The sequence below is a fragment of the Anomaloglossus baeobatrachus genome, chromosome 1 (genome assembly GCF_048569485.1).
Source record: "Anomaloglossus baeobatrachus isolate aAnoBae1 chromosome 1, aAnoBae1.hap1, whole genome shotgun sequence".
Taxonomy (NCBI): Eukaryota; Metazoa; Chordata; class Amphibia; order Anura; family Aromobatidae; genus Anomaloglossus; species Anomaloglossus baeobatrachus.
In genome coordinates, this window is record NC_134353.1 from 12,090,432 (window position 1) to 12,595,027 (window position 504,596).

Below are 504,596 nucleotides of genomic sequence, written 5' to 3' on the forward strand. Positions count from 1 at the left end.
ATATGACATAAATACAAAGATGATAAAATGAAGGTGTATTTATTCAACGCATTTCGAAGTGTCTCCCTTGTAACACCCCGGGGTCGAGGGGTTTTCATCTGACACGTCGCCGGGCCGCGGGGTGCAGATCCTCTGCGTCGTCACGGGCTGGCCTTGCCCGGTTTCATGACCCCGAGACGTACAGGAGGGGAAGGATGGCGGTGGACGGGGTGGTAGGATGGAGTGAGAGGGCAGTGGAGATGGTTAGGAAAGTCTTTTTAGATCCTGATGCCACTTCTGTTTCCTGGCCAGGGATGGGCTGCCGCTGCGGGTGCTGCTCTCCAGGGCTGATGGTGAATGTCACAGCCGGGATGGTGTCGCTTCCCACAGGCGGAGCGGGGTTTTCCAGGGGGGGATGATTGAGAATGGACGGGGATAGTGGAAATCCCTGATGGTGCCACAGTGCTGGGTGATGGCGATGGTAAAGGAGAGGCAGAGACAGGGGCTACGGTTCCAGGTCTTTACTAACAAGTAGTTCAGGCGCTGCCCCAAAGTACCCTTCTCTGCCACAATGGGCTCCAACCGATCCCGGATAGTCATCGGTCACCACCCCCAGTGGTTGTCCTAGCGACTGCTGAAGTCCCATGATTTGTGATGGCTAACTCCCCTGTCTGCCCTAGTCCACTCCCCTGTGGAAAGCCGCTTTACTGTATTGTTGTGTGTGTGTGTGGTTTTGTGAAGGCACCAGCAGTTAACCCCCTCCTGACCTGGAATAGATGTTACCCTCAAAAGAAAGTATAATACCCTGTGGCCTCAGGGGTGCCACACCCCACTTTTTCATCAGGAAATCCACCAATATAGCACAGTGTTTTATTGGTGGATTCCTGATCAAGAAGTGGGGAGACACTTCGAAACACATTGAATTAAACCACCTTCATTTGATCATCTTTGAATTTATATCATATCTTCGGCAGCGCAGTATTAACTCCACATCTCATTTGTTCCAAATATAACCCTATGACAGCGGGCGCGCTGCTGGGGCCTAATGGTAGACCCACACACAGAAATGGTAATATTCGATTGGGGAAGGTTGGAGGAGGGAGGAAACATGAGGCGTTCAGTTTTTGACAGGTTCAGTTTTAGATAGAGGGAGGACATGATGTTGGAGACAGCGGACAGACAATCACTAGTATTTTGTAATAATGCAGGTGTAATGTCAGGAGATGATGTATTCAGTTGGGTGTCATCAGCATAGAGATGGTACTGGAAGCCATATCTGCTGATGGTTTGTCCAATGGTGCAGTGTATAGAGAGAAAAGAAGGAGGCCTAGAACTGAACCCAGAGAAACCCTGACCGTAAGGAGAAGAAGAGAGGAAGAGGAGCCGGTAAAAGATACAGCGAAAGAGTGGTCAGAGAGATAGGAGGAGAACCAAGAGAGAACGGTGTCCTTGAGCCTGATAGAGCGGAACTTAGTGAGGAGGAGCCGGTGATCCACAGTATCGAATGCAGCAGAGAGATGCAGGAAGATCAGCAGGGAGCAGTGACCATTAGATTTAGCTGTTAGTAGATCATTAGAGACTTTAATAAGAGCAGTTTCAGTTGAGTTCAAGGAGCGGAAACCGGATTGTGCAGAGACGAAGTGAGTTATATGACAGATAGCGGATTAGATGGGAGTGGACCAAGCGTTCCAGGAGTTTGGAAATGAATTGGAGATTAGAGACTAGTCTGTAGCTAGCAGCACAATTTTGGTCCAGGGATGTTTTTTTAAGTAATGGGTGTATGCTGGCATGTTTGAAGGAGAAGGGAAAGACACCAGAGGAGATAGAGAGTGAATATTGTAATTAGGTGAGTGGTGACAGCCGGGGTGACAGATTTAAGGAGATGTGAGGGAATAGCGTCACTGGTGCAGGTAGTAGGGCGAGAAGATGCGAGGAGCCTAGTAACTTCTTATGTGACCGGATGAAAGAGTGAAAGTGAGCTCGATGAAGTGTAGGAGGGCAGACAATGTGCGGTGTTATGAGGCTGTAAAGAAATGTACTTGTTTATATGGTCAATTTTTCTTTAAAATAATTGACCAAATCGGCTATGCTGAGGTTGGTGGTTGGGGCCAGAACTCTTGGTCCGAGGAGGGAATGATAAGTATCAAAGAGTCATTTAGGATTGTTGGCTAGGGAGGTGATGAGGGTGTTGAAGTACGCTTGATTGGAGAGGTGGAGAGCAACATTGTAAGTTTTGAACATAAACCTATAATGGATGAAATCTTTGGCTATAATGGATTTTCTCCAAAGACGTTCAGTGAACCTGGAGCAGCGCTGGAGAAAATGCGTTTGCAAAGTGTGCTGCCATCTGTAGAGTTACTCTGCGTGTAGCAGGTGCAGCTTCATCCAGTGCTGCTGCCATCTGTAGAGTTACTCTGCGTGTAGCAGGTGCAGCTTCATCCAGTGCTGCTGCCATCTGTAGAGTTGCTCTGTGTGTAGCAGGTGCAGCTTCATCCAGTGCTGCTGCCATCTGTAGAGTTACTCTGCATGTAGCAGGTGCAGCTTCATCCAGGGCTGCTGCTATCTGTAGAGTTACTCTGCGTGTAGCAGGTGCAGCTTCATCAGTGCTACTGCCATCTGTGCCGAGTTGCTCTGTGTATAGCAGGTGCAGCTTCATCCGGGGCTGCTGCCGTCTGTAGAGTTACTCTGCGTGTAGCAGGTGCAGCTTCATCCAGTGCTGCTGCCGTCTGTAGAGTTACTCTGCGTGTAGCAGGTGCAGCTTCATCCAGTGCTGCTGCCATCTGTGCCAAGTTGCTCTGTGTGTAGCAGGTGCAGCTTCATCCAGTGCTGCTGCCATCTGTGCCAAGTTGCTCTGTGTGTAAAAGGTGCAGCTTCATCCAGTGCTGCTGCCATCTGTGCCGAGTTGCTCTGTGTATAGCAGGTGCAGCTTCATCCAGGGCTGCTGCCATCTGTAGAGTTACCCTGCGTGTATCAGGTGCAGCTTGATCCAGTGCTGCTGCCATCTGTGCCAAGTTGCTCTGTGTGTAGCAGGTGCAGCTTCATCCAGTGCTGCTGCCATCTGTAGAGTTACTCTGTGTGCAGCAGGTGCAGCTTCATGCAGTGCTGCTGCCATCTGTGCCGAGTTGCTCTGTGTGTAGCAGGTGCAGCTTCATCCAGTGCTGCTGCCATCTGTGCCGAGTTGCTCTGTGTATAGCAGGTGCAGCTTCATCCAGTGCTGCTATAATCTGTAGAGTTACTCTGTGTGCAGCAGGTGCAGCTTCATGCAGTGCTGCTGCCATCTGTGCCGAGTTGCTCTGTGTGTAGCAGGTGCAGCTTCATCCAGTGCTGCTGCCATCTGTGCCGAGTTGCTCTGTGTGTAGCAGGTGCAGCTTCATCTAGTGCTGCTGCCATCTGTGCCGAGTTGCTCTGTGTGTAGCAGGTGTAGCTTCATCCAGTGCTGCTGCCGTCTGTAGAGTTACTCTGCGTGTAGCAGGTGCAGCTTCATCCAGTGCTGCTGCCATCTGTGCCGAGTTACTCTGTGTGTAGCAGGTGCAGCTTCATCCAGTGCTGCTGCCATCTGTAGAGTTACTCTGCATGTAGCAGGTGCAGCTTCATCCAGTGCTGATGCCGTCTGTGCCGAGTTGCTCTGCGTGTAGCAGGTGCAACTTCATCCATTGCTGCTGCCATCTGTGCAGAGTTACTCTGTGTGTAGCAGGTGCAGCTTCATCCAGTGCTGCTGCCATCTGTGCCGAGTTGCTCTGCGTGTAGCAGGTGCAGCTTCATCCAGTGCTGCTGCCATCTGTAGAGTTACTCTGTGTGTAGCAGGTGAAGCTTCATCCAGTGCTGCTGCCATCTGCAAAGTTACTCTGTGTGTAGAAGGTGCAACTTCATCCATTGCTGCTGCCATCTGTGCAAAGTTACTCTGTGTGCAGCAGGTGCAGCTTCATGCAGTGCTGCTGCCATCTGTGCCGAGTTGCTCTGTGTGTAGCAGGTGCAGCTTCATCCAGTGCTGCTGCCATCTGTGCCGAGTTGCTCTGTGTGTAGCAGGTGCAGCTTCATCTAGTGCTGCTGCCATCTGTGCCGAGTTGCTCTGTGTATAGCAGGTGTAGCTTCATCCAGTGCTGCTGCCGTCTGTAGAGTTACTCTGTGTGTAGCAGGTGAAGCTTCATCCAGTGCTGCTGCCATCTGCAAAGTTACTCTGTGTGTAGAAGGTGCAACTTCATCCATTGCTGCTGCCATCTGTGCAAAGTTACTCTGTGTGCAGCAGGTGCAGCTTCATGCAGTGCTGCTGCCATCTGTGCCGAGTTGCTCTGTGTGTAGCAGGTGCAGCTTCATCCAGTGCTGCTGCATCTGTGCCGAGTTGCTCTGTGTATAGCAGGTGCAGCTTCATCCAGTGCTGCTACAATCTGTAGAGTTACTCTGTGTGCAGCAGGTGCAGCTTCATGCAGTGCTGCTGCCATCTGTGCCGAGTTGCTCTGTGTGTAGCAGGTGCAGCTTCATCCAGTGCTGCTGCCATCTGTGCCGAGTTGCTCTGTGTGTAGCAGGTGCAGCTTCATCTAGTGCTGCTGCCATCTGTGCCGAGTTGCTCTGTGTATAGCAGGTGTAGCTTCATCCAGTGCTGCTGCCGTCTGTAGAGTTACTCTGCGTGTAGCAGGTGCAGCTTCATCCAGTGCTGCTGCCATCTGTGCCGAGTTACTCTGTGTGTAGCAGGTGCAGCTTCATCCAGTGCTGCTGCCATCTGTAGAGTTACTCTGCGTGTAGCAGGTGCAGCTTCATCCAGTGCTGATGCCGTCTGTGCCGAGTTGCTCTGCGTGTAGCAGGTGCAACTTCATCCATTGCTGCTGCCATCTGTGCAGAGTTACTCTGTGTGTAGCAGGTGCAGCTTCATCCAGTGCTGCTGCCATCTGTGCCGAGTTGCTCTGCGTGTAGCAGGTGCAGCTTCATCCAGTGCTGCTGCCATCTGTAGAGTTACTCTGTGTGTAGCAGGTGAAGCTTCATCCAGTGCTGCTGCCATCTGCAAAGTTACTCTGTGTGTAGAAGGTGCAGATTCATCCAGTGCTGCTGCCATCTGTGCCAAGTTGCTCTGTGTGTAGAAGGTGCTGCTTCATCCAGTGCTGCTGCCATCTGTCCCGAGTTGCTCTGTGTATAGCAGGTGTAGCTTCATTCAGGGCTTCTGCGTCTGTAGAGTTACTCTGCGTGGTAGCAGGGTGCAGCTTCATCCAGTGCTGCTGCCATCTGTGCCAAGTTGCTCTGTGTGCAGCAGGTGCAGCTTCATCCAGTGCTGCTGCCATCTGTGCCGAGTTGCTCTTTGTATAGCAGGTGCAGCTTCATCCAGTGCTGCTGCCATCTGTGCCGAGTTGCTCTGTGTATAGCAGGTGCAGCTTCATCCAGGGCTGCTGCCATCTGTAGAGTTACTCTGTGTGTAGCAGGTGCAGCTTCATGCAGTGCTGATGCCGTCTGTAGAGATACTCTGCGTGTAGCAGGTGCAGCTTCATCCAGTGCAGATGCCGTCTGAAGAGTTACTCTGTGTGTAGCAGGTGCAGCTTCATCCAGTGCTGCTGCCATCTGTACCAAGTTGCTCTGTGTGCAGCAGGTGCAGCTTCATCCAGTGCTGCTGCCATCTGTGCCGAGTTGCTCTGTGTATAGCAGGTGCAGCTTCATCCATGGCTGCTACCATCTGTAGAGTTACTCTGCGTGTAGCAGGTGCAGCTTCATCCAGTGCTGCTGTCATCTGTGCCAAGTTGCTCTGTGTGTAGCAGGTGCAGCTTCATCCAGTGCTGCTGCCATCTGTAGAGTTACTCTGTGTGCAGCAGGTGCAGCTTCATGCAGTGCTGCTGCCATCTGTGCCGAGTTGCTCTGTGTGTAGCAGGTGCAGCTTCATGCAGTGCTGCTGCCATCTGTGCAGAGTTGCTCTGTGTGTAGCAGGTGCAGCTTCATCCAGTGCTGCTGCCATCTGTAGAGTTACTCTGTGTGCAGCAGGTGCAGCTTCATGCAGTGCTGCTGCCATCTGTGCCGAGTTGCTCTGTGTGTAGCAGGTGCAGCTTCATGCAGTGCTGCTGCCATCTGTGCTGAGTTGCTCTGTGTGTTGCAGGTGCAGCTTCATCCAGTGCTGCTGCCATGTGTGCCGAATTGCTCTGTGTATAGCAGGTGCAGCTTCATCCAGGGCTTCTGCCGTCTGCAGAGTTGCTCTGCGTGTAGCAGGTGCAGCTTCATCCAGTGCTGCTGCCATCTGTGCCAAGTTGCTCTGTGTGTAGCAGGTGCAGCTTCATCCAGTGCTGCTGCCATCTGTGCCAAGTTGCTCTGTGTGTAGCAGGTGCAGCTTCATCCAGGGCTGCTGCCGTCTGTAGAGTTACTCTGCATGTAGCAGGTGAAGGTTCATCCAGGGCTGCTGCCGTCTGTAGAGTTACTCTGCGTGTAGCAGGTGCAGCTTCATGCAGTGCTGCTGCCATCTGTGCCGAGTTGCTCTGTGTGTAGCAGGTGCAGCTTCATCCAGTGCTGCTGCCATCTGTAGAGTTACTCTGCGTGTAGCAGGTGCAGCTTCATCCAGTGCTGCTGCCATCTGTAGAGTTACTCTGCGTGTAGCAGGTGCAGCTTCATCCAGTGCTGCTGCCATCTGTAAAGTTACTCTGTGTGTAGAAGGTGCAGCTTCATCCAGTGCTGCTGCCATCTGTAGAGTTACTCTGCGTGTAACAGGTGCAGCTTCATCCAGTGCTGCTGCCATCTGTGCCAAGTTGCTCTGTGTGTAGAAGGTGCTGCTTCATCCAGTGCTGCTGCCATCTGTGCCGAGTTGCTCTGTGTATAGCAGGTGCAGCTTCATCCAAGGCTGCTGCCATCTGTAGAGTTACTCTGCGTGTAGCAGGTGCAGCTTCATCCAGTGCTGCTGCCATCTGTGCCAAGTTGCTCTGTGTGTAGCAGGTGCAGCTTCATCCAGTGCTGCTGCCATCTGTAGAGTTACTCTGTGTGCAGCAGGTGCAGCTTTATGCAGTGCTGCTGCCATCTTTGCCGAATTGCTCTGTGTGTAGCAGGTGCAGCTTCATGCAGTGCTGCTGCCATCTGTGCCGAGTTGCTCTGTGTATAGCAGGTGCAGCTTCATCCAGGGCTGCTGCCATCTGTAGAGTTACTCTGCGTGTAGCAGGTGCAGCTTCATCCAGTGCTGCTGCCATCTGTGCCGAGTTGCTCTGCGTGTAGCAGGTGCAGCTTCATGCAGTGCTGCTGCCATCTGTGCCGAGTTGCTCTGTGTGTAGCAGGTGCAGCTTCATCCAGTGCTGCTGCCATCTGTGCCGAGTTGCTCTGCGTGTAGCAGGTGCAGCTTCATCCAGTGCTGATGCCGTCTGTGCCGAGTTGCTCTGCGTGTAGCAGGTGCAACTTCCTCCAGTGCTGCTGCCATCTGTGCCGAGTTGCTCTGTGTGTAGCAGGTGCAGCTTTATCCAGGGCTGCTGCCGTCTGTAGAGTTACTCTGCGTGTAGCAGGTGCAGCTTCATCCAGTGCTGATGCCGTCTGTAGATTTACTTTGTGTGTAGCAGGTGCAGCTTCATCCAGTGCTGCTGCCATCTGTGCAGAGTTGCTCTGCGTGTAGCAGGTGCAGCTTCACCCAGTGCTGCTGCCATCTGTAGAGTTACTCTATGTGTAGCAGGTGCAGCTTCTTCCAGTGCTGCTGCCATCTGTAAAGTTACTCTGTGTGTAGAAGGTGCAGCTTCATCCAGTGCTGCTGCCGTCTGTAGAGTTACTCTGCGTGTAACAGGTGCAGCTTCATCCAGTGCTGCTGCCATCTGTGCCAAGTTGCTCTGTGTGTAGCAGGTGCAGCTTCATCCAGGGCTGCTGCCGTCTGTAGAGTTACTCTGCATGTAGCAGGTGAAGGTTCATCCAGGACTGCTGCCGTCTGTAGAGTTACTCTGCGTGTAGCAGGTGCAGCTTCATGCAGTGCTGCTGCCATCTGTGCCGAGTTGCTCTGTGTGTAGCAGGTGCAGCTTCATCCAGTGCTGCTGCTATCTGTAGAGTTACTCTGCGTGTAGCAGGTGCAGCTTCATCCAGTGCTGCTGCCATCTGTAGAGTTACTCTGCGTGTAGCAGGTGCAGCTTCATCCAGTGCTGCTGCCATCTGTAAAGTTACTCTGTGTGTAGAAGGTGCAGCTTCATCCAGTGCTGCTGCCATCTGTAGAGTTACTCTGCGTGTAACAGGTGCAGCTTCATCCAGTGCTGCTGCCATCTGTGCCAAGTTGCTCTGTGTGTAGAAGGTGCTGCTTCATCCAGTGCTGCTGCCATCTGTGCCGAGTTGCTCTGTGTATAGCAGGTGCAGCTTCATCCAAGGCTGCTGCCATCTGTAGAGTTACTCTGCGTGTAGCAGGTGCAGCTTCATCCAGTGCTGCTGCCATCTGTGCCAAGTTGCTCTGTGTGTAGCAGGTGCAGCTTCATCCAGTGCTGCTGCCATCTGTAGAGTTACTCTGTGTGCAGCAGGTGCAGCTTTATGCAGTGCTGCTGCCATCTTTGCCGAATTGCTCTGTGTGTAGCAGGTGCAGCTTCATGCAGTGCTGCTGCCATCTGTGCCGAGTTGCTCTGTGTATAGCAGGTGCAGCTTCATCCAGGGCTGCTGCCGTCTGTAGAGTTACTCTGCGTGTAGCAGGTGCAGCTTCATCCAGTGCTGCTGCCATCTGTGCCGAGTTGCTCTGCGTGTAGCAGGTGCAGCTTCATGCAGTGCTGCTGCCATCTGTGCCGAGTTGCTCTGTGTGTAGCAGGTGCAGCTTCATCCAGTGCTGCTGCCATCTGTGCCGAGTTGCTCTGCGTGTAGCAGGTGCAGCTTCATCCAGTGCTGATGCCGTCTGTGCCGAGTTGCTCTGCGTGTAGCAGGTGCAACTTCCTCCAGTGCTGCTGCCATCTGTGCCGAGTTGCTCTGTGTGTAGCAGGTGCAGCTTCATCCAGGGCTGCTGCCGTCTGTAGAGTTACTCTGCGTGTAGCAGGTGCAGCTTCATGCAGTGCTGATGCCGTCTGTAGAGATACTCTGCATGTGGCAGGTGCAGCTTCATCCAGTGCTGATGCCGTCTGTAGATTTACTTTGTGTGTAGCAGGTGCAGCTTCATCCAGTGCTGCTGCCATCTGTGCAGAGTTGCTCTGCGTGTAGCAGGTGCAGCTTCACCCAGTGCTGCTGCCATCTGTAGAGTTACTCTATGTGTAGCAGGTGCAGCTTCTTCCAGTGCTGCTGCCATCTGTAAAGTTACTCTGTGTGTAGAAGGTGCAGCTTCATTCAGTGCTGCTGCCGTCTGTAGAGTTACTCTGCGTGTAACAGGTGCAGCTTCATCCAGTGCTGCTGCCATCTGTGCCGAGTTGCTCTGTGTGTAGCAGGTGCAGCTTCATCCAGGGCTTCTGCCATCTGTAGAGTTACTCTGCGTGTAGCAGGTGCAGCTTTATCCAGTGCTGCTGCCATCTGTGCCGAGTTGCTCTGTGTGTAGCAGGTGCAGCTTCATTTAGTGCTGCTGCTATCTGTAGAGTTACTCTGTGTGTAGCAGGTGCAGCTTCATCCAGTGCTGCTGCCATCTGTGCCAAGTTGCTCTGTGTGCAGCAGGTGCAGCTTCATCCAGTGCTGCTGCCATCTGTGCCGAGTTGCTCTGTGTATAGCAGGTGAAGCTTCATCCACTGCTGCTGCCGTCTGTAGAGTTACTCTGTGTGTAGCAGGTGCAGCTTCATCCAGTGCTGCTGCCATCTGTACAGTTACTCTGCGTGTAGCAGGTGAGCTTCATCCAGGGCTACTGCCGTCTGTAGAGTTGCTCTGCGTGTAGCAGGTGCAGCTTCATCCATTGCTGCTGCCCGCCTGTAGAGTTACTCTGCGTGTAGCAGGTGAGCTTCATCCAGGGCTGCTGCCATCTGTAGAGTTACTCTGCATGTAGCAGGTGAGCTTCATCCAGGGCTGCTGCCATCTGTAGAGTTACTCTGCGTGTAGCAGGTGTGAATGCTCCTTTGTCTTTCCCATGTTGACCAAGTATGAGTGCTGTTCACAAATTTGGGGAGGGTCTTAATTAGTCAGAAAAGGCTGGAAAAAGAGATAATTATTCCAAACATGTGAAGCTCATTGTTCTTTGTGCCTGAAATACTTCTTAATACTTTAGTGGAACCAAACAGAATTCTGGTGGTTTGAGGGGTTGAATAATAAATGACCCTCTGAATAAACATTTCACAATTTTAAAAAAAAAAAAAAAAAAAGAAATAACATTCTTTTTTGCTGCATTTCACACTTCCAGCTGATCTACAGTCCAAATGTCACAATGCCAAGTTAATTCCGAATGTGTAAACCTGCTAAATCTGCAGGGGGTTGAATACTACTTGTAGGCACTGTATATTCCTATACGGGTGGTAAGTGAGAGTGTCCTGGGAAGTTAACAGCTGTTGACAAACAATGAAAGAAGGTTGTGGTCAGAGAGCGGGGATAATGGGGGCATAATTTAGGGTGACGCAATCCAAGTTATGCATTCACGTCTTAAATCCATCTGCATTCCAAATCAAGGGTCATTTGTCAGGCATGCATGGACCTGTAGAAGCACTTGTCAGTGCAAAATGGCCATCGTCCTGGGGAGCCTGCACACATTTTTTCATAAATAAAGCTGAAGTTTTTTATGCACACTGAAGTGGAGCCGCTCATTTTTCTTTTCCACAAATGTGAATTTTCATTGGAAAGGAAAGAGTCATGGATGAAAGAGAGTTTGTTCCATGCTGATCGTGGGTTCCAAAGGGCACAGTTAAAGGAGGAGGAAAAGAATTTCTTCAGCTCACCTGCTACCCGGGCTGCTGATCCTTGCGGGTGCCTGGAATCCACCGGTAAGTCCCAACCGGTCAGGAACAGTAGAAAAGGAAAGGAAAGGATCCGGCACAACCTCTTCTTAGAATAAAATCATCATAATTTTTATTTGAAAGTATTAAAAACAAAAACAACAAAACTCAACAAAAAAGAGTCCTTAATCACTTATGATTAAGGACTCTTTTTTGTTTTCATGCTGAAGTCCGAAACACGTTAAGCTCCCATGGATTAACATCTCTTTCGGTTTTCACGGATGGTATTTTTAATACTGCAAGGAATAATGAGATTTTTGGGTTTTCTGAATGTACCAGGGAAAGAACTGAACTTACTATTATAAGAAGGTCTTATATTAGGTGCAATATCTCCTGCTAAAAGGAGAAGGAGAATAGAGGACTGATATGGATGGAGAATGTGAGCTGTACATAGGAGAGGGGAGGAGACAGGGACTGATATGGATGGAGAATGTGATCTGTACATAAAAGAGAGGAGAGAGGGATTGATATGGATGGAGAATGTGAGCTGTACATAAAAGAGAGGAGGAGAGAGGGACTGATATGGATGGAGAATGTGATCTGTACATAAAAGGGAGGAGGAGAGAGGGACTGATATGGATGGAGAATGTGAGCTGTACATAGGAGAGGGGAAGAGAGAGGGACTGATATGGATGGAGAATGTGATCTGTACATAGGAGAGGGGAGGAGAGAGGGACTGATATGGATGGAGAATGTGAGGTGAACATAGGAGAGGGGAAGAGAGAGGGACTGATATGGATGGAGAATGTGAGCTGTTCATGGGAGAGGGGAGGAGAGAGGGACTGATATGGATGGAGAATTTGAGGTGTACATAGGAGAGGGGAGGAGAGAGGGACTGATAGATGGAGAATGTGAGCTGTACATAGGAGAGGAGAGAGGGACTGATATGGATGGAGAATGTGAGCTGTACATAGGAGAGGGGAAGAGAGAGGGACTGATATGGATGGAGCATGTGAGCTGTACATGGGAGAGGGGAGGAGAGAGGGACTGATATGGATGGAGAATGTGAGCTGTACATGGAGGAGGGGAAGAGAGAGGGACTGATATGGATGGAGAATGTGAGCTGTACATGGGAGAGGGGAGGAGAGAGGGACTGATATGGACGGAGAATGTGAGCTGTACATGGAGGAGGGGAAGAGAGAGGGACTGATATGGATGGAGAATATGAGCTGTACATGGGAGAGGGGAGAAGATAGGGACTGATATAGATGGAGAATGTGAGCTGTACATAGGAGAGGGGAGGAGAGAGGGACTGCTATGGATGGAGAATGGGAGCTGTACATGGGAGAGGGGAGGAGAGAGGGACTGATATAGATGGAGAATGTGAGCTGTACATAGGAGAGGGGAGGAGAGAGGGACTGATATGGATGGAGAATATGAGCTGTACATGGGAGAGGGGAGAAGAGAGGGACTGATATAGATGGAGAATGTGAGCTGTACATAGGAGAGGGGAGGAGAGAGGGACTGATATGGATGGAGAATGGGAGCTGTACATGGAGGAGGGGAAGAGAGAGGGACTGATATGGATGGAGAATGTGAGCTGTAAATGGGGGAGGGGAGGAGAGAGGGACTGATATGGATGGAGAATGTGAGCTGTACATAGAAGAGGCGAGGAGAGAGGGACTGATATGGATGGAGAATGTGATCTGTACATAGGAGAGGGGAGGAGAGGGACTGATATGGATGGAGAATATGAGTTGTTTATAGGAGAAAGGAGGACAGAGGGACTGATATGGATGGAGAATGTGATCTGTACGTAGGAGAGGGGAGAAGAGAGGGACTGATATGGATGGAGAATGTGAGCTGTACATGGGAGAGAGGGACTGATATGGATGGAGAATATGAGCTGTACATGGGAGAGGCGAGGAGAGAGGGACTGATATGGATGGAGAATATGAGCTGTACATGGGAGAGGGGAGAAGAGAGGGACTGATATGGATGGAGAATGTGAGCTGTACATGGGAGAGGGGAGGAGAGAGGGACTGATATGGATGGAGAATATGAGCTGTACATGGGAGAGGGGAGAAGAGAGGGACTGATATGGATGGAGAATATGAGCTTTACATGGGAGAGGGGAGGAGAGAGGGACTGATATTGATGGAGTGCACTGAGTGTGGGAAAGAGCGGTAGAAATTAGGGATTGAAGCAAATAACATATATATGATACCAATGTAGTGGGTGGGCCTACCCCTACCAGTACCAGCATAGTTAACCCGGAATTTGTAATAATAAAAATGCTGATTTTTATGATGTTATGTTGTGTTAGGGCACCCCCTAGTGGCCGGGTGGGACGGCTGTCGCCACCGGGGAGGATGAGCCGGCTGTAGCATGGGGGGGAGTGTGTGGAAGTGTGTAGTTAGTTGGATCCAGGACAGAAGGCTGAGAAGACCAAGGGGGCAGAGTGTGTGAGCGGGACCATCAAGGGGCGCCGGAGAACCAGGAGGGGAACGAAACCTCGGTCTGAAACCACCGGTGTGGGTCCGGTGTGCAGGAAACCAAAGTGTGGGAGCCCGGCGAAGTGGAGTACCCCGGGTACATTCCCACCAGAGGGTGCGTTAGGGCAGGCTGCCCCCAGCTCCATTGAAGTGCCTGATGCTACTGCCGGATTTTGTTGTTTATTAAAAGATGTCGTTTTTAACCAGCACCCTTTGTCTGAAGATCGTTTGTACGACATCCGGCGAATGCACTGTCACACTCTGCCCCACCAAGTCAGTCCCCGACCTTGAAGAAGTGGTGAAGTCAGGGATCAGCCTCAAAACCACTGCCACGACTACAAGGCCGGAGGCGACCCTGGCTCATCACTTCATGTGGCGTAGTCGGCAGGATGAGATTCCCCTGCCAGGAACCCAAGAAGCTGGAGATCAAGTAGTGCCTGGGGCACAGGACCCCGACTGCGAGAGAAGATTTCCAGTCCCCTGGTGGGAAGAAAACACGGTGCCCGCAGCGTTGGACCGGGCACAAGATGGCGACAAGATGGCCGCCATCTGTGAAACTGAGGAAGAAAGGGCGCGAAAAATTGGCGCCAAAAGAAGAGCCTGGGGCTGGCCGGTGCCGCAGAAGAAGCACAGAGTACTCCGCCCAAAGAGGGGAGGCGTCAGCCCCAGGGCACGAAGAAGGAAACATGAAGTGGGCGATATATTGAAGGAAAAAAAGAACCGCCGCGGAGGAGTCAAGATGATGTGTGAGGCTGGGTGTGGAGCCTGTTTAAGAGCGGGAAACCTAGGCCCGCCTTCACTCCCTCCAGTCTCAGCATTGACGCCGCCGCCATTGCCAGTGACACAGTACGAGAAAATAATGGAGACTTCCGGTCAACCAGAGGATCTCGCCACCGTGATGGCCCTGACCAGCCTGGGCCGGGGGCGTCCTAAACCCGCTGCCGCAGCCGGAACATTTTTGCCAGAGATTCCGACCGTGCCCGGAGAGTCAACACGCCCGGAGAAGGTGACTTGGATGACCACCTGGGACTCGATAACCGGGGGCACGACCACCGAGGTGCGAGCCACGTATGCCACCCAGCTACCGGTAGGAAACCGCCCCCTGGAGATTACCTATGCCCCTGTGGGAACACCCACAGCCACCGCATCATCTAGCCCCGTGCGGGAGTCGGCGGAGGAATTGGCTGAGCGGCTGGAGCAGGATCATCTGGGCTTCTTTTGGGACCCTGTGACCCCGTCTTCCACCTCACACCCCAGGTTCCCGTCTCCGGTACCAGATCCCGTCCGTGAGCGGCTGCTTGCAGAGACCGTCGTCCGGGAAATGATGTCCGGTCCCGGCGCTGAGGAGCTGGCCCTGCAATTCACCACTGGGATAGTGGTGAAATTCAACCAGCAGGAGGGCTACGGATTTATCCGTGAAGCCCACACCGGAGACGATTACTTTTACAATCGGGTCCACTTGGACGTAGAGGGACTGCCAAAACGGCTCCACACTCTGTACCCGGGAGAGAAGGTGCAATTCTTACCCGAGGCGGGAAGTCGCGGCCTGTTCGCGGTGGGAGTGAACCGGATGCCGACCGCCCGGGAAGCGGCTCAGTGGCAGCAGGAGCTGGAATGGGAGGAGCACCAGGAACGGCGCCGGGGCCAGCCAAAACCCTTGCCGACCGAGGCCTCTCATTCCAGGCGCACCGTGGCGGTTACACCGGAGGTGCAGTCGGGCCCGACCGTTGATCCGGAAAAGGGTACCCCGGTGGTGGCGGTCAATCAAAGTGTGACCAATCGTCCCGTGATCGTCTTGGACGTACTGCAACCCGCGCCTCAGCCACCCAGGGTAGCGACGCCATCACCCCCGCCGGGGACTGAAGAAGCCGCGCCAGCGGAGCCACCTTTTGCTCCTGTATCATTCCGGCGGATACGCCGCCAACCTGGACAGTCCCTGGGTGCCTACATCCAGGCACAGGCAGAAGAGTGGAAGCGGTCCTGGCCTCCGGAATAGATTCCTGCAGGTATCTTGTTTGAAGACCGGTATCGTTCATAGACCGGCAGAAGTTGATGTTTCCAAATGGTTAAAAGTTTTAATTGTCGGCTGCTCGTCATCTAAGACCGGGAGCGCTGTTGAGCCTCCGGGCGCCATCTAAGACCGGGAGCGCTGTTGAGCCTCCGGGTGCCATTTAAGACCGGGAGCGCTGTTGAGCCTCCGGGCGCCATTTAAGACCGGGAGCGCTGTTGAGCCTCCGGGCGCCATCTAAGACCGGGAGCGCTGTTTAGCCTCCGGGCGCCACCTAGAGATCGGGAGCGCTGCTAAGCTGCCGAGCGCTGGACTGGCGCCTCTTTTGCGGACGGGCCGCCTGTGATGGACTGGAGGTTACCACCATGATGTTTATGTTTTACAGTGTAAATGGTGTTAGATAGAGCCTTGCCGGGAGGCTCGGATTTTAAGAGGGGAGGCATGTAGTGGGTGGGCCTACCCCTACCAGTACCAGCATAGTTAACCCGGAATTTGTAATAATAAAAATGCTGATTTTTATGATGTTATGTTGTGTTAGGGCACCCCCTAGTGGCCGGGTGGGACGGCTGTCGCCACCGGGGAGGAGGAGCCGGCTGTAGCATGGGGGGGAGTGTGTGGAAGTGTGTAGTTAGTTGGATCCGGGACAGAAGGCTGAGAAGACCAAGGGGGCAGAGTGTGTGAGCGGGACCATCAGGGGGCGCCGGAGAACCAGGAGGGGAACGAAACCTCGGTCTGAAACCACCGGTGTGGGTCCGGTGTGCAGGAAACCAAAGTGTGGGAGCCCGGCGAAGTGGAGTACCCCGGGCACATTCCCACCAGAGGGTGCGTTAGGGCAGGCTGCCCCCAGCTCCATTGAAGTGCCTGATGCTACTGCCGGATTTTGTTGTTTATTAAAAGATGTCGTTTTTAACCAGCACCCTTTGTCTGAAGATCGTTTGTACGACATCCGGCGAATGCACTGTCACACTCTGCCCCACTAAGTCAGTCCCCGACCTTGAAGAAGTGGTGAAGTCAGGGATCAGCCTCAAAACCACTGCCACGACTACAAGGCCGGAGGCGACCCTGGCTCATCACTTCACCAATACATAGAGTGAAAACATTATGAAGCACACCTGAACTTAAAGCAAGTTTGTTTGTTTGTCTGTCTTTATGATGACACTCAACAGCCAACCATCCATAGATTCTGTCATTGCTTGATCTGTTTACGATCAACATTGCGTGCAGCAGCCACCACAGCCTCCAGACACTGCTCCCAGAGGTGCACTGTTTTCCCTCCCTGTAGATATTACATTTTATATGGGACCACACGTTCTCTATGGGGTTCAGATCAGGTGAACAAAGGGGCCATGTCATTATTTGTTTATCTTTTAGACCTTTACTGGTCAGCCACACTGCAGAGTAGTTGGATGCATGTGATGGAGCATTGTCCTGCATGAAAATCATGTTTTTCTTGAAAGATACCGACTTCTTCCTGTACCACTGCTTGAAGAAGTTGTCTTCCAGAAACTGGCAGTGGGTCTGGGAGTTGAGGTTCACTCCATCCTCAACCTGAAAAGGTCCCACAAGTTGATCTTTGATGATCCCAGCCCATACCAGTGCCCACCTCCACCTTGCTGGCGTCTGAGTCGGAGTGGAGCTCTCTGCCCTTTACTGATCCGGCCTCTGGCCCATCCATTTGCCCATCAAGTGTCACTCTCATTTCATCAGTCCAGAAAACCTTTGAAAAATCAGTCTTAAGATATTTCTTGGCCCAGTCTTGATGTTTTATCTTATGTTTCTTGTTCAGAGGTGGTGGTTTTTCAGCCTTCCTTACCTTGGCCATGTCCTGAGTATGGCACACCTTGTGCTTTTTGATACTCCAGTAATGTTGCAGCTCTAAAATATGGCCAAACTGGTGGCAAGTGGCCTCTTGGCCGCTTCACGCTTGGTTTTCCTCGATTCATGGGCAGTAATTTTGCGCCTTTTTTTGCCCAGCACGCTTCTTGCGACCCTGTTGGCTATTTGCCATGAAACGCTTGATTGTTTGGTGATCACGTTTCAAAAGTTTGGCAATTTCAAGACTGCTGCATCCCTCTGCAGGACATCGCACAATATGGACTTTTCAGAGCCCGTCAAATCTCTTCTGACCCATTTTCCCAAAGGAAAGGAAGTTGCCTAATAGTTAAGCACCCCTTATATAGGGTGTTGATGTCATTACACCGCACCCCTCCTCATTTCAGAGATGCACATCACCGGATTTACTTCATTGGTAGTTGGCTCTCAGCCTATACAGCTTGGAGTAGGACGACATGTATAACAAGTGTCATGTGCTCAAAATACTCATTTGCCTAATAATTCTGCACACAGTACATGTGTATAGATACACACACTGGCTCTGCCTCCCTCATGCTGCTCAGTCACACACACATTATATATACATAGTACACGGTATATAGTATATACACACACTGGCTCTGCTACCCTCATGCTGCTCGGTCACACACACAGTATATACACACAGTACACATTGTATATAGTATATACACACACTGGCTCCACCTCCCTCATGCTGCTCACAGAGTATATATAAACACTGTACACATGGTATATAGTATATACCCACACTGGCTCCGCTGCCCTCATGCTGCTCGGTCACACACATAGTATACACACACAGTACATATAGTATATAGAATATACACACACTGGCTCTGCCGTCCTCATGGTTCTTGGTCACACAGTATATACACACAGTACACAATATATAGTATATACACACACTGGCTCTGCCACCCTCAGGCTGGGTGCTCAGTCACACACACAGTAGACTCACACTGTACACACACACTGTGTGTGTGCATGTGGCAGAGCATTGTGCATGGGCGTGCGTGTGGCACAGCATTGTATGCATGCGTGAGGCAGAGCATTGACTGCATGCATGTGGCAGAACATTGCAGGTGGGCGTGCATGCGGCAGAGCATTGCTGGCCCGGGGCATGCAGAGCGCTATGTGGGGAGCACTATGCAGCTGTCCTTGGTGACACTTTAGACATTTGTGGTCACCAACAAAATGGCTCTGCACTGTGATTGTTACGGGGGGCTGTCTGATAATAAAACCTAAAGGAATATCAGACAGTCAGGGTCCACCGTGCAAAGACTCTGCTGCAGACTATGGCAGAGTGCAATACCTCTGTTAAACTCACAGAGGAATATAATTAATAAATAAGGCAATTCCTCCCTTACTTGGAGGGTGTGTGGAATGATCTCTGTTAATGATCACAGAGACAAAAGCAGTGAGTGTGAAATGGCACCTACCTAGCTCCGTTCCTCTAGTGGTGCCAGGAGACGGACAGCAGCGTAAGCCGCACAAAGCTCCTACCTGCATTCGCTCCACTAGTGTGCGAGGACACGAACCACTAGATATGGCACCTGCCTAGGTCCGCTCTTCTAGTGGTGCAAAAGAGACGGACAGCAGCATAAGCCGCACAAAGCTCTACCTCTGTTCGCTACCCTAGTGTGCGAGGATACGAACAACTGCCAGACGCAGTATAAGGAACGTTACCCCAGCGGCAACGTCCACCTACGAGTAGAATCACAAGGCCCAGCCGGACCATGTGCTTCAGGCACCTGCCTATGTCCGCTCCACGAAGATGTAAGGATACGGACAGCAGCCGAAGCTGTAAGGTATAAGAACGCTACCCTGCCGGTAGCGCTCACCTAACATAGACAGAGAGATGCCTGGAGGGACGTGCACAGAGCGTCTACTCTTATGCATGAACCAAGAGGACTGAACACCAGGCGGCGTGCGTCAGGGTCTTATATAGACTATGTGCCTCATCCAAGATGGAGGACACCAGAGCCAATCCGCTGCCAGAACGACAGGAATGACGTCACGCTGGCCTATCACCGAGCAAAGCGTCACAAGCACATGACCAGTGACCAATCGGCATACAAGGTGTCAGAGACATGTGACCACGTGTCACAAGCACATGACCAGCGGCCAATCAGCTTAGAAGGTGTCAGAGACATGTGACCTCGTGTCAGCGATGATGTCACCCGCACATGTGCAATGGCTCCAAGATAGGACTTAGTCTCCAGTGCTTGCACATGTGCAGTAGCAAGAAATCCGAAGATAGTCTCCAGAGCCACAGCAATCGTAACAGTACCTCCCCCTCAAGGGCCCCCCTCCCGGTGAAGCAGGTAATCGGCAACTAAGTCGGGAGCATGGACAGCCTCCTCAGGCTCCCAAGAGCGATGTTCCGGGCCGTAGCCCTCCCAATCTATCAAAAAGAACCTGCGCCCTCTAACCATCTTAGAACCAACTATGGCTCGTACGTCATAGCTAGAGCGAGAGGAATCAGAGGCAGGAGAGTGCACTTCACGAGCGTGAGGTAAAATAGCCGGCTTTAGCAGTGAAACATGGAATTTGTCATGGATCCTAAGATGGACGGGTAACTTCAATTGGTAGACTACAGGATTTATCTGTCGAAGAACCTCATAAGGACCCAAGAAGCGAGGAGCAAATTTGACAGAGCTCACTCTAAGTTTCACGTGTTTTGCAGAGAGCCACACAAAGTCCCCTGGAGAAAAGACAGGAGCCGGGCGACGAAACCGATCGGACACCGTCTTCATACGGTCCTTAGCTGCTTGGATCGACTCTTGAGTCCGATCCCAAACCTCTCTGGCATTAGTTGCCCATTCAGCCACAAGAGGAGGAGGTGCAGCAGCGGGAAACGGTACCCTAGGGTGTTGCACATTATTGAGTACGAATGGTGTCTGCCCAGTGGCCTCAGCCAGCGAATTGTTAAGGGCAAATTCTGCCCAGGGTAGGAGGGAGGACCAGTTATCGTGGTTCTCAGCAACAAAGTGTCGAAGGTATATAATCATGGATTGATTGGTACGCTCAACCAAACCATTGGTCTCCAGATGGTATGCCGAAGAGACATTCAACTCAATTTGCAGAAGGCTACAAAGATCTCGCCAGAAACGAGAAGCAAATTGCGGGCCTCTATCAGAAATGATACGATCTGGCATCCCGTGAAGAATAAAGACATGCTTGAGGAATAGTTTGGCTAGTACCCTGGAAGATGGGATTCTCGATAACGGTACGAGATGAACCATCCGGGAGAAATGGTCCGTAATGACCCACACAAATCTATGTCCCTGTGAACACGGAAGATCACCCACAAAGTCCATGCCTACCACCTCCCATGGTCTATCTGGCACTGGTAAAGGATGCAAGAGCCCAGCCGGTCTCTGCCGTAACGGGCGGTTTGCGAGCACACGAGTAGCAGGAACCGAAATATCTCTTGACGTGGCTGGCTAAGTGTGGCCACCAATACCACCTCTCGAGTAACTCTCGTGTCCGTCTAATACCAAAATGCCCACCCACCTTTGAGGTGTGGGCCCACGACAGTATATCATTCTGTCGATCCGGCTGAACAAAGCTCTTGCCCGGTGGGATTTGGTCTAACGTCACAGGGGAGAGCGTATGAAAAACCCTGGAGGGAAGAATAAGACGAGGTTCGTCAATCTCTTCCTGGGTAGAAACCATATAGCGAGACAGGGCGTCTGCCTTATTATTCTTACTCCCAGACAGATAGTCGATGGAGAAGTGAAAGCGGGAGAAAAACAAGGACCAGCGGGCTTGGTGAGGATTCAGACGCTGAGCGGTTTGTAAGTACGTCAGATTCTTATGGTCTGTATAGACCTGGAAAGGATGTTTCGCTCCTTCCAGCAAGTGACGCCACTCCTCCAAGGCTAGTCTCAGAGCGAGCAGTTCCCTATCCCCAATCGTATAGTTTCTCTCTGCCGGTGAAAAGGTTTTAGCAAAGAAGAAACGCGGCCTTTTTCTACCTGCACCGTTCTTTTGATACAAGACCGCACCAGCACCCACTGAAGAGGCATCAACCTCCAAGAGGAAGGGCTTATTCTTATCGGGTCTATGAAGAACGGGAGCAGTTGAAAAGTGTCTTTTTACTGCCTCAAAAGCCTGGGATGTTTCAGTAGACCAGACTTTTGGATTGGCACCTTTCTTAGTCAAGGCCACCAAAGGGGCCACCAAAGTAGAGAAATGGGGTATGAACTGCCTGTAATAATTTATGAATCCTAAGAAGTGTTGCACCGCCTTCAAGGAATGAGGTTCGGACCATTCCAGGACAGCAGAGAGCTTCGCAGGATCCATAGCCAGACCCTCTTGTGAGATAATGTAGCCCAAAAAAGGCAAGGATGACTGCTCGTGTACACATTTTTCGAGTTTAGCAAACAATGAGTGCTCCCTTAAACGGGAAAGGACACGAACGACATCCTGACGATGAGTCTCTAGATCAGGAGAAAAAATCAGGATGTCGTCCAGATACACCACAATGGAGGATAACAGTAAATCCCTGAACACATCGTTTACGAAGTCCTGAAATACTGCGGGTGCATTACATAACCCAAAAGGCATGACGAGGTATTCATAGTGACCGTCTCGGGTGTTAAAAGCGGTCTTCCATTCGTCACCCTCTCGAATTCATACCAAGTTATACGCACCCCGCAGATCCAACTTCGTAAAAACTTGAGCTCCCCTCAGTCTGTCAAAGAGCTCCGAAATTAAAGGTAGCGGGTATTTCTTCTTTATTGTGATTGCGTTGAGACCCCTGTAATCTATGCAGGGACGCAAATCACCCTCTTTCTTCTGAACAAAGAAAAACCCAGCTCCCGCGGGAGAGACAGACTTACGAATGAACCCCTTCTCTAAACTCTCTCTTATATAGGTCGACATGGCCTCCGACTCAGGTATCGACAGGGGGTAAACCCTGCCCTTAGGTGGAACCGAACCTGGGATAAGGTCTATGGCGCAGTCATACGGCCTATGAGGTGGAAGAACCTCAGCACCCTGTTTGGAGAACACGTCAGCGAAATCCAAATAGGGTGTAGGTATGGGAGAGAGATCAGTTGATGCAACCGCAACGACCTTAGGTGGTAAGGGAAGACATCGGGACTGACATTTCGAACCCCAACTAACAATGCTGTCGGACTCCCAGTCAATTAGAGTAGCATGAGTCCGAAGCCATGGGAGACCCAGAAGAACGTCGTCTATACCCTCAGGCAAAACAAGAAAAGAAATCTCCTCTATGTGACCCTGAGGCAGGGAAAGGCGCAAGGGAACTGTCCTCAATGTAATGGAGTCAGACAACATAGTCCCATTAACAACACGGACAGGAATAGGCGCCTCTAACATGATAGAGGGAATATTGTGTCTCTTTACAAATCCTGAGGACACAAAAGTCCCGTCAGCTCCGGAATCCACAAAAGCCATAATAGGCCATGTATTCTCAGAGAATGAGAACTGACCTGGGATACTACACTTAGAGGGTGCAGAAGACGTCTCTGGTAACCCCCCTCTAATGGTTACTAGGCCTGGGAGTTTCCCTGACGGCTAGGACACTTGTTGGCATAGTGCCCAGCCTGACGACATACGTAACATATAGGAGGACCCGACTTGCGTAGTCTGGAGGACGTATGACCTAACTCCATAGGAGTGGGAGATGTTTCAGATACTGAGGAAGATGGTAGTGGAGCCTCAACAACTGGAATAGCCCGATGCTAGGGCGTGAGGAAGAGACCTCGAGTCTACGTTCCCTATGGCGTACGTCGATCCTCGTTGCTACTGTGATCAAGTCCTCCAGAGAAGCAGGGACCTCACGAGTAGCAAAAGCATCCTTGACATAGCCTGCCAACCTTCTCCAGAAGATAGGAATCAACACCTTCTCTGGCCAATCTAGTTCTGCCACCAGAGTTCTAAAAGCAATGGCATAAGAACTAGTGGATAACGAACCCTGAGATAGATCTAACAGTCTCAGGGCCGCATCATGGGTAACCTGCGGACCCATGAATACCGCCTTAAGAGCATCAAGAAAGTCTTGATGTCTCAGAGTAACCACATCAGAGTGCTCCCATAGGGGAGTCGCCTATTCTAAGGCTTTGTCCTGAATTAAGGAGATGATAAAGCCTACTCTGGACCTCTCCGTAGAGAAGCGAGAAGAGTTGACCTCTAGGTGTATCTGACACTGACTAATGAAACCAGGACATGATCTGGCATCGCCAGAATATCTGTTTGGCAGAGCAAGTCGAGGATCATGTGCAGATGTCACCAAGGTCTGAGGTTTATCCTCTATACTCTTGAGCCGCGACTCAAGTACTTGTATGTAACTGTGTAACTGCTGATATTCTGCCATAACTGCCAGACCCTTGGCTCAGTCCTAATGTTACAGGGGGGCTGTCTGATAATAAAACCTAAAGGAATATCAGACAGTCAGGGTCCACCGTGCAAAGACTCTGCTGCAGACTATGGCAGAGTGCAATACCTCTGTTAAACTCACAGAGGAATATAATTAGTAAATAAGGCAATTCCTCCCTTACTTGGAGGGTGTGTGGAATGATCTCTGTTAATGAGCACAGAGACAAAAGCAGTGAGTGTGAAATGGCACCTACCTAGCTCCGTTCCTCTAGTGGTGCCAGGAGACGGACAGCAGCGTAAGCCGCACAAAGCTCCTACCTGCGTACGCTCCACTAGTGTGCGAGGACACGAACCACTAGATATGGCACCTGCCTAGGTCTGCTCTTCTAGTGGTGCTAAAGAGACGGACAGCAGCGTAAGCCGCACAAAGCTCCTACCTGCGTTCGCTCCACTAGTGTGCGAGGACACGAACCACTAGATATGGCACCTGCCTAGGTCCGCTCTTCTAGTGGTGCAAAAGAGACGGACAGCAGCATAAGCCGCACAAAGCTCCTACGTCTGTTCGCTCCCCTAGTGTGCGAGGATACGAACAACTGCCAGACACAGTATAAATAACGTCCACCTACGAGTAGAATCACAAGGCCCAGCCGGACCATGTGCCTCAGGCACCTGCCTATGTCCGCTCCACTAAGAGGTAAGGATACGGACTCCAGCTGAAGCTGTAAGGTATAAGAACGCTACCCTGCCGGTAGCGCTCACCTAACATAGACAGAGAGATGCCTAGAGGGACGTGCACAGGGCGTCTACCCTCATGCATGAACCAAGAGGACTGAGTGCCGGGCGGTGTGCGTCAGGGTCTTATATAGACTTTGTGCCTCATCCAAGATGGAGGACACCAGAGCCAATCCACTGCCAGAACGACAGGAATGACGTCACGCTGGCCTATCACCGAGCAATGCGTCACAAGCACATGACCAGCGACCAATCGGCATAGAAGGTGTCAGAGACATGTGACCACGTGTCACAAGCACATGACCAGCGGCCAATCAGCTTAGAAGGTGTCAGAGACATGTGACCTCGTGTCAGCGATGATGTTACCCGCATATGTGCAATGGCTCCAAGATAGGACTTAGTCTCCAGCGCTTGCACATGTGCAGTAGCAAGAAATCCGAAGATAGTCTCCAGAGCCACAGCAACCGTAACAGTGATCCTAAACTTCATCTTCCCTTATCCTTTTGGAAACACCCAGATTGGGAGGGGGAGCTGTGACATCACACACAGGAGAGAAGACTTTACCCACTTTACTGCAGCTGTAATGTGAGCTAATTCTACAGTAGGATTTCAGCAGCTGCTCCCCCTGGTGTTTAAGAGTGGGAAAATATCAAACTTTTTATTTTTCTTTTATATTTTGCTCAATTAAAAACAAATAATATTTAAGCAAAGCATTAAAACTTTATTAGTTTACAGTTTTTCAGTTGTTGCTGTTTTTTCTTGGACAACACCTTCCCTTTAGGAGAATATCTCAAAAACCATTGTGCAATCACACTTTTTTTTGCAATTTTTCTGAATTTGGAATTTTTTTGCCATTTTCCAGTACAATAAATGGTAAAACTCATGATTTCATTTAAATGTACAACTTGTTCCACAAAAAACAAGCCCTCACATCGCTATATTGATGGAAAAATAAAAACGTTACGCCTCTCGGAAGAAGGGTGACGAGAAAAAAACAACGGAAAGCGCAAAATCTCCCAGTCGTGAAGGGGTTAATGCACAACTCTGCCAACAGTCGGATATGTCCCTTCTTCAGAAATGTAGTCTTTCATGGCTTGTCTCTTTGGACAAAAGAAAGATTATACAGTCAGGAAGCAATCCAGGAAACAGATTAATGAGACAGATGTATATATGTGGTGCCCCTGAACCCTTCAGGGCACTGCTAGGTACTGCATCCTGTCATAGATGCAGGGCCTACCCCCAGGGACCTGGAAGCTCAGTGCCAGTGCCAATCAAAACACCACATAACATCCCCAGCTCCCCAGTTGGTTTATATGAGTTTTGTGCGTGTTGTGTGAGTTTCTTTTCAGGTCTGCTCTGAAACATATCCAGTATGGAAAACGTTACTGCTGAAAAACTCATGATGCTGGTGGTATGTAAAAATGGAGTTCCAAAGAAGTGGTAAAAGTACATGCTCTATACAGAGGTAATTATTAGAGATGAACGAACCGGTCGTGGTTCGGCTCGAGTTCGGTTCGCCAAACGGAGGTCCCGTTCGAGTTCGGTTCGACGAACCGAACTCGAACTGCATAGGAAACAATGGCAGGCATTCACAAACACATAAAAACACCTAGAAAACACCCTCAAAGGTGTCCAAAAGGTGAAAAACAACTCACAACACAAACACAAACACATGGGAAAGTGACAAGGACATATACTCATGCAAAAACAAAGAGCTGGACAAGGAAAAAGAGGAGACACAGATATATGTGTATATGCAAGGCAACATCGATGCCATTACTGTGCAACTTGAGCCCTGCTCATTTTAGGCTTCCAATCTGGAAAAATTGCCTGAGCTTGCCACGTACGCCTTGGGGATCTTGTCATGTCCTGCAGCCAGCGTTCTCTCGGAACCTGTCTTCAGTGCTGCTGGGGGTCTGCTGGCAGATAAGCACACGTGTCTGTCCACTGACAATGTGGACATGGCTCTCAGAGGACTTTTCTTCCCCTGGGTCAGCCAGGGGAGGCGAAAGGCACGCGTATTTTTGAGAGTGCTTCATGCAAAGCATCTTTTTCTTTTTCAAAAGGGGGGTCAACTGATGCCAGTCAAGTGGGGTGTGTGTGGCCCAATTAGTGGAAACGAGGGAGACTGTGGTTGGAGTCCCCTCGCTGTGTTTCTAAAAGAAACAAGATGAACAAGTCATGGCTCTCAGAGGACTTTTCTTCCCCTGGGTCATCCAGGGGACGCGAAAGGCACACGTATTTTTGAGAGTGCTTCATGCAAAGCATCTTTTTCATTTTGAAAAGGGGGATCAACTGATGCCAGTCAAGTGGGGTGTGTGTGGCCCAATTAGTGGAAACGAGGGAGACTGTGGTTGGAGTCCCCTCGCTGTGTTTCTAAAAGAAACAAGATGAACAAGTCATGGCTCTCAGAGGACTTTTCTTCCCCTGGGTCATGCAGGGGACGCGAAAGGCACACGTATTTTTGAGCGTGCTTCATGCAAAGCATCTTTTTCATTTTGAAAAGGGGGATCAACTGATGCCAGTCAAGTGGGGTGTGTGTGGCCCAATTAGTGGAAACGAGGGAGACTGTGGTTGGAGTCCCCTCGCTGTGTTTTACATGATTTTCGAAGGGCATGACATGCCTAAGAGGTTGAGTTTCATCATCTGCAACTTGTTGGCAACAGAAAGGCTGCCTTTACACCCTTTTGAGACCGAGGATTTTCAAGACCTTATGCCCATTGCAGTGCCCCAAGAGCCGAAGGCCAGTCGTCACTCCTTCTCCAAGAAAGGCATGCCCGCGCTACCACAGCAGGTCGCACACAACCTCACCGATTCCTTGAGAAACTCTGTGTGTGACAGGGTGCATTTCACCACAGATACTTGGACCAGTAAGCATGGACAGGGGAGTTACATGTTGCTGACTGGGCACTGGGTAACTATGGTGAGAGATGGAGAAGGGTTTGCTGTACAAGTCTTGCCGTCCCCACGACTTGTGTGTCAATCCTTCCTCTGTATGTACAAGTTCCTCCACTGCTTCTGCCTCCTCAACCTCGTGTGGGTCCTCCACCTCGGCCCAAACCCTGTGTGGTCAGGCCACCCTTCCTTGTAACTGCGCCCAAGGAAGCCCACACACCTCCTTACTATGCTGGCAGCACAGCTCAACAGCATGATGCGGTCGACTCTTTACTTAGAAATGTCTGGGAAATGTGAGTCACACCGCTGAGGAGTTGTGGACGGTAAGCTCTGGAGAGTGAGACCGAGTTTCATCAATGGTTGTCTCCACTCAACCAGCAGCCAGGGAAGGTCGGGTGCGACAATGATGCAAACCAGTCTGCGACCCTTCTTCAGGGCAATATGACACACGTGCCTTGTATGGCTCACGTGTTGAACCTGGTTGTCCAGCAATTTTTAAAACACTATCCCGGCCTACATGGCCTTCTGCAGAGGGCACGGTGTAACGCCTGCCTTGATCGACACACTCAGATGGGCTGTAAAGGATAGGCTAGAGGCTAGCCACTCATCAAGCTGGACACCCAGAACCCTGAAACCCTTTAACCCCTATACAGTGATTTGGAATTACACAGGGCCCAAGTTGATCAATACCTGTGGAAGGCTGCAGTTCCAGAGAATAGTAGTCATTGTCATGATGTATGTAGTTTTCTCCATCCCATATTTTTGTATAAGATGCCATGTGATGTATTTTACCTTCTCTCTGTATTTGCTGTAGTACTATGTCTTGTGATGTAAGTGACCATACCTTCCCCCAGCCTGTATCATATTGCAATCAGGCTTCAGCAGTAGCTATTGTCATTGATTTGGTGGGGGTTGCATATATATATTGTTCTTCTCAGCATGGGACTTCTCCAATCTACAACTTGGTAAACAGAACAGAGCCAGCAGTCTAAAGTCCATTCATGCATCAAATGGCCAGGGGGAGGTGTGCCCACCTAAGGGGCTGATCCCAGGAGAGAAGAACATGTTAGTTCAGTTAGTTGGGAGCTGAGTTTTGAAGAGGAAGGGAGCGAGATCTGATTCTGCGGACAGATCTCGCTGTCCAGTGGATTGTGTGGGATTTCTGGGACTCTGAAGAGGACTATTTCGTCGTGATCTGGCACTTTGGATTATCGGGAGGTGCCCCCGAATCTGTCTTATTTGGACTTGTCGTGTGCTGTTCCTGTATTCCTGTTAGTAAACCTGTTGGATCATCCTCGGCCTGTTGTCTCTCTTTGCTCTGATGTACACCCCGTCACAGTCATGCAGGGTCAAAAACATTAATTGAGGAAGAGGAACAGAATGGGATGGCCAGGACTTAATCAGAAAACAAGCAGAGGTGAAATGCGGATCGGCCAACGAGGTACATAAACAGCAAGCAGGAAAAGTAGTCAGGTAACAAGCACACAAACTCATAAAACTGAACTGGGGGTAACAGTAACAAGAGGTTCATAGCTTTGTCTGGCAGTGGTCTGCAGACAGGAGGGGCCTAAAAAAGGGTGTGGTGTCTTCCCATTGGTTGTAGCTGAATGCTGGTAATTCATCTGTGAGATACCCACCAGCTACATTCAGCGTGTGGTTCTGTATCTGTCAAGGTAATGCAGCCCAGTGGGTGACCATAACCTGCGTCCACCTGCGCCGCAGGCATCGACTCCTTTCCCATCATCAGCACTATACACGAAAGGAACACGTTGTCACCTGGCGACCGCAGTACAAATTGATTGAGTGGACTACGTTGGTGACTTAACAGCCGTGTGCGGCAATGATGCAAACCTGTCTGCGGCCCTTCGTCAGGGCAATGTGACACACGTGCCTTGTATGGCTCACGTGTTGAATCTGATTCTCCAGCAATTTTTAAAATACCATCCCGGCCTACATGGCCTTGTGCAGCGGGCACGCTGCTATGTGCTCACTTTCATCCTTCGCACCCAGCAGCTCAACAACTTTCATCACTCCTGAAGTCTTATGGTCTGGCGGTTAAACACCTGAAATGCGATGTTCCGACACGCAGGAATTGGAATCTGCACATGTTGCAGCGTGTGTGGCAGCACCGCAGAGCCCTGCTGAAATACGGTCTGACGTATACCCTGGGCTAACTTGATCCAGAGGTGGTGCAGATCACGCTGCTGGAGTGGTGTCAGATCAAGGACCTATGCACCCTTCTACACAGTTTACAAATGTCGACGAAGATGTTTAGCACTGGCGATGCCATTCTTAGCGTGACAATTCTGGTCATCTACAAGATGGAGCACACTGTAAGCATTATTCGGAGTCAGGTGTTGGTCCAAGAGGAAGGGGAGGAAGCACAGGAGGAGTCATATGCAGAAGGGATTATAAGATCTACAAGGTCCATACGGTGAGCGGCACCTAGGCGGAAGTCAAGGGACGGTGGGGGAGAGGGATTAACAAGGGCGCATAGTATCAGCAAAACTGTTATGGAAGGTGCAGGAGCCCATGAAGAAATGGAGGACGAACTGTCGATGGGCATGGAAGACTCAGCAGATGAGTGAGAGCTTGCTCACATTTCGGTTGTGCGAGGTTGGGGGGAGAGGGCAGAGGAAGGAGGCACGATTCTCACCTCTCTGCCACCAACAAACCAAGGACTTGGTCCTCCTGGATGCACAAGACACATGAGCGCCTTCTTGCTGCACTACCTACAACATGACCCTCGGATTGTACGAATTCCAAGTCATGCTAACTACTGGGTTGCCACACTGTTAGATCCCTGGTACAAGACAAAATTTGGCGAAATAATTCCTGCCATAGAAATGGACGCACGTATACAGGAGTATCTGCAGAAGGTCGTACGGATTCTTAGATCTGCTTTTCCACTAAACACCAGTGCTGCACAGAGTGAATCTCAACGCTTTGTCATGGATAGGAGAAAATGGTCTTTTACTTGTCCATATCTGAGGGACAGAAGACTGGCTGCTGTGCTGAGATGGCATTGAGTACGGTGTCCCTGCAGAGTTGCACTTTTGGTCATATACAAAATGAGTTGAAAAAGGACAGATGCTGGTGGAAAGGGGAACAGGTGTGTTGGAAAGGGTAAAAAAATTTTTGTCCGTGGGTTTGGTGGTTAAGCAAAAGTAACATTTGATGAAGAAACACCATCTGTTACGGTGGTGTGACGCCCTGGGCAAGCCAGGGGTCACGGGTCATGACACCACCACACCCTACACCCCGGATAGGTACACCGAAGCTACCCAAAAATCCTTGTTGCCTTCCTCCAGGGGCTGATGTTCACACCAGGGGGTGGGCCAGGCGGTTGGCTCCGCCCACCGAGGAGTTCACAGTCCTGGAGGCGGGAAAACCAGGCAGTTCAGTTTAGAGTTCAGTGAGAGTGGTAGAGGAGCAAGTGAGAGGAGTAAAAGTGGAAGAGAAAGTGACAGTTGAGGAAGCCTGAAGTTGGTCCGGGTGTGTGCCCCGGACTGAGACAGCAAGGTCAGCAGACGGCGGTGACCATCTGCAGGAGAGGCTGATCGGAGGTTGCCGAAAGGACCGTGGATGGGTGGTGGCCCGGCGGTACCGGAACGGTATACGAAGAGAAGCCAGCACCATTGGCAGGGGCCTTTCAGATCCCGGCAAGGCTAGGAGGCGCCGTGAATTTGCCAAATCCGTCAGTGAAGGGGACCTCCTGGGTCTCCAAACAGCTAAGTCCCGATTGAAGGCAACAGTCCAACCGTAGGAGAGAGACACCGCCACCGCAAAGGCACCAGTTTCTCAGGGCCAGCGCCTGCGGGCAAAGAGGGCTCCTCCGGCCCATATCCATGCCGGGGAGCGGGTTACCGGTGGGAACCCATCGCTACAAACATTTCACTAGGTGCAGGGACAGAGACCGTCACCGTCAACTACTGGGGAAAAGCAACAGCAGCCGTCCGTGGGAACCGTCTTTCCAGCCGTGTGTTTTACCGAGAACTGTGTCCCCGTCTCAGGCTGAGTGAGTACCACAGTGCCGTGAGCGCTGTCCCCACAACCCTGCACCCCACCAAGCCCTGCACCGGCCCCGCCATCCCTCATCCCCCACCTCATCACTGGGCCCCGGGACAACCACCCCCTACCCACGGAGGGGAGAACCAACAACTTTGCTGCTCCCTGTCACCGCTCCCGGGATCCCCATACAGAGCAGCGGTGGTGTCCACACAATCACCACAACTGTGGGTGGCGTCACGGACAATAAACAATCCCAAAAACCAACCCTCTTTCACTCACGGGCGAGGAGCCCCGCTCGAGTCCCCGGGATCCGGCCCATCGCTCGAGCCACCGAGCAGCAGCAGGCCGCAGCAGCAGTGGCAGCCGGACCCGAGCAGTGGGAGAGCGTAGCGTCCCCTCCTCCGCCCGCGACAGTGGGACTGGCAGATTTGGATAAGGTGGTATTGTGGCGCCCTAGGACCTGGTCGCCACAGCAGCATTGCCCTCCCAAAGGGTTAATGCTGAGCCTGGAGGTAATTGGGAGATCCATTGGCCAGCAGGTTTAACACCCAACACAGTTCTCCCTCCGGCCAGCAGGGGGAGCTCTGAACCTGGAATTCCAGGGAGCCTTCCTCTACCTGACCAGAGGGGGGAAGTGCAGCCAGTCTGTAGGGAGTAGTGGAAGTGAACAGACGCAGAGTGAGCTGTCCTGTGAATCTGGGGCCTAGAGCTGGAGCAGCTTGGCCCAGAGAAGCAGGAATAGCTGAGAGGCAGCAGAGAGACTCAGACATCGGAGTCTGTGGTTGCCAGGGTATAAAATCCGCCCCTGGTAGCCGAGTCCGAAGGGCAGGAGAGCTGCAAGCCCCTGGCCCAGAAACATCCAAGGTACAGCTGCAGCATCAGGGCCCGGTGTGGACTCCAGCGGAGAAGCACCAGAGAGAGGGTCTGCGCAGCCACCTACAGAAAGAAGGGACGTGCCATCGGTCCCAGCAGCAAAGAGGGCCATTGCTGGATTCAGAGAAGCAGGGTCCTATCATCACAAAGCAAAGTACAGGAGTAGGCCTCATACTCAGCTGGCCAGAAAGATCATCCCAAGTACTTCCAGGCCGACCGGATCCCCATCACCACCTGTAACGGTCTCCCAGGACTGGACTGTTCCCAGAGTAAAAGAGGAGAAGGTAAAGAGACTGTTGTTTGTGCCTGGTTCTTTCCTCGCCTGTCGGCCCTGCACCGTGTTAGCCACACAACACCATAGACTTTCACGGGCACCAACTGTATCCCGGGGCATCGCTCCACCTGTGGGGAGCAGTAACATCATAGCTGCCATAACATCACCCCGGAGTTCTCCCATAGCAGCGGCGGCTTAATAGCCGCATACCACAGGTGGCGTCACGAACATTAACTTCAACTCATCAGCCACATATTCAACTGACACCCACCAGGGCCACGGAGCCGGGCCCAGCCACCACTGACTACCACCGGACTAGTCCGGCCCGGCACCGGGTGTCCCATAGCCCTGGGGTGGGCGAGTCAACTTTTGGCGTCACGAACAGGATTTCGTGCCCGGTTCCACCGGGTACTGTGCGCCTGAATAATTGCGCTTTAAAGACTGTATTACTGCGTGTTTCACTGTTTGAAAACTGCCGCCGCCATTATCCTCACTGAGCGCAGGAAGAAGGGGGGCGTGCCTGACAAAGAGCGCGAAGGGAGCGCGCCATCAGAGCAGAGCGCTGTTAACCCCGCGCGACCCGGAAGGAAATTTGAAAAGTGAACGGAGCCTGGTAAGGTTCACTAAGGGGGAGGAAGATGTCCGACGCAGAGGGAGGGCAGGTGGCTGCCATAGCCCGAGACGCCGCAGCGCCCGCCGAAGCGATCCCTGTCGCCGTCGCCCCATCCCCCGCTGTAGCGCCGGTAATGCCGATCACCATGCCGTACATACCGGGCGCAGAATGGCTGCCGCAGTATTCCGGGGAGTCCCATACCTTGAGCGACTTCAGAGAAAGCCTGCACAGCTTATTCCGGGTGTATCCGCTGACTGAGAGCCAGAAGGTGGGCATAGTAATGGGACAGCTAGCCGGCGCAGCCCAGCGTGAAGTGAAGTCCTGGCCTGATACAGATAAAGGGACAGTAACCCAGATACTGGCCAAGCTAAAGAGTACTTTTGACACCCGCACCGCAGCAGAGATAAAGATGAGATTCTTTGGGTGCAAGCAGCGGGCCACAGACAGCATAAGGGACTATGCCTTAAACTTGCAGGAGGCCCTGAAAGCAGTTAAACAGGTGGACCCAGAGAGTGTACGTGAAGAAGACAAACTCCTAACTGAGCAGTTCATAGAGGGGCTCCTGTCAGATGCCCACAGGACCCAGCTGCGTATCATGGTCCTGCAGAACCCTGCTCTGGACTTTGCAAAGTTTAAGGATCAGGCCATCCGGGTACTGAGAGAATCTACACCGAATGACCCAGTGCCCCTCCGGCCTCTTGCTATCACGTACCCCGGGGTGGTGCCTGCAACACGAGCCACTGCAGGGGCTGAGGCGCAGTCCCTGGATAAGGATCCCACTGCAGAGCTCAGACAGCAGTTCCAGGAGCTGACCAAGACTGTAGCTGCCCTTGCCAAGATCGTGCAGTCCCTACAAGTGACCCCATCGCCTGCAAAAATCGAGTTGGCCTCCAGCCCAGATGACGTCCCATGGATGCGACAGAGGAGGGTTCCGCCGACCCGAGGCAGAGACACAGACCGGTATGATTCAACGGGACAACCGATCTGCCGCCGCTGCAGCCAGGCGGGCCACATTGCACGATACTGTCCTTTAAATGGGCCGAGCCTGGGGCCAGGAGCCGACCCCCAGGTGTAAGGAAGCCCGGCTCAACCCCCAGCCGCAGCAAGTATGTGGGAGGACGACCGGTCCTTCCTATTGTGCTGGATGGGATCCCTTTGAATGCCCTCCTGGATACTGGGTCCCAGGTAACGACCATCCCCTATAAACTGTACAAAAGATATTGGGCTGATTCAGACATTGACCATGGCCCAGATGATGATTTAACAATTGTGGCCAGTAATGGTCAGCCCTTACCTCAAATTGGGTATAAAGAAGTAACCATTAAAGTGGGGCGGGTGGAATTGCCATGTCAGGGGATGATAATTGTAGATATTGATCGCAAAGAATCTGACCCGCTGGTAACCATTGGTACAAATGTGATAGAAAATTGTATTGCCGAAGTGATAATTTTGTTGCAGCAGGCGTCTGAAACTGCCAGCTCCGGGCAGCAGCGTGCCCTACAGAGGGAGATCAGAGCCCTGATGAGGAGGCAGCAGGTGGAGCTGGCCGGAGGAGAAATTGGCAGTGTGAGGGTAAGTGACCCCCTACCCATTGCAATACCCCCAAGAAGTGAAATGTTGATATGGTGTCGGGCAGCAATAGGCCTCAAGGGTCAGGATTACCATGCCTTGGTAGAACCGGTGTATTCAGACAGTAGGCCTGGAGTCCTGATAGCCAGAGGGGTAGCAGACGTCCGCAAGGGGAGAGTGCCCATCCGTGTCCTGAATTGTGGGGAGGAGGAAGCCAAATTGCCCCGGTACGCCACTGTAGCAAAACTGTACACTGTCAGCAACAACACCATCAAAGCAGTGGAACCCTTGATCCCGTCCGACCAGGCGGAAGACAAGGGCTCCAAGGGGCAGCTGGAAGACTGGTGCCAAAACTTACATGTGGGCACCGACTCCACCCCCTCACACCAAAAGAATGGGGTTTACCGGGTGGTACAGGAGTACGAGCGGGTCTTCAGCAAACACCCCCTAGATTTTGGGCAGGTGAAAGGGGTTAAACATCAAATCCCCACGGGTGATCATCCTCCCGTTAAAGAGAGATACCGCCCTGTACCCCCCGCACAGTATCAGCGTGCCAAAGAAATGTTACGGGAAATGAAGGAGGCTGGGGTTATCAGAGATAGTTGTAGCCCCTGGGCAGCTCCACTAGTGCTCGTAAAGAAAAAGGATGGTACAATGAGAATGTGTGTAGATTACAGGCAAATTAACCGCATTACACATAAAGATGCTTATCCCCTACCCAGAATAGAGGAGTCACTAACAGCCTTAAAGTCAGCTAACTATTTCTCCACCTTGGATCTCACCAGTGGGTATTGGCAGGTTCCCGTGGCAGAGGCGGACAAGGAGAAGACTGCATTCACGACGCCAATGGGCCTCTGCGAGTTCAACTGTATGCCATTCGGGCTCTGCAACGCCCCAGGGACATTCCAACGGTTGATGGAGTGCTGCTTGGGCCACCACAACTTCGAAACCGTGCTGTTGTACCTGGATGACGTCATAGTCTACTCCAAGACTTATGAAGACCACCTGAAGCACTTAGCAGAAGTGTTTGAGTCTTTGTCAAAATATGGCCTGAAGATCAAGCCGTCCAAATGTCACCTCTTGAAGCCAAAGGTACAGTACCTGGGTCATGTGGTCAGCGCAGAAGGTGTGGCACCTGATCCGGAGAAAGTCACCGTAATCAAGGACTGGCCAAGACCCACCACGGTAAAGGAGGTGCGGCAGTTCCTTGGGCTGGTGGGCTACTACCGAAGGTTCATTGATGGTTTCACCAAGATAGCAGCGCCCCTTCAAGATCTCCTGGTGGGCCAGCCAAAGCAGGCTAAGAAGCAGAGCCCTCCCTTTGAATGGAGCAGCCAACTAGAAACATCCTTTGTCCAGCTGAAAGGGGCTCTCACGGGAGAAGAAATTCTGGCCTACCCTGACTACAGCCAGCCGTTTGTACTGTATACAGACGCCAGCAACGTGGGCCTGGGAGCCGTGTTGTCCCAGGTGCAGGGAGGCAGAGAGAAGGTGATCGCGTACGCCAGTAGGAAGCTTCGGCCCACAGAAAGGAATCCAGAAAACTACAGTTCCTTCAAGCTGGAGTTCCTCGCTATTGTTTGGGCAGTGACTGAACGCTTCAAGCACTATCTGGCGTCGGCCAAGTTCACCATCTTCACGGACAACAATCCGTTGACACACCTGGCAACAGCCAAGTTAGGTGCGTTGGAACAGCGGTGGATGGCCCGGCTGTCTAACTTTGACTTTACCATCAAGTATCGGGCTGGCAAGAAGAATAACAATGCTGATGCGCTGTCCAGAATGCCTCACTTACCCGAATCTGGAGAAGACCTGGATGAACTCGAAGAGATAGAGTTACCGGCTTTCCATCATCAGGGTGTTTCCCAGTGTGAGCATGCTGTGGGAGTGAAGCGCTCGAGCCAACACGAGGTCTCGGTTAACCCATTACTCCACCATAATTGGGAAGAAACACAGAATGGTGACCCGGCCGTGCGATTGGTCAAAGAGAAGCTAGCGCAAGCTGAGACCCATCTTGGCCCAGACGCTCCAGAGGAAGCCCAGCAGCTGTGGAAGGAGAGGGGACGACTGTTCACCTACCAAGGCAAGCTCTGCAAGAGATATGTCAACTATCGAACAAATGAACTTGTCTGGCAGATAGTGGTTCCGCAGAGGGATGCTCCAATGGTCCTAGCCGCGTATCATGATAACGCAGGACACTTCGGGTGGAAGAAGTTGGAGGCCTTACTCCGTGATCGGTTCTACTGGGTGCACATGAGAAAGATGATCGAGAAATGGTGCCGAGACTGTGGCCCGTGTAACTTGAGGCGGAAAGATGATGCCAGCCAAAGGTCTCCCCTACAGCCAATTGTCACGAAGCAGCCCCTGGAGTTGGTGGCCCTGGACCACGTGAAGTTGACACCAAGTCGGTCAGGCTATGTGTACGCCCTCACCATTGTGGACCATTACTCTCGTTTCCTGGTAGTAGTGCCTGTGAAGGACCAGACAGCCAGGACGGCAGCTAGAGCGTTCCAGGCATCCTTTTGTCGACCGCACGGCTATCCGGAAAGGGTACTGACGGATCAGGGTCCTGCATTCGAGGCTGAAGTGTTCCAAGAGTTCTGTAACATGTACGGTTGTAAGAAAATTCGAACCACACCGTACCACCCCCAAACCAATGGACTGTGCGAGAAAATGAACCATGTGGTTATTGATATGCTGAAGACTCTACCTCTGGAAGAAAGGAACCAATGGCCAGAGAAGCTGCCAGATCTGGTCGACCTGTACAACCATATCCCAGTAAATTCGACCAACTGCAGCCCCGCTTACCTGATGCGAGCCAGACCTGGCAGGTTGCCTGTAGACTTTGAGATGGGGACTGTGTCGCCTGAGGCGGTTCAAGAAATAGAGGATTGGGATACAGAACGGCAGCAGCAGTACCGTAAGGTCCAGGAATGCGTAGAGAGGAGCCTGTCTCAAGCCAGAACAAGACAAGAGCAGCAGTACAATCAAACGGCCCCAGCAACTCCCTTAGCACCTGGAGAACAAGTCCTCAAGAAGAAGCGGAGGACGCATAAATTGGATGATCAGTGGGAGAACGAGCCCTACACCATTATCCCCTCCAACTTTGACAACAGTAAGGTGTGCCTCATAAGCAAGGACGAAGGCAAGACTTGTCAAGCAATATCCAGAGACCGCCTGAAGACGTGCCCTGAGCGGTGCAAAGTTCAAAGGGAAGTGGAGGAAGTTCGAGAAGAAGGGGAAGAGATGATACAAACGATCCTCGGCAAATTCCCCAAGACTTGGACCCGCATAAATGGTGCCGTAGTGGTACCGGTCCTGACGTTCCCACAGTTGGTCGAGCCAGAAACAGAACAGGTTCCGGATCCACCCAAAGAACCGTCCGCCCCGACACACGGTGACACGCCAGCAGTGGAACAGGAGGATCAACCCCCTGTCAGTGGTGAACCTGTCATACCCTTGGCGACTCCTAGACCACATAGGCAATCATCATGCATACCTATTGGGGTTAGGCCTACCGGTAGTGCTGAGATAGGAGACACACTAAGTAGTCAGGGACAAACACCAGAGCTACGCAGGTCTCAACGCAGCACTCGGGGACAACCCCCTCTAAGGTATAGGGAATCAACTATATAAAGAAAGAGTATTTATTAGAATGTAAATAGTTATGTGAAAAGTCTGTAATGTCGTGTACAAAATGTTTTTTGTTTGTGATTGCGAAAATGGACAATTGGGCCACTGGACTATGGGTGGCCAACACCTAAATTGTTTATAGTTAGCACCAGTGTGCTCAACACCCCTGAAGAAAAACCCGTCCGGCGTGCATAGAGTGGGGTCATCAATGCTCTGACGCACGCCCAGAGCCTACGTTGGGGGTTTGATCGCGGCGGGTCCCCCATGGAGCGGTGTAATGGACACCCGGCAGGGAGCCACACTGGACTCTTATAGTACTGTCTGAAGTTGTAACGTTAAAAATAATGTGCCTCCCATATTGGGATGAAATGTATGACATGTTATGTTTTGTTTCCACAGTCCGGGAGTACTGAATTTAACTAAGGGGGAGTGTGGCGCCCTAGGACCTGGTCGCCACAGCAGCATTGCCCTCCCAAAGGGTTAATGCTGAGCCTGGAGGTAATTGGGAGATCCATTGGCCAGCAGGTTTAACACCCAACACAGTTCTCCCTCCGGCCAGCAGGGGGAGCTCTGAACCTGGAATTCCAGGGAGCCTTCCTCTACCTGACCAGAGGGGGGAAGTGCAGCCAGTCTGTAGGGAGTAGTGGAAGTGAACAGACGCAGAGTGAGCTGTCCTGTGAATCTGGGGCCTAGAGCTGGAGCAGCTTGGCCCAGAGAAGCAGGAATAGCTGAGAGGCAGCAGAGAGACTCAGACATCGGAGTCTGTGGTTGCCAGGGTATAAAATCCGCCCCTGGTAGCCGAGTCCGAAGGGCAGGAGAGCTGCAAGCCCCTGGCCCAGAAACATCCAAGGTACAGCTGCAGCATCAGGGCCCGGTGTGGACTCCAGCGGAGAAGCACCAGAGAGAGGGTCTGCGCAGCCACCTACAGAAAGAAGGGACGTGCCATCGGTCCCAGCAGCAAAGAGGGCCATTGCTGGATTCAGAGAAGCAGGGTCCTATCATCACAAAGCAAAGTACAGGAGTAGGCCTCATACTCAGCTGGCCAGAAAGATCATCCCAAGTACTTCCAGGCCGACCGGATCCCCATCACCACCTGTAACGGTCTCCCAGGACTGGACTGTTCCCAGAGTAAAAGAGGAGAAGGTAAAGAGACTGTTGTTTGTGCCTGGTTCTTTCCTCGCCTGTCGGCCCTGCACCGTGTTAGCCACACAACACCATAGACTTTCACGGGCACCAACTGTATCCCGGGGCATCGCTCCACCTGTGGGGAGCAGTAACATCATAGCTGCCATAACATCACCCCGGAGTTCTCCCATAGCAGCGGCGGCTTAATAGCCGCATACCACAGGTGGCGTCACGAACATTAACTTCAACTCATCAGCCACATATTCAACTGACACCCACCAGGGCCACGGAGCCGGGCCCAGCCACCACTGACTACCACCGGACTAGTCCGGCCCGGCACCGGGTGTCCCATAGCCCTGGGGTGGGCGAGTCAGTATATACTATGTTACCGCTATATAACGAAAATTAATAAGAAAAGAAAGAGAAAGGTATCCCCCCCATCAGCAGTCAGTGTCCACCATGCTCCCAGATGGAAAAGGAGAGGTTGGCAACTGGAAGGTTAGGTGGAGGATACAGAGCTGTGTGGCTATGAAACTAATAGTAGCCTGAACCGAGTTAGACGCCACTCGGATCTGGAGACTGGGAGCCCTGTTAGCGTCACAGGGTCCACACGCCCACCCAGCCCAGGAACTCCCTGTTAACATCACAGGGGCCATTCAGTATGCTGACCGTGGGCATTGGGGCCACACCTGTGGACAGCAGGCGCATCAGCAGCAGCAGGCCTGTTAATGCCACTGGGCTACACAAGCAGGACTTGTAGGACAGGAGCTGGTCTTAACCGTTCGGCGATACCAACTGTGGTGGCGGCCTGCATCGATGCCCTATCCCTGCCTACCTCTGGCCTAAAGCCGCAATGGGTTCAACACATGGAGGTGTGCTCTTTCGGAGCATAATAGAAGACTGCACACCTCCTTGTTGGCTCCAGCCCGTTTTATAACCTGGGTCCGCCCCAAACCAGGGTGGACCACAATGCACCTCCTGGAGACAAAAGCAGAGTGACACGTCATGAGTGGCATAACTAGCATCCTATTTGGAACCGCAACTTTAATAATGACCTCATGGCTGCCACGACACAAACACCTCACCAGTCATCGTCTGACCATCAATAATGAGGTGACAAGTCATAGGGGCGGGCCTCTGCAAGCCATTTAGGAGTGGCCTGGCCACATCGTCAGGACACCTGATGCCCTGTGGTCTATATGGGCCCCCCCACATCAGGGGCAGGGCCAAAGAGTTCATTACCGGACCTAGTCTCTGATGCAGTAAGTGCCTGAGCATGCTCAGTTGCATGAAATACATTCTCTGAAAAAAGACTATCAGCTTTAGCATGGTGTCTAGGCACAAAACAGGACTTAGACCCGGCACGGAGTGCAAGTACCTGTGCAAAGAGGCTTTTCACACTAAGTGTGGGAGCATGCGCTGTATCCCGAAATGAAGACTTAGCCTCAGGAATGGCACAGTCAGGCTGAGCATACTCACTAGGCGAAACACTGTAGTTAGGCTGCGGCTGGGGTAAATCGGCACACGCATGCGCACTAGCCGCCTCTCCACACTTACACGTGGAGGAGAAATTGCTCTTCGGGTGTGGACTTGGAGATGCTGTCTATGAACAGAAGGAAAAGCTAAAGGAAGCCTCACTTTCTATCCCTCCGAATGATCAAATGCAGCAATGAATTCCCTGAGTTTGCTATAAAATTAGCGTAGCAAAATGTGCATGAGGGTGTCCTGCAGAGGTGCTGCACATAGATTTGCACCAGTGGGACACTAATGGAAGTCCAACAACCACTTGTATGCCGCTAAATGGCAGCATTTTTTGCTATCATTATAGCTTATTAAAAACAGAGCAGGAGGGTGTCATGCAGAGGTGCTAGAAATAGCTTTGCACTAGTGGGACAATACAGAGGTCCAACAGCCACGTTTTGGATACCACTAAGTTCACTCAGTGATTGCCAGTATAATGGCTTAGTAACAATGAGTTTGAGTGTGCAAAGGGCAGGAGGGTACAGTGGCAGTGGTCGTGGGTCTGGGTACAGGAAAGGAAGCCTGCCTTTCTATCCCTCCTAATGGGGAAATGCAGCGAGGAAATCCCTGACCTTAGCTACACAGACGCTGTCATCTTGTGTAGCTGTTAAACTCTGTTTTCAGGACCTGTCACCTATGGCTCTGACCCTGCCGGTATTAGCCCTTAAAAGGACTGATAGAAACTTCTATCCCTATGCTGTACAGCGCTGTGTATGGAAAGTACACAGCAGTATCGGAGACAGGAGCTGCGCCAGTGATGTCTGACACCAAGGACGCAGAAGGCAGATAATGGCGTGCTGGAGGAAAATGTTCGGTTTTATAATGCAGGGACATGTGACATGGACATCCTATCACACATGACGTTGCTTCTCTGGCTAAAAGTCCACTTAGCTGTGTGTGTCTGGGATTGGCTGACATGCTGGCCCGCCCCACTACACGCGCGCGCTTAGGGAAGGATGACAAGGAAAAAAAAAAAAATGGCGATCGCCATTATCACAGCAGCAGTGATCTGAATGCGCTGTTCCCGCACACTATACACTGAAATTTCATAATAGTGTCACAGAGTGACTTACACTATTACAGCGGAAAGCCAGTTAGTAATTAGCTTGTCTTTTTGCTGCTAGAACCGTTCTCAAATGTATCTAGAACTATCGAGGTTTAGCAAAAAGCTCGAGTTCTAGTTCGATTTAGAACAGCCCCCAAAATAACTCGAGCCGCGAACTGGAGAACCACGAACCGCGAACCGCGCTCAACTCTAGTAATTATAGAGATCTTACAGTATCTGGGGATTAGCAGCTATTTTGGACAGGTAGGAAACTGGCCACTAGAATTGAGCGATGTTCGAGGTTCGAGGTTCGCCAATTTCATGTTCGAGTGATTTTGGGGGTGCTCGAGATCGAACTCAAATGCAAGCTTTATGCTAAAAGCTTGATAGCTCGAGTTACGTTCGAGAACGGTTCGATCAGCAAAAAGCCTCGCTATTTACTAGCTGGCTTTTCACTGTAATAGTGTGAGTCACTCTGTGATTCACACTATTATCTAATTTCAGCGTATAGTGTGTGGTGGGCGGCACGTTTAGATCAGTGCTGCTGGGATAATGGCGATCGCCATTTTTTTTTTTTTCCTAAGCGCGCATGCAGTGGGGCGGGCCAGCATGTCAGCCAATCCCAGACACACACACAGCTAAGTGGTCTTTTTGCCAGACAAGCAAGGGCATGTGTGATAGGATGTCCATGTCACATGTCCTTGCATTATAAATACGGGCATTTTCCCTCACGGCGCCATTATCTGCTTTCTGCGTGTAGGTGACAGTCAGGTCCGTGGAAACCCTGTATACAGCTTCAAATAACAGCGTCTGTGTACCTAAGCTCAAGGAATTCCTTGCTGCATTTCACCATTAGGAGGGATAGAAAGTGAGGCTTCTTTTCATGTCCCCTGACCTAGAGAACCCGGGGACTCTACCCACTTGCCCACTTTTGCCACGCTATTTTTATAGCAAACAGTGCTGAAACTTAGTGGCATCCAAAAAGTGGCTGCTGTACGCCATTGTTGTCCCACTGGTGCCAAGCAATTTCCAGCAACTCTGCATTCAACCCTCATGCACATTTTGCTACGCTATTTTTATAGCAAACAGTGCTGCCAGTTTAGGGCCATAGTTGCATTGTCAGGGATAGTTAGTGTTTGTTCTTTAGCTGTCAATAAAGCTAGACCACCGCTGCAATCTACACCACCTCTCAATTTTTGCTACCACATTTTAAGTGGCTAATCTTGTCGCAAACAAAATGAGTGGCAAAATGACAGATGCTGGTGGAAAGGGGAAGAGGCGTGTTGGAAAAGGAAAAAAAGTTTTTGTCCGTGGGGAAGGTAGCAAAGCTACATTAACATCTGCTGAAGATAAGCCATCTTCCAGCAAAAGTAAGATGTCTACTACTTTCCGTGGGTCAATCCGATGTGCTCCCTTTTTTACGGACCCAAACAACTGTAAGAAAGGTAGATGATGCACAAAAAAAGAACATGCTTGAATGGATCTCAAGTGATCCAACAAGTGCCCTCTCCTCCACCTCAACTACCACATAAAAAAAACAGTCCTCTGAGTTGTCATCCCAATCAAACTTGCTTTCTCCCAGTTATCAAGTCTCCACCAGTCCTGCACAGTTTGGTGTACCAGAGATGGCTGAGTCTGCAGAGCTGTTCAGTCACACTATAGCCTGTGAATCAGAGGTCTGCTCCCAAGCTACAGTGAGTATAGACCAGGAAATGGTCTGCAGTGATGCCCAGAAGCTTTGTGACTCAGATTCAGGCCCTGATGACCAAGTTTATGAGCATAATGTAGAACCTCATTCACAAACTGTAACACCTGTTGGTGTAGACAATGAGGAACATACTGATGACGATGAGATGCAGATACCAGATTGGGATGACAACTTAAATATTCGGTCAGGGCAGGAAGAGGCTAGGTCTGAGGGTGAGGGGAGTGCAAACACAATGCTTGATGATAAAGTTCTAGATCCCACTTACTGTCAACCCACAGTCAGGCACTTGAGGAGGTCAACAGAGGCGGTGGAGGAGGATGCAACTGACGACGAAGTTACCTTGCGCCTTCCTGGACAGAGTCAGAGTACTGGTAGCACGTCTGCAACTGCATCCTCAGCCACCACTCTGCCTCTGAGTACTAGTCGGGGGGGCTCAGCAGGTCGCATGCCCTCTAAGCCTTGCCTAGCCTGGTCCTTTTTTGACCTTGCTAAGGATCTCCCAAATCATGTGATCTGTAAAATTTGTCGTGAATCTATAAGTAGAGGCAAAAAGATCACCAGTTAGACAACTTCTTCCATGAATCGTCACATGAATACAAAGCATAATTCCCAGTGGGAAGCTCACTGAGCTGCAATGCGGCCTAGCGTAGCGGGCCAACCACCGCCTGCCCCTTCCAGTGCATCCGCGCGCTCTTCATCTTCTATGACTGTGGGGACAGCTGTCACACCTGGTTTTCCATGCACACCTTCCACCACTGTAACCGCAACAGGCAGTTTGCTTGGTAGGTCGTCAGCTGGTTTGGAAGGGGAAACAAGTGCGGGTGTACAGCTCTCTCAGACATCGATAGCACCAATGTTGGATGAAGGCAACATTATGTCTACGCCTGCACTTTCCTCACAAACCTGCATTTTTCCAAGGACATTCTAATCACCACCGTCTACACACAGCAGCCAGATCTCTGTCCCTCAAATGTGGACAAATTAAAGGCCATTTCCTGCGACCCATGACAAAGCTAAGAGGTTGACTTTACCCTCTGTAAGCTCTTAACTGCCGAAATGCTGCTTTTCCGCCTGATGGACACACAGGATTTTCGAGACCTTATGTCCGTCGCTGTGCCCCAGTACCCGATGCCCAGTCGCCACTACTTCTCTAAGAAAGGTGTGCCTGCGCTACTCCAGCATGTCGCACACAACATCACCGCTTCCTTGAGAAACTCTGTGTGTGAACGGGTGCATTTCACCACCGATACTTGCATCAGTAAGCATGGACAAGGGCGTTACATGTCGCTGACTGGGCACTGGGTAACTATGGTGATAGATGGAGAAGGGTCTGCTGAACAAGTCTTGCCGTCCCCACGACTTGTGCGTCAATCCTCTGTATGTATAAGTTCCTCCAACGCTTCTGCCTCCTCAACCTCGTCTGGGTCCTCCACCTCCACCCCAAGCCTGCCTGGTCAGGCCACCAGCGTTGTAACTGCGCACAAGGATATCACGCACACCTCCTTACTATGCTGGCAGCAGAGCGCAACGGCATCAGGCGGTCTTTATCTTGAAATGTCTTGGAAATAAGAGTCACACAGCGGCTGAGTTGTGGTCTGCTCTGTGGTCCGAGTTTCATAAATGGTTGTCTCCACTCAACCTGCAGACAGGTAAGGCCGTGTGCGACAATGCTGCAAACCTGGGTGCGGCCCTTCACCTGGGCAAGGTGACACACGTGCCTTGTATGACTCACGTGTTGAACCTTTTTGTCCAGCAATTTTTAACACACTATCCCGGCCTAGATGGCCTTCTGCACAGGGCACGAAGACTGTCTGCTCACTTCTGCCGTTCAACCGCCGCGGCTGAGCGACTTGCATTGCTCCAGAAGTCTTTTGGCCTGCCGGTTCATCGCCTGAAATGAGATGTGCCAACACGCTGGAATTCGACTCTCCACATGTTACAGCGACTGTGGCAGCACCGCCGAGCACTGGTGCAATACATCATGACGTATAGCCTGGGCCACCGAGATGCAGAGGAGGGGCAGATCACCCTGATGGAGTGGTCTCAGATCAAGGACCTATGCACCCTTCTGCACAGTTTCGACATGGTGACGAATATGTTTAGCACTGACAATGCCATTATCAGCATGACAATTCCAGTCATTTTCATGCTGGAGCACACGCTAAACACTAATCGGAGTCAGGGGGTGGTTCAACCGGAAGGGGAAGAAGTACATGAGGATTCATATGCGCAAGGGATAACAACATCACCAAGGTCCAGACGTTCATCATCACCAAGGCGGCAGGCATGGGACGATGGGGGAGAGGGATTAACAAGGGCACATGGTAGCAGGCAAAATGTTGAGGAATGTGCAGGAGAACATGAAGAAATGGAGGACGAACTGTCCATAGACATGGAAGACTCAGCAGATGAGGGAGACCTTGGTCACATTTTAGTTAAAAGAAGTTGGGGGGAGATGTCAGAGGAAGAAAGAATGGTTAGCACCTCTATGCCACAAACACAGAAAGGACTTGGTCCGCATGGATGCGCAAGACACATGAGTGCCTTCTTGCTGCACAACCTACAACATGACCTCGGATTGTCAAAATTAGAAGTGATGATGACTACTGGCTTGCCACACTATTAGATTCCCGGTACAAGTCCAAATTTTGGGAAATAATTCCAGCCATAGAAAGAGATGCACTAATGCAGGAGTATCAGCAGAAGCTGTTACTCGATCTTAGCTCAGCTTTTCTGTCACGGGCAGAGGGGTTGGGAACGCCGCTCGCCTGGAAATCGCTGATGCTCGGGTCCGGTGCTTCTGCTCCTCGGTGGCTCGAGCACGGGGCCGGACCCGGGGGCTCGAGCAGCGCCTCCTCGCCCACAAGTGAAAAGGGGAGGTTTGTGGTGGGATGTCGGTCGTGACGCCACCCACGGGGTTGTGGTGATGGTGGGCACCACCTTTGCTGGTGATGGGGGTTCCCGGGAGCGATGGCGGAGAGCAGCTGAGGTGTTGGCCCCTCCTTGGGTAGGGGCTGTTGGTCCCGGTGCCCCGGTTGGGGAGGGAAGATATAGGTGCAGGTGCAGGGGCCGGATGCGGGGAGGCAGCGTGGGCGCGGGTGCAAGGTTGCGATGCAGCACGGTGCCGGATGGCACTGTTGTACTCACTCAGACACAGAAGGACAGAGTATCTGGTAAACCAAACGGCTAGATGGACGGGGCCCACAGTCAGATGCGGTGTTTTCACTCTCCCCGGATGGGTTGATGGTGGCTGTCATTTCCCTGCACCTGTGTGTATGTGTTTGACTCCTATGGCTTCCCACGGGTAGTCCGCTCCCGGGCTTGTACGTGTCGGGAAAGCCCGGTTGCCCGCAGGCGCTGGCCTTGATCCCTGGCCCTTGGCAGTGGCTCCTATCTGGACGGGTTGGGCTGTTGCCTTCTAACGGGACTTGGTTGGGAATGAACCCCTGAGGTCCAGACCGCAATCAGAGAATTTGACCTTTACGGCGGCTCCTAGCCTAGTCGGGGTCTGAGTACCCTGCCTTGGTGCTTGGCTTCAATCTGCTCCCCGGTTCGATACCGGCGGGCCACTGCCTGACCCCGGTCCTACGGTTCCGCTGACCTCCACCAACTCCTGCAGACGGCCACCACCGTCTGCCAACCTTGCTGATTGTGCCTGGGCTCCAACCCAGACACACAGTCTTTGCTCCTCTCACTTCCACCTCTCAACTTCAACTCCAACTTCAACTAACTGACTTTTTCCCGCCTCCAGGCCTGTGAACTCCTTGGTGGGTGGGGCCAACCGCCTGGCTCCGCCCCACCTGGTGGGGACATCAGACCCTGGAGGGAGGCAACAAGGATTTTGTTTGACTGATGTACCTAACCAGGGGAGGGGGTGTGTGTATGTGGTGTTATTCTCTGACCCGTGGGGGTCCAGGGCGTCACATTTCCACCAAACCCCAGTGGTGCACGGAGTGAATCTCCCAGTTGTAACTTGACAAACATGGGACGGTCTCGTCATCAACAGTCTCCCCGTACCAGCAGCACCGTATCTAGTGCTGGTAACAGCAATTTTATTGAATCGTTTTATAATTTTTGTAGACCATCCTTTGCAAGGCCACCAGAGACAACAAGTCTGACACATAGTCAACGGCTGGAGAGGATGATACAGGAGTATCTCCAAATGAACATCGATGCCATGAATTTGCAACTGGAGCCTTGCTTATTTTGGGCTTCAAATCTTGAAAAATGGCCTGAGCTTGCCACTTACGCCCTGGAGATATTGTCGTGTCTAGCTGCCAGCGTTGTCTCAGAACGTGTCTTCAGTGCTGCTGGGTGTGTGCTGACAGATAAGCGCACGCGTCTGTCCAGTGACAATGTGGACAGACTAACATTCATCAAAATAAACAAGTCATGGATCCGCAAGGACTTTACTACCCCTGTGTCATCCTGGGGAGAGTAAATGCTTGTGGATTTGGAATGTGCTTGATGAAAATGTACCTGTCAAGTTTGCAACTGGGGCACAAGTGCTGCCACTGAAGTGGTGTCTGTGGGGCCCAATTTTTTGAAAAAAGGGAGACTCCACTTGGAGTAACCCTTGCTGTGTTTTTAACCCCTTCACGACCATGGACGGATATATCCGTCATGGAGCGTGTCCCGTTAAGCCCCGCCCCCTGCCGCGGGCAGGCGGCGGCGGTCGGCACACATATCAGCTGTTTTCAACAGCTGACATGTGTGCCTGCTAGCCGCGGGTGGAATCGCTTCCACCCGCGGCCTTTAACCCCTTAAATCTTGCTGCCAAAGTCTGGCAGCAAGATCTAAATGTGCGCGGCCATGTTTTTTACTTACCGCCACCCCCACCGGAAGTCACGTGCGTGATCACGTGACTATCGGTGGTTGCCATCGTAGGACAGGGTCATGTGATGACGACTGCAGCTACGAAGTTTCACTTTTGTTTTCCCTCGGTCGAGAGCAGAGGGAAAAAGAAAGTGACTGTATCAGCTGTTTACAGCTGTATAGCTGTGATCAGCAGATAGATAATAGCGATCGGATTGCTGATCGCTATAGCCCCCTAGGGGGACTAGTAAAATAAAAAAAAAGTACAAAAAAAAGTTTTAAAAAATAAAAAAAAAAACCCTAAATGTTCAAATCACCCCTTTTCCCCCCCGTTGAAAATTAAAGGGTTAAAAAATAAATAAATATACACATATTTGGTATCGCCACGTTCAGAAATGCCCAATCTAATAAAATCTAAAATCAATTAATCTGATTGGTAAACGGCGTAGTGGCAAAAAAAATTCCAAACGCCAAAATTACGTTTTTTGGTCGCCGCAAGTTTTACGCAAAATGCAATAACAGCCGATCAAAACGTAGCATCTGCGCAAAAATGCTACCATTAGAAACGTCAGCTCGAGACGCAACAAATAAGCCATCACTGAGCCATAGATCCCAAAAAATAAAAATGCTACGTGTTTCAGAAAATGGCGCAAAACGTGCGCCACTTTTATTGGACAAACTTGTGAATTTTTTTAACCCCTTAGATACAAGTAAACCTATACATTTTTGGTGTCTACAAACTCACACCGACCTCAGGCATCATACCCACACATCAGTTTTACCATATAGTGAACACCGTGAATAAAACATCCCAAAAACTATTGTACCAACGAAACACTTTTTTTGCATTTGGAATTTTTTTGATGTTTTCCAGTACACCATATGGTAAAATTTATGGTTTAATTTAAAAGTACAACTTGTCCTGCAAAAAACAAGCCCTCATATGGCAAGATTGACGGAAAAATAAAAAAGTTACGGCTCTCGGAAGAAGGGGCGCAAAAAACAAAAACGCAAAAACGTAAAGTGCCCCGGGGCTGAAAGGGTTAAAAATGAGCCAAGATGAACAAGTCATGGTTCAGCAAAGACTTTGCTACCTACCCCGGTGTCATTCTGGGGACAGTTAAGGATGGCGTATTTTGGAATGTGCTTGATGCAAATCTACCTGTGAAGTGTACAACTGGAGCACAAGTGCTGCCACTGAAGGGGTGTCTGTGGGGCCCAATTTTTGAAAAAAAGGGAGAGTCCGCTTGGAGTCCCCTTGCTGTGTTTTTGTCATGATTCGCCTCCCTATCCACATGGCTAGGGGGCGGAGCCTTCTCTCGAACCTCACTTCCGGCCCCTGGATGCCTTAAAAGCTGACACTTCCAGTGAACCAGTGCCGGCTATAAGCTTAGCTCTGCTTTGCCTGTGATTGCTGGTCCTGTGAGTGATATCCTGATCTGTCTGTTCCTGTGCCCCCGTGCCCTTGTCTGTGTTCTGTCCCCTGGTCGTCCCTCCTGTCCTCTGTCCCCTCTCCTATTTCTCCACTCGGTTGCTTCCTCCGGTACTGACCTTTGCCTGACTTTGACTCCGCTTTTGCTCGTTCCTTCGGTCCTGCTTCTGCCCGTACGGTGTTTGACCCAGCCTGTGTGACTATTCCTTGCATGCTCTGCAGCTCTGCTTCTCAGCTGTGCTTTGAGGTAGTGTATGAGAACGCTGTGAATTCACTTCCTGGTTCTCATTGCTCTGTGTAGTGTATTATGCTACAGAGCTCTGGCTCCCCCTGGTGGCAGAATTACAGTATAGCCAGCCTCTATAGGCTTTATCTCCCATAGGGGGAAAAAAAAATACATTTATTTCTTGGTAGTGGGATCCAACTTTACAGCATAAAAAACTGTAATGGATCCACTCAGTACCTTGTGCGAGCAAGTAGCCAACCTTACGCAGCTGGTGCAGGATTTGGCTGCAGAGCATCGCACCCTGGTAGCTTCACACAATATGCTGCAGAGTGAGATCTCTGCTTACAAATCGTAGGACAGCATAGTCCTACGGATGTCCAACTGACCTCCCCCGAACCCACGGTGATGCTCCCCGATAAATTCTCGGGGGAGAAAAACCTATTTCGGACATTTAGGGAGAGTTGCAGGCTTCTTTTCACTCTCCGGCCTTGGTTCTCGGGGAATGAGACCCGGCGGGTGGGGATCATCATGTCGTTACTTAGAGGGGGGGTCCCCAGACTTGGGCGTTTTCCCTACCCCCTTCGGCCCCGGAACGGCATTCGGTTGATCTCTTCTTTGACTCCCTCGGGGTGATATATGACGAACCAGACCGTGTATGGGTGGCTGAGGACAGGATCATGTGTCTCACTCAGGAAAACCACACTGCTAAGCTATATTGTTCTGAGTTTCGGCAGTGATCCACTGAGGTACGGTGGAATGATTCTGCACTCAGGTGCCAATTCCGGAGAGGTCTTTCGGACTCCCTGAAAGACGCTTTGGCTCTGCACCCTTCTCCCAGCACCTTGGATGATGCGATGACGGAGGCAGTTCGTATGGACCGCAGATTACGGGAAAGAAGGGGAACCATGCATGAGATTCCGCCCCCTCAACCTAGGGCACCTTCTTTGCCGCCTATGGAACAGATGGAAGTTGGAGCCATCAGTCCGGATGAGAAGGAGAGGAGAAGACGCCGGGATCTCAAGCTGTGCTTCTATTGTGGACACCATGGACACTGGAGAAAAGACTGCCCGGCTTGTCCCTCCGCTAAACAGTCGTCGGGAAACTTCTAAGTCTGGGTAATGGTCGAGGAGGTTGCCCAGACTATCAGGTACCTTTCCTATCCTCCAATAAGATACTTCTGAATGTCGACCTCCGGGTCAAGGAGTCGGTCTGGTCTGCTACTGCCTTTGTTGACTGTGGGTCCGCTATGAACTTCATTGACTCTGAGTTGGTCCAAAGATTAGAGTTAGGGACAGTGAGGTTAGAAGGACCCATTCAACTCCTGGCAATTGATAAAACACCGCTGCCTCAAAACCTCATTCGGTTTGCTACAGAAAAATTTACTCTGGTGATCGGGTCTCTGCATTCTGAAACGATTTCTTGTTTTGTAATGGCCAATCTCCCTGCTGGATTAGTGTTGGGGTATCCATGGTTAAGGTTACATAATCCTGTTATTGATTGGGAGTGTCGTACCATAGTCAAATGGAGTCCTGCTTGTCATAAAAGGTGTTTACAATCTGTACCTGTGTTCTCCGTAAGTCCTGAGGGTCTTCCGGAATACCTGAGGGACTACGGAGACGTATTCTCGGAAACAGAGGCCGAGGTTTTGCCGCCTCATCGCCCATATGACTGTGCCATCGATTTTACTTCCCAATACCAAATTGCCCAAGGCCCGTTTATATCACTTCTCGGGTCCAGAAAGGGCTGCTATGAAATCATACATATCTGATAGTATACGTAAAGGGCATATCTGTCCTTCTTCTTCCCCTGTGGCTGCTGGGTTCTTTTTTGTAAAGAAGAAGGACGGAGGATTAAGGCCATGTCTCGATTTCCGAGAATTAAACAAAATTACTGTGAAAAACACGTATCCGCTTCCACTCATCCCTGATCTCTACAACCAACTCTCTGAAGCCCGGTGGTTTACCAAACTAGATCTCAGGAGGGCCTATAATCTTATCCGTATTAGAGAAGGGGATGAGTGGAAAACGGCCTTTCTGACGTCAGAGGGGTTATTCGAGAATTTGGTGATGCCTTTTGGTCTAACAAATGCCCCTGCGGTGTTTCAAAATTTCATCAACGATATCTTCTCTGATTTTCTTGGTCGTTTTGTGGTCATCTATCTTGATGACATTTTGATTTATTCTGCCGATAGAGATACGCATATTATGCATGTCCGCTCAGTATTACAGAGATTCCGTGATAACCATCTGTTTGCCAAGCTTGAAAAATGTGTTTTCTCTGTTCAGGAAATAGCCTTTCTTGGGTTACTCCTTTCTCGTGATGGGTTTAAAATGGACCCAGGAAAGGTGCAGGCTATCGTGGATTGGGTGCAACCCAGGGATATCAAGGCGCTACAATGCTTTTTGGGTTTCGCAAATTATTATCGAAGGTTCATTAAGGGGTTCTCTCAAATTGCCAAGCCATTGACTGACCTTACACGGAAAGGGGCGGATCTGCAGAACTGGTCGCAAACGGCTGTCCAGGCCTTTCTTGAGTTAAAGGACCGGTTCATGTCCGCCCCAGTCCTGGTACAGCCTGACCTCGAGGCGCCGTTTGTTGTGGAGGTGGACACCTCAGAGGTGGGGGTGAGAGCTGTTCTCTCTCAGGGCCCTGCTACTTTGACTAATCTGCGACCATGTGCGTTCTTCTCCAAGAAATTCACTCCGGCTGAGAGGAACTATGATGTGGGTAACCGTGAATTATTGGCGGTAAAGTTGGCATTCGAAGAATGGAGGCATTTTTTGGAGGGTGCTGTTCACCGTATTATTGTAATCACTGATCATAAAAACCTCGCGTATATCGAGTCCGCCAAGAGACTGACGCCTCGACAAGCGAGGTGCGCTCTTTTCTTTTCTAGATTTCATTTTTGTATTACTTTTCAGCCGGGGTCTAAAAACGTGAGGGCAGATTCACTGTCTCGTAGTTTGGACCCGGTGTCACCTCCAGAGCCTCCTTCCTCCATTCTTCCGTAAGGGGTGGTGGTCGCTGCCTTGTCATCCGAGTTAGAAGCTGAGGTCAGGGAGGCCCAGTCCTCAGCGCCATCTTCCGCTCCAGACACTAAACTGTTTGTCCCTTTGCACCTCCGGTTACGGGTACTTCAAGAGTTCCATGAGTCCGTACTTAGTGGCCATCCTGGAGTTACAGCCACTCGCAGGGCTGTTGCTCGACTGTTTTGGTGGCCGTCTCTTCACTCAGATGTTGCTCGGTTTGTGTCTGACTGTGCTACATGTGCCCGTGCTAAGGTATGTCGTAACCGGCCGGCCGGGGAACTGGTTCCATTACCTGTTCCTGAAAGACCATGGACCCACTTGTCCATGGATTTCATTACGGACCTCCCTGTCTCAAATGGTATGACTGTGATCTGAGTGGTGGTGGATCGTTTTAGTAAACAGGCACATTTTGTTCCCCTCTCCGGTCTACCTTCTGCTGCGGCCCTTGCCAACCACTTTATTGACCAGGTGGTTCGGTTACATGGGTTGCCCCTGAATATTGTGTCTGACAGGGGGGTACAATTCATTTCTCGGTTTTGGAGGGCCTTGTGCAGGCGGTTGGGAATTGAGTTGTCCTTCTCGTCCGCCTATCATCCCAAGTCCAATGGGCAGATGGAAAGGACGAATCAGACCCTTGAGCAAATCCTGCGGTGCTTGTTTTCTGCTCAGCAGGAGGATTGGTGTACGTTTTTGCCCCTTGCGGAGTTTGCATTCAATAGCAGAGTCCATCAGTCTACGGGAACTTCTCCCTTCTTCTGTAATTACGGGTTTCACCCTCACTTCGGGACCTTCTCTAGAGTGGATTCGGGGTGTCCAGGGGCCGACTCCATCGTTCAGCATCTGGGGGAGGTGTAGAAGGAGGTACGGCGGTGCATCGTGACGGCTCAACAGTCCCAGAAACGCCAAGCGGACAAACACCGTTCTCTGGGACCCCCCTTTCAGGTGGGGGACAAAGTGTGGTTGTCCACTCGGAATATTAGGCTTAGGGTTCTGACTGCTAAGTTGGGTCCTATGTTTATAGGGCCCTATGAGATCATCGAAGTGATCAACCCGGTGGCCTTTCGGTTGCAACTGCCACAGACCTTGCGTATTCCCAATGTATTTCATACCTCCTTGCTTAAGCCATTTGTTCCTTCGGTGGTGGATTCTCAGACCCCTCCGGCTCCGATACTGGTGGACGGTGAGGAGGAGTACGAAATTCAGCGTATTATCGACTCTCATTGGGTTCATAGTTCCCTCCAGTATCTGATTCATTGGAAGGGTTACGGTCCGGAGGACCGGTCCTGGGTGCCGGCTCGATCCGTGCGGGCCGATCGGTTAATAGCGGCTTTCCACCGAAAGTATCCTGGGAAGCATGGGGGTCCAGTGGCCCCCCCTTGAGGAGGGGGTACTGTCATGATTCGCGTCCCTATCCACATGGCTAGGGGGCGGAGCCTTCTCTCGGGCCTCACTTCCGGCCCCTGGATGCCTTAAAAGCTGACACTTCCAGTGAACGAGCGCCGGCTATAAGCTTAGCTCTGCTTTGCCTGTGATTGCTGGTCCTGTGAGTGATATCCTGATCTGTCTGTTCCTGTGCCCTTGTCTGTGTTCTGTCCCCTGGTCGTCCCTCCTGTCCTCTGTCCCCTCTCCTATTTCCGTACTCGGTTGCTTCCTCCGGTACTGACCTTGGCCTGACTTTGACTCCGCTTTTGCTCGTTCCTTCGGTCCTGCTTCTGCCCGTACGGTGTTTGACCCAGCCTGTGTGACTATTCCTTGCATGCTCTGCAGATCTGCTTCTCAGCTGTGCTTTGAGGTAGTGTATGAGAAAGCTGTGAATTCACTTCCTGGTTCTCATTGCTCTGTGTAGTGTTGTCTGCTGCAGAGCTCTGGCTCCCCCTGGTGGCAGCATTACAGTTTTACATTTACATTGCCATGCCTATATCTGTGTCTCCTACTCTTTTTCCTCGTCCAGCTGTTTAGTTTTCGCATGAGTATTTGTCCTTGTCACTTTTCCATGTGTTTGTGTTGTCTTGGGAGTTGTTTGGCACCTTTTGGACAACTTTGAGGGTGTTTTTAGGTGTTTGTGATTGCCTCCCATTATTTTCAATGGAGTTCGAGATGTTCGTCGAACGGCTCGTCGAACGGGGCACCGTTTGACGAACCGAACCAAACTCGAACTCTAGGGGGGTGGCTCATCTCTACTGGCTACACTAATGGTCCTCACCTGGGGGTGCCCCTGATGAACCCCTGTCTGACATTGTGAAGAAAGGAGAAATGCGTTGCGCTTCTTTCATGCTAAGTGTCTGACAAATATGCGTTTATTTTATTAGCCTGCCAATTGGACAGTGGGTCTGTGATTGGACAAGATCTCCTCATGACTCTACCTGGCCTTATTATTATTATATTTATACAGTGGGTACATGTTATACATGTGAAATATTCAATTTATTTTAGGATTTAGTCCTTGACTTTGCTGTATCATATTGACTTAAGCTACCAAACAGCTATGTAAAATACTGAGTTTGAATATTTAATCTTTGGGAATTAATTGTACATATATAATTGCATATTGACGCCTCTTTATCCCCGGTAGCTCATGGTTTCTATATTTCCTCACTGACATTAGCAGCACGTATTAGCATTAGCAGTGCAGGGATAGGGAGGGTGAGCCGTCGGTGAGCGGGGGCGCAAATTCGCCTTATAGGGTGCTGACCTCCGCTGCGAGGTAGGGAGAGTTTAGGGCTATTGCCCCAATTCCTGCCCCTCCTTTATTGGAATATCTAATTGTGTCTATAGTTACATGGGTGTATGTTGTTTGGAATTTTAATGATTATAATAACATAAAAAGTAATGATCCACAAGATAATGGTGGACACTGGTAAATCATGTAACAAATGTTCATTTTCCTTTTTCTTAATAATTAGATCTTTATATAAGATATTTTTGGTTTAGTACCTCCAATGTGATTATATTTCTCACAGATACTTCAGATACAGTGTGATATCCTGACCAGTGATGTACGAGCCGTATACAACTGCCTGTATAGTGTGTTAAACATGTGTATCCTCCAATTCCAGATCCTAAATCAATGTTAGGAGCACGTGGTCTCCAGCCAGGAGAATGGGTAATCCTAAAAAGACAAGTCAGAATGAGCCATGATTTCAAAAAAAGACCCGCACATCCTACAAGTGTGTATAGGTGCCAGCTGAAAAAACCTAGCAAATACAAAATGGATACAGCCGCACACTAAATGCCATCAATGTATAAGGGAACTCTGGTACTGCATTACTGCTAAATGAAAAAATGAGATTTTTAGTTTATGAATTGGCCAATGCATGTAAGCCCGGAAACAAGGTAAATTTCAATATTCCTGGTATAAGGATTATGAACACAGCCTGGTTTATAGGGCGGAGTATCTTTCTGACTGAGCACTCCGCCCTATAAACCAGGCTGTGTTCATAATCCTTATACCAGGAGTCCTAGCTGCCCAGACATGGAGGTTAGTGCAGATAGTGTCATTTCAAGTTAGATTTTTAGTCTAGCTGCCCATACATGGATGTTTTTAACCTAGATAGTGGCATTTTAGTTAGGTACCCGGAATATTGAGATTTACCTTGCCGTTGGTTTCCGGGCTTACATGCATTGGCCAATTCATAAACTAAAAATCTCATTTTTTCATATAGCAGTAATGCAGTACCAGAGTTCCCTTATACATTGATGGCATTTAGTGTGCGGCTGTATCCATTTTGTAGAATGAGCCATGAGTCAGAATCAGATAAACCGATCCAGCATTTCCCGACCACAGCAACTTCATGAAGCTTGAGGGGAAAACCCATCTGGTGACAACAACCGCTGTAAAGAGTCCATCGTACCAGCAGAATGAGGGTCACAACACACATAGTGCTGGATTATCTCACATAGAACCTTATGGAGAATCTCTAGATTGGAGATGATACATGGGAAATAACCATGATAAGGGAACAATGGGTACAGGAACATTACACAAATAAGGGCTCATGGTGGGAAAAACATTATCCGACCTGAACTAACCAACTATTTTAACAATAAAAGTCCCAGAGAGGGGTCATTTAACATTTCTACCTTTGGAACCCAGAGACGGGTCGAATGACCTGAAGGATTTTAGCTAACATCCTATAATCACCGTCTTTTGTTCTGTAATTAAGGCCATTACTGTCGCACCACAGGAGGTTGTTGTTTTCCATTGAGTTTCGACATTTAGTTTCTAGTTAGTTCTATTCAGTTTGGACTAAGAGTCATTTGACCCTCTTTCGGGACTTCAGGGGGGAGCTCGAAATTTCTGAGACTTCTAGTGTTAAGGGTTTAAGTGACTTTTTAGGATAACATACACTTGTAGGTAACTGGTATTGTCTTATTTGTTGGTATTTGAAGCCGTAAAAGTGCTACGACCCAAGGCAAGAACAGATCCATTAGAGTTGTGATACAATCAGGTGTATTTAGGTAGAAAAGTCTAAAAGACATAGACAGCTCTCAAATGTTGACTGAGAATCAGTCTTTCAGAAACAGTAATGCTAAAAGCTGCAGCATAACGGTAAGAAGCTTATTCTTACAATTGCCTTACTCTTGCTTATCGATTAATCTCAAAATCTGGGTGAGCTCTTCAACATTAAATAGTCTGTTCTAAGGACTGGGACATTACCTATGCCTCTGTGAACTGTGTGCATGGGATGTGATCAACTCTCTGATCAACAGTCTGTACCAGTGGGGGCAAAGGCTTAGCAATGCTTGTATAGCGGATAGCAAAACAAAAAAAGTTGCAGTTAAAGCATTAGTGCTGATCTGATGTGTTAGAGGACCACGGTAGGGTCAGAAGGTTAATAAAGTATTTAGGGGGGACTGTTGAGGAGAGCCATAAGATGAAATACTTATTTAACCTCTGGACATAGAGCACTGTGAGAAGTGTGTTCAATAAAATTAATTCTCTATACATAAGCCAGTCAGTCTTCAGAGGAACCCAAGATGGCCCTCGATAACATTACAGGCCCTACCATCAGCAAGGATCCACCAGATGACGTCCCTCCCATCACCATCACCATGCATTTATCCACTGAAGTCAGACCCGCCCATCAACAGCAACACAGATCTGTCCATTGGCTAGCCCATGAACTGTCCCACTAAATTGGCTTATCTGAACTTGTGTACGCCCGTATCCTATATCAAGAGGACGCATGCTCTGTACTCTCTCTGTTCAGTGCCATCTTTACTATAGTCAAGAAGAGATTTCACATCCGACTGTGTCTGGTGTGATTTCTTTACACATGCACTTGATCCACACCAATTAGGCCAGGCAGTAGGCAACTAGTGGTCTCTGATTAAGAGTTCAACCTAACACTGGCAAAGGGAGCAAAGGACAAGTAGGAAGCTTCTTCAGTGTCTTGTTATTGGAACACGAGAGACAGGCCGACACAAATTTCAAGACCTCTTGTAGCAGTTTAGGCCACCAATAGTACATCAGCTGCAAAAAGCTTCTTCTTTTTCAGCATGACCAGTCAACCAAGAGGAATGACCCCCATTTAATAACTCACTTCTTGTCTGCTTTGGAAACCAACGTCTTACCAAGAGGAACCTGGGACATGTCTATAGGAGCTATGGTCACCATCTTGGATGGCACAATCTGATGAGGCTCCTCCTCCTGATCAGTCAACAGAAATAACCGAGACAGCACAGCAGATTTGACGTTCTTTTCAGCAGGGTGGAAGTTCAGCTGGAAATTGACGTGAGCAAAGAATAGCGACCACCGGGTTTGGCATGGATTAAACCTCTGAGCTGACTCTAGGTAAGCCAAGTTCTATGGTTGGTGTAGATGAAGACAGGGTGCATCACTCTTTCCAGCAGATAATGCCACTCCTCCAGAGCCATCTTGAAGTCCAACAGCTCCCGATTGTCAATCGAGTAGTTGCGCTTGGCTGGAGAGAAAGTCCTGGAAAAGAAACCACAAGTTACAGTCTTACCCATAGCAGATTCCTGTGTGATTACTGCACCAGCACCAGAAGACAAAGCATCCACTTCGAGCGTAAACTGCTTATTAGAGTCAGGTCTATGTAGTGCCAGAGGTGAAGCGAAAAACTGAGAGACATAAAAGTGTCTTCAGCCTCACGAGTCCAAGCTTTTGGATTTGCCCTTTTATGGGTTGAGGCTCAGATGGTAAGAGCAAGGAACAAGAATCATGGGATAAACTGCCTGTAGTAAATAGCGAACCCGAGGAATCGCTGGATCACTTTCAGACTGTCAGGGCGTGGCCACTTCAGTACTGCTAATAGCTTGTCTGGATCCATCCTCAGGCCGGTATCTGTAATGATGTAGCCTAAGAAAGGCAGGGATGACTGCTTGAACATACACTTCTTGAATTTGGCATATAGATGGTTTTCCCTTAATCGCTGCAGTACCTGGTGGACATTTCTTGTGTGCGTAGGCAGGTCTGGTGAGAATACGAGAATATTGTCCATGAACTCCACAACACATGTTGACAGCAAATCTCAGAAAATATTGTTGACAAATTCCTGAAAGATCACCGGGGTATTGCTGAGTGAGAATGGCGTTACCCGATACTCGTAGTGACCATCGCGGGTGTTCAAGCCAGGCTTCCATTCGTCGCCCGATCATCTGTAACCAGATTGTATGTTCCATGGAAGTCCAACTTGGAGAAGATCCTGGACTCTCAAAGTCGGTCGAACAGTTCTGGTATGAGCAGCAAAGGGTATTAGTTTTTTACAGTGATTCGATTAAGCCCTCTGTAGTCAATAAACAACTGAAGAGACCCGTGCTTTTTCTTAACAAAGAAGAAACCGGCTTCAGCTGGAGAGGAAGACTTCTTAATTAAAACTCGCCAGAGTCTCTTTTATGTATTTGGACATAGCTTGGGTGTCAGCCTGCGTCAGGGGATGAATTCAACCTTGAGGAGGAGTAGACCCAGGGAGTAGGTCATTCGGACAGTTGTATTGTCTATGTGGCGGGAGATTCTCAGCCTCTTTCTTGTCAAAGATGTCCACATAGGCCCATCAGGCGGACGGCAGACCCAGTAGATTTAAGGGGCTCACTGGCAGTTGAGGAGACTGTACCGAGACAAAACAGCTTTTGTGGCAGGCATGGCTCCAACTGAGCCCGTCTCCAGATCTCCAGTCTAGAACTGACTCGTGCTTCCACAGCCATGGAAGGCTCAGCAACAGCGGGTGCGAAATTCCTGCTAAAACATGGAAGATGATTCTCTATGTGTAGCATTCCTACGCGTAGGAAAATTTCCTTGGTGACAAATTGGATGACCTTGGACAGAGGGTACTCGGTGCAACGGCTTACTTGATGGGGCTTCTCATGACCCCGTTCCTGAATGCGCAGGTCAATCTGAATGGCCAGGCTAATCAGGTCATCCAGAAAGGAGCGTAAAGCATGACCTGCTAACTCATCCTTGATTTTACCAGATAGACCTCGACAGAATGCTCTGACCAATGGCTCATTGGTCCAGTGTAGTTCAAAGAATAAGGTGCGGAACTTTATGGCATACTGACTAACAGTGAGATCCCCTTGTTGAAGGTCGAACAGCACTTCAGTCACAGATGTAATGCAACTGTGTTCATCAAAAAACCTCCCGAAAAGTCTCCAAGAAGAGAGGCTGGTTGGAGACTAGAGGATCCATTCTTAACAGAAACGGATTGATCCAGTCCACAGCTTCAGCATCTAGGTGAGGAGCAAGGAAGGCAACTTTGGCGGCATCTGTGGGGTTTTGCTGTGGCAGGAGATGAAAGTGTAGCTGGCACTGGTTGAGAAACCCCCGACAAAGCTTCAGATCCCCTCAGTACCATGCAGCATACTGCCGGCAGGGAGAGGAGCAGGACCTAAAGGTGCCAATACAGGGAGTCTAGCGGCTTGACTGGCAGCATTCTGCAGAGACGTCAATCATTCATCCACGGAGTGATACCACTAGAAAACTGAAGCGCTTTCTTACATATTATATTACACCCCCTTTTTTCTACAACAAATGACACTTTTCACACCAGATTATGTTTATTTTTATTATTTTTTTACTTAGGCACATGTTGCACTATATTCACTTGCACATATACAATGTTAGTGGTGGTGTCAATCATAGAAATGGTGTTGCATCTTGACACTTATATCAACTATTGGGGTTCTAGCCCGTTCAATAATATTTTTACACATGTTTCTTTATTGTATATTTTTTATTTTTTTCTTTATTTTAATTTTTCATGAGGTTTTTTTTAGATGGAATTATATATATATATAAACTTTATTGTGAACAATAGGCAATATATTGCTTTATTTTAATTTCTCCAAAAAATGCTTTGTTATGGAAGCAGATGTGTGTGCCCGCCGATTTTTTCCAACTGTCAGTGCACGGTCTTCTGTATGTACCACATGTATATAAGTATGTCATCCCTCTCTTTTTCATGTATTATTGATTTTTTTGGTCCTGAGGAAGAGGTTCTATACCTCGAAACGCATAGACCTATGGAATAAAAGAATTATTAGTTAATCAACAATTTTACATCTTTTCTGGCAAATGCACAGCGTTAACCCCTTCTCCTCTCATTCATCCATGGAGGCAAGATGCTCCAACACTCGACATTGCTTACTTTCCTGACAAGAGATCTTTTGTTGGAGGCTGGAAAGATGAGCGTTGATTGTTGCAGGATCTACCAGCTGCAGAGAGCTCAGTCGGGCATCCATTGCCTGTAGAATGGTCATGAGTTGACATTGCTCCTCCCGCACATGAGCAAGTTTTCACTGAGTTTAGAATACAAGAACAGTGGGGTTCATGGCCTGGGAAAACTGTTATGCTCGCCGGGGTGAGCCGAGATGTTAAAAAACCCACTGGGCTACAGTACACAAAGAGGGGCTTGACTATAAACCTGCACCTGGTCATCTACAGAGCACCTGATGGTAGAGGTCTTACATGGCAGGTGCGAGTCTGAGTGCTACCCGGGAAGACTGGTACTGTGACAATTGGCGCCAGGGGTATGGGAGCAACAGTATCTGATATAGATCACAGCAGCAGCAGAAGGCGATGATCCGTCCGGGAAGATGGGTGGATGGTTGGACTGAGGACACGGCAGCAGTAGCTGGTGAGGATACTTTATGGCAGCGGGTGTAGCGGATCCATCCAGTATGGATGGATGGATGGACATGGCAGCAGCAGCTTGTGAGGATACTTTGTGGCAGTCGGTATCATGGCTGACATGGCAGCTTGTAGCAGCAGCCGGATAGACAATACATCAACTGCATTCTGTAAAGCAGACAGGTATCAGAAAACAGAACTAGCACAATGTATATGAGGCATTAGCACATTGCTCAGGAACATGACTTCAGCAGAGTTGCCTTAAACAGCTGCAACCTCCCAGCTGACCTGGGAGGCATTTTTTGGTTAGGAGGATGCTGGCCCTTTAAGAAAAGGGGTGTGGCCTAAGGACAGAAGCCTGGAGCCTGTCAGGAGTACATACGCTCCTTGGGGCTGCAGCATGGGACAAAGACGTGTCAACCGCAGCAGTACACCTAGATAGGTGAGGGAACAATCGTCCTTGCTGGGGGAGGGGAGCAGGAAAGTGCGAGGATGTCGGCATGGTTGTTACAAGCACATAGGTAAGGCAAAGGATGTGCATCAAATTGCCTAGTACCAGACCGCCATCGCACACCACAAGGCCAGGTTTAAGGCTTACAGGTAACAGACACTCATCTGTCTGTTGTTTGATCCCCATCCACAGCTCTTGCACAATGTGGGATTTGTCCCTCAGAGAGATGAGTTTCAAAATAGCCTGCGGCAGTTTCCCCCTGGGTGTGCTGAAGATGGTAATCCAGGTCTTACTGGGCAGTGGGCAGTTAGGGAGATGTAACATTCCTGCCCATGCTTACTGGTCCATGTAGCCATGATTATGTGGACCTTTCACTGATGGCGCTGCACATTGTACAATGGATTTGGTTGGCAACTTGTGCACAAACCAGTAATGGAACACCTGGAAAAGTAGTGGTGGGTGGGAATAACGTACTGGGGACAGCCACCAACATCATTTTTTTAAAAAAAAACTGTCAGTCTCCACCAGCCTAAAGGCCAGCATTTCAAAGGCAGGCAATTATGAAATTCTGTCATTCAGGGCCAGGGCTCATGGCTGGGTAGGGAGGTACAGTATTTCCTCTTTCTATCAAGGGTTTGGGGATGGTGAGCTGCAGACTTCCATGGGCCGGTGTGGTGATGGTAGGTGATACTGGTGGTGCTGGGACATCATGTGTTTGCAGGAAGGCAGGTGGCCCTGGTGATCGTGAGCCGGAGGAAGAGGCCAACACCACAGCTGAAGAGGGAGCAGGAGGAGCCGGAGATCTTTCCTGATTTCTCAGGAAACTAATCCACTGCACCTCGTGCTTGGAAGTCAGATGACGCATCATGCTGGTGGTGCTCAGGATGAGAAGATTTCTCCATCGCTTCTGGCTTGTATGACGAGATTTCCCAGACAAATGCTCGGGTTCTTCATTGACTTGGATTAGATTCATTATTAATGACTAATACTGGAATACTGCTCAGTCCTCAGTAAGGAGAATCTGAACCCGAATATTTCACTATTCATCTCTAATAGAAATGTAAAATGAAACTCTTAGGAATTCGGAAGAGAACAATGACTTTTCTTATGTAACTTTTCTCACTTATGTTGATGAGAATGGAAACCAGAAGCCATCGCTCAGGTACTTATCTGTATAACATTTATCTTCTTATAGGAGACATATTCAAGGAGTAATATCTTATCTGATTTTTCTCTTCGCCATCGAAAACATCAACCAGAATCCTGACATTTTGCCCAATATTACACTGGGATATCACATGTATGACCCTTGCTTAAATGCACGACTAACGGTGAGACATGTTTTACATCATCTGTCCGGCCCGGATACAGTGATACCTAACTACTCCTGTAGGAGCCATGGCCAACTGGTGGGTGTCATTGGAGATCAGCACTCATCCACCACTATTCCAGCCGCACAAATCCTTGGACTATATGGATATCCTCAGGTATTAGATGCTCTAAGCTCGGACGTTTATTACTTAGTATAATGTAATATAATTTCAGTGTTACATCCTGGTGATGTGTGTAATATGAGTGATGAGTAATGTTGGTAAAACTCACACATCTACATGCATCTTCTAAGTGTTTACAGCATTGATTCTAGTGCAGGACTCTACTGTTAGAAAGCAGATAGTGACACATAGTATATAGAAGATGACAGTTTACCCAATCATAGTAGGTGATGTAGTCTCTGACAGCGACACTATCAGCTGTAACCTGCATTCTGCCGAGTCTACCTTCTCACTGCCATAAGACTTCATGTTGTACAGAGTGAAATTTCCAATCAGTGATACCTGTCTTTATTCTGCCCCTAACTCACAGCAATCTTGGGGATAATAAACGTCCTACTCTTCTTCCAGTTGATATTTAGGAACACATGAACATTCAGCCTTTTTTTCTTGGAAGGCATGGTGCCAAAGAGATGGACAACACTACACTAATGCCAATCTGTGTTTCAAGCTCTGTGAGCCGAGGTAGTAGGACATCTGTACTTGGCAGTGAAACTTAGTTCTGGCCTTTTCTTACAGAGACGTGCCTATTAGAGATGAGCGAACCTGTTCAATACAAGTTCGCCAATTTCAAATTCGGTACGAGCCTTTGCTTCTTTGTTTGGGCCTGGTAACCCCGAGCCCCCTCCCCAAAAGTTAGTAATGTTCATTTTTGTTCAAACACTGATCACGTTTTTAACAACATGTTATGCATTTGTATAGTATTGTGGTGCTGTATGATGAATGGGGGGATGGGTTTAATGAGTGGAAGGGTGGGGACTTGGGAGAAGCCAGACGCGTGTGGTGCCACTTTTTTTTTTTCCTAACTTTATTTGCGGATGTTGCTGCAGCCAATCACAGCGCAGCAAACATCCGTAAAGTTGACACACAGAGGTTTCTGTGATTGGCTGCCTAAGTTACATGTCCATCTGTGTATAAATTGAGAACATGTGGAATAAACGCCATTTTGTCAATGTGAAACGTTAGGGAATTGTTAATTATTGTTATGTATATATAATGCGGCCATATGTTGTGGACATACATAGATAATGCATTTATGTTCTGCGCAGGATCCTAGTTGTTACCAGCTTTGTGCGGAAACTACATATACCTGTGTGTGGTGTATATATATATATCATCAAACAAGCCTAAGGGTTATTCTAAATAGTCCACTGGATACATAGTCCTCATTAATATTGTAATAAATAAACAAAATTAAACAATCCATCCACAATATGAATGGAAATAATGATGAGATTTTGCAGTGTAAATGGAAACATTTGAGTGTTTAGCGGGATCTAAGCTACCTCCCAACAGACGACCGTTGCTCGAATGAAGGAAAACCATTGTACTATAGAAGACACACTTAGATGCAGGAAACGTGACCGACTTACTCACAGATCGTCCTGGAAGTTACTAAATAATGACACAAAGTAAAATAAAATGCAACACCCTGCAAAAAATAAAGTAAAAAAAAAAAATCTGCAAAGCAAATACCTAAAATTTGGTAGACATGTGGAAATGTTATGAGACAAGGAACAAATGTGTTTAAAATGTAACCACATGGATGTCTATTTTCCAACTCCAGGATCCATGATGCCTCCATCTTAAGTAAAAGGGGTTCTAGGTATCGTTATCTAGTAGCGCCTGCTGTAAATTTGCTAGTGAACTAGGTAAAAAGAAGAGATTAGTGAACCGGTTCTGAAAAGGTTCATCAAATTCACATCTGGTACGAGTTTTAGCATGTTCGGGCCCGGCTCGTTGACAGAAGCTTGTTCACTAACAGTTGGCGATCTTCTATTTTGTTTGTTTTTTTTGCCCCCAAACACTGTTTCCAAAAACTGCCTTAGTAATAGCATTTTCTGCTTTTGTAAAGAATTGTGGTGCTTCCTGATGTGGTATGTGTAAAATCAGTGGAAGGGGCGGGCACTCTGGACTCGGAGAACCTTTTTATTGTGCTGTGCCATTTTTTTTCTTAACATTATTTGTGGATGTTGCTGCAGCCAATCATGGTGCAGCAAACATAAACAAGGGTTCATGTGCTGCCCCAGGGCTATGGGGTACTCAGTCCTGGGCCGTATATGTATGGGGATGCTGTGTCACAGGTGTGCCGTGGCCGTTGCTAAGTTCCGTGACCCTAGGGAAAGCAATTTAAAGGGGGTATATTTACAGGGGAGATGAAAGAGTTTATATCGTGACGCCACTTGCGGCTTGCGGCTAAGTAGTGGGAGCCACCGCTGCACAGTCTATGGCCACTGGGGCTGGTGGTAATGGCAGCTGAGATGTTGGGCCCTCCACAAGTAGGGCTGAGGCCCAAGGTGTAGGTGATGGGGTGCGGCGTGGAAAGAACGGAGACCACATGATGGGGATGCAGTGCAACCTGGACTTTACTCACAGCAGAAAGTATCGCTGGACGGCTGGTTCACACCCCTGGTCCCTGTAGTCCCTGTGCCGGTGTGGTACCCCGATGGCTTCTTTCCCCTGCATCTCTCTGTCGTTTGTGGAACCCCATAACTTGGAGCATCTGGGGATCCCCTCCTGTTGATCGTCAGGCTCTGGTCCGTTTGGCGGGCAGTGTGAACCCTGTCAGCTCGGTGTTCTTTTCCGGTCCCTGGCTCAATCGTTTCTGCTGGTGCCCCTGGATTTTTGGGTCAGTGAGGACTGAGAAGGTCCCCTCACTGTGCAGATATTTGTCAGGCAGCGTGAAGTGTTCACCTAACCTAGGGCCCTGTGCCCCGTCGGCTTTTTGGTTCCAGGGGTACCTTGTCAAACCCTCCCTGACAACCCCTCTCCTGCACTTTTTCGCCTTGGGAGTCTCTGGTGGGCCAGGAGATGTGAAATCTCCTAATCTCCGGGTTTTACCGGTGGGCCGTTAGCACCTGACAGTCGAGAACCCCGGTGTCCTGATTCCTGCGCTTGTCCTGGAAAGCTTACATGACAGCTCTCTTACAGCAACCGTTCTCCTTTCTCGCCTCTCGTTCTGAGGGCCCTCTTCCTGTCTTTGTCAAACCCCTCCCCAGCCCAGAATCCACAGGGAAGCTTGTCCCAACCAGGACTTAAGCTCCCCCTTCTTGCCTGAGTTAGGAAGTGTTGTGTGTGATTGTACCTAATATGGAGATTTCCCATCTGCTTCCAGCATAGCATTGCCCCCTGGTGAGGAGAACAATGCCGCTGTGGGTCCCATGACCACTGGAGTGCCACATTCCCCCTTGGTTAAATTCAGTACTCCGGGACTGTGGAAACACGTTAAAGAGAAACGACTACAAAACATTACAAATAATAAAGTTTACATATACAAAATATTTTCATTTGTTAGTTTACATTCCTAACTGATTCTATACGTCCATCTCTCAATATCGAACCGTTTTTTGACCTATGTTGTTCCTCTGCGACCTATGCAGAATTGGCCGTAACCCCTTTTACTATTTGTTAATTCTCCTGAACCAACCCGGCTGCTTCTGGTTATACTGGAAGGAGGCCCTGACAGGACAGGTTGACTCCCACTACTCCCTAGACTCACCATGGGCACGACAGACTCACCGCAAGGAAGAGGCATGTTCCCCAGTTTCTCTGCTGCTGTGACTTCTGCTTCTCCAACTGGTAGGTCTTCGGGCTGTGCTGGTGTTACTGTTCCTGCAGCCGGCGGGTCTTTGGGTTGATCTGGAGTCACTACCACTTTAGGTGGGACAGCATGATGAAAGGTTAATACCAGTACTACGTCAGCTTGATTCCACTGTGTACAGGTTTTGGGACTTGCTCCAAGGACAGTTTGGATGGTCTCTTCTTCTTGTGCTTTAGGCTGGGAAGCTTCAGTGCCATTTTCGCCAATCTTCAGCTGGATGGCGCATATATTCAGATCATCCCTTGAAACCGCTGCTGACGTTCTTCCTCCATCCTTACTGATGAGGCACACCTTAGGATTGACAAAGTCCACAGATGGTATACGGCTCATCTTCCCACTGGTCATCCAATTTGTGCACCCTTCATTTCCTCTTTAAGACTTGATCTCAAGGTGCTAAGGGGGTAGCTGGGGCAAGTTGCTTTAGTGCTTTTCCTGTCTCAGCCTGGCCTGGGATAAACTTTCTTCCACACATGTTTGGACCTTGCGGTAGTGCTGCTGTCAAACAGTGTCTCAGTCAGTATCCGGTGGAGCTGCTTCAGGCACCAAGATGCCCATGTCAAGATCTATGGGTAGCTTGCTAGGTCTTGCCCGCATCAGATAAGTCAGGGTACAGTTGGTAGCCTTCACTGGGATGTGGTTGTACATGTCTACCAGGTCGGGCAGCTTTTCCAGCCACAGGTTTCTTTCTTCCAAGGGCAGGGTCTTCAGCAAATATAGCACCACCTGGTTCATCTTTTCACACAGCTCATTGACCTGATGATGGTACGGTGTGGTCCTTATCTTCTTACAACCGTACAGGTGACAAAATTCTTGGAACACTTCAGCTTCAAAGGCTGGGCCTTGGTCAGTGAGTACTTGCTCCGGGAGCTATAGGGCCAACAGAAGTATTCCTGGAATGCTTTGCTTGCGGTCTTGGACGTCTGGTCTTAGAATGGGACCACCACCAAGAAACGGGAGTAATGGTCCCCTATAGTGAGGAAGTAGACATAACCATATCGAATCGGAGCAAACTTTACATGATCCACGGCCACCAGGTCAAGTGGCTGCTTTGTGACAATGGGCTGCAGGGTAGCCCTTTGGCTTTCACAGTCCCTCTGTCTCAGGGTACATGGTCCACACTCTCGACACCATTTCGCAATTGCCAGTCTCATGCTGATCTAGTAGAAGCGGGTGCGCAGCAAGGCCTCCAGCTTCTTCCATCTGAAGTGTTCCAGTACCATTGGGGCATCCCTCCTCGGAACTATTATATGCCAGACCAGCTCATTGGTTCGGAGATCAAAGTGTTTTCTACACAGCTTTTTCTTGTAGATGAAGAGTCTGCCCTTTTCTTTCACAGCTGTCCTGCTTCCTAGGGAGCATCTGGGCCAGGATACGCGTTATCTTGGGTTAACAGTTCCTTGACCAAACGGACGGCCGGATCGCTGTCTTTTGTCTCCTCCCAGTTATGGTGGGGCAGCGGGTTAAGAGAAGCTACTTGTTCTGGCGCTTGTTTCTCCTTCACCTGGTGCGAGCATTGAGAGACACAGTGCCAGTAGAAGGCTGGCATCTCCACCTCCTCCAGCTCATCCAAGTCTTCTCCAGATTCTGGTAGACGAGGCATCCGGGACAGGGCATCTGTGTTTGTGTTCTTCCGCCCCGCCCAGTATTTGATTGTAAAATCGTAGTTGGACAGCCAGGTTATCCAGCTCTGTTCCAATGCTCCCAACTTTGCTATCTCCAGGTGGGTCAGCGGGATGTTATCTGTGTATATTGTGAATATTGCTTATGCCAGGTAGTGTTTAAAATGTTCAGTGACTGCCTAGACCACAGCAAGGAACTCTAGCTTGAAAGAACTGTAGTTTTCCAGGTTCCGTCTAGTAGGCCGAAGCTTCCTGCTGGCATAGGCTATCACCTTCTCCCTGTCCCTTTGTATCTGGGACAGAACAGCTCCCAGTCCCACATTGCTAGGGTCATGGTAGAGGATGAAGGGCTGGCCGTAGTCCGGGTAGGCCAGGATCTCTTCTCCAGTAACAGCCCCCCTCAGCTGGATAAAGGCCTCTTCCTGTTGATTGGTCCACTACAATGGGGGTTCCCGGTTCTTGGCTCGACACACCAGGAGGTCTTGGAGAGGTGACGCCATCTTGGAGAATCAGCTGATGAACCATCGGTTATAGCTTACCAGGCCGACGAACTGCCGCACTTCCATGATGGTGGTGGGTCTGGGCCAGTCCTTGATGACAGTGACCTTTTCCGGATCTGGGGCCACTCCGTCAGAGCTCACCATATGAGCTAGGTACTGTAGTTTTGGCTTCAGCAGGTGACACTTAGAAGGCTTCACCTTTAGGCCAAACCCCGACAGGGCCTCAAACACATCAGCCAGGTGCTGCAGATGATCCTTATAAGTCTTTAAGTAAACTATGACATCCTCCAGGTACAGCAGGACGGTTTCGAAGTTCCTATTCCCCAGGCAGCACTCCATTAACCACTGAAACGTCCCTGGTGCATTGCAGAGTCCGAATGGCATACAGTTGAACTCGCAGAGGCCCGTGGGCATAGTGAACGTGGTCTTTTCCTTATCTGCCTCTGCCACGGGAACCTGCCAGTACCCACTGGTGAGATCTAGGGTAGAGAAATAGTTAGCGGATTTCAAGGCTGCTAAAGACTCTTCTATTCTAAGCAATGGGTAATCATCTTTATGCATAATGCGGTTAATCTGTCTATAGTCCAAAAACATCCTCATCGAGCTATATTTCTTTTTTACCAAGACTAATGGAGCAGCCCAATAGCTACAGCTATCTCTGATCGCCCCAGCCTCCTTCATCTCCCGCAACATCTCTTTGGCCTGTTGATAATGAGCCGGGGGCACTGGGTGTTACCAATTCTTGATGGGAGGATGATTCCCGGTGGGGATTTAGTGTTGAACCCCCTTCACCTGCCCAAAGTCTAGAGGGTTTTTGCTGAATACCCACTTATATTCCTGGATCACTCGATGGATCCCTGCCGATGTGTAGCTGCTGGCACCACTCCGCCAATGGACCCCATCGCCGTCTCACTCCACCAGATCGGATGGGACAAAGGGCCCCATTGCTTCGATGGCACCATTGTTAATGGTAAACAGCTTAGCTACGGTGGCATACCAGGGCAATTTAACCTCCTCCTCCCCGCAATTTTAAATTTGGATGTTTACCTCCCCCTGTCCCCCTGGCGAATGCTGACTATCCCTCTGGCTGTCAGGACATTTGGCTTATCCTCTGAATACACAGGTTCTACGAGGGCTTGATAATCCTGACCCTGGAGGCCTATTGCCGCCCGACACCAGATCATCATCTCACTTCTTGGGGGAACAACAATGGGAAAGGAGTTGCTCACCCGAACATTACCAATTTCTCCCCCAGTTTGCTTGATCTGTTGCCTCTGCATCGGGGGACTGATCTCTTTCGGCAATGTTCGCTTTTTCCCGATGCTGGCCGTTTCGGCCACCTGCTGAAATAAAACTATTACCTCGGAAAAACAATTCTCCATTACATTAATGCCAATAGTCACCATTGGAGTCCGCGTCCAATGGTCAACGTCCACAATTATCATTCCCTGTGACTTCAGCTCTACCCGCTCCACCTTGATGGTCACCTCCTTGTAGCCCACCTGTGGCAAAAGCTGGCCATTACTGGCAATTATGTATAAGTCTGTATCTGGGCCAATGGGTCATGTCTGAATCGACCCAATACCATTTGTAAAGAACACATGGTATGGTTGTCACTTGAGACCCAGTGTCCAGAAGGGCGTTCATCGGATGCCATCTAGCACAATCAGTAGAACCGGTCGCCCTCCCACATATTTGTCCCGCCAGTCAGTTGGGCTGGTACTCCCCACACCAGAGGGTTGATCTTTAGCTCCGGTTACCTGTGGGCCCGGACGACAGTCCTGAACATAGTGTCCTGCCTTGTCACAATGGCGGCAAATCGGTCACCCGGCGGGGTCACAGCGATCACTGACCCACCCCCGGGCCAATGGGTTTCCCCTCTGCCGTCGTTTCGGGGCACCATCTGGTCCAGTGGCCATTTCGGTGTCCATGGGCTGTGGAGTTTTCTGCATTGTTTGAACAGCCTTTGCGAGAGTGGCTACGTTCTTTAACAGTTCTTGGACTTGAAGCCTCAGGTCTGCAGAGAAATCACCACCCAAGGTCTGGGCATCCACCTCCATGGTGGTATGGGTGGAGGGCACCACCTCTGGGTACATGATGGTGAGGATTCAGGTTGGTGGAGCGCCATCCGGGGTCAAGTCTCAAAGAGACCATGAACTTCACCGCCTATGTCGTCCCCTTACTGCCGGTGCCCCATGCCATCAGCGCCTGATAGAGTTCAATCACCATCATCCTCCCTGGGGCATAGCTCTGTGCATGGAGAGTTGTACCAACTGATCTGCGTAGTCATCTGCCCCAGAAGAGAGAAGCGACTCTGCAGCGGCAGCTAACCTTGGCCATACACCATTGGTGGCATCACGAACTACAACTACCCCATCATCCCCGTCCCCAACTAAGCCTTTTATTGACACCTGGGGTCACAGAACCGGCCGAGTCCACCACAGAGTCTCAGTAGCAGCAAGAAGCACCACGGCCAGGCGACGAGTAGCACCCGACTCCATGGGCGCGTCACATACGAGCTGCCTCTACCATCATGTTTGTTACCAAAACTGATAGATCTTATGATGAGCTCATTTGTTGACTCTATTTGACCTGAATGTCCACCTCTTGGCTTTTAAATGGATGAATGGACTTATTTTGTCTATAAAATGAAGCTCGTCTCACGCTCAAAGCTGTAGATGATGGTGAGACATGGAGCCAGAAAGTCAAAAGTTCAGAACATTGTTACCCTATTGCTCATCAGTGTACGTCTGGTTGAGAGGCCATTTTTTCTTCACATTAAACACCTGTACAGTACTCCTGTATTGTCTCACTAATTAAAGGGATAATTTTTGGACAACTATTGAATTTACTTTCTTATTCATTTAGATAAGTGTGAGCCTCTTTATACCTCCAAACGGGGTAATTATTACACCCAACTGTGTGAAAATGCCACGACGTCTTCCATTTTCACCACATGTCTGTAAACACCAGCAATTCATGCATTCTACACATATTTTCCAGGCAATCACTGTTTTTTTTTAGTCATGTGATTAATGTGAAATTATTCGCTGCAACATTATTATGGGGGAAATTCACCAACCCGGCAAAGTTAAGTTTCTAAAGATTTGCTCATCACTAGACGCTTCTTCTGTTTTTATTCAGTGATTCCCTGTGTGACAATGTGTTTTGTACCTAGAAAGTCCCTAGTGAATAATGGAGTAAATACAGTCTGTACAAAATGTCTTTTCTTCTGTGTTGACAGATCAGCTATGGAGCCACCGATCCCTCATTGTCAGATAGACGCCTCTATCCTCATGTCTTCCGAACTGTCCAGGATCACCGCGTCCATTATTTGGTCATCACCAGACTGTTGAAGCACTTTGGCTGGACCTGGGTTGGGATTTTAGTATCAGATGATGAAAATGGAGAGAAAGAACTGCAGATACTAAGAAAGTACATGAGAGAGGACGGGATCTGCGCCGCCTTCACCGTAATACTTTCACTTGATACACTTGATAATTATTTTCTTAATAAGGAGATTTTATTGATTTTTAAGGATCCACAAGTCAGAGTCATTATAATGTGCGGGACCTACAATAATAGATTTGACTTACGATATTTCTTTGAATCTGTATATTTGGAGAAAACTTTTATCTTTCCACCAACCTGGATCTATGTGTACGGCATTATGAAAGCAGATTATCCAGTATTGAATGGAAGTCTAGCGGTGGAACTTCTATCGGAACCGTTTCCAGGAGTGGAAGACATTGTACAAAACTACAGGAAATTTCCCATAGTGATCCAGGATAAGACAGCCTGGACAATGATAGATTCAATATCAGGAAATGGGAGTAAAGATTCCTTCATTTCTTTCAATTTAACATATGAAGAGGAAGAGTATAACGACACATATGAGATTACAATGCCAAGTATGAGGATGTCCCTCTCATCCGGGATTTCTCCAAGACTGTATTACGCAGTAGAAGTCCTGGGAAAAGCTCTACATGAAATGTTCTCATTTATAAAGGACAAATATGAGGAGAATTCAGTGACCGGGTTTGTACAATACACACGGAAGTTACAGCGCTACATACAAATGATGAAGAATTCTCCGGATCCAATGAAGCCTTCATATTACTTTAATGAAGAAGGAGAAGCCGTACACCCGTATAAGATAGTAAACTGGGTATTTATAGATGAGGCCACACGTAGTGACATACGAGTGGTTGAAGTAGGAAATTTCACCCCCGGGGCTGTGAGTGGTGAAGAGCTCCACATAAATCCCCAGTCTATAACATGGAAACACACAGGGAAGGTGAGGAGCGTTATTCTGCCACCGATGTATGTAGGTGAGATGTATCTGAGGGATGTGAGCGCGGATCTCTGTACCAGTGATGGTAGAAAGGTTACTCGCTGTCCTCTATCTCTGGCCTGACTAGACAAAGGTTAGCTAAGAGCGGTATTATTAGAAAATAAATAGAAGTTCTAAAAACAACAAGAAAGAGCGAGAGTATATTATACCTTAAAGAACAAGTTTTGTTTTCGGAATACAATATTAAAAAAAAAATCATAAACAAATATAGGTTTTCAACATTTGAATGGAGGACACACATCAAAATGATATACTTAGTGCTGTACCAAAAAATGGACAATGGCCCTTTAAGAAAGGTTACACAGTAAATTGTCCGTTATATCCATGGGAATAGAAAGGTAGAAATGGTGGATAAACACCAATAATATTAGTAAGCGACAACCCTGCAGATAGATAAACCAAACCCAATTAAACATGCACCGTAACATAGTAGCAACACCTCCATGTCTGTATATACAATGATGCCCCAGCAGCCTCAATGCAGGCCTCAAATGGATTGCTTTTTCAGGAGGCTCCCGATCACACCCCATGAAGAAATCCATTGGAAACTAACACTAAGTAAATCATTTTTGATGTGTGTCCTCCATTCAAATGTTGTCTATGACCTATATTTGTTTATGATATTTTTTTTTTAAATATTTAAATTACATTTTTATATTTTGATATAATAAAAGTTGTTCTTTAAGGCATAATATTTTCTTGCTGTTTCTTGTCTTTTTCAGAAAATCTATTCTATTCTATTCTCTAATAATTCCGCTCTAAGTTGCATTTACTGTAGGGCAAGCTGCTGGAGAAGGGATGGTGTATTAGAGACCTGTAGGCAGGGATTCTAGCCTTAAACACCTTGATGCTGCCACTTAAAAAATCTATTCTATTCTCTAATAATTCCGCTCTTAGCTGCAGTTACTGGGCAAGCTGCTGGAGAAGGGATGGTGTAATTGAGACTTGTAGGCAGGGATTCTAGCCTTAAACACCTTGATGCTGCTACTTAAAAAAAAAATCTATTCTATTCTGTAATAATACCGCTCTTAGCTGCAATTACTGTAGGGCAAGCTGCTGGAGAAGGGATGGTGTATTAGAGGCCTGTAAGCAGGGATTCCAACCTTCTAACCTTATGGACCGTGCTGCTGCTCCCTAAAATAATCTTTTCTATTTTTTAATAATGCTGCTCTTAGCTGCATTTAGTGAAAGACAGCTGATGGAGAAGGGATAGTGTATACATGCAGGGATTCTACACTTACAGACCTTTCTGCTGCAACCTAAAGCCAAAAGTCTTTCTCAGGTCCCCTTCACACGTCAGTAGTGATGAGCGCATGTATTATTCACTATTCACTATTTGCAGAATAGTACGGTATTCAGGCTACTCGTTGTATAATGGTGTATTCGCCCTGCTATATTCGGATGTCCCGCCCAGCCGTTTTCATGCTGATTTGCAGCCAATAAACATGTTGGGATTCTTAACCAATCTTACTAATGCCATGTTTGTTGTGGCATTACTGTGATTGGCCGGCAGCTCACCATCATAGGGTCTATAAAAGACCTTCTGCCGTCATTTTGTGCACATTGCATCTGAAGCCTGCTGTTACGGTTGCTGCGAGCACTGGAGACTATGTCCAGATTTCTTGCTACTGCACATGTGCGAGCGCTGGAGACTAAGTCCAGATTTCTTGCTACTGCACATGTGCGAGCGCTGGAGACTAAGTCCAGATTTCTTGCTACTGCACATGTGCGAGCGCTGGAGACTAAGTCCAGATTTCTTGCTACTGCACATGTGCGAGCGCTGGAGACTAAGTCCTATCTTGGAGCCATTGCACATGTGCGGGTGACATCATCGCTGACACGAGGTCACATGTCTCTGACACCTTCTATGCCGATTGGTCGCTGGTCATGTGCTTGTGACGCCTTGCTCGGTGATAGGCCAGCATGACGTCACTCTTGTCGTTCTGGCAGCCGATTGGCTCTGGTGTCCTCCATCTTGGATGAGGCACAGAGTCTATATAAGACCCTGACACATGCCGCATGGCGCTCAGTCCTCTTGGTTCATGCATGAGGGTAGACGCCCTGTGCACGTTCCTCTAGGCATTCCTCTGTCTATGCAAGGTGAGCGCTACCGGCAGGGTAGCGTTCTTATACCTTACAGCTTCGGCTGCTGTCCGTATCCTTACCTCTTAGGGGAGCGGACATAGGCAGGTGCCTGAGGCACATGGTCTGGCTGGGCCTTGTGATTCGACTCGTAGGTGGACGTTGCCGCTAGGGTAACGTTCCTTATACTGCGTCTGGCAGTTGTTCGTATCCTCGCACACTAGGGGAGCGAACAGAGGTAGGAGCTTTGTGCGGCTTACGCTGCTGTTCGTCTCTTTTGCACCACTAGAAGAGCGGACCTAGGCAGGTGCCATATCTAGTGGTTCGTGTCCTCGCACACTAGTGGAGCGAACGCAGGTAGGAGCTTTGTGCGGCTTACGCTGCTGTTCGTCTCTTTTGCACCACTAGAAGAGCGGACCTAGGTAGGTGCCATTTCGCACACATTGCCTTTGTCTCTGTGATTATTAACAGAGATCATTCCACACACCCTCCAAGTAAGGGAGGAATTGCTTTACTTACTTATTATATCCTTCTGTGAGTTAACAGAGGTATTGCACTCTGCCATAGTCTGCAGCAGAGTCTTTGCACGGTGGACCCTGACTGTCTGATACTCCTTTAAGTTATTATCAGACAGCCCCCCGTAACACCTGCATTCTATCAGTGTAGGGGTAGAGCGAGCAGCTGCTTGGGGGAGTGTAGGTCTATTAATAACTAGAGATGAGCGAACCGGTCGCGGTTCGGCTCGAGGTTGGTTCGCCGAACGGGGGTCCCGTTCGAGTTCGGTTCGTCGAACGTTCGACGAACCGAACTCGAACGTATAGGCTATAATGGGAGGCAATCACAAACACATAAAAATGCATTATAAATGTACACAAACAGTTAATAAACATTGCCATAACACTTACCGGTCCTCGCGATCCCTTCTGCACTCTGTCTCCTGCCGCTATTCCATCCGATGATCGCTGAATCCTCCCGGTGACCTGCACTGCCAGCAGAGAAGCAGGACCTATCGTGACGTCAAAATAGCCATGTGACCAGTCACGTGGCTATTATCTCATTGGCTACAGACTGGTCACATGACTATGACACGTCATGTAGGACCTGCGAGTGCATCTCTCCGGTACACGGTGCACATATGTGTATCGCCGTGTACCGGCGACATGCTCTAGCACACGGTCGACTCCCCGTTCCGTTAGGGACCGGCTGACACAGCCGGTCATTAACGGAGATCACCGTTGCCATAGCAACGCAGTTAGCGGTGACGTCACCGCTAACCGCGGCTCCGAGAGCACCGTTGCTATGGTAACGCGTCTGTCAGCGTTACCGCTAGCAGCCAGCACTGATCACTCACAGAGTGAAGGCTGCACGCTGCTTCCCGATTGTAGTGAGCATTGTAGTGAGGATGGAGGTTCCCCAGCCCCAAGTGATGCCCCTCACTACAATCGTCACTACTACTACACTAGAAAGAAAGCAGACAGAAGAGCAGGATCGTGGAGGGCTGACAGGGGTAATAAAGATGGAGTCTCTAATGTGTCTGTGTATTTATTTCTATTAAAGTATTTTTTCTCTGTGTGGTGTCTTTTTTTTAACCCTTTATTGGAGATTCTTAATGGCCGGGTCAAACGTGCCTGACATTAAGAATCTCTGGCTTAATACTGGCTGGTAAAACAAAGCCAGTATTAACTCATGATTACCCAACAAGCCACCCGGCTCCAGGGCTGTTGGAAGAGTTGGATACAGCGCCAGATGATGGCGCTTCTATGAGAGCGCCATTTTCTGGGACGGCTGCGGACTGAAATCTGCAGCAGAGGCGCCCACAAACCTCGGGCTAACCTGTGCTGCGGATTCCAATCCCCAGCTGCCTAGTTGTACCCGGCTGGACACAAAAATAGGGCGAAGCCCACGTCATTTGTTTTTTAATTATTTCATGAAATAAGTGAAATAATTAAAACAAACGGGCTTCCCTATATTTTTGGTTCCCAGCCGGGTACAAATAGGCAACTGGGGGTTGGAGGCAGCCCGTGGCTGCCTGCTGTACCTGGCTAGCATACAAAAATATGGCGAAGCCCACGTCATTTTTTTGGTGGGCAAAAAACTTCTGCATACAGTCCTGGATGGAGTATGCTGAGCCTTGTAGTTCTGCAGCTGCTGTCTGCTCTTCTCCATACAGACAGACAGCAGCTGCAGAACTACAAGGCTCAGCATACTCCATCCAGGACTGTATGCAGAAGTTTTTTGCCCCCTGAAAAAATTATGTGGGCTTCGCCATATTTTTGTATGCTAGCCAGGTACAGCAGGCAGGTACGGCTGCCCCCAACCCCCAGTTGCCTATTTGTACCCGGCTGGGAACCAAAAATAAAGGGAAGCCCTTTTTATATTATTTCATGAATTTCATGAAATAATTAGAAAACAAATGACGTAGGCTTTGCCCCATTTTTGTGTCCAGCCAGGTGCAACTAGGCAGCTGGGGATTGGAATCCGCACCACCGGTTGGCCTGAGCTTTCTGGGCCCCACTGCTGCGAATTGCAGTCTGCAGCCACCTCAGAAAATGGCATTTTCATAGAAGCGCCATCTTCTGGCCCTGTATCCAACTCTTCCAGCACCTGCCTGCTATACCTGGCTAGCATACAAAAATATGGCGAAGCTCACGTCCTTTTTTTGTAGTTTTTTGGCAAAAAAAATAAAAAATGCTTCCCTGGATATTCCATTGCCAGTGAAGGTAACACCAAGCAGTGGGGGTTAGCAGCCAGTAGCTGCTTGGATTACCCTTAGCTAGCAATACAAAAAATGCAGCGGGAGCCCATATATATTTTTTTTAATTATTTATTTAAATAACTAAAAATAAAATGGGCTTCCCTGTATTTTGATTGCTGGACATCACAGTGCTGTAAAAATAAATCTTTAAAAAAATGACGTAGCGCTCCGCGGTATTTTTGATTCTCAGCGCAGCTAAAGCAGACAGCTATGGGTTGCCACCCCCATCTGCCTGCCGTTACCTTGGTTGGCAATCAAAATACAGGGAAGCCCATTAATTTTTTCTATTTAAAAAATAGTTAAAAAAAAAAATTACGTTGGGTCCCCCCATTTTTGATAGCCAGCTAGGGTAAAGCAGACAGCTGTAGCCTGAAAACCACAGCTGGCAGCTTTACCGTGGTTGGGGATCCAATGTGGAGGTCCCCTCAGGCTCTTTTTTATAATTATTTTATAAATATTAATAATTACACAATAAAAGTAGGGTCCCCCCCAAATTGGATCACCAGCCAAGGTAAAGCGGACAGCTGTGGTCTGGTATTCTCAGGGTGGGAAGGTCCATAGTTATTGGGCCTTCACAGCCTAAAAATAGCAGGCCGAAGGCACCCCAGACGTGGCGCATCCACTAGATGCGCCAATCCTGGCGCTTCACCCCAGCTCATCCCGTGCCCTGGTGCAGTGGCAAACGGGGTAATAAATCGGGTTGATACTAGCTGTAAAGTCACCTGAGATCAAGCCCAGCAGTTTGTGATGTCATGGCGTCTATTAGATACCCAACATCATAAACTGTCAGTACTAACAAAAACAAAAAATCGACAAAAGAAATTTATTTGAAAAAACAGTCCCCAAAACATTTCCTCTTTCACCAATTTATTGTAAGAAAAAAAATAAAGGGGTCCCACGACGACTCTGGACCGTCTAGAATATGGGGGGGAGACACTCAGGGAACGTATCCCCCATTTTCTAGGAGTGCGGACCCTTCATGTGAGGAGTGTGGGTGCAATGAATCTGCACTCACTCTCCCCGGGTCCACAGCAGCAGAGTCCATGTCGTAATGGTTGCTACCAAAGCTGCAATGCCCTGCTCATGAGGTAAGGGCATGCCTAATCAGGAGAACTACTGTAGAGGAAGCTCTGCTCACTGGTATATAGGTGCTCAGAGGTAATAATAGATAAAATTAGTGAGTAACCTCGGCACTCTATATCTCCCAGACTAAGTCAGTAAGTCACAATGGATAGTAATGCAAAATCACTCTTTATTGGTCCGTATTAAGAAAATTTTTTTTTCATAAGCATATATGTTTTTGTCCAAAACAAGTTACAAATGACGTTTCGGCCTGAGCCTTCGTCAGATTGGACTTATCTGCATGTAATCATGAAAAATGACAATAATCAGTATCACATAAGAGTGAGAGAACAATAACATAAACTCGAACAATGTAGAGGTACAATTGGGATGCAGCAAAAAAATTGCAACACAGCAAGAAATGAAACACATGATACAAATGTCATAATACAGTACAAGGACAATATAGTAATGACAAATATGGGGTCAGAGTAGGCTTAGACAGCTCTGGTACGAAAGAGATGTCAATCATAAAGTAACATGTGCAGTAGGTGTAGAGCTACAGCATGCATGGCAGAGCTAATGGGTAGACTGACCATAGAAAAAGAACGGAGAAAAAGTGGAGAAAAAGTGGAGAAAAAGTGGAGCATAAGAGGAGAAAAAGTGGACAAAAAGTGGAGAAAAAAGTGGAGAAAAAAGTGGAGAAAAAGTGGAGAAAAAGTGGAGAAAAAGTGGAGCATAAGAGGAGAAAAAGTGGAGAAAAAGTGGAGAAAAAAGTGGAGAAAAAGTGGAGCATAAGAGGAGAAAAAGTGGAGAAAAAAGTGGAGAAAAAGTGGAGAAAAAAGTGGAGAAAAAGTGGAGAAAAAGTGGAGAAAAAGTGGAGAAAAAAGTGAGAAAAAGTGGAGAAAAAGTGGAGAAAAAGTGGAGCATAAGAGGAGAAAAAGTGGCGAAAAAAGTGGAGAAAAAGTGGAGAAAAAGTGGAGAAAAAGTGGAGCATAAGAGGAGAAAAAGTGGAGAAAAAGTGGAGAAAAAAGTGGAGAAAAAAGTGGAGAAAAAGTGGAGAAAAAGTGGAGAAAAAGTGGAGCATAAGAGGAGAAAAAGTGGAGGAAAAAGTGGAGAAAAAGTGGAGCATAAGAGGAGAAAAAGTGGAGAAAAAGTGGAGAAAAAAAGTGGAGAAAAAGTGGAGCATAAGAGGAGAAAAAGTGGAGAAAAAAGTGGAGAAAAAGTGGAGAAAAAGTGGAGAAAAAAGTGGAGAAAAAGTGGAGAAAAAGTGGAGCATAAGAGGAGAAAAAGTGGAGCATAAGAGGAGAAAAAGTGGAGAAAAAAGTGGAGAAAAAGTGGAGAAAAAGTGGAGAAAAAGTGGAGCATAAGAGGAGAAAAAGTGGAGATTAAGAGGAGAAAAAGTGGAGAAAAAGTGGAGCATAAGAGGAGAAAAAGTGGAGCATAAGAGGAGAAAAAGTGGAGAAAAAGTGGAGAAAAAAGTGGAGAAAAAGTGGAGCATAAGAGGAGAAAAAGTGGAGAAAAAGTGGAGAAAAAGTGGAGAAAAAGTGGAGAAAAAGTGGAGCATAAGAGGAGAAAAAGTGGAGATTAAGAGGAGAAAAAGTAGAGAAAAAGTGGAGCATAAGAGGAGAAAAAGTGGAGCATAAGAGGAGAAAAAGTGGAGAAAAAAGTGGAGAAAAAGTGGAGAAAAAGTGGAGAAAAAGTGGAGCATAAGAGGAGAAAAAGTGGAGATTAAGAGGAGAAAAAGTGGAGAAAAAGTGGAGCATAAGAGGAGAAAAAGTGGAGCATAAGAGGAGAAAAAGTGGAGAAAAAGTGGAGAAAAAAGTGGAGAAAAAGTGGAGCATAAGAGGAGAAAAAGTGGAGAAAAAGTGGAGAAAAAGTGGAGAAAAAGTGGAGAAAAAAGTGGAGAAAAAAGTGGAGAAAAAAGTGGAGAAAAAGTGGAGAAAAAGTGGAGCATAAGAGGAGAAAAAGTGGAGCTTAAGAGGAGAAAAAGTGGAGCATAAGAGGAGAAAAAGTGGAGCATAAGAGGAGAAAAAGTGGAGAAAAAGTGGAGAAAAAAGTGGAGAAAAAAGTGGAGAAAAAGTGGAGAAAAAGTGGAGAAAAAGTGGAGCATAAGAGGAGAAAAAGTGGAGATTAAGAGGAGAAAAAGTGGAGAAAAAGTGGAGCATAAGAGGAGAAAAAGTGGAGCATAAGAGGAGAAAAAGTGGAGAAAAAGTGGAGAAAAAAGTGGAGAAAAAGTGGAGCATAAGAGGAGAAAAAGTGGAGAAAAAGTGGAGAAAAAGTGGAGAAAAAGTGGAGAAAAAGTGGAGCATAAGAGGAGAAAAAGTGGAGATTAAGAGGAGAAAAAGTAGAGAAAAAGTGGAGCATAAGAGGAGAAAAAGTGGAGCATAAGAGGAGAAAAAGTGGAGAAAAAATTGGAGATTAAGAGGAGAAAAAGTAGAGAAAAAGTGGAGCATAAGAGGAGAAAAAGTGGAGCATAAGAGGAGAAAAAGTGGAGAAAAAAGTGGAGAAAAAGTGGAGAAAAAGTGGAGAAAAAGTGGAGCATAAGAGGAGAAAAAGTGGAGATTAAGAGGAGAAAAAGTGGAGAAAAAGTGGAGCATAAGAGGAGAAAAAGTGGAGCATAAGAGGAGAAAAAGTGGAGAAAAAGTGGAGAAAAAAGTGGAGAAAAAGTGGAGCATAAGAGGAGAAAAAGTGGAGAAAAAAGTGGAGAAAAAGTGGAGAAAAAGTGGAGAAAAAGTGGAGAAAAAGTGGAGCATAAGAGGAGAAAAAGTGGAGAAAAAGTGGAGAAAAAAGTGGAGAAAAAAGTGGAGAAAAAGTGGAGAAAAAGTGGAGCATAAGAGGAAAAAAAGTGGAGATTAAGAGGAGAAAAAGTGGAGCATAAGAGGAGAAAAAGTGGAGCATAAGAGGAGAAAAAGTGGAGAAAAAGTGGAGAAAAAGTGGAGAAAAAGTGGAGAAAAAGTGGAGAAAAAGTGGAGAAAAAAGTGGAGAAAAAGTGGAGAAAAAGTGGAGCATAAGAGGAGAAAAAGTGGAGAAAAAGTGGAGAAAAAAGTGGAGAAAAAGTGGAGCATAAGAGGAGAAAAAGTGGAGAAAAAGTGGAGAAAAAGTGGAGAAAAGTGGAGTATAAGAGGAGAAAAAGTGGAGATTAAGAGGAGAAAAAGTAGAGAAAAAGTGGAGCATAAGAGGAGAAAAAGTGGAGCATAAGAGGAGAAAAAGTGGAGAAAAAAGTGGAGAAAAAGTGGAGAAAAAGTGGAGGAAAAGTGGAGCATAAGAGGAGAAAAAGTGGAGATTAAGAGGAGAAAAAGTGGAGAAAAAGTGGAGCATAAGAGGAGAAAAAGTGGAGCATAAGAGGAGAAAAAGTGGAGAAAAAGTGGAGAAAAAAGTGGAGAAAAAGTGGAGCATAAGAGGAGAAAAAGTGGAGAAAAAAGTGGAGAAAAAGTGGAGAAAAAGTGGAGAAAAAGTGGAGAAAAAGTGGAGAAAAAAGTGGAGAAAAAAGTGGAGAAAAAAGTGGAGAAAAAGTGGAGCATAAGAGGAGAAAAAGTGGAGATTAAGAGGAGAAAAAGTGGAGCATAAGAGGAGAAAAAGTGGAGCATAAGAGGAGAAAAAGTGGAGAAAAAGTGGAGAAAAAAGTGGAGAAAAAGTGGAGAAAAAGTGGAGCATAAGAGGAGAAAAAGTGGAGAAAAAGTGGAGAAAAAAGTGGAGAAAAAGTGGAGCATAAGAGGAGAAAAAGTGGAGAAAAAGTGGAGAAAAAGTGGAGAAAAAGTGGAGCATAAGAGGAGAAAAACTGGAGATTAAGAGGAGAAAAAGTAGAGAAAAAGTGGAGCATAAGAGGAGAAAAAGTGGAGCATAAGAGGAGAAAAAGTGGAGAAAAAAGTGGAGAAAAAGTGGAGAAAAAGTGGAGAAAAAGTGGAGCATAAGAGGAGAAAAAGTGGAGATTAAGAGGAGAAAAAGTGGAGAAAAAGTGGAGCATAAGAGGAGAAAAAGTGGAGCATAAGAGGAGAAAAAGTGGAGAAAAAGTGGAGAAAAAAGTGGAGAAAAAGTGGAGCATAAGAGGAGAAAAAGTGGAGAAAAAAGTGAAGAAAAACTGGAGAAAAAGTGGAGAAAAAGTGGAGAAAAAGTGGAGCATAAGAGGAGAAAAAGTGGAGAAAAAGTGGAGAAAAAAGTGGAGAAAAAAGTGGAGAAAAAAGTGGAGAAAAAAGTAGAGAAAAAGTGGAGAAAAAGTGGAGCATAAGAGGAGAAAAAGTGGAGATTAAGAGGAGAAAAAGTGGAGCATAAGAGGAGAAAAAGTGGAGCATAAGAGGAGAAAAAGTGGAGAAAAAGTGGAGAAAAAGTGGAGAAAAAGTGGAGAAAAAAGTGGAGAAAAAGTGGAGCATAAGAGGAGAAAAAGTGGAGATTAAGAGGAGAAAAAGTGGAGAAAAAGTGGAGCATAAGAGGAGAAAAAGTGGAGCATAAGAGGAGAAAAAGTGGAGAAAAAGTGGAGAAAAAAGTGGAGAAAAAGTGGAGCATAAGAGGAGAAAAAGTGGAGAAAAAGTGGAGAAAAAGTGGAGAAAAAGTGGAGCATAAGAGGAGAAAAAGTGGAGATTAAGAGGAGAAAAAGTAGAGAAAAAGTGGAGCATAAGAGGAGAAAAAGTGGAGCATAAGAGGAGAAAAAGTGGAGAAAAAAGTGGAGAAAAAGTGGAGAAAAAGTGGAGAAAAAGTGGAGCATAAGAGGAGAAAAAGTGGAGATTAAGAGGAGAAAAAGTGGAGAAAAAGTGGAGCATAAGAGGAGAAAAAGTGGAGCATAAGAGGAGAAAAAGTGGAGAAAAAGTGGAGAAAAAAGTGGAGAAAAAGTGGAGCATAAGAGGAGAAAAAGTGGAGAAAAAAAGTGGAGAAAAACTGGAGAAAAAGTGGAGAAAAAGTGGAGAAAAAGTGGAGCATAAGAGGAGAAAAAGTGGAGAAAAAGTGGAGAAAAAAGTGGAGAAAAAAGTGGAGAAAAATTGGAGCATAAGAGGAGAAAAAGTGGAGATTAAGAGGAGAAAAAGTGGAGCATAAGAGGAGAAAAAGTGGAGCATAAGAGGAGAAAAAGTGGAGAAAAAGTGGAGAAAAAGTGGAGAAAAAGTGGAGAAAAAAGTGGAGAAAAAGTGGAGAAAAAGTGGAGCATAAGAGGAGAAAAAGTGGAGAAAAAGTGGAGAAAAAGTGGAGCATAAGAGGAGAAAAAGTGGAGAAAAAGTGGAGAAAAAGTGGAGAAAAAGTGGAGAAAAAGTGGAGCATAAGAGGAGAAAAAGTGGAGAAAAAAGTGGAGAAAAACTGGAGAAAAAGTGGAGAAAAAGTGGAGCATAAGAGGAGAAAAAGTGGAGAAAAAGTGGAGAAAAAAGTGGAGAAAAAAGTGGAGAAAAAGTGGAGAAAAAGTGGAGCATAAGAGGAAAAAAAGTGGAGATTAAGAGGAGAAAAAGTGGAGCATAAGAGGAGAAAAAGTGGAGCATAAGAGGAGAAAAAGTGGAGAAAAAGTGGAGAAAAAAGTGGAGAAAAAGTGGAGAAAAAGTGGAGAAAAATTGGAGCATAAGAGGAGAAAAAGTGGAGATTAAGAGGAGAAAAAGTGGAGAAAAAGTGGAGCATAAGAGGAGAAAAAGTGGAGCATAAGAGGAGAAAAAGTGGAGAAAAAGTGGAGAAAAAAGTGGAGAAAAAGTGGAGCATAAGAGGAGAAAAAGTGGAGAAAAAGTGGAGAAAAAGTGGAGAAAAAGTGGAGCATAAGAGGAGAAAAAGTGGAGAAAAAAGTGGAGAAAAACTGGAGAAAAAGTGGAGAAAAAGTGGAGAAAAAGTGGAGCATAAGAGGAGAAAAAGTGGAGAAAAAGTGGAGAAAAAAGTGGAGAAAAAAGTGGAGAAAAAGTGGAGAAAAAGTGGAGCATAAGAGGAAAAAAAGTGGAGATTAAGAGGAGAAAAAGTGGAGCATAAGAGGAGAAAAAGTGGAGCATAAGAGGAGAAAAAGTGGAGAAAAAGTGGAGAAAAAAGTGGAGAAAAAGTGGAGAAAAAGTGTAGCATAAGAGGAGAAAAAGTGGAGAAAAAGTGGAGAAAAAAGTGGAGAAAAAGTGGAGCATAAGAGGAGAAGAAGTGGAGAAAAAGTGGAGAAAAAGTGGAGAAAAAGTGGAGCATAAGAGGAGAAAAAGTGGAGATTAAGAGGAGAAAAAGTAGAGAAAAAGTGGAGCATAAGAGGAGAAAAAGTGGAGCATAAGAGGAGAAAAAGTGGAGAAAAAAGTGGAGAAAAAGTGGAGAAAAAGTGGAGAAAAAGTGGAGCATAAGAGGAGAAAAAGTGGAGATTAAGAGGAGAAAAAGTGGAGAAAAAGTGGAGCATAAGAGGAGAAAAAGTGGAGCATAAGAAGAGAAAAAGTGGAGAAAAAGTGGAGAAAAAAGTGGAGAAAAAGTGAAGCATAAGAGGAGAAAAAGTGGAGAAAAAACTGGAGAAAAACTGGAGAAAAAGTGGAGAAAAAGTGGAGAAAAAGTGGAGAAAAAAGTGGAGAAAAAAGTGGAGAAAAAGTGGAGAAAAAGTGGAGCATAAGAGGAGAAAAAGTGGAGCTTAAGAGGAGAAAAAGTGGAGCTTAAGAGGAGAAAAAGTGGAGCATAAGAGGAGAAAAAGTGGAGAAAAAGTGGAGAAAAAAGTGGAGAAAAAAGTGGAGAAAAAGTGGAGAAAAAGTGGAGAAAAAGTGGAGCATAAGAGGAGAAAAAGTGGAGATTAAGAGGAGAAAAAGTGGAGAAAAAGTGGAGCATAAGAGGAGAAAAAGTGGAGCATAAGAGGAGAAAAAGTGGAGAAAAAGTGGAGAAAAAAGTGGAGAAAAAGTGGAGCATAAGAGGAGAAAAAGTGGAGAAAAAGTGGAGAAAAAGTGGAGAAAAAGTGGAGAAAAAGTGGAGCATAAGAGGAGAAAAAGTGGAGATTAAGAGGAGAAAAAGTGGAGAAAAAGTGGAGCATAAGAGGAGAAAAAGTGGAGCATAAGAGGAGAAAAAGTGGAGAAAAAGTGGAGAAAAAAGTGGAGAAAAAGTGGAGCATAAGAGGAGAAAAAGTGGAGAAAAAGTGGAGAAAAAGTGGAGAAAAAGTGGAGAAAAAGTGGAGCATAAGAGGAGAAAAAGTGGAGATTAAGAGGAGAAAAAGTAGAGAAAAAGTGGAGCATAAGAGGAGAAAAAGTGGAGCATAAGAGGAGAAAAAGTGGAGAAAAAAGTGGAGAAAAAGTGGAGAAAAAGTGGAGAAAAAGTGGAGCATAAGAGGAGAAAAAGTGGAGATTAAGAGGAGAAAAAGTGGAGAAAAAGTGGAGCATAAGAGGAGAAAAAGTGGAGCATAAGAGGAGAAAAAGTGGAGAAAAAGTGGAGAAAAAAGTGGAGAAAAAGTGGAGCATAAGAGGAGAAAAAGTGGAGAAAAAGTGGAGAAAAAAGTGGAGAAAAAAGTGGAGAAAAAGTGGAGAAAAAGTGGAGCATAAGAGGAGAAAAAGTGGAGATTAAGAGGAGAAAAAGTGGAGCATAAGAGGAGAAAAAGTGGAGCATAAGAGGAGAAAAAGTGGAGAAAAAGTGGAGAAAAAAGTGGAGAAAAAGTGGAGAAAAAGTGGAGCATAAGAGGAGAAAAAGTGGAGAAAAAGTGGAGAAAAAAGTGGAGAAAAAGTGGAGCATAAGAGGAGAAAAAGTGGAGATTAAGAGGAGAAAAAGTAGAGAAAAAGTGGAGCATAAGAGGAGAAAAAGTGGAGAAAAAGTGGAGCATAAGAGGAGAAAAAGTGGAGATTAAGAGGAGAAAAAGTGGAGAAAAAGTGGAGCATAAGAGGAGAAAAAGTGGAGAAAAAGTGGAGAAAAAAGTGGAGAAAAAGTGGAGCATAAGAGGAGAAAAAGTGGAGATTAAGAGGAGAAAAAGTGAAGAAAAAAGTGGAGAAAAAGTGGAGAAAAAGTGGAGAAAAAGTGGAGCATAAGAGGAGAAAAAGTGGAGATTAAGAGGAGAAAAAGTGGAGAAAAAGTGGAGCATAAGAGGAGAAAAAGTGGAGCATAAGAGGAGAAAAAGTGGAGAAAAAGTGGAGCATAAGAGGAGAAAAAGTGGAGAAAAAAGTGGAGAAAAACTGGAGAAAAAGTGGAGAAAAAGTGGAGCATAAGAGGAGAAAAAGTGGAGAAAAAGTGGAGAAAAAAGTGGAGAAAAAGTGGAGAAAAAGTGGAGCATAAGAGGAGAAAAAGTGGAGAAAAAGTGGAGAAAAAAGTGGAGAAAAAAGTAGAGAAAAAGTGGAGAAAAAGTGGAGCATAAGAGGAGAAAAAGTGGAGATTAAGAGGAGAAAAAGTGGAGCATAAGAGGAGAAAAAGTGGAGCATAAGAGGAGAAAAAGTGGAGAAAAAGTGGAGAAAAAGTGGAGAAAAAGTGGAGCATAACAGAAGAAAAAGTGGAGATTAAGAGGAGAAAAAGTAGAGAAAAAGTGGAGCATAAGAGGAGAAAAAGTGGAGCATAAGAGGAGAAAAAGTGAAGAAAAAAGTGGAGAAAAAGTGGAGAAAAAGGGGAGAAAAAGTGGAGATTAAGAGGAGAAAAAGTGGAGAAAAAGTGGAGCATAAGAGGAGAAAAAGTGGAGCATAAGAGGAGAAAAAGTGGAGAAAAAGTGGAGAAAAAAGTGGAGAAAAAGTGGAGCATAAGAGGAGAAAAAGTGGAGAAGAAGTGGAGAAAAAGTGGAGAAAAAGTGGAGCATAAGAGGAGAAAAAGTGGAGATTAAGAGGAGAAAAAGTAGAGAAAAAGTGGAGCATAAGAGGAGAAAAAGTGGAGCATAAGAGGAGAAAAAGTGGAGAAAAAAGTGGAGAAAAAGTGGAGAAAAAGTGGAGCATAAGAGGAGAAAAAGTGGAGAAAAAGTGGAGAAAAAGTGGAGAAAAAAGTGGAGAAAAAGTGGAGAAAAAGTGGAGAAAAAAGTGGAGAAAAAGTGGAGAAAAAGTGGAGCATAAGAGGAGAAAAAGTGGAGAAAAAGTGGAGAAAAAAGTGGAGAAAAAGTGGAGCATAAGAGGAGAAAAAGTGGAGAAAAAGTGGAGAAAAAGTGGAGAAAAAGTGGAGCATAAGAGGAGAAAAAGTGGAGATTAAGAGGAGAAAAAGTAGAGAAAAAGTGGAGCATAAGAGGAGAAAAAGTGGAGCATAAGAGGAGAAAAAGTGGAGAAAAAGTGGAGAAAAAAGTGGAGAAAAAGTGGAGCATAAGAGGAGAAAAAGTGGAGAAAAACTGGAGAAAAAGTGGAGAAAAAGTGGAGAAAAAGTGGAGCATAAGAGGAGAAAAAGTGGAGAAAAAGTGGAGAAAAAAGTGGAGAAAAAAGTGGAGAAAAAGTGGAGAAAAAGTGGAGCATAAGAGGAGAAAAAGTGGAGATTAAGAGGAGAAAAAGTGGAGCATAAGAGGAGAAAAAGTGGAGCATAAGAGGAGAAAAAGTGGAGAAAAAGTGGAGAAAAAGTGGAGAAAAAGTGGAGGAAAAAGTGGAGAAAAAAGTGGAGAAAAAGTGGAGAAAAAGTGGAGCATAAGAGGAGAAAAAGTGGAGAAAAGGTGGAGCATAAGAGGAGAAAAAGTGGAGAAAAAGTGGAGAAAAAGTGGAGAAAAAGTGGAGAAAAAGTGGAGCATAAGAGGAGAAAAAGTGGAGAAAAAAGTGGAGAAAAAGTGGAGCATAAGAGGAGAAAAAGTGGAGAAAAAAGTGGAGAAAAAGTGGAGCATAAGAGGAGAAAAAGTGGAGAAAAAGTGGAGCATAAGAGGAGAAAAAGTGGAGAAAAAGTGGAGAAAAAGTAAAGAAAAAGTGGAGATTAAGAGGAGAAAAAGTGGAGAAAAAGTGGAGCATAAGAGGAGAAAAAGTGGAGAAAAAGTGGAGCATAAGAGGAGAAAAAGTGGAGAAAAAGTTGAGAAAAAGTGGAGCATAAGAGGAGAAAAAGTGGAGAAAAAGTTGAGAAAAAGTGGAGCATAAGAGGAGAAAAAGTGGAGAAAAAAGTGGAGAAAAAGTGGAGAAAAAGTGGAGAATAAGAGGAGAAAAAGTGGAGAAAAAGTGGAGAAGAAGTGGAGAAAAAGTGGAGAAAAAGTGGAGCATAAGAGGAGAAAAAGTGGAGATTAAGAGGAGAAAAAGTGGAGAAAAAGTGGAGCATAAGAGGAGAAAAAGTGGAGCATAAGAGGAGAAAAAGTGGAGAAAAAGTGGAGAAAAAAGTGGAGAAAAAGTGGAGCATAAGAGGAGAAAAAGTGGAGAAAAAAGTGGAGAAAAACTGGAGAAAAAGTGGAGAAAAAGTGGAGAAAAAGTAGAGCATAAGAGGAGAAAAAGTGGAGAAAAAGTGGAGAAAAAAGTGGAGAAAAAAGTGGAGAAAAAGTGGAGAAAAAGTGGAGCATAAGAGGAGAAAAAGTGGAGATTAAGAGGAGAAAAAGTGGAGCATAAGAGGAGAAAAAGTGGAGAAAAAGTGGAGAAAAAGTGGAGAAAAAGTGGAGAAAAAAAGTGGAGAAAAAGTGGAGAAAAAGTGGAGCATAAGAGGAGAAAAAGTGGAGAAAAAGTGGAGAAAAAAGTGGAGAAAAAGTGGAGCATAAGAGGAGAAAAAGTGGAGAAAAAGTGGAGAAAAAGTGGAGAAAAAGTGGAGCATAAGAGGAGAAAAAGTGGAGATTAAGAGGAGAAAAAGTGGAGCATAAGAGGAGAAAAAGTGGAGAAAAAGTGGAGAAAAAGTGGAGAAAAAGTGGAGCATAAGAGGAGAAAAAGTGGAGATTAAGAGGAGAAAAAGTAGAGAAAAAGTGGAGCATAAGAGGAGAAAAAGTGGAGCATAAGAGGAGAAAAAGTGGAGAAAAAGTGGAGAAAAAAGTGGAGAAAAAGTGGAGCATAAGAGGAGAAAAAGTGGAGAAAAACTGGAGAAAAAGTGGAGAAAAAGTGGAGAAAAAGTGGAGCATAAGAGGAGAAAAAGTGGAGAAAAAGTGGAGAAAAAAGTGGAGAAAAAAGTGGAGAAAAAGTGGAGCATAAGAGGAGAAAAAGTGGAGATTAAGAGGAGAAAAAGTGGAGCATAAGAGGAGAAAAAGTGGAGCATAAGAGGAGAAAAAGTGGAGAAAAAGTGGAGAAAAAGTGGAGAAAAAGTGGAGGAAAAAGTGGAGAAAAAAGTGGAGAAAAAGTGGAGAAAAAGTGGAGCATAAGAGGAGAAAAAGTGGAGAAAAGGTGGAGCATAAGAGGAGAAAAAGTGGAGAAAAAGTGGAGAAAAAGTGGAGAAAAAGTGGAGAAAAAGTGGAGCATAAGAGGAGAAAAAGTGGAGAAAAAAGTGGAGAAAAAGTGGAGCATAAGAGGAGAAAAAGTGGAGAAAAAAGTGGAGAAAAAGTGGAGCATAAGAGGAGAAAAAGTGGAGAAAAAGTGGAGCATAAGAGGAGAAAAAGTGGAGAAAAAGTGGAGAAAAAGTAAAGAAAAAGTGGAGATTAAGAGGAGAAAAAGTGGAGAAAAAGTGGAGCATAAGAGGAGAAAAAGTGGAGAAAAAGTGGAGCATAAGAGGAGAAAAAGTGGAGAAAAAGTTGAGAAAAAGTGGAGCATAAGAGGAGAAAAAGTGGAGAAAAAGTTGAGAAAAAGTGGAGCATAAGAGGAGAAAAAGTGGAGAAAAAAGTGGAGAAAAAGTGGAGAAAAAGTGGAGAATAAGAGGAGAAAAAGTGGAGAAAAAGTGGAGAAGAAGTGGAGAAAAAGTGGAGAAAAAGTGGAGCATAAGAGGAGAAAAAGTGGAGATTAAGAGGAGAAAAAGTGGAGAAAAAGTGGAGCAGAAGAGGAGAAAAAGTGGAGCATAAGAGGAGAAAAAGTGGAGAAAAAGTGGAGAAAAAAGTGGAGAAAAAGTGGAGCATAAGAGGAGAAAAAGTGGAGAAAAAAGTGGAGAAAAACTGGAGAAAAAGTGGAGAAAAAGTGGAGAAAAAGTAGAGCATAAGAGGAGAAAAAGTGGAGAAAAAGTGGAGAAAAAAGTGGAGAAAAAAGTGGAGAAAAAGTGGAGAAAAAGTGGAGCATAAGAGGAGAAAAAGTGGAGATTAAGAGGAGAAAAAGTGGAGCATAAGAGGAGAAAAAGTGGAGAAAAAGTGGAGAAAAAGTGGAGAAAAAGTGGAGAAAAAAAGTGGAGAAAAAGTGGAGAAAAAGTGGAGCATAAGAGGAGAAAAAGTGGAGAAAAAGTGGAGAAAAAAGTGGAGAAAAAGTGGAGCATAAGAGGAGAAAAAGTGGAGAAAAAGTGGAGAAAAAGTGGAGAAAAAGTGGAGCATAAGAGGAGAAAAAGTGGAGATTAAGAGGAGAAAAAGTAGAGAAAAAGTGGAGCATAAGAGGAGAAAAAGTGGAGCATAAGAGGAGAAAAAGTGGAGAAAAAAGTGGAGAAAAAGTGGAGAAAAAGTGGAGAAAAAGTGGAGCATAAGAGGAGAAAAAGTGGAGATTAAGAGGAGAAAAAGTGGAGAAAAAGTGGAGCATAAGAGGAGAAAAAGTGGAGATAAAGTGGAGAAAAAAGTGGAGAAAAAGTGGAGCATAAGAGGAGAAAAAGTGGAGAAAAAAGTGGAGAAAAACTGGAGAAAAAGTGGAGAAAAAGTGGAGAAAAAGTGGAGCATAAGAGGAGAAAAAGTGGAGAAAAAGTGGAGAAAAAAGTGGAGAAAAAAGTGGAGAAAAAGTGGAGAAAAAGTGGAGCATAAGAGGAGAAAAAGTGGAGATTAAGAGGAGAAAAAGTGGAGCATAAGAGGAGAAAAAGTGGAGCATAAGAGGAGAAAAAGTGGAGAAAAAGTGGAGAAAAAGTGGAGAAAAAAGTGGAGAAAAAAGTGGAGAAAAAGTGGAGAAAAAGTGGAGCATAAGAGGAGAAAAAGTGGAGAAAAGGTGGAGCATAAGAGGAGAAAAAGTGGAGAAAAAGTGGAGAAAAAGTGGAGAAAAAGTGGAGAAAAAGTGGAGAAAAAGTGGAGCATAAGAGGAGAAAAAGTGGAGAAAAAAGTGGAGAAAAAGTGGAGCATAAGAGGAGAAAAAGTGGAGAAAAAAGTGGAGAAAAAGTGTAGCATAAGAGGAGAAAAAGTGGAGAAAAAGTGGAGCATAAGAGGAGAAAAAGTGGAGAAAAAGTGGAGAAAAAGTGGAGAAAAAGTGGAGATTAAGAGGAGAAAAAGTGGAGAAAAAGTGGAGCATAAGAGGAGAAAAAGTGGAGAAAAAGTGGAGCATAAGAGGAGAAAAAGTGGAGAAAAAGTTGAGAAAAAGTGGAGCATAAGAGGAGAAAAAGTGGAGAAAAAGTTGAGAAAAAGTGGAGCATAAGAGGAGAAAAAGTGGAGAAAAAAGTGGAGAAAAAGTGGAGAAAAAGTGGAGAAAAAGTGGAGAATAAGAGGAGAAAAAGTGGAGAAAAAGTGGAGAAGAAGAGGAGAAAAAGTGGAGAATAAGTGGAGAAAAAAATGGAGAAAAAGTGGAGAAAAAGTGGAGAAAAAGTGGAACACCATTTGGTACCTTTCATGTGGCACTAAAGGGTGCTTAGCTTTGTATTTAGCAAAAAAAATGAAAAAAAAATGACGTAGGGTTCCCCCTAGTTTTGTAGCCAGCTAGGGTAAAGCAGACGGCTGCAGCCTGCAGACCACAGCTGGCAACCTCACCTTGGCTGGTAATCCAAAACTGAGGGCACCCCACGCTGTTATTTTAAATTAAATAAATAATTAAAAAAAAAAACACGTAGGGGTCCCCCAAAATTGGATCACCAGCCAAGGTAAAGCAGACAGCTGGGGCCTGATATTCTCAGACTAGGGAGGTCCATGGTTATTGGAATCTTCCCAGCCTAAAAATAGCAGGCCGCAGCCGCCCCAGAAGTGGCGCATCCATTAGATGCGCCAATCCTGGTGCTTCGCCCCAGCTCATCCCGCGCCCTGGTGCGGTGGCAAATGGAGTAATATATGGGGTTAATACCAGATGTGTAAGTCACCTGGCATCAAGCCCTGGGGTTGGTGAGGTCAGGCGTCTATCAGATACCCGACATCACCAACCCAGTCAGTAATAAAAAAAAATAGACGACAAACACATTTTTATTTGAAAAAACACTCCCCAAAACATTCCCTCTTTAACCAATTTATTAGAATGAAAAACAAATCCAGGTCTGGTGTAATCCAAGGGGTTGCCATGACGATCCACACTGTCCCAGTCAATGAAGAGCAGGATGTTCCCCATTGGCTGGGAGAGCAATGCAGTGACCTGAGCTAACATCAATGGGTCAGCCCAGGTCACTGCAGGGGGGTGACAAGTGCTGCTGTCAGCGAGGTACATTACCTGCGCTGATCTCCAGCACACTGACAGCCCCTGTCACTGAGGTCAATGACCGGCGCCTTCACAGCAAGTATCGCGAGAGGTCCGTGACGTCACCGCTAGTCAGTCTCGGGTCGGAAGCGAGAGGTGATGTGACAAGCGGCGGCCATGGAGGACAGTGACAGCGCTGAGGTCGGGATGGCGGGACTTCATCACCGCAGGTAAGCCGAGCGGGGGGGGGGGGATGTGTGTGTGTGTGTGTGTGTGTGTGTGTGTGTGTGTGTGTGTGTATGTATGTGTACATGCCGCAGGCAGGAGGGGGCGGAGTGAGCTTGAGCTGAGCGGGGAAGTGTGGGCTTCCTGCACGTAACTAAGATAAACATCGGGTTACTAACCAAAGCGCTTTGCTTGGATACCCGATGTTTATCTTGGTTACCAGCTTGTGGCAGGCTGCCAGCGATGGCTCCTGCACACTGTAGCTGTAAAAAGCCCTGCTTTTTGCTGCTAGAACCGTTCTCGAACATATCTAGAACTATCGAGCTTTTAGCAAAAAGCTCGAGTTCTAGTTCGATCTCGAACAGCCCAAAAATCACTCGAGCCTAGAACTGGAGAACCACGAACCGCGAACCGCGCTCAACTCTATTAATAACACAAAAGCCATTTTCAGAGCTGCCTGCAGCATATGTCAGTGTAGCGTATGGAGAAAAGTAAAAATTAGAAGCTTAAACTGAGGCGCTGCGGAGCAATACAAACAGGGCTTTTATTCTAAATTACTGTACATAAAAATATATGAAAAAGGATTAAAGGTACTCAACGCATTTCTGGGACTCACAATGCAAAGGTCTCCTTCCTCAGGTGTAAACACAGGGGGCTGGCACATATATATGTGTCACCCAGGGAATGGGGCACTCGGTCCCGGGCAGTGTATCACCAGGGAATGTCACTTTGGTGGCCGTTGCCCGGTCTCGTGCCCTGGGGGCTTTTTGAAAAGGGAATATTTACAGGGAGAATTGTAGTCATTGCTGTGACGCCACCTGTGGGCTGCGGTTAGGATGATGGAACCTCTTGGTTGGCTGTCCCTAGGACTAGTGGCAATGGCAGCTGTGGTGGTAGGCCCTCCACAGGTAGGGTTGAGCTCAGGGAGCTGTATGGTGGAAGCGCCGGAATAAGGGAGGCCACACCGGGGTTGTAATTAAAAGTCTCTACTCACTCTTGGACCCTAGGATGGCTGGTTCAGGTCCTTGTGTTTCCAGTGCCAGCTTGATGACTCGGTTGCTCTGTCCCCGGCACCCTCAGTGTGTTTTGGGTCCCCGTAGCTTGAAGCAGTTTGGGGGCCCGACTGTCCCTTATTGTGACAGTCTCCTCATCTGTATGGCAGGCAGTGTGGACCCTGTAGGGCTGGTCTGTGTCCCGAATCCTGATCCTTGCATTACTGCTGGTGCCCCCAGATCTGTGGATCAGTGCGGTCCGTGAAGGTCCCCTCACTGTGCAGGTATTTGGCAGGCCATCTGAAACTGTCGCCTGACCTAGGGCCCTGTGCCCCGTTGGTGCTCTAGTCCCAGCTGTACTCGGGTGTACCTGCTGCCCTGACGACCACTCTCCTGTGCCCCCAGGTCACCGTTACATGACCCAGCTCAAGGCATGTCTCTCTCCTTCACTGTCCACTACTGTTCTGTCTTGTCCATTCCTACCAAGCTGTCTAGTCCACTGCTCTGGCTCCGCCCTTTAGGTGGCCATCTCCCAGTGTCTGACTAGTCCATGCCCCCCGGTGTGTCATGGGAACTAGGATTTTAGTGTGTGTAGGTGTTACTGGCACTGGTGTTCCACATGTGGAATTAAATACTTAACAAAAATGTGTGCAACAACTGAAAATATGTCTTATATTCTGTGCAAAGCAGTAATCAAAGCAAAAGGTGGCTACTGTGAAGAACCTAGAATATAAAACATATTTTCAGTTTTTTCACCTTTTTTTTTTTTTAGTATTTCATTCCACATGTGTTAATTCATAGTTTTGATACCTTCAATGTGAATCTAAAATTTTCAGAGTCATGAAAATAAATAAAACTCTTTGAATGAGAAGGTGTGTCCAAACTTTTGGACTCTACTGTATATAATCAAATTTATTAAATCAATAAATTACAACCCATGAAAAAAGAATTAAAATAAAAAAATATAAAAAAAAAAAGTAAAATGTAAATAAACTGAATGAAGTGAGACAAATTAGCTAATATTTTCAACACATACATTAAGACCCTCAGGAATTAGGGTTCCTATCTTAAAAATACAAACATATTCCCTTCTGATAAGTCTACCATACCTGTCATTAGTATCATCAGAAATTTGTTCTATAATAATGAGTTTTAAATCATCTGTGTTCTTTTGGTGTTCCAAGGGAAAATGCTTTGACAGATTGTGGGTTAATATACCATGACGGATATTATCGCAATGTTTATTCATCCTACAATGCACTGGTTGTGTTGTGCGACCCACATACTTGAGTCCACATTTGCACTCCAGTAGGTAGATAACGTAGGATGACAGGCAATTTAATGACTTATGGATTTGAATACAGTGCCTGTAGTTTTTGAAGTGAAAGTGTCAGCACCATGTGTAATCAGCCCACAACACAAACACTTCCTATTACCACATCCAAGGGTACCCAGGGATTTAATATAGGTAGATGGACCCTCATTAGTTCAAGTATGACCAAGAAGGGTCTGTCTGGAGCTAGGAGCCACCAAACATTTAAGATTATGCTTTTTTCAAAAAATGATTAACGGATTATTGGACAAATTTGAACCAAGAACAGGATCATTTTTTAACAAAAAACAATATTTTTTAATAAGTTTTTTAACATTCAGATAGGAATTACTAAATGTGGTCACTAGACTACAATTAAATCGATAAATATTTGAAGAATTCACATTTTGATTAGCCCTGATTTTATCTAGACCATCTTGTTGGCTGAGAGATTTAGTTTTTATAAGGCATCTTTCTGGAGTTTGTTAGGATATCCTTTATTCAAAATCTCTTCTTCAAAATTTGATATTCTTGATAAAAATCCATATCATGCGTACAATTTTTACGGACCCTCCAGTATTGTCCGTAAGGTATGTTACGATTCCAAACAGGAAGATAGCTGCTCTGAAAATCAAAGAAACTATTAACGTCCACCTTCTTAAAAAAAGTGGAAGTAATAATCCCCCCTTACTATCCTTTGATATTAAGAGATCAATAAATTGGATACTGGTAGCCGAAATGATGGAAGTAAATTCGAGTCCCCAAGAGTTGTGATTGAGCTCATTGACAAAATCATCAGTTTTGATCTAGAGAACCACACCAAACAAAAATAAATCATCAATATATCTCCAATAAAATAAAATGCGCCCCATTGACAGAGAGGACTGGGCGATGAAGATGGACTCAAAACGTCCTATAAAAAGGTTGGCATAACTGGGTGTGAATCACATCCCCATCGCACAGCCCCTCAACTGTTGATGCGACGCACCCTGAAATGTAAAATAATTGTGATATAAAGTAAAAGAAATACTATCCAAAGTAAACAATTTCTGACCTTCTGGAAGACTGATGTCAGTTTAAAGGTAGTATTCTACTGCTTGAAGTCCTAACTGATGAGGTAAATTTGAGTATAATGAGTTAACATCAAGGGTAAAGCATATATAATCACCATCCAGGGGAGCCCTCTGTAAAGCATCTATCAGATGGGAGGAGTCTCTTAGATGGGAATTCAATTTGAATACATATTTCTGCAATAATAAATCCACATAATGTGATAGATTAGATATAATGGATTTGACACCGGCAATAATAGGGCGTCCAGGGGTGTGTGATACTCTAGTGGACCTTATGCAAAAGATAAAAATATGGCGTGAAAAATCTTTTCATATCTAGAAAACACTTTTCTTTTTTGTTAAGAAGGTGGTTATCTATAGCCGATCTGACAATTGTTTATATAGAAGAAAATATTATATGGAGGGATACTCCTTTTGGAGGCGATAATAATTGGTGTCTCTCAAAATCCTAGTTCCCTCCTGAATATACCACTCCTTATTGATAATGACCACCCCCCACCCTTCTCAGCACTTCTCAGAACGATATCAGAATTATTTCTTAACGACTCAATGGCAGATCTCTCCTTGAAAGTGAGATTATCTTGTTTAAAAGTGTGGAAATTCCCTTAATCCTTTTCATACTAATTGTTGGAATGTCTTGAGGTGGCCACCTTTTATGTAGTGTGGTATAAAATTGGGATTTATAATTGTTAGGTCCGGGTGGTGGAAACACTGGACCGTACACCGGATTTCCCTGGTGAGACAGCCAGGCAGGACACCCCGCCAGAGGGCCTTGATGCACGGCAGCCGAAGCACTCCTGGTAGCAGGACAGTCCGAATAGGAAGCTGGGAAGTAGATGTCCCTGGGAACACAGAGTTCTAGACGGTAGTCCGGGTGACGAGGCTCAGGGTCCGAGGCCGGGTTGTAAGGTCAGGCGGAATCCGGAACCAGCTGTGTGAGATGGCAGGTCACCAAACGGAGCCAGGGACTGGAGACTGACGTAACTGAAGAGGTGGTGGAACATCAGCCGACAGTCACCGACAGGGGTACTGGAGTAGACGTGGTCAGGACTGGCAGCCGTAGCAGGACAGGCTCTGCGAGATAGACAGGGGTTAATACTAGACAAAGCAATAGGGGGACCTGAACTCCTAGCTTACTAAACATGTAGAACAGGCCCCGCCCACCAGGAAGGAGAATTCTCTTATACCCTGTACCTGCCTATGCAATATCCTGTTACAGGATGCTGGCCCTTTAAAAGAGGGTCAATGACCACACGTGCGCCCTAATGCGCATGTGCGAGGCCCGTGTACCAGAAGCCAGAGCAGGAAGCGGTGCAGCAGAAGCAGGAGTGCCCGGCAGTGTGTCCTGCGTCGCAAAGGGGCGCCGGGAGCGGAGAGCATGACATATGGAGGGCTCAGGCGAGGGAGAAGAAGCAGGAACCGGAGCGGTGAGCAGGGGGCGCCGTTGGGGACCGGAGAGCGGGGCACGGGAACCGGGGAGCGGGCCATGAGGAGTGGAGAGCGTGACAGTACCCCCTCCCCCACACACCCCTCCCCCCAACCGGGACAGGAAGGCACGTATCAGAGGAGTGCCAACATTCTCCCGGGGCTCCCAGGACCTATCCTCGGGGCCATAACCCACCCAGTCCACCAGGAAGAATTGTCGACCTCGCACGGTCTTCATGGCCACGATATCCCTTACCGCATAGATGTCATCGTCAGCGATGGGAGGAGGAGCAGTACTGGCACCAGCGGAGAAGGGACCAAAGACAACCGGCTTGAGCAAGGAGACATGGAAGGAGTTGGGTATCCGCATCGTGGCCTGGAGCTGCAGCTTGTAGGAGACTTCATTGATCTTGCTGATAACTTTAAACGGCCCGATGTAACGAGGACCCCACTTGTATGATGGTAGCTTCAATCGGAAATATTTGGAGGCAAGCCAGACCAGATCACCTGGAGAGAAAACTGGAGGATCCAGGCGCCTCTTGTCCGCGTGTTTCTTCATCTGCAGGGAAGCGCGCTCAAGGGAAGTCTTGACAGAGTTCCATATAGCTGAGAAGTCCTGGACTAGACCATCAGCAGCAGGGACATCTGAAGCCAAGGATACTGGTAACGGAACGGAAGGCTGAAGTCCGTAAACGACATGGAAGGTAGAGCTGGAGGTGGACTCGCTGATGTGATGGTTATGGGAGAATTCAACCCAAGGAAGGAGCGTGGACCAATCGTCATGATGGATGTTGACGTAGTGGCGCAGGAAGGAGGTCAGGATCTGATTGACTCGTTCCACTTGACCATTCGACTGAGGGTGGTAGGCCGAATAAAAGTCCAGAGATACTCCCAGATGTTTGCAGAGGGCCCTCCAGAAGCGCGAGGTAAACTGAGTTCCTCTGTCGGACACAATGTGTGCGGGAAAGCCATGCAATCGGAATATGTGTTGTATGAAGGCGTCAGCGAGCTCCTGGGCAGAGGGCAGCCCGCCCATGGGAACGAAGTGAGCCATCTTTGAGAAATGGTCCACCACAACCCATATGACCGTGTGTCCGGAGGACAAGGGCAAGTCCGTAATAAAGTCCATTGCAATGTGTTGCCACGGAACGGAGGGAATTGGCAGAGGCAGAAGACGACCGTATGGCAGGTGCTTGGGCGTCTTGTTCCGGGCACAGGATGGGCAGGCTGAGATGAAGGATGCGACATCTTTGCGGAGGGACGGCCACCACTAGTGATGGACAATCGTACTCCATGTCTTCTTCTGACCAGCATGGCCGGCGATTTTTGAGGCATGACCCCAGTGTAAGACTCTTTGTTTGTCGGTATCCGAGACATAGGTCTTCCCAAAGGAATCTGAGCTAGAGTGACAGGAGCCACCGGAATAACTTTACTGGGACAGATGATGGGCTGGAACATCTCCTCCTCCTGCTCCACGGGCACAAAGGACCTGGACAAGGCATTTGCCCGCACGTTCTAATCTGCGGGCCGAAAATGGAGTTGGAAATCGAACCGGGCAAAAAACAAGGACCAGCGGGCTTGTCGCGGGTTCAGTCTTTGGGCTGACCATAGGTACTCGTGGTTCTTGTGGTCCGTGTAGCTGATCACGGGGTATACCGCTCCCTCCAGGAGGTAGCGCCATTCCTCCAAGGCCAGCTTGATAGCCAGTAGCTCTCGATCACCGATGGTGTAGTTGCGTTCGGGTGCCGAGAAGATCTTGGAGAAGAATCCGCAAGTGACCAACTTCCCGGTGGAGGATTTCTGCATTAGCACTGCCCCGGCCCCTGAGGAGGAGGCATCCACCTCCAAGGTTAACTGTCGGTTCAATTCAGTACGATGGAGAACCGGGGAAGAGGCAAACGCCCGTTTCAGAGAGCAGAACGCGGCGTTGGCCGCAGGTGGCCAGTACTTAGGGTTAGCCCCCTTCTTGGTCAAGGCAGAGAGGGGTGCAGTCAGGGCAGAGAAGTGCGGGATGAATTGACGGTAATAGTTAGCAAAGCCGAGGAAGCGTTGGATAGCCTTCAGTCCGGAAGGAGGGGGCCAGTTGAGGATGGAAGAGACTTTCTCTGGGTCCATCTGCAGGCCAGTGTCAGAGATTACATAACCCAGGAAGGGAAGAGACGACTGTTCAAACACGCACTTCTCGTACTTGGCGTACAGACAATTTTCTCTAAGCCTTTGTAGTACCAGCTGCACGTTCTCTCTGTGGGTCTGTAGGTCCGGAGAGAAGACAAGGATGTCGTCCAGATACACGACAACACAGACATAGAGGAGGTCTCTGAACACGTCGTTCACTAGTTCTTGGAAGACTGCCGGAGCATTACACAGACCAAAGGGCATTACACAATATTCGTAGTGCCCATCTTGAGTGTTGAATGTGGTCTTCCATTCGTCTCCATAGCGAATGCGAACCAGGTTATAGGCACCACGGAGATCCAACTTGGTGAATACACAAGCTCCTCGGAGCCGATCGAATAGTTTGGGGATGAGCGGCAGAGGGTATTTATTTTTCACGGTAATCTGGTTTAATCCCCAGTAGTGAATGCAGGGGCGCAGGTCACCTTCTTTCTTCTTGACGAAGAAGAAGCCTGCTCCGTCAGGGGACGATGATCTCCGAATGAACTCCTTTGCCAGGCTCTCGGTGATATAGGCAGACATGGCCCGTGTTTCAGCAGGGGACAAGGGGTATATCCTTCCTCTAGGAGGTGTAGTTCCCCGCAGTAGGTCGATGGCACAGTCGTAAGGACGATGAGGCGGCAGTACCTCTGACTCCTTTTTATCAAAAACGTCCACGAAGGACCAGTAGGCAGAAGGCAGTCCTGGTAGAGACTCTGGAACCGGAGGTCGTCGGATGGGCTGTATGGATTTCAGGCATCTCTCGTGACTAGAGTTGAGCGCGGTTCATGGTTCGTGGTTCTCCAGTTCGCGGTTCGAGTGATTTTGGGGGGCTCTTCTAGATCGAACTAGAACTCGAGCTTTTTGCTAAAGCTCGATAGTTCTAGTTAAGTTCGAGAACGGTTCTAGCGGCAAAAAGCCAAGCTAATTACTAGCTGGCTTTTCGCTGTAATACTGTAAGTTACTCTGTGACTCACACTATTATGAAATTTCAGCGTATATTCTGCGGGAACGGCGCGTTCAGATCACTGCTGCTGGGATAATGGTGATCGCCATTTTTTTTTTTTCCTTGTCTTCCTTCCCTAAGCGCGCACGTGTAGTGGGGCGGGCCAGCATGTCAGCCAATCCCAGACACACACACAGTTTAAGTGGCCTTTTAGCCAGAAAAGCAACGGCATGTGTGATAGGATGTCCATGTCACATGTCCCTGCATTATAAAAACGTGTATCTGCCCGTCAGGACACCATTATCTGCCTTCTGCGTCTGGGTGTCAGTCACCGCTGGCATAGCTCCTGTCTCCGATACTGCTGTGTAAGCTCTGCACACAACAGAATAGGTAAAGAAGTTTCTTTTAGCCCTACACTAATAACAGCAGGCTCAGAGCCATAGGTGACAGTCAGGTCCGTGGAAACAGATTTTAACAGCTACAGATAAGAGCGTCTGTGTAGCTAAGCTCAGGAACTTCCTCGCTGCATTTCCCCATTAGGAGGGATAGAAAGTGAGGCTTCCTTTCCTCTACACTGACCCACAACCCTGCCACTGTACCCTCCTGCCCTTTGCACACTCAAGCTCATTGTTACTAAGCCATTATACTAGCAAACACTGAGGAAACTTAGTGGCATCCTAAAAGTGGCTGTTGGACTTCATTATTGTCCCACTGGTGCAAAGATATTTGCAGCACCTCTGCATTGCACACTCAAACTCATTTTTACTAAGCTATTATACTAGCAAACACTGAGGAAACTTAGTTGCATCCTAAAAGTGGCTGTGGGCTTCATTATTGTCCCACTAGTGCAAATCTATTTGCAGCACCTCTGCATTGCACACGCCAGCTCATTGTTTGTAAGCCATTATACTAGCAAACACTGAGGAAACTTAGTGGCATACAAAAAGTGGCTGTTGGACTTCCATTAGTGTCCCACTGGTGCCAAGCTATTTCTAACACCTCTGCATGACACCCTCATGCACATTTTGCTACACTATTTTTATAGCAAACTCAGGGAATTCCTTGCTGCATTTCATCATTAGGAGGGATAGAAAGTGAGGCTTCCTTTACTGTCCTGGTACCCACAGAACACGGCCACTGTACCCACCTGCCCACTTTTGCCACGCTATTTAATTTGCCCAAAGAGCTGACACTTTCCCTGCTATCCTAAAAGTGTCTGGAATACTAAGTTAGTGTTCCTTTGCTGCCAAGCAAGGTACAACACATGTGCATTCTACACTCCTTTCCATTTGTGGAACGCAATAATTAACTGCAGGTAGTCCAGCCAATCTGTTACGAAGGTGCAGGCGTGGATATAATGTAGCCTGCATCCAATGTTGGTTCTCTCGATGTCTGACAGCTCAACAATACCATCTGTTTCCACTTCCAAAACAAGTGATGACCTGCCAATCACACTCCCTGTTGCGTGTAAAGGGGTGGAAGTTCAGTGTGAAAAACCAAGTGAGACTGCTGTCCCCACAGTCACAGAGGATGAAGAGCATGCAGATGCACATGATGGGGCAGGCGGTGCTTGCACAGGCATGCTAGGCCGCATTGTAGCACAGTAAAATTCCCTTTGCGACTTATGCTTCATTTTAAGTCTTGTATTTGGTGGGATCCACAGTATGCAGCAAAACCAGGCAACAGGAAAAGGACTCTAGGCAGTTGGGTTGATAAATGATTGTTTAACTTTCCCAAAACAAACAATAAGAACCATGCATTAAATTGAAATAATTTAACAATCTATTCAGTTGCCTACTAACTGCTAATCCCTCTGCGTAGCAGCAGTAATTGTGTGTGTGTGTGTGTGTGTGTGTGCGAAGACAACTTACTAGTGGCGCATCACAAGAGATTCCCAGTTATCTACCTAAACATAGACAAAACACATCACCCACCCTGAATACCCTTGTTAGCTGAAGCCTCACAGATAAGGCTGATGATAACAGTGTGAATGCAAACCACACAGCTCTGCAACACAGTCATGGAAATCTTGAAAAGCAACATTCAAAGCAAACATGTGTCGCTGTCCTGCTATGATTTAAAATGTACGTGACAATTTGACAGTGCAGAGGCAGCAAGTGTGATTGTCTATATAGTCGTACTACCCAGAACAGATATGTGTTTTCATAATAAAACAAAGTGTTGCGTGCACACATTACTGTCTGGGCACAGCCTACCGTACCCAGGTACTGTGATGTTCATTTGCCATAAATACAGACTTTACGCCCCTATCATGGTTAACAGTATAGACAGCACCGGAAGAATGTTGGTCTGTGGCACAGGATGCTGCTCACTGGCGTTACGGTACTCCTCACCAAACTCCAAAATGACTCCCCTCACAATTGAACGAAGTGTTTCCTCAGTTGCTCCTTCCTGTGTGCCGATTTACCCCAGCCGCAGCCTAACTCCAGTGTTTCGCCAACTGAGTATGCTCTGCCTGACTGTGTCATTCCTGAGGCAAAGTCTTAATTTTGGGCTACAGCGCATGCTCGTTTGGACTGTGCCTGTGTCATTCTGCGACCTGCGGCTCAACACACTTACACAGGGCCCTGGTGCTTGACTCACTCTCGGGAGGCCACTACAACTAACTGCACCCAACATCAGCCCCAGGTGTCCCCTTACACTGCTGTGGCGGTCCCCACTGACCACAATGCCGAGAGTGGCGTCACGAAAATACATATAAAGAAGCAACCTAAGTGTGACCAGACTCTTCCTCCACGTGGAGTCCCTGAAGGTAATGCCCCAACACAACACCTGTGGGGCTTCACACTGACTGAGAAAAGCCTCTTTGCACAGGTACTTGCACTCTGTGACTGGTCTAAGTCCTGTGTTGTGCCTAGACAGCATGCTGAAGCGGATAGTCTTTTTTTCAGAAACTGTATTTCATGCTACTGAGCATGCTTAGGCACTTACTGCATCAGAGACTAGGTCGGGTAATGAACTCTTTGGCCCTGTCCCTGATGTGGGGGGCAAATATAGACCACAGGGCATCAGGTGTCCTGACAATTTGGCCAGGCTACTCCCAACAGGCTTGCAGAGGGCCGCCCCTATGACTTGTCACCTCATTGTTGTTGGTCAGACGATGACTGTTGAGGTGTTTGGGTCATGGCAGCCATGAGGTCATCATTCAAGTGGCGGTTCAAAATAGGACGCTAGTTATGCCACTCATGACGTGTACCACTCTGCTTTTGTCTCCAGGAGGTGCATTGTGGTCCACCCTGGTTTGGGGCGGACCCAGGTTATAAAACGGGCTGGAGCCAACAAGGAGGTGCGCAGTCTTCTATTATGCTCTGAAAGAGCACACCTCCATGTGTTGAACCCATTGCGGCTTTAGGCCAGAGGTAGGCAGGGATAGGGCGTCGATGCAGGAAGCCACCACCACAGTTGGTAACGCCGAACGGTTGAGACCAGCTTCTGTCCTACAAGTCCTGCTTGTGCAGCCCAGTGGCATTAACAGGCCTGCTGCTGCTGATGCGCCTGCTGTCCACAGGCGTGGCCCCAATGCACACGGTCAGCGTACTGAATGGTCCCTGTGATGTTAACAGGGAGTTCCTGGGCTGGGTGGGCGTGTGGACCCTGTGACGCTAACAGGGCTCCCAGTCTCCAGATCCGAGTGGCGTCTAACTCGGTTCAGGCTAGTATTAGTTTCATAGCCACTCAGCTCTGTATCCTCCACCTAACCTTCCAGTTGCCAACCTCTCCTTTTCCATCTGGGAGCACGGTGGACACCGAATGGCGATTGGGATATCTACCTTTCTCTTTCTTTTCTTCTTAATATTTTTTATATAGTGGTAACATAGTATATACCACCTTATCTAAATCTGCCAGTCCCACCATAACAGATGTTGTTTCTTCAGCAAATGTTACTGTTGCTTAACCACCAAACCCACGGACAAAAACTTTTTTACCCTTTCCAACACACCTGTTCCCCTTTCCACCAGCATTTGTCCTTTTTCAACTCAGTTTGTATATGACCAAAAATGCAACTCTGCAGAGACACCGTACTCAACTCCGTCTCAGCACAGCAGCCAGCCCTCGGTCCCTCAGATATGGACAACTAAGACCATTTCCTCCTATCGATGAAAAAACGTTGAGATTCACTCTGTGCACCACTGGTGTTTAGTGGAAAAGCAGATGTGAGATTGCGTAACACCTTCTGCAGATACTCCTGCATACGTGCGTACCTTTCTATGGCAGGAGTTATTTCGCAAAATTTTGTGTTGTACCGGGGATCTAACAGTGTGGCAACCCAGTAGTCAGCATGACTTGGAATTCGTACAATCGGATGGTCATGTTGTAGGTAGTGCAGCAAGAAGGCGCTCATGTGTCTTGAGCATCCAGGAGGACCAAGTCCTTGGTGTGTTGATGGCGGAGAGGTGAGAATCATGCCTCCTTCCTCTGCCCTCTCCCCACAACCTCACACAACCGAAATGTGAGCAAGCTCTCACTAATCTGCTGAGTGTTCCATGCCCATCGCCAGTTCGTCCTCCATTTCTTCCTGGGCTCCTGCACCTTCCTCAACTGTTTTGCTGATACTTGATAATCCCTCTCCCCCACCGTACCATGACTGTCGCCAAGGTGCCGCTGACCGTCTGGACCTTGTAGATCTTGTTATCCCTTCCGCATATGACTCCTTCCAGTACTTCCTCCCTTCCTCTTGGACCAACACCTGACTCCGAATAATTCTTACAGTGTGCTCCATCATGTAGATGACCAAAATTGTCACGCTGAGAATGGCATCGCCAGTGCTAAACATCTTCGTCGACATTTGTAAACTGTGTAGAAGGGTGCAGAGGTCCTTGATCTGACATCACTCCAGCAGCATGATCTGCACCACCTCTGGATCAAGTTAGCCCAGGGTGTACATCATAACCTATTTCAGCAGGGCTCTGCGGTGCTGCCACAGACGCTGCCACATGTGCAGATTCAAATTCCTGCGTGTCGGAACATCGCACTTCAGGCGTTTAACCGCCAGACCTTAAGACTTCAGGAGCGATGAAAGTTGTTGAGCTGCTGGGTGCAAACGATGGAAGTGAGCACATAGCAGCGTGTCCGCTGCACAAGGCCATGTAGGCCGGGATGTTGTTTTAAAAATTGCTGGAGAATCAGATTCAACACGTGAGCCATACAAGGCACGTGTGTCACATGGGCCTGACGAAGGCACGCTGCCATGTTTGCATCATTGCCGCACACAGCTGTTAAGTCACCACCGTAGTCCGCTACCTCAATTTGTACTCCTGAAGCAAGGTGACAACGTGTTCCTTTCGTGCATAGTGCTGATGATGGGAGAGGAGTCTACGCCAGCGGCGCAGGTGGACGCAGGTTATGGTCACCCACTGGGCTGCGTTACCTTGACAGATGCAGAACCAATGGCTGAATGTAGGTGGTGGGTATCTCACAGATGAAGTACCATCATTCAGCTACAACCAATGGGAAGACACCACACCCTTTTTTAGGCCCCTCCTGTCTGCAGACCACTGCCAGACATAGCTATGGACCTCTGGTTACTGTTACCCCCAGTTCAGTTTTATGATTTTGTGTGCTTGTTACCTGACTACTTTTCCTGCTTGCTGTTTATGTACCTCGATGGCCGATTCGCATTTCACCTCTGCTTGTTTTCTGATTAAGTCCTGTTCCTCCCATTCTGTTCCTCTTCCTCAATTAATGTTTTGACCCTGCATGACTTCTATTCTCTGGAACTGCAGCCTTCCACAGGTATTGATCAACTTGGGCCCTGTGTCATTCAAAAGCTCTGTATAGGGGTTAAAGGGTTTCAGGGTTCTGGGGCTCCAGCTTGGTGAGTGGCTTCCCTCTAGCCTATCCTTTACAGCCCGTCTGAGTGTGTTGACCCAGGCAGGCATTACACCGTGCCCTCTGCAGAAGGCCATGTAGGCCGGGATAGTGTTTTAAAAATTGCTGGACAACCAGGTTCAACACGTGAGCCATACAAGGCACGTGTGTCATATTGCCCTGAAGAAGGGCCGCAGACTAGTTTGCATGATTGTCACACCCGGCATTCCCTGGCTGCTGTTTGAGTGGAGACAACCATTGATGAAACTCGGTCTCACTCTACAGAGCTAACCGTACACAACTACTCAGCGGTGTCTCACATTTCCCCTACATTTCAAAGTAAACATTTGACCGCCTGATGGCCTTGAGCTCTGCTGCCAGCATAGTAAGGAGGTGTGTGAGATTCCTTGGGCGCAGTTACAAGAAAGGGTGGCCTGACCACACAGGGTTTGGGCTGAGGTGCAGGACCAACACGAGGTTGATGAGGCAGAAGCAGTGGAGGAACTTGTACATACAGAGGAAGGATTGACACACAACTCGTGGGGACGGAAAGGCTTGTACAGCAGACCCTTCTCCACCTCTCACCATAGTGACCCAGTGCCCAGTCAGCAACATGTAACTCCCCTGTCCATGCTTACTGGTCCAAGTATCTGTGGTGAAATGCACCCTGTCACACACAGAGTTTCTCAAGGAATCGGTGAGGTTGTGTGCGACCTGCTGTGGTAGCGCGGGCACCCCTTTCTTGGAGAAGGAGTGGCGAATGGCCAACGGCTCTTGGGGCACTGCAATGGGCATAAGGTCTCGAAAATCCTCGGTGACAAAAGGGTGTAAAGGCAGCCTTTCTGTAGCCAACTAGTTTGAGATGCTGAAACTAAACCTCTTAGGCATGTCATGCACTTCGAAAATCATGTAAAAAACAGCGAGGGGACTCCAACCACAGTCTCCCTCGTTGCCACTAATTGGGCCACACACACCCCACTTGACTGGCATCAGTTGCCCCCCCTTTTCAAAATGAAAAGATGCTTTGCATGAAGCACTCTCAAAAATACGCCTGCCTTTTGCCTACCCTGGATGACCCAGGGGAAGAAAAGTCCTCTGAGAGGCATGACTTGTTCATCTTGGTGAACGTTAGTCTGTCCACATTGTCAGTGGACAGATGCGTGTGTTTATCTGCCAGCAGACCCCCAGCAGCACTGAGGACACGTTCCGAGAAAACGCTGGCTGCAGTATACAAAAAGATCCCCAAGACATACGTGGCGAGCTCAGGCAATTTATCCAGATTGGAAGCCTAAAATGAGCAAGGCTCAAGTTGCACAGTAATGGCATCGATGTTCCCTTGCATATACTCATATATCTGTGTCTCCTCCTCTTTTTCATCGTAACGCTGTTTTGTTTTCGCATGAGAATTTGTCCTTGTCACTTTCCAATGTGTTTGTGTTGTCTTGTGAGTTGTTTGTCACCTTTTGGACACCTTTGAGGGTGTTTTCTAGGTGTTTTTATGTGTTTGTGATTGCCTCCCATTGCTTCCTATGCGGTTCGAGCGGTTCGCCGAACCGGTTCACCGAACCGAACTCTAACGAGACCTCCGTTCAGTGAACCAAACTCGAGCCGAACCACGGCCAGTTCGCTCATCTCTACTCGTGACACGAGGGGCCCCATCGGGTAATTTCACCTGTACACCAGCTGACCGACGGTTCGTGTGTCCATAACCATGGCAGTCCCAGCAGGATCTGATGAGACATGCGCGGGAGGACGTAGAAGGTGATTTTCTCGGTGTGCAGGGCACCGATCCGTAATTCCACAGGCTTGGTGATCAACGAGACGGTGTCAGAGAGGGGTCTCCCATCTACAGAGGCAATCACCAGGGTTTTTTCTAGTGGGATAACAGGCATCTGGTACTTGTCCACCGTAGCCTGCTGGATGAAGTTTGCCTGCTGCTCCGGAATCGAGATACACCTCTGCCGTGAACCGGGTCTCTTCCGTAGTCACTTGAACAGTCCATGTAATGGAGTCTGAGAGAGTCCCAGTACCTAGGGTGGCCTCTCCTACCAAGCCTAGGCTTTGGAGTTTCCCGGCTTCTCGGGACAGGAGCGTAGCAGGTGTGTGCCATCTCTGCAGTAGAAGCAGAGACCCTTTGCTAGTCGTTCTGCTCGGCGTTGCTCGGACTGCCTCAGGCAGTCGATCTGCATGGGCTCGTGGGCAGAAACGCCAGATGACGCCGACTGGGGAACGGTGGACTTCAGCGGAGGGGAGGAGTGCCGTATCGGACGCCTCTCGCGGGACACCTCTTTGGATCGTTCCTGAAAACGAAGATCCACTCGGGTCGCTAGAGCGATCAGGGCATCCAGGGTGGAAGGAACGTCACGGCCAGCCAGCTCATCCTTAATACGACCCGAGAGTCTTTCCCAGTAGGCGGCGGTTAGGGCCTCATTGTTCCACCCTAATTCTGAGGCCAAGGTGCGGAAGCGGATGGCATACTGGCCCACCGTCAAAGTCCCCTGACGTAGCCTGAGGAGCGATGAGGCGGAGGCGCGTCCGGGTTCGTCAAAGGTAGTACGAAAAGCCTGCAGAAATTCCTGGATGTTGGTGGTTACCGGGTCCTCCTTCTCCCACAAGGGGTTCATCCAGGCCAGTGCCTCTCCCTCTACAGTCATAGCCAAAAGTTTTGGAAATGACACAAATATTAATTTTTACAAAGTCTACTTCTTCAGTTTTTCTAATGGCAATTTGCATATACTCCAGAATGTCATAAAGAGTGATCAGCTTAACAGCAATTACTTGCAAAGTCAATATTGGCTAAGAAAATGAACTTTAACCCCCAAAACACATTTCAACATCATTGCATTCCTGCCTTAAAAGGAGCAGCTAACATTGTTTTAGTGATTGTTCCATTAACACAGGTGTGGGTGTTGATGAGGACAGGGCTGGCGATCAATCAGTCATTATTAAGTAAGAATGACACCACTGGACACTTTAAAAGGAGGCTGGTGCTTGGTATCATTGTTTCTCTTCAGTTAACCATGGTTATCTCTAAAGAAACACGTGCAACCATCATTGCTCTGCACAAAAATGGCCTAACAGGGAAGAGTATTGCAGCTACAAAGATTGCACCTCAGTCAACAATCTATCGCATCATCAAGAACTTCAAGGAGAGAGCTTCCATTGTTGCTAAAAAGGCTCCAGGGCGCCCAAGAAGGACCAGCAAACGCCAGGACCGTATCTTAAAACTGTTTCAGCTGCGGGATGGGACTACCAGCAGTGGCGAGCTAGCTCAGCAATGGCAGCAGGCTGGTGTGAGTGCTTCTGCACGCACTGTGATGCGGAGACTCTTTGCGCAAGGCCTGGTTTCAAGGAGGGCAGCAAAGAAGCCACTTCTCTCCAGAAAAAACATCAGGGACCAACTGATATTCTGCAAAAGGTACAGGGAGTGGACTGCTGAGGACTGGGGTAAAGTCATTTTCTCAGATGAATCCCCTTTTTGATTGTTTGGGACATCTGGAAAACAGCTTATTAGGAGAAGAGGTGAGCGCTACCACAAGTCTTGTCTCATGCCAACTGTTAAGCATCCTGAAACGATTCATGTGTGGGGTTGCTTCTCAGCTAAGGGAATCGGCTCACTCACAGTCTTTCCTTAAAAAAACAGCCATGAATAAAGAATGGTACCAGAATGTCCTCCAAGAGCAACTTCTCCCATCTGTCCAAGAGCAGTTTGGCGCCCAACAATGCCTTTTCCAGCATGATGGAGCACCTTGCCATAAAGCAAAGGTGATCACTAAATGGCTCATGGAACAAAACATAGAGATTTTGGGTCCATGGCCTGGAAACTCCCCAGATCTTAATACCATTGAGAACGTGTGGGCAATCATCAAGAGACGGTTGGACAACCAAAAACCAACAAATTCTGGCAAAATGCAAGCATTGCTTATGCAAGAATGGACAGCTATCAGTCAGGATTTGGTCCAGAAGTTGATTGAGAGCATGCCAGGGAGAATTGCAGAGGTCCTGAAGAAGAAGGGTCAACACTGCAAATATTGACTTGCTGCATTAACTCATTCTAACTGTCAATATAACCTTTTGTTACTCATAATATGATTGCAATTATATTTCTGTATGTGATGTAAACATCAGACAAACACAATTAAAAACCAGAGTGCAACAGATCATGTGAAAAGAAAATTTTTGTGTCATTCCCAAAACTTTTGGCCATGACTGTAGATGGGACATCACAAACGCCACCTTGGCTTGGTCAAAAAAAGGTGCAAAAAGGTGCGGCAGCAGCTTGAAGTGGAGGAAGCACTGATTTAAGAATCCCCTGCAGGTCTTGGGATCTCTGGCGTATCAGGGTGGTGAGGCCAAACGGAGTTTGGAGGTATCCGAGGAAGCTGCCACAGGAGCTGCGGACGTGGACTGAGTCGCCAAAGACGTGGCAGTCGCTTGCAGCATATTCAGGCGGGTGTCCACAGAGGTCATGAAGGCCAGCATACGGGATTGGGTCTCACGTTGTCGTCCGAGTTCCTGCTGCAATCCAGCCACCTGGGATGCTAGTGCTTCGGCGGGAACCATGGCTTGTTCTAGCTGTTAGGTCCGGGTGGTGGAAACAGTGGACCGTACACCGGATTCCCCTGGTGAGGCAGCCAGGCAGGACACCCCGCCAGAGGGCCTTGATGCACGGCAGCCGAAGCACTCCTGGTAGCAGGACAGTCTGCATAGAGAGCTGGAAAGTAGATGTCCCTGGGAACACAGAGTTCTAGACGGTAGTCCGGGTGACGAGACTCAGGGTCCGAGGCCGGGTTGTAAGGTCAGGTGGAATCCGGAACCAGCTGAGCGAGATGGCAGGTCACCAAAAGGAGCCAGGGACTGGAGACTGACGGAACTGAAGAGGTGGTGGAACATCAGCCTACAGTCACCGACAGGAGTACTGGAGTAGACGTGGTCAGGACTGGCTGGCGTGGCAGGACAGGCTCTGCGAGACAGACAGGGGTTAATACTAGACAAAGCAATAGGGGGACCTGAACTCCTAGTTTACTAAACACGTAGAACAGGCCCCGCCTACCAGGAAGTAGAATCCTCTTATACCCTGTACCTGCCTATGCAATATCCTGTTACAGGACGCTGGCCCTTTAAGAGAGGGTCAATGACCATGCGTGCGCCCTAATGTGTATGCGCGAGGCCCGTGTGCCAGAAGCCAGAGCAGGAAGCGGTGCAGCAGAAGCAGGAGTGCCCAGCAGTGTGTCCTGCGTCGCAGAGGGGCGCCAGGAGCGGGGAGCAGGACACATGGAGGGCGCAGGCGAGGGAGAAGAAGCAGGAACCGGAGCGGTGAGCAGGGGGCGCCGTCGGGGACCGGAGAGCGGGGCACGGGAACCGGGGAGCAGGCCACGGGGACTGGAGAGCGTGACAATAATGGACAGGGACATGTAACGGTTCCCCCTTGGTCGGACCTGTAGATGAAATAGAGGTTTGAGGATCCATTCCATCAGGTCCCCCCTCCTCAGTAAGATTTATTTTAGTGCTTTATTTTCCATAATCAGGAAATGTCTGTGTACAGTTATTTTTTTAATGTATTCATTCAAATTCATAAAAAGACCAAATATGTCCGTACGGGTATTGGGGCAAAAGGAAAGACCCTTCTTAAGAAGGGAGATCTCATCCTTTGTTAGGTCATGACTGGATATATTGAAAATACCTATATCATGTTCTTTTTCTGAGTCCTGAAGGATAGGGAGCAGTTTTCTTGAGAGCTTGTTCCCCCTTCCTCTACCACTGATGGGGTTTCCTTTTCTTTTTCTCCGACTGCCCGACTGGACTGGGAAAAAATTGGTTATCTTGTAAGATGACAGAATTGTGGAGGATTGAGTCGGTGGATCGGGATTTGGGAGTGTACCCTTCCCTAAAAAGAAATCCTGATTGCTAGATAGACTAATAGCCAATGGAGGGTGAGAAACAATACTGCTGGTGGTGAATTGGGGAGGGGATGGATTACAACTGGAGGTTGGAATGGAAGAATCAACTCTCTGGGATGAATGGATGGTCAGCAAGGATAAGATTAGAGGGTCGATCAAAACGTTCTATTCCATTTTGAGATATAATACCTGACTCAGGACAGACTGGAGGGCCAATACAAGGATCACCCTTCTTGAATTCTGTTACGATTTCTACACCATGTTCCAAATTATTATGCAAATGATATTTTTCTCGGATTTTCCTAAATGGTCAGTGCAAATGACAGTGTAATAAAAGTCATCACACGTTAGAGTATACGTGGAATTTTATTGTAGAAACCTCCCAATGATAACAGTATAATCTTCCTGTTCCACATTATTAGGCACAGGAGAGTTTCTAAACATTTTACATGATTTAAAAAACTGAAAATGCTGATTTGTGGAATTTGCAGCATTAGGAGTAGTGATGAGCGAGCATGCTTGTAACTACTCGGTACTCGCACGAGTATCGCTGTACTCGGGCTGCTCGGCGGGGACCGAGTAATCTCGCGATACTCGTGCTGTACTCGTGGTCTTCATCCCTGCATGTTGGCGCTCTTTTGAGAGCCAGCCCTCATGCAGGGATTGGCTGGCAGACCACTGCAATGCCACAGCCCTGTTAGTTGTGGAATTGCAGTGATTGGCCGGCCTGCACAGCGTGACCGAGCCTTTATACCGGCCGGCGCGCTGTGCTCTGCTCACAGCTATCCAGACAGTCAGTGCAGGGAGAGTGTCGCTGCTTCAGGGAAAGCTTTGCGGCCCTTTATAGTTAGTTCCGGAGCAGGGCTGCAAACAGTGTGACCAGAAGTCCTTCTCAGGACTATTATAGTTGTATACAGGCAGGCAGGGTATAGCCAGGTCGGAGTACAGTAGCAGAGTCCTTCTCAGGACTATTGTTGCTATATACAGGCAGGGTATAGCCAGGTCGGAATACAGGCTAGTGACCAGAAGAGTCCTTGTCAGGACTATTGTAGCAGTATACAGGCAGGCAGGCAGGCAGGCAGGGTATATATAGCCATTCCTAGTGGTGACCGTATACCAGCCTTCATCATATCTGGGGCTGGTGTACACAGTCTAAAACAGTCCAGATAGTGTCAGACTTCTCAGTAATTGTCGCTCCTAAAAACCTGTTAGGTTCTTATTGCGTCCGTGCTTGCATTTAAAAACAGCACGTGTGTGTCTGTCGGTGGCAGCGTACAGGTGCACGTTTTGCACAAACTATTATATAACGCACAAGTCTAGTGTATAATACACGTCAGTCAGCAGTGGCTGATAGTGTCAGACTTCTCAGTAATTGTCGCTCCTAAAAACCTGTTAGGTTCTTATTGCGTCCGTGCTTGCATTTAAAAACAGCACGTGTGTGCCTGTCGGTGGCAGCGTACAGGTGCACGTTTTGCACAAACTATTATATAACGCACAAGTCTAGTGTATAATACACGTCAGTCAGCAGTGTCTGATAGTGTCAGACTTCTCAGTAATTGTCGCTCCTAAAAACCAGTTAGGTTCTTATTGCGTCCGTGCTTGCATTTAAAAACAGCACGTGTGTGTCTGTCGGTGGCAGCGTACAGGTGCACGTTTTGCACAAACTATTATATAACGCACAAGTCTAGTGTATAATACACGTCAGTCAGCAGTGGCTGATAGTGTCAGACTTCTCAGTAATTGTCGCTCCTAAAAACCTGTTAGGTTCTTATTGCGTCCGTGCTTGCATTTAAAAACCGCACGTGTGTGTTGCAGTCGGTGGCAGCGTCAGGCTCCACATTGTCCCTGGATAGAGATGTGCATAAGGGCCTCAAAACATTGTTCCCATTGCAAAGGAGCGGGTCTCCTGTCGTTGTAATGTCCATTCTGAAAGAATGGTCGAAAAAATTTACCACTGGGGGTATACCTGAAACAACGGCCTAACTATTGTAACGGTCATCATGATGGCGCATGAGGAGAAGGAGGAGCAGTCCAGCGATTAGCCAAAGTCCAGAAGTGTGTACCCATGGGTGAGTGTAGGTACATGGCAAACTTTAAATTCCGCTCTCATTTGCTGGTGGTGTGGTGAAGTCTGGCCCAATCCAACCCTTGTTCATCTTGATCAGAGTCAGCCTGTCAACATTTACAGTTGACAGGCAGGTGCGTTTATCTGTAATGATTCCACCTGCGGCACTAAAAACACGCTCTGACAAAACGCTAGCGGCAGGGCATGCCAGGACTTCGAAGGCGTAGAGAGCCAATTCATGCCACGTGTCCAGCTTGGATACCCATTAATTGTAAGGCACAGAGGAATGTCGGAGTACAGTTGTTTGATCTGCAAGGTACTCCTTGAGCATCTGGGCAAACTTAGGATTTTTTGTGGCACTACCCCGCACCTCAGGGGCTGTGGTATGTGAGGGCCTGAGAAAACTGTCCCACATCTTAAAGACTGTTCCCCTACCTCTGGCGTATTGGACTTGTGCCCCTCTCGGCTGTACGCCTTGGTTGTCCACTGATTCCTGACCTATGCCGCTAGCGTTTTGTGAGGGGAATGCTTTGCCTACTTCCGTGACTATGGCCTTCCGGAACTGCTGAATTTTGGCTGACCTCTCCGCCTCGGGAATAAGAGACATAAAGTTCTCCTTGTAGCGTGGGTGTAACAGTGTTACCAACCAGTAATGATTGTCGGCAAAGATGTTCTTAACGCGAGGGTCACGAGACAGGCAGCTTACCATAAAGTCAGCCATGTGTGCCAGACTCTTAACAGCCATCACTTCAGTATCCTGACCAACACGATGACTGAACATGCTGTCCTCCTCCTCCTCCTCCTCCTCCTCCTCCTCCTCATCTACCCTGTCCTCTGGCCAGCCACGCTGAACCGAGGATATGACTGCATGTCATATCCTCAATTTGGCCAGAGAGTTGCTCCATGTCTTCATCCTCCTCCTCGTCATAGTCCTCCACTGCACGTTGTGATGAGACGAGGCTGGGCTGTGTGTTATCACCCACACCCACTACTGTTTCTTGCTCAAACTCATCGCGCTCCGCCTGAAATGCATCATGGTTGTTTTTTGAGCAGAGACCATTTTAGAAGGCAGAGAAGCGGTATGTGACGCTAATAATGTCGTCATCGCCGCTCACCATCTTGGTGGAGTCCTCAAAGTTTTGGCGGATGGTACATAGGTCGGACATCCATCTCCACTCCTCAGGTGTTATGTGTGGAGTTTGACCCATTTCCCTACGGCTTAGGTGATGCAGGTACTCAACAACTGCCCTCTTCTGCTCACATATCCTGACCAACATGTGCAGAGTTGAATTCCAACGCGTGGGGACATCACACACCAGTCTGTGAGCCGGAAGATGCAAAAGGCGCTGAAAGCCGGCAAGGCCGGCTGAAGCAGTAGGTGACTTTCGAAAATGTACAGACAGGCGGCGAACTTTTACCAGCAGATCAGACAGCTCTGGGTATGACTTTAGAAACCGCTGAACCACGAGGTTGAGCACATGGGCCACGCATGGAACATGTGTCAGCTGGCCTCGCCTCAAAGCCGCCACCAGGTTCCGGCCATTGTCACACACAACCTTTCCTGGCTTTAGGTTCAGAGGTGTGAGCCAGTGATCTGCTTGCTGTTTCAGAGCTGTCCACACCTCTTCTGCATTGTGGGGTTTGTCACCTATGCAGATTAGCTTCAGCACAGCCTGTTGCCGCTTCGCCGAGGCAGTGCTGCAGTGCTTCTGTGTTGCCCTGGACAAGCCAGGGGCCACAGAGCACAACACTTACACACCCCACACTCCCTGCAGGCATATCATAGTCAAAACACAAAATCCTTGTTGCCTTCCCCAGGGGCTGTTGTCCACACCAGGGGGTGGAGCCAGGCGGTTGGTCTCCACTCACCAAGGAGGAGGGAAAACACAGGCAGTGAGAGTTAAGCTAAGGAAGTGGAAGGAGGAAAGTAGTAGAGAGGAGAAAAGTGACAGCAAAGAGCCTGAAGTTGGTCCGGGTGTGTGGCCCGGACAGGACAGCAAGGTTGGCAGGATGTGGTGACCGTCTGCAGTGGAGGCTGATTGGAGTCTGCCGTAAGGACCGTGGACGGGTGGTGACCCGGCCGTACCGGACCGGTATACAAAGAGAAGACAGCACCATTGGCAGGGGCCTTTCGGATCCCGGCAAGGCTTGGTGTCGCCGTGAATTTGCCAAATCCGTTAGTGAAGGGGACCTCAGGGTTTCCAAACAGCCAAGTCACGATAGAAGGCAACCGTCCAACCGTGAAGGGGAGACACCGCCACCGCCAAGGGCAACCGTCTCCCAGGGCCAGCGCCTGTGGGCAAAAGGGTCTCCTCCGGCCCATATCCAGGTCGGGGAGCGGGTTACCGGTGGGAAACCATCACTGTCAACACTGAACTTAGGTGCAGGGAGAGACAGTCATCACTAACCTGCAGGGAGGAACAACCGCAGCCGTCCGAGGGACCCGTCCATCCAGCCACTTGTTTTACCGTGAACTGTGTCATCATCATTGGGCTGAGTGAGTACCTCCGTGCCGTGCGGCACAGCGCTGCCCCTGCGACCCTGCACCTCATCAGGCCCCGCTACCCGCCTGTCATCCATCTCTACCCCATCACCGGGCCCCGGGACAACCAACCCCCCTACCCACGGAGGGGAGAAATAACAACAAAGCTGCTCCCTGTCACAGGCTCCCGGGATACCCGTCCAGAGCAGCGGTGGTGTCCACACAATCACCACAACCGTGGGTGGCGTCACGGACAATATCCCCAAAACCCAAACCACCCCTTTTCACTCACGGGCGAGGAGCGCCGCTCGAGCCTCCGGGATCCGGCCATCGCTCGAGCCACCGAGCAGCAGCAGCCGTAGAGCAGCGGCAGCCGGACCCGAGCAGTGAGAGAGCGCAGCGTCCCCTCCTCCGCCCGCGACAATTCCAGCTTGGGACTGGTGTGGAGGGTAAAGTGGATGAGGATGCGCAGGAGGAGGAGGAGGCTGAGGAGCATGACATTCCGGAGCTGTAGAGTGTGGGTGAAACATTGACTGAGGTAGGGCCTGCAAACCTTGGTGTGGGAAGGACGTGTTCCGTCCCTCGCTCAGACTGGGTCCCAGCTTCCACAATATTAACCCAGTGTGACGTCAACGAGATGTAGCGGCCTTGCCCACATGCACTTGTCCACGTGCCTGTGGTTAGGTGGACTTTGGGTGAAACAGCGTTGTTCAGGGCACGTGTGATGTTTTGTGACACGTGGTTATGCAATGCGGGGACGGCACACCGGGAGAAATAGTGGCGGCTGGGGACCGAGTAACGTGGGACAGCTGCCACCATCAGGTCGCGGAATGCTTCTGTCTCAACCAGCCTAAAAGGCAACATTTCCAGCGCAAGCAGTCGCGAAATGTTAGCATTTAGAAGTGTGGCATGTGGGGCGTTGTCAGTGTATTTGCGCCTGCGTTCAAAGGTTTGCTGAATGGATAACTGAACGCTGCGCTGGGACAAGGACGTGCTTGATGATGGTGTTATTTCTGCGTGGGCAACGCAGAGGTGCAGGGCCGGAGGAGGCTTGTTCGCGGGCAGCATGGACAGGGGATTGGCTCGCATGCACAACAAGCGAAGATGTAGCAGTGACATCAGCAAGCACTGCTCCTCGACTCTGTTGTACATCCCACAAAGTCGGGTGCTTGGCTGACATGTGCCTGATCATTCTGGTGGTGGTCAGGCTGCTAGTTTTGGTACCCCTGCTGATGCTGGCACGGCAGGTGTTGCAAATGGCCTTTTTAGAATCATCTGGAGCCAACTTAAAAAACTGCCAGACTCGGGAAGACCTAACATTTGTACAGGCACCTTGTGTCGTGTTGTTCCGGGGAACAGTTGCCTGACGTCTGCCTGGGGCCACCACCCTGCTTCTTACTGCCTGTTGGGATGCTACGCCTCCCTCCCCCTGTGCACTGCTGTCCTCGCTCTGCATATCCTCCTGCCAGGTTGGGTCAGTTACTGGATCAGCCACCACGTCGTCTTCGTCTTCCGCACCCTGCTCCTCCTGACTTCCTGACAATTGTGTCTCATCATCGTCCACCCCTTGTTGAGACACGTTGCCAACTTCGTGAGAAAATGGCTGCTGAAATATTTGGGCATCTGTACATACGATCTCCTCATGACCCACTTCAACAGGAGCTGGCGAGAGGCCAGAATGTGTGAATGGAAACGTGAACGAACAGCTCTTCCGAGAGTCCAAGTGTGGGATCAGTAATGTCCGTGGACGTGTACTCGGCCTGGTGGTAGGAAGGAGGATCAGGTTCCAAAATGTGCGGTGCAGTATCACGGCTACTGACACTTGACCGTGTGGAAGACAGAGTGTTTGTGGTGGTGCCAATCTGACTGGAAGCATTATCCGCTATCCAACTAACAACCTGTTGACACTGGTCTTGGTTCAAGAGCGGTGTACTGCTGCGGTCCCCAAGAATTTGGGACAGGACGTGCGAGCGAGTAGATGTGGCCCTTTGTTGTGGCGAAATTAGAGCTTGCACATGACCTCGGTCTCTGCCTGCACCACCATCACGTCCACTTGCTTGTTCGTTGACAACGCCCTTGCGCATTTTGCAATGCTGTGCTGATGTGTATTCACTAGACTTGTGCGTTATATCCAAGTTTTTGCAAAATGCACACAAGTGCAGCGGAAAGCTGCCACCAACAGGCACACACGTGCGGTTTTTAAATGCAAGCACGGAGGCACTAAGAACCTAACAGGTCTCTATCCAGGGACAACGTGGAGCCTCATTAAATACCAAAAAGGTCATGAAGTAGATATTTGTTGCAAACCTGAATGTCTTACTACTTTGATAAAAATATAATTTTATTAATTAAATAACAAACATACAAAAATACATTAAAAGAAATTATATAAGAAGGAAATAAGGAGGATGTCCCTTTCGTGTCTCCTTCCTAGCATACGGAGGTCGGCGTCCTAAGACGATGACGCCCCCGTTCCACGGCGACTAGATCCCTAAGTATCGCCCTCCCTGTAAGAGAGTAGTGCACCCCCTCTGATAGACAGAAACCCTAAGGATCTTTTTCACCACAGTGAACAAGTGCACAGTCAAGGGCGATTTATGTAGTTGTTAATATACAAATCCTATGGGGTGGGGCTTTAGGGGTCGTCGTCTGGTTGGTCAGATCTGTCAGTGTGCTCAGTAATAAGTAATAAAAAACAATTTAAAGTACTCGTGCTGTTCACAATTCGTATAGCACAATACTACTGCTCAATATGTTTTGAGACACCTTAGAAAATAATAAGGACTATTTAAATATAGCAAAGTTGCCCTCTTTTCCACATTGCCCAACGCGTTTCGCCCATTAACATCTTTGTGGTGTAGGGCTCATCAGGGGCTTGAAGACAGTTGCTTGGTAAGTTCCTTATTTTAGTATCGGAATATATGTAGTTCCATTGGTCACTGAGCTAATGCCAGAAGTATTTTGGTCCTAGAGTCCACAAGATTCATTATCCGGATAGGTCATCTTAGTGTACTTTGGTATATGATGACACTGTTGCCATTAGTCCTAGTCACCTTTTTGCAATGGGAACCCATACACAATTACGGTTTTCCAGAGATGACCTCTCAGAATTCTATACCGAACTCACTATTCACATGCGGTCATGGCCCTCAGTATATGGGCCCGACCTTGCATCCGTCCACCTAGGTGTAGATCCAATACTGTGCCGTAATTGTGTATGGGTTCCCATTGCAAAAAGGTGACTAGGACTGTGTTTCATAATCCCTATCTACATGCAGAGGGTTGTTCCGCTTCTGGGATGAGTTCAATCATATGAACGCACCCCCAAGATTGATTACTTTACTCACTGAGGGGGTCATATCATCAATTGTCCCTCTAATGGCAACAGTGTCATCATATACCAAAGTACACTAAGATGACCTATCCGGATAATGAATCTTGTGGACTCTAGGACCAAAATACTTCTGGCATTAGCTCAGTGACCAATGGAACTACATATATTCCGATACTAAAATAAGGAACTTACCAAGCAACTGTCTTCAAGCCCCTGATGAGCCCTACACCACAAAGATGTTAATGGGCGAAACGCGTTGGGCAATGTGGAAAAGAGGGCAACTTTGCTATATTTAAATAGTCCTTATTATTTTCTAAGGTGTCTCAAAACATATTGAGCAGTAGTATTGTGCTATACGAATTGTGAACAGCACGAGTACTTTAAATTGTTTTTTATTACTTATTACTGAGCACACTGACAGATCTGACCAACCAGACGACGACCCCTAAAGCCCCACCCCATAGGATTTGTATATTAACAACTACATAAATCGCCCTTGACTGTGCACTTGTTCACTGTGGTGAAAAAGATCCTTAGGGTTTCTGTCTATCAGAGGGGGTGCACTACTCTCTTACAGGGAGGGCGATACTTAGGGATCTAGTCGCCGTGGAACGGGGGCGTCATCGTCTTAGGACGCCGACCTCCGTATGCTAGGAAGGAGACACGAAAGGGACATCCTCCTTATTTCCTTCTTATATAATTTCTTTTAATGTATTTTTGTATGTTTGTTATTTAATTAATAAAATTATATTTTTATCAAAGTAGTAAGACATTCAGGTTTGCAACAACGTGGAGCCTCCCAATTTTTGGCTGCCCTGCCAAAGGGCTATACTACAATAGACCCACTTCCTTACAATGGGCACTTCAGGTTTCCAGGCCCTCATGCACGTCTCTATCCAGGGACAACGTGGAGCCTCCCAATTTTTGGCTGCCCTGCCAAAGGGCTATACTACAATAGACCCACTTCCTTACAATGGGCACTTCAGGTTTCCAGGCCCTCATGCACGTCTCTATCCAGGGACAACGTGGAGCCTCCCAATTTTTGGCTGCCCTGCCAAAGGGCTATACTACAATAGACCCACTTCCTTACAATGGGCACTTCAGGTTTCCAGGCCCTCATGCACGTCTCTATCCAGGGACAACGTGGAGCCTCCCAATTTTTGGCTGCCCTGCCAAAGGGCTATACTACAATAGACCCACTTCCTTACAATGGGCACTTCAGGTTTCCAGGCCCTCATGCACGTCTCTATCCAGGGACAACGTGGAGCCTCCCAATTTTTGGCTGCCCTGCCAAAGGGCTATACTACAATAGACCCACTTCCTTACAATGGGCACTTCAGGTTTCCAGGCCCTCATGCACGTCTCTATCCAGGGACAACGTGGAGCCTCCCAATTTTTGGCTGCCCTGCCAAAGGGCTATACTACAATAGACCCACTTCCTTACAATGGGCACTTCAGGTTTCCAGGCCCTCATGCACGTCTCTATCCAGGGACAACGTGGAGCCTCCCAATTTTTGGCTGCCCTGCCAAAGGGCTATACTACAATAGACCCACTTCCTTACAATGGGCACTTCAGGTTTCCAGGCCCTCATGCACGTCTCTATCCAGGGACAACGTGGAGCCTCCCCATTTTTGGCTGCCCTGCCAAAGGGCTATACTACAATAGACCCACTTCCTTACAATGGGCACTTCAGGTTTCCAGGCCCTCATGCACGTCTCTATCCAGGGACAACGTGGAGCCTCCCAATTTTTGGCTGCCCTGCCAAAGGGCTATACTACAATAGACCCACTTCCTTACAATGGGCACTTCAGGTTTCCAGGCCCTCATGCACGTCTCTATCCAGGGACAACGTGGAGCCTCCCAATTTTTGGCTGCCCTGCCAAAGGGCTATACTACAATAGACCCACTTCCTTACAATGGGCACTTCAGGTTTCCAGGCCCTCATGCACGTCTCTATCCAGGGACAACGTGGAGCCTCCCAATTTTTGGCTGCCCTGCCAAAGGGCTATACTACAATAGACCCACTTCCTTACAATGGGCACTTCAGGTTTACAGGCCCTCATGCACGTCTCTATCCAGGGACAACGTGGAGCCTCCCAATTTTTGGCTGCCCTGCCAAAGGGCTATACTACAATAGACCCACTTCCTTACAATGGGCACTTCAGGTTTACAGGCCCTCATGCACGTCTCTATGCAGGGGCATTGGTGAACCTCACAATTTTGGACTGCCCTGGCAAAGGAAAATACTACAAAGACTCACTTCCTCAAAATGGGCACATTAGACTCAAGAGGCCTTCATGTACGTCTCTTCTCAGGGACATCGGAGTGCCACACAATGTTTTCACGTAAAATCTTTCATGTATTAATCTCAAAAAGTAACATACACCAGCTCTATCTCACTATTGGGTATGTGCCCTTAACATTTCTGCCATGAAAAATCATTTTGGGGTCATTTTGGAAGGTTTTCTGGTGAGTCCGTAAAAATGGCGTAAAACGCGGACAAAATTGTTCACAGCTGTGACTTTTGAGTGATAAATGCTTCAAGGGGTCTTCCCCATGCTGTTGCCATGTCATTTGAGCACTCTTCTGAGACTTTTGTGACATTTTTAGGGTTTCTCCATGCTGCCGGGGGGTCATTTCACAAAAATACTCGGGTCTCCCATAGGATAACATTGGGCTCGTTGCTCGGCCCGAGTACACGAGTATCTTGGGATGCTCGGCCCGAGCTTCGAGCACCCGAGCTTTTTAGTACTCGCTCATCACTAATTAGGAGGTCACATTCACTGAAATAGAAAGCTACTCAAATCCAAAACATCCTAACAGGCTAAGTTACATGTAACATATGAACTCTTCTTTTATATCACCTTCACAATTCTTGCATCTATTGAACTTGTGAGTGTTTGGAGAGTTTCTGCTTGAATTCCTTTGCATGATGTCAGAATCGCCTCCCTGAGCTGCTGTTTTGATGTGAACTGCCTCCCAACCTCATAGAGCTTTTGCTTAATGATACTCCAAAGGTTCTCTATAGGGTTGAGGTCAGGGGAAGATGGTGACCACACCATGAGTTTATCTCCTTTTATGCCCATCGCAGCCAATGACACAGAGGTATTCTGCAGCATGAGTTGGTGCCTTGTCATGCATGAATATGATTTTGCTTCTGAAGGCTTGTTTCTGCTTTTTGTACTATGGAAGAAAGTTGTCAGTCTGAAACTTTATATATTATGCAGAGGTCACTTTCACACCTTCAGGAACCTGAAAGGGGCCTACCAGATGTCTCCCCATGATTCCGGCCCAAAACGTGACTCCTCCATCTCGTTGCTGACATCGCAGCCTTGTTGGGACATGGTGGCCATCCACCAACCAAGCCTGTTTGAAAATAAGCCTCCATGTATGGCTGGGCCCACTTAAACCGATTGTGATTGTTAGGGGTTGCCGAATAGTAGGTTTATGCACCACAGCAAGCCTTAGAAGGATCCTACACCTTGAGGTTCGAGGGACTCCAGAGACACCAGCAGCTTCAAATATCTGTTTGCTGGTTTGTAATTGCTTTTTAGCAGCTGATCTTTTAATCTGATGGACTTGCCTGGCAGAAACCTTCCTCATTCCATTACACCAATTTGCATAATAATTTGTAACATGGTGTAATGTGTTAACAGATTTATTTGCATCATTTGTAAAATTCTTGCCATTAATGTTACCCTTCATTACAAGCCTTTCTCTGGGTTAAAAACCTCCTGTGTATGGGCAAGTAGGAACCTGCTATATAGGATAATATTACCTGTGACGAATGGGGGAGGGGTGCACGGTCAAGGTTTGTGTCCCAGAGAGAGACTTCAGAATAGAGTAGGTACTCAGTTACGAGATATGCCATGAAGGGGCAACTGGGCAGATATACAAATGGCCATTTATATATGCTAAATATCTCATTTTTCTTAGATTTCCCTTAGCAGTAATGCAGGTCCATGTTTGCACATTCATGGTTTCCATACTTTAGCATTATCAGAGTGCAAACTGTCTTTTTTTTTATTCTATGTCATGTTCAATTATGCACTTGGTTTACATTTTAGTTTGGTGAGTGCCGTCAGTCTTTTTGTCTATATTAAGAGGGTCATACCGTCTGACCGTGCACCCCTCCCCCACTTGTCATAGGTAATCTTATCCTATATAGCAGGTTCCTACTTGCCCATACACAGGAGGTTTTTAACCCAGAGAGAGGCTTCAACATAGAGCAGGTACCAAGTTACGAGATATGCCATGAAGTGGCAACTGGGCAGATATATAAATGGCCATTTATATATGCTAAATATCTAATTTTTATTAGATTTACCTTAGCAGTAATGCAGGTCCATGTTCACACATTAATGATTTCCATACTTTAGCATTATCAGAGTACAAACTGTCTTTTTTTGTGTTTTATGTCATGTTCGGTTATGCACCTGTTCCCATTTCAGTTTGGTGAGTGCCATCAGTCTTTTTGTCTATGTCCAGCATGTATGGGCTGGAGAGGAGAGAAGGAGGGAGAAGAGAAGGAGACGAGTCAGCATGAGGAGAGGATGGGGATTGTTCCCCTTTTTGGGAACACAGAATCTTTGCAGCTTGGACCACATGGCACGGTTCATGTGTAATTGTCTGTGGCTGTTGGTATATGCAACAGATGAGGATTTTTTTTGTCTGTGTGAAGGAGGACTTTATGCTGATCTAACAGTAGATGGCGATGTTGTAAAGTTTTCTTACTGTATTGTAAAAAGTATTTTGTTCTTCCTGGTTTTGGTTTCCCTTCCTGATGCAGTGCTGTATGACTGTGCATATTTTTACCTCATGTTCTTAGAAGTAAAGAGCTTGTTAACCCATGTTATCTGCTCTGTGAACTTTCTTCTGCAACTGGGAAGCTAGAAGCTGTGCAACAAGTTATGGGCCCATGTACCCAAGATCCCAGGCACCCAGGTACCCAAGATCCCAGACACCCAAGATCCCAGGCACCGAAGATCCCAGACACACAGGACACCAAAAAGCTCAGCAAGACTCTGGTGAATGCAGAAAAATTCTTCAGAACAATTCTCTCCAAAGAAGTAAGAGAAGTTAAAGATAATGAGTAGCACAGAGCTAAAACTCACAGTAGCTAAGCTGAATAATGAGAACTATCAGTTATGGAAGTTCAAAGTGGAGATGGTATTGTCTAAAGATGATTTATGGAAAGTAATCACTACAGATAGACCCAATGATAATAATCAGACATGGGATAAGAAAAATAGACCAGCAAGAGCTACTATCATCCTATTAGTGGAAGATTCTCAATTAATTCACATAAGGAATGAGGATACAGCACAGGGAATGTGGGAAGCATTAAGAAAGCTACATGAAAGACCCAGCTTAAATCACAAGTTATTTCTGCTAAGAAAGCTTTACAGTGTGAGACTGAGTGCAAACAATGACATGCAGAAACGTATATTCTCTATGATGGAAGTGATATCACAGCTGAGATCAATTGGTGAAGTTATTAAAGATAGCAATGTAGCAGCAATATTATTGTGCAGCTTACCGGATTCATACACTGCTTTAATAAATGTACTAAAGACAAGACGTGAAACAGACATTACATTAGAGTTTGTGAAGACCAGACTCATAGATTAATATCAAAGAAAGAAAGAGTAAACAAATGATTCTACTGAAAAAGATGGTGGAAATGCTCTTAAAGCTACAGAATCAAAGAGACCCTATATTAAAGAGACAAGAGAATGTTTCAGATTTAAGAAAAGGGGACATTTAAAGAAAGACTGTGCTATATGGAAAGCAGAACAACAGAAATTTCTCCATAAAGAGAATACACAGAAGATGAAAAACACAATTTCTGATTCTTGCGTAAATAATTGGAATGGCACATTTAAAGTAACTGATAAGAAATCATCATCAGGTTGGTTTATTGACTCAGGAGCAACAAGTCATGTGACAAGTAATAAAAGTTTCTTTATTAAACTTGATTTAAATAAGAAGGAAGCCATTTATCTTGCAGATGGGAGCAAAATACAGTGCCTACAAGTAGTATTCAACCCCCTGCAGATTTAGCAGGTTTACACATTCGGAATTAACTTGGCATTGTGACATTTGGACTGTAGATCAGCCTGGAAGTGTGAAATGCACTGCAGCAAAAAAGAATGTTATTTCTTTTTTTATTTATTTTTTTTTTAAATTGTGAAAAATTTATTCAGAGGGTCATTTATTATTCAATCCCTCAAACCACAAGAATTCTGTTTGGTTCCCCTAAAATATTAAGAAGTATTTCAGGCACAAAGAACAATGAGCTTCACATGTTTGGATTAATTATCTCTTTTGCAGCCTTTTCTGACTAATTAAGACCCTCCCCAAACTTGTGAACAGCACTCATACGTGGTCAACATGGGAAAGACAAAGGAGCATTCCAAGGCCATCAGAGACAAGATCGTGGAGGGTCACAAGGCTGGTAAGGAGTACAAATCCCTTTCCAAGGAGTTGGGCCTACCTGTCTCCACTGTTGGGAGCATCATCCAGAAGTGGAAGGCTTATGGAACTACTGTTAGCCTTCCACGGCCTGGACAGCCTTTGAAAGTTTCCACTCGTGCCGAGGCCAGGCTTGTCCGAAGAGTCAAGGCTAACCAAGGACAACAAAGAAGGAGCTCTGGGAAGATCTCATGGCAGTGGGGACATTGGTTTCAGTCAATACCATAAGTAACGTACTCCACCGCAATGGTCTCCGTTCCAGATAAGCCCGTAAGGTACCTTTACTTTCAAAGTGTCATGTCAAGGCTCGTCTACAGTTTGCTCATGATCTGTTGGAGGACTCTGAGACAGACTGGTTCAAGGTTCTCTGGTCTGATGAGACCAAGATCGAGATCTTTGGTGCCAACCACACACGTGACGTTTGGAGACTGGATGGCACTGCATACGACCCCAAGAATACCATCCCTACAGTCAAGCATGGTGGTGGCAGCATCATGCTGTGGGGCTGTTTCTCAGCCAAGGGGCCTGGCCATCTGGTCCGCATCCATGGTAAGATGGATAGCACGGCCTACCTGGAGATTTTGGCCAAGAACCTCCGCTCCTCCATCAAGGATCTTAAGATGGGTCATCATTTCATCTTCCAACAAGACAACGACCCAAAGCACACAGCCAAGAAAACCAAGGCCTGGTTCAAGAGGGAAAAAATCAAGGTGTTGCAGTGGCCTAGTCAGTCTCCTGACCTTAACCCAATTGAAAACTTGTGGAAGGAGCTCAAGATTAAAGTCCACATGAGACACCCAAAGAACCTAGATAACTTGGAGAAGATCTGCATGGAGGAGTGGGCCAAGATAACTCCAGAGACCTGTGCCGGCCTGATCAGGTCTTATAAAAGACTATTATTAGCTGTAATTGCAAACAAGGGTTATTCCACAAATATTAAACCTAGGGGTTGAATAATAATTGACCCACACTTTTATGTTAAAAATTTATTGAAATTTAACTGAGCAATATAACTTGCTGGTTTGTAAGATTTATGCATCTGTTAATAAATCCTGCTCTTGTTTGAAGTTTGCAGGCTCTAACTTATTTGCATCTTATCAAACCTGCTAAATCTGCAGGGGGTTGAATACTACTTGTAGGCACTGTAACTGCGGAAGGTATTGGACAAGGAATGCTAAACCATTCTAATAAGTTTGGGAATGATTCAAAAATACTTCTACAGGATATGTTATATGTTCCAGGATTAGAAGGAGGATTTTTATCTGTAAAACGTCTAACAGCTAAAGGACTTACTGTAAAATTCAAAGATGATGAATGTATAATTCAAGCGGGAAATAAGATAATAACCAATGTCAAGGCAGATGAACAATTATATCATCTAGACACATTAAAGGAACAGTTGAAGTTGTGTACACATGATCACAAGAATTGTATTCACATGTGGCATAGACGTCTAGGACACAGACATCCTGAAAGTATAATTGAGCTACAAAAGAAAGAATTGACAAACGATTTATTGATATCTGATTGCTCAATTACCGTAAGATGTGAATGTTGTATAAAATATAAAGCTACAAGTATATCTAAACCTAAAGAAAGTGAGACAAAAAGCACAAGACTACTTGATTTGGTGCATTCTGATGTTGTAGACCCATGAAAGTGACTACATTAGGAGGCAATAGCTATATAGTAACTTTTATAGATAACTACTCAAGATACACAGTCACATACTTGATCGAGAACAAAAGTGAAGTTTTTAATAAATTTGTTGACTACGTGACAAAGTCGAATAACAAGTTTCAAAGGAAGCCAATTGTCATTAGAAGTGATAATGGAGGTGAATTCACAGGGCACGAAAACTACTTAAGACAAAATGGTATAGAGCATCAAAAGACTGTTCCATACACACCTGAAAAAAATGGGGTAGCAGAAAGGAAAAACAGAACTCTGACTGAAATGATAAGATGTGTTGTGAATGTCAGTTATGCTTTTGCTGCTGTGTAAGCTCCCTCTTGTGGCCAGAAATGGTTTGGACAGAGACCAGGTGTGTTGAGCAATGGGCGTTTCCATTGCTAACTCTCTGCCTATTTAAACCCTGGTCTGATAGCAGGCTATGCCGGATGTCAGTTGTTCTTTGTTCCCCAGCCTGCTTCATCCTGCTCCAGACCACATTTACCCCAGATAAGTGCTTGGCTCATTATTTGTTGTTTGGTTCTTTCTGCTCTTATTTGAGTTTGTCATTTACTGGGGTTGTTTTCAGTTTATTTGCATGCAGGGATCTTCCCTCTCAGTTGCTTAGCTGGGAAGATCCCTGCAGCTATGTTTGGAGTATTGCTCCTATTAGTCCATGTGTTTGTTGCTTCTTGAATTTGTAATGGTTCCTGCTTTCTGTTCATTGGTATGACAAGAGCGCCTGGTATAGGACGGAGTTCAGATCTAGTGATCTGAGGGCCTTTTGTACTATCAGGTTTTTGGATTTTTGCAGGGTTTTTCTGTGTCCACCATCAGTCCCTTTCCTATCCTGTCCTATTTAGTCAGTGGGGGCCTCACCTTTTACTAATCCTATCATCTATCTGTGTATTGTGTTTTCCTATATCACCGCAGTCTTTGAATGTGGGGGGCTTGCAATTCTTTATCTATTTTCTGAGGCAGAGAGTTATTCATCTTTCCTTCCTTTAGGATAGCTAGTTCTCCGGCTGGGTTCGCGGTGCACAGGATGTTAGTTCACCCCTCGGCTACTTCTAGTGTTGATGGTTAGCAAGGGGATGGCGGCCAGATTAGTTGCCAATGCTCTTGTCACCTTTTACCAATGATTTATGGTGGTCTTCCATGGTTCCGGATCATAACAAAGATGTATGCTAACAGATTCCAAACTATCAGAGAAATATTTGGGTGAAGCAGCAATGACAGCTACTTACCTACAAAACAACTTTTTTCTGGAAACCTGAAAAAAACCCATATGAACTGTGGCAGGGTAAGAAACCAAGTGTGAATAATTTAAGAGTTTTTGGATGTAAAGTTTTTGTATTTATTCAAACAGAAAAACGTTCCAAACTTCAAAATAGATCCATAGAAGGAATATTTTTTGGATATAGTGAAAATTGCAAAGGATATAAAATACTAAATCCCAAAACAGACAGTTACGGTGAGTAGCAGTGTGACATTCATTGAGGATCTAAATTAAGAGACTATGATTTCACTGGAAACAAACAATGAGAAAAACAGCAGTGATATAACTGAAAGAACATCTGATGAAAAAGGAGTTGAAATTGATGAAAAACAGAATACTGAAAGTGAAGAGATACAACTACAAACAGACGCAGAACCAAGACGTTCAATAAGAGAAAACAAAGGAAAAACCACCAATATGTCTTTCATACAAGGCAAGCACAAGCAAAAGTTATGAGCCTACCTCTTGGGAAGACATATCTCGACTTCCTGAAGAAGAAGGTAATAAATGGATAAAGGCAACAGAAACAGAAATAAAATCCATGCATGACTCAAACACATGGACACTGACAGAATTACCAGAAGGAAGAAAAGCTATAGGATGTACAGTAAATGGGTTTTTAAAGTAAAATACCAAACAGAAGGCACAGCTGAACGATACCGAGCAAAACTCAAAGCTAAAGTTTATTCTCAAAAATATGGAGAAGACTAAGATGAAACATTTGCTCCAGTTGTCAAACATACTACAATAAGAACTTTGTTTGCAGTTGCAGCAATGAAACAAATGGAGTTGAAGCATCTGGACGTAAAGACAGCATTTTTAAATGGAGATTTAACAGAAGATATTTACATGGAACAACCTTCAGGATTCAAAGATAAAGGTAACCCGAACATGGTTTGTAAACTACAGAAAAGTATATACGATTTAAAACAAGCTGCTAAAGCGTGGAATGAAAAAAATCACAGAAGTGCTCACAAATGAAAAATTTCAAAGAAGCAAAGCTGATCCTTGCCTATACACAAAAAGCCTGATGGACAGATGAATCTATGTACTCATATATGTTGATGATATTTTAGTTTGTTTTGAAAAAGAAAAGGATAATGTTACGGTTGCTGCGAGCACTGGAGACTATGTCCAGATTTCTTGCTACTGCACATGTGCGAGCGCTGGAGACTAAGTCCAGATTTCTTGCTACTGCACATGTGCGAGCGCTGGAGACTAAGTCCAGATTTCTTGCTACTGCACATGTGCGAGCGCTGGAGACTAAGTCCTATCTTGGAGCCATTGCACATGTGCGGGTGACATCATCGCTGACACGAGGTCACATGTCTCTGACACCTTCTATGCCGATTGGTCGCTGGTCATGTGCTTGTGACGCCTTGCTCGGTGATAGGCCAGCATGACGTCACTCTTGTCGTTCTGGCAGCCGATTGGCTCTGGTGTCCTCCATCTTGGATGAGGCACAGAGTCTATATAAGACCCTGACACACGCCGCATGGCGCTCAGTCCTCTTGGTTCATGCATGAGGGTAGACGCCCTGTGCACGTTCCTCTAGGCATTCCTCTGTCTATGCAAGGTGAGCGCTACCGGCAGGGTAGCGTTCTTATACCTTACAGCTTCGGCTGCTGTCCGTATCCTTACCTCTTAGGGGAGCGGACATAGGCAGGTGCCTGAGGCACATGGTCTGGCTGGGCCTTGTGATTCGACTCGTAGGTGGACGTTGCCGCTAGGGTAACGTTCCTTATACTGCGTCTGGCAGTTGTTCGTATCCTCGCACACTAGGGGAGCGAACAGAGGTAGGAGCTTTGTGCGGCTTACGCTGCTGTTCGTCTCTTTTGCACCACTAGAAGAGCGGACCTAGGCAGGTGCCATATCTAGTGGTTCGTGTCCTCGCACACTAGTGGAGCGAACGCAGGTAGGAGCTTTGTGCGGCTTACGCTGCTGTTCGTCTCTTTTGCACCACTAGAAGAGCGGACCTAGGTAGGTGCCATTTCGCACACATTGCCTTTGTCTCTGTGATTATTAACAGAGATCATTCCACACACCCTCCAAGTAAGGGAGGAATTGCTTTACTTACTTATTATATCCTTCTGTGAGTTAACAGAGGTATTGCACTCTGCCATAGTCTGCAGCAGAGTCTTTGCACGGTGGACCCTGACTGTCTGATACTCCTTTAAGTTATTATCAGACAGCCCCCCGTAACAGATAAAGAGGACATACTAAGAATTCTGAATCAATATTTCAAGAGCAAAGACTTGGGAAATGTGATGTATCATTTCTTGAGGGATCACCAGGAACAAGGAATCCTGAAATTAGAATATTGTCCAACTGAAGATATGACAGCAGATATTTTCACAAAGGCATTGAATGCCGAAAAACATCATAGACTAATGAAGAAATTAGGCTTAGCTGAATAAGTCCTTACTGTTGAGAAAGGGTGTTGGTATCTGCAACAGACAAGGACTTCTTTGTATATGTGAAGGAGGACTTTATGCTGATCTAACAGTAGATGGTGATGTTGTGTAAAGTTTCCTTACTCACTGTAATTGTAAAAAGTATTTTGTTTTCTTTCTGGTTTCACTTTCTGTTTATGATACAATGCTGTATGACTGTGGTTATCATTACCTCATGTTCTCTAAGAAGAGTTTGTTAGTATGTGAAACTTATAAGTAAAAGTTCAAGCTATTCTTTTTTGTCAAACTATGAAATTGTGCTTAAACTATGCACTTACCTGCAATCCCCGCACATCTCTGCAGAACCTCGCACGCTCAGCCAATTTCACCATTGAAAGAATTGGGAAAGTGTAAAAACGCTACGTGTGAAGAGCTGGAGGAGGAGGAGGAGGCATTTTTTCCCCTTTTTTTATTTGCCTTATACACAAATCACTATACAGGAGAGAATGTTTCCTAACATTATTTCTTGTAAAACCATTTTATTTTCAGATTTTTATGTTTTATTGTTGGTCAGTAAAAGTGACGCAATAATCTGACATTGCTCCAGGCAGTGACCTGGGAGTCAGAGATGTGTCCAGGTATCTTCCCTGGCTGTTTCCATCCATTTCACTGATTTCCAGGCTCCCCTGAGAACTCCTGGGGGTCTACCAGAAAAATGCTCAAGTTCCCCCATGACTTCCATTATACTTGTTACTCGAGTGGAGCCCATCCGAGCATCCAACCTGCTGGCTTCCAGTAATCTGCTCGCTCATCACTGGTTCTCATCTTTTCCTTCAGATCCCGGTGTCCCGCTGCTCAGATCCATGTTCACCTGGAAGCTGGAAAAAGGCAAGAAGGACAATTCATCCCTGCTGCTACGACTGCGTCCCGTGTTCAGAAGGAGAGATCTCTAATATGACCGGTAGGTACAGTAATAGGCTGCACATGGCACCGGACAGCGGCTCAGACCCGGCATCATTCACACACCATGGAGCCGGACGTCACTCAGGGGTTAGAGGGCGAGGTTACAGCACTTGTGCTGTGCAGAGACTGAACCCAGCGGCTGCAGGGAGGAAATAACTCCATAACATCCGGACAGACCGCCGCTTATGTCTGGAGCCGTATTTACCTGTAGATTAGTACTATGGATATAGAGAATCACCCGTATTCCTAATAACAAGATCCTATAAATCCAGCCCTATAATATTATCTGAGCAAAAGGATTATTTTAGGATGAAAAATGACAGCGTCTTATTGTGACTTTCTAGAAGATCTTTTCTACTTCACATCGTTTGTGGAATGGGAGTAAAATGATTTGTAGAGAAATGTTCTATAGATGATTCCATATTTCCATGGAGCGTTAATGGCTTTTATATTCTGGAGCCGTTTAGGACACGAGATGGTGATGATGTTTGGAATTGTAGTTGTTGCTATGGTGATAGGAATCTTATAAATGTAACCATTTTCAGGATTATTTCACAAGTTAAAATAAAATATGCAAATTGCCTCTTCAGAGAGGACGGCCCTGTAACAAGTCTTGCTGTATGACGTAGGATATAAGACAGAGCAGTTTCCTCATACCGGCATGTCAGTCTCCACAAGGAGGAAACTTACCCCGAGATTCAACATTAAAATGCCTGAAAATCTAGAAACTGCAATTATCAAAACACATTTTCCCCCTTTTCTCCTTCTCCATGTTGTCCCCCCTAATAACTCACCATTGTGGGCGGAGTCTAGGCAACATCACCTGACCACATTCTCTGATTTCATATTAGCAGAAATTAAAAATATATATCTGCTCAGTCACAGACTCGTTTCTACAAATGCATCTCAATAAATTAGAATATCATCAAACAGTTAATTTATTTCAGTAACTCTATACAAAAAGTGTTAATTTCTGTTAATGTTGATGATTATGGCTTACAGCTAGAGATGAGAGAGTAGCGGAATATTGGCAATCACTAGACTCGTAACAAATATGTGCCACCCCGTGCCAGGAGCCGAGCTACTCGGATCCGGATCTGTGGTGGCTCGAGGATCTCTGGACCCTGGGGTCGTGCGGTCACTCAAATGAAGGGGGGTATTTACAGGGGATGTAAGAATTCCAAAAAAGAAATGAGATCACGGCACTCACAGGGAAAATCCAAGCTGTTCTTTATTCAAACCATGAAGTGTAGTAAAACAGCGGTAAGAGAGCCGGGTGCCAGCTCGCTCAGGACGACGACCGTTTCGTATCTCCTAGTACTTCAATGGGTCCACTACAGCGGAAACCAACCCCTCCCCCTTATGTAGAGAGAATCTCCCGGTCACTATTACTGCTGATTAAAAACAAATAAAGTGCGCACAAAAAATATATACAAAATATACAAACATGCAAAAAACTGAGACAGAGTATCACGAATATAGGAACCATCTGCACATACATTTTTATGAAAAATCATACGCCTCTTCAAAAAACCTGTTGTTACTGAAACACAGAAAGGTCATTTCTGTCATTTATTCCAATATTATCTTATGCTCAATATTTTATAATTAATTTGGCCTCTACTTGCAATAATAATTTATGCAAATTTCCACCTTGCGGTGGGAGAGAGACCCTTTCCAAACCTGCAAAACTTAAAACATTTGGGTCACCATTATGGCTTTCTTGTACATGCCTCACTAAACGGGGAGAACCATGCCCAGATGAAATCGAGTTATGGTGCTCTTTGAATCGCACATACATTGGACGAATTGTCTTGCCTATGTAGAATCTCCCACATGTACATATGACTATATAAATCACAAATTTAGTTTTGCAGGAAATGAATTTCCTCACCTTGTGGGAAAAGGGGTCAAAATTGTCAGGATTAGAAACTATGCAGAAATGACAGAAGTGACAGTTCCCGCAACAGAAATTGCCCATAGGACATGATTTTTCCAACCACGTTGAAGGACACTTTAATCTATTTTTCACCAATAAATCTTTGAGGTTATTGCATCTCGGGTATGAAACTATAGGTTTAACATGTGCCACATCTACCAAATCTGGATCCCTTTCCAACTAATACCAATTCCTATGTATTGCGTGTCTTATTGCTTGGTCCATTAGACCATATTTGAAACTGAAGTAAAATCTATGGGACTTGTTTTCACTTTGTCTCTGTTTTTTCTGGGGGGCCCTACTAGGCTCACCAGAACTTGTTAGAACCTTTTTCAATGCGACATCAATAAATGACAAGGGATAGCCTCTTTCCTTCAAGCGTGATTTCATATCATTAGCCTGCTCCAAGAAGGTTTTATCATCGCTGTTAATTCTCCTCAACCTCAAAAATGGGCTAAAATGGAGGGCAAACCTTGTGTAGAGGGGATGTGCACTTTCAAAGTGTAGCAAAGAATTAGTTGCAGTGGTCTTTCTGAAAACCTTAGTGCGCAGAACACCCCCCATCAATCGTGACATTTACATCCAAAACATCTAGGGATGTACCCCCCAAAGACAGAAGTCAACGACCTATTCATCGCATTCTCTGAGCTGAGATGTTGTACAAACTCGGAGAATAGCTCGGCAGAGCCATCCCATATGATGAATATGTCGTCCACATACCTTGCATAGAATTTTATATATCTGACGAAAGGGTTCTGTGCAGAAAAAACATGGCGGCTCTCAAAAATACCCAAAAAAATGTTAGCTAATGCACATGCAACAGGGGTACTCATCGCGGTACCACCGCATTGCAGGTACCCCCTGTCCATGAAAATAAAAGCATTTTTTGAAAGAATGAAATTAAGTGCACCCCCCACAAAATCACAGAAATTTACAGGGGATGTATTAGAGTTCATGACGCCACCCATGGTATGTGGTAATTAGGAGTACCATCGCTGCAGTTGGGAGTACCTGGGAATGATGGAATAGTGCAGTCAGATGTTGTGACCCTCCACGGGTAGGAAGAAATACCCCGGGACTCGATGATGGTGAGGGGGAGTGCCGTTGGATGTAAAGATGTCACTTGCGTACTCACTCAGCCGATTAGCTGACACCGACAACTGGATAAACCAAAGTTCTGGATACTGCTGCCGCTGAAGGGAGCTAGTTCGGGTCCCGTCCCCAATGCTGCTGCTTGGTGATCCGTGACCTGCCTCCTGGCACTAAGTTTGCTTCTCTGTTGGTCCCGGTAGTATGAAACCTGCCGGGTCCCGCTCCGCACTGTGGCTAAGTGTGGGAGCTTGCTCTCAGGGTTCACGCTTGGGATTTTCTGGACTGTTTCAGGTGGAAAGTCCTATCCCCTTCATTGCGCTAGTACCCAGATTCTGGAGCGTGTGGGAATGGCTCTTGAAGACTCCGTTCTCCTCAGGTAAGTTATCGGGTTGCCTGAAGCTACTTCCCGACCTAGGGTCCATGTGTCACGGGCAGGGGGTGACTGACCACGTCAGGGAAGGCTACACAAGGCGCTCGGATCCAGAATCATGGCTGAGGCTCGAGTAGCAGCCGGATACAGGGTTCGTGCAGCGGCCCGTCGCCCACAACAATAAAAAGGGGGTATTTTCAGGGGAAGAGTTTGTCAGTGATGCCATCCATGGGTTGCGGTGATGGATGGTAACAATGCCGCTGCCTTGGTATGGGATGCCCGGGGCTGATGGAGTGAGGCAACAGGATGGTATCCCCTCCAGATGTTGGGTAGGTGTAGTCCCGGGGCCCGGGTGTGTGGGTAAGAATGCCGCAGACCGTATGCTGCAGGGCTGGACTGGGTGGTAATGGCGTACTCACAGGTCAGAGAAATTCACACAGAGTCCAATGGTAAACCAAATTGCCAGTGACCGGTGACCTCCGGCGTGTGTATTCAGGTCCCACACCCTGGTACAGCAAACAGGGGTCCCTTCCGCCTGCACTTAGTGTTTCTGTCTGCAGTTTGACTACTCCGCTTGAAACAGGGAAGTCCACTCCCAGTGATTCTATGTGTTGCAAGCTGTGGCCCGTGAGAACCGACCCGTGGGCTCTTAGCAGGCAATTGCGGAGCACCATTCCCCTCGTTGGGCGTCTGTCTTGCTCTCTGGGCTTGCTGGTGGGACAAGACGTGGAATCTTGTCCCCGGCTGGCTAATTGACAAGGGACTTGAAGCAGTCCTCGCCCTAGGGTCCATGCACCCCGACTGTGCACGGCCTCCGGACCGAATTTCCGCTGTCGGCACCAGCGGGCTACAACCCTTCCCTGGTCCACTTAAGGTCTACTGCGACCGGATCTCCATTGTCTGTGGCCCTGTCTGCCGACTGCCACCTAGTCAGCAGTCCGGTAGTCCAGGGGCTCTAACCCCTGACTACCCTGTCACTTTACACTCCTCTCACTTCCTCAATAGAAACACGACTGTCTTGTTCCCTCCCAGAACACCTCAGGAGCCCTAGGTGGGCGTCACCATCCACTTGGCCCCACCCACTGATGTGTCCCTATTGTCATGGGGGGGTGACTAGGATTTGCTGGCTGATGTTGTGTACCTGGGTGTGGATTTGTGTTGGTATGCCAAGGAGGATGGAGTCCTGCACCTGGAAAATTTGTGCAGTCTCTGTGACAACCTGGTTTTGCTAGGGCGTCCAACATGTACCCTGTTATGCCTTGGTCCCAGCCCGGTGATGGTGCAAGTCCACCGGCTGTCCACCTCGAGAGATCTGTGCCCCTTGCCGCATCCGTGCCCCTTGCCACGATCCCCTGCGACCGGGGGTCCAGCTCCTCTAGCCTTCCTCTTGTGTTAGCTTTCTGTTACTCTTTCTTATGTTAACGGGTCTGTTTTGACCCGTGTCTTAAATCACCCCTAGGATACCCTAAAAACAGTTATTTATGATCCAATTTGTTTCTTACCTCTTAGTTACCTTGTTAGGGTTTCTCATCCATGGAAGGATTGATTTTAAAAATTTTTTTGTTGTGGCCCCCTGGGCCTTTCATTTGAGAGCATACCCTTCATTTTCAATATAAAAATATTGTCAAATGAACCTCAAGAGAATAATATAAACTTAAAAAAGTTTGTTATATTATCTGACTATTACTGAAGGGTTTTGGAACACATTTCTTAAATATAAAAAAAATATACATATATATATTTTATATTATTAACTCTAGTAACATTTATGGTGTTACGAGTCAATTTTGACCCATATCTAACTACTTTAAGAAAAAGGCAAAAAAACAGATTTTTTTTTTTTTACAGAACTTTAATACAAATAAAAGATGAAAATTATATTAACATTAATAGCAATAATAATAAAAAGTAGCTTTTCTAGGTCAAACAAACAACAATCAATCAAGCAAATCAAATGAACAGAAATCAAGTACTAGTTTTTAGATGCATTAGTATTTAGATGCATGTGTGGCAAAAAGAAGTGACACTTTTTTTGTGTTCTTTCCAGAGGTATTTTTTGCAGGCGAAGCACGATGTGTTTGTCTTTCTGGCCTTAATTCTAGGGCAGACCTGACACCTCTTTCTTTTAGAATCAGGTGGTCTCACTGGGGTTGTGGCTGTTGTGGTTGATGTTGAGGCAGAGCTGGTTGAGGAGGATGCTGGTGATGATGCTCTTTGTGTTGCTGTGGGTGTGGGCGAAGCACTTGTTGAGCTCTGGACTAGAGTTGAGCGCGGTTCGTGGTTCGTGGTTCTCCAGTTCGCGGTTCGAGTGATTTTGGGGGCTGTTCTAAATTGAACTAGAACTCGAGCTTTTTGCTAAAGCTCGATAGTTCTAATTACGTTCGAGAACAGTTCTAGCAGCAAAAAGACAAGCCAATTACTAGCTGGCTTTCCGCTGTAATAGTGTAAGTCACTCTGTGACTCACACTATTATGAAATTTCAGCGTATAGTGTGAGGGCTGCGCATTCAGATCACTGCTGCTGGGATAATGGTGATCGCCATTTTTTTTTTTCCTTGTCTTCCTTTCCTAAGTGCGCACGTGTAGTGGGGCGGGCCAGCATGTCAGCCAATCCCAGACACACACACAGCTAAGTGGACTTTTAGCCAGAGAAGCAACGGCATGTGTGATAGGATGTCCATGTCACATGTCCCTGCATTATAAAAACGGGTATCTGCCCGTCCGGAAGCCATTATCTCTTCTGCGATGGGTGTCAGTCACCGCTGGCGCAGCTCCTGTCTCCGATACTGCTGTGTACGCTCTACACACAGCGCTATACAGAATAGGGATAGAAGTTTCTATTAGCTCTTGTAAAGGCTAATAACAGCAGGCTCAGAGCCATAGGTGACATTCAGGTCCGTGGAAACAGATTTTAACAGCTACAGAAGATAACAGCGTCTGTGTAGCTAAGCTCAGGGACTTCTTCGCTGCATTTCACCATTAGGAGGGATAGAAAGTGAGGCTTCCTTTCCTGTACACTGACCCACAACCCTGCCACTGTACCCTCCTGCCCTTTGCACACTCAAGCTCATTGTTACTAAGCCATTATACTTGCAAACACTGAGGAAACTTAGTGGCATCCTAAAAGTGGCTGTTGGACTTCCATTAGTGTCCCACTAGTGCAAATCTATTTGCAGCACCTCTGCATTGCACACTCAAGCTCATTGTTACGAAGCCATTATACTAGCAAACACTGAGTAAACTTAGTGGCATCCTAAAAGTGGCTGTTGGACGTCCATTAGTGTCCCACTAGTGCAAATCTATGTGCAGCACCTCTGCATTGCACACTCAAGCTCATTATTACTAAGCCATTATACTAGCAAACTATGCTGCCAGTTTAAGGGCCATAGTTGCATTGTCAGGGATAATTATTGTTGTTTATTCTGCTGTTAATAAAGCTAGATCACCACTGCAATCTACACCACCTCTCAATTTTTACTAATACATTTTAAGTGCACAATCTTGTCGCAATCAAAATGAGTGACAAAATGACAGATGCTGGTGGAAAGGGGAGGAGGCGTGTTGGAAAAGGAAAAAAAGGGTTTGTCCGTGGGGAAGGTGGCAAAGCTCCATTAACATCTGCTGAAGATAGACCATCTACCAGCAAAAGTAAGATGTCTACTACTTACCGTGGACGATCCGATGTGCTCCCTTTTTTACGGACACGAACAACTGGAACAAAGGTAGATGATGGCCAAAAAAAGAAAATGCTTGACTGGATCTCAAGTGGTCCAACAAGTGCCCTCTCCGCCACCTCAACTACCACATCCAAAAAACACCAGTCCTCTGAGTTGTCATCCCAATCACACTTGCTTTCTCCCAGCTCTGAGTCTCCATCCGCCCTGCACAGTATGGTGGAACTGAGATGGCTGAGTCTGCAGAGCTGTTCAGTCACACTATAGCCTGGGAATCAGAGGTCTGCTCCCAAGCTACAGTGAGTACAGACCAGGAAATGGTCTGCAGTGATGCCCAGAACCTTTGTGACTCTGATTCAGGCCGTGATGACCAAGTTTCTGAGCATAATGTTGACCCTTTTTCACAAACTGTAACACCTGTTGTTATAGACAATGAGGAACATACTGATGACGATGAGACGCAGAAACCAGATTGGGATGACAAATTAAATATTCGGTCAGGGCAAAAAGAGGCTCGGTCTGAGGGTGAGGGGAGTGCAAACACAACAATTGATGAGGAAGTTCTAGATCCCACCTACTGTCAACCCACAGTCAGGCACTCGAGAAGGTCAACAGAGGCGGTGGAGGAGGATGCTACTGATGACGAAGTTACCTTGCACCTTCCTGGACAGAGGAGTAGTACTGGTAGCACGTCTACAACTGCATCCTCAGCCACCACTCTGCCTCTGAGCACTAGTCGGGGGGGCTCAGCAGGTCGCATGCCCTCTAAGCCTTGCCTAGCCTGGACCTTTTTTGACATAGAAAAAGATCGCCCAAATCATGTGATATGTAAAATTTGTCGTGATTCTGTTAGTAGAGGGCAAAACCTCAGGAGTCTGACAACTTCTTCCATGAATCGTCACATGAATAAATATCATATGTCCCAGTGGGAAGCTCACCGTGCTGCAATGCGGTCTAGCGGAGCGAACCATCCACCGCCTGCCCCTTCAAGTGCATCCGCGCACTCTTCATCTTATAGGACTGTGGGGACAGCTGTCACACTTGGTTTTCCACGCACAACTTCCACCACTGTAACCGCAACAGACAGTTTGCTTGGTAGGTCGTCATTTGGTTTGGAAGAGGAAACAAGTGCGTGTGTACAGCTCTCTCAGACATCGATAGCACCAACATTGGATGAAGGCAACATCATGTCTACACCTGCACTTTCCTCACAAACCTGCATTTTTTCAGGGACACCCTACTTACCACCGTCTACACACAGCAGCCAGATCTCTGTCCCTCAGATGTGGACAAATGAAAGGCCATTTCCTGTGACCCATGACAAAGCTAAAAGGTTGACTTTATCCCTCTGTAAGCTCTTGGCTACGGAAATGCTGCCTTTCCGCCTGGTGGACACACAGGATTTTAGAGACCTTATGTCTGTCGCTGTGCCCCAGTACCAGATGCCTAGTCGCCACTACTTCTCTAAGAAAGGTGTGCCTGCGCTACACCAGCATGTCGCACACAACATCACTGTTTCCTTGAGAAACTCTGTGTGTGAACGGGTGCATTTCACCACCAATAATTGAACCAGTAAGCATGGACAGGGACGTTACATGTCGCTAACTGGGCACTGGGTAACTATGGTGATAGATGGTGAAGGGTCTGCTGCACAAGTCTTGGCGTCCCATGACTTGTGTGTCAATCCTCTGTCTATCCAAGTTCCGCCACTGCTTCTGCCTCCTCCACCTCGTCTGGGTCCTCCACCTCCGCCTCAAGCCTGCCTGGTCAGGCCACCAGCGTTGTAACTGCGCAGAAGGAATCACGCACCCCTCATTACTATGCTGGCAGCAAAGCGCAATGGCATCAGGCGGTCTTTAGCTTGAAATGTCTTGGAAATAAGAGTCACACAGCGGCTGAGTTGTGGGCAGCTCTGGAGACTGAGTTTAATAAATGATATAATTTCATGACAAATAGGACAACAACTTGGTGATAATAAGGGGGGGAAACAGGTAGTATAGCCGCACCAATAGAAAAAGGAATGACCCCCGTTCAATTGGCGACCAACTCTATATGTCATCTGTCATGACTCAGGTACTCAATTCCCAAAAGTAGTAACAAGGGAGTTGGCTTCAGATGATAGGCATTCATATGTTTATCTGTAACCATGGGTATAATGCATAATAAAATTCATATAACATCAAGGATAGTCAAAAGGTACTATAATAACCATAGGCCACAGACTCACAAATGAATGCCCTTAGCACAGTATGTCCAACACTGTGAAAAATTCCCAATCTCTCAATAGTCAAATAATTTCTATTTAGTATATACCTGAAGTCATGTTGTAAGTAGCAAAATAGGTCACCCAGTGGACGGGGGTCGCAACCATGAACCTCTACGCGCGTTTCACCGCTCTGGTTTCATCAGGAGGCATACATCTAGTGCAGACGCTGCACCTTTTAAAGGTTCCATGATCCCGCTCAGCTGTGCGCGCGCCGCCGGGCATTCAGGAAGCGCCCACCCCGTGATGCGCACTCCGTGAGTCCATCGCCTGTCGAGCGCATCATCTGTCACCTGACTGCACTAGTGCGGCCCGCGATCACATGACACGGGGTCGGCAGGGAGACCGGATGTGTCATCCGGTCACCATGCCAAACCTCTCAGTCGGCCACTTATCCACGGAGACGCGCAGCGCACGGGGCCAGCGCGTCCACCCGGCGGAGTGCGCGCACCGAGCCAGGACCCTGGAGATAATGTAAGTTACCTAACAAGGGGTGAGATTAATCCATAATCCAGCATTAGCAGCCCACATTGCATATATATAACAAAATACTTTACAAGTCCAGCCCCTAAGAGCCGACTGTTACAATTCAGAATCACTTATACTGTATATATCACATAAATAACAAGAGATTTAACCCTTTCTACAACATATAGGTATGATTCCTAATAACAAAAAATCACATTAGTCATGCATGAAGAGCATGTTCAAGATGTTTTTCTATTGGGTATGCGATGTGCTGGATTTCTTCAAAGATACATCTCCCAGGGAATCATTCCATATATTCCATCATTCCTTATGTGGTAATATCAGTGAGGCAATACTACTCATGGAAAACTAAAAAGGAAACAAATGTTTAAAATTAGAAAACATATAAGTGACGGAGTGCACTATAAAATTCGTGCTAACCTGATAAAAAGGACTTGAAACTTAAGGATTCGTTTTATCCTTTTGGTGTCAATGTTTCTAGGACTACTATGCATTTTGTTTCTCTCTTTAACAGTTCATTTTTGTAACTTATTGAACTTATTGAGTTTGTTATGGAGTTATTGGATTACATCCTGACCCATAACTACTTTTTATTCAAAGACCGCTATTACCTACAGCTCCAGGGAGTGGCAATGGGGGCGACTTGTGCGCCCTCATATGCCAACCTCTTCCTGGGGCTCTGGGAGCGGGAGGTTGTCCAATTTGTGGAGGGGTTCGATGCAGTGGTCTCATGGCATAGGTATATCGATGACATTCTGTTTATATGGCAGGGCCCTGAGGCATCCCTGGTGGATTTTCTGCAAAAATTAAATATAAATGAATTTAATATCCGATTAACATCCAAATATTACTATTGGAGAGTGGAGTTCTTTGACGTGTCAGTCATAAGGGGTGAGGGAGGTCATATTGTCACAGACGTATTTAGAAAGAAAACGGCGACCAACACACTTCTACACGCCTCTTCCTCACACCATCCCCAAACTATTAAAGCAGTGCCCACTGGGCAATTTTTGCGGATGCGAAGAATATGCTCCAGGGATAGAGATTTTGATCTTCAAGCCCAACAATTGAGAATCAACTTGGAAGAACGAGGGTATAAATCAAAAAATATCAGACAAAGTTTCATTAGGGCTGCCAAGAGTAAACGGGAGCAACTATTAGTAACACGGAAGAAAAGCCATGGACTTCAACCAGTAAGATTCATCACTAATTTCAGTGATAGGTGGAACGAGGTTAGAGGTATTTTTAAAAAATATTGGCAGATCCTCTTGGCGGATAAGGATCTAGCCAGATATCTAACAACATATCCAGCGATGACATGGCACAGGTCGAAAAATCTAAGGGATATAATCACGAGAAGCCATTATGTTCCACCACCACAACAAGGCATGCTTTGTCAGAGGGGACCCAGATGGGGGTGCTTTCAGTGCGGTAATTGCACCGCCTGCAGGTACATATAAAGGAGTATGACGTTTGAGAACAGTTCAGCCTCTAAAAACTACACCATCACTCACAATATTACATGCAGAACAGATATGGTCATATACTACGCATGGTGTCCATGCAATAAAATCTATATAGGCATGACCACGAGGCAGTTGAGAGTGAGAACCCTTGAACATGCTAGAGACATAGTCAATGCCAAAGGCTGCAAAGAGATAGCAGGCCTAAAACCAATTCCACGTAATTTCTTTCTTCATCATAACTGCAATCCAAGTGACTTTATGGTGAAAGGCATTGACCATGTAAGCTTGGGGTCTAGAGGTGGAGATTATAAAAATGAACTGTTAAAGAGAGAAACAAAATGGATAGTAGTCCTAGAAACATTGACACCAAAAGGATTAAACGAATCCTTAAGTTTCAAGTCCTTTTTATCAGGTTAGCGCGAATTTTATAGTGCACTCCGTCACTTATATGTTTTCTAATTTTAAACATTTGTTTCCTGTTTAGTTTTCCTTGAGTAGTATTGCCTCACTGATATTACCACATAAGGAATGATGGATTCCCTGGGAGATGTATCTTTGAAGAAATCCAGCACATCGCATACCCAATAGAAAAATATCTTGAACATGCTCTTCATGCATGACTAATGTGATTTTTTGTTATTAGGAATCATACCTATATGTTGTAGAAAGGGTTAAATCTCTTGTTATCTATGTGATATATACAGTATAAGTGATTCTGAATTGTAACAGTCGGCTCTTAGGGGCTGGACTTGTAAAGTATTTTGTTATATATATGCAATGTGGGCTGCCAATACTGGATCATGGATTAATCTCACCCCTTGTTAGGTAACTTACATTATCTACAGGGACCTGGCTCGGTGTGTGCGCGCCGCCGGGTGGACGTGCTGGACCCGTGCACTGCGCGTCTCCGTGGGTAAGTGGCCGACTGAGAGGGTTGGCATGGTGACCGGATGACACATCCGGTCTCCCTGCCGACTCCGTGTCATGTGATCGCGGGCCGCACTAGTGCGGTCAGGTGACAGGTGATGCGCTCGACAGGCAACGGACTAACGGAGTGCGCATCACGGGGTGGGCGCGTTTTGAATGCCCGGCGGTGCGCGCACAGCTGAGCGGGATCATGGAACCTTTAAAAGGTGCAGCGTCTGCACTAGATGTATGCCTCCTGATGAAACCAGAGCGGTGAAACACGCGTAGAGGTTCATGGTTGCGACCCCCATCCACTGGGTGACCTATTTTGCTACTTACAACATGACTTCAGGTATATACTAAATAAAAACTATTTGACTATTAAGAGATTGGGAATTTTTCACAGTGTTGGACATACTGTGCTAAGGGCATTCATTTGTGAGTCTGTGGCCTATGGATATTATAGTACCTTTTGACTATCCTTGATAATATATGAATTTTATTATGCATTATACCCATGGTTACAGATAAACATATGAATGCCTATCATCTGAAGCCAACTCCCTTGTTACTACTTTTGGGAATTGAGTACCTGAGTCATGACAGATGACATATAGAGTTGGTCGCCAATTGAATGGGGGTCGTTCCTTTTTCTATTGGTGCAGCTATACTACCTGTTTCCCCCCCCCCTTGTTATCACCAAGTTGTCCTATTTGTCATGAAATTATATGATACTGTTATGCACTAAGTCAAAAAAATAAAATATTTTTTCACTTTTGAAAATATTTGTTGGATTCCTGGATGTTTATTGTAGGTGATTTATGCTATACAGTAGGTGGGAATCAATGTTTTTATAATTAGGCTAATGATAGGTTGAGTTTATTGAATTTATATACTGCCCGTAGGCAATTGTCAGCGCTTAACCTAATAACCCTTATACTCTTGCAGCTAGGTTAAATGACAAAAAGGCCCCTTCAATTTGCCTGATAGCACAAATTCTATAAATGGGATTTTTTTGTATAAAAAAAAAAAAAAATCCTCAAAAACCAGCGCTAGAAAAGGGTTATAACAAAAAACCTTTTTATTGACAATTTGTTGCTATCCTTGTTCTAGATAAGATAAGAACAATAAATCACAGTACATAGAACCATAAGAAATATAAATAATAAATAAAAAATAAAAAATGAATGGAAGTGATTACAATATTAATATTAATATATCAAATTAACACAGCAGGTTTTCTCCGGTTAGTCTGTTATAATGCCCCGGCCGGTGGCAACAACCAACTATAATAATATGATAAAATGGTGATGTAGTGCAGATACCATATAACACCGGATCAGACTACCGCTGTAATCTGTAAAGGGTCCAGAATTATTTAATAGCAGTGTGCAGTATATATATAAAAAACTTGCAAAGTTCCAGGTGCCTCCAAATAAAATAGAAAGACTGCTCTCCGGACAGTCTAAGCCGGCAATGTAGTAGGGCACCGGTTCGTACAGTTATTTCAACAAGGCTTTTTACCTGCACTTTAATTTGGGTAGGAATCCCCGCAGATTTAGTTGCTGCACACACCTCCTTTGTTACTGGAGCCGTTTGAATGCAGGATTCCCCTGTCAGAGCTTCCAGGGCGAACAGTGCAGAGCCGATGATCCACAATATAGTGCTGGCTCTGCAGCTTGATTTGGGCAGAAAGGGGACATCTGTACCATCTGTACCCCCCCTAGAGCCAGCACTATATTGCGGTTCACCGGCTCTGCATTGCTCGCTCTGGAAGCTATAACAGGGGATCCTGCATATAACGGCTCCGGTTTCAAAGGAGGTGTGTGCAGCAACTAATCTGCGGGGGTTTTCTGCCCAAATCAAGCTGCAGAGCCAGCACTATATTGTGGATCATCGGCTCTGCACTGTTCGCCCTGGAAGCTCTGACAGGGGAATCCTGCATTCAAACGGCTCCAGTAACAAAGGAGGTGTGTGCAGCAACTAAATCTGCGGGGATTCCTACCCAAATTAAAGTGCAGGTAAAAAGCCTTGTTGAAAAAACTGTACGAACCGGTGCCCTACTACATTGCCGGCTTAGACTGTCCGGAGAGCAGTCTCTCTATTTTATTTGGAGGCACCTGGAACTTTGCAAGTTTTTTATATATATACTGCACACTGCTATTAAATAATTCTGGACCCTTTACAGATTACAGCGGTAGTCTGATCCGGTGTTATATGGTATCTGCAGTACATCACCATTATATCATATTATTATAGTTGGTTGTTGCCACCGGCCGGGGCATTATAACAGACTAACCGGAGAAAACCTGCTGTGTTAATTTGATATATTAATATTAATATTGTAATCACTTCCATTCATTTTTTATTTTTTTATTTATTATTTATATTTCTTATGGTTCTATGTACTGTGATTTATTGTTCTTATCTTATCTAGAACAAGGATAGCAACAAATTGTCAATAAAAAGGTTTTTTGTTATAACCCTTTTCTAGCGCTGGTTTTTGAGGATTTTTTTTTTTTTATATACAAAAAAATCCCATTTATAGAATTTGAGTTTAATAAATGGTTGTCTCCACTCAACCTGCAGCCTGGTAAGGCCGTGTGCGACAATGTTGCAAACCTGGGTGCGGCCCGTCGCCTGGGCAAGGTGACACACGTGCCTTGTATGGCTGATGTGTTGAACCTTGTTGTCCAGTAATTTTTAACACACTATCCCGGCCTAGATGGCCTTCTGACCAGGGCACGAAAACTGTCTGCTCACTTCCGCCGTTCAACCACCGCTGCTGAGCGACTTGCATCGCTCCAGAAGTCTTTCGGCCTGCCGGTTCATCGCCTGAAATGCGATGTGCCGACACGCTGGAATTCAACTCTCCACATGTTACAGCGACTGTGGCAGCACCGCAGAGCCCTGGTGCAATACGTCATGACGTGTAGCCTTGGCCAACGAGATGTAGAGGTGGGGCAGATCACCCTGATGGAGTGATCTCAGATCAAGGACCTATGCACCCTTCTGCACAGTTTTGAGATGACGATGAATATGTTTAGCGCTGACAATGCCATTATCAGCATGACAATTCCAGTCATTTACATGCTGGAGCACACGCTAAACACTATTCGGAGTCAGGGGGTTAGACAACAGGAAGGGGAGGAACTACAGGAGGATTCATATGCGCAAGACACAACAACATCACCAAGGACCAGACGTTCATTATCACCAATGCGGCAGGCATGGGACCATGGGGGACAGGGATCAACAAGGGTGCATAGTAGCAGGCGAAATGTTGAGGAAGGTGCAGGAGAACATGAAGAAATGGAGGACGAACTGTCCATGGACATGGAAGACTCAGCGGATGAGGGAGACCTTGGTCAAATTTCTGTTGAAAGAGGTTGGGGGGGAGATGTCAGAGGAAGAAAGAACGGTTAGCACCTCTATGCCACAAACACAGCGTGGACTTGGTCCGCATGGCTGCGCAAGACACATGAGCGCCTTCTTGCTGCACTACCTCCAACATGACCCTCATATTGTCAAAATTAGAAGTGATGATGAGTACTGGCTTGCCACACTATTAGATCCCCGGTACAAGTCCAAATTTTGTGACATAATTCCAGCCATAGAAAGGGACGCACGTATGCAGGAGTATCAGCAGAAGCTGTTACTCGATCTTAGCTCGGCTTTTCCTCCAAACAACCGTGCAGGTGCAGGGAGTGAATCTCCCAGTTGTAACTTGACAAACATGGGACGGTCTCGTCATCTTCAACAGTCTACCCGTACCAGTAGGACCGTATCTGGTGCTGGTAACAGCAATTTTATTGAATCTTTTCATAATTTTTTTACACCATCCTTTGCAAGGCCACCAGAGACAACAAGTCTGACACATAGTCAACGGCTGGAGAGGATGATACAGGAGTATCTCCAAATGAACATCAATGCCATGACTTTGCAAATGGAGCCTTGCTCATTTTTGGCTTCAAATCTTGAAAAATGGCCAGAGCTCTCCACTTACGCCTTGGAGATTTTGTCGTGTCCAGCTGCCAGCGTTGTCTCTGAACGTGTCTTCAGTGCTGCTGGGTGTGTGCTGACAGATAAGTGCACGCGTCTGTCCAGTGACAATGTGGACAGACTAACGTTCATCAAAATGAACAAGTCATGGATCCACAAGGAATTTACTACCCCTGTGTCATCCTGGGGAGAGTAAATGCTTGTGGATTTGGAATGTGCTTGATGCAAATCTACCTGTGAAGTGTACAACTGGGGCACAAGTGCTGCCACTGAATGGGTGGGTGTGTGTGTGGCCCAATTTTTGGAAAAAAGGGAGACTCCGCTTGGAGTAACCCTTGTTTGCTGTGTTTTTTAAAAGGAGCCAAGATGAACAAGTCATGGTTCAGCAAAGACTTTGCTACCTACCCCGGGGTCATCCTGGGGACGGATAAGAATAGCGTATTTTTGAATGTGCTTGATGAAAATCTACCTGTGAAGTGTACAACTGGGGCAAAAGTTCTGCCACTGAATGGGTGGGTGTGTGTGTGGCCCAATTTTTGGAAAAAAGGGAGACTCCGCTTGGAGTAACCCTTGCTTGCTGTGTTTTTTAAAAGGAGCCAAGATGAACAGAGCTGGGATCAGGAAAGACTTTGCTACCTACCCCGGTGTCATCCTGGGGATGGTTAAGGATGGCGTATTTTTGAATGTGCTTGATGCAAATCTACCTGTGAAGTGTACAACTGGGGCACAAGTGCTGCAACTGAAGGGGTGTGTGTGTGTGGCCCAATTTTTTTTAAAAAGGGAGACTCCGCTTGGAGTAACCTTGCGGTGTTTTACATGATTTTAGAAGGGCATGCCATGCCTATATCTGTGTCTCCTCCTCTTTTTCCTTGTTTTCTTTTGTTTTTGCATTAGTATATGTCCTTGTCACTTTCCCATGTGTTTGTGTTGTGTTGTGAGTTGTTTGTCACCTTTTGGACACCTTTGAGGGTGTTTTCTAGGTGTTTTTAGGTGTATGTGATTGCCTACCATTGTTTTTTATGTGGTTCGAGTGGTTCGAACTCGAACGAGACCTCCGTTCGGCGAACCGAACTCGAGCCGAACCACGACCGGTTCGCTCATCTCTATTGATTACCGTCTTCTTAATAAAATTATGATCAAATATCAGTACCCTTTGCCTCTGATGTCTGATCTTTTCTCTAGAGCGAAGAGTGCCAAATGGTTTACGAAACTGGATCTCAAGGGTGCGTATAATCTCATCCGTATTAAAGGAGGGTGATGAATGGAAGACGGCTTTTAATACTCCTGAGGGGCATTTTGAGTACCTAGTGATGCCTTTTGGGCTCACTAATGCCCCCTCCGTCTTCCAGGCCATCATGAATGATATTTTTCAGAACCTTATTGGTAAATTTTTGATTGTCTATTTGGATGACATCTTGATTTTTTCTGATGATTGGGACTCTCATGTTGGGCAAGTACGGGCTGTTTTTCAGATACTTAAGGATAATGCACTGTACGTTAAGGGGTCAAAGTGCCTCTTTGAGGTGCAAAGGATTTCCCTTTTGGGCTTTATCTTGTCTCCTTCCGCTATCGAAATGGACCCGGTTAAGGTTCAGGTTATTTACGACTGGGTGCAACCGACTTCTCTAAAATCCCTGCAGCAGTTTTTGGGGTTTGCTAATCTTTACCGTAAATTTATAGCTAATTTTCCTGCCATTGTCAAACGTCTGATAGATTTGACCAAGAAGGGAGCTGATGCTGAGCATTGGACCCCAGAGGCGATTGTGGCCTTCCAGGAGCTTAAAAGGCGATTCACTTCTGCCCCAGTCCTGCAGCAACCTGATGTGTCTCGCCCATTTCAGGTTGAGATCAATGCCTCAGAGACAGGAGCAGGAGGTGTTCTGTCTCAACGAGACGCTACTTCGGGTAAACTTAAGCCCTGTGCCTTTTTCTCTCGGAAGTTTGCTCCTTCTGAACGGAATTATGATGTGGGGAACCGGGAATTATTGGCTATGAAGTGGGCATTTGAAGAGTGGAGACATTGGTTGGAGGGGGCTAGACATCAAGTTGTGGTGCTTATGGACCACAAGAATCTTACCTATCTGGAATCTGCCAAGAGGTTGAATCCTCGGCAGGCCAGGTGGGCTTTGTTTTTTACTTGGTTTAATTTTGTGGTCTCTTTTTTGCCAGGCACCAAGAATGTTAAGGCCGATCCCCTTTCCAGGAGTTTCTGTGCTGACTCTTTGGAGGTTGTCGAACCGTCTACTATCCTGAACGATGGTGTAGTTCTCTCGGCCATTTCGCCTAATCTGCGGTTGGCACTGGTGGAATTTCAGGCGGATAAACCTGAGAAATGTCCTATGGGGAAACTGTTTGTCCTGGACCAATGAAGAGACCGAGTTGTCTCTGTGGTTCATTGCTCTGTTTTGGCGGGTCATCCTGGCATTTTTGGTACTCGGGATCTTGTGAGCCGCTTTTTTTGGTGGCCTTCCCTGTCCCGGGATGTTCGTAGTTTTCTGCAGTCATGTTGAGTTTGTTCTAGGTCCAGGCCCTGTTGTTCACATTCTAGGGCTATTATTACCTTTGCCGGTACCTAAGAGACCTTGGACGCACATCTCTATGGATTTTATTTCAGAGCTTCCCATCTCTCAGAAAATCACTGTGAATTGGGTGATTTGTGATAGATTCTCCAAGATGGTCCACTTGGTTCCCCTATCTAAGTTGCCGTCTTTATCAGAGTTGGTGCCTTTGTTTTTACAACATGTTGTTAGTTTGCATGGTATTCCCGAAAACATTGTTTCTGACAGAGGGGTGCAGTTTGTATCCAGATTTTGGAGGATTTTTTGTTCCAAATTGGGTGTTCAGCTGTCTTTCTCCTTGGCGTTTCATCCTCAGAACAACTGTCAGACTGAAAGCGCTACCCAGACCCTGGAGACCTATTTACGGTGTTTTATTTCTGCGGATCAGGATGACTGGGTTTCGTTTTTGCCTTTGGCTGAATTTGTCCTTAACAATAGAGCTAGCTCTACCACATTGGTGTCCCCATTTTTCTGCAATTTTGAGTATCACCCCAGGTTCCTCTCGGGGCAGCTTGAGGCGTCTGACTGTCCAGGGGTGGATTCGGTGGTAAACAGAATGCAGCAGATTTGGGGGCAGGTAGTGGATAAATTGTTTCAATCCCAAGAATCTGCCCAGAAATTTGCCAACCAGCGTCGCACTGTTAGTCCCCAGTTTAAAGTGGGGGACATGGTGTGGTTGTCCTCTAAAAATATTCCTATGAGAGTTCCATCTCCTAAATTTAAGCCCAGATTTATTGGACCTTATAAGATTTCGGAGATTATCAACCCTTTATCTTTTCATTTGACTCTGCCTGTGTCATTTAAGATTCACAATATCTTCCATAAGTCCTTGTTGAAGAGACATGTGGAGCCAACAGTTCCTACAGCAGCGCCTCCTGACCCTGTTTTGGTTCTCGCCTTCCATCATGCTCATCCTGTGCGCCCCGGTGGCGTTGGTGAGGGTTCAGTCATCCCTCCTCTAAGGGGGGTACTGTTGTGAATGTCAGTTATGCTTTTGCTGCTGTGAGGCTCCCTCCTGTGGCCATGAATAGTTTGGACAGAGACCAGGTGTGTTGAGCAATGGCCGTTTCCATTGCTAACTCTCTGCCTATTTAAACCCTGGTCTGCTAGCAGGCTATGCCGGATGTCAGTTGTTCTTTGTTCACCAGCCTGCTTCATCCTGCTCCAGACCACATCTATCCCAGATAAGTGCTTGGCTCTTTATTTGTTGTTTGTTTCTTTTTGCTCTTATCTGAGTTTGTAGCCTGCTTTACACGCTGCAATATATCTTACAATGTGTCGGCGGGGTCACGTCGTAAGTGACGCACATCCGGCATCGTAAGGTACATTGCAGTGTGTGACAGGTTTGTGCGATTGCGATTGAATGGTAAAACGTTCATTGCATACACATCGTACCTTTCTCTAGAATTGTACGTCAGATTGTTCATCTTACCTGGGGTAGCACAGATAACAGTGTGTGACACCCCGGGAACGATGAACAGATCTTACCTACGTCCTGCGGTTCCCGGCCCACAATGCGGAAGGAAGGAGGTGGGCGGGATGTTTACGTCCCGCTCAGCTCCACACCTCCGCTTCTATTGGCCGGCTGCCGCGTGACGTCGATGTGACGCCGAACGTCCCTCCCACTCCAGGAAGTGGACGTTCGCCGCCCACATCGAGGTCGTATGGATGGGTAAGTACGTGTGACGGGGGTTAATCGTTTGTGCGGCACGTTCAACAAATTGAACGTGCCGCATGTACGATGGGGGCATTGCAAATCGCATACGATATCGTATGCGAAATTGCAATGTGTAAAGCAGGCTTGTCATTTACTATGGTTGTTTTCAGTTTATTTGCATGCAGGGATCTTCCCTCTCAGTTGCTTAGCTGGGAACCTCCCTGCAGCTATGTTTGGAGTATTGCTCCTATTAGTCCATGTGTTTGTTGCTTCTTGAATTTGTAATGGTTCCTGCTTTCTGTTCATTGGTATGGCAGAGATCCTGGTATAGGATGGAGTTCAGATCTAGTGATCTGAGGGCTTTTTGTACTATCAGGTTTTTGGATTTTTGCACGGTTTTTCTCTGGCCACCATCAGTACCTTTCCTATCCTGTCCTATTTAGTCAGTAGGGCCTCACCTTTTGCTAATCCTATCATCTATCTGTGTATTGTGTTTTCCTATATCACCGCAGTCTTTGAATGTGGGGGGCTTGCTATTCTTTATCCTAAAGGAAGGAAAGATGAATAACTCTCTGCCTCAGAAAATAGATAGTTAGTTCTCCGGCTGGGTTCGCGGTGCACAGGATGATAGTTCACCCCTCGGCTACTTCTAGTATTGATTGTTAGTAAGGGGATGGCGGCCAGATTAGTTAGCAATGCTCTTGTCACCTTTTACCAATAATTGATGGTGGTCTTCCATGGTTCCGGATCATAACAGCTAGTACTCCGATTCTGGAGCGGGTGGGAACGGCTGTAGAAGACTCCGTTCTCCTCGGGTAAGTTATCGGGTTGTCTGAAGCTACTCCCCGACCTAAGGTCAATGTGTCGCGGAAAGGGGTGACTGACCATGTCAAGGAAGGCTAACCGAGGTGCTTGGACCTGGGATCGTGGCTGGGGCTCGAGTGGCAGCCGGATCCGGGGCTCGTGCAGCGGCCCTCGGCCACAAAAATAGAAAGGGGGTATTTACAGGGGAAGAATTTGTCAGTGACGCCACCCGTGGGTTGCGGTGATGGATGGTGACACCACCGCTGCCTTGGTATGGGATGCCCGGGGCTGATGGAGTGGGGCAGCAGGCTAGTATCCCCTCCACGGGTAGTGGAGGTGTAGTCCCAGGGTCCGGATATGCGCGTAAGAATGCTGCGGAGCGTGTTCTGCAGGGCTGGACCAGGTGGTAATGTTGTATTCACAGTTCCAGAGAAATTCACACAGAGTCCAATGGTAAACCAAATTGCCAGTGACAGGTGACCTCCGGCGGGTGGATTCGGGACCCACACCCTGGTACAGCAAACAGGGGTCCCTTCCTCCTGCACTTAGTGTTTCTGTCTTCAGTTTACTACTCCGCTTAAAATGGGGAAGTCCACTCCCGGTGATTCTGTGTGTTGGGAGCTATGGCCCGCGTAATCCGACCTGTGGGATCTTAGCAAGCAATTGCGGAGCCCTATCCCCCTCGTTGGGCTTCCGTCTCGCTCTCTGGGCTTGCTGGTGGGACAAGACGTCGAATCTTGTCCCAGGCTGGCGAATTGACAAGAGGCTTGAAGCAGTCCTTGCCCTAGGGTCCAGGCACCCCGATGTCAGTGTTCCGGGATTTCCAGTTTGCTTCTGAAGGATCTTGTCCCTTGTTAACATGGAGTTTTCTGTTCTGTTGCCCTACTTCCTGTTCATCTGTTTAAAAGTCCGCCCCTAAGCTTAGTCTAGTTGCTTGAGTATACTGCTTCCTCTGTACTCCTACTCCACTGCTCTCGCTTCCTGTTTGTTATTTTGGATCCTTGTGAATCACCTGACACCGACTGTGGACTCCACCTGGTCTCATCGAGCTGTGCCCTCGCTGGTCCCGGACTCCGTCTGCCGTCTCTTGTTGGCGCTTGTGCCCGGTCTCTTCTGGTACATATCCACCCTAGGACCCACGTTCCACATCCCATACGGACATTTTTGGACGATAACCTGTTGCCCTTTCGTGTCCCGGCTGCTGCACATTTAAGACTTTTGGGGTGATCGCCAGACAGCCCCTGTATAGGGGTTCACTCCTGGTGGCCTCCCTGGGGGAGTCCAGTGCGCGGTCCCGGGAATTCCCCTTTGCTCCGAACCTGGCAGGTATATACTGTGTATATGTTCTGTTCTGTGTACATATTGTTGGTTGCATATTATAAAACTTCTTTGCACCAAGAACCCATCTCTGGTTGTCATTGCCCTAACGTGATCGAAATCCTCAGTTGATACAATAGTATTACACCCGACTGTAAACGGCCTCCGGACCGGATTCCCGCTGTCAGCACCGGCGGGCTACAATCCTACCCCGGTCCACTTAAGGTCTCCCGCGACCGGATCTCCGTCACCTGTGGCCCTGCCTGCCGACTGCCACATAGTCAGTAGTCTGGTAGTCCAGGGGCTCCAACCCCTGACTACCCTGTCACTTCCCACTCCTCTCCCTTCCTCACTCCAAACTTGACTGTCTTGTTCACTCCCAGAACATCTCAGGACCCATTGGTGGGCGTCACCATCTGCTTGTCCCTGCCAACTGGTGTGTCCCTATTGTCATGGGGGGTGACTAGGCTTTGCTGGCTGATGTTGTTTACCTGGGTGTGGGTTTGTGTTGGTATGCCAAGGAGGATGGAGTACTGCACCTGGAAGATTTGTGCAGTCTCTGTGACAACCTGGTTTTGCCAGGGCATCACACTCCCCCTTGGTAGAATACAGCCTGTCCTTGGGCTGTCCTGCCACTGACATTTATTTTTAACTGCATCTGTAAAATGTAAAAAACGGTCTAAAAGCATAACATCATAAAACTTAAAACATTTCTTCCGTTATAGGGAGGCAAATTTCCTTAAACGTTGCAAACCTTTCCTTCTCCCTTCAACCCGCCACCCAAAACACCTGAACCCCCTGGTGCCACCGCTAGCTCTGGAGTCACAGCACCCCAAGTTCCTGTTGGTGTCCTTGGTGACCAGGCAGAAGTTACTCTCCCACCAGTCCACCCCAACGGGTCCCAAAGTTCCGGAACCCTCTGGCCTGGTGGTTAGCCACCGGTTTTGCTGGTGACTGGGCCTCGGACGACTCTATCTCAGGCCCTTCCTCCAATCAGTTCTCTCCAGCGGGTGTTGCAGTACTGGTAGTGGGGTAACAAGAAGGTAGATGGGGTATGTACAATGACCCAAGAGAGTTTTTGGGTGGCCTCTACCAGTCCAGAGGCTTTGGACCATCAAAACATAAACAGGGAAAAGCTAGGTTTAAACTGGGAAAGGGGGGTAGCCGGGATCCGCTACCTTTTACTCTTTCTCATGCAGGTGACGGTGGGAGGCGAGGCATGATTGTTCGTTAATAATGATCCACTTCTTTATACCGAGGGCAAACCACCCCAACTCTCCACAGTGCCTCGTGTAGCTGACCATGTCCCCGGGTTCCAGATTCCTATCTGGATGGCCGATTGGTAGGTGAGGGGCTACATCCCTCCGGGACACATAGATTTCTGCTTCCAGTCCCAGCTCATATATGAACCCCACCCCTTTTGGGGGTCAAAATGGCGGACTTTCCCTCAGTAGGTCAGGCCCCGGACCCGGAAGGTATCTTGCCGCAGGCAGTCTTTCTCTTTGTAAGTACAGGCAACCACATCAGCCTTGTGTTTCTCCCTAGCAGCTATTTCTCTGCGTAGCTGCCGCTGCTGCCGCTCCCAGTACGGGGCACAGGCTTCGTGCTCCTCCTCCTGCTCCGGAGACAAGCCCACTCGGATGCCCTCGGTGCGGGCTACAACCGGCCTCACATACTGCCATGGGCCCCACCGATTAGTGGCCTCCTCCACTTCCCTGCAGGTACACTCTAGCTGTTCCTCAGCTTGGACAGGATGCTTGGGAGTGGTTTGCACTGCAGCCGGGGTAAATTTAAAGTCGGGTGCCACCTCCGTTGTGGCCAGGCAGATAGCCAGAGCCAACGTCATCACCGGTGCGGCCTGGCTCGGGGCCGGACGGGATCTCGTCAGCGGTGCCGGGGCGATGGTGATGGTGTGACGCCCTGGACTAGTCAGGTAGTCACAGTTAGAGCCCCGCACAACACCTGTCCCTTAATAAGGTGTCATCAGCCAACCTATAAACCCTAGTCACCCCTATCAGAACTTGATGGGCACACCAGGGGGTGGAGCCAGGTGGTTGGCAACGCCCACCGAGGAGTTCTGAGAGCCTAAGGCGGGAAAAACAGTGAGTTGTCAAAGAGTTGAGTGGAGTGGAGTGGAGTTGAGTTAAGAGAGAGGAGTGGAGTGAAGCAGGCCTGTGTTGGCAGGCCTGAGACAGACTGACAGGTGTGAGGGTTGGAGCCCGAACACCTTTGGCTAGGAGGCAAGCGGTGGCCTCAGCCTTTAGGAGCCGGGAAAACGGCTCGGTGGAACCGTAGAGGACCGGGACAGGGTAGTGGCCCGCCAGTACCAACCCGGGGAACCGAATCAGAAACCGGAGCACAAAGGGGAGGAACTCACACCCTGAAACGAGGTCAAGAAACCACTGGACCGAGTTAATTAACTGATTGCGGTCTAGACTATAGGTCCTTTCCCACCCAAAGTCCTGACTGAAGACAACAACCCAACAAGGGGGATAGAAAGCCACCGCACAGGCAGAGAGATCCCACGGGCCAGCGTCTGCGGGCAAAGGGCTCTCCCGACATCCACAAAGCCGGGAAGCGGACTTCCGATGCTTAGGCGCAGGCAGTCTACACACACAACACAGTGCAGGAGAAAGGCAGAGACCACCAACCGGGTGGGAGACCAGATGCAGCCGGCTGCGGGCACCGACCACCATCAACTTGGCTTACCAGAGACTTAAGTGTGTTTCTACTCGTGAATACAACAGTTCCCTCCGGCCGCCCATCACCCTGCATCGCCCAGCTCTCCCCAACAGGTCCCGGGACCACCACCCCTACCCACGGAGGGGTTAACATCTTGCTGCGCAACCATCTCCCCCGGGTGTCCCACAACAGCAGCGGTGGTGTCCATCCTCACCACAACCCATGGGTGGCGTCACGAACTTAAACCGCGGCTTCGGCCGTACACCTACGTCCCCTCTAAAGCGCCAGCCCCCCTTTTCAGATCGAAGTGGATCACGGGGCCCCCTGGTCCGGAGACGTTCGAGCCACCCACCAGTGAGCCCGGATCCGAGCGGCTCGGCTGCTGCTGAGCACGGGGCGGTACACGTCGACTCTTCTGGCGTCACGAACAGGATACTTACCCATTCACTTACCTAGTGAAGTGCGCCTTGAAGTGAAGTCAGCGGTCATCCGTTGTAAAAAATTTGAAATCTGCCATCTTGCTGCTATCTTTTGGCACGAAGATTCCCGCCAGAGTCTTCTTCCCCGCAGAAAAGGCGCGAAAGCTGAAGCCCTGCCCCCTGGGAACACAGCCGCAAAGCAAGGCCACCAGTCAAAAAGCAAAACTTACCGGCTTGAAAAAGAGAGAGTGCCGTGAAAAGACCAAGGGGGAGAAGTGGATGGAGGATGTCGGCGTTCAGGGAGGCGAGCGGAGCGGTGCCAATCACCGGAGTGGCAGGACCCAGAAGCGGCAGAGGCAGAGTGGCTTTTGACGCGGAGGACTGCAACCTGCACAAGCTTCCCGCGGGAACCGCTGCCTGGTTGGAGCGGGAGCTAGGCCGATTCTGCATCCGGGTCAGGGCACAGACCCTGCAGCAGGTGCTTGACTGGAAGGCGGAGGTCCAGAGGATGGTTGCAGTGGTGTGGGCACGAGAACAGAGAGTCGCATCTGCCATGCAGCGCCACGACAAAGCCACACAGACCCCCATGTCGCCCCTCATCGGATGTGAGCTGGAACCCGCCAGCACCGCAACAAGCGAACCCACGGTAGCGCAGCTCATAGAAGAGGAGGTACCGTCCGCGCTGCCCCCGCCACCGTTCCCGCTGGAGGTCCATAGCCCAGGGACCTACTGCACCTGGAAGGGGAGCCCGATAACCCGTCCGAGGATGGCGCAGTACGGCCCCCTGAAGTTGTAATGGCACCCCAAAAGTTAACCCCCGAAGTTCAAAGTTAAATATTTTAAAGTTTTTAAAGGACCCGCTCCCGCAATAAGACTCCTGCCTTGGTTGAACGTCCCCAAGTTCCAGGGAGATGCCATCCAACACATGGGGTGGAAGGAGGAGGACTTAGCCCAACTTGTTAAACGCTGCTGCAGTCGGAGCCGCAGAGGGCGCCATCAGGGGTCGGAGCCCCTGGTGGAGGATGGCAAGGGGTTAATGGAGCGAGGACAGTTTCTGTACAGAGTCCGGTCTACCGTACCCGCACTGCAGGCAGTGGAAGACGGGGTCTTTTTGGACAGTGCCACTGTGAGTGAATGTGGCATTGGGGACCCATGCTGCCCTGTGGTGGACTGTGGGAAAGTTGCCGAGGAAGCTGCGTCGGCAGCAGAGTTAATGTTTTGTAAATAATCCCGGACAACCCTTTCGTGTCCCACAGTCTCCGGAGAGGCTGGTTGGAGGAAGGGCCTGCGGGATGTTGTAGGCCAAGGCCCCGTCACCTAGGAAACCGGTGACTATCCTCCGGGTCAGGGATCCCCTGGACGTGGGACCTCTGAGAGAGACTGCCGGGTAAGGAACTTATTACCCGGCCCGTATGGGCAATACCCAGAACCATTCCTGTTCCCTGGACTGGGGGAAAAGGGGTGCTGACCTGTTCTTAGAGGCAGCATCAAGGTTCAGGTTTGCTTGGGTGGGCAAATGGAAGGACCCGGTCCCGTCCCGTTCCTGGTTAATAAAATTGTTTGCAACGTTAAAGTAACATGCCTCCTGCAAGGGAAGAAAACCAAATATGCTTGAGTTGTATAAATGTTAGTATACCTGTAAATATGTTTTTATCTTTTGCAGTTCAGAAAAATAAACGGTGGTGGTCGGACAGCCCGCGGATGGTCTGTAGTTAACCAAGGGGAAGTGTGACGCCCTGGAGTAGCCAGGTAGTCACAGTAAGAGACCCGCACAACACCTGTCCCCTAATAAGGTGTCATCAGCCAACCTATAAACCCTAGTCACCCCTATCAGGACTTGATGGGCACACCAGGGGGTGGAGCCACGCGGTTGGCGACACCCACCGAGGAGATCTGAGAGCCTGAGGCGGGAAAAACACTGAGTTGTCAGAGAGTTGATTGGAGTGGAGTTGAGTTAAGAGAGAGGAGTGGAGTGAAGCAGGCCTGTGTTGGCAGGCCTGAGACAGACTGACAGGTGTGAGGGTTGGAGCCCGAACACCTTTGGTTAGGAGGCAAATGGTGGCCTCAGCCTTTAGGAGCCGGGAAGACGGCTCGGTGGAACCGTAGAGGACCGGGACAGGGTAGTGGCCCGCCAGTACCAACCCTGGGAACCGAATCGGAAACCGGAGCACAAAGGGGGTACTCAGACCCTGAAACAAGGTCCAGAAGCCACTTGACCGAGTTAATTAACTGATTGCGGTCTGGACTATAGGTACTTTCCCACCCAAAGTCCCGACTGAAGACAACAGCCCAACAAGGGGGATAGAAAGCCACCGCACAGGCAGAGAGATCCCACAGGCCAGCGTCTGCGGGCAAAGGGCTCTCCCGACATCCACAAAGCCGGGGAACAGACTTCCAATGCTTAGGCGCAGGCAGTCTACACACACAACACGGTGCAGGAGAAAGGCAGAGACCACCAACCGGGTGGGGGACCAGACGCAGCCGGCTGTGGGCACTGACCACCATCAACTTAGTTTACCAGAGACTTGAGTGTGTTTCTAATCGTGAGTACAATAGTGCCCTCCAACCGCCCATCACCTTGCATTGCCCAGCTCTCCCCAACGGGTCCCGGGGCCACCACCCCTACCCACGGAGGGGTTAACATCTTGCTGCGCAACCATCTCCCCCGGGTGTCCCACAACAGCAGCGGTGGTGTCCATCCTCACCACAACCCGTGGGTGGCGTCACGAACTTAAAACGCGGCTTCGGCCGTACACCTACGTCCCCTCTAAAGCGCCAGCCCCCCTTTTCAGATCGAAGTGGATCACGGGGCCCCCTGGTCTAGAGACGCTCGAGCCACCCACCAGCGAGCCCGGATCCAAGCGGCTCGGCTGCCGCCGAGCACGGGGCGGTACAACGGTAAGGCCTGAGGACCCAGCAGCCAGGTCTTCCCCCGCAGATGATATGGGCTCCGCTGCCACGGACTGAGGCAACGGGTCGGTCAGTGCATTGGCTGTGCACACGGGTGACGAGGGAGGCGGCGTGGCAGACGGGAGCGGACCGGACCCCTCAGCCGGGCAGGCTAGTTCCTGGGGAACATAGGGGCGTTGGTCACTGCTTACCCGCTCCTCCGAGGCCATCTCCACTTTGCGTGCCCAGACAGCTGCAGCCAGGTCTTCCATCTCCGACGTCCACTTCGCCAGCATGAAGTGGGCTTGGGCCTGGATCCTCTGGCACATTATCTCCGTCAGCTCCCCAATCCAATCAGCGGTTCCTGGGATGGGACTCTCCGGGCGCTGCTTGCCATGTTGCTGCGACATCTTGATACTGGTGTCCAGGAACAGGTTTCTGCAGAATCCTGGTGTCCCTGCACTTTCTCTTCTCTGGTCACATGCCGCTTTTCTTGCCATCCCCCTTGGTTTTCCAGCAGCAGTCTCTTTGCTCTGGGGATCACCGGGTTCCGCCTGTGTTCTTAGGGGGCGGGGCTTCAGACTCGCTCTCTTTTCGGGAAAGAAGATGGCAAGGTTGTCCTTGTTAGCACCAAAATGGCAGGCAAGATGGCGTTGGTCCGAAAATGTTAGCGTTTCACGGGTTAACAGTCGCACTTCAACAAGGTTAGTGGATGGGGTAAGTATCCTGTTTGTGACGCCAGAGGTTGTCGCGGGAAGGGGATGAATGACCACGTCAGGGTAGACTACCCGAGACGCTCGGGTCCGGGACCGTCGCTGGGGCTCGAGTGGCAGCCGGATCTGGGGCTCATGCAGCGGCCCGTCACCCACAACAATAAAAAAGGGGGTATTTACAGGGGAAAATTTTGTCAGTGACGCCACCCGTGGGTTGCGGTGATGGATGGTGAGACCGCCGCTGCCTTGGTATGGGACGCCTGGGGCTGATAAAGCGGGCCAGTAGGATGGTATCCCCTCCACGGGTAGTAGAGGTGTAGTCCCGGGGCCCAAGTGTGCGGGTAAGAATGCCACAGAACGTGTTCTGCAGGGCCGGACCGGGTGGTAATGGCATACTCACAGTTCCAGAGAAATTCACACAGAGTCCAATGGTAAACCAAATTGCCAGTGACCGGTGACCTCCGGCGGGTGTATTCGGGTCCCACACCCTGGTACAGCAAACAGGGGTCCCTTCCTCCTGCACTTAGTGTTTCTGTCTTCAGTTTGACTACTCCGTTTGAAACGGGAAAGTCCACTCCCAGGGATTCTATGTGTTGGGAGCTGTGGCCCATGAGAACCGACCCGTGGGATCTTAGCAGGCAATTGTGGAGCCCTATCCCCCTCGTTGGGCTTCTGTCTCACCCTCTGGGCTTGCTGGTGGGACAAGACGTGGAATCTTGTCACCGGCTGGCTAATTGACAAGGGGCTTGAAGCAGTCCTTGCCCTAGGGTCCAGGCACCCTGACTGTGCTCGGCCTCCGGACCGGATTCCCGTTGTCGGCACCGGCGGGCTACAATCCTGCCCCGGTCCACTTAAGGTCTCCCGTGACCGGATCTCCGTCACCTGTGGCTCTGTCTGCCAACTGCCACCTAGTCAGTAGTCCGGTAGTCCAGGGGCTCCAACCCCTGACTACCCTGTCACTTCACACTCCTCTCACTTCCTCACTCCAAACTCGACTGGCTTTTTCCCTCCCAGAACACCTCAGGACCCCTAGGTGGGCGTCACCATCTGCTTGGCCACACCCACTGGTGTGTCCCTATTATCATGGGGAGTGACTAAACTTTGCTGGCTGATGTTTTGTACCTGGGTGTTGGTTTGTGTTGGTATGCCAAGGAGGATGGAGTAATGCACCTGGAAGATTTGTGCAGTCTCTGTGACAACCTGGTTTTGCCAGGGCGTCACACATGTACCCCGTCGTGCCTTGGTCCCAGCCCAGTGATGGTGCAAGGCTGCCGGCTGTCCTCCTCGACAGATCTGTGCCCCTTGCCAAGATCCCCTGTGACCGGGGGTCCAGCTCCTCTAGGCCCAGACCACCATCGGCCACCTAGATTACTTCCCAGGAGCCCTGCTCCTGACCTCCTCTCTCTCTCACTTCCCAGACTAGACTCTCTACTTCTGACACTCCTGACCTCCCCTTTCTAACCCTCCCAGATGGGCGACTCTATTCCACTCAAGCCGTCCACTGGTATGTTTGGTGGTGTGGTGCAGAGTGTACCTAGGATTTGATTAGCTGATGTAGGCAGCACCATGTGGTTAGGGACCCAAAACCAAGTAGGTGGTGGATACTGCACGGGAGGGCAGATTGTGCAATACCCTTTGACGACCTGATAGTCCAGGGGCGTCACAAATACTTTGTAATACTTGTGTATTTGTTACAAATAGTGAGTACAACGCAAGTCAATGGGAAATGCAAGTAATTTTCTGCTGGAGCAAACAAAGAGGTCTGGGGTCCTGAGGAAAAGGCTAAAATGAATGGGAAAGTGATGAAACTGAATGGGGAGAGTCTGGAGAATATGCTGCATGCATTTCTGACTCACATATGGTTTCAAGGATTGAGAATGTCACAGTATTATGCCACTTATTCTCTCTCTCGCTGTCTTTCTCTCTCGAATTGCTTCATATTCACCAATCACTGATGCGGCTGTCACACTGCTGCCGCTGCCTCTAATTCTTCTTCCCTACCCGCTCATTAGGCTCATTACATATTCACTGCACCTGCTCATTAGGCTCATACATATTCTCTGCTTCTCCCGACCACCGGCGTCTCTGATTTGATGCAGTCAGACCCGCCTCCACTCTGAGTGACAGCTGTCTCACTGCAACCAATCACAGCCGCCGGTGGACGAGTCTATATCATCCAGTAAAATATGTAATTAAAAAAGAAAAAACAACGAGCGGTTCCCCCTAATTCTGATACCCATCCAAGATAAAGCCCCACATCTAGGGACTGGGATTGTCAGACTGGGGAGATCCATGTTATTGGGACCCCCCAGCCTAAAAATATTTTCCATCAGCCGCCCGGAATTGCCATATCCAATAGATGTGACAGTCCTGGCACTTTACTAGGCTCATCCTGATTGCCCTGATGCGGTGGCAATCAGGGAAATGAGGGGTTTAATAACAGCATACAGCTGTCAGCAAGCCCAGAATTAGTGATGGAAAGGGGTCTTTTATGAGACCCGCCATTACTAATCCTATAAGTAAAAAGAAATACACATACTGTACATCAAGAAAAATCATTTATTTGGCATAAAATACAAAAAACCCCTCTTTTACCACATTATTAACCCCAAAACACTCAGGTCCCATGTAATCCACACAAGCTCCCACGACAGTCCTAGCTCTGCTACATCCGAGTCTGGAGAGACTGAAAACATGTCCGATCTCTCCAGGCTCTGGGAAACACTGACAAGAAGGACCTGGCTGACACCATTCAGTTCATTGGAGATCATATCCGAGTTCCCACGGTATGACCTCTGGTGACCTGAAGCACTCTGGCCTAAAGTGCGGGGTCATGTCTCGCATCCCACTAGAACTTTAACAGAGGCAGTGCCGACATGTAGGTGCGAGCTGCACCACATGGCATTGCCACTGTTAAAGTACTGGCAGGGTGTGAAACACGACCCCACACTTTAACACTGACAATGCCGTCCAGGGAGTGCGGGGCAGCCTGCACCTGAATACCGGCACTGCCACTGTTAAAGTACTGGTGGGATGCGAGACATGACCCCACACTTCTTCAGGTCACCAGAGGTTTCCCAAAACCTGGAGAGATCGGACATGTTTTCGGTTTCTCCAGGCTCGAAAGTAGCAGAGCCAGGACCGTTGTGGAACTTCGTGTGGATTACTTTGGACCTGTGTGTTTTTGGGTTAATAAAGTGGTGAAAGAGGGTGGGTTTGTATTTTACTCCAAATTAAGGATTTTTCTCAATGTATATGTATTTCTTTTTACTTTTAGGATTATTGATGGGGGATCTCATAGAAGACCCCTTGCCGTCACTAATTCTGGGCTTGATGACAGCTGTGGGCTGCTATTAACCACTCATTACCCTGATTGCCACCACATCAGGGCAATCAGGATGAGCCGTGTAAAATGTCGGGACTGTCGCATCTTTTAGATGTGGCAATTCCAGGCAGCTGCTGGCTGATATTTTCAGGCTGAGGGGCTCCCAATAACGTGGGTCTCCCCAGCCTGAGAATACTAGCCACCAGCTGTGAGGCTTTATCTTGGCTGGTTATCAGAATTCGGAGGGACCAGACGTCGTTTTTTAATTATTTATTTATATTACTGTACAATATAGACCCGCCCACTGGCAGCTGTGATTGGTTGCAGTCAAAAAGCTATTACTCAGCATGGGGAAGTGTCTGACTGCAACCAATCACAGACGCCGGTGGTCAGGAGAAGCAGTGACAATGTATTAACCTAATGAGCGGGTGCAGTGAATATGTAATGAAGCTAATGAGCAGAAGGGAAGAATAAGAATAAGAGGCAGCAGGAGCCGCTCTATGAGCAGTGAAAAAAAACCCAAAAAACTGAGCTGTGACAAATGTTCAATAAACATGCAACATTACAAGCATGTGAATTGCAGCCTCAAGACTAGAAAAAAAACAAGGAGAAAATTGTAGAAAAAAAATACCCTGACTATAAATAAATAAATTGCAAGTGCTTAATAAACAGGGTACTTACTATATACATTTTTGCAAAAAGGTAAGAAGCTGTCTCACCTCGTCACGGTGTACCCATCTGAGACAGTCCCTAACCTACTAAAGTTAAAAACATATTCTGTACCTGACTAGTGTCATGTCAAAACTTCAATATGGATGGTAAAGTGGTTAGCTGGGTCCCAGATTAAATACACAGCAAAAAGTGAGAAGCAGGTAATTGTTCAGCCTCAGTATCAGGAGGGCTGCACCCCCAACTTGCATTAAAGCAAGATAACAGACAAAAAAAACAAAAAACTGAGCTGTGACAAATGTTCAATAAACATGCAACATTACAAGCATGTGAATTGCAGCCTCAAGACTAGAAAAAAACCAAGGAGAAAATTGTAGAAAAAAATACCCTGACTATAAATAAATAAATTGCAAGTGCTTAATAAACAGGGTACTTACTATATACATTTTTGCAAAAAGGTAAGAAGCTGTCTCACCTCGTCACGGTGTTCCCATCTGAGACAGTCCCTAACCTACGAAAGTTAAAAACATATTCTGTACCTGACTAGTGTCATGTCAAAACTTCAATATGGATGGTAAAGTGGTTAGCTGGGTCCCAGATTAAATACACAGCAAAAAGTGAGAAGCAGGTAATTGTTCAGCCTCAGTATCAGGAGGGCTGCACCCCCAACTTGCATTAAAGCAAGATAACAGACAAAAAAACCAAAAAACTGAGCTGTGACAAATGTTCAATAAACATTAGTGATGAGCGAGCATGCTTGTCACTACTCGGTACTCGCACGAGTATCACTGTACTCGGGCTGCTCGGCGGGGACCGAGTAATCTCGCGATACTCGTGCTTTACTCGTGGTCTTCATTTCTGCATGTTGGCGCTCTTTTGAGAGCCAGCCCTCATGCAGGGATTGGCTGGCAGACCACTGCAATGCCACAGCCCTGTTAGTTGTGGAATTGCAGTGATTGGCCGGCCTGCACAGCGTGACCGAGCCTTTATACCGGCCGGCGCGCTGTGCTCTGCTCACAGCTATTCTGACAGTGAGTGTAGGGAGAGTGTCGCTGATTCAGGGAAAGCTTTGCGGCCCTTTATAGTTAGTTCCGGAGCAGGGCTGCAAACAGTGTGACCAGAAGTCCTTCTCAGGACTATTCTAGTTGTATACAGGCAGGCAGGGTATAGCCAGGTCGGAGTACAGTAGCAGAGTCCTTCTCAGGACTATTGTTGCTATATACAGGCAGGGTATAGCCAGGTCGGAATACAGGCTAGTGACCAGAAGAGTCCTTGTCAGGACTATTGTAGCAGTATACAGGCAGGCAGGCAGGGTATATATAGCCATTCCTAGTGGTGACCGTATACCAGCCTTCATCATATCTGGGGCTGGTGTACACAGTGTAAAACAGTCCAGATAGTGTCAGACTTCTCAGTAATTGTCGCTCCTAAAAACCAGTTAGGTTCTTATTGCGTCCGTGCTTGCATTTAAAAACAGCACGTGTGTGGCAGTCGGTGGCAGGGTACAGGTGCGCGTTTTGCACAAACTATTATATAACGCACAAGTCTAGTGTATAATACACGTCAGTCAGCAGTGTCTGATAGTGTCAGACTTCTCAGTAATTGTCGCTCCTAAAAACCAGTTAGGTTCTTATTGCGTCCGTGCTTGCATTTAAAAACAGCACGTGTGTGGCAGTCGGTGGCAGGGTACAGGTGCGCGTTTTGCACAAACTATTATATAACGCACAAGTCTAGTGTATAATACACGTCAGTCAGCAGTGTCTGATAGTGTCAGACTTCTCAGTAATTGTCGCTCCTAAAAACCAGTTAGGTTCTTATTGCGTCCGTGCTTGCATTTAAAAACAGCACGTGTGTGGCAGTCGGTGGCAGCGTACAGGTGCGCGTTTTGCACAAACTATTATATAACGCACAAGTCTAGTGTATAATACACGTCAGTCAGCAGTGTCTGATAGTGTCAGACTTCTCAGTAATTGTCGCTCCTAAAAACCAGTTAGGTTCTTATTGCGTCCGTGCTTGCATTTAAAAACAGCACGTGTGTGGCAGTCGGTGGCAGGGTACAGGTGCGCGTTTTGCACAAACTATTATATAACGCACAAGTCTAGTGTATAATACACGTCAGTCAGCAGTGTCTGATAGTGTCAGACTTCTCAGTAATTGTCGCTCCTAAAAACCAGTTAGGTTCTTATTGCGTCCGTGCTTGCATTTAAAAACAGCACGTGTGTGGCAGTCGGTGGCAGCGTACAGGTGCGCGTTTTGCACAAACTATTATATAACGCACAAGTCTAGTGTATAATACACGTCAGTCAGCAGTGTCTGATAGTGTCAGACTTCTCAGTAATTGTCGCTCCTAAAAACCAGTTAGGTTCTTATTGCGTCCGTGCTTGCATTTAAAAACAGCACGTGTGTGGCAGTCGGTGGCAGCGTACAGGTGCGCGTTTTGCACAAACTATTATATAACGCACAAGTCTAGTGTATAATACACGTCAGTCAGCAGTGTCTGATAGTGTCAGACTTCTCAGTAATTGTCGCTCCTAAAAACCAGTTAGGTTCTTATTGCGTCCGTGCTTGCATTTAAAAACAGCACGTGTGTGGCAGTCGGTGGCAGCGTCAGGCTCCACGTTGTCCCTGGATAGAGACGTGCATGAGGGCCTCAAAACATTGTTCCCATTGCAAAGGAGTGGGTCTCCTGTCGTTGTAATGTCCATTCTGCAAAGAATGGGCGAAAAAATTTACCACTGGGGGTATACCTGAAACAAAGGCCTAAGTATTGCAATTTGTAACGGTCATCATCATGGTGGCGCATGAGGAGAAGGAGGAGCAGTCCAGCGATTAGCCAAACTCCAGAAGTGTGTACCCATGGGTGAGTGGAGGTACATGGCAAACTTTAAATTCCGCTCTCATTTGCTGGTGGTGTGGTGAAGTCTGGCCCAATCCAACCCTTGTTCATCTTGATCAGAGTCAGCTTGTCAGCATTTTCAGTTGACAGGCGGGTGCGTTTATCTGTAATGATTCCACCTGCGGCACTAAAAACACGCTCTGACAAAACGCTAGCAGCAGGGCAGGCCAGGCCTTCCAAGGCGTAGAGAGCCAATTCATGCCACGTGTCCAGCTTGGATACCCAATAATTGTAAGGCACAGAGGAATGTCGGAGTACAGTTGTTCGATCTGCAAGGTACTCCTTCAGCATCTGGGCAAACTTAGGATTTCTTGTGGCACTACCCCGCACCTCAGGGGCTGTGGTACGTGAGGGGCTGAGAAAACTGTCACACATCTTAAAGACTGTTCCCCTACCTCTGGCGGATTGGACTTGTGCCTCTCTCGGCTGTACGCCTCGGTTGTCCACTGATTCATGACCTATGCCGCTAGCGTTTTGTGAGGGGAATGCTTTGCCTACTTCCGTGACTATGGCCTTCTGGAACTGCTGCATTTTGCCTGACCTCTCCGCCTCGGGAATAAGAGACATAAAGTTCTCCTTTTAGCGTGGGTCTAACAGTGTTACCAACCAGTAATGATTGTCGGCCAAGATGTTCTTAACGCGAGGGTCACGAGACAGGCAGCTTACCATAAAGTCAGCCATGTGTGCCAGACTCTTAACAGCCATCACTTCAGTATCCTGACCGACACGATGACTGAACATGCTGTCCTCCTCCTCCTCATCATCTACCCTGTCCTCTGGCCAGCCACGCTGAACCGAGGATATGACTGCATGTCATATCCTCAATTTGGCCAGAGAGTTGCTCCATGTCTTCATCCTCCTCCTCGTCATAGTCCTCCACTGCACGTTGTGATGAGACGAGGCTGGGCTGTGTGTTATCATCACCCACACCCACTACTGTTTCTTGCTGAAACTCATCGCGCTCCGCCTGCAATGCATCATGTTTGTTTTCTGAGCAGAGACCATTTTAGAAGGCAGAGAAGCGGTATGGTGACGCTAATAATGTCGTCATCGCCGCTCACCATCTTGTTGTAGTCCTCAAAGTTTTGGCGGATGGTGCATAGGTCGGACATCCATCTCCACTCCTCAGGTGTTATGTGTGGAGTTTGACCCATTTCCCGACGGCTTAGGTGATGCAGGTACTCAACAACTGCCCTCTTCTGCTCACATATCCTGACCAACATGTGCAGAGTTGAATTCCAACGCGTGGGGACATCACACACCAGTCTGTGTGCCGGAAGATGCAAACGGCGTCTTAAGGCGGCAAGGCCGGCTGAAGCAGTAGGTGACTTTCGAAAATGTGCAGACAGGCGGCGAACTTTTACCAGCAGATCAGACAGCTCTGACTATGACTTTAGAAACCGCTGAACCTCGAGGTTGAGCACATGGGCCACGCATGGAACATGTGTCAGCTGGCCTCGCCTCAAAGCCGCCACCAGGTTCCGGCCATTGTCACACACCACCTTTCCTGGCTTTAGGTTCAGAGTTGTGAGCCAGTGATCTGCCTGCTGTTTCAGAGCTGTCCACACCTCTTCTGCATTGTGGGGTTTGTCACCTATGCAGATTAGCTTCAGCACTGCCTGTTGCCGCTTCGCCGAGGCAGTGCTGCAGTGCTTCTGTGTCGCCCTGGACAAGCCAGGGGCCACAGAGCACAACACTTAAACACCCCACACTCCCTGCAGGCATATCATAGTCAAAACACAAAATCCTTGTTGCCTTCCCCAGGGGCTGTTGTCCACACCAGGGTGTGGAGCCAGGCGGTTGGTCTCCACCCACCGAGGAGGAGGGAAAACACAGGCAGTGAGAGTTAAGCTAAGGAAGTGGAAGGAGGAAAGTAGTAGAGAGGAGAAAAGTGACAGCAAAGAGCCTGAAGTTGGTCCGGGTGTGTGGCCTGGACAGGACAGCAAGGTTGGCAGGATGTGGTGACCGTCTGCAGTGGAGGCCGATTGGAGTCTGCCGTAAGGACCGTGGACGGGTGGTGACCCGGCCGTACCGGACCGGTATACAAAGCGAAGCCAGCACCATTGGCAGAGGACTTTCGGATCCCGGCAAGGCTTGGTGTCGCCGTGAATTTGCCAAATCCGTTATTGAAGGGGACCTCAGGGTTTCCAAACAGCCAAGTCCAGATAGAAGGCAACCGTACAACCGTGAAGGGGAGACACAGCCACCGCCAAGGGCAACCGTCTCCCAGGGCCAGCGCCTGTGGGCAAAAGGGGCTCCTCCGGCCCATATCCAGGTCAGGGAGCGGGTTACCGTTGGGAAACCATCACTACCAACACTTAACTTCGGTGCAGGGAGAGACAGTCATCACTAACCTGCAGGGAGGAACAACCGCAGCCGTCCGAGTGACCCGTCCATCCAGCCACTTGTTTTACCCTGAACTGTGTCATCATCATTGGGCTGAGTGAGTACCTCCGTGCCGTGCGGCACAGCGCTGCCCCTGCGACCATGCACTTCATCAGGCCCCGCAACCCGCCTGTCATCCATCTCTACCCCATCACCAGGCCCCGGGACAACCAACCCCCCTACCCACGTAGGGGAGAAATAACAACAAAGCTGCTCCCTGTCACAGGCTCCCGGGATCCCCGTCCAGAGCAGCGGTGGTGTCCACACAATCACCACAACCGTGGGTGGCGTCACGGACAATATCCCCAAAACCCAAACCACCCCTTTTCACTCACGGGCGAGTAGCGCCGCTCGAGTCCCCGGGATCCGGCCATCGCTCGAGCCAACGAGCAGCAGCAGCCGTAGAGCTGCGTCAGCCGGACCCGAGCAGTGGGAGAGCGCACCGTCCCCTCCTCCGCCAGCGACACTTACAGCTTGGGACTGGTGTGGAGGGTAAAGTGGATCAGGATGCGCAGGAGGAGGAGGAGGCTGAGGAGCATGACATTCCGGAGCTGTAGAGTGTGTGTGAAACCCTGACTGAGGTAGGGCCTGCAAAACTTGGTGTGTGAAGGACGTATTCCGTCCCTCGCTCAGACTGGGTCCCAGCTTGCACAATATTAACCCAGTGTGACGTCAACGAGATGTAGCGGCCTTGCCCACATGCACTTGTCCACGTGTCTGTGGTTAGGTGGACTTTGGCTGAAACAGCGTTGTTCCGGGCACGTGTGATGTTTTGTGACACGTGGTTAGTTATGCAATGCGGGGACGGCACACAGGGAGAAATAGTGGCGGCTGTGGACCGAGTAACGTGGGACAGCTGCCACCATCAGTTCGCGGAATGCTTCTGTCTCAACCAGCCTAAAAGGCAACATTTCCAGCGCAAGCAGTCGCGAAATGTTAGCATTTAGAACTGTGGCATGTGGGGTGTTGGCAGTGTATTTGCGCCTGCGCTCAAAGGTTTGCTGAATGGATAACTGAACGTTGCGCTGGGACAAGGACGTGCTTGATGATGGTGTTCTTTCTGCGTAGGCAACTGCAGGTGCAGGAGTGGAGGAGGCTTGTTCGCAGGCAGCATGGACAGGGGATTGGCTCGCATGCACAACCAGCGAAGACGTAGCAGTGACATCAGCAAGCACTGCTCCTCGACTCTGTTGTACTTCCCACAAAGTCGGGTGCTTGGCTGACATGTGCCTGATCATGCTGGTGGTGGTCAGGCTGCTAGTTTTGGTACCCCTGCTGATGCTGGCATGGCAGGTGTTGCAAATGGCCTTTTTAGAATCATCTGGAGCCAACTTAAAAAACTGCCAGTGTCAGAGTTCCTGGTTTTCCAGTTTTCTTTTGAAAGAGCTTGCCCTTTGTTAACATGGAGTTTTCTGTTATGTTGCCCTACTTCCTGTCCATCTGTTTAAAAGCCGCCCCTAAAGCTTAGTCCAGTGCCTGAGTATACTGCTTCCTGTGTGCTCCTGCCCTGCTGCTTTTGGTTCCTGATTGTTATTCGGATCCTCTTGGAAAACAACCGACACCGACTCTGGACTTCATCTGGTATCATCTAGCTGTACCTGGACTCCGTTTGCCGTCTTTGGTCGGAACTTCTGCCCGGTTCCTTCCGTTTAATACCACTCTGGACTCACATCACGTACAGACATTTTTCGACTTACCTATTGCCCTTTTGTGTCCCGGCTGCTGCGCATTTAGGGCTTCTGGGGTGATTGCCAGACAGTCCCTGTATAGGGGTTTGCTGTTGGTGGTCTCCCTGGGGGAGTCCGGTGCGCGGTACCGGGAATTCCCTTTCGCTCAGTCCCTGGAAGGTATTTCCTGTATTTATGTTCTACTGTGTTTTTGTTCCGTTTATGTACATATTTGCTGGTTGCATATTATAAATGTCTTGCACCAAGAACTCGTCTCTGGTTGTCATTGCCCTAACGCAATCGAAATCCTCAATACATACAATAGTATTACAGCCAGACTCGGGAAGACCTAACATTTGTACAGGCACCTTGTGTCGTGTTGTTCCGGGGAACAGTTGACTGACGTCTGCCTGGGGCCACCACTCTGCTTCTTACTGCCTGTTGTGATGCTACGCCTCCCTCCCCCTGTGCACTGCTGTCCTCGCTCTGCATATCCTCCTGCCAGGTTGGGTCAGTTACTGGATCATCCACCACGTCGTCTTCCTCTTCCGCACCCTGCTCCTCCTCCTGACTTCCTGACAATTGTGTCTCATCATCGTCCACCCCTTGTTGAGACACGTTGCCAACTTCGTGAGAACGTGGCTGCTCAAATATTTGTGCATCTGTACATACAATCTCGTCATGGCCCACTTCAACAGGAGCTGGCGAGAGGCCAGAATTTGTGAATGGAAACGTGAACGAACAGCTATTCCGAGTGTCCAAGTGTGGGATCAGTAATGTCCGTGGACGTGTACTCGGCCTGGTGGTAGGAAGGAGGATCAGGTTCTGAAATGTGCGGTGCAGTATCACGGCTACTGACACTTGACCGTGTGGAAGACAGAGTGTTTGTGGTGGTGCCAATCTGACTGGAAGCATTATCCGCTATCCAACTAACAACCTGTTGACACTGGTCTTGGTTCAAGAGGGGTGTACTGCTGCGGTCCCCAAGAATTTGGGACAGGACGTGCGAGCGACTAGATGTGGCCCTTTGTTGTGGCGAAATTAGAGCTTGCACACAACCTCGGTGTCTGCCTGCACCACCATCACGTCCACTTCCTTGTTCGTTGACAACGCCCTTGCGCATTTTGCAATGCTGTGCTGATGTGTATTCACTAGACTTGTGTGTTATATCCAAGTTTGTGCAAAACTCACACAAATGCAGCGGAAAGCTGCCACCAACAGGCACACACGTGCGGTTTTTAAATGCAAGCACGGAGGCACTAAGAACCTAACAGGTCTCTATCCAGGGACAACGTAGAGCCTCCCAATGTTTGGCTTCCCTGCCTAAGGGCTATACTATAATACACCCACTTCCTTCCAATGGGCACTTCAGGTTTACAGGCCTTCATGCACGTCTCTATCCAGGGACAACGTGGAGCCTCCCAATGTTTGGCTTCCCTGCCTAAGGGCTATACTATAATACACCCACTTCCTTCCAATGGGCACTTCAGGTTTACAGGCCTTCATGCACGTCTCTATCCAGGGACAACGTGGAGCCTCCCAATGTTTGGCTTCCCTGCCTAAGGGCTATACTATAATACACCCACTTCCTTCCAATGGGCACTTCAGGTTTACAGGCCTTCATGCACGTCTCTATCCAGGGACAACGTGGAGCCTCCCAATGTTTGGCTTCCCTGCCTAAGGGCTATACTATAATACACCCACTTCCTTCCAATGGGCACTTCAGGTTTACAGGCCTTCATGCACGTCTCTATCCAGGGACAACGTGGAGCCTCCCAATGTTTGGCTTCCCTGCCTAAGGGCTATACTATAATACACCCACTTCCTTCCAATGGGCACTTCAGGTTTACAGGCCTTCATGCACGTCTCTATCCAGGGACAACGTGGAGCCTCCCAATGTTTGGCTTCCCTGCCTAAGGGCTATACTATAATACACCCACTTCCTTCCAATGGGCACTTCAGGTTTACAGGCCTTCATGCACGTCTCTATCCAGGGACAACGTGGAGCCTCCCAATGTTTGGCTTCCCTGCCTAAGGGCTATACTATAATACACCCACTTCCTTCCAATGGGCACTTCAGGTTTACAGGCCTTCATGCACGTCTCTATCCAGGGACAACGTGGAGCCTCCCAATGTTTGGCTTCCCTGCCTAAGGGCTATACTATAATACACCCACTTCCTTCCAATGGGCACTTCAGGTTTACAGGCCCTCATGCACGTCTGTATGCAGGGGCATTGGTGAACCTCACAATTTAGGACTGCCCTGGCTAAGGAAAATACTACAAAGACTCACATCCTCAAAATGGGCACATTAGACTCAAGAGGCCTTCATGTACGTCTCTTCTCAGGGACATCGGAGTGCCACACAATGTTTTCACGTAAAATCTTTCATGTATTGATCTCAAAAAGTAACATACACCAGCTCTATCTCACTATTGGGTATGTGCCCTTAACATTTCCGCCATGAAAAATCATTTTGGGGTCATTTTGGAAGGTTTTCTGGTGAGTCCGTAAAAATGGCGTAAAACGCGGACAAAATTGTTCACAGCTGTGACTTTTGAGTGATAAATGCTTCAAGGGGTCTTCCCCATGCTGTTGCCATGTCATTTGAGCACTCTTCTGAGACTTTTGTGACATTTTTAGGGTTTCTCCATGCTGCCGGGAGGTCATTTCACAAAAATACTCGGGTCTCCCATAGGATAACATTGGGCTCGTTGCTCGGGCCGAGTACACGAGTATCTTGGGAGGCTCGGCCCGAGCTTCGAGCACCCGAGCTTTTTAGTACTCGCTCATCACTAATAAACATGCAACATTACAAGCATGTGAATTGCAGCCTCAAAACTAGAAAAAAACCAAGGAGAAAATTGTAGAAAAAAATACCCTGACTATAAATAAATAAATTGCAAGTGCTTAATAAACAGGGTACTTACTATATACATTTTTGCAAAAAGGTAAGAAGCTGTCTCACCTCGTCACGGTGTACCCATCTGAGACAGTCCCTAACCTACTAAAGTTAAAAACATATTCTGTACCTGACTAGTGTCATGTCAAAACTTCAATATGGATGGTAAAGTGGTTAGCTGGATCCCAGATTAAATACACAGCAAAAAGTGAGAAGCAGGTAATTGTTCAGCCTCAGTATCAGGAGGGCTGCACCCCCAACTTGCATTAAAGCAAGATAACAGACAAAAAAAAAACAAAAAACTGAGCTGTGACAAATGTTCAATAAACATGCAACATTACAAGCATGTGAATTGCAGCCTCAAGACTAGAAAAAAACCAAGGAGAAAAATGTAGAAAAAAATACCCTGACTATAAATAAATAAATTGCAAGTGCTTAATAAACAGGGTACTTACTATATACATTTTTGCAAAAAGGTAAGAAGCTGTCTCACCTCGTCACGGTGTACCCATCTGAGACAGTCCCTAACCTACTAAAGTTAAAACATATTCTGTACCTGACTAGTGTCATGTCAAAACTTCAATATGGATGGTAAAGTGGTTAGCTGGGTCCCAGATTAAATACACAGCAAAAAGTGAGAAGCAGGTAATTGTTCAGCCTCAGTATCAGGAGGGCTGCACCCCCAACTTGCATTAAAGCAAGATAACAGACAAAAAAAACAAAAAACTGAGCTGTGACAAATGTTCAATAAACATGCAACATTACAAGCATGTGAATTGCAGCCTCAAGACTAGAAAAAAACCAAGGAGAAAATTGTAGAAAAAAATACCCTGACTATAAATAAATAAATTGCAAGTGCTTAATAAACAGGGTACTTACTATATACATTTTTGCAAAAAGGTAAGAAGCTGTCTCACCTCGTCACGGTGTACCCATCTGAGACAGTCCCTAACCTACTAAAGTTAAAAACATATTCTGTACCTGACTAGTGTCATGTCAAAACTTCAATATGGATGGTAAAGTGGTTAGCTGGGTCCCAGATTAAATACACAGCAAAAAGTGAGAAGCAGGTAATTGTTCAGCCTTAGTATCAGGAGGGCTGCACCCCCAACTTGCATTAAAGCAAGATAACAGACAAAAAAAACAAAAAACTGAGCTGTGACAAATGTTCAATAAACATGCAACATTACAAGCATGTGAATTGCAGCCTCAAGACTAGAAAAAAAACAAGGAGAAAATTGTAGAAAAAAATACCCTGACTATAAATAAATAAATTGCAAGTGCTTAATAAACAGGGTACTTACTATATACATTTTTGCAAAAAGGTAAGAAGCTGTCTCACCTCGTCACGGTGTACCCATCTGAGACAGTCCCTAACCTACTAAAGTTAAAAACATATTCTGTACCTGACTAGTGTCATGTCAAAACTTCAATATGGATGGTAAAGTGGTTAGCTGGGTCCCAGATTAAATACACAGCAAAAAGTTAGAAGCAGGTAATTGTTCAGCCTCAGTATCAGGAGGGCTGCACCCCCAACTTGCATTAAAGCAAGATAACAGACAAAAAAAACAAAAAACTGAGCTGTGACAAATGTTCAATAAACATGCAACATTACAAGCATGTGAATTGCAGCCTCAAGACTAGAAAAAAAACAAGGAGAAAATTGTAGAAAAAAATACCCTGACTATAAATAAATAAATTGCAAGTGCTTAATAAACAGGGTACTTACTATATACATTTTTGCAAAAAGGTAAGAAGCTGTCTCACCTCGTCACGGTGTACCCATCTGAGACAGTCCCTAACCTACTAAAGTTAAAAACATATTCTGTACCTGACTAGTGTCATGTCAAAACTTCAATATGGATGGTAAAGTGGTTAGCTGGATCCCAGATTAAATACACAGCAAAAAGTGAGAAGCAGGTAATTGTTCAGCCTCAGTATCAGGAGGGCTGCACCCCCAACTTGCATTAAAGCAAGATAACAGACAAAAAAAAACAAAAAACTGAGCTGTGACAAATGTTCAATAAACATGCAACATTACAAGCATGTGAATTGCAGCCTCAAGACTAGAAAAAAAACAAGGAGAAAAATGTAGAAAAAAATACCCTGACTATAAATAAATAAATTGCAAGTGCTTAATAAACAGGGTACTTACTATATACATTTTTGCAAAAAGGTAAGAAGCTGTCTCACCTCGTCACGGTGTACCCATCTGAGACAGTCCCTAACCTACTAAAGTTAAAACATATTCTGTACCTGACTAGTGTCATGTCAAAACTTCAATATGGATGGTAAAGTGGTTAGCTGGGTCCCAGATTAAATACACAGCAAAAAGTGAGAAGCAGGTAATTGTTCAGCCTCAGTATCAGGAGGGCTGCACCCCCAACTTGCATTAAAGCAAGATAACAGACAAAAAAAACAAAAAACTGAGCTGTGACAAATGTTCAATAAACATGCAACATTACAAGCATGTGAATTGCAGCCTCAAGACTAGAAAAAAACCAAGGAGAAAATTGTAGAAAAAAATACCCTGACTATAAATAAATAAATTGCAAGTGCTTAATAAACAGGGTACTTACTATATACATTTTTGCAAAAAGGTAAGAAGCTGTCTCACCTCGTCACGGTGTACCCATCTGAGACAGTCCCTAACCTACTAAAGTTAAAAACATATTCTGTACCTGACTAGTGTCATGTCAAAACTTCAATATGGATGGTAAAGTGGTTAGCTGGGTCCCAGATTAAATACACAGCAAAAAGTGAGAAGCAGGTAATTGTTCAGCCTTAGTATCAGGAGGGCTGCACCCCCAACTTGCATTAAAGCAAGATAACAGACAAAAAAAACAAAAAACTGAGCTGTGACAAATGTTCAATAAACATGCAACATTACAAGCATGTGAATTGCAGCCTCAAGACTAGAAAAAAACCAAGGAGAAAATTGTAGAAAAAAATACCCTGACTATAAATAAATAAATTGCAAGTGCTTAATAAACAGGGTACTTACTATATACATTTTTGCAAAAAGGTAAGAAGCTGTCTCACCTCGTCACGGTGTACCCATCTGAGACAGTCCCTAACCTACTAAAGTTAAAAACATATTCTGTACCTGACTAGTGTCATGTCAAAACTTCAATATGGATGGTAAAGTGGTTAGCTGGGTCCCAGATTAAATACACAGCAAAAAGTTAGAAGCAGGTAATTGTTCAGCCTCAGTATCAGGAGGGCTGCACCCCCAACTTGCATTAAAGCAAGATAACAGACAAAAAAAACAAAAAACTGAGCTGTGACAATTGTTCAATAAACATGCAACATTACAAGCATGTGAATTGCAGCCTCAAGACTAGAAAAAAAACAAGGAGAAAATTGTAGAAAAAAATACCCTGACTATAAATAAATAAATTGCAAGTGCTTAATAAACAGGGTACTTACTATATACATTTTTGCAAAAAGGTAAGAAGCTGTCTCACCTCGTCACGGTGTACCCATCTGAGACAGTCCCTAACCTACTAAAGTTAAAAACATATTCTGTACCTGACTAGTGTCATGTCAAAACTTCAATATGGATGGTAAAGTGGTTAGCTGGGTCCCAGATTAAATACACAGCAAAAAGTGAGAAGCAGGTAATTGTTCAGCCTCAGTATCAGGAGGGCTGCACCCCCAACTTGCATTAAAGCAAGATAACAGACAAAAAAACCAAAAAACTGAGCTGTGACAAATGTTCAATAAACATGCAACATTACAAGCATGTGAATTGCAGCCTCAAGACTAGAAAAAATACAAGGAGAAAATTGTAGAAAAAAATACCCTGACTATAAATAAATAAATTGCAAGTGCTTAATAAACAGGGTACTTACTATATACATTTTTGCAAAAAGGTAAGAAGCTGTCTCACCTCGTCACGGTGTACCCATCTGAGACAGTCCCTAACCTACTAAAGTTAAAAACATATTCTGTACCTGACTAGTGTCATGTCAAAACTTCAATATGGATGGTAAAGTGGTTAGCTGGGTCCCAGATTAAATACACAGCAAAAAGTGAGAAGCAGGTAATTGTTCAGCCTCAGTATCAGGAGGGCTGCACCCCCAACTTGCATTAAAGCAAGATAACAGACAAAAAAACCAAAAAACTGAGCTGTGACAAATGTTCAATAAACATGCAACATTACAAGCATGTGAATTGCAGCCTCAAGACTAGAAAAAAAACAAGGAGAAAATTGTAGAAAAAAATACCCTGACTATAAATAAATAAATTGCAAGTGCTTAATAAACAGGGTACTTACTATATACATTTTTGCAAAAAGGTAAGAAGCTGTCTCACCTCGTCACGGTGTACCCATCTGAGACAGTCCCTAACCTACTAAAGTTAAAAACATATTCTGTACCTGACTAGTGTCATGTCAAAACTTCAATATGGATGGTAAAGTGGTTAGCTGGGTCCCAGATTAAATACACAGCAAAAAGTGAGAAGCAGGTAATTGTTCAGCCTCAGTATCAGGAGGGCTGCACCCCCAACTTGCATTAAAGCAAGATAACAGACAAAAAAACCAAAAAACTGAGCTGTGACAAATGTTCAATAAACATGCAACATTACAAGCATGTGAATTGCAGCCTCAAGACTAGAAAAAAACCAAGGAGAAAATTGTAGAAAAAAATACCCTGACTATAAATAAATAAATTGCAAGTGCTTAATAAACAAGGTACTTACTATATACATTTTTGCAAAAAGGTAAGAAGCTGTCTCACCTCGTCACGGTGTACCCATCTGAGACAGTCCCTAACCTACTAAAGTTAAAAACATATTCTGTACCTGACTAGTGTCATGTCAAAACTTCAATATGGATGGTAAAGTGGTTAGCTGGGTCCCAGATTAAATACACAGCAAAAAGTGAGAAGCAGGTAATTGTTCAGCCTCAGTATCAGGAGGGCTGCACCCCCAACTTGCATTAAAGCAAGATAACAGACAAAAAAAACAAAAAACTGAGCTGTGACAAATGTTCAATAAACATGCAACATTACAAGCATGTGAATTGCAGCCTCAAGACTAGAAAAAAAACAAGGAGAAAATTGTAGAAAAAAATACCCTGACTATAAATAAATAAATTGCAAGTGCTTAATAAACAGGGTACTTACTATATACATTTTTGCAAAAAGGTAAGAAGCTGTCTCACCTCGTCACGGTGTACCCATCTGAGACAGTCCCTAACCTACTAAAGTTAAAAACATATTCTGTACCTGACTAGTGTCATGTCAAAACTTCAATATGGATGGTAAAGTGGTTAGCTGGGTCCCAGATTAAATACACAGCAAAAAGTGAGAAGCAGGTAATTGTTCAGCCTCAGTATCAGGAGGGCTGCACCCCCAACTTGCATTAAAGCAAGATAACAGACAAAAAAACCAAAAAACTGAGCTGTGACAAATGTTCAATAAACATGCAACATTACAAGCATGTGAATTGCAGCCTCAAGACTAGAAAAAAACCAAGGAGAAAATTGTAGAAAAAAATACCCTGACTATAAATAAATAAATTGCAAGTGCTTAATAAACAAGGTACTTACTATATACATTTTTGCAAAAAGGTAAGAAGCTGTCTCACCTCGTCACGGTGTACCCATCTGAGACAGTCCCTAACCTACTAAAGTTAAAAACATATTCTGTACCTGACTAGTGTCATGTCAAAACTTCAATATGGATGGTAAAGTGGTTAGCTGGGTCCCAGATTAAATACACAGCAAAAAGTGAGAAGCAGGTAATTGTTCAGCCTCAGTATCAGGAGGGCTGCACCCCCAACTTGCATTAAAGCAAGATAACAGACAAAAAAAACAAAAAACTGAGCTGTGACAAATGTTCAATAAACATGCAACATTACAAGCATGTGAATTGCAGCCTCAAGACTAGAAAAAAACCAAGGAGAAAATTGTAGAAAAAAATACCCTGACTATAAATAAATAAATTGCAAGTGCTTAATAAAAAGGGTACTTACTATATACATTTTTGCAAAAAGGTAAGAAGCTGTCTCACCTCGTCACGGTGTACCCATCTGAGACAGTCCCTAACCTACTAAAGTTAAAAACATATTCTGTACCTGACTAGTGTCATGTCAAAACTTCAATATGGATGGTAAAGTGGTTAGCTGGGTCCCAGATTAAATACACAGCAAAAAGTGAGAAGCAGGTAATTGTTCAGCCTCAGTATCAGGAGGGCTGCACCCCCAACTTGCATTAAAGCAAGATAACAGACAAAAAAACCAAAAAACTGAGCTGTGACAAATGTTCAATAAACATGCAACATTACAAGCATGTGAATTGCAGCCTCAAGACTAGAAAAAAACCAAGGAGAAAATTGTAGAAAAAAATACCCTGACTATAAATAAATAAATTGCAAGTGCTTAATAAACAGGGTACTTACTATATACATTTTTGCAAAAAGGTAAGAAGCTGTCTCACCTCGTCACGGTGTACCCATCTGAGACAGTCCCTAACCTACTAAAGTTAAAAACATATTCTGTACCTGACTAGTGTCATGTCAAAACTTCAATATGGATGGTAAAGTGGTTAGCTGGGTCCCAGATTAAATACACAGCAAAAAGTGAGAAGCAGGTAATTGTTCAGCCTCAGTATCAGGAGGGCTGCACCCCCAACTTGCATTAAAGCAAGATAACAGACAAAAAAAACAAAAAACTGAGCTGTGACAAATGTTCAATAAACATGCAACATTACAAGCATGTGAATTGCAGCCTCAAGACTAGAAAAAAACCAAGGAGAAAATTGTAGAAAAAAATACCCTGACTATAAATAAATAAATTGCAAGTGCTTAATAAAAAGGGTACTTACTATATACATTTTTGCAAAAAGGTAAGAAGCTGTCTCACCTCGTCACGGTGTACCCATCTGAGACAGTCCCTAACCTACTAAAGTTAAAAACATATTCTGTACCTGACTAGTGTCATGTCAAAACTTCAATATGGATGGTAAAGTGGTTAGCTGGGTCCCAGATTAAATACACAGCAAAAAGTGAGAAGCAGGTAATTGTTCAGCCTCAGTATCAGGAGGGCTGCACCCCCAACTTGCATTAAAGCAAGATAACAGACAAAAAAACCAAAAAACTGAGCTGTGACAAATGTTCAATAAACATGCAACATTACAAGCATGTGAATTGCAGCCTCAAGACTAGAAAAAAACCAAGGAGAAAATTGTAGAAAAAAATACCCTGACTATAAATAAATAAATTGCAAGTGCTTAATAAACAAGGTACTTACTATATACATTTTTGCAAAAAGGTAAGAAGCTGTCTCACCTCGTCACGGTGTACCCATCTGAGACAGTCCCTAACCTACTAAAGTTAAAAACATATTCTGTACCTGACTAGTGTCATGTCAAAACTTCAATATGGATGGTAAAGTGGTTAGCTGGGTCCCAGATTAAATCAACAGCAAAAAGTGAGAAGCAGGTAATTGTTCAGCCTCAGTATCAGGAGGGCTGCACCCCCAACTTGCATTAAAGCAAGATAACAGACAAAAAAACCAAAAAACTGAGCTGTGACAAATGTTCAATAAACATGCAACATTACAAGCATGTGAATTGCAGCCTCAAGACTAGAAAAAAACCAAGGAGAAAATTGTAGAAAAAAATACCCTGACTATAAATAAATAAATTGCAAGTGCTTAATAAACAGGGTACTTACTATATACATTTTTGCAAAAAGGTAAGAAGCTGTCTCACCTCGTCATGGTGTACCCATCTGAGACAGTCCCTAACCTACTAAAGTTAAAAACATATTCTGTACCTGACTAGTGTCATGTCAAAACTTCAATATGGATGGTAAAGTGGTTAGCTGGGTCCCAGATTAAATACACAGCAAAAAGTGAGAAGCAGGTAATTGTTCAGCCTCAGTATCAGGAGGGCTGCACCCCAACTTGCATTAAAGCAAGATAACAGACAAAAAAAACAAAAAACTGAGCTGTGACAAATGTTCAATAAACATGCAACATTACAAGCATGTGAATTGCAGCCTCAAGACTAGAAAAAAACCAAGGAGAAAATTGTAGAAAAAAATACCCTGACTATAAATAAATAAATTGCAAGTGCTTAATAAACAGGGTACTTACTATATACATTTTTGCAAAAAGGTAAGAAGCTGTCTCACCTCGTCACGGTGTACCCATCTGAGACAGTCCCTAACCTACTAAAGTTAAAAACATATTCTGTACCTGACTAGTGTCATGTCAAAACTTCAATATGGATGGTAAAGTGGTTAGCTGGGTCCCAGATTAAATACACAGCAAAAAGTGAGAAGCAGGTAATTGTTCAGCCTCAGTATCAGGAGGGCTGCACCCCCAACTTGCATTAAAGCAAGATAACAGACAAAAAAAACAAAAAACTGAGCTGTGACAAATGTTCAATAAACATGCAACATTACAAGCATGTGAATTGCAGCCTCAAGACTAGAAAAAAACCAAGGAGAAAATTGTAGAAAAAAATACCCTGACTATAAATAAATAAATTGCAAGTGCTTAATAAACAGGGTACTTACTATATACATTTTTGCAAAAAGGTAAGAAGCTGTCTCACCTCGTCACGGTGTACCCATCTGAGACAGTCCCTAACCTACTAAAGTTAAAAACATATTCTGTACCTGACTAGTGTCATGTCAAAACTTCAATATGGATGGTAAAGTGGTTAGCTGGGTCCCAGATTAAATACACAGCAAAAAGTGAGAAGCAGGTAATTGTTCAGCCTCAGTATCAGGAGGGCTGCACCCCCAACTTGCATTAAAGCAAGATAACAGACAAAAAAAACAAAAAACTGAGCTGTGACAAATGTTCAATAAACATGCAACATTACAAGCATGTGAATTGCAGCCTCAAGACTAGAAAAAAAACAAGGAGAAAATTGTAGAAAAAAATACCCTGACTATAAATAAATAAATTGCAAGTGCTTAATAAACAAGGTACTTACTATATACATTTTTGCAAAAAGGTAAGAAGCTGTCTCACCTCGTCACGGTGTACCCATCTGAGACAGTCCCTAACCTACTAAAGTTAAAAACATATTCTGTACCTGACTAGTGTCATGTCAAGAATTCAATATGGATGGTAAAGTGGTTAGCTGGGTCCCAGATTAAATACACAGCAAAAAGTGAGAAGCAGGTAATTGTTCAGCCTCAGTATCAGGAGGGCTGCACCCCCAACTTGCATTAAAGCAAGATAACAGACAAAAAAAACAAAAAACTGAGCTGTGACAAATGTTCAATAAACATGCAACATTACAAGCATGTGAATTGCAGCCTCAAGACTAGAAAAAAACCAAGGAGAAAATTGTAGAAAAAAATACCCTGACTATAAATAAATAAATTGCAAGTGCTTAATAAAAAGGGTACTTACTATATACATTTTTGCAAAAAGGTAAGAAGCTGTCTCACCTCGTCACGGTGTACCCATCTGAGACAGTCCCTAACCTACTAAAGTTAAAAACATATTCTGTACCTGACTAGTGTCATGTCAAAACTTCAATATGGATGGTAAAGTGGTTAGCTGGGTCCCAGATTAAATACACAGCAAAAAGTGAGAAGCAGGTAATTGTTCAGCCTCAGTATCAGGAGGGCTGCACCCCCAACTTGCATTAAAGCAAGATAACAGACAAAAAAACCAAAAAACTGAGCTGTGACAAATGTTCAATAAACATGCAACATTACAAGCATGTGAATTGCAGCCTCAAGACTAGAAAAAAACCAAGGAGAAAATTGTAGAAAAAAATACCCTGACTATAAATAAATAAATTGCAAGTGCTTAATAAACAGGGTACTTACTATATACATTTTTGCAAAAAGGTAAGAAGCTGTCTCACCTCGTCACGGTGTACCCATCTGAGACAGTCCCTAACCTACTAAAGTTAAAAACATATTCTGTACCTGACTAGTGTCATGTCAAAACTTCAATATGGATGGTAAAGTGGTTAGCTGGGTCCCAGATTAAATACACAGCAAAAAGTGAGAAGCAGGTAATTGTTCAGCCTCAGTATCAGGAGGGCTGCACCCCCAACTTGCATTAAAGCAAGATAACAGACAAAAAAAACAAAAAACTGAGCTGTGACAAATGTTCAATAAACATGCAACATTACAAGCATGTGAATTGCAGCCTCAAGACTAGAAAAAAACCAAGGAGAAAATTGTAGAAAAAAATACCCTGACTATAAATAAATAAATTGCAAGTGCTTAATAAAAAGGGTACTTACTATATACATTTTTGCAAAAAGGTAAGAAGCTGTCTCACCTCGTCACGGTGTACCCATCTGAGACAGTCCCTAACCTACTAAAGTTAAAAACATATTCTGTACCTGACTAGTGTCATGTCAAAACTTCAATATGGATGGTAAAGTGGTTAGCTGGGTCCCAGATTAAATACACAGCAAAAAGTGAGAAGCAGGTAATTGTTCAGCCTCAGTATCAGGAGGGCTGCACCCCCAACTTGCATTAAAGCAAGATAACAGACAAAAAAACCAAAAAACTGAGCTGTGACAAATGTTCAATAAACATGCAACATTACAAGCATGTGAATTGCAGCCTCAAGACTAGAAAAAAACCAAGGAGAAAATTGTAGAAAAAAATACCCTGACTATAAATAAATAAATTGCAAGTGCTTAATAAACAAGGTACTTACTATATACATTTTTGCAAAAAGGTAAGAAGCTGTCTCACCTCGTCACGGTGTACCCATCTGAGACAGTCCCTAACCTACTAAAGTTAAAAACATATTCTGTACCTGACTAGTGTCATGTCAAAACTTCAATATGGATGGTAAAGTGGTTAGCTGGGTCCCAGATTAAATCAACAGCAAAAAGTGAGAAGCAGGTAATTGTTCAGCCTCAGTATCAGGAGGGCTGCACCCCCAACTTGCATTAAAGCAAGATAACAGACAAAAAAACCAAAAAACTGAGCTGTGACAAATGTTCAATAAACATGCAACATTACAAGCATGTGAATTGCAGCCTCAAGACTAGAAAAAAACCAAGGAGAAAATTGTAGAAAAAAATACCCTGACTATAAATAAATAAATTGCAAGTGCTTAATAAACAGGGTACTTACTATATACATTTTTGCAAAAAGGTAAGAAGCTGTCTCACCTCGTCATGGTGTACCCATCTGAGACAGTCCCTAACCTACTAAAGTTAAAAACATATTCTGTACCTGACTAGTGTCATGTCAAAACTTCAATATGGATGGTAAAGTGGTTAGCTGGGTCCCAGATTAAATACACAGCAAAAAGTGAGAAGCAGGTAATTGTTCAGCCTCAGTATCAGGAGGGCTGCACCCCCAACTTGCATTAAAGCAAGATAACAGACAAAAAAACCAAAAAACTGAGCTGTGACAAATGTTCAATAAACATGCAACATTACAAGCATGTGAATTGCAGCCTCAAGACTAGAAAAAAAACAAGGAGAAAATTGTAGAAAAAAATACCCTGACTATAAATAAATAAATTGCAAGTGCTTAATAAACAGGGTACTTACTATATACATTTTTGCAAAAAGGTAAGAAGCTGTCTCACCTCGTCACGGTGTACCCATCTGAGACAGTCCCTAACCTACTAAAGTTAAAAACATATTCTGTACCTGACTAGTGTCATGTCAAAACTTCAATATGGATGGTAAAGTGGTTAGCTGGGTCCCAGATTAAATACACAGCAAAAAGTGAGAAGCAGGTAATTGTTCAGCCTCAGTATCAGGAGGGCTGCACCCCAACTTGCATTAAAGCAAGATAACAGACAAAAAAAACAAAAAACTGAGCTGTGACAAATGTTCAATAAACATGCAACATTACAAGCATGTGAATTGCAGCCTCAAGACTAGAAAAAAACCAAGGAGAAAATTGTAGAAAAAAATACCCTGACTATAAATAAATAAATTGCAAGTGCTTAATAAACAGGGTACTTACTATATACATTTTTGCAAAAAGGTAAGAAGCTGTCTCACCTCGTCACGGTGTACCCATCTGAGACAGTCCCTAACCTACTAAAGTTAAAAACATATTCTGTACCTGACTAGTGTCATGTCAAAACTTCAATATGGATGGTAAAGTGGTTAGCTGGGTCCCAGATTAAATACACAGCAAAAAGTGAGAAGCAGGTAATTGTTCAGCCTCAGTATCAGGAGGGCTGCACCCCCAACTTGCATTAAAGCAAGATAACAGACAAAAAAAACAAAAAACTGAGCTGTGACAAATGTTCAATAAACATGCAACATTACAAGCATGTGAATTGCAGCCTCAAGACTAGAAAAAAACCAAGGAGAAAATTGTAGAAAAAAATACCCTGACTATAAATAAATAAATTGCAAGTGCTTAATAAACAGGGTACTTACTATATACATTTTTGCAAAAAGGTAAGAAGCTGTCTCACCTCGTCACGGTGTACCCATCTGAGACAGTCCCTAACCTACTAAAGTTAAAAACATATTCTGTACCTGACTAGTGTCATGTCAAAACTTCAATATGGATGGTAAAGTGGTTAGCTGGGTCCCAGATTAAATACACAGCAAAAAGTGAGAAGCAGGTAATTGTTCAGCCTCAGTATCAGGAGGGCTGCACCCCCAACTTGCATTAAAGCAAGATAACAGACAAAAAAAACAAAAAACTGAGCTGTGACAAATGTTCAATAAACATGCAACATTACAAGCATGTGAATTGCAGCCTCAAGACTAGAAAAAAAACAAGGAGAAAATTGTAGAAAAAAATACCCTGACTATAAATAAATAAATTGCAAGTGCTTAATAAACAAGGTACTTACTATATACATTTTTGCAAAAAGGTAAGAAGCTGTCTCACCTCGTCACGGTGTACCCATCTGAGACAGTCCCTAACCTACTAAAGTTAAAAACATATTCTGTACCTGACTAGTGTCATGTCAAGAATTCAATATGGATGGTAAAGTGGTTAGCTGGGTCCCAGATTAAATACACAGCAAAAAGTGAGAAGCAGGTAATTGTTCAGCCTCAGTATCAGGAGGGCTGCACCCCCAACTTGCATTAAAGCAAGATAACAGACAAAAAAAACAAAAAACTGAGCTGTGACAAATGTTCAATAAACATGCAACATTACAAGCATGTGAATTGCAGCCTCAAGACTAGAAAAAAACCAAGGAGAAAATTGTAGAAAAAAATACCCTGACTATAAATAAATAAATTGCAAGTGCTTAATAAAAAGGGTACTTACTATATACATTTTTGCAAAAAGGTAAGAAGCTGTCTCACCTCGTCACGGTGTACCCATCTGAGACAGTCCCTAACCTACTAAAGTTAAAAACATATTCTGTACCTGACTAGTGTCATGTCAAAACTTCAATATGGATGGTAAAGTGGTTAGCTGGGTCCCAGATTAAATACACAGCAAAAAGTGAGAAGCAGGTAATTGTTCAGCCTCAGTATCAGGAGGGCTGCACCCCCAACTTGCATTAAAGCAAGATAACAGACAAAAAAACCAAAAAACTGAGCTGTGACAAATGTTCAATAAACATGCAACATTACAAGCATGTGAATTGCAGCCTCAAGACTAGAAAAAAACCAAGGAGAAAATTGTAGAAAAAAATACCCTGACTATAAATAAATAAATTGCAAGTGCTTAATAAACAGGGTACTTACTATATACATTTTTGCAAAAAGGTAAGAAGCTGTCTCACCTCGTCACGGTGTACCCATCTGAGACAGTCCCTAACCTACTAAAGTTAAAAACATATTCTGTACCTGACTAGTGTCATGTCAAAACTTCAATATGGATGGTAAAGTGGTTAGCTGGGTCCCAGATTAAATACACAGCAAAAAGTGAGAAGCAGGTAATTGTTCAGCCTCAGTATCAGGAGGGCTGCACCCCCAACTTGCATTAAAGCAAGATAACAGACAAAAAAAACAAAAAACTGAGCTGTGACAAATGTTCAATAAACATGCAACATTACAAGCATGTGAATTGCAGCCTCAAGACTAGAAAAAAACCAAGGAGAAAATTGTAGAAAAAAATACCCTGACTATAAATAAATAAATTGCAAGTGCTTAATAAAAAGGGTACTTACTATATACATTTTTGCAAAAAGGTAAGAAGCTGTCTCACCTCGTCACGGTGTACCCATCTGAGACAGTCCCTAACCTACTAAAGTTAAAAACATATTCTGTACCTGACTAGTGTCATGTCAAAACTTCAATATGGATGGTAAAGTGGTTAGCTGGGTCCCAGATTAAATACACAGCAAAAAGTGAGAAGCAGGTAATTGTTCAGCCTCAGTATCAGGAGGGCTGCACCCCCAACTTGCATTAAAGCAAGATAACAGACAAAAAAACCAAAAAACTGAGCTGTGACAAATGTTCAATAAACATGCAACATTACAAGCATGTGAATTGCAGCCTCAAGACTAGAAAAAAACCAAGGAGAAAATTGTAGAAAAAAATACCCTGACTATAAATAAATAAATTGCAAGTGCTTAATAAACAAGGTACTTACTATATACATTTTTGCAAAAAGGTAAGAAGCTGTCTCACCTCGTCACGGTGTACCCATCTGAGACAGTCCCTAACCTACTAAAGTTAAAAACATATTCTGTACCTGACTAGTGTCATGTCAAAACTTCAATATGGATGGTAAAGTGGTTAGCTGGGTCCCAGATTAAATCAACAGCAAAAAGTGAGAAGCAGGTAATTGTTCAGCCTCAGTATCAGGAGGGCTGCACCCCCAACTTGCATTAAAGCAAGATAACAGACAAAAAAACCAAAAAACTGAGCTGTGACAAATGTTCAATAAACATGCAACATTACAAGCATGTGAATTGCAGCCTCAAGACTAGAAAAAAACCAAGGAGAAAATTGTAGAAAAAAATACCCTGACAATAAATAAATAAATTGCAAGTGCTTAATAAACAGGGTACTTACTATATACATTTTTGCAAAAAGGTAAGAAGCTGTCTCACCTCGTCATGGTGTACCCATCTGAGACAGTCCCTAACCTACTAAAGTTAAAAACATATTCTGTACCTGACTAGTGTCATGTCAAAACTTCAATATGGATGGTAAAGTGGTTAGCTGGGTCCCAGATTAAATACACAGCAAAAAGTGAGAAGCAGGTAATTGTTCAGCCTCAGTATCAGGAGGGCTGCACCCCCAACTTGCATTAAAGCAAGATAACAGACAAAAAAACCAAAAAACTGAGCTGTGACAAATGTTCAATAAACATGCAACATTACAAGCATGTGAATTGCAGCCTCAAGACTAGAAAAAAAACAAGGAGAAAATTGTAGAAAAAAATACCCTGACTATAAATAAATAAATTGCAAGTGCTTAATAAACAGGGTACTTACTATATACATTTTTGCAAAAAGGTAAGAAGCTGTCTCACCTCGTCACGGTGTACCCATCTGAGACAGTCCCTAACCTACTAAAGTTAAAAACATATTCTGTACCTGACTAGTGTCATGTCAAAACTTCAATATGGATGGTAAAGTGGTTAGCTGGGTCCCAGATTAAATACACAGCAAAAAGTGAGAAGCAGGTAATTGTTCAGCCTCAGTATCAGGAGGGCTGCACCCCAACTTGCATTAAAGCAAGATAACAGACAAAAAAAACAAAAAACTGAGCTGTGACAAATGTTCAATAAACATGCAACATTACAAGCATGTGAATTGCAGCCTCAAGACTAGAAAAAAACCAAGGAGAAAATTGTAGAAAAAAATACCCTGACTATAAATAAATAAATTGCAAGTGCTTAATAAACAGGGTACTTACTATATACATTTTTGCAAAAAGGTAAGAAGCTGTCTCACCTCGTCACGGTGTACCCATCTGAGACAGTCCCTAACCTACTAAAGTTAAAAACATATTCTGTACCTGACTAGTGTCATGTCAAAACTTCAATATGGATGGTAAAGTGGTTAGCTGGGTCCCAGATTAAATACACAGCAAAAAGTGAGAAGCAGGTAATTGTTCAGCCTCAGTATCAGGAGGGCTGCACCCCCAACTTGCATTAAAGCAAGATAACAGACAAAAAAAACAAAAAACTGAGCTGTGACAAATGTTCAATAAACATGCAACATTACAAGCATGTGAATTGCAGCCTCAAGACTAGAAAAAAACCAAGGAGAAAATTGTAGAAAAAAATACCCTGACTATAAATAAATAAATTGCAAGTGCTTAATAAACAGGGTACTTACTATATACATTTTTGCAAAAAGGTAAGAAGCTGTCTCACCTCGTCACGGTGTACCCATCTGAGACAGTCCCTAACCTACTAAAGTTAAAAACATATTCTGTACCTGACTAGTGTCATGTCAAAACTTCAATATGGATGGTAAAGTGGTTAGCTGGGTCCCAGATTAAATACACAGCAAAAAGTGAGAAGCAGGTAATTGTTCAGCCTCAGTATCAGGAGGGCTGCACCCCCAACTTGCATTAAAGCAAGATAACAGACAAAAAAACCAAAAAACTGAGCTGTGACAAATGTTCAATAAACATGCAACATTACAAGCATGTGAATTGCAGCCTCAAGACTAGAAAAAAAACAAGGAGAAAATTGTAGAAAAAAATACCCTGACTATAAATAAATAAATTGCAAGTGCTTAATAAACAAGGTACTTACTATATACATTTTTGCAAAAAGGTAAGAAGCTGTCTCACCTCGTCACGGTGTACCCATCTGAGACAGTCCCTAACCTACTAAAGTTAAAAACATATTCTGTACCTGACTAGTGTCATGTCAAGAATTCAATATGGATGGTAAAGTGGTTAGCTGGGTCCCAGATTAAATACACAGCAAAAAGTGAGAAGCAGGTAATTGTTCAGCCTCAGTATCAGGAGGGCTGCACCCCCAACTTGCATTAAAGCAAGATAACAGACAAAAAAAACAAAAAACTGAGCTGTGACAAATGTTCAATAAACATGCAACATTACAAGCATGTGAATTGCAGCCTCAAGACTAGAAAAAAACCAAGGAGAAAATTGTAGAAAAAAATACCCTGACTATAAATAAATAAATTGCAAGTGCTTAATAAACAGGGTACTTACTATATACATTTTTGCAAAAAGGTAAGAAGCTGTCTCACCTCGTCACGGTGTACCCATCTGAGACAGTCCCTAACCTACTAAAGTTAAAAACATATTCTGTACCTGACTAGTGTCATGTCAAAACTTCAATATGGATGGTAAAGTGGTTAGCTGGGTCCCAGATTAAATACACAGCAAAAAGTGAGAAGCAGGTAATTGTTCAGCCTCAGTATCAGGAGGGCTGCACCCCCAACTTGCATTAAAGCAAGATAACAGACAAAAAAAACAAAAAACTGAGCTGTGACAAATGTTCAATAAACATGCAACATTACAAGCATGTGAATTGCAGCCTCAAGACTAGAAAAAAACCAAGGAGAAAATTGTAGAAAAAAATACCCTGACTATAAATAAATAAATTGCAAGTGCTTAATAAACAGGGTACTTACTATATACATTTTTGAAAAAAGGTAGGAAGCTGTCTCACCTCGTCACGGTGTACCCATTTGAGACAGTCCCTAACCTACTAAAGTTAAAAACATATTCTGTACCTGACTAGTGTCATGTCAAAACTTCAATATGGATGGTAAAGTGGTTAGCTGGGTCCCAGATTAAATACACAGCAAAAAGTGAGAAGCAGGTAATTGTTCAGCCTCAGTATCAGGAGGGCTGCACCCCCAACTTGCATTAAAGCAAGATAACAGACAAAAAAACCAAAAAACTGAGCTGTGACAAATGTTCAATAAACATGCAACATTACAAGCATGTGAATTGCAGCCTCAAGACTAGAAAAAAACCAAGGAGAAAATTGTAGAAAAAAATACCCTGACTATAAATAAATAAATTGCAAGTGCTTAATAAACAGGGTACTTACTATATACATTTTTGCAAAAAGGTAAGAAACTGTCTCACCTCGTCACGGTGTACCCATCTGAGATAGTCCCTAACCTACTAAAGTTAAAAACATATTCTGTACCTGACTAGTGTCATGTCAAAACTTCAATATGGATGGTAAAGTGGTTAGCTGGGTCCCAGATTAAATACACAGCAAAAAGTGAGAAGCAGGTAATTGTTCAGCCTCAGTATCAGGAGGGCTGCACCCCCAACTTGCATTAAAGCAAGATAACAGACAAAAAAAACCAAAAAACTGAGCTGTGACAAATGTTCAATAAACATGCAACATTACAAGCATGTGAATTGCAGCCTCAAGACTAGAAAAAAAACAAGGAGAAAATTGTAGAAAAAAATACCTTGACTATAAATAAATAAATTGCAAGTGCTTAATAAACAGGGTACTTACTATATACATTTTTGCAAAAAGGTAAGAAGCTGTCTCACCTCGTCACGGTGTACCCATCTGAGACAGTCCCTAACCTACTAAAGTTAAAAACATATTCTGTACCTGACTAGTGTCATGTCAAAACTTCAATATGGATGGTAAAGTGGTTAGCTGGGTCCCAGATTAAATACACAGCAAAAAGTGAGAAGCAGGTAATTGTTCAGCCTCAGTATCAGGAGGGCTGCACCCCCAACTTGCATTAAAGCAAGATAACAGACAAAAAAACCAAAAAACTGAGCTGTGACAAATGTTCAATAAACATGCAACATTACAAGCATGTGAATTGCAGCCTCAAGACTAGAAAAAAACCAAGGAGAAAATTGTAGAAAAAAATACCCTGACTATAAATAAATAAATTGCAAGTGCTTAATAAACAGGGTACTTACTATATACATTTTTGCACGGTGTATCCATCTGAGACAGTCCCTAACCTACTAAAGTTAAAAACATATTCTGTACCTGACTAGTGTCATGTCAAAACTTCAATATGGATGGTAAAGTGGTTAGCTGGGTCCCAGATTAAATACACAGCATTTTCTACAATTCTACACCGTGACGAGGTGAGACAGCTTCTTACCTTTTTGCAAAAATGTATATAGTAAGTACCCTGTTTATTAAGCACTTGCAATTTATTTATTTATAGTCAGGGTATTTTTTTCTACAATTTTCTCCTTGGTTTTTTTCTATGATCAGTGAGTATGAAATGCTTGGAGAGAGACGCTGGCATTGTAATGTGCGCAAAAAGGCTTTGGAAGGCTGTTATAGACCATATGACGCTGCGAGATCAGCCAATCACAGTATTGCAATAACTAAGATGGCTGCGTCATTCCTGTGATTGGTTAAGAAGCCGAACATGCAGTGGCGTAACTAGAGTTTGATGGGCCCCATTGCAAAGTTTGGACCTGGGCCCCCCTTCAACCGTACACCGACACTCTGGGTACAGGAAAATGACGCTGACACTCGGGTTACGGGATAGTGTGGCTGACGTTGCGCTCTTTCCCTCAGCATTCAGGTTTCCCATGATCTGAATTCCCTTTTTCTATCAGCACCCAGCTTTCCTATGTTCTGATATCTTATCCTCAGCACGCACCTTCCCCATGCTCTGCTATATATCTTTACTCAGCACCCAGCTTTCCCCTTGATATCAGAGCATGGGAAATGTGGGTTCTCAAGGAAACATGTATAGCAGAGCATGGAAAGCTGGGTGCTGAGGTGAAGAGCCTCAAAATTTTCCCTTCCCATACTTGTATCATTTTCCCCCCTCGTATATAGGTCTCCAAATACTACAATGACCCCCACATATCATTCCATATAGTATAATGGGTCCCACATAACCCTTCATATATTAGAATGCACCTCCATAGTCCTCCATATGTTATTCTGCACCCCATAGTCCTCCATATAGTGTAATGCAGCCCCCATAGTCCTGCATGTTTTATAACGCACCCCCATAGTACTCCATGTATTAAAATGCATCCCAAAATCCTCCATATATTATACTGCACCCATAGTTCTCCATGTATTATATTTCACCCCACTGTTCTCCATATATTATAATGCAGCCCCTATAGTCTTCCATATATTATGCCGCCCCCATAGTCCTACATATTTTCTAAAGCAGCCCATAGTCCTTCATATTATATTATGCAGCCCCCATAGTCCTCCGTATTTTATAAGGCAGCCAATAGGCCTTCATACTTTATTGTGCAGCCCCCATAGTCCTCCGTATTTTATAAGGCAGCCAATAGTTCTTCATATTTTATTGTGCAGCCCACATACAGTTTAATGCATGCCCAAAGTCCTCCATATATTATAATGCAGCTCCATAGTCCTGAATGTTTTATAATGCTCCCCATAATCCTTCATACTCTTAATGCACTCCATAGGCCTTCATAGATTATAATACACACCCTTAGGCCTCCATGCATTATAATGCAGCCCCGTTGACCTCCATGTTTTATAATGCAGCCCCATATTCGTTCATATTATATTATGCAGCCCCATACCATTTAATGCACCCCATATACCTCCATGTATTATAATGCATCCCCATAGTCCATGTATAAGTGTCTTTCATATTGTATTATGCAGCCCCCATACCATTTAATGCACCCCATATACTTCCATTTGTTATAATGCACCCCATATACCTCCATGTATTATAATGCATCTCCAAAGTATGTATAAGTGTCTTTCATATTGTATTATGCAGCCCTTATACCGTTTAATTCACCCCCATAGGCCTCTGGGGGTGCATTAAACTAATAACAAACAAATCCTCCAGGGGCGGAAGTAGACACTGAGAGCAAAGGGCCCAAGTGCAAGAATTGACCATGCCCCGCTACCGAGCCCCTCCCACACCTCCCCCTGCCTCTTGGGGTCTTCCATTTTAAGTTTTGTGCTCATCATCTTGCACTCGGAAAATATAATTTAATCAGAGTTCCTCCTTCTCACCTGGTCCAGTGGTGTCTCTGCTGCTCGTCTGTGTTTACAGGCTGCAGTAATAATGTCACACAGGACCACTTTAGCTAATCACAGGGCAACTGACGCCATCTTCCTTGGCGTGATGGTTGAGCTCAGTGATTGGCTCCAGCAGTCACATGTTTTAATCATGACATCACTGCTGCAAACATAGACCAGAGCAGCCGCAAAGAGGAATCACTGGTTCTGAGCAGAATACACAGACACACAAACAAGCACGCACACATATATATACACATACACATATGCACACACATACACATACACACACACAAGTTTAGAGCCCCACGGGGCAACCGCATTTAACCTACTCGTCACCGGGCCGTCGACTGTCACTGTCATGGGCGGCCTAGTTCAGCTCTGTTGTCCCGAGGCGTACAGAAAATGGCTGGGAGGGATGATGGGGTAGTGGTGTGGTGTTTGTCGTGACACCACCTGTGGTATGCGGTCAGGGAATGGGCTGCTGCTGCTGTCGCTGTCCTCCGGCGCAGATGGTGGTAACAGCTTTGGATGGTATCGCTCCGCATAGGTGGAGCGGGCCCAGGGGAGGATGATGAGGGGAGTAGTAATGGTGGCGCAGAGCGGCAATACCGGTAGTAAAGAGTCAGAGTCTACGGCTGCGGTTCCAGGTTGTTTACTCACTTTTAATGCTGTGCCGCTCACTCAGGTAATACCGGTGACTTGCTGTGATGGTCTCCACTGAACCCAAATCCCTTTAGAGATCAGTCCGATTTGGTGTTTGTTGGGTTCCCTCCTTGTAACGCCTCTCTGTGGATCCCTTGGCTTGAGGCTATGAGGGACAATGGGTTTCACGAGATGTACTCTTGTCCCTATATGCAGGTGCCGCGGTTCCGATGTGGGGTCCGGCTTGATGCAAGACCCCGGATCCTATATAGCACTGTGCTGTCAGGCGCTGTGTGGTCAGGGAAGTTTGAAACTTTCCCTGTCCAGGCAGATTCTGGAAAACCAGTGTAAATTATGATCTTTCCTAGGGTCTTGCCACCCTGCATGGCGTCAGTTCCTAGGGGAGCAGATTCACTCTCCCCACGGCAACCGTGTGAACTTTCTCCTCCTTCCCACCGGAGCACCTGTGAGGCCCATCTGCTGCCTTGCTCTCCTGCTTGAGAACTCCATAACTGTTGTGTTGGCTTCTGACTCTCCTTGCTGGCTGCACCTCCCCCCTTCCAGGTCCTAAGTGTAAGGGGTGCTTCACACACAGCGAGATCGCTGCTGAGATCGCTGCTGAGTCACGGTTTTTGTGACGCAGCAGTGACCTCATTAGCGAACTTGCTGTGTGTGACACTGAGCAGCGATCTGGACCCTACTGTGAGATTGCTGCTCGATACACACAGCCCTGGTTTGTTTTTTTATTGTTGCTCTCCCGTTGTGACGCACACATCGCTGTGTGTGACAGCGAGAGAGCGACGAAATGAAACAAGCAGAGAGCAGGAGCCGGCATCTGGCAGCTGCGGTAAGCTGTAACCAGGGTAAACATAGGGTAACCAAGGTGGTTACCCGATATTTACCTTCGTTACCAGCCTCCGCCGCTCTCACACTGCCAGTGCCGGCTCCCTGCTCTCTGCACATGTAGCTGGAGTACACATGGTGTTAATTAACCCGATGTGTACTGTAGCTAGGAGAGCAGGGAGCCGGCACTAAGCAGTGTGTGCGGCTCCCTGCTCTGTGCACATGTAGCTGCAGTACACATCGGGTAATTAACCCGATGTGTACTGCAGCAAGGAGAGCAGGGAGCCAGCGCTAAGCAGTGTGTGCGGCTCCCTGCTCTGTGCACATGTAGCTGCAGCACACATCGGGTAATTAACCCGATGTGTACTGCAGCAAGGAGAGCAGGGAGCCAGCGCTAAGCAGTGTGCGCGGCTCCCTGCTCTCTGCACATGTAGCGACGTTATGATCGCTGCTGCTGTGTTTGACAGCTAAGCAGCGATCATAACAGCGACTTACAAGGTCGCTCTTACGTCACAGAAAATGGTGACGTAACAGCGACGTCGTTGTCGCTGTCGCTATGTGTGAACCCAGCTTTATGTGGTGAAACCAGGACTGACCTCCTCAGGAACCGGGTTTAGCATTACACCCAAATTTGTCTGCAATACTCGCACGCACACATATATACACATATACATATATTAATATACACACACACATACACACAATGTATGCACAGACGTACATATATTGTATGCACATATACACACAAGCACATATACTATACATACAAACACACAGGTACATACACACATACTACTTATGTACAGAGATACATATACAGTATTGTATGCATACATGCACACATCATATATATACACACACACACAATTATGTACAGTAGAAACAGCATAGGTATGTATATAAAAGCAAACAGACAGATCCAATACGTATATACTTTCTTCATAAGTTGCTGATGACCCGTGGAGTTTTTCCTGCTCTCCCTCTCCTGCTGTAGATGTGGAGCTGTGCAGACTCCATCTTCCTGCTGCCCCTCAGCTCTGACCTCCTCTCCTGCTGTGGATGTGGAGCTGTGCAGCCTCCATCTTCCTGCTGCACCTCAGCTCTGTCCTCCTCTCCTGCTGTAGATGTGGAGCTGTGCAGACTCCATATTCCTGCTGCCCCTCAGCTCTGTCCTCCTCTCCTGCTGTGGATGTGGAGCTGTGCAGTCTCCATCTTCCTGCTGCCCTCAGCTCTGACCTCCTCTCCTGCTGTGGATGTGGAGCTGTGCAGTCTCCATCTTCCTGCTGCCCTCAGCTCTGACCTCCTCTCCTGCTGTGGATGTGGAGCTGTGCAGTCTCCACCTTCCTGCTGCCCCTCAGCTCTGACCTCCTCTCCTGCTGTGGATGTGGAACTGTGCAGCCTCCATCTTCCTGCTGCCCCTCAGCTCTGACCTCCTCTCCTGCTGTGGATGTGGAGCTGTGCAGCCTCCATCTTCCTGCTGCCCCTCAGCTCTGACCTCCTCTCCTGCTGTGGATGTGGAGCTGTGCAGCCTCCATCTTCCGTCTGCCCCTCAGTTCTGACCTCCTCTCCTGCTGTGGATGTGGAGCTGTGCAGCCTCCATCTTCCTGCTGCACCTCAGCTCTGACCTCCTCTCCTGCTGTGGATGTGGAGCTGTGCAGCCTCCATCTTCCTGCTGCCCCTCAGCTCTGACCTCCTCTCCTGATGTGGATGTGGAGCTGTGCAGCCTCCATCTTCCTGCTGCCCCTCAGCTCTGACCTCCTCTCCTGCTGTGGATGTGGAGCTGTGCAGTCTCCACCTTCCTGCTGCCCCTCAGCTCTGACCTCCTCTCCTGCTGTGGATGTGGAACTGTGCAGCCTCCATCTTCCTGCTGCCCCTCAGCTCTGACCTCCTCTCCTGCTGTGGATGTGGAGCTGTGCAGCCTCCATCTTCCTGCTGCCCCTCAGCTCTGACCTCCTCTCCTGCTGTGGATGTGGAGCTGTGCAGCCTCCATCTTCCTTCTGCCCCTCAGTTCTGACCTCCTCTCTTGCTGTGGATGTGGAGCTGTGCAGCCTCCATCTTCCTGCTGCACCTCAGCTCTGACCTCCTCTCCTGCTGTGGATGTGGAGCTGTGCAGCCTCCATCTTCCTGCTGCCCCTCAGCTCTGACCTCCTCTCCTGATGTGGATGTGGAGCTGTGCAGCCTCCATCTTCCTGCTGCCCCTCAGCTCTGACCTCCTCTCCTGCTGTGGATGTGGAGCTGTGCAGCCTCCATCTTCCTGCTGCTCCTCAGCTCTGACCTCCTCTCCTGCTGTGGATGTGGAGCTGTGCAGCCTCCATCTTCCTGCTGCTCCTCAGCTCTGACCTCCTCTCCTGCTGTGGATGTGGAGCTGTGCAGCCTCCATCTTCCTGCTGCCCCTCAGCTCTGCCCTCCTCTCCTGCTGTGGATGTGGAGCTGTGCAGCCTCCATCTTCCTGCTGCCCCTCAGCTCTGACCTCCTCTACTGCTGTGGATGTGGAGCTTTGCAGCCTCCATCTTCCTTCTGCCCCTCAGCTCTGACCTCCTCTCCTGCTGTGGATGTGGAGCTGTGCAGCCTCCATCTTCCTGCTGCCTTTCAGCTCTGACCTCCTCTCCTGCTGTGGATGTGGAGCTGTGCAGCCTCCATCTTCCTGCTGCCACTCAGCTCTGACCTCCTCTCCTGCTGTGGATGTGGAGCTGTGCAGCCTCCATCTTCCTGCTGCCCCTCAGCTCTGTCCTCCTCTCCTGCTGTAGATGTGGAGCTGTGCAGCCTCCATCTTCCTTCTGCCCCTCAGCTCTGTCCTCCTCTCCTGCTGTGGATGTGGAGCTGTGCAGCCTCCATCTTCCTGCTGCCCCTCAGCTCTGTCCTCCTCTCCTGCTGTGGATGTGGAGCTGTGCAGCCTCCATCTTCCTGCTGCCCCTCAGCTCTGTCCTCCTCTCCTGCTGTGGATGTGGAGCTGTGCAGCCTTCATCTTCCTGCTGCCACTCAGCTCTGACCTCCTCTCCTGCAGTGGATGTGGAGCTGTGCAGCCTCCATCTTCCTGCTGCCCCTCAGCTCGGTCCTCCTCTCCTGCTGTAGATGTGGAGCTGTGCAGCCTCCATCTTCCTGCTGCCCCTCAGCTCTGTCCTCCTCTCCTGCTGTGGATGTGGAGCTGTGCAGCCTCCATCTTCCTGCTGCCCCTCAGCTCTGTCCTCCTCTCCTGCTGTGGATGTGGAGCTGTGCAGCCTCCATCTTCCTGCTGCCCCTCAGCTCTGTCCTCCTCTCCTGCTGTGGATGTGGAGCTGTGCAGCCTCCACCTTCCTGCTGCCCCTCAGCTCTGACCTCCTCTCCTGCTGTGGATGTGGAACTGTGCAGCCTCCATCTTCCTGCTGCCCCTCAGCTCTGACCTCCTCTCCTGCTGTGGATGTGGAGCTGTGCAGCCTCCATCTTCCTGCTGCCCCTCAGCTCTGACCTCCTCTCCTGCTGTGGATGTGGAGCTGTGCAGCCTCCATCTTCCTTCTGCCCCTCAGTTCTGACCTCCTCTCTTGCTGTGGATGTGGAGCTGTGCAGCCTCCATCTTCCTGCTGCACCTCAGCTCTGACCTCCTCTCCTGCTGTGGATGTGGAGCTGTGCAGCCTCCATCTTCCTGCTGCCCCTCAGCTCTGACCTCCTCTCCTGATGTGGATGTGGAGCTGTGCAGCCTCCATCTTCCTGCTGCCCCTCAGCTCTGACCTCCTCTCCTGCTGTGGATGTGGAGCTGTGCAGCCTCCATCTTCCTGCTGCTCCTCAGCTCTGACCTCCTCTCCTGCTGTGGATGTGGAGCTGTGCAGCCTCCATCTTCCTGCTGCTCCTCAGCTCTGACCTCCTCTCCTGCTGTGGATGTGGAGCTGTGCAGCCTCCATCTTCCTGCTGCCCCTCAGCTCTGCCCTCCTCTCCTGCTGTGGATGTGGAGCTGTGCAGCCTCCATCTTCCTGCTGCCCCTCAGCTCTGACCTCCTCTACTGCTGTGGATGTGGAGCTTTGCAGCCTCCATCTTCCTTCTGCCCCTCAGCTCTGACCTCCTCTCCTGCTGTGGATGTGGAGCTGTGCAGCCTCCATCTTCCTGCTGCCTTTCAGCTCTGACCTCCTCTCCTGCTGTGGATGTGGAGCTGTGCAGCCTCCATCTTCCTGCTGCCACTCAGCTCTGACCTCCTCTCCTGCTGTGGATGTGGAGCTGTGCAGCCTCCATCTTCCTGCTGCCCCTCAGCTCTGTCCTCCTCTCCTGCTGTAGATGTGGAGCTGTGCAGCCTCCATCTTCCTTCTGCCCCTCAGCTCTGTCCTCCTCTCCTGCTGTGGATGTGGAGCTGTGCAGCCTCCATCTTCCTGCTGCCCCTCAGCTCTGTCCTCCTCTCCTGCTGTGGATGTGGAGCTGTGCAGCCTCCATCTTCCTGCTGCCCCTCAGCTTTGACCTTCTCTCCTGCTGTGGATGTGGAGCTGTGCAGCCTTCATCTTCCTGCTGCCACTCAGCTCTGACCTCCTCTCCTGCAGTGGATGTGGAGCTGTGCAGCCTCCATCTTCCTGCTGCCCCTCAGCTCGGTCCTCCTCTCCTGCTGTAGATGTGGAGCTGTGCAGCCTCCATCTTCCTGCTGCCCCTCAGCTCTGTCCTCCTCTCCTGCTGTGGATGTGGAGCTGTGCAGCCTCCATCTTCCTGCTGCCCCTCAGCTCTGTCCTCCTCTCCTGCTGTGGATGTGGAGCTGTGCAGCCTCCATCTTCCTGCTGCCCCTCAGCTCTGTCCTCCTCTCCTGCTGTGGATGTGGAGCTGTGCAGCCTCCATCTTCCTGCTGCCCCTCAGCTCTGACCTCCTCTCCTGCTGTGGATGTGGAGCTGTGAAGCCTCCATCTTCCTGCTGCCCCTCAGCTCTGACCTCTTCTCCTGCTGTAGATGTGGAGCTGTGCAGCTTCCATCTTCCTGCAGCCCCTCAGCTCTAACATCCTCTCCTGCTGTGGATGTGGAGCTGTGCAGCCTCCATCTTCCTGCTGCCCCTCAGTTCTGACCTACTCTCCTGCTGTGGATGTGGAGCTGTACAGCCTCCATTTTCCTGCTTCCCCTCAGCTCTAACCTCCTCTCTTACTGTGGATGTGGAGCTGTGCAGCCTCCATCTTCCTGCTGCCCCTCAGCTCTGTCCTCCTCTCCTGCTGTGGATGTGGAGCTGTGCAGCCTCCATCTTCCTGCTGCCCCTCAGCTCTGACCTCCTCTCCTGCTGTGGATGTGGAGCTGTGCAGCCTTCATCTTCCTGCTGCCCCTCAGCTCTGACCTCCTCTCCTGCTGTGGATGTGGAGCTGTGCAGCCTCCATCTTCCTTCTGCCCCTCAGCTCTGACCTCCTCTCCTGCTGTGGATGTGGAGCTGTGGAGCCTCCATCTTCCTGCTGCCTTTCAGCTCTGACCTCCTCTCCTGCTGTGGATGTAGAGCTGTGCAGCCTCCATCTTCCTGCTGCCCCTCAGCTCTGACCTCCTCTCCTGCTGTGGATGTGGAGCTGTGCAGCCTCCATCTTCCTGCTGCCCCTCAGCTCTGTCCTCCTCTCCTGCTGTGGATGTAGAGCTGTGCAGCCTCCATCTTCCTGCTGCCCCTCAGCTCTGTCCTCCTCTCCTGCTGTGGATGTGGAGCTGTGCAGCCTCCATCTTCCTGCTGCCCCTCAGCTCTGTCCTCCTCTCCTGCTGTGGATGTGGAGCTGTGCAGCCTCCATCTTCCTGCTGCCTCTCAGCTCTGACCTCCTCTCCTGCTGTGGATGTGGAGCTGTGCAGCCTCCATCTTCCTTCTGCCCCTCAGTTCTGACCTCCTCTCCTGCTGTGGATTTGGAGCTGTGCAGCCTCCATCTTCCTGCTGCCCCTCAGCTCTGACCTCCTCTCCTGCTGTGGATGTGGAGCTGTGCAGCCTCCATCTTCCTTCTGCCCCTCAGTTCTGACCTCCTCTCCTGCTGTGGATGTGGAGCTGTGCAGCCTCCATCTTCCTTCTGCCCCTTAGTTCTGACCTCCTCTCCTGCTGTGGATGTGGAGCTGTGCAGCCTCCATCTTCCTGCTGCCCCTCAGCTCTGACCTCTTCTCCTGCTGTGAATGTGGAGCTGTGCAGCTTCCATCTTTCTGCTGCCCCTCAGCTCTAACCTCCTCTCCTGCTATGGATGTGGAGCTGTGCAGCCTCCATCTTCCTGCTGCCCCTCAGTTCTGACCTCCTCTCCTGCTGTGGATGTGGAGCTGTACAGCCTCTATTTTCCTGCTTCCCCTCAGCTCTAACCTCCTCTCTTGCTGTGGATGTGGAGCTGTGCAGCCTCCATCTTCCTGCTTCCCCTCAGCTCTGTCCTCCTCTCCTGCTGTGGATGTAGAGCTGTGCAGCCTCCATCTTCCTGCTGCCCCTCAGCTCTGTCCTCCTCTTCTGCTGTGGATGTAGAGCTGTGCAGCCTCCATCTTCCTGCTGCACCTCAGCTCTGCCCTCCTCTCCTGCTGTGGATGTAGAGCTGTGCAGCCTCCATCTTCCTGCTGCCCCTCAGCTCTGTCCTCCTCTCCGGCTGTGGATGTGGAGCTGTGCAGCCTCCATCTTCCTGCTGCCCCTCAGCTCTGTCCTCCTCTCCTGCTGTGGATGTGGAGCTGTGCAGACTCCATCTTCCTGCTGCCCCTCAGCTCTGACCTCCTCTCCTGCTGTGGATGTGGAGCTGTGCAGCCTCCATCTTCCTGATGCCACTCAGCTCTGACCTCCTCTCCTGCTGTGGATGTGGAGCTGTGCAGCCTCCATCTTCCTGCTGCCCCTCAGCTCTGTCCTCCTCTCCTGCTGTAGATGTGGAGCTGTGCAGCCTCCATCTTCCTTCTGCCCCTCAGTTCTGACCTCCTCTCCTGCTGTGGATGTGGAGCTGGGCAGCCTCCATCTTCCTGCTGCCCCTCAGCTCTGACCTCCTCTCCTGCTGTGGATGTGGAGCTGTGAAGCCTCCATCTTCCTTCTGCCCCTCAATTCTGACCTCCTCTCCTGCTGTGGATGTGGAGCTGTGCAGCCTCCATCTTCCTGCTGCCCCTCAGCTCTGACCTCTTCTCCTGCTGTGGATGTGGAGCTGTGCAGCTTCCATCTTCCTGCTGCCCCTCAGCTCTAACCTCCTCTCCTGCTGTGGATGTGGAGCTGTGCAGCCTCCATCTTTCTGCTGCCCCTCAGCTCTGTCCTCCTCTCCTGCTGTGGATGTGGAGCTGTGCAGTCTCCATCTTCCTGCTGCCCTCAGCCCTGACCTCCTCTCCTGCTGTGGATGTGGAGCTGTGCAGCCACCATTTTCCTGCTGCCCTCAGCTCTGACCTCCTTTCCTGCTGTGGATGTGGAGCTGTGCAGTCTCCACCTTCCTGCTGCCCCTCAGCTCTGACCTCCTCTCCTGCTGTGGATGTGGAACTGTGCAGCCTCCATCTTCCTGCTGCCCCTCAGCTCTGACCTCCTCTCCTGCTGTGGATGTGGAGCTTTGCAGCCTCCATCTTCCTGCTGCCCCTCAGCTCTGACCTCCTCTCCTGCTGTGGATGTGGAGCTGTGCAGCCTCCATCTTCCTTCTGCCCCTCAGTTCTGACCTCCTCTCCTGCTGTGGATGTGGAGCTGTGCAGCCTCCATCTTCCTGCTGCACCTCAGCTCTGACCTCCTCTCCTGCTGTGGATGTGGAGCTGTGCAGCCTCCATCTTCCTGCTGCCCCTCAGCTCTGACCTCCTCTCCTGATGTGGATGTGGAGCTGTGCAGCCTCCATCTTCCTGCTGCCCCTCAGCTCTGACCTCCTCTCCTGCTGTGGATGTGGAGCTGTGCAGCCTCCATCTTCCTGCTGCTCCTCAGCTCTGACCTCCTCTCCTGCTGTGGATGTGGAGCTGTGCAGCCTCCATCTTCCTGCTGCCCCTCAGCTCTGACCTCCTCTCCTGCTGTGGATGTGGAGCTGTGCAGCCTCCATCTTCCTGCTGCCCCTCAGCTCTGACCTCCTCTCCTGCTGTGGATGTGGAGCTGTGCAGCCTCCATCTTCCTGCTACCTTTCAGCTCTGACCTCCTCTCCTGCTGTGGATGTGGAGCTGTGCAGCCTCCATCTTCCTGCTGCCCCTCAGCTCTGTCCTCCTCTCCTGCTGTAGATGTGGAGCTGTGCAGCCTCCATCTTCCTTCTGCCCCTCAGTTCTGACCTCCTCTCCTGCTGTGGATGTGGAGCTGTGCAGCCTCCATCTTCCTGCTGCCCCTCAGCTCTGTCCTCCTCTCCTGCTGTGGATGTGGAGCTGTGCAGCCTCCATCTTCCTGCTGCCCCTCAGCTCTGACCTCCTCTCCTGCTGTGGATGTGGAGCTGTGCAGCCTCCATCTTCCTGCTGCCACTCAGCTCTGACCTCCTCTCCTGCTGTGGATGTGGAGCTGTGCAGCCTCCATCTTCCTGCTGCCCCTCAGCTCTGTCCTCCTCTCCTGCTGTAGATGTGGAGCTGTGCAGCCTCCATCTTCCTTCTGCCCCTCAGCTCTGTCCTCCTCTCCTGCTGTGGATGTGGAGCTGCGCAGCCTCCATCTTCCTGCTGCCCCTCAGCTCTGTCCACCTCTCCTGCTGTGGATGTGGAGCTGTGCAGCCTCCATCTTCCTGCTGCCCCTCAGCTCTGACCTCCTCTCCTGCTGTGGATGTGGAGCTGTGCAGCCTCCATATTCCTGCTGCCCCTCAGCTCTGTCCTCCTCTCCTGCTGTAGATGTGGAGCTGTGCAGCCTCCATCTTCCTGCTGCCCCTCAGCTCTGACCTCCTCTCCTGCTGTGGATGTGGAGCTGTGCAGCCTCCATCTTCCTGCTGCCCCTCAGCTCTGACCTCCTCTCCTGCTGTGGATGTGGAGCTGTGCAGCCTCCATCTTCCTGCTGCCTTTCAGCTCTGACCTCCTCTCCTGCTGTGGATGTGGAGCTGTGCAGCCTCAATCTTCCTGCTGCCCCTCAGCTCTGTCCTCCTCTCCTGCTGTAGATGTGGAGCTGTGCAGCCTCCATCTTCCTTCTGCCCCTCAGTTCTGACCTCCTCTCCTGCTGTGGATGTGGAGCTGTGCAGCCTCCATCTTCCTGCTGCCCCTCAGCTCTGTCCTCCTCTCCTGCTGTGGATGTGGAGCTGTGCAGCCTCCATCTTCCTGCTGCCCCTCAGCTCTGACCTCCTCTCCTGCTGTGGATGTGGAGCTTTGCAGCCTCCATCTTCCTGCTGCCACTCAGCTCTGACCTCCTCTCCTGCTGTGGATGTGGAGCTGTGCAGCCTCCATCTTCCTGCTGCCCCTCAGCTCTGTCCTCCTCTCCTGCTGTGGATGTGGAGCTGTGCAGCCTCCATCTTCCTGCTGCCCCTCAGCTCTGACCTCCTCTCCTGCTGTGGATGTGGAGCTGTGCAGCCTCCATCTTCCTGCTGCCACTCAGCTCTGACCTCCTCTCCTGCTGTGGATGTGGAGCTGTGCAGCCTCCATCTTCCTGCTGCCCCTCAGCTCTGACCTCCTCTCCTGCTGTGGATGTGGAGCTGTGAAGCCTCCATCTTCCTTCTGCCCCTCAATTCTGACCTCCTCTCCTGCTGTGGATGTGGAGCTGTGCAGCCTCCATCTTCCTGATGCCCCTCAGCTCTGACCTCTTCTCCTGCTGTGGATGTGGAGCTGTGCAGCTTCCATCTTCCTGCTGCCCCTCAGCTCTAACCTCCTCTCCTGCTGTGGATGTAGAGCTGTGCAGCCTCCATCTTCCTGCTGCCCCTCAGCTCTGTCCTCCTCTCCTGCTGTGGATGTAGAGCTGTGCAGCCTCCATCTTCCTGCTGCCCCTCAGCTCTGTCCTCCTCTCCTGCTGTGGATGTGGAGCTGTGCAGCCTCCATCTTCCTTCTGCCCCTCAGCTCTGTCCTCCTCTCCTGCTGTGGATGTGGAGCTGTGCAGCCTCCATCTTCCTGCTGCCCCTCAGCTCTGTCCTCCTCTCCTGCTGTGGATGTGGAGCTGTGCAGCCTCCATCTTCCTGCTGCCTCTCAGCTCTGACCTCCTCTCCTGCTGTGGATGTGGAGCTGTGCAGCCTCCATCTTCCTTCTGCCCCTCAGTTCTGACCTCCTCTCCTGCTGTGGATGTGGAGCTGTGCAGCCTCCATCTTCCTGCTGCCCCTCAGCTCTGACCTCCTCTCCTGCTGTGGATGTGGAGCTGTGCAGCCTCCATCTTCCTTCTGCCCCTCAGTTCTGACCTCCTCTCCTGCTGTGGATGTGGAGCTGTGCAGCCTCCATCTTCCTTCTGCCCCTTAGTTCTGACCTCCTCTCCTGCTGTGGATGTGGAGCTGTGCAGCCTCCATCTTCCTGCTGCCCCTCAGCTCTGACCTCTTCTCCTGCTGTGGATGTGGAGCTGTGCAGCTTCCATCTTCCTGCTGCCCCTCAGCTCTAACCTCCTCTCCTGCTATGGATGTGGAGCTGTGCAGCCTCCATCTTCCTGCTGCCCCTCAGTTCTGACCTCCTCTCCTGCTGTGGATGTGGAGCTGTACAGCCTCCATTTTCCTGCTTCCCCTCAGCTCTAACCTCCTCTCTTGCTGTGGATGTGGAGCTGTGCAGCCTCCATCTTCCTGCTGCCCCTCAGCTCTGTCCTCCTCTCCTGCTGTGGATGTAGAGCTGTGCAGCCTCCATCTTCCTGCTGCCCCTCAGCTCTGTCCTCCTCTTCTGCTGTGGATGTAGAGCTGTGCAGCCTCCATCTTCCTGCTGCCCCTCAGCTCTGCCCTCCTCTCCTGCTGTGGATGTAGAGCTGTGCAGCCTCCATCTTCCTGCTGCCCCTCAGCTCTGTCCTCCTCTCCTGCTGTGGATGTGGAGCTGTGCAGCCTCCATCTTCCTGCTGCCCCTCAGCTCTGTCCTCCTCTCCTGCTGTGGATGTGGAGCTGTGCAGCCTCCATCTTCCTGCTGCCCCTCAGCTCTGACCTCCTCTCCTGCTGTGGATGTGGAGCTGTGCAGCCTCCATCTTCCTGATACCACTCAGCTCTGACCTCCTCTCCTGCTGTGGATGTGGAGCTGTGCAGCCTCCATCTTCCTGCTGCCCCTCAGCTCTGTCCTCCTCTCCTGCTGTGGATGTGGAGCTGTGCAGCCTCCATCTTCCTTCTGCCCCTCAGTTCTGACCTCCTCTCCTGCTGTGGATGTGAAGCTGGGCAGCCTCCATCTTCCTGCTGCCCCTCAGCTCTGACCTCCTCTCCTGCTGTGGATGTGGAGCTGTGAAGCCTCCATCTTCCTTCTGCCCCTCAATTCTGACCTTCTCTCCTGCTGTGGATGTGGAGCTGTGCAGCCTCCATCTTCCTGCTGCCCCTCAGCTCTGACCTCTTCTCCTGCTGTGGATGTGGAGCTGTGCAGCTTCCATCTTCCTGCTGCCCCTCAGCTCTAACCTCCTCTCCTGCTGTGGATGTGGAGCTGTGCAGCCTCCATCTTCCTGCTGCCCCTCAGCTCTGACCTCCTCTCCTGCTGTGGATGTGGAGCTGTGCAGCCTCCATCTTTCTGCTGCCCCTCAGCTCTGTCCTCCTCTCCTGCTGTGGATGTGGAGCTGTGCAGTCTCCATCTTCCTGCTGCCCTCAGCTCTGACCTCCTCTCCTGCTGTGGATGTGGAGCTGTGCAGCCACCATTTTCCTGCTGCCCTCAGCTCTGACCTCCTCTCCTGCTGTGGATGTGGAGCTGTGCAGTCTCCACCTTCCTGCTGCCCCTCAGCTCTGACCTCCTCTCCTGCTGTGGATGTGGAACTGTGCAGCCTCCATCTTCCTGCTGCCCCTCAGCTCTGACCTCCTCTCCTGCTGTGGATGTGGAGCTTTGCAGCCTCCATCTTCCTGCTGCCCCTCAGCTCTGACCTCCTCTCCTGCTGTGGATGTGGAGCTGTGCAGCCTCCATCTTCCTTCTGCCCCTCAGTTCTGACCTCCTCTCCTCCTGTGGATGTGGAGCTGTGCAGCCTCCATCTTCCTGCTGCACCTCAGCTCTGACCTCCTCTCCTGCTGTGGATGTGGAGCTGTGCAGCCTCCATCTTCCTGCTGCCCCTCAGCTCTGACCTCCTCTCCTGATGTGGATGTGGAGCTGTGCAGCCTCCAGCTTCCTGCTGCCCCTCAGCTCTGACCTCCTCTCCTGCTGTGGATGTGGAGCTGTGCAGCCTCCATCTTCCTGCTGCTCCTCAGCTCTGACCTCCTCTCCTGCTGTGGATGTGGAGCTGTGCAGCCTCCATCTTCCTGCTGCCCCTCAGCTCTGACCTCCTCTCCTGCTGTGGATGTGGAGCTGTGCAGCCTCCATCTTCCTGCTGCCCCTCAGCTCTGACCTCCTCTCCTGCTGTGGATGTGGAGCTGTGCAGCCTCCATCTTCCTGCTGCCTTTCAGCTCTGACCTCCTCTCCTGCTGTGGATGTGGAGCTGTGCAGCCTCCATCTTCCTGCTGCCCCTCAGCTTTGTCCTCCTCTCCTGCTGTAGATGTGGAGCTGTGCAGCCTCCATCTTCCTTCTGCCCCTCAGTTCTGACCTCCTCTCCTGCTGTGGATGTGGAGCTGTGCAGCCTCCATCTTCCTGCTGCCCCTCAGCTCTGTCCTCCTCTCCTGCTGTGGATGTGGAGCTGTGCAGCCTCCATCTTCCTGCTGCCCCTCAGCTCTGACCTCCTCTCCTGCTGTGGATGTGGAGCTGTGCAGCCTCCATCTTCCTGCTGCCACTCAGCTCTGACCTCCTCTCCTGCTGTGGATGTGGAGCTGTGCAGCCTCCATCTTCCTGCTGCCCCTCAGCTCTGTCCTCCTCTCCTGCTGTAGATGTGGAGCTGTGCAGCCTCCATCTTCCTTCTGCCCCTCAGCTCTGTCCTCCTCTCCTGCTGTGGATGTGGAGCTGCGCAGCCTCCATCTTCCTGCTGCCCCTCAGCTCTGTCCTCCTCTCCTGCTGTGGATGTGGAGCTGTGCAGCCTCCATCTTCCTGCTGCCCCTCAGCTCTGACCTCCTCTCCTGCTGTGGATGTGGAACTGTGCAGCCTCCATCTTCCTGCTGCCCCTCAGCTCTGTCCTCCTCTCCTGCTGTAGATGTGGAGCTGTGCAGCCTCCATCTTCCTGCTGCCCCTCAGCTTTGACCTCCTCTCCTGCTGTGGATGTGGAGCTGTGCAGCCTCCATCTTCCTGCTGCCCCTCAGCTCTGACCTCCTCTCCTGCTGTGGATGTGGAGCTGTGCAGCCTCCATCTTCCTGCTGCCCCTCAGCTCTGACTTCCTCTCCTGCTGTGGATGTGGAGCTGTGCAGACTCCATCTTCCTGCTGCTCCTCAGCTCTGACCTCCTCTCCTGCTGTGGATGTGGAGCTGTGCCGCCTCCATCTTCCTGCTGCCTTTCAGCTCTGACCTCCTCTCCTGCTGTGGATGTGGAGCTGTGCAGTCTCAATCTTCCTGCTGCCCCTCAGCTCTGTCCTCCTCTCCTGCTGTAGATGTGGAGCTGTGCAGCCTCCATCTTCCTGCTGCCCCTCAGTTCTGACCTCCTCTCCTGCTGTGGATGTGGAGCTGTGCAGCCTCCATCTTCCTGCTTCCCCTCAGCTCTGTCCTCCTCTCCTGCTGTGGATGTGGAGCTGTGCAGCCTCCATCTTCCTGCTGCCCCTCAGCTCTGACCTCCTCTCCTGCTGTGGATGTGGAGCTGTGCAGCCTCCATCTTCCTGCTGCCACTCAGCTCTGACCTCCTCTCCTGCTGTGGATGTGGAGCTGTGCAGCCTCCATCTTCCTGCTGCCCCTCAGCTCTGTCCTCCTCTCCTGCTGTGGATGTGGAGCTGTGCAGCCTCCATCTTCCTGCTGCCCCTCAGCTCTGACCTCCTCTCCTGCTGTGGATGTGGAGCTGTGCAGCCTCCATCTTCCTGCTGCCCCTCAGCTCTGACCTCTTCTCCTGCTGTGGATGTGGAGCTTTGCAGCTTCCATCTTCCTGCTGCCCCTCAGCTCTAACCTCCTCTCCTGCTGTGGATGTGGAGCTGTGCAGCCTCCATCTTCCTGCTGCCCCTCAGCTCTGACTTCCTCTCCTGCTGTGGATGTGGAGCTGTGCAGACTCCATCTTCCTGCTGCTCCTCAGCTCTGACCTCCTCTCCTGCTGTGGATGTGGAGCTGTGCAGCCTCCATCTTTCTGCTGCCCCTCAGCTCTGTCCTCCTCTCCTGCTGTGGATGTGGAGCTGTGCAGTCTCCATCTTCCTGCTGCCCTCAGCTCTGACCTCCTCTCCTGCTGTGGATGTGGAGCTGTGCAGCCTCCATTTTCCTGCTGCCCTCAGCTCTGACCTCCTCTCCTGCTGTGGATGTGGAGCTGTGCAGTCTCCACCTTCCTGCTGCCCCTCAGCTCTGACCTCCTCTCCTGCTGTGGATGTGGAACTGTGCAGCCTCCATCTTCCTTCTGCCCCTCAGCTCTGACCTCCTCTCCTGCTGTGGATGTGGAGCTTTGCAGCCTCCATCTACCTGCTACCCCTCAGCTCTGACCTCCTCTCCTGCTGTGGATGTGGAGCTGTGCAGCCTCCATCTTCCTTCTGCCCCTCAGTTCTGACCTCCTCTCCTGCTGTGGATGTGGAGCTGTGCAGCCTCCATCTTCCTGCTGCACCTCAGCTCTGACCTCCTCTCCTGCTGTGGATGTGGAGCTGTGCAGCCTCCATCTTCCTGCTGCCCCTCAGCTCTGACCTCCTCTCCTGATGTGGATGTGGAGCTGTGCAGCCTCCATCTTCCTGCTGCCCCTCAGCTCTGACCTCCTCTCCTGCTGTGGATGTGGAGCTGTGCAGCCTCCATCTTCCTGCTGCTCCTCAGCTCTGACCTCCTCTCCTGCTGTGGATGTGGAGCTGTGCAGCCTCCATCTTCCTGCTGCCCCTCAGCTCTGTCCTCCTCTCCTGCTGTGGATGTGGAGCTGTGCAGCCTCCATCTTCCTGCTGCCACTCAGCTCTGACCTCCTCTCCTGCTGTGGATGTGGAGCTGTGCAGCCTCCATCTTCCTGCTGCCCCTCAGCTCTGTCCTCCTCTCCTGCTGTAGATGTGGAGCTGTGCAGCCTCCATCTTCCTTCTGCCCCTCAGCTCTGTCCTCCTCTCCTGCTGTGGATGTGGAGCTGCGCAGCCTCCATCTTCCTGCTGCCCCTCAGCTCTGTCCTCCTCTCCTGCTGTGGATGTGGAGCTGTGCAGCCTCCATCTTCCTGCTGCCCCTCAGCTCTGACCTCCTCTCCTGCTGTGGATGTGGAACTGTGCAGCCTCCATCTTCCTGCTGCCCCTCAGCTCTGTCCTCCTCTCCTGCTGTAGATGTGGAGCTGTGCAGCCTCCATCTTCCTGCTGCCCCTCAGCTTTGACCTCCTCTCCTGCTGTGGATGTGGAGCTGTGCAGCCTCCATCTTCCTGCTGCCCCTCAGCTCTGACCTCCTCTCCTGCTGTGGATGTGGAGCTGTGCAGCCTCCATCTTCCTGCTGCCCCTCAGCTCTGACTTCCTCTCCTGCTGTGGATGTGGAGCTGTGCAGACTCCATCTTCCTGCTGCTCCTCAGCTCTGACCTCCTCTCCTGCTGTGGATGTGGAGCTGTGCCGCCTCCATCTTCCTGCTGCCTTTCAGCTCTGACCTCCTCTCCTGCTGTGGATGTGGAGCTGTGCAGTCTCCATCTTCCTGCTGCCCCTCAGCTCTGACCTCCTCTCCTGCTGTGGATGTGGAGCTGTGCAGCCTCCATCTTTCTGCTGCCCCTCAGCTCTGTCCTCCTCTCCTGCTGTGGATGTGGAGCTGTGCAGTCTCCATCTTCCTGCTGCCCTCAGCTCTGACCTCCTCTCCTGCTGTGGATGTGGAGCTGTGCAGCCACCATTTTCCTGCTGCCCTCAGCTCTGACCTCCTCTCCTGCTGTGGATGTGGAGCTGTGCAGTCTCCACCTTCCTGCTGCCCCTCAGCTCTGACCTCCTCTCCTGCTGTGGATGTGGAACTGTGCAGCCTCCATCTTCCTGCTGCCCCTCAGCTCTGACCTCCTCTCCTGCTGTGGATGTGGAGCTTTGCAGCCTCCATCTTCCTGCTGCCCCTCAGCTCTGACCTCCTCTCCTGCTGTGGATGTGGAGCTGTGCAGCCTCCATCTTCCTTCTGCCCCTCAGTTCTGACCTCCTCTCCTCCTGTGGATGTGGAGCTGTGCAGCCTCCATCTTCCTGCTGCACCTCAGCTCTGACCTCCTCTCCTGCTGTGGATGTGGAGCTGTGCAGCCTCCATCTTCCTGCTGCCCCTCAGCTCTGACCTCCTCTCCTGATGTGGATGTGGAGCTGTGCAGCCTCCAGCTTCCTGCTGCCCCTCAGCTCTGACCTCCTCTCCTGCTGTGGATGTGGAGCTGTGCAGCCTCCATCTTCCTGCTGCTCCTCAGCTCTGACCTCCTCTCCTGCTGTGGATGTGGAGCTGTGCAGCCTCCATCTTCCTGCTGCCCCTCAGCTCTGACCTCCTCTCCTGCTGTGGATGTGGAGCTGTGCAGCCTCCATCTTCCTGCTGCCCCTCAGCTCTGACCTCCTCTCCTGCTGTGGATGTGGAGCTGTGCAGCCTCCATCTTCCTGCTGCCTTTCAGCTCTGACCTCCTCTCCTGCTGTGGATGTGGAGCTGTGCAGCCTCCATCTTCCTGCTGCCCCTCAGCTTTGTCCTCCTCTCCTGCTGTAGATGTGGAGCTGTGCAGCCTCCATCTTCCTTCTGCCCCTCAGTTCTGACCTCCTCTCCTGCTGTGGATGTGGAGCTGTGCAGCCTCCATCTTCCTGCTGCCCCTCAGCTCTGTCCTCCTCTCCTGCTGTGGATGTGGAGCTGTGCAGCCTCCATCTTCCTGCTGCCCCTCAGCTCTGACCTCCTCTCCTGCTGTGGATGTGGAGCTGTGCAGCCTCCATCTTCCTGCTGCCACTCAGCTCTGACCTCCTCTCCTGCTGTGGATGTGGAGCTGTGCAGCCTCCATCTTCCTGCTGCCCCTCAGCTCTGTCCTCCTCTCCTGCTGTAGATGTGGAGCTGTGCAGCCTCCATCTTCCTTCTGCCCCTCAGCTCTGTCCTCCTCTCCTGCTGTGGATGTGGAGCTGCGCAGCCTCCATCTTCCTGCTGCCCCTCAGCTCTGTCCTCCTCTCCTGCTGTGGATGTGGAGCTGTGCAGCCTCCATCTTCCTGCTGCCCCTCAGCTCTGACCTCCTCTCCTGCTGTGGATGTGGAACTGTGCAGCCTCCATCTTCCTGCTGCCCCTCAGCTCTGTCCTCCTCTCCTGCTGTAGATGTGGAGCTGTGCAGCCTCCATCTTCCTGCTGCCCCTCAGCTTTGACCTCCTCTCCTGCTGTGGATGTGGAGCTGTGCAGCCTCCATCTTCCTGCTGCCCCTCAGCTCTGACCTCCTCTCCTGCTGTGGATGTGGAGCTGTGCAGCCTCCATCTTCCTGCTGCCCCTCAGCTCTGACTTCCTCTCCTGCTGTGGATGTGGAGCTGTGCAGACTCCATCTTCCTGCTGCTCCTCAGCTCTGACCTCCTCTCCTGCTGTGGATGTGGAGCTGTGCCGCCTCCATCTTCCTGCTGCCTTTCAGCTCTGACCTCCTCTCCTGCTGTGGATGTGGAGCTGTGCAGTCTCAATCTTCCTGCTGCCCCTCAGCTCTGTCCTCCTCTCCTGCTGTAGATGTGGAGCTGTGCAGCCTCCATCTTCCTGCTGCCCCTCAGTTCTGACCTCCTCTCCTGCTGTGGATGTGGAGCTGTGCAGCCTCCATCTTCCTGCTTCCCCTCAGCTCTGTCCTCCTCTCCTGCTGTGGATGTGGAGCTGTGCAGCCTCCATCTTCCTGCTGCCCCTCAGCTCTGACCTCCTCTCCTGCTGTGGATGTGGAGCTGTGCAGCCTCCATCTTCCTGCTGCCACTCAGCTCTGACCTCCTCTCCTGCTGTGGATGTGGAGCTGTGCAGCCTCCATCTTCCTGCTGCCCCTCAGCTCTGTCCTCCTCTCCTGCTGTGGATGTGGAGCTGTGCAGCCTCCATCTTCCTGCTGCCCCTCAGCTCTGACCTCCTCTCCTGCTGTGGATGTGGAGCTGTGCAGCCTCCATCTTCCTGCTGCCCCTCAGCTCTGACCTCTTCTCCTGCTGTGGATGTGGAGCTTTGCAGCTTCCATCTTCCTGCTGCCCCTCAGCTCTAACCTCCTCTCCTGCTGTGGATGTGGAGCTGTGCAGCCTCCATCTTCCTGCTGCCCCTCAGCTCTGACTTCCTCTCCTGCTGTGGATGTGGAGCTGTGCAGACTCCATCTTCCTGCTGCTCCTCAGCTCTGACCTCCTCTCCTGCTGTGGATGTGGAGCTGTGCAGCCTCCATCTTTCTGCTGCCCCTCAGCTCTGTCCTCCTCTCCTGCTGTGGATGTGGAGCTGTGCAGTCTCCATCTTCCTGCTGCCCTCAGCTCTGACCTCCTCTCCTGCTGTGGATGTGGAGCTGTGCAGCCTCCATTTTCCTGCTGCCCTCAGCTCTGACCTCCTCTCCTGCTGTGGATGTGGAGCTGTGCAGTCTCCACCTTCCTGCTGCCCCTCAGCTCTGACCTCCTCTCCTGCTGTGGATGTGGAACTGTGCAGCCTCCATCTTCCTTCTGCCCCTCAGCTCTGACCTCCTCTCCTGCTGTGGATGTGGAGCTTTGCAGCCTCCATCTACCTGCTACCCCTCAGCTCTGACCTCCTCTCCTGCTGTGGATGTGGAGCTGTGCAGCCTCCATCTTCCTTCTGCCCCTCAGTTCTGACCTCCTCTCCTGCTGTGGATGTGGAGCTGTGCAGCCTCCATCTTCCTGCTGCACCTCAGCTCTGACCTCCTCTCCTGCTGTGGATGTGGAGCTGTGCAGCCTCCATCTTCCTGCTGCCCCTCAGCTCTGACCTCCTCTCCTGATGTGGATGTGGAGCTGTGCAGCCTCCATCTTCCTGCTGCCCCTCAGCTCTGACCTCCTCTCCTGCTGTGGATGTGGAGCTGTGCAGCCTCCATCTTCCTGCTGCTCCTCAGCTCTGACCTCCTCTCCTGCTGTGGATGTGGAGCTGTGCAGCCTCCATCTTCCTGCTGCCCCTCAGCTCTGTCCTCCTCTCCTGCTGTGGATGTGGAGCTGTGCAGCCTCCATCTTCCTGCTGCCACTCAGCTCTGACCTCCTCTCCTGCTGTGGATGTGGAGCTGTGCAGCCTCCATCTTCCTGCTGCCCCTCAGCTCTGTCCTCCTCTCCTGCTGTAGATGTGGAGCTGTGCAGCCTCCATCTTCCTTCTGCCCCTCAGCTCTGTCCTCCTCTCCTGCTGTGGATGTGGAGCTGCGCAGCCTCCATCTTCCTGCTGCCCCTCAGCTCTGTCCTCCTCTCCTGCTGTGGATGTGGAGCTGTGCAGCCTCCATCTTCCTGCTGCCCCTCAGCTCTGACCTCCTCTCCTGCTGTGGATGTGGAACTGTGCAGCCTCCATCTTCCTGCTGCCCCTCAGCTCTGTCCTCCTCTCCTGCTGTAGATGTGGAGCTGTGCAGCCTCCATCTTCCTGCTGCCCCTCAGCTTTGACCTCCTCTCCTGCTGTGGATGTGGAGCTGTGCAGCCTCCATCTTCCTGCTGCCCCTCAGCTCTGACCTCCTCTCCTGCTGTGGATGTGGAGCTGTGCAGCCTCCATCTTCCTGCTGCCCCTCAGCTCTGACTTCCTCTCCTGCTGTGGATGTGGAGCTGTGCAGACTCCATCTTCCTGCTGCTCCTCAGCTCTGACCTCCTCTCCTGCTGTGGATGTGGAGCTGTGCCGCCTCCATCTTCCTGCTGCCTTTCAGCTCTGACCTCCTCTCCTGCTGTGGATGTGGAGCTGTGCAGTCTCAATCTTCCTGCTGCCCCTCAGCTCTGTCCTCCTCTCCTGCTGTAGATGTGGAGCTGTGCAGCCTCCATCTTCCTGCTGCCCCTCAGTTCTGACCTCCTCTCCTGCTGTGGATGTGGAGCTGTGCAGCCTCCATCTTCCTGCTTCCCCTCAGCTCTGTCCTCCTCTCCTGCTGTGGATGTGGAGCTGTGCAGCCTCCATCTTCCTGCTGCCCCTCAGCTCTGACCTCCTCTCCTGCTGTGGATGTGGAGCTGTGCAGCCTCCATCTTCCTGCTGCCACTCAGCTCTGACCTCCTCTCCTGCTGTGGATGTGGAGCTGTGCAGCCTCCATCTTCCTGCTGCCCCTCAGCTCTGTCCTCCTCTCCTGCTGTGGATGTGGAGCTGTGCAGCCTCCATCTTCCTGCTGCCCCTCAGCTCTGACCTCCTCTCCTGCTGTGGATGTGGAGCTGTGCAGCCTCCATCTTCCTGCTGCCCCTCAGCTCTGACCTCTTCTCCTGCTGTGGATGTGGAGCTTTGCAGCTTCCATCTTCCTGCTGCCCCTCAGCTCTAACCTCCTCTCCTGCTGTGGATGTGGAGCTGTGCAGCCTCCATCTTCCTGCTGCCCCTCAGCTCTGACTTCCTCTCCTGCTGTGGATGTGGAGCTGTGCAGACTCCATCTTCCTGCTGCTCCTCAGCTCTGACCTCCTCTCCTGCTGTGGATGTGGAGCTGTGCAGCCTCCATCTTTCTGCTGCCCCTCAGCTCTGTCCTCCTCTCCTGCTGTGGATGTGGAGCTGTGCAGTCTCCATCTTCCTGCTGCCCTCAGCTCTGACCTCCTCTCCTGCTGTGGATGTGGAGCTGTGCAGCCTCCATTTTCCTGCTGCCCTCAGCTCTGACCTCCTCTCCTGCTGTGGATGTGGAGCTGTGCAGTCTCCACCTTCCTGCTGCCCCTCAGCTCTGACCTCCTCTCCTGCTGTGGATGTGGAACTGTGCAGCCTCCATCTTCCTTCTGCCCCTCAGCTCTGACCTCCTCTCCTGCTGTGGATGTGGAGCTTTGCAGCCTCCATCTACCTGCTACCCCTCAGCTCTGACCTCCTCTCCTGCTGTGGATGTGGAGCTGTGCAGCCTCCATCTTCCTTCTGCCCCTCAGTTCTGACCTCCTCTCCTGCTGTGGATGTGGAGCTGTGCAGCCTCCATCTTCCTGCTGCACCTCAGCTCTGACCTCCTCTCCTGCTGTGGATGTGGAGCTGTGCAGCCTCCATCTTCCTGCTGCCCCTCAGCTCTGACCTCCTCTCCTGATGTGGATGTGGAGCTGTGCAGCCTCCATCTTCCTGCTGCCCCTCAGCTCTGACCTCCTCTCCTGCTGTGGATGTGGAGCTGTGCAGCCTCCATCTTCCTGCTGCTCCTCAGCTCTGACCTCCTCTCCTGCTGTGGATGTGGAGCTGTGCAGCCTCCATCTTCCTGCTGCCCCTCAGCTCTGTCCTCCTCTCCTGCTGTGGATGTGGAGCTGTGCAGCCTCCATCTTCCTGCTGCCCCTCAGCTCTGACCTCCTCTCCTGCTGTGGATGTGGAGCTGTGCAGCTTCCATCTTCCTGCTGCCCCTCAGCTCTAACCTCCTCTCCTGCTGTGGATGTAGAGCTGTGCAGCCTCCATCTTCCTGCTGCCCCTCAGCTCTGTCCTCCTCTCCTGCTGTGGATGTAGAGCTGTGCAGCCTCCATCTTCCTGCTGCCCCTCAGCTCTGTCCTCCTCTCCTGCTGTGGATGTGGAGCTGTGCAGCCTCCCATCTTCCTTCTGCCCCTCAGCTCTGTCCTCCTCTCCTGCTGTGGATGTGGAGCTGTGCAGCCTCCATCTTCCTGCTGCCCCTCAGCTCTGTCCTCCTCTCCTGCTGTGGATGTGGAGCTGTGCAGCCTCCATCTTCCTGCTGCCTCTCAGCTCTGACCTCCTCTCCTGCTGTGGATGTGGAGCTGTGCAGCCTCCATCTTCCTTCTGCCCCTCAGTTCTGACCTCCTCTCCTGCTGTGGATGTGGAGCTGTGCAGCCTCCATCTTCCTGCTGCCCCTCAGCTCTGACCTCCTCTCCTGCTGTGGATGTGGAGCTGTGCAGCCTCCATCTTCCTGCTGCCCCTCAGCTCTGACCTCCTCTCCTGCTGTGGATGTGGAGCTGTGCAGCCTCCATCTTCCTTCTGCCCCTCAGTTCTGACCTCCTCTCCTGCTGGGGATGTGGAGCTGTGCAGCCTCCATCTTCCTTCTGCCCCTTAGTTCTGACCTCCTCTCCTGCTGTGGATGTGGAGCTGTGCAGCCTCCATCTTCCTGCTGCCCCTCAGCTCTGACCTCTTCTCCTGCTGTGGATGTGGAGCTGTGCAGCTTCCATCTTCCTGCTGCCCCTCAGCTCTAACCTCCTCTGCTGCTATGGATGTGGAGCTGTACAGCCTCCATTTTCCTGCTTCCCCTCAGCTCTAACCTCCTCTCTTGCTGTGGATGTGGAGCTGTGCAGCCTCCATCTTCCTGCTGCCCCTCAGCTCTGTCCTCCTCTCCTGCTGTGGTTGTAGAGCTGTGCAGCCTCCATCTTCCTGCTGCCCCTCAGCTCTGTCCTCCTCTTCTGCTGTGGATGTAGAGCTGTGCAGCCTCCATCTTCCTGCTGCCCCTCAGCTCTGTCCTCCTCTCCTGCTGTGGATGTGGAGCTGTGCAGCCTCCATCTTCCTGCTGCCCCTCAGCTCTGACCTCCTCTCCTGCTGTGGATGTGGAGCTGTGCAGCCTCCATCTTCCTGATGCCACTCAGCTCTGACCTCCTCTCCTGCTGTGGATGTGGAGCTGTGCAGCCTCCATCTTCTTGCTGCCCCTCAGCTCTGTCCTCCTCTCCTGCTGTGGATGTGGAGCTGTGCAGCCTCCATCTTCCTTCTGCCCCTCAGTTCTGACCTCCTCTCCTGCTGTGGATGTGGAGCTGGGCAGCCTCCATCTTCCTGCTGCCCCTCAGCTCTGACCTCCTCTCCTGCTGTGGATGTGGAGCTGTGAAGCCTCCATCTTCCTTCTGCCCCTCAATTCTGACCTCCTCTCCTGCTGTGGATGTGGAGCTGTGCAGCCTCCATCTTCCTGCTGCCCCTCAGCTCTGACCTCTTCTCCTGCTGTGGATGTGGAGCTGTGCAGCTTCCATCTTCCTGCTGCCCCTCAGCTCTAACCTCCTCTCCTGCTGTGGATGTGGAGCTGTGCAGCCTCCATCTTCCTGCTGCCCCTCAGCTCTGACCTCCTCTCCTGCTGTGGATGTGGAGCTGTGCAGCCTCCATCTTTCTGCTGCCCCTCAGCTCTGTCCTTCTCTCCTGCTGTGGATGTGGAGCTGTGCAGTCTCCATCTTCCTGCTGCCCTCAGCTCTGACCTCCTCTCCTGCTGTGGATGTGGAGCTGTGCAGCCACCATTTTCCTGCTGCCCTCAGCTCTGACCTCCTCTCCTGCTGTGGATGTGGAGCTGTGCAGTCTCCACCTTCCTGCTGCCCCTCAGCTCTGACCTCCTTTCCTGCTGTGGATGTGGAACTGTGCAGCCTCCATCTTCCTGCTGCCCCTCAGCTCTGACCTCCTCTCCTGCTGTGGATGTGGAGCTTTGCAGCCTCCATCTTCCTGCTGCCCCTCAGCTCTGACCTCCTCTCCTGCTGTGGATGTGGAGCTGTGCAGCCTCCATCTTCCTTCTGCCCCTCAGTTCTGACCTCCAGTCCTGATGTGGATGTGGAGCTGTGCAGCCTCCAGCTTCCTGCTGCCCCTCAGCTCTGACCTCCTCTCCTGCTGTGGATGTGGAGCTGTGCAGCCTCCATCTTCCTGCTGCTCCTCAGCTCTGACCTCCTCTCCTGCTGTGGATGTGGAGCTGTGCAGCCTCCATCTTCCTGCTGCCCCTCAGCTCTGACCTTCTCTCCTGCTGTGGATGTGGAGCTGTGCAGCCTCCATCTTCCTGCTGCCCCTCAGCTCTGACCTCCTCTCCTGCTGTGGATGTGGAGCTGTGCAGCCTCCATCTTCCTGCTGCCACTTAGCTCTGACCTCCTCTCCTGCTGTGGATGTGGAGCTGTGCAGCCTCCATCTTCCTGCTGCCCCTCAGCTCTGTCCTCCTCTCCTGCTGTGGATGTGGAACTGTGCAGCCTCCATCTTCCTGCTGCCCCTCAGCTCTGACCTCCTCTCCTGCTGTGGATGTGGAGCTGTGCAGCCTCCATCTTCTTGCTGCCCCTCAGCTCTGACCTCTTCTCCTGCTGTGGATATGGTGCTGTGCAGCTTCCATCTTCCTGCTGCCCCTCAGCTCTAACTTCCTCTCCTGCTGTGGATGTGGAGCTGTGCAGCCTCCATCTTCCTGCTGCCCCTCAGCTCTGACCTCCTCTCCTGCTGTGGATGTGGAGCTGTGCAGCCTCCATCTTCCTGCTGCCCCTCAGCTCTGTCCTCTTCTCCTGCTGTGGATGTGGAGCTGTGCAGCCTCCATCTTCCTGCTGCCCCTCAGCTCTGACCTCCTCTCCTGCTGTGGATGTGGAGCTGTGCAGCTTCCATCTTCCTGCTGCCCCTCAGCTCTAACCTCCTCTCCTGCTGTGGATGTAGAGCTGTGCAGCCTCCATCTTCCTGCTGCCCCTCAGCTCTGTCCTCCTCTCCTGCTGTGGATGTAGAGCTGTGCAGCCTCCATCTTCCTGCTGCCCCTCAGCTCTGTCCTCCTCTCCTGCTGTGGATGTGGAGCTGTGCAGCCTCCATCTTCCTTCTGCCCCTCAGCTCTGTCCTCCTCTCCTGCTGTGGATGTGGAGCTGTGCAGCCTCCATCTTCCTGCTGCCCCTCACCTCTGTCCTCCTCTCGTGCTGTGGATGTGGAGCTGTGCAGCCTCCATCTTCCTGCTGCCTCTCAGCTCTGACCTCCTCTCCTGCTGTGGATATGGAGCTGTGCAGCCTCCATCTTCCTTCTGCCCCTCAGTTCTGACCTCCTCTCCTGCTGTGGATGTGGAGCTGTGCAGCCTCCATCTTCCTGCTGCCCCTCAGCTCTGACCTCCTCTCCTGCTGTGGATGTGGAGCTGTGCAGCCTCCATCTTCCTTCTGCCCCTCAGTTCTGACCTCCTCTCCTGCTGTGGATGTGGAGCTGTGCAGCCTCCATCTTCCTTCTGCCCCTTAGTTCTGACCTCCTCTCCTGCTGTGGATGTGGAGCTGTGCAACCTCCATCTTCCTGCTGCCCCTCAGCTCTGACCTCTTCTCCTGCTGTGGATGTGGAGCTGTGCAGCTTCCATCTTCCTGCTGCCCCTCAGCTCTAACCTCCTCTCATGCTATGGATGTAGAGCTGTGCAGCCTCCATCTTCCTGCTGCCCCTCAGTTCTGACCTCCTCTCCTGCTGTGGATGTGGAGCTGTACAGCCTCCATTTTCCTGCTTCCCCTCAGCTCTAACCTCCTCTCTTGCTGTGGATGTGGAGCTGTGCAGCCTCCATCTTCCTGCTGCCCCTCAGCTCTGTCCTCCTCTCCTGCTGTGGATGTAGAGCTGTGCAGCCTCCATCTTCCTGCTGCCCCTCAGCTCTGTCCTCCTCTTCTGCTGTGGATGTAGAGCTGTGCAGCCTCCATCTTCCTGCTGCCCCTCAGCTCTGCCCTCCTCTCCTGCTGTGGATGTAGAGCTGTGCAGCCTCCATCTTCCTGCTGCCCCTCAGCTCTGTCCTCCTCTCCTGCTGTGGATGTGGAGCTGTGCAGCCTCCATCTTCATGCTGCCCCTCAGCTCTGTCCTCCTCTCCTGCTGTGGATGTGGAGCTGTGCAGCCTCCATCTTCCTGCTGCCACTCAGCTCTGACCTGCTCTCCTGCTGTGGATGTGGAGCTGTGCAGCCTCCATCTTCCTGCTGCCCCTCAGCTCTGTCCTCCTCTCCTGCTGTGGATGTGGAGCTGTGCAGCCTCCATCTTCCTGCTGCCCCTCAGTTCTGACCTCCTCTCCTGCTGTGGATGTGGAGCTGGGCAGCCTCCATCTTCCTGCTGCCCCTCAGCTCTGACCTCCTCTCTCCTGCTGTGGATGTGGAGCTGTGAAGCCTCCATCTTCCTTCTGCCCCTCAATTCTGACCTCCTCTCCTGCTGTGGATGTGCAGCTGTGCAGCCTCCATCTTCCTGCTGCCCCTCAGCTCTGACCTCTTCTCCTGCTGTGGATGTGGAGCTGTGCAGCCTCCATCTTCCTGCTGCCCCTCAGCTCTGACCTCCTCTCCTGCTGTGGATGTGGAGCTGTGCAGCCTCCATCTTCCTGCTGCCCCTCAGCTCTGACCTCCTCTCCTGCTGTGGATGTGGAGCTGTGCAGCCTCCATCTTTCTGCTGCCCCTCAGCTCTGTCCTCCTCTCCTGCTGTGGATGTGGAGCTGTGCAGTCTCCATCTTCCTGCTGCCCTCAGCTCTGACCTCCTCTCCTGCTGTGGATGTGGAGCTGTGCAGCCACCATTTTCCTGCTGCCCTCAGCTCTGACCTCCTCTCCTGCTGTGGATGTGGAGCTGTGCAGTCTCCACCTTCCTGCTGCCCCTCAGCTCTGACCTCCTCTCCTGCTGTGGATGTGGAACTGTGCAGCCTCCATCTTCCTGCTGCCCCTCAGCTCTGACCTCCTCTCCTGCTGTGGATGTGGAGCTTTGCAGCCTCCATCTTCCTGCTGCCCCTCAGCTCTGACCTCCTCTCCTGCTGTGGATGTGGAGCTGTGCAGCCTCCATCTTCCTTCTGCCCCTCAGTTCTGACCTCCTCTCCTGCTGTGGATGTGGAGCTGTGCAGCCTCCATCTTCCTGCTGCACCTCAGCTCTGACCTCCTCTCCTGCTGTGGATGTGGAGCTGTGCAGCCTCCATCTTCCTGCTGCCCCTCAGCTCTGTCCTCCTCTCCTGCTGTAGATGTGGAGCTGTGCAGCCTCCATCTTCCTTCTGCCCCTCAGTTCTGACCTCCTCTCCTGCTGTGGATGTGGAGCTGTGCAGCCTCCATCTTCCTGCTGCACCTCAGCTCTGACCTCCTCTCCTGCTGTGGATGTGGAGCTGTGCAGCCTCCATCTTCCTGCTGCCCCTCAGCTCTGACCTCCTCTCCTGATGTGGATGTGGAGCTGTGCAGCCTCCAGCATCCTGCTGCCCCTCAGCTCTGACCTCCTCTCCTGCTGTGGATGTGGAGCTGTGCAGCCTCCATCTTCCTGCTGCTCCTCAGCTCTGACCTCCTCTCCTGCTGTGGATGTGGAGCTGTGCAGCCTCCATCTTCCTGCTGCCCCTCAGCTCTGACCTCCTCTCCTGCTGTGGATGTGGAGCTGTGCAGCCTCCATCTTCCTGCTGCCCCTCAGCTCTGACCTCCTCTCCTGCTGTGGATGTGGAGCTGTGCAGCCTCCATCTTCCTGCTGCCTTTCAGCTCTGACCTCCTCTCCTGCTGTGGATGTGGAGCTGTGCAGCCTCCATCTTCCTGCTGCCCCTCAGCTCTGTCCTCCTCTCCTGCTGTAGATGTGGAGCTGTGCAGCCTCCATCTTCCTTCTGCCCCTCAGTTCTGACCTCCTCTCCTGCTGTGGATGTGGAGCTGTGCAGCCACCATTTTCCTGCTGCCCTCAGCTCTGACCTCCTCTCCTGCTGTGGATGTGGAGCTGTGCAGTCTCCACCTTCCTGCTGCCCCTCAGCTCTGACCTCCTCTCCTGCTGTGGATGTGGAACTGTGCAGCCTCCATCTTCCTGCTGCCCCTCAGCTCTGACCTCCTCTCCTGCTGTGGATGTGGAGCTTTGCAGCCTCCATCTTCCTGCTGCCCCTCAGCTCTGACCTCCTCTCCTGCTGTGAATGTGGAGCTGTGCAGCCTCCATCTTCCTTCTGCCCCTCAGTTCTGACCTCCTCTCCTGCTGTGGATGTGGAGCTGTGCAGCCTCCATCTTCCTGCTGCACCTCAGCTCTGACCTCCTCTCCTGCTGTGGATATGGAGCTGTGCAGCCTCCATCTTCCTGCTGCCCCTCAGCTCTGACCTCCTCTCCTGATGTGGATGTGGAGCTGTGCAGCCTCCAGCTTCCTGCTGCCCCTCTGCTCTGACCTCCTCTCCTGCTGTGGATGTGGAGCTGTGCAGCCTCCATCTTCCTGCTGCTCCTCAGCTCTGACCTCCTCTCCTGCTGTGGATGTGGAGCTGTGCAGCCTCCATCTTCCTGCTGCCCCTCAGCTCTGACCTCCTCTCCTGCTGTGGATGTGGAGCTGTGCAGCCTCCATCTTCCTGCTGCCCCTCAGCTCTGACCTCCTCTCCTGCTGTGGATGTGGAGCTGTGCAGCCTCCATCTTCCTGCTGCCTTTCAGCTCTGACCTCCTCTCCTGCTGTGGATGTGGAGCTGTGCAGCCTCCATCTTCCTGCTGCCCCTCAGCTCTGTCCTCCTCTCCTGCTGTAGATGTGGAGCTGTGCAGCCTCCATCTTCCTTCTGCCCCTCAGTTCTGACCTCCTCTCCTGCTATGGATGTGGAACTGTGCAGCCTCCATCTTCCTGCTGCCCCTCAGCTCTGTCCTCCTCTCCTGCTGTGGATTTGGAGCTGTGCAGCCTCCATCTTCCTGCTGCCCCTCAGCTCTGACCTCCTCTCCTGCTGTGGATGTGGAGCTGTGCAGCCTCCATCTTCCTGCTGCCACTCAGCTCTGACCTCCTCTCCTGCTGTAGATGTGGAGCTGTGCAGCCTCCATCTTCCTGCTGCCCCTCAGCTCTGTCCTCCTCTCCTGCTGTAGATGTGGAGCTGTGCAGCCTCCATCTTCCTTCTGCCCCTCAGCTCTGTCCTCCTCTCCTGCTGTGGATGTGGAGCTGCGCAGCCTCCATCTTCCTGCTGCCCCTCAGCTCTGTCCTCCTCTCCTGCTGTGTATGTGGAGCTGTGCAGCCTCCATCTTCCTGCTGCCCCTCAGCTCTGACCTCCTCTCCTGCTGTGGATGTGGAGCTGTGCAGCCTCCATCTTCCTGCTGCCTCTAAGCTCTGTCCTCCTCTCCTGCTGTAGATGTGGAGCTGTGCAGCCTCCATCTTCCTGCTGCCCCTCAGCTCTGACCTCCTCTCCTGCTGTGGATGTGGAGCTGTGCAGCCTCCATCTTCCTGCTGCCCCTCAGCTCTGACCTCCTCTCCTGCTGTGGATGTGGAGCTGTGCCGCCTCCATCTTCCTGCTGCCTTTCAGCTCTGACCTCCTCTCCTTCTGTGGATGTGGAGCTGTGCAGCCTCAATCTTCCTGCTGCCCTTCAGCTCTGTCCTCCTCTCCTGCTGTAGATGTGGAGCTGTGCAGCCTCCATCTTCCTTCTGCCCCTCAGTTCTGACCTCCTCTCCTGCTGTGGATGTGGAGCTGTGCAGCCTCCATCTTCCTGCTGCCCCACAGCTCTGTCCTCCTCTTTTGCTGTGGATGTGGAGCTGTGCAGCCTCCATCTTCCTGCTGCCCCTCAGCTCTGACCTCCTCTCCTGATGTGGATGTGGAGCTGTGCAGCCTCCGTCTTCCTGCTGCCACTCAGCTCTGACCTCCTCTCCTGCTGTGGATGTGGAGCTGTGCAGCCTCCATCTTCCTGCTGCCCCTCAGCTCTGTCCTCCTCTCCTGCTGTGGATGTGGAGCTGTGCAGCCTCCATCTTCCTGCTGCCCCTCAGCTCTGACCTCCTCTCCTGCTGTGGATGTGGAGCTGTGCAGCCTCCATCTTCCTGCTGCCCCTCAGCTCTGACCTCTTCTCCTGCTGTGGATGTGGAGCTGTGCAGCTTCCATCTTCCTGCTGCCCCTCAGCTCTAACCTCCTCTCCTGCTGTGGATGTGGAGCTGTGCAGCCTCCATCTTCCTGCTGCCCCTCAGCTCTGACCTCCTCTCCTGCTGTGGATGTGGAGCTGTGCAGACTCCATCTTCCTGCTGCTCCTCAGCTCTGACCTCCTCTCCTGCTGTGGATGTGGAGCTGTGCAGCCTCCATCTTTCTGCTACCCCTCAGCTCTGTCCTCCTCTCCTGCTGTGGATGTGGAGCTGTGCAGTCTCCATCTTCCTGCTGCCCTCAGCTCTGACCTCCTCTCCTGCTGTGGATGTGGAGCTGTGCAGCCTCCATTTTCCTGCTGCCCTCAGCTCTGACCTCCTCTCCTGCTGTGGATGTGGAGCTGTGCAGTCTCCACCTTCCTGCTGCCCCTCAGCTCTGACCTCCTCTCCTGCTGTGGATGTGGAACTGTGCAGCCTCCATCTTCCTGCTGCCCCTCAGCTCTGACCTCCTCTCCTGCTGTGGATGTGGAGCTTTGCAGCCTCCATCTTCCTGCTACCCCTCAGCTCTGACCTCCTCTCCTGCTGTGGATGTGGAGCTGTGCAGCCTCCATCTTCCTTCTGCCCCTCAGTTCTGACCTCCTCTCCTTTCTGTGGATGTGGAGCTGTGCAGCCTCCATCTTCCTGCTGCACCTCAGCTCTGACCTCCTCTCCTGCTATGGATGTGGAGCTGAGCAGCCTCCATCTTCCTGCTGCCCCTCAGCTCTGACCTCCTCTCCTGATGTGGATGTGGAGCTGTGCAGCCTCCATCTTCCTGCTGCCCCTCAGCTCTGACCTCCTCTCCTGCTGTGGATGTGGAGCTGTGCAGCCTCCATCTTCCTGCTGCTCCTCAGCTCTGACCTCCTCTCCTGCTGTGGATGTGGAGCTGTGCAGCCTCCATCTTCCTGCTGCCCCTCAGCTCTGTCCTCCTCTCCTGCTGTGGATGTGGAGCTGTGCAGCCTCCATCTTCCTGCTGCCCCTCAGCTCTGACCTCCTCTCCTGCTGTGGATGTGGAGCTGTGCAGCTTCCATCTTCCTGCTGCCCCTCAGCTCTAACCTCCTCTCCTGCTGTGGATGTAGAGCTGTGCAGCCTCCATCTTCCTGCTGCCCCTCAGCTCTGTCCTCCTCTCCTGCTGTGGATGTAGAGCTGTGCAGCCTCCATCTTCCTGCTGCCCCTCAGCTCTGTGCTCCTCTCCTGCTGTGGATGTAGAGCTGTGCAGCCTCCATCTTCCTGCTGCCCCTCAGCTCTGTCCTCCTCTCCTGCTGTGGATGTAGAGCTGTGCAGCCTCCATCTTCCTGCTGCCCCTCAGCTCTGTGCTCCTCTCCTGCTGTGGATGTGGAGCTGTGCAGCCTCCATCTTCCTTCTGCCCCTCAGCTCTGTCCTCCTCTCCTGCTGTGGATGTGGAGCTGTGCAGCCTCCGTCTTCCTGCTGCCCCTCAGCTCTGTCCTCCTCTCCTGCTGTAGATGTGGAGCTGTGCAGCCTCCATCTTCCTTCTGCCCCTTAGTTCTGACCTCCTCTCCTGCTGTGGATGTGGAGCTGTGCAGCCTCCATCTTCCTGCTGCCCCTCAGCTCTGACCTCTTCTCCTGCTGTGGATGTGGAGCTGTGCAGCTTCCATCTTCCTGCTGCCCCTCAGCTCTAACCTCCTCTCCTGCTGTGGATGTGGAGCTGTGCAGCCTCCATCTTCCTTCTGCCCCTCAGTTCTGACCTCCTCTCCTGCTGTGGATTTGGAGCTGTACAGCCTCCATTTTCCTGCTTCCCCTCAGCTCTAACCTCCTCTCTTGCTGTGGATGTGGAGCTGTGCAGCCTCCATCTTCCTGCTGCCCCTCAGCTCTGTCCTCCTCTCCTGCTGTGGATGTAGAGCTGTGCAGCCTCCATCTTCCTGCTGCCCCTCAGATCTGTCCTCCTCTTCTGCTGTGGATGTAGAGCTGTGAAGCCTCCATCTTCCTGCTGCCCCTCAGCTCTGCCCTCCTCTCCTGCTGTGGATGTAGAGCTGTGCAGCCTCCATCTTCCTGCTGCCCCTCAGCTCTGTCCTCCTCTCCTGCTGTGGATGTGGAGCTGTGCAGCCTCCATCTTCCTGCTGCCCCTCAGCTCTGTCCTCCTCTCCTGCTGTGGATGTGGAGCTGTGCAGCCTCCATCTTCCTGCTGCCCCTCAGCTCTGACCTCCTCTCCTGCTTTGGATGTGGAGCTGTGCAGCCTCCATCTTCCTGATGCCACTCAGCTCTGACCTCCTCTCCTGCTGTGGATGTGGAGCTGTGCAGCCTCCATCTTCCTGCTGCACCTCAGCTCTGTCCTCCTCCCCTGCTGTGGATGTGGAGCTGTGCAGCCTCCATCTTCCTGCTGCCCCTCAGTTCTGACCTCCTCTCTTGCTGTGGATGTGGAGCTGGGCAGCCTCCATCTTCCTGCTGCCCCTCAGCTCTGACCTCCTCTCCTGCTGTGGATGTGGAGCTGTGAAGCCTCCATCTTCCTTCTGCCCCTCAATTCTGACCTCCTCTCCTGCTGTGGATGTGGAGCTGTGCAGCCTCCATCTTCCTGCTGCCCCTCAGCTCTGACCTCTTCTCCTGCTGTGGATGTGGAGCTGTGCAGCTTCCATCTTCCTGCTGCCCCTCAGCTCTAACCTCCTCTCCTGCTGTGGATGTGGAGCTGTGCAGCCTCCATCTTCCTGCTGCCCCTCAGCTCTGACCTCCTCTCCTGCTGTGGATGTGGAGCTGTGCAGCCTCCATCTTTCTGCTGCCCCTCAGCTCTGTCCTCCTCTCCTGCTGTGGATGTGGAGCTGTGCAGTCTCCATCTTCCTGCTGCCCTCAGCTCTGACCTCCTCTCCTGCTGTGGATGTGGAGCTGTGCAGCCACCATTTTCCTGCTGCCCTCAGCTCTGACCTCCTCTCCTGCTGTGGATGTGGAGCTGTGCAGTCTCCACCTTCCTGCTGCCCCTCAGCTCTGACCTCCTCTCCTGCTGTGGATGTGGAACTGTGCAGCCTCCATCTTCCTGCTGCCCCTCAGCTCTGACCTCCTCTCCTGCTGTGGATGTGGAGCTTTGCACCCTCCATCTTCCTGCTGCCCCTCAGCTCTTTCCTCCTCTCCTGCTGTGGATGTGGAGCGGTGCAGCCTCCATCTTCCTGCTGATCCTCAGCTCTGACCTCCTCTCCTGCTGTGGATGTGGAGCTGTGCAGCCTCCATCTTCCTGATGCCACTCAGCTCTGACCTCCTCTCCTGCTGTGGATGTGGAGCTGTGCAGCCTCCATCTTCTTGCTGCCCCTCAGCTCTGACCTCTTCTCCTGCTGTGGATGTGGAGCTGTGCAGCCTCCATCTTCCTGATGCCACTCAGCTCTGACCTCCTCTCCTGCTGTGGATGTGGAGCTGTGCAGCCTCCATCTTCCTGCTGCCCCTCAGCTCTGTCCTCCTCTCCTGCTGTGGATGTGGAGCTGTGCAGCCTCCATCTTCCTTCTGCCCCTCAGTTCTGACCTCCTCTCCTGCTGTGGATGTGGAGCTGGGCAGCCTCCATCTTCCTGCTGCCCCTCAGCTCTGACCTCCTCTCCTGCTGTGGATGTGGAGCTGTGAAGCCTCCATCTTCCTTCTGCCCCTCAATTCTGACCTCCTCTCCTGCTGTGGATGTGGAGCTGTGCAGCCTCCATCTTCCTGCTGCCCCTCAGCTCTGACCTCTTCTCCTGCTGTGGATGTGGAGCTGTGCAGCTTCCATCTTCCTGCTGCCCCTCAGCTCTAACCTCCTCTCCTGCTGTGGATGTGGAGCTGTGCAGCCTCCATCTTCCTGCTGCCCCTCAGCTCTGACCTCCTCTCCTGCTGTGGATGTGGAGCTGTGCAGCCTCCATCTTTCTGCTGCCCCTCAGCTCTGTCCTCCTCTCCTGCTGTGGATGTGGAGCTGTGCAGTCTCCATCTTCCTGCTGCCCTCAGCTCTGACCTCCTCTCCTGCTGTGGATGTGGAGCTGTGCAGCCACCATTTTCCTGCTGCCCTCAGCTCTGACCTCCTCTCCTGCTGTGGATGTGGAGCTGTGCAGTCTCCACCTTCCTGCTGCCCCTCAGCTCTGACCTCCTCTCCTGCTGTGGATGTGGAACTGTGCAGCCTCCATCTTCCTGCTGCCCCTCAGCTCTGACCTCCTCTCCTGCTGTGGATGTGGAGCTTTGCAGCCTCCATCTTCCTGCTGCCCCTCAGCTCTGACCTCCTCTCCTGCTGTGGATGTAGAGCTGTGCAGCCTCCATCTTCCTGCTGCCCCTCAGCTCTGTCCTCCTCTCCTGCTGTGGATGTAGAGCTGTGCAGCCTCCATCTTCCTGCTGCCCCTCAGCTCTATCCTCCTCTCCTGCTGTGGATGTGGAGCTATGCAGCCTCCATCTTCTTTCTGCCCCTCAGCTCTGTCCTCCTCTCCTGCTGTGGATGTGGAGCTGTGCAGCCTCCATCTTCCTGCTGCCCCTCAGCTCTGTCCTCCTCTCCTGCTGTGGATGTGGAGCTGTGCAGCCTCCATCTTCCTGCTGCCTCTCAGCTCTGACCTCCTCTCCTGCTGTGGATGTGGAGCTGTGCAGCCTCCATCTTCCTTCTGCCCCTCAAATCTGACCTCCTCTCCTGCTGTGGATGTGGAGCTGTGCAGCCTCCATCTTCCTGCTGCCCCTCAGCTCTGACCTCCTCTCCTGCTGTGGATGTGGAGCTGTGCAGCCTCCATCTTCCTTCTGCCCCTCAGTTCTGACCTCCTCTCCTGCTGTGGCTGTGGAGCTGTGCAGCCTCCATCTTCCTTCTGCCCCTTAGTTCTGACCTCCTCTCCTGCTCTGGATGTGGAGCTGTGCAGCCTCCATCTTCCTGCTGCCCCTCAGCTCTGACCTCTTCTCCTGCTGTGGATGTGGAGCTGTGCAGCTTCCATCTTCCTGCTGCCCCTCAGCTCTAACCTCCTCTCCTGCTATGGATGTGGAGCTGTGCAGCCTCCATCTTCCTGCTGCCCCTCAGTTCTGACCTCCTCTCCTGCTGTGGATGTGGAGCTGTACAGCCCCCATTTTCTTGCTTCCCCTCAGCTCTAACCTCCTCTCCTGCTGTGGATGTGGAGCTGTGCAGCCTCCATCTTCCTGCTGCCCCTCAGCTCTGTCCTCCTCTCCTGCTGTGGATGTAGAGCTGTGCAGCCTCCATCTTCCTGATGCCACTCAGCTCTGACCTCCTCTCCTGCTGTGGATGTGGAGCTGTGCAGCCTCCATCTTCCTGCTGCCCCTCAGCTCTGTCCTCCTCTCCTGCTGTGGATGTGGAGCTGTGCAGCCTCCATCTTCCTTCTGCCCCTCAGTTCTGACCTCCTCTCCTGCTGTGGATGTGGAGCTGGGCAGCCTCCATCTTCCTGCTGCCCCTCAGCTCTGACCTCCTCTCCTGCTGTGGATGTGGAGCTGTGAAGCCTCCATCTTCCTTCTGCCCCTCAATTCTGACCTCCTCTCCTGCTGTGGATGTGGAGCTGTGCAGCCTCCATCTTCCTGCTGCCCCTCAGCTCTGACCTCTTCTCCTGCTGTGGATGTGGAGCTGTGCAGCTTCCATCTTCCTGCTGCCCCTCAGCTCTAACCTCCTCTCCTGCTGTGGATGTGGAGCTGTGCAGCCTCCATCTTCCTGCTGCCCCTCAGCTCTGACCTCCTCTCCTGCTGTGGATGTGGAGCTGTGCAGCCTCCATCTTTCTGCTGCCCCTCAGCTCTGTCCTCCTCTCCTGCTGTGGATGTAAAGCTGTGCAGTCTCCATCTTCCTGCTGCCCTCAGCTCTGACGTCCTCTCCTGCTGTGGATGTGGAGCTGTGCAGCCACCATTTTCCTGCTGCCCTCAGCTCTGACCTCCTCTCCTGCTGTGGATGTGGAGCTGTGCAGTCTCCACCTTCCTGCTGCCCCTCAGCTCTGACCTCCTCTCCTGCTGTGGATGTGGAACTGTGCAGCCTCCATCTTCCTGCTGCCCCTCAGCTCTGACCTCCTCTCCTGCTGTGGATGTGGAGCTTTGCAGCCTCCATCTTCCTGCTGCCCCTCAGCTCTGACCTCCTCTCCTGCTGTGGATGTGGAGCTGTGCAGCCTCCATCTTCCTTCTGCCCCTCAGTTCTGACCTCCTCTCCTGCTGTGGATGTGGAGCTGTGCAGCCTCCATCTTCCTGCTGCACCTCAGCTCTGACCTCCTCTCCTGCTGTGGATGTGGAGCTGTGCAGCCTCCATCTTCCTGCTGCCCCTCAGCTCTGACCTCCTCTCCTGATGTGGATGTGGAGCTGTGCAGCCTCCAGCTTCCTGCTGCCCCTCAGCTCTGACCTCCTCTCCTGCTGTGGATGTGGAGCTGTGCAGCCTCCATCTTCCTGCTGCTCCTCAGCTCTGACCTCCTCTCCTGCTGTGGATGTGGAGCTGTGCAGCCTCCATCTTCCTGCTGCCCCTCAGCTCTGACCTCCTCTCCTGCTGTGGATGTGGAGCTGTGCAGCCTCCATCTTCCTGCTGCCCTCAGCTCTGACCTCCTCTCCTGCTGTGGATGTGGAGCTGTGCAGCCTCCATCTTCCTGCTGCCACTCAGCTCTGACCTCCTCTCCTGCTGTGGATGTGGAGCTGTGCAGCCTCCATCTTCCTGCTGCCCCTCAGCTCTGACCTCCTCTCCTGCTGTGGATGTGGAGCTGTGCAGCCTCCATCTTCCTGCTGCCCCTCAGCTCTGACCTCTTCTCCTGCTGTGGATGTGGAGCTGTGCAGCTTCCATCTTCCTGCTGCCCCTCAGCTCTGACCTCCTCTCCTGCTGTGGATGTGGAGCTGTGCAGCCTCCATCTTCCTGCTGCCCCTCAGCTCTGACCTCCTCTCCTGCTGTGGATGTGGAGCTGTGCCGCCTCCATCTTCCTGCTGCCTTTCAGCTCTGACCTCCTCTCCTGCTGTGGATGTGGAGCTGTGCAGCCTCAATCTTCCTGCTGCCCCTCAGCTCTGTCCTCCTCTCCTGCTGTAGATGTGGAGCTGTGCAGCCTCCATCTTCCTTCTGCCCCTCAGTTCTGACCTCCTCTCCTGCTGTGGATGTGGAGCTGTGCAGCCTCCATCTTCCTGCTGCCCCTCAGCTCTGTCCTCCTCTCCTGCTGTGGATGTGGAGCTGTGCAGCTTCCATCTTCCTGCTGCCCCTCAGCTCTGACCTCCTCTCCTGCTGTGGATGTGGAGCTGTGCAGCCTCCATCTTCCTGCTGCCCCTCAGCTCTGACCTCCTCTCCTGCTGTGGATGTGGAGCTGTGCCGCCTCCATCTTCCTGCTGCCTTTCAGCTCTGACCTCCTCTCCTGCTGTGGATGTGGAGCTGTGCAGCCTCCATCTTCCTGCTACCCCTCAGCTCTGACCTCCTCTCCTGCTGTGGATGTGGAGCTGTGCAGCCTCCATCTTCCTTCTGCCCCTCAGTTCTGACCTCCTCTCCTGCTGTGGATGTGGAGCTGTGCAGCCTCCATCTTCCTGCTGCACCTCAGCTCTGACCTCCTCTCCTGCTGTGGATGTGGAGCTGTGCAGCCTCCATCTTCCTGCTGCCCCTCAGCTCTGACCTCCTCTCCTGATGTGGATGTGGAGCTGTGCAGCCTCCATCTTCCTGCTGCCCCTCAGCTCTGACCTCCTCTCCTGCTGTGGATGTGGAGCTGTGCAGCCTCCATCTTCCTGCTGCTCCTCAGCTCTGACCTCCTCTCCTGCTGTGGATGTGGAGCTGTGCAGCCTCCATCTTCCTGCTGCCCCTCAGCTCTGTCCTCCTCTCCTGCTGTGGATGTGGAGCTGTGCAGCCTCCATCTTCCTGCTGCCCCTCAGCTCTGACCTCCTCTCCTGCTGTGGATGTGGAGCTGTGCAGCTTCCATCTTCCTGCTGCCCCTCAGCTCTAACCTCCTCTCCTGCTGTGGATGTAGAGCTGTGCAGCCTCCATCTTCCTGCTGCCCCTCAGCTCTGTCCTCCTCTCCTGCTGTGGATGTAGAGCTGTGCGGCCTCCATCTTCCTGCTGCCCCTCAGCTCTGTCCTCCTCTCCTGCTGTGGATGTGGAGCTGTGCAGCCTCCATCTTCCTTCTGCCCCTCAGCTCTGTCCTCCTCTCCTGCTGTGGATGTGGAGCTGTGCAGCCTCCATCTTCCTGCTGTCCCTCAGCTCTGTCCTCCTCTCCTGCTGTGGATGTGGAGCTGTGCAGCCTCCATCTTCCTGCTGCCTCTCAGCTCTGACCTCCTCTCCTGCTGTGGATGTGGAGCTGTGCAGCCTCCATCTTCCTTCTGCCCCTCAGTTCTGACCTCCTCTCCTGCTGTGGATGTGGAGCTGTGCAGCCTCCATCTTCCTGCTGCCCCTCAGCTCTGACCTCCTCTCCTGCTGTGGATGTGGAGCTGTGCAGCCTCCATCTTCCTTCGGCCCCTCAGTTCTGACCTCCTCTCCTGCTGTGGATGTGGAGCTGTGCAGCCTCCATCTTCCTTCTGCCCCTTAGTTCTGACCTCCTCTCCTGCTGTGGATGTGGAGCTGTGCAGCCTCCATCTTCCTGCTGCCCCTCAGCTCTGACCTCTTCTCCTGCTGTGGATGTGGAGCTGTGCAGCTTCCATCTTCCTGCTGCCCCTCAGCTCTGACCTCCTCTCCTGCTATGGATGTGGAGCTGTGCAGCCTCCATCTTCCTGCTGCCCCTCAGTTCTGACCTCCTCTCCTGCTGTGGATGTGGAGCTGTACAGCCTCCATTTTCCTGCTTCCCCTCAGCTCTGACCTCCTCTCTTGCTGTGGATGTGGAGCTGTGCAGCCTCCATCTTCCTGCTGCCCCTCAGTTCTGACCTCCTCTCCTGCTGTGGATGTGGAGCTGTGCAGCCTCCATCTTCCTGCTGCCCCTCAGCTCTGTCCTCCTCTTCTGCTGTGGATGTAGAGCTGTGCAGCCTCCATCTTCCTGCTGCCCCTCAGCTCTGCTCTCCTCTCCTGCTGTGGATGTAGAGCTGTGCAGCCTCCATCTTCCTGCTGCCCCTCAGCTCTGTCCTCCTCTCCTGCTGTGGATGTGGAGCTGTGCAGCCTCCATCTTCCTGCTGCCCCTCAGCTCTGACCTCCTCTCCTGCTGTGGATGTGGAGCTGTGCAGCCTCCATCTTCCTGATGCCACTCAGCTCTGACCTCCTCTCCTGCTGTGGATGTGGAGCTGTGCAGCCTCCATCTTCCTGCTGCCCCTCAGCTCTGTCCTCCTCTCCTGCTGTGGATGTGGAGCTGTGCAGCCTCCATCTTCCTTCTGCCCCTCAGTTCTGACCTCCTCTCCTGCTGTGGATGTGGAGCTGGGCAGCCTCCATCTTCCTGCTGCCCCTCAGCTCTGACCTCCTCTCCTGCTGTGGATGTGGAGCTGTGAAGCCTCCATCTTCCTTCTGCCCCTCAATTCTGACCTCCTCTCCTGCTGTGGATGTGGAGCTGTGCAGCCTCCATCTTCCTGCTGCCCCTCAGCTCTGACCTCTTCTCCTGCTGTGGATGTGGAGCTGTGCATCTTCCATCTTCCTGCTGCCCCTCAGCTCTAACCTCCTCTCCTGCTGTGGATGTGGAGCTGTGCAGCCTCCATCTTCCTGCTGCCCCTCAGCTCTGACCTCCTCTCCTGCTGTGGATGTGGAACTGTGCAGCCTCCATCTTTCTGCTGCCCCTCAGCTCTGTCCTCCTCTCCTGCTGTGGATGTGGAGCTGTGCAGTCTCCATCTTCCTGCTGCCCTCAGCTCTGACCTCCTCTCCTGCTGTGGATGTGGAGCTGTGCAGCCACCATTTTCCTGCTGCCCTCAGCTCTGACCTCCTCTCCTGCTGTGGATGTGAAGCTGTGCAGTCTCCACCTTCCTGCTGCCCCTCAGCTCTGACCTCCTCTCCTGCTGTGGATGTGGAACTGTGCAGCCTCCATCTTTCTGCTGCCCCTCAGCTCTGACCTCCTCTCCTGCTGTGGATGTGGAGCTTTGCAGCCTCCATCTTCCTGCTGCCCCTCAGCTCTGACCTCCTCTCCTGCTGTGGATGTAGAGCTGTGCAGCCTCCATCTTCCTGCTGCCCCTCAGCTCTGTCCTCCTCTCCTGCTGTGGATGTAGAGCTGTGCAGCCTCCATCTTCCTGCTGCCCCTCAGCTCTGTCCTCCTCTCCTGCTGTGGATGTGGAGCTGTGCAGCCTCCATCTTCCTTCTGCCCCTCAGCTCTGTCCTCCTCTCCTGCTGTGGATGTGGAGCTGTGCAGCCTCCATCTTCCTGCTGCCCCTCAGCTCTGTCCTCCTCTCCTGCTGTGGATGTGGAGCTGTGCAGCCTCCATCTTCCTGCTGCCTCTCAGCTCTGACCTCCTCTCCTGCTGTGGATGTGGAGCTGTGCAGCCTCCATCTTCCTTCTGCCCCTCAGTTCTGACCTCCTCTCCTGCTGTGGATGTGGAGCTGTGCAGCCTCCATCTTCCTGCTGCCCCTCAGCTCTGACCTCCTCTCCTGCTGTGGATGTGGAGCTGTGCAGCCTCCATCTTCCTTCTGCCCCTCAGTTCTGACCCCCTCTCCTGCTGTGGATGTGGAGCTGTGCAGCCTCCATCTTCCTTCTGCCCCTTAGTTCTGACCTCCTCTCCTGCTGTGGATGTGGAGCTGTGCAGCCTCCATCTTCCTGCTGCCCCTTAGCTCTGACCTCTTCTCCTGCTGTGGATGTGGAGCTGTGCAGCTTCCATCTTCCTGATGCCCCTCAGCTCTAACCTCCTCTCCTGCTATGGATGTGGAGCTGTGCAGCCTCCATCTTCCTGCTGCCCCTCAGTTCTGACCTCCTCTCCTGCTGTGGATGTGGAGCTGTACAGCCTCCATTTTCCTGCTTCCCCTCAGCTCTAACCTCCTCTCTTGCTGTGGATGTGGAGCTGTGCAGCCTCCATCTTCCTGCTGCCCCTCAGCTCTGTCCTCCTCTCCTGCTGTGGATGTAGAGCTGTGCAGCCTCCATCTTCCTGCTGCCCCTCAGCTCTGTCCTCCTCTTCTGCTGTGGATGTAGAGCTGTGCAGCCTCCATCTTCCTGCTGCCCCTCAGCTCTGCCCTCCTCTACTGCTGTGGATGTAGAGCTGTGCAGCCTCCATCTTCCTGCTGCCCCTCAGCTCTGTCCTCCTCTCCTGCTGTGGATGTGGAGCTGTGCAGGCTCCATCTTCCTGCTGCCCCTCAGCTCTGACCTCCTCTCCTGCTGTGGATGTGGAGCTGTGCAGCCTCCATCTTCCTGCTGCCCCTCAGCTCTGACCTCCTCTCCTGCTGTGGATGTGGAGCTGTGCAGCCTCCATCTTCCTGCTGCTCCTCAGCTCTGTCCTCCTCTCCTGCTGTGGATGTGGAGCTGTGCAGCCTCCATCTTCCTGCTGCCCCTCAGCTCTGTCCTCCTCTCCTGCTGTGGATGTGGAGCTGTGCAGCCTCCATCTTCCTGCTGCCCCTCAGCTCTGACCTCCTCTCCTGCTGTGGATGTGGAGCTGTGCAGCTTCCATCTTCCTGCTGCCCCTCAGCTCTAACCTCCTCTCCTGCTGTGGATGTAGAGCTGTGCAGCCTCCATCTTCCTGCTGCCCCTCAGCTCTGTCCTCCTCGCCTGCTGTGGATGTAGAGCTGTGTAGCCTCCATCTTCCTGCTGCCCCTCAGCTCTGTCCTCCTCTCCTGCTGTGGATGTGGAGCTGTGCAGCCTCCATCTTCTTTCTGCCCCTCAGCTCTGTCCTCCTCTCCTGCTGTGGATGTGGAGCTGTGCAGCCTCCATTTTCCTGCTGCCCCTCAGCTCTGTCCTCCTCTCCTGCTGTGGATGTGGAGCTGTGCAGCCTCCATCTTCCTGCTGCCTCTCAGCTCTGACCTCCTCTCCTGCTGTGGATGTGGAGCTGTGCAGCCTCCATCTTCCTTCTGCCCCTCAGTTCTGACCTCCTCTCCTGCTGTGGATGTGGAGCTGTGCTGCCTCCATCTTCCTGCTGCCCCTCAGCTCTGACCTCCTCTCCTGCTGTGGATGTGGAGCTGTGCAGCCTCCATCTTCCTTCTGCCCCTCAGTTCTCACCTCCTCTCCTGCTGTGGATGTGGAGCTGTGCAGCCTCCATCTTCCTTGTGCCCCTTAGTTCTGACCTCCTCTCCTGCTGTGGATGTGGAGCTGTGCAGCCTCCATCTTCCTGCTGCCCCTCAGCTCTGACCTCTTCTCCTGCTGTGGATGTGGAGCTGTGCAGCTTACATCTTCCTGCTGCCCCTCAGCTCTAACCTCCTCTCCTGCTGTGGATGTGGAGCTGTGCAGCCTCCATCTTCCTGCTGCCCCTCAGTTCTGACCTCCTCTCCTGCTGTGGATGTGGAGCTGTACAGCCTCCATTTTCCTGCTTCCCCTCAGCTCTAACCTCCTCTCTTGCTGTGGATGTGGAGCTGTGCAGCCTCCATCTTCCTGCTGCCCCTCAGCTCTGTCCTCCTCTCCTGCTGTGGATGTAGAGCTGTGCAGCCTCCATCTTCCTGCTGCCCCTCAGCTCTGTCCTCCTCTTCTGCTGTGGATGTAGAGCTGTGCAGCCTCCATCTTCCTGCTGCCCCTCAGCTCTGCCCTCCTCTCCTGCTGTGGATGTAGAGCTGTGCAGCCTCCATCTTCCTGCTGCCCCTCAGCTCTGTCCTCCTCTCCTGCTGTGGATGTGGAGCTGTGCAGCCTCCATCTTCCTGCTGCCCCTCAGCTCTGTCCTCCTCTCCTGCTGTGGATGTGGAGCTGTGCAGCCTCCATCTTCCTTCTGCCCCTCAGTTCTGACCTCCTCTCCTGCTGTGGATGTGGAGCTGTGCAACCTCCATCTTCCTGCTGCACCTCAGCTCTGACCTCCTCTCCTGCTGTGGATGTGGAGCTGTGCAGCCTCCATCTTCCTGCTGCCCCTCAGCTCTGACCTCCTCTCCTGATGTGGATGTGGAGCTGTGCAGCCTCCATCTTCCTGCTGCCCCTCAGCTCTGACCTCCTCTCCTGCTGTGGATGTGGAGCTGTGCAGCCTCCATCTTCCTGCTGCTCCTCAGCTCTGACCTCCTCTCCTGCTGTGGATCTGGAGCTGTGCAGCCTCCATCTTTCTGCTGCCCCTCAGCTCTGACCTCCTCTCCTGCTGTGGATGTGGAGCTGTGCAGCCTCCATCTTCCTCCTGCCCCTCAGCTCTGACCTCCTCTCCTGCTGTGGATGTGGAGCTGTGCAGCCTCCATCTTCCTTCTGCCCCTCAGCTCTGACCTCCTCTCCTGCTGTGGATGTGGAGCTGTGCAGTCTCCACCTTCCTGCTGCCCCTCAGCTCTGACCTCCTCTCCTGCTGTGGATGTGGAACTGTGCAGCCTCCATCTTCCTGCTGCCCCTCAGCTCTGACCTCCTCTCCTGCTGTGGATGTGGAGCTTTGCAGCCTCCATCTTCCTGCTACCCCTCAGCTCTGACCTCCTCTCCTGCTGTGGATGTGGAGCTGTGCAGCCTCCATCTTCCTTCTGCCCCTCAGTTCTGACCTCCTCTCCTGCTGTGGATGTGGAGCTGTGCAGCCTCCATCTTCCTGCTGCACCTCAGCTCTGACCTCCTCTCCTGCTGTGGATGTGGAGCTGTGCAGCCTCCATCTTCCTGCTGCCCCTCAGCTCTGACCTCCTCTCCTGATGTGGATGTGGAGCTGTGCAGCCTCCATCTTCCTGCTGCCCCTCAGCTCTGACCTCCTCTCCTGCTGTGGATGTGGAGCTGTGCAGCCTCCATCTTCCTGCTGCTCCTCAGCTCTGACCTCCTCTCCTGCTGTGGATGTGGAGCTGTGCAGCCTCCATCTTCCTTCTGCTCCTCAGCTCTGACCTCCTCTCCTGCTGTGGATGTGGAGCTGTGCAGCCTCCATCTTCCTGCTGCCTTTCAGCTCTAACCTCCTCTCCTGCTGTGGATGTGGAGCTGTGCAGCCTCCATCTTCCTGCTGCCCCTCAGCTCTGTCCTCCTCTCCTGCTGTAGATGTGGAGCTGTGCAGCCTCCATCTTCCTTCTGCCCCTCAGTTCTGACCTCCTCTCCTGCTGTGGATGTGGAGCTGTGCAGCCTCCATCTTCCTGCTGCCCCTCAGCTCTGTCCTCCTCTCCTGCTGTGGATGTGGAGCTGTGCAGCCTCCATCTTCCTGCTGCCCCTCAGCTCTGACCTCCTCTCCTGCTGTAGATGTGGAGCTGTGCAGCCTCCATCTTCCTTCTGCCCCTCATCTCTGTCCTCCTCTCCTGCTGTGGATGTGGAGCTGTGCAGCCTCCATCTTCCTTCTCCCCCTCAGTTCTGACCTCCTCTCCTGCTGTGGATGTGGAGCTGTGCAGCCTCCATCTTCCTGCTGCCACTCAGCTCTGACCTCCTCTCCTGCTGTGGATGTGGAGCTGTGCAGCCTCCATCTTCCTGCTGCCCCTCAGCTCTGTCCTCCTCTCCTGCTGTAGATGTGGAGCTGTGCAGCCTCCATCTTCCTTCTGCCCCTCATCTCTGTCCTCCTCTCCTGCTGTGGATGTGGAGCTGTGCAGCCTCCATCTTCCTGCTGCCTTTCAGCTCTAACCTCCTCTCCTGCTGTGGATGTGGAGCTGTGCAGCCTCCATCTTCCTGCTGCCCCTCAGCTCTGTCCTCCTCTCCTGCTGTAGATGTGGAGCTGTGCAGCCTCCATCTTCCTTCTGCCCCTCAGTTCTGACCTCCTCTCCTGCTGTGGATGTGGAGCTGTGCAGCCTCCATCTTCCTGCTGCCCCTCAGCTCTGTCCTCCTCTCCTGCTGTGGATGTGGAGCTGTGCAGCCTCCATCTTCCTGCTGCCCCTCAGCCCTGACCTCCTCTCCTGCTGTAGATGTGGAGCTGTGCAGCCTCCATCTTCCTTCTGCCCCTCATCTCTGTCCTCCTCTCCTGCTGTGGATGTGGAGCTGTGCAGCCTCCATCTTCCTTCTGCCCCTCAGTTCTGACCTCCTCTCCTGCTGTGGATGTGGAGCTGTGCAGCCTCCATCTTCCTGCTGCCACTCAGCTCTGACCTCCTCTCCTGCTGTGGATGTGGAGCTGTGCAGCCTCCATCTTCCTGCTGCCCCTCAGCTCTGTCCTCCTCTCCTGCTGTAGATGTGGAGCTGTGCAGCCTCCATCTTCCTTCTGCCCCTCATCTCTGTCCTCCTCTCCTGCTGTGGATGTGGAGCTGTGCAGCCTCCATCTTCCTGCTGTTTCTCAGCTCTGTCCCCCTCTCCTGCTGTGGATGTGGAGCTGTGCAGCCTCCATCTTCCTGCTGCCCCTCAGCTCTGACCTCCTCTCCTGCTGTGGATGTGGAGCTGTGCAGCCTCCATCTTCCTGCTGCCCCTCAGCTCTGTCCTCCTCTCCTGCTGTAGATGTGGAGCTGTGCAGCCTCCATCTTCCTGCTGCCCCTCAGCTCTGATCTCCTCTCCTGCTGTGGATGTGGAGCTGTGCAGCCTCCATCTTCCTGCTGCCCCTCAGCTCTGACCTCCTCTCCTGCTGTGGATGTGGAGCTGTGCAGCCTCCATCTTCCTGCTGCCTTTCAGCTCTGACCTCCTCTCCTGCTGTGGATGTGGAGCTGTGCAGCCTCCATCTTCCTGCTGCCCCTCAGCTCTGTCCTCTTCTCCTGCTGTAGATGTGGAGCTGTGCAGCCTCCATCTTCCTTCTGCCCCTCAGTTCTGACCTCCTCTCCTGCTGTGGATGTGGAGCTGTGCAGCCTCCATCTTCCTGCTGCCCCTCAGCTCTGTCCTCCTCTCCTGCTGTGGATGTGGAGCTGTGCAGCCTCCATCTTCCTGCTGCCCCTCAGCTCTGACCTCCTCTCCTGCTGTGGATGTGGAGCTGTGCAGCCTCCATCTTCCTGCTGCCCCTCAGCTCTGACCTCCTCTCCTGCTGTGGATGTGGAGCTGTACAGCCTCCATCTTCCTGCTGCCCCTCAGCTCTGTCCTCCTCTCCTGCTGTAGATGTGGAGCTGTGCAGCCTCCATCTTCCTTCTGCCCCTCAGCTCTGTCCTCCTCTCCTGCTGTGGATGTGGAGCTGTGCAGCCTCCATCTTCCTGCTGCCCCTCAGCTCTGTCCTCCTCTCCTGCTGTGGATGTGGAGCTGTGCAGCCTCCATCTTCCTGCTGCCCCTCAGCTCTGTCCTCCTCTCCTGCTGTAGATGTGGAGCTTTGCAGCCTCCATCTTCCTGCTGCCCCTCAGCTCTGTCCTCCTCTCCTGCTGTGGATGTAGAGCTGTGCAGCCTCCATCTTCCTGCTGCCCCTCAGCTCTGTCCTCCTCTCCTGCTGTGGATGTGGAGCTGTGCAGCCTCCATCTTCCTTCTGCCCCTCAGCTCTGTCCTCCTCTCCTGCTGTGGATGTGGAGCTGTGCAGCCTCCATCTTCCTGCTGCCCCTCAGCTCTGTCCTCCTCTCCTGCTGTGGATGTGGAGCTGTGCAGCCTCCATCTTCCTGCTGCCCCTCAGCTCTGACCTCCTCTCCTGCTGTGGATGTGGAGCTGTGCAGCCTCCATCTTCCTGCTGCCACTCAGCTCTGACCTCCTCTCCTGCTGTGGATGTGGAGCTGTGCAGCCTCCATCTTCCTGCTGCCCCTCAGCTCTGTCCTCCTCTCCTGCTGTAGATGTGGAGCTGTGCAGCCTCCATCTTCCTTCTGCCCCTCAGTTCTGACCTCCTCTCCTGCTGTGGATGTGGAGCTGTGCAGCCTCCATGTTCCTGCTGCCCCTCAGCTCTGACCTTCTCTCCTGCTGTGGATGTGGAGCTGTGCAGCCTCCATCTTCCTGCTGCCCCTCAGTTCTGTCCTCCTCTCCTGCTGTGGATGTGGAGCTGTGCAGCCTCCATCTTCCTTCTGCCCCTCAGTTCTGTCCTCCTCTCCTGCTGTGGATGTGGAGCTGTGCAGCCTCCATCTTCCTTCTGAGCCTCAGTTCTGACCTCCTCTTCTGCTGTGGATGTGGAGCTGTGCAGCCTCCATCTTCCTTCTGCCCCTCAGTTCAGACCTCCTCTCCTGCTGTGTAGGTGGAGCTGTGCAGCCTCCATCTTCCTGCTGCCCCTCAGCTCTGTCCTCCTCTCCTACTGTAGATGTGGAGCTGTGCAGCCTCCATCTTCCTTCTGCCCCTCAGTTCTGACCTCCTCTCCTGCTGTGGATGTGGAGCTGTGCAGCCTCCATCTTCCTGCTGCCCCTCAGCTCTGTCCTCCTCTCCTGCTGTGGATGTGGAGCTGTGCAGCCTCCATCTTCCTGCTGCCCCTCAGCTCTGACCTCCTCTCCTGCTGTGGATGTGGAGCTGTGCAGCCTCCATCTTCCTGCTGCCACTCAGCTCTGACCTCCTCTCCTGCTGTGGATGTGGAGCTGTGCAGCCTCCATCTTCCTGCTGCCCCTCAGCTCTGTCCTCCTCTCCTGCTGTGGATGTGGAGCTGTGCAGCCTCCATCTTCCTGCTGCCCCTCAGCTCTGACCTCCTCTCCTGCTGTGGATGTGGAGCTGTGCAGCTTCCATCTTCCTGCTGCCACTCAGCTCTGACCTCCTCTCCTGCTGTGGATGTGGAGCTGTGCAGCCTCCATCTTCCTGCTGCCCCTCAGCTCTGTCCTCCTCTCCTGCTGTAGATGTGGAGCTGTGCAGCCTCCATCTTCCTTCTGCCCCTCAGTTCTGACCTCCTCTCCTGCTGTGGATGTGGAGCTGTGCAGCCTCCATCTTCCTTCTGCCCCTCAGTTCTGACCTCCTCTCCTGCTGTGTATGTGGAGCTGTGCAGCCTCCATCTTCCTGCTGCCCCTCAGCTCTGTCCTCCTCTCCTACTGTAGATGTGGAGCTGTGCAGCCTCCATCTTCCTTTTGCCCCTCAGTTCTGACCTCCTCTCCTGCTGTGGATGTGGAGCTGTGCAGCCTCCATCTTCCTGCTGCCCCTCAGCTCTGTCCTCCTCTCCTGCTGTGGATGTGGAGCTGTGCAGCCTCCATCTTCCTGCTGCCCCTCAGCTCTGACCTCCTCTCCTGCTGTGGATGTGGAGCTGTGCAGCCTCCATCTTCCTGCTGCCACTCAGCTCTGACCTCCTCTCCTGCTGTGGATGTGGAGCTGTGCAGCCTCCATCTTCCTGCTGCCCCTCAGCTCTGTCCTCCTCTCCTGCTGTGGATGTGGAGCTGTGCAGCCTCCATCTTCCTGCTGCCCCTCAGCTCTGACCTCATCTCCTGCTGTGGATGTGGAGCTGTGCAGCTTCCATCTTCCTGCTGCCACTCAGCTCTGACCTCCTCTCCTGCTGTGGATGTGGAGCTGTGCAGCCTCCATCTTCCTGCTGCCCCTCAGCTCTGTCCTCCTCTCCTGCTGTAGATGTGGAGCTGTGCAGCCTCCATCTTTCTTCTGCCCCTCAGTTCTGACCTCCTCTCCTGCTGTGGATGTGGAGCTGTGCAGCCTCCATCTTCCTGCTGCCCCTCAGCTCTGACCTTCTCTCCTGCTGTGGATGTGGAGCTGTGCAGCCTCCATCTTCCTGCTGCCCCTCAGTTCTGTCCTCCGCTCCTGCTGTGGATGTGGAGCTGTGCAGCCTCCATCTTCCTTCTGCCCCTCAGTTCTGTCCTCCTCTCCTGCTGTGGATGTGGAGCTGTGCAGCCTCCATCTTCCTTCTGTCCCTCAGTTCTGACCTCCTCTCCTGCTGTGGATGTGGAGCTGTGCAGCCTCCATCTTCCTTCTGCCCCTCAGTTTTGACCTACTCTCATGCTGTGGATGTGGAGCTGTGCAGCCTCCATCTTCCTGCTGCCCCTCAGCTCTGACCTCTTCTCCTGCTGTGGATGTGGAGCTGTGCAGCTTCCATCTTCCTGCAGCCCCTCAGCTCTAACCTCCTCTCCTGCTGTGGATGTGGAGCTGTGCAGCCTCCATCTTCCTGCTGCCCCTCAGTTCTGACCTCCTCTCCTGCTGTGGATGTGGAGCTGTACAGCCTCCATTTTCCTGCTTCCCCTCAGCTCTAACCTCCACTCTTGCTGTGGATGTGGAGCTGTGCAGCCTCCATCTTCCTGCTGCCCCTCAGCTCTGTCCTCCTCTCCTGCTGTGGATGTGGAGCTGTGCAGCCTCCATCTTCCTGCTGCCTCTCAGCTCTGACCTCCTCTCCTGCTGTGGATGTGGAGCTGGGCAGCTTTCATCTTCCTGCTGCCCCTCAGCTCTGCCCTCCTCTCCTGCTGTGGATGTGGAGCTGTGCAGCCTCCATCTTCCTTCTGCCCCTCAGATCTGACCTCCTCTCCTGCTGTGGATGTGGAGCTGTGCAGCCTCCATCTTCCTGCTGCCTTTCAGCTCTGACCTCCTCTCCTGCTGTGGATGTAGAGCTGTGTAGCCTCCATCTTCCTGCTGCCCCTCAGCTCTGACCTCCTCTCCTGCTGTGGATGTGGAGCTGTGCAGCCTCCATCTTCCTGCTGCCCCTCAGCTCTGTCCTCCTCTCCTGCTGTGGATGTAGATCTGTGCAGCCTCCATCTTCCTGCTGCCCCTTAGCTCTGTCCTCCTCTCCTGCTGTGGATGTAGAGCTGTGCAGCCTCCATCTTCCTGCTGCCCCTCAGCTCTGTCCTCCTCTCCTGCTGTGGATGTGGAGCTGTGCAGCCTCCATCTTCCTTCTGCCCCTCAGCTCTGTCCTCCTCTCCTGCTGTGGATGTGGAGCTGTGCAGCCTCCATCTTCCTGCTGCCCCTCAGCTCTGACCTCCTCTCCTGCTGTGGATATGGAGCTGTGCAGCCTCCATCTTCCTGCTGCCCCTCAGCTCTGTCCTCCTCTCCTGCTGTGGATGTGGAGCTGTGCAGCCTCCATCTTCCTTCTGCCCCTCAGCTCTGTCCTCCTCTCCTGCTGTGGATGTGGAGCTGTGCAGCCTCCATCTTCCTGCTGCCCCTCAGCTCTGTCCTCCTCTCCTGCTGTAGATGTGGAGCTGTGCAGCCTCCATCTTCCTTCTGCCCCTCATCTCTGTCCTCCTCTCCTGCTGTGGATGTGGAGCTGTGCAGCCTCCATCTTCCTGCTGTTTCTCAGCTCTGTCCCCCTCTCCTGCTGTGGATGTGGAGCTGTGCAGCCTCCATCTTCCTGCTGCCCCTCAGCTCTGACCTCCTCTCCTGCTGTGGATGTGGAGCTGTGCAGCCTCCATCTTCCTGCTGCCCCTCAGCTCTGTCCTCCTCTCCTGCTGTAGATGTGGAGCTGTGCAGCCTCCATCTTCCTGCTGCCCCTCAGCTCTGATCTCCTCTCCTGCTGTGGATGTGGAGCTGTGCAGCCTCCATCTTCCTGCTGCCCCTCAGCTCTGACCTCCTCTCCTGCTGTGGATGTGGAGCTGTGCAGCCTCCATCTTCCTGCTGCCTTTCAGCTCTGACCTCCTCTCCTGCTGTGGATGTGGAGCTGTGCAGCCTCCATCTTCCTGCTGCCCCTCAGCTCTGTCCTCTTCTCCTGCTGTAGATGTGGAGCTGTGCAGCCTCCATCTTCCTTCTGCCCCTCAGTTCTGACCTCCTCTCCTGCTGTGGATGTGGAGCTGTGCAGCCTCCATCTTCCTGCTGCCCCTCAGCTCTGTCCTCCTCTCCTGCTGTGGATGTGGAGCTGTGCAGCCTCCATCTTCCTGCTGCCCCTCAGCTCTGACCTCCTCTCCTGCTGTGGATGTGGAGCTGTGCAGCCTCCATCTTCCTGCTGCCCCTCAGCTCTGACCTCCTCTCCTGCTGTGGATGTGGAGCTGTACAGCCTCCATCTTCCTGCTGCCCCTCAGCTCTGTCCTCCTCTCCTGCTGTAGATGTGGAGCTGTGCAGCCTCCATCTTCCTTCTGCCCCTCAGCTCTGTCCTCCTCTCCTGCTGTGGATGTGGAGCTGTGCAGCCTCCATCTTCCTGCTGCCCCTCAGCTCTGTCCTCCTCTCCTGCTGTGGATGTGGAGCTGTGCAGCCTCCATCTTCCTGCTGCCCCTCAGCTCTGTCCTCCTCTCCTGCTGTAGATGTGGAGCTTTGCAGCCTCCATCTTCCTGCTGCCCCTCAGCTCTGTCCTCCTCTCCTGCTGTGGATGTAGAGCTGTGCAGCCTCCATCTTCCTGCTGCCCCTCAGCTCTGTCCTCCTCTCCTGCTGTGGATGTGGAGCTGTGCAGCCTCCATCTTCCTTCTGCCCCTCAGCTCTGTCCTCCTCTCCTGCTGTGGATGTGGAGCTGTGCAGCCTCCATCTTCCTGCTGCCCCTCAGCTCTGTCCTCCTCTCCTGCTGTGGATGTGGAGCTGTGCAGCCTCCATCTTCCTGCTGCCCCTCAGCTCTGACCTCCTCTCCTGCTGTGGATGTGGAGCTGTGCAGCCTCCATCTTCCTGCTGCCACTCAGCTCTGACCTCCTCTCCTGCTGTGGATGTGGAGCTGTGCAGCCTCCATCTTCCTGCTGCCCCTCAGCTCTGTCCTCCTCTCCTGCTGTAGATGTGGAGCTGTGCAGCCTCCATCTTCCTTCTGCCCCTCAGTTCTGACCTCCTCTCCTGCTGTGGATGTGGAGCTGTGCAGCCTCCATGTTCCTGCTGCCCCTCAGCTCTGACCTTCTCTCCTGCTGTGGATGTGGAGCTGTGCAGCCTCCATCTTCCTGCTGCCCCTCAGTTCTGTCCTCCTCTCCTGCTGTGGATGTGGAGCTGTGCAGCCTCCATCTTCCTTCTGCCCCTCAGTTCTGTCCTCCTCTCCTGCTGTGGATGTGGAGCTGTGCAGCCTCCATCTTCCTTCTGAGCCTCAGTTCTGACCTCCTCTTCTGCTGTGGATGTGGAGCTGTGCAGCCTCCATCTTCCTTCTGCCCCTCAGTTCAGACCTCCTCTCCTGCTGTGTAGGTGGAGCTGTGCAGCCTCCATCTTCCTGCTGCCCCTCAGCTCTGTCCTCCTCTCCTACTGTAGATGTGGAGCTGTGCAGCCTCCATCTTCCTTCTGCCCCTCAGTTCTGACCTCCTCTCCTGCTGTGGATGTGGAGCTGTGCAGCCTCCATCTTCCTGCTGCCCCTCAGCTCTGTCCTCCTCTCCTGCTGTGGATGTGGAGCTGTGCAGCCTCCATCTTCCTGCTGCCCCTCAGCTCTGACCTCCTCTCCTGCTGTGGATGTGGAGCTGTGCAGCCTCCATCTTCCTGCTGCCACTCAGCTCTGACCTCCTCTCCTGCTGTGGATGTGGAGCTGTGCAGCCTCCATCTTCCTGCTGCCCCTCAGCTCTGTCCTCCTCTCCTGCTGTGGATGTGGAGCTGTGCAGCCTCCATCTTCCTGCTGCCCCTCAGCTCTGACCTCCTCTCCTGCTGTGGATGTGGAGCTGTGCAGCTTCCATCTTCCTGCTGCCACTCAGCTCTGACCTCCTCTCCTGCTGTGGATGTGGAGCTGTGCAGCCTCCATCTTCCTGCTGCCCCTCAGCTCTGTCCTCCTCTCCTGCTGTAGATGTGGAGCTGTGCAGCCTCCATCTTCCTTCTGCCCCTCAGTTCTGACCTCCTCTCCTGCTGTGGATGTGGAGCTGTGCAGCCTCCATCTTCCTTCTGCCCCTCAGTTCTGACCTCCTCTCCTGCTGTGTATGTGGAGCTGTGCAGCCTCCATCTTCCTGCTGCCCCTCAGCTCTGTCCTCCTCTCCTACTGTAGATGTGGAGCTGTGCAGCCTCCATCTTCCTTCTGCCCCTCAGTTTTGACCTCCTCTCCTGCTGTGGATGTGGAGCTGTGCAGCCTCCATCTTCCTGCTGCCCCTCAGCTCTGTCCTCCTCTCCTGCTGTGGATGTGGAGCTGTGCAGCCTCCATCTTCCTGCTGCCCCTCAGCTCTGACCTCCTCTCCTGCTGTGGATGTGGAGCTGTGCAGCCTCCATCTTCCTGCTGCCACTCAGCTCTGACCTCCTCTCCTGCTGTGGATGTGGAGCTGTGCAGCCTCCATCTTCCTGCTGCCCCTCAGCTCTGTCCTCCTCTCCTGCTGTGGATGTGGAGCTGTGCAGCCTCCATCTTCCTGCTGCCCCTCAGCTCTGACCTCATCTCCTGCTGTGGATGTGGAGCTGTGCAGCTTCCATCTTCCTGCTGCCACTCAGCTCTGACCTCCTCTCCTGCTGTGGATGTGGAGCTGTGCAGCCTCCATCTTCCTGCTGCCCCTCAGCTCTGTCCTCCTCTCCTGCTGTAGATGTGGAGCTGTGCAGCCTCCATCTTTCTTCTGCCCCTCAGTTCTGACCTCCTCTCCTGCTGTGGATGTGGAGCTGTGCAGCCTCCATCTTCCTGCTGCCCCTCAGCTCTGACCTTCTCTCCTGCTGTGGATGTGGAGCTGTGCAGCCTCCATCTTCCTGCTGCCCCTCAGTTCTGTCCTCCGCTCCTGCTGTGGATGTGGAGCTGTGCAGCCTCCATCTTCCTTCTGCCCCTCAGTTCTGTCCTCCTCTCCTGCTGTGGATGTGGAGCTGTGCAGCCTCCATCTTCCTTCTGTCCCTCAGTTCTGACCTCCTCTCCTGCTGTGGATGTGGAGCTGTGCAGCCTCCATCTTCCTTCTGCCCCTCAGTTTTGACCTACTCTCATGCTGTGGATGTGGAGCTGTGCAGCCTCCATCTTCCTGCTGCCCCTCAGCTCTGACCTCTTCTCCTGCTGTGGATGTGGAGCTGTGCAGCTTCCATCTTCCTGCAGCCCCTCAGCTCTAACCTCCTCTCCTGCTGTGGATGTGGAGCTGTGCAGCCTCCATCTTCCTGCTGCCCCTCAGTTCTGACCTCCTCTCCTGCTGTGGATGTGGAGCTGTACAGCCTCCATTTTCCTGCTTCCCCTCAGCTCTAACCTCCACTCTTGCTGTGGATGTGGAGCTGTGCAGCCTCCATCTTCCTGCTGCCCCTCAGCTCTGTCCTCCTCTCCTGCTGTGGATGTGGAGCTGTGCAGCCTCCATCTTCCTGCTGCCTCTCAGCTCTGACCTCCTCTCCTGCTGTGGATGTGGAGCTGGGCAGCTTTCATCTTCCTGCTGCCCCTCAGCTCTGCCCTCCTCTCCTGCTGTGGATGTGGAGCTGTGCAGCCTCCATCTTCCTTCTGCCCCTCAGATCTGACCTCCTCTCCTGCTGTGGATGTGGAGCTGTGCAGCCTCCATCTTCCTGCTGCCTTTCAGCTCTGACCTCCTCTCCTGCTGTGGATGTAGAGCTGTGTAGCCTCCATCTTCCTGCTGCCCCTCAGCTCTGACCTCCTCTCCTGCTGTGGATGTGGAGCTGTGCAGCCTCCATCTTCCTGCTGCCCCTCAGCTCTGTCCTCCTCTCCTGCTGTGGATGTAGATCTGTGCAGCCTCCATCTTCCTGCTGCCCCTTAGCTCTGTCCTCCTCTCCTGCTGTGGATGTAGAGCTGTGCAGCCTCCATCTTCCTGCTGCCCCTCAGCTCTGTCCTCCTCTCCTGCTGTGGATGTGGAGCTGTGCAGCCTCCATCTTCCTTCTGCCCCTCAGCTCTGTCCTCCTCTCCTGCTGTGGATGTGGAGCTGTGCAGCCTCCATCTTCCTGCTGCCCCTCAGCTCTGACCTCCTCTCCTGCTGTGGATATGGAGCTGTGCAGCCTCCATCTTCCTGCTGCCCCTCAGCTCTGTCCTCCTCTCCTGCTGTGGATGTGGAGCTGTGCAGCCTCCATCTTCCTTCTGCCCCTCAGCTCTGTCCTCCTCTCCTGCTGTGGATGTGGAGCTGTGCAGCCTCCATCTTCCTGCTGCCCCTCAGCTCTGACCTCCTCTCCTGCTGTGGATATGGAGCTGTGCAGCCTCCATCTTCCTGCTGCCCCTCAGCTCTGACCTCCTCTCCTGCTGTGGATGTGGAGCTGTGCAGCCTCCATCTTCCTGCTGCCCCTCAGCTCTGTCCTCCTCTCCTGCTGTAGATGTGGAGCTGTGCAGCCTCCATCTTCCTGCTGCCCCTCAGCTCTGTCCTCCTCTCCTGCTGTGGATGTAGAGCTGTGCAGCCTCCATCTTCCTGCTGCCCCTCAGCTCTGTCCTCCTCTCCTGCTGTGGATGTGGAGCTGTGCAGCCTCCATCTTCCTTCTGCCCCTCAGCTCTGTCCTCCTCTCCTGCTGTGGATGTGGAGCTGTGCAGCCTCCATCTTCCTGCTGCCCCTCAGCTCTGTCCTCCTCTCCTGCTGTGGATGTGGAGCTGTGCAGCCTCCATCTTCCTGCTGCCCCTCAGCTCTGACCTCCTCTCCTGCTGTGGATGTGGAGCTGTGCAGCCTCCATCTTCCTGCTGCCACTCAGCTCTGACCTCCTCTCCTGCTGTGGATGTGGAGCTATGCAGCCTCCATCTTCCTGCTGCCCCTCAGCTCTGTCCTCCTCTCCTGCTGTAGATGTGGAGCTGTGCAGCCTTTATCTTCCTTCTGCCCCTCAGTTCTGACCTCCTCTCCTGCTGTGGATGTGGAGCTGTGCAGCCTCCATGTTCCTGCTGCCCCTCAGCTCTGACCTTCTCTCCTGCTGTGGATGTGGAGCTGTGCAGCCTCCATCTTCCTGCTGCCCCTCAGTTCTGTCCTCCTCTCCTGCTGTGGATGTGGAGCTGTGCAGCCTCCATCTTCCTTCTGCCCCTCAGTTCTGTCCTCCTCTCCTGCTGTGGATGTGGAGCTGTGCAGCCTCCATCTTCCTTCTGAGCCTCAGTTCTGACCTCCTCTTCTGCTGTGGATGTGCAGCCTCCATCTTCCTTCTGCCCCTCAGTTCTGACCTCCTCTCCTGCTGTGTATGTGGAGCTGTGCAGCCTCCATCTTCCTGCTGCCCCTCAGCTCTGTCCTCCTCTCCTACTGTAGATGTGGAGCTGTGCAGCCTCCATCTTCCTTCTGCCCCTCAGTTCTGACCTCCTCTCCTGCTGTGGATGTGGAGCTGTGCAGCCTCCATCTTCCTGCTGCCCCTCAGCTCTGACCTCCTCTCCTGCTGTGGATGTGGAGCTGTGCAGCCTCCATCTTCCTTCTGCCCCTCAGTTCTGTCCTCCTCTCCTGCTGTGGATGTGGAGCTGTGCAGCCTCCATCTTCCTTCTGTCCCTCAGTTCTGACCTCCTCTCCTGCTGTGGATGTGGAGCTGTGCAGCCTCCATCTTCCTTCTGCCCCTCAGTTTTGACCTACTCTCATGCTGTGGATGTGGAGCTGTGCAGCCTCCATCTTCCTGCTGCCCCTCAGCTCTGACCTCTTCTCCTGCTGTGGATGTGGAGCTGTGCAGCTTCCATCTTCCTGCAGCCCCTCAGCTCTAACCTCCTCTCCTGCTGTGGATGTGGAGCTGTGCAGCCTCCATCTTCCTGCTGCCCCTCAGTTCTGACCTCCTCTCCTGCTGTGGATGTGGAGCTGTACAGCCTCCATTTTCCTGCTTCCCCTCAGCTCTAACCTCCACTCTTGCTGTGGATGTGGAGCTGTGCAGCCTCCATCTTCCTGCTGCCCCTCAGCTCTGTCCTCCTCTCCTGCTGTGGATGTGGAGCTGTGCAGCCTCCATCTTCCTGCTGCCTCTCAGCTCTGACCTCCTCTCCTGCTGTGGATGTGGAGCTGGGCAGCTTTCATCTTCCTGCTGCCCCTCAGCTCTGCCCTCCTCTCCTGCTGTGGATGTGGAGCTGTGCAGCCTCCATCTTCCTTCTGCCCCTCAGATCTGACCTCCTCTCCTGCTGTGGATGTGGAGCTGTGCAGCCTCCATCTTCCTGCTGCCTTTCAGCTCTGACCTCCTCTCCTGCTGTGGATGTAGAGCTGTGTAGCCTCCATCTTCCTGCTGCCCCTCAGCTCTGACCTCCTCTCCTGCTGTGGATGTGGAGCTGTGCAGCCTCCATCTTCCTGCTGCCCCTCAGCTCTGTCCTCCTCTCCTGCTGTGGATGTAGATCTGTGCAGCCTCCATCTTCCTACTGTCCCTTAGCTCTGTCCTCCTCTCCTGCTGTGGATGTAGAGCTGTGCAGCCTCCATCTTCCTGCTGCCCCTCAGCTCTGTCCTCCTCTCCTGCTGTGGATGTGGAGCTGTGCAGCCTCCATCTTCCTGCTGCCCCTCAGCTCTGTCCTCCTCTTTTGCTGTGGATGTGGAGCTGTGCAGCCTCCATCTTCCTGCTGCCCCTCAGCTCTGACCTCCTCTCCTGCTGTGGATGTGGAGCTGTGCAGCCTCCATCTTCCTGCTGCCACTCAGCTCTGACCTCCTCTCCTGCTGTGGATGTGGAGCTGTGCAGCCTCCATCTTCCTGCTGCCCCTCAGCTCTGTCCTCCTCTCCTGCTGTGGATGTGGAGCTGTGCAGCCTCCATCTTCCTGCTGCCCCTCAGCTCTGACCTCCTCTCCTGCTGTGGATGTGGAGCTGTGCAGCTTCCATCTTCCTGCTGCCACTCAGCTCTGACCTCCTCTCCTGCTGTGGATGTGGAGCTGTGCAGCCTCCATCTTCCTGCTGCCCCTCAGCTCTGTCCTCCTCTCCTGCTGTAGATGTGGAGCTGTGCAGCCTCCATCTTCCTTCTGCCCCTCAGTTCTGACCTCCTCTCCTGCTGTGGATGTGGAGCTGTGCAGCCTCCATCTTCCTTCTGCCCCTCAGTTCTGACCTCCTCTCCTGCTGTGTATGTGGAGCTGTGCAGCCTCCATCTTCCTGCTGCCCCTCAGCTCTGTCCTCCTCTCCTACTGTAGATGTGGAGCTGTGCAGCCTCCATCTTCCTTCTGCCCCTCAGTTCTGACCTCCTCTCCTGCTGTGGATGTGGAGCTGTGCAGCCTCCATCTTCCTGCTGCCCCTCAGCTCTGTCCTCCTCTCCTGCTGTGGATGTGGAGCTGTGCAGCCTCCATCTTCCTGCTGCCCCTCAGCTCTGACCTCCTCTCCTGCTGTGGATGTGGAGCTGTGCAGCCTCCATCTTCCTGCTGCCACTCAGCTCTGACCTCCTCTCCTGCTGTGGATGTGGAGCTGTGCAGCCTCCATCTTCCTGCTGCCCCTCAGCTCTGTCCTCCTCTCCTGCTGTGGATGTGGAGCTGTGCAGCCTCCATCTTCCTGCTGCCCCTCAGCTCTGACCTCATCTCCTGCTGTGGATGTGGAGCTGTGCAGCTTCCATCTTCCTGCTGCCACTCAGCTCTGACCTCCTCTCCTGCTGTGGATGTGGAGCTGTGCAGCCTCCATCTTCCTGCTGCCCCTCAGCTCTGTCCTCCTCTCCTGCTGTAGATGTGGAGCTGTGCAGCCTCCATCTTTCTTCTGCCCCTCAGTTCTGACCTCCTCTCCTGCTGTGGATGTGGAGCTGTGCAGCCTCCATCTTCCTGCTGCCCCTCAGCTCTGACCTTCTCTCCTGCTGTGGATGTGGAGCTGTGCAGCCTCCATCTTCCTGCTGCCCCTCAGTTCTGTCCTCCTCTCCTGCTGTGGATGTGGAGCTGTGCAGCCTCCATCTTCCTTCTGCCCCTCAGTTCTGTCCTCCTCTCCTGCTGTGGATGTGGAGCTGTGCAGCCTCCATCTTCCTTCTGTCCCTCAGTTCTGACCTCCTCTCCTGCTGTGGATGTGGAGCTGTGCAGCCTCCATCTTCCTTCTGCCCCTCAGTTTTGACCTACTCTCATGCTGTGGATGTGGAGCTGTGCAGCCTCCATCTTCCTGCTGCCCCTCAGCTCTGACCTCTTCTCCTGCTGTGGATGTGGAGCTGTGCAGCTTCCATTTTCCTGCAGCCCCTCAGCTCTAACCTCCTCTCCTGCTGTGGATGTGGAGCTGTGCAGCCTCCATCTTCCTGCTGCCCCTCAGTTCTGACCTCCTCTCCTGCTGTGGATGTGGAGCTGTACAGCCTCCATTTTCCTGCTTCCCCTCAGCTCTAACCTCCACTCTTGCTGTGGATGTGGAGCTGTGCAGCCTCCATCTTCCTGCTGCCCCTCAGCTCTGTCCTCCTCTCCTGCTGTGGATGTGGAGCTGTGCAGCCTCCATCTTCCTGCTGCCTCTCAGCTCTGACCTCCTCTCCTGCTGTGGATGTGGAGCTGGGCAGCTTTCATCTTCCTGCTGCCCCTCAGCTCTGCCCTCCTCTCCTGCTGTGGATGTGGAGCTGTGCAGCCTCCATCTTCCTTCTGCCCCTCAGATCTGACCTCCTCTCCTGCTGTGGATGTGGAGCTGTGCAGCCTCCATCTTCCTGCTGCCTTTCAGCTCTGACCTCCTCTCCTGCTGTGGATGTAGAGCTGTGTAGCCTCCATCTTCCTGCTGCCCCTCAGCTCTGACCTCCTCTCCTGCTGTGGATGTGGAGCTGTGCAGCCTCCATCTTCCTGCTGCCCCTCAGCTCTGTCCTCCTCTCCTGCTGTGGATGTAGATCTGTGCAGCCTCCATCTTCCTGCTGTCCCTTAGCTCTGTCCTCCTCTCCTGCTGTGGATGTAGAGCTGTGCAGCCTCCATCTTCCTGCTGCCCCTCAGCTCTGTCCTCCTCTCCTGCTGTGGATGTGGAGCTGTGCAGCCTCCATCTTCCTTCTGCCCCTCAGCTCTGTCCTCCTCTCCTGCTGTGGATGTGGAGCTGTGCAGCCTCCATCTTCCTGCTGCCCCTCAGCTCTGACCTCCTCTCCTGCTGTGGATATGGAGCTGTGCAGCCTCCATCTTCCTGCTGCCCCTCAGCTCTGTCCTCCTCTCCTGCTGTGGATGTGGAGCTGTGCAGCCTCCATCTTCCTTCTGCCCCTCAGCTCTGTCCTCCTCTCCTGCTGTGGATGTGGAGCTGTGCAGCCTCCATCTTCCTGCTGCCCCTCAGCTCTGACCTCCTCTCCTGCTGTGGATATGGAGCTGTGCAGCCTCCATCTTCCTGCTGCCCCTCAGCTCTGACCTCCTCTCCTGCTGTGGATGTGGAGCTGTGCAGACTCCATCTTCCTGCTGCTCCTCAGCTCTGACCTCCTCTCCTGCTGTGGATGTGGAGCTGTGCAGCCTCCATCTTTCTGCTGCCCCTCAGCTCCGTCCTCCTCTCCTGCTGTGGATGTGGAGCTGTGCAGTCTCCATCTTCCTGCTGCCCTCAGCTCTGACCTCCTCTCCTGCTGTGGATGTGGAGCTGTGCAGCCTCCATTTTCCTGCTGCCCTCAGCTCTGACCTCCTCTCCTGCTGTGGATGTGGAGCTGTGCAGTATCCACCTTCATGCTGCCCCTCAGCTCTGACCTCCTCTCCTGCTGTGGATGTGGAACTGTGCAGCCTCCATCTTCCTGCTGCCCCTCAGCTCTGACCTCCTCTCCTGCTGTGGATGTGGAGCTGTGCAGCCTCCATCTTCCTGCTGCCCCTCAGCTCTGTCCTCCTCTCCTGCTGTAGATGTGGAGCTGTGCAGCCTCCATCTTTCTTCTGCCCCTCAGTTCTGACCTCCTCTCCTGCTGTGGATGTGGAGCTGTGCAGCCTCCATCTTCCTGCTGCCCCTCAGCTCTGACCTTCTCTCCTGCTGTGGATGTGGAGCTGTGCAGCCTCCATCTTCCTGCTGCCCCTCAGTTCTGTCCTCCTCTCCTGCTGTGGATGTGGAGCTGTGCAGCCTCCATCTTCCTTCTGCCCCTCAGTTCTGTCCTCCTTTCCTGCTGTGGATGTGGAGCTGTGCAGCCTCCATCTTCCTTCTGTCCCTCAGTTCTGACCCCCTCTCCTGCTGTGGATGTGGAGCTGTGCAGCCTCCATCTTCCTTCTGCCCCTCAGTTCTGACCTACTCTCATGCTGTGGATGTGGAGCTGTGCAGCCTCCATCTTCCTGCTGCCCCTCAGCTCTGACCTCTTCTCCTGCTGTGGATGTGGAGCTGTGCAGCTTCCATCTTCCTGCAGCCCCTCAGCTCTAACCTCCTCTCCTGCTGTGGATGTGGAGCTGTGCAGCCTCCATCTTCCTGCTGCCCCTCAGTTCTGACCTCCTCTCCTGCTGTGGATTTGGAGCTGTACAGCCTCCATTTTCCTGCTTCCCCTCAGCTCTAACCTCCACTCTTGCTGTGGATGTGGAGCTGTGCAGCCTCCATCTTCCTGCTGCCCCTCAGCTCTGTCCTCCTCTCCTGCTGTGGATGTGGAGCTGTGCAGCCTCCATCTTCCTGCTGCCTCTCAGCTCTGACCTCCTCTCCTGCTGTGGATGTGGAGCTGTGCAGCTTTCATCTTCCTGCTGCCCCTCAGCTCTGACCTCCTCTCCTGCTGTGGATGTGGAGCTGTGCAGCCTCCATCTTCCTTCTGCCCCTCAGCTCTGACCTCCTCTCCTGCTGTGGATGTGGAGCTGTGCAGCCTCCATCTTCCTGCTGCCTTTCAGCTCTGACCTCCTCTCCTGCTGTGGATGTAGAGCTGTGTAGCCTCCATCTTCCTGCTGCCCCTCAGCTCTGACCTCCTCTCCTGCTGTGGATGTGGAGCTGTGCAGCCTCCATCTTCCTGCTGCCCCTCAGCTCTGTCCTCCTCTCCTGCTGTGGATGTAGAGCTGTGCAGCCTCCATCTTCCTGCTGCCCCTCAGCTCTGTCCTCCTCTCCTGCTGTGGATGTAGAGCTGTGCAGCCTCCATCTTCCTGCTGCCCCTCAGCTCTGTCCTCCTCTCCTGCTGTGGATGTGGAGCTGTGCAGCCTCCATCTTCCTTCTGCCCCTCAGCTCTGTCCTCCTCTCCTGCTGTGGATGTGGAGCTGTGCAGCCTCCATCTTCCTGCTGCCCCTCAACTCTGACCTCCTCTCCTGCTGTGGATGTGGAGCTGTGCAGCCTCCATCTTCCTTCTGCCCCTCAGTTCTGACCTCCTCTCCTGCTGTGGATGTGGAGCTGTGCAGCCTCCATCTTCCTGCTGCCCCTCAGCTCTGACCTCCTCTCCTGCTGTGGATGTGGAGCTGTGCAGACTCCATCTTCCTGCTGCTCCTCAGCTCTGACCTCCTCTCCTGCTGTGGATGTGGAGCTGTGCAGCCTCCATCTTTCTGCTGCCCCTCAGCTCCGTCCTCCTCTCCTGCTGTGGATGTGGAGCTGTGCAGTCTCCATCTTCCTGCTGCCCTCAGCTCTGACCTCCTCTCCTGCTGTGGATGTGGAGCTGTGCAGCCTCCATTTTCCTGCTGCCCTCAGCTCTGACCTCCTCTCCTGCTGTGGATGTGGAGCTGTGCAGTATCCACCTTCATGCTGCCCCTCAGCTCTGACCTCCTCTCCTGCTGTGGATGTGGAACTGTGCAGCCTCCATCTTCCTGCTGCCCCTCAGCTCTGACCTCCTCTCCTGCTGTGGATGTGGAGCTTTGCAGCCTCCATCTTCCTGCTACCCCTCAGCTCTGACCTCCTCTCCTGCTGTGGATTTGGAGATGTGCAGCCTCCATCTTCCTTCTGCCCCTCAGTTCTGACCTCCTCTCCTGCTGTGGATGTGGAGCTGTGCAGCCTCCATCTTCCTGCTGCCCCTCAGCTCTGACCTCCTCTCCTGCTGTGGATGTGGAGCTGTGCAGCCTCCATCTTCCTGCTGCCCCTGAGCTCTGACCTCCTCTCCTGATGTGTATGTGGAGCTGTGCAGCCTCCATCTTCCTGCTGCCCCTCAGCTCTGATTTCCTCTCCTGCTGTGGATGTGGAGCTGTGCAGCCTCCATCTTCCTGCTGCTCCTCAGCTCTGACCTCCTCTCCTGCTGTGGATGTGGAGCTGTGCAGCCTCCATCTTCCTGCTGCCCTACAGCTCTGACCTCCTCTCCTGCTGTGGATGTGGAGCTGTGCAGCCTCCATCTTCCTGCTGCCCCTCAGCTCTGTCCTCCTCTCCTGCTGTGGATGTGGAGCTGTGCAGCCTCCATCTTCCTGCTGCCCCTCAGCTCTGACCTCCTCTCCTGCTGTGGATGTGGAGCTGTGCAGCCTCCATCTTCCTGCTGCCACTCAGCTCTGACCTCCTCTCCTGCTGTGGATGTGGAGCTGTGCAGCCTCCATCTTCCTGCTGCCCCTCAGCTCTGACCTCCTCTCCTGATGTGGATGTGGAGCTGTGCAGCCTCCATTTTCCTGCTGACCCTCAGCTCTGTCCTCCTCTCCTGCTGTAGATGTGGAGCTGTGCAGCCGCTATCTTCCTTCTGCCCCTCATCTCTGTCCTCCTCTCCTGCTGTGGATGTGGAGCTGTGCAGCCTCCATCTTCCTGCTGCCCCTCAGCTCTGTCCTCCTCTCCTGCTGTGGATGTGGAGCTGTGCAGCCTCCATCTTCCTGCTGCCCCTCAGCTCTGACCTCCTCTCTTGCTGTGGATGTGGAGCTGTGCAGCCTCCATCTTCCTGCTGCCCCTCAGCTCTGTCCTCCTCTCCTGCTGTAGATGTGGAGCTGTGCAGCCTCCATCTTCCTGCTGCCCCTCAGCTCTGACCTCCTCTCCTGCTGTGGATGTGGAGCTGTGCAGCCTCCATCTTCCTACTGCCTTTCAGCTTTGACCTCCTCTCCTGCTGTGGATGTGGAGCTGTGCAGCCTCTATCTTCCTGCTGCCCCTCAGCTCTGTCCTCCTCTCCTGCTGTAGATGTGGAGCTGTGCAGCCTCCATCTTCCTGCTGCCCCTCAGCTCTGTCCTCCTCTCCTGCTGTGGATGTGGAGCTGTGCAGCCTCCATCTTCCTGCTGCCCCTCAGCTCTGACCTCCTCTCCTGCTGTGGATGTGGAGCTGTGCAGCCTCCATCTTCCTGCTGCCACTCAGCTCTGACCTCCTCTCCTGCTGTGGATGTGGAGCTGTGCAGCCTCCATCTTCCTGCTGCCCCTCAGCTCTGTCCTCCTCTCCTGCTGTAGATGTGGAGCTGTGCAGCCTCCATCTTCCTTCTGCCCCTCAGCTCTGTCCTCCTCTCCTGCTGTGGATGTGGAGCTGTGCAGCCTCCATCTTCCTGCTGCCCCTCAGCTCTGTCCTCCTCTCCTGCTGTGGATGTGGAGCTGTGCAGCCTCCATCTTCCTGCTGCCCCTCAGCTCTGTCCTCCTCTCCTGCTGTAGATGTGGAGCTGTGCAGCCTCCATCTTCCTGCTGCCCCTCAGCTCTGTCCTCCTCTCCTGCTGTGGATGTAGAGCTGTGCAGCCTCCATCTTCCTGCTGCCCCTCAGCTCTGTACTCCTCTCCTGCTGTGGATGTGGTGCTGTGCAGCCTCCATCTTCCTTCTGCCCCTCAGCTCTGTCCTCCTCTCCTGCTGTGGATGTGGAGCTGTGCAGCCTCCATCTTCCTGCTACCCCCCAGCTCTGTCCTCCTCTCCTGCTGTGGATGTGGAGCTGTGCAGCCTCCATCTTCCTGCTGCCCCTCAGCTCTGTCCTCCTCTCCTGCTGTGGATGTGGAGCTGTGCAGCCTCCATCTTCCTGCTGCCCCTCAGCTCTGACCTCCTCTCCTGCTGTGGATGTGGAGCTGTGCAGCCTCCATCTTCCTGCTGCCACTCAGCTCTGACCTCCTCTCCTGCTGTGGATGTGGAGCTGTGCAGCCTCCATCTTCCTGCTGCCCCTCAGCTCTGTCCTCCTCTCCTGCTGTAGATGTTGAGCTGTGCAGCCTCCATCTTCCTTCTGCCCCTCAGCTCTGTCCTCCTCTCCTGCTGTGGATGTGGAGCTGTGCAGCCTCCATCTTCCTGCTGCCCCTCAGCTCTGTCCTCCTCTCCTGCTGTGGATGTGGAGCTGTGCAGCCTCCATCTTCCTGCTGCCCCTCAGCTCTGACCTCCTCTCCTGCTGTGGATGTGGAGCTGTGTAGCCTCCATCTTCCTTCTGCCCCTCAGCTCTGTCCTCCTCTCCTGCTGTGGATGTTGAGCTGTGCAGCCTCCATCTTCCTTCTGCCCCTCAGCTCTGTCCTCCTCTCCTGCTGTGGATGTGGAGCTGTGCAGCCTCCATCTTCCTGCTGCCCCTCAGCTCTGTCCTCCTCTCCTGCTGTGGATGTGGAGCTGTGCAGCCTCCATCTTCCTTCTGCCCCTCAGCTCTGTCCTCCTCTCCTGCTGTGGATGTGGAGCTGTGCAGCCTCCATCTTCCTGCTGCCCCTCAGCTCTGTCCTCCTCTCCTGCTGTGGATGTGGAGCTGTGCAGCCTCCATCTTCCTGCTGCCCCTCAGCTCTGTCCTCCTCTCCTGCTGTGGATGTGGAGCTGTGCAGCCTCCATCTTCCTGCTGCCCCTCAGCTCTGACCTCCTCTCCTGCTGTGGATGTGGAGCTGTGCAGCCTCCATCTTCCTGCTGCCACTCAGCTCTGACCTCCTCTCCTGCTGTGGATGTGGAGCTGTGCAGCCTCCATCTTCCTGCTGCCCCTCAGCTCTGTCCTCCTCTCCTGCTGTAGAAGATGTTGAGCTGTGCAGCCTCCATCTTCCTTCTGCCCCTCAGCTCTGTCCTCCTCTCCTGCTGTGGATGTGAAGCTGTGCAGCCTCCATCTTCCTGCTGCCCCTCAGCTCTGTCCTCCTCTCCTGCTGTGGATGTGGAGCTGTGCAGCCTCCATCTTCCTTCTGCCCCTCAGCTCTGTCCTCCTCTCCTGCTGTGGATGTGGAGCTGTGCAGCCTCCATCTTCCTGCTGCCCCTCAGCTCTGTCCTCCTCTCTTGCTATGGATGTGGAGCTGTGCAGCCTCCATCTTCCTGCTGCCCCTCAGCTCTGACCTCCTCTCCTGCTGTTTATGTGGAGCTGTGCAGCCTCCATCTTCCTGCTGCCCCTCAGCTCTGACCTCCTCTCCTGCTGTGGATGTGGAGCTGTGCAGCCTCCATCTTCCTGCTGCCACTCAGCTCTGACCTCCTCTCCTGCTGTGGATGTGGAGCTGTGCAGCCTCCATCTTCCTGCTGCCCCTCAGCTCTGTCCTCCTCTCCTGCTGTAGATGTTGAGCTGTGCAGCCTCCATCTTCCTTCTGCCCCTCAGCTCTGTCCTCCTCTCCTGCTGTGGATGTGGAGCTGTGCAGCCTCCATCTTCCTGCTGCCCCTCAGCTCTGTCCTCCTCTCCTGCTGTGGATGTGGAGCTGTGCAGCCTCCATCTTCCTGCTGCCCCTCAGCTCTGACCTCCTCTCCTGCTGTGGATGTGGAGCTGTGCAGCCTCATCTTCCTGCTGCCACTCAGCTCTGACCTCCTCTCCTGCTGTGCATGTGGAGCTGTGCAGCCTCCATCTTCCTGCTGCCCCCCAGCTCGGTCCTCCTCTCCTGCTGTAGATGTGGAGCTGTGCAGCCTCCATCTTCCTGCTGCCCCTCAGCTCTGACCTCCTTTCCTGCTGTGGATGTGGAGCTGTGCAGCCTCATCTTCCTGCTGCCCTCAGCTCTGTCCTCCTCTCCTGCTGTGGATGTGGAGCTGTGCAGCCTCCATCTTCCTGCTGCCCCTCAGCTCTGTCCTCCTCTCCTGCTATGGATGTGGAGCTGTGCAGCCTCCATCTTCCTGCTGCCCCTCAGCTCTGTCCTCCTCTCCTGCTGTGGATGTGGAGCTGTGCAGCCTCCATCTTCCTGCTGCCCCTCAGCTCTGACCTCCTCTCCTGCTGTGGATGTGGAGCTGTGCAGCCTCCATCTTCCTGCTGCCACTCAGCTCTGACCTCCTCTCCTGCTGTGGATGTGGAGCTGTGCAGCCTCCATCTTCCTGCTGCCCCTCAGCTTTGTCCTCCTCTCCTGCTGTAGATGTGGAGCTGTGCAGCCTCCATCTTTCTTCTGCCCCTCAGTTCTGACCTCCTCTCCTGCTGTAGATGTGGAGCTGTGCAGCCTCCATCTTCCTGCTGCCCCTCAGCTCTGACCTTCTCTCCTGCTGTGGATGTGGAGCTGTGCAGCCTCCATCTTCCTGCTGCCACTCAGTTCTGTCCTCCTCTCCTGCTTTGGATGTGGAGCTGTGCAGCCTCCATCTTCCTTCTGCCCCTCAGTTCTGTCCTCCTCTCCTGCTGTGGATGTGGAGATGTGCAGCCTCCATCTTCCTTCTGTCCCTCAGTTCTGACCTCCTCTCCTCCTGTGGATGTGGAGCTGTGCAGCCTCCATCTTCCTTCTGCCCCTCAGTTCTGACCTACTCTCATGCTGTGGATGTGGAGCTTTGCAGCCTCCATCTTCCTGCTGACCCTCAGCTCTGACCTCTTCTCCTGCTGTGGATGTGGAGCTGTGCAGCTTCCATCTTCCTGCAGCCCTCAGCTCTAACCTCCTCTCCTGCTGTGGATGTGGAGCTGTACAGCCTCCATCTTCCTGCTGCCCCTCAGTTCTGACCTCCTCTCCTGCTGTGGATGTGGAGCTGTACAGCCTCCATTTTCCTGCTTCCCCTCAGCTCTAACCTCCTCTCTTGCTGTGGATGTGGAGCTGTGCAGCCTCCATCTTCCTGCTGCCCCTCAGCTCTGTCCTCCTCTCCTGCTGTGGATGTGGAGCTGTGCAGCCTCCATCTTCCTGCTGCCTCTCAGCTCTGACCTCCTCTCCTGCTGTGGATGTGGAGCTGTGCAGCCTTCATCTTCCTGCTGCCCCTCAGCTCTGACCTCCTCTCCTGCTGTGGATGTGGAGCTGTGCAGCCTCCATCTTCCTTCTGCCCCTCAGCTCTGACCTCCTCTCCTGCTGTGGATGTGGAGCTGTGCAGCCTCCATCTTCCTGCTGCCTTTCAGCTCTGACCTCCTCTCCTGCTGTGGATGTAGAGCTGTGTAGCCTCCATCTTCCTGCTGCCCCTCAGCTCTGACCTCCTCTCCTGCTGTGGATGTGGAGCTGTGCAGCCTCCATCTTCCTGCTGCCCCTCAGCTCTGTCCTCCTCTCCTGCTGTGGATGTGGAGCTGTGCAGCCTCCATCTTCCTGCTGCCCCTCAGCTCTGTCCTCCTCTCCTGCTGTGGATGTAGAGCTGTGCAGCCTCCATCTTCCTGCTGCCCCTCAGCTCTGTCCTCCTCTCCTCCTGTGGATGTGGAGCTGTGCAGCCTCCATCTTCCTTCTGCCCCTCAGTTCTGACCTACTCTCATGCTGTGGATGTGGAGCTTTGCAGCCTCCATCTTCCTGCTGACCCTCAGCTCTGACCTCTTCTCCTGCTGTGGATGTGGAGCTGTGCAGCCTCCATCTTCCTTCTGCCCCTCAGTTCTGACCTCCTCTCCTGCTGTGGATGTGGAGCTGTGCAGCCTCCATCTTCCTGCTGCCCCTCAGCTCTGACCTCCTCTCCTGCTGTGGATGTGGAGCTGTGCAGCCTCCATCTTCCTTCTGCCCCTCAGCTCTGTCCTCCTCTCCTGCTGTGGATGTGGAGCTGTGCAGCCTCCATCTTCCTGCTGCCCCTCAGCTCTGACCTCCTCTCCTGCTGTGGATGTGGATCTGTGCAGCCTCCATCTTCCTTCTGCCCCTCAGTTCTGACCTCCTCTCCTGCTGTGGATGTGGAGCTGTGCAGCCTCCATCTTCCTGCTGCCCCTCAGCTCTGACCTCCTCTCCTGCTGTGGATGTGGAGCTGTGCAGCCTCCATCTTCCTGCTGCCACTCAGCTCTGACCTCCTCTCCTGCTGTGGATGTGGAGCTGTGCAGCCTCCATCTTCCTTCTGCCCCTCAGTTCTGACCTCCTCTCCTGCTGTGGATGTGGAGCTGTGCAGCCTCCATCTTCCTGCTGCCCCTCAGCTCTGACCTCTTCTCCTGCTGTGGATGTGGAGCTGTGCAGTTTCCATCTTCCTGCTGCCCCTCAGCTCTAACCTCCTCTCCTGCTGTGGATGTGGAGCTGTGCAGCCTCCATCTTCCTGCTGCCCCTCAGTTCTGACCTCCTCTCCTGCTGTGGATGTGGAGCTGTACAGCCTCCATTTTCCTGCTTCCCCTCAGCTCTAACCTCCTCTCTTGCTGTGGATGTGGAGCTGTGCAGCCTCCATCTTCCTGCTGCCCCTCAGCTCTGTCCTCCTCTCCTGCTGTGGATGTAGAGCTGTGCAGCCTCCATCTTCCTGCTGCCCCTCAGCTCTGTCCTCCTCTTCTGCTGTGGATGTAGAGCTGTGCAGCCTCCATCTTCCTGCTGCCCCTCAGCTCTGCCCTCCTCTCCTGCTGTGGATGTAGAGCTATGCAGCCTCCATCTTCCTGCTGCCCCTCAGCTCTGTCCTCCTTTCCTGCTGTGGATGTGGAGCTGTGCAGCCTCCATCTTCCTGCTGCCCCTCAGCTCTGTCCTCCTCTCCTGCTGTGGATGTGGAGCTGTGCAGCCTCCATCTTCCTGCTGCCCCTCAGCTCTGACCTCCTCTCCTGCTGTGGATGTGGAGCTGTGCAGCCTCCATCTTCCTGCTGCCACTCAGCTCTGACCTCCTCTCCTGCTGTGGATGTGGACCTGTGCAGCCTCCATCTTCCTGCTGCCGCTCAGCTCTGTCCTCCTCTCCTGCTGTAGATGTGGAGCTGTGCAGCCTCCATCTTCCTTCTGCCCCTCAGTTCTGACCTCCTCTCCTGCTGTGGATGTGGAGCTGGGCAGCCTCCATCTTCCTGCTGCCCCTCAGCTCTGACCTCCTCTCCTGCTGTGGATGTGGAGCTGTGAAACCTCCATCTTCCTTCTGCCCCTCAATTCTGACCTCCTCTCCTGCTGTGGATGTGGAGCTGTGCAGCCTCCATCTTCCTGCTGCCCCTCAGCTCAGACCTCTTCTCCTGCTGTGGATGTGGAGCTGTGCAGCTTCCATCTTCCTGCTGCCCCTCAGCTCTAACCTCCTCTCCTGCTGTGGATGTGGAGCTGTGCAGCCTCCATCTTCCTGCTGCCCCTCAGCTCTGACCTCCTCTCCTGCTGTGGATGTGGAGCTGTGCAGACTCCATCTTCCTGCTGCCCCTCAGCTCTGACGTCCTCTCCTGCTGTGGCTGTGGAGCTGTGCAGCCTCCATCTTTCTGTTGACCCTCAGCTCTGTCCTCCTCTCCTGCTGTGGATGTGGAGCTGTGCAGTGTCCATCTTCCTGCTGCCCTCAGCTCTGACCTCCTCTCCTGCTGTGGATGTGGAGCTGTGCAGCCTCCATTTTCCTGCTGCCCTCAGCTCTGACCTCCTCTCCTGCTGTGGATGTGGAGCTGTGCAGTCTCCACCTTCCTGCTGCCCCTCAGCTCTGACCTCCTCTCCTGCTGTGGATGTGGAACTGTGCAGCCTCCACCTTCCTGCTGCCCCTCAGCTCTGACTTCCTCTCCTGCTGTGGATGTGGAGCTTTGCAGCCTCCATCTTCCTGCTGCCCCTCAGCTCTGACCTCCTCTCCTGCTGTGGATGTGGAGCTGTGCAGCCTCCATCTTCCTTCTGCCCCTCAGTTCTGACCTCCTCTCCTGCTGTGGATGTGGAGCTGTGCAGCCTCCATCTTCCTGCTGCACCTCACCTCTGACCTCCTCTCCTGCTGTGGATGTGGAGCTGTGCAGCCTCCATCTTCCTGCTGCCCCTCAGCTCTGACCTCCTCTCCTGATGTGGATGTGGAGCTGTGCAGCCTCCATCTTCCTGCTGCCCCTCAGCTCTGACCTCCTCTCCTGCTGTGGATGTGGAGCTGTGCAGCCTCCATCTTCCTGCTGCCCCTCAGCTCTGACCTCCTCTCCTGCTGTGGATGTGGAGCTGTGCAGCCTCCATCTTCCTGCTGCCCCTCAGCTCTAACCTCCTCTCCTGCTGTGGATGTGGAGCTGTGCAGCCTCCATCTTTCTGCTGCCCCTCAGCTCTGACCTCCTCTCCTGCTGTGGATGTGGAGCTGTGCAGCCTCCATCTTCCTTCTGCCCCTCAGCTCTGACCTCCTCTCCTGCTGTGGATGTGGACCTGTGCAGCCTCCATCTTCCTGCTGCCTTTCAGCTCTGACCTCCTCTCCTGCTGTGGATGTGGAGCTGTGCAGCCTTCATATTCCTGCTGCCCCTCAGTTCTGACCTCCTCTCCTGCTGTGGATGTGGAGCTGTGCAGCCTCCATCTTCCTTCTGCCCCTCAGCTCTGACCTCCTCTCCTGCTGTGGATGTGGAGCTGTGCAGCCTCCATCTTCCTGCTGCCTTTCAGCTCTGACCTCCTCTCCTGCTGTGGATGTAGAGCTGTGTAGCCTCCATCTTCCTGCTGCCCCTCAGCTCTGACCTCCTCTCCTGCTGTGGATGTGGAGCTGTGCAGCCTCCATCTTCCTGCTGCCCCTCAGCTCTGTCCTCCTCTCCTGCTGTGGATGTGGAGCTGTGCAGCCTCCATCTTCCTGCTGCCCCTCAGCTCTGTCCTCCTCTCCTTCTGTGGATGTAGAGCTGTGCAGCCTCCATCTTCCTGCTGCCCCTCAGCTCTGTCCTCCTCTCCTGCTGTGGATGTGGAGCTGTGCAGCCTCCATCTTCCTTCTGCCCCTCAGCTCTGTCCTCCTCTCCTGCTGTGGATGTGGAGCTGTGCAGCCTCCATCTTCCTGCTGCCCCTCAGCTCTGACCTCCTCTCCTGCTGTGGATGTGGAGCTGTGCAGCCTCCATCTTCCTTCTGCCCCTCAGCTCTGACCTCCTCTCCTGCTGTGGATGTGGAGCTGTGCAGCCTCCATCTTCCTTCTGCCCCTCAGTTCTGACCTCCTCTCCTGCTGTGGATGTGGAGCTGTGCAGCCTCCATCTTCCTGCTGCCCCTCAGCTCTGACCTCCTCTCCTGCTGTGGATGTGGAGCTGTGCAGCCTCCATCTTCCTTCTGCCCCTCAGTTCTGACCTCCTCTCCTGCTGTGGATGTGGAGCTGTGCAGCCTCCATCTTCCTGCTGCCCCTCAGCTCTGACCTCTTCTCCTGCTGTGGATGTGGAGCTGTGCAGCTTCCATCTTCCTGCTGCCCCGCAGCTCTAACCTCCTCTCCTGCTGTGGATGTGGAGCTGTGCAGCCTCCATCTTCCTGCTGCCCCTCAGTTCTGACTTCCTCTTCTGCTGTGGATGTGGAGCTGTACAGCCTCCATTTTCCTGCTTCCCCTCAGCTCTAACCTCCTCTCTTGCTGTGGATGTGGAGCTGTGCAGCCTCCATCTTCCTGCTGCCCCTCAGCTCTGTCCTCCTCTCTTGCTGTGGATGTGGAGCTGTGCAGCCTCCATCTTTCTGCTGCCCCTCAGCTCTGTCCTCCTCTCCTGCTGTGGATGTAGAGCTGTGCAGCCTCCATCTTCCTGCTGCCCCTCAGCTCTGTCCTCCTCTTCTGCTGTGGATGTAGAGCTGTGCAGCCTCCATCTTCCTGCTGCCCCTCAGCTCTGCCCTCCTCTCCTGCTGTGGATGTAGAGCTGTGCAGCCTCCATCTTCCTGCTGCCTTTCAGCTCTGTCCTCCTCTCCTGCTGTGGATGTGGAGCTGTGCAGCCTCCATCTTCCTGCTGCCCCTCAGCTCTGTCCTCCTCTCCTGCTGTGGATGTGGAGCTGTGCAGCCTCCATCTTCCTGCTGCCCCTCAGCTCTGTCCTCCTCTCCTGCTGTAGATGTGGAGCTGTGCAGCCTCCATCTTCCTTCTGCCCCTCAGTTCTGACCTCCTCTCCTGCTGTGGATGTGGAGCTGGGCAGCCTCCATCTTCCTGCTGCCCCTCAGCTCTGACCTCCTCTCCTGCTGTGGATGTGGAGCTGTGAAGCCTCCATCTTTCTTCTGCCCCTCAATTCTGACCTCCTCTCCTGCTGTGGATGTGGAGCTGTGCAGCCTCCATCTTCCTGCTGCCCCTCAGCTCTGACCTCTTCTCCTGCTGTGGATGTGGAGCTGTGCAGCTTCCATCTTCCTGCTGCCCCTCAGCTCTAACCTCCTCTCCTGCTGTGGATGTGGAGCTGTGCAGCCTCCATCTTCCTGCTGCCCCTCAGCTCTGACCTCCTCTCCTGCTGTGGATGTGGAGCTGTGCAGACTCCATCTTCCTGCTGCCCCTCAGCTCTGACCTCCTCTCCTGCTGTGGATGTGGAGCTGTGCAGCCTCCATCTTTCTGCTGACCCTCAGCTCTGTCCTCCTCTCCTGCTGTGGATGTGGAGCTGTGCAGTCTCCATCTTCCTGCTGCCCTCAGCTCTGACCTCCTCTCCTGCTGTGGATGTGGAGCTGTGCAGCCTCCATTTTCCTGCTGCCCTCAGCTCTGACCTCCTCTCCTGCTGTGGATGTGGAGCTGTGCAGTCTCCACCTTCCTGCTGCCCCTCAGCTCTGACCTCCTCTCCTGCTGTGGATGTGGAACTGTGCAGCCTCCACCTTCCTGCTGCCCCTCAGCTCTGACCTCCTCTCCTGCTGTGGATGTGGAGCTTTGCAGCCTCCATCTTCCTGCTGCCCCTCAGCTCTGACCTCCTCTCCTGCTGTGGATGTGGAGCTGTGCAGCCTCCATCTTCCTTCTGCCCCTCAGTTCTGACCTCCTCTCCTGCTGTGGATGTGGAGCTGTGCAGCCTCCATCTTCCTGCTGCACCTCAGCTCTGACCTCCTCTCCTGCTGTGGATGTGGAGCTGTGCAGCCTCCATCTTCCTGCTGCCCCTCAGCTCTGACCTCCTCTCCTGATGTGGATGTGGAGCTGTGCAGCCTCCATCTTCCTGCTGCCCCTCAGCTCTGACCTCCTCTCCTGCTGTGGATGTGGAGCTGTGCAGCCTCCATCTTCCTGCTGCCCCTCAGCTCTGACCTCCTCTCCTGCTGTGGATGTGGAGCTGTGCAGCCTCCATCTTCCTGCTGCCCCTCAGCTCTAACCTCCTCTCCTGCTGTGGATGTGGAGCTGTGCAGCCTCCATCTTCCTGCTGCCCCTCAGCTTTGACCTCCTCTCCTGCTGTGGATGTGGAGCTGTGCAGCCTCCATCTTCCTTCTGCCCCTCAGCTCTGACCTCCTCTCCTGCTGTGGATGTGGACCTGTGCAGCCTCCATCTTCCTGCTGCCTTTCAGCTCTGACCTCCTCTCCTGCTGTGGATGTGGAGCTGTGCAGCCTCCATCTTCCTGCTGCCCCTCAGCTCTGTCCTCCTCTCCTGCTGTAGATGTGGAGCTGTGCAGCCTCCATCTTCCTTCTGCCCCTCAGTTCTGACCTCCTCTCCTGCTGTGGATGTGGAGCTGTGCAGCCTCCATCTTCCTGCTGCCCCTCAGCTCTGTCCTCCTCTCCTGCTGTGGATGTGGAGCTGTGCAGCCTCCATCTTCCTGCTGCCCCTCAGCTCTGACCTCCTCTCCTGCTGTGGATGTGGAGCTGTGCAGCCTCCATCTTCCTGCTGCCACTCAGCTCTGACCTCCTCTCCTGCTGTGGATGTGGAGCTGTGCAGCCTCCATCTTCCTGCTGCCCCTCAGCTCTGTCCTCCTCTCCTGCTGTAGATGTGGAGCTGTGCAGCCTCCATCTTCCTTCTGCCCCTCAGCTCTGTCCTCCTCTCCTGCTGTGGATGTGGAGCTGTGCAGCCTCCATCTTCCTGCTGCCCCTCAGCTCTGTCCTCCTCTCCTGCTGTGGATGTGGAGCTGTGCAGCCTCCATCTTCCTGCTGCCCCTCAGCTCTGACCTCCTCTCCTGCTGTGGATGTGGAGCTGTGCAGCCTCCATCTTCCTGCTGCCCCTCAGCTCTGTCCTCCTCTCCTGCTGTAGATATGGAGCTGTGCAGCCTCCATCTTCCTGCTGCCCCTCAGCTCTGACCTCCTCTCCTGCTGTGGATGTGGAGCTGTGAAGCCTCCATCTTCCTTCTGCCCCTCAATTCTGACCTCCTCTCCTGCTGTGGATGTGGAGCTGTGCAGCCTCCATCTTCCTGCTGCCCCTCAGCTCAGACCTCTTCTCCTGCTGTGGATGTGGAGCTGTGCAGCTTCCATCTTCCTGCTGCCCCTCAGCTCTAACCTCCTCTCCTGCTGTGGATGTGGAGCTGTGCAGCCTCCATCTTCCTGCTGCCCCTCAGCTCTGACCTCCTCTCCTGCTGTGGATGTGGAGCTGTGCAGACTCCATCTTCCTGCTGCCCCTCAGCTCTGACCTCCTCTCCTGCTGTGGCTGTGGAGCTGTGCAGCCTCCATCTTTCTGCTGACCCTCAGCTCTGTCCTCCTCTCCTGCTGTGGATGTGGAGCTGTGCAGTGTCCATCTTCCTGCTGCCCTCAGCTCTGACCTCCTCTCCTGCTGTGGATGTGGAGCTGTGCAGCCTCCATTTTCCTGCTGCCCTCAGCTCTGACCTCCTCTCCTGCTGTGGATGTGGAGCTGTGCAGTCTCCACCTTCCTGCTGCCCCTCAGCTCTGACCTCCTCTCCTGCTGTGGATGTGGAACTGTGCAGCCTCCACCTTCCTGCTGCCCCTCAGCTCTGACTTCCTCTCCTGCTGTGGATGTGGAGCTGTGCAGCCTCCATCTTCCTGCTGCCCCTCAGCTCTGTCCTCCTCTCCTGCTGTGGATGTGGAGCTGTGCAGCCTCCATCTTCCTGCTGCCCCTCAGCTCTGTCCTCCTCTCCTGCTGTAGATGTGGAGCTGTGCAGCCTCCATCTTCCTGCTGCCCCTCAGCTCTGTCCTCCTCTCCTGCTGTGGATGTAGAGCTGTGCAGCCTCCATCTTCCTGCTGCCCCTCAGCTCTGTACTCCTCTCCTGCTGTGGATGTGGTGCTGTGCAGCCTCCATCTTCCTTCTGCCCCTCAGCTCTGTCCTCCTCTCCTGCTGTGGATGTGGAGCTGTGCAGCCTCCATCTTCCTGCTACCCCCCAGCTCTGTCCTCCTCTCCTGCTGTGGATGTGGAGCTGTGCAGCCTCCATCTTCCTGCTGCCCCTCAGCTCTGTCCTCCTCTCCTGCTGTGGATGTGGAGCTGTGCAGCCTCCATCTTCCTGCTGCCCCTCAGCTCTGACCTCCTCTCCTGCTGTGGATGTGGAGCTGTGCAGCCTCCATCTTCCTGCTGCCACTCAGCTCTGACCTCCTCTCCTGCTGTGGATGTGGAGCTGTGCAGCCTCCATCTTCCTGCTGCCCCTCAGCTCTGTCCTCCTCTCCTGCTGTAGATGTTGAGCTGTGCAGCCTCCATCTTCCTTCTGCCCCTCAGCTCTGTCCTCCTCTCCTGCTGTGGATGTGGAGCTGTGCAGCCTCCATCTTCCTGCTGCCCCTCAGCTCTGTCCTCCTCTCCTGCTGTGGATGTAGAGCTGTGCAGCCTCCATCTTCCTGCTGCCCCTCAGCTCTGTACTCCTCTCCTGCTGTGGATGTAGAGCTGTGCAGCCTCCATCTTCCTGCTGCCCCTCAGCTCTGTACTCCTCTCCTGCTGTGGATGTGGTGCTGTGCAGCCTCCATCTTCCTTCTGCCCCTCAGCTCTGTCCTCCTCTCCTGCTGTGGATGTGGAGCTGTGCAGCCTCCATCTTCCTGCTACCCCCCAGCTCTGTCCTCCTCTCCTGCTGTGGATGTGGAGCTGTGCAGCCTCCATCTTCCTGCTGCCCCTCAGCTCTGTCCTCCTCTCCTGCTGTGGATGTGGAGCTGTGCAGCCTCCATCTTCCTGCTGCCCCTCAGCTCTGACCTCCTCTCCTGCTGTGGATGTGGAGCTGTGCAGCCTCCATCTTCCTGCTGCCACTCAGCTCTGACCTCCTCTCCTGCTGTGGATGTGGAGCTGTGCAGCCTCCATCTTCCTGCTGCCCCTCAGCTCTGTCCTCCTCTCCTGCTGTAGATGTTGAGCTGTGCAGCCTCCATCTTCCTTCTGCCCCTCAGCTCTGTCCTCCTCTCCTGCTGTGGATGTGGAGCTGTGCAGCCTCCATCTTCCTGCTGCCCCTCAGCTCTGTCCTCCTCTCCTGCTGTGGATGTGGAGCTGTGCAGCCTCCATCTTCCTGCTGCCCCTCAGCTCTGACCTCCTCTCCTGCTGTGGATGTGGAGCTGTGCAGCCTCCATCTTCCTTCTGCCCCTCAGCTCTGTCCTCCTCTCCTGCTGTGGATGTTGAGCGGTGCAGCCTCCATCTTCCTTCTGCCCCTCAGCTCTGTCCTCCTCTCCTGCTGTGGATGTGGAGCTGTGCAGCCTCCATCTTCCTGCTGCCCCTCAGCTCTGTCCTCCTCTCCTGCTGTGGATGTGGAGCTGTGCAGCCTCCATCTTCCTTCTGCCCCTCAGCTCTGTCCTCCTCTCCTGCTGTGGATGTGGAGCTGTGCAGCCTCCATCTTCCTGCTGCCCCTCAGCTCTGTCCTCCTCTCCTGCTGTGGATGTGGAGCTGTGCAGCCTCCATCTTCCTGCTGCCCCTCAGCTCTGTCCTCCTCTCCTGCTGTGGATGTGGAGCTGTGCAGCCTCCATCTTCCTGCTGCCCCTCAGCTCTGACCTCCTCTCCTGCTGTGGATGTGGAGCTGTGCAGCCTCCATCTTCCTGCTGCCACTCAGCTCTGACCTCCTCTCCTGCTGTGGATGTGGAGCTGTGCAGCCTCCATCTTCCTGCTGCCCCTCAGCTCTGTCCTCCTCTCCTGCTGTAGATGTTGAGCTGTGCAGCCTCCATCTTCCTTCTGCCCCTCAGCTCTGTCCTCCTCTCCTGCTGTGGATGTGAAGCTGTGCAGCCTCCATCTTCCTGCTGCCCCTCAGCTCTGTCCTCCTCTCCTGCTGTGGATGTGGAGCTGTGCAGCCTCCATCTTCCTTCTGCCCCTCAGCTCTGTCCTCCTCTCCTGCTGTGGATGTGGAGCTGTGCAGCCTCCATCTTCCTGCTGCCCCTCAGCTCTGTCCTCCTCTCTTGCTATGGATGTGGAGCTGTGCAGCCTCCATCTTCCTGCTGCCCCTCAGCTCTGACCTCCTCTCCTGCTGTTTATGTGGAGCTGTGCAGCCTCCATCTTCCTGCTGCCCCTCAGCTCTGACCTCCTCTCCTGCTGTGGATGTGGAGCTGTGCAGCCTCCATCTTCCTGCTGCCACTCAGCTCTGACCTCCTCTCCTGCTGTGGATGTGGAGCTGTGCAGCCTCCATCTTCCTGCTGCCCCTCAGCTCTGTCCTCCTCTCCTGCTGTAGATGTTGAGCTGTGCAGCCTCCATCTTCCTTCTGCCCCTCAGCTCTGTCCTCCTCTCCTGCTGTGGATGTGGAGCTGTGCAGCCTCCATCTTCCTGCTGCCCCTCAGCTCTGTCCTCCTCTCCTGCTGTGGATGTGGAGCTGTGCAGCCTCCATCTTCCTGCTGCCCCTCAGCTCTGACCTCCTCTCCTGCTGTGGATGTGGAGCTGTGCAGCCTCCATCTTCCTGCTGCCACTCAGCTCTGACCTCCTCTCCTGCTGTGCATGTGGAGCTGTGCAGCCTCCATCTTCCTGCTGCCCCCCAGCTCGGTCCTCCTCTCCTGCTGTAGATGTGGAGCTGTGCAGCCTCCATCTTCCTGCTGCCCCTCAGCTCTGACCTCCTTTCCTGCTGTGGATGTGGAGCTGTGCAGCCTCCATCTTCCTGCTGCCCCTCAGCTCTGTCCTCCTCTCCTGCTGTGGATGTGGAGCTGTGCAGCCTCCATCTTCCTGCTGCCCCTCAGCTCTGTCCTCCTCTCCTGCTATGGATGTGGAGCTGTGCAGCCTCCATCTTCCTGCTGCCCCTCAGCTCTGTCCTCCTCTCCTGCTGTGGATGTGGAGCTGTGCAGCCTCCATCTTCCTGCTGCCCCTCAGCTCTGACCTCCTCTCCTGCTGTGGATGTGGAGCTGTGCAGCCTCCATCTTCCTGCTGCCACTCAGCTCTGACCTCCTCTCCTGCTTTGGATGTGGAGCTGTGCAGCCTCCATCTTCCTGCTGCCCCTCAGCTTTGTCCTCCTCTCCTGCTGTAGATGTGGAGCTGTGCAGCCTCCATCTTTCTTCTGCCCCTCAGTTCTGACCTCCTCTCCTGCTGTAGATGTGGAGCTGTGCAGCCTCCATCTTCCTGCTGCCCCTCAGCTCTGACCTTCTCTCCTGCTGTGGATGTGGAGCTGTGCAGCCTCCATCTTCCTGCTGCCACTCAGTTCTGTCCTCCTCTCCTGCTTTGGATGTGGAGCTGTGCAGCCTCCATCTTCCTTCTGCCCCTCAGTTCTGTCCTCCTCTCCTGCTGTGGATGTGGAGATGTGCAGCCTCCATCTTCCTTCTGTCCCTCAGTTCTGACCTCCTCTCCTCCTGTGGATGTGGAGCTGTGCAGCCTCCATCTTCCTTCTGCCCCTCAGTTCTGACCTACTCTCATGCTGTGGATGTGGAGCTTTGCAGCCTCCATCTTCCTGCTGACCCTCAGCTCTGACCTCTTCTCCTGCTGTGGATGTGGAGCTGTGCAGCTTCCATCTTCCTGCAGCCCCTCAGCTCTAACCTCCTCTCCTGCTGTGGATGTGGAGCTGTACAGCCTCCATCTTCCTGCTGCCCCTCAGTTCTGACCTCCTCTCCTGCTGTGGATGTGGAGCTGTACAGCCTCCATTTTCCTGCTTCCCCTCAGCTCTAACCTCCTCTCTTGCTGTGGATGTGGAGCTGTGCAGCCTCCATCTTCCTGCTGCCCCTCAGCTCTGTCCTCCTCTCCTGCTGTGGATGTGGAGCTGTGCAGCCTCCATCTTCCTGCTGCCTCTCAGCTCTGACCTCCTCTCCTGCTGTGGATGTGGAGCTGTGCAGCCTTCATCTTCCTGCTGCCCCTCAGCTCTGACCTCCTCTCCTGCTGTGGATGTGGAGCTGTGCAGCCTCCATCTTCCTTCTGCCCCTCAGCTCTGACCTCCTCTCCTGCTGTGGATGTGGAGCTGTGCAGCCTCCATCTTCCTGCTGCCTTTCAGCTCTGACCTCCTCTCCTGCTGTGGATGTAGAGCTGTGTAGCCTCCATCTTCCTGCTGCCCCTCAGCTCTGACCTCCTCTCCTGCTGTGGATGTGGAGCTGTGCAGCCTCCATCTTCCTGCTGCCCCTCAGCTCTGTCCTCCTCTCCTGCTGTGGATGTGGAGCTGTGCAGCCTCCATCTTCCTGCTGCCCCTCAGCTCTGTCCTCCTCTCCTGCTGTGGATGTAGAGCTGTGCAGCCTCCATCTTCCTGCTGCCCCTCAGCTCTGTCCTCCTCTCCTCCTGTGGATGTGGAGCTGTGCAGCCTCCATCTTCCTTCTGCCCCTCAGTTCTGACCTACTCTCATGCTGTGGATGTGGAGCTTTGCAGCCTCCATCTTCCTGCTGACCCTCAGCTCTGACCTCTTCTCCTGCTGTGGATGTGGAGCTGTGCAGCCTCCATCTTCCTTCTGCCCCTCAGTTCTGACCTCCTCTCCTGCTGTGGATGTGGAGCTGTGCAGCCTCCATCTTCCTGCTGCCCCTCAGCTCTGACCTCCTCTCCTGCTGTGGATGTGGAGCTGTGCAGCCTCCATCTTCCTTCTGCCCCTCAGCTCTGTCCTCCTCTCCTGCTGTGGATGTGGAGCTGTGCAGCCTCCATCTTCCTGCTGCCCCTCAGCTCTGACCTCCTCTCCTGCTGTGGATGTGGATCTGTGCAGCCTCCATCTTCCTTCTGCCCCTCAGTTCTGACCTCCTCTCCTGCTGTGGATGTGGAGCTGTGCAGCCTCCATCTTCCTGCTGCCCCTCAGCTCTGACCTCCTCTCCTGCTGTGGATGTGGAGCTGTGCAGCCTCCATCTTCCTGCTGCCACTCAGCTCTGACCTCCTCTCCTGCTGTGGATGTGGAGCTGTGCAGCCTCCATCTTCCTTCTGCCCCTCAGTTCTGACCTCCTCTCCTGCTGTGGATGTGGAGCTGTGCAGCCTCCATCTTCCTGCTGCCCCTCAGCTCTGACCTCTTCTCCTGCTGTGGATGTGGAGCTGTGCAGTTTCCATCTTCCTGCTGCCCCTCAGCTCTAACCTCCTCTCCTGCTGTGGATGTGGAGCTGTGCAGCCTCCATCTTCCTGCTGCCCCTCAGTTCTGACCTCCTCTCCTGCTGTGGATGTGGAGCTGTACAGCCTCCATTTTCCTGCTTCCCCTCAGCTCTAACCTCCTCTCTTGCTGTGGATGTGGAGCTGTGCAGCCTCCATCTTCCTGCTGCCCCTCAGCTCTGTCCTCCTCTCCTGCTGTGGATGTAGAGCTGTGCAGCCTCCATCTTCCTGCTGCCCCTCAGCTCTGTCCTCCTCTTCTGCTGTGGATGTAGAGCTGTGCAGCCTCCATCTTCCTGCTGCCCCTCAGCTCTGCCCTCCTCTCCTGCTGTGGATGTAGAGCTGTGCAGCCTCCATCTTCCTGCTGCCCCTCAGCTCTGTCCTCCTTTCCTGCTGTGGATGTGGAGCTGTGCAGCCTCCATCTTCCTGCTGCCCCTCAGCTCTGTCCTCCTCTCCTGCTGTGGATGTGGAGCTGTGCAGCCTCCATCTTCCTGCTGCCCCTCAGCTCTGACCTCCTCTCCTGCTGTGGATGTGGAGCTGTGCAGCCTCCATCTTCCTGCTGCCACTCAGCTCTGACCTCCTCTCCTGCTGTGGATGTGGACCTGTGCAGCCTCCATCTTCCTGCTGCCGCTCAGCTCTGTCCTCCTCTCCTGCTGTAGATGTGGAGCTGTGCAGCCTCCATCTTCCTTCTGCCCCTCAGTTCTGACCTCCTCTCCTGCTGTGGATGTGGAGCTGGGCAGCCTCCATCTTCCTGCTGCCCCTCAGCTCTGACCTCCTCTCCTGCTGTGGATGTGGAGCTGTGAAACCTCCATCTTCCTTCTGCCCCTCAATTCTGACCTCCTCTCCTGCTGTGGATGTGGAGCTGTGCAGCCTCCATCTTCCTGCTGCCCCTCAGCTCAGACCTCTTCTCCTGCTGTGGATGTGGAGCTGTGCAGCTTCCATCTTCCTGCTGCCCCTCAGCTCTAACCTCCTCTCCTGCTGTGGATGTGGAGCTGTGCAGCCTCCATCTTCCTGCTGCCCCTCAGCTCTGACCTCCTCTCCTGCTGTGGATGTGGAGCTGTGCAGACTCCATCTTCCTGCTGCCCCTCAGCTCTGACGTCCTCTCCTGCTGTGGCTGTGGAGCTGTGCAGCCTCCATCTTTCTGCTGACCCTCAGCTCTGTCCTCCTCTCCTGCTGTGGATGTGGAGCTGTGCAGTGTCCATCTTCCTGCTGCCCTCAGCTCTGACCTCCTCTCCTGCTGTGGATGTGGAGCTGTGCAGCCTCCATTTTCCTGCTGCCCTCAGCTCTGACCTCCTCTCCTGCTGTGGATGTGGAGCTGTGCAGTCTCCACCTTCCTGCTGCCCCTCAGCTCTGACCTCCTCTCCTGCTGTGGATGTGGAACTGTGCAGCCTCCACCTTCCTGCTGCCCCTCAGCTCTGACTTCCTCTCCTGCTGTGGATGTGGAGCTTTGCAGCCTCCATCTTCCTGCTGCCCCTCAGCTCTGACCTCCTCTCCTGCTGTGGATGTGGAGCTGTGCAGCCTCCATCTTCCTTCTGCCCCTCAGTTCTGACCTCCTCTCCTGCTGTGGATGTGGAGCTGTGCAGCCTCCATCTTCCTGCTGCACCTCACCTCTGACCTCCTCTCCTGCTGTGGATGTGGAGCTGTGCAGCCTCCATCTTCCTGCTGCCCCTCAGCTCTGACCTCCTCTCCTGATGTGGATGTGGAGCTGTGCAGCCTCCATCTTCCTGCTGCCCCTCAGCTCTGACCTCCTCTCCTGCTGTGGATGTGGAGCTGTGCAGCCTCCATCTTCCTGCTGCCCCTCAGCTCTGACCTCCTCTCCTGCTGTGGATGTGGAGCTGTGCAGCCTCCATCTTCCTGCTGCCCCTCAGCTCTAACCTCCTCTCCTGCTGTGGATGTGGAGCTGTGCAGCCTCCATCTTCCTGCTGCCCCTCAGCTCTGACCTCCTCTCCTGCTGTGGATGTGGAGCTGTGCAGCCTCCATCTTCCTTCTGCCCCTCAGCTCTGACCTCCTCTCCTGCTGTGGATGTGGACCTGTGCAGCCTCCATCTTCCTGCTGCCTTTCAGCTCTGACCTCCTCTCCTGCTGTGGATGTGGAGCTGTGCAGCCTTCATATTCCTGCTGCCCCTCAGTTCTGACCTCCTCTCCTGCTGTGGATGTGGAGCTGTGCAGCCTCCATCTTCCTTCTGCCCCTCAGCTCTGACCTCCTCTCCTGCTGTGGATGTGGAGCTGTGCAGCCTCCATCTTCCTGCTGCCTTTCAGCTCTGACCTCCTCTCCTGCTGTGGATGTAGAGCTGTGTAGCCTCCATCTTCCTGCTGCCCCTCAGCTCTGACCTCCTCTCCTGCTGTGGATGTGGAGCTGTGCAGCCTCCATCTTCCTGCTGCCCCTCAGCTCTGTCCTCCTCTCCTGCTGTGGATGTGGAGCTGTGCAGCCTCCATCTTCCTGCTGCCCCTCAGCTCTGTCCTCCTCTCCTTCTGTGGATGTAGAGCTGTGCAGCCTCCATCTTCCTGCTGCCCCTCAGCTCTGTCCTCCTCTCCTGCTGTGGATGTGGAGCTGTGCAGCCTCCATCTTCCTTCTGCCCCTCAGCTCTGTCCTCCTCTCCTGCTGTGGATGTGGAGCTGTGCAGCCTCCATCTTCCTGCTGCCCCTCAGCTCTGACCTCCTCTCCTGCTGTGGATGTGGAGCTGTGCAGCCTCCATCTTCCTTCTGCCCCTCAGCTCTGACCTCCTCTCCTGCTGTGGATGTGGAGCTGTGCAGCCTCCATCTTCCTTCTGCCCCTCAGTTCTGACCTCCTCTCCTGCTGTGGATGTGGAGCTGTGCAGCCTCCATCTTCCTGCTGCCCCTCAGCTCTGACCTCCTCTCCTGCTGTGGATGTGGAGCTGTGCAGCCTCCATCTTCCTTCTGCCCCTCAGTTCTGACCTCCTCTCCTGCTGTGGATGTGGAGCTGTGCAGCCTCCATCTTCCTGCTGCCCCTCAGCTCTGACCTCTTCTCCTGCTGTGGATGTGGAGCTGTGCAGCTTCCATCTTCCTGCTGCCCCGCAGCTCTAACCTCCTCTCCTGCTGTGGATGTGGAGCTGTGCAGCCTCCATCTTCCTGCTGCCCCTCAGTTCTGACTTCCTCTTCTGCTGTGGATGTGGAGCTGTACAGCCTCCATTTTCCTGCTTCCCCTCAGCTCTAACCTCCTCTCTTGCTGTGGATGTGGAGCTGTGCAGCCTCCATCTTCCTGCTGCCCCTCAGCTCTGTCCTCCTCTCTTGCTGTGGATGTGGAGCTGTGCAGCCTCCATCTTTCTGCTGCCCCTCAGCTCTGTCCTCCTCTCCTGCTGTGGATGTAGAGCTGTGCAGCCTCCATCTTCCTGCTGCCCCTCAGCTCTGTCCTCCTCTTCTGCTGTGGATGTAGAGCTGTGCAGCCTCCATCTTCCTGCTGCCCCTCAGCTCTGCCCTCCTCTCCTGCTGTGGATGTAGAGCTGTGCAGCCTCCATCTTCCTGCTGCCTTTCAGCTCTGTCCTCCTCTCCTGCTGTGGATGTGGAGCTGTGCAGCCTCCATCTTCCTGCTGCCCCTCAGCTCTGTCCTCCTCTCCTGCTGTGGATGTGGAGCTGTGCAGCCTCCATCTTCCTGCTGCCCCTCAGCTCTGTCCTCCTCTCCTGCTGTAGATGTGGAGCTGTGCAGCCTCCATCTTCCTTCTGCCCCTCAGTTCTGACCTCCTCTCCTGCTGTGGATGTGGAGCTGGGCAGCCTCCATCTTCCTGCTGCCCCTCAGCTCTGACCTCCTCTCCTGCTGTGGATGTGGAGCTGTGAAGCCTCCATCTTTCTTCTGCCCCTCAATTCTGACCTCCTCTCCTGCTGTGGATGTGGAGCTGTGCAGCCTCCATCTTCCTGCTGCCCCTCAGCTCTGACCTCTTCTCCTGCTGTGGATGTGGAGCTGTGCAGCTTCCATCTTCCTGCTGCCCCTCAGCTCTAACCTCCTCTCCTGCTGTGGATGTGGAGCTGTGCAGCCTCCATCTTCCTGCTGCCCCTCAGCTCTGACCTCCTCTCCTGCTGTGGATGTGGAGCTGTGCAGACTCCATCTTCCTGCTGCCCCTCAGCTCTGACCTCCTCTCCTGCTGTGGATGTGGAGCTGTGCAGCCTCCATCTTTCTGCTGACCCTCAGCTCTGTCCTCCTCTCCTGCTGTGGATGTGGAGCTGTGCAGTCTCCATCTTCCTGCTGCCCTCAGCTCTGACCTCCTCTCCTGCTGTGGATGTGGAGCTGTGCAGCCTCCATTTTCCTGCTGCCCTCAGCTCTGACCTCCTCTCCTGCTGTGGATGTGGAGCTGTGCAGTCTCCACCTTCCTGCTGCCCCTCAGCTCTGACCTCCTCTCCTGCTGTGGATGTGGAACTGTGCAGCCTCCACCTTCCTGCTGCCCCTCAGCTCTGACCTCCTCTCCTGCTGTGGATGTGGAGCTTTGCAGCCTCCATCTTCCTGCTGCCCCTCAGCTCTGACCTCCTCTCCTGCTGTGGATGTGGAGCTGTGCAGCCTCCATCTTCCTTCTGCCCCTCAGTTCTGACCTCCTCTCCTGCTGTGGATGTGGAGCTGTGCAGCCTCCATCTTCCTGCTGCACCTCAGCTCTGACCTCCTCTCCTGCTGTGGATGTGGAGCTGTGCAGCCTCCATCTTCCTGCTGCCCCTCAGCTCTGACCTCCTCTCCTGATGTGGATGTGGAGCTGTGCAGCCTCCATCTTCCTGCTGCCCCTCAGCTCTGACCTCCTCTCCTGCTGTGGATGTGGAGCTGTGCAGCCTCCATCTTCCTGCTGCCCCTCAGCTCTGACCTCCTCTCCTGCTGTGGATGTGGAGCTGTGCAGCCTCCATCTTCCTGCTGCCCCTCAGCTCTAACCTCCTCTCCTGCTGTGGATGTGGAGCTGTGCAGCCTCCATCTTCCTGCTGCCCCTCAGCTTTGACCTCCTCTCCTGCTGTGGATGTGGAGCTGTGCAGCCTCCATCTTCCTTCTGCCCCTCAGCTCTGACCTCCTCTCCTGCTGTGGATGTGGACCTGTGCAGCCTCCATCTTCCTGCTGCCTTTCAGCTCTGACCTCCTCTCCTGCTGTGGATGTGGAGCTGTGCAGCCTCCATCTTCCTGCTGCCCCTCAGCTCTGTCCTCCTCTCCTGCTGTAGATGTGGAGCTGTGCAGCCTCCATCTTCCTTCTGCCCCTCAGTTCTGACCTCCTCTCCTGCTGTGGATGTGGAGCTGTGCAGCCTCCATCTTCCTGCTGCCCCTCAGCTCTGTCCTCCTCTCCTGCTGTGGATGTGGAGCTGTGCAGCCTCCATCTTCCTGCTGCCCCTCAGCTCTGACCTCCTCTCCTGCTGTGGATGTGGAGCTGTGCAGCCTCCATCTTCCTGCTGCCACTCAGCTCTGACCTCCTCTCCTGCTGTGGATGTGGAGCTGTGCAGCCTCCATCTTCCTGCTGCCCCTCAGCTCTGTCCTCCTCTCCTGCTGTAGATGTAGAGCTGTGCAGCCTCCATCTTCCTTCTGCCCCTCAGCTCTGTCCTCCTCTCCTGCTGTGGATGTGGAGCTGTGCAGCCTCCATCTTCCTGCTGCCCCTCAGCTCTGTCCTCCTCTCCTGCTGTGGATGTGGAGCTGTGCAGCCTCCATCTTCCTGCTGCCCCTCAGCTCTGACCTCCTCTCCTGCTGTGGATGTGGAGCTGTGCAGCCTCCATCTTCCTGCTGCCCCTCAGCTCTGTCCTCCTCTCCTGCTGTAGATATGGAGCTGTGCAGCCTCCATCTTCCTGCTGCCCCTCAGCTCTGACCTCCTCTCCTGCTGTGGATGTGGAGCTGTGCAGCCTCCATCTTCCTGCTGCCCCTCAGCTCTGTCCTCCTCTCCTGCTGTGGATGTAGAGCTGTGCAGCCTCCATCTTCCTGCTGCCCCTCAGCTCTGTCCTCCTCTCCTGCTGTGGATGTGGAGCTGTGCAGCCTCCATCTTCCTTCTGCCCCTCAGCTCTGTCCTCCTCTCCTGCTGTGGATGTGGAGCTGTGCAGCCTCCATCTTCCTGCTGCCCCTCAGCTCTGTCCTCCTCTCCTGCTGTGGATGTGGAGCTGTGCAGCCTCCATCTTCCTGCTGCCCCTCAGCTCTGACCTCCTCTCCTGCTGTGGATGTGGAGCTGTGCAGCCTCCATCTTTCTGCTGCCACTCAGCTCTGACCTCCTCTCCTGCTGTGGATGTGGAGCTGTGCAGCCTCCATCTTCCTGCTGCCCCTCAGCTCTGTCCTCCTCTCCTGCTGTAGATGTGGAGCTGTGCAGCCTCCATCTTCCTTCTGCCCCTCAGTTCTGACCTCCTCTCCTGCTGTGGATGTGGAGCTGTGCAGCCTCCATCTTCCTGCTGCCCCTCAGCTCTGACCTTCTCTCCTGCTGTGGATGTGGAGCTGTGCAGCCTCCATCTTCCTGCTGCCCCTCAGCTTTGACCTCCTCTCCTGCTGTGGATGTGGAGCTGTGCAGCCTCCATCTTCCTTCTGCCCCTCAGCTCTGACCTCCTCTCCTGCTGTGGATGTGGACCTGTGCAGCCTCCATCTTCCTGCTGCCTTTCAGCTCTGACCTCCTCTCCTGCTGTGGATGTGGAGCTGTGCAGCCTCCATCTTCCTGCTGCCCCTCAGCTCTGTCCTCCTCTCCTGCTGTAGATGTGGAGCTGTGCAGCCTCCATCTTCCTTCTGCCCCTCAGTTCTGACCTCCTCTCCTGCTGTGGATGTGGAGCTGTGCAGCCTCCATCTTCCTGCTGCCCCTCAGCTCTGTCCTCCTCTCCTGCTGTGGATGTGGAGCTGTGCAGCCTCCATCTTCCTGCTGCCCCTCAGCTCTGACCTCCTCTCCTGCTGTGGATGTGGAGCTGTGCAGCCTCCATCTTCCTGCTGCCACTCAGCTCTGACCTCCTCTCCTGCTGTGGATGTGGAGCTGTGCAGCCTCCATCTTCCTGCTGCCCCTCAGCTCTGTCCTCCTCTCCTGCTGTAGATGTGGAGCTGTGCAGCCTCCATCTTCCTTCTGCCCCTCAGCTCTGTCCTCCTCTCCTGCTGTGGATGTGGAGCTGTGCAGCCTCCATCTTCCTGCTGCCCCTCAGCTCTGTCCTCCTCTCCTGCTGTGGATGTGGAGCTGTGCAGCCTCCATCTTCCTGCTGCCCCTCAGCTCTGACCTCCTCTCCTGCTGTGGATGTGGAGCTGTGCAGCCTCCATCTTCCTGCTGCCCCTCAGCTCTGTCCTCCTCTCCTGCTGTAGATATGGAGCTGTGCAGCCTCCATCTTCCTGCTGCCCCTCAGCTCTGACCTCCTCTCCTGCTGTGGATGTGGAGCTGTGCAGCCTCCATCTTCCTGCTGCCCCTCAGCTCTGTCCTCCTCTCCTGCTGTGGATGTAGAGCTGTGCAGCCTCCATCTTCCTGCTGCCCCTCAGCTCTGTCCTCCTCTCCTGCTGTGGATGTGGAGCTGTGCAGCCTCCATCTTCCTTCTGCCCCTCAGCTCTGTCCTCCTCTCCTGCTGTGGATGTGGAGCTGTGCAGCCTCCATCTTCCTGCTGCCCCTCAGCTCTGTCCTCCTCTCCTGCTGTGGATGTGGAGCTGTGCAGCCTCCATCTTCCTGCTGCCCCTCAGCTCTGACCTCCTCTCCTGCTGTGGATGTGGAGCTGTGCAGCCTCCATCTTTCTGCTGCCACTCAGCTCTGACCTCCTCTCCTGCTGTGGATGTGGAGCTGTGCAGCCTCCATCTTCCTGCTGCCCCTCAGCTCTGTCCTCCTCTCCTGCTGTAGATGTGGAGCTGTGCAGCCTCCATCTTCCTTCTGCCCCTCAGTTCTGACCTCCTCTCCTGCTGTGGATGTGGAGCTGTGCAGCCTCCATCTTCCTGCTGCCCCTCAGCTCTGACCTTCTCTCCTGCTGTGGATGTGGAGCTGTGCAGCCTCCATCTTCCTGCTGCCCCTCAGTTCTGTCCTCCTCTCCTGCTGTGGATGTGGAGCTGTGCAGCCTCCATCTTCCTTCTGCCCCTCAGCCCTGACCTCCTCTCCTGCTGTGGATGTGGAGCTGTGCAGCCTCCATCTTCCTGCTGCCTATCAGCTCTGACCTCCTCTCCTGCTCTGGATGTGGAGCTGTGCAGCCTCCACCTTCCTGCTGCCCCTCAGCTCTGTCCTCCTCTCCTGCTGTAGATGTGGAGCTGTGCAGCCTCCATCTTCCTTCTGCCCCTCAGTTCTGACCTCCTCTCCTGCTGTGGATGTGGAGCTGTGCAGCCTCCATCTTCCTGCTGCCCCTCAGCTCTGTCCTCCTCTCCTGCTGTGGATGTGGAGCTGTGCAGCCTCCATCTTCCTGCTGCCCCTCAGCTCTGACCTCCTCTCCTGCTGTGGATGTGGAGCTGTGCAGCCTCCATCTTCCTGCTGCCACTCAGCTCTGACCTCCTCTCCTGCTGTGGATGTGGAGCTGTGCAGCCTCCATCTTCCTGCTGCCGCTCAGCTCTATCCTCCTCTCCTGCTGTAGATGTGGAGCTGTGCAGCCTCCATTTTCCTTCTGCCCCTCAGCTCTGTCCTCCTCTCCTGCTGTGGATGTGGAGCTGTGCAGCCTCCATCTTCCTGCTGCCCCTCAGCTCTGTCCTCCTCTCCTGCTGTGGATGTGGAGCAGTGCAGCCTCCATCTTCCTGCTGCCCCTCAGCTCTGACCTCCTCTCCTGCTGTGGATGTGGAGCTGTGCAGCCTCCATCTTCCTGCTGCCCCTCAGCTCTGTCCTCCTCTCCTGCTGTAGGTGTGGAGCTGTGCAGCCTCCATCTTCCTGCTGCCCCTCAGCTCTGACCTCCTCTCCTGCTGTGGATGTGGAGCTGTGCAGCCTTCATCTTCCTGCTGCCCCTCAGCTCTAACCTTCTCTCCTGCTGTGGATGTGGAGCTGTGCAGCCTCAATCTTCCTGCTGCCTTTCAGCTCTGACCTCCTCTCCTGCTGTGGATGTGGAGCTGTGCAGCCTCCATCTTCCTGCTGCCCCTCAGCTCTTACCTCCTCTCCTGCTGTGGATGTGGAGCTGTGCAGCCTCCATCTTCCTGCTGCCACTCAGCTCTGACCTCCTCTCCTGCTGTGGATGTGGAGCTGTGCAGCCTCCATCTTCCTGCTGCCCCTCAGCTCTGTCCTCCTCTCCTGCTGTAGATGTGGAGCTGTGCAGCCTCCATCTTCCTTCTGCCTCTCAGCTCTGTCCTCCTCTCCTGCTGTGGATGTGGAGCTGTGCAGCCTCCATCTTCCTGCTGCCCCTCAGCTCTGTCCTCCTCTCCTGCTGTGGATGTGGAGCTGTGCAGCCTCCATCTTCCTGCTGCCCCTCAGCTCTGACCTCCTCTCCTGCTGTGGATGTGGAGCTGTGCAGCCTCCATCTTCCTGCTGCCCTTCAGCTCTATCCTCCTCTCCTGCTGTAGATGTGGAGCTGTGCAGCCTCCATTTTCCTTCTGCCCCTCAGCTCTGTCCTCCTCTCCTGCTGTGGATGTGGAGCTGTGCAGCCTCCATCTTCCTGCTGCCCCTCAGCTCTGACCTCCTCTCCTGCTGTGGATGTGGAGCTGTGCAGCCTCCATCTTCCTGCTGCCCCTCAGCTCTGTCCTCCTCTCCTGCTGTGGATGTGGAGCTGTGCAGCCTCCATCTTCCTGCTGCCCCTCAGCTCTGACCTCCTCTCCTGCTGTGGATGTGGAGCTGTGCAGCCTCCATCTTCCTGCTGCCACTCAGCTCTGACCTCCTCTCCTGCTGTGGATGTGGAGCTGTGCAGCCTCCATCTTCCTGCTGCCCCTCAGCTCTATCCTCCTCTCCTGCTGTAGATGTGGAGCTGTGCAGCCTCCATTTTCCTTCTGCCCCTCAGCTCTGTCCTCCTCTCCTGCTGTGGATGTGGAGCTGTGCAGCCTCCATCTTCCTGCTGCCCCTCAGCTCTGTCCTCCCCTCCTGCTGTGGATGTGGAGCTGTGCAGCCTCCATCTTCCTGCTGCCCCTCAGCTCTGACCTCCTCTCCTGCTGTGGATGTGGAGCTGTGCAGCCTCCATCTTACTGCTGCCCCTCAGCTCTGTCCTCCTCTCCTGCTGTAGATGTGGAGCTGTGCAGCCTCCATCTTCCTGCTGCCCCTCAGCTCTGACCTCCTCTCCTGCTGTGGATGTGGAGCTGTGCAGCCTCCATCTTCCTGCTGCCCCTCAGCTCTAACCTTCTCTCCTGCTGTGGATGTGGAGCTGTGCAGCCTCCATCTTCCTGCTGCCTTTCAGCTCTGACCTCCTCTCCTGCTGTGGATGTGGAGCTGTGCAGCCTCCATCTTCCTGCTGCCCCTCAGCTCTGACCTCCTCTCCTGCTGTGGATGTGGAGCTGTGCAGCCTCCATCTTCCTGCTGCCACTCAGCTCTGACCTCCTCTCCTGCTGTGGATGTAGAGCTGTGCAGCCTCCATCTTCCTGCTGCCCCTCAGCTCTGTCCTCCTCTCCTGCTGTAGATGCGGAGCTGTGCAGCCTCCATCTTCCTTCTGCCCCTCAGCTCTGTCCTCCTCTCCTGCTCTGGATGTGGAGCTGTGCAGCCTCCATCTTCCTGCTGCCCCTCAGCTCTGACCTCCTCTCCTGCTGTGGATGTGGAGCTGTGCAGCCTCCATCTTCCTGCTGCCCTTCAGCTCTGTCCTCCTCTCCTGCTGTAGATGTGGAGCTGTGCAGCCTCCATCTTCCTGCTGCCCCTCAGCTCTGACCTCCTCTCCTGCTGTGGATGTGGAGCTGTGCAGCCTCCATCTTCCTGCTGCCCCTCAGCTCTGTCCTCTTCTCCTGCTGTGGATGTAGAGCTGTGCAGCCTCCATCTTCCTGCTGCCCCTCAGCTCTGTCCTACTCTCCTGCTGTGGATGTGGAGCTGTGCAGCCTCCATCTTCCTGCTGCCCCTCAGCTCTGACCTCCTCTCCTGCTGTGGATGTGGAGCTGTGCAGCCTCCATCTTCCTGCTGCCACTCAGCTCTGACCACCTCTCCTGCTGTGGATGTGAAGCTGTGCAGCCTCCATCTTCCTGCTGCCCCTCAGCTCTGTCCTCCTTTCCTGCTGTAGATGTGGAGCTGTGCAGCCTCCATCTTCCTTCTGCCCCTCAGTTCTGATCTCCTCTCCTCCTGTGGATGTGGAGCTGTGCAGCCTCCATCTTCCTGCTGCCCCTCAGCTCTGACCTTCTCTCCTGCTGTGGATAAGGAGCTGTGCAGCCTCCATCTTCCTGCTGCCCCTCAGTTCTGTCCTCCTCTCCTGCTGTGGATGTGGAGCTGTGCAGCCTCCATCTTCCTTCTGCCCCTCAGTTCTGTCCTCCTCTCCTGCTGTGGATGTGGAGCTGTGCAGCCTCCATCTTCCTTCTGCCCCTCAGTTCTGACCTCCTCTCCTGCTGTGGATGTGGAGCTGTGCAGCCTCCATCTTCCTTCTGCCCCTCAGTTCTGACCTCCTCTCCTGCTGTGGATGTGGAGCTGTGCAGCCTCCATCTTCCTGCTGCCCTTCAGCTCTGTCCTCCTCTCCTGCTGTAGATGTGGAGCTGTGCAGCCTCCATTTTCCTTCTGCCCCTCAGTTCTGACCTCCTCTCCTGCTGTGGATGTGGAGCTGTGCAGCCTCCATCTTCCTGCTGCCCCTCAGCTCTGACCTCCTCTCCTGCTCTGGATGTGGAGCTGTGCAGCCTCCACCTTCCTGCTGCCCCTCAGCTCTGTCCTCCTCTCCTGCTGTAGATGTGGAGCTGTGCAGCCTCCATCTTCCTTCTGCCCCTCAGTTCTGACCTCCTCTCCTGCTGTGGATGTGGAGCTGTGCAGCCTCCATCTTCCTGCTGCCCCTCAGCTCTGTCCTCCTCTCCTGCTGTGGATGTGGATCTGTGCAGCCTCCATCTTCCTGCTGCCCCTCAGCTCTGACCTCCTCTCCTGCTGTGGATGTGGAGCTGTGCAGCCTCCATCTTCCTGCTGCCACTCAGCTCTGACCTCCTCTCCTGCTGTGGATGTGGAGCTGTGCAGCCTCCATCTTCCTGCTGCCCCTCAGCTCTATCCTCCTCTCCTGCTGTAGATGTGGAGCTGTGCAGCCTCCATTTTCCTTCTGCCCCTCAGCTCTGACCTCCTCTCCTGCTCTGGATGTGGAGCTGTGCAGCCTCCACCTTCCTGCTGCCCCTCAGCTCTGTCCTCCTCTCCTGCTGTAGATGTGGAGCTGTGCAGCCTCCATCTTCCTTCTGCCCCTCAGTTCTGACCTCCTCTCCTGCTGTGGATGTGGAGCTGTGCAGCCTCCATCTTCCTGCTGCCCCTCAGCTCTGTCCTCCTCTCCTGCTGTGGATATGGAGCTGTGCAGCCTCCATCTTCCTGCTGCCCCTCAGCTCTGACCTCCTCTCCTGCTGTGGATGTGGAGCTGTGCAGCCTCCATCTTCCTGCTGCCACTCAGCTCTGACCTCCTCTCCTGCTGTGGATGTGGAGCTGTGCAGCCTCCATCTTCCTGCTGCCCCTCAGCTCTATCCTCCTCTCCTGCTGTAGATGTGGAGCTGTGCAGCCTCCATTTTCCTTCTGCCCCTCAGCTCTGTCCTCCTCTCCTGCTGTGGATGTGGAGCTGTGCAGCCTCCATCTTCCTGCTGCCCCTCAGCTCTGTCCTCCTCTCCTGCTGTGGATGTGGAGCTGTGCAGCCTCCATATTCCTGCTGCCCCTCAGCTCTGACCTCCTCTCCTGCTGTGGATGTGGAGCTGTGCAGCCTCCATCTTCCTGCTGCCCCTCAGCTCTGTCCTCCTCTCCTGCTGTAGATGTGGAGCTGTGCAGCCTCCATCTTCCTGCTGCCCCTCAGCTCTGACCTCCTCTCCTGCTGTGGATGTGGAGCTGTGCAGCCTTCATCTTCCTGCTGCCCCTCAGCTCTAACCTTCTCTCCTGCTGTGGATGTGGAGCTGTGCAGCCTCAATCTTCCTGCTGCCTTTCAGCTCTGACCTCCTCTCCTGCTGTGGATGTGGAGCTGTGCAGCCTCCATCTTCCTGCTGCCCCTCAGCTCTTACCTCCTCTCCTGCTGTGGATGTGGAGCTGTGCAGCCTCCATCTTCCTGCTGCCACTCAGCTCTGACCTCCTCTCCTGCTGTGGATGTGGAGCTGTGCAGCCTCCATCTTCCTGCTGCCCCTCAGCTCTGTCCTCCTCTCCTGCTGTAGATGTGGAGCTGTGCAGCCTCCATCTTCCTTCTGCCCCTCAGCTCTGTCCTCCTCTCCTGCTGTGGATGTGGAGCTGTGCAGCCTCCATCTTCCTGCTGCCCCTCAGCTCTGTCCTCCTCTCCTGCTGTGGATGTGGAGCTGTGCAGCCTCCATCTTCCTGCTGCCCCTCAGCTCTGACCTCCTCTCCTGCTGTGGATGTGGAGCTGTGCAGCCTCCATCTTCCTGCTGCCCTTCAGCTCTATCCTCCTCTCCTGCTGTAGATGTGGAGCTGTGCAGCCTCCATTTTCCTTCTGCCCCTCAGCTCTGTCCTCCTCTCCTGCTGTGGATGTGGAGCTGTGCAGCCTCCATCTTCCTGCTGCCCCTCAGCTCTGACCTCCTCTCCTGCTGTGGATGTGGAGCTGTGCAGCCTCCATCTTCCTGCTGCCCCTCAGCTCTGTCCTCCTCTCCTGCTGTGGATGTGGAGCTGTGCAGCCTCCATCTTCCTGCTGCCCCTCAGCTCTGACCTCCTCTCCTGCTGTGGATGTGGAGCTGTGCAGCCTCCATCTTCCTGCTGCCACTCAGCTCTGACCTCCTCTCCTGCTGTGGATGTGGAGCTGTGCAGCCTCCATCTTCCTGCTGCCCCTCAGCTCTATCCTCCTCTCCTGCTGTAGATGTGGAGCTGTGCAGCCTCCATTTTCCTTCTGCCCCTCAGCTCTGTCCTCCTCTCCTGCTGTGGATGTGGAGCTGTGCAGCCTCCATCTTCCTGCTGCCCCTCAGCTCTGTCCTCCTCTCCTGCTGTGGATGTGGAGCTGTGCAGCCTCCATCTTCCTGCTGCCCCTCAGCTCTGACCTCCTCTCCTGCTGTGGATGTGGAGCTGTGCAGCCTCCATCTTCCTGCTGCCCCTCAGCTCTGTCCTCCTCTCCTGCTGTAGATGTGGAGCTGTGCAGCCTCCATCTTCCTGCTGCCCCTCAGCTCTGACCTCCTCTCCTGCTGTGGATGTGGAGCTGTGCAGCCTCCATCTTCCTGCTGCCCCTCAGCTCTAACCTTCTCTCCTGCTGTGGATGTGGAGCTGTGCAGCCTCCATCTTCCTGCTGCCTTTCAGCTCTGACCTCCTCTCCTGCTGTGGATGTGGAGCTGTGCAGCCTCCATCTTCCTGCTGCCCCTCAGCTCTGACCTCCTCTCCTGCTGTGGATGTGGAGCTGTGCAGCCTCCATCTTCCTGCTGCCACTCAGCTCTGACCTCCTCTCCTGCTGTGGATGTGGAGCTGTGCAGCCTCCATCTTCCTGCTGCCCCTCAGCTCTGTCCTCCTCTCCTGCTGTAGATGTGGAGCTGTGCAGCCTCCATCTTCCTTCTGCCCCTCAGCTCTGTCCTCCTCTCCTGCTGTGGATGTGGAGCTGTGCAGCCTCCATCTTCCTGCTGCCCCTCAGCTCTGACCTCCTCTCCTGCTGTGGATGTGGAGCTGTGCAGCCTCCATCTTCCTGCTGCCCTTCAGCTCTGTCCTCCTCTCCTGCTGTAGATGTGGAGCTGTGCAGCCTCCATCTTCCTGCTGCCCCTCAGCTCTGACCTCCTCTCCTGCTGTGGATGTGGAGCTGTGCAGCCTCCATCTTCCTGCTGCCCCTCAGCTCTGTCCTCTTCTCCTGCTGTGGATGTAGAGCTGTGCAGCCTCCATCTTCCTGCTGCCCCTCAGCTCTGTCCTCCTCTCCTGCTGTGGATGTGGAGCTGTGCAGCCTCCATCTTCCTGCTGCCCCTCAGCTCTGACCTCCTCTCCTGCTGTGGATGTGGAGCTGTGCAGCCTCCATCTTCCTGCTGCCACTCAGCTCTGACCTCCTCTCCTGCTGTGGATGTGGAGCTGTGCAGCCTCCATCTTCCTGCTGCCCCTCAGCTCTGTCCTCCTCTCCTGCTGTAGATGTGTAGCTGTGCAGCCTCCATCTTCCTTCTGCCCCTCAGTTCTGATCTCCTCTCCTGCTGTGGATGTGGAGCTGTGCAGCCTCCATCTTCCTGCTGCCCCTCAGCTCTGACCTTCTCTCCTGCTGTGGATAAGGAGCTGTGCAGCCTCCATCTTCCTGCTGCCCCTCAGTTCTGTCCTCCTTTCCTGCTGTGGATGTGGAGCTGTGCAGCCTCCATCTTCCTTCTGCCCCTCAGTTCTGTCCTCCTCTCCTGCTGTGGATGTGGAGCTGTGCAGCCTCCATCTTCCTTCTGCCCCTCAGCTCTGTCCTCCTCTCCTGCTGTAGATGTGGAGCTGTGCAGCCTCCATCTTCCTGCTGCCCCTCAGCTCTGACCTCCTCTCCTGCTGTGGATGTGGAGCTGTGCAGCCTCCATCTTCCTGCTGCCACTCAGCTCTGACCTCCTCTCCTGCTGTGGATGTGGAGCTGTGCAGCCTCCATCTTCCTGCTGCCCCTCAGCTCAGGCCTCCTCTCCTGCTGTAGATGTGGAGCTGTGCAGCCTCCATCTTCCTGCTGCCCCTCAGCTCTGACCTCCTCTCCTGCTCTGGATGTGGAGCTGTGCAGCCTCCACCTTCCTGCTGCCCCTCAGCTCTGTCCTCCTCTCCTGCTGTAGATGTGGAGCTGTGCAGCCTCCATCTTCCTTCTGCCCCTCAGTTCTGACCTCCTCTCCTGCTGTGGATGTGGAGCTGTGCAGCCTCCATCTTCCTGCTGCCCCTCAGCTCTGTCCTCCTCTCCTGCTGTGGATATGGAGCTGTGCAGCCTCCATCTTCCTGCTGCCCCTCAGCTCTGACCTCCTCTCCTGCTGTGGATGTGGAGCTGTGCAGCCTCCATCTTCCTGCTGCCACTCAGCTCTGACCTCCTCTCCTGCTGTGGATGTGGAGCTGTGCAGCCTCCATCTTCCTGCTGCCCCTCAGCTCTATCCTCCTCTCCTGCTGTAGATGTGGAGCTGTGCAGCCTCCATTTTCCTTCTGCCCCTCAGCTCTGTCCTCCTCTCCTGCTGTGGATGTGGAGCTGTGCAGCCTCCATCTTCCTGCTGCCCCTCAGCTCTGTCCTCCTCTCCTGCTGTGGATGTGGAGCTGTGCAGCCTCCATATTCCTGCTGCCCCTCAGCTCTGACCTCCTCTCCTGCTGTGGATGTGGAGCTGTGCAGCCTCCATCTTCCTGCTGCCCCTCAGCTCTGTCCTCCTCTCCTGCTGTAGATGTGGAGCTGTGCAGCCTCCATCTTCCTGCTGCCCCTCAGCTCTGACCTCCTCTCCTGCTGTGGATGTGGAGCTGTGCAGCCTTCATCTTCCTGCTGCCCCTCAGCTCTAACCTTCTCTCCTGCTGTGGATGTGGAGCTGTGCAGCCTCAATCTTCCTGCTGCCTTTCAGCTCTGACCTCCTCTCCTGCTGTGGATGTGGAGCTGTGCAGCCTCCATCTTCCTGCTGCCCCTCAGCTCTTACCTCCTCTCCTGCTGTGGATGTGGAGCTGTGCAGCCTCCATCTTCCTGCTGCCACTCAGCTCTGACCTCCTCTCCTGCTGTGGATGTGGAGCTGTGCAGCCTCCATCTTCCTGCTGCCCCTCAGCTCTGTCCTCCTCTCCTGCTGTAGATGTGGAGCTGTGCAGCCTCCATCTTCCTTCTGCCCCTCAGCTCTGTCCTCCTCTCCTGCTGTGGATGTGGAGCTGTGCAGCCTCCATCTTCCTGCTGCCCCTCAGCTCTGTCCTCCTCTCCTGCTGTGGATGTGGAGCTGTGCAGCCTCCATCTTCCTGCTGCCCCTCAGCTCTGACCTCCTCTCCTGCTGTGGATGTGGAGCTGTGCAGCCTCCATCTTCCTGCTGCCCTTCAGCTCTATCCTCCTCTCCTGCTGTAGATGTGGAGCTGTGCAGCCTCCATTTTCCTTCTGCCCCTCAGCTCTGTCCTCCTCTCCTGCTGTGGATGTGGAGCTGTGCAGCCTCCATCTTCCTGCTGCCCCTCAGCTCTGACCTCCTCTCCTGCTGTGGATGTGGAGCTGTGCAGCCTCCATCTTCCTGCTGCCCCTCAGCTCTGTCCTCCTCTCCTGCTGTGGATGTGGAGCTGTGCAGCCTCCATCTTCCTGCTGCCCCTCAGCTCTGACCTCCTCTCCTGCTGTGGATGTGGAGCTGTGCAGCCTCCATCTTCCTGCTGCCACTCAGCTCTGACCTCCTCTCCTGCTGTGGATGTGGAGCTGTGCAGCCTCCATCTTCCTGCTGCCCCTCAGCTCTATCCTCCTCTCCTGCTGTAGATGTGGAGCTGTGCAGCCTCCATTTTCCTTCTGCCCCTCAGCTCTGTCCTCCTCTCCTGCTGTGGATGTGGAGCTGTGCAGCCTCCATCTTCCTGCTGCCCCTCAGCTCTGTCCTCCTCTCCTGCTGTGGATGTGGAGCTGTGCAGCCTCCATCTTCCTGCTGCCCCTCAGCTCTGACCTCCTCTCCTGCTGTGGATGTGGAGCTGTGCAGCCTCCATCTTCCTGCTGCCCCTCAGCTCTGTCCTCCTCTCCTGCTGTAGATGTGGAGCTGTGCAGCCTCCATCTTCCTGCTGCCCCTCAGCTCTGACCTCCTCTCCTGCTGTGGATGTGGAGCTGTGCAGCCTCCATCTTCCTGCTGCCCCTCAGCTCTAACCTTCTCTCCTGCTGTGGATGTGGAGCTGTGCAGCCTCCATCTTCCTGCTGCCTTTCAGCTCTGACCTCCTCTCCTGCTGTGGATGTGGAGCTGTGCAGCCTCCATCTTCCTGCTGCCCCTCAGCTCTGACCTCCTCTCCTGCTGTGGATGTGGAGCTGTGCAGCCTCCATCTTCCTGCTGCCACTCAGCTCTGACCTCCTCTCCTGCTTAGGATGTGGAGCTGTGCAGCCTCCATCTTCCTGCTGCCCCTCAGCTCTGTCCTCCTCTCCTGCTGTAGATGTGGAGCTGTGCAGCCTCCATCTTCCTTCTGCCCCTCAGCTCTGTCCTCCTCTCCTGCTGTGGATGTGGAGCTGTGCAGCCTCCATCTTCCTGCTGCCCCTCAGCTCTGACCTCCTCTCCTGCTGTGGATGTGGAGCTGTGCAGCCTCCATCTTCCTGCTGCCCTTCAGCTCTGTCCTCCTCTCCTGCTGTAGATGTGGAGCTGTGCAGCCTCCATCTTCCTGCTGCCCCTCAGCTCTGACCTCCTCTCCTTCTGTGGATGTGGAGCTGTGCAGCCTCCATCTTCCTGCTGCCCCTCAGCTCTGTCCTCTTCTCCTGCTGTGGATGTAGAGCTGTGCAGCCTCCATCTTCCTGCTGCCCCTCAGCTCTGTCCTCCTCTCCTGCTGTGGATGTGGAGCTGTGCAGCCTCCATCTTCCTGCTGCCCCTCAGCTCTGACCTCCTCTCCTGCTGTGGATGTGGAGCTGTGCAGCCTCCATCTTCCTGCTGCCACTCAGCTCTGACCTCCTCTCCTGCTGTGGATGTGGAGCTGTGCAGCCTCCATCTTCCTGCTGCCCCTCAGCTCTGTCCTCCTCTCCTGCTGTAGATGTGGAGCTGTGCAGCCTCCATCTTCCTTCTGCCCCTCAGTTCTGATCTCCTCTCCTGCTGTGGATGTGGAGCTGTGCAGCCTCCATCTTCCTGCTGCCCCTCAGCTCTGACCTTCTCTCCTGCTGTGGATAAGGAGCTGTGCAGCCTCCATCTTCCTGCTGCCCCTCAGTTCTGTCCTCCTCTCCTGCTGTGGATGTGGAGCTGTGCAGCCTCCATCTTCCTTCTGCCCCTCAGTTCTGTCCTCCTCTCCTGCTGTGGATGTGGAGCTGTGCAGCCTCCATCTTCCTTCTGCCCCTCAGCTCTGTCCTCCTCTCCTGCTGTAGATGTGGAGCTGTGCAGCCTCCATCTTCCTGCTGCCCCTCAGCTCTGACCTCCTCTCCTGCTGTGGATGTGGAGCTGTGCAGCCTCCATCTTCCTGCTGCCACTCAGCTCTGACCTCCTCTCCTGCTGTGGATGTGGAGCTGTGCAGCCTCCATCTTCCTGCTGCCCCTCAGCTCAGGCCTCCTCTCCTGCTGTAGATGTGGAGCTGTGCAGCCTCCATCTTCCTGCTGCCCCTCAGCTCTGACCTCCTCTCCTGCTGTGGATGTGGAGCTGTGCAGCCTCCATTTTCCTGCTGCCTCTCAGCTCTGTCCTCCTCTCCTGCTGTGGATGTGGAGCTGTGCAGCCTCCATCTTCCTGCTGCCCCTCAGCTCTGTCCTCCTCTCCTGCTGTGGATGTGGAGCTGTGCAGCCTCCATCTTCCTGCTGCCCCTAAGCTCTGACCTCCTCTCCTGCTGTGGATGTGGAGCTGTGCAGCCTCCATCTTCCTGCTGCCACTCAGCTCTGACCTCCTCTCCTGCTGTGGATGTGGAGCTGTGCAGCCTCCATCTTCCTGCTGCCCCTCAGCTCTGTCCTCCTTTCCTGCTGTAGATGTGGAGTTGTGCAGCCTCCATCTTCCTTCTGCCCCTCAGTTCTGACCTCCTCTCCTGCTGTGGATGTGGAGCTGTGCAGCCTCCATCTTCCTGCTGCCCCTCAGCTCTTACCTTCTCTCCTGCTGTGGATGTGGAGCTGTGCAGCCTCCATCTTCCTGCTGCCACTCAGCTCTGACCTCCTCTCCTGCTGTGGATGTGGAGCTGTGCAGCCTCCATCTTCCTGCTGCCCCTCAGCTCTGTCCTCCTTTCCTGCTGTAGATGTGGAGTTGTGCAGCCTCCATCTTCCTTCTGCCCCTCAGTTCTGACCTCCTCTCCTGCTGTGGATGTGGAGCTGTGCAGCCTCCATCTTCCTGCTGCCCCTCAGCTCTTACCTTCTCTCCTGCTGTGGATGTGGAGCTGTGCAGCCTCCATCTTCCTGCTGCCCCTCAGTTCTGTCCTCCTCTCCTGCTGTGGATGTGGAGCTGTGCAGCCTCCATCTTCCTTCTGCCCCTCAGCTCTGACCTCCTCTCCTGCTGTGGATGTGGAGCTGTGCAGCCTCCATCTTCCTGCTGCCACTCAGCTCTGACCTCCTCTCCTGCTGTGGATGTGGAGCTGTGCAGCCTCCATCTTCCTTCTGCCCCTCAGCTCTGTCCTCCTCTCCTGCTGTAGATGTGGAGCTGTGCAGCCTCCACCTTCCTTCTGCCCCTCAGTTCTGACCTCCTCTCCTGCTGTGGATGTGGAGCTGTGCAGCCTCCATCATCCTGCTGCCCCTCAGCTCTGACCTTCTCTCCTGCTGTGGATGTGGAGCTGTGCAGCCTCCATCTTCCTGCTGCCCCTCAGTTCTGTCCTCCTCTCCTGCTGTGAATGTGGAGCTGTGCAGCCTCCATCTTCCTTCTGCCCCTCAGTTCTGTCCTCCTCTTCTGCTGTGGATGTGGAGCTGTGCAGCCTCCATCTTCCTTCTGTCCCTCAGTTCTGACCTCCTCTCCTGCTGTGGATGTGGAGCTGTGCAGCCTCCATCTTCCTTCTGCCCCTCAGTTCTGACCTACTCTCATGCTGTGGATGTGGAGCTGTGCAGCCTCCATCTTCCTGCTGCACCTCAGTTCTGTCCTCCTCTCCTGCTGTGAATGTGGAGCTGTGCAGCCTCCATCTTCCTTCTGCCCCTCAGCTCTGTCCTCCTCTCCTGCTGTGGATGTGGAGCTGTGCAGCCTCCATCTTTTTTCTGTCCCTTAGTTCTGACCTCCTCTCCTGCTGTGGATGTGGAGCTGTGCAGCCTCCATCTTCCTTCTGCCCCTCAGTTCTGACCTACTCTCATGCTGTGGATGTGGAGCTGTGCAGCCTCCATCTTCCTGCTGCCCCTCAGCTCTGACCCCTTCTCCTGCTGTGGATGTGGAGCTGTGCAGCTTCCATCTTCCTGCAGCCCCTCAGCTCTAACCTCCTCTCCTGCTGTGGATGTGGAGCTGTGCAGCCTCCATCTTCCTGCTGCCCCTCAGTTCTGACCTCCTCTCCTGCTGTGGATGTGGAGCTGTACAGCCTCCATCTTCCTGCTGCCCCTCAGCTCTAACCTCCTCTCTTGCTGTGGATGTGGAGCTGTGCAGCCTCCATCTTCCTGCTGCCCCTCAGCTCTGTCCTCCTCTCCTGCTGTGGATGTGGAGCTGTGCAGCCTCCATCTTCCTGCTGCCCCTCAGCTCTGACCTCCTCTCCTGCTGTGGATGTGGAGCTGTGCAGCCTTCATCTTCCTGCTGCCCCTCAGCTCTGACCTCCTCTCCTGCTGTGGATGTGGAGCTGTGCAGCCTCCATCTTCCTTCTGCCCCTCAGCTCTGACCTCCTCTCCTGCTGTGGATGTGGAGCTGTGCAGCCTCCATCTTCCTTCTGCCTTTCAGCTCTGACCTCCTCTCCTGCTGTGGATGTAGAGCTGTGTAGCCTCCATCTTCCTGCTGCCCCTCAGCTCTGACCTCCTCTCCTGCTGTGGATGTGGAGCTGTGCAGCCTCCATCTTCCTGCTGCCCCTCAGCTCTGTCCTCCTCTCCTGCTGTGGATGTAGAGCTGTGCAGCCTCCATCTTCCTGCTGCCCCTCAGCTCTGTCCTCCTCTCCTGCAGTGGATGTAGAGCTGTGCAGCCTCCATCTTCCTGCTGCCCCTCAGCTCTGTCCTCCTCTCCTGCTGTGGATGTAGAGCTGTGCAGCCTCCATCTTCCTGCTGCCCCTCAGCTCTGTCCTCCTCTCCTGCTGTGGATGTAGAGCTGTGCAGCCTCCATCTTCCTGCTGCCCCTCAGCTCTGTCCTTCTCTCCTGCTGTGGATGTAGAGCTGTGCAGCCTCCATCTTCCTGCTGCCCCTCAGCTCTGTCCTCCTCTCTTGCTGTGGATGTGGAGCTGTGCAGCCTCCATCTTCCTGCTGCCCCTCAGCTCTGACCTCCTTTCCTGCTGTGGATGTGGAGCTTTGCAGCCTCCATCTTCCTGCTGCCCCTCAGCTCTGACCTCCTCTCCTGCTGTGGATGTGGAGCTGTGCAGCCTCCATCTTCCTTCTGCCCCTCAGTTCTGACCTCCTCTCCTGCTGTGGATGTGGAGCTGTGCAGCCTTCATCTTCCTGCTGCACCTCAGCTCTGACCTCCTCTCCTGCTGTGGATGTGGAGCTGTGCAGCCTCCATCTTCCTGCTGCCCCTCAGCTCTGACCTCCTCTCCTAATGTGGATGTGGAGCTGTGCAGCCTCCATCTTCCTGCTTCCCCTCAGCTCTGACCTCCTCTCCTGCTGTGGATGTGGAGCTGTGCAGCCTCCATCTTCCTGCTGCTCCTCAGCTCTGACCTCCTCTCCTGCTGTGGATGTGGAGCTGTGCAGCCTCCATCTTCCTGCTGCCCCTCAGCTCTGTCCTCCTCTCCTGCTGTGGATGTAGAGCTGTGCAGCCTCCATCTTCCTGCTGCCCCTCAGCTCTGTCCTCCTCTCCTGCTGTGGATGTAGAGCTGTGCAGCCTCCATCTTCCTGCTGCCCCTCAGCTCTGTCCTCCTCTCTTGCTGTGGATGTGGAGCTGTGCAGCCTCCATCTTCCTGCTGCCCCTCAGCTCTGACCTCCTTTCCTGCTGTGGATGTGGAGCTTTGCAGCCTCCATCTTCCTGCTGCCCCTCAGCTCTGACCTCCTCTCCTGCTGTGGATGTGGAGCTGTGCAGCCTCCATCTTCCTGCTGCCCCTCAGCTCTGACCTCCTCTCCTGCTGTGGATGTGGAGCTGTGCAGCCTCCATCTTCCTGCTTCCCCTCAGCTCTGACCTCCTCTCCTGCTGTGGATGTGGAGCTGTGCAGCCTCCATCTTCCTGCTGCTCCTCAGCTCTGACCTCCTCTCCTGCTGTGGATGTGGAGCTGTGCAGCCTCCATCTTCCTGCTGCCCCTCAGCTCTGACCTCCTCTCCTGCTGTGGATGTGGAGCTGTGCAGCCTCCATCTTCCTGCGGCCCCTCAGCTCTGACCTCCTCTCCTGCTGTGGATGTGGAGCTGTGCAGCCTCCATCTTCCTTCTGCCCCTCAGCTCTGACCTCCTCTCCTGCTGTGGATGTGGAGCTGTGCAGCCTCCATCTTCCTGCTGCCTTTCAGCTCTGACCTCCTCTCCTGCTGTGGATGTGGAGCTGTGCAGCCTCCATCTTCCTGCTGCCCCTCAGCTCTGTCCTCCTCTCCTGCTGTAGATGTGGAGCTGTGCAGCCTCCATCTTCCTTCTGCCCCTCAATTCTGACCTCCTCTCCTGCTGTGGATGTGGAGCTGTGCAGCCTCCATCTTCCTGCTGCCTTTCAGCTCTGACCTCCTCTCCTGCTGTGGATGTAGAGCTGTGTAGCCTCCATCTTCCTGCTGCCCCTCAGTTCTGTCCTCCTCTCCTACTGTGAATGTGGAGCTGTGCAGCCTCCATCTTCCTTCTGCCCCTCAGTTCTGTCCTCCTCTCCTGCTGTGGATGTGGAGCTGTGCAGCCTCCATCTTCCTTCTCTCCCTCAGTTCTGACCTCCTCTCCTGCTGTGGATGTGGAGCTGTGCAGCCTCCATCTTCCTTCTGCCCCTCAGTTCTGACCTACTCTCATGCTGTGGATGTGGAGCTGTGCAGCCTCCATCTTCCTGCTGCCCCCCAGCTCTGACCTCTTCTCCTGCTGTGGATGTGGAGCTGTGCAGCTTCCATCTTCCTGCAGCCCCTCAGCTCTAACCTCCTCTCCTGCTGTGGATGTGGAGCTGTGCAGCCTCCATCTTCCTTTTGCCCCTCAGTTCTGACCTCCTTTCCTGCTGTGGATGTGGAGCTGTGCAGCCTCCATCATCTTGCTGCCCCTCAGCTCTGACCTTCTCTCCTGCTGTGGATGTGGAGCTGTGCAGCCTCCATCTTCCTGCTGCCCCTCAGTTTTGTCCTCCTCTCCTGCTGTGAATGTGGAGCTGTGCAGCCTCCATCTTCCTTCTGTCCCTCAGTTCTGACCTCCTCTCCTGCTGTGGATGTGGAGCTGTGCAGCCTCCATCTTCCTTCTGCCCCTCAGTTCTGACCTACTCTCATGCTGTGGATGTGGAGCTGTGCAGCCTCCATCTTCCTGCTGCCCCTCAGCTCTGACCTCTTCTCCTGCTGTGGGTGTGGAGCTGTGCAGCTTCCATCTTCCTGCAGCCCCTCAGCTCTAACCTCCTCTCCTGCTGTGGATGTGTAGCTGTGCAGCCTCCATCTTCCTGCTGCCCCTCAGTTCTGACCTCCTCTCCTGCTGTGGATGTGGAGCTGTACAGCCTCCATTTTCCTGCTTCCCCTCAGCTCTAACCTCCTCTCTTGCTGTGGATGTGGAGCTGTGCAGCCTCCATCTTCCTGCTGCCCCTCAGCTCTGTCCTCCTCTCCTGCTGTGGATGTGGAGCTGTGCAGCCTCCATCTTCCTGCTGCCCCTCAGCTCTGACCTCCTCTCCCGCTGTGGATATGGAGCTGTGCAGCCTTCATCTTCCTGCTGCCCCTCAGCTCTGACCTCCTCTCCTGCTGTGGATGTGGAGCTGTGCAGCCTCCATCTTCATTCTGCCCCTCAGCTCTGACCTCCTCTCCTGCTGTGGATGTGGAGCTGTGCAGCCTCCATCTTCCTGCTGCCTTTCATCTCTGACCTCCTCTCCTGATGTGGATGTAGAGCTGTGTAGCCTTCATCTTCCTGCTGCCCCTCAGCTCTGACCTCCTCTCCTGCTGTGGATGTGGAGCTGTGCAGCCTCCATCTTCCTGCTGCCCCTCAGCTCTGTCCTCCTCTCCTGCTGTGGATGTAGAGCTGTGCAGCCTCCATCTTCCTGCTGCCCCTCAGCTCTGTCCTCCTCTCCTGCTGTGGATGTAGAGCTGTGCAGCCTCCATCTTCCTGCTGCCCCTCAGCTCTGTCCTCCTCTCCTGCTGTGGATGTAGAGCTGTGCAGCCTCCATCTTCCTGCTGCCCCTCAGCTCTGTCCTCCTCTCCTGCTGTGGATGTAGAGCTGTGCAGCCTCCATCTTCCTGCTGCCCCTCAGCTCTGTCCTCCTCTCTTGCTGTGGATGTGGAGCTGTGCAGCCTCCATCTTCCTGCTGCCCCTCAGCTCTGACCTCCTCTCCTGCTGTGGATGTGGAGCTTTGCAGCCTCCATCTTCCTGCTGCCCCTCAGCTCTGACCTCCTCTCCTGCTGTGGATGTGGAGCTGTGCAGCCTCCATCTTCCTTCTGCCCCTCAGTTCTGACCTCCTCTCCTGCTGTGGATGTGGAGCTGTGCAGCCTCCATCTTCCTGCTGCACCTCAGCTCTGACCTCCTCTCCTGCTGTGGATGTGGAGCTGTGCAGCCTCCATCTTCCTGCTGCCCCTCAGCTCTGACCTCCTCTCCTGATGTGGATGTGGAGCTGTGCAGCCTCCATCTTCCTGCTTCCCCTCAGCTCTGACCTCCTCTCCTGCTGTGGATGTGGAGCTGTGCAGCCTCCATCTTCCTGCTGCTCCTCAGCTCTGACCTCCTCTCCTGCTGTGGATGTGGAGCTGTGCAGCCTCCATCTTCCTGCTGCCCCTCAGCTCTGACCTCCTCTCCTGCTGTGGATGTGGAGCTGTGCAGCCTCCATCTTCCTGCTGCCCCTCAGCTCTGACCTCCTCTCCTGCTGTGGATGTGGAGCTGTGCAGCCTCCATCTTCCTTCTGCCCCTCAGCTCTGACCTCCTCTCCTGCTGTGGATGTGGAGCTGTGCAGCCTCCATCTTCCTGCTGCCTTTCAGCTCTGACCTCCTCTCCTGCTGTGGATGTGGAGCTGTGCAGCCTCCATCTTCCTGCTGCCCCTCAGCTCTGTCCTCCTCTCCTGCTGTGGATGTGGAGCTGTGCAGCCTCCATCTTCCTGCTGCCCCTCAGTTCTGACCTCCTCTCCTGCTGTGGATGTGGAGCTGTACCGCCTCCATTTTCCTGCTTCCCCTCAGCTCTAACCTCCTCTCTTGCTGTGGATGTGGAGCTGTGCAGCCTCCATCTTCCTGCTGCCCCTCAGCTCTGTCCTCCTCTCCTGCTGTGGATGTAGAGCTGTGCAGCCTCCATCTTCCTGCTGCCCCTCAGCTCTGAAATCCTATCCTGCTGTGGATGTGGAGCTGTGCAGCCTCCATCTTTCTGCTGCCCCTCAGCTCTGTCCTTCTCTCCTGCTGTGGATGTGGAGCTGTGCAGCCTCCATTTTCCTGCTGCCCTCAGATCTGACCTCCTCTCCTGCTGTGGATGTGGAGCTGTGCAGCCTCCATCTTCCTGCTGCCCCTCAGCTCTGTCCTCCTCTCCTGCTGTAGATGTGGAGCTGTGCAGACTCCATCTTCCTTCTGCCCCTCAGTTCTGACCTCCTCTCCTGCTGTGGATGTGGAGCTGGGCAGCCTCCATCTTCTCAGCTCTGTCCTCCTCTCCTGCTGTGGATGTGGAGCTGTGAAGCCTCCATCTTCCTTCTGCCCCTCAATTCTGACCTCCTCTCCTGCTGTGGATGTGGAGCTGTGCAGCCTCCATCTTCCTGCTGCCCCTCAGCTCTGACCTCTTCCCCTGCTGTGGATGTGGAGCTGTGCAGCTTCCATCTTCCTGCTGCCCCTCAGCTCTAACCTCCCCTCCTGCTGTGGATGTGGAGCTGTGCAGCCTCCATCTTCCTGCTGCCCCTCAGCTCTGACCTCCTCTCCTGCTGTGGATGTGGAGCTGTGCAGACTCCATCTTCCTGCTGCCCCTCAGCTCTGACCTCCTCTCCTGCTGTGGATGTGGAGCTGTGCAGCCTCCATCTTTCTGCTGCCCCTCAGCTCTGTCCTCCTCTCCTGCTGTGGATGTGGAGCTGTGCAGCCTCCATTTTCCTGCTGCCCTCAGCTCTGACCTCCTCTCCTGCTGTGGATGTGGAGCTGTGCAGTCTCCACCTTCCTGCTGCCCCTCAGCTCTGACCTCCTCTCCTGCTGTGGATGTGGAACTGTGCAGCCTCCATCTTCCTGCTGCCCCTCAGCTCTGACCTCCTCTCCTGCTGTGGATGTGGAGCTTTGCAGCCTCCATCTTCCTGCTGCCCCTCAGCTCTGACCTCCTCTCCTGCTGTGGATGTGGAGCTGTGCAGCCTCCATCTTCCTTCTGCCCCTCAGTTCTGACCTCCTCTCCTGCTGTGGATGTGGAGCTGTGCAGCCTCCATCTTCCTGCTGCACCTCAGCTCTGACCTCCTCTCCTGCTGTGGATGTGGAGCTGTGCAGCCTCCATCTTCCTGCTGACCCTCAGCTCTGACCTCCTCTCCTGATGTGGATGTGGAGCTGTGCAGCCTCCATCTTCCTGCTTCCCCTCAGCTCTGACCTCCTCTCCTGCTGTGGATGTGGAGCTGTGCAGCCTCCATCTTCCCGCTGCTCCTCAGCTCTGACCTCCTCTCCTGCTGTGGATGTGCAGCTGTGCAGCCTCCATCTTCCTGCTGCCCCTCAGCTCTGACCTCCTCTCCTGCTGTGGATGTGGAGCTGTGCAGCCTCCATCTTCCTGCTGCCCCTCAGCTCTGACCTCCTCTCCTGCTGTGGATGTGGAGCTGTGCAGCCTCTATCTTCCGTCTGCCCCTCAGCTCTGACCTCCTCTCCTGCTGTGGATGTGGAGCTGTGCAGCCTCCATCTTCCTAATGCCCCTCAGCTCTGTCCTCCTCTCCTGCTGTGGATGTGGAGCTGTGCAGCCTCCATCTTCCTGCTGCCCCTCAGCTCTGACCTCCTCTCCTGCTGTGGATGTGCAGCTGTGCAGCCTCCATCTTCCTGCTGCCACTCAGCTCTGACCTCCTCTCCTGCTGTGGATGTGGAGCTTTACAGCCTCCATCTTCCTGCTGCCCCTCAGCTCTGTCCTCCTCTCCTGCTGTGGATGTGGAGCTGTGCAGCCTCCATCTTCCTGCTGCCCCTCAGCTCTGTCCTCCTCTCCTGCTGTGGATGTGGAGCTGTGCAGCCCCATCTTCCTGCTGCCCCTCAGCTCTGACCTCCTCTCCTGCTGTGGATGTGGAGCTGTGCAGCCTCCATCTTCCTGCTGCCCCTCAGCTCTGTCCTCCTCTCCTGCTGTAGATGTGGAGCTGTGCAGCCTCCATCTTCCTGCTGCCCCTCAACTCTGACCTCCTCTCCTGCTGTGGATGTGGAGCTGTGCAGCCTCCATCTTCCTGCTGCCCCTCAGCTCTGTCCTCCTCTCCTGCTGTGGATGTAGAGCTGTGCAGCCTCCATCTTCCTGCTGCCCCTCAGCTCTGTCCTCCTCTCCTGCTGTGGATGTGGAGCTGTGCAGCCTCCATCTTCCTTCTGCCCCTCAGCTCTGTCCTCCTCTCCTGCTGTGGATGTGGAGCTGTGCAGCCTCCATCTTCCTGCTGCCCTTCAGCTCTGTCCTCCTCTCCTGCTGTGGATGTGGAGCTGTGCAGCCTCCATCTTCCTTCTGCCCCTCAGCTCTGACCTCCTCTCCTGCTGTGGATGTGGAGCTGTGCAGCCTCCATCTTCCTGCTGCCACTCAGCTCTGACCTCCTCTCCTGCTGTGGATGTGGAGCTGTGCAGCCTCCATCTTCCTGCTGCCCCTCAGCTCTGTCCTCCTCTCGTGCTGTAGATGTGGAGCTGTGCAGCCTCCATCTTCCTTCTGCCCCTCAGTTCTGACCTCCTCTCCTGCTGTGGATGTGGAGCTGTGCAGCCTCCATCTTCCTGCTGCCCCTCAGCTCTGACCTTCTCTCCTGCTGTGGATGTGGAGCTGTGCAGCCTCCATCTTCCTGCTGCCCCTTAGTTCTGTCCTCCTCTCCTGCTATGGATGTGGAGCTGTGCAGCCTCCATCTTCCTTCTGCCCCTCAGTTCTGTCCTCCTCTCCTGCTGTGGATGTGGAGCTGTGCAGCCTCCATCTTCCTTCTGCCCCTCAGTTCTGACCTCCTCTCCTGCTGTGGATGTGGAGCTGTGCAGCCTCCATCTTACTTCTGCCCCTCAGTTCTGACCTCCTCTCCTGCTGTGGATGTGGAGCTGTGCAGCCTCCATCTTCCTGCTGCCCCTCAACTCTGACCTCTTCTCCTGCTGTGGATGTGGAGCTGTGCAGCTTCCATCTTCCTGCAGCCCCTCAGCTCTAACCTCCTCTCCTGCTGTGGATGTGGAGCTGTGCAGCCTCCATCTTCCTGCTGCCCCTCAGTTCTGACCTCCTCTCCTGCTGAGGATGTGGAGCTGTACAGCCTCCATTTTCCTGCTTCCCCTCAGCTCTAACCTCCTCTCTTGCTGTGGATGTGGAGCTGTGCAGCCTCCATCTTCCTGCTGCCACTCAGCTCTGTCCTCCTCTCCTGCTGTGGATGTGGAGCTGTGCAGCCTCCATCTTCCTGCTGCCCCTCAGCTCTGACCTCCTCTCCTGCTGTGGATGTGGAGCTGTGAAGCCTTCATCTTCCTGCTGCCCCTCAGCTCTGACCTCCTCTCCTGCTGTGGATGTGGAGCTGTGCAGCCTCCATCTTCCTTCTGCCCCTCAGCTCTGACCTCCTCTCCTGCTGTGGATGTGGAGCTGTGCAGCCTCCATCTTCCTGCTGCCTTTCAGCTCTGACCTCCTCTCCTGCTGTGGATGTAGAGCTGTGTAGCCTACATCTTCCTGCTGCCCCTCAGCTCTGACCTCCTCTTTTGCTGTGGATGTGGAGCTGTGCAGCCTCCATCTTCCTGCTGCCCCTCAGCTCTGTCCTCCTCCCCTGCTGTGGATGTAGAGCTGTGCAGCCTCCATCTTCCTGCTGCCCCTCAGCTCTGTCCTCCTCTCCTGCTGTGGATGTAGAGCTGTGCAGCCTCCATCTTCCTGCTGCCCCACAGCTCTGTCCTCCTCTCCTGCTGTGGATGTGGAGCTGTGCAGCCTCCATCTTCCTGCTGCCCCTCAGCTCTGACCTCTTCTCCTGCTGTGGATGTGGAGCTGTGCAGCTTCCATCTTCCTGCTGCCCCTCAGCTCTAACCTCCTCTCCTGCTGTGGATGTGGAGCTGTGCAGCCTCCATCTTCCTGCTGCCCCTCAGTTCTGACCTCCTCTCCTGCTGTGGATGTGGAGCTGTACAGCCTCCATTTTCCTGCTCTACCTCAGCTCTAACCTCCTCTCTTGCTGTGGATGTGGAGCTGTGCAGCCTCCATCTTCCTGCTGCCCCTCAGCTCTGTCCTCCTCTCCTGCTGTGGATGTAGAGCTGTGCAGCCTCCATCTTCCTGCTGCCCCTCAGCTCTGTCCTCCTCTCCTGCTGTGGATGTGGAGCTGTGCAGCCTCCATCTTCCTTCTGCCCCTCAGCTCTATCCTCCTCTCCTGCTGTGGATGTGGAGCTGTGCAGCCTCCATCTTCCTGCTGCCCCTCAGCTCTGTCCTCCTCTCCTGCTGTGGATGTGGAGCTGTGCAGCCTCCATCTTCCTGCTGCCCCTCAGCTCTGACCTTCTCTCCTGCTGTGGATGTGGAGCTGTGCAGCCTACATCTTCCTGCTGCCACTCAGCTCTGACCTCCTCTCCTGCTGTGGATGTGGAGCTGTGCAGCCTCCATCTTCCTGCTGCCCCTCAGCTCTGTCCTCCTCTCCTGCTGTAGATGTGGAGCTGTGCAGCCTCCATCTTCCTTCTGCCCCTCAGTTCTGACGTCCTCTCCTGCTGTGGATGTGGAGCTGGGCTGCCTCCATCTTCCTGCTGCCCCTCAGCTCTGACCTCCTCTCCTGCTGTGGATGTGGAGCTGTGCAGCCTCCATCTTCCTTCTGCCCCTCAATTCTGACCTCCTCTCCTGCTGTGGATGTGGAGCTGTGCAGCCTCCATCTTCCTTCTGCCCCTCAGTTCTGACCTCCTCTCCTGCTGTGGATGTGGAGCTGTGCAGCCTCCATCTTCCTGCTGCCCCTCAGCTCTGACCTCTTCTCCTGCTGTGGATGTGGAGCTGTGCAGCTTCCATCTTCCTGCTGCCCCTCAGCTCTAACCTCCTCTCCTGCTGTGGATGTGGAGCTGTGCAGCCTCCATCTTCCTGCTGCCCCTCAGTTCTGACCTCCTCTCCTGCTGTGGATGTGGAGCTGTGCAGCCTCCATCTTCCTGCTGCCCCTCAGCTCTGACCTTCTCTCCTGCTGTGGATGTGGAGCTGTGCAGCCTCCATCTTCCTGCTGCCCCTCAGTTCTGTCCTCCTCTCCTGCTGTGGATGTGGAGCTGTGCAGCCTCCATCTTCCTTCTGCCCCTCAGTTCTGTCCTCCTCTCCTGCTGTGGATGTGGAGCTGTGCAGCCTCCATCTTCCTTCTGCCCCTCAGTTCTGACCTCCTCTCCTGCTGTGGATGTGGAGCTGTGCAGCCTCCATCTTACTTCTGCCCCTCAGTTCTGACCTCCTCTCCTGCTGTGGATGTGGAGCTGTGCAGCCTCCATCTTCCTGCTGCCCCTCAACTCTGACCTCTTCTCCTGCTGTGGATGTGGAGCTGTGCAGCTTCCATCTTCCTGCAGCCCCTCAGCTCTAACCTCCTCTCCTGCTGTGGATGTGGAGCTGTGCAGCCTCCATCTTCCTGCTGCCCCTCAGTTCTGACCTCCTCTCCTGCTGAGGATGTGGAGCTGTACAGCCTCCATTTTCCTGCTTCCCCTCAGCTCTAACCTCCTCTCTTGCTGTGGATGTGGAGCTGTGCAGCCTCCATCTTCCTGCTGCCACTCAGCTCTGTCCTCCTCTCCTGCTGTGGATGTGGAGCTGTGCAGCCTCCATCTTCCTGCTGCCCCTCAGCTCTGACCTCCTCTCCTGCTGTGGATGTGGAGCTGTGAAGCCTTCATCTTCCTGCTGCCCCTCAGCTCTGACCTCCTCTCCTGCTGTGGATGTGGAGCTGTGCAGCCTCCATCTTCCTTCTGCCCCTCAGCTCTGACCTCCTCTCCTGCTGTGGATGTGGAGCTGTGCAGCCTCCATCTTCCTGCTGCCTTTCAGCTCTGACCTCCTCTCCTGCTGTGGATGTAGAGCTGTGTAGCCTACATCTTCCTGCTGTCCCTCAGCTCTGTCCTCCTCCCCTGCTGTGGATGTAGAGCTGTGCAGCCTCCATCTTCCTGCTGCCCCTCAGCTCTGTCCTCCTCTCCTGCTGTGGATGTAGAGCTGTGCAGCCTCCATCTTCCTGCTGCCCCACAGCTCTGTCCTCCTCTCCTGCTGTGGATGTGGAGCTGTGCAGCCTCCATCTTCCTGCTGCCCCTCAGCTCTGACCTCTTCTCCTGCTGTGGATGTGGAGCTGTGCAGCTTCCATCTTCCTGCTGCCCCTCAGCTCTAACCTCCTCTCCTGCTGTGGATGTGGAGCTGTGCAGCCTCCATCTTCCTGCTGCCCCTCAGTTCTGACCTCCTCTCCTGCTGTGGATGTGGAGCTGTACAGCCTCCATTTTCCTGCTTCCCCTCAGCTCTAACCTCCTCTCTTGCTGTGGATGTGGAGCTGTGCAGCCTCCATCTTCCTGCTGCCACTCAGCTCTGTCCTCCTCTCCTGCTGTGGATGTGGAGCTGTGCAGCCTCCATCTTCCTGCTGCCCCTCAGCTCTGACCTCCTCTCCTGCTGTGGATGTGGAGCTGTGAAGCCTTCATCTTCCTGCTGCCCCTCAGCTCTGACCTCCTCTCCTGCTGTGGATGTGGAGCTGTGCAGCCTCCATCTTCCTTCTGCCCCTCAGCTCTGACCTCCTCTCCTGCTGTGGATGTGGAGCTGTGCAGCCTCCATCTTCCTGCTGCCTTTCAGCTCTGACCTCCTCTCCTGCTGTGGATGTAGAGCTGTGTAGCCTACATCTTCCTGCTGCCCCTCAGCTCTGACCTCCTCTTTTGCTGTGGATGTGGAGCTGTGCAGCCTCCATCTTCCTGCTGTCCCTCAGCTCTGTCCTCCTCCCCTGCTGTGGATGTAGAGCTGTGCAGCCTCCATCTTCCTGCTGCCCCTCAGCTCTGTCCTCCTCTCCTGCTGTGGATGTAGAGCTGTGCAGCCTCCATCTTCCTGCTGCCCCACAGCTCTGTCCTCCTCTCCTGCTGTGGATGTGGAGCTGTGCAGCCTCCATCTTCCTGCTGCCCCTCAGCTCTGACCTCTTCTCCTGCTGTGGATGTGGAGCTGTGCAGCTTCCATCTTCCTGCTGCCCCTCAGCTCTAACCTCCTCTCCTGCTGTGGATGTGGAGCTGTGCAGCCTCCATCTTCCTGCTGCCCCTCAGTTCTGACCTCCTCTCCTGCTGTGGATGTGGAGCTGTACAGCCTCCATTTTCCTGCTTCCCCTCAGCTCTAACCTCCTCTCTTGCTGTGGATGTGGAGCTGTGCAGCCTCCATCTTCCTGCTGCCCCTCAGCTCTGTCCTCCTCTCCTGCTGTGGATGTAGAGCTGTGCAGCCTCCATCTTCCTGCTGCCCCTCAGCTCTGTCCTCCTCTCCTGCTGTGGATGTGGAGCTGTGCAGCCTCCATCTTCCTTCTGCCCCTCAGCTCTATCCTCCTCTCCTGCTGTGGATGTGGAGCTGTGCAGCCTCCATCTTCCTGCTGCCCCTCAGCTCTGTCCTCCTCTCCTGCTGTGGATGTGGAGCTGTGCAGCCTCCATCTTCCTGCTGCCCCTCAGCTCTGACCTTCTCTCCTGCTGTGGATGTGGAGCTGTGCAGCCTCCATCTTCCTGCTGCCACTCAGCTCTGACCTCCTCTCCTGCTGTGGATGTGGAGCTGTGCAGCCTCCATCTTCCTGCTGCCCCTCAGCTCTGTCCTCCTCTCCTGCTGTAGATGTGGAGCTGTGCAGCCTCCATCTTCCTTCTGCCCCTCAGTTCTGACGTCCTCTCCTGCTGTGGATGTGGAGCTGGGCTGCCTCCATCTTCCTGCTGCCCCTCAGCTCTGACCTCCTCTCCTGCTGTGGATGTGGAGCTGTGCAGCCTCCATCTTCCTTCTGCCCCTCAATTCTGACCTCCTCTCCTGCTGTGGATGTGGAGCTGTGCAGCCTCCATCTTCCTTCTGCCCCTCAGTTCTGACCTCCTCTCCTGCTGTGGATGTGGAGCTGTGCAGCCTCCATCTTCCTGCTGCCCCTCAGCTCTGACCTCTTCTCCTGCTGTGGATGTGGAGCTGTGCAGCTTCCATCTTCCTGCTGCCCCTCAGCTCTAACCTCCTCTCCTGCTGTGGATGTGGAGCTGTGCAGCCTCCATCTTCCTGCTGCCCCTCAGTTCTGACCTCCTCTCCTGCTGTGGATGTGGAGCTGTACAGCCTCCATTTTCCTGCTTCCCCTCAGCTCTAACCTCCTCTCTTGCTGTGGATGTGGAGCTGTGCAGCCTCCATCTTCCTGCTGCCCCTCAGCTCTGTCCTCCTCTCCTGCTGTGGATGTGGAGCTGTGCAGCCTCCATCTTCCTGCTGCCCCTCAGCTCTGACCTCCTCTCCTGCTGTGGATGTGGAGCTGTGCAGCCTTCATCTTCCTGCTGCCCCTCAGCTCTAACCTCCTCTCCTGCTGTGGATGTGGAGCTGTGCAGCCTCCATCTTCCTTCTGCCCCTCAGCTCTGACCTCCTCTCCTGCTGTGGATGTGGAACTGTGCAGCCTCCATCTTCCTGCTGCCTTTCAGCTCTGACCTCCTCTTCTGCTGTGGATGTAGAGCTGTGTAGCCTCCATCATCCTGCTGCCCGTCAGCTCTGACCTCCTCTCCTGCTGTGGATGTGGAGCTGTGCAGCCTCCATCTTCCTTCTGCCCCTCAGCTCTGTCCTCCTCTCCTGCTGTGGATGTGGAGCTGTGCAGCCTCCATCTTCCTGCTGCCCCTCAGCTCTGACCTCCTCTCCTGCTGTGGATGTGGAGCTGTGCAGCCTCCATCTTCCTGCTGCCACTCAGCTCTGACCTCCTCTCCTGCTGTGGATGTGGAGCTGTGCAGCCTCCATCTTCCTGCTGCCCCTCAGCTCTGTCCTCCTCTCCTGCTGTAGATGTGGAGCTGTGCAGCCTCCATCTTCCTTCTGCCCCTCAGTTCTGACCTCCTCTCCTGCTGTGGATGTGGAGCTGGGCTGCCTCCATCTTCCTGCTGCCCCTCAGTTCTGACCTCCTCTCCTGCTGTGGATGTGGAGCTGTACAGCCTCCATTTTCCTGCTTCCCCTCAGCTCTAACCTCCTCTCTTGCTGTGGATGTGGAGCTGTGCAGCCTCCATCTTCCTGCTGCCCCTCAGCTCTGTCCTCCTCTCCTGCTGTGGATGTGGAGCTGTGCAGCCTCCATCTTCCTGCTGCCCCTCAGCTATGACCTCCTCTCCTGCTGTGGATGTGGAGCTGTGCAGCCTTCATCTTCCTGCTGCCCCTCAGCTCTAACCTCCTCTCCTGCTGTGGATGTGGAGCTGTGCAGCCTCCATCTTCCTTCTGCCCCTCAGCTCTGACCTCCTCTCCTGCTGTGGATGTGGAGCTGTGCAGCCTCCATCTTCCTGCTGCCTTTCAGCTCTGACCTCCTCTTCTGCTGTGGATGTAGAGCTGTGTAGCCTCCATCATCCTGCTGCCCGTCAGCTCTGACCTCCTCTCCTGCTGTGGATGTGGAGCTGTGCAGCCTCCATCTTCCTGCTGCCCCTCAGCTCTGTCCTCCTCTCCTGCTGTGGATGTGGAGCTGTGCAGCCTCCATCTTCCTGCTGCCCCTCAGCTCTGACCTCCTCTCCTGCTGTGGATGTGGAGCTGTGCAGCCTCCATCTTCCTGCTGCCACTCAGCTCTGACTTCCTCTCCTGCTGTGGATGTGGAGCTGTGCAGCCTCCATCTTCCTGCTGCCCCTCAGCTCTGTCCTCCTCTCCTGCTGTAGATGTGGAGCTGTGCAGCCTCCATCTTCCTTCTGCCCCTCAGTTCTGACCTCCTCTCCTGCTGTGGATGTGGAGCTGGGCTGCCTCCATCTTCCTGCTGCCCCTCAGCTCTGACCTCCTCTCCTGCTGTGGATGTGGAGCTGTGCAGCCTCCATCTTCCTTCTGCCTTTCAGCTCTGTCCTCCTCTCCTGCTGTGGATGTGGAGCTGTGCAGCCTCCATCTTCCTGCTGCCCCTCAGCTCTGTCCTCCTCTCCTGCTGTGGATGTGGAGCTGTGCAGCCTCCATCTTCCTGCTGCCCCTCAGCTCTGACCTCCTCTCCTGCTGTGGATGTGGAGCTGTGCAGCCTCCATCTTCCTGCTGCCACTCAGCTCTGACCTCCTCTCCTGCTGTGGATGTGGAGCTGTGCAGCCTCCATCTTCCTGCTGACCCTCAGCTCTGTCCTCCTCTCCTGCTGTAGATGTGGAGCTGTGCAGCCTCCATCTTCCTTCTGCCCCTCAGTTCTGACCTCCTCTCCTGCTGTGGATGTGGAGCTGTGCAGCCTCCATCTTCCCTTCTGCCCCTCAGCTCTGACCTTCTCTCCTGCTGTGGATGTGGAGCTGTGCAGCCTCCATCTTCCTGCTGCCCCTCAGTTCTGTCCTCCTCTCCTGCTGTGGATGTGGAGCTGTGCAGCCTCCATCTTCCTTCTGCCCCTCAGTTCTGTCCTCCTCTCCTGCTGTGGATGTGGAGCTGTGCAGCCTCCATCTTCCTTCTGCCCCTCAGTTCTGACCTCCTCTCCTGCTGTGGATGTGGAGCTGTGCAGCCTCCATCTTACTTCTGCCCCTCAGTTCTGACCTCCTCTCCTGCTGTGGATGTGGAGCTGTGCAGCCTCCATCTTCCTGCTGCCCCTCAGCTCTGACCTCTTCTCCTGCTGTGGATGTGAAGCTGTGCAGCTTCCATCTTCCTGCAGCCCCTCAGCTCTAACCTCCTCTCCTGCTCTGGATGTGGAGCTGTGCAGCCTCCATCTTCCTGCTGCCCCTCAGTTCTGACCTCCTCTCCTGCTGTGGATGTGGAGCTGTACAGCCTCCATTTTCCTGCTTCCCCTCAGCTCTTACCTCCTCTCTTGCTGTGGATGTGGAGCTGTGCAGCCTCCATCTTCCTGCTGCCCCTCAGCTCTGTCCTCCTCTCCTGCTGTGGATGTGGAGCTGTGCAGCCTCCATCTTCCTGCTGCCCCTCAGCTCTGACCTCCTCTCCTGATGTGGATGTGGAGCTGTGCAGCCTCCATCTTCCTGCTGCCCCTCAACTCTGACCTCTTCTCCTGCTGTGGATGTGGAGCTGTGCAGCTTCCATCTTCCTGCTGCCCCTCAGCTCTAACCTCCTCTCCTGCTGTGGATGTGGAGCTGTGCAGCCTCCATCTTCCTGCTGCCCCTCAGTTCTGACCTCCTCTCCTCCTGTGGATGTGGAGCTGTACAGCCTCCATCTTCCTGCTTCCCCTCAGCTCTAACCTCCTCTCTTGCTGTGGATGTGGAGCTGTGCAGCCTCCATCTTCCTGCTGCCCCTCAGCTCTGTCCTCCTCTCCTGCTGTGGATGTAGAGCTGTGCAGCCTCCATCTTCCTGCTGCCCCTCAGCTCTGCCCTCCTCTCCTGCTGTGGATGTAGAGCTGTGCAGCCTCCATCTTCCTGCTGCCCCTCAGCTCTGTCCTCCTCTCCTGCTGTGGATGTGGAGCTGTGCAGCCTCCATCTTCCTTCTGCCCCTCAGCTCTGTCCTCCTCTCCTGCTGTGGATGTAGAGCTGTGCAGCCTCCATCTTCCTGCTGCCCCTCAGCTCTGTCCTCCTCTCCTGCTGTGGATGTGGAGCTGTGCAGCCTCCATCTTCCTGCTGCCCCTCAGCTCTGACCTTCTCTCCTGCTGTGGATGTGGAGCTTTGCAGCCTCCATCTTCCTGCTGCCACTCAGCTCTGACCTCCTCTCCTGCTGTGGATGTGGAGCTGTGCAGCCTCCATCTTCCTTCTGCCCCTCAGCTCTGTCCTCCTCTCCTGCTGTAGATGTGGAGCTGTGCAGCCTCCATCTTCCTTCTGCCCCTCAGTTCTGACCTCCTCTCCTGCTGTGGATGTGGAGCTGGGCTGCCTCCATCTTCCTGCTGCCCCTCAGCTCTGACCTCCTCTCCTGCTGTGGATGTGGAGCTGTGCAGCCTCCATCTTCCTTCTGCCCGTCAATTCTGACCTCCTCTCCTGCTGTGGATGTGGAGCTGTGCAGCCTCCATCTTCCTGCTGCCCCTCAGTTCTGACCTCCTCTCCTGCTGTGGATGTGGAGCTGTACAGCCTCCATTTTCCTGCTTCCCCTCAGCTCTAACCTCCTCTCTTGCTGTGGATGTGGAGCTGTGCAGCCTCCATCTTCCTGCTGCCCCTCAGCTCTGACCTCCTCTCCTGCTGTGGATGTGGAGCTGTGCAGCCTCCATATTCCTGCTGCCCCTCAGCTCTGTCCTCCTCTCCTGCTGTGGATGTAGAGCTGTGCAGCCTCCATCTTCCTGCTGCCCCTCAGCTCTGTCCTCCTCTCCTGCTGTGGATGTGGAGCTGTGCAGCCTCCATCTTCCTGCTGCCCCTCAGCTCTGTCCTCCTCTCCTGCTGTGGATGTGGAGCTGTGCAGCCTCCATCTTCCTTCTGCCCCTCAGCTCTGTCGTCCTCTCCTGCTGTGGATGTGGAGCTGTGCAGCCTCCATCTTCCTGCTGCCCCTCAGCTCTGTCCTCCTCTCCTGCTGTGGATGTGGAGCTGTGCAGCCTCCATCTTCCTGCTGCCCCTCAGCTCTGACCTCCTCTCCTGCTGTGGATGTGGAGCTGTGCAGCCTCCATCTTCCTTCTGCCCCTCAGTTCTGATCTCCTCTCCTGCTGTGGATGTGGAGCTGTGCAGCCTCCATCTTCCTTCTGCCCCTCAGTTCTGACCTCCTCTCTTGCTGTGGATGTGGAGCTGTACAGCCTCCATCTTCCTGCTGCCCCTCAGCTCTGACCTCTTCTCCTGCTGTGCATGTGGAGCTGTGCAGCTTCCATCTTCCTGCTGCCCCTCAGCTCTAACCTCCTCTCCTGCTGTGGATGTGGAGCTGTGCAGCCTCCATCTTCCTGCTGCCCCTCAGTTCTGACCTCCTCTCCTGCTGTGGATGTGGAGCTGTACAGCCTCCATTTTCCTGCTTCCCCTCAGCTCTAACCTCCTCTCTTGCTGTGGATGTGGAGCTGTGCAGCCTCCATCTTCCTGCTGCCCCTCAGTTCTGACCTCCTCTCCTGCTGTGGATGTGGTGCTGTACAGCCTCCATTTTCCTGCTTCCCCTCAGCTCTAACCTCCTCTCCTGCTGTGGATGTGGAGTTGTGCAGTCTCCGTCTACCTGCTGCCCCTCAGCTCTGACCTCCTCTCCTGCTGTGGATGTGGAGCTGTGCAGCTTCCATCTTCCTGCTGCCCTTCAGTTCTGACCTCTTTTCCTGCTGTGGATGTGGAGCTCTGCAGCTTCCATCTTCCTGCTGCCCTTCAGTTCTGACCTCCTCTCCTGCTGTGGATGTGGAGCTGTGCAGCCTCCATCTTCCTGCTTCCCCTCAGCTCTTACCTCCTCTCCTGCTGTGGATGTGGAGCTGTGCAGCCTTCATCTTCCTGCTGCCCCTCAGCTCTGACCTCCTCTCCTTCTGTGGATGTGGAGCTGTGCAGCCTCCATCTTCCTGCTGCCCCTCAGCTCTGACCTCTTCTCCTGCTGTGGATGTGGAGCTGTGCAGCTTCCATCTTCCTGCTTCCCCTCAGCTCTTACCTCCTCTCCTGCTGTGGATGTGGAGCTTTGCAGCCTCCATCTTCCTGCTGCCCCTCAGCTCTGACCTCCAATCCTGCAGAAATCAGCTCCACACACAAAACTTTAGGAATCAGCTGCTTCTCTTTGGCTGTGGGCTCCATCCTCTCCTGAGCTGTGAATCCAGGCATCCCCTCGATCTTAGTTTGGAAAGGGGCAGAGTGTCCTGCAGAGCTGCACAGGAACATAGAACAGGCCTCTTACTGGTTCCGGGAAGTCAGAACTCGGAAATATATAATGCTTATTATATTGCATGACCCTTCTTTAGTTGTAAGGGGCTCCCTCCCCTCTGTGCACCGGTACAAAAGTTGCACAGGCTATATGTCAGCCACTGAAGTCCTCACCTCTCCTCGTTCTCCCGTTGCTCTGGTCAGTGTCCTCCCATCCTGCGCTCCATTGTCTCAGTTCAGCAGCATGCAGTGGTGATGTCACCATGCTCTGCGAGCGCAGGTACAGGGGGGAATGAAGAAGAATGGAGCGAGCGCTCCTCTCTAGTCTTCATTATTGCTGTGTGCGATGCCGGGTGAGGGGGGCCAAGCGTTGCCATGACACCAGGCCCCCCTGACTCACCGGCACTTAGCGGCTGTGAGGGCTTTCAGTGAACAGTGGAGCTCCTCCCTCACAGAGAGGAGATGGCTGCTTCTTTGCAGGGTGAGTGCCAAGCCCCTAAACTTGCAGGCCCGGTTGCGATGGTGACCTTTACGACCGCGGTAGGTATGCCCCTGCCAACATGTTTAGTGGCTGCAAATCAGATGCCAAACATGCTGGGCAGGACATCCAAATACAGCAAGGCAAATACACCATTACTCGCTATATAACAAATACCCCGATTACTGCACTATCCTGTGAATAGCGAATAGTGACGAATACATTCGCAAATTACTACATACAGCCAGTGCTGACATAACAGATGTCCAGAAGGCAGTCATTGACACACTCCACAAGGACACAAGGAGCGTAAGCCATAAAAGGTAATTTCTAAAGAAGCTGGCTGTTCTCAGAGTGCTGTATCCAAGCATATTAATGGAAGGTTGAGTGGAAGGAAAAAGTGTGGTAGAAAAAGGTGCACAAGCAACTGGGATAAATGCAGCCTTCATAGGATTGTTAAGAAAAGGCCATTCAAAAATTGGGGGGAGATTTACAAGGAGTGGACGCTGCTGGAGTCAACGCTTCAAGAGCCTCCACACACAGACGTAACCAAGACATGGACTACAAGTGTCGCAGTCCTTGTGTGAAGCCGCTCATGATCAATAGACAAAGCCAGAAGCGTCTTACCTGGGCCATGAAGAAAAGAACTGGACTGTTCTCTGTGTCCATGGTGTTGTTTTCAGATGAAAGAAAATTTTGCATTTCATTTGGAAATCGCGGTCCCAGAGTCTGGAGGAAGAGTGGAGAGGCCACAATCCAAACTGCTGAGGTCTGGTGTGAAGCCTCCACAATCAGTGATGGTTTGGGGAGCCATGTCATCTGCTGGTGTAGCTCCACTGTGTTTTACAAGACCAAAGTCAGTGCAGCCGTCTACCAGGACATTTTACAGCACTTCATGCTTCCCTCTGCTGACAAGCTTTCTGGAGATGGAAATGTCATTTTCCAGCAGGACTTGGCCCCTGTCCACACTGCCAAAAGTACCAATACCTGATTTACTAACCACAGTATCACTGTGCTTGATTGTCCGGCAAACTCGCCTGACCTAAACCCTATAGAGAATCTATGAGACACCAGAAACAACAATGCAGATGAGCTGAAGGCGGCTATCAAAGTAACCTGGACTTCCATAACAAGGCTGATCTCCTCTATGCCACATTGCTGCATTGATGCAGTAATTTACACAAAAGCAGCCGCAACCAAGTATTGAGGCATGTACTGTATGACTTTTCAGTAGGCACCAACATTTCTGAGTGTAACAGAATTTTTTCGGTTGGTGTTATATAATATTCTGATTTTCTGAGATAATGACTTTTGGGTTTTCATTGGCTGTAAGCCATAATCATCAACATTACCAGAAACATATGTTTTAACTAGATCTCTCTGTGTGTAGTGACTCTATATAATATATGCATTTCCCATTTTGTATTGAATTACTGAAATAAGTTACCTTTTTGATGAGATTCTAATTTATTGAGATGTAATTGTGTGGCACCCCTGAGGGTTCAGTCGCCACAGTATTCATCTTGGCTAAGGAGGAGGTCTGTTGTGAACACACATTTGAATTAGATTTCAGTTTGGGACTCCCTCTTGTGGTCAGTGCTGGTAATGCAGTTGACTTGCTAAGTGGGAACTGGACAGCTGAGCAGGATTTGCAATCATGCCATTTGGTCTAAGCCTATAAAACTATGTAGCTTCCTTTGTTCCTTGCCGATGCTCAATTGTATTTCCTGTGTTCTAAGAACTTCCTGAAACCAGCCCTGTTCTCTGTGTCTACCAGAACTCCACCCAGATAAGTTGGTCTTGTACCTTTTCTTATGGTTTTTCACTTTCTTGTGACTTTGCCTGTCTGGAGTTCCTGGTGGAATTTGATTATTCCCTGCTGGGAGTATCTGTGTACCTTGCTCCATGTTCTGTTATGTATTGTGTTTTGTCATACTTGGTACAATATTCAGTCCCTATATCCATGTTTTTATTGGATCCCAGTAACACCAGAGTATTGATATAGCGGGGGAGAGCCTGTTCAGGCTCAGTATTTTTACATGTCAGGCATGCAGGTATTTATTAGGTTTTTTACGGCTGCAGTCAGTGCTCTTTCCTATTCTTTCCTATGCAGATCATTTTGGGCCTCATCTTTGCTGAGTCTGTTCTCTAGCTACGTATTGTGTCTTCCTATATCACCATAGTCTTTTCATGTGGGGGGCTATCTATATCTTTGGGGACTACTCTGAGGCAAATTAGCTTTTCTACATTTCTCTCTGTTAGAGTATTTAGTTCTCCGGCTGTGTCAAGACGACTAGGTCATCGTAGGCTCGTCCCACAGCTACTTCTAGTTGTATGTCAGTATTAGGTCTGCAGTCCAATAAGGTTCCAGCCACTCTGGTTATTTTCTGGGTTTCCGAGTTATTGCTCTTTTTCTGATCCTCCTCGGTCACTGGATCACAACAGAGGTCATTGCCGGTAAAACACCAATCCACCGCAATGCACAGTTAGAAGCCCTCTCTCTGGGACTGGGCTAGGGTAGGGACTTAGGGTGTGGCCATAAATAATGTAGCGGACCTTCTGCTCACTAATTCAGGAACCCTGTGGGGAAGAGCTTAACACAGGGGAGCAAAGCGACACACACACACTCAGTAGATCGAGACTGGCACTGAACGGTGACAGACACGGAACCAAGTGACACGGGGAGAACATGGTCGCTGAGGGGAGAGCTGCACCATTGCTCCCTCAGCACCGATCCCAGACTATAGGGTGCAGAGCCCTAGGCTAGTGGGAGTCTCCTGTCCTGCCAGGAGAATCCGCCAATTAGAAGATTTCGAGTCTTCTGACCCACCTCAAGTGCCCGGGGCACCGCAGCATTTAGAGCCAGGAGTCGTGACAACAGAGCAGCACCAGTAACGGACTCGCGCTGCCTGCTATACAGGACAGGAATGAGGTCCGTGCATGGACCATGGTCCCCGTGTGGCTTCAGGCTGCAGGGACTCACACATCACAGTGCTAGAAGGAAGGACTCACAAAACAAACACAGGCTTTGACCTACGAACTATCCGGGATCGGCTGGGGCCCATGACAGTGGAGTCCAGCACCCCAGATGCGGTGAAATTTCGGTGAGTAAAGAACTAAAACTGCAATCCTGTGCCATACAATTTTTCTCGTGCCCCGCGCTTCATTAATAGAGTGGACTACTATTCCCAACATCCCTGGGGCCTGAGCTCTGCCTGTGGAGAGCTGTAACAACCTAGCTGCACTACCATCCGCCTCAAAGGAAATCTCTTGCAGCAGCGGCTCCCATTTTAACCACACACCACAGGTGGCGTCACAAAGACAAACTTTCTTCTACTCACCTGTAAATAACCCCTTCATCTTTATTGAACCCACAGGGGTTACGGAATCAGGCCTGGCTGCCGTGACATCCCAAACCCCCTACACTGGTCCGGTGGCGAGTCATCCCCCAGACCGCAGTGGGTGTGTCACTTGTACATCAGATGCTTCTTCACTTTTGTGGAAACACATGGGTCAGTGGGTGCTCTCTGCTGGCCTAGTTGTTTTCAGAAAGACCACACGGACCAGAGCTCATCCCACTGAACGCCCACACTCCATCCTTGTGGGCAGAACACTACTCAGACAACACATAGTGAGTGAACTACACTCCAGTAAAACTTTATTTGTTCAACAACAGGCAAAAGCATATCATACATTCCCATCAAAAACACAAGATCCTGCAAGCGACAGAGTCTCATCCTTCCACTGGCCTACCAGGTATTAGAATCATCAAGACTTTGGGGCTTTCAGCCAGCAGCAACCTGATTTTTGGTGGGCAACACTTAGAGGAGATAGCGGCAAGCTAGGAAGCTGACCAAGCACAGTAAGATATGGAGCCAGGTGACCGAATTGTCTCAACGTGGGTTCCCCAAGTGAATTTGTGGGCTCAACATTGAGCAGTAAAGCAGCACTGTGATCCTCTAGCTGGTACCATAGATCATAGGCTGATATGTTGTAGAATAGGAATTTGGTGATTGGAGCAAGGCCCTTTTTATACTCCTCAGTTCTTATTTCAGGGTATAGTGTCTTACAGGATTGGTGGGAGATCACTGTCCTCTCATTGGTAACTAGTTCAATCCGAATGCATAGTTTTAATTTTCCTCTTAATTATTTACTCAAAGGGCTGAGGCAATCTACATTTAATAGGCAATACACATTTAACAGACAATACTGCTCTGGTCAGTCTGACATGAAACAATTACTAATTTCTCGACCAAAGGAAAAATGTCTGATCTAATTAAAAACAGTTCACCCACCATTCAAGAGGTCAGATGCTAAGTAATCACATTCCTCCCCCTTCTTATTTAGCACTGGAAAACTGATGAATCCAGGTGGGGCTGCCAGATGTGATAGGCCTTGATCATCCCTGCCCTCTTTTCAGAATGGTCTGCTGGCATTTCTATGATCTTTGCAATTACCCCTTATTTACTCCCCCAAGTCAGGCAGCTACAGTACAGAAAAGCTCTATAGTGGGGTCTATGAGTTGGGGTTCCCATTACTCCTTACAATCTATATTCCCCCAGTCAATGGCCGCAGTCTTATTAGGTGTACTTACTATTGTCAGCTCAGATGATGGAGCCTAGAAATGTGGATTATCCCAGGAATGGGTGACAGAAGAATCTGCATCAGGTTGCTGCTTGGCACATGTGCCTGAGGGATGTCCGAGCTGTGACTCCCCAGCTAGGGCTGGTCACTTGACAGACTGGTAAATAGTGTTCTGGGGCAATAATATCTTTGTTGATTAGGGTGATGGAAAACTCAGTGTCTCAATGTCCCTGAGCTTGTATGTCACTGATCTTGACAGGCTTGTTGTTGGAGTGAAGGCTGGCTGGGTTAGGGTATCTAACCAGGAATATCACTTCCTCCACTGCTAGTGTATCCTGGGAGTAGCATTCCTCAGACCCATATGTCTTACCTTGGCAGACGTTGACAGGCTGAGCTAGAGGAGGGGCTCCAAGCATGGGGTCTCGGCCTTGGAGACAATCTTTGTCTATATATCCAAGGCCCCAGAAAGTACAACAGTGCTGTGGATTGGGGATGTCACAAGCACCATACCTCCCAACCGTCCCGGATACAGCGGGACAGCCCCGGTTTTATAGTCCAGTCCCGTTCTCACGCCCGGGAGCTCCGTAATCCCGCAGTGTAGTGAGAGGCAGCTGCCACGCCCCCGCACTCTGCCGACCACGCCCCCTCCAGATGCAGGCCACACTTTCTGGATGCCTTCCATGGCATCTATGCTGCTGGGCACGCCCCTTTGCTGTCGTCCACGCCCCCTCTGAATGCTGGACGCATACACTCCTTGGGATGCCTTCCTTGTCCCCTCCTGCTGCTCGCTCTATGCTGGCCACGCCCCCTTTGCCTGCCTCTTCTGCCCAGGATCCTCACATGTGACCGGCTCTCCACAGCGGCTGCTTCGTTTGTTCTGCAACTGAGGTAAGAGCAGCAGCAGCAGCAGCGAGTGAGCAGTGTGAGTGCAGGAGGACAGCGCAGTGTGAGTGCAGGAGAACAGCGCAGTGTGAGTGCAGGAGGACAGTGCAGAGTGAGTGCAGGAGGACAGTGCAGTGTGAGTGCAGGAGGACAGTGCAGAGTGAGTGCAGGAGGACAGTGCAGTGTGAGTGCAGGAGGACAGTGCAGAGTTAGTGCAGGAGGACAGTGCAGTGTGAGTGCAGGAGGACAGTGCAGAGTGAGTGCAGGAGGACAGTGCAGTGTGAGTGCAGGAGGACAGTGCAGTGTGAGTGCAGGAGGACAGTGCAGTGTGAGTGCAGGAGGACAGTGAAGAGTGAGTGCAGGAAGACCGCGCAGAGTGAGTGCAGGAGGACAGCGCAGAGTGAGTGCAGGAGGACAGCGCAGAGTGAGTGCAGGAGGACAGCGCAGAGTGAGTGCAGGAGGACAGCGCAGAGTGAGTGCAGGAGGACAGCGCAGAGTGAGTGCAGGAGGACAGCGCAGAGTGAGTGCAGGAGGACAGCGCAGAGTGAGTGCAGGAGGGGAGAGCAGAGTGAGTGCAGGAGGACAGTGCAGAGTGAGTGCAGGAGGACAGTGCAGAGTGAGTGCAGGAGGACAGTGCCGAGTGAGTGCAGGAGGATAGTGCAGAGTGAGTGCAGGAGGATAGTGCAGAGTGAGTGCAGGAGGATAGTGCAGAGTGAGTGCAGGAGGATAGTGCAGAGTGAGTGCAGGAGGATAGTGCAGAGTGAGTGCAGGAGGGGAGAGCAGAGTGAGTGCAGGAGGACAGTGCAGAGTGAGTGCAGGAGGACAGTGCAGAGTGAGTGCAGGAGGACAGTGCAGAGTGAGTGCAGGAGGACAGTGCAGAGTGAGTGCAGGAGGACAGTGCAGAGTGAGTGCAGGAGGGGAGAGCAGAGTCAGTGCAGGAGGGGAGTGCAGAGTGAGTGCAGGACGACAGTGCAGAGTGAGTGCAGGAGGGGGGAGCAGTGTGCCTGCAGGAGGACAGTGCAGAGTGAGTGCAGGAGGACAGTGCAGAGTGAGTGCAGGAGGGGGGAGCGGGGGAGAGTACAGCACTTGTCTTCTCAGGTCCCCCTGTACCTGCAATAGAAAAAAGCAGAAACAGAGGGGACTCAGAGAAAGCAACCAGAGTAGCCCTCAGTGCCCCCCCAGTGCTGCCATCCTGTGCCCTCAGTGCTGCCATCCTGTGACCTCAGTTCCCCCCAGTACTGCCAGCCTGTGCCCCCAGTGCCCCGCCGCAGTGCTGCCAGCCTGTGCCCTCAGCGCCCCCCCGCAGTGCTGCAAGCTTATGCCCTCAGCACCCTCCAGTGCTGCCAGCTTGGGCCCTGAGTGTCTTCCACTGCTGCCAGCCTGTGCCCTAAGCATCCCTAGGGCCAGTATGTATGCCCCACAGGCCACCACTGTCAGTATCTAGGCTCCACAGGCCCCAGTAATGTGTATGCCCCCCCACTGACCCCAGTAATGTTTATGCCCCTAGTAATGTGTATGCCCCCCCCCCACGGACCCCAGTAATGTCTATGCCCCCTCCACTGACCCAGTAATGTTTATTCCCCTAGTAATGTGTATGCCCCCCCACGGACCCCAGTAATGTGTATGCCACCCGAGTAACATGGATGCCCCCAGTGATGTCTATGCACCCCCAGTAATATGTATACCCCCTGGTGACCCCAGTAACATATATGCCCCACCCAGTGCTTTCTATGCCCCCTGTGCTGTATTTGCCCCCAGCCATCACGCAGTGCGGCCTGCACAGCCACATACCCTGGAGGAGCTGGACGAAGACAAGCGGGGAAGGTGAGTGCGGCTGCTGCCGACTTCCCCATATTAATACCTCTAATGTGTCTGTGTGTATGATGTGTGTATGACTGTGTGTAGATTTACGTCTGTTCATGTGAATTTTGTAAATTTTTCTTCAAATATATGTGTGTACTAGCTGTACTATCGTCGGTCGGTCTGCCCCCCTCTCTTACTCACAGCTCACTGGCGTCTCGCTGCACAGCGTTCACACTGCTCCGGCGGCTTTTCCTCTTTTGAAAATGCCGGCCGCTCATTATTCCATCTCATGTTCCCTGCTTTCCCCGCCCACCAGCACCTATGATTGGTTACAGTCAGACACGCCCCCATGCTGAGTGACAGCTGTCTCACTGCAACCAATTACAGCCGCCGGTGGGCAGGTCTATATTGTGGAGTAAAATAAATAATAAAAAAAACGACGTGCGGTTCCCCCCCCCCCAATTTTGATACCAGCCAGGGTAAAGCCACACGGCTCAGGGCTGGAATTCTCAGGATGGGGAGCTCCACATTATGGGGAGCCCCCCAGCCTAACTATCAGCCAGCAGCCGCGCGGAATTGCCAAATCCATTAGATGTGCCAGTCCTGGGACTCTACTCGGCTCATCCAGAATTGACCTGGTACGATGGCAATCGGGATAATAAGGAGTTAATGGCAGCCCATAGCTGCCACTAAGTCCTAGGTTAATCATGGCAGGCGTCTCCCTGAGATACCTTCCATGATTAACCTGTAAGTTAAAGAAAATAAACATACACATCCAAAAAATCCTTTTATTTGGAATAAAAGACAAAAAAAACCCACCCTCTTTCACCACTTTATAATTCCCAAATACCCCTCCAGGTCCGACGTAATCCACATGAGGTTCCGCGACGCATCCAGCTCTGCTACATGAAGCTGACAGGAGCGGTCACAGACCAGACCGCTCTCTATCAGCTCCACGCAGCAACTGAAGTGAGCCGCATGATCAGCGATGACGTCACTCAGGTTACCCGTGGCCACCAGCTGGATCCTCCAACTGTTACAGCAAGTTGCCCGAGTGACTGAAGTGAGCAACACGATCAGCGATGACATCACAGGTGAGTTGCGGTCTCAGATGGAGGACTCCAGCTGGCCGCGGGTAACTTGAGTGATGGCACCGCTGATCGCACTGCTCACTTCAGTCACTCAGGGGATTTGCGGTCACCGGTGAGTCCTTCACCGGTTGACCGCTAACCAGGACGCGACAGACAGAGCCGCGGGGTGACAATGAAGTCGGGTGAAGTTCATCCGAGTTCATTCTCATCGCGCGACTCTGCTGTCAGCGGGCATGTAGCAGAGCTGAATTGACGGGGGAACGCACTGCCAAAAATGCATGCAAAACACATGGAAAATGCATCCAAAATGCATGCGTTTTGGATGCATTTTTTTTTTTTTACAAACAGTGTTTACATTTCTCCAGTCTGCCAGAGGGTGCATTCTTTTCCGCACTGCGCACATACCAAGCTGAGGTTACACTGGCATATCACGTGATGCGATATGCTAATGACCCTCGGCTCCTGCTGTGCTATGAGCGTGAGCCATTACACTGTGATCTGATCCTGCGATCGGATCACAGCTGAGGAAGAGAGGGAGGGATTAAGGATGTCAGGCGTTCAGTTGGGATGAGCCCTGGGCCTTGCTGTCTATTTAAAGGCGACTGGATCAGCGGACGAGAGCACCCACTGACCCCTGTGTCTCTACAATTGGAACAATCAGAACAGTAAGTCGCCCATATTCACTAATTCCTCCCATTAACCAAAAGCACAGTATTACAGATATTTTATCTAATAGAGCGGATCTGTCATGAAGTCTGCAGTTTTGTACATGGGGCAGATTTAGGGGAAAGATCTGCTTTAAAACAGAATTTTGTGGTCTAAAATATTCTAGTTTAAATGTAACACGGCCAAGTTTGCATTTATATTTTAATTTACTACTTAGAAATAAATCTCTGTATCTTTTTTAATTATTGTTTCTAAAACAATGATTGTCATTGCTGACTGGGCGTGGTTATAGGCATGGGCGTGCCCTAACTTTGTCCCTCTTTCCATTCTTTCAAAGTTGGGAGGTATGCAAGCACTGTTTGTAAACCTTTGTTCTGGTGGGGCTTCTGCTTGGTAGTGGCATAGTCTTGCTTGGGCAGCTGTTAGTAGAGGAACTTGAACTCCCAAAGCTGTTTCCAGAACACAAGCCTTCACCTTGTTTGAGGCTTTGGACCCTAATACAGCCAATAGATCCTGAATTAGGGCTGTTTTGAACTGAGTTGTTGATTGCAGACTACCAAGGGATTCTTGATCTTGCACGCAGTTATTTCCTCTGTGTCAACCTTGTCAGGGTCTTCGTCATCCTCCACGACATTCTGGGCATAACAATGGACTAAGCCCTGGATAAAATCAGACCGGCGATCAGTGATTCTGTATTCAATCTCTGAATCTGCCAAAGCTCCTGTAGTTGCAGTTTCTAATGGCAGCTAAATAATCACTCTGGTCTAGTGATGAGCGAGTACTAAAAAGCTCGGGTGCTCGAAGCTCGGGCCGAGCCTCCCAAGATACTCGTGTACTCGGCCCGAGCAACGAGCCCAATGTTATCCTATGGGAGACCCGAGTATTTTTGTGAAATGACCCCCGGCAGCATGTAGAAACCCTAAAAATGGCACAAAAGTCTCCGAAGAGTGCTCAAATGACATGGCAACAGCATGGGGAAGACCCCTTGAACCATTTATCACTCAAAAGTCACAGCTGTGAACAATTTAGTCCGCGTTTTACGCCATTTTTACGGACTCACCAGAAAACCTTCCAAAATGACACCAAAATGAATTTTCATGGCGGAAATGTTAAGGGCACATAACCAATAGTGAGATAGAGCTAATGTATGTTACTTTTTGAGATTACTACATGAAAGATTTTACGTAAAACATTGTGTGGCACTCCGATGTCCCTGAGAAGAGACGTACATAAAGGCCTCTGAGTCTAATGTGCCCATTTTGAGGAAGTGAGTCTTTGTAGTATTTTCCTTTGCCAGGGCAGTCCAAAATTGTGAGGTTCACCAATGCCCCTGCATACAGACGTGCATGATGGCCTGTAAACCTGAAGTGCCCATTGGAAGGAAGTGGGTCTATTGTAGTATAGCCCTTAGGCAGGGCAGCCAAAAATTGGGAGGCTCCACGTTGTCCCTGGATAGAGACGTGCATGAGGGCCTGTAAACCTGAAGTGCCCATTGGTAGGAAGTGGGTCTATTGTAGTATAGCCCTTAGGCAGGGCAGCCAAAAATTGGGAGGCTCCACGTTGTCCCTGGATAGAGACGTGCATGAGGGCCTGTAAACCTGAAGTGCCCATTGGAAGGAAGTGGGTCTATTGTAGTATAGCCCTTAGGCAGGGCAGCCAAAAATTGGGAGGCTCCACGTTGTCCCTGGATAGAGACGTGCATGAGGGCCTGTAAACCTGAAGTGCCCATTGGAAGGAAGTGGGTCTATTGTAGTATAGCCCTTAGGCAGGGCAGCCAAAAATTGGGAGGCTCCACGTTGTCCCTGGATAGAGACGTGCATGAGGGCCTGTAAACCTGAAGTGCCCATTGGAAGGAAGTGGGTCTATTGTAGTATAGCCCTTAGGCAGGGCAGCCAAAAATTGGGAGGCTCCACGTTGTCCCTGGATAGAGACGTGCATGAGGGCCTGTAAACCTGAAGTGCCCATTGGAAGGAAGTAGGTCTATTGTAGTATAGCCCTTAGGCAGGGCAGCCAAAAATTGGGAGGCTCCACGTTGTCCCTGGATAGAGACGTGCATGAGGGCCTCAAAACATTAAGTGTCCCTTGTCAGGAAGTGGGTCTTTTGTAGTATAGCCCTTTGGCAGGGCAGCCAAAAATTGGGAGGCTCCACGGTGTCCCTGGATAGAGACGTGCATGAGGGCCTCAAAACATTAAGTGTCCCTTGTCAGGAAGTGGGTCTTTTGTAGTATAGCCCTTTGGCAGGGCAGCCAAAAATTGGGAGCCTCCACGTTGTCCCTGGATAGAGACGTGCATGAGGGCCTGTAAACCTGAAGTGCCCATTGGAAGGAAGTGGGTCTATTGTAGTATAGCCCTTAGGCAGGGCAGCCAAAAATTGGGAGGCTCCACGTTGTCCCTGGATAGAGACGTGCATGAGGGCCTCAAAACATTAAGTGTCCCTTGTCAGGAAGTGGGTCTTTTGTAGTATAGCCCTTTGGCAGGGCAGCCAAAAATTGGGAGGCTCCACGTTGTCCCTGGATAGAGACGTGCATGAGGGCCTCAAAACATTAAGTGTCCCTTGTCAGGAAGTGGGTCTTTTGTAGTATAGCCCTTTGGCAGGGCAGCCAAAAATTGGGAGGCTCCACGTTGTCCCTGGATAGAGACGTGCATGAGGGCCTCAAAACATTAAGTGTCCCTTGTCAGGAAGTGGGTCTTTTGTAGTATAGCCCTTTGGCAGGGCAGCCAAAAATTTGGAGGCTCCACGTTGTCCCTGGATAGAGACGTGCATGGGGGCCTCAAAACATTAAGTGTCCCTTGTCAGGAAGTGGGTCTTTTGTAGTATAGCCCTTTGGCAGGGCAGCCAAAAATTGGGAGGCTCCACGTTGTCCCTGGATAGAGACGTGCATGAGGGCCTCAAAACATTAAGTGTCCCTTGTCAGGAAGTGGGTCTTTTGTAGTATAGCCCTTTGGCAGGGCAGCCAAAAATTGGGAGGCTCCACGTTGTCCCTGGATAGAGACGTGCATGAGGGCCTCAAAACATTAAGTGTCCATTGTCAGGAAGTGGGTCTTTTGTAGTATAGCCCTTAGGCAGGGCAGCCAAAAATTGGGAGGCTCCACGTTGTCCCTGGATAGAGACGTGCATGAGGGCCTCAAAACATTAAGTGTCCCTTGTCAGGAAGTGGGTCTTTTGTAGTATAGCCCTTTGGCAGGGCAGCCAAAAATTGGGAGGCTCCACGTTGTCCCTGGATAGAGACGTGCATGAGGGCCTCAAAACATTAAGTGTCCCTTGTCAGGAAGTGGGTCTTTTGTAGTATTTTCCTTTGCCAGGGCAGTCCAAAATTGTGAGGTTCACCAATGCCCCTGCATACAGACGTGCATGATGGCCTGTAAACCTGAAGTGCCCATTGGAAGGAAGTGGGTCTATTGTAGTATAGCCCTTAGGCAGGGCAGCCAAAAATTGGGAGGCTCCACGTTGTCCCTGGATAGAGACGTGCATGAGGGCCTGTAAACCTGAAGTGCCCATTGGTAGGAAGTGGGTCTATTGTAGTATAGCCCTTAGGCAGGGCAGCCAAAAATTGGGAGGCTCCACGTTGTCCCTGGATAGAGACGTGCATGAGGGCCTGTAAACCTGAAGTGCCCATTGGAAGGAAGTGGGTCTATTGTAGTATAGCCCTTAGGCAGGGCAGCCAAAAATTGGGAGGCTCCACGTTGTCCCTGGATAGAGACGTGCATGAGGGCCTGTAAACCTGAAGTGCCCATTGGAAGGAAGTGGGTCTATTGTAGTATAGCCCTTAGGCAGGGCAGCCAAAAATTGGGAGGCTCCACGTTGTCCCTGGATAGAGACGTGCATGAGGGCCTGTAAACCTGAAGTGCCCATTGGAAGGAAGTGGGTCTATTGTAGTATAGCCCTTAGGCAGGGCAGCCAAAAATTGGGAGGCTCCACGTTGTCCCTGGATAGAGACGTGCATGAGGGCCTGTAAACCTGAAGTGCCCATTGGAAGGAAGTAGGTCTATTGTAGTATAGCCCTTAGGCAGGGCAGCCAAAAATTGGGAGGCTCCACGTTGTCCGTGGATAGAGACGTGCATGAGGGCCTCAAAACATTAAGTGTCCCTTGTCAGGAAGTGGGTCTTTTGTAGTATAGCCCTTTGGCAGGGCAGCCAAAAATTGGGAGGCTCCACGTTGTCCCTGGATAGAGACGTGCATGAGGGCCTCAAAACATTAAGTGTCCCTTGTCAGGAAGTGGGTCTTTTGTAGTATAGCCCTTTGGCAGGGCAGCCAAAAATTGGGAGCCTCCACGTTGTCCCTGGATAGAGACGTGCATGAGGGCCTGTAAACCTGAAGTGCCCATTGGAAGGAAGTGGGTCTATTGTAGTATAGCCCTTAGGCAGGGCAGCCAAAAATTGGGAGGCTCCACGTTGTCCCTGGATAGAGACGTGCATGAGGGCCTCAAAACATTAAGTGTCCCTTGTCAGGAAGTGGGTCTTTTGTAGTATAGCCCTTTGGCAGGGCAGCCAAAAATTGGGAGGCTCCACGTTGTCCCTGGATAGAGACGTGCATGAGGGCCTCAAAACATTAAGTGTCCCTTGTCAGGAAGTGGGTCTTTTGTAGTATAGCCCTTTGGCAGGGCAGCCAAAAATTGGGAGGCTCCACGTTGTCCCTGGATAGAGACGTGCATGAGGGCCTCAAAACATTAAGTGTCCCTTGTCAGGAAGTGGGTCTTTTGTAGTATAGCCCTTTGGCAGGGCAGCCAAAAATTTGGAGGCTCCACGTTGTCCCTGGATAGAGACGTGCATGGGGGCCTCAAAACATTAAGTGTCCCTTGTCAGGAAGTGGGTCTTTTGTAGTATAGCCCTTTGGCAGGGCAGCCAAAAATTGGGAGGCTCCACGTTGTCCCTGGATAGAGACGTGCATGAGGGCCTCAAAACATTAAGTGTCCCTTGTCAGGAAGTGGGTCTTTTGTAGTATAGCCCTTTGGCAGGGCAGCCAAAAATTGGGAGGCTCCACGTTGTCCCTGGATAGAGACGTGCATGAGGGCCTCAAAACATTAAGTGTCCATTGTCAGGAAGTGGGTCTTTTGTAGTATAGCCCTTAGGCAGGGCAGCCAAAAATTGGGAGGCTCCACGTTGTCCCTGGATAGAGACGTGCATGAGGGCCTCAAAACATTAAGTGTCCCTTGTCAGGAAGTGGGTCTTTTGTAGTATAGCCCTTTGGCAGGGCAGCCAAAAATTGGGAGGCTCCACATTGTCCCTGGATAGAGACGTGCATGAGGGCCTCAAAACATTAAGTGTCCCTTGTCAGGAAGTGGGTCTTTTGTAGTATAGCCCTTTGGCAGGGCAGCCAAAAATTGGGAGGCTCCACGTTGTCCCTGGATAGAGACGTGCATGAGGGCCTCAAAACATTAAGTGTCCCTTGTCAGGAAGTGGGTCTTTTGTAGTATAGCCCTTTGGCAGGGCAGCCAAAAATTGGGAGGCTCCACGTTGTCCCTGGATAGAGACGTGCATGAGGGCCTCAAAACATTGTTCCCATTGCAAAGGAGCTGGTCTCCTGTCGTTGTAATGTCCATTCTGCAAAGAATGGGTGAAAAAATTTACCACTGGGGGTATACCTGAAACAAAGGCCTAACTCTTGTAACGGTCATCATGGTGGCGCATGAGGAGAAGGAGGAGCAGTCCAGCGATTATCCAAAGTCCAGAAGTGTGTACCCATGGGTGACTGGAGGTACATGGCAAATTCCCGTTACAAACTTTAAATTCCGCTCTCATTTGCTGGTGGTGTGGTGAAGTCTGGCCCAATCCAACCCTTGTTCATCTTGATCAGAGTCAGCCTGTCAGCATTTTCAGTTGACAGGCGGGTGTGTTTATCTGTAATGATTCCACCTGCGGCACTAAAAACACGCTCTGACAAAACGCTAGCGGCAGGGCAGGCCAGGACTTCCAAGGCGTAGAGAGCCAATTCATGCCACGTGTCCACCTTGGATACCCAATAATTGTAAGGCACAGAGGAATGTCGGAGTACAGTTGTTCGATCTGCAAGGTACTCCTTGAGCATCTGGGCAAACTTAGGATTTCTTGTGGCACTACCCCGCACCTCAGGGGCTGTGGTACGTGAGGGGCTGAGAAAACTGTCCCACATCTTAAAGACTGTTCCCCTACCTCTGGCGGATTGGACTTGTGCCTCTCTCGGCTGTACGCCTTGGTTGTCCACTGATTCCTGACCTATGCCGCTAGCGTTTTGTGAGGGGAATGCTTTGCCTACTTCCGTGACTATGGCCTTCCGGAACTGCTGCATTTTGGTTGACCTCTCCGCCTCGGGAATAAGAGACATAAAGTTCTCCTTGTAGCGTGGGTCTAACAGTGTTACCAACCAGTAATGATTGTCGGCCAAGATGTTCTTAACGTGAGGGTCACGAGACAGGCAGCTTACCATAAAGTCAGCCATGTGCGCCAGACTCTTAACAGCCAGGACTTCAGTAGCCTGACCAACACGTTGACTGAACATGCTGTCCTCCTCCTCCTCCTCCTCCTCCTCCTCATCTACCCTGTCCTCTGGCCAGCCACGCTGAACCGAGGATATGACTGGTGTGCATGTCATATCCTCAATTTGGCGGGAGATTTGCTCCATGTCTTCATCCTCCTCCTCGTCATAGTCCTCCACTGCACGTTGTGATGAGACGAGGCTGGGCTGTGTGTTATCACCCACACCCACTACTGTTTCTTGCTGCAACTCATCGCGCTCCGCCTGCAATGCATCATGTTTGGTTTTGAGCAGAGACCGTTTTAGAAGGCAGAGTAGCGGTATGGTGACGCTAATAATGGCGTCATCACCACTCACCATCTTGGTGGAGTCCTCAAAGTTTTGGAGGATGGTACATAGGTCGGACATCCATCTCCACTCCTCAGGTGTTATGTGTGGAGTTTGACCCATTTCCCGACGGTTTAGGTGATGCAGGTACTCAACAACTGCCCTCTTCTGCTCACATATCCTGACCAACATGTGCAGAGTTGAATTCCAACGCGTGGGGACATCACACACCAGTCTGTGAGCCGGAAGATGCAAACTGCGCTGAAAGCCGGCAAGGCCGGCTGAAGCAGTAGGTGACTTTCGAAAATGTGCAGACAGGCGGCGAACTTTTACCAGCAGATCAGACAGCTCTGGGTATGACTTTAGAAACCGCTGAACCACGAGGTTGAGCACATGGGCCACGCATGGAACATGTGTCAGCTGGCCTCGCCTCAAAGCCGCCACCAGGTTCCGGCCATTGTCACACACGACCTTTCCTGGCTTTAGGTTCAGAGGTGTGAGCCAGTGATCTGCCTGCTGTTTCAGAGCTGTCCACACATCTTCTGCATTGTGGGGTTTTTCACCTATGCAGATTAGCTTCAGCACAGCCTGTTGCCGCTTCGCCGAGGCAGTGCTGCAGTGCTTCCAGCTTGGGACTGGTGTGGAGGGTACAGTGGATGAGGATGTGCAGGAGGAAGAGGAGGCTGAAGAGCATGACATTCCGGAGCTGTAGAGTGTGGGTGAAACACTGACTGAGGTAGGGCCTGCAAACCTTGGTGTGGGAAGGACGTGTTCCGTCCCTCGCTCAGACTGGGTCCCAGCTTCCACAATATTAACCCAGTGTGCCGTCAACGAGATGTAGCGGCCTTGCCCACAAGCACTTGTCCACGTGTCTGTGGTTAGGTGGACTTTGGGTGAAACAGCGTTGTTCAGGGCACGTGTGATGTTTTGTGACACGTGGTTATGCAACGCGGGGACGGCACACCGGGAGAAATAGTGGCGGCTGGGGACCGAGTAACGTGGGACAGCTGCCGCCATCAGGTCGCGGAATGCTTCTGTCTCCACCAGCCTAAAAGGCAACATTTCCAGCGCAAGCAGTCGCGAAATGTTAGCATTTAGAACTGTGGCATGTGGGGTGTTGGCAGTGTATTTGCGCCTGCGTTCAAAGGTTTGCTGAATGGATAACTGAACGCTGCGCTGGGACAAGGACGTGCTTGATGATGGTGTTATTTCTGCGTAGGCAACTGCAGGTGCAGGACCGGAGGAGGCTTGTTCGCAGGCAGCATGGACAGGGGATTGGCTCGCATGCACAACCAGCGAAGATGTAGCAGTGACATTAGCAAGCACTGCTCCTCGACTCTGTTGTACTTCCCACAAAGTCGGGTGCTTGGCTGACATGTGCCTGATCATGCTGGTGGTGGTCAGGCTGCTAGTTTTGGTACCCCTGCTGATGCTGGCACGGCAGGTGTTGCAAATGGCCTTTTTAGAATCATCTGGATCCAACTTAAAAAACTGCCAGACTCGGGAAGACCTAACATTTGTACAGGCACCTTGTGTCGTGTTGTTGTTCCGGGGAACGGTTGCCTGACTTCTGCCTGGAGCCACCACCCTGCTTCTTACTGCCTGTTGGGATGCTATGCCTCCCTCCCCCTGTGCACTGCTGTCCTCGCTCTGCATATCCTCCTGCCAGGTTGGGTCAGTTACTGGATCATCCACCACGTCGTCTTCCTCTTCCGCACCCTGCTCCTCCTCCTGACGTCCTGACAATTGTGTCTCATCATCGTCCACCCCTTGTTGAGACACGTTGCCAACTTCGTGAGAACGTGGCTGCTCAAATATTTGGCCATCTGTACATACGATCTCCTCATGACCCACTTCAACATGAGCTGGCGAGAGGCCAGAATGTGCGAATGGAAACGTGAACAGCTCTTCCGAGTGTCCAAGTGTGGGATCATTAATGTCCGAGGACGTGTACTCAGCCTTGTGGTAGGAAGGAGGATCAGGTTCTGAAATGTGCGGTGCACTATCACGGCTACTGACACTTGACCGTGTGGAAGACAGAGTGTTTGTGGTGGTGCCAATCTGACTGGAAGCATTATCCGCTATCCAACTAACAACCTGTTGACACTGGTCTTGGTTCAAGAGCGGTGTACTGCTGCGGTCCCCAAGAATTTGGGACAGGACGTGCGAGCGACTAGATGTGGCCCTTTGTTGTGGCAAAATTAGAGCTTGCCCACGACCTCGGCCTCTGGCTGCACCACCATCACGTCCACTTCCTTGTTCCTTGCCAACGCCCTTGCGCATTTTGCAATGCTGTGCTGACGTGTATTCACTAGACTTGGGCGTTATATCAAAGTTTGTGCAAATCGTGCACCTGTACGCTGCCACCGACAGGCACACACGTGCGGTTTTTAAATGCAAGCACGGACGCACTAAGAATCTAACACAGGTTTTAGGAGAAAAAATTAATGACGAGAACTCTGACACTATCAGCCACTGCTGACTGACGTGTATTATACACTACACTTGTGCGTTATATAATAGTTTGGTAAAAACGCACACAAGTGCACCTGTACGCTGCCACCGACAGGCACACACGTGCGGTTTTTAAATGCAAGCACGGACGCACTAAGAACCTAACAGGTTTTTAGGAGCGACAATTGCTGAGAAGTCTGACACTATCAGGACTGTTTTAGACTGTGTACACCAGCCCCAGATATGATGAAGGCTGGTATACGGTCACCACTAGGAATGGCTATATACCCTGCCTGCCTGCCTGCCTGCCTGCCTGTATACTGCTACAATAGTCCTGACAAGGACTCTTTTGGTCACTAGCCTGTATTCCAACCTGGCTATACCCTGCCTGTATACAGCAACAATAGTCCTGAGAAGGACTCTGCTACTGTACTCCGACCTGGCTATACCCTGCCTGCCTGTTTACAACTAGAATAGTCCTGAGAAGGACTTTTGGTCACACTGTTTGCAGCCCTGCTACGGAAATAGCTATAAAGGGCCACAAACCTTTCCCTGAAGCAGCGACACTCTCCCTGCACTGACTGTCTGGATAGCTGTGAGCAGAGCACAGCGCGCCGGCCGGTATAAAGGCTCGGTCACGCTGTGCAGGCCGGCCAATCACTGCAATTCCACAACTAACAGGGCTGTGGCATTGCAGTGGTCTGCCAGCCAATCCCTGCATGAGGGCTGGCTCTCAAAAGAGCGCCAACATGCAGAAATGAAGACCACGAGTACAGCACGAGTATCGCGAGATTACTCGGTCCCCGCCGAGTAGACCGAGTACAGTGATACTCGTGCGAGTACCGAGTAGTAACAAGCATGCTCGCTCATCACTACTCTGGTCCTCTTCCCAAGGCCACGCTGGTGGAGTTGGACATAGTGGCATTTGAAACCTGTGTGCCTCATTTATAGTATGCTGGGTATGGATATATACTTCCCTAGCTGTGGAGCCCTTGAATGGTGTCTACAAATAAGTCCCATGCGAATCCCTTGGATCAGCCAGGCTGAGTAATATCCCACACAAGATAGCACAAGCAACAGAGTCTCACTCTTATGCTGGCTTGACAGAGAATAGAATCTTTGTGACTTTAAGACTTCCTTCCAGCCAGCAGCAACCCTCTTTTAGTGGGCGCCTACTGAGAGGATATAGCGGTAAGCTTAGGAAACTGACAGAGCACAGCAACATATATAGTGAGGCAATTGAGTTGTCCCAACCTGAGTTCTTCAAGCGAACTTGTGGTCTTAAAGTTGAGCAGTTAGGCTATGTGCGCACGTTGCGTACTAGCCCAGCAACGTAAACCATGCGCTTCAGAGCGCAGCTGAAAAGCTCCGTTCTGAAGCGCATGGTGCCGGCGAGAACGTGCGCTCTGCCTGCAGCTCCTGCCATAGACAGAGCAGGAGCTGCCGGCAAAGCGCACGGAAGAAGTGACATGTCACTTCTTTTTGCGCAGCGCTTCGGCAGTAGCCGAAGCGCTGCGCTCTAAAACGCCATGTGCGCACGGCCCCTGCACAATCTCCATAGACTGTGCAGGGGACGCAGGACGCATGTAGTTACGCTGCGCTACAAAGCGCAGCGTAACTGCATGAATTTACGCAACGTGCGCACATAGCCTTAAGCAGTTCTGTGATCCTCCAGCTGCAACCATGGATCTTAGGCTGAATTCCTGTAGGATGTATCATTTTTGATGCAGTTCTATGATCCTCTATCTGGAACCGTGGGTCCTAGAATAAAGTCCTGTAAAATATGATTCTGGTGAAAGAGCGAAGCATTCCGACTGCATAATTTTCCTCTGAATTAATTAGTCAAATGGTTTAGGTAATCCATATTTAACAAACAATCCACATTTAACAGACAATAGGGCTCTAGTCAGTCTGCCAGGAAACAATGGCTAAAGGCCCAGTCACACACAACGACTTACCAGCGATCCCGAAAACGATGTGACTTGATCGCTGGTAAGTCGCTGGGAGGTCGCTGGTGAGATGTTACACAGTCAGACCTTATCAACAATGCAGGAACAATACAGGTCGCAGTAGCGACCTGTATAACGATCTCAGCAGTCACTGTGACCCTGTCACACAGTGTCAAACACAGCGATGTGTCCAGCCCAGCAGGACATCGCCTTTGAAGAAAATGGCCTGGACCATTCTGCGACGACTAGCGATCTCACAGCAGGGGCCTGATCGCTGGTAGATGTCACACATAACGAGATCGCTAACGGGATCGCTACTGCGTCACAGAAACCGTGACTCAGCAGCGATCTTGCTAGTGATCTCGTTATGTGTGACGGTACCTTACTTGTCCTAAATTATCGAACAAAGGAACAATACGTCTGGCCTAATTAAGAACAATCCACCCCCCCCTCCCCACACAAGTGGCCAGATGCTGATTTGTCACACATCTACTAGTTAGCACTATAGGACAATCATCAGTAACCTGTGGATAATGATGCAGAGAATAGATACATAATAGATAAATAAATAGATAATTTTTACTGTAATATATGTAATATTTTATGAAATTTCCTTACAGATGCTGACAAATGCATTAAATGCCAAAGTGATGAATGGCCAAATGAGAAGAGTGACCGATGTCTACCCAAAGTGATGGACTTCATCTCTTACCAGAAGGACCCCATTGCTTCTGTATTTTCCGGTGTGTCACTCTTCGGAAGTCTTGTGACCGGCTTCATATTTACAATATTTATTTCCTACCGGGACACTCCTATTGTTAGAGCTAATAACCGGAACCTGAGTTATCTCCTCCTGGTCTCCATCTTCCTCAGCTTCCTCTCAGGCTTCTTGTTTCTTGGTCGTCCCACTGATGTAACTTGTAGATTACGTGAGACCAGTTTTGGGATTTTCTTCTCAGTCGCCATCTCGTCACTTCTCGCCAAGACCATCATGGTTTGTGTGGCTTTTAAGTCCACCAAGCCCGGAAGCCCCTGGAGAAGATGGCTGAGTGTGAAACTGCCCTATACCATAGTGTTGTTGTGTTCGTCCCTTCAGGTTTTGATCTGTGCTATCTGGTTGTCTATTTCTTCCCCATTTCAGGACCTGGACACTGAGTCTTATCCTGGGACAATCATCATTCAGTGTAATGAAGGCTCAGATCTCTGGTTCTGCTCCATGTTGGGTTATCTGGGGCTCCTGGCGGCTGTCAGCTTTGTTCTGGCTTTCATGGTGAGGACATTACCGGACAGTTTTAATGAGGCCAAGTACATCACCTTCAGCATGCTGGTGTTCATCAGTGTCTGGATCGCCATGATCCCGGCTTATCTGAGCACAAGAGGGAAGTCCATGGTGGCTGTGGAGATATTTGCAGTCATGGCTTCCAGTGCTGGGCTCCTGGGTTGTGTGTTTTTCCCAAAATGTTTTATCATTTTATTTAGATCTGAAAGGAATAGAAAAACTGATCTGCTCCGGAAAAGTAATGAAAGACTGTGAGATATTAGCCCTGTGGTGATAGTGACTGATTCTGTGCATTAGAGGAGGCCATATTACAGTAGAGCTTCTCTATCGGCTCGTGTATGAAGGAAACATATAAAAATGTAACAAATACATGTAATATCTCCGGTTATCAGTGCAATTATTAGAATAACACATATTTATAAAGGAATCAATATGAATAAATAAAAAAGCTGCTTCTTGTAAGGACATTATTCCAGGCTCCAGATCTATGCAGAGGGGGAAACTGTGCAATGGGTTTTATCTGAGGAAATAGAAATGATCATATGTGCTCATCTCGGTGGGAATAAGGACTATAAATGACCGCAGCTGCAGAGCCACAGTGAGACAGTAGGGCTCAATTAAGGTTTAGGGGGGGCTGGAACATGCAAACAAAGTAGGGAGATGAGTAGGGATGGGCGATCTTGAACTGTAAAGATCGGGGATCGTACGATCACATAGTGATTGTGTACACTAGCCCAATCATAAGCTTTCCAGAGACGCTCGTGTTTCAGATCGGGTCCTGGGGCTGTAAAAAAAGCACATTATTAAAAAACATTATGATTAGGAATGAGCGGATGTATCTGACACTATTCGGTATCAGACGGATAATGGGGTATCCGAGACATCCGATAGCCGGCGGCTAATTGAACATCGGCTCCGGTACTTTCATTTTCGTTTCTGACTTCTTGGCGCCTTTTCCAGCCAATGAACACATCTGACGTTGCTTGCCCTCACAGTAACGCTGCAGCCATCTTTGTTGTGGTGTTACTGTGATTGGCTTGGCCGCACAGCGTCATAGGGGCCATATAAGGCTGCCGCCATTTCGTGACCATGCAGTCATTCCAGAGCTGGCAGTGTACATACACTGTGGTGTGTGAGAGAGAGCGTTTATACAGCCAACTAATAGTCCTTGTAAGGGCTGAAGATAGTGTGCATTAGCTCGTATCAGCTGTGACAATCATAGAACAAGGTTTGGGGAGGGAGAGTGCTGTGCGTTCTATGAGAAAGCGTTCCTGCTAGAAAATCCAAAATAGTCCTTGTAAGGGCTGAAGAGTGCATTAGCTAGTATCAGCTGTGTAAATCGTAGAAACAGCTATAGGGACAGAGTTAGTACATTGCTTATTAGTTGAGAGCCGTTGCTGTTTCCAACCGCCCCAAAAAAAAAAATCCTCTTATTAGTGCTGCATATGGTCTGTTACTGCAGTGTGTAATATAGGGCTAGATTATTCACAGACAGGGAGAGATTCACAGTTGTCCTGACATCTACTACTAAATCAGCAATCTCAGCACTGCTACATCCCTTGCGTCTGTTATACTAGGAATAGATATTACAACTTGCAAAAAAAGTCCCAAAATTGTAAAAACAACGGGTTCAGGTGTAGTGTAGTGCCTGTCAGCCACCATCTCAATTCATACCAGCATAGCTGCGTCCTTGTGTTGGCTTCATAGCGTACATAAACTCCATAGTACCCTACTGCTAAAAAAAATAGTGTAAAGGCCACTTTACACACAGAGATAAATTTGCGGCAGATCTGTGGTTGCAGTGAAATTGTGGAAAATCAGTGGCAGGTTTGTGGCTGTGTACAAATGGAACAATATGTCCATGATTTCACTGCAACCACAGATCTGCCAAAGATTTATCTCTGTGTGTAAAGTGGCCTTAAGTTTAAAAAAAAAAATTGCTGTCACAGCCTGTAGTTCTGCCTGAAGCCAAATACCATAATAGATAGCATCCTGGTACCGGCTTCATATCTTACACAATTTAGATAGTGGCCTGCTGCAACTAACACACAATCTGAGTGTTCCTTAATTTTTAGTAATACTCTGTCAGTGGCACAACGTCTGCCTGAAGGCCATAATTGTGGTGGCTTCATTTCTTACACAACTTAGATAGTGACCTGCTGCAACTAAGGCCTCTGTCACACGTTTGTGCCTCCAATACATGTTTGACAGTTTTCTCACATACCGGAGACACGTACACACGTGGACCTTTGTTTTCTTAATGGTTTGGACACACGTATTTTGGAACGGAACGTGTGTCCGTTCCGTACTTACATGTGTCCGTGTGTTCCTCATGCCGACATGTCCGTGTTTCTCCAGTATCACGGGTGTCACGCAGCCCGCACCCGTACCACACAAATGTAGTATGGATGCGGTCCCGTGTGACACGCGCCGGAGAAACACGTGTCATTATTTTAAATAAAAAAAACCACATACTCACCTCCATAAGCCCTGCAGAATCTTCCGCTGCAAACCGTTGCTGGTGACCGCCGCTCGTTATGAGCGTGTTAAGGAGAGGTGGGCGTGATGTTACGGGAGCTAATCTCCGCCCCTCCGCTCGACCGGAAGCAGCATCAGCGGGGAGTGGGCGGGGCTGGAGCCGAAGATCAGTACCCTGGAAAGCAGCAAGGACCACGTGAGTATTTAAATTACCGGTTCTCCATGTGTTATCGCGGATAACACACAGAGAACACACGTGGCCCGCATGTACCGGAGACACGTACTTTCCAAACGCAACACGCAGAGAAAATACGTGTCTCGCGGCACGTGCATGATTTTCAAGTATGTGTGGCAGAGGCCTAACACAGTCTGTGAGTTCCTTAATTTTTAGTAATACTCTGTCAATGGCACAACGTCTGCCTGAAGGCCAGTGTTACCTTCTTATCAACAAAGTAGCATAATTGTGGTGGCTTCATATCTTACACAACTTAGATAGTGGCCTGCTGCAACTAACACACAGTCTGAGTGTTCCCCAATTTTTATTAATAATTTATTTATTTTTATTAATGATTGATTATTATAAATCAAGTAATCAAACTAAAAACAATGGGAAAAAGAGGGGGTAAGGGCCGTGGACGAAGTGGTAGTGACAGTGGTGGTCGCCCAAGCAGTGTGATCGAGCCAAAGAAAAAGGTTCCTGCTTTATCTACCTCTGCCTTCCTATCCCAATTTTCTTCTCCACGTGGGAAAGCTTGCGCTTTTGCTCTTGCACCCTGAACAGTACGAACAGGTAATGAGTTGGCTAGCAGAAAATGCCTCCAGGTACTTGTCGAGTAGCAAATCTCAAGGGTCCACACAGACAGACTTGAGTAGCCCAGATACTAAATAGGATAACTGAAGTGAGCACTAATATATATTATGAGTGCAAGCCAAAAAAATACATAGTACATAAGGATAAGGCTGCACATCAAAGTTAGATAATAGTATAAAGCTATAAGCATACCGAAAAACATTGAAGCATACAATGAAAAATGCCACTTGCTAACTTTAAAGTGTGAATAATGAAATGCATACCTGCCATGAATATTAGGAAAAGGAGATATTTAGCAATCGCATTGATCAATGTAACAGAGCCCCAAAACCTCATCAAGGTATATCTCTATATTGGGGTCCCTAGCTCTGTGACCCTAACTGTGTGTCATCTCATTGCAATTAAAAACTGCTGTGGGTGGAGAGGGGTAACTAAGGACTTTCTTATATAGGAGATGGAAAAAACATGGCCGAAAGGGGCGGAGCTGTGTTCACATTCAGAAACAAACTTCATAATACTAAATAGGATAACTGAAGTGAGCACTAATATATATTATGAGTGCAAGCCAAAAAAATATATAGTACATAAGGATAAGGTTGCACATCAAAGTTATGATAAGATAGTGGCCTGCTGCAACTAACACACAGTCTGAGTGTTCCCCAATTTTTATTAATAATTTATTTATTTTTATTAATACTTGATTATTAATAATCAAGTAATCAAACTAAAAAAAAATGGGAAAAAGAGGGGGTAAGGGCCGTGGACGAAGTGGTAGTGACAGTGGTGGTCGCCCAAGCAGTGTGATCGAGCCAAAGAAAAAGGTTACTGCTTTATCTACCTCTTCCTTCTTATCCCAATTTTCTTCTCCACGTGGGAAAGCATTCTTGCGCCCTGAACACTGCGAACAGGTCATGAGTTGGCTAGCAGAAAATGCCTCCAGGTACTTGTCGAGTAGCAAATCCCAAGGGTCCACACATACAGGCTTGAGTAGCCCAGAGGCTAGGCCATCGAATACTCTGCGTGGTCCTCCTTCCTCACAACATCAATATTCTAAGGAAACATATGACCCCAAAGCAGCTTACTCTGAGGAACTGTTTACAGGACCCTTTGAGCTTTCTTGCCTCTCACCGTGCAACACCACCAATCAAGTTGAGGCCGCAGGTGAGGCCGAGGTGTGAAGTGATGCACAGATCTTTGAGCACCCAAGGCCAGAAGAAAGCCGTGTTGTTTGCCGTGATATGCTGGGAAATCAGGTGGAAGTGTTGGAGGATGATGAGACACAGTTGCCCTCAGGTCAGCCTCAAACCTCCATTCCCGAAGATATTGACCTTCAGGAATTTGAAGACGACCTGGTCGATGATGAGGTGACTGATCCAACTTGGATGAGTGGCATGGATTGCCAGAGCAGAAGTGCAGAGGAGCATGTGCCCATAGTCCGCAAAAAGACTGTAAGATATAGGGTTTCGACCACTACTAGAGGTCAACCAACTGTGCACATGACACCAGCACTTGTGACATCTCAGAGTCCAAGGTTTTGTGCCCCACCTGTGGCATCTCAGAGTCCAAGGGTCCATGCACCACCTGTTGCATCTCAGAGTCCAAGTGTTCGTACTTCGATTGTGTGGAGTTTTTTTCCAAGAGTCCTTCGGACCAAATGGTTGCCATTTTGTCAAATGTGTCAGACTAAGATTAGCAAAGGCAGAAATACTTCCAGCTTGGGCACCTCTAGCATGAGAAACCATATGTTAGCCAAGCACACCACTAGGTGGTTGACAGCTCTATGTAAAAAACACAATTTCCAGACTCCAAACACTGACACTTCCCCTGGGCTGCCTGCTTCCCAAACTGATATGCAAGAAGGTGGCGCTGATGCTCCCTTCTACCAACATGATGTTGGCCAAAGTCAATCACCAACGACCACATCCACTTAGGTGTCCCAGCGTTCTGTTCAGTTTTCCATACCACAGACCTTCGAAAAGAAGCGAAAATACCCCCTTATGCACCCAAGGGCAGAAACCATAACTGTACACATTGCACGATTGATAGCCCTTGAGATGTTGCCATATCGGCTTGTGGGAACAGAGGCTTTCTGCGACCTTTTGCCGGTGTTAGCTCATCGGTACTCTGTGCCTAGCTGCCACTATTTTTCTCATTCGGCCATCCCCACGCTCCACAATCACTTATCCGTAAACATCAAACGGGCTCTCACCAACGCCATAATAGGGAAAATCCACATAACCACAGACACGTGGACAAGCGGAAGTTGACAGGGACGCTGCAACTCACTGACGGCACACTGGGTGAACCTGGTTGTGGCTGGTACAGAGTCTGAGCCGACAACATCCCATATAATTCCCAAACCCAGAATAGCGAGCCCCGCTTCAATCACAGTTTCAGTAGCCTCCTACACAGCAACAACTCCCTCCTCCTCCTACTCTTCATCTGGCTCCTGCACATGCTCCTCAATATCCGCCGGGGTCCAACCGTCAACATCATTCCCCAGCTGGGATCTCTGCAGCACTGCCTCGGCTATGCGGCTTCACGCTCTACTGAAGGCCCTGCAGCCTCCAGAGGCTCCTGACTCCCCACTCCCAGCTCGGCAAGTGGATGCATCTGTCGCGGGCGGGGAGGACGCCGCTGCGCTGCGCTCGCTAACGCTCGGGTCCGGCGCTGCTGCGATGGCTGCTCGGTGGCTCGAGCGGTGGGCCGGATCCGGGGACTCGAGCGGCGCTCCTCGCCCGTGAGTGAAAGGGGGTAGTTTGGTTTGGGGATTTGGTCCGTGACGCCACCCACGGGTGAAGTTGGACACCACCGCTGCTGGTGACGGGGATCCCGGGAGCGATGGTAGGGAGCAGCTGGGATGTTGTTCCCCCCTCCGTGGGTAGGGGGTTGGTGGTCCCGGGGCCCAGTGAGGTGACGGGGAGGCAGGGTTGGCAAGGTGCAGGGTCGCCTGGACTGAGCAGCGCGGTGCCGGACGGCACGGTTGTACTCACTCAGCCACAAATGTACGCAAAGTCTCTGGTAAACCAAACAGCTGGATGGACGGGTCCCGCAGCCGGCTGCTGTGACTTCTCCCGGACGGTTGGTGGTGGCTAGCTTTCCCTGCACCTTTTGTGTATGTTCGGTCCCGATGGATTCCCACCGGTAACCCGCTCCCCAGCGTGTATATGTGCCGGAGGAGCCCTTTTGCCCACAGGCTCTGGCCCATGGAACTCTAGCTGTGGCGGTAGCTGTATTTCCTTTTGCTGGTTGGACGGTTGCCTTCAATCGGATTTTGGCTGTTAGGAAACCCATGGGGTTCCGGTCACTGACGGATTTGACCTCTAATCGTGACTCCAAGCCTGGTCGGGGTCCGCAGGCCCTGCCTGTGTGTGCTGGCTTCACTTCGCTCCCCGGTTCGGTACCGGCGGGCCACCGCCCGTCCCCGGTCCTACGGTTCCGCGTTGATCTGCCTCTCCTGCAGATGACCACCACCGTCTGCCAACCTTGCTCTTGGTGCCCGGGCCACACACCCGGACACGGTTAGTTTACTCCTCACTTCTCTCTCCTCTCTCTTCCACTTCCCTAACTGTTCTGACCTCCTTTTCCCGCCTCCAGGACTGTGAACTCCTCAGTGGGTGGGGCCAACTGCCTGGCTCCACCCCACCTGGTGTGGACATCAGCCCCTGGAGGGAGGCAACAAGGATTTTGTGTCTGGCTGATGTGCCTGTCTCAGGGTGGGGGTGTGTGTTGTAGTACCTGTGACGACCTGGCTAGTCCAGGGCGCCACACATCCCCGTTACAAGTGAGGACACATGCATTAACTCTGCCTGAACCAGCCCTAACAACAACGTCCGGGACTGGAATCAGTGACTTGTCTATCCAAGTACAGCAGCTGACCAGAGATGTCGCCCGGATCCTGGAGGCCATGTAGCTAAAGTCCAAGACCACGTCGTCAAGGGAGATCCAATTTGCCGACTGCCCAGAGGATATTCCATGGATGAGGAAGCGCACCTCAGCATACAAAGGATGGAGCAGCGACCGGTACAGCCCACCTTTGCAGCAAAACCGGCCACTATGCAAAAACATGTCCTTTAAACGGGCAGCCCCTGGGGCCAAGGGCAAATCCCCAGGAATAAATTGCCAAGGCCCAGCAGATTGGAGAGAGCAGTATGTAGGGGGACGGGACATCGTTTCTATTACCCTGGAAGGGATCCTGACCTCTGCACTCCTTGACACCGGCTCTCAGGTAACAACTATTTTTTATGTACTATATAAGAAGTTCCTGTTGGATGACGACTTGACCCCAGCAGATGACGGCCTGACTATCAATGCTGTCAACGGGTTACCTGTGACTCAAATTGGGTTCAAGGAAGTGACCATTAAAGTGGGCCGCGTAGAGTTAGCCCGGAAAGGGCTTATTGTAGTCCAAAATGACCCTAGCGATCAGAACCCGAAGATCATTTTGGGAACCAATGTGATAGAGAATTGCATGAGTGAAGTGTTGTTTTTGCTTCAAACGCTGTCTGAGACTGTAGGAGCAGGGCGACAGAGGGTCCTGCAATGTGAGATCCGAGCCCTCCTGCAGTGGCAACAGGTAAATCTCTCTGGAAGTGAGATAGGTGGTGTACGGGTAATGGATGCGGCTCCTCTAGTGGTGCTGTGACGTCCTGGCAAAACCAGGAAGTCACACAGGTTAGGCCCCCGCATAACACCGCTCCCACACAGGGTTAAACTAGCCGACAAAATCCTAGTCACCCCCTCAGGGAAGGACAGGCACACCAGTGGGCGGGACCAGGTGAAAGGAAAAAGCCCACCTAGGGGTCTGGAGAGCCCAGGGCGGGAAAACAGTGAGTCGAGTGGAGTTCAAATCTAAAAGTCAGTGAAGTGAAGTTGAGGAGTGAGGTGCAGCTGACAGGTGTCGAGTCAGTGCGCTGACACATTTGTGCCTCCCCTGTGCCAGCAGCCGTGCTGCTCGGATCCGGATCTGTGGTATGGATCGAGGGACACCACCGGACCCGGGGGTCACACAGACACATCGAATAAAAAGGGGACGTATTTGTACGGGGATGGTTGAGAAACTGTCTGTAACGCCACCCACGGTGTGTGGTGAGATGCAGCACCACCGCTGCTGTTGTGGAGCTCCCGGGGGCGATGGGTTGGCAGCTGGATGTTAACCCCTCCGTGGGTAGGGATGGATGCCCCGGGGGCCTAATGTCTCTGTGCAGGGAATGATTACGGCAGGGACCGGCGCACCCGGTCAGGCGGGGGACATTACTCACTGTCGATTAAAATAAACGAGGCCTCTGGTAAACCAAGGTGATAGTGGCCGGTTTCACAGACGGGTGTATCAGGTCCCACACCCGGGCTAGTGGCCACTACTGCTTTTCTCTGCACTGTGTGTGTTGCTGGTTCAGACTTCCCGGTGTGTAACGCAGGAGTCCGCTCCCGGTCCTTTGGTTGGGAGCCGTGCCTGTCAGACGCTGACCCGTGGGATCTCCTGGGCCCTGGTGGATGCCCTATCCCTCTCTGTGGGTGGTTGTCTACTTTTTGGGACTTAAGTTGGGACAGGACCTAGAATACTGCTTTCAATCAGTTAATTAGCTAGGCCGGTAGTGCCGGTCCTGGCTTCAGGGTCCGAGTACCCCCCTTGTGCACGGTTTCCGGTGTCGGTACCAGCGAGCTACAACCCTGCCCTGGTCCACCTCGGATCTGCCGAGCCGTCTTCCCGTCTCCTGCTGGTGGTGAACACCATCTGCCACCTAGCCAATGTGTCAGGGCCCCAACCCTGACACCTGTCAGCTTCACCTCTACTTTACTCCTCACTCCAAACTTATCTGAGCCTGTTTTCCTGCCCCGGGCTGTCTAGACCCCAAGGTGGGCATTCCCTTCCTCCTGGTCCCGCCCACTGGTGTTTATACCTTTCCCTGAGGGGGTGACTAGGGTTTCAGGTCGGCTGGTTTAACCCTGTGTGGAAGCGGTGTTATTCGATGGCCTTTACTGTGTGACTCCTGGTTTTGCCAGTGCGTCACATTCCCCCTTGGTTTAATACAGACCGTCCGTGGTCTGTCCGACCACCACCGTTTATTTTTAACCGAAACTGTAAAAGACGAAAAAGGCATGAATACAAGTATACTAAAAGTAAAACAATTTCTTCCCTCACGGGAGGCACATTTCTTAAACGTTGAACATCTAAAAACTGGTTGGCACCCCTTTTCCCCAGTCCAGGAACGGGTCCGGGTGACGCCCACACGGGCCGGGTAAAAAGTTACTTACCCGGCAGTCTATCTCAAGGACCCCAAGTCCGGGGACCCATTGCCTGGAGGGTAGTCACCTGTTTTGGTGGTGACTGGGCCTTGGCCGACTCTACCGCAGGCCCTTCCTCCAATCAGCTTCCAGAGACTGCTGCGGGGCAGAAGGTTGGTCGGAATTTATTCTCAAAGCCCAAAAGTCTTTTGGGTTGGCTTTCCAGTCCAAAGCCATGGTCCATTTTAACTTAAGGGAACCAACGGGGTTCAACTGGGGTAGCCGGGAACCGCTACCTTAATCATCCTCTTAATCAGGTGAAGTATTCGGTTGATTAGCATTCATTTACACACATATTTACACAACAAGCAGACACCAGGTACAGTCTCTCTGTATCTGAGTGGTGGCTGACCTAAGTTAGGGCGTGTAGACCTTCGGGGCCCTCTTTCTTCACTTAGGACTGGTGGGGGAGAGCAAACTACGGATTCCACTTCCCTAGTGTCAGGTATAGCTGGTAGGGACCTACGGGGGCATGGAATAGGTGCATCCCTGGGCGCTGGTGTTGGTATGTCGCCGATAGACCTCTCTGGCTTTGTATCTTCCACAGGTTGTAGGAACATTAAAACGGGAACAATCACCGCTCCATTCTGCATAGGCCAATCAGCCGGAAAGTCACCCATAATAGTGTGGATCACCTCTTTCTTCTTCTCCACACCCGGAGTGGGAGCGGGAGCCTCTTCCGCCATCTTCAAGAGCTCTGGACACCTCTTCAGGTGGTCTTTGGAGACAGTGGCCATAATCTTCCCTTGGTCATGATTGACAAGACACGTCTTCTGCTCCTCCCGATCAGTGGGTTGGAAAACATAAGAGGTCCTCTCCCACTGGTCATCCAGCTTGTGCAGTCTTCTCTTCCTCTTGAGTACTACATCTCCAGGTTCGAAGGGGGCAGCCTGGGCTCGTTTATTGAAATGCTGCTCTTGTCTCTCCCTGGTCTGGCGTAAGTTCCCCTCCACATGTTCTTGGATCTGCCGGTACTGACTAAGACGCTTGGCATCCCAGTCTGCAGTTGACGGGATGGCCTCAGGCGCTTCTACATCCAAATCCAGATCCACTGGCAGCCTTCCGGGCCTTGCCCTCATTAAATATGCGGTTGTGTACTTAGTGGAACTGCTGGGATGTTATTGTACATGTCCACCAGATCAGGCAGTTTTGAGGAGGTTGAGGACCAGGTGATTCATCTTCTCACACATTCCGTACAAACTGCAGAACTCCTGAAAGATTTCTGCTTCAAAGGCAGGGCCTTGGTCAGTGAGCACCCTCTCCGGGGAACCATGCGGCCGGCAGAACTATGCCTGGAAGACCCTGGCTGCAGTGCGAGCCGTTAGATCCTTGACGGGTACTACCACCATGAATCGGGAATAGTGATCTACGATGATGAGGGCATAGGTGTATCCACCCCGGCTTGGCGCCAGCTTGACGTGGTCCAAAGCGACAAGTTTGAGTGGCTGGTGGCTGATAATTAGCTGTCATGGGGCTTTCTGGCTGGTTCCATTTCTTCTTCTCAGCACACAGGGACCACAATCCCTACACCAGGCCTTGATAGACTCTCCCATCCCGACCCAGTAGAAGCGCTCCCTCAGCAGCATCTCTAACTTCTTCCAGCCGAAGTGTCCTGCTCCATCATGGTAAGCGTTTAAAACCACGGACACATACGCTTGTGGTACCACAATCTGACTGACCTGCTCTTGCATCTTAGGATTGATCAGCCCTCTGTCCAATTTGCCCTGACGCAGGTACAACCGGTCCATTTCTTTCCACAGCCGCTGTGCTTCTGCGGGAGCATTGGGCCCCATCCTGGACTGGGCCTGGGAGATTAGTGTCTTGACTAACCGAACTGCCGGGTCTTCATCTTGGGCCTCCTGCCAACCATGATGGAGCAGGGGGTTAAAGGTCGCCTCTTGCTGGCTACTGTATGGCCTGGCGTCTCTCACAATTTCAGGTTGATGGAATGCAGGCAGCTCAAGTTCCTCTAACTCGTCTTCATCCAGCCCTTCATCAGGTAAGTGCGGCATTCGAGACAACGCATCCAAATTGGTGTTCTTACGGCTGGCCCTGTACTTGATGGTAAAGTCATAGTTCGCCAACCGAGCCACCCACCGCTATTCCAGGGCTCCAAGCTTCGCCGTATCCAGGTGAGTTATAGGGTTGTTATCTTTGTAGGCAGTAAACTTTGCGGAAGCCAGGTAATGCCAGGTAATAATTAGATGTCAACATAGAGATAGAATGACCACAGTTTTTTACTTAGTATCTGACATTCTATCTCTATGTTGAGATCTAATTATGTACACTTATTGATTCACCCCTGTACTATACCCTTATTTCTGTACAATCCTATTTATATGCAGGTTACCTTGTTACATAGTTACATAGTTACATAGTTACTTAGGTTGAAAAAAGACCTAGGTCCATCTAGTTCAACCTTCCTCCACCAGTTCTACATTTAGTCACTAAGTCATTTATAACCAACAATGTTTTGTGTACTTGTGACGCCCCTTTTCCTGTCAATGGTCATGTTTTTTAAAAAAAATTACATTTGTATGAGATATTTATTGTTTCTTTTAATTGAATATCAATAAAGACAATTTTTGTGACCCTGTTACGGGGGGCTGTCTGATAACCTAAAGGAGTATCAGACAGTCAGGGTCCACCGTGCAAAGACTCTGCTGCAGACTATGGCAGAGTGCAATACCTCTGTTAACTCACAGAAGGATATAATAAGTAAGTAAAGCAATTCCTCCCTTACTTGGAGGGTGTGTGGAATGATCTCTGTTAATAATCACAGAGACAAAGGCAATGTGTGCGAAATGGCACCTACCTAGGTCCGCTCTTCTAGTGGTGCAAAAGAGACGAACAGCAGCGTAAGCCGCACAAAGCTCCTACCTGCGTTCGCTCCACTAGTGTGCGAGGACACGAACCACTAGATATGGCACCTGCCTAGGTCCGCTCTTCTAGTGGTGCAAAAGAGACGAACAGCAGCGTAAGCCGCACAAAGCTCCTACCTCTGTTCGCTCCCCTAGTGTGCGAGGATACGAACAACTGCCAGACGCAGTATAAGGAACGTTACCCTAGCGGCAACGTCCACCTACGAGTCGAACCACAAGGCCCAGCCAGACCATGTGCCTCAGGCACCTGCCTATGTCCGCTCCCCTAAGAGGTAAGGATACGGACAGCAGCCGAAGCTGTAAGGTATAAGAACGCTACCCTGCCGGTAGCGCTCACCTAGCATAGACAGAGGAATGCCTAGAGGAACGCGCACAGAGCGTCTACTCTTATGCATGAACCAAGAGGACTGAGCGCCATGCGGCGTGTGTCAGGGTCTTATATAGACTCTGTGCCTCATCCAAGATGGAGGACACCAGAGCCAATCCGCTGCCAGAACGACAGGAGTGACGTCATGCTGGCCTATCACCAAGCAAGGCATCACAAGCACATGACCAGCGACCAATCGGCATAGAAGGTGTCAGAGACATGTGACCTCTTGTCAGCGATGATGTCACCCGCACATGTGCAATGGCTCCAAGATAGGACTTAGTCTCCGGCGCTCGCACATGTGCAGTAGCAAGAAATCTGGACTTAGTCTCCAGCGCTCGCACATGTGCAGTAGCAAGAAATCTGGACTTAGTCTCCAGCGCTCGCACATGTGCAGTAGTAAGAAATCTGGACTTAGTCTCCAGTGCTCGCATCAACCGTAACAGTACCTCCCCCTCAAGGGCCCCCCTCCCGGCGACGCAGGTAATCGGCAACTAAGTCGGGAGCATGGACAGCCTCCTCAGGCTCCCAAGAGCGATGTTCCGGGCCGTAACCCTCCCAATCTATCAAGAAGAACCTGCGCCCTCTAACCATCTTAGAACCAACTATGGCTCGTACCTCATAGCTAGAGCGAGAGGAATCAGAGGCAGGAGAGTGCACTTCACGAGCGTGAGGTAAAATAGCCGGCTTTAGCAGTGAGACATGGAATTTGTCATGAATCTTAAGATGGACGGGTAACTTCAATTGGTAGACTACAGGATTTACCTGTCGAAGAACCTCATAAGGACCCAGGAAGCGAGGAGCAAATTTGACAGAGCTCACTCTAAGTCTCACGTGTTTTGCAGAGAGCCACACAAAGTCCCCTGGAGAAAAGACAGGAGCCGGGCGACGAAACCGATCGGACACCGTCTTCATACGGTCCTTAGCTGCTTGGATCGACTCTTGAGTCCGATCCCAAACCTCTCTGGCATTAGTTGCCCAGTCGGCCACAAGAGGAGGAGGTGCAGCAGCGGGAAACGGTACCGGTACCCTAGGGTGTTGCCCATTATTGAGTGCGAACGGTGTTTGCCCAGTGGCCTCAGCCAGCGAATTGTTAAGGGCAAATTCTGCCCAGGGTAGGAGGGAGGACCAGTTATCGTGGTTCTCAGCAACAAAGTGTCGAAGGTATATAATCATAGATTGATTGGTACGCTCAACCAAACCATTGGTCTCCGGATGGTATGCCGAAGAGAGATTCAACTCAATTTGCAGAAGGCTACAAAGATCTCGCCAGAAACGGGAAGTAAATTGCGGGCCTCTATCACAAATGATACGATCTGGCATCCCGTGAAGCCTAAAGACATGCTTGAGGAATAGTTTGGCTAGTACCCTGGAAGATGGGATTCTCGATAACGGTACGAGATGAACCATCCGGGAGAAATGGTCCGTAATGACCCACACAAATCTATGTCCCTGTGAACATGGAAGATCACCCACAAAGTCCATGCCTACCACCTCCCATGGTCTATCTGGCACTGGTAAAGGATGCAAGAGTCCAGCCAGTCTCTGCCGTAATGGACGGTTGCGAGCACACGAGTAGCAGGAACCGACATATCTCTTGACGTGGCTGGCTAAGTGTGGCCACCAATACCACCTCTCCAGTAACTCTCGTGTCCGCCTAATACCAAAATGCCCACCCACCTTTGAGGTGTGGGCCCATGACAGTATATCATTCTGTCGATCAGGCGGAACAAAGGTCTTGCCCGGTGGGATTTGGTCTAACGTCACAGGGGAGAGCGTATGAAAAACCCTGGAGGGAAGGATAAGACGAGGTTCGTCAATCTCCTCCTGGGTAGAAAGCATAGAGCGAAACAGGGCGTCTGCCTTGTTATTCTTACTCCCAGACAGATAGTTGATGGAGAAGTGAAAGCGGGAGAAAAACAAGGACCAGCGGGCTTGGCGAGGATTCAGACGCTGAGCGGTTTGTAAGTACGTCAGATTCTTATGGTCTGTATAGACCTGGAAAGGATGTTTCGCTCCTTCCAGCAAGTGACGCCACTCCTCCAAGGCTAATCTCAAGGCGAGCAGTTCCCTATCCCCAATGGTATAGTTTCTCTCTGCTGGTGAAAAGGTTTTCGCAAAGAAGAAACACGGCCTTTTTCTACCTGCACCGTTCTTTTGATACAAGACCGCACCAGCACCCACTGAAGAGGCATCAACCTCTAAGAGGAAGGGCTTACTCTCATCGGGTCTTTGAAGAACGGGAGCAGTTGAAAAGTGTCTTTTTACTGCATCAAAAGCCTGAGATGTCTCAGTAGACCAGGCTTTGGGATTAGCACCTTTCTTAGTCAAGGCCACCAAAGGGGCCACCAAAGTAGAAAAATGGGGTATGAACTGCCTGTAATAATTTATGAATCCTAAGAAGCGTTGCACCGCCTTCAAGGAATGAGGTTCGGACCATTGCAGGACAGCAGAGAGCTTCGCAGGATCCATAGCCAGGCCCTCTTGTGAGATAATGTAACCCAAAAAAGGCAATGAGGACTGCTCGAATACACATTTCTCGAGTTTAGCAAACAATGAGTGCTCCCTTAAACGGGAAAGGACACGAACGACATCCTGACGATGAGTCTCCAGATCAGGAGAAAAAATCAGGATGTCGTCCAGATACACCACTACTGAGGATAGCAGTAAATCCCTGAACACATCGTTTACGAAGTCCTGAAATACTGCAGGTGCATTACATAACCCAAAAGGCATGACGAGGTATTCATAGTGACCGTCTCGGGTGTTAAAAGCGGTCTTCCATTCGTCACCCTTTCGAATTCGTACCAAGTTATACGCACCCCGCAGATCCAACTTTGTAAAAACTTGAGCTCCTCTCAATCTGTCAAAGAGCTCCGAAATTAAAGGTAATGGGTATTTGTTCTTTATTGTGATTGCGTTGAGACCCCTGTAATCTATGCAGGGACGCAAATCACCCTCTTTCTTCCGAACAAAGAAAAACCCAGCTCCCGCGGGAGAGACAGACTTACGAATGAACCCCTTCTCTAAACTCTCTCTTATATAGGTCGACATGGCCTCCGACTCAGGTATCGACAGGGGGTAAACCCTGCCTTTAGGTGGAACCGAACCTGGGATAAGGTCTATGGCACAGTCATACGGCCTATGGGGTGGAAGAACCTCAGCACCCTGTTTGGAGAACACGTCAGCGAAATCCAGATAGGGTGTAGGTATGGGAGAGAGAACAGTAGATGCAACCGCAATGACCTTAGGTGGTAAGGGAAGACATCGGGACTGACATTTCGAACCCCAACTAATAATGCTGTCAGACTCCCAGTCAATGTGAGGAGCATGAGTCCGAAGCCATGGGAGACCCAGAAGGATGTCGTCTATACCCTCAGGCAAAACAAGAAAAGAAATCTCCTCTATGTGACCCTGAGACAGGGAAAGGCGCAAGGGAACTGTCCTCAATGTAATGGAGTCAGACAACATAGTTCCATTAACAACACGGACAGGAATAGGCGCCTCTAACATGATAGAGGGAATATTGTGTCCCTTTACAAATCCTGAGGACACAAAAGTCCCGTCAGCTCCGGAATCCACAAAAGCCATAATAGGCCATGTATTCTCAGATGAGAGCTGACCTGGGATACAACACTTAGAGGGTGCAGAAGACGTCTCTAGTAACCCCCCTCTAATGGTTACTAGGCCAGGGAGTTTCCCTGACGACTAGGACACTTGTTGGCATAGTGCCCAGCCTGACGACATACGTAACATATAGGAGGACCAGACTTGCGTAGTCTGGAAGACGTATGACCTAACTCCATAGGAGTGGGAGATGTTTCAGATGCTGAGGAAGATGGTAGTGGACCCTCAACAACTGGAATAGCCCGATGCTTAGGGCGTGAGGAAGAGACCTCGAGTCTACGTTCCTTATGGCGTACATCGATCCTCGTTGCTACTGTGATCAAGTCCTCCAGAGAAGCAGGGACCTCACGAGTAGCAAGAGCATCCTTGACATAGCCTGCCAACCCTCTCCAGAAGATAGGAATCAACACCTTCTCTGGCCAATCTAGTTCTGCCACCAGAGTTCTAAAAGCAATGGCATAAGAACTAGTGGATAACGAACCCTGAGATAGATCTAACAGTCTCAGGGCCGCATCATGGGTAACCTGCGTACCCATGAATACCGCCTTAAGAGCATCAAGAAAGTCTTGATGTCTCAGAGTAACCACATCAGAGCGCTCTCATAGGGGAGTCGCCCATTCTAAGGCTTTGTCCTGAAGTAAGGAGATGATAAAGCCTACTCTGGACCTCTCCGTAGAGAAGCGAGAAGAGTTGACCTCTAGGTGTATCTGACACTGACTAATGAAACCACGACATGATCTGGCATCGCCAGAATATCTGTTTGGCAGAGCAAGTCGAGGATCATGTGCAGATGTCACCATGGTCTGAGGTTTATCCTCTATACTCTTGAGCCGTGACTCAAGTACTTGTATGTAACGGTGTAACTGCTGATATTCTGCCATAACTGCCAGACCCTTGGCTCAGTCCTAATGTTACGGGGGGCTGTCTGATAACCTAAAGGAGTATCAGACAGTCAGGGTCCACCGTGCAAAGACTCTACTGCAGACTATGGCAGAGTGCAATACCTCTGTTAACTCACAGAAGGATATAATAAGTAAGTAAAGCAATTCCTCCCTTACTTGGAGGGTGTGTGGAATGATCTCTGTTAATAATCACAGAGACAAAGGCAATGTGTGCGAAATGGCACCTACCTAGGTCCGCTCTTCTAGTGGTGCAAAAGAGACGAACAGCAGCGTAAGCCGCACAAAGCTCCTACCTGCGTTCGCTCCACTAGTGTGCGAGGACACGAACCACTAGATATGGCACCTGCCTAGGTCCGCTCTTCTAGTGGTGCAAAAGAGACGAACAGCAGCGTAAGCCGCACAAAGCTCCTACCTCTGTTCGCTCCCCTAGTGTGCGAGGATACGAACAACTGCCAGACGCAGTATAAGGAACGTTACCCTAGCGGCAACGTCCACCTACGAGTCGAACCACAAGGCCCAGCCAGACCATGTGCCTCAGGCACCTGCCTATGTCCGCTCCCCTAAGAGGTAAGGATACGGACAGCAGCCGAAGCTGTAAGGTATAAGAACGCTACCCTGCCGGTAGCGCTCACCTAGCATAGACAGAGGAATGCCTAGAGGAACGCGCACAGAGCATCTACTCTTATGCATGAACCAAGAGGACTGAGCGCCATGCGGCGTGTGTCAGGGTCTTATATAGACTCTGTGCCTCATCCAAGATGGAGGACACCAGAGCCAATCCGCTGCCAGAACGACAGGAGTGACGTCATGCTGGCCTATCACCGAGCAAGGCATCACAAGCACATGACCAGCGACCAATCGGCATAGAAGGTGTCAGAGACATGTGACCTCGTGTCAGCGATGATGTCACCCGCACATGTGCAATGGCTCCAAGATAGGACTTAGTCTCCGGCGCTCGCACATGTGCAGTAGCAAGAAATCTGGACTTAGTTTCCAGCGCTCGCACATGTGCAGTAGCAAGAAATCTGGACTTAGTCTCCAGCGCTCGCACATGTGCAGTAGTAAGAAATCTGGACTTAGTCTCCAGTGCTCGCAGCAACCGTAACAGACCCCTTGTTCGGTTTTTTCTTCCTTGGTGAGGTTTCTTACTTGCATAAGTGATCACCTTCTCCCTTCCATTCTGCTTCTGTGGCAGGACAACTCCCAGGCCCTCATTACTGGCGTTTGTGTATAGAATGAACCGGAGGCCACAATCGGGGTAGGCTAGGATTTCTTCTCCCGTCAACACCGACTTCAGCTGCTGAAAGGACTTCTCGTATTCTTCACCCCAGATAAACGGGGGGACGGAAGTCTTGCAATTCTTGGTTTGTCCCACCATAAGATCCTGCATGGGGGCGGCCATCTTGGTGTAGCCCTTAATGAAGTGACGGTAATATCCCACCAAGCCCAAGAACTGTCTCACCTCCTTGATTGTGGTGGGCCTTGGCCAGCCCTGAATGGCTGTAATTTTCTCTGGATCCGACTCTACACCTTCGGCACTCACCACATGCCCGAGATACTGCACTTTAGGCTTCAGCAAGTGGCACTTGGAGGGCTTCAATTTCATCCCATACTTGGAGAGAGCTTCGAACACCTCGGCCAGCTGCTCCAAATGTGCCTCGTACGTCTTGGAGTAGACAATGACGTCATCCAAATATAGCAGAACGGTTTCGAAATTGCGGTGTCCCAAACCGCATTCTATTAGCGGCTGGAAGGTTCCCGGGGCATTACACAACCCTAACGGCATGCTGTTGAACTCACAGAGACCCATCGGGGTAGTGAAAGCAGTCTTCTCCCGGTCCTCTTCTGCGACTGCCACCTGCCAGTAGCCACTAGTAAGGTCAAGAGTAGAGAAATAATTAGCCGTTTTCAGCGCAGCCAATGATTCTTCAATACGGGGGAGAGGGAATGCATCCTTATGCGTTATCTGGTTAATCTTCCGGTACTGCACACACATCCTGGTGCCGTCCTTCTTCTTTGCCAGAATCAACGGACCTGTCCAGGGATTATAACTATCACGGATGACCCCTGCCTCCTTCATGTTCCTCAACATGTCTTTGGCACACCGGTAATGTGCAGGTGGAATCGGCCTATACCTCTCTTTGATAGGTGGATGTGTACCGGTGGGAATATGGTGTTGGACCCCTTTGATCCTTCCAAAATCTAGCGGGTGTTTGCTGAATACCTGTTCGTACTCCTGCACTATCTTGTACACCCCTCCCTTGTTCCCTTGTGATGTGCGGGTGTAGAGTCTGTGCCTACATGTAACTTTCGACATCACTCCTCTAGCTGCTCTGGTGCACTATCACTGTCCAATTGTGATTCAGTGATGGTTTAGGTCGCCGCCTGGATGGCATCAGGGTTTACTGTAAAGAGTTTAGCAACGGTGGCATAACGGGGCAGCCTAACCTCTTCCTCTCCTCAATTCATCACTCTCACAGGCACTCTCCCCTTCCGGACATCAATCACCCCTCTGGTTGCCATTACTGTGGGCCAGCGCTCTGAAGGTAGAGGTTCTACCACTGCCGGGTTATCCTGTCCCCGGGGACCTACTGCTGCCTTGCAACAAATCATCATTTCACTCCGCGAAGGCACCACTAGAGGCGCCACGTCCATCATACTGCAGTAACCAGGCAGCACTGGGCACGTAAGGTAAGGTGATTGGCATAACTTGGGTGACTGCTGGAACCACAGACCTCGCCACTCCTGCAACCGGAGCGGGAGCCGTGGCCTCTTTGCCGACCGCTTCATTCACTGGTGCCGCCGCGCCAGTGGCAGGCGCTGCTCCACCATCATTATGGGGCGCAGACATCTCCCCGCTGTTCCCCCTTGGTTTTTCGGGAGCAGTCTCTAGACGTGGCTTCTTAGTTTCGTTTTCGGCCTCCAGGTTTTCCTTCCGGCCGTGTTCCCAGGGGGCGGGGCTTCAACTTCACGCCCTTTCCTCGGGGAAGAAGACGCTGAGTTGTTGTTTTCGCGCCTAAAAATGGCGGCTAAAATAGCGGTTTTCAAAATTTTTGCAGCGGAGCACCGCTGACAGTCCAGAACAAGGCGCACTTCACCAGGTAAGTGAACTGGAAAGTATCCTGTTCGTGACGCCAAGTTTCGAGGTGTGCCACCCCCATGCCAGCAACCGTGCTGCTCGAATCCGGATCTGCGGTATGGCTCGAGGGACTCTACCAGACCCGGGGGTCACGCGGACACATCGAATAAAAAGGGGACGTATTTGTACGGTGATGGTTGAGAAACTGTCTGTGACGACACCCACAGCGTGTGGTGAGATGTAGCACCACCGCTGCTGTTGTGGAGCTCCCAGGGGCGATGGGCCGGCAGCTGGATGTTAACCCCTCCGTGGGTAGGGATGGATGCCCCGGGGCCCAATGTCTCTGTGCAGAAAATTATTACGGCAGGGACCGGCGCACCCGGTCAGGCCGGGGAAGTTACTCACTGTCGAATAAAATACACTAGTCCTCTGGTAAACCAAGGTGATGGTGGCTGGTTCCGCAAATGGGTGTATCTGGTCCCACACCCGGGCTAGTGGTCACTACTCCTTTCCTCTGCACTGTGTGTGTTGCTGGTTCAGACTTCCCGGTGTGTAACGCAGGAGTCCACTCCCGGGCCTTTGGTTGAGAGCCGTGCCTGTCAGACGCTGACCCGTGGGATCTCTTGGGCCCTGGTGGATGCCCTATCCCTCTCTGTGGGTGGTTGTCTACTTTTCGGGGCTTAGGTTGGGACAGGACCTAGAATCCTGCCCTCAATCGGCTAATTAGCTAGGCCGTCGGTGCCGGTCCTGACTTCAGGGTCCGAGTACCCCACTTGTGCACGGTTTCTGGGACGGTTCTCCGGTGTCGGTACCGGCGGTCTACAACCCTGCCCCGGTCCACCTCGGATATGCTGAGTCATCTATCCGTCTCCTGCTGGCGGTGACCACTGTCTGCCATCGAGCCAATGTGTCAGGGCCCCGACCCTGAGACCTGTCAGCTTCACCTCTAATTTACTCCTCACTCCAAACTTATCTGAGCCTATGTGACTGTTTTCCCGCCCCGGGGCTGTCTAGACCCCTAGGTGGGCATTCCCTTCCGCCTGGTCCCGCCCATTGGTGTGTCTATCTTTGCCTGAGGGGGTGAGTAGAGTTTCAGGTTGGCTGGTTTAACCCTGTGTGGGAGCGGTGTTATGTGGGGGCCTATACTGTGTGACTCCTGGTTGTGCCAGGGCGTCACACATTGGCTGGGTGGCAGACAGTGGTCACCGCCAGCAGGAGACGGATAGATGACTCAGCATATCCGAGGTGGACCGGGGCAGGGTTGTAGCCCGCCGGTACCGACACCGGAGAACCAACCCAAAAACCGTGCATACAAAGGGGGTACTCAGACCCTGAAGCCAGGACCGGCACCGATGGCCTAGCTAATTAACCGATTGAGGGCAGGATTCTAGGTCCTGTCCCAACCTAAGTCCCGAATAGTAGACAACCACCCACAGAGAGGGATAGGGCATCCACCAGGGCCCGGTAGATCCCACGGGTCAGCGTCTGACAGGCACGGCTCCCAACTGAAGGACCGGGAGCGGACTCCTGCGTTACACACCAGGAAGTCTAAACCAGAAAACACAAAGTGCAGAGGAAAGGGGTAGTGACCACTAGCCCGGGTGTGGGACCAGATACACCCGTCTGCGGCAGCCGGCCACCATCATCTTGGTTTACCAAAAGACTCGTGTGATTAATTCAACAGTGAGTAACTTCCCCGGCCTGACCAGGTGCGCCGGCCCCTGCCATTATAATCCCCTGCACAGAGACATTGGGCCCAGGTTATCCATCCCTACCCACGGAGGGATTAACATCTAGCTGCCGGCCCATCGCCCCCGGGAGCCCCACAGCAGCAGCGGTGGTGCTACATCTCACCACACACCGTGGGTGGCATCACAGACAGTTTCCAACAAACCCCATACAAATACGTCCCCCCTTTTTATTCGAAGTGTCCGCGTGACTCCCGGGTCCGGTAGAGTCCGTCGAGCTATACCGCAGATCCGGATCCGAGCAGCACAGCTGCTGGCACGGGGGCGGCACAGTGCCCCCTAGAAGTGAAATGTTGATCTGGTGCAGGGCAGCCATAGGCTCCCGGGGACAGGATTACCAAGTAGTGGTAGAGCCCCTGCCTTCAGAGCATTGGCCTACAGTGTTTACGGCCAGGGGGGTAGTCGATATCCAGAAGGGGAGGGTGCCGTGCGTTTGCTAAATTGTGGGGAGGAGGAAATTACACTACCCAGGTATGCCACCATAGCCAAATTGTTTTCAGTGAATCCAAATGACATTCATACAACCGGCACTCCAGACAAGCCCCATCAGACCCCCAGGGCTGATCCTCAGGACCCAGTAGAGAAGTGGTGTCAGGAACTACATGTGGGCATCGACTCTACACCTGCACATCACAAACAAGGGGTCTACAGGGTTGTCAGGGAGTACGAGCAGGTTTTAAGCAAGCACCCATTGGACTTTGGGCTGATGAAAGGGGTGCAACATCACATACCCACAGGCACTCACCCACCCATTAAGGAAAGATATAGGCCTATACCACCTGCTCATTACCAATGTGCTAAAGACATGCTCAGGAGTATGAAGGAAGCAGGGGTGATCCATGATAGCTGCAGTCCCTGGGCCTCCCCACTGGTCCTTGTAAAGAAGAAGGATGGGACCATGCGGATGTGTGTGGACTACCGCCAGAATAAAAAAAAACGCCCATAAGGATGCTTACCCTCTGCCCCGAATTGAGGAATTGTTAGCTGCTCTAAAATCTGCTACTTACTTTTCCACTCTTGATCTTACCACCGGTTACTGGCAGGTGGCAGTCGCTGAAGAAGACAGGAAGAAGACCGCATTGCGACCCCGATAGGCCTATGTGAGTTTAACAGCATGTCATTCGGGCTGTGCAATGCACCTGGAATGTTCCAGAGGTTGATGGAGTGCTGTTTGGGCCATTGTAACTTTGAGACAGTCTTGCTGTACTTGGACGATGTCATCGTCTATTCCAAGACATACGGGGTCCACCTGGAACATCTGGTGTTTGACGCCCTGTCCAAATACGGGATGAAGCTCAAGACGTCTAAGTGCTCTCTGCTCAAACCAAAGGTACAGTACCTGGGGCACGTGGTGAGTGCTGAAGGCGTGGCACCGGACCCCGAGAAAATCACAGCCATCCAGGGCTGGCCGCGGCCTACCACCGTCAGAGAAGTGCGGCAGTTCCTGGGCCTTATGGGTTACTACCGAAGGTTCATCAAGGGCTATACCCAGATGACAGCCCCCTTGCAAGACCTTCTGGTGAGTCACGCACGGAAGACCCTCAGGATTGCCATTCCACCGAGGTCTGGAACAAGAAAAATCTATCGAACGGATGAAGTCTGTCCTGACTGAAGACAAAATCCTGGCCTACCCTGATTACGACCTCCCGTTTGTGTTGTACACAGATGCCAGTAATGTGGGACTGGGAGCTGTCCTGTCCCAAATGCAGAAGGGTAAAGAGAAAGTGATCGCCTATGCCAGCCGGAAGTTGAGACCTACAGAGAGCAACCCGGAGAATTATAGCTCCTTCAAGTTGGAGTTCCTGGTGCTCGTATGGGCTGTGACAGAGAGGTTCAAGCATTACCTTGCCGCTGCTAAGTTCACTGAGTACACAGACAACAATCATCTGGATACGGCGAAGTTGGGAGCCTTAGAACAAAGATGGGTTGCACGACTGACTAATTACGACTTTACTATCAAATATAGAGCTGGTCGCAAGAACACCAATGTTTACGCATTGTCCAGAATGCCCCCTTTGCTGGATGAGGAAGGGGATGAAGACGACCTGGAAGAGGTTGAGCTACCAGCATTCCATCAGCCCCCTTCAGAAGAGCGACCTCGAGTGAATGCTCACCAGCAGGAGATAACTTGTGACCCATTGCCCCACCATCACTGGCAGGAAGCCCAGGACCAGGATCCTGCAATCAAGCTAGTCAAGTTACTGTTATCCAGAGCCGACGCCCGTCTGGGACCAGGTGCCTCAGAAGAAGCCAGAAAATTGTGGCAGGACCGGAGCCGGCTTTACTTACACCAAGGCAAGTTGTGTAGGAATGTCACCAACCCCAAGACCCATGAGAGGATCTGCCAGATTGTGGTCCCCAAGTCACACGTTCCAGTAGTGCTGGAGGCCTACCATGATGGAACCAGGCACTTTGGATGGAAGAAGCTGGAGATGTTACTAAGAAGTCGCTTCTACTGGATCGGGATGAGGGAGTCCATCGAGTCCTGGTGTAGGAATTGTGGTCCCTGTGCCTTGAGGAGGCAAGATGGCACCAGTCAGCGAGCCCCACTTCAGCCGATCATCACTCAGCAACCTCTGGAGATTGTGGCTCTGGACCATTTTAAGTTGACCCACAGTCACAGTGGATATACGTATGCACTCACCATGGTTGATCACTACTCACGGATCCTGGTAGTAGCACCTGTCAAGGACTTGACAGCCAGCACAGCAGCAAAGGCGTTCCAGGCCCATTTCTGTAGGCCGCATGGGTATCCTGATCGAGTCCTGACGGATCAGGGCCCCGCTTTTGAAGCCGAAATCTTCCAGGAGTTCTGTAGTCTGTATGGGTGCAAGAAGATCCGCACTACCCCTTACCATGCACAGACGAATGGGATGTGCAAAAAAATGAACCACCTGGTGATTAACTTGTTGACGACTCTTCCCTTGGAGAAGCGGAACTTGTGGCCTGAGAAACTACCGGACTTGGTAGACATGTACAACCATATTCCGTTGGGGTCCACCAAGTGCACCCCAGCGTACCTGATGAGGGCTCGGCCTGGAAGACTCCCAGTGGACTTGAAGATGGGGTTGATTTACATGAGACCTACGCCCCTGGAGAAGATTGGGACACGCGTCGCCAAACTCAGTACAAGCAGATTCAGAAGTGCGTCGAAGAAAGCTTGAGTCAAACCCGGGAGCGACAAGAAAAGAACTTTAACAAACAAGCTAGAGCAGCTTGTGTCTTGTACATAATTGCACCTCCTGTGCCCACAAGAGTCGACTGACACATCCCGGGACCTTAACCCGGCCAAGGACCCATTTAGGTTTCCAGGAGAAACAGGTTGTTTTGGTGGGGGGTTATTGGGATCTGGGACATTGGGACTGGACTGTCGCAGGAAGGGACTGCAATGAGGAAGGTTGAGTCCCCGCTGCCATCAAAACCGGTGGCATCACTCTGTTGGCAGATGAACTCTAGTTGGTAACGTTTAAGAAAAAGAGCCTCCCTAATGTGGGATGAACCTGTTGAATAAATGGTCTTCATGTTAACCCTTTTTTCCTTTACAAGTTAATAAATGCTTAGTGTCCTGTAGCTCGCGGACGAGCTACGTTTAACCAAGGGGGAATGTGATGCCCTGGCCTATCAGGTCGTCACAAGGGTGCCATGCAACCTGCCCTTCTGCATGGTACCCGCTCCTTCTTGGTTACGGGTCCTGTCCCTTAGGTGTTGCTAAGAACAGATATACACAAATTCTGAGGAACACACTGCACCACACCCGTCAGACACCCTTTGGGCGGCCTGAGGGGAATAGGACTGCCCAGATGGAGGGATGGTAGAAGGAGGGCCAGAAGTGTTAGAGAGTAGACAGAGAGTGTCAGTGAGCAGTGACAGGACAAGGTCACGCTGCGGAGCTGGGCTCCTGTACTTGTCCCAGGTGCCAGTCGTTGGCCTGGCCTAGAAGGAGCTGGAACCCCGGTCGCAGGTGGTAGAGACAGGGGGCACAGTACTGCCACGGAGGGCAGACCGGCGGCCTTGTGCTACAACAGGGCAGGGGCCAGGGCACGGCGGGGTACGCGGACCCTAGGCTGGGAAGGAGCTTTATGCAGCCCAGTAATTCACCCGACGAGGACGGAATCTTCACGAACCGTTCTCCACCTGCTCCAGAATCGGGGTACTAGCGCAACAAGGGAGATGGGACTTGCCGAATCCGTCCAAAAAATCCCAAGCATGAACCCTGAGAGCAGGCTCACCTTGCTAGCCACGCAGGTGAGCGGGACCTGAGTAGTTTGAGGCGAAAGGGATCAACACAGAGGAAACATAGTGCCAGGGACAAGGCTTCAGACCAACCAGCAACGCAAAAAACCCAGCGTGCTCACCCAAAGGTTGCAAGGCATTCAGGACTTTGGTTTACCCGGTGTCAGTGTCAGCATCTCTGGACTGTGTGAGTACATTGTGCCCTTCTACTCCCGACGGGTCTCCAGCCAACCATCACCGAGCCCCGGGATACCATCCCCCTGCCCACGGAGGGGTTAACATCACGAGCTACCATTCCATCGCTCGTGGGCGCTCTCCTCCCAAACGCAGCAGCGGTGGTATCTCGCCTTACCACGGACCCATGGGTGGCGTCACGAACACTATCCAAATCCTTTCCCCCCCTTTTTGTAAATATCTTTTCCCCCTTTTTCATTTTGAGCGGACACGCGATCCCGCCTCGGGGCCAGAGACCCCTTGAGCCACTGCGGATCCGGATCCGAGCAGCCCATCGGCTGTCGCGGGGGCGGCACATGTGCTTCCTGTCATTTTAAGAGGAAGCATGTGCAGCTTGCTAAGGTGTCCCCAGCCTATCACTGGGAGGCACCACGTACTTAAGGCTCCTCCCCCCTGATGGGAGGCCACGGCAATGTATAAGGATTCTGATCCTAGCCTGTGTGTTGGTCCTGTCTGTCTGCTTTGGTCTCCCTGCCTCCAGCTCCAGTCCTGCCTGCAACCCAGTTCTGCTCTACTGTGTCTCTTCCTGTCTGTGCCCTGGTTCCAGCCTGTATCCCGTACATGTGTCCATACCAACCTGTATTTTGCACCTGTGTTTATGCCAGCTTGTATCCTGCACCTGAGTCCATACCTGCCTGTATCCTGTACCTGTGTCCATACCAACCTTTATCTTACACCTGTGTCCATGTGTGCCACCCCGTGGCCCCATTACCTTCAGGTCGTCTCAGGGTCTTCAGGGACTGCACGTCCTGGATCCTTCTGGTCACAGGTAGGTTAACTTCTATGGGATTCGTGACGCCACTCTCGGTATTGCGGTCAGGGCGACCACTGCAGTTTAGGGGACACCTGGGGCTGATGTTAGTTGCAGTCACATGTTGTAGCCTCCCGAGAGTGAGGCTGGCCCCAGGGCCCGGTGAAGGTGTGTAGTACCACAGGTCGTAGAAGAACTCACACGCACAGCAGGAATGTCTTTCAGGGTTTTTACTCACTTCAGGTGGCAGAGGTGAGTAACCTGGGCGATGCTGTGATGCTCCAAGAGGGGAACCAGGTTCCTTCAGGCTGACTTAGGGGGTGGCTGCTAGCTTGCCTTCCTAGCCCTCGTGTTTTTGTAGTGACCCAGACTTGAAGTCCTACGGGGTCACCCAGGGAAGTTGCTTCCGCCTGTTCTCCCCTTTTCGGCCCGTTTGCTTGTAGCCTGGACCAGGTCACTCTGGCTGCTTGCCTCTTGTCACCTATGGGCCCTCTCGTTGCTACGTGGCTGCGGACTCTGTGTGTGTTTGGTGGGGGAATGAAGTCCCCCCACCTGCAGGTTGAGCAGGCCAACTGAATGGGCCCCTGCTCTGAGGACCTTTTAGCCCGTGCGGGCAGGGTTTACTGGTAGTCCCCGTACTCCGCCACCTCTCTGCACTCTGGCCTCAGGGGGTTTCCGGGCGGCACTACCAGGTAGCCCTTTCTCCCCGCCAGCAACCACTGCACCTGCAGTGTCTCACTAGTGACAGCCTCCAGGTTTCCTCCTTGCGACTGCTCCACTGCTCTGCCTGAGCTTCACTAACTGACTGGCTCACTGCTCCCTCTCCTCTGTGCCTGCCTCCGCAACTTAGCAACCAGGCTCTCTACCACATCCCTTGAGTGGAGATGGAGGCCATGCCCCCTCCTGGATTCCCCAGGGGTCCCTTCAAAGGTCCATGTGGGAGACCTGGCTACTATGTGCCTGTGAAACCACACCCCGGTCAGCCTTCTGGATTACCTGTGTTGTCCTGCCCCCAGCATGGGTGCAGTACTCAGTGGTGCCTGACCAGGTCAGGGGCGCCACACATGCCAGCCTGTATCCTGCAAATGAGTCTGTACCAGCCTGTATCCTGTACCTGTGTCCATACCCACCTGCAACTGTCATCCTTTCTGACTTAGCCGTGTCGGATTCTCCTATGTCCGATGTCCTGTGCCTGATGTCCTGGACCCTGATGATCGGAGTTCCGCCAGATGTCCTACCCTGGCTGCACCCGTGTCCAATGTCCTGTGCCTGATGTCCGTTGCCTGGTAACCTGAGCCTGATGACCGTGCTAGAAGTTCTGCATTTGCCTGTACCCATTCTCCCTGTTCCCTTCCGTACTGTGCTCCTGTTCTGCCCCATTTGTGCTGCCAGCACTGTTTGTCCTGTTAGCATGGTTTATCTTGCCTGTGCCCATCCTGCCCTTTATCTGACTCCAGTCTTGCTGTCACCCTGCTCTGCTCAGCTGCCACAATCCCGGTTACTGCCATGGGATTGGCATGAGGCGTTGTGCCTCGTGGCCGGTACTTAGTTAAATCCCTCCCATGAAAGAGTAAGCCTGGATTCCCCCTGTGGTCCAGTGGGTCCCCCCTGTGGTCCAGTGGGTCCACTCTCACTTGCTGCTTTTACCAGCGGTGAGCGTTACACTGATGCTGATTCACATCCGATGCAATTGTAGCCTAGGACTCGGACCACTGTCTCCTATCGCCTGACTTTGCTGTATTTGCTTGATGTAAGTGATGTGATCTGACAGTTACAGACCAGCAAATAAAAATGGCTATCACTAGTGAATGGGGATAAAATAACACATCCTAGATAGGAATGAATGAAATATTCTCATTGAATACTTTGTTCTGTACGAAGTTGAATGCGCTGACAACAAAATCACACAAAAATCATCAATGGAAATTAAATGTTATAACCAATGGAAGCCTGGATTTGAAGACACACACAAAATTAAAGTGGAAACAAGTCAAAATAAGGCTAAGTATTGTGTGTGGCCTCCACGTGCCTGTACGAAGTCTACAACGCCTGGGCATGCTCCTGATGAGGTTTCTGACGGTCTCCTGAGGGATTTCCTCCCTGACCTTGACTAAAGCATCCGCCAACTCCTGGACAGTTTGTGGTGCAACGTGACGTTGGTGGATGAAGCGAGACATGATGTCCCAGATGTGCTCAATCGGATTCAAGTCTGGGGAATGGGTGGGCCAGTCGATAGCTTCAACGTCTTCATCTTGCAGGAACTGCTGATACACTACAGCCACATGAGTTCTGGCATTGTCCTGCATTAGGAGGAATCCAGGGCCAACCGAACCAGCATATGGTCTCACAAGAGGTCTGAGGATCTCATCTCGGTACCTAATGGCAGTCAGGCTACCTCTGGCGAGTACATGACTTGCCCCAGGACTATGGAGTACTCGGTCTTGGACGGTGTATCGCTGCGATATAACACTGGGTGGCCGTTGCCCGATTCTGTGACCCTCACTTTAAAAGTTATTTACAGGGGAAATGTAATAAAAGTTTTGTCGTGACACCACTTGCGGGTTGCGGCTATTTAAGTGGAGCCACCGCTGCACAGTTCTCACTACTGGGGCTGGTGTTGGAGCAGCCAGGATGTTGGGCCCTCCGCAAGTAGAGCCAGGCACCAGGGATTAGGTGATGTTGTTGGGCATGGAAAGAAGGTAGGCCACACAAGGGATTGCAGTGTAACTGGTTTCTTTACTGACAGCGTTGTTATGGCTGGCAACCCGATGAAGGCTGATCCTCACTGCTGGTCCCCTTAGTTCCAGTGCCAATGTGATGACCTGGTGGCTGTCTTCCCTTGCACCTGTCTCTGGTTGGTGGGTCCCCATGGCTTGGAGCCTCTGGGGGTCCCCTCCTGGTTGTCTTTCAGTCTTAAGGGTACTTTACACGCTGCGATATCAGTACCGATATCGCTAGCGAGTGTACCCGCCCCCGTCGGTTGTGCGACAGGGGCAAATCGCTGCCGGTGGCGCACAACATCGCTAACACCCGTCACAAACACTAACCTGCCCTGCGACGTCGCTCTGGCCGGCGATCCGCCTCCTTTCTAAGGGGGCGGTTTGTGTGGCGTCACAGCGACGTCACACGTCAACCATCCAATAGCAGAGGAGGGGCGGAGATGAGTGGCCGGAACATGCCACCCACCTTCTTCCTTTCTCATTGCCGGTGGACGCAGGTAAAGAGATGTTCGTCGCTCCTGCGGTGTCACCCATAGCGATGTGTGCTGCCGCAGGAACGAGGGACAACATCGCTATTTACCAGACAACGATTTTTGGTGTTGGAACGACCTCTCCAAAACCAACGTTTTTTGTCTCTTTTGCGATCGCTTAAGGTCGCTCCAGCCTATCACATGCTGCGATATCGCTAACGATGCCGGATGTGCGTCACAAACACCGTGACCCTGACGATAAATCGTTAGCGATGTCGCAGCATGTAAAGTACCCTTTAGTCCGTATAACAGGTAGCTTAAACCCTGTGTGGTCGGTTTCTCTGGTCCTATTCCCCGATTTTCGCATTGCTACTGGGACCTGAACTTTACGATCAGGGAGATCCCGGATGGTCCCCTCACTGTGCAGATTTTATGAGATCTGCCTAGAGCATTTCCCTGACCTAGGATTCTGTACCCGGGCGTTGGCCCTGTATCTTTGACAGGATGCAGTACCTTGTAGCTCCTGATGGCTTCAGGGGTGCTACATTCCCCTTGGTTAATTCCAGCACATCCTCAGACTGCAACAGTGAACAAGATTAACATTTTTTAATGCACAATTTTTCAAACTTCAAACCTCTTCCCATGCAGGGAAGCCACTTTCTTAAACATTACTAAACCTGAGCACCCAAAGGTCCTGGTCCTGAAACCCCTAGGAGGCATGTCACTGGTTTCCATGATGACTGGGTCTCGGCCGCCTCTGCAGCAGACCCTTCCTGCGACCTTTTCCTGTCCTTGCTGGTGGTGTTAATGAGAGTACTTTTTCAAAAGGTTGTACTCTTGGTAGTAGGCACAACTGGTGCAACTATTTACAGACAAAAGTTTTTACTGCTACCAGTCCCACGGTTTTGGTCCATATTTATCAAAAATTATGCCAAACCAGGTTAATTCAACATTTACATTTTTCAACCACTCTTACTTTCTATATTTACACTACTATTTACATGATGACACTTATTTTATGCATTTTCTGTTTTAGGCACCTATTCTCTGTACCTGAGCGGGGTTTGACCTAGGTTGCTACGACTAGACCTACGCAACGCTGGTGTCTCAGCTGGTCCCCGTTGGTAGACTAAGTAGTTGTCTGTGACTTCTCAGTCTTCTGGTTGAATTGATGGATATACTGCTTGTAGGCTCTTCTGATTCTGCTACAGCAGGTGGTTCTTCTGGAACTTAAATTATCTCTTACACTGGTTATGGGAAAGTAATCATTGGTATGATTATGGCTCCATTGTACTGAGGTCAGTTCTCAGAAAAGTCTCCAAGTATTGTATGTATCACCTTTTCTTTCTGTTCTGGTACTTGAGGTGTACTGGGACCTTTTTCCTTGGGTCTCAATTGTTCTGGGCATTACTTCAAATGATCCCTTCATACTGCTGACAACGTTTTTCCTTTATCTTTGCTAATCACGCAAGCTTTCTTGTTCTCAGAACTAGAAGGTAGCACAATGTAGGGTTCTGCTCCCCACTGATCATTGAGTTTGTGGACTTTTCTTTTCCTTTTTAGAACGATTTCTGCAGGTGTTAAGGAAACAGCTTGTACATTCTTGTTGTAATCCTTCTCTTGTTTTTCTCGACTTTGATTTAAGCTTTTCTCGACACATTCTTGTATCCCTTTTATACTGCGCTTGGCGATTAGAGTCCCAATCATCTTCTAACAATCGATTCCTGGAATAACAACTCCCATTTCGAGATCTACTGGTAGTCCTCCAGGTCATGCTCTCATCAGATATGCTGGTGTGCAGTTTGTGGTGCTCACAGGAATGTTGTTGTACATATCCACTAAATCAGGTAGCTTTTTGGGGCACATGTTCCTTTCCTCCAGTGGAAAAGCCTTCAACAGGTCAATGACTATCCAGTTCATCTTCTCACACATACTGTTTGTCTGTGGGTGGTAAGGCGTAGTGCGGATCTTTTTACAGCCATACAGGTTACAGAACTCCTGAAATATTTCAGTTTCAAATGCAGAACCTTGATCTGTTAATACCTGTTCTGGGTATCCGTGTCCTCTGCAAAAGTGAGCCTGAAAGGTTTTTGCTGCAGTTCTTGCTGTTAAGTCCTTCACTGGTACGACCACCAAGAATCTGGAGTAATGATCCACCATTGTGAGAGCATGTATATAGCCTGTCCGACTGGGTGTCAGTTTTACATGGTCCAGGGCTACAATTTCCAATGGCTGCTTCATGACAATGGGCCACAGCGGTGCTCTTTGACTGTCGCGGTCTTTCCTTCTCAGTGCACAGGGACCACAATTTCTGCACCATCTTTCTATAGAGGTTCTCGTTCCAACCCAGTAGAACCGATCACGCAGCAACGCCTCTAACTTCTTCCATCCGAAGTGTCCTGCTTGATCGTTGTAGGCTTCCAGCACCAGCTGGAGGTGGTTTTTGGGTATTACCACTTGACATACCCTTTCATGGGTTTTAGAGTTGGTAACACTTCTGCACAATTTGCCTCGGTGGATACACAGCCTGCTCCTCTTTCTCCACAGGTGCTGAGCTTCAAGTGGAGCATCAGGTCCTGGGCACAAACCTGATTGGGTGATCAGTTCCTTGACCAACTTAACTGCAGGATCACCATCCTGGGTTTCCTTTCAACCGTGATGAGGCAGCCTCTTGATGCTTGCTACAGGATTGTTGATACTGGGAGGTGCTAAGGCGGTGGAAAGTTGTCAACTCGATCTTTTCTAGCTCATCCACATCTTCTCCCTCCTTTGGTAAGTGAGACATCCTGGATAATGCATTCCCGTTGGCGTTCTTGTGACAAACCAGATACTTGATGGTGAAATCATTGTTCTTTAGACGGGCCACCCAGCATTGCTCCAGTGCACCTAATTCTGCCGTATCCAAGTGGTTCAGAGGATTCTTGTCTGTGAAGACTGTGAACTTCGCAGCTGCCAGATAATGTTTAAACAGTTCGGTGACAGCCCAGACCAAGGCCAGGAACTCTAACTTGAAGGAGCTGTAGTTTTCAGGGTTCCTCTCGGTAGGATGTAGCTTCCTGCTGGAATAGGCAATTAATCGTTCTTTGCCGTTTGGCACTTGAGATAGCACAGCTCCCAATCCCACGTAGCTGGCATTGGTATACAGCACAAAGGGTAAATTGTAGTCAGGATACGCCAGAATCTCGTCACCAGTCAGGGCCTACTTCATCTGTCTGAAGGAATCTTGTTCTCCTTTACCCCATTCAAATGGAGGACCAGAAGGTTTGCCCTTTTTGGCCTGGCCTACCAGGAGTTCTTGTAAAGGCGCTGTTGCTTCGTATAGCCCTTTATGAATCTCCTGTAGTATCCCACTAGGCCCAGAAACTGATGTACCTCTTTGACGGTGGTCGGTCTCGGACAGTTATTGATGGCTGTAATCTTTTTCTGGGTCTGGTGTCACTCCTTCTGCACTGACCATGTGCATGAGATACTTGACCTTGGGTTTTAACAGATGACATTTGGATGGTTTCAACTTCATTCTGTACTCTGACAACACTTCAAATGTGCCGCCCCCACGTCAGTAGCAGCCGGGCTGACCGGATCCGGATCCACATTGTGGCTCGAGGGATTTTCCGGACCCGGGGGTCACGCGGACATTCCAAATAAAAGGGGACGTATTTGTACGGGATTTGCCGTAATCAGTCTGTGACGCCACCCACAGTGTGTGGTGATGTGTGGCATCACCGTTGCTGTTGTGGGACATGCGGGGGCGATGGGATGGCAGCTGGTTGTTAAACCCTCCGTGGGTAGGGATGATTGCCCCGGGACCCGGTAACTTGGTGCAGGGGACGGTGATGGCAGGGGCCAGCGCGCCTGGTCAGACCAGGGAGTCTCAGCTTACTCACGGTTAAATAAATCAGACAAGTCCAGTGATTAACCAAGGTGCTGGTAGTCGGCCGTCGCGGCCAGGTGTACTCTGGTCCCCCACCCGGGCTGGTGGTCTGTGTCACTTTCCTCTGCACTGTGTTGTGATGCGGTGGACTTCCCTTTGTGGAATGCGGGAGTCCGCTCCCGATACTTCTGTTGGGAGCCGTGCCCGCTGATGCTGACTCATAGGATCTACCAGGCCCTGGCGGATGCCCTATCCCTCTCTATGGGTGGTTGTCTGCTTTTGGGACTTTGGTTGGGACAGGACCTATAATCCTGCCCTCAATTGGTTAATTAGCTAAGCCGTTGGTTCCGGTCCTGGCTTCAGGGTCCAAGTACCCCCTGTGTGCACGGTTTCCGGGTCGGTTCTCCGGTGTTGGTACCGGCGGGCTCCAACCCTGCCCTGATCCACCTCGGATCTCTGGCTGCCGTCTTCCCATCTCCTGCTTGACATGGACCACCGTCTGCCACCTAGCCAATGCATCGGGGCTCCAACCCCGGCACCTCTGCTCTCAGTGCTTGAGCTTCACGTTCTCACTTCTCCACTTGAACTACAAACTTGACTGACTGTTTTCCCGCCCCGGGCTCTCCAGACCCCTAGGTGGGCGTTCTCCATCCACCTGGTCCCGCCCACTGGTGTGTCTGTCTTACCCTGAGGGAGGTGACTAGCGTTTCAGGTCGGCTGTGTGTAACCCTGTGAGGAAAGGTGTTGTGCGGGGGCTCTATTGTGTGACTACCTGGTTTTGCCAGGGCGTCACATTCCCCTTGATTTAATACATACCGTCCGCGGGCTGTCCAACCACCAACGTTTATTAAACTGCCTCTGCTTTGGAAGAAAAAAGGTATATTTCAACAGTAAAACATGTAAAACATTTGTGAAACACTTCTTCCCTTGACGGTAGGCACAGATCTTTAACGTTACAAATGCAACAGGCTGGACCACCTTCTGTTCGCCCCCACCACCCAAACAACCTGTTCCCTGGTACCACCACTAAGACAGGTGTGCACCCCTTTGCCCAAGTCCAGGAACGGATCCAGGTAGCGCCCACACGGGCCGGGTAAAAAGTTCCTTACCCGGCAGTCCTTGTTACGGGTCCCTCGGTCTGGAGGGTAGTCACCGATTGCAATGGTGACGGGCCTCGGCCGACTCCACCGCAGGCCCTTCCTCCAATCGGCCTCTCTGGAGACCGGGTCGGTGTCACAGGAAGGTGGACAGGTTAAAACACTTAAATACTGCTGTTGTGGCAGCCTCCTTCTGCAGCGTTCCCCCGATACCACCGCTTCTGCAGCCCGGGCCCCAGTACCACCTTCGCTCACGGTGCTTCACTGTCCAAAGACCCCTCCTTCCTGCTGCCAATGGTGCGGTACAACTTCTCCTCTGGTCATGGCTCCATCCTCCACCAGGGGCTCCAACCCCTGACGGCATCTTCACTTCAACAAGCAGGGGTGAGAAGACGTTGAACAAGAACGGAGCTCCAACTGTCAACTTTTCCAACTGCCCTGCTACCCTCCACCTGTGGTGCAGCTAGCCTCCTCCGGGAGCATGAGGACATTCAACAAGGGTAGCGGGCTTTTAAACAGTCAACTTTTAACTTGAAACTTTTTGCAGGTTCCGGTCCCTTTAACGCCGGGCACCTCCGGGGCATGCCCTGCAAAGTGCCCGGGCAGATCACAGTGACGGCAAACTGGCACCACCACTCCTCCAATAGCAGATGGGGCCTCCTCCTCGGAGGTGGACTCTGCCTCCATCTCGGATACCTCCAATGTGTAGTAGGTCCTGGATGAAAACGCAATCCGGTATCCATTGCCGCCATTGCGCGGGATGTACTCAGCTGTCGGGGTGTGGGTGCCGGAGCTACTCTCGTCCGCCTCCTCTGACTCCGATTCCGCGGTCACAGAGCTCCCTGGGCTATGTGTCGTCCCCGTTGTGGCCGGGCGGACTGCTGGAGCCGACATTATCGCTGCTGGGTCCGCAGGCTCTACCGCCTGTGCGACCGGAGCAGGAGCTGCTACTTCTCCATCATTCACCATGTTCGTAGGCGCCGCCGCTCCAGCAGCAGCCGCTGCTCCGCCATCAACATTGGGAGCAGACATTTTCTCGCTTCTCCCCCTTGGTCTTTTGCGAGCACCCTCTTCACGCGGCTCACTAGTTTACTTTTCGGCCTCAGGGTGTTACTTCCTTCTGGTCGTGTTCCCAGAGGGCGAGGCTTCAGCTTCGCGCCCTTTATCGGGGAAGATGCTGGGTTGTCGTTTTGCGCCTAAAAATGGCGGCAAAATGGGGGCTTTTCAAAATTTTGCAGCAGAGCACCGCTGACAGTCCAGTACAAGGCGCACTTCCACCAGGTAGGTGGATGGGTTACAATCCTGTTCATGATGCCAGGTTTTGGGGTGTGCCGCCCCCACGTCAGTAGCAGCCGGGCTACTCAGATCCGGATCCGCAGTGTGGCTCGAGGGATTCTTCGGACCCGGGGGACACGCGGACACTCCAAATAAAAGGGGACGTATTTGTATGGGATTTGCCGTAATCAGTCTGTGACACCACTCACAGTGTGTGGTGAAGTGTGGCACCACCGCTGCTGTTGTGGGACACCCGGGGGCGATGGGATGGCAGCTGGTTGTTAACCCCTCCGTAGGTAGGGATGATTGCCCCGGAATCCAGTAACTTGGTGCAGGGGACGGTGATGGCAGGGGCCGGCATGCCTGGTCAGACCAGGGAGTCTCAGCTAGAGATGAGCTATGTTCGAGGTTCGAGGTTCGCCAATTTCATGTTTGAGTGATTTTAGGGGGTGTTCGAGTCGTTCGACGAACTCGAACAATTTGCTAAAAGTTGGTAGTTCGAGTTACGTTCGAGAATGGTTCGATCACCAAAAAGCGTACCTATTTACTAGCTGGCTTTCCACTGTGATAGTGTGAGTCACTGTGAATCATGATATTGTCAAAATTCAGCATATAGTGTGTGGGGGGGACGAGGTTTAGATCAGTGATGCTGATGAGTGCTGAAAGAATGGTGATCGCCTTTTTTTTTTCCTAACCGCGCATACAGTGGGGCGGGCCAGGCTGTCAGCCAATTACAGACACACACACAGCAAAGTGGATTTTTGCCAGACAAGAAAGGGCATGTGTTATAGGCTGTGCATGTCACATGTCCTTGCCCTATAAGACATGGCCATTTTCCCCGTCGCTGCCATTATCTCTCTGCTGCGGGTGGGTGACAGTCACCGCTCTCGCTCCCGCTGTCGCTGCTGCTGTGTGCGCTATAGACATACAGTGCGATCTACACAGCGCTTTAGGGATTAGGGACTACTTGTAATTTTAGCCCTTTTCAGGGCTGCATTACAGCCGTTCATAGCCTTTGTTGCTAGGCAGGTCCGTGCCAACGCTGTGCAGGGGTTTATATAACAGCATCTGGCTACATCAGCTCAGGCAATTCCTTGCTTCATTTTTTCATTGGCAGGGATAGAAAGTGAGGCTTCCTTTGCTGTCCTGCTAACTAAAACACCCGTGCATTCTACACACGTGCCCATTTTTGCTATGCAATTTTAATAGCAAACAGTGCTGACACTTTTAGTGGCATACTAAAATTGTCTGGGATAGTAAGTTAGTGTTCCTTTGCTGTACAGCTAGCTCTAGCACCTGTGCATTCTACACCTGCACATTTTTCCTACGCTATTTTTATAGCAAACAGTGCTGCCAGTTTTAGGGCCATAGTTGCATTATCTGGGATAGTCAGTGTTGGTTCTTCAGCTGTCAATAAAGCTAGACCACCTCTGCATTTTACACCACCTCTCCATTTTTGCTACGACATTTTAAGTGTCCAATCTGGTCACAAACAAAATGAGTGGCAACAGGACAGATACTGGTGCAAAGGGGAACAGGCGTGTTGGAAAGGGAAAAACAGTTTGTGTCCATGGGTTAGGTGGTAAAGCTATAGTAACATCTGCTGAAGAAAGGCCATCTTCCAGCAAAAGTAAGATGTCTACTACTTTCCGTGGACAATTTGAGGTGATCTCTTTTTTACGGACCCGAACAACTCTACCAAAGGTAGATTATGCACAAAAAAAGAACATGCTTGAATGGATCTCAAGTGCTCCAACAAGTGGCCTCTCCTCCACCGCAACTTCATCATCCAAAAAACAACAGTCCTCTGAGTTGTCACCCCAATCGCACTTACTTTCTACCAGCTCTCAATTGTCCACCCGATCTGCAGAGTATGTGGTAACAGAGATGGGTGAGTCTGCAGAGCTGTTCAGTCACACTTTAGCCTGGGAATCAGAGGTCTGCTCTCAAGCTACAGTGAGTACAGACCAGGAAATGGTCTGCAGTGATGCCCAGAAGCTTTGTGAGTCCGATTCAGGCCCTGATGACCAAGTTTCTGAGCATAATGTAGACCCTCATTCCCAAACTGTAACTGCTCTTGGTGGAGACAATGAGGAACATACTGATGACGATGAGACTCAGATATCTGATACCTGATTAAATTGACAACTTAACTATTCAGTCAGGGCAGGAAGAGGTTAGGTCTGGGGACGAGGAGAGTGCAAACACACCGGTTGATGATGATGTTGTAAATCCCACTTACTGTCAACCCACAGTTAGGCACTCGAGGAGGTCAGCAGAGGCGGTGGAGGAGGATGCGACTGACGACGAGGTTAACTTTGCGCCTTCCTGGACAGAGTCGGAGTACTGGAAGCACGTCAACAATTGCATGCTCAGCCACAACTCTGCCTCTGAGCACAAGTCGGGGTGGCTCTGCAGGTCGCATGGGCTCTAATAGTTGCCTTGCCTGGTACTTTTTTGACATCGCAAAGGATCACCCAACTCGTCATCTGTAAGATTTGTCGCCAATGTGTAAGTAGAGGCCAAAAACTCACTAGTTTGACTACTTCGTCCATGAACCGTCACATGAATAAAAAGCATAAGTCCCGGTGGGAAGCTCACTGTGCTACAATGTGGCCTAGCGGAGCAGGCCAACCACTGTCTGCCCCTTCAAGTGCATCCGCGCGCTCTTCATCCTGTATGACTTTGGGGACAGCTGTCACACATGCTTTTCAATGCAGACCTTCCACCTCTTTAACCGCAACAGGCAGTGTGATTGGCAAGTCGTCAGTTGTTTTGGAAGGGGAAACAGGTGCTGGTGTAGAGCTCTCTCAGACAGCGAGAGCACCAACTTTGGATGAAGGCAATATCATGTTTCCGCCTGCACTTTCCTCACAGACCACCAGTTTTCCAGGGACACCCTAATCAACGCCGTCTCCGTACAGCAGCCAGATCTCGGTCCCTCAGATGTGGACAATTAAAAGACCATTTCCTCCTAGCCATGAAAAAGCTAAGAGGTTGACTTTCACCTTCTGCAAGCTGTTGACTACAGAAATGCAACCTTTCCGCCTGGTGGACACAGAGGATTTTTGAGACCTTATGTCCGTCACTGTGCCCCAGTACCAGATGCCCAGTTGCCACTACTTCTCCAAGAAAGGCATGCCTGCGCTACACCAGCATGTCGCACAGAACATTACTGCTTCCTTGAGAAACTCTGTGTGTGACAGAGTGCATTTCACCACCGATACTTGGACCAGTAAGTATTGACAGGGACGTTACATGTCGCTGACTGGGCACTGGGTAACTACAGTATGGTGAGAGATGGAGAAGGGTCTGCTGTACAAGTCTTGCCGTCCCCACGAGTTGTGCGTCAATCCCCTGTATGTCGAAGTTCATCCACTGCTTCTGCCTCCTCAACCTCGTCTGGGTTCTCTACATCCGGCAAAGCCTGTCTGGTCAGTCCACTCGCGTTGTAACTGCGCACAAGGAATCACGCACACCTCCTTACTATGCTGGCAGCAGAGCTCAATGGCATCAGGCAGTTTTTACGTTGAAATTTCTGGGAAATAAGAGTCACACAGCTGAGGAGTTGTGGTCAGCTCTGGAGAGCAAGTTTAGTAAATGGTTGTCTCCCAACTTGCAGTCAGGGAAGGATGTGTGCGACAAAGCTGCAAACCTGTGTGCGGCCCTTCGCTGGGGCAAGGTGACACACGTGCCTTGTGTTGGAAGCCAACATGGACAATGTATGTATCATAAGGAATTACTGGACTCCATATTGTATCTATCAGCTACCAATATTACCAGGACTGTACATCAAAAGAATCGGCCATGTACAGTGAAGAGTTTCATGGCCATTGAAGAGGCAAGAAGGCCATTGTGTGTTCTGTGATGAACTGACCTTTATCCTATCAACATGATAAAGGTTGCATCTTCACGTGAATTGAACATGGTGCCTTTAGCCTCTTGGAAGATACACAACACCTGTGGTATTCATGAATTGAATGTCCTGTTTATAGCCTATTAAAATGGATATTGGTAAACAATCCCTTGTTCAAGTGGAATACAAGCCATTGTACTTGTCAGGGCCAGGTGGACGGGCAGACCCAGGAGGTGGATCCACTGGGCCGAACTCCTAGATGGTGGTAAGGGGTCCGGTAGCTGGAGCACTATAGGCAGCAGAACAGTCCGTGCACAGGAGTATAACGGAGAAGTCCCTGGGACTACGGAGTCACTGGTGGTAGTCCGGGTGACGCAGCTCAGGTTCGGAAGCCGAGAAGATGTCAGGCGGGGTCCGGAACCTTTGGAGCGAGATGACAGGTCACCGCAGGGATCCGAGATGGTACGGACTGTCAGGATGGCAGATGGACTGCGTTCGGGGTTCGGGATTCGGTCTGGACCGGATGGCGAGGCAGGCACGGCTCTACAAGAGAGATAGGTGAGTATATACACATATACACCAGGAGACCTGACTCCTAGCTTAAGAAACACGAAGATCAGGCCCCGCCCCCTTGGACATAAACCCCCTTTATACCCTGTACCTGTTTTGCATCATTTCCTGTTAATGGACGCTGGCCCTTTAAGAAAGGGTCAATGACCGCGCGCGCGCCCTAATGCGCATGCGCGCTGCCCGAGTGCCAGAAGCCAGAGCAGGAAGCTGCGAGGAGGAAGCAGCAGGGCCAGGATGGGGCTGTGAAGCCGACGGACGCCGGGTGCGGGGACCAGGACGCTGGGGACGCGCTGGCAAGGGGTGCTGGAGAGCGGGGAGCGTGACAGGTGAGCCGGAGGGCAGCACAGGGGACCCGGGGAGCGTGACAGTACCCCCCCTCCACGCCCCCCTCCCCGCAACCGGGACAGGAAGGCACGGATCAGCGGAGTACCCACATTCTCCCGGGGCTCCCAGGACCTATCCTCAGGACCATACCCTGCCCAGTCCACCAGGAAGAATTGTCGACCCCGTACGGTCTTCATGGCCATGATATCCCTTACCGCATAGATGTCGTCATTGGCAATAGGTGGAGGAGCCGAACTGGCAGCAGCGGAGAAGGGACCCAGGACAACCGGCTTGAGCAGGGAGACGTGGAATGAGTTGGGAATCCTCATCGTGGCCGGGAGCTGTAGCTTGTAGGAGACCTCATTGATCTTGTTGAGGACTTTAAACGGCCCGATGTAGCGAGGACCCAGCTTGTAGGATGGTATCTTCAATCGGACGTACTTGGATGCAAGCCAGACTAGATCTCCAGGAGAGAAACACGGAGGGTCCAGACGTCTCTTGTCTGCGTGTCTTTTCATCCGCAGGGAAGCACGCCCAAGGGACGCCTTGACAGAGTCCCAAATGGTTGCAAAGTCACGGGCTACAGTATCAGCAGCAGGGACATCCGAAGAAGGGGATACAGGCAATGGGACGGAGGGCTGAAGTCCGTAAACGACATGGAAGGGAGAGCTGGAGGACGACTCACTGATGTGGTGGTTATGGGAGAATTCAGCCCAAGGAAGAAGCGTGGACCAGTCGTCGTGATGGGCGTTGACATAGTGACGTAAGAAAGAGGTCAATATTTGGTTGACCCTCTCCACTTGGCCATTAGACTGAGGATGGTATGCAGATGAAAAGTCCAGAGTCACTCCCAGATGGTTGCAGAGAGCCCTCCAGAAGCGGGAGGTGAACTGAGTTCCTCTATCGGATACGATGTGAGATGGAAAGCCATGCAAGCGGAAGATGTGATGTATGTAGGCATCCGCGAGTTCCTGAGCAGAGGGCAATCCAGCCATAGGGACGAAATGAGCCATTTTAGAGAATCGATCCACCACGACCCATATGACTGTGTGTCCGGAGGACAATGGCAAGTCTGTAATAAAGTCCATCGCTATGTGTTGCCACGGAACTGAAGGTATCGGCAGAGGCAGAAGACGGCCATATGGCAGGTGTTTGGGCGTCTTGTTCCTGGCACAAGAGGAGCAGGCAGAGACAAAAGCAGCGACGTCCGTGCGAAGGGATGGCCACCAGTAATGGCGTACAATCGCACCCCATGTTCTCTTCTGACCAGCATGACCGGCTGTTTTCGAGGCATGACCCCAGTGTAACACTTTTTGCCTGTCTGTCTCAGAGACATAGGTCTTCCCGGGCGGTATCTGGGCCAGGGTGACAGGGGCCACCGGAATGATTTTGCTAGGACAGATGATGGGTTGGGTAGTCTCCTCCTCCTGCTCTATGGGCATGAAAGACCTGGACAAGGCATCAGCGCGTACATTCTTGTCCGCGGGTCGGAAATGGAGCTGGAAATCAAACCTGGCAAAGAATAAGGACCACCTGGCTTGCCGTGGGTTCAGTCGCTGAGCAGACCGCAGGTATTCCAGGTTCTTGTGGTCCGTGTAAATGATAACGGGGTACACTGCTCCTTCCAGAAGGTAGCGCCATTCCTCCAGAGCCAGTTTGACTGCCAAGAGCTCTCGGTCACCGATGGTGTAGTTGCGTTCAGGCGCTGAGAAGCTCTTGGAGAAGAATCCGCAAGTCACCATCTTCCCGGAGGAGGATTTCTGCATGAGCACTGCTCCGGCTCCTGAGGAGGAGGCATCCACCTCCAAGGTGAACTGGCGGTTTAACTCCGGACGGTGAAGTACAGGAGAGGAGGCAAATGCCCGCTTCAGCGAGCCAAACGCGGCGTCGGCCGCAGGTGACCAGTCCTTTGGATTAGCCTCTTTCTTGGTCAAAGCGGAGAGAGGAGCAGTCAGAGCCGAGAAGTGAGGGATGAACTGGCGGTAGTAGTTGGCGAATCCCAGGAAGCGTTGGATTGCCTTCAGTCCAGAAGGAGGAGGCCAGTTGAGAATGGAGGAGACCTTCTTTGGATCCATCTGCAGTCCGGTATCAGAGATGATGTACCCCAGGAAGGGGAGAGAAGACTGCTCAAAGACACACTTCTCATACTTCGCGTACAGACGATTCTCTCTCAGTCTTTGTAGAACCAGCTGCACGTTCTCTCTGTGGGTCTGGAGGTCCGGAGAGAAGACAAGGATGTCATCCAGATATACTACCACACAGACGTAAAGAAGGTCCCGGAAGACGTCGTTCACCAGTTCTTGAAAGACGGCTGGGGCGTTACACAGGCCGAAGGGCATCACGCAGTATTCATAGTGCCCATCGCGAGTGTTGAACGCGGTCTTCCATTCGTCCCCAGAGCGGATGCGGACCAGATTGTAAGCACCCCGAAGATCCAGCTTGGTGAACACACGAGCTCCTCTAAGCCGGTCAAACAATTCAGGGATAAGCGGCAGAGGGTACTTGTTTTTTACGGTGATTTGATTCAAACCCCGGTAGTCTATGCATGGGCGTAAGTCGCCCTCTTTCTTCTTGACAAAGAAGAAACCTGCTCCAGCAGGAGAGGAGGATCTCCGGATGAATCCCCTTGCCAGGCTCTCTGTGATGTAAGTAGACATGGCCCTTGTTTCGGCTGGAGACAATGGATATATCCGTCCTCGAGGTGGTGTAGTTCCAGGGAGCAGGTCGATGGCACAATCGTAGGGACGATGTGGCGGAAGTACCTCGGATTCCTTTTTATCAAAGACGTCTGCAAAGGACCAATAGGCCGAGGGCAGCCCCGGTAGGTTCTCTGGAACCGGAGGTCGTCGGATGGGTTGTATGGTCTTCAGGCACTTCTCATGGCACGAAGAGCCCCATCGGGTGATTTCGCCAGTGCCCCAGCTGACTGATGGTTCGTGTGTCCGCAACCAGGGAAGTCCCAGCAGGATTTGATGGGACATGTGTGGGAGGACGTAGAGAGCGATGTTCTCGGTGTGCAGGGCACCGATACGCAGTTCCACCGGCTTGGTGATCCAGGCGATGGTGTCAGAGAGGGGTCTCCCATCCACAGAGGCAATCACGAGGGGCTTGTCAAGTGGAGTAACAGGCACCTGGTACTTGTCTACCGTGGCCTGCTGGATGAAATTGCCTGCTGCCCCGGAATCGAGGTATGCCTCAGCCGTGAACCGCGTCTCTCCCGTTGTCACTTGCACAGTCCATGTAACCGGGTCTGAGAGAGTCCCAGCACCTAGGGTGGCCTCTCCTACCAACCCTAGGCTTTGGAGTTTCCCGGCCTCTCAGGACAGGAGCGTAGCAGGTGTGTGTCCTCTCCGCAGTAAAAGCAGAGGCCCTTGGCGAGCCGCTCAGCTCTACGTTGTTCAGACTGCCGCACTCTGTCGATCTGCATGGGCTCGTGGACGGGGGCCCCAGCTGTTGATGACTGAAGTACGGAGGGCTTCTGCGGAGGAGAGGAATGCCGTACCGGACGTCTCTCACGGGACACTTCCTTGGATCGCTCCTGAAAGCGGATGTCCACTCGAGTCGCTAGGGTAATCAGGGCATCCAGGGTGGTCGGTACGTCACGACCCGCCAGCTCATCTTTAATTCGCCCCGAGAGTCCTTCCCAGAAGGCGGCGGTTAAGGCCTCGTTGTTCCACCCGAGTTCCGAAGCCAAGGTGCGAAACCGGATTGCGTATTGGCCCACCGTCAGAGTCCCCTGACGCAACCGGAGAAGAGACGAAGCAGACGCGGAGGCGCGTCCGGGCTCATCAAAGGTGCCACGGAATGCCTGCAGGAAGTCCTGGATGTTCGTGGTCACAGGATCCCCCTTCTCCCACAAGGGGTTCATCCACGCCAGTGCCTCACCCTCTAGATGGGACATGATGAAGGCGACCTTGGCTTGATCAGAGGCAAACAAATGCGGCAGCTGCGTGAAATGGAGGGAGCATTGGTTTAAGAATCCCCTGCAGGTCTTGGGGTCTCCGGCGTACCGGGGTGGTGAGGCCAAACGAAGTCCGGAAGTATCTGACGAAGTCGCCACGGGAGCTGGAGCCGTGGCTTGACTAGTGGAGGCCCGGGATGCTGAAGACGTGACTGCCGCTTGTAGCGTGTTCAGGCGGGCGTCCACAGAAGACATAAATTGCAGCATGCGGGTCTGAGTCTCTCGCTGGCGTTGGAGTTCCTCCTGTACGGCTGCTAGTGCTGCAGCGGGATCCATGGCCTGATCTTACTGTCAGGGCCAGGTGGACGGGCAGACCCAGGAGGTGGATCCACTGGGCCGAACTCCTAGATGGTGGTAAGGGGTCCGGTAGCTGGAGCACTATAGGCAGCAGAACAGTCCGTGCACAGGAGTATAACGGAGAAGTCCCTGGGACTGCGGAGTCACTGGTGGTAGTCCGGGTGACGCAGCTCAGGTTCGGAAGCCGAGAAGATGTCAGGCGGGGTCCGGAACCTTTGGAGCGAGATGACAGGTCACCGCAGGGATCCGAGATGGTACGGACTGTCAGGATGGCAGATGGACTGCGTTCGGGGTTCGGGATTCGGTCTGGACCGGATGGCGAGGCAGGCACGGCTCTACAAGAGAGATAGGTGAGTATATACACATATACACCAGGAGACCTGACTCCTAGCTTAAGAAACACGAAGATCAGGCCCCGCCCCCTTGGACATAAACCCCCTTTATACCCTGTACCTGTTTTGCATCATTTCCTGTTAATGGACGCTGGCCCTTTAAGAAAGGGTCAATGACCGCGCGCGCGCCCTAATGCGCATGCGCGCTGCCCGAGTGCCAGAAACCAGAGCAGGAAGCTGCGAGGAGGAAGCAGCAGGGCCAGGATGGGGCTGTGAAGCCGACGGACGCCGGGTGCGGGGACCAGGACGCTGGGGACGCGCTGGCAAGGGGTGCTGGAGAGCGGGGAGCGTGACAGGTGAGCCGGAGGGCAGCACAGGGGACCCGGGGAGCGTGACAGTACTGGAGATGGACATCAGGTCTCCAACCTGAATGGAGTGTAAATCTGTCCTCAGGCTTTGTGATATGAAAGACCTTTGCTACATACCAGGACACTATCCACAGGATCCACAGGTTTGTCAAGACTCCTCTTAATCCTTTAACAAATTGACCTCGGAGAGCCACCTTCAGGAGAGCATTGACATCAACAGCCAAATGCACGTTCCTGGACAACTCAAAAGACTGTGACCTGATTGGATGCTACTAATATGTGGAGGTGTTACAGGGATGGGCACTGTATGGGCCATGTGTGATTGTGTGTCTGATATAAAGGTATCCTACCAAGCTAGTCAGTCTATCCACTTCCCATCTTCCACCACCCTCTCCCATTACCTTTCCCCTTTCATTGTACCCTTTTCCCTTAGTTAGGTTTCCCTTATGTATGTCATTGTAAATTCCCTATTTGTAATAAATCCCCTTTTAAAGATCCAGTAGTTCTTGTTAATTACGATTAACTGGCACCCCAAAACTCAGCAGATTTCTACATTTGGCACCCCAGATGGGACCGTGATTAAATTCCACAGAGAATCCACAAGAAATTAATCTGCTTTAATCCACATTGGAAAAGTGTGGAGATCAAAGAACCGAGGAGTCTGGATCTTGGTAGAAACGGAAATACTGGTGAGTAAAGACTTTCCTTGTAATCTATGTTGTATGTTGCTCCTAATGATTCTGGTGTTGTTGCAGATCAGGCTATGTATTATGTTGTGTTAGCAGAATGATTCTGAATGCATTTAGTAAAGTTAAATATCATTTGTAGTTGGAAAGGTGGTTTATGTTAAAATCAGACTGAAAGTGAGAAAGTATTGTTTCGAAGAGTTAATACCTTTTGAAAGTTTGCATATTAAGGTCTGGTGTTAAACGCTTTCAGTTAGAAATTTTTGTTTTGTGAGTGTTTACAGTTTGTTGCTGAAAATGGAGTTTGTGGAAAAATATGTGAAGAAGTATGCCTCTGCCGTGTACCATGTCAGTGCAGATAAATCTTTAGAAGTCCAATATAAGGACTTGATAGCACAATGTAAGAGCTATAATAATAATTTAAATAATAAAGTGCTCAGTAGGAAATTGAAAAAGGAAAAGTTAAGCAATGAGATTTCTGTGTTGATTAAGATAAAGGAATTGGCTGATTTGAAAGAAGCAAATTGGTGGAAGCAAAGGCTACAAATGAAAGAGGATATAGACAAAATTAGTGATTCTGTTGTAGAAATTTCTGATAATACGACCAGTGAAATACATGGTTTACAATCAGATGTAAGTAAATTAGCTGTGAGAAATAGGAAGTTGGAGGAACAATTGAAGGAGTGTAGACTGAGCTCCACTTCACAAGCAACTCAGGTGTGCTCTTTAGAACTGAAAATTAATCAAATGGAGAAGTTAATTGCAACTTTGGAAAGGCAACTGGATGAAGCTAAATGTCAATTGCATAACAAAGAGCAATATATTCAGTCTCTTAAATCAAAGTTATGCAGTCTGGAGACAGTCAATGTGTGTACTCTTTCTAATGAGGATACAAGAGATGTCAGATATAGATCTCCATTGGTTGATTGCAATCCATTGCTCACTATTTCTGAAAAGCTTCACCTGTGTCAACTTCTTGGTAAGTTTGACTCAGATATTTCTCCAGTCATTCTATCTAATAGATTTGAGGCTGTGGTCCAGCAATATAGTTTGAACAATAGAAATGCTTGGTCTCTGCTCCAAGCTTGGCTCCCAGGACCACTGGCAGCACAGCTTAGATCTGAACAAATGGGTGATAACTGTACAGGTGCAGAGCTAAGAAGGAAGGAATTGCAACGTATCATAGGTGGAAGAGATACTAGGGGTGAAAAGACCTTAGCAATTTCCAGATTCAGGCGATATGATGATCCTACACTCTTCTGTAATAATTATCTGGCTCTATACAGAACTGTTTACAATTGTCTAGATATGTCTCAGGATGATGCTAGTTTTCTGTATTCAATGGCAAATCGTTGTAATGTAGATTACACCACAAGAGTAACTCTAAGGAATACCAACTCCTTTAAAAACTTTGTAAATATACTCAGGGACTGGCGTAATGAGTCAAAAGAGCAGTATGAAACATCAGAAAATGTATCTGCTATGTATAGACCTAAGAGAAGAGGATATGTTAGATATTGTTATAAACGTTATTGTAATACACCTGACATATACCCAGAGCCAAAGAGCCATTCATTGCTCCAGGAGATTGATAGTGTTGAGGCTGAGGAGGAACTAGCCACCAACAATATGCAATTTACAGAGATATATGAAAAGATATGTGAGATAAAAGCCCACACTGATACCACTACACCAAAGCTGCAGACAATGCAGAGCCCAAAGCCTGAGAAAGGAGAGACTGGAAAACAGCAGGAGACACCATATTGTAGACCACAAAAGGAAGGTGCCAATATCCCTGTGTTCAATCTATTGGAAAGTCAATTATTCTGTCTATTCTGGAGCTGGTCACAAATTGCTCTACCGCTCTTGTTAACTAACACAGCACAATGTACCAACACGGTTGGGTAAACAGTGAGGTTTTTTTAGGCTGTCAAGTTAGTTGTGACCCTATTAACATATGGATAGGATAAAAGGTATGTCTTCTATTTAATTTGGACTTGATCTAATTATGTTTTGTGTTTATTTTTAGACTGGAGACCAATTGTCACCTGATATCAGAGCAAGGAGAATAACCAATGTGTTTTGTTCAACAGGTCTTTTACAGCACAGTATCCATGGATGAATCTGATTATTTCTTTCTACAATTATTACTTTATGTAAATTCATATGGCCAATATGTTTTTAAAGTCCACGTGGTTTAGACAATGAGCTCAAAATTAAACGTTTAATTAATTGTTTGCAAACAATTAAACAAGTAATCATCCCATTGTGATGATGGGGTACTATATTAAGCTAATAGTCGTTTGTTTGTATTGTATGTATGTTCTTTATCTTGTTTCACAGGTAACCATTTTAAATCAGGACCTGAAGTTGGATATATAAATTATATGATAGTGCCAACCAATGCAAAGCTATGGTTTCTGTGTAAATCTGCAGAACCACCTGAACCCCTTTATTCACATATATTCATCATTAGACAGATAAAGTTGAGTTAACTCTAATTGTTCTATGTTTGTCTGTTTTGTGTTGTCCTGTGCAGTGCATTGTGTCACGGTTTTATTTTGTTCTTAATATTTTTGCTACTCAAGAATAGTATTTTTTTTTTTATATACATACATATTTTTTTTTTTTTATTTAATATTTTTCTTACCTCATTTTTTTTGTTTTCCGCCTTTATCTTTATTTGGTACAATCGTTAGTACCAAAGGGGCGTTTAGTATATGTCTATGGAGGTTAATTATTTAAAAAAAAAATTCTTTCAAGTTAGATTTTTGCTAACTGCACATACTTGCAAGTAAAAAGTGCTCAGGTTATTTTTTTTTTTTCTCTTGTAAAATAAACTCGATATGTAGATGACAACTGCTAAGAATCTGATACTGCTCTTGTTCTTTATTTCCAGGATCTGTGATGGAGCAAAAGTTAACGTATCAAATTTGCATCCTGGATGAGCTATGATTTGAAGGCAATTGGATTAATAATCTTTAAGGAAGATTTCTTGCGATCTTGTGACATGAATTAATTTATATCTGAAAGCTAATAAAAGACAATGTGTTCGAATGTAAACCAATCATATATATATATACAAGATGGAAGCATTGATAACACAGAGTGCCTAAGTTATCATAATAATCTACTAATTCCATCAGCCCGTGTGATCTATGTACAGCACATTCTAATAAGCAACAAAAAGGTGCTTTTAATGGGACACTAGACACGCTTTTACCAACTAATACCTTGTACGGTGGTACAATGTAAATGTGAGAAAATCACCAACAATATGCAAGGTGATAAATCTACTCAAAAGCTAAGGGAATTGTTTTAAAGTATGACAAGTAAACATCATGATTGTCATTCCTTCTGTATAATTAACTTGGAGGGCTTAAAGCTGGTGTCACACATAACGACGACGACAACGACGTCGCTGCTACGTCACCATTTTCTGTGACGTTGCAGCGACGTCCCGTCGCTGTCGCTGTGTGTGACATCCAGCAACGACCTGGCCCCTGCTGTGAGGTCGCCGGTCGTTGCTGAATGTCCAGCTTCATTTTTTGGTCGTCACTCTCCCGCTGTGACACACACATCGCTGTGTGTGACAGCGAGAGAGCGACGAAATGAAGCGATCAGGAGCCGGCACTGGCAGCTGCGGTAAGCTGTAACCAGCGTAAACATCGGGTAACCAAGGGAAGACCTTTCCCTGGTTACCCGATGTTTACGCTGGTTACCAGCCTCCGCTCTTGCTGCCAGTGCCGGCTCCTGCACTGTGACATGTGGCTGCAGTATGCATCGGGTAATTAACCCGATGCATACTGTAGCAAGGAGAGCAAGGAGCCAGCGCTAAGCAGTGTGCGCGGCTCCCTGCTCTCTGAACTGTGACATGTAGCTGCAGCACACATCGGGTTAATTAACCCGATGTGTGCTGCAGGAGAGCAAGGAGCCAGCGCTAAGCGCGGCTCCCTGCTCTCTGAACTGTGACATGTAGCTGCAGCACACATCGGGTTAATTAACCCGATGTGTGCTGCAGGAGAGCAAGGAGCCAGCGCTAAGCGCGGCTCCCTGCTCTCTGAACTGTGACATGTAGCTGCAGCACACATCGGGTTAATTAACCCGATGTGTGCTGCAGGAGAGCAAGGAGCCAGCGCTAAGCGCGGCTCCCTGCTCTCTGAACATGTAGCACAGCGACCTTATGATCGCTGCTTCTGCTGTGTTTGACAGCTAAGCAGCGATCATAACAGCGACTTACAAGGTCGCTGTTACGTCACCGAAAATGGTGACGTAACAGCGACGTCGTTGTCGCTGTCGTTTAGTGTGACACCAGCTTAAGACTACCTCTCAGTGCCAATTTAGTTTAAAATATATAGATTTTTAAATTTGTATATGTTAAATGGATGCACATTGTACTGGTAGAAATGTTGACATATATTGCTATATACATATAATAATATAATATAATCTTGTATTATTGTTTTATATAGATACCTGTTGTATACTTGCAGTGATGTATATGCTATGTCTTGTATATGCTATTCACATAATTCAGGTGTAATTTACATAATTAATGAGATATAAATGCATCTCGATATGTGTGAATGAGAATGAATGTTGTGACTCCAGCAATTGCTATGCCTTATCCTTGTTAGATACCTTGCAGTGATGATGTCTTGATGCAGCTACCTATATGGAATAAGTGGACGATAATTCTATAGTGGAACGCTATTTCGTCATGCCCTGGCAGTAAGTGTGTGTGTCATTCAGACACAAAGGGGCGTATGTTGGAAGCCAACATGGACAATGTATGTATCATAAGGAATTACTGGACTCCATATTGTATCTATCAGCTACCAATATTACCAGGACTGTACATCAAAAGAATCGGCCATGTACAGTGAAGAGTTTCATGGCCATTGAAGAGGCAAGAAGGCCATTGTGTGTTCTGTGATGAACTGACCTTTATCCTATCAACATGATAAAGGTTGCATCTTCACGTGAATTGAACATGGTGCCTTTAGCCTCTTGGAAGATACACAACACCTGTGGTATTCATGAATTGAATGTCCTGTTTATAGCCTATTAAAATGGATATTGGTAAACAATCCCTTGTTCAAGTGGAATACAAGCCATTGTACTGGAGATGGACATCAGGTCTCCAACCTGATTGGAGTGTAAATCTGTCCTCAGGCTTTGTGATATGAAAGACCTTTGCTACATACCAGGACACTATCCACAGGATCCACAGGTTTGTCAAGACTCCTCTTAATCCTTTAACAAATTGACCTCGGAGAGCCACCTTCAGGAGAGCATTGCATTGACATCAACAGCCAAATGCACGTTCCTGGACAACTCAAAAGACTGTGACCTGATTGGATACTACTAATATGTGGAGGTGTTACAGGGATGGGCAATGTATGGGCCATGTGTGATTGTGTGTCTGATATAAAGGTATCCTACCAAGCTAGTCAGTCTATCCACTTCCCATCTTCCACCACCCTCTCCCATTACCTTTCCCCTTTCATTGTACCCTTTTCCCTTAGTTAGGTTTCCCTTATGTATGTCATTGTAAATTCCCTATTTGTAATAAATCCCCTTTTAAAGATCCAGTAGTTCTTGTTAATTACGATTAACTGGCACCCCAAAACTCAGCAGATTTCTATACCTTGTATGGCTCACGTGTTGAACCTTGTTGTCCAGCAATTTTTAACACACTATCCTGGCCTAGATGGCCTTCAGCACAGGGCACGGTCACTCTCTGCTCACTTTTGCCGTTCAACCGGTGCAGCTGACCGACTTGCATCGCTATAGAAGTCTTTTGGCCTGCCAGTTCACCACCTGAAATGCGATGTGGTGACACGCTGGAATTCGACTCTCCACATTGTGCAGCAACTGTGGCAGCACCGCCGAGCCCTGGTGCAATACGTTATGACGTATAGCCTGGGCCAACGAGATGCAGAGGTGGGGCAGATTACGCTGAAGGAGTGGTCTCAGATCAAGGACCTATGCACCGTTCTGCACGGTTTCGACATGGCGACGAAGATGTTTAGCGCTGACAATGCCATTATCAGCATGACAATTCCAGTCATTTACATGCTGGAGCACACGCTAAACACTATTCGGAGTCAGGGGGTGGGACAAGAGGAAGGGAAGGAAGTACAGGAGGATTCATATGCGGAAGGGATACCAAGATCTACAAGGTCCAGACGTTCATCATCACCAACGCGGCAGGCATGGGACGGTGGGGGGGAGGGATTAACAAGGGCGCATGGTAGCAGCGAAACTGTTGAGGAAGGTGCAGGAGACCAGGAAGAAATGGAGGACGAACTGTCGATGGGCATGGAAGACTCAGCAGATGAGGGAGACCTTGGTCAAATTTCGGTTGAACGAGGTTGGGGGGAGATGTCAGAGGAAGGAAGCACGGTTATCACCTCGCCGCCACAATCACAGCAAGGACTTGCTCAGCATGGATGCGCAAGACATATGAGCGCTTTCTTGCAGCACTACCTACAACATGACTCTCGGATTGTCCGAATTAGAAGTAATGATGACTACTGGGTTGCCACACTATTAGATCCCCGGTACAAGTCCAAATTTGGCGAAATAATTCCAGCCATAGAAAGGGACGCACGTATGCAGGAGTATCAGCAGAAGGTGTTATGCAATCTTAGCTCGGCTTTTCCACCAAACACCAGTGGTGCATGGAGTAAATGTCCCAGTTGTAACTTGCCAAGCATGGGACTGTCTCGTCATTATCAGTCAAACTGTTCCAGCAACACCGTATCTGGTGGTAACAGTAATTTTATGGAATCGTTTCATAATTTTTTTAGACCATCCTTTGCAAGGCCACAAGAGACAAGAAGTCTGACATATAGTCAACGGCTGGAGAGGATGATACAGGAGTATCTCCAAATGAAGATTGATGCCATGACTTTGCAACTGGAGCCTTGCTCATTTTGGGCTTCAAATCTTGAAAAATGGCCTGAGCTCGCCACATAGGCCTTGGAGATCTTGTCGTGTCCCTACGCCAGCGTTGTCTCTGAATGTGTCTTCAGTGCTGCTGGGTGTGTGCTGACAGATAAGCGCACGCGTCTGTCCAGTGACAATGTGGATGTCAATCACGATGAACAAGTCATGGATCCGCAAGGACTTTACTACCCCTGTGTCATTTTGGGGACAGTTAAGGCTGGCGTATTTTGGAATGTGCTTGATGGAAATCAACCTGTCAAGTTTGCAACTGGGGCACAAGTGATGCCACTAAAGTGGTGTGTGTGGCTCAATTTTTGGAAAAAAAGGGAGACTCTGCTTGGAGTACCCTTGCTGTGTTTTTAAAAATGATCCAAAATAAACAAGTCATGGATCAATGGATCAGCAAGGACTTTGCTACTCCGGTGTCATCCTGAGGGAGGGGGGCGGGTAAATGCTTGGGGATTTTTGAATGTGCTTCATGCAAATCAACCTGACAAGATTGCAACTGGGGGACAACTGATGCCACTTAAGTGGTGTCTGTGGCCCAATTTTTGGAAAAAAGGGAGACTCTGATTGGAGTCCCCTTGCTGTGTTTTTAAAAATGATCCAAGATGAACAAGTCATGGATCGGCAAGGACTTTACTACCCCTGTGTCATCCTGGGGAGAGTAAAGGCTGGCGTATTTTTGAATGTGCTTGATGCAAATCAACATGTCAAGTTTGCAACTGGGGCACAAGTGATGCCACTGAAGGGGTGTCTGTGTGGCCCAATTTTTGGAAAAAGTGAGACTCTGCTTGGAGTCACCTTGCTGTGTTTTACATGATTTTAGAAGGGCATGACATGCCTATATCTGTGTCTCCTCCTCTTTTAACTCATCCAGCTCTTTTGTTTTTGCATAAGTGTATGTCCTTGTCACTTTTCCATGTGTTTGTGGTGTCTTGTGAGTTGTTTGTCACCTTTTGGACACCTTAGAAGGTGTTTTCTATGTGTTTGTATGTGTTTGTGTTTGCCTGCCATTGTTTACAATGGGGTTCGAATTGGTTCGTCGAACGGTTTGTCCAACGTTCGACAAACTTGCCCTCCGTTCGACGAACCGAACTCGAACGCTATGGGGGTGGCTCATCTCTAGTCTCAGCTTACTCATGGTTAAATAAATTAGACAAATCCAGTGATTAACCAAGGTGCTGGTGGCCAGCTGCCGCGGCCGGGTGTACTCTGGTCCCCCACCTGGGCTGGTGGTCTGTGTCACTTTCCTCTGCACTGTGTTGTGATGTGGTGGACTTCCCGGTGTGGAACGCAGGAGTACGCTCCCGGTACTTCTGTTGGGAGCCGTGCCCGCTGACTCTTACCCGTGGGATCTACCGGGCCCTGGCGGATGCCCTATCCGTCTCTGTGGGTGGTTGTCTGCTTTTGGGACTTTGGTTGGGACAGGACCTATAATCCTGCCCTCAATTGGTTAATTAGCTAAGCCGTTGGTTCCGGTCCTGGCTTCAGGGTCCAAGTACCCCCCTCTGTGCATGGTTTATGGGTCGGTTCTCCGGTGTCTGTACCGGCGAGCTCCAACCCTGCCCCGGTCCACCTTGGATCTCCGGCTGCCATCTTCCCATCTCCTGCTTGACACGGACCACCGTCTGCCACCTAGCCAATGCACCGGGGCTCCAACCCCGGCGCCTCTGCTCTCAGTGCTTGAGCTTCACGTTCTCACTACTCCTCCACTTGAACTACAAACTTGACTGACTGTTTTCCCGTCCCCGGGTCTCCAGACCCCTAGGTGGGCATTCTCCATCTGCCTGGTCCCACCCACTGTTGTGTCTGTCTTACCCTGAGGGAGTTGACTAGAGTGTGTAACCCTGTGAGGGAAGGTGTTGTGCGGGGGCTCTATTGTGTGATTACCTGGTTTTGCCAGGGCGTCACACAAATACCTCAGCTGGATGTTCAAGATGTTCCTCGTAGGTCTTCGAGTATACGATCACATCATCCAGGTAGAGCAGTACTGTCTCAAAGTTGCAGTGTCCTAGGCAACTTTCCATCAACCTTTGGAACGTTCCGGGTGCGTCACACAGTCCAAACGACATGCTATTGAACTCACACAGGCCCATTTTTGTGTGTAATGCAGTCTTCTCCTGGTCCTCTTCAGCCACAGAAAATTGCCAATAGCCACTGGTGAGATCTAGGGTGGGAAAGCAGTTAGCAGCCTTCAGTGTGGTCAGGGATTCTTCTATTCGGGGAAGCGGATAGGCATACTTATGTTTTATTTGAATGATTTGCCTATAGTCAACACACATCCTCCTGGTGCCATCCTTCTTTTTGACTGGAACCAACGGAGCTGCCCAGGGGCTACAACTATCTTTAATAACCCTAGCCTCCTTCATGTTCCTCAACATTTCCTTGGCACACTGGTAATGAGTGGGTGGTATGGGTCTGTATCTTTCCTTAATAGGTGGATGATTTCCTGTCAGTATGTGATGGTGTACCCTTTTTATCCTCCCAAAATCTAATGAATACTTGCTGAAAACGTGTTTGTATTCCTGTACTACCCGGTAAACCCCGTGTTTCTGGTGTGAAGAGGTGGAATCAGTACCTCCATGCAGTTCCTGACACCAATCCTCTAACTGCTTTTGGGGACTGTCAACTTCTGCCTGCTCTGATGGAGTCAGGGCTTCCACTGCCTTGATGGAGTCATCTGTAATAGTGAACAATTTGGCAATAGTGGCGTACCTGGGCAATTTAGTTTCCTCCTCCCCCCAAATTAACACTCGTACGGGTACTCTTCCCCTTCGAACATCAACCACTCCCCTGGCTGTCAGAACGGTAGACCAATTTTCTGAATATATGTGCTCCACCATTGCCTGGTAATCCTGCCCTTTGAGGCCTATTGTCGCCCAACACCATATAATCATTTCACTTCGTGGGGGTATCACAATGGGACCGGAGTCTATTACCCGTACATTACCAATTTCCCCACAAGACAGGTTTACCAGTTGTCTCTTCAGGAGGACTCTGATTTCTCTCTGCAGGACCCTCTGCTGCCCAGCACCCGCAGTTTCAGCAATCTGTTGGAGTAAGAACAACATTTCCACCAGACAATTTTCAATCACATTTGTACCTAAAATCATCTGTGGATTCTTATCACTGGCATCAGTTTCGACTGCAATCAATCCTTGGCCCTTTAACTCTACCCTCCCCACTTTTATGGTTACTTCCTTAAACCCAATCTGATTACTGGTAATCCATTAACAGCATAAATAGTGAGGCCCGAGTCCAGACGGGTGAGCTCAGTTTCAGACCAAAACCTCTTGTAGAGTACATACGGGATGGTTTCTACCTGCGAACTGGTGTCCAACAATGCAGATGTGGGGATTCCGTCCAGGTTGATGGACAGAACTGGTCATCCTACCACATTCCTGTCGCGCCGGTCAGATGGGCCTTGTCGTCTTGTTCCTGAGGGTTGGCCCTTGGCCCCAGGGTTTGCCGGTTTAAAGGACACACTCGTGCAAAATGGTCGGCCTTGGTGCAACGACGGCAGATGGGTTGTCCAGACGAGTCGTAGCGATCGCTGCTCCTCCCTCTGGACGAGGGGATCTGTTACGGTTGCTGTGGCACTGTAGACTATGTTCGGATTTCTTGCTACTGCACATGTGCGAGCACTGCAGACTAAGTCCTATCTTGGAGCCATTGCACATGTGCGGGTGACATCATTGCTGACACGAGGTCACATGACTCTGACACCTTCTATGCCGATTGGTCGCAGGTCATGTGCTTGTGACGCTTTGCTCGGTGATAGGCCAGCGTGACGTCATTGCTGTCATTCTAACATTAAGGAATAACGTTTGGAACTCCATTCTATGTCTGAACTGGGTGCAAAAAACCTAAAAAAACATCACTATGGGGAGATAAGGTATGCACACCAGTGACTATGGAAGGGGAATACATGGAATAGCAGAAACTGCTGTGTGAATACTGACATGAAAAATTCAATAGCTATTTGTAAGAATGAAATGTGAAAAATGGAACCTGCATTACTGCCATGAATATATGAATAAAGAGAAATTTAGCTACTGAATTGATCAATGCAATAGAGCCCCAACACTACGCCAAAGTATTTCTCTACGTTGGGGTCCCTAGCTTGTGTGTGTCCTCTCATGCAGTTAAAAAACTTACCGTGTATGGGAGGCTGAGACCCAGGCTATATATACGATGTGGATTGGCAATAGGTGTGTATGGGGAGGGTTCACAAACGAAAAACTACTAACATTAAGGAATAACGTTTGGAACTCCATTCTATGTCTGAACTGGGTGCAAAAAACCTAAAAAAACATCACTATGGGGAGATAAGGTATGCACACCAGTGACTATGGAAGGGGAATACATGGAATAGCAGAAACTGCTGTGTGAATACTGACATGAAAAATTCAATAGCTATTTGTAAGAATGAAATGTGAAAAATGGAACCTGCATTACTGCCATGAATATATGAATAAAGAGAAATTTAGCTACTGAATTGATCAATGCAATAGAGCCCCAACACTACGCCAAAGTATTTCTCTACGTTGGGGTCCCTAGCTTGTGTGTGTCCTCTCATGCAGTTAAAAAACTTACCGTGTATGGGAGGCTGAGACCCAGGCTATATATACGATGTGGATTGGCAATAGGTGTGTATGGGGAGGGTTCACAAACGAAAAACTACTAACATTAAGGAATAACGTTTGGAACTCCATTCTATGTCTGAACTGGGTGCAAAAAACCTAAAAAAACATCACTATGGGGAGATAAGGTATGCACACCAGTGACTATGGAAGGGGAATACATGGAATAGCAGAAACTGCTGTGTGAATACTGACATGAAAAATTCAATAGCTATTTGTAAGAATGAAATGTGAAAAATGGAACCTGCATTACTGCCATGAATATATGAATAAAGAGAAATTTAGCTACTGAATTGATCAATGCAATAGAGCCCCAACACTACGCCAAAGTATTTCTCTACGTTGGGGTCCCTAGCTTGTGTGTGTCCTCTCATGCAGTTAAAAAACTTACCGTGTATGGGAGGCTGAGACCCAGGCTATATATACGATGTGGATTGGCAATAGGTGTGTATGGGGAGGGTTCACAAACGAAAAACTACTAACATTAAGGAATAACGTTTGGAACTCCATTCTATGTCTGAACTGGGTGCAAAAAACCTAAAAAAACATCACTATGGGGAGATAAGGTATGCACACCAGTGACTATGGAAGGGGAATACATGGAATAGCAGAAACTGCTGTGTGAATACTGATATGAAAAATTCAATAGCTATTTGTAAGAATGAAATGTGAAAAATGGAACCTGCATTACTGCCATGAATATATGAATAAAGAGAAATTTAGCTACTGAATTGGTCAATGCAATAGAGCCCCAACACTACGCCAAAGTATTTCTCTACGTTGGGGTCCCTAGCTTGTGTGTGTCCTCTCATGCAGTTAAAAAACTTACCGTGTATGGGAGGCTGAGACCCAGGCTATATATACGATGTGGATTGGCAATAGGTGTGTATGGGGAGGGTTCACAAACGAAAAACTACTAACATTAAGGAATAACGTTTGGAACTCCATTCTATGTCTGAACTGGGTGCAAAAAACCTAAAAAAACATCACTATGGGGAGATAAGGTATGCACACCAGTGACTATGGAAGGGGAATACATGGAATAGCAGAAACTGCTGTGTGAATACTGACATGAAAAATTCAATAGCTATTTGTAAGAATGAAATGTGAAAAATGGAACCTGCATTACTGCCATGAATATATGAATAAAGAGAAATTTAGCTACTGAATTGATCAATGCAATAGAGCCCCAACACTACGCCAAAGTATTTCTCTACGTTGGGGTCCCTAGCTTGTGTGTGTCCTCTCATGCAGTTAAAAAACTTACCGTGTATGGGAGGCTGAGACCCAGGCTATATATACGATGTGGATTGGCAATAGGTGTGTATGGGGAGGGTTCACAAACGAAAAACTACTAACATTAAGGAATAACGTTTGGAACTCCATTCTATGTCTGAACTGGGTGCAAAAAACCTAAAAAAACATCACTATGGGGAGATAAGGTATGCACACCAGTGACTATGGAAGGGGAATACATGGAATAGCAGAAACTGCTGTGTGAATACTGACATGAAAAATTCAATAGCTATTTGTAAGAATGAAATGTGAAAAATGGAACCTGCATTACTGCCATGAATATATGAATAAAGAGAAATTTAGCTACTGAATTGATCAATGCAATAGAGCCCCAACACTACGCCAAAGTATTTCTCTACGTTGGGGTCCCTAGCTTGTGTGTGTCCTCTCATGCAGTTAAAAAAACTTACCGTGTATGGGAGGCTGAGACCCAGGCTATATATGCGTATAATGTGGATTGGCAATAGGTGTGTATGGGGAGGGTTCACAAACGAAAAACTACTAACATTAAGGAATAACGTTTGGAACTCCATTCTATGTCTGAACTGGGTGCAAAAAACCTAAAAAAACATCACTATGGGGAGATAAGGTATGCACACCAGTGACTATGGAAGGGGAATACATGGAATAGCAGAAACTGCTGTGTGAATACTGACATGAAAAATTCAATAGCTATTTGTAAGAATGAAATGTGAAAAATGGAACCTGCATTACTGCCATGAATATATGAATAAAGAGAAATTTAGCTACTGAATTGATCAATGCAATAGAGCCCCAACACTACGCCAAAGTATTTCTCTACGTTGGGGTCCCTAGCTTGTGTGTGTCCTCTCATGCAGTTAAAAAACTTACCGTGTATGGGAGGCTGAGACCCAGGCTATATATACGATGTGGATTGGCAATAGGTGTGTATGGGGAGGGTTCACAAACGAAAACCTGGGTCTCAGCCTCCCATACACGGTAAGTTTTTTAACTGCATGAGAGGACACACACAAGCTAGGGACCCCAACGTAGAGAAATACTTTGGCGTAGTGTTGGGGCTCTATTGCATTGATCAATTCAGTAGCTAAATTTCTCTTTATTCATATATTCATGGCAGTAATGCAGGTTCCATTTTTCACATTTCATTCTTACAAATAGCTATTGAATTTTTCATGTCAGTATTCACACAGCAGTTTCTGCTATTCCATGTATTCCCCTTCCATAGTCACTGGTGTGCATACCTTATCTCCCCATATTGCTGTCATTCTGGCAGCGGATTTGCTCTGGTGTCCTCCATCTTGGATGAGGCACAGAGTCTATATAAGACCCTGACGCACACCGCTCGGTGCTCAGTCCTCTTGGTTCCTGCATAGGAGTAGACGCTCTGTGCATGTCCCTTGCGGCACCTATTCTATCTAGGTGAGCGTTATCGGTAGGGTAACGCTCTTGTACCTTGCAGCTTATGCTGTGGTCCGTATCCTCGCACCTTAGTGGAGCGGACATAGGCAGGTTCTTGCTGCACATGGTCTGACTAGGCCTTCTGGTTCTACTCTGAGGTGAGCGCTATCGGTAGGGTAGCGCTCCTGTACCTTTCAGCCGTACTGTTGTCCGTGTCCTTGCACCTTAGTGGAGCGGACATAGGTAGGTTAGGTGGTCGTTGCCTTCTAGGGTAACGCTCCACTACGCTGCCTCCTGCAGCAGTCCGTATCCTCGCACACTAGGGGAGCGGTCATAGACAGGAGTTTCAAGCTAGCAGCCTTGCTGCTGTCCGTATCCTTGCACCACAAGTGGAGCGGACATAGGTAGGTGCCATATTGCACACACTACACCTAGTCTCTGTGACTGTTAACTGAGACAGGTGCTTTTACGCTCACAGACTGTGAGACTTCTATGCACTTTTATGTTGTATTCCTCACTCTTTTGCATTTCCACTCCTATGTTATTCTAATAAGGTAGTCGATGTGACTTAAACAGTATACGCCGCTATTGGTCTTGGTGACACTGTGACGAAACAGTGTCAGTACCGCTTTGGTGGTACAGGTTTCCCCTATCCTCTGCCATACTCTGCAGCAGAGCTCTGCACGGTGGACCCTGACTGTCGGATAGCCTTCCATTCCCTTATTATCCGACAGTCCCCGTAACATTAGGACTGAGCCAAGGGTCTGGCAGAGATGGCAGAGTATCAACAATTACATCAGTATATACAAGTTCTTGAAGCAAGGCTCAAGACTGTAGAGGATAAACCTCAAACTTTGGTGTCTTCGCTACATGACCCACGACTTGCTCTACCCAACAGATACTCTGGCGATGCCAGGTCTTGTCGTGGGTTCATAAGCCAGTGTCAGATTCACCTTGAGGTTAATTCCTCTCACTTCTGTACGGAGAGGTCCAAAGTAGGCTTTATTATATCCCTGCTTCAGGATAAAGCCTTTGAGTGGGCTACTCCCTTATGGGAGCGCTCTGATTTGGTTACTCAGAGACATCAAGACTTCCTTGATGCTCTTAAAGCGGTGTTCATGGGACCACAGGTTACCCATGATGCGGCTTTGAGACTGCTAGATCTGTCTCAAGGTTCGTTATCTACCAGCTCTTATGCCATTGCTTTTCATACCTTGGTAGCAGAGTTAGATTGACCTGAGAAGGTGTTAATACCTATCTTCTGGAGGGATCTTGCAGGCTATGTCAAAGATGCTCTTGCTATTTGGGAAGTTCCTCCTTCTCTGGAGGACTTAATTACGGTAGCAACTAGGATCGATGTACGCCATAAGGAACGTAGACTCGAGGTTACCTTGTCACGTCCCAAGCGTCGAGTTGGTTCAGATGCTGTGGTTCCTTCTCCATCTTCCTCAGCATCTGAGACATCTCCTACTCCTATGGAGTTGGGTTATACTACTTCCCGACCTCGTAAGTCGGGCTCTCCTATCTGTTACATATGTCGTCAGGCTGGGCAGTATGCCAACAAGTGTCCTAGCCGTCAGGGAAACTTCCAGGCCTAGTAACCATTAGAGGGGGGTTACTAGAGATGCCTTCTGCACCCTCTAAGTGTAGTGTCCCAGGTCAGCTCTCATTCTTTGAGAATACATGGCCTATTATGGCTTTTGTGGATTCCGGAGCTGACGGGACTTTTGTGTCCTCAGGATTTGTAAAGAGACACAATATTCCCTCTATCATGTTAGAGGCGCCTATTCCTGTCCGGGTTGTTAATGGGACTATGTTGTCTGACTCCATTACATTGAGGACAGTTCCCTTGCGCCTTTCCCTGTCTCATGGTCACATAGAGGAGATTTCTTTTCTTGTTTTGCCTGAGGGTATAGACGACGTACTTCTGGGTCTCCCATGGCTTAGTACTCATGCTCCTCTAATTGACTGGGAGTCCGACAGCATTATTAGTTAGGGTTCGAAATGTCAGTCCCGATGTCTTCCCTTACCACCTAAGGTCGTTGCGGTTGCATCAACTGATCTCTCTTCCTTACCTACACCCTATGTGGATTTCGCTGATGTGTTTTCCAAGCAGGGTGCTGAGACTCTTCCACCTCATAGGCCTTATGACTGTGCTATAGACCTCTTGCCGGGTTCTGTTCCACCAAAGGGCAGGGTCTATCCCTTGTCTATCCCAGAATCCGAGGCTATGTCGGCCTATATAAAGGATAGTCTGGAGAGGGGCTTCATCCGCAAGTCTGTCTCACCTGCAGGGGCTGGGTTTTTCTTTGTGCGGAAAAAAGAGGGTGATCTGCGTCCCTGCATAGACTACAGGGGTCTTAACGCCATCACTGTAAAAAACAGATACCCCTTGCCACAAATTTCTGAACTGTTTGACAGACTACGGGGAGCTAAGGTATTTACGAAGTTGGATCTGCGAGGTGCTTATAACTTAGTGCGAATTCGAGAGGGTGACGAATGGAAGACCGCTTTTAACACCAGAGACGGTCACTATGAATACCTCGTCATGCCTTTCGGTCTGTGTAATGCAACTGCAGTGTTCCAGGACTTCGTAAATGACGTGTTTAGGGATTTACTGTTATCATCAGTGGTGGTATACCTGGATGATATACTAATTTTTTCTCCCGACCTGGAGACACATCGGTTGGATGTGATCAGGGTTCTGTCACGTCTAAGGGAGCACTCTCTGTTTGCCAAACTCGAGAAATGTATATTTGAGCAAGCCTCTCTACCCTTCTTAGGCTATATTATTTCTCATGAGGGATTGGCAATGGATCCTGCGAAGCTTTCTGCAGTTATGGAATGGGCTGAACCTCATTCCTTGAAAGCAGTACAACGCTTCCTGGGATTCATAAATTATTACCGGCAATTTATACCACACTTTTCTACCTTGGTAGCTCCGTTAGTGGCTTTGACTAAAAAGGGCGCCAATCCTAAGGTCTGGTCTACTGAGACATCCCAGGCTTTTAAGGCAGTTAAAGAACACTTTTCATCTGCTCCTGTCCTCCAAAGACCTGACGAGAATAAGCCCTTTCTCATGGAGGTGGACGCGTCCTCTGTAGGAGCTGGAGCAGTTCTATATCAAAAGAACAGCTCAGGTAGAAAAAGACCGTGTTTTTTCTTTGCAAAGACGTTCTCTCCTGCTGAGAGGAACTACACAATTGGTGACAGGTAACTACTTGCCCTAAAATTAGCATTGGAAGAGTGGCGTCACTTGCTCGAGGGAGCCAGGCAGCCCTTTCAGGTCTTTACAGACCATAAGAACCTGACATATTTGCAAACTGCACAACGTTTGAATCCTCGGCAAGCTCGATGGTCCTTGTTTTTCTCTCGGTTTAACTTCTCCATTAATTATCTTACTGGGAGTAAGAATAATAAGGCCGATGCACTCTCTCGCTCTATGGAATCATCTCATGAAGAGAATGAGGACCCTCGTCTCATTCTTCCATCTAGGGTTTTTCACACACTCTCTCCTGTAACGTTAGACCAAATCCCACCGGGCAAGACCTTTGTTCCGCCTAATCGACAAAATGATATATTATCGTGGGCCCACACCTCAAAGGTGGGTGGGCATTTTGGTATTAGACGACCACGAGAGTTACTCGAGAGGTGGTATTGGTGGCCACACTTAGCCAGCCACGTCAAAAGATATGTCGGTTCCTGCTACTCATGTGCTCGCAACCGTCCGTTACGGCAGAGACCGGCTGGGCCCTTGCATCCTTTGCCAGTGCCAGATAGACCATGGGAGGTGGTAGGCATGGACTTTGTGGGTGATCTTCCGTGTTCACAGGGACATTGATTTGTGTGGGTCATTACGGACCATTTCTCCCGGATGGTTCATCTCGTACCGTTAGCAAGAATCCCATCTTCCAGGGTACTAGCCAAACTATTCCTCAAGCATGTCTTTAGGCTTCACAGGATGCCAGATCGTATCATTTGTGATAGAGGTCCGCAATTTGCTTCCCGTTTCTGGCGAGATCTTTGTAGCCTTCTGCAAATTGAGTTGAATCTCTCTTCGGCATACCATCCGGAGACCAATGGTTTGGTTGAGCGTACCAATCAATCCATGATTATATACCTTCGACACTTTGTTGCTGAAAACCACGATAACTGGTCCTCCCTCCTACCCTGGGCAGAGTTTTCCCTTAACAATTCTCTGGCTGAGGCCACTGGGCAGACACCGTTCGTACTCAACAATGGGCAACACCCTAGGGTACCGGTACCGTTTCCCGCTGCTGCACCTCCTCCTCTTGTGGCCGACTGGGCGACTAATGCCAGAGAGGTCTGGGATCGGACTCAAGAGTCGATCCAAGCAGCTAAGGACCGTATGAAGACGGTGTCCGATCGGTTTCGTCGCCCGGCTCCTGTCTTTTCTCCTGGGGACTTTGTGTGGCTCTCTGCAAAAAATGTGAAACTTAGAGTGAGCTCTGTCAAATTTGCTCCTCAATTCCTGGGTCCTTATGAGGTTCTTCGACAGGTAAATCCTGTAGTCTACCAATTGAAGATACCCGGATCTTAGGATCCATGACAAATTTCATGTTTCCCTGTTAAAGCCGGCTATTTTACCTCACGCTCGTGAAGTGCACTCTCCTGCCTCTGATTCCTCTCGCTCTAGCTATGACGTACGAGCCATAGTTGGTTCTAAGATGGTTCGAGGCCGCAGGTTCTTCTTGATAGATTGGGAGGGCTACGGCCCGGAACATCGCTCTTGAGAGCCTGAGGAGGCTGTCCATGCTCCCGACTTAGTTGCCGATTACCTGCGTCGCCGGGAGGGGGGCCCTTGAGGGGGAGGTACTGTTACGGTTGCTGTGGCACTGTAGACTATGTTCGGATGTCTTGCTACTGCACATGTGCGAGCACTGCAGACTAAGTCCTATTTTGGAGCCATTGCACATGTGCGGGTGACATCATCGCTGACACGAGGTCACATGTCTCTGACACCTTCTATGCCGATTGGTCGCAGGTCATGGGCTTGTGACGCTTTGCTCGGTGATAGGCCAGCGTGACGTCATTGCTGTCATTCTGGCAGTGGATTTGCTCTGGTGTCCTCCATCTTGGATGAGGCACAGAGTCTATATAAGACCCTGACGCACGCTGCCCGGTGCTCAGTCCTCTTGGTTCCTGCATAGGAGTAGACGCTCTGTGCATGTCCCTTGCGGCACCTATTCTATCTAGGTGAGCGTTATCGGTAGGGTAACGCTCTTGTACCTTGCAGCTTATGCTGTGGTCCGTATCCTCGCACCTTAGTGGAGCGGACATAGGCAGGTGCTTGCTGCACATGGTCTGACTGGGCCTTCTGGTTCTACTCTGAGGTGAGCGCTATCGGTAGGGTAGCGCTCCTGTACCTTTCAGCCGTACTGTTGTCCGTGTCCTCGCACCTTAGTGGAGCGGACATAGGTAGGTTAGGTGGTCGTTGCCTTTTAGGGTAACGCTCCTGATATAGAAGGGTTAAATAGTTTCTCTATTTCTTTATTAAAGATATTTTATTTCATTAGTAAGTATATCTGATGGTAGTTCATAAACATGGAGCCTTCGGAATTAGAGACAAGCTCAAGGATTATTATTGTCTCTAAATGTTCTTCTTATCTTCTTCTTATCTCATATGCATGACTCTACATTTTTGTTTTTCTAAAACTTAAAGGTCATATGAGCAACTTGTAAAGTCCAGCTAGAAGCCTTATTTGCAATATCACATTGATCTGTAAATGGTATAAATAAACTGTACCTTAGCTAAATAAACAGAAAATTGATCATGCTCACATGGATGCAGGTCTTTTTCTCCGAGCGCTCGATCTTGATTAGGTCCTCTGAAGAGGCCTAATTCAGAGGACCTCACTGGTGATCCCATAAGCTGACTTGTGACAAAACAGAACAGCTACAACAGTTTTTGGTGCCCAACGTGGAGCCGTGGCCAACCAGCCTATTCGGAAGAAGTTTTGGGGACTATGGAGACAGTGAAATTTCAGCTGCAGCAAGGTGAGAAGCTTTATTCTTACACTTTATTTCACTCTCTCTGATTTCCCGAATATTCTGGGTAAGGCTGTACACACGGTTCAAGAACTCTGGCATCACCAGTGAGTATTGTTTTTTTCTCATGCATGTCTGAATGAGAGTTGAAATATAGAGTAATAAGTTAATCTGTTGTCCGTCCATTAACTGATTGCATAGATTGCATAGCACGGAATTTGGGACAGTCTCTGTATAATTACATTTGCTGTGTTGCTGTGTTTTGTGTTTTGCTTTGGCCATCTTTGCATCTTTGATGGGCAATACACTGGTCTAGGGATATGTGTTCATAAGTGGTTTCATATTAATGCCTAGATAAAGTAGGCAGGCAATAGGTTGTTGTATATTGATGAGAAGCCTCTGAATAACAAAGTGACAAGTAATTGAGATAAGAGACTTGGTGAAATAATATGTATGTATAAGTCTAATGGTTACTGTGGACTTTTCACAGTGAAAAGATGTTCCGGTTGTGAAATGTCACAGGGCATAGCCATATAGAGTATTTTAGTGGATACCTGACATATGTATTTTTTCCCATCAGTGTCAAGAGCGGTTTAGATAATTTTATTTACATGTGAGGTTAACTGATCCTTGGAAGGTGTATTGTTACATATGTTTCTAGAATCAAGTGCTGTGAAGGTATATAAGTAGTATCAATTTTCTGCTGGGATTGTGTATTATACCAGTGGGTATTAGGGATGTTTTGGAAAAGCTGAATCTGGACGAAGGATTCTTTTGAGATAAGACTCTTGCTAAACAAACTGTGTGCTGCTATTCTGTTGGGAGGGGTCAAGTGAACAGCTGCGCGATTTTCTGCCCTCTGTGAGAAGTCAGCTCTGAGGATTGTTTTGGTTTAACTCTAGTTTACGTTCGTTGCTGGAATACTTTGTAAAGGACCAGCATGGAGTACCCAACTGCACATCAGGTTTGAAGTGGATTAGAGAGCATTGTGGCCTTCCCACTTACATGGAGGTGGTCTAGCAGGTGAGAGGACTATCACACCTGGTCCTTCCTGCTTTAGTCATCTGGTCTATTGGGTGAGAGAGGTGTTTTTTTTAACCCTTCCCAATACGCCCTGCAAGTGTAGCAGGTGAGAGTGAATGCTGATTTAGCCTTCCAGCTACCACTTGAGAGTCCATTCTGACTTGCCAGGAGATATGTGGTTTGTTAACAAGGTTCAGGGACACTGAGAGGGCATTTGCAGAAAGGTGGGCTGTGTGGGAATAAGTTGAAGCCATGGGCAACTTGTTCAGTGTGCAGTGTGGGGCTCCAGCGGGATCCAAAACAGCCAAACAGATAGTGCAAGAAAGGGAAGGCAAGGAAGCAGTGAAAAATGTCAGACCGATACTCAAAAAGGCAGACATGCCAACAAACGGATGTTTGGATGTTGAGAAATGGCACAGATTCAGGGAAGAGGTGCAGCATTGTGGATGTAAAGAAATAACAGTGGGATGTATTATCATATTATTGTTATGTAAAGTGTATTATAAATGTTTTAATGCAACAAAAGCAGGAATTGTGACTGCTACCGCCCCACCTTCACATAATCAGAAACCCAGACCAGATGAATGGACTTGTAAACATTGTAGTCAGAAAAACCCAGACTGTAGAAGTACTTGTGCTACATGTAATGTTACTCGCCCTAAGCAGATTGCACTAAATCCTGTTCGAACCAGATCACATGTGATGACAGAGGACGCTGACACTGAGACAGAGGTAGTGAAGGAATTGAGTTTTGGGGAGGAAGCTGGACATTACTCTGATGGTGAGGAAAGAAAACAGTTATCTGACCCTGAAGACCAACCTTTCCCTCTTTCCCTGACTGACGTAATGCAGCAGGAAGGGGAGAGTATAGAGACGTACTTTTGGAGGTTACAGCTGAAGTGGGCAGACGTGGGGTACAAAGTCAGAACCTCCCTTAATGACAAAATACTGATGAGTATATTCGTTAACGGTATGAAGAAGGTTTTACGAGAAGCAGTACAGAGAGCCAGACTTGAGTGGAGAAACATGGACACAACAGACCTTCTGCAAGTAGCTAAGGGGGTTGAACTGACAAAATGCAAGCGACCAGTTATGTATGCTAGAGCACAAGGAAAACAGTGGAAGCAGAGAGGGAGGGCACCAGGTGACCGAGTGACCGTACAGTGCTGGAATTGTGGACAGAATGGACATTATGCCAGACAGTGCAAAAACTCCAAAAAGGAGAGGGAGCAGACTGACTCTCCTCCTTCCTTCCCTCCTCCTTTGCCTCTGGCCTAGGAAACTGGTGACCACGAAGGGACTGGAGGGATTGGTGTCTGAAATTCCCTTGACAAAACAGTATCCCTTAAGCCCAGCCAAATCAGTGGCTCTGACCAGAGATAAGAGAATATGTGCAAGCAGGGGCTCTAGTACAAAGGTCCTCCCCCTGTAACACTCCCTTGTATCCAATCAAGAAAAAAAGGGCCCAAAGGTTCCCCTGACACGTACAGAATGGTGCATGATGTGAGAGCTGTCAATGCTGTCACTGAGAGTGGAACATCTATTGTTCCAAACCCACATACCTTACTGTCACAAATCCCAGGGACCTCCAAATGTTTTACAGTAATTGATTTGGCAAATGCATTTTTCTCTGTGCCTCTACACCCTGACTGTCAGTATCTTTTTGCCTTCACACATGAGGGGAAACAGTACATGTGGACAGTCCTCCCGCAAGGAGGAATGAATTCACCTACCATTTATTCTACAGCTATGGCAGGAATTCTGGAGCAGTGGCAACCGCCTCATTCACAGGTTACGCTATTGCAGTACGTGGATGACCTTTTGCTCTGCTGTCCAGACCAGACGTCCTGCAAGGAAGCCACAATTTCTTTGCTGTGTTTTCTGGCAGAGAATGGTTGCAAAGTTTCACGTGAAAAATTACAGTACTGTAAGCAAAAGGTAACATTTTTGGGTTACTGTATCTCTGCAGGTACAAGACACCTGACTGAGGAGAGAAAACAAGCAGTCCAAAATCTCTCCTTACCCAGGTCCCACCGGCAACTGCGCACCTTTTTGGGCTTAGTGTCATACTGCAGGCCTTGGATAAGGTCTGCCTCGCAAATGATGCAACCCCTCTATGATTGTCTGTCATCTGACCCCTTTGACCTCACTCAGGAAGCTATTGATTCCGTTCATTCCTTTAAACTACTCATGACGCATCTATAAGGGATAAGCAGGTTACCATGCTAAACACCCCCGTACCATATCTACCTAAATAAAGACAAGAACCACGACTTTATTGCAGGAATGGCCACAGTTTTATTTACCGTATATATGTATACCAAAAACTCGTGGCCCAACATGCCACTCAATTGTTAAACTTAACCTTATACATATATACCCGTATAACCAGAAACACCGATAGATCCGTCCGAGAGGCCAACCATCATTCCTAACCCCCCGGCCGTTAGCTCCAAACCGGCCCAGAGGATCACCTCGGCCGTGACCACCCGGCCCAAGGTGAGGGGTAACAACGTTCCATCGTTAATTACCCCTACCCAGAACCTGCAGGACCTCTGCCCACAAGTTCCCATCCAATCCGAAGCCACTCCCCTTGAGCGACTTCGTACCAACAAACCGACTGTCGGTACTCCCAACCTCTCTGACGGACCTTTCACCCCGCTGTGACAACAACAAATTGGCAAATCAAACTTGTATTCTCCTTTCTTCCTCTTTTTTTTTTTTTTTTTTATTTATTTTCTTTTTTTTTGAAAAAACCATCACCTTTTCATTATCTTTTTTTTTTTTTTTTTTTTTTTATAAACATATACATATACATATATCAGGGCGGGCGGGTGGGACACAACTTTCCGGCGACAAAAGGGGAGGTAATCAGTACACCCCCTCTCTTATACCTCCCACAACCCCCCACCCCTTCCTTGCTCCCCTCCAATCCCCTTACAGCTCCCTTCTACCAATCCTATAGTCCCATATATTCCCTATCCCATGCAATCCAATTAACCCCTTCCTAACCTTGCACCCTCCCGATCGTCATGGGGTCCATTCACCCCTATGGGGCTCACTGCCCTTCTTTGTATCTGCCCCGGCCCTGGGTATTCCAAATTACGATCAACCATTTTTCTTGTTTTGCACAGAACAGGGAGGGCATGCGACAGCCGTCCTCACACAGCAACATGGTGACAAACAAAGACCAATAGCTTACTACTCAGCGCGATTGGTCCCAGTTGTCAGAGGGTCTCCCACATGTGTCCGTGCTGTAGCGGCTGCTGCAGTACTGCTAGGGAAAGCTTGTGAGATCACATTGACATTTCCCTTAACAATTTACTCCCCGCATGACATTCATGCTATACTAGTGCAAGTCCAACCGAAACACCTGTCTATGGCCAGACAGCTCAGACTTGAATATGCCCTTCTGATTCCTGAGTATGTCACCCTCAAGAGGTGTAATGTTCTGAATCCAGCCACCCTTTTGCCAGTAGATTCAGAAAAGGGGGAATTGGTGACAATGGTAGCAAGTGAGGATGAATACTTTGACATGACGCACGAGCATGGCTGCATAGAGCTGATGAGTCAGGAGACAGCAGGTTTTCCACATGTCTATGATACACCTATTACTAATGCAGATTTTGAGTTTTTTGTAGATGGCTCCAGATACCACCTGGATGGGAGATTCTACACTGGATATGCAGTAGTATCCTCACATGAGATAATCCGAGCTGAACCACTCCCGCCGCACATGTCCGTGCAGGAGGCGGAGCTAACAGCGCTCATTGAGACGTGTAGAGCAGGATCAGGTAGGAAAATTAATGTTTATTCAGACTCAAATTATGGATTTGGGATCTGTCATGATTTTGGCCCTATCTGGAGAAGTAGAGCTTTTCTTACGTCAGCTGGTAAGCCTATTAAAAATGCAGAATTGGTAAAACGGTTAATGGAGGCACTAATGTTACCAGTCCAGGTTGGCATCATTAAGGTGAAAGCACACACAAAAGGTGACTCACTGGAGGTAGCGGGCAATAGAAGGGCGGATGCAGCTGCGAAAGCAGCGGCAAAGAGGCCTAGGGATCAGAGGATAGTGGCAGGGAGCCAGCAAGTCCCAGCCACAGTGAGTCTGGATGTCCTGAAATCCCTCCAGCATCAGGCTGCCCAAACAGAGAAGGAACACTGGGAGAAAATGGGAGCTGGGCTGAACTCAAATGGAGTATGGGAAAGTAAGGATAGGTTGTGTTTACCAAGGTCCCTGTTCCCTATCATGGCACAAGCAACACATGGCCCCACTCACGCCTCAAAAAGTCACATGTGTAACCAGGTGAATGCCTTCTGGATCGCTCCTGGCTTCAGTTACGTAGCCTCCAAACACGTACACTCCTGCATTATCTGCGCACAACACAACCCAGGTAAAGCAGTAAAAGTCCCTAAGAAAGCAACACCCAGACCGCTCTACCCGTTTCAACGACTGCAAATAGACTACATACAACTACCCAAGGTAGGAGTGTATGAATACGTCCTGGTATGTGTAGATCTCTTCTCAGGATGGGTTGAGGCCTATCCAGTAAAATGTGCAAATGCTAAAACAACTGCAGAAAAACTGATGAAGGAACTAGTCTGTCGGTATGGCATCCCAGAAGCCATAGAAAGTGACAGGGGTACACACTTCACTGGAGAAATAATGAGGGACATTATGCAGGCCCTGGGAATAGAGCAGGCATTCCATACCCCTTATCATCCGCAGAGCAGTGGAAAAGTAGAGAGATTAAACGGGACACTTAAACTAAAAATTCAAAAGGCCATGGCAGAGACAGGAAAGAATTGGGTAGAGTGCTTATCCCTGGCACTCTTTTCAGTCAGACACATTCCAAATAGAAAGACAGGCTTGTCTCCTTTTGAAGTCCTGTTTGGTAGTGCCCCAAAAACAGGTCTCTACTTTCCACAAGTGTTACAGATGCAACACGGCACTATGACAGCCGACGTCCAGGCCTTACAGGAAAGACTTAATGTGGTGCATAAACATGTCTTTTCATCCATTCCAGATCCCAATGCAAGTGCAGATGTGCATCAGCTGAATATCCAGGTGATTGGGTGGTCGTGCGCAGACACGTGAGAAGGAGCCTAGATCCACGCTCTGATGGCCCATTCCAAGTCCAGCTGACCACATCCACCTCAGTGAAACTTGAGGGAAAGCCCACCTGGATCCACGCCAGTCACTGTAAAAAGGTCACTCCACCGGCAGAATGACAGTCTTGCTAATTATCCTGCTAGGTGTACCAGGGTTGCTGCACCAAACAAAGACACTGAGCAAACTTTTAAATATGGACTGGGATAATAAACTCATTCGCCACCATATTTCTCTTACTGAGGACATGGAAGGAGAAAAGCCAAAAGACTGTTGGATCTGCACACACAGTCCTATTTCTTCAAAGACTATGCCTTATTTAGCCTTACCTCTGGAACCACAGGAGGTATTGGTACCAGACTGTATACACAATGAAACCTGGACTCTATCGATATTCTGGTGAAAAGATGTATTTGCCACCTTGACTATAGCTGGAAAGGTCACTAATCCCTGGTTCCAGCTAAATATCACACAGCCTAGGGGACAGTCGTGGTGGATGGAATACAATCCGGACATTGAGGGTGTAGTTACCAAAGTAAAGACTAAGATCCCTCATTCAGGCCCCATTACCTACGATGGATTATGGTTCAGTCTTCAATATAATGATGTTGCTATCTGTGGAAAGGACAATGATTGTTTCCGTGTGTTTGTGTCTATGTGTGTATCTACATTCATGGTCACCAGTTTTTGTCTGTTCTCCTATTATATGTATATACATGTGTATGTATATATGTATATATATGGATGATTCCAGCAAAGACTCCTGGTGGGGAAAAACATTTTCTTTTATGAATCCAGCTAATTGGTTTAAGGGCCTAGCAGGTTGGGTTTCTGGCATTATACAATCCTGTATGCAAATATTGTTATTCTGTCTATTGCTTTATATAGCTGTAAAAGCATTGATATATGCATTAGCTAAACTACTGAATAATGTATGTTCTAAGAGTTTCAGTATTGAACCCTCTGTAGTTTACTACGGACCCCAAATGGCCTCTACTGATGGGGAGTAGGTGTCCACACTGAGGGTGGATGGGTGAAGTGGTAGTAAGACCCCTTATGGGTACTAGGCCCATGAGCCAGCAGCTCCTGTTTGGACGCCTACTGACCCTGTAGTGAAGGTTATACCATTTACAAAAGGGGGAAATTGATATAGAAGGGTTAAATAGTTTCTCTATTTCTTTATTAAAGATATTTTATTTCATTAGTAAGTATATCTGATGGTAGTTCATAGTCATAGAGCCTTCGGAATAAGAGACAAGCTCAAGGATTATTATTGTCTCTAAATGTTCTTCTTATCTTCTTCTTATCTCATATGCATGACTCTACATTTTTGCTTTTCTAAAACTTAAAGGTCATATGAGCAACTTGTAAAGTCCAGCTGGAAGCCTTATTTGCAATATCACATTGATCTGTAAATGGTATAAATCAACTGTACCTTAGCTAAATAAACAGAAAATTGATCATGCTCACATGAATGCAGGTCTTTTTCTCCGAGCACTCGATCTTGATTAGGTCCTCTGAAGAGGCCTAATTCAGAGGACCTCACTGGTGATCCCATAAGCTGACTTGTGACAAAACAGAACAGCTACTGTGACGCCCTGGGCAAGCCAGGGGTCACAGGTCATAACACCACCACACCCTACACCCCAGTTAGGAACACCAAGGCTAACCTAAAATCCTTGATGCCTTCCTCCAGGGGCTGATGTCCACACCAGGGGGTGGGCCAGGCGGTTGGCTCCGCCCACCGAGGAGTTCACAGCCCTGGAGGCAGGAAAACCAGGCAGATGAGTTTGAGAGTCATGCTAGGGAGGAGGAAGTAGAAGGAAGTGAAGTGGTAGAGGAGCTTGAGAGAAGGAGTAAAAAGGGACAGTTTGTACAGCCTGAAGCTGGTCCGGGTGTGTGCTCCGGACTGAGACAGCAAGGTCAGCAGACGGCGGTGACTGTCTGCAGGGGAGACTGCTTGGAGGTTGCTGGAAGGACCGCGGACAGGTGGTGGCCCGGCGATACTGGAGCGGTATACGAAGAGCAGTCAGCACCATTGTCAGGGGCCTTTCGGATCCCGGCAAGGCTAGGAGTCGCCGTGAATTTGTCAAATCCGTTGGTGAAGGGGACCTCTGGGTCTCCCAACAACCAAGTTCCAATTGAAGGCAACAGTCCAACCGTTGGAGAGAGCCACCACCACCGTCAGGGCACCAGTTTCTCAGGGCCAGCGCCTGCGGACAAAGTAGGGCTCCTCCGGCCCCCATCCAAGCCGGGGAGCGGGTTACCGGTGGGAACCCATCGCAACCATCATCATCTTAGGTGCAGGAAAGGGGACCGTCACCGTCAACTACTGGGGAAAAGCAGGTGCAGCCGTCCGTGGGAACCGTCTTTCCAGCCGTGTGTTTTACCGAGAACTGTGTCATCGTCTCAGGCTGAGTGAGTACCACAGTGCCGCAAGGCACAGTGCTGCCCCCGCGTCCTTGCACCCCACCAAGCCCTGCATCACCCACCTCATCACTGGGGCCCGGGACAACTACCCCCTACCCACGGAGGGGAGAACAAACAACTTTGCTGCTCCCTGTCATCAGTCCCCGGGATCCCAATACAGAGCAGCGGTGGTGTCAACAAATCACCACAACCGTGGGTGGCGTCACGGACAATAAACTATCCCAAAAACCAATCCCCTTTCACTCACGGGCGAGGAGCGCCGCTCGAGTCCCCGGGATCCGGGCCATCGCTCGAGCCACCGAGCAGCAGCAGCAGGCCGCAGCAGCCGCAGCAGCCGGACCAGAGCAGTGGGAGAGCGCGGCGTCCCCTCCTCCGCCCGCGACAACTTGGCATCATGAACAGGATCTTACCGCTCTGCCGTTAGGTGGAGGTGCACCTTGTTACCGCCGGAGGTGTCCGGCCAGAAAATTTCAGAAGCCGCCATCTTTGGCGCGAAAAGTTCCCGCTCGAGCGTCTTCTCGAGTAGTGGAGGCGCGAAGGCCAAGACCCCGCCCCGATAGAGGAGGGGTCGGAAAGAGGCTAGGGGAGACGGAATGGCGGCCAGCTGCATGTGAGCGCGGCTATAAAAGCAGGGACGCCAGGACCCTGCAGCCATCTTGTTCCTGGGAGAAGCCGCCAGCAACATGTGGATGCCGTCCCGCAGCACCGTAGCCCACGCGCCTGGAACCGCGGCGTGGGTGGAGATCCGGACCGCGCAGCTCTACCAGAGGCTGCAGGTCAAGATGCAGCTCCTCATGGAGGAGTGGGAGACCGACATGGCGGACGTCATAAAGACTGTGCGGAGACGCGAGGAGGAGGTGGAGGAGGGGAGGGTGAGTGACCCACGCCCCGATGCCCTTGAAGGGCCGGTCATCGCGGCTGCGGGACCCGGTCCAAACCCTCTCCCCCTGCTGCCTCCCTCGCCACCCGTCTAGGAAGCCGTGACCCCGCCACTAGGCCCGCTACCACCGCAACCGGTAGCGATACCCAGCATGCCCGCCCAGGCGGGCCGACCTGTAGCCGGAGCCCGTAGTCGACCAGAGGTGCTGCCCTGGAAAGCCCCGAAAATCGAATCGGAGGCGTCCCCCGAGAAAGTCCCCGAGCCGGAGCCGATGACTCGCTCCGTGCCGAAGGCCCAACCACGGAAAGCCCCTGTGCCCATCCCCCACACCTCGGCTGAGGTTGCGTCGGGTTGCCGATGCAAGGCAGCATCTAAGGCCAAGTCACCGCGGGACCTGTCGCCCAGAGTACCAGCAGTGGGCAATGTCCGACGGGTCTTGCGGGGCCCGACCCGTGCGCCGGAGCTCGCAGCAGCGCCTTACTGGGACAGGGAGCTGGTACCGCTGGGCCTGGAAATCGGTGAAAGAGAGAGAAAGAAGGCGGAGATGGTGGCCCGTACGATCCGGGAGAAGTAGAGCCTGAGACAAGCTACCTTCCAGGTCCGGGGCCCGCTGTATGAAGGGCAGGTGAGGCGGTTTGATGTCCGCCAGGGCTATGGATTTATATATGAACCGGGCCTGGAGGCCGAAGTGTTTACAGCCCGGCGGGATGTGAATGCCCACCTGCCTGAAGAGCACCCTGGCCGTAACCTGATGCCGGGCGTTATCGTGCAGTACACCCGGCACTGTGGGGAGAGGGGGTGGTTCGCGCTGGATGCGAAGTTAAGGGGCAGCCAGGAGGCCCGTGTGAGCGCCGCGCCCCCTCCCTCAGGTGAGGTCGAGGACTCTGAATAATGGCAGCGGAGCACTGTTGCACCGTCCCCGTAGGGACCACCAGTGTTTAACAGTTTGAAAGTTTTAAAAAGTTTTGCAAAAATGAGACAATGATTACCGTGAAAGTAACCTGATTGTCTACCGTGATTGGGAACCGGCCGTTGCCGGCATTGTTGTCCCCGTGGGGACCATCTAGCTGCATAGGAACTCCTATGGACAAGCCCGTGAACTTGCAGGGCAACCACAAACATTAGTGGCTTGTAAATAAAAATCTGTTGTTGCAGCTAACTGTTACCGCCTCCGGAGAGGCAGGTTGGAGGGAGGGCCCACAGTGGAGCAGGCTGGGGCCCAGCCACCACAGGAACCGGTAGCTACCCTCTGGAGGGGAAGGACAGATCCCGCTCAGGTAACTGGTTCAGGACTGGGGTCAAGGGGTGCTGCCTGGGTTTTAGGGGCAGCATCAGGGCCAGGTTACTTGGGTGGGAGAGAGCGGCAGCCGCAACCATTAAAATGTTAATGTTTTGCAACGTTTAAGTACCGAACCTCCCGATGTGGGATGATGTCATAAATTGTGTGTGTTATTCTTTTTTATATCTTTTCAGAAAATAAAACCGGTGATGGACGGGCAGCCCGCGGACGGTCTGCATTTTGCTAAAGGGGAATGTGACGCCCTGGGCAAGCCAGGGGTCACAGGTCATAACACCACCACACCCTACACCCCAGTTAGGAACACCAAGGCTAACCTAAAATCCTTGTTGCCTTCCTCCAGGGCCTGATGTCCACACCAGGGGGTGGGCCAGGCGGTTGGCTCCGCCCACCGAGGAGTTCACAGCCCTGGAGGCGGGAAAACCAGGCAGATGAGTTTGAGAGTCAAGCTAGGGAGGAGGAAGTAGAAGGAAGTGAAGTGGTAGAGGAGCTTGAGAGAAGGAGTAAAAAGGGACAGTTTGTAAAGCCTGAAGCTGGTCCGGGTGTGTGCCCCGGACTGAGACAGCAAGGTCAGCAGATGGCGGTGACTGTCTGCAGGGGAGACTGCTTGGAGGTTGCTGCAAGGACCGCGGACGGGTGGTGGCCCGGCGGTACCGGAGCGTTATACGAAGAGCAGTCAGCACCATTGGCAGGGGCCTTTCGGATCCCGGCAAGACTAGAAGTCGCCGTGAATTTGTCAAATCCGTTAGTGAAGGGGACCTCTGGGTCTCCCAACAACCAAGTCCCGATTGAAGGCAACAGTCCAACCGTTGGAGAGAGACACCGCCACCGCCAGGGCACCAGTTTCTCAGGGCCAGCGCCTGCGGGCAAAGTAGGGCTCCTCTGGCCCCCATCCAAGCCGGGGAGCGGGTTACCGGTGGGAACCCATCGCAACCATCATCATCTTAGGTGCAGGAAAGGGGACCGTCACCGTCAACTACTGGGGAAAAGCAGGTGAAGCCGTCCGTGGGAACCGTCTTTCCAGCCGTGTGTTTTACCGAGAACTGTGTCATCGTCTCAGGCTGAGTGAGTACCACAGTGCCGCAAGGCACAGCGCTGCCCCCGTGTCTTTGCACCCCACCAAGCCTTGCATCACCCACCTCATCACTGGGCCCCGGGACAACTACCCCCTACCCATGGAGGGGAGAACCAACAACTTTGCTGCTCCCTGTCATCAGTCCCCGGGATCCCCATACAGAGCAGCGGTGGTGTCAACAAATCACCACAACCGTGGGTGGCGTCACGGACAATAAACTATCCCAAAAACCAATCCCCTTTCACTCACGGGCGAGGAGCGCCGCTCGAGTCCCCGGGATCCGGGCCATCGCTCGAGCCACCGAGCAGCAGCAGCAGGCCGCAGCAGTCGCAGCAGCAGCCGGACCCGAGCAGTGGGAGAGCGCGGCGTCCCCTCCTCCGCCAGCGACACTACAACACTCCACTACGCTGCCTCCTGCAGCAGTCCGTATCCTCGCACACTAGGGGAGTGGTCATACGCAGGAGTTTCAAGCTAGCAGCCTTGCTGCTGTCCGTATCCTTGCACCACAAGTGGAGCGGACATAGGTAGGTGCCATTTTGCACACACTACACCTAGTCTCTGTGACTGTTAACTGAGACAGGTGCTTTCACGCTCACAGACTGTGAGACTTCTATGCACTTTTATGTTGTATTCCTCACTCTTTTGCATTTCCACTCCTATGTTATTCTAATAAGGTAGTCGATGTGACTTAAACAGTATACACCGCTATTGGTCTTGGTGACACTGTGACGCAATAGTGTCAGTACCGCTTTGGTGGTACAGGTTTCCCCTATCCTCTGCTATACTCTGCAGCAGAGCTCTGCACGGTGGACCCTGACTGTCGGATAGCCTTCCATTCCCTTATTATCCGACAGTCCCCGTAACAAGATCCTCCTTCCTCGCATCTGTGCCACCCCCGTGCCGGCAGCCTGCCGCTCGGATCCGGACCTTCTGGTGGGTAGCTCGAGGTTCTCCGGACCCGGGGGTCCTGCGGACACTCCGAATAAGGCCCCTTTCACACGTCAGTGATTCTGGTACGTTTGTGCTTTTTTTTAAACGTACCAGAATCACTGACATACGCAGACCCATTGTAATGAATGGGTCTGCTCACACGTCAGTGATTTGTCACTGCACGTGTCTCCATGCAGCGTACCCACGTGTGCGTGATTGCCGCACGGAGACATGTCCATTTTTTTCTGGCATCACTGATGTTCCACGGACCACGCAGTGGTGTGGTCCGTGAAACACGTGCCAGAAAAAAACGTGCTTTTAAAATAAAAAACATTTTAACTCACCCGGCGTCCAGCGATGTCCTCTGCAGCCCGTTCTCCCTGCTGCTTCTAAGCCGGCTGATTACTGTCGCGCATATTCATTATGCGCGACACAGCCGACCCGGAAGCAGCTCTTGCAGGGGTCACCGCCGGCCGGATGCTGCACCGCGGGAGCGAAAAGCACCATGGACAGCAGGAGCGGGCGCAGGTGAGTGAATCTCTAAGTGCAATCACGGGCCACGGAGAACGGAGCCCGGATTGCACTTAGACAACCCACGTGTGCCGTGATTTTCGGCACACGCAGGGACATGTGCGTGTTTTACACGCCAGTGAAAAACGTCTGTGTTTTTCACTGACGTGTGAAACGGGCCTAAAAGGGAGGATTTGTATGGGGACGTATATATTTACGGGCTGAGCCGTAGACAGTTCGTGACGCCACCCACGGTGTGTGGTGAGGTTGGACACCACCGCTGCTGTGACGAGGCACCTGGGGGAGATGTTGTGGAGCAAGTTGTTAACCCCTCCGTGGGCAGGGATGGTGGCCCCGGGATCCGTTGGGCTTTGGTGCAGGGGGTTGGGCGACCGCAGGGTGCTGGTGTACTCACTCTTAGAAACACACATGAGTCTCTGGTAAAGCAAAATGATGGTGGTCGGTGCCCGCAGCCGGCTGCGTTCTGGTTCCCCCACCCGGCTGGTTGTCTCTGTCTTTCTCCTGCACGTATGTGTAAGATGGTGGACTGCCTGTGCCTGCAACTTCAGGAGTCCGCTCCCCTGCTATTGGTGGCCTAAGGAGCCCGTTGCCCGCAGACGCTGGCCCGTGGGATCTCCGAGCCGTGGCGGTGGCCTCTATCCCCCTCGGTGGGCTGTTGTCTTCAGTCGGGACTTTGGGTGGGACAGGACCTCTGGTCCTGGCCGCAATAAGTGAATTAGCTAGCCCCCAGTAGCTTCTGGACCTAGCTTCAGGATCTAAGTACCCCCTCTGGTGCTCTGGATTCCGGATCGATTCCCCGGGTCGGTACCGGCGAGCCACTACCCTGTCCCGGTCCACCACGGTTCCACTTCACCGTCTTCCCGGCTCCTGCAGACGGGGACCACCGTCTGCCTCCCAGCCTGAGGTACCAGGGCTCCTACCCCGGCACCTATTAGTTTGCTTAGGCCAGACACACCGGCCTGACCTCCTCACTTAAACTCTCCACTAGACAATCTGACACTTTCCCACCCCAGGCTGTCTAGGACTCCTCGGTGGGTGTCTTTCAACCGCCTGGTGCCGCCCCCTAGTGTGTCTATCAAGCCCTGGGGGTGTGACTGGGTTACATGTGCGGCTGTGTGTTACCTAATGAGAGAAAGGGTGTAATGCAGGGCCCTATCTGTGACTACCTGGCTGGCCAGGGCGTCACATATCCATGGGATGTCCTCAGGGCAGTCGGCTAGCTAGATCTTCTCCGCTGGCTTGGGTTCTGGCTTGAGCTGCATCACTTTTAGGATCATAGCCACATCCTTGCTCATCTGTTGCACCTGGGAACACAAGTCAGTTGGAGTACCAGGGGGTGCAGCCTGTCCATTAGCCGCTACCATGGTTAAGGAGGAGGGCTCCACTCGCAAAGGTGAGGTACTGGCTTGCCAGGACTGTGGGGCAGAGTCTGTGGTCGCAGGGGATTTGCAGAGCTTTTATGGCCCGGTCCTTTAGAACAAGAAAGTCCACATTCGGGTGTTCCAGGGCCCACAGGGACAGCTGCTTGCGGTCTTCCACTGATTGTAACCCCTACAGGAACTGTTCAATCATCATCTTGTTCCCTTCTGGAGCACTGATGGGGTCTACATGTTTAAAGGTCTGCAATGCTGCTTGTAATCGTAATGCATAGTCTCTGATACTGTCCTGTGACCTCTGCCTGTAGTTGTAAAATCCCATTCTCAGCTCTGCCTCTGTACCGGTTTCAAAAACAATTTTCAACTTTTCAAAGATGGTAGTAACTGATTCCAGGTCCACATCCGACCAAGTCTCTACTTCCAGCTCTTCTGCACCTGTTAACTGTCCAAGCACAACAGACGCTCATTGCTTGCCAGTCATTGCATACATGTCCAATACGGTGCATATTTTCTTTTTGAACCAGATTAAGGCATCCAGTTTGCAATCATCATTTCACCAGGCGCCTGCATCTTCCCATCCCCTTGGTTTTTCTTACTACTCTCTCGTGGGACTGGAACACTTCGGGAGCATCCGGGTCAGGTCACTGCCCCCTTCTGCCCATGCTTGCAGGAGTCGTGGGCGGGATCACCTTTCGTGCCTTTTTCACCACTGATGTGGCGCAGTCAGTTTTTCACACAAATTGGCGACAGTTGCACAAGTCACAAAAACAGTCCATAAGGCGCACGTCACCCGGTGTAAATGGGTCTAGTCCAATCCTGTTCACGGTGCCAGACAAGCTGACTCACCCCAGGGCTATGGGGTACTCGATCACGGGTGGTGTAGTTACTGGGACTGTTTACTGGGTGGACGTTGCCCGGTTCCGTGATCCTGGGGGTTGGTTTAAAAGGGAGTTATTTACAGGGGTAATGTAATAAAAGTTTTTGTTGTGACGCTACTTGCGGATTGCGGCTATTTAAGTGGAGCTGCCGCTGCACAGTTCTCATTACTGGGGCTGGTGTTGGTGGCAGCCAGGATGTTGGGCCCTCCGCAAGTAGGGCCAGGCATCAGGGATTAGGTGATGTTGTTGGGCACGGAAAGAAGATAGGCCACACAAGGGATTGCAGTGTACCTGGTTTTTTTTACTCAGTGTTGTTATGGCTGGCAACCCGATGAATACTGGTCCTGACCACTGGTTCCCTTAGTTCCAGTGCCGATGTGATGACCTGGTGGCTGTCTTCCCCTGCACTTGTCTTTGGTTGGTGGGTCCCCGTGGCTTGGAGCGTCTAGGGGTCCTCTCCTGGTTGTCTTTCAGTCTTAGTCCATATAACAGGTAGTTTGAACCCTGTGGGGTCGGTTTTTCTGGTCCTATTCCCCGGTTCTCCCGTTACTGCTGGTGCCCCTGAACCTTACGGTTAGTGAGGTCCTGGATGGTCCCCTCACTGTGCAGATTTTATCAGGTCTGCCTGGAGCATTGCCTGATCTAGGATTCTGTACCCCGTTAATGCTATGGTTCCGGTGGTATTCCACCATACTCCACTGGCAACCACACACTTAAGCCCTCTGGTCACCGTTACACCCGTCTCCTGTCACTTCCACTTACTGACTATCTAACCCCTCCTCCCTGGTTGTCATCTAGTGGACTGGATCAGCTCCCCTCCTAGGTGGCTATCCATTGGGTCCAATCCTAGTCTATCACCAGTCTTTGGGAAGGGAAAAACAGGGATTAGAATGAATGTTTTGGTGTTACCGTAACTGGTATTCTGGGTCACTGAGGGTAGGCCCTGCATCTTTGACAGGATGCAGTACCTTGTAGCTCCTAATGGTTTCAAGGGCGCTACACACACGGAGGGCTGTGTGGCCCTCCAAAGAAATGTCACTGCACACCATAACTGACCCACTGCCAAATCGGTCATGCTGAAGGATATTGCAGGCAGCAGATCGCTCTCCATGGCGTCTCCATACTCTGTCACGTCTGTCACATCTGCTCAGTGTGAACCTGCCAGTGGCGAATTTGCCAATCCTGGTGTTCTGTGGCAAATGTCAAGCATCATGCACGGTGTTGGGCAGTGAGCACATCCCCCATCTGTGGATGTTGGGCCCTCATGCCATCCTCATGGAGTCGGTTTCTAACCGTTTGTGCAGACACATTTATGGCCTGATGTAGGTCATTTTGCAGGGCTCTGGTAGTGCTCCTCCTGTTCCTTCTTCCACAAAAGCGGAGGTAGCGGTCCTCCTGCTGGATTGTTGCCTTGCTACGGCCCCTCAACATCTCCCGGTGTACTCTCCTGTCTCCTGGAAGCGCCTCCATCCTCTGGACCTTCTTGCCACAGCTCGCATTGCTGTGCCATCCTGGATGAGCTGTGCTACCTGTGGCACTTGTGTGGGTTGTAGAGTCCGTCTCATGCTACCACGAGTGTGAGAGCACAACCAACATCCAAAAGTGACCAAAACATCAGCCAGAAAACATCGGTACTCAGATGTGGTCTGTGCTCTCCACCTGCAGAAACACTCCTTTATTGAGGGTGTCCTGATAATTGCTAATAATTTCTATCTGATGTCTATTCCATTTACACAACAGCAGGTGACATTGATTGACAATCAGTGTGGCTTCTGTCGCGGGCGGAGGGGACACGCTCGCCACGCTCGGGTCCGGGGCTTCTGCTGCTGCTGCTGCTCGGTGGCTCGAGCAGTGGACCGGACCCGGGGACTCGAGCAGCGCTCCTCACCCGTGAGTGAAATGGGGATGGTGGTTTGGTTAGGGAGATTGTTCGTGACACCACCCATGGGTCGTGGTGATAATCGCACCACCGCTGCTGGTAACGGGGATCCCGGGAGAGATGGTAGGGTGCAGCTGAGATGTTGTCCCCTCCGTGGGCAGGGGTTGGTGATCCCGGGGCCCGATGGTGAAACGGGGAGGCTGGATGGCTGGGGTGCAGGGTTGCAGGGACAGCGCGGCGCCGGATGGCACTGGTGTACTCACTCAGACAGTCAATGACAGAGTCTCTGGTAAACCAAATGGCCTGATGGACGGGTCCCGCAGCCGGCTGCAGTGTTGTTGTTGTGCTCTCCCCGGGCGGCTGATGGTGGCTGTCTTTACCTGTACCTTTTAGAATGTTCTGACTCCAGTGGTTGCCCACCGGTAGTCCGCTCCCCGGTGTATAGGTGCCGTAGGAGCCCGTTTTGCCCCCAGGCGCTGGCCCTTGGATCTCTAGCCTGTGGCGGTGGCTGTATATCCTCTCTGGGTGGACAGTTGCCTTCAATCGGGACTTTAGTAGTTGAGAAACCCCTGGGGTTCCTGTCACATTTGGATTTGACTATTGACGGTGGCTCCAAGCCTGGTCGGGGTCCGATGGCCCTGCCTGTGTGCTTAGCTTCACTCCATTCCCCGGTCCAGTACCGGCGGACCGTCACCCGACCCCGGTCCTTACGGCTCTGCGGAGTTCCACTAACTCCTGCAGACGGCCACCACCATCTGCCAACCTTGCTGTTAGTATCTGTGCTCCGACCCAGACACCCAAGTGTTCACTCCTCTCACTTTCACCTCCAAACTCTAACTGACACTTTTCCCGCCTCCAGGCCTGTGAACTCCTCGGTGGGTGGGACCAACCGCCTGGCTCCGCCCCACCTGGTGTGGACATCAGACCCTGGAGAGAGGCAACAAGGGTTTTGTGTTTGGCTGCTGTAACTGCCTAGGGTGGAGGTGTGTGTGTTGATACCCTGTTTCCCCGAAAATAAGACACTGTCTTATATTTTTTTTTGCCCTGAAAAAAGCACTATCTCTTATTTTCAGGGAGTGTCTTATTCTCGAGGAGACATGGTTGGGGGTAAATTTACCCCCCACAAAAAGCAGACCCCCCCATCCCAGGATCGTCATACTTACCAGCCCAGGGCGTCTGTATGGCTCCCAGATCCTTCTGTGATCTTCCATCAGGTGTGCTGCACGCCTCCCCTGCGTCTGGCTGACATCAGATCACACACACACACACACACACACACACTTCTCCCTGTGATCTCCCTGCGATCTCCCTGCAGCTGTGCTCCCCTGCGTCTGGCTGACATCAGATCTCACACACACATCAGATCACACTCACTCACACACAAACACACACCCACCCCACGATCCCAGCAGCTGTGCTGCACGCCGTGCTCCTCTGCCTCCTGCCGACACTCACAGATCCGATCGCATACACTCACACACAGTCACACATCAGACAGTATACACGCACACATCTGATCGCATACACTCACACACACACCCCACTTCTCCCTGTGCCCACCGGTGGGTGGTCCCAGCAGCTGTGCTGCACGCCGTGCTCCTCTGCCGACACACACATCCGATCGCATACACACACACACACACACATCCGATCGCATACTCACACACACACACACACACTGACGATATCGCACATACGCGCTCACACACTCACAACATTCGGACATACCACATGCTTCCGGCCATGTGATCCTCCGGCAGGTCCTGGAAGGTCACTGCACGCACAGTATCGCCGCCAAGAAGCAAGCGATATCGTCGGATGTTGTGAGTGTGTGGATGCGATCTGATGTGTGTGTGAGAGTGAGTGAGTGTGATCTGATGTGTGCGTGTGTGTGTGTTCCGCCGCTGCAGGACCTTGATGCGCTCACCTGCTCCCGGTCGGGGACTGGTAAGTATGATCGGGGGTCTTCTTTCTTCTGTCTTCTCTCTTCTGGGGGTGCTCGCTGCCTATAATGAAGTGTCCTGCAGTGTCTTTAACTCTTTCACCGCTGCATGACACTTCATTATTGATCGCAGCTATGTCTTATTTTCAGGGGATGTCTTGTATTAAAGCATCCCTGAAAACTCCTGCTACATCTTATTTTTGGGGGACGTCTTATTTTCGGGGAAACACGGTATGTCTGTGACTACCTGGCTAGTCCAGGACGCCACACTTCCTAAGTAGACAGTTTCATTTCACAGAAGTTTCATGAACTTGGAGTTATATTCGGTTGGTTAAGTGTCCCTTTAATTTTTTGAGCAGCGTAAAATTACTAATCACACAATTAGTGTAAATAATATTAAATAATTAACAACAATAATCGTTATAGATACTTTTTAAGGCAAACTCAGGTTGCTGGCCACGGTCTGAGATTTCAGGAGGTCTTGCACCCCGTTAATAGATGATTTGATACTTAATTTTGTTCCAGCCAAGTGCCTGATTTTCTTTCTAGACCAGGGGTCTCAAACTCGGCTGGGTGTATGGGCCGCACAGAGGAAAAAAATAATATGGGGGGCCGCATTCTTTCCAGGACAAAGTGACATTTTTATTGGTACCATATTTTTTTTTTTTTACACACCTTTTGGATCACTGGTTTTGAACATTTTTCACTTGTTTATTATAACAAATGTGCACATTCTTTGTTTAAATATATTAAAAAAAAAATTTTGATGGTAAAAAAAGGTCATGCCTTATTTTGTTTTTGTTTTTTTTTACATTTTATCCCTTTCTTGTAACTAATAGTGTTACAATTATCACTATATAAAAATTTTGGCCAACATATTTTAGTAATGTTCCCCATCTTCTTGTAATGTGCCCATCCTTGTCCCTTTGTAGTATTGTGCCCGATCCTACTCCCCATCCTACTGTAATGTGCTCATCCTTGTCCCCATCCTATAGTAACGTGCCCCATCCTTGTCCCCATTTTATCGTAATGTGCTCATCCTGTAGTAACGTGTCCAGCCTTGTCCCCATCTTATAGTAATGTCCCTATCCTATAGTAATGTCCCCATCCTTATCCCCTTGTAGTAATGTCCCTATCCTGTAGTACTGTGCCCAACCTAGTCCCCATCCTATAGTAATGTGATTTGAGTTGAGCGATGTTCGAGGTTCGCCAATTTCATGTTTGAGGGATTTTGGGGTGCTCGAGATCGAACTCGAACACGAGCTTTATACTAAAAGCTCGATAGCTCGAGTTACGTTCAAGAACGGTTCGATCAGCAAAAACCCTAGCTAGTTACTAGTTGGCTTTTCACTGTAATAGTGTGAGTCACTCTGTGATTCACACTATTATGAAATTTCAGCGTATAGTGTGCGGGAACAGCGCATTCAGATCACTGCTGTTGGGATAATGGCGATCGCCATTTTTTTTTTTTCCTTGTCTTCCTTCCCTAAGCACGCGCGTGTAGTGGGGCGGGCCAGCATGTCAGCCAATCCCAGACACACACACAGCTAAGTGGTCTTTTTTGCCAGACAAGCAAGGGCATGTGTCATAGGCTGTCCATGTCACATGTTCTTGCATTATAAATACGGCCATTTTTCCTCACGGCGCCATTATCTGCTTTCTGCGTGTAGGTGACAGTCACCGCTCAAGCAGCTCCTGGCGCCAGTCCTGCTGTGTACGCTATACACACAGCGCTCTACAGATTAGGGACAGAAGTTTATTTCAGCCCTTTTCAGGGCTCATTTTCTCGGGCTCAGAGCGATAAGTGACAGTCAGGTCCGTGGAAACACTGTATACAGCTTCAGATAACAGCGTCTGTGCACCTAAGCTCAGGGAATTCCTTGCTGCATTTCACCATTAGGAGGGATAGAAAGTGAGGCTTCCTTTCATGTCCACTGACCCAGAGAACACGGCCACTGAACCCACCGGCCCACTTTTCCCACGCTATTTTTATAGAAAACAGTGCTGAACATAAGTGGCATCCACAAATACTCCATTGTTGTCCCACTGGTGCCAAGCATTTTCCAGCCCCTCTGCATTAAACCCTCATGCACATTTTGCTACGGTATTTTTATAGCAAACTGTGCAGACAGTTTTAGGGCCATAGTAGCATTGTCAGGGATAGTCAGTTGTGGTTCTTCAGCTGTCAATAAAGCTAGATCACCTCTGCAATCTACACTACCTCTTAATTTTTGCTACCACATTTTAAGTGGCTAATCTTGTTGCTAACAAAATGAGTGGCAAAAGGACAGATGCTGGTGGAAAGGGGAATAGGCGTGTTGGAAAAGGAAAAAAACGTTTGTGTCCGTGGGGAAGGTGGCAAAGCTACATTAACATCTGCTGAAGAAAGGCCATCTTCCAGCAAAAGTAAGATGTCTACTACTTTCCGTGGACAATCCGATGTGCTCCCTTTTTTTGCGGACCCGAACAACTGTAAGAAAGGTAGATGATGGCCAAAAAAAGAACATGCTTGAATGGATCTCAAGTGCTCCAACAAGTGCCCTCTCCTCCACCTCAACTGCCACATAAAAAAAACAGTCCTATGAGTTATCATCCCAATCACACTTGCTTTCTCCCAGCTCTCAAGTCTCCACCCGCCCTGCACAGTATGGTGTAACAGAGATGGCTGAGTCTGCAGAGCTGTTCAGTCACACTGTAGCCTGTGAATCAGAGGTCTGCTCCCAAGCTACAGTTAGTACAGACCAGGAAATGGTTAGCAGTGATGCCCAGAAGCTTAGTGAGTCAGATTCAGGGCCTGATGACCAAGTTTATGAGCATAATGTAGACCCTCATTCACAAACTATAACATCTGTTGGTGTAAACAATGAGGAACATACTGATGACGATGAGACTCAGATACCAGATTGGGATGACAACTTAAATATTCGGTCAGGGCAGGAAGAGGCTAGGTCTGAGGGCAAGGGAAGTGCAAACACAATGCTTGATGATGAAGTTCTAGATCCCACTTACTGTCAACTCACAGTCAGGCACTTGAGGAGGTCAACAGATGTGGTGGAGGAGGATGCAACTGACGACGAAGTTACCTTGCGCCTTCCTCGACAGAGTCGGAGTTATGGTAGCACATCTACAACTGCATCCTCAGCCACCACTCTAGATCTATGCACAAGTCGGGGTGGCTCTGCAGGTCGCATGTCCTCTAAGCCTTGCCTAGCCTGGTCCTTGTTTGACCTTGCAAAGGATCTCCCAAATCATGTGATCTGTAAAATTTTTCGGGAATCTATAAGTAGAGGCAAAAAGCTCACCAGTTTGACAACTTCTTCCATGAATCGTCACATGAATACCAAGCATAATTCCCAGTGGGAAGGTCACTGTGCTGCAATACGGCCTAGCGTAGCGGGCCAACCACCGCCTGCCCCTTCCAGTGTATCCACGCGATCTTCATCTTCTATGACTGTGAGGACAGCTGTCACACCTGGTTTTCCACGCACACTTTCCACCACTGTAACCGCAAAAGGCATTTTGCTTGGTAGGTCGTCAGTTGGTTTGGAAGGGGAAACAAGTACGGGTATACAGCTCTCTCAGACATCGATAGCACCAACGTTGGATGAAGGCAACATCATGTCTACGCCTGTACTTTCCTCACAAACCTGTATTTTTCCAGGGACATCCTACTCACCACCATCTACACACAGCAGCCAGATCTCTGTCCCTCAGATGTGGACAAATAAAAGGCCATTTCCTCTGACCCATGACAAAGCTAAGAGGTTGACTTTATCCCTCTGTAAGCTCTTGGCTACCGAAATGCTGCCTTTCCGCCTGGTGGACACACAGGATTTTAGAGACCTTATGTCCATTGCTGTGCCCCAGTACCAGATGCCCAGTCGCCACTACTTCTCTAAGAAAGGTGTGCCTGCGCTACCACCAGCATGTCGCACTCAACATCACCGCTTCATTGAGAAACTCTGTGTGTGAACGGGTGAATTTCACCGCCGATATTTGGACCAGTAAGCATGGACAGGGACGTTACATGTCGCTGACTGGGCACTGGGTAACTATGGTGATAAATGGAGAAGGGTCTGCTAAACAAGTCTTGCCGTCCCCACGACTTGTGCGTCAATTCTCTGTATGTATAAGTTCCTCCAACGCTTCTGACTCCTCAACCTCGTCTGGGTCCTCCACCTCCGCCCCAAGCCTGCCTGGTCAGGCCACCAGCGTTGTAACTGTGCACAACGAATCACGCACCCCTCCTTACTATGCTGGCAGCAGAGTACAACGGCATCAGGCGGTCTTTAGCTTGAAATGTCTTGGAAAAAGAGTCACACAGCGGCTGAGTTGTGGTCAGCTCTGCTGTCCGAGTTTCATAAATGGTTGTCTCCACTCAACCTGCAGCCAGGTAAGGCCGTGTGCGACAATGCTGCAAACCTGGGTACGGACCTTCACCTGGGAAAGGTGACACACGTGCCTTGTATGGCTCACGTGTTGAACCTTGTTGTTCATCAATTTTTAACACACTATCCCTGCCTAGATGGCCTTCTGCACAGGGCACAAAAACTGTCTGCTTACTTCCGCCGTTCAACCGCCGCAGCTGAGCGACTTGCATCGCTCCAGAAGTCTTTCGGCCTGCCGGTTCAGCGACTGAAATGCGATGTGCCGGCATGCTGGAATTCGACTCTCCACATGTTACAGCGACTGTGGCAGCACCGCCGAGCCCTGGTGCAATACGTCATGACGTATAGCCTGGGCCAACGAGATGCAGAGGTGGGGCAGATCACCCTGATGGAGTGGTCTCAGATCAAGGACCTATGCATCCTTCTGCACAGTTTCGACATGGCGACGAATATGTTTAGCGCTGACAATGCCATTATCAGCATGACAATTCCAGTCATTTATATGCTGGAGTACACGCTAAACACTATTCGGAGTCAGGGGGTGGTTCAACAGGAAGGGGAGGAAGTACATGAGGATTCATATGCGCAAGGGACAACAACCTCACCAAGGTCCAGATGTTCATCATCACCGAGGCGGCAGGCATGGAACGGTGGGGGAGAGGGATGGTTAGCACCTCTATGCCACAAACACAGCAAGGACTTGGTCCGAACGGATGCGCAAGACACATGAGTGCCTTCTTGCTGCACTACCTCCAACATGACCCTCGTATTTTCAAAATTAGAAGTGATGATGACTACTGGATTGCTACACTATTAGATCCCCGGTACAAGTCCAAATTTTGTGACATAATTCCAGCCGTAGAAAGGGACGCACGTATGCAGGAGTATCAGCAGAAGCTGTTACTCGATCTTAGCTCGGCTTTTCCACCAAACAACCGTGCAGGTGCAGGGAGTGATTCTCCCAGTTGTAACTTGACAAACATGGGACGGTCTCGTCATCTTCAACAGTCTACCCGTACCAGTAGCACCGTATCTGGTGCTGGTAACAGCAATTTTATTGAATCAGTTCATAATTTTTTTAGACCATCCTTTGCAAGGCCACCAGAGACAACAAGTCTGACACATAGTCAACGGCTGGAGAGGATGATACAGGAGTATCTCCAAATGAACATCGATGCCATGACTTTGCAACTGGAGGCTTGCTCATTTTGGGCTTCAAATCTTGAAAAATGGCCAGAGCTCGCCACTTACGCCTTGGAGATCTTGTCGTGTCCAGCTGCCAGCATTGTCTCTGAACGTGTCTTCAGTGCTGCTGGGTGTGTGCTGACAGATAAGCGCACGCGTCTGTCCAGTGACAATGTGGACAGACTAACGTTCATCAAAATGAACAAGTCATGGATCCACAAGGAATTTACTACCCCTGTGTCATCCTGTGGAGAGTAAATGCTTGTGGATTTGGAATGTGCTTGATGCAAATCTACCTGTGAAGTGTACAACTAGGGCACAAGTGCTGCCACTGATGGGGTGTCTGTGTGGCCCAATTTTTGGAAAAAAGGGAGACTCCGCTTGTAGTAACCCTTGCTTGAAGTGTTTTTAAAAAGGAGCCAAGATGAACAAGTTATGGTTCAGCAAAGACTTTGCTACCTACCCCGGTGTCATCCTGGGGACGGTTAAGGATGGTGTATTTTTGAATGTGCTTGAGGCAAATCTACCTGTGAAGTGTACAACTGGGGCACAAGTGCTGCCACTGAAGGGGTGTCTGTGTGGCCCATTTTTTGGAAAAAAGGGAGACTCTGCTCTGAGTAACCCTTGCAGTGTTTTTAAAAATGAGCCAAGATGAACAAGTCATGGTTCAGCAAGGACTTTGCTACCCACCCTGGTGTCATCCTGGGGATGGTTAAGTATGGCGTATTTTTGAATGTGCTTGATGCAAATCAACACATCCAGTTTGCAACTAGGGCACAAGTCTTGCCACTGAAGTGGTGTGTGTGGGGCCCAATTTTTGGAAAAGGGAGACTCCGCTTGGAGTAACCCTTGCTGTGTTTTACATGACTTTAGAAGGGCGTGCCATGCCTATATCTGTGTCTCCTCCTCTTTTTCCTCGTCCAGCTGTTTAGTTTTCGCATGCGTATTTGTCCTTGTCACTTTCCCATGTGTTTGTGTTATCTTGGGAGTTGTTTGTCACCTTTTGGACAACTTTGAGGGTGTTTTCAAGGTGTTTTTAGGTGTTTGTGATTGCCTCCCATTGTTTTCAATGGGGTTCGAGAGATTCGTCAAACGGCTTGTCGAACGGCTCGTCGAACGGGGCACTATTCGACGAACCGAACCGGACTCGAACTCTAGGGGGATGGCTCATCTTTAAATGTGATCACCTTGTCCCGATCCTATAGTAATGTCCCCATCCAATAGTATTATGCCCATCTTTGTAATGTCCCCATCCTTTAGTAATGTCCCTGATATAGAAGGGTTAAATGGATTCTCTATTTCTTTATTAAAGATATTTTATTTCATTAGTAAGTAGTTCATAGTCATAGAGCCTTCGGAATAAGAGACAAGATCAAGGATTATTATTGTCTCTAAATGTTCTTCTTATCTTCTTCTTATCTCATATGCATGACTCTACATTTCTGTTTTGCTAAAACTTAAAGGTCATATGAGCAACTTGTGAAGTCCAGCTAGAAGCTTTTTTTGCAATATCACATTGATCTGTAAATGGTATAAATAAACTGTACTTTGGTTAAATAAACAGAAAATTGATCATGCCCACATGGATGCAGGTCTTTTTCTCCGAGCGCTCGATCTTGATTAGGTCTGAAGAGGCCTAATTCAGAGGACCTCACTGGTGATCCCATAAGCTGACTTGTGACAAAACAGAACAGCTACAACAGTTTTTGGTGCCCAACGTGGAGCCGTGGCCAACCAACCTATTCGGAAGAAGTTTTGGGGACTCTTGAGACAGTGAAATTTCAGCTGCAGCAAGGTGAGAAGCTTTATTCTTACACTTTATTTCACTCTCTCTGATTTCCCGAATATTCTGGGTAAGGCTGTACACACGGTTCAAGAACTCTGGCATCACCAGTGACTATTGTTTTTTTTCATGCATGTCTGAATGAGAGTTGAAATATAGAGTAATAAGATAATCTGTTGTCCGTCCATTAACTGATTGCATAGATTGCATAGCACGGAATTTGGGCCAGTCTCTGTATAATTGCATTTGCTGTGTTGCTGTGTTTTGTGTTTTGCTTTGGCCATCTTTGCATCTTTGATGGGCAATACACTGGTCTAGGGATATGTGTTCATAAGTGGTTTCATATTAATGCCTAGATAAAGTAGGCAGGCAATAGGTTGTTGTATATTGATGAGAAGCCTCTGAATAACAAAGTGACAAGTAATTGAGATAAGAGACTTGGTGAAATAATATGTATGTATAAGTCTAATGGTTATAGGTCATACTGTGGACTGTGAAAAGATGTTCCGGTTGTGAAATGTCACAGGGCATAGCCATATAGAGTATTTGAGTGGATACCTGACATATGTATTTTTTTCCCATCAGTGTCAAGAGCGGTTTAGATAATTTTATTTGCATGTGAGGTTAACCCTTGGAAGGTGTATTGTTACATATGTTTCTGGAATCAATGAATGAGTAAGACAAGTGGTCCTGGGATCTGTCCTTATAGTGAGATATTGTGTGTTTCTTCCCCTCAAAATGGGGATGAAGATTTTATAGCAAAGTAGAATATTAGTACTGAGAAGGTATATAAGTAGTCTCAATTTTCTGCTGGGATTGTGTATTATACCAGTGGGTATTAGGATTGTGTTTTGGAAAGCTGAATCTGGACGAGATAAGACTCTTGCTAAACAAACTGTGCGCTGCTGACATTCTGTTGGGAGGGGTCAAGTGAACAGCTGTGCGATTTTCTGCCCTCTGACAAAGTCAGCTCTGAGGATTGTATTGGTTTATTGGTTTAACTCTAGTTTACGTTCGTTGCTGGAATACTTTGTAAAGGACCAGCATGGACTACCCAACTGCACATCAGGTCTAAGTGGGTTAGAGAGCATTGTGGCCTTCCCACTTACATGGAGGTGGTCTAGCAGGTGAGAGGACTATCACACCTGGTCCTTCCTGCTTTAGTCATCTGGTCTATTGGGTGAGAGGTGTTTTTTAACCCTTCCCAATACGCCCTACAAGTGTAGCAGGTGAGAGTGAATGCTGATTGAGCCTTCCTGCTACCACTTGAGAGCCCATTCTGACTTGCCAGGAGAAGAGTGGCCTGTTAACAAGGTTCAGGGACACTGAGAGGGCATTTGCAGAAAGGTGGGCTGTGTGGGAATAAGTTGAAGCCATGGGCAACTTGTTCAGTGTGCAGTGTGGGGCTCCAGCAGGATCCAAAACAGCCAAACAGATAGTGCAAGAAAGGAAAGTCAAGGAAGCAGTGAAAAATGTCAGACCAATACTCAGAAAGGCAGACATGCCAGAGTGTGGGTGTTTGAATGTTGAGAAATGGCACAGATTCAAGGAAGAGGTGCAGCATTGTGGATGTAAAGAAATAACAGTGGGATGTATTATTATATTATTGTTATGTAAAGTGTATTATAAATGTTTTAATGCACCAAGAGCAAAAACTGTGACTGCTACCGCCCCACCTTCACATGATCAGAAACCCAGACCAGATGAATGGACTTGTAAACATTGTAGTCAGAAAAACCCAGACTGGAGAAGTACTTGTGCTACGTGTAATGTTACTCGCCCTAAGCAGATTGCACTAACTCCTGTTCGAACCAGATCACATGTGATGACAGAGGACACTGACACTGAGACAGAGGTAGAGAAGGAATTGAGTTTTGGGGAGGAAGCTGGACATTACTCTGATGGTGAGGAAAGAAAACAGTTATCTGACCCTGAAGACCAAACTTTCCCTCTTTCCCTGACTGACGTAATACAGCAGGAAGGGGAGAGTATAGAGACGTACCTTTGGAGGTTACAGCTGAAGTGGGCAGACGTGGGGTACAAAGTCAGAACCTCCCTTAATGACAAAATACTGATGAGTATATTCGTTAACGGTATGAAGAAGATTTTACGAGAAGCAGTACAGACAGCCAGACCTGAGTGGAGAAACATGGACACAACAGACCTTCTGCAAGTAGCTAAGGGGGTTGAACTGACAAAATGCAAGCAACCAGTTATGTATGCTAGAGCACAAGGAAAACAGTGGAAGCAGAGGGGGGGGGGCACCAGGTGACCGAGTGACCGTACAGTGCTGGAATTGTGGACAGAATGGACATTATGCCAGACAGTGCAAAAACTCCAAAAAGACTCTCCTCCTTCCTTCCCTCCTCCTTTGCCTCTGGCCTAGGAAACTGGTGACCATGAAGGGACTGGAGGGATTGGTGTTTGAAATTCCCTTGACAAAACAGTATCCCTTAAGCCCAGCCAAATCAATGGCCCTGACCAGAGAATATGTGCAAGCAGGGGCTCTAGTACAAAGGTCCTCCCCCTGTAACACTCCCTTGTATCCAATCAAGAAAAAAAGGGCCCAAAGGTTCCCCTGATACGTACAGAATGGTGCATGATGTGAGAGCTGTCAATGCTGTCACTGAGAGTGTAACACCAATTGTTCCAAACCCACATACCTTACTGTCACAAATCCCAGGGACCTCCAAATATTTTACAGTAATTGATTTGGCAAATGCATTTTTCTCTGTGCCTCTACACCCTGACTGTCAGTATCTTTTTGCCTTCACACATGAGGGGAAACAGTACATGTGGACAGTCCTCCCGCAAGGAGGAATGAATTCACCTACCATTTATTCTACAGCTATGGCAGGAATTCTGGAGCAACCGCCTCATCCACAGGTTACGCTATTGCAGTACGTGGATGACCTTTTGCTCTGCTGTCTAGACCAGACGTCCTGCAAGGAAGCCACAATTTCTTTGCTGTGTTTTCTGGCAGAGAATGGTTGCAAAGTTTCACGTGAAAAATTACAGTACTGTAAGCAAAAGGTAACATTTTTGGGTTACTGTATCTCTGAAGGTACGAGACACCTGACTGAGGAGAGAAAACAAGCAGTCCAAAATCTCCCCTTACTCAGGTCCCACCGGCAACTGCGCACCTTTTTGGGCTTAGTGTCATACTGCAGGCCTTGGATAAGGTCTGCCTCGCAAATGATGCAACCCCTCTATGATTGTCTGTCATCTGACCCCTTTGACCTCACTCAGGAAGCCATTGATTCCTTTCATTCCCTTAAACTACTCATTGTATCTGCCCCGGCCCTGGGTATTCCAAATTACGATCAACCATTTTTCTTGTTTTGCACAGAATGGGGAGGGCATGCGACAGCCGTCCTCACACAGCAACATGGTGACAACAGAGACCAATAGCTTACTACTCAGCGCGATTGGTTCCAGTTGTCAGAGGGTCTCCCACGTGTGTCCGTGCTGGAGCGGCTGCTGCAGTACTGCTAGGGAAAGCTTGCGAGATCACATTGATATTTTCCCGCTACAATTTACTCCCCGCATGACATGACGTATCTATAAGGGATAAGCAGGTTACCATGCTAACACCCCCATACCAATCTACCTAAATAAAGACGAGAACCACGACTTTATTGCAGGAATGGCCACAGTTTTATTTAAACGTATATATGTATACCAAAAACTCGTGGCCCAACATGCCACTCAATTGTTAAACTTAACCTTATACATATATACCCGTATAACCAGAAACCCCGATAGATCCATCCGAGAGGCCAACCATCATTCCTAACCCCCCGGCCGTAACCTCCAAACCGGCCCAGAGGACCACCTCGGCCGTGACCACCCGGCCCAAGGTGAGGGGTAACAACGTTCCATCGTTGATTACCCCTACCCAGAACCTGCGGGCCCTCCGCCCACAAGTTCCCATCCAGTCCGAAGCCACTCCCCTTGAGCGACTTCGTACCAACAAACCGACTGTCGGTACTCCCAACCTCTCAGACGGACCTATCACCCCGCTGTGACAACAACAAATTGGCAAATCAACCTTGCATTCTCATGTATTCCTCTTTTCGTTGTTCTTTTTTTTTTTTTTTTTTTTAATTTTTTTTTTTTTTTTTTTGAAAAAACCATCACTTTTCATTATTATTTTTTTTTTTTTTTTTTGTTATAAACATATACATATACATATATCAGGGCGGGCGGGTGGGACACAACTTTCCGGCGACAAAAAGGGGAGGTAAACAGTACACCCCCTCACTTATACCTCCCCAAACTCCCCACCCCTTCCTTGCTCCCCTCCCAATCCCCTTACAGCTCCCTTCCACCAATCCTATAGCCCCATATATCCCCTATCCATGTAAACCAAATTAACCCCTTCCTAACCTGGCACCCTCCCGATCGTCATGGGGTCCGTTCACCCCTATGGGGCTCACTGCCCTTCTTTCATGCTATACTTGTGCAAGTCCAACCGAAACATCTGTCTATGGCCAGACAGCTCAGACTTGAATGTGCCCTTCTGATTCCTGAGTATGTCACCCTCAAGAGGTGTAATGTTCTGAATCCAGCCACCCTTTTGCCAGTAGATTCAGAAAAGGGGGAATTGGTGACAATGGTAGCAAGTGAGGATGAATACTATTGGTGACAATGGTAGCAAGTGAGGATGAATACTTTGACATGACACACGAGCGTGGCTGCATAGAGCTGATGAGTCAGGAGACAGCAGGTTTTCCACATGTCTATGATACACCTATTACTAATGCAGATTTTGAGTTTTTTGTAGATGGCTCCAGATACCACCTGGATGGGAGATTCTACACTGGATATGCAGTAGTATCCTCACATGAGGTAATCCGAGCTGAACCACTCCCGCCGCACATGTCCGCGCAGGAGGCGGAGCTAACAGCGCTCATTGAGGCGTGTAGAGCGGGATCAGGTAGGAAAATTAATGTTTATTCAGACTCAAATTATGGATTTGGGATCTGTCATGATTTTGGCCCTATCTGGAGAAGTAGAGCTTTTCTTACGTCAGCTGGTAAGCCTATTAAAAATGCAGAATTGGTAAAACGGTTAATGGAGGCACTAATGTTACCAGTCCAGGTTGGCATCATTAAGGTGAAAGCACACACAAAAGGTAACTCACTGGAGGTAGCGGGCAACAGAAGGGCAGATGCAGCTGCGAAAGCAGCGGCAAAGAGGCCTAGGGATCAGAGGATAGTGGCAGGGAGCCAGCAAGTCCCAGCCACAGTGAGTCTGGATGTCCTGAAATCCCTCCAGCATCAGGCTGCCCAAGCAGAGAAGGAACACCGGGAGAAAATGGGAGCTGGGCTGAACTCGAATGGAGTATGGGAAAGTAAGGATAGGTTGTGTTTACCAAGGTCCCTGTTCCCTATGATGGCACAAGCAACACATGGCCCCACTCACGCCTCAAAACGTCACATGTGTAACCAGATGAATGCCTTCTGCCAAACAAAGACACTGAGCGAACTTTTAAATACGGACTGGGATAATAAACTCATTCGCCACCATATTTCTCTTACTGAGGACATGGAAGGAGAAAAGCCAAAAGACTGTTGGATCTGCACACACAGTCCTATTTCTTCAAAGACTATGCCTTATTTAGCCTTACCTCTGGAACCACAGGAGGTATTGGTACCAGACTGTATACACAATGAAACCTGGACTCTATCGATATTCTGGTGAAAAGATGTATTTGCCACCTTGACTATAGCTGGAAAGGTCACTAATCCCTGGTTCCAGCTAAATATCACACAGCCTAGGGGACAGTCGTGGTGGATGGAATACAATCCGGACATTGAGGGTGTAGTTACCAAACTAAAGACTAAGATCCCTCATTCAGGCCCCATTACCTACGATGGATTATGGTTCAGTCTTCAATATAATGATGTTGCTATCTGTGGAAAGGACAATGATTTTTTCCGTGTGTTTGTGTCTATGTGTGTATCTACATACATAGTCACCAGTTTTTGTCTGTTCTCCTATTATATGTATATATGTATATATATGGATGATTCCAGCAAAGACTCCTGGTGGGGAAATACATTTTCTGTTATGAATCCAGCTAATTGGTTTAAGGGCCTAGCAGGTTGGGTTTCTGGCATTATACAATCCTGTATGCAAATATTGTTATTCTGTCTATTGCTTTATATAGCTGTAAAAGCATTGATATATGCGTTAGCTAAACTATTGAATAATGTATGTTCTAAGAGTTTCAGTATTGAACCCTCTGTAGTTTACTACGGACCCCAAATGGCCTCTACTGACGGGAAGTAGGTGTCCACATTGATGGTGGATGGGTGAAGTGGTAGGAAGACCCCTCATGGGTACTAGGCCCATGAGCCAGCAGCTCCTGTTTGGACGCCTACTGACCCTGTAGTGAAGGTTATACCATTTACAAAAGGGGGAAATTGATATAGAAGGGTTAAATGGTTTCTCTATTTCTTTATTAAAGATATTTTATTTCATTAGTAAGTAGTTCATAGTCATAGAGCCTTCGGAATAAGAGACAAGATCAAGGATTATTATTGTCTCTAAATGTTCTTCTTATCTTCTTCTTATCTCATATGCATGACTCTACATTTTTGTTTTGCTAAAACTTAAAGGTCATATGAGCAACTTGTGAAGTCCAGCTAGAAGCTTTTTTTGCAATATCACATTGATCTGTAAATGGTATAAATAAACTGTACTTTGGTTAAATAAACAGAAAATTGATCATGCCCACATGGATGCAGGTCTTTTTCTCCGAGCGCTCGATCTTGATTAGGTCTGAAGAGGCCTAATTCAGAGGACCTCACTGGTGATCCCATAAGCTGACTTGTGACAAAACAGAACAGCTACAACATCCCCATCCTATAGTAATGTCCCCATCCAACAGTGTTATGCCCATCCTTGTAATGTCCCCATCCTTTAGTAATGTCCCCATCCTATAGTCATGTGCCCACCTTGTCCCTATTCTATAGTCATGTGCCCACCTTGTCCCTATTCTATAGTAATGTCCCCATCCTGTAGTAATGGGGGAGGGGGAGGCAGTGGCGGCAGCTGAAAGAGGGAAGTGGCGCTATAAGTTACCGATTGCTCTCCTCACCTTCAAGGACAGAGTGAAGCTGAGGGGAGCGGTCTCCGGCCCCAGATCCACAGTGATTGGAGAGATTGGTCACAAAGCCGGTCTCTCCAATCAGAGCTGGGGGCGGGTGAAACAGAGGTCACCCAGCTCCAGCCAATGATCGGTGCTATAGCTGCACTGATCATGGCTGGATTTCAATGTTTAAACCATTTTCATTGGTTGAAACATTACAGTGGCTGTGATTGGCTCAGCGGCGTTCGTCAGCCAATCACAGCCTCCGTAGGTCCGGGGAGTAGACACCACCCCTCCTGAGGTCCCCTGCTCCCCGAATCTAATCTAAGGTACAGTATTTGCAAAGAAATCGCAGCCACTGCGGCTTTGGGGCCGCAATTTCGCCTTGACGTGCTGGGTATGTCATGAGTCCTTAAGTACCACGGAGCCATGACATACCCAGTACGTCATAGATCGCTAAGGGGTTAATGTGCCGTCCTTCAACATACACACACAAAACAAAAAATCACCATTCTTCTCACCTGTCCCACGTTCCCTTGGCTGCCTAATCTCTGCTTCTTTCTGTCTGCAGGCCCGTGACCCCGGTAACTATCGCAGTCAGTGCAGGGGCCGCAGCCACTGTCAGTGATTTATGTCAGGTAATTGTTTTGCCGGCGCTGCGCGCACAGCTCTTGATTCAAGAACATTTATCTAACCAAGTGCAGAGAGTGGCTGCGGCCCCTGCACCGGCTGCGATAGTCACTGGGGGCACGGGCCTGGGGGCCGCACGAAGCAGCCTGAGGGGCCACATGCGGATCGCGGGCCGCGTGTTTGAGACCTCTGTTCTAGACTCACCTTTCTGCAATCCATGAACCACCTCCTGCTTCCAGGCTGAGTCCAGCATCTCATGTGCTATCGCTCTCCCAGCTCTGCTGTGTCTGCTCATCTTTACAATCTCTATGCTGTAGACATCATCTTCTCTGCTATTCCTTTGCAAAATTTCAATTTAGCAAGCAAGATTCCAGTTTATCACTCTACCTCAGCTATTTCCGTATGTGAACACATCTCTGCAATCAGTCTACCAGTTTGATTATACATCTATTGTATTCCCAAGTATAAAGTTACTCCTGCAGTAGATTCCGGGTGCAGACACATTTCTGATGTTCCTCTACTATCCGCTCTTCTGTCTCAGCTGCTTCTGGGGCTTCCAGCTTTGCTTTCTCCTTCCTGCACACCCTGTTGCACTGGTCTACGCTGATCCATGTGTTGTTCAGCAAGTCCAGCTCTGCTGCACCATCACGTCCAGTCCGTGCTGTGCTTCCACACCTACAGCTATGATAACCTACCCCTCAGTAACAGCCCTTAATACACAGCTATTGCAATCAGAGGGGTTAATGAATATGATGTCAGTCTTCAAAAAGCGTTAAAGAATGAGTGTATATTGTAAAAGCCACAGAAAATAACAGTAAATAACACTTTAAAAGAACTGAATCTGGTTATTTCTGTTTCTTCATGTTGTTCTGGAATTGTTTAGTATAAAGACAGTTCAGATCCTCCGGGAGCAGATCCAGAATAATGTGTGCTGAGACCAGACAGTGTAAAATATATCCCATCATACTGTATATAAAGAGGCGAGATGACGCCGGCAGCATAATGCCACTGATCCTACCAGCCGTCCTGTCACTGCTGCCAGTCACCATGTGTGGCTTATAATAGCAGATTCTTCATCAGCTCCGTCCATCCTAGAAGATGATTTGTTTCTTTATGATGTTGATTCTTCTGTGGCTTCCTCTAACACAATCACTCTGTGATCTCAGGCTAAAAAAATATATTGGATATATAGAGAATAATTACCAGGATGTAGATCTCATCATCGGGGGGCTGCTACAAATTTATCAAGGGGTGATGGAGTTAGAAAATCCAGACAACTCCACAGATCTACTATGTGTAGGGTAAGTCCTGATTTCATGTGTGTATGTGATGAGGATGATGTGACTGCTGCAGACTTCACTTCATGTGTATATTGTGTGTATGTGATGAGGATGGTGTGACTGCTGCAGACTTCACTTCATGTGTGTATTGTGTGTATGTGATGAGGATGGTGTGACTGCTGCACACTTCGCTTTAAGTGTGTATTGTATGTATGTGATGAAGATGGTGTGACTGCTGCAGACTTCACTTCATGTGTGTATTGTGTGTATGTGATGAGGATGGAGTGACTGCTGCAGACTTCACTTCATGTGTATATTGTGTGTATGTGATGAGGATGGTGTGACTGCTGCAGACTTCACTTCATGTGTGTATTGTGTGTATGTGATGAGGATGGTGTGACTGCTGCAGACTTCACTTCATGTGTGTATTGTGTGTATGTGATGAGGATGGTGTGACTGCTGCAGACTTCGCTTCATGTGTGTATTGTGTGTATGTGATGAGGATGGTGTGACTGCTGCAGTCTTCACTTCATGTGTGTATTATGTGTATGTGATGAGGATGGTGTGACTGCTGCAGACTTCACTTCATGTGTGTATTGTGTGTATGTGATGAGGATGGAGTGACTGCTGCAGACTTCACTTCATGTGTGTATTGTGTGTATGTGATGAGGATGGTGTGACTGCTGCAGACTTCACTTCATGTGTGTATTGTGTGTATGTGATGAGGATGGTGTGACTGCTGCAGACTTCACTTCATGTGTGTATTGTGTGTATGTGATGAGGATGGTGTGACTGCTGCAGTCTTCACTTCATGTGTGTATTGTGTGTATGTGATGAGGATGGTGTGACTGCTGCAGACTTCGCTTCATGTGTGTATTGTGTGTATGTGATGAGGATGGTGTGACTGCTGCAGTCTTCACTTCATGTGTGTATTGTGTGTATGTGATGAGGATGGGGCGACTGCTGCAGACTTCACTTCATGTGTGTATTGTGTGTATGTGATGAGGATGGTGTGACTGCTGCAGACTTCACTTCATGTGTGTATTGTGTGTATGTGATGAGGATGGTGTGACTGCTGCACACTTCGCTTTAAGTGTGTATTGTATGTATGTGATGAAGATGGTGTGACTGCTGCAGACTTCACTTCATGTGTGTATTGTGTGTATGTGATGAGGATGGAGTGACTGCTGCAGACTTCACTTCATGTGTGTATTGTGTGTATGTGATGAGGATGGTATGACTGCTGCAGACTTCACTTCATGTGTGTATTGTGTGTATGTGATGAGGATGGAGTGACTGCTGCAGACTTCACTTCATGTGTGTATTGTGTGTATGTGATGAGGATGGTGTGACTGCTGCACACTTCGCTTTAAGTGTGTATTGTATGTATGTGATGAAGATGGTGTGACTGCTGCAGACTTCACTTCATGTGTGTATTGTGTGTATGTGATGAGGATGGAGTGACTGCTGCAGACTTCACTTCATGTGTGTATTGTGTGTATGTGATGAGGATGGTGTGACTGCTGCAGACTTCACTTCATGTGTGTATTGTGTGTATGTGATGAGGATGGTGTGACTGCTGCAGACTTCGCTTCATGTGTGTATTGTGTGTATGTGATGAGGATGGTGTGACTGCTGCAGTCTTCAATTCATGTGTGTATTGTGTGTATGTGATGAGGATGGTGTGACTGCTGCAGACTTCACTTCATGTGTGTATTGTGTGTATGTGATGAGGATGGTGCGACTGCTGCAGACCTCACTTCATGTGTGTATTGTGTGTGTGATGAGGATGATGTGACTGCTGCAGACTTCACTTCATGTGTGTATTGTGTGTATGTGATGAGGATGGTGTGACTGCTGCAGACTTCACTTCATGTGTGTATTGTGTGTATGTGATGAGGATGGAGTGACTGCTGCAGACTTCACTTCATGTGTGTATTGTGTGTATGTGATGAGGATGATGTGACTGCTGCAGACTTCACTTCATGTGTGTATTGTGTGTATGTGATGAGGATGGTGTGACTGCTGCAGACTTCACTTCATGTGTGTATTGTGTGTATGTGATGAGGATGGAGTGACTGCTGCAGACTTCACTTCATGTGTGTATTGTGTGTATGTGATGAGGATGGTGTGACTGCTGCACACTTCGCTTTAAGTGTGTATTGTATGTATGTGATGAAGATGGTGTGACTGCTGCAGACTTCACTTCATGTGTGTATTGTGTGTATGTGATGAGGATGGTGTGACTGCTGCAGACTTCACTTCATGTGTGTATTGTGTGTATGTGATGAGGATGGAGTGACTGCTGCAGACTTCACTTCATGTGTGTATTGTGTGTATGTGATGAGGATGGTGTGACTGCTGCAGACTTCACTTCATGTGTGTATTGTGTGTATGTGATGAGGATGGTGTGACTGCTGCAGACTTCACTTCATGTGTGTATTGTGTGTATGTGATGAGGATGGTGTGACTGCTGCAGACTTCGCTTCATGTGTGTATTGTGTGTATGTGATGAGGATGGTGTGACTGCTGCAGTCTTCACTTCATGTGTGTATTGTGTGTATGTGATGAGGATGGTGTGACTGCTGCAGACTTCACTTCATGTGTGTATTGTGTGTATGTGATGAGGATGGAGTGACTGCTGCAGACTTCACTTCATGTGTGTATTGTGTGTATGTGATGAGGATGGTGTGACTGCTGCACACTTCGCTTTAAGTGTGTATTGTATGTATGTGATGAAGATGGTGTGACTGCTGCAGACTTCACTTCTTGTGTGTATTGTGTGTATGTGATGAGGATGGTGCGACTGCTGCAGACTTCACTTCATGTGTGTATTGTGTGTATGTGATGAGGATGGTGTGACTGCTGCAGACTTCACTTCATGTGTGTATTGTGTGTATGTGATGAGGATGGTGTGACTGCTGCAGACTTCATTTCATGTGTGTATTGTGTGTATGTGATGAGGATGGTGTGACTGCTGCAGACTTCGCTTCATGTGTGTATTGTGTGTATGTGATGAGGATGGTGTGACTGCTGCAGTCTTCACTTCATGTGTGTATTGTGTGTATGTGATGAGGATGGTGTGACTGCTGCAGACTTCACTTCATGTGTGTATTGTGTGTATGTGATGAGGATGGTGCGACTGCTGCAGACCTCACTTCATGTGTGTATTGTGTGTGTGATGAGGATGATGTGACTGCTGCAGACTTCACTTCATGTGTGTATTGTGTGTATGTGATGAGGATGGAGTGACTGCTGCAGACTTCACTTCATGTGTGTATTGTGTGTATGTGATGAGGATGGTGTGACTGCTGCACACTTCGCTTTAAGTGTGTATTGTATGTATGTGATGAAGATGGTGTGACTGCTGCAGACTTCACTTCATGTGTGTATTGTGTGTATGTGATGAGGATGGTGTGACTGCTGCAGACTTCACTTCATGTGTGTATTGTGTGTATGTGATGAGGATGGAGTGACTGCTGCAGACTTCACTTCATGTGTGTATTGTGTGTATGTGATGAGGATGGTGTGACTGCTGCACACTTCGCTTTAAGTGTGTATTGTATGTATGTGATAAAGATGGTGTGACTGCTGCAGACTTCACTTCATGTGTGTATTGTGTGTATGTGATGAGGATGGAGTGACTGCTGCAGACTTCACTTCATGTGTGTATTGTGTGTATGTGATGAGGATGGTGTGACTGCTGCAGACTTCACTTCATGTGTGTATTGTGTGTATGTGATGAGGATGGTGTGACTGCTGCAGACTTCACTTCATGTGTGTATTGTGTGTATGTGATGAGGATGGTGTGACTGCTGCAGACTTCACTTCATGTGTGTATTGTGTGTATGTGATGAGGATGGTGTGACTGCTGCACACTTCGCTTTAAGTGTGTATTGTATGTATGTGATGAAGATGGTGTGACTGCTGCAGACTTCACTTCATGTGTGTATTGTGTGTATGTGATGAGGATGGAGTGACTGCTGCAGACTTCACTTCATGTGTGTATTGTGTGTATGTGATGAGGATGGTGTGACTGCTGCAGACTTCATTTCATGTGTGTATTGTGTGTATGTGATGAGGATGGTGTGACTGCTGCAGACTTTACTTCATGTGTGTATTGTGTGTATGTGATGAGGATGGTGTGACTGCTGCAGACTTCATTTCATGTGTGTATTGTGTGTATGTGATGAGGATGGTGTGACTGCTGCAGACTTCGCTTCATGTGTGTATTGTGTGTATGTGATGAGGATGGTGTGACTGCTGCAGTCTTCACTTCATGTGTGTATTGTGTGTATGTGATGAGGATGGTGTGACTGCTGCAGACTTCACTTCATGTGTGTATTGTGTGTATGTGATGAGGATGGTGCGACTGCTGCAGACCTCACTTCATGTGTGTATTGTGTGTGTGATGAGGATGATGTGACTGCTGCAGACTTCACTTCATGTGTGTATTGTGTGTATGTGATGAGGATGGAGTGACTGCTGCAGACTTCACTTCATGTGTGTATTGTGTGTATGTGATGAGGATGGTGTGACTGCTGCACACTTCGCTTTAAGTGTGTATTGTATGTATGTGATGAAGATGGTGTGACTGCAGCAGACTTCACTTCATGTGTGTATTGTGTGTATGTGATGAGGATGGAGTGACTGCTGCAGACTTCACTTCATGTGTGTATTGTGTGTATGTGATGAGGATGGTGTGACTGCTGCAGACTTCACTTCATGTGTGTATTGTGTGTATGTGATGAGGATGGTGTGACTGCTGCAGACTTCACTTCATGTGTGTATTGTGTGTATGTGATGAGGATGGTGTGATTGCTGCAGACTTCGCTTCATGTGTGTATTGTGTGTATGTGATGAGGATGGTGTGACTGCTGCAGTCTTCACTTCATGTGTGTATTGTGTGTATGTGATGAGGATGGTGTGACTGCTGCAGACTTCACTTCATGTGTGTATTGTGTGTATGTGATGAGGATGGTGCGACTGCTGCAGACTTCACTTCATGTGTGTATTGTGTGTGTGATGAGGATGATGTGACTGCTGCAGACTTCACTTCATGTGTGTATTGTGTGTATGTGATGAGGATGGTGTGACTGCTGCACACTTCACTTCATGTGTGTATTGTGTGTATGTGATGAGGATGGAGTGACTGCTGCAGACTTCACTTCATGTGTGTATTGTGTGTATGTGATGAGGATGGAGTGACTGCTGCAGACTTCGCTTCATGTGTGTATTGTGTGTATGTGATGAGGATGGTGTGACTGCTGCAGTCTTCACTTCATGTGTGTATTGTGTGTATGTGATGAGGATGGTGTGACTGCTGCAGACTTCACTTCATGTGTGTATTGTGTGTATGTGATGAGGATGGAGTGACTGCTGCAGACTTCACTTCATGTGTGTATTGTGTGTATGTGATGAGGATGGTGTGACTGCTGCACACTTCGCTTTAAGTGTGTATTGTATGTATGTGATGAAGATGGTGTGACTGCTGCAGACTTCACTTCATGTGTGTATTGTGTGTATGTGATGAGGATGGAGTGACTGCTGCAGACTTCACTTCATGTGTGTATTGTGTGTATGTGATGAGGATGGTGTGACTGCTGCAGACTTCACTTCATGTGTGTATTGTGTGTATGTGATGAGGATGGTGTGACTGCTGCAGACTTCATTTCATGTGTGTATTGTGTGTATGTGATGAGGATGGTGTGACTGCTGCAGACTTCGCTTCATGTGTGTATTGTGTGTATGTGATGAGGATGGTGTGACTGCTGCAGTCTTCACTTCATGTGTGTATTGTGTGTATGTGATGAGGATGGTGTGACTGCTGCAGACTTCACTTCATGTGTGTATTGTGTGTATGTGATGAGGATGGTGCGACTGCTGCAGACCTCACTTCATGTGTGTATTGTGTGTGTGATGAGGATGATGTGACTGCTGCAGACTTCACTTCATGTGTGTATTGTGTGTATGTGATGAGGATGGAGTGACTGCTGCAGACTTCACTTCATGTGTGTATTGTGTGTATGTGATGAGGATGGTGTGACTGCTGCACACTTCGCTTTAAGTGTGTATTGTATGTATGTGATGAAGATGGTGTGACTGCTGCAGACTTCACTTCATGTGTGTATTGTGTGTATGTGATGAGGATGGTGTGACTGCAGCAGACTTCACTTCATGTGTGTATTGTGTGTATGTGATGAGGATGATGTGACTGCTGCAGACTTCACTTCATGTGTGTATTGTGTATATGTGATGAGGATGGAGTGACTGCTGCAGACTTCACTTCATGTGTGTATTGTGTGTATGTGATGAGGATGGTGTGACTGCTGCAGACTTCACTTCATGTGTGTATTGTGTGTATGTGATGAGGATGGAGTGACTGCTGCAGACTTCACTTCATGTGTGTATTGTGTGTATGTGATGAGGATGGTGTGATTGCTGCAGACTTCGCTTCATGTGTGTATTGTGTGTATGTGATGAGGATGGTGTGACTGCTGCAGTCTTCACTTCATGTGTGTATTGTGTGTATGTGATGAGGATGGTGTGACTGCTGCAGACTTCACTTCATGTGTGTATTGTGTGTATGTGATGAGGATGGTGCGACTGCTGCAGACTTCACTTCATGTGTGTATTGTGTGTGTGATGAGGATGATGTGACTGCTGCAGACTTCACTTCATGTGTGTATTGTGTGTATGTGATGAGGATGGTGCGACTGCTGCACACTTCACTTCATGTGTGTATTGTGTGTATGTGATGAGGATGGAGTGACTGCTGCAGACTTCACTTCATGTGTGTATTGTGTGTATGTGATGAGGATGGTGTGACTGCTGCAGACTTCACTTCATGTGTGTATTGTGTGTATGTGATGAGGATGGTGTGACTGCTGCAGACTTCACTTCATGTGTGTATTGTGTGTATGTGATGAGGATGGTGTGACTGCTGCAGACTTCGCTTCATGTGTGTATTGTGTGTATGTGATGAGGATGGTGTGACTGCTGCAGTCTTCAATTCATGTGTGTATTGTATGTATGTGATGAGGATGGTGTGACTGCTGCAGACTTCACTTCATGTGTGTATTGTGTGTATGTGATGAGGATGGTGCGACTGCTGCAGACCTCACTTCATGTGTGTATTGTGTGTGTGATGAGGATGATGTGACTGCTGCAGACTTCACTTCATGTGTGTATTGTGTGTATGTGATGAGGATGGTGTGACTGCTGCAGACTTCCCTTCATGTGTGTATTGTGTGTATGTGATGAGGATGGAGTGACTGCTGCAGACTTCACTTCATGTGTGTATTGTGTGTATGTGATGAGGATGATGTGACTGCTGCAGACTTCACTTCATGTGTGTATTGTGTGTATGTGATGAGGATGGTGTGACTGCTGCAGACTTCACTTCATGTGTGTATTGTGTGTATGTGATGAGGATGGAGTGACTGCTGCAGACTTCACTTCATGTGTGTATTGTGTGTATGTGATGAGGATGGTGTGACTGCTGCACACTTCGCTTTAAGTGTGTATTGTATGTATGTGATGAAGATGGTGTGACTGCTGCAGACTTCACTTCATGTGTGTATTGTGTGTATGTGATGAGGATGGTGTGAATGCTGCAGACTTCACTTCATGTGTGTATTGTGTGTATGTGATGAGGATGGAGTGACTGCTGCAGACTTCACTTCATGTGTGTATTGTGTGTATGTGATGAGGATGGTGTGACTGCTGCACACTTCGCTTTAAGTGTGTATTGTATGTATGTGATAAAGATGGTGTGACTGCTGCAGACTTCACTTCATGTGTGTATTGTGTGTATGTGATGAGGATGGTGTGACTGCTGCAGACTTCACTTCATGTGTGTATTGTGTGTATGTGATGAGGATGGTGTGACTGCTGCAGACTTCACTTCATGTGTGTATTGTGTGTATGTGATGAGGATGGTGTGACTGCTGCAGACTTCACTTCATGTGTGTATTGTGTGTATGTGATGAGGATGGTGTGACTGCTGCAGACTTCGCTTCATGTGTGTATTGTGTGTATGTGATGAGGATGGTGTGACTGCTGCAGTCTTCACTTCATGTGTGTATTGTGTGTATGTGATGAGGATGGTGTGACTGCTGCAGACTTCACTTCATGTGTGTATTGTGTGTATGTGATGAGGATGGAGTGTCTGCTGCAGACTTCACTTCATGTGTGTATTGTGTGTATGTGATGAGGATGGTGTGACTGCTGCACACTTCGCTTTAAGTGTGTATTGTATGTATGTGATGAAGATGGTGTGACTGCTGCAGACTTCACTTCATGTGTGTATTGTGTGTATGTGATGAGGATGGAGTGACTGCTGCAGACTTCACTTCATGTGTGTATTGTGTGTATGTGATGAGGATGGTGTGACTGCTGCAGACTTCATTTCATGTGTGTATTGTGTGTATGTGATGAGGATGGTGTGACTGCTGCAGACTTCGCTTCATGTGTGTATTGTGTGTATGTGATGAGGATGGTGTGACTGCTGCAGTCTTCACTTCATGTGTGTATTGTGTGTATGTGATGAGGATGGTGTGACTGCTGCAGACTTCACTTCATGTGTGTATTGTGTGTATGTGATGAGGATGGTGCGACTGCTGCAGACCTCACTTCATGTGTGTATTGTGTGTATGTGATGAGGATGGTGTGACTGCTGCAGACTTCACTTCATGTGTGTATTGTGTGTATGTGATGAGGATGGTGTGATTGCTGCAGACTTCGCTTCATGTGTGTATTGTGTGTATGTGATGAGGATGGTGTGACTGCTGCAGTCTTCACTTCATGTGTGTATTGTGTGTATGTGATGAGGATGGTGTGACTGCTGCAGACTTCACTTCATGTGTGTATTGTGTGTATGTGATGAGGATGGTGCGACTGCTGCAGACTTCACTTCATGTGTGTATTGTGTGTGTGATGAGGATGATGTGACTGCTGCAGACTTCACTTCATGTGTGTATTGTGTGTATGTGATGAGGATGGTGCGACTGCTGCAGACCTCACTTCATGTGTGTATTGTGTGTGTGATGAGGATGATGTGACTGCTGCAGACTTCACTTCATGTGTGTATTGTGTGTATGTGATGAGGATGGAGTGACTGCTGCAGACTTCACTTCATGTGTGTATTGTGTGTATGTGATGAGGATGGTGTGACTGCTGCACACTTCGCTTTAAGTGTGTATTGTATGTATGTGATGAAGATGGTGTGACTGCTGCAGACTTCACTTCATGTGTGTATTGTGTGTATGTGATGAGGATGGAGTGACTGCTGCAGACTTCACTTCATGTGTGTATTGTGTGTATGTGATGAGGATGGTGTGACTGCTGCAGACTTCACTTCATGTGTGTATTGTGTGTATGTGATGAGGATGGTGTGACTGCTGCAGACTTCACTTCATGTGTGTATTGTGTGTATGTGATGAGGATGGTGTGATTGCTGCAGACTTCGCTTCATGTGTGTATTGTGTGTATGTGATGAGGATGGTGTGACTGCTGCAGTCTTCACTTCATGTGTGTATTGTGTGTATGTGATGAGGATGGTGTGACTGCTGCAGACTTCACTTCATGTGTGTATTGTGTGTATGTGATGAGGATGGTGCGACTGCTGCAGACTTCACTTCATGTGTGTATTGTGTGTGTGATGAGGATGATGTGACTGCTGCAGACTTCACTTCATGTGTGTATTGTGTGTATGTGATGAGGATGGTGCGACTGCTGCACACTTCACTTCATGTGTGTATTGTGTGTATGTGATGAGGATGGAGTGACTGCTGCAGACTTCACTTCATGTGTGTATTGTGTGTATGTGATGAGGATGGAGTGACTGCTGCAGACTTCACTTCATGTGTGTATTGTGTGTATGTGATGAGGATGGTGTGACTGCTGCACACTTCGCTTTAAGTGTGTATTGTATGTATGTGATGAAGATGGTGTGACTGCTGCAGTCTTCACTTCATGTGTGTATTGTGTGTATGTGATGAGGATGGTGAGACTGCTGCAGACTTCACTTCATGTGTGTATTGTGTGTATGTGATGAGGATGGTGCGACTGCTGCAGACTTCACTTCATGTGTGTATTGTGTGTATGTGATGAGGATGGTGCGACTGCTGCAGACTTCACTTCATGTGTGTATTGTGTGTATGTGATGAGGATGATGGGACTGCTGCAGACTTCACTTCATGTGTGTATTGTGTGTATGTGATGAGGATAGTGTGACTGCTGCAGACTTCACTTCATGTGTGTATTGTGTGTATGTGATGAGGATGGTGTGACTGCTGCAGACTTCGCTTCATGTGTGTATTGTGTGTATGTGATGAGGATGGTGTGACTGCTGCAGTCTTCACTTCATGTGTGTATTGTGTGTATGTGATGAGGATGGTGTGACTGCTGCAGACTTCACTTCATGTGTGTATTGTGTGTATGTGATGAGGATGGTGCGACTGCTGCAGACTTCACTTCATGTGTGTATTGTGTGTGTGATGAGGATGATGTGACTGCTGCAGACTTCACTTCATGTGTGTATTGTGTGTATGTGATGAGGATGGTGTGACTGCTGCAGACTTCACTTCATGTGTGTATTGTGTGTATGTGATGAGGATGGAGTGACTGCTGCAGACTTCACTTCATGTGTGTATTGTGTGTATGTGATGAGGATGGTGTGACTGCTGCACACTTCGCTTTAAATGTGTATTGTATGTATGTGATGAAGATGGTGTGACTGCTGCAGACTTCACTTCATGTGTGTATTGTGTGTATGTGATGAGGATGGAGTGACTGCTGCAGACTTCACTTCATGTGTGTATTGTGTGTATGTGATGAGGATGGTGTGACTGCTGCAGACTTCACTTCATGTGTGTATTGTGTGTATGTGATGAGGATGGTGTGACTGCTGCAGACTTCACTTCATGTGTGTATTGTGTGTATGTGATGAGGATGGTGTGACTGCTGCAGACTTCGCTTCATGTGTGTATTGTGTGTATGTGATGAGGATGGTGTGACTGCTGCAGTCTTCACTTCATGTGTGTATTGTGTGTATGTGATGAGGATGGTGTGACTGCTGCAGACTTCACTTCATGTGTGTATTGTGTGTATGTGATGAGGATGGTGCGACTGCTGCAGACTTCACTTCATGTGTGTATTGTGTGTATGTGATGAGGATGGTGCGACTGCTGCAGACTTCACTTCATGTGTGTATTGTGTGTATGTGATGAGGATGATGGGACTGCTGCAGACTTCACTTCATGTGTGTATTGTGTGTATGTGATGAGGATAGTGTGACTGCTGCAGACTTCACTTCATGTGTGTATTGTGTGTATGTGATGAGGATGATGGGACTGCTGCAGACTTCACTTCATGTGTGTATTGTGTGTATGTGATGAGGATGGTGTGACTGCTGCAGTCTTCACTTCATGTGTGTATTGTGTGTATGTGATGAGGATGGTGTGACTGCTGCAGACTTCACTTCATGTGTGTATTGTGTGTATGTGATGAGGATGGTGCGACTGCTGCAGACTTCACTTCATGTGTGTATTGTGTGTGTGATGAGGATGATGTGACTGCTGCAGACTTCACTTCATGTGTGTATTGTGTGTATGTGATGAGGATGGTGTGACTGCTGCAGACTTCACTTCATGTGTGTATTGTGTGTATGTGATGAGGATGGAGTGACTGCTGCAGACTTCACTTCATGTGTGTATTGTGTGTATGTGATGAGGATGGTGTGACTGCTGCACACTTCGCTTTAAGTGTGTATTGTATGTATGTGATGAAGATGGTGTGACTGCTGCAGACTTCACTTCATGTGTGTATTGTGTGTATGTGATGAGGATGGAGTGACTGCTGCAGACTTCACTTCATGTGTGTATTGTGTGTATGTGATGAGGATGGAGTGACTGCTGCAGACTTCACTTCATGTGTGTATTGTGTGTATGTGATGAGGATGGTGTGACTGCTGCACACTTCGCTTTAAGTGTGTATTGTATGTATGTGATGAAGATGGTGTGACTGCTGCAGACTTCACTTCATGTGTGTATTGTGTGTATGTGATGAGGATGGTGCGACTGCTGCAGACTTCACTTCATGTGTGTATTGTGTGTATGTGATGAGGATGATGGGACTGCTGCAGACTTCACTTCATGTGTGTATTGTGTGTATGTGATGAGGATAGTGTGACTGCTGCAGACTTCACTTCATGTGTGTATTGTGTGTATGTGATGAGGATGGTGTGACTGCTGCAGACTTCGCTTCATGTGTGTATTGTGTGTATGTGATGAGGATGGTGTGACTGCTGCAGTCTTCACTTCATGTGTGTATTGTGTGTATGTGATGAGGATGGTGTGACTGCTGCAGACTTCACTTCATGTGTGTATTGTGTGTATGTGATGAGGATGGTGCGACTGCTGCAGACTTCACTTCATGTGTGTATTGTGTGTGTGATGAGGATGATGTGACTGCTGCAGACTTCACTTCATGTGTGTATTGTGTGTATGTGATGAGGATGGTGTGACTGCTGCAGACTTCACTTCATGTGTGTATTGTGTGTATGTGATGAGGATGGAGTGACTGCTGCAGACTTCACTTCATGTGTGTATTGTGTGTATGTGATGAGGATGGTGTGACTGCTGCACACTTCGCTTTAAATGTGTATTGTATGTATGTGATGTAGATGGTGTGACTGCTGCAGACTTCACTTCATGTGTGTATTGTGTGTATGTGATGAGGATGGAGTGACTGCTGCAGACTTCACTTCATGTGTGTATTGTGTGTATGTGATGAGGATGGTGTGACTGCTGCAGACTTCACTTCATGTGTGTATTGTGTGTATGTGATGAGGATGGTGTGACTGCTGCAGACTTCACTTCATGTGTGTATTGTGTGTATGTGATGAGGATGGTGTGACTGCTGCAGACTTCGCTTCATGTGTGTATTGTGTGTATGTGATGAGGATGGTGTGACTGCTGCAGTCTTCACTTCATGTGTGTATTGTGTGTATGTGATGAGGATGGTGTGACTGCTGCAGACTTCACTTCATGTGTGTATTGTGTGTATGTGATGAGGATGGTGCGACTGCTGCAGACTTCACTTCATGTGTGTATTGTGTGTATGTGATGAGGATGGTGCGACTGCTGCAGACTTCACTTCATGTGTGTATTGTGTGTATGTGATGAGGATGATGGGACTGCTGCAGACTTCACTTCATGTGTGTATTGTGTGTATGTGATGAGGATAGTGTGACTGCTGCAGACTTCACTTCATGTGTGTATTGTGTGTATGTGATGAGGATGATGGGACTGCTGCAGACTTCACTTCATGTGTGTATTGTGTGTATGTGATGAGGATGGTGTGACTGCTGCAGTCTTCACTTCATGTGTGTATTGTGTGTATGTGATGAGGATGGTGTGACTGCTGCAGACTTCGCTTCATGTGTGTATTGTGTGTATGTGATGAGGATGGTGTGACTGCTGCAGTCTTCACTTCATGTGTGTATTGTGTGTATGTGATGAGGATGGTGTGACTGCTGCAGACTTCACTTCATGTGTGTATTGTGTGTATGTGATGAGGATGGTGCGACTGCTGCAGACTTCACTTCATGTGTGTATTGTGTGTATGTGATGAGGATGGAGTGACTGCTGCAGACTTCACTTCATGTGTGTATTGTGTGTATGTGATGAGGATGGTGTGACTGCTGCAGACTTCACTTCATGTGTGTATTGTGTGTATTTGATGAGGATGGTGTGACTGCTGCAGACTTCACTTCATGTGTGTATTGTGTGTATGTAATGAGGATGGTGCGACTGCTGCAGACTTTACTTCATGTGTGTATTGTGTGTATGTGATGAGGATGGTGTGACTGCTGCAGTCTTCACTTCATGTGTGTATTGTGTGTATGTGATGAGGATGGTGAGACTGCTGCAGACTTCACTTCATGTGTGTATTGTGTGTATGTGATGAGGATGGTGCGACTGCTGCAGACTTCACTTCATGTGTGTATTGTGTGTATGTGATGAGGATGGTGCGACTGCTGCAGACTTCACTTCATGTGTGTATTGTGTGTATGTGATGAGGATGATGGGACTGCTGCAGACTTCACTTCATGTGTGTATTGTGTGTATGTGATGAGGATAGTGTGACTGCTGCAGACTTCACTTCATGTGTGTATTGTGTGTATGTGATGAGGATGGTGTGACTGCTGCAGACTTCGCTTCATGTGTGTATTGTGTGTATGTGATGAGGATGGTGTGACTGCTGCAGTCTTCACTTCATGTGTGTATTGTGTGTATGTGATGAGGATGGTGTGACTGCTGCAGACTTCACTTCATGTGTGTATTGTGTGTATGTGATGAGGATGGTGCGACTGCTGCAGACTTCACTTCATGTGTGTATTGTGTGTGTGATGAGGATGATGTGACTGCTGCAGACTTCACTTCATGTGTGTATTGTGTGTATGTGATGAGGATGGTGTGACTGCTGCAGACTTCACTTCATGTGTGTATTGTGTGTATGTGATGAGGATGGAGTGACTGCTGCAGACTTCACTTCATGTGTGTATTGTGTGTATGTGATGAGGATGGTGTGACTGCTGCACACTTCGCTTTAAATGTGTATTGTATGTATGTGATGAAGATGGTGTGACTGCTGCAGACTTCACTTCATGTGTGTATTGTGTGTATGTGATGAGGATGGAGTGACTGCTGCAGACTTCACTTCATGTGTGTATTGTGTGTATGTGATGAGGATGGTGTGACTGCTGCAGACTTCACTTCATGTGTGTATTGTGTGTATGTGATGAGGATGGTGTGACTGCTGCAGACTTCACTTCATGTGTGTATTGTGTGTATGTGATGAGGATGGTGTGACTGCTGCAGACTTCGCTTCATGTGTGTATTGTGTGTATGTGATGAGGATGGTGTGACTGCTGCAGTCTTCACTTCATGTGTGTATTGTGTGTATGTGATGAGGATGGTGTGACTGCTGCAGACTTCACTTCATGTGTGTATTGTGTGTATGTGATGAGGATGGTGCGACTGCTGCAGACTTCACTTCATGTGTGTATTGTGTGTATGTGATGAGGATGGTGCGACTGCTGCAGACTTCACTTCATGTGTGTATTGTGTGTATGTGATGAGGATGATGGGACTGCTGCAGACTTCACTTCATGTGTGTATTGTGTGTATGTGATGAGGATGATGGGACTGCTGCAGACTTCACTTCATGTGTGTATTGTGTGTATGTGATGAGGATGGTGTGACTGCTGCAGTCTTCACTTCATGTGTGTATTGTGTGTATGTGATGAGGATGGTGTGACTGCTGCAGACTTCACTTCATGTGTGTATTGTGTGTATGTGATGAGGATGGTGCGACTGCTGCAGACTTCACTTCATGTGTGTATTGTGTGTGTGATGAGGATGATGTGACTGCTGCAGACTTCACTTCATGTGTGTATTGTGTGTATGTGATGAGGATGGTGTGACTGCTGCAGACTTCACTTCATGTGTGTATTGTGTGTATGTGATGAGGATGGAGTGACTGCTGCAGACTTCACTTCATGTGTGTATTGTGTGTATGTGATGAGGATGGTGTGACTGCTGCACACTTCGCTTTAAGTGTGTATTGTATGTATGTGATGAAGATGGTGTGACTGCTGCAGACTTCACTTCATGTGTGTATTGTGTGTATGTGATGAGGATGGAGTGACTGCTGCAGACTTCACTTCATGTGTGTATTGTGTGTATGTGATGAGGATGGAGTGACTGCTGCAGACTTCACTTCATGTGTGTATTGTGTGTATGTGATGAGGATGGTGTGACTGCTGCACACTTCGCTTTAAGTGTGTATTGTATGTATGTGATGAAGATGGTGTGACTGCTGCAGACTTCACTTCATGTGTGTATTGTGTGTATGTGATGAGGATGGTGCGACTGCTGCAGACTTCACTTCATGTGTGTATTGTGTGTATGTGATGAGGATGATGGGACTGCTGCAGACTTCACTTCATGTGTGTATTGTGTGTATGTGATGAGGATAGTGTGACTGCTGCAGACTTCACTTCATGTGTGTATTGTGTGTATGTGATGAGGATGGTGTGACTGCTGCAGACTTCGCTTCATGTGTGTATTGTGTGTATGTGATGAGGATGGTGTGACTGCTGCAGTCTTCACTTCATGTGTGTATTGTGTGTATGTGATGAGGATGGTGTGACTGCTGCAGACTTCACTTCATGTGTGTATTGTGTGTATGTGATGAGGATGGTGCGACTGCTGCAGACTTCACTTCATGTGTGTATTGTGTGTGTGATGAGGATGATGTGACTTCTGCAGACTTCACTTCATGTGTGTATTGTGTGTATGTGATGAGGATGGTGTGACTGCTGCAGACTTCACTTCATGTGTGTATTGTGTGTATGTGATGAGGATGGAGTGACTGCTGCAGACTTCACTTCATGTGTGTATTGTGTGTATGTGATGAGGATGGTGTGACTGCTGCACACTTCGCTTTAAATGTGTATTGTATGTATGTGATGAAGATGGTGTGACTGCTGCAGACTTCACTTCATGTGTGTATTGTGTGTATGTGATGAGGATGGAGTGACTGCTGCAGACTTCACTTCATGTGTGTATTGTGTGTATGTGATGAGGATGGTGTGACTGCTGCAGACTTCACTTCATGTGTGTATTGTGTGTATGTGATGAGGATGGTGTGACTGCTGCAGACTTCACTTCATGTGTGTATTGTGTGTATGTGATGAGGATGGTGTGACTGCTGCAGACTTCGCTTCATGTGTGTATTGTGTGTATGTGATGAGGATGGTGTGACTGCTGCAGTCTTCACTTCATGTGTGTATTGTGTGTATGTGATGAGGATGGTGTGACTGCTGCAGACTTCACTTCATGTGTGTATTGTGTGTATGTGATGAGGATGGTGCGACTGCTGCAGACTTCACTTCATGTGTGTATTGTGTGTATGTGATGAGGATGGTGCGACTGCTGCAGACTTCACTTCATGTGTGTATTGTGTGTATGTGATGAGGATGATGGGACTGCTGCAGACTTCACTTCATGTGTGTATTGTGTGTATGTGATGAGGATAGTGTGACTGCTGCAGACTTCACTTCATGTGTGTATTGTGTGTATGTGATGAGGATGATGGGACTGCTGCAGACTTCACTTCATGTGTGTATTGTGTGTATGTGATGAGGATGGTGTGACTGCTGCAGTCTTCACTTCATGTGTGTATTGTGTGTATGTGATGAGGATGGTGTGACTGCTGCAGACTTCGCTTCATGTGTGTATTGTGTGTATGTGATGAGGATGGTGTGACTGCTGCAGTCTTCACTTCATGTGTGTATTGTGTGTATGTGATGAGGATGGTGTGACTGCTGCAGACTTCACTTCATGTGTGTATTGTGTGTATGTGATGAGGATGGTGCGACTGCTGCAGACTTCACTTCATGTGTGTATTGTGTGTATGTGATGAGGATGGAGTGACTGCTGCAGACTTCACTTCATGTGTGTATTGTGTGTATGTGATGAGGATGGTGTGACTGCTGCAGACTTCACTTCATGTGTGTATTGTGTGTATTTGATGAGGATGGTGTGACTGCTGCAGACTTCACTTCATGTGTGTATTGTGTGTATGTAATGAGGATGGTGCGACTGCTGCAGACTTCACTTCATGTGTGTATTGTGTGTATGTGATGAGGATGGTGCGACTGCTGCAGACTTCACTTCATGTGTGTAATGTCTGTATGTAATGAGGATGGTGCGACTGCTGCAGACTTCACTTCATGTGTGTATTGTGTGTATGTGATGAGGATGATGCGACTGCTGCAGACTTTGTTCCATAGCAGAGCACACGTTGGCTCCATCTGCAATATTATAGTCAGTGGTCCTGTTAGCGCATAAGTCTGAAATCTATTTTGCGGGTGATTCGGACAGAAGCCCCGATGGGACCAATAAATGGGGAGAGGAACGCAGTGTGAAAGCCGCCTAATGTATCACTCCTCATCTTAATCATTAAACCTATTTCTCCTGTCATTTTAACCCCTTCACTACCTTTTGATATGAAATTTTTGGGTTTGTATTTTTACTCCCCTTATTCCAAGAGCAGTAACTTTTTGACTTATCCCTGCACACAGCTGTATGAGGCTTGTACAAGCTGTACTTTTGGATGACGCTGTTCATTTTACCATGTGAATCATTAAAAAAAGGAGTAAAAAATTTCAACTGCATTGAAATAAAAGAAAAAGTGCAATTCCCAAATTTTTTATTTACCATGTTCAATATATGATAAAACTGACCAGGCAATATTATTCTCCACGTCAGTACAAAATCATAGAAACCAATCATGTATAGTTATTTCTTATTTAAGTGGTGGTTGGGTTTTTTTTGAGAGCGGTAACATATTCATTCTCCGGGATCGGGGGCAGGTGATGATTTGTTATTCTGTGTCTTGAGATGACATTGTAATGACGCCATTTGGGACTGGATGTGATGTTTTGATGCCTCTTATTACATTTCCTTCAAATGTTGTGGCTGAAAAAAGTGTTCTTCTGGTGTTGTGATAGTTTTATCTCGCTGCGCCCTTTACCGATCAGATTAATTCTCCAGTTCACACAGATTTTCCTAGGAAATTCAATCCACAAATTCATTCTCTTTGAAAAAAATTTCCCTTAATATGTTCTGAGGTTTCTGCAGCCCCTAAAGCATAATAACAGCTCACCTCTCCAGCCCCTCCACTTCTCATAGTCACCTCTCCAGCCCCTCCACTTCTCATAGTCACCCGTCCAGCCCCTCCACTTCTCATAGTCACCTCTCAAGCCCCTCCTCTTCTCATATTCACCTCTCCAGCCCCTCCACTTCTCATAGTCACCCCTCCAGCCCCTCCTCTTCTCATAGTCACCTCTCCAGCCCCTCCACTTCTCATAGTCACCCCTCCAGCCCCTCCTCTTCTCATAGTCACCTCTCCAGCCCCTCCACTTCTCATAGTCACCTCTCCAGCCCCTCCACTTCTCATAGTCACCCCTCCAGCCCCTCCTCTTCTCATAGTCACCTCTCCAGCCCCTCCACTTCTCATAGTCACCCCTCCAGCCCCTCTGCTTCTCATAGTCACCCGTCACCTCTCCAGCCCCTCCGCTTCTCATAGTCACCTCTCCAGCCCCTCCACTTCTCATAGTCACCCCTCCAGCCCCTCCTCTTCTCATAGTCACCTCTCCAGCCCCTCCACTTCTCATAGTCACCCGTCACCTCTCCAGCCCCTCCGCTTCTCATAGTCACCCGTCACCTCTCCAGCCCCTCCACTTCTCATAGTCACCTCTCCAGCCCCTCCACTTCTCATACTCACCTGTCACCTCTCCAGTAGAGTTGAGCGCGGTTCGTGGTTCGTGGTTCTCCAGTTCGCGGTTCGAGACGTTCGAACGAGAGCTTTTTGCTAAAAGTTCGTTAGCTTGAGTTACGTTCGAGAACGGTTCTATCAGCAAAAAGCCAAGCTAATTACTAGCTGGCTCTTCACTGTAATAGTGTGAGTCACTCTGTGACTCACACTATTATGAAATTTCAGTGTATAGTATGCGGGGGCTGCGCGTTCAGATCACTGCTGCTGGGATAATGGCCATAAATCGCCATTTTTTTTTTTCCTTGTCTTCCTTCCCTAAGCGCACGTGTAGTGGGGCGGGCCAGCATGTCAGCCAATCCCAGACACACACGCAGCTAAGTGGACTTTTTGCCAGACAAGCAAGGGCATGTGTCATAGGCTGTCCATGTCACATGTCCTTGCATTATAAATACGGGCATTTTCCCATCTGGACGCCATTATCTGCCTTCTGCTTCTGGGTGACAGTCACCGCAGACGCAGCTCCTGCCGCCGATGATGCTGTGTACACTCTACATACAGCGCTATACAGAATAGAGATAGAAATTTATTTCAGCCCTTTTAAGGGCTAATTACAGCTGGCTCAGAGCCATAGGTGACAGTCAGGTCCGTGGAAACAGTTTTTAACAGCTACAGATAACAGCGTCTGTGTAGCAAAGCTCAGGGACTTCCTCGCTGCATTTCACCATTAGGAGGGATAGAAAGTGAGGCTTCCTTTCCTCTACACTGACCCACAACCCGGCCACTGTACCCTCCTGCCCTTTTTAGCAAAGCCATTTTAATTGCAGAGTGCTGCCAGTTATTGCCATCCAAAGAGTGGCTGTTGTCCTCCATTATTGTGGCACTTGCGCTAAGCAAGTCCCACTACCTCTGCATTCTCCCCTCCTGCACATTTTTGCAAAGCCATTTTAATTTAAAAGAGTGCTGCCAGTTAGTGGCATCCAAAAAGTGTCTGTTGGACTTCATTAGTGTCCCACTGGTGCCAAGCTATTTCCAGCACCTCTGCATTGCACCCTCAAGCTCATTTTTACTAAGCCATTATAATAGCAAACGCTGAGAAAACTTAGTGGCATCCTAAACGTGGCTGTTGGACGTCATTAGTGTCCCACTGGTGCCAAGCTATTTCCAGCACCTCTGCATTGCACTCTCAAGCTCATTTTTACTAAGCCATTATAATTGCAAACTGTGCTTCCAGTTTAAGGGCCATAGTTGCATTCTCAGGGATAGTCTGTGTTGTTTCTTCTGCTGTCAATAAAGCTAGACCACCGCTGCAATCTACACCACCTCTCAATTTTTACTACCACATTTTAAGTGGACAATCTTGTTGCAATCAAAATGAGTGGTAAAATGACAGATGTTGGTGGGAATGGGAACAGGCGTGTTGGAAAAGGAAAAAAAGTTTGTGTCCGTGGGGAAGGTGGCAAAGCTCCATTAACATCTGCTGAAGAAAGGCTATCTTCCAGCAAAAGTAAGATGTCTACTACTTTCCATGGACAATCCGATGTGCTCCCTTTTTTACAGACACGAACAACTGGAACAAAGGTAAATGATGCCCAAAAAAAGAACATGCTTGAATGGATCTCAAGTGGTCCAACAAGTGCCCTCTCCTCCACCTCAACTACCGCATCCAAAAAAAAACAGTCCTAGTGAGTTGCCATCCCAATCACACTTGCTTTCTCCCAGCCCTGAAGTCTCCATCAGCCCTGCACAGTATGGTGGAACTGAGATGGCTGAGTCTGCAGAGCTGTTCAGTCACACTATAGCCTGGGAATCAGAGGTCTGCTCCCAAGATACAGTGAGTACAGACCAGGAAATGGTCTGCAGTGATGCCCAGAACCTTTGTGACTCTGATTCAGGCCTTGATGACCAAGTTTCTGAGCATAATGTTGACCCTTTGTCACAAACTGTAACACCTGTTGTTATAGACAATGAGGAACACACTGAAGATGATGAGACACAGATACCAGATTGGGATGACAACTTAAATATTCGGTTAGGGCAGGAAGAGGCTCGGTCTGAGGGTGAGGGGAGTGCAAACACAACGCTTGATGAGGAAGTTCTAGATCCCACCTACTGTCAACCCACAGTCAGCCACTCGAGGAGGTTAACAGAGGCGGTGGAGGAGGATACAACTGACGACGAAGTTACCTTGCGCCTTCCTGGACAGAGGAGGAGTACTGGTAGCACGTCTACAACTGCATCCTCAGCCACCACTCTGCCTCTGAGCACTAGTCGGGGTGGCTCAGCAGATCGCATGTCCTCTCAGCCTTGCCTAGCCTGGTCCTTTTTTGACCTTGCAAAGGATCGCCCAAATCATGTGATCTGTAAAATTTGTCGGGAATCTGTTAGTAGAGGAAAAAACCTCAGCAGTTTGACAACTTCTTCCATGAATCGTCACATAAATAAATATCATATGTCCCAGTGGGAAGCTCACCATGCTGCAATGCGGCCTAGCGGAGCGAACCATCCACGGCCTGCCCCTGCCAGTGCATCCGCGCGCTCTTCATCTTCTAGGACTGTGGGGACAGCTGTCACACCTGATTTTCCACGCACAACTTCCACCACTGTAACCGCAACAGGCAGTTTGCTTGATAGGTCATCAGTTGGTTTGGAAGGGGAAACAAGTGCGTGTGTACAGCTCTCTCAGACATCGATAGCACCAACGTTGGATGAAGGCAACATCATGTCTACGCCTGTACTTTCCTCACAAACCTGTATTTTTCCAGGGACATCCTACTCACCACCATATACACACAGCAGCCAGATCTCTGTCCCTCAGATGTGGACAAATAAAAGGCCATTTCCTGCGACCCATGACAAAGCTAAGAGGTTGACTTTATCCCTCTGTAAGCTCTTGGCTACCGAAATGCTGCCTTTCCGCCTGGTGGACACACAGGATTTTAGAGAACTTATGTCTATCGCTGTGCCCCAGTACCAGATGCCCAGTCGCCACTACTTCTCTAAGAAAGGTGTGCCTGCGCTACACCAGCATGTCGCACACAACATCACCGCTTCATTGAAAAACTCTGTTTGTGAACGGGTGCATTTCACCACCGATATTTGGACCAGTAAGCATGGACAGGGACGTTACATGTCGCTGACTGGGCACTGGGTAACTATGGTGATAGATGGTGAAGGGTCTGCTGCACAAGTCTTGCCGTCCCCACGACTTGTGTGTCAAACCTCTGTCTGTCCAAGTTCCTCCACTGATTCTGCCTCCTCCACCTCGTCTGGGTCCTCTACCTCCGCCCCAAGCCTGCCTGGTCAGGCCACCAGCGTTGTAACTGCGCAGAAGGAATCACGCACCCCTCATTACTATGCTGGCAGCAGAGCGCAATGGCATCAGGCGGTCTTTAGCTTGAAATGTCTTGGAAATAAGAGTCACACAGCGGCTGAGTTGTGGGCAGCTCTGGAGACTGAGTTTGGTAAATGGTTGTCTCCACTCAATCTGCAACCTGGTAAGGCCGTGTGCGACAATGCTGCAAACCTGGGTGTGGCCCTTCGCCTGGGCAAGGTGACACACGTTCCTTGTATGGCTCACGTGTTGAACCTTGTTGTCCAGCAATTTTTAACACACTATCCCGGCCTATATGGCCTTCTGAACAGGGCACGAAAACTGTCTGCTCACTTCCGCCGTTCAACTGCCGCAGCTGAGCGACTTGAATCGCTCCAGAAGTCTTTCGGCCTGCCGGTTCATCGCCTGAAATGCGATGTGCCGACACCCTGGAATTCGAGTCTCCACATGTTACAGCGACTATGGCAGCACCGCCGAGCCCTGGTGCAATACGTCATGACGTATAGCCTGGGCCAACGAGATGCAGAGGTGGGGCAGATCACCCTGATGGAGTCGTCTCAGATCAAGGACCTATGCACCCTTCTGTACAGTTTCGACATGGCGACGAATATGTTTAGCACTGACAATGCCATTATCAGCATGACAATTCCAGTCATTTACATGCTGGAGCACACACTAAACACTATTCGGAGTCAGGGGGTGGGACAACAGGAAAGGGAGGAACTACAGGAGGATTCATATGCGCAAGGGACAACAACATCACCAAGGTCCAGACGTTCATCATCACCAAGGCGGCAGGCATGGGACCATGGGGGACAGGGATCAACAAGGGCGCATGGTAGCAGGCAAAATGTTGAGGAAGGTGCAGGAAAACATGAAGAAATGGAGGAAGAACTGTCCATAGACATGGAAGACTCAGCGGATGAGGGAGACCTTGGTCAAATTTCAGTTGAAAGAGGTTGGGAAAGATGTCAGAGGAAGAAAAAATGGTTAGCACCTCTATGCCACAAACACAGCGTGGACTTGGTCCGCATGGCTGTGCAAGACAAATGAGTGCCTTCTTGCTGCACTACCTCCAACATGACCCTTGTTTTGTCAAAATTAGAAGTGATGATGACTACTGACTTGCCACACTATTAGATCCCCGGTACAAGTCCAAATTTTGTGACATTATTCCAGCCATAGAAAGGGACGCACGTATGCAGGAGTATCAGCAGAAGCTGTTACTTGATCTTAGCTCGGATTTTCCACCAAACAACCGTGCAGGTGCAGGGAGTGAATCTCCCAGTTGTAACTTGACAAACATGGAACGGTCTCGTCATCTTCAACAGTCTAACTGTTCAAGCAGCACCGTATCTGGTGGTAACAGCAATTTTATTGAATCTTTTCATAATTTTTTTAGACCATCCTTTGCAAGGCCACCAGAGACAACAAGTCTGACACATAGTCAACGGCTGGAGAGGATGATACAGGAGTATCTCCAAATGAACATCAATGCCATGACTTTGCAAATGGAGCCTTGCTCATTTTGGGCTTCAAATCTAGAAAAATGGCCAGAGCTCTCCAGTTACGCCTTGGAGATTTTGTCGTGTCCAGCTGCCAGCGTTGTCTCTGAACGTGTCTTCAGTGCTGCTGGGTGTGTGCTGACAGATAAGCGCACGCGTCTGTCCAGTGACAATGTGGACAGACTAACGTTCATCAAAATGAACAAGTCATGGATCCAGAAGGAATTTACTACCCCTGTGTCATCCTGGGGAGAGTAAATGCTTGTGGATTTGGAATGTGCTTGATGCAAATCTACCTGTGAAGTGTACAACTGGGGCACAAGTGCTGCCACTGAAGGGGTGTCTGTGTGGCCCAATTTTTGGAAAAAAGGGAGACTCCGCTTTGTGTCACCTTGCGGTGTTTTACATCATTTTAGAATGGCATGCCATGCCTATATCTGTGTCTCCTCCTCTTTTTCATTGTCCAGCTCTTTTGTTTTCGCATGAGTATATGTCCTTGTCACTTTCCCATGTGTTTGTGTTGTATTGTGAGTTGTTTCTCACCTTTTGGACACCTTTGAGGGTGTTTTCTAGGTGTTTTTATGTGTTTGTGATTGCCTCCCATTGTTTCCTATGGGTTCGAGCTGTTCGCCGAACCGAACTCGAACTAGACCTCCATTCGACGAACCAAGCTCGAGCCAAACCGCGACCGGTTCGCTCATCTCTACTCTCCAGCCCCTCCACTTCTCATAGTCACCCGTCACCTCTCCAGCCCCTCCGCTTCTCATAGTCACCCGTCACCTCTCCAGACCCTCCACTTCTCATAGTCACCCGTCACCTCTCCAGCCCCTCCGCTTCTCATAGTCACCCATCACCTCTCCAGCCCCTCAACTTCTCATAGTCACCCATCACCTCTCCAGCCCCTCCACTTCTCATAGTCGCCCGTCACCTCTCCAGCCCCTCCGCTTCTCATAGTCACCCGTCACCTCTCCAGACCCTCCACTTCTCATAGTCACCTCTTCAGACCCTCCACTTCTCATAGTCGCCCGTCACCTCTCCAGCCCCTCTGCTTCTCATAGTCACCTCTCCATCCCCTCCACTTCTCATAGTCACCCATCACCTCTCCAGCCCCTCCGCTTCTCATAGTCACCCATCACCTCTCCAGCCCCTCCACTTCTCATAGTCGCCCATCACCTCTCCAGCCCCTCCGCTTCTCATAGTCACCCGTCACCTCTCCAGACCCTCCACTTCTCATAGTCACCTCTCCAGCTCCTCCACTTCTCATAGTCGCCCGTCACCTCTCCAGCCCCTCTGCTTCTCATAGTCACCTCTCCAGCCCCTCCACTTCTCATAGTCGCCCGTCACCTCTCCAGCCCCTCTGCTTCTCATAGTCACCTCTCCAGCCCCTCCACTTCTCATAGTCGCCCATCACCTCTCCAGCCCCTCCGCTTCTCATAGTCACCCATCACCTCTCCAGCCCCTCCGCTTCTCATAGTCACCCATCACCTCTCCAGACCCTCCACTTCTCATAGTCACCCATCACCTCTCCAGCCCCTCCGCTTCTCATAGTCACCCGTCACCTCTCCAGCCCCTCCGCTTCTCATAGTCACCCGTCACCTCTCCAGCCCCTCTGCTTCTCATAGTCACCTGTCACCTCTCCAGCCCCTCCACTTCTCATAGTCGCCCATCACCTCTCCAGCCCCTCCGCTTCTCATAGTCACCCATCACCTCTCCAGCCCCTCCGCTTCTCATAGTCACCCATCACCTCTCCAGACCCTCCACTTCTCATAGTCACCCATCACCTCTCCAGCCCCTCCGCTTCTCATAGTCACCCGTCACCTCTCCAGCCCCTCCGCTTCTCATAGTCACCCGTCACCTCTCCAGCCCCTCTGCTTCTCATAGTCACCCGTCACCTCTCCAGCCCCTCTGCTTCTCATAGTCACCTGTAACCTCTCCAGCCCCTCCACTTCTCATAGTCACCTGTAACCTCTCCGGCCCCTCCACTTCTCATAGTCACCTGTCACCTCTCCAGCCCCTCCACTTCTCATAGTCAGCCGTTACCTCTCCAGCTCCTCCACTTCTCATAGTCATCCGACACCTCTCCAGCACCTCCGCTTCTCATAGTCACCCGTCACCTCTCCAGCCCCTCCGCTTCTCATAGTCATCCGTCACCTCTCCTCACCTCCACTTCTCATAGTGACCCGTCACCTCTCCGCCCCTCCGCTTCTCATAGTCACCCGTCACCTTTCTAGTCCCTCTGCATTTCAAAATTACCCGTTACCTCTCCAACCCTCCGCTTCTCATAGTCACCCGTCACCTTTCCAGTCCCTCTGCTTTTCAAAATCACCCGTTACCTCTCCATCCCCTCCTGTTCTCATAGTCACCTCTCCGGCCCCCTCGCTTCTCATAGTCACCTCTTCAGCCCCTCCACTTCCTATAGTCACACGTTCGGTCCTCTGCAGGATTTTAGCGAGAGTGGCAGCCATCTGAAGATGAGCACAGAACAGGAGATGGTGTGGAGCGGAGAGGTAAACAGTGATGGAGTATAAGAATATTTTTTACTTTATGGTTCAGCAAAATGGTGGCCGGTGGTTCTCACTTTGCGAATTCCTCACGTAGTGAATTACAAAATAATCTGCATTTTAAGAATTAAGGATTTTTCTAACATTTATTTGCTCACCTTTCAAACAGAATCTATTTGTCCACATGTTCGTGTGGTGCCCCTGAGGCTTCAGGCGCTCATCCCGGATTCCTAAGAGACCAGTGCCGGTTCCACACACACCACATACTTCACACAGCAAACTTCCCTCCCCAATGGGGACCGGGACCAGGGTCGGGTCACAACGGGGGTCACCACAGCGGTTGGGTCTACAGGATGCCACCACACCTAGGGGCTCCCGATCCACTGGATCTGGGATTCAGGGTCAGAAGGAGGCGCCACCGGGGAGGAGTGAGAAAACAGTTAGTGACAGTTGGAGAGGGCTTCGGTCCAGAGAGGAGCTCATCTAGTGACATCGATGGGACATAGAAGTTATGGTTGCCGGTGGGATACAGCATCAGTGCCCCCGGGACGGGTGCAGTCGGGGTGCAGAGCCCTAGATTAGGGGATGCTTCAAGCTTGCCTAATAAATCTGCCGGGAGAGGAGATTCTACATTTCTTCAACAACCACAGTGTCCGAGGCACAGCAGCACAGAAAGCCTGGGAATTAAGACTTAAATACAGCCCACAACAGGTTTGTGGTGCCTGCAAATGGACCGAGACTTTTACACAGATAAGAAGGGGACCACAAGTAGCTTCAAGCCACGCAGACCCGCCAACAACAGTGCGCATAGAGGAAGGGTCCACCAGTCACAATACCAGCACCGGGATCTGAACAATTTGGGATCGCCTTGGGCCTATCTTGGTGGAGACCAGCACCCCGGGGGCAGAAAGGACAATCATTGAGTAAACAACTTGAACCGCAGCCCCTGTGTCGTCTGCTTACTTGTCGTCGCCCTGCACCTCAGCACCACCATCACTACAACCTCCATCATCCTCCCTTGGGCCTTGCTCTGCTTGTGGAGAGCTGGAACAATCTAGCTGTGTCTGTCGCGGGCGGAGGGGCCTCGCTCGCTACGCTCGGGTCCGGGGCTTCTGCTGCTGCTCGGTGGCTCAAGCGGTGGGCCGGACCCAGGGACTCGAGCAGGATGGTTTGTTTTGGGAGATAGTTTGTGACGCCACCCATGGGTTGTGGTGATTATGGGGCACCACCGCTGCTGGTGACGGGGATCCCGGGAGCGATGGTAGGGAGCAGCTAGGATGTTGTCCCCCCCGTGGGTAGGGGTTGGTGATCCCGGGGCCCGGTGGCGGTACGGGGAGGCAGAGTAGCTGGGGTGCAGGCTTGCAGGGGCAGCGTGGCGCGATGCCGGATGGCACTGTTGTACTCACTCGGACACAGATGCACAGAGTCTCTGGGAAACCAAACGGCTGGATGGACGGGTCCCGCAGCCGGCTGCAGTGTCTTTGCTCTCCCCGGACAGGTTGATGGTGGCTGTCTTTCCCTGCACCTTGTTAGAATGTTCTGACTCCTGTGTTTACCCACCGTTAGTCCGCTCCCCGGCGTACATGTACCGAAGGAGCCTGTTTTGCCCGCAGGCGCTGGCCCTTGGATCTCTAGCCTATGGCGGTGGCTGTCTAGCCTCACGGTGTGGGCGGTTGCCTTCTGTCAGGTCTTGGATGTTAGGGAACCTCTGGGGTTCCGGTCACTCTCGGATTTGACCGTTGTCGGCGGCTCCTAGCCTGGTCGGGGTCCAATGGCCCTGCCTTGTTGTGCTTGGTACAACTCTGCTCCCCGGCTCGGTACCGGCGGGCCAACGCCCGACCCCGGTCCTACGGTTTTGCTGACTTGTACCACCTCCTGCAGACGGCCACCACCATCTGCCGACCTTGCTGTTTGTGTCTGGGCCCCTAGCCAGACACCGACAGTTTTCTCTTCCTCACACTTCCACTGCCTACTCAAATCTGTGTGTTCTCCCGCCTCCAGACCTGTGAACTCCTCGGTGGGTGGGGCCAACCACCTGGCTCCGCCCCACCTGGTGTGAACATCAAGACTGGAGGGTGGCAACAAGGGTTTTGTTTGACTGGTGTTACTATCCAGGGAAGGGGTGTGTGTGGTGTTATGTCTGTGACTACCTAGCTAGTCCAGGGCGTCACATGTCACACCATCAGCACCAGCAGCGAGAGATAGTACGCAGCGGCGGCTCACTAATATGGTCACATACCGCAAGTGGCGTCGCAAAGACAACTACTCCATTATCCCTAAACTCCTCCAAAACATCATAAATCATAAATCACCCCCTTTTGTGTACACCTTGGGGCCATGGAGTCAGGCAGGGCCACCAGTGACATCCCTGACCCGCGACAGCCCGGCAACAAATAATTTACTCCTTGCCCTGGGGCTCTACATTCAGATAACAAATCCTTTTCCAATCCAAAATTAGGACTCATCCCCTGACCAGTCACCGTCCCGGAAATCTAGTGCTGTAAACTGGTGATTTCATACTTTCTAGAGATGCTTATATGCTGGGGATGTCTGGTGGGAAGTTCTACCAGACATGTCTGTAGACGGTACTGGGGGAGAGACCTGAAAATCTGTCTTCTCCAGTGCTGGACTGGGTGCCCGGGGCCCACAGGTAGAAGTGACTCCAGAGGCCACACTACAACTACACGCAAATATCTGTTATCACTTATATAGTGATTGTAAACTACAGGAGGCTCCTGTGTGATGCCCTGGCAAAAGCAGGTAGTCACACACTTAAGCCCCCGCACAACACCTTCAATCACAGGGTTACATACAGCTGACCTGAAACCCTACTTACTCCCCTCAGGGAAGGACAGGCACACCAGTGGGCGGGACCAGGCGGAAGGGAACGCCCACCTAGGGGTCTGGAGAGCCCAGGAAGGGAAAAACACAGTCAGTTAAGAGAGTGGAGAGTAGAAGGTTCAGTGGAGTGGAAGTAAAGCTGACAGGTGTCAGGGTCGGTGCCCTGACACATTGGCTAGGTGGCAGATGGTGGTCTCGTCTAGCAGAAGACGGGAAGACGGCAGCCGGAGATCCGAGGTGGACCGGGGCGGGGTTGGAGCCCGCCAGTACCAACACCAGAGAACCGACCCGGAAACCGTGCACACAGAGGGTACTTGGACCCTGAAGCCAGGACTGGCACCAGCGGCCTAGCTAATTACCGATTGAAAGCAGGATCATAGGTCCTGTCCCAACCTAAGTCCCGAAAAGAGACAACCACCCACAGAGAGGGATAGGGCATCCGCCAGAGCCCGATAGATTCCACGGGTCAGCATCAGCAGTGACTGCTCCCAACAGTAGTAGCGGGAGCGGACTCCTGCGTTCCAGACTGGGAAGTCCAACACACACAACACAGTGCAGAGGAAAGTGACAGACCACCAGCCCGGGTGGGGGACCAGAGTACAACCGGCCGCGGCGACCGGCCACCAGCACCTTGGTTAATTACTGGACTTGTCTGATTTCTTTAACCGTGAGTAAGCTGAGACTCCCTGTCTGACAAGGCGCGCCGACCCCTGCCATCATTGTCCCCTGCAGCAAGTCACCGGGTCCCGGGGCAACCATTCCTGCCCACGGAGGGGTTTACAACTAGCTGCCAGCCCATTGCCCCGGGTGTCCCACAGCAGCAGCGGTGGTGTCATACTCCACCACACACCGTGGGTGGCGTCACAGACAGACTACGGCAACCGTCATACAAATATGTCCCCCATTTATTTGGAGTGTCCGCGTGACACCTGGGTCCAGAGGATCCCTCGAGCCACACACTGGGTCCGGATCCGAGTGGCCCAGCTGCTACTGACGTGGGGGGTGGCACACCTGCACATTGGCAGTGCACTCACCATAACTGTGACGTACAATGACAAACATGTTCTTCAGTTATCCACAGGGCAAGTGATAATTTATGGCCACCAGAGAAAGCTGAGCGTTGTCCCATAGGTAGTGAATGGAGCAGTGGTTGAGTGAAAAGCTTTATTCTAATGGGATTAAATTTCCCCATTCTGTTGATCTGTTTGTGTCGCAGCAGATGGACCCCCACCGACTAGAGATGAGCAGACGCGAGGATATTCGGGTTCAGTGAACTCATATGGAATAGTTACAGAACAGCTGGTTGTTGTTCCTCCCTGACTCTACTGAGCTGAGGTTGGTCGTTCAGGTGTTACACTGACCGTATGAGGAGGAAGTGGATGTTGTGGAGTAGCAGTAGGAGGAATCATGGACAGAGAAATATGCATCAATTCTCTGCGGTGGTAGGACATTCACCACAACTGTTTCTGTCGCTGGCGAAGAGGGGTTTTCTTCGGGAACGCCGCTCGCCTGGGAATCTCTGGCGCTCGGGTCCGGTGCTTCTGCTTCTTGGTGGCTCGAGCACGGGGCCGGACCCGGGGGCTCGAGCAGCGCCTCCTTGCCCACGAGTGAAAGGGGGAAGGTTTGGTGGTGGGATGTTGGTTTTGACGCCACCCACAGGGTTGTGGTGATAGTGGGCACCACCGCTGCTGGTGAGGGGGGTTCCCGGGAGCGATGGCGGGGAGCAGCTGAGGTGTTGGCCCCTCCGTGGGTAGGGGCGGTTGGTTCCGGGGCCCTGGTTGGGGGGATGGATGTATGTATGTTGGTGGGTAAGGGCTAGGTGCAGGTGCCGATGCGGGGAGGCAGCGCAGAAGCGGGGCAGCGATACTGTGCAGCGCTGTGCCGGATGGCACTGGTGTACTCACTCAGGTAGTCAATAACAGAGTCTCTGGTAAACCAAACGGCTGGATGGACGGGGCCCGCAGTCGGCTGCGGCGTCTTCACTCTCCCCGGACGGGTTGATGGCGGCTGTCTTTCTCTGCACCTGTGTGAATGTGTTTGACCCCTATGGATTCCCACGGGTGGTCCGCTCCCCGGCTTGTACGTGTCGGGAGAGCCCGTTTTGCCCGCAGGCGCTGGCCCTTGGATCTCTGGCCGTTGGCGGTGGCTCTTATCCGGACGGGTTGGGCTGTTGCCTTCTGACGTTACTTGGGTGGGAATGAACCTCTGAGGTCCAGACCGCAATCAGAGAATTTGACCGTTACGGCGGCTTCCGAGCCTAGTCGGGGTCTGAGTACCCTTCCTTGGTGCTTAGCTTGGGGGGACAGAACAGTCAGAGGACTGCTTAACAGCTCAATACCCTGGCTACAGATCCCTAAGAACCCTGTAACTTCCCTTGTAATCTGCCCAGCAACAAGCCTTGTGCTCTAGTCTGCCTGCAACAGTGTATGCCTGGACAAGCCTAAGGTAAAGCTCTCCCATCTGCCACGTTCTGTATAACCTCTGCTTGCATTGTAAAGGGACAGTTTATGCAACTGCTGTTTGCCTCTTCCCATACCCCTTCTATGGACTTGCAGTACATTATATCTCATTACTGAACATTTCTGGTCTGCAAACCCAAAGTTTTGCTATAGACACCTTGGGAATTTCATCAGGGAGACTTTGCGGAGGTGCACGACGATTTTCGGACCCCTATTCAAAAGTCAAGTTTCTTAAAGAGACAGTACACCTTAAATCAAAATGGCCGAAAAAAACCTCGGACAGTTCCCCACTGCTGAAACAGAGCAAATACAATCTGATACTGTCCATTATGAAGCCCAGGAGGCAAATCCCGTGCTTCCAGCAGACCAAGTTGTCCAACCGAAGCGCTCTTTCAAACCCTTGATAAAGGCCACTGAAAACTATCATTCTATGAAATATGAGCTATGTGAACACCTGGAAGAACAGTGGGAACGAGTCACCTATTACATGTCAAGACTTGAATCCTCATCAGGTGATGCCGCATGCTTACAAGCCGCTATGGAACGGCTGAACACAGCTCATGAAAGATACAAGAGACTGTCAACAAGGTACATTGCCTTTCTAAAAGACTCAAACATTGATTCTGTTACAACAATCCTGCAACAATCCTCAGGGATACCGAGGGCACAGGGCGGCGGCATTATTCACACCAGTCACGGAGTGCGGGTTCCAGTCTCTCTTTAATTTAAAGTCCGTTCCATATTGCATCCAGGTGCTGGTCCTCGCCGCCTGTAGCCTCTGGTCGGTCCCGGGCAGGTAGGAGGAAGTAGTCCGGTGAGGTGATCTGGGGGTTCTTATCTTTCGGTGCTTTAATGCTATCCCCGTGGCATGAAGCATCTTGGGGACCCGCCGCCATTCTTTTTCTCTCTTGCCTGGTAGCGGGCACTACACCAACCGCCACCGGGTACAACATTCTCCAAAGATCCCCAGTCCTCAGCTCCATTCCCTTCCTCAGATGTTATCAGTAGAGTTGAGCGCGGTTCGCGGTTCGAGGTTCTCCAGTTCGCGGCTCGAGTGATTTTGGGGGCTGTTCTAGATCGAACTAGAACTCGAGCTTTTTTGCAAAAGCTCGATAGTTCTAGATACGTTCGAGAACGGTTTTAGCAGCAAAAAGCAGGGCTTTTTACAGCTACAGTGTGCAGGAGCCATCGCTGGCAGCCTGCCAGAAGCTGGTAACCAAGATAAACATCGGGTATCCAAGCAAAGCGCTTTGGTTAGTAACCCGATGTTTATCCTAGTTACGTGCAGGAAGCCCACACTTCCCCGCTCAGCTCACTCCGCCCCCTCCTGCACGCGGCATGTACACACACACTCACACACACACACGTCCCCAGCCATGCAGTCCACGACACTGACGTCCTCCTGGCACTCTGCACACATGGTCCCGCTCGGCTTACCTGCGGTGATGAAGTCCCGACCTCAGCGCTGTCACTGTCCTCCATGGCCGCCGCTTGTCACATCACCTTCTCTCGCTTCCGACCCAAGACTGACTAGCGGTGACGTCACGGGCCGCTCGCGATACTTGGCTGTGGAGGCGGCGGTCATTGAACTCAGTGACAGGTGCTGTCAGCAGTGCAGGAGATCAGCGCAGGTAATGTACCTCGCTGACAGCAGCACTTGTCATCCCCTGCAGTGACCTGGGCTGACCCATTGATGTTAGCTCAGGTTACTGCACTGCTCTCCCAGCCAATGGGGAACATCCTGCTCTTCAATGACTGGGACAGTGTGGATCGTCATGGCAACCCCTTGGATTACACCAGACCTGGATTTGTTTTTCTTTCTAATAAATTGGTTAAAGAGGGAATGTATTGGGGAGTGTTTTTTCAAATAAAAATGTGTTTGTTGTCTATTTTTTTTTATTACTGACTGGGTTGGTGATGTCGGGTATCTGATAGATGCCTGACCTCACCAACCCCAGGGCTTGATGCCAGGTGACATTACACATCTGGTATTAACCCCATATATTACCCCGTTTGCCACCGCACCAGGGCACGGGATGAGCTGGGGCGAAGCACCAGGATAGGCACATCTAATGGATGCGCCACTTCTGGGGCGGCTGCGGCCTGCTATTTTTAGGCTGGGGAGAGGCCAATAACCATGGACCTCCCTAGTCTGAGAATATCAGACCCCAGATGTCTGCTTTACCTTGGCTGGTGATCCAATTTTGGGGGGACCCCTACGTGTTTTTTTTTTTTAAATTATTTATTTAATTTAAAATAACAGCGTGGGGTGCCCTCAGTTTTGGATTACCAGCCAAGGTGAGGCTGCCAGCTGTGGTCTGCAGGCTGCAGCCGTCTGCTTTACCCTAGCTGGCTACAAAAATAGGGGGAACCCTACGTCATTTTTTTTTTTTTTCATTTTTTTGGCTAAATACAAAGCTAAGCACCCCTTAGTGCCACATGAAAGGCACCAAAGGGTGCAAAATTACAAAATGCAGGAGAGTGGGACATTATGTGTCTTTCTGCCATTATAATGACAGAAAAGACTGATATGAAGTGCACAAGCACAAGAAAATCACCAGAGCGCTCTACGCTGTGAAAAGCAGTAGAAAATGGCACTGGAGTGAACATGTGACCGCCTCATGTAGGATGAAGCTATGGATCCTGGGTAAATTTATGTATTTTCCCTCCTTCAGTTTTTTTGCAGTACACAAAAAAAACGGAAGGCACACGGATGACAAACGGATGACATACGGACCGTCTACGGAACGGAAACGGATGCCACACGGATGCACCTGTGAAAAAAAACGGACTGTTTTTTGCAGACCGCAAAAATGGATCGGTCGTGTTAATGTAGCATTATTCTGATCTGCCGTTTATAAACAGCAGGCAGAAATAAGTGAATAACGCCCCCCAGCGTCAGAAAATCTCCGGGGTTTCAGGGCTAGCTGAGACCCTGGAGATCATGATTCAGGACGGTTTTTCCGGTCCCCGCTCACGTGATCACAGGTATACACCGTACACCGATGATCACGTTACAGTAAATGACAGCGCCGGTAAAAAATTATTTATCTCCCATCTGGCATGAACAAACATGATAAATCTCCTCCCCGGTCCCCTCCGTTCCCCCGGTGTCGCCAAAGTGCCCCTTCCTGATGCCCTCCCAGAAATCCAAGATGGCCGCGCGCACAGCAGCGCGCAGGCCGCATTCACCCTACTCCTCTGATTTCTGTTGCATGTGCCATGACACATGCGACAGAAAACTCCTCCCCAGGCCCTGCCAGGTCACCCCCTATAACCACACCGGTGTTCCCCGGTGTCCCACGGTACCTGTGCAGCGTTGATCCCCCCACGACCCTCTCCTTCACAATAGACGCTGCCGCATGCACAGAGCGGCTGTCAGCTCAGCTTCCTGTGTTCAGACACAGTGAGTGGTGGTTATGCATCTGTAAGCTAAATGGGCGGCACGGTGGCTCAGTGGTTAGCACTGCAGTCTTGCAGCGCTGAGGTCCTGGGTTCAATTCTCATCAAGGACACCATCTGCAAGGAGTTTGTATGTTCTCCCCGTTTTTGCGTGGGTTTCCTCCGGGTACTCCGGTTTCCTCCCACACTCCAAAGACATACAGTGCTATGGAAGTAATAACGCTATATAAATGAATAAATTATTATTATTACTGCAATGCCCTGCTCATGAGGTAAGGAACATAATTGATCAGGAGAGCTATATACTACAATTCCAAATGGAGGGATTTGCTTTTATAGTTTCCCTGCTGAACGACTACCAAACATGAGAGTCCGTTATACACCACAAGAAAACACATCTAAATAGCGAGCTATGTTGTTAAGTATTCATTCAGCTGGATAACTGGACTTAAAGGGGTATTCCATCTCCAAGATCCTATCCCCAATATATAGTAGGTGGAATAGCAATAATATCAGCAATTACCAATATTTGGAAATGTAGAATAGTTCTCCTGATTAGGCATGCCCTTACCTCATGAGCATTGCAGCTTTGGTAGCAACCATTACGACATGGACTCTGCTGCTGTGGACCCGGGGAGAGTGAGCGCAGATTTATTTTTTTTCTTACAATAAATTGGTGAAAGAGGAAATGTTTTGGGGACTGTTTTTTCAAATAAATTTCTTTTGTCTTTTTTTTTTTGTTAGTACTGACAGTTTATGATGTTGGGTATCTAATAGACGCCATGACATCACAAACTGCTGGGCTTGATCTCAGGTGACTTTACAGCTAATATCAACCCGATTTATTACCCCGTTTGCCACTGCACCAGGGCACGGGATGAGCTGTGGTGAAGCGCCAGGATTGGCGCATCTAGTGGATGCGCCACGTCTGTGGTGCCTGCGGCCTGCTATTTTTAGGCTGTGAAGGCCCAATAACTATGGTCCTTCCCACCCTGAGAATACCGGACCACAGCTGTGCGCTTTACCTTGGCTGGTGATCCAATTTGGGGGGGACCCTACTTTTTTGTGTAATTATTAATATTTATAAAATAATTATAAAAAAAGAGCCTGGGGGGACCTCCACATTGGATCCCCAACCACGGTAAAGCTGCCAGCTGTAGTTTTCAGGCTACAACCGTCTGCTTTACCCTAGCTGGCTATCAAAAATGGGGGGACCCAACATCATTTTTTTTAAAAAAAAAAATTTAAATAGAAAAAATTAATGGGCTTCCCTGTATTTTGATTGCCAACCAAGGTAACGGCAGGCAGATGGGGGTGGCAACCCATAGCTGTCTGCTTTATCTGCGCTGAGAATCAAAAATACCGCGGAGCGCTACGTCATTTTTTTTAAAGATTTATTTTTACAGCACTGTGATGTCCAGCAATCAAAATACAGGGAAGCCCATTTTGTTTTTAGTTATTTAAATAAATAATTAAAAAAATATATATGGGCTCCCGCTGCATTTTTTGTATTGCTAGCTAAGGGTAATCCAAGCAGCTACTGGCTGCTAACCCCCACTGCTTGGTGTTACCTTCACTGGCAATGGAAAATCCAGGGAAGCATTTTTTATTTTTTTTGCCAAAAAACTACAAAAAAAGGACATGAGCTTCGCCATATTTTTGTATGCTAGCCAGGTATAGCTGGCAGGTGCTGGAAGAGTTGGATACAGCGCCAGAAGATGGCGCTTCTATGAAAGTGCCATTTTCTGAGGCGGCTGCAGACTGCAATTCGCAGCAGTGGGGCCCAGAAATCTCAGGCCAACCTGTGCTGCAGAATCAAATCCCCAGCTGCCTAGTTGTACCTGGCTGGACACAAAAATGGGGCGAAGCCTACGTCATTTGTTTTCTAATTATTTCATGAAATTCATGAAATAATAAAAAAAGGGCTTCCCTTTATTTTTGGTTCCCAGCCGGGTACAAATAGGCAACTGGGGGTTGGGTGCAGCCGTACCTGCCTGCTGTACCTGGCTAGCATACAAAAATATGGCGAAGCCCACATAATTTTTTCAGGGGGCAAAAAACTTCTGCATACAGTCCTGGATGGAGTATGCTGAGCCTTGTAGTTCTGCAGCTGCTGTCTGTCTGTATGGAGAAGAGCAGACAGCAGCTGCAGAACTACAAGGCTCAGCATACTCCATCCAGAACTGTATGCAGAAGTTTTTTGCCCACCAAAAAAATGACGTAGGCTTCGCCATATTTTTGTATGCTAGCCAGGTACAGCAGGCAGCCACGGGCTGCCTCCAACCCCTAGTTGCCTATTTGTACCCGGCTGGGAACCAAGAATATAGGGAAGCCCGTTTTTTTTAATTATTTCACTTATTTCATGAAATAATTAAAAAACAAATGACGTGGGCTTCGCCCCATTTTTGTGTCCAGCCAGGTACAACTAGGCAGCTGGGGATTGGAATCCGCAGCACAGGTTAGCCCGAGGTTTCTGGGCGCCTCTGCTGCGAATAGCAGTCCGCAGCCGCCCCAGAAAATGGCGCTTTCATAGAAGCGCCATCATCTGGCGCTGTATCCAACTCTTCCAACAGCCCTGAAGCCGGGTGGCTTGTTGGGTAATAATGAGTTAATACTAGCTTTGTTTTACTAGCTAGTATTAAGCCAGAGATTCTTAATGTCAGGCACGTTTGACCCGGCCATTAAGAATCTCCAATAAAGGGTTAAAAAAAAGACACCACACAGAGAAAAAATACTTTAATAGAAATAAATACACAGACACATTAGAGACTCCATCTTTATTACCCCCTGTCAGCCCTCCACGATCCATGGTCTTCTGTCTTTCTCGTTCAACAAATGCAGCTCTGCTCCATCACTGCTGCATGGGGGAAGACGCTGCTTCCCGTGCAGCCTTCACTCCGTGAAGGCTACACGGGAAGCAATGACTCGCCCGTCCCAGGGCTATGGGACACCCGGTGCCGGGCCGGACTAGTCCGGGAGTCGTCAGTGGTGGCGGGGCCCGGCTCCGTGGCCCTGGTGGGTGTCAGTTAAAATGGCTGGTGACTTGGGGTGAATAAAGTTTGTGTTCGTGACACCACCTGTGGTATGCGGCTATTAAGCCGCCGCTGCTGTATGAGGCCTCCGGGGTGATGGAATGGCAGCGATGATGGTACTGCTCCCCACAGGTGGAGCGGTGCCCCGGGGCACAGTTGGTGCTTGTAAATGTCTATGCAGAGAAATAACTGAGGCAACACCAGGGGTGCAGTTTCAAGGACTTTACTCACAGTTCTTGTCAAGGCCTGCAGGAGCCTTTGGACTGCTGGGACCACCGTCAGGGACCTCCGCCGATCCCGGGTAGATCTGGGGGTAAATGCCAGTGCACCCCTCTCTCTAAAGTGTCTCTGTCTTCAGCTGTCTCCTTAAGCCTAGCTCTTTTAGGATGAACCTGCTCGGCCTCCACTACAGCCTCCAGGCTGGGAAATCGCCTGTCGGTTACTTGCCCCCTTTCTAGAGGTTCCGCTGTGGGTTGTGGCCCGGGGAGTTTGCAGCTTTCCCTGGGCCTCGGTTTTTACTGTTGGAGATGATTTTTCCCTCCTTCTGTTTCTAGGGACCGTCCCCTGTTGCAGCTTGATCCCTCCACCGATGTTCTTATGGAACAGGCCACCACAGCTCACAAGCTATCCGTGGCCCTGGAATCCCTTCGTTCCCTGCTTGGTGTCACCTGGACCCTCAGAGTCCCAGATTCTTCACCAGGAAGCGTCACTTTCTTCTTCTTAGCTCCTGACTGACTAGAGCTTCCTTACTCTCTCTCCTTCTCCTCTGCCTCCCGCAGACCTCCCCCTCCTTCTCCCCTCACTCTCAGACTACTCAAACTTGACCTTCCTTTCTCTGTCTGCTCTCTGGTGGCTCCTCCCACCTCCCCAGTTGCTAAGCTGTACCCTATAGGAGCAGGGATGGGTCTTACGGCCCCTCCCAGCATGCAGCATGGGAGGGTTGCTGCCACTCTCCCTGGTCCCAGTGTGTACCTAACAATGGGTGTAGTGTAGATTTGCCTGGGGACCTGGCATGTACCCCTTTCCTTACCCAGGATGGGACATCACACCTCTGGATGGGGTGCAATGTCTCTGTGGCGACGGAAGCCTCAGGGGCGCCACAGCAGCATGCAGCCTTCACTCTGTGAGTAATCAGTGCTGCTGGCTGTTAGTGGTAACAGCGGTAACGCTGACAGACGTGTTACCATAGCAACGGTGCTCCGATCATGTAATTTCCGGAGCCGCGGTTAGCGGTGACGTCACCACTAACTGCATTGCTATGGCAACGGTGATCTCCGTTAATGACCGGCTGTGTCAGCCGGTCCCTAACGGAACGGGGAGTCGACCGTGTGCTAGAGCATGTCGCCGGTACACGGCGATACACAAATGTGCACCATGTACCGGAGAGTGCAATGACATGACCTAGGACAGGACATGACGTCAAAGCCATGTGACCAGTCTGTAGCCAATGAGATAATAGCCACGTGACTGGTCACATGGCTATTTTAATGTCACGATAGGTCCTGCATCTCTGCTGGCAGTGCTGGTCACCGGGAGGATTCAGCGATCATCGGATGGAATAGACAGAGTGCAGAAGGGATCGCGGGGACCGGTAAGTGTTATGGCAATGTTTATTAACTGTATGTGTACATTTATAATGCGTTTTTTTGTGTTTGTGATTGCCTCCCATTATTTCCTATTGGTTCGAGTTCGGTTCGTCGAACGTTTGCCGAACTGAACTCGAACAAGACCTCCGTTCGACGAACCGAACTCGAGCCGAACCACGGCCGGTTCGCTCATCTCTAGTTATCAGCCCTGGTCTCTCTCAGCCTCAGGTCTGTGCTCTATCACAGCCTGTCTGGTTCTGCACTTCACTCCTCATTTCAGGCCCCCTCCCATCAGGTTGTCATAGGGACTTGCAACCTGCTCATTAGGAGCCAGGATGAGTCATAGGCTCAAACTTCATGCTGAAAAGCTATTAACTCCTTCCTGCCAGTGTGTGTGTGTGTGGGGGGACTCTTCTCCTCCTGCCCGGGAAAAATGGGGTAACATTTAATACCCTGTAACGACCTGGCCAGACCGCCTCGTTTTTTTGTCTGTTTGCGGGCTCGTGGTAAAAAATCAGGAGAATAATTTGAAGGAGCAGCTTTTTCACCATCTGACGGGTCAGCTGTAATGTCACTGGAGTCAGCATCGGTAGAACTAAAAGTGACTTTGGATGTATTACTGCCAGACCGACTGCGATTATCCATTTTCAGTATGGATTTGGGGGCTTTATCATTGCCTCTAAATAAATGCCTGTCATATACATGATTGTAATCTTGTGTGTCTCGCTTGAATTTATTTTCCTTGAGACTGGTAATAAAATATTCCATTTTCATTAATTTTTCTTCGTGTGGCAATAGCATGTGATTTCAATATTTTTCATATCTTGTTCTAATGTTTGCAATTTTTTATCTTCATATTTCAAAATCAGTTCAATTAACTTAATAGAGCAATTTGTAAGAATGTCATTCCAAAGATTAGCAAACTCCTGATCATAAACAGTAGTGGGTTGTTTTTTTTATTCATAGACCACACAATACCATGTTGTTAGAAAGATATGCATTAAGGGCTCATGCGCACGTTGCCGAATTTCATGCATTTACGCTGCGTATTGCAGATTGTGCATGAGACGTGTGCACATTGCGTTTGAGAGCGCAACGATTTGGATGCCAAAATTTTGTTCCAAATCGCTGCGTTCTAAGAAGTGACATGTCACTTCTTTCGTGCGCTTTAGAGGCAGCATCCAGAACGCATGAAATCGGCTTTTTATCTGCAGAAACACTGCATTCATTATGCAGTGTTTCTGCAGCGATTTGACACGCACATGTGCTGTCAATTCCCTGCAGAAATTTCTGCAGGGACTCGACGCAATGTGCTCATACAGCCTTAAGGTCTTGGAATCCCACTTGGTTTTAAGGCGACTTGCCATAAGTTTCTCCAAATTAGTCATGGAGTCTTTAAGATCAGGACTTCGTATATCATTGTGTGTGACATCAAGTAAAAAAATGTCAGCAAAATTATTAACCCCTTCACGACCGGACGATTTTTCCGGGGTTTTTTTGCCATTCTTCTTCCGAGAGACGTAACTTTTTTATTTTTCAGGCAATGTGGTCATGTGAGGGCTCATTTTATTGCACAACAAGCTGTACTTTTAAATAAAACCATAATGTTACCATATAGTATTCTGCAAAAATGGCAAAAAAATTCCAAATGCAGAAAAATTGCAAAAAAAGTGCGATAGCACTCTTGTTTTTGAGATATTTTATTCAGTGTGCTCACTATATCGTAAAACTGATGTATGTGTGTGATGCCTCAGGTCAGTGCGAGTTCGTAGACACCAAACATGTATGGGTTTACTTTTATATAAGGGGTAAACAAAAAAATGGACGTTTATCCAAAAAAAGTGGCACACGTTTAACGCCATATTCCGTGACCCATAGCGTTCTTATTTTTCGGGATCTACAGCACAGTGACAACTTATTTTTTGCGTCTTGAGCTGACGCTTTTAACGGTACTATTTTTGTGCAGATGCTACGTTTTGGTCGCCTGTTATTGCATTTTGCGCAAAATTTGTGGCGACCAAAAAAATGCAATTATGGCGTTTGGAATTTTTTTGCCACTACGCTGTTTACTGATCACATTAATTGATTTTATATTTTGATAGATCGGGTGTTTCTGAACGCGGCAATACCCAATGTATGTGTATTTTTTATTTTTTTAACCCTTTAATTTTCAAGGGGGTGATTTGAACGTATAGGTTTTGTTTTTTTTTTAATTTTTTAAAACTTATTTTTTCTTTTATTATTTTAAAAGTCCACCTAGGGGGCTATATGGATCAACAATCCGATCACTCTGACACATCTGCTGATAACAGCTACACAGCTGTAAACAGCAGATATGTTCATTTTCTGCTTCACTCAGCTCTGGGCCGAGTCAAACCGAAAAAAATTCATGTCAGCTACAGGAGTCATCACATGACCCTGTGCTACCATGACAACCACTGGAAGTCACATGATCACGACACATGACTTCCGGTATCAGCCGGTAAGTAAATGTTTACCGCCGATGCCGTTATAATGGCGCTGTCACATACTGACAGCGCCTTTTATGGGGATAAACGGCACGGGAAGATAGCGATTCTGCTTGTGCCTAGCAGGCACACATCTCAGCTGTGAAAATCAGCTGATATGTGCGCCGATCACGGCAAGCTGCTGGCAGCAGACCGCGGGCAGTAACACTATGACCGCTAGGACGTAATATTACTGCCCGTGGTCATTAACGGGTTAAGTTGGGTGGTATTATTAACATTAAAAAAGTTGTCATGATTGAGTAGAGGATTACCATCCATCTAATATATAAAGCTGAATGTGTATGTGTGTGTGTGTGTGTATGTGTGCGTGTATGAGTGCGTGTATGTGTGCGTGTTTGTGTGTGTGTGTGTGTGTGTGTATACATGTGTGTATGTGTGTGTGTGTGTGTGTCCGGGATTGACATCTGCACCGTCGCAGCTACAGCCACAAACTTTTGCACACTCACACGTCATAGGCTATCTTGTGAGGCAAAATTTTAACCCCGCACGTTTCAATTTACCAATCAATTTTGCCCCTATCTACATAATGGGGAACAAGTGAAACGAAAAGTGTTGGGCGCAAATTGACAGCTGCCAGATGTGAACAAGGGAGATTTGAAGAATGAGGCAATGGCGCCAAAGAGTATACACCGTACAATTGCTAAGGTGGGGCCCCGACATGGGATACTCACCACACTCGGGAATATGAACACACACAAAATGCGCCACACACTACCACGTGCTTGAACACATATACCACCCTCAGCACACATCTCACCACACATACACCAACCTCACCACATAATCACTCTAAACACACACAAGTCTGGTATATATACCACCCTCAGCACACATCTCACCACACATACACCAACCTCACCACATAATCGCCCTAAACACACACAAGTCTGGTATTATCCTTCAAAAATAAAAATCTGATTAATAACCAGCCAAACTACAAGAACAACAAATGTACCACATAGGAAATACGGAGCTGTCAGTCACATGACCTGTCTATATGTGTATGTGTGAGCTAATATATACTGTCAGGGGGAGGGCTTTCTGTTGCCTGGAGATTTATCAGGCTGCCAATAGCAACCAATCACAGCTTAGCTTCTATTTTGCTACAGTTAATTAATCTGAGCTCTGATTGGTTAATATAGGCAACAAAGGACATTTTCAGTATAACAAAGCTTGTGTGAGGTAAAAGGATGTCAGTTAGGGTGTGTTGGTGGAAAGGCTGATGTCAGTCACATTTACTCTATGTGAGAGAATATAGAAACTGTCAGTTACAGACTATTTTTACCACAATAATGCCTCATAAGAAAAGGAATTCCTTGGCACGAATGTCAGCTGATGCGAAAAGAAAAGCTGCATTACGGGCCAATGAAAAATGTGAAGACCGAGAAACAAGACTGACACACATGAGAACAGCAGCTGCTTCCTCAAGAGCCAATGAACTTACTGAGGAGAGGGAAGCGAGGCTTGCAGACATGAAAACAAGAGCTGCTTCTGTGACACCCCTGGACTATTCAGGTCGTCACAGGGTACTGCACGCTCTCTCTCTTCAGTAGAGATGAGCGAACCGGTCGCGGTTCAGCTCGAGGTCGTTTCGCCGAATGGAGGTCCCGTTCGAGTTTGGTTCGTCGAACGTTCGACGAACCGAACTCGAACTGCATAGGAAACAATGGCAGGCAATCACAAACACAGAAAAACACCTAGAAAACACCCTCAAAGGTGTCCAAAATGTGATAAACAACTCACAACACAACACAAACACATGGGAAAGTGACAAGGACATATACTCATGCGAAAACAAAAGAGCTGGACAAGGAAAAAGAGGAGACACAGATATATGAGTATATGCAAGGAAACATCGATGCCATTACTGTGCAACTTGAGCCCTGCTGATTTTAGGCTTCCAATCTGGATAAATTGCCTGAGCTTGCCACGTACGCCTTGGGGATCTTGTCGTGTCCTGCAGCCAGCGTTCTCTCGGAAGCTGTCTTCAGTGCTGCTGGGGTTGTGCTGACAGATAAGCACACGTGTTTGTCCACTGACAATGTGGACATGGCTCTGAGAGGACTTTTCTTCCCCTGGGTCAACCAGGGGACGGGAAAGGCACGCGTATTTTTGAGAGTGCTTCATGCAAAGCATCTGTTTCTTTTTCAAAAGGGGGGTCAACTGATGCCAATCAAGTGGGGTGTGTGTGGCCAAATTAGTGGAAACGAGGGAGACTGTTGTTGGAGTCCCCTCGCTTTTCAAAAAAGAACCAAGATGAACAAGTCATGGCTCTCAGAGGACTTTTCTTCCCCTGGGTCATCCAGGGGACGGGAAAGGCACGCGTTTTTTTGAGAGTGCTTCATGCAAAGCATCTGTTTCATTTTGAAAAGGGGGATCAAGTGATGTCAGTCAAGTGGGGTGTGTGTGGCCCAATTAGTGGAAACGAGGGAGACTGTGGTTGGAGTCCCCTCGCTTTTCAAAAAAGAACCAAGATGAACAAGTCATGGCTCTCAGAGGACCTTTCTTCCCCTGGGTCATCCAGGGGACGGGAAAGGCACGCGTATTTTTGAGAGTGCTTCATGCAAAGTATCTTTTTCTTTTTCAAAAGGGGGGTCAACTGATGCCAATCAAGTGCGGTGTGTGTGGCCAAATTAGTGGAAACGAGGGAGACTGTGGTTGGAGTCCCCTCACTTTTGAAAAAAGAACCAAGATGAACAAGTCATGGCTCTCAGAGGACTTTTCTTTCCCTGGGTCATCCAGGGGACGGGAAAGGCACGCGTATTTTTGAGAGTGCTTCATGCAAAGCATCTGTTTCATTTTGAAAAGGGGGATCAAGTGATGCCAGTCAAGTGGGGTGTGTGTGGCCCAATTAGTGGAAACGAGGGAGACTGTGGTTGGAGTCCCCTCGCTTTTCAAAAAAGAACCAAGATGAACAAGTCATGGCTCTCAGAGGACTTTTCTTCCCCTGGGTCATCCAGGGGAGGCGAAAGGCACGCGTATTTTTGAGAGTGCTTCATGCAAAGCATCTGTTTCATTTTGAAAAGGGGGATCAAGTGATGCCAGTCAAGTCGGGTGTGTGTGGTCCAATTAGTGGAAACGAGGGAGACTGTGGTTGGAGTCTGTGAAGATGTAATTTACCCTCTCACTGTATATGCTGTGATACTATGTCATGATATGTATATTTCCCTGTCATTTATTTTGTATAATATGTCATGTAACTTTTCCCTGGTTGTATTAGTTGTAATTCATGTATTTCCTTGGGGGAGCTACTGGTCTCAATGTGTCTCTCTCATACAATTGCAGTCTTGGCATCTAATGTGATTATGTAAATAGCCTGTCGTCTTCTATCCAGAGTTGTGTATCTAGTCTGTAATTGCATTGGCCAGTGAAGGAATGGTCATTGTTCTGCACAGCAGGGGATCCCTTCATCTACTGTGGCTGGCAGACATATCGGAGCCCTGTGATGGACCAAACCATTGATGATAGGATGTGTGACCCCTACCCCCTGAACATGGTGGGCTGGTCAAGGAGCACAGACAATGCATTTCCCTTTTTGTAACTTCAGAGTGAGCTGAAACTTGGAAGAAGAAGGAGCTCCCAGCCTGGGTGGCTGTGGACACGGACAGAGCTAGGCCTGTGTGGCGGCCCGTGGGATTGTGTGGAACTCTTTGGACTACTGTAAGGACGATTGCTTTGTTATCCGGTCCGAGGATTGTTGGGAAGGGCCCCCGAATCTGTTTTACATGGACTTATCGTGTGCTGTTCCAGTGTTCTTGTGAATAAACCTGTTGGATCGTCCCTCGGCCTCGTCCATCCTTTGCTCTGTTGTACACCCCCGTCACAAACTGGTTGGCAGCGCTGGGATCAGAGCAGAAGGAATGGAGGACAATGGCTCAACATCAGGAACCAGCACTGCAGAGTACAAGACCTGGACTTTGGGGAGCCTGCAATCAAAGGCCCGTGAAGTAGGAGTTCGTTTCAAAGGACTCTCCAAGGAGCAGCTGATTGAGGCGCTAGAAGGAGTCTGCTCGCAAAATGACGTGGAGGAAGGATCCTCACAGCAAACGGAAGAAAGACGGCAGCCGGAGGTAAATACCCAAAAAAGTCAGTGGGTTGTGTGGTACGAGGAGGAGATGGCCTTGCTGGGAGAGGAGACCACCATAGAATATAAGATGGAGGTCATGCGTAGAGCTAAAGAGAAGGAGCGCAGGATGGAGGAGATGGCATTGCTGGATGAGCAGCTCGCTGTGGAAGCCGCGAGAGGTTCCAGACAGACTGTAACCCCAGCACCCATCATGAGGGAACTTCCCAGGGTGTCCCGCAAAGACTTTAAGCCGTTTAATGAGGCTGCAGGCGACATTGAGGGCTTCTTCCAGGACTTTGAGCATCAGTGTTGATTAATGGAAGTCCCGGACAGGGAGCGTGTCCGGCATCTGGTTGGGCTCCTAGAGGGGGGAGCTGCTGAAGCCTATAGAGCTATGGACCCTCGGTGGAACTGTGAGTATGCGGAGATTAAACAGACTATTCTAGAACATTATGCTGTGACCCCAGACACTTACAGGACTCAGTTCCGTGCTTTAGCCTGTGATGGGGAAGTGTCTTTTAAGATATATGCTCATAGACTCAAACAAATATGTAATCGCTGGCTGGAGGCAGAGGAGGCCTTATCTTGGGAGACCTTCCTGAAGGTCATCCTAAAAGAACAATTCTTTGCCCAGTGCCCCGCTGAGATCCGGGAATGGGTGCGTGAGAGAAAACCAGCGACAGTGGAGGAAGCTGCTGCTCTAGCTGATGAGGTGCTCACTATCAAGCCTCAGTGGAGGGTTCTGTTGGAGGATGGAGAGACGCCTAACAGCTCCACAACACCGGATGCCCCCAGTTATTCTGTCCCCATTGTTCCCCGTTCCTCTAAGCCACCACATGTTGATACCCGTGTTAATGTGCCTCCACTTGCTTCTACTGCATTTTCTGGAATACGTCGGGGAGAGGAAGTAACAGAGCGCAGGTGTTATGTTTGTAGGCATCCCGGGCATTTGCAGGCCTCATGCCCAGCCAGCCCATGGAGGAATCATCCTCAAACCCCTACAGCACCTTCAGGTGGGAGCCGGCCTCCAAGTTCCCCTACCCCTTACCCAAGAGGACGCCTTGGATGGTGGGAGACCCAGCTCAGATGCTATCAATGTGGACAGCCAGGGCATCGGCAAGTCACCTGCCCAGCTGTTCAAATGAGGACTGATCCTGCACCCAATCGGATTGTTAATTATTTACAGCCCAGTGCCATGGAGGAAGATGTGGCCCCGCTATGTGAGGACTGGCCTAGTGACTCAGCACCCCATGTTGCACCACCAGGAGTTTACGGGGTGCGACCCGCAGTTATGACGACTTATGCTCATCAAGGTAAGCACTTGCAGGAGGTTGTGCTGGATGGACAGAGACTTGTTGGATTTTGTGACTCTGGTGCTTTCCTCACACTGGCTGATCCCCGAGTGGTTCGGCCTGAGGCAATCCATAGAGGACCTGGGATTGTCATTGAACTGGCTGGTGGACAATGGAGGACTATTCCAACAGCCACTGTGGATCTGAACTTTGGTTTTGGGGTCAGGCGATGTGTGGTTGGGGTGATGGGTGGTCTGCCTGCAGCTGTTCTCCTGGGCAATGATGTGGGAGAGCTACGATGCCAATTCGTGGCTGCATGAAGCCACATGTAAGTAACGCTCTGCCTGTGTGTACTTAACCAGTGACCTGTAGAGGTAACTAGTACGTACACAAGTTGGGAAGGGGAGGGATTGTGAAGATGTAATTTACCCTCTCACTGTATATGCTGTAATACTATGTCATGATATGTATATTTCTCTGTCATTTATTTTGTATAATATGTCATGTAACTTTTCCCTGGTTTTATTAGTTGTAATTCATGTATTTCCTTGGGGGAGCTACTGGTCTCAATTAGTGATGAGCGAGTACTAAAAAGCTCGGGTGCTCGAGGCTCGGGCCGAGCATCCCAAGATACTCGTGTACTCGGCCCGAGCACCGAGCCCAATGTTATCCTATGGGAGACCCGAGTATTTTTGTGAAATGACCCCCGGCAGCATGTAGAAACCCTAAAAATGGCACAAAAGTCTCAGAAGAGTGCTCAAATGACATGGCAACAGCATGGGGAAGACCCCTTGAAGCATTTATCACTCAAAAGTCACAGCTGTGAACAATTTTGTCCGCGTTTTACGCCATTTTTACGGACTCACCAGAAAACCTTCCAAAATGACACCAAAATGAATTTTCATGGCGGAAATGTTAAGGGCACATACCCAATAGTGAGATAGAGCTAATGTATGTTACTTTTTGAGATCAATACATGAAAGATTTTACGTAAAACATTGTGTGGCACTCCGATGTCCCTGAGAAGAGACGTACATAAAGGCCTCTGAGTCTAATGTGCCCATTTTGAGGAAGTGAGTCTTTGTAGTATTTTCCTTTGCCAGGGCAGTCCAAAATTGTGAGCTTCACCAATGCCCCTGCATACAGACGTGCATGATGGCCTGTAAACCTGAAGTGCCCATTGTAAGGAAGTGGGTCTATTGTAGTATAGCCCTTAGGCAGGGCAGCCAAAAATTGGGAGGCTCCACGTTGTCCCTGGATAGAGACGTGCATGAGGGCCTGTAAACCTGAAGTGCCCATTGTAAGGAAGTGTGTCTATTGTAGTATAGCCCTTTGGCAGGGCAGCCAAAAATTGGGAGGCTCCACGTTGTCCCTGGATAGAGACGTGCATGAGGGCCTGTAAACCTGAAGTGCCCATTGTAAGGAAGTGGGTCTATTGTAGTATAGTCCTTTGGCAGGGCAGCCAAAAATTGGGAGGCTCCACGTTGTCCCTGGATAGAGACGTGCATGAGGGCCTGTAAACCTGAAGTGCCCATTGTAAGGAAGTGGGTCTATTGTAGTATAGCCCTTTGGCAGGGCAGCCAAAAATTGGGAGGCTCCACGTTGTCCCTGGATAGAGACGTGCATGAGGGCCTGTAAACCTGAAGTGCCCATTGTAAGGAAGTGGGTCTATTGTAGTATAGCCCTTAGGCAGGGCAGTCAAAAATTGGGAGGATCCACGTTGTCCCTGGATAGAGACGTGCATTAGGGCCTGTAAACCTGAAGTGCCCATTGTAAGGAAGTGGGTCTATTGTAGTATAGTCCTTTGGCAGGGCAGCCAAAAATTGGGAGGCTCCACGTTGTCCCTGGATAGAGACGTGCATGAGGGCCTGTAAACCTGAAGTGCCCATTGTAAGGAAGTGGGTCTATTGTAGTATAGCCCTTTGGCAGGGCAGCCAAAAATTGGGAGGCTCCACGTTGTCCCTGGATAGAGACGTGCATGAGGGCCTGTAAACCTGAAGTGCCCATTGTAAGGAAGTGGGTCTATTGTAGTATAGCCCTTAGGCAGGGCAGTCAAAAATTGGGAGGATCCACGTTGTCCCTGGATAGAGACGTGCATTAGGGCCTGTAAACCTGAAGTGCCCATTGTAAGGAAGTGGGTCTATTGTAGTATAGCCCTTTGGCAGGGCAGCCAAAAATTGGGAGGCTCCACGTTGTCCCTGGATAGAGACGTGCATGAGGGCCTGTAAACCTGAAGTGCCCATTGTAAGGAAGTGGGTCTATTGTAGTATAGCCCTTAGGCAGGGCAGCCAAAAATTGGGAGGCTCCACGTTGTCCCTGGATAGAGACGTGCATGAGGGCCTGTAAACCTGAAGTGCCCATTGTAAGGAAGTGGGTCTATTGTAGTATAGCCCTTTGGCAGGGTAGCCAAAAATTGGGAGGCTCCACGTTGTCCCTGGATAGAGACGTGCATGAGGGCCTGTAAACCTGAAGTGCCCATTGTAAGGAAGTGGGTCTATTGTAGTATAGCCCTTAGGCAGGGCAGCCAAAAATTGGGAGGCTCCATGTTGTCCCTGGATAGAGACATGCATGAGGGCCTGTAAACCTGAAGTGCCCATTGTAAGGAAGTGGGTCTATTGTAGTATAGCCCTTTGGCAGGGCAGCCAAAAATTGGGAGGCTCCACGTTGTCCCTGGATAGAGACGTGCATGAGGGCCTGTAAACCTGAAGTGTCCATTGTAAGGAAGTGGGTCTATTGTAGTATAGCCCTTTGGCAGGGCAGCCAAAAATTGGGAGGCTCCACGTTGTCCCTGGATAGAGACCTGTTAGGTTCTTAGTGCCTCCGTGCTTGCATTTAAAAACCGCACGTGTGTGCCTGTTGGTGGCAGCTTTCCGCTGCACTTGTGTGCGTTTTGCAAAAACTTGGATATAACGCACAAGTCTAGTAAATACACATCAGCACAGCATTGCAAAATGCGCAAGGGCGTTGTCAACGAACAAGGAAGTGGACGTAATGGTGGTGCAGGCAGAGACCGAGGTCGTGTGCAAGCTCTAATTTCGCCACAACAAAGGGCCACATCTACTCGCTCGCATGTCCTGTCCCAAAATCTTGGGGACCGCAGCAGTACACCGCTCTTGAACCAAGACCAGTGTCAACAGGTTGTTAGTTGGATAGCGGATAATGCTTCCAGTCAGATTGGCACCACCACAAACACTCTGTCTTCCACACGGTCAAGTGTCAGTAGCCGTGATACTGCACCGCACATTTTAGAACCTGATCCTCCTTCCTACCATCAGGCCGAGTACACGTCCACGGACATTACTGATCCCACACTCGGACACTCGGAAGAGCTGTTCGTTCACGTTTCCATTCACACATTCTGGCCTCTCGCCAGCTCCTGTTGAAGTGGGCCATGACGAGATTCTATGTACAGATGCCCAAATATTTGAGCAGCCACGTTCTCACGAAGTTGGAAACGTGTCTCAACAAGGGGTGGACGATGATGAGACACAATTGTCAGGAAGTCAGGAGGAGCAGGGTGCGGAAGAGGAAGACGACATGGTGGATGATCCAGTAACTGACCCAACCTGGCAGGAGGATATGCAGAGCAAGGACAGCAGTGCACAGGGTGAGGGAGGCGTAGCATCCCAACAGGCAGTAAGAAGCAGGGTGGTGGCCCCAGGCAGACGTCAGGCAACTGTTCCCCGGAACAACACGACACAAGGTGCCTGTACAAATGTTAGGTCTTCCCGAGTCTGGCAGTTTTTTAAGTTGGCTCCAGATGATTCTAAAAAGGCCATTTGCAACACCTGCCGTGCCAGCATCAGCAGGGGTACCAAAACTAGCAGCCTGACCACCACCAGCATGATGAGGCACATGTCAGCCAAGCACCCGACTTTGTGGGCTGTACAACAGAGTCGAGGAGCAGTGCTTGCTGATGTCACTGCTACGTCTTCGCTTGTTGTGCATGTGAGCCAATCCCCTGTCCATGCTGCCCGCGAACAAGCCTCCTCCGGCCCTGCACCTGCAGTTGCCCACGCAGAAATAACACCATCATCAAGCACGTCCTTGTCCCAGCGCAGCGTTCAGTTATCCATTCAGCAAACCTTTGAACGCAGGCGCAAATACACTGCCAACGCCCCACATGCCACACTTCTAAATGCTAACATTTCGCGACTGCTTGCGCTGGAAATGTTGCCTTTTAGGCTGGTTGAGACAGAAGCATTCCGCGACCTGATGGTGGCAGCTGTCCCACGTTACTCGGTCCCCAGCCGCCACTATTTCTCCCGGTGTGCCGTCCCCGCATTGCATAACCACGTGTCACAAAACATCACACGTGCCCTGAATAACGCTGTTTCAGCCAAAGTCCACCTAACCACAGACACGTGGACAAGTGCATGTGGGCAAGACCGCTACATCTCGTTGACGTCACACTGGGTTAATATTATGGAAGCTGGGACCCAGTCTGAGCGAGGGACGGAACACGTCCTTCACACACCAAGTTTTGCAGGCCCTACCTCAGTCAGGGTTTCACCCACACTCTACAGCTCCGGAATGTCATGCTCCTCAGACTCCTCCTCCTCCTGCGCATCCTCATCCACTTTACCCTCCACACCAGTCCCAAGCTGGAAGTGTCGCGGGCGGAGGAAGGGACGCTGCGCTCTCCCACTGCTCGGGTCCGGCTGCCGCTGCTCTACGGCTGCTGCTGCTCGGTGGCTCGAGCAATGGCCGGATCCCGGGGACTCGAGCGGCGCTCATCGCCCGTGAGTGAAAAGGGGTCGTTTGGGTTTTAGGGATATTGTCCGTGACGCCACCCACGGTTGTGGTGATTGTGTGGACACCACCGCTGCTCTGGACGGGGATCCCGGGAGCCTGTGACAGGGAGCAGCTTTGTTGTTATTTCTCCCCTCCGTGGGTAGGGGGGTTGGTTGTCCCGGGGCCCGGTGATGGGGTAGAGATGGATGACAGGCGGGTTGCGGGGCCTGATGAGGTGCAGGGTCGCAGGGGCAGCGCTGTGCCGCACGGCACGGAGGTACTCACTCAGCCCAATGATGATGACACAGTTCACGGTAAAACAAGTGGCTGGATGGACGGGTCCCTCGGACGGCTGCGGTTGTTCCTCCCTGCAGGTTAGTGATGACTGTCTCTCCCTGCACCTAAGTTCAGTGTTGGTAGTGATGGTTTCCCACCGGTAACCCGCTCCCCGACCTGGATATGGGCTGGAGGAGCCCCTTTTGCCCACAGGCGCTGGCCCTGGGAGACGGTTGCCCTTGGCGGTGGCGGTGTCTCCCCTTCACGGTTGGACGGTTGCCTTCTATCGTGACTTGGCTGTTTGGAAACCCTGAGGTCCCCTTCACTAACGGATTTGGCAAATTCACGGCGACACCAAGCCTTGCCGGGATCCGAAAGGCCCCTGCCAATGGTGCTGGCTTCTCTTTGTATACCGGTCCGGTACGGCCGGGTCACCACCCGTCCACGGTCCTTACGGCAGACTCCAATCGGCCTCCACTGCAGACGGTCACCACATCCTGCCAACCTTGCTGTCCTGTCCGGGCCACACACCCGGACCAACTTCAGGCTCTTTGCTGTCACTTTTCTCCTCTCTACTACTTTCCTCCTTCCACTTCCTTAGCTTAACTCTCACTGCCTGTGTTTTCCCTTTTCCTTGGTGGGTGGAGACCAACCGCCTGGCTCCACCCCCTGGTGTGGACAACAGCCCCTGGGGAAGGCAACAAGGATTTTGTGTTTTGACTATGATATGCCTGCAGGGAGTGTGTGGTGTGTAAGTGTTGTGCTCTGTGGCCCCTGGCTTGTCCAGGGCGACACAGAAGCACTGCAGCACTGCCTCGGCGAAGCGGCAACAGGCTGTGCTGAAGCTAATCTGCATAGGTGACAAACCCCACAATGCAGAAGATGTGTGGACAGCTCTGAAACAGCAGGCAGATCACTAGCTCACACCTCTGAACCTAAAGCCAGGAAAGGTTGTGTGTGACAATGGCCGGAACCTGGTGGCGGCTTTGAGGCGAGGCCAGCTGACACATGTTCCATGCGTGGCCCATGTGCTCAACCTCGTGGTTCAGCGGTTTCTAAAGTCATACCCAGAGCTGTCTGATCTGCTGGTAAACGTTCTCCGCCTGTCTGCACATTTTCGAAAGTCACCTACTGCTTCAGCCGGCCTTGCCGGCTTTCAGCGCCATTTGCATCTTCCGGCTCACAGACTGCCCCACGCGTTGGAATTCAACTCTGCACATGTTGGTCAGGATATGTGAGCAGAAGAGGGCAGTTGTTGAGTACCTGCATCACCTAAGCCGTCGGGAAATGGGTCAAACTCCACACATAACACCTGAGGAGTGGAGATGGATGTCCGACCTATGTACCATCCGCCAAAACTTTGAGGACTCCACCAAGATGGTGAGCGGCGATGACGACATTATTAGCGTCACCATACCGCTTCTCTGCCTTCTAAAATGGTCTCTGCTCAAAAAACAACCATGATGCATTGCAGGCGGAGCGCGATGAGTTTGAGCAAGAAACAGTAGTGGGTGTGGGTGATAACACACAGCCCAGCCTCGTCTCATCACAACGTGCAGTGGAGGACTATGACGAGGAGGAGGATGAAGACATGGAGCAACTCTCTGGCCAAATTGAGGATATGACATGCAGTCATATCCTCGGTTCAGCGTGGCTGGCCAGAGGACAGGGTAGATGATGAGGAGGAGGAGGAGGAGGAGGAGGAGGAGGACAGCATGTTCAGTCATCGTGTTGGTCAGGATACTGAAGTGATGGCTGTTAAGAGTCTGGCACACATGGCTGACTTTATGGTAAGCTGCCTGTCTCGTGACCCTCGCGTTAAGAACATCTTGGCCGACAATCATTACTGGTTGGTAACACTGTTAGACCCACGCTAAAAGGAGAACTTTATGTCTCTTATTCCCGAGGCGGAGAGGTCAGGCAAAATGCAGCAGTTCCAGAAGGCCATAGTCACGGAAGTAGGCAAAGCATTCCCCTCACAAAACGCTAGCGGCATAGGTCAGGAATCAGAGGACAACCAAGGCGTACAGCCGAGAGGGGCACAAGTCCAATCCGCCAGAGGTAGGGGAACAGTCTTTAAGATGTGGGACAGTTTTCTCAGCCCCTCACATACCACAGCCCCTGAGGTGCGGGGTAGTGCCACAAGAAATCCTAAGTTTGGCCAGATGCTCAAGGAGTACCTTGCAGATCAAACAACTGTACTCCGACATTCCTCTGTGCCTTACAATTAATGGGTATCCAAGCTGGACACGTGGCATGAATTGGCTCTCTACGCCTTGGAAGTCCTGGCCTGCCCTGCCGCTAGCGTTTTGTCAGAGCGTGTTTTTAGTGCCGCAGGTGGAATCATTACAGATAAACGCACCTGCCTGTCAACTGTAAATGCTGACAGGCTGACTCTGATCAAGATGAACAAGGGTTGCATTGGGCCAGACTTCACCACACCACCAGCAAATGACAGCGGAATTTAAAGTTTGTAACGGGAATTTGCCATGTACCTCCACTCACCCATGGTAACACACTTCTGGACTTTGGCTAATCGCTGGACTGCTCCTCCTTCTCCTCATGCGCCATCATGATGACCGTTACAATAGTTAGGCCGTTGTTTCAGGTATACCCCCAGTGGTAAATTTTTTCGCCCATTCTTTCAGAATGGACATTACAACGACAGGAGACCCACTCCTTTGCAATGGGAACAATGTTTTGAGGCCCTCATGCACATCTCTATCCAGGGACAATGTGGAGCCTCCACATTTTTGGCTGCCCTGCCTAAGGGCTATACTACAATACACCCACTTCCTGACAATGGACACTTCAGGTTTACAGGCCATCATGCACGTCTCTATCCAGGGACAATATGGAGCCTGACGCTGCCACCGACAGGCACACACGTGCGGTTTTTAAATGCAAGCACGGACGCAATAAGAACCTAACAGGTTTTTAGGAGAAAAAATTACTGAGAAGTCTGACACTATCAGCCACTGCTGACTGACGTGTATTATTCACTAGACTTGTGCGTTATATAATAGTTTGTGAAAAACGCACACAAGTGCACCTGTACGCTGCCACCGACAGACACACACGTGCGGTTTTTAAATGCAAGCACGGACGCAATAAGAACCTAACAGGTTTTTAGGAGAAAAAATTACTGAGAAGTCTGACACTATCAGACACTGCTGACTGACGTGTATTATTCACTAGACTTGTGCGTTATATAATAGTTTGTGCAAAACGTGCACCTGTACGCTGCCACCGACAGACACACACGTGCGGTTTTTAAATGCAAGCACGGATGCAATAAGAACCTAACAGGTTTTTAGGAGCGACAATTACTGAGAAGTCTGACACTATCAGACACTGCTGACTGACGTGTATTATTCACTAGACTTGTGCGTTATATAATAGTTTGTGCAAAACGTGCACCTGTACGCTGCCACCGACAGACACACACGTGCGGTTTTTAAATGCAAGCACGGATGCAATAAGAACCTAACAGGTTTTTAGGAGCGACAATTACTGAGAAGTCTGACACTATCAGACACTGCTGACTGACGTGTATTATACACTAGACTTGTGCGTTATATAATAGTTTGGTAAAAACGCACACAAGTGCACCTGTACGCTGCCACCGACAGGCACACACGTGCGGTTTTTAAATGCAAGCACGGACGCACTAAGAACCTAACAGGTTTTTAGGAGCGACAATTACTGAGAAGTCTGACACTATCAGACACTGCTGACTGACGTGTATTATTCACTAGACTTGTGCGTTATATAATAGTTTGTGAAAAACGCACACAAGTGCACCTGTACGCTGCCACCGACAGGCACACACGTGCGGTTTTTAAATGCAAGCACGGACGCACTAAGAACCTAACAGGTTTTTAGGAGAAAATATTACTGAGAAGTCTGACACTATCTGGACTGTTTTAGACTGTGTACACCAGCCCCAGATATGATGAAGGCTGGTATACGGTCACCACTAGGAATGGCTATATACCCTGCCTGCCTGCCTGCCTGTATACTGCTACAATAGTCCTGACAAGGACTCTTCTGGTCCCTAGCCTGTATTCCGACCTGGCTATACCCTGCCTGTATATAGCAACAATAGTCCTGAGAAGGACTCTGCTACTGTACTCCGACCTGGCTATACCCTGCCTGCCTGTATACAACTAGAATAGTCCTGAGAAGGACTTCTTGTCACACTGTTTGCAGCCCTGCTCTGGAACTAACTATAAAGGGCCGCAAACCTTTCCCTGAAGCAGCGACCCTCTCCCTGCACTGACTGTCTGGATGGCTGTGAGCAGAGCACAGCGCGCCCGCCGGTATAAAGGCTCGGTCACGCTGTGCGGGCCGGCCAATCACTGCAATTCCACAACTAACAGGGCTGTGGCATTGCAGTGGTCTGCCAGCCAATCCCTGCATGAGGGCTGGCTCTCAAAAGAGCGCCAACATGCAGGGATGAAGACCACGAGTACAGCACGAGTATCGCGAGATTACTCGGTCCCCGCCGAGTAGCCCGAGTACAGTGATACTCGTGCGAGTACCGAGTAGTAACAAGCACACTCGCTCATCACTAGTCTCAATGTGTCTCTCTCATACAATTGCAGTCTTGGCATCTAATGTGATTATGTAAATAGCCTGTCATCTTCTATCCAGAGTTGTGTATCTAGTCTGTAATTGCATTGGCCAGTGAAGGAATGGTCATTGTTCTGCACAGCAGGCGATCCCTTCATCTACTGTGGCTGGCAGACATATAGGAGCCCTGTGATGGACCAAACCATTGATGATAGGATGTGTGACCCCTACCCCCTGAACATGGTGGGCTGGTCAAGGAGCACAGACAATGCATTTCCCTTTTTGTAACTTCAGAGTGAGCTGAAACTTGGAAGAAGAAGGAGCTCTCAGCCTGGGTGGCTGTGGACACGGACGGAGCTAGGCCTGTGTGGCGGCCCGTGGGATTGTGTGGAACTCTTTGGACTACTGTAAGGACGATTGCTTTGTTATCCGGTCCGAGGATTGTCGGGAAGGGCCCCCGAATCTGTTTTACGTGGACTTATCGTGTGCTGTTCCAGTGTTCTTGTGAATAAACCTGTTGGATCGTCCCTCGGCCTCGTCCATCCTTTGCTCTGTTGTACACCCCCGTCACAGAGTCCCCTCGCTTTTCAAAAAAGAACCAAGATGAACAAGTCATGGCTCTCAGAGGACTTTTCTTCCCCTGGGTCATCCAGGGGACGGGAAAGGCACGCGTATTTTTGAGAGTGCTTCATGCAAAGCATCTGTTTTATTTTGAAAAGGGGGATCAAGTGATGCCAGTCAAGTGGGGTGTGTGTGGCCCAATTAGTGGAAACGAGGGAGACTGTGGTTGGAGTCCCCTCGCTTTTCAAAAAAGAACCAAGATGAACAAGTCATGGCTCTCAGAGGACTTTTCTTCCCCTGGGTCATCCAGGGGAGGTGAAAGGCACGCGTATTTTTGAGAGTGCTTCATGCCAAGCATCTTTTTCTTTTTCAAAATGGGGGTCAACTGATGCCAGTCAAGTGGGGGGTGTGTGGCCCAATTAGTGGCAACGAGGGAGACTGTGGTTGGAGTCCCCTCGCTGTGTTTTACATGATTTTCGAAGGGCATGCCATGCCTAAGAGGTTGAGTTTCATCATCTGCAACTTGTTGACAACAGAAAGGCTGCCTTTACACCCTTTTGAGGCCGAGGATTTTCGAGACCTTATGCCCATTGCAGTGCCCCAAGAGCCGATGGCCAGTCATCACTCCTTCTCCAAGAAAGGTGTGCCCGCGCTACCACAGCAGGTCGCACACAACCTCACCGATTCCTTGAGAAACTCTGTGTGTGACAGGGTGCATTTCACCACAGATACTTGGACCAGTAAGCATGGACAGGAGAGTTACATGTTGCTGACTGGGCACTGGGTAACTATGGTGAGAGATGGAGAAGGGTTTGCTGTACAAGTCTTGCCGTCCCCACGACTTGTGTGTCAATCCTTCCTCTGTATGTACAAGTTCCTCCACTGCTTCTGCCTGCTTAACCTCGTGTGGGTCCTCCACCTCGGACCAAACCCTGTATGGTCAGGCCACCCTTCCTTGTAACTGCGCCCAAGGAATCCCACACACCTCCTTACTATGCTGGCAGCAGAGCTCAAGGCCATCAGGCGGTCAAATGTTTACTTTGAAATGTAGGGGAAATCTGAGACACCGCTGAAGAATTGTGGACGGTTAGCTCTGGAGAGTGAGACCGAGTTTCATCAATGGTTGTCTACACCCAACCAGCAGTCAGGGAAGGTCGGGTGCGACAATGATGCAAACCAGTCTGCGACCCTTCTTCAGGGCAATGTGACACACGTGCCTTGTATGGCTCACGTGTTGAACCTGGTTGTCCAGCAATTTTTAAAACACTATCCCGGCCTACATGGCCTTCTGCAGAGGGCACGGTGTAACGCCTGCCTGAATCGACACACTCAGATGGGCTGTAAAGGATAGGCTAGAGGCAAGCCACTCACCAAGCAGGACCCCCAGAACCCTGAAACCCTTTAACCCCTATACAGTGATTTGGAATTACACAGGGCCCAAGTTGATCAATACCTGTGGAAGGCTGCAGTTCCAGAGAATAGTAGTCATGCAGGGTCAAAACATTAATTGAGGAAGAGGAACAGAATGGGATGGCCAGGACTTAATCAGAAAACAAGCAGAGGTGAAATGCGGATCGGCCAACGAGGTACCTAAACAGCAAGCAGGAAAGTAGTCAGGTAACAAGCACACAAACTCATAAAACTGAACTGGGGGTAACAGTAACAAGAGGTTCATAGCTTTGTCTGGCAGTGGTCTGCAGACAGGATGGGCATAAAAAAGGGTGTGGTGCCTTCCCATTGGTTGTAGCTGAATGATGGTACTTCATCTGTGAGATACCCACCACTTACTTTCAGCCTGTGGTTCTGTATCTGTCAAGGTAACGCAACCCAGTGGGTGACCATAACCTGCGTCCACCTGCGCCGCAGGCATCGACTCCTTTCCCATCATCAGAACTATGCACGAAAAGGAACACGTTGTCACCTGGCGACCGGAGTACAAATTGATTGAGTGGACTACGTTGGTGACTTAACAGCCGTGTGCGGCAATGATGCAAACCTGTCTGCGGCCCTTCGTCAGGGCAATGTGACACACGTGCCTTGTATGGCTCACGTGTTGAATCTGATTCTCCAGCAATTTTTAAAATACCATCCCGGCCTACATGGCCTTGTGCAGCGGGCACGCTGCTATGTGCTCACTTTCATCCTTCGCACCCAGCAGCTCAACAACTTTCATCGCTCCTGAAGTCTTAGGGTCTGGCGGTTAAACGCCGGAAATGCCATGTTCCGACACGCAGGAATTGGAATCTGCACATGTTGCAGTGTCTGTGGCAGCACCGCAGAGCCCTGCTGAAATACGGTATGACATATAGCCTGGGATAACTTGATCCAGAAGTGGTGCAGATCACGCTGCTGGAGTGGTGTCAGATCAAGGACCTATGCACCCTTCTACACAGTTTACAAATGTCGACGAAGATGTTTAGCACTGGCGATGCCATTCTCAGCGTGACAATTCTGGTCATCTACAAGATGGAGCACACTGTAAGCATTATTCGGAGTCAGGTATTGGGACAAGAGGAAGGGGAGGAAGTACAGGAGGAGTCATATGCAGAAGGGATAATAAGATCTACAAGGTCCAGACGGTGAGCGGCACCTAGGCGGCAGTCATGGTGGGGGATAAGGATTAACAAGGGCGCATAGTATCAGCAAAAATTGTTGAGGAAGGTGCAGGAGCCCATGGAGAAATGGAGGAGGAACTTGCGATGGGCATGGAAGACTCAGCAGATGAGTGAGAGCTTGCTCACATTTCGGTTATGCGAGGTTGGGGGGAGAGGGCAGAGGAAGGAGGCACGATTCTCACCTCTCTGCCACCAACACACCAAGGACTTGGTCCTCC

At 50.7% G+C, this 504,596-nt stretch overlaps 2 protein-coding genes across 2 annotated transcripts; both read left to right on the forward strand.

The window, feature by feature from the left end:
* The first annotated feature begins 71,824 nt into the window (after window positions 1-71,824).
* Window positions 71,825-340,884, forward strand: LOC142305823 (vomeronasal type-2 receptor 26-like). The gene is made up of 5 exons (XM_075347983.1): window positions 71,825-71,839; window positions 72,596-72,628; window positions 72,972-74,024; window positions 134,523-134,646; window positions 339,838-340,884. The coding sequence occupies exons 1-5, from the start codon at window positions 71,825-71,827 to the stop codon at window positions 340,749-340,751; spliced, it is 2,139 nt and encodes a 712-aa protein (XP_075204098.1). The 3' UTR covers window positions 340,752-340,884.
* A 47,133-nt stretch (window positions 340,885-388,017) lies between these two features.
* On the forward strand, window positions 388,018-389,772 carry LOC142243004 (posterior protein-like). The gene is made up of 2 exons (XM_075318111.1): window positions 388,018-389,503; window positions 389,750-389,772. The coding sequence occupies exons 1-2, from the start codon at window positions 388,018-388,020 to the stop codon at window positions 389,770-389,772; spliced, it is 1,509 nt and encodes a 502-aa protein (XP_075174226.1).
* Window positions 389,773-504,596: the final 114,824 nt, after the last annotated feature.

Bases quoted from the DNA above. Each gene is read 5' to 3' on its own strand.
- LOC142243004 (XM_075318111.1), top strand. From the start codon at position 388,018: ATGGAGTTTGTGGAAAAATATGTGAAGAAGTATGCCTCTGCCGTGTAC. The intron at 389,504-389,749 runs GTGCCAATATCC...GTTTATTTTTAG, and splicing joins TTGTAGACCACAAAAGGAAG to ACTGGAGACCAATTGTCACC.
- LOC142305823 (XM_075347983.1), top strand. The intron at 74,025-134,522 runs GTGAGGAGCGTT...CTTTTCCTTCAG, and splicing joins CATGGAAACACACAGGGAAG to ATCCCGGTGTCCCGCTGCTC. The intron at 134,647-339,837 runs GTAGGTACAGTA...ATTTCCTTACAG, and splicing joins AGAGATCTCTAATATGACCG to ATGCTGACAAATGCATTAAA.